The 498,902-nt window shown below is 42.7% G+C and overlaps 27 protein-coding genes across 41 annotated transcripts; 11 read left to right on the forward strand and 16 right to left on the reverse strand.

The window, feature by feature from the left end:
- Nucleotides 1-40,769: 40,769 nt before the first annotated feature.
- Nucleotides 40,770-41,743, reverse strand: LOC136952211 (protein FAM181B). Its single transcript, XM_067246914.1, has one exon. The coding sequence runs from the start codon at nucleotides 41,738-41,740 to the stop codon at nucleotides 40,796-40,798; it is 945 nt and encodes a 314-aa protein (XP_067103015.1). The 5' UTR covers nucleotides 41,741-41,743; the 3' UTR covers nucleotides 40,770-40,795.
- Nucleotides 41,744-43,901: 2,158 nt separating this feature from the next.
- On the reverse strand, nucleotides 43,902-52,763 carry prcp (prolylcarboxypeptidase (angiotensinase C)). Of its 2 annotated transcripts, none has more exons than XM_067246973.1 (9): nucleotides 52,389-52,763; nucleotides 50,695-50,835; nucleotides 50,508-50,609; nucleotides 50,176-50,357; nucleotides 49,885-50,042; nucleotides 49,620-49,789; nucleotides 46,579-46,746; nucleotides 46,223-46,410; nucleotides 43,902-46,098 (listed from the first exon to the last, which is right to left on the reverse strand). In XM_067246973.1, exons 1-9 carry the CDS (start codon nucleotides 52,566-52,568, stop codon nucleotides 45,894-45,896), a joined length of 1,494 nt encoding a protein of 497 aa, XP_067103074.1. In that variant the 5' UTR covers nucleotides 52,569-52,763; the 3' UTR covers nucleotides 43,902-45,893. The 2 variants fall into 2 exon arrangements, with proteins under 2 accessions (XP_067103074.1, XP_067103073.1); XM_067246972.1 differs by having other exon boundaries at nucleotides 49,885-50,063.
- Nucleotides 52,764-53,864: 1,101 nt separating this feature from the next.
- On the reverse strand, nucleotides 53,865-57,654 carry rab30 (RAB30, member RAS oncogene family). The gene is made up of 5 exons (XM_067245857.1): nucleotides 57,582-57,654; nucleotides 56,531-56,629; nucleotides 56,352-56,435; nucleotides 55,866-56,049; nucleotides 53,865-55,760 (listed from the first exon to the last, which is right to left on the reverse strand). Exons 2-5 carry the CDS (start codon nucleotides 56,621-56,623, stop codon nucleotides 55,510-55,512), a joined length of 612 nt encoding a protein of 203 aa, XP_067101958.1. The 5' UTR covers nucleotides 56,624-56,629; nucleotides 57,582-57,654; the 3' UTR covers nucleotides 53,865-55,509.
- Nucleotides 57,655-59,850: 2,196 nt separating this feature from the next.
- Nucleotides 59,851-61,118, forward strand: ndufc2 (NADH:ubiquinone oxidoreductase subunit C2). The gene is made up of 3 exons (XM_067246015.1): nucleotides 59,851-60,077; nucleotides 60,450-60,593; nucleotides 60,939-61,118. The coding sequence occupies exons 1-3, from the start codon at nucleotides 59,939-59,941 to the stop codon at nucleotides 60,986-60,988; spliced, it is 333 nt and encodes a 110-aa protein (XP_067102116.1). The 5' UTR covers nucleotides 59,851-59,938; the 3' UTR covers nucleotides 60,989-61,118.
- A 241-nt stretch (nucleotides 61,119-61,359) lies between these two features.
- thrsp (thyroid hormone responsive) lies at nucleotides 61,360-61,779 on the reverse strand. The gene has a single exon (XM_067246680.1). It carries the CDS (start codon nucleotides 61,777-61,779, stop codon nucleotides 61,360-61,362), a length of 420 nt encoding a protein of 139 aa, XP_067102781.1.
- Nucleotides 61,780-67,970: 6,191 nt separating this feature from the next.
- On the reverse strand, nucleotides 67,971-69,599 carry guca1c (guanylate cyclase activator 1C). The gene is made up of 4 exons (XM_067246645.1): nucleotides 69,405-69,599; nucleotides 68,913-69,062; nucleotides 68,248-68,335; nucleotides 67,971-68,101 (listed from the first exon to the last, which is right to left on the reverse strand). The coding sequence occupies exons 1-4, from the start codon at nucleotides 69,597-69,599 to the stop codon at nucleotides 67,971-67,973; spliced, it is 564 nt and encodes a 187-aa protein (XP_067102746.1).
- Nucleotides 69,600-71,461: 1,862 nt separating this feature from the next.
- Nucleotides 71,462-74,941, reverse strand: LOC136951800 (TPA-induced transmembrane protein homolog). The gene is made up of 9 exons (XM_067246405.1): nucleotides 74,761-74,941; nucleotides 74,457-74,531; nucleotides 73,975-74,079; nucleotides 73,714-73,837; nucleotides 73,357-73,517; nucleotides 73,024-73,094; nucleotides 72,732-72,913; nucleotides 72,344-72,385; nucleotides 71,462-72,121 (listed from the first exon to the last, which is right to left on the reverse strand). Exons 1-8 carry the CDS (start codon nucleotides 74,788-74,790, stop codon nucleotides 72,357-72,359), a joined length of 777 nt encoding a protein of 258 aa, XP_067102506.1. The 5' UTR covers nucleotides 74,791-74,941; the 3' UTR covers nucleotides 71,462-72,121; nucleotides 72,344-72,356.
- A 6,324-nt stretch (nucleotides 74,942-81,265) lies between these two features.
- mlnr (motilin receptor) lies at nucleotides 81,266-83,170 on the forward strand. The gene is made up of 2 exons (XM_067245908.1): nucleotides 81,266-82,034; nucleotides 82,863-83,170. Exons 1-2 carry the CDS (start codon nucleotides 81,266-81,268, stop codon nucleotides 83,168-83,170), a joined length of 1,077 nt encoding a protein of 358 aa, XP_067102009.1.
- Nucleotides 83,171-87,329: 4,159 nt separating this feature from the next.
- Nucleotides 87,330-118,403, reverse strand: fndc3a (fibronectin type III domain containing 3A). 3 transcript variants are annotated; one of them, XM_067245904.1, is made up of 26 exons: nucleotides 118,248-118,403; nucleotides 115,199-115,349; nucleotides 105,379-105,454; nucleotides 99,643-99,719; nucleotides 99,286-99,526; nucleotides 98,440-98,730; nucleotides 98,053-98,111; nucleotides 97,410-97,558; nucleotides 97,189-97,248; nucleotides 96,151-96,289; nucleotides 96,020-96,073; nucleotides 95,808-95,932; nucleotides 95,532-95,706; nucleotides 95,184-95,270; nucleotides 93,917-94,055; nucleotides 93,583-93,651; nucleotides 93,359-93,477; nucleotides 92,477-92,582; nucleotides 92,090-92,268; nucleotides 91,851-91,964; nucleotides 91,549-91,698; nucleotides 91,062-91,408; nucleotides 90,690-90,902; nucleotides 90,250-90,416; nucleotides 89,979-90,103; nucleotides 87,330-89,586 (listed from the first exon to the last, which is right to left on the reverse strand). In XM_067245904.1, the coding sequence occupies exons 2-26, from the start codon at nucleotides 115,307-115,309 to the stop codon at nucleotides 89,263-89,265; spliced, it is 3,696 nt and encodes a 1,231-aa protein (XP_067102005.1). In that variant the 5' UTR covers nucleotides 115,310-115,349; nucleotides 118,248-118,403; the 3' UTR covers nucleotides 87,330-89,262. The 3 variants fall into 3 exon arrangements, with proteins under 3 accessions (XP_067102005.1, XP_067102006.1, XP_067102007.1); XM_067245905.1 differs by lacking the exon at nucleotides 118,248-118,403 and having other exon boundaries at nucleotides 115,199-115,350; XM_067245906.1 differs by lacking the exons at nucleotides 115,199-115,349; nucleotides 118,248-118,403 and adding an exon at nucleotides 107,423-107,497.
- Nucleotides 118,404-120,028: 1,625 nt separating this feature from the next.
- cysltr2b (cysteinyl leukotriene receptor 2b) lies at nucleotides 120,029-121,785 on the reverse strand. Its single transcript, XM_067246196.1, has 2 exons — nucleotides 121,668-121,785; nucleotides 120,029-121,178 (listed from the first exon to the last, which is right to left on the reverse strand). Exon 2 carries the CDS (start codon nucleotides 121,164-121,166, stop codon nucleotides 120,156-120,158), a length of 1,011 nt encoding a protein of 336 aa, XP_067102297.1. The 5' UTR covers nucleotides 121,167-121,178; nucleotides 121,668-121,785; the 3' UTR covers nucleotides 120,029-120,155.
- A 186-nt stretch (nucleotides 121,786-121,971) lies between these two features.
- rcbtb2 (regulator of chromosome condensation (RCC1) and BTB (POZ) domain containing protein 2) lies at nucleotides 121,972-128,600 on the forward strand. 3 transcript variants are annotated; one of them, XM_067246194.1, is made up of 13 exons: nucleotides 121,972-122,309; nucleotides 122,418-122,549; nucleotides 123,105-123,255; nucleotides 123,351-123,517; nucleotides 123,722-123,880; nucleotides 124,179-124,286; nucleotides 124,387-124,529; nucleotides 124,706-124,896; nucleotides 125,207-125,333; nucleotides 125,591-125,730; nucleotides 126,370-126,500; nucleotides 126,622-126,801; nucleotides 126,897-128,600. In XM_067246194.1, the coding sequence occupies exons 2-12, from the start codon at nucleotides 122,424-122,426 to the stop codon at nucleotides 126,760-126,762; spliced, it is 1,584 nt and encodes a 527-aa protein (XP_067102295.1). In that variant the 5' UTR covers nucleotides 121,972-122,309; nucleotides 122,418-122,423; the 3' UTR covers nucleotides 126,763-126,801; nucleotides 126,897-128,600. The 3 variants fall into 3 exon arrangements, with proteins under 3 accessions (XP_067102295.1, XP_067102296.1, XP_067102294.1); XM_067246195.1 differs by having other exon boundaries at nucleotides 127,135-128,599; XM_067246193.1 differs by having other exon boundaries at nucleotides 126,622-128,600.
- Nucleotides 128,601-130,150: 1,550 nt separating this feature from the next.
- Nucleotides 130,151-132,965, forward strand: lpar6a (lysophosphatidic acid receptor 6a). The gene has a single exon (XM_067246208.1). It carries the CDS (start codon nucleotides 130,903-130,905, stop codon nucleotides 132,004-132,006), a length of 1,104 nt encoding a protein of 367 aa, XP_067102309.1. The 5' UTR covers nucleotides 130,151-130,902; the 3' UTR covers nucleotides 132,007-132,965.
- Nucleotides 132,966-136,159: 3,194 nt separating this feature from the next.
- LOC136951929 (LHFPL tetraspan subfamily member 6 protein) lies at nucleotides 136,160-150,696 on the reverse strand. Its single transcript, XM_067246590.1, has 4 exons — nucleotides 150,409-150,696; nucleotides 149,473-149,978; nucleotides 138,011-138,109; nucleotides 136,160-136,922 (listed from the first exon to the last, which is right to left on the reverse strand). Exons 2-4 carry the CDS (start codon nucleotides 149,855-149,857, stop codon nucleotides 136,804-136,806), a joined length of 603 nt encoding a protein of 200 aa, XP_067102691.1. The 5' UTR covers nucleotides 149,858-149,978; nucleotides 150,409-150,696; the 3' UTR covers nucleotides 136,160-136,803.
- A 431-nt stretch (nucleotides 150,697-151,127) lies between these two features.
- Nucleotides 151,128-160,351, forward strand: cog6 (component of oligomeric golgi complex 6). The gene is made up of 19 exons (XM_067246966.1): nucleotides 151,128-151,278; nucleotides 151,569-151,712; nucleotides 151,932-152,003; nucleotides 152,096-152,154; nucleotides 152,988-153,099; nucleotides 153,244-153,326; nucleotides 153,487-153,557; nucleotides 153,825-153,918; nucleotides 154,094-154,222; nucleotides 154,648-154,739; nucleotides 155,093-155,157; nucleotides 155,239-155,330; nucleotides 155,460-155,577; nucleotides 156,411-156,542; nucleotides 156,692-156,859; nucleotides 157,322-157,429; nucleotides 157,877-157,930; nucleotides 158,100-158,179; nucleotides 159,578-160,351. The coding sequence occupies exons 1-19, from the start codon at nucleotides 151,159-151,161 to the stop codon at nucleotides 159,723-159,725; spliced, it is 1,941 nt and encodes a 646-aa protein (XP_067103067.1). The 5' UTR covers nucleotides 151,128-151,158; the 3' UTR covers nucleotides 159,726-160,351.
- A 10,665-nt stretch (nucleotides 160,352-171,016) lies between these two features.
- On the reverse strand, nucleotides 171,017-186,488 carry foxo1a (forkhead box O1 a). Its single transcript, XM_067246539.1, has 3 exons — nucleotides 185,713-186,488; nucleotides 175,743-175,934; nucleotides 171,017-175,611 (listed from the first exon to the last, which is right to left on the reverse strand). Exons 1-3 carry the CDS (start codon nucleotides 186,298-186,300, stop codon nucleotides 174,415-174,417), a joined length of 1,977 nt encoding a protein of 658 aa, XP_067102640.1. The 5' UTR covers nucleotides 186,301-186,488; the 3' UTR covers nucleotides 171,017-174,414.
- A 2,758-nt stretch (nucleotides 186,489-189,246) lies between these two features.
- trpc4b (transient receptor potential cation channel, subfamily C, member 4b) lies at nucleotides 189,247-196,003 on the forward strand. The gene is given in 13 exon segments (XM_067245782.1): nucleotides 189,247-189,376; nucleotides 189,482-189,532; nucleotides 189,968-190,441; nucleotides 190,606-191,124; nucleotides 191,845-192,181; nucleotides 192,514-192,653; nucleotides 192,802-193,115; nucleotides 193,362-193,557; nucleotides 193,726-193,920; nucleotides 194,250-194,291; nucleotides 194,391-194,480; nucleotides 194,581-195,072; nucleotides 195,074-196,003. Coding segments are annotated over 11 exon segments (2,754 nt in total). The 5' UTR covers nucleotides 189,247-189,376; nucleotides 189,482-189,532; nucleotides 189,968-190,045; the 3' UTR covers nucleotides 195,107-196,003.
- A 171-nt stretch (nucleotides 196,004-196,174) lies between these two features.
- On the forward strand, nucleotides 196,175-205,614 carry postnb (periostin, osteoblast specific factor b). 2 transcript variants are annotated; one of them, XR_010877757.1, is made up of 20 exons: nucleotides 196,175-196,420; nucleotides 196,835-196,933; nucleotides 198,549-198,613; nucleotides 198,823-198,980; nucleotides 199,056-199,220; nucleotides 199,317-199,463; nucleotides 199,579-199,720; nucleotides 200,661-200,873; nucleotides 200,989-201,123; nucleotides 201,297-201,445; nucleotides 201,911-202,047; nucleotides 202,134-202,264; nucleotides 202,399-202,529; nucleotides 202,661-202,763; nucleotides 202,921-202,988; nucleotides 203,743-203,788; nucleotides 203,896-204,204; nucleotides 204,381-204,435; nucleotides 204,769-204,807; nucleotides 204,924-204,953. XR_010877757.1 is itself a non-coding variant. In XM_067245783.1 (20 exons), the coding sequence occupies exons 1-20, from the start codon at nucleotides 196,302-196,304 to the stop codon at nucleotides 204,971-204,973; spliced, it is 2,493 nt and encodes an 830-aa protein (XP_067101884.1). In that variant the 5' UTR covers nucleotides 196,175-196,301; the 3' UTR covers nucleotides 204,974-205,614. The 2 variants fall into 2 exon arrangements, 1 of the variants encoding a protein (XP_067101884.1); XM_067245783.1 differs by having other exon boundaries at nucleotides 204,349-204,435; nucleotides 204,924-205,614.
- Nucleotides 205,615-215,653: 10,039 nt separating this feature from the next.
- spartb (spartin b) lies at nucleotides 215,654-221,812 on the forward strand. 2 transcript variants are annotated; one of them, XM_067246937.1, is made up of 8 exons: nucleotides 215,654-215,750; nucleotides 216,107-216,936; nucleotides 217,966-218,163; nucleotides 219,351-219,486; nucleotides 219,662-219,856; nucleotides 220,123-220,281; nucleotides 220,402-220,492; nucleotides 221,157-221,812. In XM_067246937.1, the coding sequence occupies exons 2-8, from the start codon at nucleotides 216,112-216,114 to the stop codon at nucleotides 221,359-221,361; spliced, it is 1,809 nt and encodes a 602-aa protein (XP_067103038.1). In that variant the 5' UTR covers nucleotides 215,654-215,750; nucleotides 216,107-216,111; the 3' UTR covers nucleotides 221,362-221,812. The 2 variants fall into 2 exon arrangements, with proteins under 2 accessions (XP_067103038.1, XP_067103039.1); XM_067246938.1 differs by having other exon boundaries at nucleotides 220,670-221,290.
- Nucleotides 221,813-225,494: 3,682 nt separating this feature from the next.
- Nucleotides 225,495-234,132, forward strand: dclk1b (doublecortin-like kinase 1b). 3 transcript variants are annotated; one of them, XM_067246008.1, is made up of 16 exons: nucleotides 225,712-225,731; nucleotides 226,056-226,418; nucleotides 226,561-226,907; nucleotides 229,580-229,679; nucleotides 230,222-230,335; nucleotides 230,948-231,042; nucleotides 231,129-231,216; nucleotides 231,299-231,468; nucleotides 231,927-232,046; nucleotides 232,305-232,451; nucleotides 232,598-232,731; nucleotides 232,837-232,914; nucleotides 233,177-233,273; nucleotides 233,361-233,441; nucleotides 233,600-233,713; nucleotides 233,848-234,132. In XM_067246008.1, the coding sequence occupies exons 2-16, from the start codon at nucleotides 226,058-226,060 to the stop codon at nucleotides 234,130-234,132; spliced, it is 2,331 nt and encodes a 776-aa protein (XP_067102109.1). In that variant the 5' UTR covers nucleotides 225,712-225,731; nucleotides 226,056-226,057. The 3 variants fall into 3 exon arrangements, with proteins under 3 accessions (XP_067102110.1, XP_067102109.1, XP_067102111.1); XM_067246009.1 differs by lacking the exons at nucleotides 225,712-225,731; nucleotides 226,056-226,418; nucleotides 226,561-226,907; nucleotides 229,580-229,679; nucleotides 230,222-230,335 and adding an exon at nucleotides 225,495-225,510 and having other exon boundaries at nucleotides 233,848-233,969; nucleotides 234,021-234,132; XM_067246010.1 differs by lacking the exons at nucleotides 225,712-225,731; nucleotides 226,561-226,907; nucleotides 229,580-229,679; nucleotides 230,222-230,335 and having other exon boundaries at nucleotides 226,400-226,418; nucleotides 231,129-231,210; nucleotides 233,848-233,904; nucleotides 234,013-234,132.
- Nucleotides 234,133-239,534: 5,402 nt separating this feature from the next.
- nbeab (neurobeachin b) lies at nucleotides 239,535-376,816 on the reverse strand. Of its 2 annotated transcripts, XM_067245669.1 has the most exons (57): nucleotides 376,550-376,816; nucleotides 353,985-354,216; nucleotides 352,294-352,394; nucleotides 351,899-351,994; nucleotides 351,465-351,586; nucleotides 349,643-349,769; nucleotides 348,081-348,200; nucleotides 347,171-347,317; nucleotides 343,298-343,495; nucleotides 343,020-343,153; nucleotides 341,481-341,589; nucleotides 340,164-340,316; nucleotides 338,304-338,472; nucleotides 336,361-336,440; nucleotides 334,958-335,020; nucleotides 334,055-334,152; nucleotides 333,626-333,718; nucleotides 332,590-332,698; nucleotides 332,408-332,489; nucleotides 332,177-332,300; nucleotides 331,388-331,580; nucleotides 330,221-331,195; nucleotides 328,297-328,514; nucleotides 327,800-327,953; nucleotides 327,136-327,316; nucleotides 326,701-326,825; nucleotides 326,251-326,361; nucleotides 325,744-325,915; nucleotides 323,791-324,220; nucleotides 320,370-320,518; nucleotides 319,235-319,361; nucleotides 316,730-316,849; nucleotides 315,757-315,884; nucleotides 312,984-313,045; nucleotides 309,318-309,382; nucleotides 307,575-307,683; nucleotides 305,339-305,505; nucleotides 295,934-296,058; nucleotides 291,275-291,421; nucleotides 286,399-286,535; nucleotides 265,619-265,736; nucleotides 265,405-265,507; nucleotides 265,195-265,310; nucleotides 262,617-262,729; nucleotides 257,389-257,529; nucleotides 256,372-256,491; nucleotides 253,673-253,825; nucleotides 251,902-252,069; nucleotides 247,395-247,484; nucleotides 245,833-246,025; nucleotides 244,760-244,831; nucleotides 244,441-244,596; nucleotides 244,094-244,264; nucleotides 241,781-241,882; nucleotides 241,427-241,623; nucleotides 241,022-241,173; nucleotides 239,535-239,625 (listed from the first exon to the last, which is right to left on the reverse strand). In XM_067245669.1, the coding sequence occupies exons 1-57, from the start codon at nucleotides 376,814-376,816 to the stop codon at nucleotides 239,535-239,537; spliced, it is 8,775 nt and encodes a 2,924-aa protein (XP_067101770.1). The 2 variants fall into 2 exon arrangements, with proteins under 2 accessions (XP_067101770.1, XP_067101771.1); XM_067245670.1 differs by lacking the exon at nucleotides 316,730-316,849 and having other exon boundaries at nucleotides 327,136-327,310; nucleotides 327,785-327,953.
- On the forward strand, nucleotides 283,860-284,939 carry mab21l1 (mab-21-like 1). The gene has a single exon (XM_067245671.1). The coding sequence runs from the start codon at nucleotides 283,860-283,862 to the stop codon at nucleotides 284,937-284,939; it is 1,080 nt and encodes a 359-aa protein (XP_067101772.1).
- Nucleotides 376,817-378,273: 1,457 nt separating the features above from the next.
- On the reverse strand, nucleotides 378,274-420,076 carry stard13b (StAR related lipid transfer domain containing 13b). 4 transcript variants are annotated; one of them, XM_067246107.1, is made up of 18 exons: nucleotides 419,442-420,076; nucleotides 419,009-419,357; nucleotides 415,604-415,747; nucleotides 414,329-414,481; nucleotides 409,799-409,829; nucleotides 386,059-386,130; nucleotides 385,476-385,557; nucleotides 384,153-384,216; nucleotides 381,972-383,335; nucleotides 381,685-381,855; nucleotides 381,443-381,602; nucleotides 381,145-381,343; nucleotides 380,815-381,028; nucleotides 380,282-380,396; nucleotides 379,951-380,172; nucleotides 379,516-379,733; nucleotides 379,219-379,395; nucleotides 378,274-379,065 (listed from the first exon to the last, which is right to left on the reverse strand). In XM_067246107.1, the coding sequence occupies exons 1-18, from the start codon at nucleotides 420,074-420,076 to the stop codon at nucleotides 378,948-378,950; spliced, it is 4,488 nt and encodes a 1,495-aa protein (XP_067102208.1). In that variant the 3' UTR covers nucleotides 378,274-378,947. The 4 variants fall into 4 exon arrangements, with proteins under 4 accessions (XP_067102208.1, XP_067102209.1, XP_067102211.1 ...); XM_067246108.1 differs by lacking the exons at nucleotides 409,799-409,829; nucleotides 414,329-414,481; nucleotides 415,604-415,747; nucleotides 419,009-419,357; nucleotides 419,442-420,076 and adding an exon at nucleotides 398,488-398,644; XM_067246110.1 differs by lacking the exons at nucleotides 409,799-409,829; nucleotides 414,329-414,481; nucleotides 415,604-415,747; nucleotides 419,009-419,357; nucleotides 419,442-420,076 and adding an exon at nucleotides 391,605-391,629.
- Nucleotides 420,077-428,976: 8,900 nt separating this feature from the next.
- Nucleotides 428,977-431,716, forward strand: hdac12 (histone deacetylase 12). The gene is made up of 8 exons (XM_067246486.1): nucleotides 428,977-429,220; nucleotides 429,350-429,493; nucleotides 429,643-429,802; nucleotides 430,355-430,551; nucleotides 430,646-430,796; nucleotides 431,096-431,212; nucleotides 431,324-431,466; nucleotides 431,574-431,716. Exons 1-8 carry the CDS (start codon nucleotides 429,098-429,100, stop codon nucleotides 431,589-431,591), a joined length of 1,053 nt encoding a protein of 350 aa, XP_067102587.1. The 5' UTR covers nucleotides 428,977-429,097; the 3' UTR covers nucleotides 431,592-431,716.
- A 31-nt stretch (nucleotides 431,717-431,747) lies between these two features.
- On the reverse strand, nucleotides 431,748-434,772 carry trmt9b (tRNA methyltransferase 9B). The gene is made up of 3 exons (XM_067246485.1): nucleotides 434,616-434,772; nucleotides 434,321-434,494; nucleotides 431,748-433,856 (listed from the first exon to the last, which is right to left on the reverse strand). Exons 1-3 carry the CDS (start codon nucleotides 434,770-434,772, stop codon nucleotides 432,913-432,915), a joined length of 1,275 nt encoding a protein of 424 aa, XP_067102586.1. The 3' UTR covers nucleotides 431,748-432,912.
- A 3,429-nt stretch (nucleotides 434,773-438,201) lies between these two features.
- On the reverse strand, nucleotides 438,202-440,833 carry n4bp2l2 (NEDD4 binding protein 2-like 2). Of its 2 annotated transcripts, none has more exons than XM_067246866.1 (5): nucleotides 439,580-440,833; nucleotides 439,360-439,484; nucleotides 439,144-439,232; nucleotides 438,978-439,054; nucleotides 438,202-438,888 (listed from the first exon to the last, which is right to left on the reverse strand). In XM_067246866.1, the coding sequence occupies exons 1-5, from the start codon at nucleotides 440,617-440,619 to the stop codon at nucleotides 438,732-438,734; spliced, it is 1,488 nt and encodes a 495-aa protein (XP_067102967.1). In that variant the 5' UTR covers nucleotides 440,620-440,833; the 3' UTR covers nucleotides 438,202-438,731. The 2 variants fall into 2 exon arrangements, with proteins under 2 accessions (XP_067102967.1, XP_067102965.1); XM_067246864.1 differs by having other exon boundaries at nucleotides 438,202-438,891.
- Nucleotides 440,834-440,929: 96 nt separating this feature from the next.
- Nucleotides 440,930-451,221, reverse strand: brca2 (BRCA2 DNA repair associated). The gene is made up of 23 exons (XM_067246681.1): nucleotides 451,218-451,221; nucleotides 450,919-450,947; nucleotides 450,696-450,807; nucleotides 450,535-450,590; nucleotides 450,331-450,418; nucleotides 446,205-446,540; nucleotides 446,000-446,095; nucleotides 445,832-445,901; nucleotides 445,536-445,551; nucleotides 445,242-445,293; nucleotides 444,953-445,137; nucleotides 444,676-444,857; nucleotides 444,415-444,585; nucleotides 443,934-444,300; nucleotides 443,681-443,836; nucleotides 443,454-443,601; nucleotides 443,269-443,378; nucleotides 442,799-442,991; nucleotides 442,551-442,717; nucleotides 442,326-442,464; nucleotides 441,983-442,236; nucleotides 441,731-441,862; nucleotides 440,930-441,635 (listed from the first exon to the last, which is right to left on the reverse strand). The coding sequence occupies exons 1-23, from the start codon at nucleotides 451,219-451,221 to the stop codon at nucleotides 441,279-441,281; spliced, it is 3,420 nt and encodes a 1,139-aa protein (XP_067102782.1). The 3' UTR covers nucleotides 440,930-441,278.
- A 1,361-nt stretch (nucleotides 451,222-452,582) lies between these two features.
- On the reverse strand, nucleotides 452,583-494,617 carry frya (furry homolog a (Drosophila)). Its single transcript, XM_067246995.1, has 61 exons — nucleotides 494,329-494,617; nucleotides 485,748-485,938; nucleotides 483,242-483,295; nucleotides 482,411-482,550; nucleotides 482,201-482,291; nucleotides 481,902-481,981; nucleotides 481,730-481,810; nucleotides 480,610-480,778; nucleotides 480,328-480,420; nucleotides 480,062-480,160; nucleotides 479,407-479,508; nucleotides 478,967-479,070; nucleotides 478,223-478,331; nucleotides 477,832-477,918; nucleotides 477,460-477,631; nucleotides 477,233-477,365; nucleotides 477,012-477,119; nucleotides 476,325-476,580; nucleotides 476,031-476,213; nucleotides 475,820-475,906; nucleotides 474,996-475,255; nucleotides 474,589-474,778; nucleotides 474,253-474,377; nucleotides 473,777-473,834; nucleotides 473,544-473,635; nucleotides 473,102-473,274; nucleotides 472,835-472,995; nucleotides 471,739-471,849; nucleotides 471,002-471,156; nucleotides 470,552-470,651; nucleotides 470,287-470,458; nucleotides 469,658-469,911; nucleotides 469,417-469,560; nucleotides 468,538-468,706; nucleotides 468,143-468,233; nucleotides 467,972-468,054; nucleotides 467,519-467,669; nucleotides 466,965-467,068; nucleotides 466,691-466,876; nucleotides 465,803-466,004; nucleotides 465,381-465,502; nucleotides 465,108-465,295; nucleotides 464,907-465,001; nucleotides 464,205-464,797; nucleotides 463,897-463,994; nucleotides 463,459-463,629; nucleotides 463,181-463,321; nucleotides 462,290-462,469; nucleotides 461,193-461,357; nucleotides 460,780-460,854; nucleotides 460,510-460,680; nucleotides 459,143-459,343; nucleotides 458,037-458,174; nucleotides 457,064-457,224; nucleotides 456,645-456,852; nucleotides 456,161-456,310; nucleotides 455,966-456,064; nucleotides 455,793-455,876; nucleotides 454,489-454,599; nucleotides 454,029-454,342; nucleotides 452,583-453,943 (listed from the first exon to the last, which is right to left on the reverse strand). Exons 1-61 carry the CDS (start codon nucleotides 494,507-494,509, stop codon nucleotides 453,685-453,687), a joined length of 9,225 nt encoding a protein of 3,074 aa, XP_067103096.1. The 5' UTR covers nucleotides 494,510-494,617; the 3' UTR covers nucleotides 452,583-453,684.
- Nucleotides 494,618-498,902: the final 4,285 nt, after the last annotated feature.

Consider the following 498,902-nt stretch of genomic DNA (forward strand, 5'->3'; position numbering starts at 1 on the left):
CCTGTCTGCACAAAAGTCAAGTCATTAGCTGCTGCACTTGGTAAATGCATGACACCTCTCTGGAGAAGCATCATCATCTGTCAGCCATAGAACAGTACATTGCAATGTACACTGCTGCAAGACATAATTTTCAGAAATGCAAAAGCAGAGTAACACCTACAACTAAATTAACAACTGCAGAAGCATCACCACAGAAACAAACATTGCAAAATGAGGTTTGATTACTTGCTAACTAGATTAGCACAAAATGCACTAGGGTGATCTAAGTCAACCTTTGGGCTTTTTAATGAATATCCTCCACTGCTGAGTAACTAAGTATGCTGGTTCATTAAATAAACCAGGATTGGGGGAGCTCCTGGGGGTTGCACTTCTCATCTGTGAGGGCCAGCTGATGATGTCTGTATAGGTCACAATAATCCCATGGACATATTTTTCATTAATTGGATCTTCTATTCCTTAAAGATCTCTCACTTCATGTATGTTTTTTAGGCATATGGAAAGAAAGGCCATATGCGTGAATCAAAATATTTACATAGTTGATTTATGTAGAACGATTTAACTTTTTTTTGCTAGAGTTTAAGCTTGAGTTTCCTTGAAAAATGCAGAGCAAAATGTACATAAGATTATTGTGATACAAAGAAATTATAAGTAAAAAGACCTACAATTACTTTGACCTTTCACAGACTGGGGTTAATTGAATAGATGGGGATGCATAGAGGTAAGCCCCTCTTTCATAGGAAGAATGTAGAGAGTAACTTGAAAATGGAGAAAACATCGCTTCAAGTGTATTCAATGTCTCTACTGGAAGTGGGGTCAAGGATGGCCATATTGAGCCGTGAACATGTGTCCTCACCCCCATGATAAGCATGGAGCCTCTCCCTGAAAAGATATTGCCTTCAGCCCTTCACTCTTTTTATACACTATTATAAACCTATTGTTAAAATCCTCTCAAAAACAACCATCAACCTACCCTTAAACAATTGATCAGTTAAGATATAATTTTCAACTGGCACTATGTAATTAGATCCACCATGAAAATGGCACCATAAACAACATTTTATAACACTGAATAAATAGCTCATAACTGAGGTTAGCGTGATTGGATTCTTTAATGGAAGGCTGCCCTTACGCGGGTTCCAGATGGCAGACTGTTATTTCACTGTGCCCTGCTAATACTGCAGGATGCAATGTTGGTAACCTGAGTGTCCCAGGGGCCCCAGGCTCCTCTACTGCACTGAAATCAGGGCCAAGCTTCCTCAGCAGCCACCCTGCATGCCTACTCTACACCGGCACACAGAGTGTTTGGCTTGAGTGGGGGAAGAGGGGTGGGCAACTGCAGTGTTGAACAAAGCATTTTAACACCAACATTGTGTTGAACAACTTAGGTAACAGGCAGGGGTATGCTTAAGATCTCAGCCGAGTCTGGGGGTGCTGTGCTACTCCACAATTGAAACTCCATGCCTGTTTATATCAATATATTCATCCTAATCTGAAAAGATTGTAATACCATGTTAACTATGTAAACCATACACAGGACTTGATAATCCTGAATGTCTGTAATCTTAACGCATTTCAACAACTCAGCTTTCTTATCTTATTTTATTTTTTTCTTCTGACACTTATGGTAGATGGAGTTTTGATACATTTTCAGTTATTCTTTTTCATGTTTGATAACTAATTTAAGGCCATGTTGAATGGTAAAGCATTTCTGCTTGCATCTTTCTTTCTCTGAAAATAACACAAAATCCATGAGCAAAATCAGTCATATGACGGGTGTCTGCTAACAGACAAAGGACTGAATCAGGCGACAGTGGTGACTCTTTAAAGCCAACAGCACTGACTGAGCCAGCATAAACTCTCTACCAATAATTTGAAAGCAGCCACCTACCGTTTATCAACTTGATTAATACAACAACAACAAAATTCACTACCCTGGATCATTTGATTTTTGACCTTGCTCAGGTTAACTGATCGACATTTCAGAAGCCAGAGGGTTCACACTAGCAGGGTAAGACTGCTCTTCTCAAGTTACTTGCAGGAGATTACAGTAAATAGATTGCAGTAAATTCAAATTGGTCATCACTCAAATGTAGGTGTGCAATGACACGGAAGATCAATAGACTGCTTGTGTGTGATTATATTCGATAAATTAATCTGAAGAGCATTATGTTAAAGTAATATACGTATATTAAAACAAAGCTTCATGCTACATGGTTCCATAACATGCAACATTAATGATCACACAATAATTACATAGGGTTACACCATATATATACTTATACAATAGTTACATCACTGCAAAAAGCATGGCTCAACTATAACCTTTTGTAAAGCATGTTTGGCCAGAAGTATGCCTGTCTAAGCAGGAGGCGAAGGAGTCAGACAGATATTGCAATTGACTTACCCCTTTTATCAGTACCCCAGGAACATTTCAACAGAGGTCATTTTATCAAGGCGATGGGGATCTATTGTACTGCAGCTGACCGGGGATCCATTCCCCAGATGCAGTTGTAATCAGATAGATTTACTAATCAAATAGGACCTCATTACAGTTTACGGATCATATCACTATCAATACTATTTTTTACTTCATGAACCTAATAGATCCAATAGAAAAAGTTTGTCACTGATTTTAAATTTGATTGAATAATAACAATTCAGGCAACAGGTTGTTGCACCTCAATATTCCGCTATATGAAGCTAGTTCACTGATGTATGTCTAGTAAGTGATGATATTACTTGTAACATTCACACATAAATCCTCTTACAATCTGCCCCTGGCCCTAGCGTATGTTTCTGTCAAATTTAATATTCCTTCTGGTCCCTTCCGTGACCGATACAGCCTCCAAAGGGAATATTGTATAGTTTTTGTAAACTCTAGGTCTACAGAATAAACCATAAACAAATCCAATAAACAAGAGATAAAGAGCAGTAAATTAAATTTATTTGCACCGTCATTATATCCGTAGTTTTAAAGTGAGGAGTGCATGTGTTAAAAAGTGGGGAGTCAGGTGGCTGAGCGGTTAGAGAATCGGGCTAGTAATCAGAAGGCTGCTGGTTCGATTCCCCACCGTGCAAAATGACGTTGTGTCCTTGGGCAAGGCACTTCACGCTACTTGCCTCGGGGAGAATGTCCCTGTACTTACTGTAAGTCGCTCTGGATAAGAGCGTCTGCTAAATGTAATGTAAATGTAAAAAGGCAGGAAAATACTCTGGAGCAAGACGGCTACTGCAGGCCTGCTGTGTGAACCCCTTACTAATTAACAGCACCCATCTTCTTCTAACACAGCTGCAAAACACTAAACCTTCACAGAAGACCTCATCTGCCTGTCTGCCGGCCAAGATTGTTCATGTACATAGGACCACCTACTGATATCTACCTTCCCATCATGGAAGTTCCTCAACAGCATGCACCCAATGATGGTGAAAAGTCATAAAAGCAGATTTGACAAACTTTTCAAAACAATAATCTGCCTCTGCCTTATGAAAAAGATCCCATCTCCTGGACTTCCCATTGACCACATCTAGAACAACTATTTAAAGATATTTAATATTTAATTAATTCTGCTAAATATGCTATGGTCCTCTTTCCAGAAAAGTGAACTGGCAACCTTCGGATTACTAGCCCGATTCCCTCACCGCTCAGCCAACAGACTCCCCATGATACATTTAATCAAATCTGACCTAATGCCTGAGGAAGAATAAATCAGTAGATCAAAAAGATTGGTCAGCTAACAACACCCTCATGCTAAAACTTAAATAAACAGTTAAACATTTAAGCAGTTTCACCTTATTTTACACCTTCCCACACAGGAAGGATCTACTCAGTGGTGTAATATGTCAGTAAATGCATGAGATATACAGAGGAAAACTAGGCCTTTGTGTACCCATGACCATGTTATTAGTGAATGAACAGTACTGGAGATGAAGAATGTCTGAAACTTGTTCCACATAATCCCTTTATTTAAGGTTTTGTTTGAGTTTTTTCAGTTGACACTTGAGCCTCGGCAGCTGATGGCATTCTGAGGGTCGCACTGCGATGTCACCTTGCATCAAGCCCAATACCACTCGCCACTTGTACCTAACAGCACATTATTCTGAAAACAAAACAAAAGAGCATTTCTATAAAGGTCACCCTAGCATTCAGAAGCAGACCTGACTACACTGTAAAAAAGTGATAAGCCCCTCTGACAGTAAGCAATGCATTATGTATTGAACATCTATTTTTGTCCCTTTTTCCCCTCGGCCCGTGTGACCCATTTCTTTTCTTTAATATATTTGACCGTAATGTGTACCACCTGTTAAAGCGTCTCATTAGAAAAGTCCAACAAAACCCAGACAAACATAAGTGGTTACACAGAGTATATCATATCAACGTAGCCTTGCCGTCATAATCCCTCTGGGATGGTCCGGACACCCCTTACGGAAAAATAAGACATATATTCTATTTCTTATCAAATTTGGCTATAAGGATACCAACTATTTACTTTATATTAATGGATGGTTTCAAATGTGTGACACACTATCATTTTAATATGGTTGTCCTATATGGTTGTGTAACTTGAGAAAATACAAAACGGTTAGGCCCATCAAGAGTACAGTAAATGGTTTCAATGTCTCATGTCAATATGGATGAACGAATATTCAAGGTCAGTAATTATTAAGTGCTTTGGAAATCAAGAAAACATAAAAAAGAAAGTGCAAAAGCCACAGTTAGAGTTGTTTACCTTTCATTATAAATGAAAGTACTGTAACTTCAATCATGGCTTGTTTTCATCCAACTTGCTGGTGCCATTTCAAATTTAAATCATGAATCAAAAATAAAATTAGACATGGCATTAGCTGAAGCCCAAGAAGTGACAGGGGCCAACCACTAGCTACCTTCAAGGCAAGTTAGTGGGCCATATTAATATTGATAGAAAAACAACTTAAGGGCACTCCCCTTGAGAGCTATCACTCCCTTTTGCTGCCTTACACCCGCAAAATACATTGACAACTCCATTTCAGCCCAACCATGCAACTGAAAGCCTTTCTAGCCAGACACACTGTGAGTCTTGAAAATGTGCCAGTTTGTTGTTGCAACAAAGACTCTTCCAAATCTTGTTTGGGGTTTTGACAACTTGCATCACAGTCTACAACTCTTGTTACATGCTACATACTACATACTAAATAATATCATGGACAGCACATTTTATAGTAATTTCATAAATTATTTTAGAAAGAAAACTGTCATTTTCAGTTAGACAGGTAAAGACAAAGCTTGGGTTGGCAACTCTCAATATTCAGTCACACAGCTGGTTTTGTCCCAGGAATTAAATATACTGGTGTGACAAAATTCCATGTGGCACAATCAGCGCTATACATTTTAAACAGGCCAGAGTCATATGAATGTTATTTACAGTATATAAGAAGTATAAAAAAAGTGCTACCTTTCCTTATATTGATGCATGGGCATGTACGCAATTATCCGAACTAAAACACTGCCATAAATGTCCCTATCTGAAAGTCTTAATGAAAATCAAGCCAATGCAGCATGACAAGAAAACACGCAGCAAAGTGTTCAATGCATTATAATGCTTGGTAACACATTACATTAAGGTTACACGCACTTACCACACAACTATACAGCAATACATAGAAACAACTACTTGTAATGGTTTTAGTAGAGGTAAATCGCTAGGTAATTCCATGGTAGTCAAAGCAACAGTGTGAAATGTTGCAAAACGCTTTAAAGGATTAGATTAAGTCTACTGTAGTGCACTCCATTGCACTAAAATAATTTCTGATCTTTTCAAACATTTCTACACATCTCTTATCAATATTAGCATTTAGGCAAACAATGGCCAAATACAATGAAAGTGCATTTAGTTCCTTAGTGTGAAACTTTAAAAGCAAATATTGACCCATATTTTATTCCTATACTGCTGATGCATTTCATGTGTGTTGTGGACTAATTTATGATCTGAATGTTTTCCTACCAAAAAAATAGTATTACTTTGGATATCCCCATTTTTGTTATTCTTCGGTTTACTGGTATTGCTTTGTATCTTATATGTAATTTCAATTCATTCTGCAATTCTGACCTTGCACACTGGACACAAAAAGAGGACTGAGAATTCATCTTCAGATTACAATATATTGTGGATTAATTGGGGATAGGTATATGGCAGCTGGTACAACAATGAAAGTAATTCTATATTAATTTCACACACACAAAATAAAAATAAAAACACTTGTTCACACTTGACAAGCCATCTATACAACATAATTCATGGTGGAGACCTCTCACTTAACCTGATACAGGATGACTGTCTTTACTGTCCTTTTCTGTCCTCACCTCCCCCATACTTTCAGAAAATAACCATTTTTAAAATGCAAATGTTCATCAAGTGATTCTTTCTTCAATGCAAGGAAATATCTACAGTTGACAACATGTTTTGACGTAAGGAGGAAAAGTGCCACTCTTGTATCTTTTAAAAGCTTTGTGCATCACTGAATGTCTCTTCCCCCGCAAGTCAAGTGGAACACAAGATGTGTCGACATTGATGCTGCAAACAAAGTCATCGATTTAGGAACCTTTTCTATGAGTTTTTGAGAGAATGATAAAAAAAAAAAACTGGATTTACATTTCAGAATCAAGGGGTCAATGACATTTTATTTTCAAATAATCTATACAAACCCTCAGGCATCTGGCATAATTCCTTTTACTTAGACTAAAATGGAATAGGGGCACAAAAATGAACTGAGCTCAGTTGGTACCTACTAAGTAGCTTAACTAACTGTATACAAAAGCTGTTCAAAGATAATTGAGGGCTTCCATAAATAACATATAGGCTAGCAAAATGTCCACCAAAACACACCAATTACCCATACAACATTACTCTTCATTCCTGCTGCTCTAGCCTCACTGTCATTCAAATCAGACTAAGGTTAGCTTGGTGAACATCCTTCTTTCAACCGCAAATCACTGGGGCCTAATTACCTGCACATTAACTTCCATTTCACCATCTTGCATAAGATTATCTTGGCCATGATAAAATGTCACAAGGGAGGCTGTTCTGATGGGAGAACCCACAGAGGCACAAGATACCAGGGTCACTTTGTTAGTCTGATGGCAGTAATGTATGTGATGCCTGTCAGAGGAAGCACCCTTATGTTAACCTTCAAACACCAAAAGGACATTCTTATTATATGTAATCTTGTTCTTGCTCTACAGGATCAAATGACTTGTACTTGGTATGCTCTCTTTTTTGTTGAGTTCAAAATGAACAAAAAACAATACTGACATTGAATATGCATATAAGCATTGACTCCTGTATAGTTGGATTTAAACCACCAGCTGGGGAATTTAGGATTACGTTGTTCTGTTAAATGTGTCCAGTGCACAGAACAGCACATTTCAAGTGCTAGAAAAGTGAAAGTCATAAAAAATAATTATTCAAAATTAAAGTGACAAAAGGTGTAATCTGAGTACTAAACCTTAAAATTGTGATTAGCTTCCACTGGCTAAAGTGAGTCATCTTAGAAATTGCAACATGCTTAGCATGATATGAAGAACACAAAGGGTATTCTGTTTTTGCTGGCTCTCCAGAAGAAGGGATTGTACAAGCACATTTTCTAACAACCCTCTACAACCCCCAACTAGTCTTGAACTAGAAATGATTGTAAAGTAAAAAAAAAAAAAGATCTGTACAGTCCAATAAATGAGCAATGTAATGTTTCATCAAAATCAACATGATACAGAGATGATCTTTAAATGTAAGATGGATACCATGGGGGTTGCTGCAGAATTTAGAGTTTTTTTAGAGAAAAAAAACTAAACCTGGAGGTCAAATGTTGTAGTCCCCTCTATAATGCTAATATATCCTGATGGACTCAAGTCATTGTGTTTATACAGGATCCTTTGATAATAAGGTATTTTCCTACACTGTTACACCTGCTATAGAAAGCTAAAATGCACCAAATATTACCATAAATGTGTACAATGGTTTGGGATAGTGCAAGAGAATAAAAGTTCAGCTAAGTTCATATTCAGTCCTTGGGACTCTTAGAATGTAATTCCTAGTACGAGTTTATAATCAAGCAATGCCCTTGATTGCTTGAAATAAAAAGTAGTATCCTAAGTTTTTAGAAAACAATCACGTACTTTAGCACAAAACTTAATGAAATCCTTCATGAAGTCTTGCAGCACAGATTATAGGATACATGTTTATAAAAAATGCTTTTGATTACACTAAATATAATGATATGCTCAACTCTACAGGTTAAAATGAAAGTGGTTGTTTCATTGTTTCATACATGGAATCTTTTTTATTCAGATATGCACTGTTCCCAAACCATCACTTCTCTGGAGTTGAGCTGACCAGTCCGCAAAGAAATGAGAGCCAGTGCATTTCCCAGCTTTCATGTCCAATAAGTGCTGTAATCGTGACGGCTCCCCATTAGTCGTACGTGTGATAAATCACAGGATGACAGACTGCAGCTTCAACTAAACATAATGCTCTGGGGTGGCCAATTCACCCCCCTCCACCACCACCACTACCACCCCTGTGTTGCACTCACTGCTGCCATTAATAGCCACCATGTTGAGAGGTTGAAAGGAGAGGTAAGGTTTAGAAATGTAATACATTGACAAAAAATATGTCCATGACAAAATAACATACTGTATTTAACATCTTCCTCATGCGTAGTGTGAGTAGTGTTTGGAGGGACTACAAAGACATGTTATGTAATTGTGGGAAACACACTTTAAAGTTACATTAACTAACATGTGCCTACATAGCAACACCTATACTGACAAGTATGTTTTTTATTTTATTTTTGTATATGTACTGTACCTACCACGATTTACTATAGACATCACTTTGTAGTTAAAAGGTAGTTAACCTCCGTGTAAAGTGTTGCCAAATTATATAATAAAGGTAGAATTATATGTAATTAAAGAAAAGCTTTCAGTTGTGTGCAAATTCGCAATGGAGCCACGAAGGGAACAAAATCACTCTTTAAAAGACTTGTTCTCGTACTCACAACAACTATTACCTCCCAGCCATACTATCCTTGGGATAACTCCTGAGGGAAAGAGGCAGTAATAGTTTTTTTTCCATCATGGTTTTGCCCTTATCTGACGCCAATATGGCTTCAATGTAAACAAGCACTGCAACATGGTGTACAACCTAATACACTGTAGTAGAGAGATTTCATAATAGTAGTATGTATTAACTAAGTTGTGTAGTTTCAGTTTTAAAAGAGGGTAAATAAGAAAGAACAACAAAAACAACATCTTACATTTGCGGGAGAGAAAAGCATGTTTTAGCCTTTAACTGTATGTTGCACAGGACCAATGCTCTGGCGGCTCCACCAAGCTCATCAACTTTGATAAAGACAGCCACAAGAATACAGCCCTGTCCTGCAAAGGTCAACCTCCATAGGGACCTAACAACTTCAGACTTAACACCTCCACCAAACTCTTGACACTGGTTGATGGAGCCCTTTGTATTCCTTGCAACCAATGAGAGCACTTGTGAGCTTTGAACAGTACTCTTAGAACTTTATTGGTCTACAGGGTAGACGTGATTGACTAAGGTATAACACAAATGTGATATTTGCATGATATGTAATGCACTGGAATAACACTGGCTGCCATTACATGAGTATGAGGTAATTATTAAAATAAATTAGACGTCAGAAAAATAATAAAGAAAAGAAAAAACACGTTCAAATGATGTGAGAGAGTGAGAGTGAGAGAGAGAGAGAGAGAGAGAGAGAGAGAGAGAGAGAGAGAGAGAGAGAGAGAGAGAGAGAGAGAGAGAGAGACAGAGAGCAAGAGAGAGACAGAAATTGTGATTTTATCGTTATTGATTGTAATTTGATAACTTGATTAACTGGGCTTAATATAGCTCAACTGTTACATTTTTCTTACGCATTAATATATATTCATGTAGGCCTATGGGGGACTACAATAAGCAAATAGCATGCATGTGTAATCAAAGTAATGTAGGTCTAGTCTTTTAAGAAATAATTTAACATTTTAAAGTCAGGTGTAGGCCATGTATCTATTTTGATGTGTCCAATGTATCGTTTTCTTCAATGGTTTGCGGGTGACACTATTACGATTGCATACTTCGTACTTCGTACTTCATTGAAATATAATCACGTAGTCAAGAATGAACAGTCTTCAATTCATTTAGAATTAGTTACTTCGTGAAACGCTTCTCACAAATCACATCAAATGTATCAACAAACCATGTATTGTAGCCAACAAATTGACGCGCGTACGCCTCTACACAACCCGATTATCAAGAAGTACACAGCCTAGTTACTAACAATGTTTTCCTAAAACAGGACCGTGGTAGACCTTTGTATTTGTCTATGATATTCTCAAAATATGAAACGTGCCGCTAATTCTACGCACTAGTGTTTGAGATCCGCATGATTTAAACTGCACAGCTCAGTCCGTGATTCTCACACGCACTACAGGCTATTCCTATTCTGCTGCATGATGGTCTCGTGCAGCTGTTGAGTGGTAGCGTAAATATAAAAAAAATAATGTCTTCAATCTTACCATTCTTAAGAAACATCCAACGTGTTCTGTCGATTGTGGAAGTCCGCGACCAATATCTTGAATTGATCCAAAATGTATTTGTGTGTTCCGTTGAGAAAGGTCTAAGACAAGTATTTCATTACTGGCGATGTTCAGAAAACAGAATTACTAAATTTCTAACGTTACAGCATTCCGAAGGATGCAGTTAGGATGTGAGGCAGTTTATGTCCAACATTTCCCCAAAAAACGACTGGCCAGTTCATAGGATACCACACTAAACACTATGGAATTCGCTGAAATCCATGAACACACGACTGCACACGATTTGCCACACAGAAATGAGTGTCGCGCCAGCCGCTATCCCCTGGAATGATAAGCAATGCACTCACGATTTAGGCTAGGTTGTACCATTATGGGAGAAAGGGGTGCGTGGTCGCCCCCTTCGGTGGTCTACGCGTCTTTTTCTTTTCTTTGACTGTTAACTTCAAACTGTAATTCTATATTTTGCTGGCCTAAATCTACATTTGAGACAAATCCCATATTTTATGAACAAGCAAAGAAGATTCTACGGTTGAATCTATAATCATATGTATAACATAGCCTACATCCTAATTTTCACCACACATTGAAAATAGTAACATAACGTCACCTGTCTCCTCAAGGAAATTATCAAATGTTATCAGCAGTCAATTTAAACCTCTGACATTCAGATTTAATAGGTTAGCAGAGGACAGAACCTCTGTGTTGTTCCACCTGACACCACTTTTGTTTGACCATGTCATTTGAGTTGCGTCTTAAATCCTTTGCTGCCATACTTTTCTTCAATTCCTAGGTTCTCTATTGGGTTATAAAGAATGGTCAAAAGTTATTTGCCCTGGAAGTACGTTGGGTCCCCCTAAGAACTAGAAAGGGGCCAGAATGAGGTATGTGTGAGATTTAATTCAGTGCCTTATCCCTGAAATTTAATCTTGGCCAGGCTTGGGGTCTTACTGCTCACTGCTTGGGAATAGATGAGTGAAAAGTTCAATATTCTTTCAAATGCAAAACCAAGCAAGACTAGGTTGGCATTGTGATCGTGTCATTGTGGGCTTATGAGATCCTCCATTGACACAGATAACAGGAGGATGAGGAAGTCTCAAAATTAAAAGTTTCCTTTGTGACTGGACATCCTCTGGTTCTTGTCTGCAGGTAGTTGAGGCATGCAAGTCACTTTAGATGTCATAGTGTCAGAAAAACATACATTATCTCAGATCAATCCCAATACTACAGTGCAATGGAATTGTTGTTCTCACTAGGCTTTGTATGCCAGTGTTGTTACAAATAGTAATAGTAACAAATATAAATTGAAATAACAAGTTGGAGTCAAAAGGTCAGATTTCCCACCCTGTACAGTATTTGTATATTGCATAGTACAGATGAAATAGGACAATTCCAACAACAGGGGAGGATATCCACATTACATTCAATTGGAATCTGCTGAACCTTACTCATACTGTTTCTGTCTGTTGTTCTTGTGATTTTTGTCTCGAGCAACAAGCTTTTTAAACGTTATCATTAATAAATTATCCATTGTAAGAGATCAATAGTCAAATATAAGTTCCATAGCACATTCCTTCCTGTCCATTCTGGACATTAATACATACATGTAGATGGATGGAAATTGATTTCAAGAGACGATAGGGTTTTATAACTATGTAGCCTCTTTTGTACTCAACTTAATTTCAAAAGCACTACAGACATGGAGATTCCACTAACTTAATTAATAGCTTTTCCAGTGCCACTAGCTGTTGCTCAGCCTTTATGCTAATCAAGAAGAAGCAGAAACATAAATACTGTCTCTTCATCTGAAGAATGCCCCAGCAGGAGCACAGTAAGATCTTAGTGAGGTGAAGCACAGACTATAAAATATATGAATTATAAAAAATACAATGAAAAATAATCCAAAATAATATTACAATTCACCAGACTTTTTTCTTTAAGTCTATCCTACCACCTCATGCCATGAACCATTACCATAGTTGTTAGGGTGGCAGTAGCCATGTGACCAAAGAAAATGGTTCAGTCATTACATTTGTCAAATTGTTCTTGCTTTAAAGGATTGTAATCTGTAGTAAGAAGTCATTTCAACACCCTCTTTGCGCTGACATGGATGTAGCCTCCATGCAGATGAGATCACGAAAGAATGGAAAGGTGATGTGAGCTTTAGCCTAGTTTTCGAGCATATTAATATCTGGTACGTCATGGAGCTGTGGAGGAAATGGACCTTGGAAAGTAAGATGAGACAAGGATATGAGCCGTCCCGTGTTGTAAAGAGATGTGATAATACTGATCTGTACAGAAATGAAAGCTGCACACACTGTAAGAGAGCCTGGGGGAAGGCTTTACGTTTATTCTAAAAGTTCAGTCCAAGCATGGAAAATGCACATATTGCAATAATCCTTCTGTTTGACAGTATTGTCCACCCAAAAAGACCATGTCCCATGTAAGTAAGTGAATAAGGTATCAATACAATGTAGAAAGATTCTGTAAGGGGAATCTGGCGGTATATGCTTATCGAAACTATTCTGTAACTGTTCTGACATGTTAGGTTTTGTGATTTTGGTGTGAGTGCACATTGCTTGGGAATAATTATTATGAAGAGTTGCCAGATCCAAGGATATCTTGATTAATTCAACGTTCTCCACAAGTCATTTTTGTAATGGGGTTATTCAAATCAAGATTAAGTTCCATTAACATTACAGGTGTTGTGACTGAGGCTCAATACTTTGTTTGTCTGAACATATTACTCTCTGATTTCACTCTAAGACACATTGTCTGTGGTATTAGCTTTACAAGAATAGAATAACTGTTCTGTATTCTAAAACAAATATAGTCCTACTATTAGATACCCCACCGTTTGACTACGCAATGTTAAGAACATTTTGAACAGGAATACTATACAATACTGTGTTTAAATTTAGTGAATGTAATTTGGCATGCATCTACAGTATATTTAGTGTGTTTTTCATATCAAACTATTATCATTTTGCCCATGAAATCCTGTCATCTCCATGACCTGAGCGTTATCTTGGCAAATGCAAAAAATTATTGATGACCGAGGGAGATAACACCTGCTTGTCTGTCAGAATCAAGTGGCAACTCTCAACACCCTGATCGTGCTGTCTTAACACAAACTGATGGGTGGTGTCACCAGCCCAGGACTGACTCACCATTCAGCACTGCTTTAAGTTAGAAAATTCAACACCACTGACATTTGTTAATGTGTGGCCCAAGCAGGAGTCTGAGACAGCTTCACATACATGTGGAGCTGTTGGAAGTATGTGTAAACAGGGTAAGTTTCTTCAAGTTGTGCGGAGGTGAGATGATCACAACTTGACCGGTTTAGGTGTGGCTTGAATGTAAATGTGATCAAGACTTTGCATCAGATATTATTCAGAAGGAACAACAAAAGGATCAGCAGCCTTCATGAGACACTCTGGGCTCAACATCATCAAACATCATCCCCCAAACAGTACATCAAATCCCTGACTAGTGGAGCAAATAAGTGTGAAGATTCAAATAATCTTGTGTTGTGAGTGTTGTGACAAGCTGATAATCACCTATTTCACAGGGATTGGAATGAGAGGAACTAAAAGGCATAGTTTAGGTGTAGAGCACAAAAATGATATTGCAAGTGACGCTGATCTGACTGCTGAACATGTAACCTCTGCTGTTGTAGTGTACCTCTAGAAAATTAGAAGCACATATATACAGCATCATAGGTGATTGCAAGGTTGTATTTTAACTACTTCCATAGTACTTTAATGGTTGGCTGATACTACTTGTGGTTTACATTTACATTTAGTCATTTAGCAGATGCTCTTATCCAGAGCAACTTACAGTAAGTACAGGGACATTCCCCCCGAAGCAAATAGGGTGAAGTGCCTTGCCCAAGGACACAACGTCATTTGGCACAGCTGGGAATCGAACTGGCAACCTTCAGATTACTAGCCCGACTCCCTCACCACTTAGCCATCTGACTCCCTGGTTATAGCAAATGTTGCTTCTGAGTTAGGAGTTGGGGTATAGAATGTTTATTTTTACGATCACCAAAGTCAGAATGACTTTGGCTATTTAGCACCACGACTACAATTACTGACTGACAAACAGGAACACTGTTAAGACAAATGATTGTGATCATGGCCATGCAGTGTCGCCATCCGGTCCCTGTGGGAATATACAAGGCTGAGAGGCTCTTTCGTGCACTTTAGGAAGAGTGGTTATTCTGTTTCTGGTAGGGCTCATTTTTCTGGTGTGGAGAATCTTTAACAAGACTGTAATTAACAGTCAGTAGCGGCACAGGAAGCAGCCGGCATAAGCAAAAGCAACTGTCCAACAGAGTTTTGTACACATTAGGTTATTGGCCTAATGAAGATATCTCCTCTCCTTTCACTTCCTTTCATACTTTCGAACTGTGCAGGGTCACTTTTAATTTTCATTCCTGTCAGAAGTAAATCCTAATCAACCTTAATTATTGAGAAAAAGCCCCCCCACCTACTTCCAAAATTGTGTCCCTTTTGTCAGTTCTTGAATGGTGAATAGCTATTGTCTGTGGTTACTTATTAATAGTTTGAATTGCAAAAATGTAAGAAATTCTTTTGATGTATTTGTTTAGTAATATTAAGGAAAGACGATTCATATGTGTTTGTGTTTAATGTGTAACCATTTTAGATCATTGTACTGTAGTTCAAATATTGTATGGTTCTGGGTGTGGAATTCAGATCTTCTGTAGAACTTTGCAAACTCAATTTGAACTGTGAACCAGTTTTTTTACAACTGACTTTACCAACTACTAAGCACCTTACTGAAGCCAAATTAAGACAACCTTTTACATCAAATATACTGGAGATTGAACTGTAGCAGTGGCAAAATCCTCAAGGTTAAACCACAACCAAATCATGATTGTCCAGAGGCATTACAGGTGTACTGCATGTTAGTATACAACCAAGTAGTTACATCCCTTAATGGATATAAACACTGATGTGCTAGACAACTGGGGATACTTTAACCCACACTTGAAAGTTGTCATGCTGTCATACTTTCAGAAACTGCACTTGTCAGAGGGTAGATATACCCCTCAAGACAGTCTGCTATGACAGGCTATACAGATGTTGAAGCAGGTTTGAAGACTTTGAAGATTTTGAAAACAATGTCCAGTAAAGATTTACATTACACATACAGTATTAGCTGCAAAACTGCACCGGTCAATCAAATCACATGATCCTATTTGCAAAATTAGAGCATTTAATATCCGTGACCTTAGATCTGTATGGAAATATAAAATAACCTATTTCTCTCTGGGGAAAAACAGCTAAAACTAAAATGCCTCAGCAAATCAGTTTAAGGCAAAAAAAAGGAAAATGTGAGGAGCAATTCATCCATGGAAAATTAAACATAACCCTGGGGTAACATGTCTAAATATGCAGAGAATATTTTCCCCCCCAAACACAGTGAGCGCAACAACATTCATCCGGAGAAGCTGTTCTATTTTCATTTGTCAGACTCAGGGCAGTTGAACATTTATTCACCAGATTTAGGAAAGCACCATGAGCCATAAATGATAACACTGCAGAGTTTTGAACAAAGCCATTTTGCAGCGGGCTATTGAATTTGAGTTGAGCTCCCCAGGTCATTAGGGAGCCCTGCGTGTGGCTGGCTCCGCATTCCAAAGCTAGCTGGGTTTGATTGTTTGGCTCAGCTCTTTACTTCATTAATGCACATGAACTGCTCCCAGGCACCCTCGTCAATGTTAATGAGCATATTAGTTTGCTCTGGGGCCAGCCACTGTCTTTTCATCAAGTTAATGTTGGTAGCAGATGCAGGGTTCCATGTTCTAGGAGACAGAGGACAGTGAGGTGTGAGTCTGTAATCGCTCCAAGTCAAAAGGTAAGAACACTCCATGCAGTAACCTTCAGAACAAAGCACCCACGATAGAGGCTGACTAAACCAAGGGCTTCACATACCTCAGTCAGGGGCATTGTTATATGAATCAACAGTGGTTTTTACTCCTTCCCTTCTTTGATACAAGTTGCGTCCTCTATAATTAATCCTACCACTGCATTAACACAGAATACAACTTGCAAAAGCGATATGGTAACCCTGAATTTTACTTAATTAGGTGTATGAAATTATGCTTATCCTCACTCTGTATAAGATTCTGATGTGATTAGCAGATTAGGAGGATGCACTCTCCTTGTCCTCAGTGTGCCGACCACAAGTGATCCAATCATGGCTCGAGAATAAACAACTCAACAGAGATGATTGATGCAAGCATGTGCAGAGGTGGAGAAAAGGCAAAAGAGAGAATGAGAGAGGGAGAGATGATAGATGGGGTGGCAGGGTATGTGAATATGGCTGAGATCTGACACATCCATCCCTGCTGTCCGAGGGTGATTGATTTAAAAGTGTGAGCTGGACACTGGGAAGCCGAGTACCCTGCAAAGGAGCGTCCCAGGTAACAGTGGGGTCTTCCAGACTGGACCAGAGATAAGTAAAGGGGGCTTACACAGCACCACGCCACACCATGCCACCTAGCTACAAAGGCTGCCCAGGCTCTCGAACCACAGAGCCGAACATTTTCAGCTGCAGCCAGACTGCTGTGGCTAATACACCCTGGCTGCTCTACTGGTTTTTGTAGTTGTACAGGCAGGGTTATTTGAGGTATTTCTATTTCAGCATCATCACAGAAACATGTCCTTAGCCATGCCAAGAGAATCATTAGAATATGACGTGTTTATTTATTTGTTATCAAAAGGATTAAGAGCATATTTGTGGCTATGATTCCTCCATTTGGTGACTGAAAGAAGTAATCATGCCAAAATTATCCTTTTGTAAAATGAAAAGAGGCAAGGGTTTTCTTCCATTACTACATACTTGCATTCAGGTATAACATGTAGTACTGATGATCTCTGTTCCCAATTAATGTATGTTGAGTGTAGCCAGAGACAATATAGCTTTCAAAATGGAGCTACTTCCATGGTATGTATGTTTGTCAACACATTTATACCTTACTGATGGTTGATCTTTACAGCATATCCTTCAAGCTTCGGTGAGATTTATGGATATATATTCTTGTTTTCACAATGTTTTGTGTAATGCACATCAAATGCACATAATCACACATGGATATTTATAATTGCCACTCATCACAATGCACTCACACAAGTTAAGGGAATTTATTTTCCTCAAGTCAGTCCTAACTGGGATAAAGTAATGAAGATGCATTGATTCCAAAGTCCTTACTTGTGTATAAAGAAGCGGGTTTTATGTAGTGAGTGATGGTTTGCAAAATGTAAAGAAATAGAATATCACATCTCTATTTCTACCGATGTACGACGAGTGTTTCATGATACACGCTATACACAACCCTATAGTAGAGTACAATGCCACAGCCTTGATAGGTTGAATAATTAGGTATAGGAAAACATTTTATGCACTGTTAGAGTTAGGATTGTGATGGCTACTTTAATTAGTTTTCTTTTTTGTGGCTTTTCACAAATTATAATTTTCACACCATATAATAAACGTTTTAATTTTTTAATTTTTAATTTTCATAATGTCTTATGGTAAGCTTGTCCTATAATGCAACAAGCATTCACATCATTTTATTTCATAGTTAGTCATTTAAACAGTTTTATGAAACCATAAAAGTAAGTAAGTCCACTTGACTATTGTGGCGAAATGGCTGGGTCATTAAACAGACTCACTTTCTGGTCCACTCGGGCCCATAGACCGTCTGTCTGATCAAAGAGAATGTTTCAAAACTCTTGCACAGTAGGCCTAGCCTATCTGCATTATTTACATGTGGTACAAACATTATGGGCAGATCGTCCACCACACCAGCCCATAACATTTGTATGTGTCAAAGTCCCTTAAAAACAATGTAGATTGTTGTGCCGTGGTAGTACAGAAAATATAATTATGGTATTAGAAAAAACCTGGCATGGCAATGTGACACACAGAGATGCAATGTAGTGAGGAGCATAACAAGATGCAAGCATCCTTGAGAGCCCAAGCTAGGTCCAAATGAAGACAAGGAGGCATATACTGTGGTTCTAAGTTTGTGAGTTTACAGTTACAAGGGGGCAAATTAAAGAGTAGTCAGGGCAGGAAGGGGTTGTCATCCTCCAGGCAGACTCAGGCAGGTACGCAGTCAGGCTCTTTCAGGGCAGCCAGGAAGTTGGGACCAGGACAACAAAGTTGATGCACTATTTCACTTTTATTTTCCTTTATATACACATTATTTTACCTCTTAAACAAATAATGGTATTAAAGATTCATAACCAAGTAAGATTACATCTGGGTGTTTTTGCTTGGTCTGGATGTATTCAAACAAGAAATAATTTGTGTTCCACATACTGTGTGTATTCTACTCCTCTGCTTAGCACAGGCACCTATTATGCCAGCTGCTACAGAGCACAGCTCTAGACAGTTTGTCTCTGGAGGCTGGTTTTATCAGCTGCGTTCCCCAAATCACATGATCCTCCCTACCCAATGAACAAGCAGAAAATGAACAACCTTAGTCAAAACCATCCCCTGGATTTAACTATTGGAAACCTGTTGGATTGCGAGGGCTTGATACATTTGTGTGTGACTTCACAATCTCAAAAATCTCCTCACCCCAGGCCTTTCAGGAAGGTGAACAACCCTTTGTAATTTGTATAATGCAACTGAACGATTAAAGACACGTGAACAAATGTAGAGATGTTGAGAGTTGGAAAGATGGAAAGGGACAGAATAAAAGAAAAAAGAGACAGAGAGACTGACAAATAAACTGTCGGCCTACCCCACATACAGTGCTCTGTAACCTTGTAGTCCACTGAAAAAAAAAGGTGTGCCCTCATTTTAGTGGCGAAATTGCTTGTGTAGAGATGGAAACAGACTGCTAACCTTGGTCATATGGGAGGTCCCTCACCTCTGCTGCTTCTGTCTTCTGAGATAGGATAGCTGCCATGGTGCCTAAGACTGACGGGCCAGAGGCACGCTCTGTACCCTGTCTCTCCATACTGCATGACACAGAGAAAAGGAAGATACTCAAAGCGTACCCTTTGACTAGGACTACGGAAAGGGATAAGATGAACATACCCACGAACATACCCATGACCATTTTCACTGACATTTGTTAATTGTGTACAACGTATATATATATATATATTAATTGAACCTGTACAGCAAGCAAGTACTTGCTTGCCAAGTACTTGCTTAAGAACAAACGGTTATTTGAAATGAAAGTTAAGTAACTGTGAAAAGCATCAACTCCTCAAGCAACAGTATGTCAACACCAACCATTACCTTACCATGCTCTGTTCAAATACTGGACTGAGTACTTCCTCATGAGAGCCAGGTTCAACCTCATCAGTGACAGTCATGAACCGGTTTAAGCATGGAATGAGTCTGAGACAGGCCAGTCTGGGAGTATTAATGGGGGCTTCTCCTCCTGAGAGACTTACTGACCTTGGTGTTATCTCTGTAACCTCATGCATGATTGATAAATAAAAATGAAACTCCAGTCGTTTTCAGAGCCTGAGGTATCTAATCTCATTAGGTGCCCGTTAGTTCCTCTGGAATCAAGTAGTGACTGCTTGGTGCAGTTGCATGGCATCAGATTAAACAGAGTTGCCAAGCATTTAGAATGTCACACTTCGCCTCTCTGCTTCATCTCTGGTTCTCATACTTTGTCTCTCAAGTTAAACAACTTCTGAATTAAGTTTGCAATACATTTTCTCAATCCCAGTAGAACTTGTGTTGTACTTTCTTCATACTTATTATATAAAAAAGGTTTTACTGTGGATACTGTAAGATGATGCCTTATTTATAATTTTGCCCTGAGATTTACCACAATTTACCCAAGTTCTGCGTCGATTCATGAATTATTAAAGAAGTATTGTATTCTTATGATCCCACAGTATTTTCAGTGGGAACATTGTTTAAATTGTACCAACAAAGGGGCCTCAATGAGTAAGTGCAGTCATTTGTGTGTAAATCAAATAAAACAATAGGTTTGCAATAGGATTTACTACCTAATTGAGTATTCATTTTACTGTTAATCAATAACCTTCAAGGCCACATAGATGTATTCAGCAAATGTATTCCCATCCATTTTCATATTTCAATCTAAGAGTAATTTTATGATTAATTTGGCTGTCTGGAGGACCTCCAGAAAGAGGGCCTACAGGGCTGAGTTACAAGGAACAGCAGGAATTATTTTCCTTTTATGTTACATTTGTACACTTGTATCTACCCTTGCAACTAGATCTGTAATTTATCTGACTGTGTACATTTAAAGTTCAATTGACTGTTTTTGTTACTTTTCTGTCGATCCATTGTTACTTTAAGCTCAAACGTGGGATTCTCAGCAATGACTGAATTATTTTTGTCTGTAACCAGCAGCCTGATAACTAATCATCCCAGCAGAACTGCTCTTCCTTCTACACAGCTTGGCAACAATTTTTTATTCTCTTGTACCCTATTTCCCTCTATAAAGTCTGTTACAAATGAGTACGACAGCATGGCAGAAAATGGCCTCATCACTTAGCAGCAGTGGGGAGTATATACTGTATGATGGATGGTGAAAAAGTTCCCCTCTAAACTCAGGGCTGTGACCTTGTTGGTGGTAATGTTATATGAAGCCTGTGCCTTTACAGATAAAGAGGCCAAACTCATCAGTGTATACACCCCAGCAGTCAGTAGTTCACCAAGTCCAAACACATCCTGTGCTCCTGTTATAAAACAAGACACAATAAGATATAAAAGAGTCAAAGGATATTGAAATAATATTTAAAAAAATATGTGAGCCGATATAAAATATTTACAATAGTAATATGTACATTAAATATGTGTGTGTAATGTACATGGAATGCTTATTTTCCAACTTATCTTGTGAAAACAATTGCCTGTCCAGCTTTTATCCAAGACCAATAACTTGATTCATGATGTAAAGGACATAATTGTACTTTGTTTGTAATGACAGTGCAAAGAAATTTGCAGCAAACAGTTAAAGTAAAGAAAGAAATAGCCATCACCTAATTCATTATTCATCAGCTGCAACTGCAAAGGTTACGCAAGATGCTCCAACGGGTTGGTACTAAAACAACAACCAACTCATCTTGCAAAATTCCATAAATTAGGACATGATCAATGTCCATGCTAAAATCTGTGCATTGTAACTGAAATGCAGGTTAAGTTGAGAAAACTTTTCCATTCTGTATCTCATTCTGTAGCCCAATTGAAAAAAATTAAATGGTTTACATGGCCTTTTGCTAAAATAAAGGAAAGGTTTGACTAAATAAGTAAAAATGCTAATTATTGTGAACCTTGGAAAATAGTGAACACAGATTTTGCCCACAAAGGATCTGTTACATGATGGTTATTATTCAAATCCTGCTGCAGTGCACATCATATATAGTAACTATTAATAGTTAAATCGTGTAGAATCAGGTAGTAGTTGAACATAAATTATTTATTGACCTAGTACAGACATAAATGGCCGTATGGTTGAACTTTATGCCTTTTTGTTTAATGTCCTATGTAGCTGGGCCTTCCATAAGAATGTCTATGTAACTTGGCCTGCCACAAAAATGTCAATGTCCAGTGTGATCTGTGCAAATGACCAATAAAATACTATGACTTTGGGTTCAGCTTCAAAACAGGTTTATGCCTGATAGACCCAATTTGAGACCATGTCTCAAAAACTTCTTCAACCCAATTTAGACTAAGATGCTGATGTACTTTTCAGCAGAGCTCTACATAATGTCCAACATTCTCCTAAAGAATACCAGATCAGTGTATATGGAGCATGAACACCCATTGACTTAAAATAGTGACAACTTGCAGTGGAGCATCCACCATCTGGACATGACAGAGTCGTTTTAGATTGGTGAGGTTCTTGCAAGTTGTTCCTGGTTAAGAAAGGAGATCAAAAATAACACATTCCAGTTTGACAGGAATGATGGGACAGATACTGGCCAGAAGTTGTTGACTGAAGTCAAGGGTCAGCTTCTCCAGCAAGGGAGTGACTCCAGTCATCTTGATGTCTGAGGGGAAATTGTCAGTGGGTCAAGTAGGTGTTGATTGAGTAAAGATATGAGAGGATATAATTTGATATTGGCTGGAGAAGGGTAGAGGGGATGGGATACTAAAGGGCTGTGATGAGTCTGTCCAATTCAGAGTTCTCAAGTGTCCTGACGTATACTAGCTGGTCTCAAAGCTCACTTCAATACCTGCCATCTTCTCCTCAAAGTCTGCTGTGAGCAATGAAGGAGATGGGGAGGTGTGAAGTGGTAGGAGAAGTTGAAGACACTGTCCATCGGGAGGTCTCCACCTTCAGGTTGAAGGTGTCCAGTACAGTCTGACACCCTCTGGAACGGAAATAAGGAGCATGCTTAGTTCATCAAGGAAGAGGCTGAGAGGACCAGGGGGCCTGTAAAGGACAACAACAAAGATCATCACAGGGTGAATCACAGTTCAGTGTAACAAAACAAACAAAACAAAGATCCACAAATATACTTTTTAGACACAGTTTTAGAGGTCGGTATACGCAGTCATTCACTGCCCTCAGATATGGACAAGACGGTTGTTGGCGTGTTGCGCAGTAGATCAACCTGGTGCTGCATACTCACATTCCATCCCACAATAGAATATAATGTAATGTGTGTGTCAGGTTTGGACACCTGTGCTTCAAGATAGTGTGTAACATGAGGAGAGCTTGACACACTGTACGCATTTACGCAAAGCTAGTATGACCTTGAGAGATCCAGAAAACATAAACTGAATTTGTAATTAAGGAACCTATCGTGGGATATCAGGAGGTCTTCCTGAATTATTCAGAAAGCAGCAGGTATGGCTGTACACATAGTCTAGTTAAGTCTGGCATGTGGTTTTGACAGTTAGGGGTTTGTTACGCAATGTTCCCTGCTTTTGTTATGCAGGGTTTCACCCCTCAAGCTGGAAGTTGCACAATGGCCTAAACCCTTGGTACAACAGCAGGACAAAATGTAATTGGGTTTGTATTTTCTTAAATTGTAAAATTTATTTTGTGATCAATCAGATAATGACTGTAAAGAATATTAATATTTATCAAAATAATAATAACAATAAATGCCTTTTTTCCCAAAATGATTCAGCTCTAACATACAAATCACTGAGTAGTTTATGTCTATGAACTTGCATCTCTCCAGCTACAATCCTTTTTAGAGGGCTGGAATGGGATTGGATTTAAGTAACTAACTCATCCATCTTACTGCTAGACTGTATTGCCCAGTGAAGAACTGGGAAGAGTTGTGAATATCATTAAATAAGGTGTGTTGGAGAAGCCCTTCAGTGAAAATCTCAGAGTTCTGGTGGTCATTTGAAATCATTCTCTTTATTCTTGGTATTTCACTTAAAAAATATTATTTGTATATTAAATATATTTGTAATTTATCTGTCAAGGAAACATTTTGTTTGTCCACCTGATTGTGTATGTAAGCAGACACTCTGGATAAGAGCGTCTGCTAAATGACTATATGTAAAACAACAGAAACAGAAATGCACTGCTAAAGACAAAATATCTCACTGATAGAATCAAATCTCCAACACCTTCTAGATGGAGTCTTCCATTTGATGTTTCAACGTCTTTGACTCATGACAATCTTTGTGCAGAGCTGAGAGGCTTCTTTCAGCTGGAAGAGCAGAAAGAAGCCTCTTCAAAAAGCATGTCTTGAAGTGTGGTAGATACTGCTTCATGCAAAGTACAGCTTTCAGCAAACTCAAAGAGCCACTCCAAATCAATCAAATAAGTGCAGTTGCTCTTGTTGTAAGCTCTCTATTGATTATAACGGTCCACCTCTCTGTCTTAGCAGTAAGAGCAGAAATAATAGGATAACATTTTAAACTTGTAATCCACCACCTAACTAACTTTGTCCACTATCTCAAGATCTTAGATGTGTATTTTCTTGGGTTCCTTATATGCTGTTTTGTACCTCTGATCAGCTCAAAAAGGTGCCGTATTTCTAAATCAAAAATCAAATCAAATCAAAATGTATTCGTATAGCCCTTTTTACACGCAAGCATGTCACAGAGGGCTTCACATACGCCCATAGAACTGCCCCTCAACCAACCTAAACCCTCAAGGAAGACAAGGAAAAACTCCCAGAAAACTCACTGCAGGAGAAAAAATGGCAGAAAACTTTCAGTGAGGCAATTCAGTGAGGGATCCCCTCCTCCAGAGACGGTTGGTGAAAGAGAGGAGCAGAACACAGGCTTAACATAGTCATACAGCAGGGAAGTGTCAATGGGTTTTGAAACACCAAAATCCATTGTTCAACTTGGTAGATGTAGGAAGGGACCGGGAAACTCGCTGTTGCCCGTCATGGAGACTGGTTTCCGGTTGGCGACCAGGTCCTGCGTTGGCAGACTGACGACCAGGCAGGTGCTGACAGCTCAAACCCCCCACACCACAGGGGATGTGTAGAGGGGGGACAGAGAGAGGAGATCAGGGATAAGAGAATGCCAGGAGCAGCTAACAGTTACAGTCATATTAGAATGAGATCCCCACCGGTCAAGTGTGGACTAATGCAGCAATTTAGCAGAGCAAAAAAGGGTATTTGATGCAGCCCTAGACACTAAGACAGCACCAGCCCCCCTCAGTTGGAACATGAAATCTGTTCCAGGGGAAATAACTTTAAAATAAGTTATATTTATAGAATATACACACATACTAATCTTTAGCAGTTGACTAAACAAGAACGTTTTTTAACCTAATTTTGAATGTCGAAACAGTATCAGCCTCATTAATTGAGACAGGTAATTTATTCCAGAGAAGAGGTGCTCTATACGAGAACGCCCTACCTCCAGCAGTTTTTTTCTTAATTTTGGGAACCACCAGATAGCCGGCATCTTGACATCTAAGTGTCCTTGCGGGGCGATAGGGTGCAAGGAGACCAGAGAGGTAAAGTGGTGCCAATCCAAGCAGAGATATGTAGGTTAGTAATATAACTTTGAAATCAGCTCTGGCTTGGATAGGGAGCCAGTGTAAAGAGATGAGAGTAGATGTTATGTGATCGAACTTTCTGGTTCTAGTCAATAGTCTAGTAACAGCATTTTGCACCTGCTGTAATTTTTTTAGGTAGGTACTTGGGAGGCCAGAAAATAACACATTGCAGTAGTCCAGTCAGGATGTAACAAATGCATGTATTAGTTTTTCAGCATCATCCTTTGAGAGGAATTTTCGTATTTTGGCTATGTTATGTAGATGGAAGAATGCAGTTCTGGTAATTTGCTTAATATGGTACTCAAATGAAAGGTCTGGGTCCATTGTGACTCCTACATTTTTTACCAGCTGGCTTTGAGAGACTTTGATGCCGTATAAGTCTAAGGTCAGAGTAAAAACACATTTTTCCATAGCGTGAGGTAATTCTCCAGGCTTTATAGACATATATAGCTGAGTATCATCTGCATAACAGTGAAAATATACCCCAGAGCTTCTAAATATGTTTCATAAAGGCAAAATGTAGAGCGAAAATTACAGAGGGCCTAGAACTGAACCCTGACACACATCTACACATCTGAATGGTAAGGTATAGGTTTAGTCTTCAGCAGACATAACAAAGGTGGAGTATTATTAAATTACATCAGATGTTACATTAGTTCCATCATTGTAATAACACCATCACTCAGGGAGAGAAGGGTGTTATTACTAAATGTCCTATCTATTAGCCATCATGACAAATGGAGCCAGCCTGTCCATTTCTACATCTCAATGTCTCACCTGTCTATGGGAACATTTCTGCTTCAAAGATGTCAAAACAGAGAGGTAAAGAAATTATCTGAGCAGAATGCAATGTCTTCTTTATTATTACACACTGATTCTATTATGACTATTTTCAAATGTTATATTAAATTCTGACGGAACTGATTTATCGAACATTTATATAAAGCATTGAGTTCCATTGCTGATATCTATATTCAACCTTCAAGAAATTCTGTAATTCTGCTCTACAGAGATGCAATTACTGATTCTGATAATTCTGTGCATTACTTCTTTATCGATAAATGTCATCACAATCTCCAATTAAGCTTGCATTAAAAGACTGGACGGTTGAATGACTTTCTAAATTGGAATGAAGACAATTGCTTGGTTTTTGCTTGGGTAATTGTTTAATATTATATGAACCCTGAGTCTTATCTAACAACAACATTCATTCAATAGACATTTATTTAATTCTATTATTTTGGATAACTGCCAGTCTTACACACAGAGTACCCACAGTCAAAACTGCAGCAGAAGTTCTAATTGATGCATTTTATCAGATCATAACAGCGATCATTCATCAGTAGGCTTTTGAGGGAGTCTTGGGAAATGTAATGTGCAGTGTTTATGGTCTCTGACACTCTCACATCAGATCCCCATGGATACAGAAAGGAGAGAAAAATATAGAATAGTCTTGTCACGCAACCCTAGGACCATTCTTTCTCTCTATCTCTCAGCAGTATGACAAGTTGACAATGATATTTTGGGATGTGAGACACATCTCTAGATAATTGGTTCTTCACCCATCACTAAAGGTGAAATGTGAATGTTCCCTCCATCCCTATGTGACCAGCTTGAGGTGACCATGCCCACTTATTTTCAGCATGTCTGCCAACTTTTTGTATGATCTGTTGACCAGCAGGCAAATCCATTGAACCATGAGCATATGGCCTTAGGTATCTTGGCCAAATCTCAAAATAAATAAGTCTTAGTTGCAATGGCGATTTTAGGAGATGATGCACACACAGGATCTTCCCACACACATTGCACATTCAGTTGCCCTCAGTCATACATAAGTACAGCACATTCTCATTATTGCGTATTTTCTTGGACTGTGTTTCAGTGCAATCAGTATGTGCCATTAATACGTATACATTTCCAATATGGTTTGAGCTGTATATCTTTCTGTCCCTAATACGGACTAAAAAGTGTTCAACTTTTGGGAGTTAGCAAGGGGTGCATTTTGTGGCAAGGCCGAACACAGCCCTGCCCTGAAATGCACCCCCCCTATAATTTATGTTCTGTATATACTAGCATCAAATTATTCTTATGTATATTGAGGGGATTACTATGAGTAACCACAGTAGGTTTCAGGCATCTGGCACTTTCCTAGTCAATGTTAGCAGGGGGTGCATTTCGTGACAAGGCCCAACACCAACCAAACCATTTCAGGTGACTTATTTGTCCCTGCCATGTATAACCTGAAGAAGATCACCCATATGGTTATGTAGTTCCCGCAAATGTTGAGCTTTTGTTGGCTGTTTTTTCTCAGCAATCCATCTCATCTCAAACTATCAACTAGATTGAGGTTGGGAGATTTTGGTGCCCAGGTCATCTGATGACTCCATCACTCTCCTTCTTAGTCAGGCAGCCCTTACACAGCCTGGAGGTATGTTTTGGGTAATTGTCCAGTTTATTAAAAAATGATGATCCCCTAAGAGCAAATCAGATGTGATGGGGTATCGCTACTGAATGCTGTGGTAGCCATGCTGGTAAGTGTACCTTGAATAAAATAAAATGTATTACTCACCGTGAAGTGATGTGTGTATCTCAGTCATACAGGTTGACCAAACATACAGTACAATTTTGCTACAGAAATTATAACTACCACCAACTCAGCTTTCATAATGTATGAAAATAAAATAAAACCTTTTGGCTGCAGGCATTTTGTCTCACGTTGCATTTTGCCAGCATCATTCCTGTACCCATTTGTCAACAGATATGTCCAATCGCTCAGTGCCAGGCTGGCAAATCAGCACCTTGTCACTTTGAAATGACAATTTGAGTCTCTGTCAAGTCTATAACCAGCATGGAGCATGTCCCCTCCAGCAAGCCCTTACCTCGAAGCAAACTCTTAAAATAAGATGCAGACAATTTAACCAAACTGACTTGCATGCAATCTCTTCCACTGACCATGTAAGATAATTTGAATGATTACATTAGTGGCATGTTTTGTGGGACTATATTTATTGACCACCAAACAATCTGACTCTCAGAAACTAATTACCTTAGACATCCCCTGAAATGCTTTATTGATGGCATAATAGCTTATAGCACTTATATCAACATTACTCAGAACTAAGTCTCTAGACGTTGTCCAGCTGCAAAGATCAATTCAGTGTAATGCAATTGCAAAACATAATCATATACTATGTTTCTATAAAATACTCGTAAATGATGTCACTCAATAAAGTTAAGAAATGTTTGTACAGAAAAAGTCATTTTTACTGTACAAATTACATTAATGTAATTAGTGGACAATTTATACAATGATCCAATCTTACGTACAGACAGACATTATGGAGGAGGACAGCAGAAATGTAAAATGCTATGTCATCTGTTGAGAAGGAACGTGCATTTCTCACTAGAAATGGACATCCAATAAAAGAATAACTTTTTTTTTTGCCCAGACTGAAACTATCAAAATAATTTCTGAAACTGTCAGTGGCCCGCTTCAGGAATGCAGCACGATTGTGACAGTGGGACCATTGGGTTGCTCCAAAAGATTTGGAAAGTGGTGATGTGTCTTGTTATGTCACTCATGTAGACTTCCAGCTTCCTCTGGAAAGCACAAACTGCTGACATGAGGTCACACAACAATTTGCCTTTTCCTTGCAATATCAGATTGAAGTCATTAAGATGAGATCACATCCACCAAAAAGGCCACAACCTTCCTCTTTTCATCATCCTGGAGAAAATCAAGGAACTCTTTTGATTTGGAATTGTTCCGCTCCAATGGAAAACATTTGCAGTTCTGTCTTGACATCCCAAAATCTCCAAAACCTTTCCCTCACTCAGCCATCTCACATTGTTATGCTAGAGAAAGTCATCAAAAGTATAGCATTGAGATTAAAAAAGAGAGAGTAACAGAAAGGTATCTAGACACACACATAGAGTCTAAGCTGTCATAAATAGCTTTGAAAACTGTTAAAGTATAAACATTTTATTCTGGGTAAATGTAAAATGTTCCCTCAAACTGTAACTGAATCACATAGTTCTACTTTGTTCTACTTTGGTCCTGATATGAAAATCAATGTTACAATTAACCTATGTTACCCTGAACTCCATATACTCCAGGCATACACCCCTGCCATTTACCAAAGCTTCAATCAAAATAATTGAATCACAAATAAGATAATTATGACATTAAAACAGGCATATGATAGACATAAGGTTACACAGGTAACTGCATTGACACAGTTTTGTGGACCAAAAAACAGCAGTCATACATGATTTTTTCAGAATAAAAATAGACCTTCGGGACAGATTTGACAATACATGTTATATGAATGTATAACATGTATTGCTGTATATTCTAATGGCTCCAGCCATTTGGGCATTTGCACCTTTCAGTGAGCCAAAAATAATAAGAACTTACAGATCTTTACTTTGCGAGTATTCATCTTATGCTGTAGGAATGATTGGATGCAAATGTGCATGAGACATTGTGGTAATAAAGGTATATAAGTGTGCTTGAATTACCTGAGAGAAAAGACAAGGCAGAAAATAGGTTTGTCGAGTTGAGTGACATTTTCTATCTCTAAGTATAATTCACTGCAAACTACCACCTGAAAAGCCCTGGTCCTTCAAGCCTTACAGGAAATGAAGACAGAGCACAAATGACCTAGCTGTCAGGACCTACACCATTTGAAATAAGTCCCACTATTTTGAAAATGACACAAATTTCTTTGCTATCCCCTCTTCCAAATTGGCTATATAGTGCACAGAAATCAGCACTAAATTCACAAGTGAGCACATAATGCTTAGAAAGTTTTATTCTGTTTTGTTTTTTCACAGCAAAACCTACTGCTGCAGAATTTGCATGGAAGATTAAGTAGAGAACCCCTTCTGTGTTTAAGCTCTTTGATGATGATTGTTTGTTGTTTAGTTTTAAAGCATCCCTGACTACATTTTCAGGAACAACACAACATTTTTGCTACTATAGGTGGCTGCATGACCTGCACCTCAGCATGTTTGACCTATGAATCAATCAATAGTACAACAGTGCCATCTATGGTAGAATGTAGAGTGAGTCTGTGCATCTATGAAAGGAATTGAATACCTATGACTTAATTTAGCACTTTTTCTCCATCCTTTAATCTTTTGAAAACAGTAATTCAATTCAATTAACAAGTGGAAAAGTACACGCATTCCACCATACACATGTGACTTGGTGGAATGTAGGAAAATAATTGTTTTAGTATTATCATTTGTACTGAACATGTACTGCCATCTTTTAAGAAAGGGTAGATAACGGTAGATAATGGGTGCTAATGATGCAGTTGTAAAGGTAATGGTTAAGGTGTGTTTGATTTGCCTGGGAGGTTTGACAGAGAAGATAATAGGCATGTCAAATTGAGGGATACTTTATTGTACCTAAAGTAGGTCAAGGTTGAATTAAGTAGTGCCTACCTAAAAATGTATTCTTAGTCAGGATACATTGACAATCAGCAGTAAAAAAATAACAATACTGTATTTAAGTCAAACCTTGTTTCACCTGATATTTAAATCCTATTTGGCCATTTAACCACCAATCGTCATGCCTTCGTAACCTTCTAGCAGTTATCAGTAATTAATGCATGCAGTAATCTCTGGACAATTCTGCATTGTTCACGCAAACAATTGAGATTTCTCTAGTTCAATGTCTCTTTCTTAACACGATAGAAACCCCCATAGAAATAAATTGCATTGTGCATTAAAATAATGACCTAGAAAGAACAGAATAAATCCATGTTACGTTCTAAATGTTACTTTAAGCTCCCACCCCAATGAAGAAAATAGTAGGCAATTTTTTTTAATAAAGAGCATTATACACGTCCCAATGTAGTTGTATGAGGGGCTGTTTAGGAAATAAGTCAGACTGTCCTTACACAACCACATATGAAACACAAACACATTCACATTTGAAATGTTCACACACATTGATACTACTGAAAACTCACATCCACATATGTGAAATGCTGGCAAGAATTCAGATTGCACAAAATACATTTTGAATTTGAATGTTGAAATTCAGATCCCAAAAATTTGGGCCAAATATTTTGGGATTGCACAAAGGAGAATGATGACCGATGGTGGGTTTAAGGTACATTGGTGTATAGGAAACCAGGTTATTGTGCTACTGTAAATAAAAGTTATTAACTGGATTTCCCCTACAGTATCAGCACAGGTAGGACTCCCAGAGAAGAACACCAGTCCATTAGGCTGTAGGAGGTGCATTTCCAGAACTCTGAAACTAAACTAGGACTGCCAGTCTTCATGAGCATACATTTCCATGGTGTACTTTGCCTTACATTTAGTCATTTAGCAGACACTCTTATCCAGAGCGACTTACAGTAAGTACAGGGACATTTCCCCCCGAGGCAAGTAGGGTGAAGTGCCTTGCCCAAGGATACAACTTCATTCGCACGGCCGGGAATCGAACCAGCAACCTTCAGATTACTAGCCCAATTCCCTAACCGCTCTCCCACCTGACTCCCAGCCACCTGACTTCACAGTGGACCTACACTGAACAGCTTTCATTCATGAGCTTTCATTTATGGTACTCAGGCACCCTGACTCAGAAACATAATGTTTGTGTGACAGCCATAAAGCATAATGTTCTATAAAATATGTCCTTTAATTAACTTTATAGACAGAGTGAAGTGCACAGACATCAAGAGACAGTCAAACATAGAACACAGAGAATCATCAATGGCAACTGCCCATTAATGCAAAGGAGTGTGACTATCTCCAGTCATCGACTCTTGGAACCAGGTTGGTTTGAAAAGTTACATTTCCCACTGACCCAGTGTTAAAGGACACCATAAGTTCATTGTTATGGTTCGGTTGTCTCACCATTCCCTTCTCAGATGCAGTAGATATGCAAAATGAGAGTTTGAACACAAGATGTGCAACTACAGTATGGTGCAGTATTCTGCTCTAAATTCTTTTCAGCAGCTTTTGAGAATCCTAAACTTTTTGTCTTCTCATAACTCCAGACCCTTCAATGCCCCATCTCATATCTGCGACATCTTAATATTTATGTGGCATAAATATTATGTGGCATCTACCAGGCCTCTGTGTGGAGTTTGCATGTTCTCCTCATGCTCACATGGTTTCCACTGCAATAACCCCTAATAAGAAAAACATGCAGAACAGATTGCTCTCCTGCACTGAATGAGGGTGAGGACTTGGATTTGGCCCCCGGTCGCCACTGATTATGGCTGACCACTGCCCTTGGATGAAGGACAACAGTATGGGAAAAAAAGCAGAGAACACATTTCTCCAGTGGACACTCCTCGATGTGCGTGTGTTCTGCTGTCGCCACTCCTCGCTGCACGCCTGTCACACTGTAGGATTAATAAATGTTTCTTCTTCTTCTTCTGAAGCCAGCTGTAGAGAAAAGTTTCAATGCCTAGTGGCCAATAGCAATGAGGTGACTAAGAGGTACTGTGGACAGTACAGACCCTCGCATCTGAACAGCCAGGGATGGGCAGACCGCATGTCTGCATCATTACACCACCTGAGCAGAGACCTTTAGCACTGCTCTGATTGATGGGACCCGGCAGCCCCAGAAGCTCGATGGAGGCTTCCCATCCAGACAATGGTCCAGCCTATCCATCTTTAGTCCTGCACTGAGCAGACCCACTCTCTGCTGTACAACCGCTTTTAGGCTTAGCTGCTCCCCCTTAATTCTTCTCTGTGGTTTAATGTGCACATTTAAGGGAAATACTCAATACAGCATGTTATACCACAGGCCTGCCAGTAAGAAAGAACTGATTAAACACAAAAACTGGAAGTTTGGTTTGATAATCCGTTGCCCACCACCTTTATTCCACCATACAGGATGAGTTTTGTATAATTTAAATATAATTTGTAACCAGCATCTGTATATCATTTAATCAATGTTACCCTTTTATTTGAATTGAATTCAATCTGAAAACCAAAATACCACCAAAATACCACTTTATAACACCAGTAGAAAAAAAGCTACTAACAATTAAAAAAGAACACATGTAGCAAAATGAAAACCAAAAACAGCAATCAAAACTGCAACAAAAAGTAGCTGCGGAGATGGGGATTATAAACCGTTATGATTGAGAATGAAGTTTAATACATTTAAAGTGTTGGAGTACTGATGGATATGTAGCTGCATTGAATAAGCGGAGCCATTGCCAGCGCAACTTTTCTATCAGTGCACTGGAAGTAATTGATTAAGTACTTGGCAGGAAGAACTGATGCATTAATGTAAAACATTATGACTGTCAATATGAATAGAGGTTTTATCAACAAACGGGGAATTTTCCAAAGCTGTCATTCGTAAATTGGCCCAGTGACCCGAAGAGTATGCAGTTAATACTTGTGCAACTTAGCCTACAGTACAAATTATCAGGCTTTGCTATGGATTCTCATACACCACTCTACATGCAACTACTGTAAAAACATCACTGTTTGTGAAAATGTGTGATTTTCTCTTAGATTCTAGGGAACCTAATCAAAAGTCGAAGGACAATTTCCAAGTACCAGTTGTATTTTCTAGTTTTTGGACTGTGCAGTATTTCTAAGAAAGTATTTGGTTGAAGGAAAAACATTGGAAGCTTTATTAAATTGTATTCAAGAATGTTCTGCTAGTACTTGGCAATGTCAACATAGCTGCATGACTGTGACACATAGACTACAATTAACTATTGTCAGTCAAGCTGTTTTAATTGATAGCTGGAGCATCACCACTAAATTATCTGAATATATCAGTTCCAATGCAACATGCAATGTGTTCCACAGAAACTCCTTCCCCAGTGAGTGAGATCATTTAATTGCTGGGACACCATCCCTCCATCCATCTTTCTAACAAATGTCCTCTTGTCCCTTCTATCCCCTTGAAGGCTCCACCCCTTCAGCCAGATGCAGGAGGCAGATTCAAACAGCTTGTCTGCTACCTTGCTGCCTCAATGACTCTCATTACAGTAATCGTTGCTTAACTTTTTCATTATCTGCAGCTTAGAAGAAACTGTTTTCCTTTCAATAATAGCATATCTGGATCCCCATGGTTCTATTTCCAATTCTATTTGTCATTTCCTTCTTTTTTATGTGTTCCTTCATTGATGAATCCGGATTTGTCCCAGCTGGCTTTCTTCCCTGATCATGGATCACCTTGGCATAGTGACTGTGCTGGCTTGAGAAAGCGACGGAACCACCCGAGAAAGGCCAATGAATTCTACTCTCCTTAATGAGTCAGTCACATGCCATGTTGGCAACTGTTGTTAGCATCTGCAATAACAGAGCGCCCATGCACGCTCAAAGAGTTTACTTACATTTCACCTCTGCCGTTACTCAGAATGAGTGATTACCTCTTTAGAACTGCTCCATGGGGTTTGTTTCTATCTAAAGAGCCACACACACTCTGCAATAGCATGGGTAGGAGGGACAATGACGTCCACACATTGCAGACAGAACCTCTATAACAGTCAATATGGGGCCAGAGTAATTGCCTCCTGTTGCTGGGGAGTAACAGTGTTCTCTGGAGTTTGATGATAAATAGTAGTTATACAGCAGCTTGTCAAATCTTCAAATTAAGTGTGAATATAAACACCTCAGAGATCAGTGATAGATGTAATGTTTTATTTAATTGTGTTGTTTGGATCGCCTTCTCTGGATCAGAATACATTTAAAAACATTATGATGTCAGATGTGCATTCTCCCAGCCCTTGATGTTTTGCAAGGCACTTTGAGAGCCTTGCGGCCACTTGACGATAAGGTTCATTAATTATGTGGACTTCATCAGAACATTTCTCCTGCCTTCAAGCCTAAAAACAATCATCTGATTAGCCGCAGACTCGTATTAGGAAAAACATAAAGGCTAACTTCTGAAGGTGAACCATGATACAATCTTGAAATATGTTGGCCTCAGAAATGTCCTATTTAATGATTCTCTCCCGGTCTCTGACTCCTGGGATGGCCCATGGGAGGCCATAAAGCCAGTCCACACTTACAGTATGTGTTAATAAAGAATTGCTACAGCCTCAGTAAACAACACTGCATGTAAAATAATAAGATCTACATTACCTCAAGGTCTAAAGTGCTCAGTTTGTCTTTTATACACAGGAGTGGACCTTGAAATTATGTATTCAGTCACCTTAACTTTTTTCACTTTTGTTATGTTATACTGATAGAACATACATGCAGGTATATTCGTAAATAATAAAAAATGTTTGTATATTTACAAAATGCTGTATCCGTTACATTGGTAGCCTTATTTGCATGTACCCAAGAATTCACGATTTTCTGCTGAAAGAGATGTGCCTTATAAAATGTGACTGCTGAGACAAAAACAGCTGTTAGCCATTTGTCTTTGTATGGTCAATGAACCAGTATTGAATATACAGCTGCTCCAGAGGATCCTATTTATTATACACATCTGTTATGGTGTTGTTCTGGCATTTTGCAAGCTTGCATTGGATCACTTGAAAAAAGTTCAAAATAAGTTGATAATATTATTTTTAGCATACCCACAGGGTATCATCTACTGTTTATCTGACTGAAGATTCGGAAACTCTACCTCAGAGGTAGCATGGTAAGCGGCTGTGGAGTGTAAACTTGTCACTCACCTACATATACATTTAAATTATGTTGGCTGCATAATAAATCAAATATGTTTAACCTTGAGTTTGGCCTTGTACATGGCTCTTGTGTAAATATGCAGCCCTGATGTCCTAATGTACCAGATCCCTTAGTGTCACTCTGTCAGAATGACTCCTTCGAAGGACAAATCAGAGCTCACTGCTTGACAAGATATGGTCATTTTATCTATTGTGAGATGTATGCATTTTTATTCATGTTGCCTGTAACATGTAATATTTCTTAAATTTAATATTTTGTGTGAAAGAGTTTTTGCCAACAAAAGTCTTATCAGAAAAGAGAAACCCATGACTTTACAAAATATATGTTAGCCTCAGAAATATAATCTATCATTTACTTGGTTTAACATAATGCATGCTGACCAATATGCTAATGCTGGCTTCATCTGCATATATTAGCATTTCAGGAAAGCTAACAAGGACATGAAAAGGCATTGTGTCTCTACTACTGTATCCAATCCCTTTCAAATGAACAACAGGATGAAAAGCAACTTTATGCTAGAGAGATAGGTCATTTATGCATAGCTATCAATGATCTTGACAGAAGACTATGGAAACAATGTATTTTATGAAATGATTGTAACAAAAGACAGTGTTGGTATTTTGCATCAAGATCCATTGGGGGATTGTTGTTACTACAGTGGAGTAGTATTGGATTGTCTTCCTAAAGGCATGTATGCACTAACATTTTCCTTTCTAAAATCACAACGTACAATTATTTTCCTTTTTACACTGCATTTTTATTTTCAATCAGATAGCAAGGAATTAGTTTAGGAATTTATAGCAAAGGAGGATGGATTACACCATCCACTACCATAGCCTTGAAAAGACTACCTTGAGCATGCTGGCTGCCAGGAAGAGGTAGCATCCTTCAAAATAAATATATTTCTGTTAGATTATTTATTTATTTAATTAAAATGCATAAATGTGCAATAGCCTAGTCATGGTGGATCTGCAATTAACTGCCAAGAATTCTGCCACGACACTTCCAATTCTTTAAAAGTTTCAATTATAACTTTCTGCCTATGTAAGCATTGCATAGGTTGAACAGAACTTGGTTTAAAACATAATATTTCCTTGCTCTTGTCCATATTTTCGTTCCCACTCCTTTGAACAGAAAGACATACACTTCAAATAAAACTAAAAAAATGAAAAATCAGTGTCACATCAATGACATCAAAGTACACAAATAACAGTACACTTGAACAAACGTGAGAAAGAAGATAAAACCTTATCTAATGATCTTTGGAGTAATTTCTTGGACCTCAATCAGAGCAAATTTACAGGAAGAAAATTGTGGGGATAAAAGCATGCACAAACTAACTGGGATGAGAACTTGAAGGTCGGACAATGCTTCTATATTTGGCTAATGTCAGCAACACAAACACAGGACAGCGAGAAATACAATTATGAATTCAAGATAACCACAGAAAGCCATTTAAATCACAGTCAAACACAGGTTTTCATGCTTTTATTAATACATTTGCATAGGTTTGGAAAGTGAAAAAACTGCACAGGCAAAATTAAAACACACATTCACAATGACGGTATGTTTGTATGTCTGAAATATCCCATGCCTATGTATAAGACTCACATGCCTGTTACTCTGAGGCAGAGGTTTCAAGCTGCTCCAGGGGGAACATGTAGTAATTAAACACCTAGTTACACCTTGTGTGTGTGTGTGTGTGTGTGTGTGTCTGTCTTTAAAGATGGGAGGGGGGCTTCATTTGTCAATTTAATGTATCAGATGCAGATGGGATCACAGGTTATTAGAAGTGTGTACTGTAACTTGACTAAATGCATTGTCTAATGGCACTTTTTTGCATGACCAGATGAAGACCGGCCATTGTTACTGAAACGACAAGGTGATAAGTGGCTTCCAAAATAGCTGTCCTCTAGATGTTTCTATGAGATATAGTCTCATATCAGGTGTATCCATGACTGTCCTTCACATTCCCAAAGGGGAGGGACTGGCAATTATGAGAGCCGGTCTCTGTGACAAGTAATCCTACTAGTCTTATGGATTATTTGCATATAAGGGATATGCAGGTTCTAAAATGTACTTTATTCCCTTAGATAAGTAAAATTTCTCTTTAGATACAAAAGCAGATATAACCATTTTCTCCAGAACATTCTTGAATACAAGATTATAATTGTAGGCAAAAAATATTTTGGGATAGATTTAGTAAGTTATGGATACATACCATAGGGGGTAATGATGGTCCCCTGTATTAGATGACAAATGTATTTAAGGTCCAAAAAGGGTGACAGGATATGTGCAGTGGGGTGAGGGTGGCTACAATGTGAAATGTAAAGTGTACAAGATAGTGTATAATAGATACATGTTGCATCCAAATGAAAAGATAATCATACTCGATAATCTAGTAGTTTTACCCTTGAAGAATTAAAACATATTGTTGACAATCCAGATTTTAACAGGTAAAAAAAAAGAAAAATGTTTTTCGACTTCAAAAATGTACATTACTCTCAGAGTACATTTCTCTTACTTGAGGGAGATTCTTTCTAAACATTTTGCAATGGCTGACAATCTTAATGTAAAACTCAGCAGTTTAGTACTGAATTTTGTGTTTGTCATTGGTACATAGATTGGTTACAGTTGTGATTAATGTTTTCGGACATGAGAAAAGGATTTTTCAGCAATGGAAGGGGATGGCATTTTAAAATTTGATTTATTCATTGTGATTTGCATGAAATATTTGTGTCAGTCAATTTCAGAGACCCTACCCTGTTGTAGGGATGAAATGTGTAGCAACATTTTCTTTGATCAAGGAATGATTTATGGACACTGCAGATTGCAGTTGTAGTCTCACACAAAAAAATAAAAAAATAATTTGTGCAAGGATAAGGCTTGTGTGGTGGAGATATAGTGATTGTGTTAAATAACACAGTGCAGTTATCCAGCAGAGGACACAAAGATTGTTTCAGTGGGGTTAAATGTAAGAAAACGCTGTATATAATGTTGCGTTATGTAGGGTTTTCCTCCAAGGTGTTGGAGCCAGCCGTGCTATTCTTATTTCATGCATTCTTTATCCAAAAGGCTTTTTCAGAACATGCACAGTACACACGTGTTCAGACGTATTTGTCTCATTCCGCACTACCGGAACATCCACAATACATCATAAGCCAGCTAGCTCACTTGCAAAGTTGACTCTTGTTATTCTAGACATTCTGTGCCAATGGAAATATTGTTAATCTCCTAGACAAACATTACATCTCTAATTTGTCATGATGCGGGTCCAATAGTAACAGCAACTACTCTGAGATAAGAATAAATGTTAAGGCTCTCTGTATGTATGTGCATATAGCAAGGTGCCGAATGTCACAAGGGTTGTTTTTCACCACGAGTTAATATTAGTAAAAAATTATAATTCATTGTGCTGTTGGTGAAAACATCTGGAGGATTTACAATATACAAAGACCATTCACTACAATGAAAATTATGTGAATGACATTGAAGCATCTAATGTGTTCTAAATGACTTTCTAAATTACATAGATCAATTTCTGGACCATTTTCTGTCTCTTCAAGGAGCATCACTGCCATCTAGTGCATCTGAAATAAGGAGCATCAGTTGTGATGGTCTTTCTTGTGCAGTATAATTGCAGTGTAATACAGTGGACCTTGAAGCCCACTAGATGGCGCTATCATCGCATTTGTCTTCTATTATACTGAAGCCACTCTGACAGTCTTGTGCCTCTGCTATCTGGAAGTAGACCTAGGCTTTATTTTATTCAGTCTAACATACAGCATGTAAAGTATATAACAACCATAATGATCACTAAACGTTTGGGCAAACAGACAATGAGAACTGCAAGCTACTCATTTATTATGATTGTAATAGAAATAAAGACCAGCTTTATTTTATCTTCTCAGATCATTCAATACATTTTCACTAAAAACCCAGGTTTATAGAAAGGAAATAATCCTCCAGTAAAAACAATTGTTTAGCTATACAGTACATCTGCAGTGTGCATACTTTATTGTTTACATATATTTTTCAACATATCTGAGCAGTGAAACATGATTTAAAAACAAAATTGGCATCATACGTTTTAATGTCTGTACACGTCTCTGTCAGATGTTGTGATGCTAGCTCCATGGATTTACGTAATTTAGACAAATGTTAGTTTTACAGCAATAAACCCTGATTTATGCTTTATGTAGTATTACTTTATAAACTGAAGAACAATTCATACAAATGTGTCTTTGAAAGTTGCATTTGTAAATAAGTGATGTACAGTACCCTGAAGCTTATTATGGGTGGCAAAATCAAAAAAACTTTGAACAAATAGCAGTCAAGTCTTAGATACAGATATCTTTTTTGTGAATCAGTTATTACCAAACAGTGTTAATTTGAGTCCATTTAAGAAAACTATTCAATGATTAGATTTTGATGGCACACATTTACCATGGTCAAGTGAAGTGTATTCTGATACTTTTGATGAAAATAATTGCAATTTTCCCCATGGGAAAAATATCTTCAGTTCTAGTTGAACATTATCTATGCATGATGACATGAAGAAAATACTTTTTTCTTTCACCATTTTCAATGTCCAACACCAAAGCTGTGTCTTAAAGAGCTTGAAAGCTGGCTCTGTTGTAACCACTATTTAAATCATAAGTAACCTGTGGGAGAGAGGAATCAGGGAAGATGTTTGGGAAGGCCAGTGCGCTCAGTGTGTTCTCCTCCAAATGCCCAGACATTGAGGAGTCTGAGTGGTTATACCCAGGGGGCTGCACCACGGGTCTCTTAGAGGGGCCAGTGCATGTGCCCCATGGCTCAGCATAGAGGAAGCCACCTACCAAGTGGTGAGGGTCGTAGGCTGCAGGATCCAAACCTGCCATCTCAAGATGAACCCTGGCTGGAACACTCTGAAACAGGTCCTGCTCAGTGACCATGTTGCTGTAGTCAGGACCAAGTAGTTCAAAGAAGTCTGTCGCCTCAGGGTTGCCACGCTCCAGGTCCTTCAGGCTCATACCAGACATAGAGGTGACTCTGGAGCTGTTGGCAGGCTCTGTGAAAAAGGAGGGGGGCAGGTTGCGATGCCTCAGAGGCGGTTTCTTGGCTTTCTCACCCCGAATGTCTTTCACAGGGCTAAAGAGTGCTGCCAAGCTCTTAGTCTGCAGGTTGGCTTGGACTCCATCCCGCTTTAGAAGAGTTTTACCCTGGAAGGGACTGGACAGAGGGGATAGAGAGCCTTGTCTTTTTGCTGGGCTTTGAGCTGTGTTCCCTGTTGTAATGATTCCAGTGCACCTCTTGATCTGCTTTTGCAGATACTTGCGGTGGTTGACTTTCCTTTTTGACTTGACTGGCTTGTCCAGCGCCAGTTTGATGTTACTGGAGGCTGAGTCTATGAAGCTCAGGAGATCCCTTGTGGTCTCCCTGCAGTCTCCCTCACTCTCCACCTCGCCAAGAAGACTCCCATCCAGACTTTTCTCCATGTCATACTCCATAACAGATCCAGGGAAACAGAAATTCATGAACTGTGAGTTCATGATTGCAGTCTGAACAGCCATTCTCTGGGTTACCCCTCGGCTTCACCTATTCAATCCACAACAAATCCAAAATAAAGACCCTCATCAAACCATACATTTGTTCTGTTCCAAGCAGTTGGCAAACCCCTTAGTCCTGATGATGGTCATGCAGCTCCAGTAAACACCCCAAGGCAGAACTGAGGGACTCTGTTTGAGGACAGCAAAGAGATCTTCCAGTGGGCTGGGCCAATGATGTCAGAACATCAAAGAGGAGGGGCAGAGGGACTCCGAGACTTAACTCTTTGCTCACGCCTGACCACCTGCAACTAAGAAGGATTTGTATAAGGTTTCCTGCTGTGTCAAAAGACAATACTCCTTGGTAGAGCTCCCCTCTCAGTTTAACTGTTTATGTGGCTATGAACCCACTACACTTTAATGAAAATGAACTACTATTGTAGCCACACCAAACTATGATATCATAATGTAACAATATGTAAAAGTGCTACTTTACTTCCTAGAGTAAAACTATTGGTTAAAGTGTGCCATTCACTAGAAATGAACAAGGTCAACAATGTAAACTTCTCCTATTTACTGGGATTTACATTGTCAATGGGAATCATCTCCAAATGTAGCTACTAAACAAGATTTTGTTTAGTATTTTTCTGGAAATCATTTTCCATATCACACTGTCTTGACAGTATTTTCCATACTTACTTACCATAAAGGTGAACATGAGACAAGTGGCATACTGAAGCTACAACCCAATCATATAGTTAAAATCCCACAAATCAAGACTGGGATATCTTATGATAATTTGTCAGGGAAAATCTGCTCGCCCAAACAGATTCCACCATTTATGCGTTTCTCTCCAAATAGTTTGCTGTGTCTTAATCTGTTCATGGTGAAAGTTGATTTCTTGTGCATTCCCGGACCAGTGGGAATTTTTGCCCCGGCCTGACAACTATTATGGGCTGCCTTTGACATACAGCCCTACAGGGTCTAAATAGCCTCCATTCTTCCCCAGCAGTGAAAGGGAGCTTTGTGCCAGAGATTCATTAAACTGCACCTCACAGCCCCATTCGTAAAATGGGTCTCAATAATGAACAGTCGATTTAACTAGAAAAGCTGCCGGAGCTGTTAAATTAAAGGAGAATAAAGTGTGGATCAAGCTTAGTGTGCCAGCCGAAATGTTGACCTTAAGAAATGGGTATGAAACTTCTGTTCTAAAATAATAACGTATTTACAGGAAGTGTCTTTGCCAACACTGAACATATCAGAGGATATGTTAAGGGTCTGGAATTTCATGGAGACTAAGCTAATCCGCATTTAAATTAAACTGCAGATAGGAAATATCAAAGCTTTGGGGTATTAACATAGTTAAGAATTTAGAGGTTGTTGGTGTTCCCACAGTACAAGGACGGATAATAAACAGTTAGTATTAAAATAATAAGGTTTCCAACTTTCAACACACCTACTAAAAGGTCCTCATTGTCTTCTGACACTGAAAAGATCTGTGAGCCTCATTTACATTTCTACATTTTATTACCCACAGAATCCTTCTGGGAGAGACCCAGGACTGGCCCTGTGGTGGTAGTTGCAGGAGCCCAAAAAAGAAGCTGCTTTTGTCCTTACAATAGAATCAGGATTCCTTTCCTCTTAAAGAGCATTTTAAGGTGAAGCTGTGAATCATTGGAGGGGAGGAAAAATCCAAGCGCTGAGTGAGAGAGAGACCGTAAAGAAACTATTATTTATATGTAAATTCCAGTGGAGAAAAGCAACAGTGAAACTGATAACACTGATCTTATTTTCTGCAGTCTAACACAAGCCTTCCTGAATAAAACTCCCGGAACAGCTAACATTGAGGCACACAAAGTCCTTGGTCTTCGTTGGTATACTGTACCTCTTTACCTCTCTGTACATTTTATAGAAAAGCAACAGATTTGAGAATAAATCATTAAAATATTCTTCCTCTCCTTTTGAGGGAGAGGAAAAGAAGCATGTGGCTTTTTCTGCACCTATTGGTATTAGTTCAGTGTAATTTAATATATATGATATACAATATAGTATAATATAACATAATGTAGTTACTTCAATCTAGTAGAAACATCACATTAACACTTACAATTGTTACTATGGGACACTGAAATATCTTGCCATGAACCACATCATTCTATTTCAGTGATATTTATTGAATCCATGTGTGTGTTTGTGTGTGTAGCAGCACTGCTTTGGCAACATGACAAAGAAATACATCTCCACCACTCCCCACTTATAGGCTTTGGCTTTAGTACTGGCCATTCATGTCTCTGGGGCCGTCTCCCAGCTTCCGGGCACCAGCTTCCATAGTTACATGAAGGGCCAGAGGATGCAGACAGGAGAAGAATACTGTATAGAGCACTTCAAAACACTGAAACTTTGTATTTGTTTGTTTCACTGTTGTTCATTATGGTTTTTTCCCGGTGATTCACCTGGTAAGTCCCAATAAAAAGTTAGCAAATTTGGAAATCTAAATTGGTTCAGATGAACTTTATATCACATGAACAATTTGAAAGTATATGAAAGACAAAATGAAATCACAGCAAGGTTAACGTTCAGTTCTTAGGTAGAAAAGGAACAGTAGTTGGTTAATATTCATTATCCACCATTCCTACAGTCATTTCTTGAACACACAGCTTTATTGCATAGTTATAATTCAAACTTGCCAACCACGCCCTTCTCTAATTGAATTTACACTCTCAGCACCTTCCCCCCTACAGGAGGGCAGTAGGGAGGGAGGTGGCATCCTGGACGGTCCCCCGGGAAGGAGAGCAACACGACGAGACAACCACAAGCTTAATCTCTTCCCACTAGTGTGGTCCCTGTCTATGCAGTGACACCCTCAGAGATCGGGGTCAGCCGAATACTAATGACATGTTTGATTGATGGCAGTGTCAGGGATTGAGAAAGGCCTTGCAAAATTAATGACTGCTCAACGTCCTGAGAAAAGTTAAAGAGGTCTGTTAACAAAAGGACCTCCTCCCCCATGTTTAACTCTGAAAATTGGTCTCTAAAGTCCAGTCTAATACGTTAAGAGATTTTTATTTTTTTACTAAAGTTTTCAACCAACAAGTTTGAAAAGTTACTTAACACATTCGGATGTGAATTTAGGTTAAAACACAAAGACACTATCCCCTCCTGCATTCACACTGGCCCACTGAACTCATCCAGACCTCTAACCACCCCGAAACCCTGTGTCTAGTATTCATAATATTAGTAGCAGAGGGGAGCCAACCAGAGACCATGGGCTGTCCTGGTAGTGCAATTTAGATCCTTTGAGGTAACCAGTGGATGAATGTGTGGCAGGGGAAATCCCACAGGTTGGTCCACATGAGGCAAGGTCACCATGCTTTACTGCTCTAACCTCCCACCAGTCTCTTTATTGCCTTCCCCAATTGGGTTTTTATTAAATCACATGCAGCTGTGCAGCCCATCGGAGAAGACAGAGAATATACCCATGCCACTCCAGCTCCATAGCCTAGGCTTGTTGTGATGATGGGAAGTAAAAATTACTATTCTGAACAAAGAATGTGCTTTTAGTTAATCAGGATATTACAACTGTGTAACTGCTTGACAAAATAAAAACAAACAAAATTGTTTATTCGGAGAGTTACGGTTTGCTAAAAGCCTCAAAAGAAAGGAAATTCAACCGATCACGACAACCTAAACTCTACGGATACACAAACAAGGACTTTACAGCACACAGCTTTCACAACTGTTATTACACTTTAGCTATGTACTCACCACTGGGCACCTGTTAGCACATCAAATGAAGATTTGTTTGTAGTTATTTCATTATTTTAAAGAATGACAATTTGTTTATAATTATCTTAAAAACCTTTGGAGGTAATTTCTTGACTTATTTCAACAGTAAACATTTATTTCATAATCCTGAGAGTCTCTTGCGAGAAATTGCATGTACAGCAAGAACTAATTTAACTGTACATGTATGTTGGAGGACAGGCCAGAAGGTACACGGATTTAAAAGTCACAAAAACAATTAAAGTTCATCTCATTCATCAAACTGACTTAAAAAGCAATCAGGCATAGAAAACTTTGGCACAGGCTGGTGGTCAGCAATTTAAGACAGTAAAACATGGGAAGTCATCAGCCCATTCTGTCAGTTTTTTGTTTTTATTGGCGGGGGGGACTAGGAAAATCAAGGTGCTTTTTTGGCCTGTAAGATCCAGTGTTTAAAGTAGTCCACTTCCAGTGCGCGGGCTGACAGTACAGACTGCGGATCATATTCATTGTTGAAGCGCAGGTCCAAATGATGGGCACCATCAGGAATTACTATGGCAACCAGAGAAGCAGAGATGCTTTGGGTCACTCCTCCCCCCGACCATGGGTCAAGACCCCCATTACTGCGAGCGACAGACAAAGAGATGTAGAGAGACATAAAGTTGACTTAATGAAAACAGTGCACATTTTTTAACAAGCCCAAAGTGTATAGAAGACGCAGTTCTGATGAAAGCGCAGGTAAAGTACCTGAAAACAATGTTACTATGAGAGGAAATGTCAAATCCCCCATAGACAATGTGAGCCCAGTCAAGCCGTGGCCTCACTCCAAACAGGTTATTGCACTCATCTGAGAAGGCCTGGAAGTTCCATTCCTGAGGCTCAAACATGTCCTGGACCCCATCAGTGCACATAGGCATCACCATCTCTGTACAGGCCTGGGAGAAAATGTATGCACTATTACAACAGTAAAAAAAATCTATTGCACTTTGGGGACATTTATAAATAAATGAAATGAAAACAGACAAATATTTTGTAAATACTTGACACACACGTTAATGATGCCTCATACACAGTGACCTGAGTAATTATGCTTGTTGTGTTACCTGATAATACCAGCCAATGAGGCCTAGGTTTCCAGTGGCAGTTTGGGATGTGTTGAGGCAGGCTGTGTTTCCTGTGTAGTTGTAGTAGACCTTCACAGCCTGGGAGATGCCCTGCAGTAGCTGGTAGTCAGACACAGTGGCATCCAAATGAAGGTACTTACAGACCACCTAGAACCACCCACATTCATTCAAGGAAGAAAATAAATATTTAAATATTGCAAATGTGTAAAGATATAGTTCTTTCCAAACAACCTACAACTAAAGTTGTATTCTAGTCAAAAACACGACTGGCTCACAATATAGACGCTTAAATTCCCCAATATCTGTTATGTTTACAAGACATTTACTTGTGGTAATAAATCCCCTTTCAGGCATCTGATTTGCATATGAAATTGAGTGGAATGAAACTAAGCTTAACTAGAATATATGGCTCTCAACCTGGTATGAGGCGGCACCCATTCTGTTCAGCCATGCATGATCGAAAGATTTAAAACTTTGCCAAGATGACCCGCCCCTCATCCTCACACACCAGATTGTGTTCCAGAGATTAATTTCTTTCAATTTGTTATTTTCATTTCCTTTTTGTTTGATGTCCATTTCTTTTTCAGTACAGTTACTGAACTAGTTGTTATGGTAGCAGCATAGTTTGTTGTGTTGTTTTGTCTCTCTGTAGAAAGGGGAGACTGTTCCCACTTGTTAGGAGGTTGGAGGGAAACTGTGGTAGCGTGGAGTCTGTTACTAAGGCTTTTGTCTACAGGCTGGAGAGGGTGCTGGACGATGGAAGAGGAGGGGTACAGACATGACCAACCACAGATTTATACTGTGAAAATATCCAATTGCTCTAAAGAACTTTTCACTACTTTTCAGATAGGATTAGGCTTATGCATTCATCTCAGCCAACACATTTCCCTCCTCTAAGCCCTCAATACCCCCTTCTCACAGTCACTCAGATAATCACATTAGCTTTGTCATTAAAAAAGCTCTTCTTTGCGCCCACTACCTAAACCGCTTTAACCACCCATAGGGGTCGCATACATTACAGGCTTTTAGTCAAAAAAAACCTTTGAATGACCTTTCAGTGTAGATCTCAGACAACTTGTTGTGCCTGAGATGGTTTTGTATCTGCAAAGTATGCATGACTATAGCAAAAGGCCATTAAAATAAACCAAAGGAAAAGTATACACTACTGAGAGGGGAAATTGCTTGTAACAAATATAATGTTGTGTGGATCACCGCAGGCTGGTGAACAGGCCCTGAAAGGGATGTTCAGGTCAATAGTGGGACATTATGCACCTGACACGCCAAAACTTCTGGGTAACGAGGCAATGGGCAAGTATATCAAATTCTTACTTGAGCCTTGACACCATCACATGCTGAGCAATGCCCATGCAGACGAAAGACATGTCTGGATGTGCATTGACTTCACAAATCATAAAATAAACTAGCATCACTATAATCATCCCACTAACAAGATTATATAGGTTAACAATTCACTTAAAATGTATAATGCATGACACGATACTGCACATTTTTGTACCAAGCTGCTATGACTTAGAAATAAACAGGCATCACTTTGATGTGTTCATGGTCATTTTTGTATTCAATACCATTTTCTTGTGTACATTGACATTTATTCATTTAGCAGACGCTTTTATCCAAAGCGACTTCCAACAGAGAGCTTTACAAAAGTGCATAGGTCACTGATCATAACGAGATAGCCCCAAACATTGCGGGCAGCCAAAACATGAAGCATACATTGTGAAAAACTTAATAAGTGCCAAAGGGAAGAACCAAAGGAGCATGTAGTTAAACAAGTTACAATTAAACAACATGAACCTCAAAAAGTGCAAGGGTGTACCTGTAGAAAAGCAATCAACAGTAAAATATTTCACAGCGAGTACAAGTATTTAAATCCGTTACAACTAACCAACAAGAGCAACAAGTCTTTCAATAAGAGTCATTGTGATCCTGGAGGAAACTAGCATCAGGTCCAGCAAATCATTCCTAAGTACCGTTGTACTCCCGGAACAAGTTTCTTGAAGCTGGGGAGACAGTCAGTGTCTCTGATGGAGGTGGGGAGTTTATTCCACCATTGGTCGGGATGATGAGAAGTTCTGTTTTGGCGAGGTTCAGTTGGAGGTGGTGCTTGGTCATCCAGGCGGAGATGTCTGTGAGGCAGGCCTCGATCCTAGCTGAGATCCCCGGATCAGTCAGGGGGAACGACAGGTACAGCTGCGTGTCATCAGCATAGCAGTGGTAGGAGAAGCCATGGGAGGTGATGATCGGTCCAAGTGAGGTGGTGTACAGGGAGAAAAGGAGGGGTCCAAGGACGGAGCCCTGTGGGACACCAGTGGAGAGCTGGCGGGGTCCTGACACTTTGCCTCCCCAGGAGACCTGGTAGGATCTTCACGACAGGTAGGATGAGATCCACTGAATTGCAGTGCCAGTGATGCCCATTTCAGAAAGTCTGGCGAGCAGGATCTGATGGTTAACCGTATCAAATGCTGCAGAAAGGTCCAGCAGAATGATGACGGATGACCTTGAAGCCGACATTGTTGTTCAATGTCACCTGACCAAACGCAATGAAGCAGTTCTGAGTTTTGAAGGAGCATTGTCTGAAAGCTGTAGTACACAAATGCTACAAAAGCTTACATTTAGTCATTTAGCAGACGCTCTTATCCAGAGCGACTTACAGTAAGTACAGGGACATTCCCCCCGAGGCAAGTAGGGTGAAGTGCCTTGCCCAAGGACACAACGTCAGTTGGCATGACCGGGAATTGAACTGCCAACCTTCGTATTACTAGCCCGATTCCCTCACCGCTCAGCCACCTGACTCCTTGAAAGACTCACACCCACTTGTAACACAAGAGAAACTGAATAACTCAAAGGCAATTGAGAACAGACTGTCAAAACCAATCACTGTATCTTAACCAAATTAAATAACACAACGCCTCATACGTCCGAATCACAGCCATGCATATATTTGCATGCTTGTATTTCATTTGTTAAAATACAATTAAAATTGCATTTCATTTGTTCACCTGTATGGGCCAGCGAGGAAGTGGCTGGAGGAAGTTGGCCTCGTAGGGATAATCTACCATGGCTAGATTCACCCAGGTCTCTTGAAGCCAGGACTTGAAGCCAGCTGAGTCCTGCTTTTTAAGTGGGAAACACAAGCTGAACTCCCGAGACAGCCACTGAAGACCGTCATCTGCAATGACATGACAAAAAAGTGAAACACGGTCTTGGTGAAGACTAGACTTCTACATCCGGATTGTTAACTTCTTAGAGCATAACACACATTACCAGTGGAGGAGATATTATCAATGGCCTTCCACGATCTCCTGATGTTGACATCGCATTTCAGTCCACTCCTGGCAAAATCTTCTGTGACTATTTTATAGAAGTTTCCACAGGGTACCATATTAGGGAACTGCCAAATTGGAGCAGATGCAGCCAAAGCTCTGGAATAGACCACCAAAAACCTTACCACATTAAAAAGACAAAGCAAAACAACAGCATATAGACAAGTACACATTTAGTCTTAAAGAGCACAGGTTTTAATCAACATTAAAAACATGTAGAAATTACTCTTACCCAACTACAACATTAGGATATTTCATCCTCATCCAGGCAGAAAGCATACCACCATAAGATCCCCCAATAGCAATGACAGGGCTCTCCTCTGCTCCTACCACTGTCCTCTTCAGCTCTCTGATCAGAACAGCAAAGTCGGCCAGTGCCTGCTCTGATGTCAGATAGTTCAGGTGTTTGCTGTCCTGTGCATCAAAATAACAGCATAGCAGCAGAAAGTTGGTTACCTGTAATTTGTTTATGTGAATGGGTCTGACATACATTAATCCCACTTCAAAGTAAAACCCTAGTTCTAGGTATAAAAGAGGTCAATGTAATAATAAGAGTATACATACACTGTAGGAGTCAACACCAAAAGGCATGGATTCACCATAGTAGCGGTGTTCTGCAAAGACTAGCATGGCACCCAACTCCTCCGCAACATCCCACATGAAACCCTGCAGTCAGAAGACATCATGTTTGTCAACGCACAACATTGACCAATGCCTGCTAGTAGATTAAAAAAACAAGGGAGGTGATTACAGTGTTGTTGCAGAACCATGTGATGTCTCCTTCATTGCCAGTATAGAAAAGTATAGGACCTCCTTTATGGAGCCAGTGCTGCTCAGAAACAAGGTATCTTTGTTTGAATGTTCCATCTTCCAGGAAACCAAAGTGATCGATCTGCAAACACAGAAAGGTAAAGAGAATACCTTTAAAGCCGTATCAATCCATCTTAGTAATTATTTTATCATTCAATTTCACAATGTCTGTCTTTGAAGAAAATACTACAGTGACACCATTATGTCTGGGTGGTGCAGATGTTTCAGTTTAATCCTCACCACTGCTGGGTGTGATCAATTAATATTTGGCATGGTGCCACCAGTGTATTGGGATGTGACAATCTCTAGGCTGGAAGCAAGGATAATGAGCTGCAACTTGTATTAAAACCAAGATCAAGTTTCAGGGATGCCACATTAGTTCCAGTTTAGCAGAGTCCTTTCATCAAACAGGGGCTTCTCAACTCAATTTAGCCATCCTCATCCCTCTATGGTTCCAAAGTGAAGCTCAACATGGCGGACTTGCTTATGCATATTTATTTGTCACGAACTGCTCATCCAAACAACTACATATGCGACACTGACTGGAAGACTATGGCACCACATGTGACTTGAGTCAAGAAAATAGTGGAATAGTGCCACCTGGTGGTGGTGCAGGTCGATTTTTTTTATCACACTTGGGCAGTTTCCTAACCCCAGCCAATCTTGCCCTTTCCCTTTCTTTAACCTGCAAATGGGTAAGTAGGTCCCAAGAGAATGCTTATTCATGCTTTCAAATTAGATTGTTACCCAATTAACTGAATAATTTAACATCATAATTGAAGAACAATATGCGGGCAACTGACAAACTCCAGTATTCCAGTTAAGGAAAATATAGTAGGTATGAATGGAGACTACATATAGACTTCCATGCTTTGTCTGAGGGTAGAGTAAAGCCAAGAGGATTTCCTTTGGACAACAGCAAGATAATTAGCTATTCCCTTCAGACCACAGTTTATGAGAAAGGATGCGAAATGTTTGGCTTCGCCGGCTGACTTTAATTCCTCCTCCTTCCTGAGTTTACATGTTGAAAAACTATAGCCTAATGTTACTGATGGGGGAAAGGGTAAGAAAAAAGCCTAACAATAGGAACGTGTACGGTTCCTTTCTCTCCAGTTCCTTAGGAGATGAGTACGATAGACGGTTGCAAGGGCTTGATGAGGCAAAATCACAATAAGGAGGAAACGTATCTTGTGATCATGCAGCTGGGACAAATGCACGTGACAATCAGTCACAATCATGATCGATAAAAATTGTTAGTGGTCCTGTTTGTTAGTTGTTTGTGCCTGGCATGGACTTAGGGTTAGTTTATAATACTGTAACCAAAACTTGTCTTTGAAGCCAGGACAGTTCTGCTGGAACCGCGAACACAGTTACAGTTGACATGTCAGGAAGCAATAATACCCAAACAGTTCTGATCAAGTAGGTTTATATGTGATCAAATTGAATGAAACTTGAGTTAAGGATAGCCTATATTTGAAAGAGAAGTATCGGCTACAATTCTTTGTAAATCAGTTAGCCTCGGCTAGCCTAATTAGGCAGAACAGTTGTCCAGATAGACTATAGCTACGTACAGTCGCATGAAATTTTGCCAAAATATACAAATGGAGAACACAAATTAACATGACAAAAACTCACCTTTTGTTCATAATACAACGTTTTATAGGTGATCGCGACCCCTTTTTCAGACGTGAAATCTAAAACGCCACGTCTCGATAAAAGTTGAGACTTGAGAGCAAACACGTTAAAACAAAAGAAACTTAATAAAACGATGCTCATATGAGCAGGTCTAAACACAGTGCTAAATTCTGATCTCATCGTTGCCGGTGATGTCAAGTGCAAGACAACAGTAACATTTGCTGAGTGTGCACTGACTGTAATGCCATAGGAAGGAAGGAACTACTAGAGGAAGTTACATGTCGGCTGGTCAGAGAAGATTCTTCCGATCTGATTCATTCAGTCACACTGTAGCATAGACTGCTGTATCTATTTAGCTATTAATCAAGTAACCTACGATTTCAGGCTATTGGTTGCTGGAATAAACAAAATAGCCTACGGCCGACGTCCAGCCTTTTCCTCTTCCTGTGTGTGTAGGCCTTGAGCAGTTGTAGGACTTTGTAAAGCCTATGTTCTCCAATTTAAATGGTTGCAAACCACCAGATGTCACTTCTTAAAAAAGGATTTGATGGTGAGAACATTTATTTTGATGTTATACATAGTTGATACATAGTTTTTAGTACTTCTCTTTTGTAGGCTATAGGCATATGAACCTTTGGTCCCTTTTCAGGACAGCTGATAGCCTATTCTGGATCAGAAGGCTGTTGTTTTCGACCTGTCTGAGTAATCCACCCTACGCGCAGGCTAACTGCATTAAAATCGCATGCCTTTGAACCTATACATTAGTATGAAGAGACATGTGAAATACTTTGAACCTGCTACACAAAATACATTTCCTTTGGTAATCATACTGGGGTATATTTACTCTGAATGCTATGTCGTGGAGCAAGAATGTTGGTTCGCGTTCGTTCCTATACGGTTTGAATGACGAATTTTAAGGATTTTGTGTTGAAAATAGCATTTGATATTTACACAGATAACCGACAATCTTCTCTTGAATTTTATAAAAAATAAAGTATAATGTGAGACTTCTGTCTCCCCTTCGCTTGGTTGCGATATAAAGAAAAAATCCTTCACTCTTTGATTCGCGCGCGCTCCCGCGAGGGGGTGCCAATCCAGAGAGTCATGCATCGGGTGATACAACACCGGCACACAACAGGAAGAAAGATCCTATTCGGATTATGCCTTCTCCTTGGTCACACCCTAACTAACTCGATTCCTCCAAAGACCCAGATCACACATTTTTTATTAAGCCGACCTACTGCGTGCTTTTCGCCTTTACCAAAACCTTTATAAAAACGGAGAGGAAATTTTCTGACAAGTGAGATGCAAAAATAGGCCTACATTTCATAAAGCTAGGGATTCATAACTTGACATTTCTCATCCACTTCAATACTTTTGAATATACTCTACTCTAAAAGGGAATAGGCTTCAGCATAAATGGATAGTTGTAGTCGTGATTATTTTATTTAATACACTTTAGCATGTAAAGGGAAAATATCAAAGGTTCAAATAATTGTTTTGTTTTACATTATTATGATTAAAGTATTATTTGAGGGTAAAAATATTAAAAAGATACAAAACAGTAAACATAAAACAAAATTATACTAACAGCATAAAATTAATAGCTTATGCAAAGTTAAATACAGGTCTAAAAATAAACATCTGCATCAAACAATAACAAAACACACTACAGTACAATTATATATTATGGTGTTGAGTAAACCATCACATTATGGCAAATGTATATAAAATAAAGCTAGACACTTAAATCCTATGTAAAAGCATGCTTAAAAAGTCACTTGAATAAGGAATATAGATGCTAATTATAAAACAAAAATCTCAGGAGACATGGCTTACTGTGGCAATGTCAAAGCATGGCAGGGTAAAGACATTGAATAGAAAAGATAAAGAGATGGTGCACAGAAAATAGGTAATAATGAAATGATTTGCCTTCCTAGAACCCTTGTTAATGCATTAAGTGACCACTGCTGTAATCAACTGTGAAATACTATGTCTGGTATCATTCAACTTATGGCAGGTAGTGCATTACTAAATACATACATTTAGCTCAAATGTAATTAACACACACAAAAAGAAAAAGATATGCTTTGCATTGTTACTGACGCAACAAAGACAAATTTAAAATATAACTATAAACAAATATTCAGACTTGAAAACAGAAACATACATCATAGCAGCAGGTAAAATTAGAGTCTGATAAAGAAAAGATATTCACAGTTTCTTTGTAAAACATAACATTCAGATTATTGTGTCAGTAAAAACACTCCTAAGACCAAGATGACAGATAATAAACAAAGAAAGAACACAAAACCAGCTGATAGCGTTCACATGCAATACTGCATTTCAATCAGACATGTCACAAACTGGAAAACAGATGGAGAGTTCTGTTGTGAATAGGACCTCTAGTGAATTTTTTTTGAACCCCAAATTGCGTTAAACCACTTAACTACCCATACGCTTCAAACAATTAATATAAAAGAGCAAACCCCTTTGTTATTCGTTTTTCCTTTTTTCCATAGCAGCTCTAAATTGATCAGGAACGTATTTGGACCTGTACACAATATTAATGTATTTACTTCAATAGAATAGCAAACAGAATAATGAAAGCAGCCAAGCTAAGACTGTATTCTCTTGCAAACAAGCTGTAACTATTTGTAATAAGTAGTCTACTTAAATTTCCAAAAGGACAAAATGGTTTGTATGCCTGTAACAAAATGTCTGTGGTGGTTTCAAATGAGGCCATACTGCTGGTGAATTTTCATTCCAATCCAATTTAACAAAACCCATGTATTTCTCTGTCTAAAATGATCTGAGATCCTAGCTCCCAAAACATTCATTTACAAATCCTTATGCCTCACATAAGGTAACAACAAAGATAATTATAGTTTGCATCCTGTTGAACTGTAGTTACTGTTTCACATTACAGCAGCAGCTTGAATTGTTTTGCTCCAAATGAACGTTTAGTTATTCCTGTTATAACAAAGGATGCCTACTTAATAAACTCCTTAGTTCAGCTTCTAGACATGAGACTTGGCAGCTTATTGGAGGACTGTGGCAATGTATCCCTGTCATCTGAACTGTACAGTAAATGGCTGGTTCCCATGACGACCACTATGTTCTAATTGAGGCTGCAGCAGCTTAAGTAGCTAATGCTTTTGCCCTCCCCAGGCATTGGGGCAGTGTCATTGTTGTCCAGCGTATTCTGCTTGGCGTCTTGAATCAGTTCACAAGCCAGATCAAGGAAGAGTTTCTCCACATTGTCTGACTCTTTGGCTGAAGTCTCCAAATAGAGCATGCTTTGAGAAACAGCAAACTCTTCAGCCCTCTGCCTCAATACTTCTCTTTTTTCAGCAAGGTCTATCTTATTACCTGTGGAAGAAAAAGTGAAATGTTACAGCAGTTAATTATACACCGTCTGGTTTAAGAAAAGGTGTTTAGAATGTAAAAGCCAGTAAAATAAAACTAAATACTCACCCACCAAGATGGTCACCACTTGGTTGTTAGCGTACTGTTCAATCTCTTTCAGCCATTCTGGAAGGCACCGGAAGGAGTCCTCACAGGTGATATCATAGGTAAGGATAAGGGCGTTGGCACTACGGTAGTAACTCTGAGTAATGGAGCGGAACCTCTCTTGTCCAGCTGTGTCCCATATTTGCAGCTGTAATCCAAAGTTTAAATTAATATCGAGCCACTGACAAGGAATGCAGCAGCAAGTTATAAGTTCCTACATTGTTTTGCTTTATTTTGTCATGGTGATATGGTGAAAGTTGGTGAGGCCAACATAGCAAGGGTTGTACTTCGGTAACAGGTGTGTTGGAAAATAACGTTGGTGTTGCACTGTTCACTCAATAATAATGACAATGACAATAATGACACATGGGCTTGTGTTTTAAGGGTTGGGAGTAAGGTCATAATTTCCATTAGGCTATTGTCTCACAAAAGCAAGCAGCATAGACAGACCTTTACTTTCAATCCTTTAATTTCCACTGTTTTGATCATAAAATCAACTCCTATTGTAGCCCCTTGACCAGGTGGGAAAAGGCCCTGTCGAATAGAATAAACAAATCAGATCAAGTAATCAAGAAATTTGTATTGACTCTTCAGTCATCATTACACATCATGTTGTGCATAAAACATACCTGAGTAAAACGTCTGACTAAACAGGTCTTTCCGACACCAGCGTTTCCTATTAGCACAATTTTGAACAGGTAGTCATAATCCTCCATGCTCATGCTAACCTGTAGATGGGCAAAATGAGACTAAGGAATTAGTGCATTTGTATTATAAAATTGCCATTAGCAGGATGCCGATCATTATTGCTGAAAACACATGAGAAGGTTATGAAGAACACCAACACCCTCCGTTCATCTTGGAGAGTTCTTTTGACTGGTTATCTGGTAGGAGGATGCAGGAAACATTGGAATTTGAAGGCCATGCGCTTTGCAAGACCCTGCTTTAAACCATGATGAAGTACAGTAGCTACCTTGGCAACTATTTGTTGTGTAGAAAGCCGCGCTGTGTTACATAAAAGGCCGTACAAGTCATTTGTAATGCCATTTGTTAGCGTACATAGCTACCACGTTCATACGGTTATAACCGTATTTGTCCCGTTATAGATAGCCTCAGCAAACTAGCAGTACAGTCTCGTTACTGGCCTCCGTCCTCTGTCTGTTAACATTGCCTGGCATAGCTACTGTACTACTACTGCATTTTCAGCCATCCGAAAGTGTACTTACAACAAAAAAGGGTAGCGATAGTTATGTAATGATGAGCTGTTACTGGGGTTAATTCAACAACAGTGCTTGGCTGCCCCCACCCCAGATGGTGATGCTGATGATGGCGCTAGCTGAATTACTAGCTAGCTAGACTAGACTGACTATCCAGCTATACCAGCAGTATTATACAGTTAGCATAGCTAGAGCTACCTGTCCAACCTGGCTACAACAAACTGTCAATAATAAGCACACACTCGCTCCATCAACATTCACAGCATTCGTATGTGACCAGGGCCTCACCTTAACAAAGCTAGCGAAAAGACAACATTAAGTGCACCACTAGCTAGCTAGTTTGCTAGCACGGCTCAGTATCCAGATGCTGGAGCCGGTGGCTACTGTAACATATTAGAAGATAGCGTAGAAAGTACGGGTTGTGGATGTGGTAATTATAAGATTGAATGTTATTCGTACTTACCAAAACCTGGGGAACTCCCCTAAATACAGACTATGTGGTATGCATCCGGTCAGTTTGATCAAGAGTATGATCTCGACCACACAGCCTAGAGCAGTAAAGGCTCAGTCAGAATTATCAGTGAGTGTGATGTCACCAATGGCATTGCACTGTGTGGTAAAACTGGTGAACGATTCAAAACTTCGTTGTGTATTTGATGAAGCAAAGTCAAAGAGTTGACACATGTCATTAACATCCTTGGGTGTAATGTGTGGTAATGAAAGGACAGTTCTCATAATTATTTTAGGCTATATGTTATTGTTCTGATTGTCAATATATTTTGGCTGTAAAGTTGGCTTGTTATTCACATCTTCGAGAACCATTTATAAAACAAGTGAGTTCATGTGTAACACATCCATCCATGTATATTTTGACTGAAGGTAGGTGTATAAAAATGCTCAATCAAATGCTGTGTATATGATTAAATAAATACTTTAAGTCATGCACTCCAGGAAACAGCGGCGCATCCAGAACACTACTGCTTTAGGCTACTCTTCAAATCATGACCCAATGGGTCAACCAGCTGATGACCAGAGCGGTGTTTAATTTGAACTGGTGTTGTGCTGAAAACCGTTCCACTGCCAGAATCGAACTCTTTCTCGTGAACGCGCACACTGACTCGCTTTCTCGTGGATATGTTGGTCCTTTGCAGCTCTTACTAGAAGAAAACATTATTTCTTGGTTTCCGAATTTTACTATAGAAAATAATATAGTTGTTTGTTAACATGGTAGACACTTATGATGTGCGGTTTTATCTTGATTACTATTTGTTTTAAGTGTATTACTCTATAAATACATTCATTTATACAATTTATAGGCTACTTGTATAAACAAATACTTGAATGTACGAATACATGTCTTATAAAGTGCGTTAGGTTTATCATCTGGCCATAGCTGTTCACTTTCCAGGCTTCCAGGAAATTCTTTTCCCCCTGTGTTCTCAGTGTAAGAGACTGCTGGAAATGACTTGCCTATTTATCGTACAATAAATAAACACTGGTTTATTTGTGCCTGCAACAAAACGTAAAGTTGTGTGTTAAAAACGACACACACAGAATAATAAAATTAATAATTATAAACTAAAATATAAACAACCGTCCGAACCAGACAATGCTCACGAAGAACTAGGCCGTTTCACTTCAAATTGGGACACTTTAGTAGCTTACTGTAAATCAGAATCAGGTTTATTCGCCATGTATGTTATACAAACACGGAATTTACTGTGGCAGGGAGGTGCAAAACACTAAACATATACAGATCTTAAATTAAGTAAAAGTACAAAAGTTTAACTATTTCTAAGAACTAAACAATCTAAGAATACAACAATTTAAATATAAAATAAAATATATATAAAAAATAAGAATAGAATGAGCAGCGTGAATGGTCAACATAGTGCAATCGGATACTGAGATAAAGTGGCTTATGCATACTGAATTGCCATTAGATGGACTTATAATAGTTAAATATGTGAATGAATGTCAATGGGAGTCCTTGGCCTTGTTGAAGAGGCCAGTAGCAGATGGAAAGAAACTGTTCTTATGGCGTGAGGTTTTGGTCCTGATGGACCGCAGCCTTCTGCCAGAGGGGAGTAGCTGGAACATGGAGTGACCAGGGTGGGAGGGGTTGGCCACAATCTTCCTCGCACGCCTCAGGGTCCTCGAGGTGTGCAGGTCCTCGAGGGTAGGCAGTAAATGACAGTAGCGCTACTGTAGGCAACACTAGAGCTAGCTGTTACTGACTCAGGGACTGACTAACGATTGAGAAATACAATTTACTATACTACCGTATAGCCTACTTTAAAGCCTGTATTTGAGTGCAAATGAACTAACCAACATCAAGAAATGTACCTTATGCTCATGCAAAGTGGGTAGAGTACAGTTTAGGCTAACACACGCGATTATATAAATCGCATTCAGCTCAACCAAGCAACAAGAGAAAAGTCATGATTTCGCGCACGCGCAAGGAAGGGGGAACAGGGGAACTGAATTTTCCGGAACACCAGGTTCACGTCTAGGTTGCTTTTCTTAGGTTCGGGTTTTAATGACACAGAAAATATTAGTTCTGGGTAAACCTATAGGGGTTTGGTTATCCTTGGTTCAAACAAACAATGTATCCCTGTTTAGCAATGTCTATGATAAGGTCAGAGACCCACCCGATGTGCTTTACGAGGCGGAATCATGCTGTACTGCATCGTATTATTTCGCCGACCATATTTTTCGGTTACACCCTGCCCTTGTCTTCCTCTTGAGAGGTGAAAGGAGTGTTAACTGAGTAGACAACTAGCAAATCCACAAAGGTGGTTTAGCTAACAATTTGCAAATATGGGTCTTGTACCAGATGAGGCCAAGGTTCTCCCACCACCAGGAATAGTGAACAGAAATTCAGTATGGCTGGGGGTGTTGGGGTGGTGCACAGCGATGCTTCAGAATACCCTAAACCGCAGACCGCCTCTGAAATCAGGTTGGTAGGCTTTTTGGCTAATTTAGCTAAATTACATTAGCCGACGTACAGCATACCTTGCTAACTTGCTCGCTAGTTATCCTTAGCAGTTTAATAAAAACGCCAGTTACTTTATTTTCTAGGAAGCAAATCAATTAACTACCGGGCAAACCAGTTGGCTAGCAATGCTAGTAGTTAGATGTCAGAATGTAGCTAGACTAACTAACACTACAGTTGGCAAGGTAGCACTTATTAATAAAGTAGACTTGTGTGTCAAATAATCTATAAACCTGTTTCGTCAGTCTAACGTTACAACACAGTCACATGCTATCTGTTCCTATTGTCAAAAGTATTGGTGGTCAGTGTGTTTTAGCTTGCATTTTGCCTTTGCAGGCGTGCACAGACAAGTCTTGATGTCCACCATTGGTTGGTTCATTGGTTACCATATTACAAAATATGAAAACTACAATTTTGCAAGACTGGACCGAGACATGAACGAGTATATAAGGCTGCATCCAGAAGAGTTTCGAGAGAAAGGTAACTATATGTCATTATATGCTTTGATGAAAAACATAAAACGCAACACATTCCATTCAGATATACAATCATAATCCTAAATTCTACACCAGCCAATATTAATGAATTGTTATGCTTGTCATAGTCTCCATGTGTTTACTTGGGTCAATTGGATGTGCTGCACTTTGCTCATCAGTCAGATCTAAACGTAATGTGTTTCTTATACTTAAGCACAAACAACCTTTTTAAATGATTAGTCGCAAATACAAGGTATTATGTACAGGTATTATTATGACTATGTAATTGCTTGTTTGAAGGGGTTTTTGTGTGTAATTTCTTGTTCCTTAATTGATTGTATCTCAACAGAGAAAAAGACCTTTGCTGAAATTGTGGAGCCTTTTCATCCAGTACGCTAAGTGTAGGAGGCTGACAAATAAAGGAGACACATTTCACAGACCACCATCTGTCCCCGTTGTTGCTCTTTGAATGTGATCGTATACTGTCAAATTTGGAGTAATGTATATAATAAAACCTACTTAACAAATATACGAATGTCCATTCTTTATATATTTCCTTTTAAAATAAATAATTAAATATTCCATTATTCTATGAATACCAAGTTATTTAATATAGAAGAAAACAACATTGTTTTGAAAGTCAGTTTTGTCAAAGCACATTTATTTCCTTTGATCACTTTCTAAACATAGATGTATTTGAACAATGCGCTCTGTAAAAAATGCAAAGGCAGCTTGTTTCTTTCCATAAAACTGGAGTTTTTGCAGGTAGTTTAGTTTGCCACTCCAATGATGTCCAAGTACTTAGTTGTGAGGCTCTGGGATTTTTTGGTAAGAGAGCCCATTACAGTGAACAGCCCTCTAAGGTGAAAGTAGAAAAGGGCTTCAGGATCAACCTCCAGCAACGGCCCCAGGGTTGTGTGAAGTTCTGTGTGGGCTTTATCCTTGAGTTCATCGAGGGGAACCAGACCACTCTCCACTTTGTTTCTGATGGCCTTCACCATGAGATAGTCGTCATACAGATCTTTACAGGACCCTTCTGCTGCATCACAGTCTTCAACATAGTCAGATGGCACATCTCTTAGGAGACTGGGTAGGAGGATGGTGTGCTCCATGTTTTGCACAGCTGTGTTGTATCTCCTTAAAGCCAGGAGCAGGAAGCTTTTGTTGAGCTTGGCCTCGGCAGACTGCATGTTTCCAATCAAATTGTTCTGGCTTCTCTGGTGCTGTTGGTATGATGGTGGTAGCCAGAAGTCAGTCTGCAGTGACATGAAAGAACAAGCTGGGTTTTTATGCAAACGCTTGCATGACATTGACTGGCTGGTGATATTATGCAACTAGGTGGTCTGATTTAAGAACATTATGACTGCAATGATGGCTCAAGTTTCTCAATTGTTTGATTTCACAAGCTGCCGTTTTCTTTGGCAGTGACTGAAAGTCCACTGTGACACCATGTGCTGTCTAAAGTGTTTTTCACTATATTACATATAGTATGATTATGTACTGATTTAAATGATTAATTCAGACCTTCTAAACAATCTTTATGTGATGGCCATGAAATAAAGTTATTTGTTATACTGTAGCACTATTGAAAGTTATTTTAAACTGCTTCAAGTGGGCAGTGCATTTAAGGTCTGCACTGTTTGCATTGTCAAGTTACTAACATGCATGTGTATCTATTTGATACTTATCTTGTCTGTTTCAGCACCACTTATACATAGAAGATTGACAATGTATTTAAAATATATACATTTTGTCAATTGTTTTTACGAGATACATTTTTCATTACTTTATGTATACAGTAACTAAAAAAAACATTGGGTTAGGGTTAATGACATTGTGTCAGAGCTGCTTATCAAGATGAATGGCCAATGTACCAATATGCACAGTAATACAGGCATTGACATAATAAATAAACTGCTTAATATTTTATTTAAATCCCCTTCCACATAATCAAACCTTATTTTATAGATCTAGTTTATAGTTCGGACAGTTTAGGGCAAGGTTGTGGTCCAGAGTATGTATGTGTTACCAGAGTGTTTACCTAACTCTGCCAGTACCTTGTCCAGTGCTGTATCCTGTATGATATTTTAAAACATGGAGACAAGTAAAACGGACACGTTACTGTTATTCATTTAATTTTCTTCAGAAAGATATTGTTTGTTTTTTTTAAGGCAAGTTAAACACTTTTAAATAATATACTGTACAATTACAGCTTTTTAAATACACTCAATGATTTCAGTCACAGACAATCATAGTTAAAAAGAGAGGCAGTAGCTTATTTAACATGAAAACTGTCATTGTGTGACCAGTTATTAATGTGAATGAAAAAAAAAACTTTGTTTAGGGACATTTCATTCTATAAAGTGCAATCGTTTCCAATTGTGAGTAGGGATTGGGTTTCCTTGTATTGAAATAGGTACATGAACTCCAATTAGTCTGATGGCTCAACAAATATCGAATTTGTTAAATCCCTTACAACAGTAAATGATTAACCAGCAGCCAATCATTACTCAATATTGCCAGTGTAACACGTAATTTACTATTTCTACATTCTGCAGGATTTCCACAGCCTGATAAATATGTGGTTAGACTTGTTGTCACAGCTTAATGTAAATTGATGTTAGATTTTCTGTTATAGGAAAAAAATTTTAAGATGATCTTTTGGTGAATAGAAGAACTAAGAATAAGAATCACAAGCAGGTCTCCAATGTCTCAGGTGATTCTCTTATAGTGATATATCACATATAGTGATATATCGCATTGTCAAGCAGTGTTGTTAGCTCTGCAATTCCATCCTCAGGGGCCTGTTGCACAAAAGTAGAATTAAGACATCCGGGATAAATGACTCAGCTGAGCTCAATGAAGCCAAAACATGTGCGTCCAGGCTTAATTGGTTGCACAAAGACCAAGCCAGGATGAGCAGACACGGATTCATTAAGCCAGGTGAAACCAATCCTGGATAGGTGCGCGCTCACGGCTCACTCAAATAGACCCCGCCACAGATCACAGATTAACTGATTTACCATGGCAACTAGAGCCGCGTACTTTTCCCCGTCGGAAGCACAAATCCTCATGGAGGCATACGAGGAGGTAAAAGATATAATTAAGAAGAAAGGCAACACCGCCACAGTGATAAAGCAAAGAGAAAAAGCGTGGCAAAGTATTGCAGACCGCCTGAATGCGTAAGTAGTGCACAATTACATACTCACCGCTCCGCTGAAACATCACAATTACAATTCAAATATTTAATTCACATCTCCAAAAATGCAGTTGTACTGTAATTATGAAACGGTTAAATTTTTTATTGAAATGCACTGCAGATATGAGTGAAATTGTGTAAAGTAACTCCATCACACTGTATAAAGCTATGATAAATTTTTTGATATTTTTACTGAAAACAAGACAAAAATACCAAGTAATTTTTTGCAGTGTGACTCCATTAAATATGTGTGTGTGTGTGTAGATTAAACATGAACGGGCCAAAACGGACATGGCAGCAGGTCAAAATCAAATACAAGAACATTCTGCAGAATGGTATGGTCCCTGACTAATATTTAACAAAGCACAAGCATATATTGTACCCAGAAGGTGCCTGCTCACACATTGTCTGTACTGTTTTAGCAGTGAAAAAGAATACCCACAGACAAGGCACGGGTGGTGGGTCACCAAAGGCTGACCTTACCCCAGCAGAGGACATGGCCTTGGAGCTAAATAAAGGCAGGCCCGTCTTAGAGGGGATCCCTGGGGGGAAAGAGACGAGCATAGGTTCCTCCCAAGATGCCACCCGCTTCATTCAAGGTATGTCCTTCCATCTCTACATGGGATACAACCACATTCATATTGAATCAATTTGGACTGTCTGACTTTGGTTTACCTATTGCCTTGCAGTGTCTGGCAGCACTGTGTTCCTGTTAGAGCCACCAGCACAAGCACCAGACGATGCTGATCCAGTGAGTACTCCATCAAAGGCATACTGTAGGCCTGGCATGTCTTGTCTACTAGCTTCAATATGAATCCGATTAAATGTGATAGGGTGAAGGCCCCAGTGCAGCAGCAACAGCACATGATGGAGACGATGATGAGGAGGAGACCATCTCTCTGGATTCCAGAAGGCATGAGGTATCATGTTAAGACTGTGAAAGTACTATTTACTCTACAATGGTGAGGAGTCCTCATCAAAATCAAAAAATCTAATTTCTTTTACAGGACCCAGATGCTATACAGTGGGAAAACCAGCCTGGCAACATAGTGCGTATTAATAAAAGGACACCACATCCTGCCAAATTCCAGCTGCGCTAATTGTATTGTGTTCACAGAGCTCACAAGCTATCAGAAAGTTGTATGGCAACCACCTCCGGCGCCAAATAGAACTGGCAGACATAGACATTCAGTACAAGAAGAAAAAGATGGAAAATCTTGCACTGGAGTCCGAAATAAAAAAGAGGACAATTAGGAAACTGGACCTTGAAATAAAAAAACTTGAGAGGGAGGTGAGATATGCCTTCAATGTACACTGTATGCTAACTGTAACACAAATGTATTAATCATTATTTTTCTTTCCTCCCCCAGCTCCAAGAAGATGACACAGCTGAAAATAAAAATTAGGTATATTCTCGTAAAGTCAAGTGAGCCATGACATATGAGCTCTTATTGTGAGCACACAGGACGGTGGCATCTTTCTAAGGTTTTTTTTATTTTCCCAGCAATCAGTACAACCAAGTCATCGTTATAAGGCATCGCCCTCTTTTGCCCACCCCCCCAGCACCAGGTGTGGCCACTAGCCTATATGAAGGCCCAAAATTGTGTGTTCCTTTCTGCTCTGACAATGGCATGCCCATTCGTGCGAGATGTGGTGGATGAAGAAGCACTTGTGCTGAGGAGAGCCTTCAGGCGAGAAAGGGTCTTCAGGGACCGGTTGGACCCACTGGCCTTCCCTGATGACCATCTATATGAAAGATACAGGTTTTCTGCAGATGGCATCAGGTATCTATGCAGACTACTGGGTCCCAGGATTAAGCACCGCACTGCACGGAGCCATGCACTGAGTGTGGAGCAAATGGTTTGTGTGGCCTTGCGCTTTTTTGCTAGTGGAGCCTTCCTGTACTCAGTGGGGGATGCAGAACAGCTGAACAAGGCCACAATTTGCCGCACAATAAGGAGTGTGTGTCTGGCTATCAAAGCATTAGCAGATGTCTTCATCTCCTTCCCTGGCCACAGAAGACTCTGTGACATCAAAGAGGAGTTCTATAGGATTGCAGGTAAGAGGATCTACAAATTACAGGACAACTGTTAACACATAGTAGGATACTCATTACTTTGTGTGACAGGTTTCCCCAATGTCATTGGTGCAGTGGACTGCACACACATAAGGATAAAAGCCCCCTCAGGTGCCCATGAGGCCGATTTTGTGAATAGGAAATCCTTTCACAGCATTAATGTTCAGGTGAACATAACTTTTTGATATTGTCCATTGACGAACACTCTGCATTGCCAGTGATGTGCATTGATTGGTGTAATATTCCTCATCTTATGATTTCAGATGGTCTGCAATGCTGACTGTGTGATCAGCAATGTTGTGGCAAAATGGCCTGGCTCAGTCCATGACTCCAGAATCTTTCGGGCCTCTGACATCTATCAGTGCCTATCACAAGGTAAGCCACACAACCCCTATTTATAACCATCATGGCTGTGTCAAGAATATCACTGTGTTTATGAGGTAGTAATGATGAGATTTTGTGTTGACAGGTGAATTCTCTGGTGTGTTGCTGGGAGACAGGGGGTATGGCTGCCAGCCTTTTCTCCTGACACCTTTCACAGACCCCCAGGAAGCACAGCAGGCCTACAACCATGCCCATGCCAGGACCAGGGCCAGAGTTGAAATGACCTTTGGCCTCCTGAAGGCACGCTTTCACTGCCTTCACAAATTAAGGGTCAGCCCTGTTAGGGCATGTGATATTACTGTGGCTTGTGCTGTCCTCCACAATGTGGCCTGCCTGAGGAAGGAGAGGGCCCCCAGAGTGCCACCAGCCATGGACTGGGACAATCCGGCAATCTTCCCTGATGACGACAGTGGTCGGCTGCTGAGGGACCAATATGTGTTGAATTATTTTAGTTAGTATGTGTGCTTTCAATTTTGGTTAAATATGTCCTGCGGTGGCAGAGGAATTTGGGTTTTTTTGGGTTCGTTTTTTTACGAATTTGGCCTCTTATGATGTTTGTGCGGTATACTGTGTGTAATACAAGGCTGCAGGGAGGCTACTGCATCCATTCATTTGTCTGTTCAGTTGATGTGTATGGATTTGTCCTGCATTTATTTTAGTGTGCAGACATGCAGGGTGTGTTATATACAGACCTTTGAATGTGTATGTATCATTTTGTATAATATGCTTGGATTCTGTGCTTTCCATCTTGTAGAGTCACTGTGACTTCAGTTTCGAAAGGAGCTGATGGTTTACCTGCTTTGTTTTGTCCTTATTCAATAAAGGAACATAATGTTACACATTGTGTTTTTATATTCATATGGAATGTGTATTTGTTTATATGACAGAGTACTAGGGCCACACTGAAGAAAAAGGATAAAGTCATAAATTTATGACTTTATGGCTGGTTCTTTCTGCAGAAAAGCTACATATTGTTTTTACAGTTTTGATACTTATGACAATGTGATACTTAATATTCTGGCACATCAGCATGTCTTTGTTTATGAAACCATACTGAAGTACAATTTCACGAAATGCCCCACATCTGTCATTTTAACAACTGTCCTCCTTTAAAACAACTGGTTACAATATTATGACTTGTGTTTTTTTCCCCTCTGTGGCCCTAATATTCTATCATTTTATATATAGCCTTATAGTCTATGGGAAACTGTAAATTATCTAATGATAGCAACATCATCTAAAAATCATTTTTTATCCAAAATCATTGAAATTAATGATCACAAACGTTTAAATAATGACAGTGGGTCTAGTTATATGTGATAACAATGTATAGTGAGCAGTGAAATAACTATTGGTTTCCATTTGTGGTGACTGCTGACTGACATTAGGGATGAGATTAAATAGATCCTGGAATTTAGCCTGGTCTGGAGCAGGCTAGCTCCACAGAATAAATCTCCATGGTAATTTATACCATAACATATCCTCCTGCCCCCTATCCATCTTTAGTGCAACCGGATTACGGATCAATTGAGCCAGGATCACCAAGATATCCTGGCCTAATCCCTTATCCTAGTTTTGTGCAACAGGCCCCAGATCAGTTGAGATATAATTATAGAAGCGATCAAAGTCTCCTTTTTCACAAATTATTGTACGTTGCTTTCCACTTCTTTTCTTTTCAAATGATTCTGTATAGTCCAATGTATAAGCAACCAAAGAGTCAGTCAGCAAACTTTCCTCTGTCCCTCAACAATAATTTCCAGGACTCGTGTGAGATCCATCATTTTGGCGAGCATCTCCGTGATGTCTGGATGGTCCTTTGCTCCGCTGATGAACTCCTCCAGGGTCAGCTCACCTGGATGGATACAAAGCCATACTGATCAGATACAAAAATCTATCGAAGTATATTGTCATTGCTTTTAGGTATTTTATGCCATTCAAAAAGGGTATTTCAACACTTGAGTCCACTTATCCTATATATGTCTATCAAATAGTATTTACCTTCCCCATTCACATCAATCTTCTCATATATAAGGGTAACAATTTCCTCAGGAGGAATAGAATAGTCCCTGGTGATGTCCTGTATAGCCTGGGAGACATGAAAGATATTACACTTTCTCACACACGCATGTCATCACACACTTTCACACACACTCGCATGCCCACAGATCATTACGCTTTGTCTAAGGTTGCGGTTAACCCGCAAACCTAAAATGTTCAACTTTCAGTATGTGAAATAATAAAAATATCTTAACACATGCCTCATGCATGGAAACACTGTATCAAACATAATACATTGTCATATATAAACGTCATATAAAAACATTACAATGAATGTCTAGTTTTTTTTTGTTTTTTTTTTATTATTATTTTTGTTCTGGTTTCCACAGTGCAGTGTGTCAATATTGTGTTATCTATTATATGTGTCTTACACAGCAAAGCAAATGATTTAGGTCATACTGGAGCTTGTATTGACGTTGGGATTAGATAAGTAGAACCTTAGATTAAAGGTTGTGTCCAGTTCATGGCTATTTTAAAGTTTTTGACCCCATCAGAGCTCTGAAATAGGGGGCTATTCCGAGAAGATAAACCTTCAGCTGCATAGGCCCCAAACCTTATTTAAGTCATTCAACACTGATAGTAAATTAGAAAATAAAATGACATACCTTGAATATTGTTTCCAATTCATCTTTGTCAATTTTCCCATTTCCATCCTGGTCAAAGAGCTTGAAGTACCACTTTAGTTTCTGATTGATCTCTCCTTTCAGCATTAAACTTACAGCTGCTATGTATTCTACAAAGTCAATATAGCCATCCTAAGAAGATAAATATATAGAGAAGGTTGTTAGATACATTCAGGGTAATTTTTTACCTTTTCGACTATTTTTTTAGACTCTTGCAGTGTCAGATGTTCTATTGTACAGAGAAAGTTGAGTTAGGTAGACACACAGATGATTATGACTGCAAAACAGAAGCATCAAGTCATCACACTTGACCATACTTAATCATTCAACTTACTACTAGAAATACAACTTTCATTTTCCTAAGATAAAGGAGCATGATTGTAAGTCTCGAAATACTTTGCATGCAAATCATACCATGTAAAAAAACAAAACAGGTATTAACATTAAGAAGGAAAGAGGCTTTGTGTCTCTTACCCCATCCATGTCAAAGGTAAAAAAGACCTGGTCTACGTAGCTGCCAGCTTCCTCTGTCATGCCCTGCAGCTCCAGCATGCTCTTTAACTCAAAAAGGGTGATCAGGCCTGATGGAGACTCCTTCATAAACTTGTTATACCAGTGGTGCATGTCCTCTGCCAAGATATCATCCATGTTTGAGCCGTGGGCACCCATGATTTCTACAGTGTAGAGAGGGCTTCGGCGGTGGGGATAGTGTCCAAAGCACCCAGATGACTGCAGAGAGCTGTCAACGGTAAACTGGCTGGCGAAGGCTGGGCTAGTGTAGTGCTGGCAACACTAGACAGGCACAGACTTAATGCATTGATTGACTTAATCTAAGCTGTAAGCCACTTAGCAAGTAAACCTTAAAAAGAGAGTTAACACACTAATTCGATAACAGCTGAAAACTTCCAAGAATTCAAGAACATTTCTGGCGTGCAGATTAGTTGTAGTCTGTATTGGACACTTGCACAACAGTTCCTAACCACTGAACTGGCAGAACATGCATGACAACTACTATGGATTTAACTCCTTGCTTAACATTCTATTTTCAAGCACTGAATCTCACCACCCACAGTCGAACACATAACACTAACCCTATTGAAACAAGGATTCCCCTGCAGTGGTAGTGGGGTCAGGGAATACCTCAACCTGCTAGATCTGTTTTGGTTAGTGTTATTGTAACATAAATTACAGAATAAGCATATACTAAAGAATATTTTATTTCAGCCATTTCAGAACTACATTTTTATCTAGTAAAAGTGAAATAGAATGCAATTATTTATGTATACTTTCCAGCTCCTGCTACCAAGCTTTGCAGTAGGTATAAATCACTTTAGTCCTTATATATATAACATTTTCCTTTCAACTATAGAAAACATCTCCAAAGACAGATTGTTATAACTTGTGATCAAATCACTAAGGACCTATGACTGCATAAAGACTCACCAATAACTGGACTGACAAACTGATCTTCAATATAATCCCTGTCCAATCACCCATCTAAAATCACCTGTAGCCTACACTCTGAGAGGATCAACACATGCCATGTTGTTAAACCAGCACCAGCAACTGTGGAGAAGTTACTTGCTCTGAAGCCACCAGTGACCTATGACTGCCTCCTGTGCATGACCTTTGGTTGGATCATTAATTTAAGACCTCTAGGCTGAGGCTTCCAAATGAAAGAGTAGTGTTTAAATCAATCAGAATATCAAAGCTCAGCACTCCTGTTATAGTAAAGCTACCTTTAGGCGATTAACCATCTTGAAAGCAGGATTAAGAGAGACTCATGCCAGGAGCAGCTGACAGGAATGGCTGCCAATACACTAAACAGTGTCAGTACGGACATGGCCAGGTCTATATTATAGTGTCCATAGAAAATCAATACACCCTTTATATTTTCAAGGAGATTGTTTTCATTATTTGACAATTTTCTAACATTAGGGCCCAGTTTTGCAGACATGGATTACGCCTGTTCCTCAAGTAAGAGAAAAATGTATTGGCAACTGTATCGTTTGGCAAGTGGAATTTAGATTTCCAGCCAGGAGACACAATGGGTTAACAAAATTCTATCACAGTAATAAATGTGAACTATGAAACTCAACAGTTTGTCTCTATCGCTGACACTGTTTTCAGACATTGGATACTGTGGGCAGAAAAAAACTTGCACATTTTCTGTGTCCACCCATCTCTTGCTCACCAGGAATGATTCAATATGAATTTTCAACATCCATCTGCGCACACTTACAGGTAAATACTTGTAATAACATAATTTGTTTTTACAATTTCAGCTCTCTTTCATTTTAATTACAATATTCTTTATTTCAATGACAATAGAAAAGTCCCAAATCCGACTGTGTAAATATGCTTTCCCTCTCTTGTGATAGGTACATAAATATACAATCAAGCAGCAGAAATAAAAATGTGTAACACATTTTGGCTGTGCTACTCAAAGTTATAGCATGTACAGTAAGGGGGGGAAACGGTGTCTTGTGGTGGAATATTCTAGCAGTACTGTGCAATTCGAATAGTCAAGATGGCGGTTTCAATACAATTTATTTAGTTAGCACAAACATCAGAAAAACAGAGTACTCTGTAAACAGTTATGATCGAAGGACATGCTACAGGTCGTTCGGTAGAGTGATAAAGAACATCAGAAAAACACTGCCTTATATGAACTGAGAACAGATGTTCTTACATGGTCAATCCATCAATTCAGCGGTCTCCATGATTGGCACTGGTCAGTGACAGTCTAAGACAATATATGGCTCTTAGTTAGATATAGGTCATTAATACCTTAGGACAATCTGCTAAACCCATCCTACAGAGCATTTATCCTACAAAGCCTCAGTTTCTTACATTTCACTGTCTATATAAAACACATACATTGTAACTATGTCTTAAAATTCTATCAGTCTCCCAGTCTACACGGCTACAGACATAATCTTTCCACTCTAAAGCTCATAGTATTCAAACCCAATAGCCCCATAAATGAATCCCATCCAAATGCACACTTACAGTACCTTTAGATAGCTGTCTAGATAGAAAACACAGTCAATGTGCAAACAGTGACCATAGCTCTAAGTCTCAAGGAAGTAGAAAAGCTGTCACCAGATTGCCATTCACATTCTTTCTCCATCCTGTTAGAGAGACTTCATGGTGATTTCTCAGATTCTGGTGGTTGTTCTAAGGCAAAGCTGGGAGACATAAACACAAATTTTTGAGGAAGACATTATCAAACTGGGATACATTTAGATAGAACTGATCGAAATTGCTTAATTTGTGTGAGCATCTCTCTGTCTTCCTTGTGTGGTTGGGGTTTGTTGACCACTTCATCTGACACGTACAGTTTGCTGACGTACAGACACATGACACAAAACACATGACTGAGAAGTAGATACTGGTAGTGGTATACTCACCTAGGTCTATACTTCACAGTTTAGGCACTGACTCAATAGTAACTGCAAAAACAATGCTCAGAATGAAACACGTCTTTGGCAGTAAAAACAATGTTAATGTCCAGGGCTGCGTTTCCCGATAACGATGGATCGTAGCAACGATCGAGCAAAATAATGAAACCATCGACATTTCTTACATGCGTTTCCCAAACATGCTCGTAAGGAGTAGGCTAATCTATGCGCTTTCAAGAGCTACGATTTTTCAAGAGACACTTTAGCTACGGTGTCTTTGGGAACGGCCAGTAAAACTAAGATTCGTCATATGATGGATTCTACGATCAACTAGGCTTACGACGCTTTCGGGAAATGTAGCCCAGGTGAATCTGACTACTCAAACCCTTTTTTTTACCCTCCATTTCCAGTGAAGCTGGGTCGATATACAGCACCCCCTCCTTTTCTGGCTCCTGGTCGTACAGGTGCTGTCTAAGAACATTGTACACCACCTCTCGACTTAGGGTGAAAAGCTTCAATTGGTCGTGCTGCTCAGGCATCAGGAAGCTTAGACGATACTTAGCTACAACAGAGCCATTCCTGAGACAAACATCAACCAATTGTTAGATTCATACATACAGTACTGTTTGATGAAATAGAGTAGAAATTAGTAGAGAATATCAGATAAAGACATGTACAATATGCTTCACCTGAAACCCTGTATTTCAGCCATTGAGAAGTAGCGACCAAGGGCAGGAGAGTGGTGGTAGAAGTCAGAGAGCTGGGTGAGGCAGAAAACAAGGACACTGAACAGAAATGTGAATGACTGACTCACTACTTTCAGAACTCTGTTATTAGATACAACTTCCCTTCGACACTGCTATGGGCTCAAAAGAACATTAAAATGAGAGAGATTGCTTTCTCTGTCTGGCCAAAGATTCCAATTATGGGGTGTGAAAGACTTCGAACAGGTCTGCAATAGACGTTTATATTATTTATGAGTACTGTTATAAGCTTGAAGCTCAAAAATACATCAGCCAAACCTTCTTTTGTAGTTCAATAGATAGGGGTTGGGTCTTATTGGACTGGGAGGAAAGAAGCTCCGCTGAGAAGATCGTATTGGGTAGTTGGAAGCTGCCATTGAAGTATTGTGGCACCGTGAAAGATGCAAGGTCATACTTCTCATCCACATCCTCATGGATCACTGTTCTCCATAGGAGAAACAGAACTATGTTAAAGCCATAAATATAACTATCCATAAATATCAGACACAGGTATTCACCAGAACCATATTGAAATCCAACATATTTTGTATTTTGTTCTGCATATATGTACAGCATTGTGGCATGCTGTTGACAAAGTGCATGTATGGTTCTGTGAATGGGTTATGTGTACAGTACCTGTGCACAAGGCCCAGGAAACCAGAATTAACACAAAGATGAGGATGATAATGAAGACGATTACCATCCACAGTCTCACATATACAGTCTTATTCAGCACTGTCAACCTGAATAGTGTTTTTGTCTACACACAAACACACAGATACTCATCGTTAACAAAGCCATGTTTGACTTTCCTTTCAAAAGTCCACTGTTGCCATGTGGTTGCCATGGTTAAATGGATAAACATAATTTTTTTAAAGAATCAAGGGCGTAAAGAACCTGTGTCTGTGTAGACTCCCGATATTCCACAGTGGTCGAGGTGGATCTTCGATGGGCCTCTGCAGCATGGCCTGCAGTCTGCTGATTTCCATTACTGACAAGCCCCTTACCACACAGAATAGAAATTAGAGGCGGGGTGCATTTCACGGCAGGGCTGGAAATACATTTCAGGGTAGGGCTGTATTTCTGTCTTGAAATTATAAAAATATGTTCAACAACTGTCCTTAATATGTCCATATCTTTTTTAAAGATGCTGTCGATGTGATTGTTTTCAAGAAACCGCACACTCACTGATTAATTTTCTTTAATATTAACTTTTAACTACATTTGCCACAGTGAATAACTACCTTATAGCCTTAAGTCCTGGTACAAATTACATTTTCAATTTCATTCGAAATGAACAGTATCCCTACAAATATATTTGTGATTCTTCTTAAGCTTTTTTCAGTATCTACTCTCTTAAATAATATACTTTTCATTACCTGTTTAAGAATGAAGGGGGAATGCTCTGCTGCCTCTGGGTCGTTTTCTGTTCTGGCACCATTTCCTGTAGTCGCCTTGAAATGGAATAGCGAACAAGTTCCGGGAATTTAAACATGTAAACAAAACCCTCAGTCTTAGCCAACACTAAGACGAGTGATAGTAAAGTGACTTCCTATTGAGATCCACGGGTGCATGCTATTATTGGACCTCTGAGGCCATCCCAAAAACCCATTTACACGACTGAATGCTGGCGAAGTGCATTTTTGTCCCACCTGTTGACTGATCCCGAGAAGACCAACTCACCTCAATTTTCGTTAACTCAATGTTCTCCATAACTTTACCCAAACTTCGGAATATCCCTCAATGAGAACCTTGATTTTCAAAACATTGTCTTGTTTAATATACCAATATGTTCAATTAATTGTAGAATAAATACATTCCTATTGATAAGGACTCACTCTTCCACTTTCGTTTCCAGGTGTCAATCACGAAAAGGTGTGGTGACGTCAAGGCTTTTTCTTCTCAGGAAGTAAAACAATAGTCGAATACCATTTTTTTCTTATGTAGACTTTTCAGTAAGCTGTCCTCAGACACGGGCACTTGTGCGGATGCTGATCACAGTTTAGTCAGGAGAAAGTTCTAATGTAAGAAAATTTATACTTTGAAGGCGTCTACTTTTTCTTAGACTTTTGAAATGTTCATGAGACTAGACTCTGGACCTTCTCAATTTAAGGTTAGGGTTAGATCAAACTTCATTTTAAATTATAGCCTATGCCTACGGTTAGGCACGGTAAACGAATAACTTGTTTCTTGATTCCCGAAGAATCCTATTATTTGGTTGCAGCCACTGTCTAGTCTCCTTTTGCCCTAGTGGTTCAACACTTTTGTACTTTTTTGTTTTTATTAGAACATCCTTCTCTATTTTCTACAGATTGATGCTGTATAAGAGCTGTAAGAAAAACCAGATATAAATCATATCTTGGGTCCATTCAGAGGCTTGCTAGAGGCACACTTACTTTCATTTAGGCTAGTTGTATTGCATCATAGGCATTCCGAAATACAAGGTGTTTTTCTTATACAGTCGAGTAGGCTAAATAGCATATTTTTGGTCTGGAGAAATATGCTTCATTAAACCCTCTCAATGTGTAATAGCTAATCCTATTTTTTGTTTGTTTGTAGCCTACATGAATTTTTTAGTTTTGAAAAAAGTACTCCTGCTGTCTTGGTCATTTATTGAGCCATTTATTAAATGACCTAGACAAGGTGAGATAAATATTAGCATACCCCAAACATTCATATTCAAGAAATTTAAAATGACATGTATCGGCAGGTAACCAATGTTTTCTAAATACATACTTGCTCTTTATTTACATTGAAGGAGACAGTTTGAGAGAGAGAGAGAGAGAGAGAGAGAGAGAGAGAGAGAGAGAGAGAGAGAGAGACAAAGAAATGCTGGAAATGGCCCTGGCCAAATTCAAACCCGGCCACCTGCGTTTAGGCCTTAGCCTTAGTGATACATGTTCTACCCAGTGAGCTACCATGGCACCCCTACTTGTTCTTTTTTTGACATAACATAATATTGTTTATGCATATATGTAATTGTTAATTTATGTTAAATGTCAATCATTGTTCACAGTTCAGACCTTCTAATTGTCATTTTAGTCAACCATTGAAAAAACTTGATCTTGCTCCTCTGTCTCAATGCTGCCATCCAATGTTCCAGCTGGGTAAAAGCCAACAGGTCCATCTTCAATGGCCTCCATAAGACCTGAGGCCTGTGACTGAGATGGGGAGGCCAGGGCCTGCTCCTCTGATTCCTCTGACTCCTGGAGTGCCAGAGCTGCCTTATATGTGGCCTTTAGACAGCTAGAGGAAGTGACCTCCAGTCCTTTGTCTGCTGTACTGTCCTTCTTCCCTTCAGCCACTTTCAGAGGATCTAGTTCATCATAGGAGTTTCCCTGACTTCCTTGAACCTCCTGTCCTGAAGCCTCAAACACATGGTCCTTGTCACCATTCCATTGGGGACTGTGCGGCTCAGATGTCACTGTTTCCTCTCCAGCGGACCTCCTGTGCTGTCGTGTCGGCGGACGCCTCTTGAACGACAGTCGAGCACGACTCTGTGGGGGAAAGAAGAACCAGACTCAGCACGCAACATCATCATTTAAGTAGGCCAACACTTCAGTGTCATCCAGGGCTGCGTGTCCCGATAACGATGGATTCCTAGCAACGATCGAGCAAAATAATGAAACCATCGATATTTCTTACATGCGTTTCCCAAACATGCTCGAAAGGAGTAGGCTAATCTATGCGCTTTCAAGTAAAACTAAGATTCGTCATACGATGGATTCTACGATCAATTTAGGTTTACGACGCTTTCGGGAAATGCAGCCCAGGTAGATGAGGGACTATTATCTTACATATTTACAATGACAACTGTGTACACTTCATTTGCATTAGCATTTTTTTTACTTAATTGTCCCAGTTAACAAAAAAAAGAAGACACCCAGGAAAGGAATTACTTCATAAAATGGCATCTAGAGAGAAGGTAGGAGGGGAAACTGGGTTAAGGGGATTACATTTCCAATCCCTCTTGAGACTGTCCTCAGGCTTATCCCGGCCATAGGACACAACCTTCATGCTCACAACTACGTGTTAGTAAGAAGTGGGATAGGGTGCTTCTGTGTTATGAAGGTTAGTGACGGTGTCACATATACAGGAGAACAATACTAATTTAGATTTTTAGACTTTCTTCACTTCCTTGCATGATCTCAATATAAAATCAAGTGTACCTGTCCTGATACATTTCTTAACCTTGTACAATATATTCAGATTTTACAGTCATGAACTGAAATGTGGCATATTTTCAATATTTAGAATGTTAAATATTATTATAGATGTTGTAAAATAATGTTATGTAGATCTTGCTGATAAACATGCTCCCCTTTTTAAATTCCAAAAGCATGTTGCTTGCAATAAATATTCTTTTACAAAAACGACAAGAAAAAAACACAGTGAAAAAGTTGTAAAGAAATACATGGAACGTAAGATTTTTGTCAACCCCCACTACAATTTGACCTTCAGATTCCCAGAAACAACAATGTTCCTGTTTCCACCGTACATCATTTGATCTGATAGGCCTATGACCTGGGGCTTCTTTGCTGACGTTAGGCATCATGAAATGATGGGATTACCAAGCCTAGGCACGCATTGTTGAACCCGATGTCAGAAAGGTAGGTTTTCCAGCAGGACCATGACTCCAAACACACCAACAGGTGGCAAATGAAGGATATTAATTAATTAATGCTTTCATACAAGTGGATGACATGACACAATGAAAACAAGATACTTTCATGCTCTAGGGCATGTCTCAAAATGCTGAGCACTCGCAAGTAACCTCAATTGTGGATAAAGATGGCACATATGTGACTTTGAAACATGGTTCATCACAGGAGCTTCAGTCACAAAGATTGCTCAACTGACTAACATGAACAGTCTGCCAACCACCACATAGAAAGGGATGTTGGTCTGCCCCTCATTACAAATATGAATGCACATTTTAGAATTCAGTGGTGAAAAATATATGGGTTTTGCTCTAAAGCTGGCTTTCTCAACCCCTTGTCCTCAGGGATCCCCTCCTGCCCTGCATGTTTTAGATGTGTCCCTGCTCCAACCCACCTGATTCAAATGAATGGGTCACAACACACCAAATTCAAATGAATGAGTCACAACACACCTGATTCAAATGAATGAGTCATGAGTCTGCTGACCTTGTTAATGACTCATTCATTTGAATCAGGTGTGTTGGAGCAGGGAACATCTAAAACATGCAGGGCGGGGGTCCCCGTGGACAAGGGTTGAGAACCATTAGTAGAGAGATGTGGGGAAAGCGTGGTTAGATGAGTCATCCTTCATCATATTCTCTACAAGTGGGTGTGTACATGTGTGGCATGCACCCAGAGAGCAGTGCAGGTGTGAATGCTGCACCCCTACAGCAAGAAGGTCTGGTGGCTGTATGGGGGCATTTTTCTGGCATTGTTTGAGTCTATTTATCCCTTTAGAGGGAACGGTCACTGCAGTTCCTTACAAAGTAATTCATATCACCTTTTTTTCTTTTTCCTGTGATGAAACATTCCTATCCTGGAATGGTCTCTTCCAGGATGACAATTCCCCAATCCACAGGGCACAAGGGATCACTGAATGGTATGATGAGCATGAAAATGATCTGATTATGGTATTTGCTGTTAGCAGATCTCAGCCCAATTAAACATAATGGGAGACTTTGGACCAATGTATTAGGCGTGCTGTCCACCACCATCATCAAAACACCTAATTAAGGAATAACTTTTGGAAGTATGGTGTGACATGCCTCCAGATGAGTTCCCAACACTTGTCGAATATACAGTACCAGTAAAATGTTTTGACTGGTACTGTATTCAAAGGTGTATTTTAGCTGCGCTGGCATATTGTGATAACCCAACACCTTTTTCCTTTTATTTGCTACCTGTCCAATCTCTACAGTGAAATACAGAATTAAAGTTGTCAGAATAATGTTGTGCTGTGAATTTCAACCCATTTTGAAATGTTTCCGACATGTAAATATAATTACTGTATATTCAAGCTGCAAACATGATCAAGCTGACAACTACTAAGCATGCCAGTGCATAGTAAAGTAGTACCAGTAAGGTTTACATCACCCTGGTCGAAATTCTAAATTCTATGGACAGACCTTGTTGATGCTGAGCAGCGTTGTGGCCTCAGCAGGCCTTTCAAAGCTGACAGGATCCTCGTCATCACTGGAGAGTGCGGTGGGACTCTCTGCAGGGCTCACTGTTGGAGTCACTGTTGGACTCACTGTTGGACTCACTGTTGGACTAACTGTTGGACTCAGAGGGCTGCAGGTGGGGGAAGATGGGGGAACCGGCTGCAACTTCACCTCTGGACTCCTTGGAGAGGGTAGCAACTCTGTGGGTGTCAATGCTAAGTTGGCCTAGTGAAAGAGACCAGAAAAAGCAACTCTTTGACCGTGACAAGAAGCTATTGTCTTGAATTTAACAACAAATTAAACAATATACCACACAGTCAGATTGCTATGTGGCATTCTGCATCTGACTGAGAAGTTTACTTAATAATTGAAAGCATAGAAGGCACTAAGCTAAATATTAAACATAGAAATAGAAACGTCACAAATTTGTCATATCAAGCCCTCCTCTCAAAAAGGATGGCACACTGTTGCAGAATTTTTAAAAATGATGTTAAAAACACCAGTTTACATAATTCTTTTGTAGTTCTCATCCATGTGATGCATGAAAACGTCAATGTTTACCTGCATCAGATTGATATTTTTGTCTTGCCTTGTATGACATCATCACCCCTTTGCTTTAAAATCAACATGTAGCCTTTCCTGACACAATAATCGCCTGAGATGCCCTTTGCTTTCGTGCACAACTCACAACACAACCAAATTTGAAACTTCCTGTCCTCCAACCTACTCTATATTGTAGTTAGCAACAAAGGACCCTACCTGAACAGGGGAGAAGAGTAAGAGAGAGAAACGGCAGCCCTTTTGTCCCATTACTGCCCACTGTGTCAGTGGTGACTGTGGCAGCAAGGCATCCGGTCAGGGAATAGTTTGTCTGTGAGCTCATTTGCTCATTAATCTGAGCCAATTGTGAAGGACTTAGTATAGATCCCTTCCCCGTTTTTACTCATCACTCACGCAGACGCCACTCATGCACTGACACCAGTTGGACAGTAGGGTGTGTCTTAGAAGCGAGACTTAGGATGGACAATTATGCAAGCTTTTCATGAGTAGGGAGCCTATCATGTTACATTACATTTACATTTACATTTAGTCATTTAGCAGACGCTCTTATCCAGAGCGACTTACAGTAAGTACAGGGACATTCCCCCGAGGCAAGTAGGGTGAAGTGCCTTGCCCAAGGACTCAACGTCAGTTGGCATGACCGGGAATCGAACTGGCAACCTTCGGATTACTAGTCCGACTCCCTCACCGCTCAGCCACCTGACACCACATGTTGACTTTGAGAGGATATGGAGTGTCATTCAGTTTCTAGGGACAAAACCCAACATTTTCTTCTACTTTACATAGCATAACTGTATTATCAATACTATAATCTCTCAGCATTTACAATAAATGTATAAAAGTGTCAACAATTATTGTATAAAACATGATGTGTGCCAGTGATTATGCCTAAGTTTACATATTATTAGTCATTATTCTCACAACTTAACTACCATTTCATTCTTGGACAACCCTACATTCCGGTGCCAAAAAAACTGGGAGTGTCAAAACAATTTTGGATAATAATTTCTGTTGTTTACAGTTATATATATATATTTTTTTTAGACAGACCACTCGGAAACAAATGAAGAGAAATATAAATATAAATGGATGAGGGAGCGTTTCTCCCTCTCAGTTTCTCCCCTCCCTCCTGCCTTTGACTTACACACACCCCATTCGCTATTTGATAAAGTATATGCACACAAAACCATGAACACACACACACAGCCCCTGCCGTTCTTTTATCACTGGAAGAGGTGGTGTCTGTTTCTGGTTCAGTCCCCTACTAGAGCTCGTCTGTCTTCACAGCATTACTAGCCTTTCCAGTTCCATCTACACCCTCAGGAGGACAATTGCAGAGGCAGAGTTCAGACGGTAGGGATTCCACGTAAAGAGAGAAATTGATTTAATAATTGGGTTCCTGGGTTGATTCTAAACATCTGGTTCTTTCCACAGTTTTTGACTTCCTTCCTGCAAGGCTTTTTTCTTTCTGCCTCCCTTTCTGGCATGCCCTGGACCAAACCCCAATCAGAGCTCTATTCTGGCTCAACAGACATCATGGATGACCACCACTACGAAGGTTCTCTGTTTCCCACCTCCACCCTCATCCCAGTCACTGTGATCTGTATTCTGCTCTTCATTGTTGGTGTGACTGGCAACACCATGACCATCCTCATCATCCAGCGCTTCAAAGACATGAAGACAACCACCAACCTGTACCTTTCCAGCATGGCTGTGTCTGACTTAGTCATCTTCCTCAGCCTGCCCTTTGACCTGTACCGCCTCTGGAAGTATGTCCCTTGGGTCTTTGGTGGGCTGGTGTGCCGTCTCTACCACTACATCAACGAGGGCTGCACATACGCCACCATCCTGCACATTACTGCCCTGAGCATGGAGCGTTACTTGGCAATCAGTTTCCCTTTATGGGCCAAGGTGGTGGTGACCAAGCGCAGGGTTCAGTACATAATTGTTGCTCTCTGGACCTTTGCTCTTCTCTCTGCAGCACCAACACTATTTCTGGTTGGGGTGGAGTATGAAAATGACACTCATCCAGATTACAGCACCCGCCAGTGCAAACATACCAACTATGCCATTAGCTCAGGACAACTGCACACTATGCTCTGGGTGTCTACCACTTATTTCTTCTGCCCCATGTTCTGCCTCATTTTCCTGTATGGTTCTATTGGATGTAAGCTGTGGAAGAGCAAGAATGACCTGCAGGGTCACTGTGCCATCGTCCGTGAGAGGTCCCATAGGCAGACTGTCAAGATTCTTGGTGAGTTAACCTTTTTATTATCAACTTTTTCCAAGACAGAACACAATTTCTTTTCCAGCTGACAACAAAAATGCGTACTGCATGTGGTACAAAATCTGCATTTTGGTGACGTAACTGAACTTACAAAAATTTTGCTTAGCCTAAATTTCAACTTAAACTCCAGCCAGTGATATAACTTAGTGTACACTTAAACTATTAAAAAGGTTAGTGCACCGTTCTTAACCTTTGAGTGTGAGAAAATAAGTCTAATTAATGAATGATTGTCTTCTTATGACAGCCAAATGAGCCGTTTATCTTGTTTATACTGTAATTACTGTGCCAACATATCATCTGCGTGATGTGTAGCTCTTACATGATTTCCAGGAACCTTGTTTCACACTTTAACCAGTCTCTTCTGAAGTGTGTTCATGTTTAATGAACGGTATCCTTTAATATTAATGTTGTTCATTAGCCTAGCACACACAAAGCCATAGACATAAAACATGTCGCCTTCACTGTCCACATTAGTGGGATCCTATGTTGAGATTGTCATAAATCAAAGTGAATGGAAATTGACAAGCTCTCACGCTCCTAAATGGCTTTCTAATTTTGTGGTGTCAAATTGATGAGCTCAGGGGAGATAAATAAAAAAATACGCTGAAATATAGTCTCATATTAAATATAAATATATAAACATGTGTCTGTAACACTCGTGTTTCACCGCTCACTCCTTAGGGTTCCTAACCCTGAACCTAACCCTATATTTTTGTACCTCTTCCTCTCTTTCTCTACCTGCTTCTTCTATCCTGATATGTTTTATCCTACCATTCCCTTTCTTGTTCACACTAGTGGTAGTGGTACTAGGTTTTATCATCTGCTGGCTGCCCTACCACATTGGTAGAAACCTGTTTGCTCAGGTGGATGACTACCATGAGGCCAAGCTGAGTCAGAACTTCAATGTAGGCTCCATGGTGCTCTGCTACCTCAGTGCCTCCATCAACCCAGTGCTGTACAACCTCATGTCTACCAAGTACAGGGCCGCCGCTCGCCGACTGTTCCTGCTCTCCCACAGACCTCAACAAAATCAACATTTCCAGAGACAGCTTTCTGTCAGGGAGGACATCACAACCCTCAATGAGACCCTAACTGGGGTGTAGTATGATAGCCTGCTGCCCAGCTGCAGTCCATAATGCTCCAGGTCTCCTGAGACATGGGTTATCTCCTAAGAGGCTTACCAATACCTAGATTCAAAACACACCCAAAGCCACAGCAGCCAGAAGAGATTGTGTCAATCAGAGGTCCCATCTCAATCTTCCACTATTACCACAAAGAATGTCTGTACTATTGTATATGTTTACGGTGACATTGTGTTATCATATAGTCTTGTATTGTGTGGATTTGAATATATATCCAGTTTTGAATTATTTCATGATGGTTACATATATTAACAGTAATAGCATATTTACGCATTGGGTAATTTCTGTAAACCAAATTTAGAATATTCTTGATGTTACTTCGGATGATGATTGGCACAGCTATTGCATTTCATATTTTGTTCTCTGTTTTCATGCAGTTACATATCATGGAATTCCCTTGGTTTTTACTCGAAAATCCTGCTCATAACTGTTTATTGTATGTCAGAACAAATAATTTCCATGAACTAATTGTCATATAAGCACTCATCTAAAGTAATATTAGTTTGTTGGATATGAACAGCATGTGTTATGAATTAATATTTATTTGGAAAAGGTATATTCAAGGTTTGTTGTCCCTCATTTACAGTTCCCCCCCTTAATTGAATTTAGTATCATGAAAATATAATAATTGTGGACTGTGTGTGTAGATATAATATGTGGTCCACCTGAGCCCAGAGCCTATCTATGGCTGCTGCGTGTGTACTGTCTACCAGGTGTAATCTGACATTATAATTGTATTACCTGGTCCTGGAGCAAGATTTACACTGGCAGGCAAGGACTCCACATCCCCATATTCACCGCAACTGCTGTTCTTAATGCGTGATTGAAAGAGGAAAAGGATACTTATTGCAGAAAGAGACATGTTGTATTTGTGTCATTATTTATTCATGTATTTATTCTCTTTTGTTTGTCATTTATTTATTTTGGATTAGAGATTAAAGCATAAAACTGACATTTTAATTTGTGCTGAGGTTATACAAATCTCATGATCCTCATGAAACCACCAACAATAAAGTGATAATCATTTGTCTTTGTTTTTTTACAGAAGGGTTTCACAAAACCCTTATACCCTTGTAGGATGTTTGGTGCTTTCAGTGTCAATCTGTGAAATACCTGGTGCCTCATTTCTAAATTGCGTATATGTACAAAAAGTTTGATTAATTAACACATTGGCTGTTGTCTTTATGCATGCTCAGTGCACACTAATGATGTATAATACCATGATCTAAATCTTGGTAGCACAGATGCAAATTGCGCCTGTCAAAACGGCACTGTCACGTGGCAAATACTTCTGTCAAAATTGTCAATTTTTTTTATTCTGCTTCCACAATGTTTGTGGATATCAGTGAGATAGCATTTATCATAGGGGTGGAATAATTGTATCATTTGGAAAAGGTGCATAATTTCCCTGTCAATCATAATTTCACTCAGAAAAGATCTTTGCTGCATGGTGTAAGGTGCCCATGTGCAAGATGAATTGTAAAAATCCTACAGTTAAAGCTTCTATTGACATACTAATAAGCCAACCATAAATGTTAAACATTCCCGTTTTAGTGAACAATGTTGATATTCAATGTTGACGTGTTGTGTCACCTGGTAGCCTGATTTCCTTAAATAGACCGATAAAGCCTATAAAACAGCTGCTACCCATAGTATTGGAAAGATCAGTCATTGCCAAATAATTACTGAATGATCGTCAAACTGTAAGCATTACTGTAATAAATCATTCCTTTGTAAACAGCAAGTATGTTCCCAAGGATGGAGGGTGCAGTCACCTTAGTCAGATTTTACACCTATAACATTGAAGAGAAAGCTCTTGCCAACATTTATTTTGGAAACTATTGTTCACTTTTCAACAGACAAAACCACATAATTGTACATGTGCACACATCATTTAACTAAACTACATGAATGTCATGTACACACATTCACATGTAATTCACATGTGAACATTATGATTTGACAGAATCACATACATTTAACTTTTGTGTGCCTTCAGTATTTAATAAAAACTAAAACACATAATTTTCACGTTTGCATGTGTTTCACTTGTCACTTATCATGTGCATGTGTGCTTACACATGATGGACACATTGTCTTGTGTTTAAAGTAAACCAATACCTCCTTTTCACTGTGCATTTGTGCTATAATAAATCAACAAGTCCCTAACCCCACTGGTCTCAGCAAGTCATTGGTTAAAGAGAGTAAGCTCTCAGGTAGGCTATATCCAGTATGACAGTTTATCATGAAACTGTAATTCTGAAGTGAATTAAAAAAAAATCAGAAGTCTACAATGTATCCAATTCTAAAGTGTTTTTACTTCTGTAGCAATGTCGGTAGCACTGCACTTAGCCTTTGAGTAGCTAGGTGGTGGTATTGTATTATATGGTGTTGGTGTGCATGTGTTGTGTATGTAAACAGGTGGGTGTGGCGCATAGTCTATACATGGGACAGTTGTGATGAATCGCTCTGTGTCCTAGTCTACGGTCGTGTTTTTGTCATTGTCCGTTTATGCATGCAGTCTGTAGCTGAATAATACATTTTACTTAAGCATACTGACACACATTCAAATATGTAAATGTGTTGCAGCTTTTTTAACATGTGAACAGGAGACAACACATAGTCTTATATGTGTTTAAGAAAATAAAGGAGGCATTGCATTGTTGCACATTTTGTCTTTAGTCTCCAATATAAATGGCTGCTGTAATTTCAGAAAAACACCAGATGTCCCTCTGCTCTACATTTTCATGCCCCGAAGCTTTTCCCGGCACAAACAGTAAGAAAGCCCTAATTCTTCACAAGGTAGCAGCATGCTCTTGCCTGTTCTAGACACAGTTATTAAAGAGTAACTCCCCAATTTCAGCCACAGTCCACTCCTTCAAATTGTGAAAATATTATTTCTGATAAAAGATTGTGGGATTTTGGCCCAATGATGCATGGAGAAGATCTCAAGGCAGAGCATACTGCAGGATGATGTCTTTGAAGTAAGCAGGGCCCATCCATGCAAATAACAGTCAAAATCAGACTGTGCAAAGTAGACAAAGTGTTTAGCAATGCGTGAATATTAACCATAGGGGTTTAATCAAAAATTACAAATAAAGGTTTTTTATGTTCAGTTAGTTATTAAAGGTACAATGGTTTGGATTTTTTCTATAAAGAGTTTTGTTCCTTATAAACATATTGTGTATGCTAATGAGGCCCTCTGAGAGTTGACTAGTAACACAGACAGCTCAGTGTCAGTAGAATGGCAATTTATAATTTTTGGAGCGTGCCGCTACTTTCCAGTAAATTATGTTCCAACAATCCTGTTCCAGCCAATCGCCTTCGGCGATGCATGCCTTCCTACTTGGCTTATTTTGTGAAACAACTTTCAATCAAACTAGAACTGGAGGAAAGCTAACTGTTCAGAGAAGAATTGGGGGCGCCGTTTCTCATTTTCAACTTATTTAATAATTTTATGTTACCTATTGCAGCTTTGAGGTAGCTATACATATGACTGCACACAGAAACGTTCCAACAACATAAAAGTTAAGTGGAAGCCCATGGAGCCCAGTTGATGGCCACTAAAAACTGACAATATGCACATATTCCTGTCAAATCTGCATAGATCTGGATTTCTCGTCACCTTCGCAATGCATCTCAGAATGACACACAGAAGAAGGTACATGATTCCAAAGAAAAAATTAAGGGGCAACATGTCTCACGATTTGTTCCAGTGGATACCACCAAACTCACTTCTGTAATTTTATTTAATCATTTTCTGTCAACATTTACAAAAACACGTGACTCCCCGTTGCAAGTCACGTGTTTTTGTAAATATTGTTGTGCTTATGTGCTGAGGTTTTTGTCTGTTCCCACACTGTACTCCTCTAGGAGCATTGTCTGGGCATAGCCTTTTTCTCTCCTCCTCTCTCCTCATGTTATGCTGTAACTTTCTAGTTGGCGCCGAAAATGGCCGCCTAGGTAGGCTCTCCTGCCAAAGTAAATTCCTTGTCTGTGCAAACTTTCATGGCGAATAAAAACCCATTCTGATTCTGATTCTCTGCCTTTTCCAAAAGGCTTTGTCTTAGTGAAAGTACGTAACTAACAGTGCAGATATCAGAAAACACAAATTGAGACATTCAAGAATTATAAATCTTTTATTGTGCATGGATCCATTGTATATATCATGGCTATACAGATACACTTTAGATACATATCTATGATTATACATTTTCCCATTACGAACATTTTAAAGTGATATGTCTGGTAATATGTATAGTATAACAAATTTTCATTTTGGAATGTAAGGTGTATGAGGTAACTGCAAACATTAAAATTACATAAAAATGGTCTCTTTTTTGTGCATATTTTATTTCTTTTGTTGCGTTTTTGTTTATCTCAGACAAAGGTAGTTACCTGCGGCGAGGTGTTATAATGGCACACTTTGCAATCACTATCAAAAATAGGAATTTGAGTCTTTAAATGACAAAAAGAAGACATTTGCAGAATGCCTGGTCGACCAAATCATGTAATTATCTAAAGACTTTTGCAAGATACCTGTGATTCATAACGGTTGCAACAGCAATAATTTGCCCATACCAAATACAACACTAGACCCTATTGTCAGACTACAACACTGAAAATTCAGTATTTGCACTCTGTTACAAAGACTTAACACACAGAGAAAAGGCCAAACTTAGATTCACAGGAAATACATAAGTTACACATTTTGTATCTGTTGTTTGCTTTTCATGTTTCATGAGTGCAGATTTTTTTTTCTCTGGATATAATTAATTTATATAACCTTCATTACAATAAAAAAATATACTTCACACAAGTATGACCTTAAATAAAGAAATCAAAAATTCACAAATTAATGCCTAGAACTATGCCAAATCTCATAATTATGCATGTTTTCCTGACACAAAACCTAAATTGCTAGAAGTTAAAGTAAACAGTATAGTTTTCTAGACTAAAACAAAATTCAAAACCTGAATTAAGAGAATGCTCCCAGGTTTATACCCCATATACTAGTAAATTATCTGAAGCAATTGGTTCTCAAACGGTTTTCTTTAAAGAAATAAGCCATTTCAGCAACATGTGATACTACTTTTAAAACATTCCAAACACAGATAGGGCTTGAACAATCTGAAGATATGTTGAATAAAATGCATCACAAGACCAAGACGTTTTAGGTCAAGGTATTCTTTAACTAAGGTGCAAAATCAAATACTGGAAAAAATCAGATAAAGATAAGCATACATTTTTGTGCTGAACAAAAATAATTTGGATTAAAGCAGCTGCATGATTGTAAAAACAGGCTACAGTATAAATATATTATAGTAAAATAAACCATCATGTTTATGTTGTGTTATGTTTGGTTTTCGATACTGAGCAATTTCTATAACAGGTCCTTGTGTCTTGCTGTACAAAAATATACTAAAATGTATCCAGTCATTTTTGCATCCTTACACATTCTGAACATCAAAAAAGTTGGAAAGTGCTAAATTAAGGTTCTATAATGTGAACAAGACTGTATATCAATTTGTCTTCTCTCAGTACAGCCGTCTAATCTCCAGTAGGAATCAGTAGGCCTCTAAAAGGCTCCTCCTGCCTGGGGATCACCATGACATACCTTTGGATCTCAACAGACTGCTGAGCACCCACCAACCAGGTCCCTTGGTCAAACACCAACCAACAACTTACTCAATCAAGATCTGTTTCACATAAACGTAAACATAAATAATGACTAATGATACATAATATGATCGACAATTACATGAGTCCAAGTCTGTTAGTTTTTTCAACAACAGTATCCCTACTGCTTTTAAGTCCCTGTTGTGCAGTATAGCCAATTACACTGGAATTTTAACTGTAATTGAAAAGGAGGCCGTTGTGAGGGTGTTGGGGTGCAAAAGACAAAAAGGTATCATTTGCTCTCTTCTGTTCAGGTAATCCCTCCACCCACCCCTCACACTGCTAATTCTTCAGGTGTGAAAACACAAACACAGTGAGAAAATACAACAGAAAAAAAAAAAAAAAAAGCTGTAACCCTGCAGCTGGACAGGAGCTCATTTAATGACAAAGTACTGGATGACGAAAGCAATGAGGATGGAGATGACTGCGAAGAACATAAGGAGGAGAGCGGCACACTGCTCGTCGGTCAGGCTACGCCTGGGTCTGGCTGACTCTGCACCAGCTCTGGGCCCAGAGCCACTCAGGCCACTGCCTGCTGCGACCTCACTGCGCTGGGGGAAGAGAGTCACCGTGGGGCTGAAGGGCCCACTCAGCTCCGGGGCCTCCTGGCACTGCCGAATGGCACACACTCTGAAGCGGTACTCGCTGCTGGGCTGCAGGTTAGGGACTGAGAACGATGTGGCACAGCCTTTGTACATCTGCGAAGCGGGAGACAGGATGTCAGGTTGGACACTTCAGTCTCTAAGTGCATCGTTGGTTCATCTAACTCACCAGGCTCCCTTTTCATGAAGTTATGGCTGTACGGAATTTCCATAACTTTTCTCTTTAAGTACATTCTAAATATAAACATAAAATACAACTTGAACACACAGCTGGCCAGAGGTGTTAAAAGTGAACCCTGTGGGAACCCTGCCAGACCCCTTAACCAGATGCAGGCTGAAATGTCGGGATGTTGTGATGAGGAATAAAGGTCCAATTGAAATGAGATCTTTTTCTCAACATCTAACACCTACATTATAACAGGGGTGGCAGCAATATGCATTCTGTGGAATATATACTTTGGCAACTGAGAGCAGGCAAAGAGAGGTACCTGTTTAAACTCAGAATTTCCCATCATGCACTGCAGGGTGTAGATTATTGGGTCTCCCTTCATGGGCAGCAGAGTCTCCCAGGTAACCTCGCAGGAGTGGTCTTCTAGACGCTCCACTCGGGGGGCTAGTAAAGAGAGAGCATAATGAACTACCAGACAACATTAAAAAACAATGAATCAGAGGTTGTCCTATTCAGGAAAAAACAAACATGTTAAACTAGTGCAGGAAAGACACTGGCCACAGCAGTGAACTAAGGATCGGTTACCAAACCTTTCACTGGGGCAGGAGGAGAGCGTGGGGTGGTGAATGTGTAAACATTGGAGAAAGGCCCTTCGCCTGCCTCATTAAAGGCCTGGATGCGGAACGTGTAAGAGGTAGACTCATTAAGTCTCTGGACTTTGTGAGTGTGGCATGGTCCTCTGTACAAGGAAACAAATCTACACAATGAGAGAGAGAGAGAGAGAGAGGGGAAAACAATGACAAAAGGGTGTGAGTAACAAAACAACTGGTATAAAGGAAACCATTATCATGACGCATCTGTCGAAAGATGACCAAGGAATTTTCTATATTTCTATTTGCGAACATCACAAAGGCTTTCACAATATTTCATCCGAAATGGCTGATCATGTCTGAGACGTGTTAAGTGTAAATTTCTCTCAGAGATGGATTCATTGCTGGCACTGTTGAACACCGCAGAGCAGATCACCAACCTGCCATTCTTGTCCTCCATTTGCAGCTGGTACTGGAGGGCGTCCGAAGAGGCTGCCTTGGCCGGCCCCTCGCCCCACTTGAGCCTGAGGGTTTGGTGGCTGAAAGCGGTGCACTCCAGGCGGGGGGGCAGAGGGGGCAGCGGCTTGGTCTTCAGCTTAAAGGTGTGACTAAAAGGCCCCGCACCCAGGCTGTTTAGAGCCTGGATCCTGATCCTGGAAAAAAAAAAGGAAAGACTTCAATCACAAACACAAAAGGAAACGCTGGGTTTCTGAGCCCTGAAGCAAGTTAACTGTTAAACGGTGCATCTTTTAACCCCGTCATAGACTTTGCTTGTTGTTTGTAGCGCTGGGTGACGAGCCGGTAAAGCCTACCTGTAGCTGGTGTCAGGCTGCAGGTGTTGTATGATGTATTTGGTGACAGGGCCAACAGCAATGGGCTGGCGCTCTCCCAGGTCAATCAGGTAGGACGTGATCTCAGCCCCGTGGTCACAGGGGGGCTCCCATCGCAGGCCCAGGCAGCTGGAAGGGGAGTAGAGTGGAGGGGCCGGGTTCTCCTCCTCCTCCTCCTCCTCGTCTTCCTCCAGGTCCAGGGAGGTCTCGTACCCTCTGAGCTCAGCCTCCTTCAGGGCGTGGATGCTGCTGATGGCGGCAGGGACGGAGCACGGCGTCTGACACAGCACCGCCTCGCTGAAGGCTCCCACGCCGGCCACGTTCACAGCCTGCAGGTGCCACAAGCACACACGACACGTCACATGATTCTCAATGATCTCTAGTTTGGTTTCCGCTGTATGACTTCCTCATGTGGACAGTGACAGAGCAGGACACCTTGTCTGACGTAGCTCATTGTGTATTGACCCACCTGAACCCGACAGAAGTAGGATGTGGCAGGGAACAGGCCCTTCATCTCATGGCTGAGACTTGGCCCGCTGTAGCAGATCTGCATGCTCCCCTCCATGGCCCCCCACTCCACACGGAACTCCGACACAGGGGCACCGTTAGACGGGGGGGCCTGAAAATGCAGAGGTCAGCGTTAACACAGAACAAACTTCAATAATAAAAATACATCAACTTTATTCTTATTAAAGTATTAAAACATTTTTTACAAGTACAGGTACTAATTTAAAACCATTTATCAAAGTGAGGATGGATGTATGGCCCTACCTCCCAGCTGATTACGGCGCAGGTGGGGGACTTGCAGTTGATGTGGGGAGCCTTGCAGGTCTCAGGGGCACCTGGGCCTGTGGTCACCTCACAGCGCTCTGACAGGGAGCCATACTATTTGACAAGACAATCACCCCACACATACCTTAGAAGATTAGTCATCATTTCCTCACCAAAGTACATACATAAATACAGGAAGAACATAAAATACTTTTTTTTTTTTATCAGATATTTCTCACCCCAGCCTTGTTAGCTGCACGGATGCGAAAGTTGTAGGTTCTGCCAGGCAGCAGGTTCACCACAGTGCAGTCCGGCTCAGGGCCCTGATAGACCTCCCGGCTCTCCTCAGCACCATGTGACCCACACAGCTCCACGCTGTAGGAGGACACTGGGCTGCCTCCATCATCCTGAGGTGGGCCTGATACACACACACCATCACACCATCAAAGCTCCACAAATTTAGGCCGGCACTGCCTGGAAAACGCAGACAGCTCAGCAAAGATAAACACATACACACTCAGCTCTGAACACTACCCCGAGGTACTAGACAGCAACACAAACACACCCACTAATAGAAGCTGAACAGCACCTCCACATGTGGGATGGCAGACTAGTGAGTGACTCACCCCAGCGCAGCTGCACCTCCTTGGCTCTGGACTTGCCCACCACCCGGGGGGGCTGGCACGGCCCGGGGGGCACAGCAGGAGTTTGGACTTGCAGAGCCTCCGACAGCTTGCGCGTGGAAAGATATACAACAATATTCAGTCAGCAAAGGAGAAACTCACCATATCAGCTGTTAACACAAACTCATGTTTGAGCATAGACCCACACATTAAGTCTATAAAATGTTAACATACACGACTGTCATTGCACAAGCTGTGCTTACTGATATTATTGGCTATTATCCCATAACAGATTCTCCAGTTATGTGACAAACAGTAGGGAACATGTGAGTGCTGGGTCACGTTTTGCCGATCCAGAGAAAACAAGAGCTTGCCAACATGACTCATGTAGCTTGACAAGCTCACATTATGAATAAATGCATGCAGTAACGGCTGACAAACACATTCATGGAGATGGGCTGTGAAGTCAGCTAATTAGGAGAAGACTGATCTGATGCATGCAAAGAAAGTGCAATGATTAGAAATCTTGGTCTTGAAGAGGTGTAGTGTGCTCTCACACAGGAGAGAAGCTGAATGACTATTTCTTATTAGATTTTCCCTATACTGTCCAAAAATAGACATCATGTGCGTAGCTGGAATTACTCATGTCTAATTTATCAGACCTATCCAGGGAATAGATAAGATGCACTTGTGGTTTTATGAGAGCTTGACCACTCTCTGGTCATGGCATTCTACTGAGAAAGAACCTCAGTAATAACCAGTGCAAAGAGAATACCAGTTTCCAGTTAGTGAGTGGAGCTGTGTGGATGGTTCTGGCCACACCTGAAGTTAATGAGTGAGAGCGTGTGTGTGTGTGTGCGCGCACGCTGGTGCTGGATGACTCACCGGGCTCTGCCCGCCCTCACTCATGCAATAGACTCTGGTCTGGTAAAAGCAGCCGGGCTTAAGACTCTCACACACGTACTCCATGGCTGGCCCTGCGTAAGCCAATTCCCATGACAATCCTGCAAATAAAACAAACACAATTATTTACATTAGTGGTAGTACATGTACTGCATCTGCTTGGAACTTGCCCACCCACAGAATATTTAATAACTGTCTTCACGTACCACTCAGACCATCAGAAACCTCCAAAATGTATTTGGTTATATTGGCTCCACCATTGTCTTTAGGGGGTTCTAAAAACAAACAAACATATAAATCAAATGCTACAGCTTCAAAATGTATACAGTATATGCGTGATATTGCAACGGGAAAATGTGCGCTAACTCATGTGGATATCAGGACTCAAGAGACAGTATACATCATGAATCAAGAGACAGCATAATGGATCAAGAGCTACAGTAATCATTGTGGAAGGTCCACTCTGAGGATAATGGTGATCACGCCAGGCAGTGATCCTGTGAGTGAAGCCTGTGTGCATGTAGCGGTGAGGGCCCCTACCCCAGGCCACCCTGAAGCTGTTGGGCAGTACCCTGCCCCTGATGGCCGGTCTGGAGGGGCTGCAGGGGATGTCTGGACACGTGGTGAACTCTGCCACCACACTGGGGTTGCTCTTCCCCTCAGAGTTGTAGGCTACCACCTAGTGGACAGGCAGTCGGGGGGGGGGGGGGGGGGAGACAAGCACAGTCATCGATGGTGAATTACATTTACTACCTGTCCTTAAAAACTCCAGGAGGAAGGTAAGGTCATTCAGGGATGTTTGGGGGAGGAGTAGCACACTGAACCGGCAACATTATCAAACAGTTTAGCTCCATAGATCCACCCATCCACTTCATGTTGCACAGCTCAAAGGAAGATTAACAAGGAACGAATGCAAAAGACTTAAGAAATCTGGCTTTGTTCACATCCTGCTCACATCCTCATCACACGGTGGATTTGAACATCTCCCTCTGTGCATCCCAAGCTTATCCACGTACGGTATCAATACATTAACTGCCCTCATGCTGGGCTGCTGTATAATTGGGTTGGAGATAGAGTGATTCCTTCAAACACTTGTATACACTCCCATCATGAAGGCACACAGATGAAGCTTTAAGGAAACGAATGTTGTTTTGGTTTCGGGTGCAAGCTTATGCAATGCCTTGCTTTTGTTCATTCTGATGAAGGAAGTCTGGATCCTTCCACCAACGCTGGGGATGTGGTTATCAGTGAAGGACTGGGGAAAGTATAACCAACCTGATATCAGCCTGAGGAGGGGAAACACAGGGAACCGAGAAAGCTTAGTAAAATGGTTCAGCACATTGGTTGAAGGATGGTGTCAGGCAGGTGGGTCCATTAAAGGAGATATCGTGCAGCTAGTTTGTCTGCTGGCAACTGCCAACCACCTGTAGCCGTGATCTTTAACCCTCACAGAGACTGGCAAAAGAATGTGTGGCTCCTTGTTACAAATCATCAAATCTACCTAATCAATGGGTTTCCTTTGTGTTTTCACGGTCATGGAGTACTCATGTTGATGGGGGCCTGCAACCCTGCTGCCCAGCACTACGAGACTAATGCCATTACAACATAGCAGACAGAGGAGTCATAGGGCTGCCGTGCTCCTTGCAATCACTCACCCCTCCCTCCCTCCCGCCTCTGGGCTTCAGCCATTCTCTTCCACACTAGACGCCCAAGACAGCCAGACAGCAGGAGACAGCTACACCGAGCGGCCGTCTTAATTAAGCAGGTGGATCACAATAGACTCAGCCACACTGCAGCACTCTCTTACCCGGAACTTGTACTTGGTACTCCTGTGGAGGTGCACGACTGTCTTGGAGAGCTCATCACCATCGTAGCTTGGCTGGAAACCATATCCCTGTGACACAGACGGATAAACAGGGATGAAAAGAACACTGAATACCTGGGTTCTTAGAACCAAGTCGTGAAATACAAAAACAATGCAGTGATGACTACTGTAGAGACATACAGTAGGGTCCAAAAGTCTGAGACCACTGGTCAATATACCATTGTGTATATGGACTTTGGACTGTCTCTTTCCATGGCAGTAGGCTTTATGGAAGTAGGCTTTATACATATTGGCTGTGTAATTGGGATGAAGATGTGTATGGGTGCTCACCGAGCCTTCCTCCTCCATCTCCAGAATGTAGAAGATCTCATCCTCCTTGGGGGATCCTGGAGGTCTCTGCCACTGTAGGTTAAGCCAGGTGACCCCAGCCTTGACCAGATCTGGAGGAAGTGGGGGCGACGGAACACTGCACGAGGTGAACAAGTCCACCGCTTCGCTGAACTCACTAATGAGGGAGAGAAATAGTGTAAGGGGCAGGATGAAGTGAAAACACATGTAAAGACAGAACCACAGTTGAGTTTTTTTCCCCCACACTTTGTCTCATACCTAACACCCATGTCATTTTTGGCTGCAAGACGGAAGGAGTATCTGGAAGCTGGTGAAAGCTTGGTAACTCGATACTGCTTCTGAGGTCCATAGTAGCACTGTTCAAACACCCCGGTACCCTTACCCTGCAGGGAATCAAATCAGCTGAGTAGGGGAGCAAGCAATCAATCTTGGTTTTGATTTAGATAGCTTCCAACTGCAAGTGAACTTACCTCATCCCATTGAAGAACATAATTTTGGATTTTGGAACCGTTGTCACATGGAGGCTGTGGGTAGACATGCAGATTAGTCTCACTGGGCCATTTCTTCGATCAACTAAACTGTGTGAACACGCACTGCCTACCTTCCACTGGACAACAATGGTGCTCTTGGTCCCGCTGGCCTTTCTTGGGGGGTTCGGGAGGTCTGGCTCACAGCTCAGAGTGGTGAAGCTCACAGCCTCAGAGGGGTTACCCTGTAAACAGTTACATACAGCCAGGACCCTGGGAAAGGGAGAAGCACCCATAAACGTTGGCCAACAGCTACAGATGTTTCTTGTTGAATCCGCGGATTAATACTTAAAGAAACGTAACGTACAACAACATACTGTGGGGGAGGGGGGGGCTGTGCTCATGTGCTCATTGGAATGTTGATGTTCTTGTCAAGAATTACAGTCAATGTTTGGAAATGTGTACTTTATATCATCAATCATGAACCATTAATCAATCTAATGACAGTGTTTTACGTCAGTTTATATAATGTTTATACATTTATCATATGGTTAAACAAAGATAACCAAGAATGAGGGCTTTGGTTAACTGTGGCTAGCCAACCAGTTAATGCTTGTCTTTCTTTTAATGTTTTTGAAATATAAGATTGGTAAGGCTAGTCAGCTGCTCTTGTTGACATACAGATGAAGCCATGAACAGCCTGTGTTAGTGTCCGTACCATTCTTTTGTTAGCAGCTATGCCACTGCAAACCAACACGATGCAGTACAATATTTTTCGTACGGGCTCAAATTGGGTATTCGCATCATTGATGAAAGCCACAATGTACTGAATAAGTAATACAATATTAATCCATAATAATTATATAAACATCAAGAGTCCTTTCCTGGACAAGGCTATAGTCAGGGCTTGGGGCATATTCTAAATGGCAGTTTACATTTGATCGAATTACGGTTGTCACGTAGGAGTGGAAAAAATATTGATCTCAAAATGTTGAGTGGATTTTAAAGTGGATTTACACAGTAATAGTTACACTGTCTGGCAGGAAACTGCACCCACAAGCAGTTGATTTTGCTCTTAATATATGTTTTATTATACCTACCATAGCGCCACAAATTCTCAGAAAATCCAATGAGAAACAAAGTAGATGATATTGAGTAAGTGGAAACTGTACCTCACATGATAGTCTGTTGCTGGTCTTAGGTCTTCTAAAGTTGCACTTAAATCCTCCCCACTATATAGAAAGAAAAGAAGCACGGTCCACAACGTTACACACAGAAAAGAACATGTTCCTTTTCCCCCTGTACTATATCTAAAACCATACATTATTTTCCCAATGTCCTTTGATTGACATATTTCTGCCTCCTAAAGCTAGTCAGAGGAGCCCCTTCTCACCTGCAGGTGCTTCTGTAATTCCCATCTATGCCATTGTAGGAGATGGAGACCTGGTAGCTGAGTGGCTCAGGGGAGCTGCCCTCCTCCCTTTCAGGCATGCTGGGGGCGCTCCAGGTCAGCACAGCACCTCGGGCCTGGATGTCTGACACCTGGGGCACAGGTGAACTAAAGCATGAGTTAACACAACCTCTTGGATTATGATCAAACAAATGATCCACATGAGATGCTAGGACCCATTATTCAGTGTTAATGTTAGATTGTTATCTTCAACTGAATGTCATTTATTTGGAAGAATTCCTTTTACTGTTTGGAGGAGGAGGTAAACAATAGCCTGGAGTCAGGGGGGAGCAAGTCATACAGGGAAGACCTCAATCAGACCACGTCTGCACTGGTCCCTTCCCCGTTTCTTGGGGTCACACTGCACATTAACTGCAATTGAAAACACTATATATCCTTTACTATCATATATTTACAATACTTATACTATCAAATCTTATGTAAGATTAAGCGACAGTCAAGTGAAGAGGTTTGAATCTTTCAGAATGCACCTTGTAGCATTTGTCTTCTGCAGAGTATAAAAGGTTTAGATTGCCGATTTGATCATCATATAACAATGGATAAATATATGTAAATGAGTACTCACAACTGGCTTACTGATGGTACCTAGCAGAGCTTGCAGGGCCCGGGCATCTTCATCGAGCTCTACATAGAGAACAGTGGAAAAATGCATTAGGCAAATGTTCCTATTTTGTGCACTAGGTACCTGGGTAACCTCTCGGATACACCATAACAAAGGGCATGTTGAAAATGTTTGGGGCTCAGGGCCAATGCATTTTGATGGCTTTCCATTCAGTCAACCGCCCCAGATTAGCATTGTTCCAGGGTTAGGCCTTATGACTGAAGAGCGGTGAGAGCTCATGTAATCAAGCCAAATGTCGGAACTCGGACTCTCTCACTGTCAACAGCTGCATCAGTTTGCAAGACTTCAACTCGCGACAGCTCAAGAGGATAACGCTGCCCTAGTCCTCACCTCCTTGGTCTCCGTCTTGTCCCCTGCCCGCCTGCTTGCCTGTCCCCGTGTTGCTGGCCTGCCCTGGCTCCAGCTCCGGGCCTTTCCCCCCCACCCCATTGTGAATGTCGAGTGTGGTAGGGCTTAGGCGGTTCTTCTGCGGTGAGGGAGGGGGGCTGTCCTTCATCTGACCCCCTCCTCCTCCCTGGCGCTCCTTGAGCTTCTTTTGCAGGCGTTCGTATGTTTTGCTCGCCCTTTCGTCCCTGTGAACAAACGGCGGGCGTCCATGTGGGGAGTGAGAATCTGCGGAGGCTGGGAGAACAAACACACAGAACACTTACATCCACGTGGGCACGCACAGAGACAAATACAAAACAAAACACAACCTGCTCTTCCGAACAGGAGTCAAAGAGGGAGCAGTCCAGTTCAGGACCGGGCTCACAGAGGAGCTTCAGGTGAAGACAGAGTTCAAAGTTACTACTTACTACCGTTTCAGCTCAGCTGAAGCTAAGGATATCAAAGTTAGCTACTACAGCTTAACTGTGCACATACAGCTTAAAATAACTGGGGGCTTTATATCAATACAGAGAAAGAAATATAGACAGAGAGAGAGAAAAGACAACATGCATGAGATAAACATTATTATAGATAGGGGTCCAAGCCCCAGAGTTTTTTACTTTAAAATCTGATTAACAGCCATGTATTATTGAATTAATAAATTGGAAGAGTGTGGTATATTACAAATACCCTTGGGTTGTGCTGTGGTAACAAAAAATGCAATTGTAAAAACGTACACTAGCTCTTGTTGCCTTGCTGTGAAACATAAATTGTAACAAGTTAGTGGAGCAATGTGTTATGCCAACTTACCCTGCTCTGAGTAGATGTGAGCTGGGTGGTACTGGGAAATGTACTGGGAGCCCATGTCGCCTACCCCTCCTGCCATGCCCGTGTAAAGGTGGGGATGAGGGGGCATCATGGGCGGGTGGGGGATGAAGGCCGACAGATGGGCATGGGGGGGAGGGTGGTGTAGAGGGGAGTGGCCCCCTGGGTGGAACTCTGGCTGCTGAGGTAAGACCAGAACACGCCGTACTCCATTCTCTTCTATGATCTGAGAGAAGGAACAGGAGAGAACGGACTCACACTTTGACAACTGACACATTTTTGGAGACATCACAGGCTTTAACACTGGTTGGAAAAGAAATGCCTGGATGGCAAAAAGTCTACCTGTGAAACGTATCCAGGAGGCACATAGATTGGAGGCACTGAACCATTTGGGGACATCATGGGAACCTGAGCAGGACCTGTAAGTCAGATGAAAATAGCCTACTGAAAGGTCTGTCTACTATAGATGCTGTCATTATTATTCCTCCACAGCACAGAATGAACTAGATGTGACTAACTTGGAACACTGTCGGGTCAGGTACACACATTTTGCGGGGAAAAACAGTCCTTCAAAAAGGCAACTTACACCTCAACCTTAGAAAGGAAACGAATATAGAATAGCATAGGCTTTTCTAAATGTCTCTGTAACCTGTAAAACATCCTCTCTGCAGTCTGGGAGGTATAAGGCTTCTTTCATTGACATGGTAGAGGTCAACAGGAGACCTTTGAAGGCCGTCTCGGGAGACTGGCCAGTATAATTGATAGGCAATGAGTCACTTTGCTAACTTGGATTGAATTCGCCAGCAGAAAGAGGGTCTGGGGGACAGCCACCTGAACGAATGCTGCTAATCACACTCAACAGACTCGGATTACAATGCCCATTGTGTGTGAGAGGTTAATACACACTGCCTAGTCTTTTGACTGTTTGCAGATCTCCAGCACACCTGCCAGTTGGAAGCACCTCCCACTCAATACAACACAGCTCTGTGACGAATCACAGTGATTCCATACAATCCTGTTAACAGTTACAATGTAACAAATGTGCCGGAGAGGAAATCCAAGAAGAATTTGGGTTGTGGGGTACGGTGAAAGGGAGGACGAAAGGAGACTCGAGTGTGAGAGGGAGACGTGTGGAGCGAGCTGGATGGGGGGTGGAGAAGAGAGAATAGGAAAAAAAAACACCCACTCTTTTACCTCAGACTGACGCACGAGTGCTGACAGGGATCAGACACAAAAGGCCACATCCCCCTCCCCCTGAGCATCAGCAGCACTGACGTGGCAGCACAGAGACAGCCGTCCAGAGGAAGCAGCACAGAGAAAAACATCAGGGCTCTACAAATGGCAGGCTGAGCCAAGAATAACCACAAACAAACCACACTCCTGGGAGTGTAAACACTTTAGGAACACATCATCTTCAGTCAACAGCACATCACCCTCCCAACCTGGCCTCTCAAATAGGTGAGAAGGGGCAGAGGTTACCACTGGGAGAGGAGTGGGATAATTATCAGCACATCTCACATCATGTTGGGAAATGATTGCTGGACCACATTAAAAAGATACATATCTCTTTTCTGACACAAATTTCACACAACGTAACCAGAACCTGGACACATTTTTTTTGCAAAGAGATAATCCTACAAAAAAGTAATTACCAGCATCACCAAGACTAAACTGATAACTGGTCTGGCAGCAGAGGGAAATTAAAGGGATTATCTTCAGAACAACGGTTTATATTGTAACTCTATGAAGAATAGACAGTTAGTTGTGAGGGTGCAAAGTGGACTTCCCAAACTTTAGCCATGGCTTCTGTGCCCTTCTGTGCCCTATGAGACATCAATATGGCTCTAACACAGGGACCAAGAAGGTGGGCATACTTATTTCAGGCAATAATATTGTCTCTCGATGGACCTACTCATCAGCCTATAGAAGCACATCAAATTGGAAGGAAGTGGAGAGGGAGTCTGCTGGATTATTAGTTAATAAAGTGTTTTCCCAAATAGATAGGAGCGTGGGTACGTATAGGCAATGACAGAAGACTAATTTACGGAGGTTCTAATTACAGCCCACTTAATTAAAGAAGGGGGTCTGATTAATAGAACAAGACCTTGTGATAAAAGTACTGATTACGTATACCTTTCCCCATTTGATAGTGTAAATGATTCTGTCTGGCTTTTACCACTTCATGGCACAATTTTGTGCAGACAGTTGGTGGAATATGCCCTGCTTTCAGTTAAGAGGGTAGTAATTTGCCACAAGTGTAACATTCCACCAATAGATTACTTTGGCAAACTGCTAGCTGGCATGTTATAAAATAACTTCTCCCTCCATGTTTCTCTCTTCCTGCGTGTTTCTTATCAACTCTGTCTCTCCGCCTGCATGCCACTCTGTCTGTCGGCTGTCTGTTTCTGTCTCTCTCACGTGATAAGATAAACCCAGAGAGATAGCAATGTCCACATGGGATGGTTGCTACTCTGGCTGTAGACTTAGGATCCGAAGATTCTAATGGCATCCATTATGTCTCCCTAATGAAGATGGGGGCCATTGCCCCTTGTTAGTATACAGTAGCATCATCACACAAAGATACAGTGGATGATGTAAAAAAAAGAAATAATAATAATAATAAAAGGAATATTGCACTGCCATTTTTCATCCCAACCCCCTCAACCAACACAAAATGAGAGCTTTACTGCTTTACATGCAGAGTCCTACTTTCCTGTCACCAACTCAATTAAAGGAGGCTACATGCTAGCAGACCTAAGAGAACCCACTTCTGAGAGACAGACACACGAGAGGCAGACTACAACTTGCCAAAAATTAACAAACAAAAATTATTTGGGGAAAATATTGACAAAGATCAAATTAATGTGGATTTTTTTTGATAAAGCATGCTATTTCTATATGTAAAAGGGTGCATCAGTACCAATATGTTTGGTCATGACTACATATTAAGGTTGGTTTGTCGTACTGTTGGTGGTAATGGTTCTATCCTACAAATGTTACAGTTCATGTAACATTCATGTAAACAATAGGGTTGCCAGAGTAATGTGGGCCAATATGTCTATTGTAGTTCTAGTTGCAATAGGGAGGATTCAACAAATGTGGGCCATCAGTAGAAGTTGCACATATTCACATCAACAGACAACAAAATAAAAATAACTGCACACAATGCAATGGGAGTAGCTTGATTACTTCATGAAACAGTTCGGCAGTTTAGTGTAGAATCTCTGTATAGTGTGTAATTAGAGACAATAGTGTCAGTATTGCTTGTTCTTGATCTGACTCAGAAGTCTGACTCCGGAAATCAAGTGCGGCTGCTTCGGGAGGCCCCCTGGTGGCTGTTTCACGCTGCGTCGCACCAAGCCACCATCAAATAAAGTGCGTAACATCCGTCTAAAAGATTTAATGCATGTATATTGCCCGCCCACTATGGATTTAAGGGGTCTGACACAGATTCTTCAATTCAGCAAATTTGTTTAGTTTGGCCTAAAGAAGCACATAACACAAGGGGATACAATGTACACAACTGGAGACCGGAATTTGAGACACCTGAGTGACCGAAAAAATATCCATTGATCCATTGTAGCTTCTGAATTGTCCAAACTCCTCTTGTTTAAAGTTAGCAAAAAAGTCAAAAATATTGAAAGGGAGCCAAACATTTCAACTGAATAACAATGATTTCACAGGAATTATAGCAAAACTTTTTACTTTCCTTCCCTTTTTAATTTTTTTTTATAAAATAGGTGGATTCAATTCCAATACAAATATATCTGTTGAGTGCCAGTTTTGTCCGATAATATGCGGATGTGACCATATTGGTCAACCTCTAATGTGTAGGTTTTTTTTCCTCTCCGCTTTCTACTCATCTGACACGAGCAACTAGTGCTAGGCATTGTGAAGATGGACCGTCTATCTCTGCAGTGGGTGGCAAGTGGGATCAATAGGCCATATCAACCTACAGAGCATGCTCTGACCCTACAATGTCGGATGTTAAAGCAGACATAATCTAAACGAGCACACTGCTTCTGCTCATCTCAGCTAGATGTGTAGATGACAAGTCTTTCGACTGGATATATGGCTGCTAATAGATGAATGTGAGCAGACTGGCTTGGGCAGGGCATGGAGAACGTATACCAAAGGCTGTCCTGTAGTACAAGGGCATACTGTAATCTACTGTAGGGGATATTCAGACCAGATGCACATCACTTCACTGCAATTCACTTGCTTGGCTTTGTAAGAACATCTCTATCACATTCAATAAGCCAAGTTGAGACCGCTTCCCAGATACTAAAAGCTGCTCTCAGCCAATAAACAGAGAGTGAATCATCCAAAGTGACGTGAATCCCCGATGGAATGAGTCAGATAAAGAAGTGGATCTAATCATCCCAATGGTCCTGATGCGGAGTTGCTGCATCAGTCTCTAGGCTTATCAGATATCACTCACCCTCTTTGGTATCCTTAACCTCCCCCTAAAAGGTGCCAAGGAGAGTCAGAACTGCAGCTGGCAGCCAGAAGTGGGGGCGTGAGGAAGTGGGGGAGGGTGTGAGAGGGACTTTGGCGGTGCTGAGGGTCGAGAGCGTGACCAGGGTAGCTGGGGAGGCATTTCCACTTTATTCCTGGCACGCAAAGCACCCTTGTGTCTGGGAGATAGCAAGCAACAGGATGCTAAATGGGCATTTTAATTAGCTTTCCTGCTGATGTCTTTTGCAAAAAATTTAAATATATTTTTTATAAGACTGTTGATTCAAATTAAGCAGCCTGTCATGCAGTCAGGCACAAACACGTAGCAATTACACACATGCGAAGGCTAAAAATACATGAATGAATACACAAATAAATCTGGAATCAAATAGAAAAATGGCTATTATAGATGGCATAAACCAATTCCTCCTGGTTTGTTAACTGTAAAACAGGGACAATCTAGGGTTAAAGGTTAAGCGCACACACACACGCAGATGTGCTCACACAGATACACACACACGCATATAAAATCTCATACACACACAATTCTCCCTCGCTTCCTGCACCAAGAGCGGTGAGTCATCCCTCTCCTCACGTCACTAGGAGACGAGTGCACCCTGTGACAGGCCAGTTAGCAGCAGCCACACACTGGTCAGTGCTTCTTGCTTCTATGTTTCTAAGCTTATAGAGGGACTGTAGCCTGCCCCCCATTAGAGACAAATCCCTCTGTTAATCATGGGGGGCTTAGCTATGACTGTGGAGTTATGAGTGAGAATGAGTAAGAAATGTCACCTCAGACTTTCAAAAATACTGTTGACAATAGAAATGCACACATATATTTTAATGTATTTTAAATAAGTAAATGTTAGTAATCAAACACTCATTTACATATTTTTATAAAAATAATACTTTTCTGAAAATAATCGCTATTTACAGTCTTTCTAAACAGATAAAAAGCCATGTCAAAAAGTTAATTTACTCAAACGTGTAATGCATTTCAATGTCTCACAATGTGCACACACGCACAGGTATCTAGTGGCCTAGACATGCATCTGTTCACCCAATAGATCGATCACTGATACACTCACTTATCAGTTATCACTATAGGTTACTGTGGTATAATGCTTGGGTTCACATACTAAGCAAATCCCAATCAATACTTGAGACAGCTGTTTATTTTAATATTTCATATTCACTGTTACACAACTGAAGCAAATATCATAAAGTGTCTTTTCTACAGTCACAAAGTCCATGTCATCACACACAACAGAACAACATAACTGGCAAGTTCAAATAACCATGAGTAATTTCTCACTCAAACACTGCCTATCTGTTGCGCACAAAGCAATTAAAGCAAACAGTGATTTGACATGATGATACTGTTTCAGTACATGACTTATTCAATAATCAAATTAAACAATCACAGAAACCTGCCAAGTCACATTAATCAGCATTGGCACTGACTAAAATGGAATTGATTTGGCTGTTGGGCATAAGGACGAGCTAAATATTAACCAAAATGCCACATAATATTCCAATATGCACTAAATGGTTAATAAGAAGCACTTTATTACTTTCAAACCTGGACTAGGTGAGAAAATGAGGTACTTGGTTTCTTACCTGTGATACACTGAAACTGACCATCCTCTCGTCGAATAGTGAAGGCCTCACCAGCGTTTACCTGCACCAGGATTACCTGTGAAAGCAAGAAGTGACAAATCAACCACACACAGGAGACCACTCCAGAAAATCTAGAAACATCTAGAAAGGTCTATTGGCCTATAATACAGACTTAAAAACAGACTTTATTTTTGTATCTGTTTTTTTTCTTCCAATGGAGCATAATATCCAACATCATTCTATAATGAAGATTGACTATATATTTAGTCTCTCTTCCAGACAAGTACTTCAGTAAGGTCTAACACTGGTGAGTCTGAGAGTATAAATCCATAACTCAACAACAGAACCCAGACTTGTATGTTTGGCTATTGAAGGTATTGCTGCTTCATGGCATCAATTGTCTCCACGTCTGGGGAGGAACACAAACCTTCAGTTTCACAGTTTCATTTAGAGTACGATTCACCAGATATGATCCATCATTTCTCTGCCACATACATAACTCTCCGAATGTGAAGGGAAAAATGAGAGGTGCTGGCTTTAGTACATTTGAAACATAAGCTAGGCTAACACAGGAACCCTCATCAATTCTGAGAGAAAGACAAGAGAAATAGATTCTATCTGACGTCTACAAGACGTCACTCCAGCAATGATGCTAACTGAAGAGAGGACAAAAAAGAGGACATGTGCTTCGTTTGCGGACATTACTTTCAGTCAGCATTGGAGCATTAGCTTGCATCATAACATAGCCAACCACTAGCACACATCTGATGTTTTAAGGGCTTTCAATCCCACCCTCCCTTTTCTCTTTTTGAGAGTTAGGACGTAAATGAGGTTAGGTCCAACCACTTATGAAGGCGTAGTCTAAAGGGTTAATCAATATTAACAAGACTACAGTTGAACATCAGTGCAATATTTTACCCACATTTTATATTTTCCTGTATATGAATATTGGCCATTATTAATCCAGAAATACAAATATCTGTATGACCAAATCCTTACATAAAAATGGGATAAAGATTATTGTGAGGGCATGCACTGGTATTAATTACATTTAAACTCAAAAACCCTGGGGTACCCATAGTCTACATTCACTTTACCTATTTTGCAATCAGACAATTGTACACACACAGGCTAACTGTCCAGTAGCTTTGGTCCAGTCCAATGGCTCAAGAGCAGAATTTGCATTCTTCACAAGCATAAGGGGAACATTAGGAAGACAGCAGAGCAACACTATCCATAAAGCCACTTTTACATGACTACTAAACAGTAGCACGTCAGAGGAAAAAGCATCACTGCTACAACAGTCAACAAACAAAAACCACCCATATGGCACTCCCTCAGATTATACACTAAACCAACCACAATTCTAAAAAGAAAATCATAATTAATGTCATCTTCACATTTCTTACTAAGAGTTGGCTCATTAGAATTGCTAGTCTGAACTGACGATTTACAATAAATCCTCCCCTCCCATTTAATCCTATCTAACCTAAAATGGTGTTTGCAGTCAGTCTTTAGTAGCTCCAGGGGAGCGGGTTACCTCGCTCTTGTGGAAGGTGCTGTCATAGAACCTACACTCCCATGGCAAAGGGCTCTGGCTCTCTCCCAGCACAGCCATCCGCAGCACCTCCATCTCCGACATGGCTCCCATTCAAAAGCTCTGCCGAGAGACGGAGGAGCCCTTTGACTGCCACACACACACACAACCACACACTAATGCATGCACTCACGCATTCACACATGTTCGCACACACACCCACGCAAGCATCAGAGAGTGTAGCACTGTGTGAGTGTAAGAGTACGCTAGGAGGGGGTGGCCAAGGGAGGTCTAATTGAATCAAAGTCAAGGCACTCCCACTTGGTGTGTGCATGCATGTGTCTTTGCTGTCCATCACCCTACACTGAAAAATACAATTATTTTTTCTTAGCAGATTACATCTTCCTCTAACAACTCAGATCTAATCTCTATTGAAAACAAAAACATCTTTTCACAAACCAAAACATCAAAAACAATGCTCTCCTCATACATCTGACTGCTACTTACTGTTGCCCGCATCGCTCGTTCTCATTCAGGCGTCGCTATTCACACAGACGGAGAAAAGAACGACCCGCAATGCTCCAGGGTCTAAGAGACCCTCCGGCACTTCACCCAGCCTTCATTGGATACCACCTGACCTGCGATGCTAGCACATCAGGCCCAACTGGAGCTGTACTCCCTCCAGTTCCACTGACCCCACGCACAAAGCCCAGGAAGGGACTGCCAGAGAAGGGCTGGTGCAGCCGTGGGTTGAAGGGGCGGATGAGGCTAGGTTTCTGAGCTGGCTGTGGGTAGTTTTCACAGGATGCGTGGTGAGAAGCCCATGTTTGCACAGTCCGGCTCAGCCTGGTCTGCTCCACAGTGGTGCTCTCTGCAGCATGCAGCTCCCTCTCTCCCTCTTTGCTGTCTCTCTGCTGGCTCCAGTGCTGCCTCACTGCCGCCAGTCTCCACGGCAACCCCTTCAACAAATACGCCACGGCGATGTCCGCACCGCAGCGTTAGTGAAAGAGAACGACAGCTTATCGACAGCGGCTGCTCTATGGTGAGGGGGGAGGATGTGCCCAGCCCTGGAGGCCAAACACAAGATAGGAGAGATTCAAGCGGAAAACGGCTTCCGTCTCTAGCGTCTCCTATTCCATCCTGTGTCTGCATGCATGTTCAACGCATCTCAACGTTTTTTTTGATCATCTAGGACCTAGATTCTAGGTCATTTCAATCGCATCCTTTCCGGGTGCTGAAATTGCTGCGCTTTACAAAGACAGCTAGTCAAATCAACAGGGTGTCACAACTTATGAGGGGAGTCCTTTGTTCTGTGTTTTTCACGCCAACAACAATGGTGTGAGGGAACCGAACGACCCACACTGCTTCACAGGCTGACAAACGACTACGCTATACTCCCTCCCACCTTTTTTTTTCCTTTCTCCTTTCCCATCTCTCTTATTCAAAGAGCGACACGCTGTACACCTTCTATTAATACTGTGATCGATGTAAGAGGAGATGAGGTGGCGGGAGTTCAATATATGAGCTCCGGTGCTTGCGACAAGCCTTGAGTCTCGCCCATCTGCTTGTCTTAAAGATGACTAACCAGTCCACGTGAGAAAAGACTGTTGTTGCATAGACAAACAGACAAAGAGTCAGTATGCTAGGCTTTCTATAATATTTGTCCCAATTCACTTACTTAAAGGAGAGCATTAGTTGCAGAAGTAGTCACTTACAGGTGGTAAGGAAACTATTGAAAGGACCCCACCTCTGTGCCTTTAAGACCACAAACCTTGAAATGAAACAAAAAAATTATGAATCATCTTACTGGCAGAAATGGGAACTCAATAATATTTTTTTATACTGCAGTTTACTGTCTGTCTTTTAGCATTACACAAACCATGAAAGAGTGTTTCCTAACAAAAATAAATGACCTCAGGCAGCTGTCAGGTTACAGCCAAAAACCACCAGAGTCAGATCAAATTTCTCTCTGTGAACAAAACATGTCTCAAAACAAGAGAAAACAGTCAAAGAAATGTCAGCTTCTGGATCACAATTCTGTAATACAGTCCAAGCCCCAAGGTGCCACAGCAATCCTGGCCCCTCGTAGGAGACGTCTAGGCCTGAAAGCATAGCATATTGATAAGCAGAGCAATACGATGAACAAAATCTTGTTCAAATGTTGGTGTCGTAACAATGATTTTTATTCCATTAAAGAGGAATATCTGTGGTGATTAGCACACACTGCTACTGAGTATCTAATTATGTTGTTCACATTATCCTCAACTATCCGCTGTTAGCCTTAACGTTTCTCCCTGGCTGGTGACACAGGGTTTAGGTTTCTCACTATTTGTTCCTCTTAATTGTTTACCGTGCGTTGATGTGGCATAGCTGCTGGGAGGGCAGGAAACGGGAGCCTAGTGACGTGGGGAAGTGTCTACCAACAGCGGAACCAGTCAGGAAATAATGCAGCCTCCCAAATGAAGATGACATGTGCAAAAGGTAATTTAGAGTTATTTGATAAACCACCCTCCAGGACCTTCAGAATACATCACAATCAATACTGATGAGAAAAAAATAATTGACCAGTTTCCTGTTAACATCTGGCAACATGCATCACTTCATACATTCACATGGACTGATTGGATGCCAGTATTTAAGAGCTTTAACAGTCATATAAATAGATACACAATCATACAGGCACTCACACTGTAGTAAGCCCTGCCAGTGTGTCAGGTTATTTTTCATATGCTTACTATGTTAATTGTCATCCTTCACAGCACAAACACCCTTTTCAAGAGAAAGAAAAGAAGACTGCTTGCTTTTAATGTTTTGTAACCTCAAGTCACTACATTTTCGGGGTTAATGAATATTCAGCTATTTAAACAAGGCCGTAACACATTACTGGCCAAGCCATGAAGACAAAAAATAACAGACACTAGATACCAACTGCCCAATGTTACAGGCCTCTAACATCACTTCAATCGAATGACTATTGACAATACACGTTGCATAAGGGCTTAAGTCTGCTTGATCTGGACTGATGGGCTCAGTAACTTCCTCTGACTTCCCAGTCAAGGAGTTGTTCGCACTGGAAACGCAGGTGTTGCTGAGTTGGACGAAATAAATGAATGTCATTCAGCATCTGAACGTAAGTGCATAGGTGCACCATAAGTGTTTTCCATACATTGATTTATTTGTGGCGGGACCGGGAAAAATTTGACCGCCATAAATGTATTATTATTATTTTATACTACTGCTTAACATGGTAAAAAAATATATATTGTAGTGCGCGTTCTCTCTTTCATTACAACGGATCTTGCAAAGGAATCGTCTTTGAATAGCTATGGAAGCAAATCAGTCGGGGCCATAATCATAATATATATCAGAAAGGGATTTATTCGCCATGAAAGTTTGCACAGACAAGGAATTTGCTTTGGCAGGAAGGTGCATACAATAAACATATACCTAAAATTTAAATATGTGGACTAACTATACTAAGGGTACATAGACTAGCAGTACTAAGTGGAATAAATATAAGTTGCCGTAAATTACAATATAAAAATACAAATATTACAAAAAATACAAATGTACAAGATACCATGTTGTGGTGCAGTGCAAAAGCAGAGTGTTTTAAGCAATAAGTCATATTGGGGGGACACATCTGATCAAAATGTCCCCCCCAATATATTGATATAAAAATATAAATGTGCTGCTACGTTAGGGAGTCAGGTGGCTGAGCGGTGAGGGAATCGGGCTAGTAATCCGAAGGTTGCCAGTTCGATTCCCGGTCATGCCAACTGACGTTGTGTCCTTGGGCAAGGCACTTCACCCTGCTTGCCTCGGGGGAATGTCCCTGTACTTACTGTAAGTCGCTCTGGATAAGAGCGTCTGATAAATGACTAAATGTAAATGTAAATGTGCTACGCTACGACAGGCAACCACGCACACTGTCTGAAATTATCCTAAAAAATGTAATCATATTCGTAACTAAACGTAAAAAGTTCTCAGGGGGAGACCCTCAGACTTCCCAGCAGATTTTGTCTGAGTCAGGGAGTCAGGTGGCTGAGCGGTGACAGAATCGGGCTAGTAATCCGAAGGTTGCCAGTTCGATTCCCGGTCATGCCAACTGACGCTGTGTCCTTGGGCAAGACACTTCACCCTACTTGCCTCGGGGGAATGTCCCTGTACTTACTGTAAGTCGCTCTGGATAAGAGCATCTGCTAAATGATTAAATGTAATGTAAATGTCCCCCCCAATGTTGATTCCATGGCTACGGCCTTGAAATCAGTAACATAATGTTTTGTATTTTAAAAGGCATTGAATACATAATATTGAAATTTAAACACCACCAAATTTGTTGGTTTTGAATTCACCTGTTTAAAATGTAAATATGAATTTATTTCAATGTAAAAATCAATTCAGATCCATAAATTCATGGAACAAAACTCAGGCTGCTAAAATTCAAATGGTGAAATTCATATACAAAAGATCGGGATGTCGGCAAAAAAATATATATTATTATCTGAATCCCTGGGATCTGATTTTTTTTAAGGATTTTATTTTTTTATATTGATATAAATTCATATTAAAATTTTAAAGAGGTGAATTCAAAATAGGTCACTGATTTGCTTCCATACTCGGCAACATTCTGCAAGCATGACATGAAATCCCTGTTTGGACGTTGACAAAGTTGGAAGATACTTGTAGCTAGCTATTAGGCTAGCGTCCTTATTTGAGTTGTCTGTCTGAATACAAACCAAACAAGTGTGGTGATGTCTAAGATGACACGAGCTAGCTGCTACGTTTTTGTTTAAATCTCGCTATTTATACAAAAATCTATTGTACAGCACTCGAAAGATTAGAGGCTGCAAGAATAAGGATTTCACGTTTATACCTGGGGTCAGTAGAATGGTTGGCCTCGTCATGTCACGCAGCTGTTTGTGTGCATGCCCCAAAACAATGGGCTACCTCTACTAGATTAAGGCTACTTGCAAAAACAAATTCCTTGGACAGTGACAATTTTAGTTTTACATTTTCTGGGTTTTACTCAACGTGATTAGAGTGCATTGTCTTCAAAATATATTTTCCAGGTTCCCTTCTTAAGTTACTGAGAGGGAGAGTTTGACATTATGTACAATAAAGTAAATATAATACTTGGCTGTATGTAATTTGCATCCCTGTACAGTGATAAGAAATATACATTTAAATTGAAACATACGCTGTCATAACCTGACAGAGAAATAAGTGATTCATATGCTGTACAGATTTTTTATGAATTTAGCCAATGGGGCAAGTGGATTGGCCTTAACACAAGTGCTCTGCTCAGATAGAGACAGGTACATATAAAGCACACCCACGGATGATCTCTTAGCTCCGATGAGGCATCCACTTTGTCCACCTCCTCACTCTGTCTTGACATTCTGGGAAGCGGAGGCCTCACCCTCATCCCCTCCACTCCCCTCCACTGGCTGACTCAGGGTCTGATTGGAGAGAAACATGCAACCCAATCTCTGTATGGTAACTAGGGAAAGACAGAGGCCCCACCTCCTGCGTCTGAGTATGACACACAAAGCTACCACTGGACGTCAGAGGGACAGAGAGCTGTTCCTCTAATATAAGCTCCCGCATTCCCTCTCCAAACAGCACACACCTGTGGCTCTTAAGTTCATGTTTAATGTATTAAACGCTAGGCCTATATTTTTTCAGAAGCACGCCAAGCTAAAACTTCATGTTAAAATAACAGCTGAAAGAAAAAAAAGAACAACCCTACTCGATGTCTACTAAATAATGGAGAAAATAATTGTCACATACATGCAGGTAGCTGAGGTTGAGCCTTCTTGAGAAGGAGTTTGAGTCTGACACTGATATTTAGTTTATTTGTTTATATTTAGTAAAAGAAAAAAAAAGAAGATCATTGGTATGCCCAATATAAAACATTTTAACATACCCTTTCTTTATGGGTTGTAGAAGTTATTTTCATCACAAAGCTTGTATGAATAATACTTAGAAAATGCCTAACCTTATTTATTTTTTATCTTGAATTATCATTTATTGATATGTACATAACAATATTACAGAGTTAATTTTGGATATCCAAAGGCTGGTATTACAGATTTTCAGTAAATCCACACCTGGAATTAATTCCCTTTGTTATAGCAGTGGGTATATCTGAGTGTTACGTTTAGCCTCATCAACGGTATAATGCAAGGGGCAAAATATAAACAAACTAAATATTTGCTGTTACAGCTTGTTAACTGTCCAAACACTGGCTAGACTTGCTAACGTCTGAAAGGTTTGCAAGAAGGTAAACTAGATCAAAAGGGAAGGACGATTATTAACTTAAATACGAGTTTTGCGATAATTAGCCGCAACTTTGACAACTGTTTTTTCTTTCTTTTCATTCTATTTTATTGTTCTGTAATTGGTAGGCCTCAACTAAATACAAAAATAGATAGGTTTCATCTGTTTAGGGACAATATTAAATTTTTGTACTCGCTGTGATATATAGTTTTTATTATTGTTGCTTGTTTTTTCCACAGGTACACTTGTACTTATAGCAGTTCATGTTGTTTAATTGTAACTTGTTTAAGTACATGTTCTTATGGTTCTTCCCTTTGGCACTTACTTTGGTTGTTCACAATGTGTGCTTCATGTTTTGGCTACTCGCAATGTTTTTGTGGCTATCTTGTTGTTATAATCAGTGACCTATGCACTTTGTAAAGCTCTCTCTTGGAAGTCGCTTTGGATAAAAGCGTCTGCTAAATGAATAAATGTAAATATTGCTCTGTTAAATCTGCTGAGGAATTTATCAGTCAGCCTCTACTCTGAGGCTTTAGTAAAGTATTGATAAACAACAGACTAATCAACCCTAATTGCAGAAATAAGGAATGGTGTATTACTTGGATAGTAATAGTAAATCATACCAGAGTGAGTATTCTCAAGAACAGAATACGGTCACAGGTTATGATTCATGGACAGTACTGCTCCTTTGGCCTACTCTCTGACCCAGACTAATTGGTCCAACAGTGCATTCATATCAAACCAGGATTAAGAGGGGGGGGAGGACAAGCGCACACTGCAGTGTTCTTTCCATTTTCTTCTCCTGTTAAAGGTCAGAGACAGAGAGGTCAGCCATTGCTGTGGATTGTCTTTGCTGTCACCACAACTTTGTATCGCACTGCCAGGTCAGGGCCCTTTCCTTCATTCCCCAGCTGTCATTATATTCATACCTCCGCACACACAAGACAATATGTGCCATGAAAAAGTTGCTGCCCACATCTGAATTGTTTTTCACACTGAATTTGGTCGTGGTGCGAAAAGTAACTAAACAAGCCATTTTCAGGTGTGAAAATGTCATTGCCAGCACAGTTAACTAAACCCTCTTCATACAATAAAGTATTCACCTTTGGTAAGTTAGCCTACATAAAAAAGCACCTTCCTTCAGCAACCTTTATTTTAAGGCCCAACTCTAACTCGCCACAAACATTTTGTTTTGATTTTTGATTGTCTTTGGACCACAAGGATGTGATCTTGACCAAATGACAATCTGGGGATGCGCAACTGGAAAATCAACAATGAAATGGCACATTACAAAATATCATTAAATATCAGGCATAAATTATGTGCTTTCTGTGACTTCAGCTGTTTGTTCTTCTGGACATATCCCAAGCATTTCAATTGAGATGTGGTGTCAAACTGTCTCCGGTCATTTAATTTGTCTCCTAAAATTGAAGGACTTTGTAAAAAGAACACTAATTCCTACATTCATAAATATCATAAGACTAAACCTGACTTTTTTTTCCCCAAAAAACTTTTGTCACAATAGTGTTCTCACAAACACTTACGCAAAACATTTGACGACCATCAAACTGACAGGGAAAACACCCTGGGTTGTCAAGGCCACTTACTCTTGACCTGACACAAAAGCAATATGACATGAAACATCAACTAGTATCCTTTACTCAACATGATGTCAAAGATGAGACACTACAGTGAGTAAAGAAATAGCATGAAAGAACCACTGAAACACCTACAAAATCATATACATGTGATTATATGAGTTTTTAAATATCCTACATTAAATATAACGTATTATATTAGATATAAATATTAGGCCTTTTTTTTTTTTTTTTTTTACAAGGTTGAGCAACATACAAAGGCATGTGCCAGAACCATGGCCAAAACCCATGGATTATTAAAAAAGGGCATTGACTTATTCAGACCAACGACAGACCTGTATTTTGGGGGGTTTGTGGTTGGTGTGAAAGGAGAATCAGTTTCATATAGGATGACAATCTGTACCTGCTGGGGGCCTTCTCCGTTGACTATGTTAGGGGGTGGTGGCGAGGCCAGAAGTGGGAGCTCGGGGCTGACAAGCTGGCCGGACTCCAGTGGGGGGGTGTGGTCTGCCATGTCTCCCTCATTCACACCACTGAAGAGGTGTTCCAAGCTCCTGTGGTACAAAACAACAATCAGCACAGGATCTCATAACGTCATAGCAACAAGGCACAATAGACATACAGTGAAAGAAAAAAACACAATTTCAACTTGAGCACTATAAAGCAAAGCATAACCCCACCGTGATCTCTTCCACTCAAAAGCCGGTTGGTGATGCAGCAAGCAGTATTTCCATAATCGAGGAGGTTCAACTTTCAAATTGTGTAAACCATTTTTAGGTTATCTCCTCAAAACAATGTTTCATTTAACACATTAAATTATCAACTAAACCAGACATTTGTCCTACTTTTCAAGTAAATGTAACTGTTTTTTTTTCATACTGCATCAAATTTGTAGGTGAAATGGTAGACTTTGGCCCTCATGAAGCACGCTGCCTCAACAGACTTGTATTTGCAGCTCACATTCACAGACAAGGCCCGTGTCTCCCTCATGTGTCTGGATGGTGGCGCCAGCTAAATTGATCCCTTATTATCCCCAAATTGATCTCCAAATACAAGGCATTTGAACACAGTGTTCTTATTAGATCATAGGTGTAGGTTGAATTAAATGTTGTAGAACTACCTTAATCCATGGGCATTTTCGGTTGCTCAGTAAGAAATATTGCTATATTTGGATTGGGCTATGTGAAACTAATATTTTCTCAAAATATATAGTGGTTTATCCTCTTATCCACTTTATGTCTGACATTTCAGTCATAATGGTCCCTATGGTTGAATGTTTCTTTAATTTTGTGTATGTTATATAAGGTACAATGTTTGCAACAATGGGTGGAAGAGGCAAAAGGCCTATGCAGTTTGCAAATGTTCTGCCTTAACAGTTAATATTCAGTTAACAGCAAATCTCCCTTCCTCTCCCTTCTAATTTGTACAGTAAGACACATTCCAACAACACAGGCTATATGCATGGCAATTTACAGAATCTCCATCACCCAATCCTTTTGAGGAAAGGGGCACGTGTCCTTGAACTTAATTACTATCCAGCGCATGCGCTCCTAAACCAAGTGGTGATCTGGCTTATGTAAGCCACACCCCTACTTAAGCTCAGTAAGTCACTTTACCTTGTGGTCAATGAACTGGAAACCCCAAGCACTGCAGCCATGTGTCAGATCTAACATTGCACAATATTAGCTTATCATTTACTTGTATTTGGCATAGAATGGATTTAGATGATGTGCGGCATGTCAGAACCTTACAGTTTTTACATGAGGTGAGCTTAAAATACAAAGAAAATAGTGGGCATGGGAACCCAAATTCACATGTCCAGAGATTTTGTCTCTCCCAAACACCAACTCTTAACATACAGTAGGCTAGATAGCATGAAACTCTACCACAGAAAATAAAAAGTATTACTAAATACAAAGGCAACTCATTTATATCAGCGGCCAGGTTTCATGCTTGTCTTTGACTGAGTTACCCGAGTTATGAAGCTCAGGTACCCATTTCCATTGCTTCTCTAGTGAATATAAAAACACAAGACTACTAACACTTGCTACCAGGCAACATCATTGCCCCCATTACCTCACACGTCTACAAACTACAATAGAACACATTAAATCAGTATTTGTATTTCTGTACTTGAATTATTTCAATGATAATTGAAATTTGCCATTGACAAATGAAAGACTAAACATCTCTGACTGCATCTTGAAAATCCCCTCAGATCTCAGTCGAGAAACCACTGTACAGAGAATGGGGACATCTGTTTTTCGGTTTTGTTATGATTAGGAGTAAAGAAAATTGGAGGGACAAAATTTGAATGGAAGCAAACATGTGCAGATGGGGAGTCAGATGGCTGAGCGGTGAGGGAGTTGGGCTAGTAATCTGAAGGTTGCCAGTTCGATTCCCGGTTTGCCAACTGACATTGTGTCCTTGGGCAAGTCACTTCACCCTACTTGCCTTGGGGGAATGTCCCTGTACTTACTGTAAGTCGCTCTGGATAACAGCGTCTGCTAAATGTAAATGTAAAATGTGTGCAAATGTCACTTGTGCATATGGCCTAAAATGAAGCAGCTGATTCTGTGTTGCTGCAAGGAATTATGTAGCAAAGAAGTCTGTGCCTAAAGTAGTCTCTTTCAAATAATTCTATAATGAGTGTAATACGTTGACACATTACACCATCACAGAAATTAAAATGTAATGCAAATAATATTGAAAGACATATCACCACCTAACCTAGGTAAAAAGCAAGCATCTCAAGACTGCAACTGACCATTGGGTGTTCCGGTGTACGGGGCCTTCTTGCTAATATAGCTAGCTAAGTTAGTTCAAGACAGCTAGTAGTAAGGCTTCCCTGCCTCAGCTAGCCTAACAAGCTAGTTATCAAACGTATGTAGCTATGACCATATCAAGTTTTAGGCCTACATTTCAGAAACATTGAACCTGACACCACCGTAGCTTACACTGAGCCACTAGTTTACGAACTACTGACGTCACAGCTAGTACTAGTAGCTAGTATGTCGTGTCTACGACGTTGATATTAAGGCTAGGCTTTAGTACATTAGCTGTCTGTATTGCACTTACAACTAATTGAAGTAGCTAAAATATGAAATTGTTTAATTGACATGCAAAGCAGTGTTTCACCCCGATCAAATAGTCGTATGATCACTTCCAGAGATAATGACACGCCACACAAGACACCTTGCAAACCTTGCCAGCTGGCTGTCTGCGAGCAACGCAGTCTAACTAGCGTTCATGCAATGTATGTGAATTTGAGAAAACAGAAACAAACAAACTGTAGTTAAATATAACTAGCATGAATTAAAACATCAACCTTGCTCGTTAGCTTAGCAGTTGATATAAGCCGGAGTATACATTGTTATCTCGAGACGTCCCCATTTAACTAGCTAGCTAGAAATAGCCGTATAGACTTGCGTAACAATAACATCACAACTCACCAAATTCGCAGTTAGCTTGCTTGGCTGTCTCCAAACTTATCAACGTATTAAATGTTCTTATGCGACTAAGATAACTATACCTAGATCCCTAACTTACTTCAGCATCAACTGAAATGGTTAGCTATGCAGCGTTCACGTAAGAAAGCTAGCTACTGTAGCCTAGCTTAGTCGGGCTCAAAATGAAACGTCATACGCTGGCTAGCCGTAAGACGTGGAAATGTGACATGATGTATGAAGCTAGCTAAATGGCTATGTGCCTATTCACTAGCTGGTACCTGTAATTAAACACTGAGTTTAGCAAGTGTGTATGAAATAGGATATCCCATTCGAAATGTTTGTAATGTTAGCAAATTTCCCGCTGTCAAGCCTGTGTGCAGTGTACACACAATTTTATACAAGGGGATTTGGGAAGTTGTAGAAACGCCAGTTTCAGCCACGCGTGCGCTCAAGATATTTCTCCCTGTCTTACGTAGTGTACTCCCGTTTTACCTAAAGACGTAGAGAAACAATTTAAAAGCAACTGGACTCAGTATTTATTTGTAACTATTCCTGTATTGGACTCCTTAGTAACCTTTGCGTTTCTACCTGTTAACGACTAGTTAGGCTACTACAAGAATTTGTGATACCCTAAATCAAAAGTTTCACTGTAAGAATAATATATAATAAGAGTCGAATTGTTTTTCTAGCAATTATGAACACTTAACTCGCGGACTACTTAAAACAAAAACCACTAGGCCTACCTGTAATATGATAATAGCTAGTATTGTGTAACGACTCATCCTAGCCTCTATAATGACAAGAGTCCAACCCGAAATAGTTTTTTTTGTTTTTTCTTTGTTTTTGTGTGTGAGTGTGTGTGTTGGGGGTGGGGGGGGGGGGGGGGGGGGGGTAGACCTGAGTAGGGCACCCTTTTGTGCTCATTTTTACAGCCTTTGAAAAAACACGTGTCTAATTTACTTCACCTCTAGATGGTGGTCGTGGGGTTTTAAACTGAGATGAGATAACAAAATTGCGATGCTTTAATATAAAGCGTAATCCCCCAACGTTGTTTCCTTGTTGCGCCATAGATTACAGGCAGTGTAGTTGAGACCACAGAGCAGTGTGCGAAGGAGGTCGGGGTGGTCGATACATTTATATGTCGTTCTTACCTGTAATCGTAAATATGACAATATATTTACCATATTAATTCAATAACAGTTTGGCGATACACAGAAATGTTGACTTAAAGGCAGGGAATATCACACACAGTATTACACTGACTGCCATAGTCAAAATTCAACCGCGTCGTGAGAAAGTGCAAGAAAGGCAAGTTAGGTCGCTAATACCCCCCAAAAATTACTAATATAATTTAGATCTATAATATTTCTGTCACGATTGTAATTGTAATGGCAATTCGCTGTAGAATATTCACAACAATGTTAATGATAGAAACATGGTTAACCACCATGGTGGGACTGGTTAGGTTGGGGGGCACTGAGTTGACATCCCCGATTGTCATTGTATAATTCGCACACTGCCACAGAGTCCACAACAATGCAGATCACCACATTTCTTCTTCATTTGTTGATCAAGCATCAACCCTGTCATAAACTGATTTTCATTTAAGATGCATAATTACAGAAAATCCACAGTTAAACTGTGTATTTTAGTAATGTTCAATATTTAGAGTTCAAGGTCTATTGAATTTTTTTTCTAATCTTTAATTTGTAATTTTTTCAGAGGTCATATTTGGTAAAACCCAGGTTTCCACAAACAAAGTAAAAACACTAACACAACACACATCTGTATAAAAACCAAATGTCATCTCATTTAGTACAGTAAAAAAATGTGATAACATGTTATAATGACCTTGTGAACAAATTCCTCTCAAACTTTGATACATGTGGTGAATTAAAACACAGCATTGCATTAAGTATCATGTTCTTGTAGCTGAATCCTTCTCGTATAGTTTGGTATTTCAGTTTCCTTTTCAGAAGTTTGTTTCAGAACAAACTGTCTGAAGTTTTCCCCTGCAAAAAAGTAGATAAGTGGATCAAGGCAGCTATTCCCAGCAGCAAGACAGAGCGTGATGACAGCTGCTTTGCGTACACGTTCCGTGTATGTGCAGGACTCTCCATAACCATTATTAGATATATCTTGTTCAGAGTCCAGGAAGAGAGTGCGAACAACATGGTATGGCAAAAAACAGGTCAGGAAAATGCAGAGGACTGTGATAACTAGGGCAATTGACTTTTTAAACCTAGGTCTTTCTGTTCCTTGCCTGTGCCTAATTCTAACAAGTTTACAGACCACAAATAAATTACAGATGCAGATTACTGTGAAAGGTAAAATGATTCCAAAGAACATGGTAACATAATTAGCAATGATTAATGTGAATAATTGGTCTGCATTATAATCTGGATTCAGCTCCAGACACTTGGTTTCACCAGATGCAGCTTTGGTAGTCCCTGCTTTAAGCATAGGAATTGACACAACGGACACTAACACCCATATCAACAAGCATACTATCCAGGCACTCCGGCTGGTCTTAAGCATCGCAAATGTGTATGGTTTGGTGATAGCCAAAAAGCGAACCACACTTAATACCATCAGGAAGTAAATGCTGCTGTACATGTTGACATAAAATAAGAAAGACATGATTCTGCAGAGAGTATCTCCAAAGACCCAGTTGGAATGCATCAGATAGTATGCGGCCCTCAATGGCAGGGAGCACACCAACATTAGGTCAGACAGTACAAGATTCAACATAAACAAGTTGACAGGACCAAACTTCCGGTTAGTCTTCCACACAGTCAGAAAAAACCACAGGGAGATGAGGTTAAAGATCAGTCCCAATATAAAGATGACCAAGTAGGTTGCTGGGTAGACATTGTATTTGAAGATGCTGATAGAGCAATTATTGTTCCTGGACTGATTCATGACGAGTCTCTTCTGAAATATTAAGGGAGAAGATATCTAATATGAGAAACTTGAGAAGTTTATGAAACATTTGTTATGCTAAAGATTTGTTTACCAGTAATTGCATTCTGACAGTAGACTAGTTATGCAGAGAACCTTGCAAAACTGTTTCAAATTATTGATCCAAACATTATTTTTTGGGGTTAAAGTAGCAAATGAGGAAAATCAATTCAGTTAACTACCTTTGGTTTAAACACACACACACAAAAAATATTATTTTTTTCCAAGTTAAATAAAATAATGTAGGCCAATTCGTACAATAATAATAGTTGAATAATAATAATAATAAAGTACCTGGGCTTTTACATAGTTGCCTAAATTGAGCTTCTAAGACTTAATCGGACTTGAAACAAAGCTAAAAGAAGCTCCAATAACACCCATATAACATATGGCGTGTTGTGCATTTCATGGTAACATAAGAAAGGTTGTTGTTTTTTACAACAAGAAATGTGAAAATCCTACCTTAATTTAACAAATTCCTTGACAATCAGTACATGCATTGATTCTTCACCAGAACAAGTGTGTGTGTCCCATAGATATTTCACATTTAATGGAGGATGGTGGTGCTTGCTAGGCGAATTCAGTATGGTAGTCCCTCCCAGATGTTCTGAGATCAAGTTTAGGCTACCTTTAAAGGTAATGAATGCTTGGCAGCACAATATTAAACTCTGAGGTTCACTAAAGTCTAGTAAAGTATTACGGTATGTAAACTACCAACTTGTATCCACACTTAAGAGTTTGTTAGTTTAATTCTATTCCACAAGCTTCATTGGATGCACGTACGTAGATTTAGGGAGTAATGGGGCGTTGGCTGCTGGAAGAGCTTCACCCTGGGTTAGCCAAGGAATTATTTATTCGGTAATCAACTCGTACAGTCTGGTATGTCAGCAACCTAGCTGGCCTAGCTAGCGTGGGTCAGAGCCATTGGCGTAGCTAGCTATCCGCATTCTCTGAGAGGATGGCTACTGTAGGACGTTGTCGCCTCCATTCTTAAGAAAATTATTACTATTTTGATTCAGATCATTGTGATCACCTGATTTGATATGTTAAGGAATTGTTGTCAGTCACATCCGCAACGGCATCGTTCACGATAAACATTTACAGGTAGCTAGCATCTACTAGCAGACATGCACTCTAATAATCTAACTAGGTTATCTAAACAAGTCTATTCATTTAATAGTGCTTTTGTACTTTTGCGTCTTTATTTAACAGGCCGGTATGCTGGACGTGGGGAAGTGGCCAGTGTTTGCACTCCTGCCTCCTGAAGAACTTCGTCTCATTCGCCAGGCTTGTGTTTTTGGTAGTGCTGCAAATGAAGCGCTATATGTAACTGTTAATGATGAGGTAGGATCAAGGGGCAGTGGTCATTCATTGTCTATATAATACACTATTTATGTAAGCAACGGTATAGATCGTAATGTTATCATATTTGTGTATAACTTGGGGATAGGGAGGTTGATAACGTTTCTAATAGTTTCAACCCCGCCACCGAGTGGTTCACACAGTTATACAAACACTGGGATAAGCAGATAGAATGAGGCTATATTTAGGTGTGTAATGCCTGTGCAAGCTTTGTTTTTATCCATGACGAGACTCCGTGCATGTCTAGGGTCTTACAATCAATAAGCTTTACGTTTTAATTTTTTTCATGTTTTACATGTGTTAAACACATCCTTACTTTTATCTATAGCCTACATCTTCACTTTACATGTGTTTAACTTTTAGATACACAAGCCTTGCTTTGAAACATGATAATGCTGTATTGTTCTGTTTCTGTTTTAAACGAGTACAATGCTACAATGCTCCTAAATAGTACTGCTCAGGGAACATTTACCAGAGATGCTAATTAACTTATTATTGTCACGTCTGTCAGATTCTATTATTGTCTTCTATTTACAGGTATTTGCTCTGGGCACCAACTGCAGTGGCTGTTTGGGACTTGGAGACCTGCAGAGTACTATTGAACCTCGTAGGATTGACATCCTCTGTGGAAAGAAGATTGTTTCATTAAGCTATGGCACGGGACCACATTTGGTTATCGCCACAGCTGGTAAATCCAGACAATTTAAGGTTGAAGGATTATTTGCACATTTGACAGTTATCAGTATGTGTACATGAGGTGCTAGTTTGCCTGCTGATCCCTAGATGGAGAGGTTTATGCTTGGGGACATAATGGCTACAGCCAACTGGGAAATGGGACCACCAACCATGGACTAACCCCAGCTCTGGTCTCCACTAACCTGCTCAGCAAAAGAGTGACTGAGGTCGCCTGTGGCTCCCACCATACCATTGCTCTCACCACTGAGGGGGAGGTAGGCTGGTTGTTTGACAAAATATTTCCAAGTACCATGTAATTATTTAACCAACATGTGTATCTCGTAATGAGAAGCGAAGCTGATAAGCACAAAGGAGCATTCATATCTTCTCCACAGCATTAGATAGCTGGATCAAAGAAAAAACATCAGGAAACAAAGTTAGTTTTATGTTGTTTTAGTCAGTGTTTCTGTAAAACCCAGGTGTTTGCATGGGGGTACAACAACTCTGGCCAAGTTGGCTCGGGCTCCACAGCCAACCAGCCTACTCCAAGACGGGTCAGCAGCTGTCTGCAGAACAAAGTGGTTGTCAACATAGCCTGTGGCCAACTCTGCTCCATGGCTGTGCTGGACAATGGGGAGGTATGCTTTTTCAGTGCATTTGGAAAGAATTTAGACCCCTACCTTTTACCTTTACCACATTTAATGTTACAGATGTTTTTTCTCAAATGTATTACAATTAGGCACTATAAAATTGTGTTTAGTCTTTTTATGTCATTATTTATTTAAGCATTTTTGCTTTACGGTTGTATTTTTTTTAATTGTCCCTAATACTATTGCAGAGTACTCTATAATAAAGTAAGTGTCTAAAGCTGTCCTTATGATATGTCTTACCGGTTTAATGCAGAAAATGACAGCCACTTCTTTGTACTGCTTGTAGACCTACGGTTGGGGATATAATTGTAACGGGCAGCTTGGCCTGGGCAACAACGGGAACCAGCAGACTCCCTGCAGGATTGCTGCCATTCAGGGTGTTAACATTGTGCAGGTAATGTGAGTGAGAGAGTGAGAGAGTGAGAGAGGGAGAGAGGGAGAGAGGGAGAGAGGGAGAGAGAATCAAAAGTTCTATCTTTCATAAAAATCTACAGGTTGCCTGTGGATATGCACATACATTGGCCCTTACAGATGAGGGACTTGTTTACGCCTGGGGGGCAAACTCTTATGGGCAGCTGGGAACAGGCAACAAGAGTAACCAATCCCTGCCTACACTCATTAACATGGACAAGGAGAGGTGAGTCCTGGACAGGACAGGCCAAAATGCTGGGCCTTTTTAAAGTATTTGTGGAGTGTGTTTATTCCGTGTTATTTGGTCTGTGTCACAAAGTTGCACCCCTTTACATTAATCTTTTTCTGTTTTCATGTTACTCACTTTGATTCTGTGTTCCTTTTTCTTTTGTTTTCTGCTAGGATGGTAGAAGTAGCAGCCTGTCACACAAGCCACACGTCTGCAGCTAAGACCCAGAGTGGTCAGGTCTTTATGTGGGGTCAGTGTCGGGGACAAGCTGTAGCCTGTCCCCACCTTACCCACTTTGGCACGACAGATGATGTGTTTGCTTGCTTTGCTACGCCAGCTGTCACCTGGCACCTCCTCACTGTAGGTAAGAGGGAAAGGGGGCTGTGCTGCAGGATAATTATTGAGACTGCCAATAAGTTAGGGAAGTTCTAGGGAATTTCAAGAGAGCTTGGTAACAAAAACGATCGTAAGACTTGTCCAAACATGTCTCTGTGAGATACATTCTTTGTACTCAAGGACGTATCTGTATAAGGAAGTATCTTCTATATTAATTTTTTTTAAATGCTTTATGTTATTTCAAGGAAAAAGTATACATGCACAGCTGTCACAACAATAAAACAAACAGTTTGGCTTGTGTTGTGAGTTTTGTGTTGACAACTTCCTCTGCTTTTCAGATGGTGATGACTATCTAACGGTTGCACAATCCTTGAAAAGGGAGTTTGACAGCCCAGATATCTCTGACTTAAAATTCTTGGTTGATGGAAAATGCATCCATGTTCACAAAGCCCTCCTAAAAATCAGGTACCCTGACCTCTGAATCATGGTGGCCTGAGAAACCACTTGTACATTTTAATTGAATTATTGCAGTGGGACTTTGAAACAGAGTCAGTCTTAAAATATTATAGTTAACAATTTCAATTTTCTGGTTTCCTTGTTGGCATCATGAGAAAAGTTGTTTTCCCCATTTAGCTATTTATATATAGTCATACATGCAAGATTCACATTCTACCGTCTTTAGATTGTCTGTGTTTCTTTTTTTTCTTTTTTCCTTATTTCAGATGTGAGCATTTCCGTGCCCTGCTGAATGAGACAGATGAGGAGTCCATCGAGATCCACCAGTTCTCCTACTTGGTGTACCGCGCCTTCCTAGAGTATCTTTACACTGACACTATCAACCTGCCACCAGAGGATGCCATAGGTCAGCCTGACAAGGGGTGTGGCTCAGTCAGATAAATAATTGACCAGTTCTGGGGTGTCATTTATAAACAAGATGACATTCATGGAAATAGTGCGATTATCGCCATTAAGATGCCTGCAAATGAGGCCAGAAGTGTCTCGCTTTGTCTGTAAAATATAACCATGTTTGGGTATTAGGAGGCTGAATCACAGAGCTTGTTCACGTATGCACAATTTTAGTATTAGGCCAGCTTCATAATTGAAAGTGTCTTTATACCGTACAGTATGTTTATACATTGTTACATAATGCCGCATTTTGGTTTTCAACGTACACCTCTATATAGCATGAAATGTAATCCTGGTTTTATAAATGAGGGCCTTGATCTGTAAAGGTGCTTGCTTTCCTCCAGGTACACTCTGGGCACTTTCGTGGATCATGTCAAGTTGTAACTTGTTTAACTACATTCTCTTCTGGTTCTACCCTTTGGCTCTTATTTGCTTTTCACAATGTATGCTTCATGTTTTGGCTACCCACATTGTTTTGGGAGCTATCTCGTTGTTTATGACTATTGCACCTTTTGCTCTTTCTTGTAAGTCGCTTTGGATAAAAGTGTCTGCTAAATGTCAATTTACTAACCACTAATATTGGTCATGCGTGCAGGGTTGCTGGACCTAGCCACATACTACCGTGAGACCAGGCTAAAGAGACTCTGTCAGGAAACGATAAAGAGAGGGATCTCAGAGGAAAATGCTATAACCCTGTTCTCTGCTGCTGTAAAGTATGAGGCCCGGGTAAGCGCGCCCACACACACATGCATGCACACTGTTTCAAACCAGCCTTTCCTTTCATGTCAATGCTCCTATCTGTATCTATACCCCTCAGCACTGACCTTCCAGTCTTCTACATTTTTAGGAGCTGGAGGAGTTTTGCTTCAAGTTCTGTGTCAACCACCTGACTGCTGTTACACAGACCGAGGCCTTCGCTGACATGGACCATGACCTTCTAAAGAACTTCATCAGCAAAGCCAGCCGCTACGGGGCTTTCAAAAATTGACTGCATTGGGATGGGCTTTAAGATGATAAGAGATGGAAGGTGAGTGGTCAGAACTTCATTGAGAAACATAAAAGCTAACCTGGTCAAATTCTGCTCTTTTGCTGTTATCATACCCTTACCTACCCATCTGTAAGGAAACTGAGGACCTAGCGATATAGTTACACTTCAAGCACAAAACGGAGACCAAACAAGGAAGCTACTGTGACTATGGGAAAATAGACACAACAGCAACCCCCACCTATCTGCCAGTGCGTGCGTGTGCGTGAGGATAAATGTGTATATGAGAGGTCCCAGTTGGAACTCTGCAGTGCAAAGGTGTTTCAAAAGGGGGTCTCATGTTCAATTCTAATTTGAAAACATTTTTTATCCCAGATTCCATATCAGGGAGAGGAGTGTTCCATATTTGCCTAGATATCAGCAATGGTGAAAAGGACAAACATTTTACTTTTTGACCAATCAGGAGTATAAGGGAGTTTCTCCAGGCATGGCATGAGTTGCCCCTTCTCATTGTCCTTAAAGCCTTTCCTAAAATAAGTTTTGTTTTACTGGTAGATAACTTCATAATTTGCAATAAATTAAAAGTATTCAAATTTTTACTTGAAACAAACATTTTTGGTAGAACTTTTTTACTTACTGTTTTACATGACCCATATTAATTGTTATTTTAGTTATTTACAGTGGTCAAAATGTTACTGAGTTTTATAGAATACCTTTATGCTTTTGTTATCCAACGTTGGTTTTACTGTCATCATATTGAGTAGCATTCAGAGTAGTGAAGTACTTCACAGGGTCAGTGTTTTCATGTACAGTACTCCAAGGGCTGAGGTTCTGAGAGATGTATGTACCTGTGTAGATGTGTAACTCTGTGTGTGCAGCTGGAAGCTTATCTCTTGCTTTTAAAGGAAAGATGACAGATTATCCCATTAGCTGTAAATTAATTTCCTGTTGCTGACACCGCATAGTAGAACAACAGTTTCATAATGCTGCAGCTGGTGTTACTTGCAGGTATAGCATGTTTATAGATGTCATAATTTAACTTTTGTCATTTCAATAATATGCCTCTAGTGTGTACATTTTCCCAAACCTCTTATCAATGAGAGCACTACTGCTAGACCAGTGCAATAGCCAACTTATAATGGAGACCTCTGTGTTGAGCAACCAATAATTTATTAAATTTTCTATATAAAATGCTTGTAATCCATTAAAGATGATGATACGGAAAGCTTTAACATTGACATGCCAACTATTGTATGTTTTGAATGTTTTGATAAATGCTGATAATTTGTATTTATTTTATAGTTATCCTATGGTTTTAAGTTAGTAGCAGCATGAACATGGCTGGAGGTAATTAATTTCAGGAAATTAACTATGCTATTTAGCCTAAATAGCATAGTAACTGTATTTAAGAATCACCCTATTAACACAAGCAAACATGAATTTTGTTTTCATACGTTTCAGATGGTCAGTTGGCTTTAGATAACGGGACTGTTGTCCCCTGATTCCAGAAGTTAGCATTTTTTTACACCTCATATGATCTGCTATAATTTGTAAAGTAGGCCTACAAATCATTGGAATCCCTTGTTAAACAGAGTTGGTCAAGTTAGCTGGTTAAGAAGATAAAGGACTAAATGAAGAATGTATTTTCTGTTATTTCCTTTATAATTGTATGCATAGTTCATTTGGGTAGGAGAATGAGAATGTTATTAAGGAACAAAAACACTGTCTCATCACATTTTCTGTTAAATTGCAAAATAGTTCTCCTTGGCATCAATGCGCACGTTGCCCAACCACTTGCGGCTATTTCTGTCAAGCAAAATGGCTCTAATCTTCACAGTTTACAGTAATTCATGTTCATGTGTATTACAAGTCGCATTCAAAGTGCTACCTTTTTGCTGATGTCAGCAAAAATAGGTGGATCAAAATAGACTGAATGCAACATATATAACATGTCTTATTAATGGAGAAGCTCAATCATGGGCCATGTCAATTCAAGAAGATGGATAGCCAGTAATCAGGCTTCAATGTTTTTTATTATTGATTTCCAAAGTTCCTGAAAGCAAATTGTAGAATAGGCCTTTAAGTTCAGCACATTCTGAATGCACTGATGGCACTGTACAAATTCACTAGATGACCCTTTACACTTGTATTCAGCCTGTAATATGAATGGAATCAGACCTGAAGATTAGGATCAAACAACTCAGCAGGACATGGCATGGAGCCTGGATGAACCCAACATTCCAAATGGTATAACGGCTGATAACATTGGATTCTCCAGAATAGGCAGCTAGTGAACCTGAATACTTATCATGAGCACTTTATATCTTCAGTTTGTTTACGGGAAGTGACTGGGTATAAGGGAAGAAATGAAAAACACGTTGAAGAATGCAAGCATGCAGAGCTTACAACACAAAGTGCTTCTCTGCTATCTGGGAAGCTCATAACAAAAACACTGATGTCTTACAGACAAAATGGTTCCCCATAAAGAGGCCTGTTAAACTTGTAGTTGGGTGCTGAAACACCAGCCTGTGACTGAAAAAGATCACCAACCAGAGAATGCTTATTTGTTTATTTGAAATGCCCCTCATGCAATCCCACAGCCATATAAAAGTCCAGCTTCATTGGACTTTGATGAAAAAAGTGTTTTGTCTGTCTCTTCATAAATGGAGTGACTAAGTTCAGTTGAGTTCTGGATTTTAACAAGTATTATAAGGAGAGAAAACCAGACCTCTGACAATAAATGACAACACCAGGCTTAGGTCTCAATCATGTCTCTGCTCTGAAGGCCGGAGGACCATTTTTTATAGGGCACAAGAATGTAAACATAGATAGTGACAGTCAGGCAGTAAAAAGAGATTCACAGCTCCCAACCCATGACCACTCTCAGACTAGAGAGATCATAGTTGGAGCTGTCCTTGTAGTCATGACAAGGTGCGTTTACCCAGCACTTTCTCCTGACCACGAACATCTATTAAGCCTGACACATAGACACAATCTACTCGTATGAATAGCAAGCTCACATGAGAACATACTAACTAGTATCCAATGACTAGTTCTATTAGTTACATTACATTACTAGTGAATAATGTAAACACACAGGAAATCCCAATTTCTTCCACACCATTCACACAAAGAAAAAAAGAAAACAATGAAACCCTGAAGTATTTCCTGTCACACATATTCCAACAGGTTGCCTGTGTTTTTTTAGATTCTACAGCTGATAATCTGACCAACTACAAAGTCCCACTGTCTCACTGAAAGCAGACACAGAGAAAGCGGGAGTTTCAGAGAGACAGTGGGAGGAGTTGCTTCAACTTCTCTCTACTCCTTCTAGACCGGACATTGCCTATGGTTCCGACAGGAAAAACGTATCCCATACCTCAGACTCTTTAAATGTGTGAGCTATACAATGCCCTTGAGGCAGTTACAGGCAGAAACAGACGAGAAAGAAAAAAAGGGGGAGGGCAGGAAACCCAAAGGAGAAACAGAACACTCACATTTTAATACACTGAGAGCTGAAGCAGAATACTGAAGTCCCCAACTGAAGCTACATACTCTACTACTAAGATCTACAAAAAGGCCTGGACCACTTCCAAACAAAGTCAAAGAACAGGAGGACTGGCTTAAACCTTTACAAGAGAAGAAAGGAATAAAGCAAACAAGACAATTTGAACATCAGCGCAATTTCTCTCTGGACTTGAGAGTTGGCTGGCAGTCTTCAGTTACTGAATGGAAAAAGGATCAATTTGTTTGTGACTAATATCTATCTGAGTAAGTACAGCTTCCAATCCAACTTGTGGCGGGTGTCCTGCACAGTTGCCAGGCCGGAAGGCAGAAACAGACAGAGGGAGGGGAAGAGGAAGCTGCTGCTTGAGTCAACACACGTTAACCCCCAAAACAACATCCAATAGCAAGAATGGGAAAGGACGATAGTTGATCATGTGCCATCCTAACTAGTACTACTACAACTGTTGATCAAAACGTTTGTTTGAAATATATAGACTGAAAGACAGCACTTTCAGACAAGGCATTCTGTAATTTGACTGTTTCAATGATCCTTCATCGTAGATTCAGGCTTCAAGGAAATCCTTTCATTGTATAGTTGATACATTCAACCCTTAATGCTCCCTTATATCCCCCAAAATGCTCAATACAACGGGCCTGACAGACACATATACACTACTCAGTGCAGAAAACATTACATCTATCCTCTATTCAGACAGTTCAAATTGCGCCAAAAACGATGGATTCAAATATCCGCTGTACAGCACAGTGTTCAGCATAGTGTTTATTTTGGGACTAATCACCAATGTAGCAGCCATGTATATCTTCACATGCTCTCTGAAGCTGAGAAATGAAACCACCACGTACATGATGAACTTGGTGGTGTCGGACTTGTTATTTGTCTTTACACTTCCTCTGAGGGTATTCTACTTCATCAAACTGGACTGGCCATTTGGCAGAGTGCTCTGTGTGCTCTCTGTTTCAATGTTCTACACAAACATGTATGGTAGCATTCTTTTCCTCACCTGCATCAATGTAGACCGCTTCCTGGCTATTGTGCACCCCTTGCGCTCACGAGCTGTGAGAACCAAACGCAATGCTAAGATAGTGTGTGTTGCGGTGTGGGTACTGGTTCTGTCTGGCAGTTTCCCTGCTGGGTTTATGCTCGAAACAACTTCACCCGACCACACAACCCTGTACTGCTTTGAGAACTTCTCCTCCACCCAGTGGAAATCCCATCTGTCCAAAATTGTGATCTTCATTGAGACAGTGGGCTTCATCATCCCCCTGCTGCTCAACATGGTATGTTCTGGCAGGATTCTCCAGACCCTAAGGCGACCACAGGCCATCAGCCGGGGGGGAAAGCTAAATAAAACCAAGATCCTACGTATGCTTGTTGTCCATCTATGCATCTTCTGCTTCTGCTTCATCCCCTACAATGTCAATCTGATATTCTACGCTCTTGTTCGCACCAAAACCCTGAAGGGCTGTTTTGTGGAGTCTGTGGTCAGAACAATCTACCCCATAGCCCTTTGTATTGCTGTGTCCAACTGCTGCTTTGATCCCATTGTCTACTATTTTACTTCAGAAACTATTCAGAACTCCATCAAACGGAAGTCTCAGGTCAGCCAAACCTATGATGTCAAGTTCCCTGAGGCCCTGCAGTCGGAACCCAGCTCTAAACTCCAATGTAGCCTGAAGAATCTCAAATCTGCTATTTTCCATGATGAGTCTTCAGTGTGATTAGTCAGTATACTCAGAAAACAATGTATATAACTCTGGGGTTATGGATATGTCATAGCTGACTGAATGTGAAAATTTATGGTGAGGGTGCTAAAGAATCAGCTACTGGAGTTTTACAGTTTCAGTCTCCATCTCAGGGGGAAAACATGGGCATTGGACCCATCACAGTGTATACCACTCATTGTTGGATTCCTGTGGACATAATGTGATATTTTTCTAACATCACCATGTGGAATATAACTTGTGGAATGTAGAATGTAACTTTGGCAGAAAAGTCACCCATAGAAATGAACTGGAATGCAGTTAGGTTAGGAAATACAATCCTTTTTCATAGCAACTTCAACAAGCACCCATGTGTTTTTGGTAAATTGTGGTTCTAACCATAGAATATTGTACATAATTAAAGGGTCTCTTTCCTCAATATGTACTTAATATATCTAATTGTGATGAACACATCATGTGTATGATGCAGCCCAGTACTATTATTGAAGAATCATAGCTTTTCCATTCCATCTTTTATCGTGACGATCTTCAACTGAATATGAGACTTAAAGTCATGTTTCTGATTATGCCTTGAGGGCATTTATTATGCCTAATGTATTTTGTTGTAATTGTAATTGTTGTAATTGCTGTTGTGTTGTAATGTACATTTCAATGCACTGACACAATATATTAAATGTTGCTGTATGCCATATCTTAACTTCAGAAATAAAAGTAATGTACTTCTACAGCAACAGCTGCAGACAGTATTAACTGCAATGAGTATTGCTAATGCCTGGATAGAAAGATTGCAGCAAAAAGAAAAGGCTAAATAGTTGCACTAATAATGTCTGCAACTGCGCTGACCAGAGGCGTGTTCTGTTGCGCAGGAAATAGTCAGCTTCCTGTCTGTCCTTTCGATTCCCCGGCAGTGCAAAATTACGTTGTGTCCTTGGGCAAGGCACTTCACCCTTCTTGCCTCGGGGGAATGTCCCTGTACTTACTGTAAGTCGCTCTGGATAAGAGCGTCTGCTAAAGATTTTATGTAAATGTAAATGTGCAGAAGGCAGGGTCAGAAGCACAAGACTGATAGAAGATTCTGTACTAGGCACAACATGATGAATACATTTAATGAATGCCTAAATGCATTTAAAAAAAAGACAAATTGATTTAACAGCATTTGATTTACTGTTTGCTGTCAGGATATGAAGTGTATAAAAAAAATATGACAAGTTTTGATTCTAAAAAACATACCTGTCCTAGCTGTAAGGCAATACAATGAATTAATATTATGAATGGCCTTTTTTTTACTGGACCCATAGCAGGCCTAACACAATTGTAAAGTTTGTATTTAGTAGTATTGCCAAGTATCGTAGTTTCATACATAGCTTAATAGTTGGCAGAGCACATGGTTGTACTTAATGGCGGCTTGCTGGTATCTTTGAGAACTGCCAAAATAGTGATTGTCCTTTTTGTATTAAACTCAAGCAAACTTGAAAGGGAAGGTGAACACAGTGAAAACATCAGTAGTGAATTCAGACTGTTTGCAGGATGTAGATTCAGTTCCAGACAAGTGAGTTCAGTGAGTTACTTATCCAGCAATCAGGTGTGCATAGCTCAAGGTTAGCTGCTAATCGGATGATCGAGATGAATTTCATCTTCCAGTCTTTGAATCATGTAGGCCCCAGTGTTTAGGTGTTTTGTCACTTTTTTTGTCACCATTTTTTTTACATTTCTTGTTTCAGGTGTTTTATTTTAATCAATGGCGGCTTTGGACCGACATCAAATAGGCAGGTATAAAGTGGTTATGTGGGTGTGTGATTGTCTAAGTCTGTGGGTTTATGCAAAGTTCTTTACCGTTATGGTAAATGTTTTAAGGTTCCGCATTGCTGCGTGCAGAACAGGGTGAAACGGCACAACAGTGAAATAATCCACATGTCTCAGCATGAAACAGACATGCTAGATAACATTCCGATACACCTACAAAATGTGGATTTCCCCTAAATCCACTCTGTTAATTTGACTGGAATCCCCCCATATTATATTTTGTTGTTTCTTGGAATACATGAGTATTTCAGTTTCTTTCTTACACCTGTTGCTACATATTTTTGAATGAATATGTGTACAAGTAGCAAATTCCCTGGTCACCTGAATGTGTGGCCCACCAATGTATGTTAGTCTAGAGACTATTAACACTGTATGTTGGTTTGAATGTAGGCCTTTGTCTACAACTCACAAATTTGTCTACAAGTCCTGAAGGCTTTATGCAGTCATTAGACTGGTCTGTCTTAACATGGTATCCATCTTCACTCCAGTCTCATCTTCAATCTGTCCTTCCTTCAAAGGCAAATAACCAAATAAAAAACACAGCTACACAACCATCTGAATCTACAGCAGGCTGCCTGGGGTCAGGTTCCACACAGGTTCATTGCAGCTGGACTGTTGTGTAAGGTTTTAAGTGAAATTTGACATGCTCCAACATTTCATGATGTGTAAGACCGATGGACAGGCCCAAACTACTCGCTCTAGTCATCACACACAAACCATCATGATGTCACTAGGCCATCCATTTCATGAACTTTGGGGTTCCCTGCTCTAGCTTATACACCTTTAAGGATCAGATGTTTTAAGTTGTCGGCCTGGAACTAAGACACAGGAGAACAGGGTTCGTGGGGGTTCCTGGAAATGCAAACCACACTGCTACAGCTGAAAAGAAAAATACACAGCTGATAATTTAACTCAGCTGAAAATACTGGCCCTCCCTCAATACACAGATGGTTCACAGAAGATCTCTTACAATCCAGTACAATAAAGTACTGAATACAATGGTAGATGGACAATATTTGGAGGAACGTCTTCAGTCAGACATGTTGGGTGGTGCAGAGTTCAGAGTTTAAAGAGGATGCAGCCCAGAGACCACACAAGTGTAATTTAAGATTGGTGTTTCAATGTACTGTTGTACAGTAAAAAAGTCAGCGTGACAATATAATGTGGGTTTCTCTTTGTCTGGTCATAAAAGGTAAAAGAGTGTAGATTTTATGCACGCGCTCTTTAAAATGCTTATTTTCAAGACAATAACGTCTGAGTAGCACCCAGCGGAAATCTTGAGAAAACAAACAGAAAGCTTTCAAAGGGTCAGCTTTTGCGTGTGTTCTGGTTGTTCCAAATCCTGTCCATCAGGACAGAGTAAGTTTGTGTACATGTGGACAAACTGTAGTCGTTAATCAGCCTCAAGATGGCAGTAGAGTGCAGTAGAACAATAGAGTGCTTGAGAAGTGTTGAGGGGGATTAGTAGAGAGGTGTTTAATTTATGATTTGAGTATTACATCCAACCCAAACAAGCAAATGAATTTGAAGACAATAAGTTACATGTCAATTGAGCATTTGATTAAAAAAATGCTAGTGTTGTACTAGATAATATCATGGAAATGTACCATCAAATGCACTTTGCTATTTCTTTTTCAGGCATTGAAACTCAAGGTGAATGTGAAAATAATCATATAGCATTTTTAATCATTCATTTGAGCATTTTACTCAAATTGAGTTAGGGCAACACATACATACAGTTCTATATATAGCAGTTATAGTAGTGAAAGGACGTAAAACAGAAATATAGGAATAGGGACAGGGATAGATAGAGGGAGAAGTGGGTGGTCCCATCCTCATGAGAATGCTTTTGCATTGTAGAAAGGGAGGCACCTCCTTACAAATAAGCCCTTTGCCTCCACTTTTGGTTAGTCCCTTATGAATTGATGCACTGTTATTTAATAAACCATGTTTGAGTAAAACAGAAGTATGTGCAACATGCATGCAATACTAGAAATAGTTTGGCGATCATTAAACTTTGAGGGCTCTACAGAACTTAACATACAAGCATTGATGGCAACAGTGGCATGGTATTACAACATACTGTTGAAATACCAATCTCTGCTGGTATTTTCAAAGCTAATCTCCATTCCCAGACATACCCTTTACATTAGCACTATTATAATATGGTTAATCTCAACCAACTATAAGTGATATAATCATGGGTCTAGTCATGAGAGTGCTTGTTATGAGTGAAGGTAGAGTGGCCCAAGTGACTCAAGTTATCGTGACCATCCAACGTTGTGTAAATTGGCTCTGCTGTACAAATAAATCAACACATAAAATAAAAACACTTATACATTTCAATACCTAGATAATGAATATTTATTTACAAACAGAAAATAATTAAGAATTATTGAAATGTGTATACAAAACATTTGCTAATATCCAGTATCCATGATCATACACAACTCATGCTGTAAATTGAAGGCATACGTTAATTAACTATTATTAGGTCTTTTGAATCTGAATGGGTTTTATGAAAGAAAAAGGCTTGCTTTACACAAGGGAGATTATTGCATTTACAGTATTTTTTTTAATTTTTTGTGATTTCCCCCCCAGTGTTTTAAGGCAAGCATAAGACATGAATACAACACAGAGACGCCTAATAGCACCAAAAAATCCCAAAACATGGAGTCCATGAAGAAATAAAAACACTGTTTTAACAAGATATATAGTTACACAACAATGTTTGGATTGGTCCTACTATTTTTCACCTCAACTACAGAAAAAGAAATATCAGCTTACTGAAAACATGGTTGTGCACTCCACAGTAAAAAGTATCTGAAGTGGTTCAGACAAAGTGTGCCTCCTGATGAACATAGTACTGTTAATTATCCTGCCTTTGTTGTGCTGTAGTGTGTTGCTCTCTTGTGCTGTACACTGACACATAATCGCCCATTGTGTAGCCAAATCCCTGTCCCTTGCTTCTTTCTCTCACTCTTCACTCCGTCAGTAGGGGTACTGCTTTTGCTTCTTCCCAGCAAAACAGGACAGCCAGGTACATAGCAGCATGGCTGCCGCCGCCCCAGCCCCAGTGCAGTAGTATGCCCAGCCAATCTGACAGGAACCTTGAGAGCAAAACAGGAAACGGGGTTACATTAGTACATCTCACAGTTTTGGTACCTTGGCGTGGCCACCTTCAGGTCTTAGACAACCTGTAGGAGGCAGGCCTTGACCAAATATTTGGAGTAGCACTCCATCTTTATTTCAAAACCTATCCTTCTCCAGCATATCTGCTTTACTGATACCACAGAGTATTGCTAGAAATGTTTTGTAGACATTGTTCACAAATCACAAGGGTGACTTTTATTGTGGCATGCCATTACATCACTGTTAGGACAAAACTGACATTATACCAATGTAAACATAAATTCTGCAATGAAAGTAAAAACAATATTCATCGAGTCCTATGAATAATTCATGCTTTATGTATGCTTGGGTATAAGCATACATCTTTCAAATAAAGTGTTAGTGTATAATGACTCTTTTTCTTGTCAAGTTATAGGGAGACTTCGGAATGATGTAGTACTACTCTATGTACTGTGTAAAAAACAAGCATTGTGTCTAAACCGGATTGCCATTAAACGGCTCACTCTGGAAGAAAAACCACGGTAAAGGAACACCTGTTAATTGAACATGTTAACTGCTTTTGAAAACACTTTGTTTAGAGAGTAACGAGTAACGAGTAAATTACATACATTGCAGAACAAGAAACAGAATCTGCAAATACTAAACACTTACAAACTGTACCATTACTAGTTTTTCAAAAATGTGTGTCAATAATCATTGTCACCCTAATATCTTTACTACATATAGCATACTGCTAATTTAAGATAGGGTCCACAACATATTTGTGTTATATACAAACAGGTTGGTTCTTCTCCTATTGCATGCTGGGAGTTTCATGGAAGAGCCTCCCAGTGTCTCAGTACTGATGAAGCTAGTTGCACAGGTTCAAAATAAAGTGGCCTGATGGTCAACATCCACCTTCCATTAACTAGCATCTAATATGAAGCTAACAACACAGCACAGTACCACAACTAGCTCACACACACAGCACAGTACAAAATACCACATTATTAAATGGAAGTTAAAGTTAAGTTTGAGTTTGAATTAAAGTACAGTATGTATCCCCTGCTGTTGTCTTTTAACTTACCCAGTTTAAACTGGTCTGAGCTGTTGTTACAGGTCTGTCGGACCTCTTCACTGTCCCAGCCTAGGGGGAAGAGGGCACAGCCAGATCCTATTAGCAGTCCTGAACACAGCAACAAGGGATGAGTTAGACAATGATCATTATTGGGAAACACACATATCAGGGATTCTATTCAATGTATTGTTTATTTTATTATGTGTTAAGGATAGCGCTGAATCCAGAGAGAAGTACATTTAAAGATTGATAGCACAGAGCTGGTTTTCATATGTATTGAGGCTCCCCTATCATTGAAAACACACACACTTAAAAGAGACAGACTATGGACTATGGGTACTGACTGTATCTGACAGGTGACTTTACACTACAAGTGTCCATTCGATAAATAATCAGACATTTGATGTTTGCGAGAGATGCGAGGCCTGTGAGGGCTTCTGAGAAACTCTCATTACAATGCAAAATCAGAGTAGACAGGGATCTTCACATGTTCCTTCCCCTGCTCCTAAATCCTTATCATCAACTGCCTGCAAGAGTCATCTGTTAAAAAAGGTTTAAGTGCAAAGTGGAGTGACTGTGTGGCCTTCAGAACATCATACAACTATCTTCCATAGAGAAATACATGCACAGATAGTTGACAGAGTGAAAGTGTGAAGCATTCTCAACAGGACCAGTAATGTATTCATAATAAATATTAAACCAAATCTGAAATTCTCTTTCATGTGTTGAGAAACGCAGACATACTGGGGCGTGACATCCTTTTGGTTTACTTGAAGAACTCAAAGTACTTCATCAACAGCTAGAATAAAAGGTTCTACAGTTAAATCACCAAAAATGTGGCCATGTTTTGGAATTCAGAATCACCTTTGATTTGCTAGTTTGTTGGACTGTTTCAGGTCAACAAGTTCAATTTGTACAAATATGGAACTAGTTTCAATCGTACTTTGGATTTAGTTTCCATAACAGCAGACTAAAATAAAGATATAAAGATACAAAAAAGAATGTGAGATGGGGGGGTAGGGGTGAGAAGGGAAAGAGGAGAAACAGAAAAGAGAGTCATAAATCTTTTATCAATGCTTTTGAAAAATATTTGCCTAAATGTACTTTATATTTTTGGCTGAATGAAGAATGCATTTTAGCTATTTGCTTTTCTATCTGACCTTTCATGTCCCGGCCTTCCTCCACATCTGGGCGTGCTCATGCCTTTTGTCTACTATACCTACTCAACATCAATAGGGAAAGAAAAAATCCTGCCCTCTTCTATGTTCACACAATACCATTCAAGGTTATCATTCAAAAGTCCAGGAGGTGTCAAAGAAAGAGAAAGAGCTAGATAGAGAGAGGATAGAGAATGGATAGAGAATGGCTGGAGCAGGATAGAGAATAGATGGAGTCTGGGACATGAATGGCTCATGTAAAAGCCAGGGGCACATTCAGTGAGACGTTCCCTTTAGAAGTGGAAACTGCAGAGAGGCAGGGAGCTGTAAAAACAGACCACAGGGAGCAGGATAGGGGCTGTCATCACTAAACCAACATCCTGGACAGGCTATGGACACTGTTCCTCCTGTGGACAACACAAATGGAGTCACACATGCTGAGGGGAGTGGAACACACAAACACCATTGTAACACTGCATTAGGTTGTGACACTGACACAGAATAATTTACAGTTTGAAAAAGTGTAATGTAAATTGTGCATGTAAAGTATCCTTTTTGGAAAAGTGTGCCTTAATGTCCTAGGAAAAAGAATCAAGGGACACCTTTCTGGATTCTACTTGCGGTTATACACCCAGCATGAAGTCCGGCCATAATCCCATATACACTCTCCACCCATCTCCGATGCATCAAAGTTTACATCAAATGTAGAGAAAGGGCGTCCATGTTGGCTTTTGAATCCTTGAAATATGTGCTTCAGTGTCCAGGGCCATGATCACTATCAAAGCCTATACATCTAAATCTTTTGAGCACCTCTCAACTTTTGATTTACTGGTTTAGCACACTGCAGTCTATGATGCTGCTGCACTCCTTTTTCTGGATTCTCTTAATCTAAATGTTAGCACCACACCATGCATACTGCTTAGGTTACTGCTGTTTGTATAATATAGTTCTCCTTTTTAACAGGATCAACATAGTTTAGAGGGAGCTAACTCAGCACTGGTCTTATTGATGGAATGTGCTCCAGTCAATCCCACTCAAAGCAGGCAGATCTTGAAGCTGCTGAAGAGATGGAGGGGCGAGGAAGCACAGATGGGATTTAAGAGTAGGTTGGAAGATAAACATTATTGTTTCAGGGTGCAATAGCTGGATTCCGACTTTTTAACCTATAGTAGTCTTGCGTTACCAAAGATACTTCCCTTAGGATACCTCACTGAAAGCTCCAAAAGTGTATCTGAAGAAGAGGTCTTTGGCACTGGACTGACAAGTCTGTTTCCATGGGATGAATACACTCCTGTGACACAGCTCAATGTGTTCAATTTCCCCCGTCAGGCCTCTTTCCACTACGACCCCTCCTTCCACTGGCCTCAGTCCTAATTGGAAGCTTTTGTTGAATTGATCTGTTTTCAGCACATTTGTTCCTGCCAATAGCTTGTTCATCAAACTAAGAAATTTATTTATTATGCCCAGATCGTTTTGTCATTAATGGGCACATCAGTTAAAAGAGAAAAATAAACGTCAGGTTCACAAGAGATTAAGTAGGCTTAGTCGATTGTAAAGGATTTAATGAGTAGAGGAGAGTGAAAATCCTTTTTTTAAAGAGATAAATTATGGAAACTTTCTAAAAGTGTATATTATCTATTTGCTTGCCTTATACACAAAGGTTTTTATGATCATAAAAAAATCCAAAAGAACATTTTCTGTCAATGTGATCCTTTTCACAGAAAAGTGGAGAGACTTTACTGTGAGTATCAGCTTCCTGCTCAAAGGCTTACACCTCTCCGTGATTACAACAAGGTTCTCCCTACCGTTGTCCTTGCTCAATCAGTTTCTAAATTGGGCATCCCTCGCCCCTTTGTCTGGGCAAGAAAAGTAAAAAGGAAACAAGGAAACGCTTAAAAGGGGGGGAAAGAATGAGTCAGAGCCTGTGCGATTCTTTTTGTCCTGTCTCAGACATTTCCACTCCCCAAATGTTCCCCTGATAGAGTAGACACACCCCCAAGCTGGTGAAATCCAAGGTACGACAAAGGGTAGCCACAAATGAGTTGAATTCACATGATGTGACCAACCAAGATCTCATAAAATCATAGGATCTCATTATTTTAACACTAGAGGTATTCTTGGTATTCTCACTGATACTGGAGAAGTCTTTCTCTTGACAGCGCAAACTCCAAGTCATTCACTGCTTTGTCTTCACCCGATGCAGAATTATGTCAGGATCAACATATTTTCCCATGACCTTCTAAACTCAATGGGAACTAATGAGAGTTGCATTAGTGGGGAGGACAGGAAAAGTGGGTAGAACAGTGTGAGGGACAGAGTTATGTCATTACCAGAAGCGCTCCAGTCTTCCTGGTTACATCAACCATTTGTGTTCATGTGTTTGGTTTCTTTCTGATCCAAAGATCAGAAAAGGGTGATGTGGTTTGGCCGTCATTTGCAGTCCCTGGTTGTTCAAAAAAAGAACAGGCCTATGAATTAAAAAAATTCTGTGGCTGAGAACGAAGATTATCATGAAGGGCTGAGAATTATGGTTCTTTGGGCTTCCTTTGAAAGAGCATCGCAAATCATCCCCTTGAAAGTGTTTTTGTTTTATTATAAAAGTGTTTCTTCTCCTTGTAAGCCATAAAAATATTAATAAGATCAGAAATCCTGGCTTGCTGACCATCTATTCTTCACTGGTCTTGTAGTCTCTCCCCTGCCCCCCACCATTAAAATCAATGGTGATGTATGAGCTGCAGAAACAGGGAGACACCAAGCTTAAAATGTAGCCTGTTAACTGAAATGGTTCAGAAGGTAGGAGGTGAGCTTGGCGAGTTTCTAAGCGACAGTGATACATTATTTTACTGGGAAGCACTTACACACTTGAGACAGTTTAATAAAAGCCACCAAAATATGTCCTGCATTGAGGCTGCTTCACTTAATCACTGAGAAAAGGAAAGTATTACACAGCTGAGTTGGGTCAATGACTAGCCAGTCTTGTTGATTTCTTACATCACACCATGTTTTCTGTAGCTCTATTAGCCATAAACTCAATCTGCCACAACCTCCAGTCTGTCAATGTCAAATATTATGGTCTCATTATTATCCAATGATATCCACAATAATGTCTCTCTGTCTTTGTTTAACAGTTGCTTGGTACAAATTGGTTTGAATCTGGTCACTCTCTGTAAGTTTTATCAGCTCAGCTGAGGAAAATGACAACCTGAAGCGGTATCTTTAATAGGGGAAATATATATTTGAAAACACCAATAGGAAGTAGATAAGGGCAGAGAGGGGATTCTTAACATGTAGGAAGAGGGGGGTTAGAATAGAAATGAGTGGAACAAAAAAAGAGCTACATCAAATGAAAAGAGAACAAAGATCCCTTTGGTGATTCAATGATTATCCCTCTCAAATGTCTGTGTTCCTTTATGAACTCCTCTCTTCTTTTGTTGTTAAGCCAAAGCTAAAATAAGCATTTGCTTTAAGACTCAACCTGTACAAGGTGTTTGACCATAAACAATAGAGACAGTGCCTCACCACATCTTCATTAATCTGCATGGCATACTACTACACTATTTATATCTTCACATAAAATATGGAATGAAACTCAGTCATGGAGATCTTGGCATTTAAAGCTGTGAGCTGAACATCACAACTACAGGCCATAACTGCTGTTGCTTTTTTTCAAGGAACTTTGACTTTTCGGAAAATTACGTTTTCAACCTCTTCACAGTCCAGCTGCCTTGGTCAACCTGCTCATATTTCTTATTGTTAATTTTTATTGTTGATTATAGTTTCTTTTTTTACTGTTTCTTTGTCATTTCTGAATGTCGTTTGCCCGAATAAATAAAAGGTACATTTTAGTAAACACATGATGGGAGAGGGGCAGTGAAGGTGTAAAAAAGGGATCTGGGGGCCTTCCTCTCTTGTGCTGTGATGCAGACATTGACCGCATTACAGTAAATCAGATTCGGAACAGTCCAGCCTATAGAGGGAGGGTGCATTTGTATGTGTCAGTGTAAGCATAGGCGGAAATCCCATCCTGGGAAAAATATGATTTGTCCCCCCCAATAAATCACTGTAAACATAAGGAAATTTCAATAATATTGATAATATACATTTAACATATTACAATTTGTTACAGCAGTATTTTTGGTGTCTCCCTCAGGAATTGCTTTGAGAAAATGTCATATCATTGTCCCCCCCAAAATTGATAGCAGATATTCGCCACTGAGTGTAAGGACATTGAGATACTATAAATTCCACATAAATGTGTAATTTATTGTTTGAAAAGACACACCTCTCTATCCCTTCAGTCGGTGTTGACTGCTGTCAAGTGTGTCGGTGTTGTCAAGACTCCTGTGTTGAGGATGGCTTTTTTCCACTCCAAACACCACACCTGTTATCCACCTCACAACTGCTATCCAGATGAGTAGGTTTGAGCTCAGCTTCAACTCACTGAGATTCACCTTTGTCTGGCCCTTTTCAATGAGGGATTTCTGGGTCTGGCCTGAGCCTGTAGGAAATATGAGTCTGGGCTGGCCTGTCCCGAGGACAGATGAGGCAATGGTGTTGGGTCTAAAGCCTCAGGGCTCCAAGCAAAGAGCTGCTACTGTCTGGTATATTAGTGTTGGATCACAGTCAACATTTCTGCTGGTTATAGTGGAGGGAGCAAATTTCTGTGGCCCAAGCCGGGGGTAATGGCCAACATTAACGATCCTAAATGTTTAAATATCCAGATATTTGTATAATTTAGCAGCATGTCCTTGTATAAAACACACGTTAACAGCCAATTTCCATTGTATTTCCATGTGTCTGTCTGCCATCCTCACATGTTGACAGTTTCTGAATGAATAACCAACCCTCTACACATGAATCAAAGCACCACGTCACCCAACACAATGCCCTCGACCAACGAATGATCTCCCCAGCCATGGACCTTAACAATTAGCTCATTATCACAAGGTGTTGTGATAAAGGACACAGTAAAATGATCTGCATGCTTGGCCCAAGCACAAGACAGCCTTCTCTAATAGGGGGCATGGAAAGGTTAGTGGAATATGACATAGAGGCAGGTACGTGGCTTGAATAGGGACACACTGTCTTGGGTAAAGTAAACAGTATGCATGAGGATCTGAGCTAAAGACACCAGCTCCACTGGGAGGTATAGGGGTCTGGGCTGGAGAGCAGATGTGTGCGGCTCACCAGCAGTGACAAGTGGAGAGCTGTCAACAGCTCAGGGGAGGATGAAGATCTCTACTACAACATCAATAAGCTCCTCAGCCTCAGCCAGGGCCCAAGGTGCGATGCCTTGTAGTCTCTGTCTGAAGGCCCCACCCTACTGACATCGCAGATCTGTGGGTGGTCTGAGTTCAGGACCAGCAAGATAAGGAAAGGGAAAGGGACTGAGCCTTGGATAGTGAGACAGAGGCAAGAAAGCTCAGCACAGGTGTCTGGCTGGTTCAGCTGTTTTTCTTGACTGGTTAATCTTTCAAAATCTTGTTCTCTGGGATATGTTTTGGATAAACTGCTACCTGGATGTCTCTACTATCTATTTGACAAGATCTACTGTCTGTCTACTGTCTGAATTTTCTGCACTTTTCAGTCCCAAAACATTTGAACCGTAAAAGATAAACAGGGAATTCCACAGCAGCCTTTAGTAGTGAGAAAAATGCTTAAACCTGGATGGGTATTCACATCCTCCCCTCAACACATCTGGTTTTGTCATCAGAATACTGTCATTTAGAATAATACACTGTCCGAATATCAAGTTTTGATATTTTCACTTTAGCTTGTTTTCATCTACGGACTCTTATCATAAATTCACACATTGTCTCTGAATCCCAAACTCTTGGAGTAAAGGGTCATATGAATATTTAATCTAAAATGGTCCTCCTCATGAATCATAAGTAATTTATATTTGTGTCACAACAATCAAGACACCAATGCCATGTTAAAATGAAGGTAAACAGGGAAAGCACAAGAAGGAAGACAGGAAAGTGACACTGGTTTCCCCTTTACAAGACCAATGATGTGGCTTTAAAAGAGAGAGATGAGCGAGCTAATGAAGGGTAGTCCATATTCTTGCCTTTTTCACTGCATGAATAATGGAGAAGCCATATTTAACAGTGTAACCTGATGACCTTAGCCAAAGGAGCTCATGCAGAAAGACAGACAGCTACGGGAGAAACTCAAGCCATAATGGACATCAACTGCTGATGTCCCAGCAGGCACATTTTTGTATCAATATCTCTTTCTGCTTTAAAGTCTCTTTAGATGATGGCTTTGCAGTTATTGTGCAATATACAGGACATGCACCCATTGACCTAAGTTTACCTAGCCTGCATCTGTAATGGTGGGTGCTTACCTCTGACTCATAAGAAACTTTTGGGACAGCAGAAGCCAAATAATCCAACTCTTTTTAAGTTAATATATTAACTTAAAAAGAGTTGGATTATTTAGTTGGATTATTATTATTCAGCTCTCATCCCATTGGGGGCTGTAAGGGCTCTTTATTTGAAATGTCAGTGAAAAGTACAGCCCACTCTAACTGGCAGCACAAGGAACGTCTGTGGTTACTATCTAATGGTGAGGCATATTATTTTCAACCTCTTACATGTTCCAAGTAAGAGCCTGAATGGACATTACGTTTCTGCTATGCCAGGTCAGGGATGCAGTTGTGTTTAGGAAATGGCATCAACATCCACTTCGGCTCCATTACCTCTCAGTAATTTCCCCACTAAACCCATTTAATGTAGACAAATAATCTACTTTGAGAGCTGGATGTAGGATGGCCTGCCCCCACCTCTCATCTTGAGTGTCTGGAAGTTGAAGGTTTCACTTGTGTTTCTCTGTAAGGGGTGTGTAAAAAAGTGCTATATTATGAATCATCCTTCACCATATTCTTAACAAGTGCATGTGGGTGTTGACTAAAAGAATGGTACCGGCCTGTACCGACTGGCCCCTACCGTGAGGGTAAACAAGTCATATCAGTAAACATGTCAGGCTGGGCTAGGCCCTTGAAAGAAAGTGGGGGTGGCTCCATTCTAGCCAACATTGTAATTTTTTTAAAGAAAGTAAAAGCGTTTCAGTGGAAAGTGAAAGACACAAAAGCAGACTGCTTATAAAAGGTCAGCACGTAAAATTTTAGGGTTGATGTGATTTGCTGATGTTCTCATTTCTCCCTCATACCCTCCCTCATAAACCAGAACAAGTGCAACTAAGGAAAAAATAAATTGAAGTAAAAAAATCACAAAGACTAGCAGTTAAAAGATAGATACATCATCAACCTTACCATCATCATCAACTAACCTTCTCTGTAATAATATTTTTAAAAGCTGTACACATTTATGGTATCAGATTATCTCATTCCATCCTGTTTACAGAGTGCTGGCTGGCTAGTTCTGAGCTGCACTCGATGTTAAGCCTTTTTTGCAGTCATGAAATATGTACAGTATACTGTATACATCTGGGAGGCGTTAGCCTAAATATTTTTCTTTGGTGAGCCACACCAGAGTCAGTATTCTCATGGACTGAAACAGTGTTAATTTGTGCTAAACCACTTAACCTTCACAGGCAAAATAAGGAACCAGGGTATATAATGACATCTATTATGGATCTTAACCTTAAATAATTCCAGTTCTCAGCTGTTAATCAAAGCGCTCTCTCTCTCTTATCAACTATCAACTAACCAAAACATTTACAGAGCTCTGTGGAAACTCCTCGTACATTGAGCCAACCCAACTGATGACCAGCTGGAAGAAGGAAGAGACACAGAACAATAATGCTAAAAAAGACACTGATAGCATCTCCACACCCACTGCCATTGCCACTCCATTGGTTAGCCTGTCAGCCAAACCTCTTTTAAAAACAAATGACATACTGCACAATTTTTTAATATAAATCCACCTCATGGTTTTATATAGCCAAAACACATTTGATAATATGGAGAAAATAAATCCTACAGATATTTACATTTACGCATTTAGCAGACGCTTTTATCCAAAGCGACTTCCAAGACAGAGCTTTACAAAAGAGCATAGGTCACTGATCTAAGGTATCTAAGATATTATGAGACTAATGTACCTGTGTATTGTTAAAACCTGTTTTAATCCTGAGAGTCCTGCTGCTATAGAGCCATTAGATGTCGTTTCTTGCAACAAAAAAAATATTTAAAAAAATTATGACAGGTAAATGGGATTTTCTTATTCTACTCCTTTCAATCTCAATTACATAATTTCCTTTCTTGCTGATGCTGATTTCAGGGCTTCAGTAACAATGGTAACTAGACAAGCTTTCTGGAAAAGTCTAAACCCATTTTACAATCCACAGCAGGCGACACATTTTAGCAGTAAAAATAATGACTTAACACCAGAACAGACTGAAATAACTTCCTGTCTATACTACAATTTTCCAGACTTCCTGTTTGGCAAAGTTAAGTCCCTGCTGAAGCTGGGCTATCCATCCTGTATTCTCTCCCTCCCTCCCTCCCTCCCTCTATTTTTCTCTCTTTGTTACTGTCAAAGTCCAGCCTTTGGGTCACTGAGCACTATCCCAATCTTTTTCTTTCCATCCTGCCACACCATCCAGACATGTGCACAGCCATAAAGTGGAGAAGTCAAGGGGTGGCGGGTGGGGGGTTTGCCAGACGGACAAGGGTGGAAAAGAGGGAATGTGAACAAAGAACAGGGTAAACAAAGACTGAAATAGTGAGTTACAGATTGAGTGTAAAATAAATAATACAATATATAACCACAAATAATGGGGAATGGAATTGATAAAGACAAGGGAAACAGAGCAAGAGTAATACGGTGTTGGAACATGAACATAATCCAGTCCTGCGCTGCCAGTGGTCCATTCCCCTCAGGCTACTGACAAGACAACCAGGAAGCAACACCTTGCTACCATGGCAAGTTGCCACTTTGTAGTATGTGAATATAAGGATATTAGGACTCTAGATAAAGGATAAAGTCACTTTGGTTTGTGATGAATTTTTAACAGAAGGTCGTTACTGTAGCCCAAAATGAGCATATTCAGTGTGTGAATGGGGTGGACTGCAGTCTTTTGATCAATCACCTCAGACACTGATCTACTTTGTATTCATCACTGAGGACATTACCCTATATTGAAGATCTGGATCGCCTTCTATGATTGACTATCTAAGGGAGCGAACCTCGTAGTTGCCATGTGTCACATGGCTTGGATATGCCTTGGTATATAGTAAAAAGATTCAAATCTGTCAATTCCTTATTCAGAGGGATCTAATTAATTTTTTGCAGTACAAAGGATTTCTGTTGGTTACCAAGGAAGAGGAGTCACACAATGTGCTGGTATCAATCCAGATGGCAGAAGGACAAAGATCCTGGCTGTGACAGTATGGCTCTCTAGCAGGTCTGCCAGCAAGGTGCCCCCAGCACCTCCGTGCCAACATGTTCACAATTTACTGCTTATCTGGATGGCAGTAACATTTTCAGCTACAGTGGCAGAGGGATTCATTACAAGAAGACCAAAAGGAAATATGTTTTGATAGATTGACCATAAAACCAGACATGACAACAGATTAGAGGTCACCTTAGAGAGAACAAGAAAGCTACTTAACTAATGGTTTCATCTGCTATGGTACACTGCTGAAAGAACCCATTATATGCCATGTGAGCATGAGATGAGTGAATGGAAGATATGTTAATGGCCATGGTCTCACTGAGTCAGACATTTGCACACAACAATAGAAGAGGAAGAAGCACAAAGGATGCAAGCCAGCACTCGGATGATTAACTACAGGACACACCATGATGCACAGTCACACTCTTATTACTTGTCTAACTCTGTACCTCATTCATTGATTATCTGTCCCCATAAATTGTGGAGATTGCATCTTAGCTCTGTCCCCATCTTCCGGTCCCTCAGTAATTTTGGGGCTAGAAATGAGATTGCTTCAGCAACATTGTGGAGGTTCTCTCTAAAAGGACACTGCATTCCTTAATCTCCTTTGTCTCTTGCTGTTCTCTTCCACTCTCTCTCCTTCTATCACTCTCTTCTTTTTCCTGTCAAGCCCTTTTCACCCTGCGGCCTTTTGGTAAGTGAGAGGAGACAATAAACCACACAGAACTGAGAGCTGCTCAACTGTGTTACCACCAATGACCCTCTTCAGAATGTGCCTGGAACAACACTGCCCTTTAGATCAAGATTATTCAGCATTCGGAGATATGAATGTTGGCCTTCTGTCTCTTCTTGCCTCACTCTGTCTCTCTCCCTTTACCTCTCCTTCACTGTACTGTGTATAAACACGGGAGAAAAAATATGTTGTGATGGTCTCCAATACTTCTGACTCACCTCCTACAAACTGGATTCCACCAGCCACGCGACCAATAGTTCTGGAGATGAGGTCAGAGATGCAGCAGCCCATGAGGGCAGTAAGGGCCACCAGAAGCAGCAGGCCACACCCCACACCCGTCACAATAGTACAGATCCTCCACTCCAGACTAGGGATGCCCTGGAAGGAGGCATAGCGCCCACACTGCTCCAACATCACCGTGGCCTGCATCTCCTCGTCCCTCACTGGGTAGGAGCAGCGTCGGAATGTGCCAAAGGACACAGGCTTGTCCATCTGAGAACCCAGCAGCCAGTATGGCATGAAAAAGCCAACACAGGAGGCCGCAGCACACAGGAGGGACAGAAGGGTCCATATGAAACCTGCACATGTCAGGCTAGATGCCATAGTAGCCACTCTTACAGAACTAGTAACAGTAGTCTTGATAGTCTTCACTGAGTTCAACTCCGTTCTTTATGCTGTTGGAACTGAATATGACCAGAAGGCTCATCTTATCAGTGACTGTCCCCTGAAAGATAGAATGAGTGCCATTATTATTGCAGGAACTGTCAGATTAAACAGGAGTTGATACTAAGTGGAAGAACATATTCTATGCAGGAGCACTAGGACATGGAACAAAGAAATGTTCTCGCCATACATGTGTCTATTTAATTAAACTAAATATGGGGTCATTAGTCTTATTACTATTCGTATCAACAACGCAAAGATGTCAGATATTGAGGTTGTTTGGTGAATTTAAAATAAAAAAGCTATATTGTGCAACAGACATTTTTTATTTTTAAGTGTTTGCAGGCAAGTTTGTATGGCCCAAGGAATATTCCGTGGGACAAGTGATCTCTGGCAGGCGTGCACTAAGCAGACGGTGCGTGGCTTGATGACAATGTGGCGCTTAAGCAGCATCTTGTTTGTTACATAGAAAATAAAAATATATAACTTACATTATGACAGGATCCCAAATAACGCTTGATTGAATGAATCCGTATTTCTTCATTTCTATTTACGAAACAGGCATAAAAACGCCGAAACAAACTTTTTTGGGACGAAAATGGTTGTCAGATCATGATTAGATTAACAAAAATCTATCACTAACAGCAATGAACAAAAGTTATGATTGGGAGACTACTACAAAAGAGGCAAGGCAAAGTTAGGCAGACTGTAACCAGCGAATGCTGAAACGCTGGCAAATCATCGGACTCAGTTGCGAATCGACATTCCTGCTTGAGCTGGTGTGGAAGACTGGGGCGTGAGTTGTCTGTGAGCTGCACTAGTCGCAAGGGGACCATCAATCAAACAACCCCCAGTCCCCATCTCTAGTTTATTACACCATTTCATAGACTACTGTCTACTGTTCGTAGCATAACCAGTGTCATTTGAATTAAAGAGCGATTTAAAATTGAGGAGGCAAGAGTCAACCAATTTGAGAGAAGGCTGATCATCATACATCACCTTTAACAAATGGGTCTGCCTTTTACAAAACCAGTGTGTAGTGACGAATACAAGAACATTACGCATACACATTTAAAATGAATAAAAGGTAAATGTGTCATGGTATGTTTACGAAATACAAGTCGGAACAGATTCGTTTCTGTTTTGTTTCTCTTGCATCCGTACCAGTTATTACCGGTGCACACAACATCCTAGTTGTAGTCAAGTAGACGTGGAAGAATTTTGTTAACGGTGAAAAGACAATGGAAATTCCAACTGATACTGGCAGTATTACACAAAACAGTAATGTGGTTACACAACCCAACAACCCACTTTCTAGGAAACTTAATAAAATGTTGGATACCAGGCTCGACAATGACAAGGTGAGGTTAATAAAGAAGCTATCCTACTTCCCATGCATGGCTTAAGTCAAGCTAGGCTAGCTAAGCTAGATACTTCAACAATTGATGGGCTACTGTCGTTGATTGTCTTGGCTATAGACTACTTAACTGTACTCCATAAAAGTCAGCTATCGAAGTCAAGTTTAGCACTTTCAGAGAAAGCTACGTCGGTCCTGGTAAACTCCCTAAGGATATACCTAGAACAACTAGCTAGTGTTAGCCTATAGCTCTGAATATATTGACACCTGTGTCATTTGTCATCTGTTTTGCAGGAAATGCTGGAAGCTTTGAAAGCACTGTCTGTCTTTTTCACGGAGAACAGTTTGCGGACAAGGAGAAATCTACGTGGTGACATTGAAAGACGAAGCTTGTCCATTAACGAAGACTTTGCACGAATGTTCAAAGATGTAAACGAGGTAGCTAGCATAGTTAATCTAAGACCAAGTCCGTAGCGTTAATATAGTTTTGCTTTAATCCGTTATCAATATGATGAGCAAGGCTTAGTAAGTCTTACAAACCTTAGTATTGTATTACATGTAAAATAATATATTGATCTACTGCAGCTTAGTAATAGTATAATGTATGCATGATTCACCATGCAATGATGTATTTATGTTTTGTTTCTATCTCCTTAGGAACTAGAAAGTGTGCATGAAGATGTCCAAGCCATGAGCTCATGTTGTGAAGAGATGACTAATAGATTAAAGGTAGACCAACTCAAATATGTCAAAAGTACAAAAATATATATTAGAGTATTTTTAGGCCTAATTCAAAAATTACTTTTTAATTCTTACAACAGGCTGCCAAGGTGCAAACCCAAGACCTAATTGTGAAAACCAACAAATTACAGGGAGAAAAGTGAGTGGATCCTCATTGTATATTTGCGTGTAGGTTTATTTTTATGTGTGTCTCATCCCATGTCTGTTGGTGTTTTATAGACTTTGGACAACACCAGTGACCAACTAAACAGTTTAATAAGTATCTTTCTAAAGTACACTTAATTTGTCCCTATGGGGAAATTGGTTGGCTGAGTTCACTCAAGTTAGAGCTAACTGCATTTCTTTTCAGCTGATATAAGATGACACACCTAACCAATGTCAATAATTTACACAAAGGCATTGTGTATGCTCTTTAATATTGTGTGAAACTGGCATTTGATTAATGAATGATCTCAAATTAAACATGGCATTAGCCCATCCCTACAGTTTGCAGTGTGTCAGGACTCAGAGATAGTGCCAAGCCAGAAAATCTGGTCATAAAGTTTCTGGTTTAATTATTCATGAGTTGAGGAAGTCTCTTCACATAGTAGCATCCAATGAGAAAGCACTAACCTTAAGGAGGTGGTGGTAACTATAGGGCTACACAAATGAACACAGTGGTTACTAATAGAAAATTCAGTGTCTAATATGCCACTACACCCACGTGTAATGTTAGTGGTACAGCAATTTTGGTAGTTTGAAAGATGTTTATGTGCAAGCAAGAATATTCAATAGAATATAGTACCGCATGCCCAATGAGCTCAAGGATGTTAGAAATGTTCTTGGTGAAAGGATCACTGCTTCCATCTAGTGTTGGATAAAATGTTTTCTCTGGACATCTTGAATTCATGGCTCTTTAGATATGGTATTGAGTTCCTCGTGCTGGATCCCTAGCTTAGCACCAAAACACTCAACTCTCTCCCCCTCTGTCAGTCATCGTTTAGAAGTGCGGGCCCAAGTGGCCCAGGCCTTCCTGTCCAAGTTCCAACTGTCTGCTGAAGAGATGTTCATTCTGCGAGGGGCTCGTGATGTTCCTGTCACTGAGGTATTGTAGCTACTCACCGCCTTGACCATAAATACTATGAGTATCATAAGATGCCTTGTTCCCATCAAACATACTGAATAAAGTCTGGCTCTGTATAGAACTGTGATTATTTTAAGGATGCATGTTTGATGTGGCTCTCTTTAGGACTTCTTTAAGGCTCTAAGTCGAGTGAAGCACATCCACGAGGATGTGAAGATCCTTTTAAGGACCAATCAGCAAACTGCTGGGTAAGGGAAACAGTTAAACATTTTCTATTGACATTTCTCACTGCTATATGTATTGTTTTGACTATCATAATAGGTTCTAAGCCTCGAAAGGTTTGTATTGATAGTAACATCAGAATTTCATTTTGTTGTGTGATATACATGTATTTGTGTGTGTCTGCAGGTTAGAGATCATGGAGCAGATGGCGGTGCTGCAGGAGACATCTTATGAGCAGCTTTACCGCTGGGCCCAGAGTGAGTCGTTTGTGACACAGCATAGTTATATAGCCGTCTATACAGGCTGTAATATGCTCAGCCTTGCGTTAACAAAGGCTTTATAAAAACCATCGACTTACATCACAGTGTAACTAGACGGCACACAGCCTAGTTATCACACGTGATCTATAAACACACATTGTATAATAGCTAGGTATTTAATAAAGTTAATAATGTCATAAGAAATACCAAAAATGACAAATCCTGACTGTCATAGAAGTTCACTAATTGACTGATCCTCCCCAGATGAGTGTCGAGGACTGACCCAGGAGATGTGTGACATCACACCCGTGTTAAGTGAGGCAATGGAGGCCCTGCAAGATCGCCCCGTCCTCTATAAGTAAGGCCTTTTTAATATCCTGTTCTTTATTACCTGTGTTTGGAGGCTGAAGCCTTTTGTGTTGTCTGCGACTGTACATCTGTTCATCTGCCTGTTTATGGCCTCCAGTACAGAAAGACCCATTCTAAACGACCTCACACTGTATCGTGTTGATTCAACTTTGTGATCTGGCCAGGTATACGCTGGATGAGTTTGGGACAGCTCGGAGGTGTGCCGTCGTAAGAGGGTTCATTGACGCCCTCACCCGCGGTGGGCCGGGGGGAACACCACGACCTATAGAGATGCACTCCCATGACCCCATGAGGTAACACTCATTAATCCATCGCTCTGCTCCCACCACAAGCCTGTCTCTTGTTCTTTACAGAGCACAATCTTAATTATAGCTCAAGTGAACAGCTCTAAGAAACCCCAATTATTGGCCTGGTGCCGGTACAGTGTGACCAGTGGATAAATATACCGGCTTCTTGACCCTCACCTGCATTCCCATTGGACTAATGAGAGTTTTCTCTAACCACTGACTTTGTCTAGCCTGGCTGGCTTTACCATGCACTTTCATACACTGGAGGCATCAGAGATTCTCAGAACATGACCTGTCTTACCTCTCCGTATCCTCCATGTCCTATATACATCCTCTTGTACACATGAATCCGCCAATTAGGTTTGTGTCTAAGCATGTGCAGGCACACGCTTGGGTGAGCTACTGTTTACTTTGTAATGTCACCCTTCCAGGTATGTTGGGGACATGCTAGCCTGGCTTCACCAAGCCACAGCCTCAGAGCAGGAGCACCTGGAGGCCCTGCTGAAGCAAGTCACTATGCCAGGTAGTCACCCCAGACTGCCCCTGTCCTCAGCATCGATGCCATCCCCTGCTCCCTCTCAGCAGCCACATCCAGCACCTTATTGCTAGGTTAAGCAAGCACCAGGATGACAGTCGCTGGGACCTAATGATACACTATATGGTTGCTTTTTCAGATTCTGGAGACATTTTGGACCTGTCACACTCAGTTTGCTTGTTCAAATATAGATGAATGCTTGATTCATGATCCAAATACTTCACGGCTCACATATGCTTGTTTTTCAATGCTTTGATTGATTGCATGAATATTGTATTTATTAATTGCTAAGTAGTTGCATCATTTAAGCCGGTGAGGTTTTCCTGTTTTATTATTGACAGGATTGGAGGAAAACATGCAGGAGGTGGTGGGACACATCACTGAGGGAGTCTGCAGACCTCTGAAGGTGAGCTGGCTCCAGGGCTGCTGTGCATAGCTCCATTCAGAGTTCCACCATGCTAACTTGTTGGGTTCATCTGTCCCACAGGTGAGAATTGAGCAGGTGATCGTGGCCGAGCCTGGAGCTGTCCTGCTGTACAAGCTGTCTAACCTGCTCAAGTTTTACCACCACACCATCAGGTACCACCACACCATCAGGTTCCAGCACTCAGGGGCAGGACCTCAGCTATGCTTAGGCTACAAGAGCTGGTTCAGAAGCACTATGCCATTCTGTATTGAGTTGGTCTCTCTCTGTTTGTCTCCCTCCAGTGCCATCATAGGCACCGGTGTGGCCTCTCTGCTCATCACCATTGAAGAAATGCACATTCTCAGCAAAAACATGTTTTTCAACAGCTTAAGTCTCCATGCCAGCAGGCTGATGGACAAGGTGGGAGATCATTAATGATGACAGTGATAACAATGGAAATTTATATGGGATTTACAGGCCACAACCACTATCTTAGACACACTGAAGGACAGAGGTTCTTTCCATACAAATATGTGTCCTACTCTTTAAGTCAAGATCCGTGAAGTAACCAAAATATTTTTGACATTCTTTAATGTAAGAATAACACATAATAATAAAGATAAAACCTATAAGGAAAATTAACTAGTTATTATTGCATCGCAATGAGCCACGTTGTCTACTTTGCTGTTTTCATATGTTCAAAACAAGACTGTTTCTGAAGGCTTGTACAGCCTTCTCTGCAATGTAATCAATGAATGCCCTGGAAAACAGCAACAGTGTCTCCAGTTCCTTAGATTGCCCTCCAAATATCCTTCAGCACGATTATGTCCCTATGGACTAACACACCTGCTATCTGATCAATCGGAGGAACAAGTATCATCCTCCAAGTTAACACTAATCAAATCAATAGGGCTCAGAGTGTTACCATTATGTCCAGCCTAATACCAGGAACACAGCCTCCTCATAATAAGCTCTATTAGATGGCCAGAGGTGCTGGGCTTGGCAGTGATGTGTGAAGAGCAGAGGCCTCGTCATTAAGGTGGAGCATGGAGCTGTACTTAAACCATCAACGTTTCAAATGAATCCTAGCAGGTTGCATGAAGTTTATCCTGCAGTTCAATCCGAGAGTAATTGAATTATTCAATGTAATCAGGCTATGAGAGCCTACTGCCCTGAAGGTAATGGATTGGGTTAAGGGGATGGATGTGTCTCCAGCTCTGTATTGACACCTTCTCACTCCTCCTCTCTGGCAGGTGGAGCTCCCACCAGTGGACCTGGGCCCCACGGCCTCCCTCACCCAGACCCTGGCCTTGCTGAGGGAGGTGCTTGCCTCCCATGACTCTTCTGTGGTGCCCCTAGATGCCCGCCAGGCTGACTTTGCCCAGGTAAATGAAGTATAAGCATGGATGATGTTCCAGTGGTACTCATTTAGATGTTAAGAATCTCGAGAGCCAAGAACCTCAGTTGTTTTTCAGAATAAGAGTGTTTTCTCCTGGATTGCTTGAGAGTGTGTCTGTTTGCCCGATGCTCCTAGGTGTTGTCTTGTATCCTGGACCCCCTGTTGCAACTGTGCACTGTGTCAGCCAGTAACCTGGGGACAGCCGACATGGCCACCTACATGGTGAACTCCCTGTATGTGATGAAGACCACACTGGCTCTGTTTGAGTTCACAGACAAGCGTCTGGAGATGCTGGAGTTTCAGGTATGGCTCCTGCCCTGCAGCCCCTCCTGGTGTCTTGAGTAGTATTAACCTTCTGCAGTATAACCTACACATTAAACAACATTAAACAAATAAAACGGTATGGAGAATCGATCAACAGCACTGGTTCTGGCTGAAGAAGATGCCCATAGAGATATGGCGTGGCCTATAATTCAGCACTGTATTAGTTAGATGATTTATGCTAATTAAAAAGCTGTAGTCTCACATTAATTGTAAATGGCGAGCACCATAACAGCTTGAATGTTAACCTAACTGGTGCTTTTCATTGAGCTCAATAAAACGAAAGTGTATTAATTCACAATGAAGATTGAGATTTCCAGACAACCAGTTTCACCCGAAGACTTCCTTCCTTTTTGCAACTATGACTCCTCATCTATCCCTCCATGTCTCCCTCCACCCTTCCACTCATCTTAACCCTTGCCTCTCTCCATCCACATGTTCCAGATTGAGGCTCACTTGGACACTCTGATCAACGAGCAGGCGTCCTACGTTCTTACCAGGGCTGGACTCAGCCATATCTACGGTTGTGTACAGCTGCATGGGCCAGAACAGGTGAGCCATATACACACATACACACACGCTTTCTTTTCTGCCTCCAGATTCTTGCCAAGTTTTTGTGATAAGTAGGAACGTAGTCTTTCGCATGGAGTTGTTTTTTGGCTGTTGTTGAGAACGAGAATCTTGGAATTCTGGTCTAGGAATAAATACTTTAGTTTTGATAATTATATTGTGTGTGCATTTTTACAAAGCAACATACAAATAGAGCATGGGTAGTAAGTAAAGTAGATAGTCAAGGATCAGAAGTGCAAAGTTCCTACAGTATTTCAGTGGTTAGAGCCACTGTACTTTACCAGACAGTGCAACAATCATAACTACAATATTCTGATATATAAACGAACAAAGTCCAATAACAGGGACGTGCAACAGTCTTTCTCTCTGACTGTCTCTGCACAGCATCATTATTGGTCTGACATTGTATTTCTCTCTGTCACCATCCAGGGTCCACTTGCCAACCTGCCCAGCATGGATGTCTCTTCTCTGAAAGCAGCGATGGTAGGCCTCATAATACCCACCTCATCACTCCTTTCTGTTCTGGTCAAATGGTTTACAAGGAAGCATTTAAATTCATTAGGGATTTGCCTGTTCAAATTATTTAGTACTATTTTCAGGACACATTGTTTAACTTGTCTTTCTTTTCCTTTCTACCTCCCTTTTTGAGTAGATCCAGTTTGACCGGTACCTGTCCTCTCCTGACACCCTGGTCATGCCGCAACTCAACTTCCTGCTCAGCGCCGCCATCAAGTCAGTTCATCTCAATCGTACCTGTTGTCAGTGTTAAGAGTTGCATTTACATTTACATTTAGTCATTTAGCAGACGCTCTTATCCAGAGCGACTTACAGTAAGTACAGGGACATTCCCCCCGAGGCAAGTAGGGTGAAGTGCCTTGCCCAAGGACACAACATCAGTTGGCATGACCGGGAATCGAACTGGCAACCTTCGGATTACTAGTCCGACTCCCTCACCACTCAGCCACCTGACTCCCCCGAGTTGCATGGGAAGGACAGGTTAATGAAAAGAACTGGGGCTAATAGAATGTAGCTAAAAATGACTGGCTGCTGTATTTTGGTCAAATTAATAATGTGGGTATACTGGAGCCATTATCTTGACATACATTCATAGGTCCATATAGATTAAATAAAATATTTTCATTGCCACAATATAAACAATACACTTGACAATACGCAGTCATTTAGGATCTAAATTGAAACCACCATCACATACAAAAAGTGTTTCCCACTTGGAGGATGTGTATGTTCGTGTTATTGTTCAGAAATGGTCTGTGCTTTTAGCTGAGACTGGGATGCAGAGCTGTTTGTGAGTCACAGCTACTAGGAAGTGAGGCAGGCTTGAAGCACTCTGTGTACCCCAGGTTAATGTTCTCTATTAATGGACATGGACAGACTTACTAGCAGGATGCCATTCACATGTGTTTGCATCCCTGTCATTAGCTCTGGATTCATTTCTCACTCTCTCTTTCCCTGAAAGCCCCCTCCCTCCCTGCCTCCCACCCCACCCCCACAAACAGACACCCTGACAGAACACAAAGAAACTCTAAGCACATGCTCTTCCTCTGGGTGCTAGCAGCCTTAGGTGAACCTGTGTTCCAGCCATTTAATGTGGAAAAATGTAACAAGGTTTGTTTATTGTCTACAGACACGTACATCTGATGTCAGTTTGTGTGAGAATAGGGAATAAAATCATATCAAACTTTAATGTTAATGATTGATTGGGTTTGTGTATTGTAGAATCATTGTAGACACAACCCTGCATTAAATGACAGATGTGCTCCAGGGTAGACCACTGTCGTTCATGCTGAGGCTAAAATGAGATGCTAGAACATGTTGGAACTTTTTCTCTAGGTGGCAGTGTTGACCACTCATAAATAACCTTATTACAGAGTTAGTCTACACACCAAGCCGTAAGTTCAGATGAAAATACCAGCTCATTTTCATCTTAAAAAATTCAGTTGCACCACGTTTTGGCATAGTGCCCATTGCCTTACAGGGGAGTACTAGTAAGGGCCAAGTTATAGATGGAGGTACTACGTTAACCTTCTCTGAATTGCTTAGCAGTAGTTCTGTTGAAAGACAATTCTCTCGCAGATTTCAGCAATCTAATACTCAAATGTGTGTTTGCAGGGAGCAGATCTTCCGCCAGTCCTCTGAGCTGGTGTGCAGGGCATACGGGGAGGTGTATGCTGCTGTGACTAACCCAGCCAATGGCTACAAGGAGCCAGAGAACCTGGTCCCCCGCTCTCCCCAGCAAGTCACCACCCTGCTTTCCTAGTCTCTCCTCTGGCAACCTTCCTGTCAATATGACACTGCCAACAATGTCATGACTGAGTCTGAAAGACCTGAACCTTCGCACCCGGCGTCGTTTTATGACATTGATGTATGATAACCTGTATCGCTAATATTTTTTACACAAATTGGTTTTAGGAAGGTTTCTTTTGATGTTGGTAATTTATATTTTACCGTACCCTCAGTTATGTGACCAGTCAGAAATGGGATCAAACAGCATTATTTAGAGGTTTGTGCATGTCTGTGTGCATGTACAGTTATTTGTACATCAAATGTTTGGTCGTCTTCTTTCTATGTCAATCCATGAAAGGTTGTGAGACTCAGGAGGGAGAGAACAGCACGCACTTTGAAATAAAATATTTATTTTCTCTCTCAACATGAATGGAGATTCCCACCAGCACAGAGATGTGATCCAGAAACCTTGTCAGTGCCGCAGGCGGTGTCCCACAGATACTCATTTGTCCCACTTTCTCTTTTTTGTCCTTTGTTGTATGGCCCCCTTGTTGAAATAACCAAGTCGGCAAACCTTCCGATATGAAGTCTTAATATATTTAATCACAGTTTGTGGTCACTTCCTCATGAACTCTCAATTGCTTTCAGAATAAAAATATAAAGATGTATCCAAAACTCATTTGTTTTCATACGGTAAATGCAGCAGTCTGTTGAAAAAAATTTAATGTCATTGTGACCTCAGAGATCTTTTAGTATTGGAAGTATTTCTCTAATTTCTAGCTCATACATAAAGCTGTTGTGTGTAAGTAATAGTAATTTGTTCAAGCTTTGTCACACCTGATCCACTATTTGGTTCTTTATCTCCTTATCCGTCTTTCTTTATTCCCACAAACTCATTCATGACAGAACTGACCAGAGTGATTCTGTGTTCACTGTATCTTTCTGAAGTATCATGGTCATGGAAATGGACTGAAATAGCAGAATAAATAGCTCAAAATTGAGCCTCTGAAGCCCTTTAAATAGACCAGGCTCATAACCAATACCAAGAACATAGATCCCTCACTGTTATCATATTACGTAGGTTGGATTTTGGCAAATAAATGGTTCCTTTTACCACTAAACAGATGAGAATGTTGGTCAGTTTAGTGTATTCCAATGATATTGAGCCCTTATTACAGAGTTTAGGACTTTGTTTGCATGTTTTGCCTCACATTCGACCCACCCACATATACTGAACTTCACAAGTTCAGAGCATGTGATTGCTTTCTTGCCCTTGTCACGTGGTTTAATGAATGAGCAGATGAGAGACAAATGGAAACTGACAAAACTTTCCAGTTATGTGCTTCATAGGATAGGTGTCTCAGGCTTGTGAATGGTGTGGGCGGCAGTTTAGTAGAGTTTTGGCCTGTAAGAGGGTATTTTCACACTACTTAGTTGTAACCTAGTTTGAGCGATTACATTGGCCTTAAAAGTGAATTAATGTCCACATTTTTGGGTGTCATTTAAAATACCATTGAATTACAATCTAGTAGTCTATTTTGGAGCATACTAACATGCAGAAAATAAAAGTTTGTTAATTACACTAGAATTCTAGCCCCACTGTCACCAGGAACAGGTGATTTTAAACACTATTATGGACTCAGGCCCCTAATGGCTTGTGAACGAGGGCCTTTCATGGTCCCATGCTGGTACAATACCATGTGAAATTTGATGTCTGCATAGAAAGTTTACTCATGCAGGACAGTTGTTATCAAGCATGTGATTTGCTGCTTCTATAGTATACTTTATAATACAATGTATTGATGTTTTACTGGGAATGCCTGACTAATCAGATGTACCGTATTTTTGGAGAGTTATGGATGCACTGAGCTGTAGACCAGTGTTTGATCTGGCATAGTGGTTTGAGTAGTACTGAATAATAAGAACGGGCTCTTTCTGGCAGCAGATTAGCCTGTGATGGAGCAGATTTGGCCTTGAACTGTTGGAATAGACTGGACCCCCTGACGGTGCCCCAGAATGCTTGTACAGTATTGTGTGTGGTTGGGATGCCTATTGTGCAAGCTTTTCTTCTCGACCCTGCAGAATGTGTTTACTTAGCTAATGTGGACACTTTGTACAGATTAGCTGGAACATACGCAACAAGGATTTCTATAACTTCAAAATAGTCGCACTCTAGTTGTTGTCGTCAGGATGCAATGAGTATCATGATTGACAATATCATTGTTGTTTTCTTTAAGGAATCATCCTTAAAGAATCCAGAATCTTTTTCAAAATAGCACCTGCCTTGTTAGTATCATTGTCCAGTATTAGTCATTGCAAACAGATAGAAGATGGGTCTTCTGAAAACCAATGAATATGCTATTGATTGTTCTACAGCACCTAGACTTTAATTTCAGTTACCCTTGAATAGTTTGCTAATCAAGAGCTGGGGAAATATTTCCATGAAAATACCCTGCTGGCTCCGTTCCCCATAAAAGGTCCAGTTTCCCGATGATCTTCTTTGCCACCACCACCAAGAAGAATATAGACAAACCTGTGAGACCGACAGATTCACATTCACACTAACAGATGAGAGAACATGTCATAACACCATCATGACTAATTCAGGGATGAGTAATTCAACATGCTGTCTCTTATTACTCACATACCCTTTCCTTGGTTACTGCTTCAGACCTCATATGCCAAACGGCCACTTCCTTAGTGAATAATCACTTTGCTGCTAATATGAAAAGGAGCTTTCTAGTGTCATGTGTCTGTTTTGATGGTTTGTGGTCTGCGTTGTACAGACCCATGTGGTTTACCCCACACCTGGTAGCTCTAGTTCCATGTGTCCTCCTCTGCTCAAGGCCAATACATAAACACAATGTGAGCACGAGCTGCTGCCACACACACGGCTCTGTTTTGGCACCGGAGCACGAGAGAGGGTGTGATGCAATCTACTGTTGACATGTTCCTGTGTGAGAGTGGGCATGAGAAGCAGTAGTAGCATCCTTGCCTACTTTCATAATTATAAATGGTGTGTGTGTGTGTGGAGGGGCCCTGGATAGATGCAGCTGTGAGAGAAAAAAGCGGTTTTAGCAGTAGCGCCACTTGAGGTTGCTGGACAGCACCCCAGTTACTCAGTTACGCTGCACAACAGACACATCTCACCTTTACCCTAATGGCTCCTGACCTTTAGGACCACGTGAAATAGGCCTGCAAAGTGACACCCTATGCTGTGCACACGCTCACAAATCCAAACACATGCACTCAGTAGGACTGAGTCTCATCCAATGACAGGAAACTATGCCGAAAATAAAGAAGGGAACATCTTCTAATAACGGGAGAAACGCATGTTTTGGGAGGATTCTTTAAAGTTTATTTTAGGGCTCGGCTAAATGGGAGGATAGTGTGGTTTCTGTAAAATAGGTACTTAGGTGGAAAGTGACACTGAATTTCTTTGATTGACTGAAATAAACCAGTATGAACGGATAGTAGCTGGAGTGTGTGTCAGTCAGCTAGATATACAGAACTACAGAGCTTTTCTTACAGCGTTATCATAGCTACTTATAGAGATATTGGTTAAATGGTTTGGAATTAGAGGGAAAACCTACTGGACTGTAGTGCTCCAGGAACAGGTTTTGGCATCCCGCTATAAGGACTGCATATGATTGCATAAACTGCTATAAAGACAGAGCACACATGCACCGGAATGGAAGTATTGGCAGGGAATGTGTTTAGACACATCCAGCTGTCCAGAAGAAAGCTCCGTAATTACTGTGAATGCAGATGGCATTAGACGGCCATACTCTTCTTTACTGAAGTACTTTTAGCCCTCTTGCCTTTTACCTTGAAGCCAATAAACGACTCAAATTCACACTGTTCTCTCTGAGTCACAGCCCTGGTGGTTTTCAAGCTCAAATTCTGGGTGTTGACTCAGAAAATGAATCATCCAACCTGTGGAGAGAGCAGATTCTCGGAGCAGCTGTCCCAACATGCCAGAGGCAGCGCACCAGTACTGGTCCGGCTCAGGGGTCTGCTTTCACTGAGAAGAGAATAAGGGCTATCCTTCTCATATAATCAAGTAAATTCCACACTTTCAGAAGAGATTTAGAAAAGAAAAAGCAAACAATTCTAGTGTTTTAGTGACTTCAAAAATACTTCAAAGAGTTCAAAGAGGTACTTCTGACACCATAACTTGTACTTTTGTTCATATCTTGCCATTCAATTCAATAAGGCCATGACCTCCTCTGTAGTCATGCCTTGGTTATAGTGTTGGATGTGATTGTAGGCTGATGGAGAGACAAGTCTACAATTGCACAAATTTATCAAGATTTGAGATTCAAGAATAAAAAATTATGGTTGGACAAAACCTTCCATTACGAGATATATTTACATAGTTAGATTTACATTTTGTATCAGCTTTTTTAATTACTTGGCATAATAATAATTTATATATTTTATTTTTGTCAAGCCTAAATAAATCTGATAAAATCTGAAAATAGAAAACCCTATTGACTTCACTCAAGAGTATTTGTTGCTTCCAGCTCCTTTAACCTCCTGATTCAGAGTGTCGCTGGCTGGATAGGAATAGCCAGCTCTTCCAGGTCCTATGCTGTAGCCCCAAGGGGCAAAATATCTCCAAGGAGAGGACTATGGATCACACCCTCCAGGCAGCACCCCCAAGAGATACCAGCATAAGAAGGTCCTGTCCAGACATGCCATGCCACAGTCACTCTGACTCCCTAAGTACCAGCTAGACCTGTTTGCCTCGGCATCCGTCTTGCCTCTAGATAGAGAGAAGATAATTGGGCCACTTTTCAGAGCTTACTACAACATTGCAATCATAGCACCTGTGGCAAAATGTGCCTCTATGTTACTGAGCAGTACATATTTAAAAAAATGTCATAGTAACATTTTGTCCTATGATAACGAGAAATTTGAAACCAAGAAATAAAGTGTTTTAGAGGGTCGCTTATTTTCAGACTGAGGTTGTTAATTGGTCCAATGGGGCCAATGTGACTGCTTCAGCAATTGTAGTATCGTATTTGTGTAGTTACTATGGTAAACACTGGATATACATACTGTACTGTATATACAATACCAGATTTATAGATACTGAGATTGTTTGCTGCAGAAAGACAAGACAGGGTGGGGACCTGGACTCAGTTATTGTGAGACAAGCAGATAGATAGACAGTCAAATAAATGGACAGGCACCAGACAAGCAGACACTTACAGTGCAATTGAGAACTCTCCTGGGAGAGAGCGTAAGTGAGGGAGGGATGCCTTATCACACCAGGACTGTGGGCGTCAGCTGTGAAAACTGGCTGAGACTGATATCAGATACTTTCATCCACATTTCATAATGCAGAATATGAAACAGTGGACCACACATTCTCACGCTTTCTGGGTAAGTATGTTGTGTCACAAGTTATGAAAGCCGTGCATTATTTTATTGATAGTTTCATACAAAACACATACTGTACAAATTCCATTATGGATCATACAAGCATTGTGGCCCCAGTCATAATATTATGGTCCACACTTTCAAAAAAGTGGAACCCTAACCCTAAATCTTTTTGTCTGGATATCATTTTTTTAGAGGAAAATTTGGTCTGAAAATATGTGTATAATAGGGTGCTGCTTTGAGTTCCTGGTTACGACAGCTGCAATCCTATGTGTTTCTCAGGGTCTGCTGTTTCATGCTGTGCAGGTCTGGCTGGGTGATGGAGCACAGGTCTGGCTGGGTGAAGGAGTGCAGGTCTGGCTGGGTGATGGAGCACAGGTTGCCCAGCAGACTGTATTGTCTCCTTCTTCAGCCAGGGATGATAGATGGAGCTGGAGAGGCTCCCGGATAGGGACTGAGCACATTGTAGCAGAATGCGGCAGGTGGTGAGCACTGATAACACTTACTGTACATGTACATACAAATCTTTGATTACGCACATGGGAAGGCAATCAACAGGAACAATGAACTCAGTAGTGGGTTAACAACTGCAATCCATTAACATGAAGTCAAAAATGACATTGATAGCAACGTTCCATTCGAAATTCATTTTTTCTCAGAATCATGTGCAATGAAATGTAATGTATAATTGGGTGTGCTCAAGGCGAGAGCACAACCTTTGTTCTCTCACATATATATTTATTGTGAGAATGCTGTTAAGCATTCTCACAATAAATAAATTATGCTCTCACTGCTATACATATATAGTTATAAATTAGTCTTTCACTCGAAGTTTCACCTTTCCTTTTGCTGTGCATATAACAAGTCCCCAGTAGCCTGGCTTCAACTTCCCGTATGAGTCAAGGTGATCATTTTCATCCTGTCCCCAGCTCATTAAAGAGAAACCCAGCTCATTCCCCATCCAGGCTTCCCCAAGAGTGGAGGTACTCCCTTCACCTTGGAAACAGAGAAACATTCACAGCTCATGTACTCTGAGATTGATTTGTGGTGGACCTAGATTCGTGATGAAACATGATTAACAAGAAAGAAAAGTCAGAAAAACTATCACATTGTCAAGTGTCAAAGGTTGTTTTTAAGAGAGGGATTACTTCAATGAGGTATTTACTGTTGCTCTTTAGCGAGCTCCTGCTCATCTCCTTTCATGGGAATCTGTCACCGTGGCGATGAGACAGTACTCATTGAGTGTGCCAGGAGACAGCACCCCCTTGGGACCCAGAGCATCATGGTGATTACTGCAGGGCTCCTCATTATGAGGTCATCATGAACATTTAGCTCACAGATGGAGGACTTAGTAAAATAAGTAATCATTTTGTGTAGATTTACAGTATTGTATGTGACTAACGCACTGTACTAATGTATACAGATGAATCGACTCAACAACTATATTGTGTGTATTGTGTATTATGCACATTCAATGCACTGTCAAGCCAGATAATTAGTTGTTGAAAAATTATAGATTTCAAAGTTTTGTTACGTGACATGAATTTAATATGTTGCATATAACTAATACCTTTGTACTGTATTCTCTGACAATGATAGGCTGTTTGATGACTCCCTGGTCAGTCAGTCTCAAGTGATTCATTGCAACGCAGAACTATTCTAGTATTAGCATTGTGGTAAGTGACACTAAATAGCATGCTTGTTTTACAAAAAGACATTGCTTTTCCTGACATCATGACTTGAAGGGAAGACAGTCCAACTGAATGAATCCAAACTGTTCCTTTGTGCATGTTGTCCTGCTTGTCCCCACTGCTAAGAATACACCAGGCTGCCTAATCGCAGGAACAGACCCAGTCTGGGGGTGGGGCGGGGGGCATGCCTTTGCACATGGCAGCACAAATTAAAATCCCTCCTGCAGTCGGCTTCTCTAATTCCCTGGCACTATGCTGTGACCTGTCCCAGGAATTACAACCAGTCCCCTCATACTGTGCAGCCAGCATAGAGCAGCCATGCCTCTTGACATGGTCTCCTCCTTGAACCACTATGAGAAGTGAGTGGTTAAGCACACATGGCTGAGACCAGATTTGGAGCATTAGCATTCTAACTCAATTAAGGACATAATGGTTAGGGGACTTTAAAAGGCATTGGCTTTAGCAAGCATATCCAACTTTTCAACAAGAAAGTAGTAGAAAGTCTGAAAATAGTCTCCCTCTCTTGTGTGTTCAAGGAAGTGTCCATGGCCCTGACAAACCAAAGGGATAGCATACAAAGACTAAACTCAATTTAGTCTTTGTATGTAGAGGATGGCGAACAATGGTGAGGTTAGGCTACATGACAACACTCACATTGCATAGCCTAACCCAAATACGCTACTTATTTATAGTAGTTCCATTGGGAAACGTATTGTAACAGAGTTAGTTGTCATGTAAAACTATAGTTTCTGCTTTATTTCACAAGGCATTTCCCTTCTTGTCCTCTCTTGCTCTGTTTCTGCTGGCTATATGATCTATATTTGCCCTTATTTGCTCTCACATTATACAATAAGCAACATGAGATACTCATATATTCTATAAAACCTGTTTGAAATTAAGTACCTATATTCCTGGTAACATGAGATTGCCTAATACCTTATGAGTGTCTAAAATGTGTCTGTGGTTGTTTACAATGGCCAGAAGGGACTGTCCAGACAATAACTCACCGTGTTCTTAAGGTTTTTGTTTGTTAGGGTTCTGTCTTTAGAAGACATTAGCCGAGTCTTTGATGGGAACCAAGGACAGGACACAAACAGCCAGCTAGAGCAGTGAATCTAGCTGCCAAGGTGCACACGTAACACAATCGTGTACTACCTTGTTTTGTTTTGGATGCGTGTTTTTCAGTTGTACCAAACAGCATTGCACATCGTGTCGTTTTCCGATGTGTTTTTGCATAATTGGTAAACAAATGTGGAGCTGTTAACATGCATTTATAGTAGAGAAGCAGAATCAAACATACATGTGAACATCTGCATCAGTGCCTGAATGACTAAATGCACCAATAGGATAATTTGATCCTGCCTCACCATTCATGATTTAGGTGCACTGCTGATAGCAGCAACAAGGCCAATATGTGAATATGAAACAGTTCTAACACAGACTACCACCCATCGTATATATAACAATGTGATATGCAGATCTAAGATATACAATCAGTGCAAAAGCTTTCATGTCCTATGAGATGTCCCAGAAAACTAAAAATGATTCCACAATATGAGATCAGTTCAAAAAGTATTTTATTTAAGTTACATGGATAGGATAATGTCAAGTGGAGAGGATTGACTTTTAACTTCCTTAGAAAGCAGAATTCTGTGACCGTATCTGAATCATAAGCAGAAAACTAAGCTGGAATGAAGGATTGTAGCTTTTTTATTCTCAGAACTGAAAGCCATAACTGTTGACCCAATTTCTGGGCTTTAGAATATGAGTATGACTCTTTCACAATCACACTGGTGTTGAAAAGGAAATAACACAACTTGCATGCCAGTCTCAGCTTACTGCAATGTGCATACAACTATATTTCATGATTTGAGGGAAATACCAACTCTCTGACTGTTTTTTTATTTTGTTGCAGTTTGGATGAATGATAATCTTTGTCATAACATTCTTTAGCTCATCAGGTTTCTTGACAAACATTTCTTTATTTGATAGAAGTGATTCAGAGTTAAGATTCTGGACCTTCTTTCTACAAGGCTCAACATGCTCAACTTTATTTAAAACTCTTTGTCCCATATAACAAAATAATAGTAAAATAAATATAAATAATAATAAATAGAAATAAAAATAATCGTATTAATACAAAAAACTATTTTGTTGTGATGCTATGATGCAGCTAGGTTTCTGAGGAAAACATGAATTAATTCTCACACACATTTAAACAAAGTAAACTTTTGCTTTAGGAGTCACTGATTCATGAAAGTTCTATGAAAATGTGTTGGAGATACTGTCAGTAGAATGGCTGCATCAAGTATGAGTTCATGTGACAACTTACCCGGGGACTTGTTGAACTTGTTGATTAATTGTAACTGATTTAACTACTTGTACTCACTGTGAATTATATTATTGTTGCTTGCTTTCCTCCAGATACACTCTGGGAACTTTCGAGGATCATGTTGAGTCAGGTGGCTGAGTGGTGAGGGAGTCGGACTAGTAATCTGAAGGTTGCCAGTTTGATTCCCAGCCGTGCCAAATGACGTTGTGTTCTTGGGCAAGGCACTTCACCCTACTTGCCTTGGGGGGAATGTCCCTGTACTTACTGGAAGTCGCTCTGGATAAGAGCGTCTGCTAAATGACTAAATGTAAATGTTGTTTAATTGTAACTTTAACTACATGCTCTTCTGGTTCTACCCATTGGCTCTTATTTGCTTTTCACAATGAATGCTTCATGTTTTGGCTACCCCACATTGTTTTTGACCATTGACCTATGCACCTTTTGCTCTTTCTTGTTAGCCGCTTTGGATAAAAGTGTCTGCTAAATGACTAAATGTAAATTAAAGTGTCATACATAGGGAGAAGGAAAGCAAGAAGGCCTTGTCAGTGCACAGCACAGTGGTCAGCCCAGGACACCAATCCCACCTAGATGCTGGGCTGGTTGGTCCACACCAACACAAGAGGTGAATATATATTTCTCTTTTTTCACCGTCTCTCGTTTGTTTTCTCAATCTCTATATGTAATTTTGAGCAGGTTGTTTATCTGAGGATCCCCGTTTGAGTGCATTTGGATGCAGCTTTTAGCTCATGGTTTGGTGTGACGGCCATTAATAGAAGACTTATCCTCATGTCCCTAACCAGGACCTCATGCTACGTTTGCCACTCGAATTAAGAACATGATATACTGCAACCCTTTACACAGCACTCTCTGTAGCTCTGTTATAAATAGCAGTATTATTAATAACTCAGGGGTAGGAAAGGAATTCTTTCTGAGAATATTTTTAAGTATGTGATTGACTGTGTGAGTGTTTGAGTCTGATTATTTCAAATGTTCCTTTTTTTTATTCATCCAAAACATTTGGCTTTACAACTTTATAGCATTCCTGTCTGAACCACTAGGGTCTATATTTCTCTTAACCTCAGGGGAAACAGTGCAGAAATACTGTAGGGAATGGTGAGCAATGGAACAGGGAGAGTCTGAAGCAGAGATTAATTCTGGAGCAGATTGAGTCTAAAACAAAGAGAGAGAATGTAGGAGTTGAGTGGATGAACTCTCAGCTGTCTGTGGGTCTTTGTCCTGACACTGCCCAGGTGACAAACTCCCTGCTCCTCGCTTCTTCCTGCCCGGGGCCGTATAATCATTGCTTATGAATGTGGCAGGAGGCCACATCTGCATTCTCCAGTGTTCTCACGAGGGGCCTGCTGACGGAGGTCCTTCTTCCTGCTCTATGACGCCCCCCCCCCCCCCCAACCCCCACGACAACTAATTCTGCCGAAAATTGTAATTTGAGTTTTTTTGGTAGGAAGGGGATCATGGAGGATGTTATCTCTTTAATTGGGTGTTGATCTTCACCACCTGTTTTCAAACGTAGTTGATGGACCGGAATCATTTGCTGGCCAGTAGTTCCATTCTCACTGTTTCACTAATGCTCCCATCTCTCTGAAGTGCAATACACTTTGAGTTACCTGCTGGCCTATAAAGTTTTAGCAAAAAAGTACTTGATTCCATCTACATTCAACCTCATATACAGTGCATGGTTTATGGCATTTTCCTGGGGAGAGTGAGTCTGTCTCAACCTTTGAAGACCAGGAAGCATCTACAGCCAGTACATGCAAAACCTGCACTGATAACTGGCGTAGGTTAGTTTGACCTGTATGTGAATCTTATTCTTATCACCCTTCCAAGGAATTCAATCTCATTACACAAGTAGATCTAATTATGATTTAATACATTAAAGATGAACAATTTGTATATTTGTATTGACTGCAAATCACATAGCACAATTTAAATGTATTCATGTACATATGTTAAGCAATGTAATGTTTGTAAACAACAATGTAAAGTTTGTTTGACTTTGAAAAGCTTACTTTCAGAAGGAGCTGTAGTTATAAAAAAGTTAAAATAAAAGTGCAATATTATTCTACATTGGTCCAAAATTCATTTTAATCAGCAGGTTTATACTTTTTTTCTTCAATATTTTATATTTTCCTACAAACTGCTGCTAAATACAAGAATAACATGTCAGTTTACAAAAAGCTTCGCATGTCAATCATTCTATCAACTATTCACGATATACATCATGTTTTATCATACAGTATAGCTGTCTGAAACAGACTTCTGACCAGACATTTAGATTAATTTATCACAGCTATGATACAATAAAACTCTCGGTCATCAGTTCAAAGGCAATAGAAATATAACAATACCAACATATACTCAAGGGGAACAATGCATAGATACAGTAGAATAATTTGCAAAGCAATCATTTACAATTCTTTGAACTGATTACAGTTTTCTATGCCTATGGTTTAAGTTGTATATCTTGACTGGCGCAATATATAATTTTGGACAACATACAATGCAATCTGGTTACAAAGCCTCACGGAAGGTGTTGTAAAGGCCTTTGAATGGAGCCTCATGAAAAGTTTAAATAATAACCTTTTTCAATATTATTATTAACATCTGTGTGGTTTTAGTTGAAAATCATAAAGTGAACATAAAGATGTTAAAGTGGGAGTTTAAATTCAATATACATGCTATTACTCAGACATTTCAACCAGACAACAGTCTAAAATGAATGTCCTTCAAATCTTTAAGCCAACCAAGTTCATGAGCAACAGCCCAGAATACAAACCATATCTATGAATAATGATCAGCAATGCATAATTATGACTGAGGTCCCAGATATGATTTGACAATTAAATCCATCCCGTTCGATAATAACAGTTTTTTACATACAAATACCAAGGTAAAACATACAATGCAAATGTACAAGCTACACGATATAGAACACCATGGTTCTCATCAAGTATTGAAGGCTGAGATTTGTCCCACTGGGTTAAGTCTTTCAGAGAGGAACGTTAGTGTCATCATCTCCCATAGTTAACAGATTTCAGTGTCATCTCCTACTCACCAGTCAACAATAGTGAGACAAAATCAGGAACGGGAGTGAAAGCTTGGCTAAACGTTGCACAAAGGACATATATGACCAGCTTGTCCATTTGACATTTATCATAAATTGAGAATGGGTCCATCTATGAAAACAAATGAAGGATTATAATCCTTCAGGATTTATAATCTTGGCTGAAGAGGACACAGTCTAATTATTCACAGCGCTATTTGAGTTTAGACCCAGTAAAGGACAGTTAACTATATAACTACAACATCAAAGCGTCAAGCCACATACTGTAAACTCAACAAGATCTCCACTGCCTTGGAACCAGGGAATCTGGTCTGGTACCAGGGGATCTGGATTAACCATCTCTACGAGATTGATCAGTTATGGTTATCTACCAGGGTCAGGGGACTAGCAAGGGAATATTGCATTTCTATAAAACCCTAAGCAGAAATGTACTTTAAATTTACTTTTTACTTTAGGTTTAAATAAACTTCATGAGTATAGTTATGAACTACTACCTAGGCACAGTGAAGAACCCTGGAGTAGTCACTTCAAGGGTTCTGAGACAAACTTAGCAGAGAATCATCCTGACAATGATTATATGATTTACAATTTACAATCATAGTTCATAATCATACTTAAAATTTAATTTGCGTTAAAAAGAAATCAAAATACATCAGATTTAGTAACGCATTTTCATGTGGCTTTTCACTTAATATATTTTCTGTATTTACAAGACACTGGTGAGCTTTGTTTACAACCTGATGAGAAGCACTCTATGGTTGAGTTGAGTACCATTGCACGCTGTTCCGTATAAAACTATCTGATACGGATTTCTTTGTAATTTATAGCACATTTGCTTCTCAGCTTTGTATTGTCATTCTGTAAACACTGTACAAAATAAAACAGAATATATTATACATTCAAATATACATTCATATCTTATAAACATGACATATTGTACAATGATTGAGGGTACAGGATAGGAAAACTTTACAATCCGTCAACTACATTGCAATACCTATTGTAAAAACATTGTAAGTACATAGGAATTGCTATGTAATTAAATGGTATTTAGCGTTAGCGGTGTAGGTATTATAAAAGTGCAAGAAGGCACAGTATGGGGTAGGGGTGTAAGGGATAAGTGGATGTTGTAAAGGGGCAGCACACAGCACTGTATTTCCAGTTTTGACTACTATGGATGCAGTCAAAAGCCTGGGAAAATACTTAAGCTTTTCAATCAACAGTGCATTCCGTGTGCTTCATCAGGTTCAAAATTATGAAATATAAAATAGCTGTTGTTTGCTGTTTTTCTTTCAATGTCACATTACCTCTATAAATCTCCTGCAGTGATCATGGCTGATCACAACTCTGTGTTTACAGAGAACAGGAACACAATGTAATTTAGGTCGCATACAGCTATTTATTTTACTGTTAGGTTGTTGTGGCTGGGACAAAGCTTGAAATCTGAAATAAACAGAGCAGTAACATGAAGTGTACCTAAACAGCAATACTTATAGTAACATAATTGCAGATACATAGGAATTTGGATGTAATTACATGGTATCAAGGGTCAAGGGTCTGTACTGGTTATAGTAAAAGGTATTTTGGTAGAGGAGTGTAAGTGAATATAGCAATGGGGCAGATGAAGATCAAATCATATTAACATTACTATTACTACTAACTTACCCCTGAGAGCCTCCCCCATACCAAGTTTCCCTTCCAAATAACTTGTATCACTTACACGTAATAAAGTGTAACTACTTTATATACTGGTTCCTATATAACTACATGTTGTTACAATACGTCTTGCTACGTAGTTACATGGTAGCGAATGAACACTTACTGCAAGGTGTTACTAAAGAAGCTGACCCCATTTTTCTTAAACTGAAGAGATGGATTTTGAATATATGCAATGAATTGTGACGCAGAAATGAAGACAAAGGCGTTTGGCACTTGGATTGTATTTCTGAGAAATAGCTCATGTTGCTTTGAAATCTGGGGTCATCATCTGCAGAAAACAGAAAAAGTCTTCATGACATCTTTATGTCTATAGCGCAGATGATTGAGCAGGGCACTTAAGGATGAACGAGGGTAGCTTTTTGGGATTTGGAAATTTGCCATTCTGAGATGCATAACAATTGTGTCCTGTACCACGCACAATTCATAAGACATTCAGTGAACTTTGAGGTCAAGATATCAATATGTGTGAGAGTGTCCTGGGTTTGTCATTGCTCTGTCCTGGTCTAGTCCTCTAGCCTGACACCCAGCTGTGTGTGGTGCTCTTCACCCCATGAGGGAACCCCTGCTGGGAGGCTATGGGCTCAAAGTTAAAGTCAAGTGAGTCTCCGTCCATCAGAGTGTCATGGAGGATGGACTCCATATCACACTCAAACCTTTCGATGGACATGTCATCCAGGTCGCTAGGCAACTTCTCTGGGTGGGGCATCATGGGCATGCTGGGTCGCCCGTAGCCGTTGGGGTTGAGTGGGCAGTACCCAGGCATCCCCCCGCTTCCTAGGTGGGCAGACAGGCCGTAGGGCATCTGCATGGGGCTCTTCCCCATGGGCAGGCAAACCGAGCCCCCGCTGTGGCTCATGCTGGACAAGGACATGAGTGCGCGTCCGTTCATAGCCACTGAAGCGGGAGGGGCTTGGGTGTGTCCTGTGTGAGTGTGGGGGTGGTGAAGACCATGTGGGTGAGGATTACTCCCTCCCATCAGCTTGGCTCCATGCTGCCCGGTGCTGTAGGGGGGCAGCATGCGGCCCCCATTGGGTTGGGAGACCACCGTCTCCACTGTGGGCAGGAGGTCCCCATGAGGGTCTGCATCAGAGGTGAGCAGCTCTTTCAGCAGGCCAGCAGGGCAGCTGTAAGGGCCCAAAGAGGGGCCGTAACTGGGCTTGCTCTCAGGCAAAGACTGCATGGGGATGGGGGACAGGCTCGTCATCCCTGCCTGGCCATACATGCACTTGTGATAGTCCTGCTGGGGCTGGGGGCCCATGTTGGAGGAGCTGAAGGGGGGATAGCCAGGGCTACTCTGCATCATGGTGGAGGGGGAAGATTGGGAGGAAACCTGGACCGTGCCACCACTGCCCGCTTGAGAGTTCTTGGGGGAGAGCAGGTTGAGGTTGTCCAAAAGGTTCTCCATGACATTCTCCGAGCTGTGGTGAACTAGTGAGCTTGTCATCTCTGACAGGCTGGGCAGGGTGGCTGTCATCTTGGCTCCAGAGGATCCTGGGTACACCATGTGCATCTCGCCATCGCCAAGGTCATCCTGCTCGGGCATGAAAGGTGAGAGGCGTCCACTCAGCGTGCTGGCATTCGAGCTGGTGCGAGGCCTGAAGCCGTTCCAGGCATCAAAGTCATCATTGCTGTGCGAGTTGGGGCTACCGGGCCACTTGGAGTAGGAGCCAGGGCTGTCTCCTCCACCATCAGGCCCCTGGAGCAAAACCTACAGGGTTAAGAGAGTGAGCGTTACACACAAACAGCTATTCTACATACAAGTGTAAGAGGCAGATACAAAAAAGAAAAATTTAACTATCAATATACTGTATATAGGAAGGCAGGAGTTGGCCTGTTTACCTTTTTCTTTGCAGCCCTCCCTCTACTCTTGGCAAACTTGCTGTTGTTGTCCATGGAGGCAGCTCTGCGTCTGGGAGACTTGCCGCTCTTTCCTCCATCTGGGTTGAGCATCCACCAGGAGCTCTTACCCGTGCCTTCATTCTGCACACGCACAAAACGACTGTGCAGGGACAGGTTGTGTCTGATGGAGTTCTGCGGAAGAAAGAGAAGGAAGTTTCAGTTTGTGTAACAAGTACGACATTTGGAGAGTCTTTTTTTTCAGTAGAGTGAGCAGTATAGTTCTGGTACCTAAGAACACATTAAAGAAGGCTCCTGCACTATAATTCGTTACAATAAGATCACTGACCCTATCATAGTATCCCTGACAATTGACCTATGTGTTTCCCCAGCACATACAACTGTATAGAAAGAGAAAGACCTGACTGCACAAACACTAGCATTGCACTGTGCCACCCCTGTGGATAATCTATCCCTTTATTTACTGCAGTCAATAAGGCATTGGAAAAGTCCATCAGACGAAAGAACATTTATATTAGGAAAATGTGTGGTCCTAATATACAACACCCTGATCCTCCCTGTTCACAGAGACGGAAACTCGTGTTGGTCGGTTTGTTTGGTTGTTAGGACTACAGTAAGTTTTGCCCTAATCTATTTTGTCACGCCCACTGGCACACACACACTGGCACGGTATTTTAGTAACTCTTTTCCCCATTCATGGGGATTCTTTGGACACAAAGAGATTAGCGCACGAGGCTGTTGCGCTATGTCTATCCTTGTAACTACTGTTACTTGTTTCTACTTCTTTTTCTCTCCTCTCATCACCTTAATTTCTTCTCTTCCCCTCCAGGGAAAACCATCTGTGTTGACACATGACCCACGGCTTGAAAACTGGCCTGTTACAAATGAAGTCGTCTGACTTGCTCAACCAATAGTTTCCATGAACAGAATGCCACTCCTGCTGCATGTCTGCTGTAAGCTGTAGCCTAGTTAATGTGTTGGTCCTGTGATAGACTGCTGCAGAAGGAAGATTCAATGCAATCTGTCGCAAAACCTTTTCAGAGCATATTTTACCCTCTGAAGTGTCAAGGGATAAGACAGAGATCCAGCATAAGACATCACAGGCCCATAAAAGAGGATGGGAAATACCATGGCAGAACTCCTTATGCTGTGTGGGGAGACTTTGGCAGGGAGTGTGTTTGGATGCAGGAGGGTGGAAAGTGTGTGTGTGGGTTTATGTGTGTGTTTGCGAAGGAGAGAGAAAGTGTGCAACTACGGTTAACTGGCTTGGCAAACGTAAACACTGTCTTTGGGTAGGGAGTCTAGATGCAGGGTGGGATTGACAGCCAAAGCCCACAGTTGCCTTTAATGCCAAATAATGAGGCACATTTCATTAACCAATTACTGCAGCTTACCTTGATTTCACCTCTCGTTCTGTTCACGTATAATTATTCTGACATATTCCTGAGACCATTTCTTTCTAAACAGTCAAGGGCGACACAGCTGATTTATTTCTGGCTGCAGTGAATAGGAATGTTAACATTTGAAATAAGCAACGGGTTAAAATTTCAAATGGAATCATGGCTGGCTTGATAGTATCTTAGAAAACAGAGAATTCTGTTTAAGTAATTGAACAGAACATTCTACTTCAACAGTTAGTTGAAGTAGAATTCTCAGCCAACACAATCAACATACCATACCAAGGTTAAAAGTGTGCAGGGTTTGGAGGAAGTCTAGGTCTGATTGGAAGACAGTCTAATCTGGTGCTGCATAGAAACATGAAAACACCATCCTCTCACTGTATCAAAACGATGAAAGCATTGGTATTCGACCTTCATGTATACATTTAGTCATTTAGCAGACGCTCTTATCCAGAGCGACTTACAGTAAGTACAGGGACATTCCCCCCGAGGCAAGTAGGGTGAAGTGCCTTGCCCAAGGACACAACGTAATTTGCGCAGCCATGAATCGAACCGGCAACCTGTATACTTTTATTCCAATTGGTATTGTTGAGAATTATTATTACTTACTCATTATTGCTCTCAAGTTATTGTAATGTGGCATGAAACTGCACTATTAATGTGCAGTAATTGATGTTGCACTTAAATAAATGGTGTTGTTTCTGCTGCACTGTACTAGGCACTACTGTCATCGAGACATCATTGTCAATTGAAATGTTCTTGCTGCTGTAAATGTAAGCATTTGAGATGTTATTGTTGCATTGTAGTACACTGTACACTATTTTTTGGTAACCCTGTCTGTTGGCTGAGATGTGGCTACTTTGTGATGTGGCTAATAAATACAGACTGTTCCTTGACTCTGACCACCAAAATACTGAAGAACTATGCACTTACAATATTATCTTTAATTGTTTTCTGTACTTTCTATATGCACTATTTGTATGTTGCTTTGGATAAAAGCGTTTCTTAACTGAACAAAATGTACAGGAATTAGCCAGTTTAATAGCTAGATGTAAATGAACTTGTATTCTGTCGAAGCCTAACTTCATAATAAACAGAATTTCTCTGGACACACAAGGATGTGACCACATTAAAGAGTGCTGTGACAGGAAACAGGGCTGACTTCCTGCCTTTCAGGAAACTGTGATTGTGAGGGAAAGAATAAGGATGGAATGCAAGCCACATAGTATGGAGTCACACGGGTACTGCAGAGTTAGCTTAATTAATACCATACCATTGGCATTTTATCCACTGAATGAAATCTGAAATGTTCTACATTTTGTGGTTGAAAGACAATTGGCTATATGTTGCTGTTTATTGTGTGTGTGTGTGTGTGTGTGTGTGTGTATGTGTGTGTGCGTGTGTGAGTGAGTCAATGAGTCAGTGAGTCAGTGAAACTGTGTGTGAGAGAACCAGTGTGGGTAAAGGGGAATTTGAGATTGTGTGTTGAGCAGTCCTGGACATAGTGTGCTGTTTCAAACTGCCTTCCTGCCAGGGTTGCTGAAAGGCCACACAAATTTGGTGCCCTCCTCATCTCTTTCGCTCCTACCAGGCTTCTCCTCCCCTCTCCTTCTTAGAGAACTGTGCTCTCCTTAGCCTGTCTCTAAAGGCCCATGGCACAGAAGTCTGGGTCACAAAAGTACACTCTCCAACTAACTCAAATGTCAACTTCTGTTTTGAAGAATCCTGAGCACAAGAACATAACACTTCACACAGAACACTAGTTGAGTTAACCAGAGCCCCTACTGAAACCTGCTCTTTAAAACACATCAAAACAGGAAAAAGGGTATCTAGTTTGACTCGCCTTCTTTGCTGAAAACATACAAGGTCTGCAGAGTAGTTTCACATGAGCTGAGTTCTGAAGTCAGCTGGAGTGAAATCAGTGGGTTCACCCTGCTAAACTTGAGAGAGGTCTTTGTGCTTTCTTGGGCTGAGCTGAAGTGATGTGTTGAGGAGACGAGACACCCAAGATCTGTCATTAGCTTAAGCAGCTCAGTAGGCCTCCCTGTCAAAAGGGAAGTCACTAGAACTCACTAGAAAGAAGAGGAAGAGGAGGTCTGTAATGTCAGGTGGTAGCTAAATTAGACAAAGCCATTAGTCTTATGGAATTGTGCCTTCAATAAGTGTATCAGACCTGACACCATTCCATGTGAGTTCTAAGAGAGCCGTAGCTATGTAACGCTCTAGTTTAGATGTTATTGTAAAATGTTGTTATTTTAGAACAATGTCTGGCAACATACTGACTGTTTCTTGACTCTAACCAACAAAATACTGTTAGGACTATGCACTTCTGATGTACTAATGAATAAAATGTAATGTAATGTAAATGTAAAATGTAAAACAAGCTCATTTCCATGTGCTTTCCTTCCCTACAGAAAAAACATTTGGAAATTCCCTAAAGTGATCAACCACAGACTCGAGTATATGTCAATTGACATTCATGTATTGTGTGCATATTGAAATACGGGCTATTCAATAAGAGATGACGACTTCATTTGTTTGCTGATTGATACAGTATGTTATTCATCACCAACACAAGGACTGTCCCTTCACTGACCTACTTACTACAGTAAATTCAACAAAACATAAAAAGTTCATAAGAGGTCCTTGAGAAGAAGTGGAGAGGAAATCTAATGTGCAGTTGTCTCTTTATATTTATAACCAGGATTTCATTAAAAGAGTTGAGAGAACAGGAAATGGCTTTTGTGATTAGGTCCTTGTAGCACTGGGCAACAGGACACGTTGCCAAGGACCATTTAGACCCTCAACACATGGGACAGTTATGACATATGACTTCTGGTTTGCTGTCAAAAAGGAGACTGAACTCAAATCAGACCATGGGATATGGTCAAGCAGCTCCTTCAGGTCACGATGCATGTACCCTCCTGAACACAGCTGATCCCACACTCGTGCTGCTGAAAACTAGAGTCACAAAAGAGAACCTTTGTCGGTGACTGACGTCAACTTCCAATAATTGAATTTAGGAGAGAGTGAGGGAGAGGAGACTCACAAACAGTACCTCTTCTGTGGCGTTTTGTGAGTGGGACCAGCTATTCGACTACCATTTCAAGGAAGAACTTCAAAAATATGTATATTTGCCTTGATTGTTAGAAAGTCAATTTTCAAAACTGTCACAAGATGCTACAGTACATAGCTGCAATATTTCTAAATGAATATTATACAATACTTCCTCATCCAATGTATAGCCTGAGGCCCAAGTTTTTGGCGAGCTGTATTGCATGATTTCAGACATAGCTGTATACACTCTTAATAGCCTCTCTACATGGGTCAGTCTGGCACACAGAGATTAGTGGGTGTCTTACAAACACAGATAAACATGTAGGCATATGTTAAATCCTACTTATCATCAGCACAAACAACTGTATACTCTCTCTCAGCTGCAAGGTACTGTAGGGGAGTCAAAAAAGGAGCCAAGAAGAGGGCTATAAGCAGACTTCCTCTTGCCTTGTATCCACAAAGGAAGACCTCGCTAAACAAATGCGAAGCACAGAAGGCCTAATTAGTACACACTCAGGAGATCTGCACACTGAGGGGGTTAGAAAGTTACCATGTTCTGATCAAAACTATAACTGCGTATTAATCCAGAGAAAAAGAGAATTCCACAATGTCTTGCTTTTAGGTCTTACCGACATGACTACTGAACATCCCCTACTGCATGACAACGCCTCACAGCTCAGACATAAACATCACAAGCTACTCAACCACCAACACTGAGAAACAGTGGTCCAAAGACCCAAGTTAATTTCTGAGATCATTCTTTTTAATTTACCAGTTCTGACAGTCCTATAAGGGTATGTCAGCCAGGACTGACAAGCGGAATGATTCCCTGTATCCATAAAAGAAATATGGAAAAATAAGAATCTGTGATCTTTGCTTTGCTACAGGGGTAATGTGTTATGGGCGGTCCTGGCGCTCACAGATTACAGACCATAAACTGAAGTTCTGTGAGGCCAGTGCTAATACACAGAGGCCATGTGTGCTAGCCAAGCTTACCATGTTAATATATGTGCATGCCTTGCTCTGGGCAACACAATATGTGACTGTGAAAGCACAGAGCAGTGTCTGTGAAGCTGCCATTTTTTTGACTGTGATCAGCAGTGCAGCCAGGGTGGGCTGGCCATGGTCAGAGCCAGATAAATGTGTAGGGGCAAGAGACTAACTGCTAATGTGTAAAGGGCTATTGGTGTCAGCTACAGTGCTGACATGCTCCTTGTCCTGTTACATTTAGTCATTTAGCAGACGCTCTTATCCAGAGCTGTTCCTTCTGTTGCCTACAAGGTATTTGGACCTGTGAGCTGGAAGCTTGTTCATGAACTAAAGAGAATCCAAATACACATTCATAGTCCGTAGAAGACTGGTGTGGAGAAGGATAAGAAAAGTTAGTAAATGTGATGATGGTGTGTAAACTAACATGAATTCTTGCCATTAAGAGGACAGACTCAGAAGAAACCTGTAGCTACAAGTGCACTGCATCAAATGGGCTCATTATGAAATTAAGTTCACTTTGCGTCCAAACATGACATCAGAATAGAATACACAAACTAAATATAGACAAACCTCGATGATCAATATTTGTGTGTATGTGTGTGTGTCGGAGGGGTGTAATTTGACAATACCTTATGGTATAAGGGTTTATCTACAGTATACATGGCCAGCCGGTGTGTTAGTACCCACAATACCCTTCCCAATGAAATTTCATGCAAATGAATGAAGACAGAGGAGACCGGAAGAGGAGAAATTGAGGAAGATGAACAAGTTGAGGAAACAACTGAAGAGGAAGAGGCTCCAGTGTGGGTGTCAGTCTGTACTATTTCCGCTCCTGATGACATCATCAGTGCTATACCACGCACCACTTGCCGCTTTCAAAGGGCACATTTCCTGTGAGCAAGCGCTCAAATTTGCATCTTGTCCATCTCAAAAGGTAGTAGCAAATGGTTGAGAAACAGTTACACAACAGAGGCTAGATTAATTGTACTGATACAGACAGCGTTGTCAAAAATACACACTAGGATCACAATCAAGATGTTGAAGGGCAGGAGGTACATGATTTTTTTTTTATCTTACAAACAGGTTTGCAAGAAGTCACTGTGAAGTACTTAGACACAAACATAAAGCAGAAATGTTGTTTCATTGCATGAAGGTATTCAGTGTGACCTGTATTCTGTTTCTGCCAATTGTTTCAGCCTTGTGGCTTGAGGGGAAATAAGCGCAACATCATTAATGATTACTGATTAATGATAACTTTATCAATTACCAATTACCAACACAATAGGTTTCCAGCTGCAGCCATGCAGCAGCAACGCAGCAATGCTTCTCACTAACTAAACTCTCTCATTTACAAAACCAAGCCTCTCTCTAACAAAAAGTCTCTCACTACTGAATCATGAAGAACTAATGCTCTGTCCCACGGGATCTGGGAGCTGTTCAGTAGTCAGGCGGACAAGGTCTGCTTAAAGGAGAGTTAAAGAGGAAGGAGGGTAGGGTGTAGGTGGGAAACACTAGCACTGCACTAAAAGACATGACTGTACCTAAAGGCAGATACACAAAACTGCCTTCTAGGAAAAAGTATTCAAAAGTTTAGAACAGTTGTACCTGCTAGATGTGGAAATGTTCCTGCTTTTTAAATAATGAACACCAAAGTTTTAGGAACTCTAAACACACACACACAATGCTTTGTTTTGTAAGACTGCTAATAATAGTGTATCAGGAATATTTATTCCGCACACCAAACACATTTTACTCAGTGCTATAAAAGAGGAAAGAAAAGCAGGAGTCTTTAGCAGATAGAGCAGTAGATAAAAAAAAACAAAAGAGAATAGGATGAGGGGGAAACCATGTTGCAATACAAAATATATAATGGTCTGCACTGGAATGTACACTGTGTCTGTGTTGCCAATGGACAGCAAGGCTTTAATTATGAAGCCAGGTTGCAATGTGTGTCTGAGACCAGCATGCCTGACTCTTATGCTGACAACCCAGAGGTACTAGACTTTGGCCTATGGCTCCCTGGTTCCAGTAAATGTGTCATTATGCAACACTTAATGTCACTCAAGTCGAGCATAAAAGGGACCTCTCCTGTTATCTTTTTCTCTGCTTTTTCTTTTTCCTCCCTTCTGTCTTTATCTTTGTCCCAAAAGATAGGATATGTAGTTACACTGATTAATTGTGCTTTGTGAGGAGTCATGTTAAAAAAACAGCGAATCTGGAGGTGGCTGGAGAAAAAAGACAGGAGATCAGAAGGAGAGTCTGATCCAGGCTCTGTCTAGTGCCTTGAAGCCTGAGAAACACAACTGTCCTTAGCCTGGTATAGTGTCAGGCAGGCCTGGACTCCCTGCCTTTTTTCCAACCCTACTGGCACAGATTCACACACAGACTAGAAGTTTCGAGTTTAGAAGCTGGAGACCTAGAGAACCTTCTACACCTCTACACTTTGCACATCTGTAAACCTCTAGTCATGACTACAAAGTACTTTGTATGAATCAGATTATTATTTGGCTTGTTTTATGGTGGAGGTGATGGTATTTGTTAAAGGGGCCCATGTTATAGTGTTGGTTTGTACACTAGATGAGTCATTGGGTGCCTTCGGGTGGTAATGCCTTGTGTGCCGGTGACTGTGCTAGCTGCTCTAACGCATGTGTTTGTCTGAGCCCGCCTCCAGGCTTGTTTGTTTACTATAGTTCAGAGATTTAAGTGCTTAGTCATGAAGGTGCTTCACGTAAAAGGTGTAAGCAAAGCTGGAATACTTTCCATTCATCATCAACCTGTCTATGAATTGTATAGCCTACATGCACCTAATCCTCAGTTGGACATCAACCATTGCATCTTAAAGTAAAAAGGAACTAAATATAGTGTTCTCCCTTTAAGGAAAGGAGCAAACAAATATATGTATATTTATTATTATTAATTAGTTAATTATTTACACAGGAAACCCCTCCTGAATCAAATATACACTATCAACACTGTCTCGTCCTCTGAGTAGTCTATTAAGAGTTTACATTGCAACACTACGTTATGGAACCTGGGTCATTCAAGGACTGCTGGAAGGGATCTTCCCAGTACACACCCCCAACAGGCCAGGATGAGTTGCATGCCCATAGGATGGTTAAGTTCCCATGCCAAGGGATTCTGGAATGCCAAGCACATGTCTATGGTGGATTTCTACTAGAGCGTCTGCTAAATGACTAAATGACTAAATGTTCTACTGGTGTCAATAATGAGCAGGCAGAACAGAGTAACTGTGAGTAGAACAAACAGAGAGAAGTTGAAGAGAAAAACCACCTACAGTATACAGTGCCATGTGTAAACACTGCTCCTGAAACATGTCGTATTGCTGCTATACTTAGATAAACAACTTAAGCCACAAATACTACAATTTAAATCATCTACAATGAAAGAATGGAATGGCATCAACTAGTCTGTCTAATCATTTTGTTGAATCAAGTGTTTCAAGTATTTCACTAAACACAATTTTTCATGTAATATTACATGTACAAACATTATCAACCATACACACTCATTTCCTTACAGACTGGGACAGACCTCTATACAAATGTGATCTGGATAAAAGCATATCACTTTTATCTTCAGTGCGAAAATGGAATGTGTCAGCACATGACTGAAAAACAAAACCTTTCTTTGCGAGAAACACTTTTCTCGCAAAAAAAACTTTTCTTCACATTTTACAAAGTGCCTCTGACTATGGCCTTGGCTTTCACAGACAGCCCTAACACCCTGTGACTAGAAAATACCACAGCAAATCCTTCCAATCTGGCTGAAGACTCAAACAGTTTCTCAGCAGACAGTTAAAATGAGACTGCTGTCCTACATACAGGATCTGGCAGACAGCACAGAAGTGGAGTCAGCTGTGTTTAAACCTCAGAATACCATTCCAGAGTGGAGGGCCTACCTCGTCACACCCGTAACCTGAGGACCCTTCTTGTGTAATAATATTGGCTACATTGCATAGTTCATTAATACTTCAGATAATGGTTTTTTGAATACTGGGTCTCATGATGAGATCCTCTGACACATATTTTGTAAAAAGGTGATCAATGGATTCGATTTAAAAGGATTTGAAACTCTGATAATCTGTCAATTGTGTTTTAGAAGATCTCCCTTGTGATATTTTAGAACAAAAAAAGTCAAACACATTTTGGAAAGTCCGTCAATAGATGGAAATCTCTCTTTAGTCAGCAGACTTTAAATATCTCGAAAAATCAGATGACTGACTAGACATGGCAGAAATTGGCCAGTGGACATAACTTAGTTACTCTACCAACACAATGAAAGGAGATGACATAACATTACTGGAGCTTGCTCTAGGAAAGGTTTGGGCAAGCTAGAAAATAAGTTATTTATACCCCTTAACAGCTATTTTGTGATTCTACCATCTGGCTTGAATTGCACCTTTAAACATTATGCCTATAAAATACAAACTTGCATATTTGATTAAACTGAACTTGTCGTTCGATATTATAAAAAATAAGTCATACCTTCCAACCAGCAGAACTATTGCTGTCTCCCTTGTCCTTGAAATAAGGAACACTCTTCACCATCCAGTCGTAAATCTGAGACAAGGTGAGGCGCTTCTCTGGGGAACTCTCAATAGCTTTAGTTATGAGATCAGCATATGACATATTTCCCCACGCATTACGACGAGATGAGCTACTTTTACGTTGGGCAGCGGCAGCAGCAGTCGCCGCAACTGAGGATGTTGAGCCGACTGGAGAGGACAAGAGAGACACCTGTTGCTGATGCGAGAGCTGAGGGTTTGGGAGCTGTTGCTGATGTTGACTGGGCTGGTCGTGGATACAGTTATCCTGACACTTGAAATCATTGCACAAGTTGTTGTGCTTTTGCTCAGGAAAATCTTCAGTCTCCTCCAACAAACTGAGACTGCTAATAAAGTCGGAACTGCTGGTGGGTTCCTGTTTCACTGACGGGGCTGGCGAGGATGTGTTTGAGTCTCCTGGATTTATGAACTCCGGTCGAGGCAGGGGCCAAGTGCATGAGCGGGGCCGTGAGAGTGGTTCAAAATCCGGGTCGATTTCTACTAAATGTTCCTGGGTTACTTCGGCCATAATACTAGTAGTTATATGAGCAAGAGATCACATGAAAAGCAGCAAACTAATGGAAAACGATATTTATAACATCAAAATAATAGTTACATATAAAAATCCGAGATCGTAATGAAAACATATAATCGAAGCTAAGTTGTAAAACAGTTTGACTGTAAATGCTCCGATCCAAACGCAGTAAAATTCCTTCGTTTTCTGTCGCTCCTTGCCTACATGCCAGCCTGTTGAATGTCAGTGTGTGGAGCGGTGTTCCTGAAGCTATCAGTTGTTGACTAATAGGCTACCACCCACATTTGAGTGACAAGTTGATACCGCCAATGGCGGCCATGTAAAAAACGAAACAACACTGTTGTCAGCACTACGTCTTTTTCTGTCTTTCCCAGAAGAAAAAATAAATATTTCGATTTTGATTAGGTTACGGAATATAAGGGAAATTGACATTGGCTATTTGTTTGTTTTGTTTGAGGGTTAAGGGCCACCGTACTATACACTATAGTCTAGTTATTTTTATAAAGTAGAAGCAAAATGGGGGTACAGATTTAGGCAGGTACAATGTCTTTGATGTTATTTCCTAGATGGCTACATTTTGTTATTTGAGTTTATACATTTCAAGTGATTTTTTTTGCCTACCTAACCAAACGGGCCGCGTTGAAGGCACCACACACACTTGCAATTACACCAAACCTGTTTCCATATGGTAAACTAATGAAACTGCATTAAAATGGGATAGTAGCCTGGATGCGCGCAGTGATTTTGTCATCTGGCATATCGCAGCAACAAAGATTAGAGACATATAACGATCAGGGCAAACTATAGTCAAACTATAGACCACTGAACATATCCAACGCAAGCAAAGTCATGAAATTGCCATTGCCTGCCTTTGGACGATGCTGACATCTTTTGGTGGTCAGATGGTAGTACAAATCCGTCCTCATAATATGCAGGTGTTGGTCTACTGGACGTCATGGGGGGGCTAAAGCTCAGTGGTCACAGCACTTGACTCCAAATCAAGAGGTCCAAATATTATTATTTTTTAGGTTAAAACTTTAGGCTACAGCTTAATAGAGAGGAAACTCTTTTTCAAAGAGGAGAAGAAACCTTCCTTTTTACATTTGGCCTGTAGACTAATTGGTCGTGTTTTTTGTAATTGTTTTCAAAACAAGGTGCTACCTAGCCTGGCTCTGCCCTCCTATGTACTTCCGCTCAATTTTATTTTTGCTTCTGTACATAGGTCTGGCCATCAGGTACGTAAGTCAGATTTTTCAGGTTGATTTTCTACCAGCGAATCAGCGAACAGAGGGAGTGGCTGAGAACCATGACGTTGATGTCGTGCGCTAGTTTGTGTTGTAGTTCCGTAATGGCGGCGGAGAAAGATGCGAGCAAAGCCATTCGGTCCGTTGTGGCAACGCTGCCGAATATCCAACAGTAAAGCCGAATATCCAACAGCTAAAGCTGAAGCAAGAACAAGATTTGCTGAGTTTTGTTGGTGGCCATGATGTTGTGGCCCTCCTCCCCACGGGGTTCGGGAACAGTTTGATTTTCCAGCTACGGCAGCTAGCTCTGTTACAGTAGTGGTGAAGGAATTGGCTAAGGCGAACGCTAGCGATTGGTTATGGCAGATCAGAGTGGCTCTGGGCAGATCCAATAGTTTTAAACTTCAACAGAATACCCGCCTACAAGGAAGTCATGAGGGAAGGGCTAGCCAGGGCGATGGAGCGAGGCCAGACTCTCTGTACAAATGCAATGTACGAGAGTCTGGTTAGGACCAGGCTAGGTGCTACCTTCTCTTGACAGTATTCAAGAGAAGTAGCTACTCATGAGCCGTGAAAGTTTTCAGAGAACGGTAGGCCTACAAAGGCTGTTTTCATAGAATAACAAATTGGGGGAAAAAAGGTTGATCGAGGACCTGTCATGTTTTTGGAGGGAAAAGAAAGAAGACAACTTTCTAGGTCAATGTGCTTCCACCCTCCCATACTGCCTAATATCGCTTTATAGGAAGACACATGATAATCACGTTTAAAAAAGGCTACATTTTTTGTAGCCTAAGGACATTACATACGCTATAGACATAATGTGTACTTTTAGGCTTGGGCTACCTGATTTTATGATTCTCAACTACATTTCCTTCACACCCATTGTCCACTGCTCAACCCACCAGGCGGGCTGCTTCCCCAGAGTAGCGTCTTTCAGTACTGTCTAGTTGAGTCTGATTCACACCTCTTTATTAGGCCTCGGCTGAGTACTTCTTTGTTCCCCTCGCAAAGTCACGTTCAATTCATAGTTTGGTCCAAGCATATAGCTATTCTATTTCCCTTTCTGGCTGCGATACGAACCCTGACCTGTTTGACCTTTCTGCAAATAGCACTTGCATACTACTTGGTGCCCTGCTTATTTGCAATAGCAGGGGTTTCATGGCACTTACTACCCCTTTTTCCCCTTTTCTAGAGCTCGAAGTTGTTTCGTAACATTTTACATGATCTTAGACTGTACTAGGCATACATGTTGTGGATTCCCTTACATCAGTGCAACAGGTCCATGCTCTGTAACAGCTTGTCTTACGGTAGCTTTAGATATTGAATTTACTGGGTAAATGAATCAGTAGTTGAGACAATGCTGGATAAAGTCCCAATCAAGTCTATAAGTAGGACTCTTATAATTCAGTTACAGTAAAAGTGCAACCACGGGACAGTACATGGCCTCATAATGCTTCTGTCCTTTGACCAGGCATTCTTATTAGATTTGACGTAAAACCATCCTTGACAAACAAACAAGATTAAATCTTATTTTCCATGAGTTGGGAAACACAACTTATAAATGCCGTTGTATAGAATGTGTATAGTATAATTTGTTAAATCAACCAAAGATGTCCATCTATTTCAAAAAGTTGTGCAAAATAGTCAAATATGACACTAAATAGTCGTAAAAAGTCACTGCCACTGATAATGAGAACCTGGAGATCGTTGAGCTTCTTCTTAAATATGTGTTTGTGGGAGATGCACTGATGCATGCTAACCGGAAGGAGGTGGTGGGAGCTGTGGATTTGATCTTCAACCACAAGAAGCCTAGCAGGGAGAAGCAGGTGAGACATGGACCGGTGGACTTTACCAGACACATACTTTTTACCTCGCAGACACACAAACACATAAACAAAGCGATCTCATCAAGAATATTTTTGTTGTTTTAGACCTGGTTTTTGAGCCCAGGCAAATGGAGCTTTCTGACTAAAGGACTGAAGGTAAGGTTCTCTGAACAGAATGACAGGAATCTGAGTTATATTTTCTGAAGCATGAGAAGCACCAGAAACAGTAGACCACATGTAAATGACTATACTACTTACGCTACTCTTGAAGCAATAACCATTGCCATTAAATGTATTTACAAAATCACTCAAAAACAAAAAATGTTATCTAGTGTTTTGTATGACTAGACTCGTAACAAATGGTTAAATGTTTTTGGCCAAAATTGAGCAAACTTACTAACCCTAATTAACTTGATTCAACAAATAGGCCTAATCCCCGCAAAATTGTCAGAAGACTTGGGCTAAGTGAAGAAATTACACGAGATAGGGGAGTGTCTTTTTCAACCATTGGCAATGTGACTAATGTTTTATCTTGACTAGGATTTTATCATTATTAACAATTTGTTTACTACCTCTCACCATCACCGACAGCCTTTTTAAGTTGTCCCTGTCTGCATCGTCTCTGGACAGTGTTCTCCCTCTCTACTGCTGCTCCAGGCCTCCCCAGCTATGCGCCATGGCCAAGCAGCCATTTCACAGCTGTGTAACAGAACAGATACTTCATTGCATAGGGACCGCATCCACCTGAAGATTGTCCGGGCTAAATCAGAACTGTCTGGCCTGGAGCGAGCCTATCTGCGTGCTATCGAGAAGGGAGACTACGCTAGTGTCAAACAGGCCCTAGAGGAGGCAGAGATCTATTTCAGGATCAACATCAACTGTGTTGACCCACTGGGACGCACAGCACTACTCATAGCCATTGAGAATGAGAACCTGGAGATCATTGAGCTTCTTCTTAACTACAATGTGTTTGTGGGAGATGCCCTGATGCATGCTATCCGGAAGGAGGTGGTGGGAGCTGTGGATGTGATCCTCAACCACAAGAAGCCTAGCAGGGAGAAGCAGGTGAGTGAATATCATTTTTAAGAGAGACCTGTTCGACCACAGCAGGGGGAACAATGTTTCAGCCAATACAAATATACCTACAATAACACAAACTTGACAAGACAGGACCATGTTAGTCCGCATGCTATACTATTGGCTCTAATCTGTCCTTGGCTTGTGAACAGGTGCCGCCAATCCTGTTGGAAAAGCAGTTTTCTGACTTCACCCCAGACATCACCCCCATTATCCTGGCTGCACAAACCAACAACTATGAGATTATCAAGTTGCTGTTGCAAAAGGGTGTATCCATACCTCACCCACATGCAGTGTGTTGCAACTGCATTGAGTGTTTGTCCAGCTCAGATGTGGACAGCCTGCGTCACTCTCGCTTGCGCCTCAACATTTACAAGGCCCTGGCTAGCCCTTCCCTCATAGCCCTCTCCAGCGAGGACCCCTTCCTGACTGCCTTCCAGCTCAGTTGGGAGCTGAAACAGCTCAGCGAGGTGGAGAATGAGTTTAAGTCAGAGTACGAGGCGCTCTCCCACCAGTGTAAGCAGTTTGCCAAGGATTTGCTGGACCAGACTAGGAGTTCCAAAGAGCTGGAAACGATCCTCAACTACCGGGATGACATCAACCCTCTGTTGGTCGAGAACACCAATGACTTGGCCCGTCTGAAGTTGGCCATCAAGTACCGTCAGAAGGAGGTAGCGTATTTGCTCAGCTGAGCTCAGGATATTTTAATATTCAGATGGTCTGCAGATTGTTACTGGTGTCTTATGTTGTTCTAGAGAGAAAACTATAAGGCCACTGATGATTTCCCCTTTGTATTCCGTACATTGTGTTTAATTCCAGTTAAAGTAATTGAAAAGTAATTTCCGTTGTCTGATATAAGTTTAGGTCAATATATGATGAACGGTAATACATTAAGCTTTTGCTGGGTCTAGCCACATTGTGTTGAGACTAGGTTGGAAATGTACAGAGAGGAATGGTTTCCTGTAGGCGTTAACGTGGTATTTGCCAGTCCCGTGGTACAGAGATAATTGTGGATAATGATACAATAGTAAACTGACCGAGCATTTTCCTGAAATGTAAATACTAATATAAAAAAAGACTTGCTGAGAGAAAACAAACAATATCCACTCGTTGAATCTGATGAATGTCACATTCTTTTCCTTTGTTATTCTTCAACTCAAATCTTCTGCCTTTTCTGAAGTAAGTCATTGAAATCTGGCCATAATTAATTTAGGCTTCTGTCCAAGAAGTTTCCCAGTGATACTATTCTCTTTCACCAAGACACAAGGAGATATTTTGTAATATACTGTATACTGTATTTACTATTGAGACCTGTTTAGATAAAATGAATAATTTAGGGTTATCCTAGAGAATAGGACTATGAATCTCCTTCTCTTTCTGATTCTTCTCAGTTTGTTGCTCAACCAAACTGTCAGCAGCTGTTGGCTTCTCACTGGTATGGTGATTTCCCAGGCTGGAGAAGACGCCACTGGGCAGGGAAGTTCATCATCTGTTTCATCATTGGCTGTCTCTTCCCAGTCTTCTCCCTCTGCTACCTAATCTATCCTAAGAGCAGTTATGGCCTCTTCATACGCAAGCCCTTCATCAAGTTTATCTGCCACACAGCCTCCTACCTCACCTTCCTTTTTCTCCTCCTGCTGGCCTCCCAGCACATTGTGTCTACACACCCTAACCGTCAGGGGCCGCTGCCCACAACCGTGGAGTGGATGATCCTGCCCTGGGTCTTAGGTAACGTAACACCAGTTATTAATCAACGTAATAAGTGAAAGTAAAATGATACGTGATCAAGTTTACTGTTAGGCTAGATACTGTACTTATATATTATGAAAGTAGTACCACATTTAATCTAGCACAGCTGTTTTTTTCAATGCACAAGTGTTGTTTGCCAAGCCATTCCATATTCCAAAATGTGTTCCTTATGACAGTCAGTACTCACTACAACCAGATGCCTTCCGTGCATAAGTCCACAACACTTATTTCCCACCTGTGGAATTCCACCTAAATCAAGGAACTGAGACGGACATGTCATGCCACCACCCCGTATCTTTTCCTTCTGCTAGGCTTCATATGGACAGAGATCAAGCAGATTTGGGCTGAGGGCTTCCAGGACTACCTCCATGACTGGTGGAACCTGATGGACTTTGTCATGAATTCTTTGTATCTTGCCACCATTTCTCTAAAGACTATTGCTTATGTGAAGGTATTGCTATGCAATTTAGGAATTATACTGCTGTCAAACCTGTTTCTTTATACTCTTAGACACTTGTGTACCCTCATAAGGCTTGTTTATTTCACTTTGCTAACATTTGGCACAAGTACTTGGGACTTAATCTTCTGACCTCCCACAGTACAGTGGCTTCAAACCCAGAGAGAGTTGGGAGATGTGGCATCCTACCTTGGTGGCAGAGGCCTTGTTTGCCATAGCTAACATCTTCAGCTCCCTGCGGCTCATCTCCCTCTTCACTGCAAACTCCCACCTGGGACCCCTGCAGATCTCCCTTGGCCGCATGCTGTTGGACATCCTCAAGTTCCTTTTTATCTACTGCCTGGTATTGCTGGCCTTCGCAAATGGGCTCAACCAGCTCTACTTCCACTATGAGACAGACGAAGGAAAGGATTGCAAGGGAATTCGATGTGAACTCCAAAACAACGCTTTTTCAACGTTAGTTAAACTTTAATAAAATGTCCAAGTGTGTTTGAGTCAACATTGACTGTACTAAGCCTGCCATAAAATAAGCTACTTTATTGTGGGGATGTACAGAATCTCACTATATTGTTTATAGAGGTCTGCCTTGAGTATCTTTTATTAGAAAAGAATGTTTTTGATTGCTCCAAAATAGCTCTAATCACCTCAGGTACTATAATAAATATATTTTATTAATAACTATGGTTTGTTTTGTCCTCACAGGATGTTTGAGACCCTGCAGTCTTTGTTCTGGTCCATATTCGGGCTCATCAGTATCTATGTGACCAATGTGAAAGCGGACCACAAGTTCACTGACTTTGTGGGCGCCACCATGTTTGGCACCTATAGTGTCATATCCATGGTGGTTCTGCTCAACATGCTCATCGCTATGATGAACAACTCCTACCAGCATATCGCTGTGAGTGTCAAGCGAATCTCCTATCCCCCGGATCTGTATATCTCCTGTCTGTTTAAATACTGTCATATTAATGACATAGGACGCTTCATACTAGGCCTTTTTTTAAATTAAGTTTGCAGCATGATTTATCTCATGTGTAACTCACTAAAGGATGTGCTTTACGTTTAGGATCATGCTGACATTGAGTGGAAATTTGCAAGGGCAAAGTTGTGGATGAGCTATTTTGAAGAGGGAGGGACTTTGCCGCCCCCTTTTAACATCATTGCCAGTCCAAAGTCCATCTGGTCCTTCATCACATGGTTAAAGGAACACATAATCAAAAGGACACAAGCCGTAAAAACAGAGAGATTTGGAAAGATGGGGGTGAGTTGTCTATGTAAACCCCTACACACAATACTACACAGGACTTTGTCACGTGTAGTATTGTTATAGATGTTCCCACTCACTTTCGTTTTGGTCCCAAAGAAAAAAATATAATTAAATTAGATTTCCTGATTTTACAAGAATTGTTTAGTTGTATAGTTAATTTGAGTCATAAGTCCTCCATAATGGTCAGAAACACTGCTGAGATTAGCTTTCTCAGAAAGTTCAAGTAAGAGAATAGGTTAACTGTCTCCTGGGGCAGAGAGTACACCATTAGATTATAGTCATGCCAGCCCCATGAACTGACATTATTTTTCCTCTTTTTGTAGAGACGGGCTGCTGAAAATGTGCGAATTAACCACCAGTATCAGGTACAGATATGCATGTTCTCCCACTCAACAGCTTTTTCAGATTTTATAATACCAATATTGTATAATTAAGTGTAGAACACTCTGAATTTATTTTTTCAGGAGGTGCTGAAACATTTGGTAAAGAGATATGTTGCTGCAATGATCAGAGATGCCAAAACAAAGGAAGGGCTTACAGAAGAGAATTTCAAGGTTAACTACTTTTTTTGTTAGACACAATATTGCATTACTGACATCTATTTTGGACTTCATTCGTACATCTGTTGATGACCAAATTAAATTGACTTGACAGGAGCTGAAGCAAGACATTTCCAGCTTCCGATATGAAGTCCTTGGGATGATGAAGGGAAACATTTCAGATGGTCGATTAGGTCAAGAAAGTAACATCAGATGTTCTACACCAGACAATCAATTCACACCCTCCCCCACATTTCCCACTGCCAAGCCTCAGGGCAAAATCCACCTCTTTAACGTCACTTCCACAATCCTGCAGAGTGCCACTGAAACCTCCACCTCCCAAGCCTCTACCAAACTAGCCAACAACCCAGTATTCCCTAAGCTTGTTCCCCTAGCTACAGAAGTCAGGCTGGTCTGCAGTGACTATCCCAATGATATGTCAGACTTGGGGCAAACTAACAAGTGTCCAGACCCCAGCAGTCAGGTGTTTCCTGTGTCAGATGAGCCTGGGGAGTCTGATGAAGACCAGCGGGGCTGCAATGGGGGATGCGGGGTGAGAGGCAGAGCCAGGATGTCAGAGGAGCAAGAGAAGGAGGTCGAGAATCAGAAAAAAAGAAATCCGTCCATGGAAGCCAATATAGATATTTTCCAGTCAATGACAGACTTACACCATTAACTTAACTGATTTACATCAGTGATTTACATTAAAAAGAAATGGTGGTCTGTTTGTTTACATTGTGTCACAGAAGTTTCCCTATATGACATTGTGATGTTGACCACTGATCATAATGATGACCAAATATATATGCAAATTAGAAAATCTGAACTTAACATCAACAATACTGAAAGAAGGCATCAAAATACTATACAAATGAACATGTACAACAGAACTTCATGTTATTTAATAATAGCATTTTCAACGTTTACCCGAGCTGTTGGATGCACACACTGCATTTGTTTCAAAATGTCTTGTCCCTTTGCCGTGCACTAATGAAACACTTGTGCAATGTAAAGAGGCGCTATATAATATAATAATACAATAATAATATTTAAACATTGAAAAAACCCATTTATTACAATGAAAATATCATTAACCATCATTTCTATCATGTGTACACTGTGAAGAAGTATCAGGTCCTATCTGGTCTGTTTGGACGGAGTACTATCAGCTGTGAAAACGAAGAATTTTGGCAGTATTGTTGAAAAGCAAAAAAGCATGTAACATTTCACCGCTAGGTGGTGTACATTGCATGTAAAAATACAGTATGGCGGTACTTCCAATTCTGTATGTTCACTTTTTGTTCGGGTTAGATTAGATTTGTGGCCAAATAATTGAGATTGCCACACACATGAATCTGGAGGATTCTCAATCTCCATCTGCTCTGAATTCTACAGCTGCTAAATCTGGAGCACATGTTCTGTGTTACGTAAAAATGACTTACAACTTACAGAAGTTTGGGGTTCACAAAGGTGACTCCCCCCGTACTTCTGTGAAAAAAACTGCATGTCATCAAAATGACAAATGTCCCTCAGACAGCATGCCTTCTTTGCTTCCACATGTTTTTTTTCTCACCATGCAAGTATGTCTAAAGGTATAAAGACAAAAAGAATATTACAAACTACAAAGACAATTGTAATAGTATTCTGACTGGCCAAAAAAGTCTGTGTCAGGTATGAACGCATACTATAATGAAGCTGCTACAGGAATATATGGTCATAGAGGGAGGTTGGTCTGAATCTTTGTCATCCTTCTAGAGCAGTGAGGTATATAAACTCCCTCTCTGCAAGCCTGCTCCCATTACTCTGGTTTTGTTAGGGCCAGCTGAGGGACTAAGGATGAAGCTCTTTTTTGCAGCTGCCTTTGCATTCTTTGTGCTGTCTGCCTTTGATAGGGTTGATTCTTCTGCTTATGACAAAATAGTGACACACAGCCGGATCAGGGCTAAAAAGGAAGGGTAAGAAAATAGTATTATTAGTGGTACTGGTAGCAAAGTACATGTATTATGGAGATGGTACTAGTATAATTGCTGTTAGAATCATTGAATATATTCCCAGCTGTCAAGCAAATGTATGGATTTTTTGCAATTCTGAGTGAAGTAAAATATGGATATGATAAAATACTTTATTGCATAATAAATATGGCTATCAAGTACACCTTTTGTATTAATAAATAAAGATGCACAGTTAAAGAACATTTGAAAAAAAACTATTAAGACTTTTACTGTTACTATTATGTACTATTTATGTATCATTTAAAATATTTACATTAATGTACTAAACATGTTCCAGTGCAAGCAAGGCATTTTGGCTCGTTTAATGGGCACTGTAAATTCATGGTTCTTTTCTTAAATACCCCTGGTGCACATCAGACCCAATGTCTGCGCTCTCCAGCAAGTCATGGGGACCAAGAAGAAGTACTTCAGTACTTGCCGTAATTGGTACCAAGGGGCCATCTGTGGAAAGAAAGCGTAAGTATCATTTTATGGTTCCTCCAGGCTATTATTTATTCTTTCTTAAACAATGAATTTGGAAATGTTCTACAACAGACGAGAGTTATCTCCATATGTCCCAGCACATCCAACACATCAAAGCTATATATAGAATCAAGTAAAATATGTTTCACGTCAAGGTACCCCCTTAGTAAAATAAACATCCTAGTCTTGGTTGATGTGTTTTTAATGCATGTACTTTATCCATCACACAAACAATGCTCTGGAAAATATGGTTAGGCTCCAGTCCTGTGTGTGTCCATAATGACAGGCTTCCTTATTAGAAAAGGGTTTTATTAGCCAGACCCTGGTTTTATCCATTTACCACATGCCAGTGGTGTGTGCATGGCTGGCTTACATACAGTATATTCTCATTGGAATGGGAGTCTTGTCAAGTTGCTGACCAAACAGTAGTTTCCAGCTCCATGACTAGTGGAAGGTTGGGGTTTGTTCTGTGCGTGGGAGAGCAATGTGGAGATAGTTTTGCTGACTGTTGCACAGCATGACTTGTGTGTCCCCATCCCACCACTCTGTTGAAGTGGGCTTACAGTAAAGGAGAACGAGGAAGAGACTGGCAGACAGCCATGACCTCGGAGCCTTAGCATAGCCTCACTCTGTTCCCAAAAGTAATGTCTGGTCTGGTCTCTGATGAACAGGCATACTGTTTATGACTAACTTCAACAACCATCCACCTTTTTTTATTTCCTTTATTATTCTGAAACAAGCAATTTGAAAACCAATCATACTTATCTTACACTTGACTTTATAACATGCTAATATTTATCAGTTTTCAGTATGAAAGCTTGTCTTTATTATTTTACGTTTATAATCTAATAATGCATTGTAATTCATTATGATCATCAATAATTATCTTAAGTACTTAATTGAAAGTATATGGAATGTGTACGGAATGCAGAATGTGTAGTTCAGGTTTCTTTCTATGGAGGTTTCTCTATAAACAACTACTGATAGGTTTTTGCTTTATTATTCAAACTCCCATGCCAATTTGGCACCCAGGTATTTTTCTATACGACTCTGGAAGAGCATATATAAATACAGTGTAGACTCTTAATTTTACTCATGATTAATTCCAGGTCTCAAATGTAGACTTTGCAGACCATCTGCAGGGTCCAGGATTGTATCAAATAGCAGACAGTGCCTCTGTTGCAACTACCATAGCTCTCACTTGTTCAGACTTGAAGGTCCACATGCTATAGTTTTTTTTGGCAGCTGCTGTTGTTTTCCCCATCTTCTTCTGTTTCTATGAATTTAGGGTTGCTGTCCATGATTTTTTTCTAAATCATCTGTTCAGATGTTCAGCAACCTGCAAATCAACTTAGAAGTAACTAAAGTCAAGACAGACATACATACAGGGGCCTTCCCCAAACCATTGGAAAACATTGCTTGTATGATTACTGAAACAGATAGAGTTTCGTGTGGGTTTTGAACTCACCAAAAACAACTAAACAACTCAAGATAATGTTATGATTCAGCTCAAAATAAGGTCTGCAAAATCTATAGTTACGAGAATGATATGAATGTTATCAGCCCATCAATCTGTAGGTTTAGCAGAGCATGTCTCTTTGTCCTACAGGACTGTACTGTATGAATGCTGCCCTGGATACATGAAGCTTGATGCCCTGCGTGGTTGCCCAGCAGGTATTGTACTGTGTGTATTGGTGTTTACACTGTATGTGATACTGTATTCAAGGAATAGAGGTTATGGGTATAAAGTATAATTAAAACAGGCAACACTAAAGGATTTTAAATGCGTGAATGTTGAGATTTTTTTTGTTACTTTTGTGTGTGTGTGTAAAGGGAGAGTGGTGTTTACATGTTATTATTCTGATATCATACCCTTTCTGAAGTGGCCCCAATTGATCACGTGTATGGTACTCTGGGATTGGTGAAGGCCTCCTCAAGCCAAGACTACTCTGACATCTCCAAACTGAGGGTTGAGGTTGAAGGATCTGGATCTTACACTTTCTTTGCTCCCAGTAATGACGCTTGGGATCTTCTGGAAGAGGTAATTCCCACCAAAATACAGGTGATATGCATTTTCTTCTACTGGAGAACAATTATGACCCTATCTACCTTATAGACAGTGAGGAGTGCCTTGGTCAGCAATGTAAACATAGAGTTGTACAATGCCCTGCACTACCACATGACCAACCAACGTCTCCTGACAAAAGATCTGAGGGATGGCATGACTGTCACCTCAATGTACAACGACCTGGGCCTCTACATCAATCATTACTCCAATGGGGCAAGTCTTTTCTATCTTTGACTACATTTAAGCACATACAGTAAAAAAAAGGTTATGTGCATTCAGATTGTATAAAATAGGCTGTATTGTGTGCAGGTGGTCACTGTGAATTGTGCCAGGATCATCCATGGTAACCAGGTGGCAACCAACGGTGTGGTGCATGTCATTGATCGAGTCATAACTGCTGTTGGTAACACCATCCAAGATGTCATCGAGGTTGACGATGATCTGACATCACTGAGTGTAAGTCATGAAGATTCTCTCCACTCATCTCCATCCTAACTCTCCTCATTTAATCATCAATGTGTTAATAAGCACTGTCTGAAGACATTCTACTGTGTGTGACCTCTACCATTAGGCTGTTGCTGTGGCCTCTGGCTTGCTAGACAAGCTGGGTGAGCCAGGACACTACACCTTGTTTGCCCCTACTAATGAAGCCTTTGACAAGCTGGACAAGGATGTACTGAAAAGACTCATGAGCGACAAGGGTGTCCTTCAAGGTAAACATCCAACTAGGTACTCAGTACTACTCTGAAATGCCTGTTCTTAATACAAAAACAAGCTGGCATGAGGTCCTTCAACAGTGGAAGGGCTACTAGACTCATTATCATGCTTAGTGAAATGGAAGAGCAGGAATATATAGTTAATGGTTCCCGGTTCACATGTTTTCTGAAACGGGCCCCCTGAAAAAACATAGTACAAAAGAAAAAAAATGTTCCTACTGAAAACAGATGGGATCCCTAGTCAAAGCTATGGATTTACAATTCTCAGACAGTTGGCAAACTGAAAACTTGCCACAATTGTGCAAGTATGTCATGGAAAAAAGCTTTACATTCAAAAGATGAGTCTATGAATAGAGATGATGAAGATCTGTTGATAAATTGATACTTTTATGTTTCAAAGACAGGCATTGTCAGTTTTAGATTGTGTTTTGGTGGCACAAAAACATTTACAAATGTATATCAAAAATATAACATTTTGGGCAAAACAAAACAAATCAATATGCTTTTAGATTGCTTCAGCAATAGTGGCCTCTCTGAAACATTGTTATCACAATCCATCATACACATCCTCTGAAACATTATGACAGTTGAGGCAGGAAGCAGCTGCCTCATTCAGTGAGCATTAAAAAGTTAGGCAATCCCTAACCGTTACATTATTCCCAAGCCTGCGATGAAATGACAGATCAGACCCCATCAGGCAAAATATAATTGTACATGAAAGCAACCCTCCCAATGGCCTGAAGGATGTAAAGGATCTCCTGGCTGCCTGTGCTTTGACGTGCTAGTACCGGCAGTGGAAAGCTAGCTAAGTTATCATCATATAAATCTGTCTGGATCCTATTGTACTCCATGATAGGCAGCCACAAAACTCAACCCATGAAATCCCTGTCGCGCCACGTCTTAAGAAAGACCAAATGGTTCTTTGTCTTGTTTGCAGCACTGCTGAACTTCCACCTCCTAAACTCTGTCCAGTGTTCTGAGGCCATCATGGCTGGCACCTCCTTTGAGACCCTTGAAGGTCACAACATTGAGATTGGCTGCAATGGAGACAGCCTCACTGTCAATGGTATCACGATGGTACTGAAGAAGGACATTGTCACCACAAATGGTGTCATCCACCTGATCGACGAAGTGCTCATGCCGGACTCTGGTTCGTCTTTTTGACCTTTCACCACACATTGCAAGGTGTCAAGATTAATCAGTCAATATAAACCTGCATGGTAAGTCATTAAGGTAACAATGACATGTCTAATTCTTGATCAAAGCCAAGCAGGTTATGGAACTGGTGGGCAGCTCTCAATCCACCTTCGGTGACATGGTGTCTGAGCTGGGCCTATCTGCAGCCATGAGCCTAGAGTCTGAGTACACTCTGCTGGCTCCGATGAACGCAGCCTTCACTGGTGAGTCATGTCTCACTTCTGAACATTCCACTTCCCAATTTTGGTGGGTAAACACACCAGGTGCTCAAAACGTGGCGCTGGTTAACTTATGGCTGAATCAAGATATACTGGATCGATCATATAAGATTTTACAAGAAAGGCTACAAGATTTTGCAACAATTTTCCCCTCACAGATGAGGTTATGTCAATGGACCAGAGGTATCTCAAGGTTATTCTGGAGAACCATATTCTGAAAGAAAAGATTGTGCTTGGACAGTTGTACAATGGCCAGCGTCTAGAGACCATTGGAGGGAAGTTCTTGAGGGTCTTTGTTTATCGCACAGTAAGTTAATATTCCTTCTATCTGAAGAGCAGATAACCATCCAAATTAAGTTGATCTCAAATCAATCAATATTTAGTTTAGCTTGTCAGATGTGTATCTTTGGACAGTGAAGTTATTTGAAAGGAAATATATGTATTAGAGTGTCTTAGACCATGCATGCATTCATAACATTTATTTAATACAAATGTTATATTTACTTAATAGCAACATTTATACAGTACTTTACTTGAATGAGATTTCAACTGACATTACACATATCAGCTGAATATTAGTTTCAGCTAACATAACTGAGCAAAGCAAAAGCAAAGCAACGGTTCATTTGGCATTGGACCAGCATTGGTTAAGTTAAAAATATTTAAATTAGTCAAGCGGCATTTGTCACAAAATTGTTAGACTAATGCTGATCGAATACCGTCACAGATTCAAACAGCTGCTTTAAATTATAACCCATGGAATGTACTGTAGGCTGTCTGCATTGAGAATGCCTGCCTGGTGAGAGGCAGTAAGGAGGGGAGCAACGGAGCTCTCCACCTGATGAAGATGCTGATGAAGCCTGCTCAGGCAAGCATGTTCCAGATCCTCACTGACAACGGAGGCTTCAAGTAAGATATGGAAGGTTGCCAGGTCAAGTGAACTGAAAAGTTGGCACACTGAACTACACTGACCACCTGTTTATACTTGCTGACAGGATATTCTTGTCCCTGATGGAGGCTGCAGGCTTGACTGACCTGCTGAAGCAGGAGGGAGATTTCACTCTGTTTGCCCCTAGTGATAAAGCCTTTGCTGGTGTGGAAGACACGGATCTAGCCATACTGAAGGGTCAGTGTTTCAGACTAATTCATTCATTTTCAAAGTCTTGAAGTGCTCAATGTTAGTATGACATTCTATAACAGATTCCAACAAACATCAGACTTGTAATCCATCTAATGCATTTTTCCTTATAAAATAAACAGGAGACATGAATGCCTTGAGGACCATCCTACTTTATCACTTCAGTAATGGTGTCTTTATTGGCGGTGGTCTGGAGCCTGGAGTGACCAACCTTTTGAAGTCTCTTATGGGCAGCAATCTTCGTGTGCTCTCTGTAAGAATATTAATAGATATTTATTTATATCAGTTTGGTCTATTCACAATAGCATTGTAACCCTAACACTAAGAAAAACAAAGCAGAACAAGGAAATAAATGATGCATGTGTTCTTGTTCCTATTTTTCAGGCAAACAATACTATGCAGGTTAATACTATCAAGGTTCCTGAACATGATATCATGGCCACAAATGGAGTCCTTCACTTCACAGACAGTCTTCTGTACCCTGCAGGTGAGAAAAGTTTCAATTCCTTTGTTTGGCGAGGCCTCTACAGTTTTGCATGGTGTTGGTGCACCAGGGAACGAACCTGAGATGGACTTGGGAACTCTGTGCATGGACCATGATTTGAAACCTGCCAGTGTGGTTAACACCTAGCATTTGTAACTAGACCAGCCTGTTGGAAGCCAGGATCTCCTATCACTCCTGAAAAGGCTCTTCAAGTACATTCAGATCAAGGTAAAATCAGAGAATGCTCATTTGTTAATACCATGTTCCTGTTCATTCAAACTGCACAAATCTGTATGGAATTTATAAATGTACATTTACAAACAGTTATTTAGTATGGTAATAGGTATTTGTACGATACAATATCATTTAATGCACACTTCTAAATAATATGAATGTCTAATACATTTGTTGTTGTAGTAAAAATGTGTATTGTAATAAAATAGTCTTACTAAATAACGAAGCGGTGGTAGAACAAAAAGAGTATTCTTATCAAACATGGTCACAAACTTAAGATTGCAAGCATATGCCTATTGATCTTTTCAGAAGTAAACAGTCAAATACAAAACTGATGAAATCAGTTAATTCACTCACGAAGCATTTCGCATTGCATGGGTATTTCCAATTTGCATGTTGAATTGAGAACAGGGTGAGACTACAGATCATGCCAGGACTTGACACAGTTTTGCAGGATTTTCTTTGTACCATACCGAGAAAACGTTTACATGATTATACATGCATGAAGAAGGGAGCAGCTGAAATATTTAATATTTAGTTATAAGGTTACATTTCTACAAACTTTAATCAACACACCTTAGTCACACACATAAAAGAGGGGAATCATTCAAAAAACCATTGGACAGGTAGTTTATCGGCATGCTCAGTGTTGCCCAATGGATTAGCTGAATATAACTTTACATGATAAGGAAATACTTTAACTATAATTATAACTATAATATCTCTGTTGTTTACCTTTTACTTGCAGTATGTGTCAGGATTCAGATATAAAGAAATTCCCCTTACCTTCATGAGTAAGTAAAGCTGTAATATGGGATGTCATGCACTCACATATGCAGGTTGTCTGGAAATAAGACACACTCCTGTACATGTTTGATTTTTTAATATTTTTCCTTCCAAGGGTCCTCTATCACCAAGGTGACCAGGGTTATTGAAGGTGAACCGTCTATCACTAAGGTGACCCGGGTCATTGAAGGTGAACCGTCCATCACTAAGGTGACCCGGGTCATTGAAGGTGAACCGTCTATCACTAAGGTGACCCGGGTCATTGAAGGTGAGCCGACTATCACCAAGGTGACCAGAGTCATTGAAGGTGAACCGTCTATCACCAAGGTGACCAGGGTCATTGAAGGTGAGCCGTCTATCACCAAGGTGACCAGGGTCATTGAAGGTGAGCCGTCTATCACCAAGGTTACCAGGGTCATTGAAGGTGAGTTGTCCATCACCAGGATTACATTATTAGAGGCCCTACACTGTAAACTGTTTATTACTCTGCTACTGTTATACAATGTACAATATGGTATGGAACATTAATTAAATAAATAAGTCTGACGAGGGTATGGTTCCTCCCAAGGAACCGACCTCTCTGATTTTACCACTATTCAGGGTAACCCTGAAGTGCTTGAAATGGACCCTGACAAGATAGCAAAAATCATTCAAGGTGAGATTCACCTGCAAATATCATCTTTGTGTAATAAAAAAAGAAAAAGAAAAGGAAAATCTGATTTTTATGATAATAATGTTTTTGTTGTTGTACACAGTAGCACCTGAAACGTTTTTGCATTGTTAATACATGTCTTATCTGCAAATTATGCAAAATTGTAGATGTTGCTATTTTGTCTTATAAAATGCAGACAGGCATTAAACACTTAAGTACTGCTTGAACTGTACACTTATAGTTATTGATTATCTCCTGACTTACTAAACGCACTATTTGTATATTACTTTGGATATAAGCATACATACATGTAAAATGTAAAACATTTCTCTACAGAGGGAACTGGTAGGCGGGTAACTGGGAGAAGAGTTCAAGGTAATAATAATTCCATGACCATTTTAAAGTATCTGTGCATTACTGTTAATACAATAATTTAAGTATTGTATTGACAAGCAGTCAACATTTGCTTATTTTATGATCTTTTGCACTAGCTGGACAAAGAAGGAGAATTTCCCCGCAACCCACTGAGGAGAGAACATAGATATACCAGGACACTGACGACTTCACAAAAGTAAAATACAGAGACAGACAGTCCTCATGGTCCCCATAGTAGGTCTACACTTACAGCTATTTTGTGTTTGATATTCAGTAATACTTGGTTATAATGGTGACACAAGCAATTGTACGAGTAATATAATTTAAAACATCACCGGGTAATGTAAATATTTTACAAACATTTGTGGTAGATTGTGTTCAACATTGGTAGAAAAAACTAAACTAAATCCAAAATATATAAAACCAAGCTACATACTGCAATAGAAAACGTACAAGGAGTGCGATTTAAACATGAATGCTTTTTTTTTTAAGATTCTCTATTGATCTCAGCATGGTCATTGTTTGTATTTTGCTTCTTTTTTTTCTAAATGTAAGATTCATCAAATCTTAAAAAAAAAATGTTTTACAAGAAATAGTTTCACCCTAAACTTCATGCTACGTGTTAGTTTTAGATAATCAGTATGGGTGGTTTTTGCTTTCACCACGAACTGTATTCTCTGATCATGCAAAGTTTATCTTTTACTTTGTGTTGTTTTAAATATTTCATGTGCAACATTTGTTGAATACAAATCTTAGCATTTTTACTGTGGTTTGCAAACGTTTATTAATAAAGTGTAATCTGTGTAATGAATATGTTAACATGGGTGTTTCATACATTTTAACTGGTTTAATTCTTAGACCCAAAGCATAAAATGGGAGCTAATCATTGTTGATGTCCTAGGTCTCCAGAACGTGTACAATTTAATTTTTTTTAAACAACGACCACAACATTAACTGCTGACTAGATTTCATGGCTTATTCCATCCATAAATCATTTTGGGATGGCAGTCTATTTTCCATACTTTAGGGAATGAAAAATAGGAGAACAAATTCACATAATCATCTGTATAATCAACAACTGTTATCTTGAAAGTTGATACTGCACTTTGTTAGTAACAAAGATAGTTTATCATGGGTTTACTAACATTCTGCAAGAATTGTCAATTCTGTATTTTACCTTTTATTTCCGGTGAAACTCATATGAGATTACATTGGATTATTATGCATGACATAGCTTTGTTGGAGGTAAATACTATTCCAACTATCCCGGTCTGACCCTTAGGAAGTCTACATCATGAAAGTATGGTTTCAAAGAAGCTCCACTACACAACAACAACAAGAACTGACAACATCTAGCCAATACACTGTAGCTAACTATAAACAGCTGGTCCTGGAACAGTAGAAAATGTTTCAGAGCTGGCATGCAATGGGATCCAAAGTTGTCGTTTGAGTTCGGTCTGAAAACGTGCACATAGCACCTCACAATGAGCACACCAGTGCAAGGCAATGATTGTCATTTTAAGATTCAAAGACCCTGAATTAAGTCAGTTCCAAAAGGTCATACAGTTCATTTGATACTTCAGAAATCCTATAAATCTCATGTACAGTATGTATCTCAGTAAAATATTTTATACCCTTAAAACATTAAATTCAATAAATATTTAACGTCAATATTTAACGTCTGTTCTTGGAAACTTATAATCATGTTAAAAACGTATGATATTTGTGCTCCAAACACTGCCTCCCTTTGAATTTCTAGAAGGTAAATGGCCTGCATTTATATAGTGCATTTAACAGCACACCCAAATAACTTCAAAGTTGCCTCTCATTCATCCATTTACACACACAGCGACAGAGCTGCCATGCAAGGCGCTGGCCGTCCCATCAGGAGAAACTTGGGGTTCAGCGTCCACAAGGACACATGGCCAGGAGAAGTTAGGGATGAAACCACCAACCTTGCAATTAATGGGTGACCCTCTCAACCCCCTGAGCCATGGCCACCCATTTGGTGGATGCAAAACATGTACTTCTGTGTATTTCAAGTAGACTGGTGATACTCACCAATAAAAAAATTGTTTTACCTTGAAATGGTCTTCAAATCATTAGTATTTTTAAAAGCAAAAACATCATGCACTTAATTGTGCCTCTGTGACTTTGACTTACTGTCTATAAACGTTACAGTCAGAAAACCCAACAAAAATAACATATTTGTATTCCAATATTTGACCTCCTGTATCTTTTTATTAAGATGATACAACTTGTAAATTGCATGGACCATATGTTGAGGATTCAGTTACCATAAAAATAGATTAGACAATTTACAATGTATTTCAAGCATGTAAAAAGTCAAGGTTTTCCAACATTCAGCAGGGGTTCGTGTAGTGACAGGCAGTCGTTTGTATTTCATCCCTGGAGCTAAGGAGCCCTCATTCCTCACTCTCACTCATCATTAACATGTTGTAGTCTGTGTTCTATTCTGCTTTGGTAGAGCATAGCAGTAATGCACATCACAGATGTCCCCTTAGCTAGACTCCAGCATGCACACTAAATCAAAAGCTGTGGAAACTTTGGACAGTCAAGGGGCAGGAATTCATTTCAGTTAAAAACATCCTTTTAGAATGGAAAAATGCATGGAAAAGGCGTTTTTATTTTTTGAATGTAGTTACAAACACTTATGGTCTATGGAAGAGCATGGAGATGGGTCAACGTGATTAGCTCATGATTGGTTCAATGATTGCTGTTTTGTTGTTCTACCATGGTCATCTTAAGTGCAGTTCCTCCATGCATTTGATAAACAGGCTGAGTGTCATCTTTAAGATTGGTAGTCCTCCATCTACAGCTCCCTGGTAGGCTGTAGTCAGCCACATTAGGATTCTAATGGGAGAAATTACCTTGTTTTTCCTTTTCCCATGGTGCCCATGCTCTGCTACTATTCTTTGCATATGCATTGTAACATCAAGAGGATAGAAGGATTTGTAAAAAGAAACCTGCACATCAAGTGAAACTTGCCAGTGAAGCTAATGATGATCTGGTTCCTATCATGCAAAACAGTAACATTTTGGAAACGGCATGTGTTCCAAGCTGAGTGCAAATTATACAATGACAATCGGGGGGGGGGGGTTAACTTCTTCTCCAGGGCATGTATCGACCCCCGACCTGTTGTTTTTACCTCTTTTGAGGGGGTTCAAGTCTTAATTAGGGGGGTCAGACAACCCCCAAACCCCCCCCTAATTCGCACCCTGGCCAAGGTGTTTGTGTACATTGGCAAGAATATTTCTCATTTAGCTTAAGTGAGCAAATACAGTACAGTTTGTGCAATTCCTTTTTGTGAAGCCAATCCCTTTAAAGCTTGTTTGTACCAGACAGAACATGGGAAGTACTGTAACTTTCAACATTTGGAATGGTTCCATTCCAAGGTAACATGCCTCTAGGTGCAGTCAAAGTCCTTACAGGCAACATAAATCATTTAATCAGCAGCATCAATCAACTCATCATTCTCATCCAAACACAATATCTGAAACATTGGTTTCAATAGGATGAAATGGCTAGTGTCTGGTTTCTTTATGTTATGCAATTGTTCAGATTTATAACTGTTATTTGATTTCTAAAAGAATCTGAATGTTTAACCACATAAGCTGGCAAAGTAATGTTTCGCTTTCTGTAGTGAGGGTTTCACATTAGGATTAACATTTCCATTCAGAAACAAATGTGTGACTTTTTGCATTGCTGAAATAAAATGGTAAATAGAAAACAAATGTGTGAGAATGTTCTCAAAGATTTTCAGTGGTTTTGGAAATACTAATTGTACACCATGATTTTAAAATCCATTCATGAGAGCTACGATAACCCACAAATAATTGGGTTGGCTTGTCCTTCAAAGGGATGAGTTAATGAGGCAAAGTTTGCTAGCTTAGGCACTTCATGATATCAACACAATTACAGTTTCATTCACCATTGATGTCGTTTATAGGGTGTGGCAGAGGAATGTATTTTATGTGGGAACATAAAGCTTAAAAACACTGGAAAATTATGTAGCTTTGGGCTAGTACATTATTAGATCTAAATATCTGTAAATATCAGTATTCATTCACATGTGGGTTGGTTTATCGTATGCACCTTCCTGCCACAGTAAACTCCTTGTTTGTGTGAACTTACTTGGCGAATAAAGCTGATTCTGATTCTGATTGTCATATATGTACAGTAACCTACTGTATTACATATGTATGTTGCATGTTCCCATTAGACTGGAACATTTAACAGCATTAGCCATGCAATGGCAGACAGCTTTCTTTTCAGTATAGTAAATGTGAATTAGTATTGAGCTAATTAGCATAGTTATTGCTAAACTGCCTCTTATGACCAAATCTAAACCAAATGTTCTTCCCACATTTTCTGTCAGCAGATCAGAAGAACCCTCTCTGAATGTGTTCACTTATGAAGATGTTTTCAGAAAATGCTTAGTAAATACCTTGGCAAGAGTTACATGTATTTACTCTGAACGCTACTTTTATTGGGATACCAGTTCTGGAATCTGTATACTCACTGCTGTGTTTTACTGTGTTTGTACGGTACTATGGCTTGTGCATTTAAGGAGTTTAACCTGTAACAATTAATCCTGAACCAGGTGCGTATTGAGGCTGATAACTTCAGAGATAGTTGAACCTGCGAATTGTGAGCACAAGAATCCTGTTTAATGGCCTAGTGAAAGACATATCCCATCTCTACTGAAGCCTGACATGAATGAATGTGCTCCCACTGAAGAACCTCAGCCTGACCCCTCATAGCCTTTGACAAGAGGAAAGCAGCACTATTTCCCAGCCTGCATCTTATACAAACATCCTGTGTCACTTAGATTAGATATACAGTACTGTGTAAACTGAGATCTTGTAGTTGTGCTGATTGAGTTCTACCGTATACCAATCTCACTATTACTGTACAGACAATATTCAATACAGCACATGATGTCCAAATGTATTTGGCCTTTCAACTATGGATTGGCTAGACAACTTTGGGAGGGATGAAAAATGTATAGCTGTGCCACTATTGTCATTTGCTGTGGTTAACCCCAACCCTGAAAACGGTAATATGGTGAATGATCATATATGCGACTGCAAGCATGTAGAGTTGGACTTGATAACATTTGTTCAGAACTGAAACAAGAGCATCACAGCAATGCTTTTCCATCTAAATCTTGATTTGACAGGAAAAATCCGCTTTGACTGTTGCACAATCAGTCTATCTGCTCCAGAATCCTGCCAAGTGTCACTCACCGCCAGAGCAAAAGAAATGGAACCTAATAAATAACCTTTCTTGGTGCAATAAAGCTTCTAGTAGTTACCCTAAATAACCCAATGTTATTCAACGTAATGCTACGTGGCTTCAAATGTGGGCCACTGTTCCTTTTGAGTTGTCTTACTTACTGTACCATTGCTTTTTTTCTGATCAGTTTACTTCTTATATTTTTCATTTTTTTGATTGAATATGCTGATAACTGTACAATACTACACCAGACTATTTAGAGTCATTAAATACTGCCCTCATCCAAATCTTACTCTGAATATGTTACAAGGTACAAGACAGTTTACACTGCAATTTGGATTTGCAGCTGGTGTGATGGATGTCTTAATTAATGTTCTAAGCTCAAGTAGAGACACATAACTGTTACAGCAGCCTTGGTCTGTAAAAGTCATTCCCATGATTGATGAGATTTATTTACATTTCAATCATGTAAATACTCATCCTTCTGTTGGACCTTTCTGCAGCATTTGATACAGTTAACCATCAAATCCTGCTGCCAGACTTTTGGGGCTATCTCGCTCGCCAGACTTTTTGTTTGGGGCTATCTCGTTATGTTCAGTGACCTATGCACTTTTGTAAAGCTCTCTCTTGGAAGTCGCTTTGGATAAAAGCGTCTGCTAAATACATAAATGTAAATGTAATGTAAATAGTGTTCAATAATGCATGACAGAACCAAGATTGTTTTCTTACCTTTCAGAGGAATACACCTTTGTACAGTAGCGGTATAAGGAGGGTGCTGCCATTGCCACCCACAACTTTTCATTGAAAGTCTTGTTCCATTGCAATGTTCTGATTCATACCAGGTCAAGTGTGAAAACTCACTGACACAGGCCAGATGTCTTGGCTCTTGTGGTTAGGGATTTTAATGCTGTTCTTCATTTTAAAATACTTTAGATTCTGACAGATGGCATACCATCCTGGAATGGATGAACATACATTATTTATAATTAAATCTCTTTGCTATCAAAGGGTTTTTATTTGAGAACACTGACAAAATCTAATACAAAGTTTTCTAGAAAAGCCACTGTTCAGTCATAGACAGATGACTCTTCCTGGTGAGTGTATGATTACATAACCACTCATTGCAGAGACTAAACCAACTGGTTCAGAAACATGATGATGACTTCATGTAAATACTTAACCCTTGTGTTATCTTCGGGTCATTCTGACCCATCAGTCATTGTGACCCACCGTCGTGTTGCGACAACTTTACCGCATACAAAAACAAAGTGAATCATAGACCCCCCACATTGCAAATGTTAAAAGAAAATTATTTTTATTTGTTTTTGTATTGGGTAAAATTGGGTAAACACAATGATTGTTCTTTATGAACCTTTGGGTCATGTGACCCGAAGGCAGCACAAGGGTTAAATAAAAATAAAAGCCAAATAGACTTATCGACAAAATGTTAATATGTCCCAAGCATTAGTTCTGATGAATGCACTTTTGTGTTTTAGTGTCTTAGACAGAAACAGCCCTTTGACAATAATACAGTTGACCTAACAATTATGGGTTTGAGCGCAGCTGGAAGGAACACCTGTGGGACATGATTCATCACTCTCAAGTTCAAACTGCTTTAACTCCATGACCTAAACACTGTAAAACCATTTTTCCAGAAAAATAGTAGACTTCACACTAATAAAACTAATGCACTGTAACCAGCTTTAAAAAGTATTTCCTCAAGCGTTTTGAAATTCAGGCAATAGTACAGACAGTGAAATGTGTAGGATCATGCATACTCTCATCTTTCTTTTAAGATGGCCTTGTCATCTGCTGAGATGTGCCCTCCCTCTTGGCTGATTCTGAAGGAGTCAGCCACGTCGATGGGATTCCCTGTGTTTCCACAAGCCAGCTTTCCACTGAACTACAGCATGACATCGTTCCTGGTCAAGCACTCCATTACTGTGGTGGTTGTTCCAAGGCTTCTCCATGTGTCCACACAAGCATGGTAATAGAGGGAAAATCCATGGAAAGACCCAGCAAAATAGACTAATGAAGGACTAAATCAGTGTTTTAGCATACTGTTGTAAGACAAATAACATTGTTTTAAAATGTAACCAGTATTCATAGTTTATTTAATCTAGCAATACACAGTTAGAGTCAACATTGGAAGTGCATAGTAGATATAGAACAGAACAATGGACATTAACTTCACTGCTGAGTTCTTTCATCCACACTTCCTGTCAGATTCATGAAAGTTTGGAATGGCATCCCATCCTGTGGTTTCCATTTGTGCTGACATGCTGTTGTCCACTTCATACCTTTTCTTTGCATGCTATATAGACACAATAAGGGAATAGTAAAAGTATGTAGAGACAAGTTGGCACTACTGCAAAAAGAAGTCTTTCTGCTGCCGCTGCTTTTCATAATCCCAGTTCTGCTTTTATGAAGACTGTTATTTTTAATACTTAGAAAGTCATGGAGTGTGCCTAGCCTGTCTGCCTTAGGAGTGCTCTTCCCCTAGTTTCCCTTACAGACCAAACAAGGTAAAAAATCCAGTGTTTTTAGCCAGAAATGTGGGTTTTAGTGAGTTAAATGCCTTATTTGGACTACTAAAACTGGTCAACTACAACTACAGTAGCTGACAATGACATGGATGCGATGCTGCCAGTTTGTTTCACATACTTACAGCATTTCAGTTGGTGAGATAATCAAATTGATGTTGCTATTCAATCTCTTTTGTTAAAGTCAGCAAATTCCTTGAGCTTCAAATCATCAAGATGAATGTGTCTCCCAATTTTTCTACATGGCACTTTGAAATGTGAAAAGTATGATGAAATATACTTTTCACATCATATAACTTTGACAAATATATATATATATTTATGTATAAATGTATATATACAGTATATGTATTCAAAGTTACATTGCTGAGCCTATTGACAAAAAAGTCAAATCAAATTGAAGACTTTCTCAATGATATCTGTACATGTGAAAAGATCTGATCTGTTTTCTACGTAAAAAACAACTAAATTGATTAGCAAAACGTTATTGTGATTAACTCATATTTTTTCAATGTTTGATTACACTGTCTACTCTCACTGCTATCATGTGTCTATGAAATCTGTTTGCAGCCAGTCTGTTAGATTGGCAAACTAATGTCTAACACATGCCTTTTTGTAGCTGACACTGCAACTTAGACCATTCGTAAGACTGACGCTAGCGCCCTCTTCTGTGTGTAGATCTAAAAGCAATGGCAGAGGCATGTTTTTGAAACCCTGTTTCTGATATACAACTTTACAGTTGCAATATTTACAAGCAGGTTCTGCTAGCACCATCTTCATATACAACATTAAAACATATATTCAAATATATTTATAAACTAAATCTTTCATCTGTTTAAGAGGGTGTTCTTGAGGGGCAAAACCTTTACTTGTCCTCATACACCCATCATGTTTTAAAGGCACAGATAAATATGCCAGGACAATTTATGGGGGTTCTTCAGATCTGAACAACTTTCTGCAGTGCTCAACTAATCTTTGCATGCCAGCAGACTGTGTGCGCCAGATTATTAAATATTAAAATGTCATATAAGATTTAGGGTTTGATTAACCCTAATGGCCGGCAGTTCTTTTTTGTTTACTGCAAGCAGATGGTAATAACAAGTTAGTATTTCATTGTGGCTGGTGTTGAAGAAGTTTAGAGGTTGAAAGTGAGACCCACATTTTTGACAGTGATCATTCATCCACATTTCTTTTGATGTCCTCATGATACAGTTTACTTAAAGATCCTGTAAAGCTAATTAAATGATTTGCTTCTAAGTCCATATACTTGTGAAATGAGTTCCTGAAAGCTGCAGGTAGGTCTGTTCTGATATCTGCAATTGATTTAGCTAGTGTTGCTGTTGTTGCTAAATTCAATAAATTCAAGGGGGCGGAACTTCAGCGCCTTCAGGCGACACGCCACCCCAGTCTCTGATTTTCTCCCGATTTTCAAAGCCTAATTTAACATAGCCTACTTGTCTGGGTTTTTTTTCATTCGAACTTGGATGGGTAGTAAACAACACATTCTTCTGTGGTGTGATGAACTTAAAACTCATTTTCAATTCCACTTTACAGGATCTTTAAAAATATCTTGGTTAAAGTAGGCTACAACAGCACTCACCAGTGGTCTATATATATAGACTCTATATACTATAGATGGACGGCATGACCAAATGGCTGATCGGACAGATATGATATGTCTGGTAGCTTACTATCTGGGTAGATTGAAGACCAGGCGGGCCGCTGCGTTATGAATCCTCTGGAGGATTCAGGGGTCACCGTCGCAGATCCCAGGGTGTTTGAGAGATCGTGGGAGATGGAGGGTTTGGCCGGGATGATGAGAAGTTCTGTTTTGGCGAGGTTCAGCTGGAGATGGCTTGGTCATCCAGGCGGAGATGTCTGCGAGGCAGGCCTCGATCCTAGTTGAGATCCCCGGATCAGTCGGGGGGAACGACAGGTACAGCTGGGTGTCGTCAGCATAGCAGTGGTAGGAAAAGCCATGGGAGGTGATGATTGGTCCAAGTGAGGTGGTGTACAGGGAGAAGAGGAGGGGTAAGGTGGTAGATGGTATTGGTTATACATATAACTACAACGTTTATTTTTTGTTTATCCCAGCATCAAACTAGTTGGAATTTGATGGTGAGAACATTTACTTTGATGCTGATACGTATAGATTTTAGTACTTGTCTTTTGTAGACTAGCATTGTGAACTTTTGGTCAGTTTTCAGAACAGCTGATATTCTGGATCTGAAGGCTGTTGTTTTAGACCTGTATGAGTAGCCTACACTCGCAGGCTAACTGCATTAAAAGCGCATGCCCTTGAACCTATAAATTGGCATGAAGAAGAGGCATGTGAAATAGTTTGAACCTGCTAAACAAAATACGTTTCCATTAGTAGGCTAATCATAGCTGGGGTATATTTCCTCAGAATGCAATGTCGTGGAGCAAGAAAGATTTGCTATTGGTCCGCATTCGTTACTATACGTTTTGAATGTATAGTTTTAAGGATTTTGTGTTGAGAAGAACGTCGGTTATTTACACAAATAACCGACGTTCTTCTCTTCTCAACTTATCTTTACAAAAATGTACAATATAAAGGGGAAACAGCTGTCTCATATTATATGAGACAGCTGTTTCCCCTTCGTTTGGTAGGATATCAAAACGAAATCTTCGATTGGTTTGTGCGCGTGCTCCCGCGAGGTGGTTCTTTTCCAGGTGGGGGTGCATCTGGGGGCACAACACCGGAATTGCACCTTTTTAAATTTCATACATATTAACATTGGATATTTTAATGATATATTGACAGCCAAACTGAAAATGTCACCGGTTTTCATTTCAGTACTCTGGTCACCTACAACTACCTCTGCCACCACATTATTGCCACCACAGGTGAAAATGTCTAGATCCGCACATGGCCACAGGAAAAACAAGATGTATAAATGTGTCACTCAGTCTATTTACAAGCTTCATCGAAACTAACTCGGGTATTTCCCCATTGACTATGCTTTTGTTGGGCTGGCGTGTTGGAAGCACATGACAGCTGGTGACAGCCAGCTCTAGCACCAGGCATAGAGACAGACGTCACAGCGTAACCCTAAACCCAGTAACATAGCCAGATCAGACGCCAACTATTTACTGAGAGCTGCTTGTGTATCACAGAAGGTAAGTTAACAAGAAATTGAAGAGACTTTTAGGTTAATAATATTGAAGACAGTTTTATTATTCTACAGCTATAATAATTTTTATTTTTCGCGATATTAGTCTTAATAATATGGACTAGTTAGCAGCGAGCTGCTTCCGACCTTAGCTTATGCTAGCTACTATTTGTAAACTAAGCTAGACTGGTAGTAGGCTCAGTTTGTAAAGAAAACAGCAAATCGTCAAAGCTAGCAATGTGTGAACTTAGTATATCGTCATTGTATAATAAAAAAGCTAGCTCGCAGTTAGTGCTAGTCAAAAACCCCAGTAGCCAGGATAGCTAGCTAATTACAATCTGTTAACTTGAATGTTGTATGCAGCCATAATGGAGAAAGCCAAACAAGATGCCTACGACAAAGCCAGGCTTCAAGTGATTAAAGATGGCTACGATAGGGCCTTTGAATGCATCAACAGAGGACTGACAGAGGATGAGGCTGGACGGAAAGCAGAAGCCCTGGAACTGTACAGGCAGGGGCGGCAACACCTTCTCAGGGCTATAAGTGTGCCGTGCCTTGGGGAGGAGTGTGTCGGAAGCTCCTGGGAATCAGCACGTCAGATGCAACAGAAAATGGAGGAGACCCTGAATAACATCACTACGCGCCTTGCTGTAATAGAAACCAGCTCAGACTATGCAGAAGCAACAGCCCCTCATGCGATTACTGAGGCATGTGCTGCAGAGTCAACCTCTGGCAACCTATACCCCAACCTGTCCACCAAAGAAAAACCAAATAGGCCAGCACCACCAAAGTTGCTCACAAACAGTCAACCAGCTGGGGGCGTGGGAGCTGTCAGCAGCGGGTCACAGCCTCTGTCTCCCACCGGCCAAGCTGCAGCACCAGGGGAGCGTCCCCCAGCATACTCTCCCCAGGCGGCTGATGGCCACCTCACCATTTCCTACGGGACAGATTCAGGAGAACTGTCACTGGTGGGGGATGAGTTCTACAGTCATACGTCCAACTCCCCACCTTCTCCGCAGAGCCTTGGAGAGGAGGGAGAGGAGCTGCTTTTTCTTCCCCATGGAGTTCAAATATTCTTTGTCACACCTGAGGGTCAGGTCAGCGCTCCCTCATACCCAGGCTTCCTACGATTGGTCAAGTTCACCTCTGAGCGGCCAGAGACGATGCCCAACCGTCCTCCAGCCTTCCTACAGGTGAGAGATGACGAGCACTTATTCTTTGTTCTTTAACATTTATCTTCAGCAAATATTCCCATTGGACAGGTAGATCAATTGAGAGTTGCTCAAATCTCATTTGGGTGACTTGTGATTTTCATGTCATTGTACCCCACTGTAGACTGGACATCACGCCCTTTAACCTGATTTCAACAGTTGTTTTCTTTGCTCACGTATTTCTCTGTTTGAGCCTTCAGAGGAATGAGAGAGGCCAGTTAATGATCCATGCATGTCCCATGCGCCCTCCCTGAGTCATCTTAGCATTGACATAAGTGTCCCTAATTCCTTGGAATGAGGCATGATGTCATCTCGGAAAGGCCCAGTGTCATGTGCTGTGTTGTTGTGACAGCCTATTGCAGGAGATTAAACCAGATATTTTGCTGTTTCTAGACCTGTAAGCTGAAGCTGATTGCAGCACAGTTTACTTTTCACCTCCTGTGTTGTCATGATAACCCGTTGTTACTTTTGCCTCTTGCCACATGAACAGAATATTAAACCAGCGCTACTCTTTGAACAGTTAACAGTTAGATAACACAGCCCACTCAGTCAGTCCCACCAAGTCAGGTGATGAGATAAGGACAAGAAATATTTTATGCCGCCCTTGTGATTTAATCAATGTAGTTTGACTATTATGTGGAACCAATTTTACAATCAGCTTTATGTATGTTAGAAGACAAGTCCCTGTGTTCTGTAACATTGGTTCTGGGGGCAAAAGTGCCAAGCAAGTAATTTCCCAAACTTGACCAGAAAGTTGCACAAGTTTTTGAAAAGCTCTGATGTGGTACTCTTGCCTTTGCAGTAATCCTAACCCACAACAGGAAAAGCAGCAAAGTTCCTAGCTAGCTCTGACCTTGTGTAACCTGCATTGCTGTTGTAATTACAGGTCACATGGACCCTTGCTAGCTTTGTCAGCTGGTCATATAGCTTGTATTTCTAGCTTTTGTAGGGCTAACAGCCATATTGTATAGTGCATACAGTGTGATGTATGGCTTCTGCTCTATCTTCCAGGTGTGTGACTGGTTGTACCCACTGATGGCCACGGACTCCCCAGTCCTGCTGTGTAACACAGGAGTGTTCATGTTCCCTGACATGATGGCTCCTGCCCATGGCTCCTACGTGGGAGTTGTGCTGTCCTCTGAGCTGCCTGTGTCTGACAGAGATCTGTTCCAGGACCTCCTCTCCCAGATGACAGACCTCAGGGTTCAGGTAAGCAGGGTAAACTGGTTCACTCTCAATTGCCACTTCATGAAAGCCAGTTTGGTTGGAGGACAGAATTTCAGATTTCAGGTTTTTAGACAATAAACTTGTTTAAAAGTGTACTTTATTTAGACCTACACTGGTGAGTTTAATATTAACCCAGTATTTAAAAAACATAAATACGCTACTTCCTTTTGCAGTTAGTAAAGCATGCAGTTAGTAAAGCATGCAGTCAGTTGAACACATTTTCAAGAACTTGGTTCTTTGTTTATTCAGTCTATCCCTGCCAATAATCCATTTAAAATAATTTTCTAATATAAAGGGATTTGGTTTTGGGGTTACACTTCAGATCATTGTCAATAATGGTAGATTTGTACAAATGAGGGCTAGGGTTACAGAAAGGCTTTACTCCTAAAGCTTTGCGTAAGGACCAACTCTGATTGGTTCATAATGCTGATGCAGTTGTAGCAGGCTAAGCAATTGAAAAGAATCCAACCTAACCTAGATATCTTCAGCACAGGTTTCAGGCCATTTTCAGTGTTGGGTCTAAATGCATATCTACCGGTACCCACCTGCTAAATGACCTGCATGTAAACTGACATGCCTCTTTGAATAAATCCCCACCTCAGCACTCTGGGGATTTGGTAAAGGCAGGTGAGGATAATTAATGACACCTAATGCTCTTACCGTGCAGCCAGAACACCCTCAGAGGACTGAATGAAAGACAAGTGTCAGTCGCTCCTGTAATTGAGAGTGCGAATTTACCTCAGAACTGTAATCAGACAGGTCTTTATTGATGGATGTATTGGTCTTGTTGATATACTGCCGGTAACCTACATTTCCTATGGACTGCTTTTTGGATCCTAATAAGCAAGTACATGTAGGAACAGCTTTATATAAATATCATATATTGGCTAAAACCTTAGCGTAAGTAATTTGTGAATGAGCAGAATGTAAATGTAAAAAATAATGTTTTAATTCAATTTTAGAATTGAATGAAAATGATCTTGGTTGTGGTATTTGGCGATACCTGACTAGATGTACAGTACCTGAAGGCACAGGTCATAAACGCAAATCTTTAGTCAAGTGTGTCATGGGTAGCTGATGCCAAGCATGCATACTTTTTTTACACACATTTTACAGACTGTAATCTAGCCTCAACATGGTGTAGGTAACCCAGTCTATCTGACCTGTAGGACCCAGATGAGGCAGCAGACAGCATTAACTTGAGTCAGAAGGTGCCCATTGTTCCACCTGAGGAGGCCCCTGCCACAGAGGATGAGAAGCCCCTGCCAGAGTGGAGCGAGAAGGTGGCTCATGGCATCCTAACAGGTACTACATAGGTGTTGCTGACTAATGATTTCACCCCTCTCTGTGATGTTCTCTGTTCAGACTTTTGTTTTAACAGTTTGAATAAAACCGTCTTGACTGAAAATGTAAACAATCACAGATATGTGATTCAGAGGAATGTCAATCAGTCTGGCTGACTGTTTTGTCTCTACTGTAGGTGCGTCCTGGCTGAGCTGGGGCCTGGTGAAGGGGGCGGAGTTCACAGGCAAAGCCATTCACAAAGGGGCATCCAAACTCCGGGAACACATCACTCCAGAGGACAGGCCTGCGTATGTCAGCCCCACTGTCACCAAAGGCCTTCATGTTGCTAAGCAAGCCACTGGTGGTGCCGTCAAAGTCAGCCAGTTTCTGGGTAAGAAAGCCATTACTTCACCCATGGTTGCACTTAGATCTTGATGTCTTACATTTACATTTAGTCATTTAGCAGATGCCCTTATCCAGAGCAGTTTACAGTAAGTACAGGGACATTCCCCCGAGGCAAGTAGGGTGAAGTTCCTTGCCCAAGGACACAACGTCATTTTGCACGGCTGGGAATCGAACCGGCAACCTTCTGATTACTATCTTGGCTGTGTTGCTCTCTGACTCGCTGCTCTGAGTTTTCCTGATATGTTGTTGCAGTGGATGGCGTATGTATGGTGGCTGGCCATGTTGGTCGAGAGCTAGCCCCACATGTAAAGAGACATGGAAACAAACTGATCCCTGAATCCCTAAAGAAGGACAAAGAGGGGCGCTCCAATATTGATGGAGCCATGGTGGTGGCTGCCAGTGGAGTTCAAGGTACCAGACCATCCATTCATCAGAACATTGGGATAAACCCATATCATACAGACATGGTCCCTTTTCTAGCACCGAAGACATTTTGTAATTTGACCATATTTTGTTTGTTTTTACACACAGGATTTGCCACCATGTGGACTGGTTTGGAAGTAGCAGCAAAGAACATCACCACAAGTGTAGCTTCAGAGACAGTCACCACTGTGAAGCATAAGTAGGTCTCTCTCTTATAGCCCGCCTTCAGGTCACACTAAACATGCCACTTGTCTTTTTCATCCACCGAGAAAATGCTAGCTTGACCAGTTTTTAACTGTGTCTTGCTAAAGCACTTAGCATTTCACAAGCAAAAACATACAAGCACTTACATGCCTCTTCCCTCTCTCACTTACAGATTTAGGGGTCTCCAAAACATCTTAGACCTGCCTAATGAGAATGAGAATGAGAAGAAGACATGTATTTTTTCTTAAAGCCAAACTAAAATGTTAATCTCTTCAATGAAGCATGATCACTAGCATGGCCAAAGTTTAGTGTCTGGTCATTCAGACGTTGCTATGTTAATACACACAACTTCTGGCTTTGCACCCATAATTCACGGTGTAGACTTACCTTTGCTTGTAATGAAAATTCCTCTTGACTTAAAGACTTTATAAACAAGTTTATTAAATCCATGCGCATTATACGACATGTGGGCGTTCTTTAAATCATTCCACGACACAATTACTCAATATGTTGATTGTCTTAATCAGACAGCCTGTGAGTGGCCTTTGCATGCTTTCCTCCTTCATATCCTTGCTGTTCACTCACCCAAAGCCACCCTGGTTCTCTCAGCCTTCCCTTTAGTCTCCTTTTCTCACAGAATCTTGCTGAATTTTAATTAGGTATGGGGCAGCAGCCGGACAGGCCACTGACCACGCCGTCAACTCAGCTATCAATGTGGGCGTCACTGCCTTCAACATCGACAACCTGGGGCTCAAAGCGATGGTGAAAAAGACTGGCAAGCAGACAGCCAAAGCCATCCTGGATGACTACCAACTTCAGGACAGATCAAATAATGAGAAGCAAGTGGAGAAACGAGACAAATAGTCTCAGAATGATACTTTAATTACTGCCTTAAGACTGTATTCTTATACAAATAACTTTATATTCAAATATTTTATTTATAAGTTTTTATTTAATGTTGACTACTGAATATATATATAAATATTGTTAAGAGTTTGGTATCAACTGTTGAGCACTTTAATCTTTATATTGAATGGTATAATTCTAGATGGACATGTACAGTATGTAGATACCAGTAGGCTGGATAATGTATTTTGTGCAATGTTTCTGAGAGGACACTGTGAATTAGGGCTAGGATTAGGCTTGGAAATAGGTAGGATTCTGGCCTAACCCTAGAACAGGGTAGGACATTTGAGATGAATGTCTTGTTAACTAACTGTACAACCTTTTCTAACATTATATGCAAAGATTTACAAAATAATTATTAGAATGGTGCATTTAATAAATAAATAAATAAACATATTTAGTGACGTTACATTATTGATATGAAGTATTTGTTCAAATTGATATATTATTGTTTGTATTTATTTTTCGAAGCATTTATTTGCGTTATAAACCATCAGTATTTATGCCATTTTTGTCCTTTGGTTTAGTTCATGAACAATGACAAAATGACGGCGTCTTGGTTATGTAAAATATAATTAAGACATGTTGGTATGGTCTACTTGAAGACTTTTGTTAAAACAAATTGAAACTGAGAAGATAATAAACGGAAATCAGCCGAGATAATAGAACAGAATCGTGTGGTTACCAAAAGTGTACATCTTATCATCTGAAGGTAATAAATAACCTAATGCGCTTGCTAGATTTCATTGGACGTTGCATCACGACACAGGTGTTCAATATTGTCGATTGATGAGATGCTGACGGCATTTTGTCATGTTGGGGTTAGGTAGAAAAGCGTTTACCACGCGGAACAAACTCCACTTAAAAGGATATTGGACTGAGGTAAGTACTGACACTTTCACGTGTTTTTCTAATTGGGATGCCTTAATGATTGAATGCAATTCAATTAACTGCCCGGGTAGCCTACGACTTCGAATTACATCATAGACACACACTTAAATGGGTGTGCTGTAAAATATAGTTAATATTTTGGAACTCCACAGTGTATATCAATGTATTTACTAGTTAGTCCTATAGTCGACAGAAACAGCTGCGTCTCCACTTCGTCAAGGGGTGCCATATGACTAGAGCCGAAGTATTTGTTTATGTTGTGGCATTTATGGAATAAACACGTAAAACCTAAGGTCGTAGCCTAAGATGGCTTCAGAGATTTCACATTTTAGTCTTGATTGGCAGACTTGCCATCATGAAACACCTTTTTAAACGAATTTGTTTTCTACAGGATGATTTGCATAATATAAAGATGGAACCAAACGCATCCAAACTGTCCGACCTTCAAGCCAAACCAGGATCATCTGCACAGTATGAGTTATGAAATCAACTTATAACTGTGCTCTCAACATTTATTTTAACACAATGACAAAGTCTTCTGTGTTTTCACAGGGGTAATCTGAAGCATGTCGGTGGGGCGAATGTGTCTGACCCTGAACCACCAGTACAGAGTGAGAGTGAGATTCAGGCTGGCCTTCGCTCTCGCATGGAACAAAAAAGAAGGTGTCTATGAAATCTCATTATTAATTGCAGGGACGTAGGTTTGTTTTCTAATGTGGTTGGGACCTGCGCAGGTTAAATATAAGTTTCTTAATAATACGTAGGGGGGATAGATTTTCAGTTTTCAAAAAGTGGGTCCCGTCCCATGTAATAATGAAACCCATGCCCCTAATTTAATCTATCTATTCCAATATTGCATTTGTATTATTGGATGTTGCAATGAATACATTTTTGTCTTTCATACCTCAGGTTACAAATCCGAATTTGTTGTCAGCGCTTGCATGACCTTTTGCCTTTTGTCAATGGTCGGTTGGACACAGCATCTACTCTTGAGCTAACTGCCAAATACATGAGCTACCTCAAGCAGACACTCTCCAAGGACATGTTGTCTAAGGTACTGTGTGTTTGTTTCTATAAAAACAGTAGCTTCTTTGGTGTTATACCAGGAGTGCATTAAAGCATATCTGTCACACTCAGGGAGAACCATAAAGAAAACAAATTACCACCAAAAACCTCATTGTTTGACTTCAGATAATGCGATTGATACTGTATGTTGTCTTAAAACTCCAGTTATACTGTACCATAACCCTCTTTTTGTGTCCAGGTGGATAAATCCATAGAAAAGAATAGGAAAGGTACATGGAATAAAAAAGCACCTAAGACACGGTAACCAATATAAACAGCTTTTTCCTCACAGATTAAATGAGAGATTGGGAGTAAATGGCATCATGCAGATTTGTCATCCACAGCAAAACTTGCAGGCTCAGGAGGAGCCTATCATTAACCCTAAGCCCAAAGAGAGCAAAGCCTGTCGGCAGAAAGAACTCTGATGGTACAGGATGATGCATTTTACATAACATAAACATTCAGATCTCTACTATTTAATAATAATAATCATTATAATTAAAATAATGTGGTAACTTTTTCAGATCTCGTTGCCGCTCATGCATTAGAGCCATACATGTACAGACACATTCAGCCAAGGAACTCTGAAGCTCATCAGCCAAATATCACAGTTATTAATCCTCTGATGAGAGATATGGAGACTTCTCAATTTGTGACTCCAACTGGAATCCCTGCCAGGCCAGTACTGTTGGATGAGTCTACTGTTCCACGTGGACAAATGCTACCAGTATGCCAAAATCTATGTACTGCTCCATCATTTAAGTCAATGGAAAATAATTATAAGATGTCCCCTCCAGCATTTTTACACCCCACAGCTGGCCTGGTTACATCAATAATGGAAAGTCAGATGTTCAAACCTGAAATGAAACAAGGTCCTGCAGTGGCTGTGTCTAGTGGTGTCCGATGCAGCATGCACCACTCAAGCCCTGTCCCATCAAGGATCTTTAACCATATCCCGATGACCCCGAATCAATCATGGTTTGTGAATTGGACGTCCCCCAGTTTGCTATCTGAGAACCAGACCCTTCAAGCATCATCACTTGGTTTGAATGAAACGTGTCCGCAAGCAGATGGACTCAGCCAGCACCATGTCCCACTACCACTTTTTGAGGATGGAACACCATCCATCTTAAACTCAGCAGCCTCCCCATGGGCAGACCACTCTGCAAAAGATTCACACTACTGTGATCCCCCACCTTCTCTATCAAGCTCATGCTTGGCCATGAGTACCTTGAGCAGTAACCCAATGACATACAGTCCACAGTCTTTTGCCGCATCCATTTGGTTTGATCCAACAAAGTTGGATATAATGGACACTCCATTCAAAACTGATGTTGCCCCCAACATAGTTTTTTCTCCTTAGAATTCCACAGGTGTCAGGTGAGTTCTGCTAACTTCAAGTATCAAGTTCATGCTCCTTACAATCGCAGCAAGTAAGGATACTCCAGCTGTACATTCTGTACTTCCGTCTTTCATTTAATGCCTTGAGGGATACAGTAGCACAGACAGTTCATATAACCGTGTCTCACATGAATGCATTGTTATGCAGTTGTAGTGGACTTTAAGTGATTCTGTTGTGTACTGGCCACTTTAGATCTCTTCCTGAATGACTGTTCCATCTAATGACTCAGGGGCATGACGGAATGAAGTCTGATCTGTCTTGTACCACAAAACAAGAGGAAAAACGTCAGACAAATGAGCCTATATGGAAATGCTATCTCTCAATGGCATGCTGTTTTACTTTTGTTCTGTCAGTTGTACTTGTCTCTTTTCCTTTTTCCATATATTCTATATATTTACTGCAATCTTAGTGGTGTACAAAGACAATTGTACCTGCTTCATTGATTTTGAGTAAATTGTTGTTTGCCTATTATAACTATGGGTGTGAATTATATACTTCCTCTTCCATTTGAGTGAGTACATGGTAATCTTGTGAGCTGCTTTATTTTTGACATGAAGAAGCACAAGAGGGAATAAATGACTGTCAGCTCTATCTGGGAATCTGTCTCTGTAATAAATTGGCTCTATACAGTTCTAATGCTTTGATGGTTATCTTAGGCCATCGTGCTCATAACTGTTTGCAATGAAGAAAAACGCAGTACGTAAGGATGCTCTTGTAACGTATGGTTGTAGAAATGATGAGGTATGAACGTGTCCTGTCTTAGGGACGGACCATTGTAAATAACTGCAAAGGGGGAGAAACCAACTGCAGCCCTGCCCTCCACGTCTTCCACACAGGGGAACGAAAACAGGGCAACAAAGAGAGACACCGCATGGTTTTATTACTTGTAAGGAGATCTGCGATTTATTTCACGCATAACCCGATTGAAGCATTTAATTGGAGGAGCTAATTGCATCAGACGTTCTTAATGGTAAGTAAAATGCATGTGCACCAAAATACGCTAGAAATGCTGTAGGCCATGTCTTTGCATGGCATATATTTACAAATGTAACGTTGACCATTATGATTTAAATCATTTCATTTCTGGAAATCATTCTGTCAGCATGGATTAACAGCTGGCTTTTGTTAGCTATAATAAGGTACAGACTGTTTGGCACTGACTAAATGTAGTTCCTGTAGAGCTAACCAATTGAGCGATCAAATGTGGGGTCCAGATGATTACATATTTAATGTACACTGTATGGTCATTCAAAATGCCTATTCTTAATGTAGCCTACATGCCATTTTTACACAGCAATGGAGCTGGAGCACTTTGATGAACGCGACAAAGCACTACGGTATAACCGTGGGGGCTCCAGGGCGAACGGGCTTCCTAGTCCCACGCACAGCGCGCACTGTAGCCTTTACCGAACCAGAACACTTCAAACACTGAGTTTAGAAAAAAAGGCTAAGAAGGTTCGTTTCTACCGCAACGGAGACCGCTACTTCAAAGGGGTTGTGTACGCGATTTCTCAGGATAGATTCAGGTCCATAGACGCCCTGTTGGTGGACCTCACCCGGTCACTATCCGACAATGTCAATTTGCCCCAGGGGGTCCGTACCATCTACTCGATAGACGGGACAAAGAAAATTACTAGTATGGTCGAACTTGTAGAAGGTGAGTAGCCTATACCATGTGCCCTATATTGTATAATTTGGAAGTTAGGAAGACTTATTGTTCAGTTTGTTTGCATATTACATAAATTGTCTCAACATTTTCTAATTGAAAAATGTTCTTCCCTCTTTCTTTGCTATTGCAGGAGAAAGCTATGTATGTGGGTCCATTGAGCCCTACAAGATGCTGGATTACACTAAAAATGTTAACCCCAATTGGTCTGTCGGGGCTAAGACAGCTGTGGGAGTCTGTGCTCCCACCTTTTTGGGTAGTGCCAAAGCTGGATCATTAGAAGCCAGGGAGAGTAAAGACTTTATTCGACCCAAACTGGTGACCATTGTTCGCAGTGGTGTGAAACCTCGTAAGGCTGTACGCATTTTGCTCAACAAGAAGACAGCACACTCCTTTGACCAGGTCCTGACTGACATCACAGAGGCAATCAAGCTGGACTCTGGGGTTGTCAAGAGGTTGTACACTGTTGATGGCAAACTGGTAGGTGAAACACTTTATGAAATAGCACGTAAATATAATAAATGTACACCAACTATGCCCCATCACGGGTTGAGTAGAGTACTCGTACTTCACATACACAACTCCAACTCTAAGAAAACATATGGTTCCACACCTGTTTCTTTACAATGCAAGAGTATGCACGTTTTACCTCAGTTGGTATTTACCAACTGAGGTTCATACAAGGGCCTTTATTAATTCTTAATTAATTTGTTTCTTTGTTAAAATATGAAGATATTTGGTCTAGACACAGATTTGAACCTGTAAGTATACATTTAGTTTTTTGAGACTGGCACCAGTCATAAAACCAAATAGTTTGTATTCTGCAGTCTAAATTAATAGGTTGAATTCATGAAGCAAGATTGCATCCTTCTAATGTGTGCCCTGGTTACAGTAAGGCTGCATGTGTGGCAGTGCCAGAACTGCTCTGACTTTGATCTGAGCTGTTACTTATTGATTTTGCCTCTTTTTATAGTTAATTTGGCTGATATAACCCTGATTGGGTACCTTCTATCCTGTATTCCACCAGCCTAAGTGAGACTATTAAGTATGTTCCCAGACATAAATAGTCTAACAGGGTAAACTACAGCATACAACAATATGCCATAGCCAGTTAGTCTAGTTAGCATCGAAAACAAAATGGTGGACATGACATGCATCCTTCTAATAGGTTACTATGATTTTTTTAAACTTGCCTCAACTCCTCGTATGTAATAGCTTATGTTAGAAAAGTGTCAATCTTTGATTAAAGCATGTGCTTGAGTTACCACAACGACCCTGGAAAGACATTCAGAATAGTTTGACTTGGATTCTTATCATCTTCGAACAACTGCTTTATGAATGTGTTGTTCTTGTCTAGAAAGAGCAAACGTTGTGTTGGGATGTAAAATTGAAAAATTGCTGTGCCTTGTTATTGTCTTGTCTTCCTCGCTTGGTGCCATTACCAAAAAAAGACCTGTAGGCTTATACATTTATTTTTTGTTTCTATGGTGATGGGGTTGCCCCTGCTGGTTGCTAAGGAACCGCCTCTGCAGCAGAGTGATGCAGTAATAATAGTCACAACTGTATAGTTGAGAAGAGTGTACAGCTTACACTGTCTTACTGCTACCACATGATTCCAAAATGGTGCAAGACACTCAATGCTGTAGCAGTACCATACTAGTAATGCTGTAACAGTACATTACTAGTACTGTTCTTGCCATACCATACTAGTGACGCTTGTGTATCTGATTATCATTCTGGCAAAGAATAGCTGGCCATGCTGAGTTATCATGTCTGAAAAGAGCTTGACTTCACAGAATATCAGTGACAGACACATATACAGAGTACTGCAACATAGAACAAACTATGGGACACAAGGTTCTGTTCCATATGACAGTGCTGACTTGCAATTATTTATGTCTGGAACCACGGCTTGCTGCTGGCACCAGTTACAAATTAATTTACCCATACCATATGCATGCATTACATTCGGAATATCCACTTGCTTCGAAAAGCGGTGTACTGTTTAACCTGTTTCAAACAGTAGAACTTTATCCTTTAAGGTGTATGAAGTCCTTACATTACCATTTTCAATCATTCTGATCTACCAACAAACGACAGTATGTTGATGTACATCTTAAGACTGCATGTTGTCAACTACTGTAAATGATCACTAGCAGTGAGTAAGGGAAGGATAAGATTAGGGTTAGTGTGGTGTGGCCACTGCAATGTGGCTGTTGAACCTCCTAGACTTTTTTCCACGGAGACATAGTCTCATAGATGTGTATCCTTACACATCCCCCTGCACCAACAGTGAGTTTTGTAAATGTAGTGTCCTTAAAAGGAAAATACATTATTCATAACCGCCCAGCAACATCTAATGTGCAACTTCTTTCAAGAGACAAAACACCTCATAAATGATGAAAGAGCTCTCTGACACAGCCTTGAATATAGTCATTCACGCCGTTCTGTCCACAACTGATGTAGCTAAGCCATGTTTATGTGCTTGACAATACTACTGTCTTCACAATGAAGATCCTGAGATACAATTAGAGAACCAGTTCCTGTCTGCGTTTGCCTACTAATTGTCTTGTCTTCTTCTGTCTCTGAGCTCTTTGTGTACAGGCAGGACATGAGACAGCAGGAGCTTTTAGTCATCTCTCCAGGCACACTTTTGTTAAGCTTAGCAATTAAGCATTTTGGAGAGAAGGTCAGGGCTGCATCAGCATCTTCATTTATTCAACATGCCACTTCCATGGCGCATAGCTCTCTTTCTCTTCCCTCAGCGATAAAATCATAGAATGTTACAGCTACTGCTGGGCCTCACCCAGTCTCAGGGGATGGCAGCCATCTTTGTGTCTGCTGGAGATGTTTTCAAAGGAAAGGGTTACCTCTGTGATGTCATATAGGGGACGTGTGTTTACCCATTGCAATGTATGGTGTATGATACACTCACTTTCTCATAAAAAATAGTAGCTTCCAATCATTGTAGTTGTACTGACACATACTTTAGATCTGTTTGTATATGACTTCTCATTCACAGTTTCATACATTGCAAAAAACTTTTGGTTAACTTCAGCAGTTAACTTGTGTGTATTCTTGGTAAATACCTTCTTCTGTACCTTGTATCTTTACTGTTTTAGTAATATGTCATGTTTGCCATTATATTATAGGTGACCTGCCTGCAGGATTTCTTCGGAGAAGATGATATCTTTATTGCCTGTGGACCAGAGAAGTTCCGCTACCAGGATGACTTCCTATTGGATGAAAGTGGTAAGATAATGTTAAGTGTGGTGATGTTAGTAAAAATACAAACCATGTTACAAATGTTGGATAATAATGGCAAACCAGTATCTGGTTCTGAAAACATAAAATTGAGATCTATGTAAATTGTTCCTCAGAGAGTTTTTTGAGAGTGTGGTGGTGCCTCCTGTCTCATCATGACTCAGTCTTCCCTCCTGATGGGCCCTCACTGTGCCCTGCCTCCATGTGCCCTGCCTCCATGTGCCCTGCCTCCATGTACCCAACCTCAATGTGCCCTACCTCTGTGTCCTGCCTCCTGTTCTAGGGTAGTGTAGTCGAGATGATATTGCCTCTGTGACCACCTTAGAATGCACTTCCCAAACCATCTCAGCACTGTGGTTTAGAGTTAAATGGTTCCACATTTGTAAAGTAATAGATCTATCTGAGGCTAGACAAATCTGCCTCTCCAAGTAAGTCTCATCATACTGTAGTAACACAAATACAAAGGCTCTTAGGTAGTACAGTCGTGCAGTACTTGTGTTCCCAAGCTTAGTAAGTGCTTGTCTGTCCAGACTGCAGAGTGGTGAAGTCCACCTCATACGGCCGGCTGTCCTCTCTGCATGGCCGGCGCTCCCCCAGAGGTGGGGAGCGCCGTCGGAGCAAGTCCCCCGCTTCCACCAGCTCTGGTAAGTGTGTGTGTGTGTGTGTGTTTAACGGTATCTGTAAAACTAGGATCAATGGTGAAACAAGGGTGACTGTTGCCTGAGTGCCTCAGATAGTTGTAGAGCTGGACAAACAAATCAATGATTATTGTATGCAATTGATGCTCTGCAACAGGGTTATCTGCAGAAGTGGAAAGAGTGCACGGGTACATTAGTTCAATACACTGCCCAAGTAGTCAGATACACTTTGCACAGAGTTGTTATTATGAGGCACAGCATCTAGACTACTCAGTTGCACTGCTTAATGTAGGGGACGGAGTTAGATGTAGGTGTAAGCTGTGATGAAGTGTGCAGTAGACAGTAGAAAAGTAATGCCAAGCAATGCCATTTAAAAGGTCTGCCTGCCAGGAATCCTGGCATCCTTGTCGGGTTTCCTTTATCATAATGGGCTGTTGTGTTTTATGGATGTTTACTTAATTGAACAAATTAAAACATCTACTTAACTTCAATATATATATAAACTTTTTTTTTTTAACGTTTTAAGGACAATATGTTGAATTGCAGTGATAATGAGCCTATACGATAAAGTAGAGAGGACACAGTTTTGCTCATGTGTTTCACCTCATTACGCTGTAGCTAATGGGACTGCTGGCAGTCAGCTGTCCACTCCTCGATCAGGGAAGTCTCCCAGCCACTCCCCACCCAGCCCAATCAGTCTCAGGAGACGACGGGTGAGTAAACTGACACATCTAAATGGACTGTATTGTAGAGGGGATGTGACCAACATGCAGAATCTCTCTTTGTCTTACTTCTCCAGGGATCCCAGTACAGTGGCTCCTCCCTCTCTCTGGCCTCCACCAAGGTGTGCAGCTCTATGGATGAGGCAGACGGCGCTGGCAGTGAAGGTGAGGAAGATGAACATCAGCTACCGGGCTCTGTATAAGTCCAGCATCTATAATGTGTTTTGTCCTGTCTTTGGATGTTCAGCTGAGCTGATGGAGGAGATCCCCCCAGTTCCTCCTTCCATAACAGAGAGGTACAAGGTGGGCAGGACCATAGGGGATGGCAACTTTGCTGTGGTCCGTGAGTGTGTGGAGAGGGCTACAGGAAGAGAGTTCGCTCTGAAGATCATCAACAAAGGCAAATGCAGAGGAAAGGTACAGTTCGGGCTGCTCCAACTTAAACCTAATTGGTGAATAAAATAGAGACCATGCTCCTTGACCGATATGGCGAAAGTACACAAATCCTTCACTCAACTAGAAGTATGTTTAAGTATGTTTAAAAAGTACTGACTACACTTTTTCACCACCAATCATGGTACCAAATACAGATTAAAACTGAAAATGTAAGAAGTACAAGATATTTTTGAAAAATCGTAAGGAGTGAGAGTAAAAAAAAGAAATAATAAAAAGTCAGAAAAATAAATAGGGAGGTTGGGAACTGATACCAGAAAAATCTACTCAAGTACAGTAACGAAGTATTTGTACTTTGTTACATCCCAACTCTGCTCCCTGATGACATGAATATTGTTATAGACTTTTAACATCTGATTTTGCAGATGCAGGGAGGTCTAAGACTGTTCAGTGTTTGACTGTTTTTCCTGTTGTTGACCTAGGAGCACATGATCCAGAATGAGGTGTCTATTCTCCGCCGTGTGAAACACCCCAATATTGTACTGCTGGTTGAGGAAATGGACACCTACAGTGAGCTCTATCTTATTATGGAGTTGGTTAAGGTACTGTCCAAAAACAGAACTTCAGTAAGATATAAAATATGTGACTTAAGCTGTGAAGTGTAATAGCTGCACTTTGATAGAATGCAGTGTTTTATGATGGGTAGGACACACTTCTGTTTGACTCCAAAATATTAAATATAAAAGTTCATAATAAATGTTTAATGTGTAACTTTGTTGTATACAATAACCTTTGGAGCTAGCCTTTCAATCATGAACATTAACTCAGTCCAGAGGTGTAATGTCTATCTGTGTCCACAGGGGGGCGACCTCTTTGATGCCATCACTTCCTCCAGTAAGTACACAGAGCGAGACGCCAGTGGAATGTTGTACAACCTGGCTAGTGCCATCAAATACTTGCACAACCTCAACATTGTCCACAGAGACATCAAGCCAGAGAACTTGCTGGTAAGTGTGACCTTTAATGGCATGGTCCTATCTACTGTCAAGGAAAATGGACAGATGCACAGTTGTTTGAATAGTGTAACTCATAGTTTTACTTACCGTCCTAGTCCTATTTGATCTCATGTCGTACTCTACTGTGTTTAATCCAGGTTTATGAGCACCAAGATGGAAGTAAGTCTCTGAAACTTGGAGACTTTGGCTTGGCCACCCTGGTGGAGGGGCCTCTTTTCAACATTTGTGGGACTCCTACATATGTAGCACCAGAGATAATTGCTGAAAAAGGGTAACTCAGAGACTCATGTAATAGTCTGAGAGAAATTCAGTTCTGGTTACACCCTGATAAAACGAGTTTGTTGTGATTCTAATCTGTTTTCATTTCCAACAAAAGATATGGGATGAAGATTGACATCTGGGCAGCTGGTGTCATCACCTATATATTGCTGTGTGGCTTTCCACCATTTTGTGGGTTTGTACACATCATTAATTGAACTGTTAGAATAGTTAGATTTGTAACTACTCATAGACTGATTCCAATTCAATTCACAGACTCCTGTCTCCTTGTGGCCAGATATAATAATGCATAACCATGCATCTTTCTTAAACTAAAATACATATGATACCTACATGTATAATGTTGAGAACCTAAACCATAATACCATAGATCATAGTGATATGAATATTATTCATAATTATATTCCTAGTAAATCTGCATTCTGTACATTTATCAGCAGCACTGAGGATCAAGAAGCTCTCTTTGAGGAGATTCTCTTGGGTCAGCTAGATTTCCCTGTACCACACTGGGACTATGTTTCTGACACTGCTAAGGTTTGTGAGCTTGTTTACTTACAAAGGACCTATGCTTGACCTACGTCCATACAACTTCCAGTTAAACCTGTCTGGTTGTGTGTTCAGGAGCTGATTCAAGCGATGCTGCTTGTGGATGCGGAGAGAAGATACACAGCAATGCAGGTGCTGGAACATCCCTGGGTCAATGTGAGTTATTTCAATATCACTCATTTCATGAACAACAATTCACACCACCTCATTAAGTGTATGCGATTACAGCAGCCCTAAGCAGAGGAGTGGGATGTACTGAGGAATATTCAGTACGTCTCTGGAATGTTCTTATACAAGCTCTGCTTGTGTTTCAGGATGATGGTTGGGCAGGGAACGAGCACCACCTGTCTGTAGCGGGGAAGATCAAGAAGCACTTCAACACTGGACCAAAAACTAGTAGCACCACGGCCGGAGTTTCTGTTATCACAGTAAGGTTCTGCATGTCACGTACGCACACTCAAACACACACTCAGCACTATCTGAATACTGGTTGTATAGCCTAAAACCCTTTGTCCCTTTGCTGGAAGTTGTTGAATGTTGTTTTGCTGTGTTGCCCTCTCAGACCACCGCCCTTGATAAGGAGAGGCAGGTTCTCCAACGACGACACCACCAGGAAGTGATTACCGTCCCTCACACTCCGCACAGCAGCTTCACCAGTGCCAGCCCCGCCCACAGAGCCAGCCCGTCCTGTGGTACCAAAATCTCCCCCATTGTCAGTCCTGCCCACAGAGCCAGTCCTGCCCACAGAGCCAGTCCCACCCTATCCCCCGCTGAGTTCACTTCTGAATCAGAGGATTACTCTCCCAGTTCAGCTGAAACCATTCGCTCACCAACCTCCCCCTTCTAGCCCGCCAACCTCTCCCTAGTCCATCAGCCTCCCCCTTTTATCTTCCCTTCTTCTGCCTTCTATTCTCCTTCCCTCCCCCTTCTATCTTCCCTTCTATTCTCCTTCCCTCCCCCTTCTATCCTCCCTTCTTCTGCCTTCTATTCTCCTTCCCTCCCTCCTCTAGCTTCCCACCCACCCTTTCCTAGCCCTTCATCATCCTCCTTCCAGCCCACCACAATGTTGAAGCTAGAAGAGAAACAATGTGTTTTCAAGCACAACAATGAAGGTATTACAGCACATTCCTATGGTCCAAGTATTCTTTCAGGACCCCTACATTACTTATTTACTCACAGTTATCCTTAGTCTTCAGACTTTGTTATGGGTTCTGTGACAAGCTCTTTTGAAGTGACAACCCAGCCATTCCAAAGCCTTATTTCTGTACAGGGTTTTAGCTCACTGACACCCTCTGTGGTGTATACATGGTAGAGCCACAGGAGTTGTTAAAGAATTAAAAAAAATGATTGAAAACCATATATCTTGGAGTAGTGCAATTCAAGCAGCATGTGCAGATCAAAAATCTTCCAGGTTACTTGGTGGTACCTCAGAATTTCTGCAAAAGCAAATGAGCAATTTTTGTATTTTCATGTGAATGTAAGCATTTAGTCCTACCAACATTTTAACTAACTCACAGCACAATTAACAACACCAGGGTAATTCAAATCAATTAGTATGGGTTGAATGTGCTTTTGTCCTTTACTGGTACTTGTGTATACACCCTACACAGTTAACAGAGGCATCCTTATGCTACCCAGACACGCTGCTGTACTATGTCAGTATTTGACTGCTGTACCAATGCTATAATACATGTTTGCTAAATCTGTCCTGAATGGAGGAAACTGTACTCCTTGTTTTGAACAGTTGGTAGTGGTTCAGTTGAATGTCTTTAGTAGTGGTGCAGCTACACATAGCTGCCCGGGCACACATGGGTTAAGTGCAATTAGGTGTGACGTCCAGAAAGCACACTGGCAAACTGCCATGCCACTGGAAGCAGAACATACAGTAGACACAGAAGATAACTGTTAATCATCAAGAAACTCCACATTAAGAATGTATACAGTATTAATGGTCACTGGATTGCAGTTTAAATATATGTATTATATCTGATGGAATAGGCCTCTGATCTGAAGTAAAAGCATGTGGGTGCTTTTGTGTTCTGAATTGGCCATTATTGTTGGTAGCAGTAATACACTGATGAATGTTGGTTTATTTATTAGCAGCTAGGTTGGGATTGATTGTACTAAACTTGATTGATTTATATTTATTGCTGAACATGGAAAATGTTTGAGTGTTTTTTGCCTGGCCAACCCTATGTTGTTATAGGGGCACAATTGAGCAGTTCCAGCGTGCTTCCAGTACGTCAACTCTCTAGTTATTTGAGATGATTGACAAACGTTCCTGACCTGTATAGTCCAGTCATGTCTTCTAAAAAGCTGCTTTATTGGTCATCCATCTACTAATCAAAAATGAATTTTGTCCAATCTATCCGAAGGTTTGAATGTCGTAATATAACCTGCATGTGTACTGTGCTATTTGCTATGGTCCTGTACAGTCCTATTACAGCTGTATTTAACTGATGTCTCCCCTGTTTTATGGTGTTCATGTATTCATTGTTATTGCAGTTTAAGTACTTGTCCTTTTTACTTACTACAGCCAAAGTAAGATGTAAATATGTATTTTAAAGATACCTCATCACTCAACAGGTCCCTTCTTACAGTGCTCACAGGCAGATAAGCCTTGATCATTGTAATTATGGTACAGTAAGTTTACAGTTTGAGGTGTGTCCCAAATAAGCACAAGTAAAGTATATCGTTATTATGCTGTGTGACGTTTGCTCTGGGAGGACAGGTTTATTTTCTTTTTAAAACTAAAACAGGGTTCCTGCAGGTTTCAGTAAGTCAAATTTAAGACCTTTTAAGACATTTTAAGACCATAAAGATTTAAATTTAAGACCTACACGACGCATTACCAAAAGAATATTAAAATAAAATATATTCTGAAAAAATATTTTTATTTTAATGAATTCAGTCATTGAAAAAGCATGTATTTAATTTACAGATAAAGCAATCACATTAGTAACCTAATTGAATATTTTAAGTTTGCAGTGAGCCTCGTACCTGGAGCTGGGTAGCGCTTGTGACCAACAGTGGAAATCGCTGTGATCTAGCAATGTGTCGTTGAAAGTAGTCTACTTTCCCATTTTCCACACGTAGCCAAACTTAACAAAATCTGAGGAGACGCAGACGTATTTCGCGGGCAGGTATTGCATTTATCACGGATAAATACGGATTGTAGTTTTACCACCGTGTACGTACCAACACCAATATCCCTCAGAAAGAACTACAACACACCAAACCAACGTTCTGAGGGCAGTGTAGCAAAGACTGACACCACCCCTGCTCCTGGGCTGACCCTAGAAGGGGGACCCTGTGCTGTAGTGGGTTGAGAACAAGGGCCTAAACCACAACGACCTGGGTTCAAATCCAGCACAGAGCGTAGTGCCAAACACATCCGTGGGCCCAGATCGCTGTAACCGCAGTGCAGTCCCCGACTGTCCAGATCTCCTCTCCAAACGGTCTTTCCAGGTACCCAACTGTCCCACCAGGAAAGGCTCAACCAAGAGTCTAAAAATACATTTACCTTTTATCAGTTTTATTTATAAGTCGAGTTGTATTTATAAGTCAAAGAGCAAAAATGGAGGTTTAAGAAGATCCTTCAGTCAGATTTAAACACAAGACCCCTCACATAGTAGCCCACATCCTTAACCACTGAGCTATCAGGGATCATAACAAACTCTACTCAACATTTAAATTTGACATTCAACTATCTAATTGTAACAACCTGCAGAGTTGGGGTGTCAGAAAACCAGAAGAAAGCAGGGCTCCCCTGTTAGCTCACTGGGTCAGTGTGCATGCTATGAAAGCTGGGGCAGTACCGCAACAACCTGAGTTCAAGTCCAGCCTTCACCCTTTTCTGTATATCTTCCTCCCTCTCCATTCTTTTCCTGTCACACTTCAATCAATTGTCCAATACAGCATGTCAAACACAATCCACATCTCAATAAACTGAGGGAAATAAACACACAACAACTTGAGTCCTTTAAAACTTTTTTTTAGACCTGACTAAATGAATTTTTGAGTTTTTGACTTTTTAAGATCCCGTGGGAACCCTGTCAAATGATTTGACCAAAAATGATTGTCTGCTGAACAAATTTGCCTCAAGTCCTACAGGGGAAAATCTGCGGTGCACAGGTGACGAATGTTTATTGCTGTAAGACATGAACTATGTGCAATTATCCTATGTCCTACAGTATATACTGTATATTTCAAGTGCACATTGTTAAACAATGACTGAATGCTAGCACTTTTCTGTTATTCAATCATGTAAAATTGCCACAGTTATAGCAGTCAAATATCGTGTGTCTAGTAATTCTTGAGTCTTGTCATTTAAGTCAGAGACCCTTAACTGCTTGAACAAAACAGTCAGTAGATGGCAGTGTAAACTAATATAATATACAGGATGCAGGACTAAAGAAGAGCATCCAAAAGGTAGCCAGTTTACATCATTTTATTATAAATACAAGAAAAAGAAAAATTATTTTATTTTACAATTATCAAGTTTATATATTGGCATAAGTTAATGTTTATCAGCTCCAAACAAATACCTCATCTTCAATTGCATTACTGTATATGCAAAACAAATGAAGAGTGAATTGTTAACTTATAAAATCATACAGTAGTATTTGTCAACAAAATATATTACAAATAATTAAAATGTGTTGCCAAATGTCCACTTAAATCATTAGGAAAATTATTTCTGTCAGACTAAAATAACCTTATCTCAAATTTCATATTGCACATTAGTTAGCAAAAACATGTTGACCTATATAGTAGGCTTAACGCTGTAGTTTCTTGATTGCAGTTATGGCCCCACAGCTATGTCCCCAGATACACAGCTATACCAACCCACCAAGACATGAACATGTAGTCCAGAAATGGTTGCATATTTTCTTTTTTTAATGATTTATACTATTTGCCTTTTTTTTCTACTTTTTAACAAATCCTACTTTAATATTTCCTGTATCCAAAAGGTCAGTATTCCTACAGTGTAACCGGTTTATCTTGGGGGTTAAGCCTTACAAACTCATGATATAGCTTGTTCTTACCATTGGGTAGATTTAGTGTCACATTGGTCTCACGAGTCCATAGGCTACTCCAGATACAAACTGATGTATATAGTATTTAGTTCTAAAACTGGGTATATGAACTGATATTGTTAGGTCACATGATATTCAATGAAGTTTCTGGTGCATGGTTCTAACAGAGCCTTCTGTGAAGTACAAACAAATGCATTTTCAGTTAATATAATCTGGATCTGTTGTTAAAATGATTTCAACAAGAATTTGATCATACAATTAAAATGAAATCAATGAATTGAGAGCAAAATATGTATCAACTTTTCACAAGTTATTTGAAAATCTCACAAAGCCTATGGTTTAATGGGTGTAAATTGTGAAACAAATAATTCACAGTGAAAATATTTCACACACTGACTGAAAAAGTCCTTCCAGACACTGAAACATCATGAAATTAACGTAGTCTTTTTTGACACATAACACGTTAGACCACTGTATGCATGGTGGCTGATGAGTCACCAACTAAATAAGAGACATACTTTTAGACATGTTCTCACAAAATATGTTTACAGTGGTATATTTAAATTTTTGAGCAATCTGGAAAGAAAATAAACAATATTGTCCTCATATGCACATCTTTCCTTCTGTAGAAAAGAGTCCCAAGATGTGTATCCTGCATACAAATGTTGTATAAATGTTAGTAAATGACAGTTTACTTTATTTGTATTTTACAGAGATGAAAATAGGACCTAGGTTTGAATAAAATATTACTTTTATGTTAGTTTTTTTTTTTTTTCTTCTTCTGAATGGATACTGAACTCTCTCCTCCTGTCATCTATATGTAATTTCCATCCAAGCATTATAATACCGGAAGTGGAGCTCTGTTTCCATCCAGGTGTTATGATACAGGAAGTGGAGTTAAGTCTCTCCTGGAGAGAGAAAAGCATCCACCTGCTTAACAAACCTATGGTCATGTGCATCAGCTGGTGCTAATACATCACATACAGTAAAGGAAAACCAAGAAAAGTCAGGCTACTGCCCAGCAATAGCAGTCTAGATGCTCCAACCAGTCACATGACTCATCTACCTCCCACCACCTCCTCTCCAGCTTGGCTGTGTCTCAGGTAACCAGGTGTCTGTGTCCTGTCAGACCAGCGTTGTATCCCTGGGTTCTGCTGGCTCCCAACCTGCTTAACCTTAGTACTTGTTCTGATGCTCGTAGCACCAGCTTTCAGTACCTGTTCTGGTGTTCGTAGTGCCAGCGGTTAAAGTCGATGTTGAACGCCACGATGCTGCCAGATGCCATACCTGTTATCAGAGTCCTAGAGATGGAAAAATGCACACAATTCTAAATAACACATACTACAACAATACTAAGACACATACATACACTTCAGTGTGTATGTTTGTAAAAAAGAAGATCACAAAATGACAGTTGCCTCGCCACTAACATGTTATTTGCAGAACAGAAATTGTGGATGGAGTTAAATTCTAGTATGTGTCAGGGGACCCCTGGTAAGTAGAGAAGCAGCTGATCTCACCGTGTCACCCTATATATACTACTGCACCCCCAGGCTCCTTCAGTCACAATGAAACCTAGAGCACAGCAACCATGAGGACAAGAACATGCTGGGGCTGGGGCGGAGACTGGGGCTGGGACTGAGATGGAGCTGGGGCTGGTACAAATGTCAGGGTCAAGTGGCAGAGGACCTGTGGGTGTGAAGTATTGCAGCACTCAAACCTGCTATGATTCAACCCCACAGCCCCTATGGAACATGAAACATCTCAATCATGTTGCTGCTTCTGGTGGGGGGTGAAGATTTCAGACGACACATTTGGACTATACTGCATTACTGCGTGTGAGTATGTGTGTCATTGGTTAAGCGTGTGCCATTGTTATGTATGGCTCCGAGGCTCGAATCATGCTCATGGAACCTTCCACTGCAATACTGGTGTCTCTATGGCAACCACAGATTCTATTTAAAGAAAAAAAACTTGCTGAATGATCCATTTGCCCAAATGTGCACAGACAACCATGAACACAAAGGCTGCACTGGGCTCTGCAACAGAACCTACAAACCTTTTACACTATACAGAGATGGGAAGTATTTGTACTTCGTTATCTAGTAGTAATCTACTTAGGTTGATTTTTCTGGTACCAGTACTTTACTTCACTTATTTCTCTGTCAACTTTTTACTTTCACTCTACATTTTCTACACAAATATCTGTACTTATATATCAATTATATCAAAAATATCAATTCCTTACATTTTCAAACCAGGCTCATTACTTTAGTTTTAATATGTTCTTGGTGGCATGATCAATATAATTTCTTGTCATTACGTGCCTTTTTTTCATTTCCTGGCTACATTGTCATTACACTGTTATGTTGTTTTTACACTGTTGTTACACTGTTACTACACTTATTACACTGTTGTTACACTTAGTACACTGGTGTTACACTGTTACTACACTTATTACACTGTTACTACACTTATTACACTGTTATTACACTTATTACACTTGTTACACTGTTGTTACACTGCTGCAGGATGGGAAGGAAAAACGTAGTTACTGTACTTAAGAAGACTTTTCTGGTATCAGTACTTCATAATTTTTCAGACAACTTTTTTACTAAAACTCTAAAACAGGTAGTAGTAACGCCTAGTTTTTACTTAAGTATATGTCAGAGCCCATGCGTTTTCCTATTGGCTGACCTTTGGTCATGTGACAGGTCCATGGCACGGATGCCAGCGTCACAGCCTGGGTAGATGTAGAGCTGCTGTAAGTCACAGGCTTGCCACACCTCCACCACACCGTTGTCCCCACCTGTCACCAGGGTCTGTCCGTCACTGCTCAGCAGGATGGCCTACACACCACAGGAAAACATCAGAACACAAGCACACTGGACAGTATGTTGAGTTGAAACATGTACTGGCCAGACTAGGTCTGTGTAGCTCTGTGTAGGTTAGTGCAGGTCTGTGTTAGTGTAGGTCGGTGTTGGTTTGTGTAGGTTAGTGTTGGTTAATGTAGGTCTGTGTTGCCTTGTAGTCTGTATAGGTTGGTGGTCTGTTTAGGTTTGTGTTGGTTAGTGTAGGTGTAGGTAGATGTTTGTATCTGACCCTGATAGAGTCGTTGACCTCCATCTGGGCCAGCAGTTTGCCGTTGATGCTGAAGTTGCAGAAGCGGCCCCTCTCATAGCAGATGACGCAGTGGCCCTCGCTGGACACAGAGATGAGGCGAGGACACAGGCAGGACTCTGGGCCATCTAAGGCTCGTAGCAGGTCCCCTGTGATGGTGTGGACCAGACACGGACCCTCTGCCCATACAACACACACACTTGAGTTCATGTAATATCTCTAAACACTCACTGAATCTAAGGCTATAGAATTATAAATATATATTTTGAGAATATCACATAGCATTCCTCTCTGGGTTATTGAGGCATGTATATAACGTTTATTGACATCACTGACCTTTCGCACCACTGATGACCAGGCCCAGTTCAGCACACACTGACACACACACCACCTGGTGGTCATGGCCTGTTAGCACAGCGCGCGGTGCCGGGTAGTCACCTGCAACACAAGGCACGGTAATATGTCACTGACGGTGGTGACATATTAAAGTATTTCACTGGTTACAACTCATTGACAGACACACGGGAGACATCTTCTGATCTGGATATCTATGTTTCAAATGACCACACAGGCTTTACTGAGAGGCATGAAGCACACACAATGTGACACACATCTGCTGGCGCTGAGGGTTCTTCTGATTGTCATGTAAATGTCGGGCTCTCCAGCCATGGCAGGAGAGAGTGTCACATGATTGATGATGGGTGGGGGGAGAGGTTAGTGAGGGGGGGGGGGTTCACGGCCCCTGGAGCACACCCCCAGACGGAGATACGCCAGCTGACAAACACCAAGACAACAGAGGCGTCTGTTTGGGTGGGGCGCGTGTCACTCATACCTTGAGGAAACCTGGTATCAAACGGCCCTGCAGTTTAGAAAGTAGGTAGAGAGGATAACAATTGATTGTGCAAAAGCAAATAACTGGCCCATACCAAGCAGAGAGGCATGAATTAACCATTCAGTTTAATAAACTTAATCAGTGGGATCTACGACACAGACACAGGAGCAGCAAGAGGATCAATACAATACTGAAGGGCTGAGCACAGACGCATAGAGACGTCTCCAGAACTTGGGAAAAGGGACTATTGATTTACTTCTGTGTTCCCTGACTTCTGCTGTGTCCACTCTGGTAATCAGGGGATGAAGGATGTTCTAGTGTGGACAGGTGCCAGCCACACCCGTGTGGAGTTTGACTCCCTATCTGGTTCACGTGCAGGCTGAAGGGGGCCGGTCCAGTCAGTGACCTAGTGCATGATGGATGCAGGTGGGTCCCTCAGAGACCCAGACCTGAGCAGGCCTGTCAGTCCCAGCACCACTGCGGAGATGTCTGGACAGGACATGTGTCAGCGGAGGCCTCCAGGGGAACCAGGGGCTAGTGTAGCTCACCTACCGACAAAAGATTCAATCAGGCTGCACTGAAGCCCCCACACACCCCCCCAGCCCCTGGGACTCACAGGAGCCAGCTGACAAAATTACCCGGTTTAAAACACCGGTGAGCTGGGCTGGTCCTGAAGGACAGGAGCACAATTGAGCTGGAAGTTGTTTTAATTCTCAGGCATTTGGGACACATGCACGCTTTTGGGGGTGTGGGTGAAATCAATTTCTTGTGCGGGTCACGTCTGTGAGCTGCAGGGCAGACAGCCAGAGGCCGGCTGCATATTCACACAACCTTCAGTCGTCATTGTGGAGGCACAAAACCACCAGAGGGACTAACCTAAAAGACCCTGTAAGGATTTTACTACTGACGATGAGCATTGAAATAGGCTTCAGGGTTATCTGTTTCAAGAGATTGATTAGGTTGAATGCATTCACAGCTTGGCTTACGCAGTGGTTGTGCTGTGAGAGATTTTCTTCTCCTGCTCTTTAAGGTTGGTTGCTCATCTACAGTGCTCTGCCGGGTGAATCTTCCTCTCTCCTAACCTTCCTCATCCTCACCCCTCATTGAAACCCACTCCAGCCTGTGGCTTCGGAAGCCCTCTAGTGAACATTTTCTCATTTAAAGTTAACAGAACGTTCATGTAGACTGTATGTTTCTGTTGATTTAATGGGTTGATCTTCACAGTTTAGATCCTCCCTGTGGTTTGTGGAAAGTGTGTTGGAAGCACTATCAGGGTGAATTTCACAGAAAGTGTTTTTCTTCTGCAGTACCACAAGCACTTCTGCCCCCTGCTAATTGGAGGCAACCAAGCTGAAATTCTTAATTAACTGACTGAGCCTCAATACAGTTAATTATAAAATACTCACACCCAGTGTCACTAAATCAGTGGAAACACTCAAGCACCAACACGTGCCCCCCCAAAAATGGCTTGTCTGTGCAACAACAAGAAACATCTTTTCTTTCTTTTCCCCCTTTGTTAGCTCACGAGAAGCCTCCATTAACTCTGATTGCTGCTGTACATACCCTGGTGAATTGTTTTGAAGACAGATAATTAGTGAGACTGAGGGACTAAATGAAAGGAGCAAAAACATATCACACACTGGTGTTAGCTATGTAGAATGAAAAGACATTTGAAGTCCTCCACTTGAAAGAAAGAGAGCCTTTATAGGTCAGTATTATGCCTAGGATGTTCATGCATGCAGGGGTGTGTGTGTGCGTGTGTTTATGCCTGTACGTGTGTGTGTGTGTGTGTGTGTGTGTACTGTACTGTCACTCACTGTTGTTGGGGTTGTCTCCTATGATGTGGTGCCGCCCGCTCCAGTACCAGAGCAGCAGCGTGGCGTCTCTGGAGCCAGACACGATGTAGCAGTCTCCCCCGATGTAGGACTCGGACCGGGCCAGGCAGGTCACCACGTCCCAGTGCCCAAACACAATCTGCGTCAGCTTGCCTGTGAGGTCATTCGAGAGAGGCAGAAGCACACAGATATGTCTCCAGACCACTGCTGATTACCTTAAACTAAAACCTAAATAAGCACATTTCTGGTCTAGGCTACATATCTTAGACAATTAGATGATGTTGTGAGGGTGCTATAGAACAGGGTGCTGTAAATATGCTGTAACATACCAATGTCAGTGGAATACACTCTGAAGCTCTTGTCCCAGAAGCCACAGACTAGGACGTATCGGTTGTCGGCAGTAACCACGAAGCAGTGTGTGTTGATCTGGATGCTCTGATCGACCAGGTCGGTGATCTGGCGCTTGTTTGTCCCAGAGTTGCTGGCTGTACACAGCACAGTCATCAACCTACTAATTGTATCTAATTTTCACTGTAATTTTCCGGCTGTCCATTTAGACTACTATTAAGAGTACACTTCCACATCATGACTCCATTAGTTGTGTAAGTCGTGCTATAGGCTAGCTTCCACTGATCCGTCTGTACTCACCAATCAGAGGGTCCATCTCGATGGGCAGGTGATGAGCCTGCTCTAAGGAGTATCCTGGTGCTCCTCTTAGACCTGAACACACACACACATAATTATTTTTATTTGTATTTGATTTAACCTTTATTTAACCAGGAAGTCCCATTGAGATTAAAATCTCTTTTTAATGAGATGTCAATGACACACACACACACACACACACACACACCTGGAGCACACATAGAGCACACACAGTGCAGACACCCCACACCTGCTCCACTGTCAGAGCCAAGGTTGGTTCATGACCCCTCACCGGCCAGCAGAGCTTTGATACTCCACCAGCAACATTTCAATAAGGTTTGTTGATTTCTTTTTTTAGACTGTCAAAGTGACTGGAACGATTGTGCCCTGGAGGAGGCCTGTGGGGCAAAAACCACCATTTTGTAAGCAGAGCAACATGCCTGAAAAATATGGCAGCCTTATTATCATCATTATTCTTGGAAACGGTACCACATTTTCTTCTCCTCTAACAGGAAAGCGCGGTGCTGCAGCTGTGTTCATTAGCGGTGGCGCGAGCGGGCTGGCTGTGGAGCCGCTGCCCTGAACCTCCAGCCCTGAAACCAAGCTGTGCTCCGGTGACAGATGGGGGAGTGTGAAGAGAATGTGGCACGGTCACAACCTAATTTCCCAGTAACCATGGTGTGGCCTTCTGACCCAGAGGTGAGGCTGGATCCTGGGGAGCTCTGGGGGTAATGGTGTTCGCACATGCCTGAGTTAGGAACATGTGGAAGCACTCACCCTCAGCCTACCTGGGAGAATGTCTCCTGTCTGCTAGCCCTCTGATACTGTTGGACTGTGTAGGCTGGGGTTGGTATAGGGTGGCCTGTCTCTACTAGCCCTCTGGTAGGACTGTGTAAGCTGGGGTTTGGTGTGAAGTGGTTCTCACAGGGCCACTGCAGTGGTAGCCAGCCAGTGGAGAAGCCCACTGTTGCTTTTTACAAGGGCATGCGTTCTGTGTGAACGTATGCATTCCTAGCATGTCATGTGTCCCTGACATCCCCTGTTCCCAGTGTTTGAAGAGCGCTGGGGCCACATACCAACGGTGTTGTGCCAGCGGTTGACCGCAAACAGACGGCTGCAGGTGACGGTGACCACGGCCGGGACTGTCAGGTGGGGCAGCGTGTTGGCCGCCACGTGAGTCACCGGGGAGTTGGAGGGAAACTTGAGCACCATGATGACATCCTGCTGCATCTGGTCCTTGAACATGAGGGGACTCTGTGGAAGGAAACACTATTGAGTAGAAGAGAGAACAGAGGGAGTGTGATGATGGATGGAGGAGGAGGACGCCAGGAAGGATGGAAGGAGAGAGGAGGGGAGGGGGTGCGCAGAGGGAACGACATGGGAGGATGTAGAAAAAAGGAGACAGAATGGAGAGAGGCAATTAGTGTGGAGGTTCGAGGGAAAACAAGGTACACACAGAGGAGGGTTGCATGCGCAGGCGTGGAGGAGAGGAGAGCCCCCCCCCCCTCCCACTGTGCATTTAGACAGGGGACTGTTCAGACAACGGGTTGGACATGGTGAACTGGGATGAATTAGGCAACACATGGAAGATGATATATACATGTAACTGTGTACATGTATCTGGTAAGCGCAGTAAGCTCGGAGAACAGAATAAGCGTAAAGGAAGCAGCAAATAATTTGCCTTGGAAATAGGACACAGTTCTCCAGCTTTGCAGTCAACTACAAGCTCAGCTGTATAGCCGACTGTTCAGCAGACAACACTATTACATTTACAGCCATACAGTACTAAATAACCAGCACCCTGAGTAGCTGTAACCAAACAGGTACAGTATTTATAATCTTGCTGTACAAAGCTGCTGGAATATGAGAGAGAGATACAGAGAGACAGACATAGAAAGGGAGAGAAAGAGATGGAGATAGAGACAGACAGAGCGAGAGAGAGCGAGAGAGAGAGAGAGAGAGAAAGAGAGAGAGAGAGAGAGAGAGAGAGAGAGAGAGAGAGAGAGAGAGAGAGAAGGAAAACATAAAAAGAGTGATGGAGAGAGACAGAGAAAGACCAAGAGAGATATACAGACAGAACGAGACAGAAATAAAGAAAGATAGAAGAGAGAGCGATAGAGCGAGAGTGTAACGTGATGAGAAGAGAGTAAGGTGTGGGCTGAGGCGGTGTCTCCACGAGCCCCTAGGCTCCTACTCAGCCATGTGAGGATAATGAGGGCTAGGCTGGCCTATTACATGGATTAGACAGAGCAGAGCAGCTTACTGCTGAGGACAGGGAGTATCTGGGCCAGTAGGGAGCACTCTTAGCACTCCTCTGACACAAACACCACACAGCAAGGGTGGCTACAACTACATTTCTTGTATGCTTGCTTTCCTTTAACAACGTGCACTGTTAAATAAAAAAGAGCAACACGTTTGCTGAAAACGGAAATGGATGCCAAGAGTGCAATGGTACCCGTGCACACAAAGATCTCTCTTACACGCTCCCTGTCTCTCTCGCTCTCTCTCTCTGTGTCGGTCTCTCTAATCTTTGTCTCTCTCGCTCTGTCTCTCTATCTGTGTCTCACTCCAAAAACATCCCCACACGTTGACAGGGACACAGTTGGGAGGATGTTCCCATGGTGCCTGTGTCTCTCACCAGGTGCATGGCCGAGCTGCGAGGGGGATGTGGCTCAATAAGCAACTGAGATGGCGTCTGTCCAACGCTCTGGATCTGCGCCTCCATGGCCTGAGGGGAGAGAGAGAGAGAGAGAGAGAGAGATAGAGAGAGAGGAAGGGAGAAGGAGAGGGCGAAAGAGAGAGAGAGAGGAGCTCCTGTCACAATCAATATGCATCAAAGTGATGGGTCAATGCGTTACTTGACAATGCAAGCAAATCCTAACTCAGCCGTGCCTTGGAGAAGGGAGGGGTGAGGGCTGCCCTCCCAATCCGCCCGGGTGCTCCTCCCTCCCCCCTCAGCCTGCAGAGTCATCCAAGTGTTAGTATCGAAGAGACAAGCCTTTTCCTATTAACATGCTTCAGTTAACCATTCCCATTTTTAGGCGAGAGCCCCCCCCCCCCTCCGCTGCACAAACGTTAACCTGGAGTGACATGCAGCTAGGACTGCGGCGGGCTGCTCGGCTTTTACATGTTATTGTGCCTGAAACAAAGGAAAAAGAAAACACACAACACACAATACACTCACACATGCAAGGGTAAAAAAAAAGGCAACTTACATAAAAGAGGACTGACTGGGTTTATTATGAAATATGAGTGTGTTAGCTTCTGGTTGGGAAGTGTGATGAGGGAGAAAGAGAAATGTCACGGGGAACAGGTAGGGAGGAGATAACACAAGAGCAACAGAGTTTCAGTAGTATTAACACAGTTGGACTGGTGTTGTGCTTATTTAAGACATTCGGAGAGAGAGAGAGAGAGAGAGAGAGAGCGAGAGCGAGAGAGAAACAGAGAGAGAGAGAGAGAGAGAGAGAGAGAGAGAGAGAGAGAGAGAGAGAGAGAGAGAGAGAGAGAGAGAGAGGCGATGGTTCTCTGGAGGCTGAGTGAAGCACTTCTGAGGTGGGAGTGATTGATGTGACTAGAGCTACTTCCACCATCAGAGGGAGCTTGTGGACGTCTGTCACCGAGCACAATGAAACACACATCCTTCACATGCCTGCTCTCCTCCCTGTCTCTCTCTCTCTCTCTGTGTCTGCTGGGCCTGTACACACCGCTCACTATCAACAGCCCCCATTGGCTAGCATATGTCAAGAAGGGACCAAGGCTCTCTGAGGTTGGAGGTGGTGCTGAATCCAGACAAGGCACCTGCAAGTGAAGAAGTCTCCCAAAATTCCTCATGGTCACTTCCCATCATGCATAGCACAAAATGGGATGGAGCCTGGTGGAACAGCTATCGTTGTGTCACATGATGTGGTTGCACATTTGGCAACCATTAAGTGTCAGTCAGTGATACTTTAAAACTGAGTCTGTCAAGTAATAACCTGGTCACATTATAGGTATTTAAGGTTCAGTTTAAGGTTCAGGTCACAGCGTCTTTTCAAATAAAGAAATCTGATCCAGGGATCTGAAAGAACGCATGGGCCATGTGGAAGGCATCATCATATTTCTTCAGACTATTCAATTCCAGAAAAATAAGGATAGAAAGATGGAGAGATCTTTTGCTGTGAGAAAGAAAGAAAAAGAAAGATATTTTATTATATTCAAGGATTCCTGCACTTGGAGGTTGTCTCAAGAACGTTTTTGCTCCCAGACCATCAAAACACGTCAATATCTCTCAGGTGCTTCAACACTAATCCCCTCAGATGTGTCAGTAAGTTCTCACTATCTCCAACAGGGATCTTGAACACTTAACAGACACTTCATTAGTTTAAGCCACTTCAGGCCCTCCTTTTTGGCTGATAAGTGACACTTATTGCCAAAGCCATCTGCTGATCTCCCTCCCAGCAACAACTGCTGTGCTTGGGTGAGCACCAAACATCCATTTTAACAGCATGTGTTTGGGTCAGTCAGTCCTGGCAACTCCTCCTGCATTGGACACAAGGCAGAGGAAGACAGGTAGGCATGTCTGTCTTTCTGTCGGCTGTTTCCCGCCCTAGTGACATATTAAGTTCCCTGGACATTTCAGCAATGGCCGTGCTCTAGTAAAACAACAAGGTAGCCCTGCAAACATGTCTGTGTGTAGACAGATGGACAGGCAAACAGAGCCATTGGTCTGAATTACAACTTCAAGCAGCAATTTTATTTCTCGCAAACATACTTAGAGCGTTGTCCCAACTTCTTTGAGAGGCAAGGCTTTGCAATTCTTGAAATGCCAAGCAATTAGTTTGAGATAAGCCTCTATGGGTTGGTTGCACCTAATCTCTTAATAACTACAAACGATAGCCCTGAGGGTCTTTGGTCTATGCGCTAACCTTAACAGTACAGCGTGTCAATAGTCTGCAATCTCCAACATAGATATCATCACACTCTCTGCATATTTCATGTTTGCTTTGGATGTGAGTTTGTAATTGTTCTACTTTGCAGGATCAGCCTTATGAACAGTAGTGACTGTGCAGTATACAGAGTGAAAGCTGCTTCAAAACCACAGTCATTACCACGTCATCCCCACATGGACTAACTAGCTACCGTTCTCTGTCTAAGTCCTCAGTCAACAGGGGACTGAGAGTGCCAGCAGCCGAAAGGGAAAAGCCTCACTGATGCATCATTTGTCTGTTTACATCAGAGCAACACAGCAGGCTCTGTATCTGGGGCTGCTGTCATGTTTTTCCATACGAGAAGGCTGTCAGGATAAACATCCTGGTGTGCTGTTACGGCAGCGCGCCCAGTAGAGCTGTCACCCTGCCCTCTGCTGGAGCCCAGCCTCCCGCCTGTCAAACACTGTCCTGTAGCCTGCCTGACAACACAGGTAGGAGAGGGATCTCCTCTCCTGACCTCTAGATCCATTCTGATGCAGCTACTGAGGTGGTTAATGACAGAGGAGTGGTTTCATCAGTCAGGGAGCATGAATATACACCCCGACACCCCCTCCCCCTGAAGCTTTTCCATTAGAGGAGGGACTGGACAGACATGTAGACGATGTCCATACACAATGGCAAAATCTGCACAGGGAGACCCACATTTGCACGTTGCTCCATATGATGCATAATTGGAAGAGGCGCACCTAAACCCTTGTTTAGCTAGTAATCTTTTGCTGTTGCCAAAAAAGCAGTATTATTTAAGGAGCAACAACATAATTTATTAGTCTCTGTACTGCATCCATAAACACACATTTTGGCACTGTACCATGAACACAAACATCCCATTCTATTCCATGGTCATAATGGCTAGCAGGAATTATTTTTACTATGCACTAAACAGAACAGAAAAGTGGATCAGATATTCTTACTACACACTGCACTTTTTCCCCTCTGACACATACCAGTATATATATATATATATATATATATATATATATATATATATATATATATATATAATCCCACCTGATATACAATGTGTGTGTGAGGGGATGTATGTGTGTGTATAATGTACAGTATAGACATGTATATAACATAACGAGGCATGTATTAATTAATGCTCATCATATCAGTTGCAATTAGCACAACTAATGTCCAATCCAGGCATAAAACAGGCACATGCCACAATGGAGACAACATTAACTGGTTACAATTAGCTACTATGAGCTGCTAGTTCCTGAAACGAACAAGTCCACTGTCAGCTCACCCAGCAGACAGGAAGCCAGACAGCTCTAAAACCCGGAACGAAATGGGAAAAATAATCATTGTCATTGTCTACAATTCTGAGAGAAATGATGAAAAACAAAGCTTTCTCCATATTGTTTGATAATTAGACCCCCCAAAATCTGTCTGGGTGTGATTTGCATAGTGGTCACTTGATAAATAAAGGCGCCCCGAAAAGTGACAGTATATAAATGACTTGTTTTGCAGACAGCAGATGGTGGATATCACAGGGAGAGAGGAGCTCACACTGGAAAGCATCACTGCATACCAGCTGCTGTTACTGCAGTCTCCCTGTCCCCCTCATCTCTCTCTCTCCCCATTTTCTCTCTCTCTCTCTCTCTCTCTCTACACCTCATCTTCCCTCTTCTCTCTCTCTACCCCTTCTTCTCTGGTCTCCCTCTCCCTCTATGCAATTAAGCCATACACAAGTACATCAGCCAAGGAGACCACAGTCAGTCAATTAATGTGTTTAGAATGAGAGGATCTTTTTTCCTGTCTGTTCCCTAGCTGACCCTTAGTGATTCATCAAAGAACTCTTCTGGCTGTCCATTGATGGAGAAGAAGAGGCCACAGAGGAGAGGTAGTACAGTATGGTATTAAGGAGTCAGTTGTCCTTGTCCCTTAACAATAATTATTATTAGTAGATATCTTAAGTGTACATTGGAGATGAGTTAATTGCAGAGGTTGTTATCAAATGGTAAACTCAAAGACTAATCTTAATGTAAATTCAATGACTCTGTAGTTAAGCCGGTTCCTTGTGGGACAGGTTTGCATAATGACTAGTGCTTGATAATGCTGCCTACAGAGCAGGAGTGGAACCCTCTCTGTTCCAGAGGGAAACACAGACAGGAAGTCACGCATGGGGACATGCTTGGCGCCCGTGGCGGCACGGGGGTGGCGTGTTTTGCGTACCTCTCTCTGCAGGGGGTCAGTGATGCTGTCGAGGTTGACGGAGCCCTCGTATGTCAGGTGGTGGAAGACGTTGAGGGTACGCGCTGCCTCGGGGCCTCTCTGCTTGTAGCCCAAAATAAGGTCAATCCACTGATGCAGCTGACACGACACAAACTCGCTTTCCAGGGCCTGTCAGAGAAGAGCAGGGCAATTAGGGGTGAGAGGCACACTGCAGCGCACAACACACAGGAGGACGTAACAACAACACAAACTTTACTGCAAAACGAGCACAGCGCACACTGGACATTTTAAATACATCCAGTAATCACAGACTACGTCACTGTACAGGGCAGTTCATGTTATTGGAGGCAGAGGCCCCAGAATAAAGTATGCAAAGACAGACGCTAGTTTCTGTGCTCATGAACAAGCCTTAGGGGAAAATATGATCAGATATCATATTTCTCTATTAAAAATAATGACCAGCTATCTTTGCATGGAGATGTAAGAAGCTGTTCAATATTAAAGGGAACCAATTTGCCGTAAAGTGTGTGTGATATGTAAGTATGTATGTATGTGTGTGTTTGTGTGTGAATGTGTGTGTGATATTTTGTAGCTAATTGGATATGGATTTCTTCTCTGAGTCTCCTCTGCTTGTAGATAAGACCTCAGACTATCGTAATCTCATTTAATATTATAATAGAATACCTATGGAAACCCATTTTACTCTCATTCTACATTAGTCGTTTTATTGTGGTGTTATTCTTTTTTAATGACTACAGTCCCCTGGTGTTCAGTGTAGACTGAGGGGATTCCACTCTCCCTCTCACACGGAGAACAACAGCAGCCATTTCCTACTGAAGCAGCTCTAGTACACAGAAGCCCTGCTAGCCACAGGGCATGTCACTCCAATTGAAAGTGGCACATGCACATGCAAAGATGGGAACTGGGAGGCTAGGAGAGAGAGGGGGAGGGGGAGGAAGAGAAGGAAAGAAGAGGGAGGGGGAGAGAAAGGGAGAGAGAGAGAGTATGCAACATCAAAAGCTAGAGGGAGGAAAATAACAAAGTAGGACAGAAATGGGGAGTGTTCTAATCAACTCAGCACAGTACCTACAGTATAAAAAACAGCCCTATTTTAATGTTATAAGAACTATGTGTGTGTGTGTATGTGTGGGTGGTAGGGAGCTGACCAGGCAGAGTGAGTAAAGCTTGGGGAAAGGTCACCTTGGTGAGACGCCCTTCCTACCCAGCACTGTCACTCCTGCTGAAAAGGTCAAGCGTTAGTACTGTCTCCTCCCCAGCTCCTGCCTCTGGTCCGGTACCCAACACACTGCAGCACAGCACTGTCCTCAGCCCTACACAATGCCACTTACACCTCCACTTTCCTTTCGATTCCCCACATGCAGCCCAACATACACACACGCACAGCCCCTTACACATCCCCACAAACAGTCCCACAGTCAGCCACACTCACAGACGTCTCGTGATTGATAGAGTCAGCATTAGGTAACATTAGAAGAGACACATTCTGGCCCTGTGCTCTGGTCAGTGGTAGATTGTGTTAGTATCTAGCAGTGTAGTGTAATAGATACTTCATGACTAAGTCAGCCAGACACCATATGCCTGCTAAAGCCAGGTAGAGAGCAAGGCTGCTGATTTCTGGCTGCCTGTGTGAGATCTAAGCTGACTGACAATTAATGTAATCTAAAAGACTCATTTGGAATACAGGGAGAGCTGTCTACTGGGTCACCACTCAATGAAAGAACAGGTCAAACACCAAACCGTCCATCCTTACCATCCTGTTAATCCTGACAAAGTCCTCTGGTTTCTTAGACCAGGAAGGTAGATCTACATCGCACACCATGGTCTTGTCCTCGCGCATGCCCAGCTGGTAACCATTACTGTTAACAAACATCTCTGGAAGGTAGAAGAACTCTGGAATGAGCTCCTGTGGGAGAAATGACAAAAAAGGGAGAGATGAAGAGAGAGAGAGAGAGAGAGAGAGAGAGAGAGAGATGATGTTCCGTTAGCGTGTGTGAGTGATAGAGGAGGCTGTGTGTACCCAGTGTGTGTGAGTGAGTGAGACTTCAGGGGGAGATGTAAGACAAACACACACAACAGCAGGATGAGACCAGGCTTCGCTGTAGCAGTTGTTCCAGGGGGAGGTGAGGATGTGTGTCGGGTGTTAAATGTGTTTATGCTTGGTGTTCAGGGCTCTGCTGATAGGGGCCGTGACCTCAGCAACTCCCACTGTCTTCCCTGGTGAGATTCAAACCTCAGACAGGGAGAGAAAAACAAACACCTAGACCTAAACAAGGACCCGGTCCAAACTAAGAGCTAAACCAACACTGGGCTGCATAGAGAATAACCGTTATCGATCACGGCCATAATTGTGATTTTAACAGCCCGACGTGTCTTGCATACTCCCTGTCACTTATAAACACATTCCTGATGCCAGTGCCAGTAGGGAGTGGACACACAAGGCTTGGAGTCAGCAGCCATGCAGGTCCCTGTCCCTGTTTCCAGGCCCTGTGTTCAACTCTCTCCGCTCTAGATAACTGCTCTTTACCCTACCCTGCAGCAGAGAGAGGAAGAGAGAGAGAGAGAGAGAGAGATGCCTCTGTACATTGGGGCATGTGCACATGAGGAATGCAGCTTCTCTGCTCCCACATCTCTGTCTGCCCTCATTAGAAAGCCATAGAGAACCGTTTAAAGGTTCTCGTGTCTGTGGGATGCACGGGGCCCCTTTACATCTTTTAGTCTGTATATGAGATTGTTTTATGAATGCAGTATTTGTCGTGTATGTGATGCCGTAGACTTTTACCATGCCAGTGGGGTACATAACCAGTAGAGCTTTTAAACTCTAATAAATCACCAGGTTTAGAGAGGGAGGAGGTATGGGAGGGAGAGATCCTATAAACCGTGGTCTGCTGTTGGTCACATTTCACCCCCAGCCAGGGACAAGGGGAGAGGGAATAGTATGTCTCTCTTTCTCTCAAAATCCTTTTTAGTTTGTAAACTTCCCTGTCGTAACTCAGCACCAAGCCGGTGAAACTGGCAGCTCTGTTTCCAAGCCCACCTCCCTTGGCAGCCATTAATTCTGCAACAGCCTCATAATGGGCTAACAAGTCAATCATACAAGCCTCCATTGCTTTACACTGTGTCACCTTAATGACACAATCGTCAGAATCTGTCACCAGCAGAGTGCTGCTGGATTCCCTCAAACAGCACGTGGCGGGGGTTTGGGTGGGGGCTTACTGTTGGGGGGGTTACTTGGTTTGTTGACTACTCTGAAAAGAGTCTGACAGTCTCTTGTTTTCCTGCCCAAAACACACACACACATAAAACACACACACGCACACACACATAAACACGCACACACATAAAACACACACACACATAAAACACACACACACACGCACACACATAAAACACACACACACACATAAAACACACACACACACACATAAAACACACACACACACATAAAACACACACACACACGTAAAACACACGCACACACGTCCAAAAAATCCAGAAAAATAACCAAAGTCCCAGTTATTGTACCAGTACTGACAAAGTGTCAATTGACCTTTGTTAGGTGTACGCTAATATATATATATATAAATAATGTTACCCACTAATCCATTATAAAACACAGCTGTTGCTCCAGTCCCCCCAGTTTTACACAGCATGTGTCCTTTCGTTCTGTTTGATAGATCTTCAGCCATCATATATGTGTAAAAACAAATGCATGCAGACTTACAAGTGGTTTAAAGTAGCCTATATTTGTTAACAGGGTGGTGTTTGACTATTTTCCTGTTCCCTGGCATGCTGCTGTCTCTGAATCTACTTTACATAGATTGTTGGCTGCTCTCCCTAGGCCATGGCAAGTAAAAGCCCTGTCCGTACATAAAAGAATGATTTTAAATAGCTTTTGTCATTAATGGTTTATTAATTGCCCGGGGCAACACTAACCCAAAGTGGGGTGTGCTAGAAATATATGACACTTTGAGGTCAGTGCATATTCCTGCTGTGTGTTATGCACTGGGCAGAATGGAACAGAATCACAGGGTTCAGCTTTTTCTCTGACTGCTCTGTGGGTCTCTGTGGAGCCAAAGCTTTCTCCTCCTACCGCAACATTGTTCACCTTCTGCATTGCTCTCTCTCTTACTCTGTCTTTTTTCCCCTCTACCTCACCCAAAAATATTTTACTTTCTTATCAGGGTAAATCAAATATGTATTTGATTTAGTGTTTAAACTATTCTTGTGTACTATCTGTCTATATTCTATCCAATTTGAATATGCCATTTTGAATTCATGGCATACATACTGACATTTCCTCTGGGTTAACAAAAGTGAAGTAAATGCGATCCAGATGAAAGGGGAAGATTTGTGAACTGAATAGATTCCCTACAGATGCCATCACATTAGACCATGGGGAGAAAAGATAATTATTATGATAAGTGTATTGCTTGCTCATATTCCCATCACCTTTACGTCAGAAGTGTCTCTCTGGCAGTTCCTCCAGGACCGCTTGATGTCAGAGAAGGTGCGTTCCGGGTGGTCAAACTTGTTGTGGTTGGTGTTGAGAAAGAAGGTGGTGTAGGGTTCCTTGGAGAGAACACAAACATCAAACATAGATCAGAGATTACATCAGTGCTAATTCTCTCTTATGTAAAGACACTGAGTTGAATCATGTGTTGGTAAATTAAAACTCTAAAACTCTACTCAAGCAAACTACCGGAAACACAGTCTTGGCTATGGACAGAGGTTATGTCCTACCTAAGCCTCACTACTCTACTGTTCCCACCCTGAGGAAGAACTCATCACTGTTCTCCTAGATCTGCTAACAGGCGGATCCTTTCTGATTTCCATCTGAGATGGCAGTGTCATGGTGGACAGGCGAGGACACATCACTCAGAGAGGAAGAGGTATTCTGGGGAGGAGTCCAGCACAGGCCAGTCTGCTGTCAGGGGAACTTCAGGGGATTCATCCGCTTATGCAGCTAACGAGGGGGAGGAACCCCAAGCTGCCTCAGACGTCAGACGGTCTGAGCCGCAGGAGAGTATGGGTCTGTGTTTGAGTGTCTCCAGCTTTGATGGACATGTCTTCCTGTGCTCTATGGCTGTCTGAAACATAGACCTGTCAGGTTGGCCTCTAAATCATCACCCAGGCCTCTTTATTTAGTTCATATGCCAGTTTACTGGCCTGTGAAATGGCCCGTGAGAGCCTCTCAGCTGGAACTTTAGGCCAATCAGATAGAGATGTTGAGCAGTATCCTGTGAGCTTCAGTCTCAGCTGACAGACCTCACAGGAGCTCTCATAATGTTTGACAACTGACACTCAGCCTAATGCACACTGAGAAATGACAAGCCAGGGACTGCATTTTCCTCTTTTTTTTATATCCCCAATACATGTGGACCTGGTGTTATGAACTGAGCCGTACAACAGAGAGGTCATGTTTTACTGTGTGGTAACAGAGGGTTGAGAACGTTTGGTTGCACTCACTATCCTGAGCAGCCACTGCAGTGTGGAGGAGGCTGTGGAGTAGTGAGAGCTGTAGTGGTTGGGGGGAGTCTGGTCATCCACCCAGGTCTCATAGCGCTCTGCGTAGAACACAGCACGCTTGGGGTTCAGTGCTCCGATCGGCTGAAGGAGAAACATACGCATACAAGGTTAAGAACACTGTGACCACATGATCATTTCATCATTAAGCACGGCCCATGTTGTGTGGATAGAGTACAGGAGAGAAACCAGGAATACCAAGGGGGAGATCAGGAAAGGAGACCAGGAGGAGGAGACCAGGAGTGGGACTAGGGAGGAGAGGGGCGTGGGGGGGACCACAGGGGAGACCAGGAGGGAAACCAGGGGTGAGAACAAGGGTGACAGATGGGTCTAGTCTGGGATTTGTCTGTCTGACACCATGATTTTCCTGCACCCTCCAAAAGTGATATGTCTCTCTGCTGTATTTCTGGCAGTAAGGAACCCCTACCTGACAAGATTTACACCCAACACCCAACACCCACAAACACTATGCTCAATCCCCAGGCAGCTCCCAAATGCACTCGCAGACCCCTCCCCTATTCAGCAGTTGGACATGATGAGGAAAAAACAGTACTCTAAAAGGTACCGTCTCACTTCTGGAATCAGTGAAGGTACGCAAACACCCAGACAAACAAATAATAAACCTGTCCACCTGGAACATAAACTGTTTTTATGGTTCACATGTCTCCACTGTGAACAAGTTCTAAACCATGGTCTACTTTTATGATAGCTATGAATTAGACCTGCCATAAGATTAGGAGGGAGAAAGGCATGGCAACACCGTGTCCAAATGGGGCCTGGGCCTTCTTTGATAACAATGACTAAATTACTACATTAAATACTTGCAGGCCTTTAAAATTTCTGTCTTCCAAAATTGTAACAGTAAGTAAACAAAAAGTAACCATGGATAAAATATTGCTGAAATCTCACAAAAAATTCAAATTAGTTTGTGCAAAATACACATCTTAACTTGCATAGCATATTTAATCGTGGTATCTAATTGCCCAGTTAAACATATAGTTAGAGGTGTATAAATGCTTTATTTGCCTTTTCAATCAGCCAATCCAATACACAAGCCTTGGAGGTATACTTGCAGTCAATATTAATACACCCAGCACACTGAGCAGAGCAAGGGGAGGGTGCTGTGGTGATTTAATCAATGGAAGCCTTGCTCTGTGTGGCGACCATGTGTGGATTTACCACAACAGTCATAGGAAATCTATCACACAAAACACTAGACTAAGCATAGCTGAGAAACCAAAGAATAAAAATGAAAGCACATTCATCTAATCATTAAAATTACACTGTAACTACAGTTCTTAAGGGATACATATTTTGTTTAGCTTTAGTTTAGACTTACTGTTCTGGTCATTTGAACTATGATGAACACGCGCATCATATTTTGTGTTGTCATGCTTTACAAGGCAGGGCACACGTTTGACTCACAACCAAATTGTCATGTGTTTCCCTCTTTTTAAAATGTTCCTTCTTTTCAAAATGCAACGGTCATCCACATTGATGGCATGAGCGTGATTAGTTAGAATGAAAGAGAAGTTTATTGAAATCTTCAAAGATTTACAAGGTGATAATAGGCTGGCATGTGACATTTCGGGCTAGTTCAGATTGGGCTACAGGCCACAGGAAGTCTCACACACTATAAAAACATTCCTTGTGGACCCAGACTTGATCCAGGCCGCATGAGTTGAGCTATGATGCTGAGTAGGAGAATAGAACCGCCTCGCTGGAAATTTTGAGTTGGCTGGTTTTGAAGTTACTATTGAATGTGGTAATTGCCCATTCTAACAGTACGTCTAGCGCTGTATTGAGCACCAGAAATAAGAAATTATGTTTTCATTAAGCACTACATTCCTCATGCCAACCTTGTCTCTCTTAAGTTCTTATGTCTAGGAAAACTTCGAATTTAGGTATATACTAAACCACCAAACTCGTAATTACAGTATGTAACTCCTCCAATACTGTACCTTCAATTTTCTGTTTATATCCTTGGCCTGCGACACAATCAATACACCAGATCAGTATGCTGTTTAAACGCTTCATGATAATATTTTGTGAAAGTCAAAGTTAGACATGCAGCCCGTTGACCAGAGGGAGTCTTCAGTGGGGGAGCGAGCGTTTGGGAGAAACATGGTTTCTGTGTATTTCCCTAGGGTGACTGTACTCCCATCTACAATAACTTGAAGTCTGGCATAACGCTGTTCCACAGAGAGTTCAAGCACAAACATTCATGGAAGCCTATTCCAGATTATATAACTAGCCTATAACTCTCTGGGGTTTCCTGAGGTTCTGCTTGGCAGTCATAAATGTCAAATACATCAAATTTTACATTTGATGTATTTTCTCTGTTAAACACATTTACTGTCAAACAGAAGGGTGTCTAATTTCTAAGCTTGTATCCCATTAAGGATTCTGGCGAATTAAAAAGCTGTTTACATGGTAAGCTTGTGCTAGTACTTAAGTGCCCATAAGGTGCTTCCAAGGCTGTAATCTCCAGACGCTTTGCACTGACCAACAGCTCCAATCAACACCACTCGTCTAATGTAATCAAGCTCCTCCATGATGTGCAAGGTAAGATGATCGAGGGGGTGAAGCCTTACTCAGGGGGAGTGTGTGTGTGTGTGTTTGTGTGCGTGTGTGTGTGTGTGTGAGTGTGGGAGGGGAGGGGGGACTGGGTTGTCAGCACACTGCCTTGAATGCAGCCAGAGAGGATATCTGGAAGGGGTTCAGCCAGAGTGTGGGATATGATACTTAGTGCACTGTATAGTATAGAGAACTGTCTTGGATCATTTTGCCAACTGTCATTGCTCACTTCTGCTCTTTCTCCCGGGAAAGGCGTTTTGACAGAGACGTATCTAATCATTTCCTGTCAAAGACATTCGGAAGGCGTGGAATAACAACAGCACCCGGGCTAGATAGTTAACCTTCTTTGGTGATTATATGCTTCCACTACATCAGTTAACAGCTATGACGGAGTTAAGCTTACCTTTCCCATCAGTAACATGTCAATCAAAAATAAATAATCATTAGATTCCAATGAAACACTTCACCACATGAATGGATCTACCATGACAATATGTAGTGCATGGCCCAGAGGCAGGGCAGGGTGTTACGGTGTTTTTCACAGATGACTGAACACCTGTAACTCCGGTAGCCACAGGTGTGGAGGTGTGGGAGTTATGTCTCTCACACCTCAACTGGTTTCACTGCTCACGCCACCATGGAACTGTGGGATGCCAAGCGTAAAAATATTACACTTAGAGTGTACTTATGTACAAAACATACTTACATCTATTTAAGTTGTCGATAAGAATGTGAACTTACAAAATCTGTACATTTTAATTGTGTATAAAAATATAAATATAATAAAAGTGTATTTAGCTGTCATTGAACATATTTAAATTAGAAATCAAGTACATTTTTTCCACTTGGGACTTTCATCCTGTGCTGACTAGACTCCACATCCTGTTTGGCAGGCAGCACACCTTCCCATACAGCCCTAGAGCGTGGAGTAGCGTGAGGAGCTCTGCTCTCAGCAGCAGCTGAGAACACTGACTAATGATGTGGTTCATGCCTGACATGGAGAGGTATTTGAATGACCACGCTCAAAGGAAGGATCAACAGAAACTCCATGTCAGAATTTCATATAGAGAAGCAGGTGCATTACAATCCAGTTCTAAAGGCTCTTAGATGAAAACACATCGAGGCCTACTGCATACCTACCACGTACCCTTTGCACACAGACAGGCACCACACACACATGCTCAGACAGAACGAACAAACTCCGAATCTGTGCCAAAACGGGCCTTGAAAAGAAAGGTGAAGGATCGGAGAGATGAGGCAGGGGTGAATCGTCCCTCCCTGCTGTACTATATATGAACTTGTGGAGCTAGGAGCCCCGGGGTTCCAAGGACAAGTGTCAGGAGACATGGGCCTGTGAACTCATGCTAATGAAGGCAGCCAAGCCCTGTAAACAGCACGGAAAGATGTCACAGGAATACATTACAATACATAACTGTCTACCCAAGGCTAGAGGGCTGCACACACAGCCCCCCACCCCCACCTCCGGATATCCACAGCCATCCCCCAGTCCCCCCAGTCCCCCCAGTCCCCCCCAACCCTCTCTCTCCTCCTGCCTGCCCATGGCTCCCCAGCCCTCTTTCTCCTCCCAGGCCCCCCAGCCCCCTCTACTCTCCTGGCCCATCTGGATCTCCACAGACGGGGGCCGCCACAGGGCGACAGGAGACAACAGCAGGTGACACAGTGGAGATATGCAACCGTAGTCTTGCTTGTCTGAATTCAAAACTGTGCATAGGCTCACAACACACTACAATTTTAATAGTCAAAATGTATTGCTGTCTTTTTTATACAATGTATGTTCTGGGTAGAAAAAAGAGAGGAAGAGAGACTGGGCTTGGGGAATAACAAAGCTAAAGTACAGCAAAGTGATCTGCAGTCTGTTTTTATTTCCTATGAAGACAGAACACAATTCTCGTACAGCCCAAACTGTGCTGCACAGTGTGCCATGGTCTTAATTCCAGTATTGTATGGCAGGATTGATAAGTGTTCCTCTACTGCTTAACTTTAAAAAGGATGTTTACTGAATTATCATTTGAACAAGAGTCACCAAAAGGAATGGACCATTCAAGTTAGCATTTACTAGACATCATTAACACACCCAGTTATAGGCTTATGGGCAACTCGAGGGCGTGCTTCATTCCTGATTTATTTTGTATTATATATAATATTGTATGAATATTCCTTGTTCCCAAAAGAGCTGCTGTCAATCTAAAGGTACATTGTGTGCAGTTTTATATGATCCTTAAACATAAAAGCTGAGGTAATAATAGATTAGGAACATCAAACTTACATGTTTACAAAATCACATGAATATGAATCGCAGAGAGCAAAATGCTGCTGTTAGAAAGGCAATACAATTATTTAAATGTACAGTTATACAGTTATTGTTCCAGTGCACCTCATGGTGTTGTACTATCAGCCCCATCCAGAACAACGTTCCTCCGAGCTCAGCCTCCACACATGATGTCTGAATTACGTCTCATTGAATATGGCCTTATTTCACCGTCTGACAAGGGAACAGCCTTGCTGACAGAGACGAGTGGCCCTACCCTCTCTCCCCCTCCCGTAACCCCAGGGGGCGTGGCATCAAGCAGTACCTTTGAGAGATCTCTGAAGTTCCCTGGCAGGGTGAGGTCCAGCTCTTCCGACTCATAGTTGGTGAGGACCCAGGGAAAGACGGGGTACTGGTTCAGGTCATTGTACGTCCTCCCTAGACAGACAGATGAGACAGAGAGCGGCGTGAGAGGTAGGGGGAGGAGAGAGGGAGGAGGGGGCTCCGGAGGGGCACGCACAAGGCTTAGGTTACTTTGGGGTCCCAGCATGCAACATTCCAACAAGCTCCCAGTCACCAGCCCTCAATCAGAATCCACTTCCTGTCTCTGAGGGCGTCTGAGAGGGCGACCTCTTTTAATAGAGTTCTCACTCTGACTCTCTGTGAAAACGTGCCCGCGTACAGCTCTCTCTCCCTGCCTCCACCCAGCTGACGAATACATCAGTGAGGACTGGGGGTTGGAAAAGTTCTATGGAGGTGGTTTTCAAGTTCATGGAGAACATAAGTGACTGTAAGCTGTGTGGTGTGGATGTAATTAGAGAGATGTAGATTCTTCTTGAGGCCATGACACGGATAGCGCCTGACGTGTCACCGCTAGGCTGCTCTCCTGATTGGACAACCAACAGCAGTTACCATGGAGACATCCTGTCAGTATATATGACTGTGCCCACATGCAGCTCTACTGAGAGATGCCAGATGTGAATCTCTTTTCTTTCTTCCTTTTCCTCCAGAACTGGGAATATGGGATTCAGATGGCAGAATCTGTCACAGGAAATACAGCCATGAGAAAAATTGTAATAAAATCAAGAGGATCTCTTCAACATACCGAGTGACCACAATCCCTCTCTAATTTCCCTATGAGAAAAAAAGAGGCTATGGGTGTGAGATGATTATAGACCATATATACACACTAGCAACCCATAAACTGACAATTTGCAGGGAAATGAATCAATTAACACAAAAACTATAATTGTATGTGACTTAACATGTAAGCAAACCCTGTTGGACACATCAATAACATCAGGATTCAATATAAAAAATCGATACTCCTAAAATAAAATGACTTCCAGTAAAGTCTAAGGTGTTTGGTATGATTTGAGATTGTTTGGGTTAGAGATCGGAGATGGATCACTGTGGCTCAACACATTCCATTGTTAGCAGCAGTGAAGTGTCACTCACCCTCAGCCTGTGTGAAAGATGAGCCCTGACCACAAGAGGTTCAACAAAGGAAAACACAACGGTATCTCATCTTTACACGGTCATCAGTCAAACACAGTGCAGCCGTCTATGCCTGGATGTCAATTCCTAAGCTGCGTTCAGGCCTCTGAACCATTAAGCTTCTCCTGCTCTGTTTGTCCTTGTGTGTTCTCCTTACTGTCTTTACACTATGTCCAACAGTGGCACAGGTGATTATGCACTTACAGTTTCCACAACAGATTTGATTAAAGCTGGTAGCATACTATAAGAGTTACTCTGCAGCTTTGATGAAGATGTTTCATGGGACAAAAGTCATATTTTGGAGGCTGGGTTTCAACTCAATATGTAAATAGTAAAATCACAAGGTTCATTATCAGACAGTTTGCTTTGTCTACAGATTGACTATCGTGGATAATGGGTGTCAAAACGTCTCAGAGGTCACTACCTACTCGCTACTCTATTTGACCCCAGTTATGCTATTTACCCCTACAGTGAAGCTCTTAAGCAGAGGTAATGGATCTAGATCCAGTGTCCTCTTGACAGTTAAGTCAATGAAAAAGTATGTGCACATAGCCAAAGTCCTTACTGTAGATGCATAATTAAAACAGGTTGATGGGGAGGGGGGGAGGGGGTGGGCATGAGGTAGTAGCCGGATAGGGGAGAGGGGGGAGCTGCCATTGCTGAGACTGGGCTGGCTGGGGTGGCAGGATGTTAATAACAGTGGAATAGTGTTTAATTAGAAGAGTGCTGGCTTCACTTTCACACACCCTTCCCCCACCCAGCACCCACCCCAATGCTGTCTGCCTCCCCACACCACTCTGACACCCCTGACAAGCTAGGTCATTACCAGGGAGTTTTAATGAATTTTCGGCATGTTTTGCTGTCTGCCTTACATCTAATTATCTGACAATAATGTATCGAACTCATGCAGAAGCTAAATATAAATATGCATGAGTATGCAGCGAAGGAAGGATGACACCTCTGAGAGTGGAGGAGTGTGGCAGTCGCTCTTGCTTTCCTGCTAGTTGCAGTTCAGATCAGAGAGTCAACAACAAAATTCTTACCTACACACACACACACACACAAACTCACAGACACTTACTTACTTTGTCTCTCTCTCTCTCTCTCTCACTCTCTCTCTCTCTCTCTCTCTCTCTCTCTCTCACACACACACACACACACACTAATTATCGAGGAAAATCGGTAGTCCCTGCCTTCTGCTTCAAATTATGTAGTTCTCACTCACATCAACAGTGAAGTGTACCCACTCACACCAAGGAGTGAACTCAACGGTGTAAACATCTTATTTAGAATCCTGTGGTGAAGGGGAAACATTAATGATGCAGCACCACACACTAGAAACAGAAGAGCTAGCATCGAGCAGTGTAAAGGAGGACTATGAGCAGGGGGAGGTTAGGGTGGCTCACCTGCAATGGTGTTGAGAAACATTAGGTATTCAAAGTTGGAGATCTCTCTTCTCTGCCAGCGCTGCGTCATATTGGAGGACTTGAAGAGCTGGCGTGGAGTAGCCAGAGAAATCCGCCTGGAAAACCATGGAGCATTAAAAATGAAGAGGTCTTGTGAAAAGGGAATTAAATGTTGCGCGGTAAAGGTAAATCTGCTTAGTTGCGTCCCACCTTGCCTGTGGAAGGCCGTAGCTGGTGCCCACCCCAACCCGAGGAAGACTGTAGACCACCTTTTTCACTGTGGCTTGGTCTGGGAAGTTGAACATGACGGAGGCTGTGGAATGGGATAACATTGAACAACACACGTTGGAAAACACACACCACAGAGCACAAGCACAGATCAAAAAAGGAACAGCAAGTGTGTTTGGTGGGAAGGACTTCTTACTTCTGTTAGCCATGAAGACCTCAAGAGCAGTATTCTGCAGGAGGTGGCGCCTGGAGAACACTGCCCGGATCTCACTAAACATCCATTTCCCATGAAGCCCCTCAGAGTACGCCAACACCTGCAGAGGAAGGAAAGACAGCGAGGGGTGCATTTGGTAAAACAGGCTGGGTGTTGTAGTTTGGGACATGCTGGTGTTGTAGTTTGGGACATGCTAGTGTTGTAGTTTGGGATATTCTGGTGTTGTAGTTTGGGACAGGCTGGTGATGTAGTTTGGGCTCATTATAACATCATATACAATCGCAATGACATTGCAACATAATACAATACATATTATACCACTAATTCTTCAATTCAATCAAATTGAAACACTGTGGAGGTTCTTTTGTCTTTATAGATTCTACCTGACAATCCCATCCCAGTATGATATAGACCTCTCTACACCACTGTGTTCTTCACACCTTGTTCAGGCTGCTACACAAGTCAGGGTGAAATAATGTGGACAATAACAGCCCCCTGGGTCACAATAACATATGCAATCAATGAAAATAGAAGAGAGAGAGAGATGATGAACAAGCAGGGAAGTGGGAGGAGAGGAAAGAAGGGATTATTCGAGGTGTGCAGGCCCCTGGGACAGCAGGTCCTGAGAGGGAGATCAAGAGAGCCTACTTGGCAGGTGAGAATGATCCCCTCACACACCTCCCTCCCGCCCTCTACCTCTCTCACCTTCCTTCCTTCCTTCCCTCCTTCCTTCCCTCCCTCCCTCACACACTTCCCTCCCTCCCTCTACCTCTCTCACCTTCCCTCCCTCCCTTCTTCACCTCCCCCCCACACCTTTCCTTCTTCCCTCCCTCCCTCCACCCCCCCTCCCCCCAACACCATTGATTCCTCTCCTCACCACCATGGTCCAACTCAGGGATGGCACTGTCATTTCCTTAGCTCAGAATCATAGACATTTAAATTATATCTGTACAGCCTAGCATAGGCAGACAGACTAGCATAGACCTGCAGCCTTGCATAGACCTGCAGCCTAGCATAGACAGTTTATGGGTGTTTGTGTAAATACAGCCAAAACACAAAGGAGTGGAGCAGGGAGGAGCAGACCCAGGTAGAGTGAGGAAGCAAGGGAGGAAGGGACAGTGAGAGGGATGGTTAGAGAGTAAGATGTTAGGCTGTGAGGTTAGGCTCGATGCTAATGCTCATTTAAAATGGTGACAGGCTGAAGGACTGTGTCTCGAGCTGGGCTGCGTTAATTTCTCCCTGGAATAGCGCCGCTGCGACCTCTGTGTCACATCAAAGTCTCTGGAGCTCAATTAAAACTGGATTAGGTAGAGATGCTAGATGTGCAGCATCTCCAGCTCTCTCCTCGTAATGCTCCTGCTTGACACCTCAGCACCCCCCTACTCAAACAGTTGTCATAGAGACAGTAAGGCCCAGAGGAGCCCAGGGCCGCAGTGACTAGCGGGGAAATGGAGGAGGAGAGGAGGATGGAAAGGGGGGGAGGTGAGGTGTGGTACTGAGGGGCCAGGGGAGGGAAGAGTGGGGGGGGGGGGGGGGGGTTGACGTATGGTATTGAGGGCCCAGAGGTGGAGGTGAGGTGTGGGCGCAGGGATGAGGTGTGATACTGAGGAGCCAGCGGTGGAGGTGAGCTGTGACACTGAGGAGCCAGGACTAGCTCACAGGGGCACAGGGTTACATCCTCGCGCCAGCTTTGTTTCAATATTGTCGACAAACAGTGGTGAGCACTATGGAATCCAGTTCCAGTTTAATGTGCAGGTCTAGTCAGAGGCAGATGAGGGGGATATGAATCTGCAAACAATAAACATAGGTACCTAATCATCCCATATACTGTCCCCGCTAGCTTTTTAACCGATTGTCTGTGCTGAAAGGGCTGTTGACTTTTGTTTCATAGTTTATAATATACAGTACCATGCTAGGAGATCCTGAGAGAAACATTTCTGTTAGTATATGAAACCCTATTCAACAAGGAGTGCTGTAGACGACATCCTTTGTCACCCAGGGTTGTGTTCTGTTCCTATCTCTGGTTCACATTGTTGCTGCTATGACAAATCACAGGCCAAAGGGCCCGACTTCAACAAAAGACACGGGCTAAAGTGGAGAAAAAAGCCCAGATTTCAAACAGCCCAGATCAAAAAATGTGTCATAACAACAAAGCTTTGGTTTAAACCAACAAGCTGAGGCCCCTGTAGATGGGGCTTTGACAAAGCCCAGCCCTCATTTTTAGAGGCCCAGCTGTAAAAAAAATGCCATTTAATGAACCTGTCTGCTGAAGCTGTCCCCTGCCTGTCAGAGGTGTCAGGCAGTGACAAGCGCAGGGGACGGCCGCCTCCAGTCACAGACAGGCCTGCCAGCTGGAGACTTCGGCCCCAATCTAATCAACCACCAGGAAGGACCGGCGCTCTGCTCAGCTCTGCTCTTGGTCTGTCATGCTTGGGGCTGGGGGAGTGGAGGGGGGAGGGAGGGAGGGAGGAGGGACCCAGCCTTTTGTTTCCACACAGGGTTCTCCATACAGGCTCATTAGGCCCTCAGAGCCGAGCACGCATGCGCTGGCCCTACAAGCGAGGGAGGCAACTCAGACTCGCCCACATAATAGCCCTAATGCAATTTAACGTTTCTGTCTTCTGTATCCTTGTTTCCCCCCCCCTCCTCTCCGTCCACTGATCTGACAGAGGGCAGGCTGCATGGTGCCTGCACAACATCAGAGAGGGGAAATATTGTGACTGATGAGCTGAGCAGAAGCACAGGTGACACCCGTGTTTAGGCTGAACCTCACATGCAATAACGCGGAGATGCTCAAATGGAACACATCCCACTAAAAAGCCAACGGAAACTGTTTCATGCATAGCGAGGAGATTCTAATTATTCCTGACTTCTGCACAGACTTAACCCTGTGCTGGCCTGGTACTGTGACGGATGATAATACATCTAGAAAAACAGGTTTACTCTCAAACCTGCTGCAAATTCTCTCCCTATATGAAACCTGAAGCAATCCCTTTCCACGTCAATTGTAGGGGGGAAATGGAGCAATAATGTGATTCGCTGAGGCCTCAAGCCAGCATGACTGATATATTTATATGGGAGTGTGGAATATTCTGACAACCTGCTATTGTAGCACCTCTGCTGTGTTCTCTTCAGATTTGTCTAATAGGCTTCTAGTATAAAGCCCACAACTGTCTGGACAGGGAAGGAACAGCGCAAGAGGCCATGAAAGGCAAACTGCTCTCATTCTGAGTGATATGACTACTCCCCCAGGAGAGAGGAGACGGATTTCACGCACAGCAATTTGGAGGATCAGCACACACTGTGAATGCTGTATCCAAAGAGTGACCCCAGGCAAAGTGAAGAACATCTGTGGGGAGTTGGAGCAGTCTGTTTGTGAGGAAGGAAGGGATGGAGTCTCCTGCTGCTATACACTGTCTGCCACCAGCGCCCCATGCACAGGACACTGGTTAAGATGGTAGATTGGGAGGGAAATATAGGTTGAGGCTGAAGGCAACAAAGGAGCTTCACTATGGGTATAGCTACTGTATGGAATAACTACCTACTGAGGCTACTTTATTCTGAAAGATAAGGTGACACTGTCATTATCAATGGTTTTTAGAAGTTAATTAAATCGTGTGACTGTTCCTCTGCTTTCTGCTCAGCACGTAAGTGTATTCACAGCATCCTTCTTTAAATTCATAGCTAGACAAAAACATCGCTAGCCTCTTGACCCCACTTCAAAACAAAGGAAACTAATCTTGTTTGGGATGTCAACATGTGTCAAGCAATATCTTGACATTTCTAATCTCAATCTATGGAAGTGTGTGTAGAAAGCATAGGGCACATGCCATATTGAGACACTTCAAAGGGTGGATGGGATGTCATATAAATACTGAACAAATCATCTGAAACTGACCCTCATTATTATAGGAGTTAGAGAACTATACTGTTTCGGTTTATAAAATAAAAGTAGACACAAAAACATGTTAAAAAAAGGAAGGAAAAAAAAAAGATAGGAAAAAAAGAAAAAACAAGCTGCTGGTTTAACTAATCTTTTTTTAGGTCCCTTCAAGATATATATATATTCCCAAATGCCAAAGTGTGCATTTCATCTTCCCTCATATGACACTATTACAAGGGGTGAAATTCAGAAAATATGAAAATTGCGATTACAGGGAAGAATTGTTTCACCGGGCCCCTGCTCACACCCCATATCATAACTTCAATAAAGTCAAGGGCTCCTAAGGCAGGTACTGGTGGAAATAAGATACAGATTTGCATAATCAGTGTCACTATACATTTGGGAGACAGCTGGAGTGTGGCGAGATGACAGTTCTGGTGCTCTGGCAAGACCAGTGGGATAAAAGGGAAGAATATGCATCACTGCACGCTGGCAGATCACTGCTACAAATGTCCAGCCAAGTTTGTCAATAACATTTATGTTACAGGCAGCATTTCACACGTATTAGCGGGCCTGTCTAGTTGTCTTAAACACGGCTATGGTGGGAGAGAGGCTCATCTCACTGCAAGGAACTCTGTGATCTGCTGCTCCCGGAGAGCAGGCATTAATACCTAAAGCCTCATCTATACCAGCAGCATGGTGACACCCCACAATACCACCCCACATCCACAGCACTACGGAGACACACTACATAAACACACCACATACGGAGCACTACGGAGACACACTACATAAACACATCACATACGGAGCACTACGGAGACACACTACATAAACACATCACATACGGAGCACTACGGAGACACACTACATAAACACACCACATACGGAGCACTACGGAGACACACTACATAAACACACCACATACGGAGAACCATGGAGACACACAACAATAACATCGCACATACACAGCACTACGGAGACACACAACCTAAACCCACCACAACCACAGCACTACAGAGACAGCACAATAACGCACCACACACACTAGCGCACTGGAGGAAACAGAACAGTGTGTCTAAAATATGGTGATCGTTTTGCGTAATTATCCACAGAGACATAGCTGACTATGCTTTCAGGAATTTTAAATCTCCTTTATTTATACTTAAAATGCAGCTGAGGTGGATAGCAACTCTGTCCAAAAACACACCGACACCCACACACGTTCATCCAGATGGATTCAAAAGGCCTACACTAAGGAGCTTGAGAGAAGTGATGCAGTCATTTGGTGTAGGGCCCTTTCAGGAAGCCTTCACTAATGGGACGTTTTCAGGGACTTGTCAGCTTTAAGATGACTGAAATCTTACTGGCCTGGCTACGTCTTCCCTGGATGCCACTGAAAGCACCAAGCTGATCGGTTTAAATCCTACTTGTTTGTGTGGGAGGGGGTGGAGGCTCAGTGCTAGATGGAGGGGAGAAGTGGGAAATAGATAGGGATGGAGGGGTGGAGAGACAGAACCAGAACGGAGGAGAAAGAGCGAGTGATTAGGGGAGAGGGCCTCGCTCATCCTTAACTAGTAATCTAGTCTCTCAACCTTTGCTTCAACTTTTCTTTCTACGAGGTATAACAACAACAGCCTCATCCTTTATCATTTTCTCCTTTATATTCACTTTAAATCGCTAATAATATGTTACAGATTTGTCTCCCTCCTTATAATTCTTTCTGTCTTCACGGCATATCATCCGGAGAACACAGTGCCCCCTTTCTGCCAGAGGCTCTTAGAGGATGATCACAAGAGACACCTTTGGGATGCAGCCAGAATCTAGAGCATCATTTTTTTCAGACACAAAGTGGAATTACTCTGACTTATAACAACCAGACGTGCCAGAGCAAAGGTAGAACAGGTTCTTATCCAGTCTCTGGAACACAACAGCTTTATGCTAATGAAGGCCTTTGTCACAGGCTAACCCCTTGGGGCAGTGCAAGGCATGCAGGGAAGGATGATAATCTGGTTGTTTGGTGCACTGGATCATTTGCCCTTCATCCCTTGTAATTATATAGTTAAAATCGTTTTGCCAATGCAAATCCTACGGCATGTTTACGCTGCTAGTCGGCATTTAGGCAGGCAGGCAAGAGTCCGACAAGCAGGCAAACAGATAGGTAGTCAGGCAGGAAAACAGGCAGGCAAACAGTCAAGCAGGCAGGCAGGCAGGTACACCCTGAGGCAATGGGAGACAACTGAAGGATGGTGAAAATGTGGTGGTCGAACTGAGAGTGCTTTCCGCTTCTAAACCTAGCACTTGTAGGATTACAAATATCTACGGGAATGAAGGGAGAAAAGATGGAGGAGAGATGGAAGATTATTGAAGATACAATGCAGACAGATGAGGAATAGATAGAGAAGTGTGGGGAGAGTGGGCTTGCGCTGCTCAGGGCTGTATGTGCCACCCAGAGGCACTATGGGCCATCTTGCATGCCTGCCAAAGCCAGCAGCTCCTGACAAGATGCTTGGCGTGCTATAATTTGACTAATTACACTGGATTAGACCATATTAATGCAAGCTGTTTTCTCTAGGGTCAATGACCTTCCCAATGTGACTGCTATAAAAGTACATAGCTATTGCTGTGTAAGTAAAGAACATCTAGGAAGGGGAAAGTGATTAGAGTACAGTATGGGAACTGGAGAACAAACAGATATCCTCATTCTGGGGACTGTTTATCTGTAACTGAAAATACATCTCCACAGGACAACAAGCAGCTATTTGACAGCAAACCAAATTCCTGTCCTACTCTTTGGCTCTGCTGGATAGGAAGAACACCCACATAAAGAGTTAAAACAAGCCCATGGAACCCTATCAGTTTTCACAGTGATTTATTATATGGGGAAGGATGCATTATGTATGCTGAACATGACCTTACAACATTTTATGTAATATTAAGATGTCATTTGGACCAGATGAATGCATTATTCTCAGAGAAAACCCATGTGCCCATGCTAGAGACTGAGAGGCTGCATGGCTACACATTCACTGAGGGAGATTCCAAACTCTGATGAAGACTATATGTCTGGTTTTGTAAGGGGAATTCTTTCTGCTATTATAATCTATTCAACTGAGTTTCACCTTTTATATACATTTCATGTATTGTCTTTCCTATATGAAACCATGACAACAATTATATTAAACATAATTTGATTTAAAAACAAAGAAACAAACAAATATATATTTTCATATTTAGTGTATATTTATAAGGGCCTAGTATGGCCCCAAATTGGACTGGCCAGAATGTTTACAAAGATCAATTAACATTCTTACTTGCGAGACATATGTATATACTGTATGTATATACTCTAATGTTCAAAATATTAGGGACTAACATGCGTTTCTCGTTTTGAATCAAACAGACCCTTTTCTAAGTCATGGAAAGTTCCTTGAAAATGGAAAGCTCTTCCATCAACCATGAAGATTATTGAAATTATTCAAACCTCTTCAACAGGGAAGTAGAACAATCCAATAGTGAGAGGAGGAAATTAACAATAAAATGTGTTTTAGGTCCTCTGCCCCTTAAACAAACGAGTGCTTTACCCAAAGAACAAGGAGCTTCACTATTTTACGTGTTTCTTTGCCTTGGTATTATAATTGTCTTAAGGCAAGCATTATAAAGACAGAACACCAGAGAGCCTTACAGCCTTAGTTTCATGAAACATTTAGGCAAAAGTTCCAAGGGCTGGGATGATGAAAGAAGGTAGGTTGGAAAATGGGCTTCTGGGATCTGCAAGCCTTATTGTACAGAAGTCACATCAAATTAATACTGAGGGCCATTTGCTGCCTTTCTTCTCTCAAGCTTTTCAGAACGGATTAAGCTATGAAAACTCAGAAATTACTAAAGCACCTATTAAGCATGATGCTCACACTTTCTTCTTTCTCCTTTTGAAAGCGTTTGAATGTGCTTTGGCATTCAGGTCTTTCAGAAAAAAAAGTTATTGTTTGCATGCTTGATTAAACACTGTGACAGTTTGATAAAGAGCAACGTGAAACATACATTTCCACCTGAACAAAAGAAAAGAACAACTTCAGTTTGGTAAACACTGTCATACATGCAATTCATATACATATTACTAAAACCCTTTCTAGTTAATGACTATATTCTACATGTGATGTATAATGTGTGTAATACACTGCAAAATCTCAGCGAATCAAAAGATTGTCTTACTCAGGAATATCTTCAGTCTAGTGTATTGTTTGTATGTGTGTGAGCGTGTGTGAGCGTGTGTGTGAAAGAGAGATAGAGAGAGAGAGATAGAGAGAGAGAGAGAGAGAGAGAGAGAGAGAGAGAGAGAGAGAGAGAGAGAGAGAAGAGAGAGAAAGAGAGAGAAAGAGAGAGATGGTGGTCTAGAGTCCAGCCAGGCAGCTGAAAGCCTCTGAGAGTTTTTCCACAGAGATGAAGGAGCAGTCAGGCTCTGTCTCTCTCAGGATCTCTCCAACTCTCTTTGCTCTTTTGCAGCCTGTTCAAAGGAGGGCTGGGAGCATGAATTGTAATTGTAGCTCCTAACAGGATTCAAGAGGGCCCAAACGGAGGCACTTGAGAACCAGGTCGTGTGGAGTTAAACGGCTGTCAGACACTCAAACTACCCAGCATGTGAACCAGCCCTCAAAAGACGGTCACGGCCACTTCCAGGGCCCTCCATCCTCTCTCTCTGTCTCCGCTCTCTCACACTAGATTAAATAACCAAATATAACCTTTACACACCTATTCAGTTTTTAGCTTAATAGTTCTCATAATCACTTAAGTATTTCACAAGTTTATTTTAAATGCTGAATTTGTAATGCATGTTTGTAAATTTATTAAACATTAAATAATTGAAAATACAATTGCATATATCAAAAAATCAAATTATACTTAATGAAAAAAAACTAGTTTATTAAAATCTGTTTGATTTTCTTCCAAACCCCATTGCCATCCATATATATAAGTATAATAAGTTACGAAGCTAGGGTACTGCTCATTTAAGAAGATAATAACAAATGAGCATGTGACAAGGGACAAATGAATATTACCGGGGTCATGAGCAACACCTGAGACCCAACAAAACCACTAAACCAGAGCCTTAGTTCACCCGGCCTGCCTGCCTCCACCCAGCACGCCCAGGAACAATGCACTAGGTCAGCTGTGGCCCCGCCCCCTCACAGCCCCAGCCAATCACAGAGACACTCACAGTGCAGCGACCAGCCTTAGATCCCAGCCCAGCCTGGCTGTGCCCCTGCTTCTCCCCCACACATTTACACAAAGCCACAACCCTGCAGCGTGAAGCCCCTCTGTATGACCCTTATTAAACTCCTAATTGGATTGAGAGTCGCTCTGAGAAAAATTCTACATAGTTCATTCATAGAGATTTTTTTTTTCTTTGGCATTCCTTCCAGTAGTTTGCCACTACAACAATACGATTCCAAATAAAGTAACTGAGAACTTTTCTTCTTCAAAAACACCAACAGAATTGCAGAAAATGAAATAGGCAAAACCTTTCCCCCTTTTTATAAGGCTTTAGAATTCACAGGGTGCAAGAGATGGTGCTGAAACAAAGCCTGCTTTGGTCATTGTGAGGCCTTTCACTGCTTTAATGGTCTTAAAACGGCTACAAGTAGAGTCCTATTCAGCAGTGACCAGCTAGCACTGCTCCCCTCTCGTCAGCCAAGACAAACTCACCACAGAGATCGAACTCTAAGGGGTCGATGAGGGAGAAGTTCACTTCTACTATTCTCAGCTCTATACTAGTATAACCCTCAACACACTTCTTCTAATTATACAATATAAATACTCCCAGAACAACAACATCAATCAAGTATATTATGGGAAACAGCATAATGGCAATAATTACAATAATATCTCATTAAGAGAGGCAGAATGGGAGACAGGGGAGAGCTAATATCAGACAGGTGTACAACACACTGCAATTATGGAACCTGGAATTAGTTCATCGCCTGAGGGCAAATAGAGGGGAAAGTGAAAGCTGAGTGAAAGGGAGTGTGTGAGCGTGTGTGAGAGAGAGAGGAACTGTGTGAGAGACTGTGTATAAGTGTCTGTGTGAGAGACTGTGTATGTGTGTGAATGTGGGAGAGAGAGAGAGAGGCTGGGAGAGATAGTCTCTCTGACAAAAAAAGGAATTGCAAATAAGCAAACAAAAATGTCTTAAATGTGTAAATTAGGAGGAAAAATGAGAGGGAAAAGCAGTTTCCCTGCAGACTGGAAGCTGAGATGAGAGGGGAGCAGCCAAACGTGATCAAGGGGAGCTGTGGAGCGGTGCGGCAGGCGTCAAGACGAGCACTCAGCCATCGAGTGGCAGCTTCTTTTCCAGTCAATCATTCATTACAGAGCCAAGAGCTGTGGAGGAGTGGCTCCTCAACTTGACCTATCATATTACTGCCTGTGTAGAAGCCTAATCCTCCTTCGTTAGACGATGTCAACAACCAGCCCTCCATCCTCCTACCCCCTGCTACAGTGTACACACCTCACAAGACCAGCAAATTGACACTTTAATAAAATCATTTGAATTCTAACAAGGTAGAACTGAAAACTCCCTGCTCTTTCTTCCCCCCTCCTTTTACCTTATGTTATGTTTTGCCCATTTTTGCTTCTCGCTCTCCATCCCACGAGGCAGCTACCCTCTGCCTTTGTCTGGGCCAACCACCACCCCCCATCCCCCATCCCAAAGTTTGAAACTAAATAAGTCAGGCTTGACTCTTCAATCTTTTATTGGCTGGCCAGGATAGTTCTCTTGGCCTGGGGGCAGATTCAGAGCAGGTGGAAGCCTGGAGGCAGGAAGCTGCATGTCAGCACTTCCTCCTCCATCATGACTCTTTCATGGAGAGCACCTCCTGAACAGTCCTAATGGGGTCCAGCCAGCTGACTGCTCTAATGAATCCACCAGATGACAGCTCCGCATGAGGAAACTGCGATGCATCTCTACACACACACACCACACTAACTCTAACAAGACTCAGGACTGTGCACATCTTGCTATTTACAAAGCAAACAAAGCACAGGTGTAAATATACAGTATGGTCCATGAGATATGGAGAAGCGGAATACAACATCAAAGTGGTGTTCTGTTTTGACATGTTCAAAAGGTGCCTAACCATTAAGCGAGTCTCAACTGCACCACAGCACTGCACAAATAAACCTTTACACACACCACAAGCAAAGGTCTAGCTGAAGACCCAATAGGAGTTGACAGAGACCAGAAACTGACAGACATTTCTGATTTGAGATGCCTCTGAGCTCGGTCGAGTTTGACACTGCAATGGCAGAAGGACTTTACATGAGTGAAGCCCTACAAAGTTAATACTCTTCAGATTTTATGGCATGCCGTGCACACGTCCCAGTACCCTCAAAATATCTATCCCTATTGGAAAATGTATGTAAATGTGGAGATGATCTTTTAAACTTTTTCAGATGACTGTGACACACCTTCCTCATAACACTGTTTGAGTGATGTTAATTACCGTGTAAAATAAGCAATTGGCATCCTGCCCCATATGTCCCCCTTTCTCCTGTGGAGGCTATGGAAATGAGGACGGGTAGATTTGATTGTGGCATCTCTTCCGTCTGTGCTCCACATTGTGGGGCTGCACTAGCAGCTAAGAGGCTAATATTCAGCACTGCTCACCACAACCAGAACTAATCAAAGTAGACAAAATGTGTCTGCTGCCATCTTTGTCTAGCAGGCGCTCAGGGTGAGCCTCTCCCTCGTCCCCTCCTCTCCACCCCCCCTCTCGAAGGGAGGGCGACAGCAGCGTAAAATGGTGGCCTTCAAATGTGTGTTCATGTGGCAGCAGCAGTGTGGGGTCCAGCCAGGGCTAGCAGCAGGGTTGGCTGAGGCTTTGGACAAGCTGGACAGAGAACGTGCCAGATCGGAACTGGCGACACCGTTCCGTCTCCTGTCTACGTGGACAACAGCTAAACCCATGCATTTTTTACATTAAATGTTATTATATATTTTTCTATTAATCAAAATATTGCGTGTGCCAACTTGTTAATAATCAAGTCAATATCAAACAAATTGTCTGAGAACAATGTTGTTGTCCAAACATTTTGTATAAAGCAACCAGGGAAGAAAGAAAATCTACAACCATGAAATGAAAAGTACACATTATTTATATGATGATATTTTTGTGCATGTGAGAGTCATTTAAACAAATAATCTAACTTCAGTTGCCTTGCGTTATAATTCGGGGCTTGGCAGTTAAACCTTAACCCCAAGGAGGCATAAATCACAGAGTGAAACAAGGCAGACTCCTCCGTTTCATTAATGGAAATGATCTGCCAATATGCTGGAGTCGATTCACACGTGTCAGCTGCAATCGTCACACAATGGGCCAGCCAACTTATGAACTCACAGCACCACCTCGCAGAGTCTATAAAACAACTGGCAAGGCCACTGGGGAGCGCCCCGAGACACCAGGCTTGTGCTCAGACCACCAGATGACACAGATGGGGCGAAACCAAACAAAAGTGAGGCTCCCTTTGTACAAAGTGGGACCCCTTTCAAAAGCCATTCAAGCAACAAATTGAGGAAATCTGGCCATACAGCACTCTGGGTTTTGGGTTTTAATTAGCGTGGACTTTATGCCACCGTAAGAGAAGTCAGGTTTGTAGGGTTTTCAACAATGGCGGTCAAAATAAAGCTAAAAAGGCATGCTATTTGTGATTTTTCACCAAACACAGAGATCATTAGCAATCATGTTAGAGATCATAATTAAACAGAAACTCTGAATAATGTTTGGATAAATAGTTAAACATGCATGTTATCTTTGGTTAATTTGCCTTATAACCAGAAATACCATATGGACATTTCAGCATGGCAGGTAAACAATAAGACAATTATACATTAGGTTCTTCATTTATTTAATCTGGAAACTGTGTGCAGTTATTGCCCCTGGTAACAGAAGCACATGAATACTATGGGACTACTCTTCCTGGTATGATGCTCAACAACGCCCAGCTTGAGTTCTTTAACAGGCACATCATCACTTACAGTGGTTTATTTTTATGTTAAGCCATAAAATGAGCACACAAAAGTGTTCTGTTCAACGGGTCGTCTCTGCTCCTCTCCAGCGTCGCTGAAATCTGCATAGAGAGACATTTGTCATCATTAGCCGTGCTCTGACAGTTGGCACCCGGCACCTCCGATCTGCAGGACTGGCAATTATGAAGCCTTCATCCCTTATTTGGGTAACATGGCCTAATTTCATCATGGGCCCCACCTCCAGCATTTCATTACTGCAGCCCCAAGTCAAAAGAGTCTTATTCCACTTTCTCTTTGTTGTGCTATTCAGTGAGCTTCTATAATGCAACCTCATGACATTTGAGAGAAGAGTAGCAACATTAATTTGAGGTTCATAATTAGTGTGGGGACGAGGGCTGCTTGACGAGGATCATCAGGTCAGTGAGCAAATGATTACTGCCTCCACCTTTAGACAGGAGATGTCTCCAAGACATTAAGATTAATCACACTGCCGCCAGCGCATGGCTGCCTTTCAGTCTATGCATGGCAATGGAGAACAAAACAAGCTGTTCTCATGTCTGCCCAAACAACAATAAAGCCAAACAGAAGAATACACAGCTGGGTTGGTCACCTACCCACTTTCCTAACCATTGTCATGTAAAAGTAACTACAACGCCAATGAAGGAAAAAGCATGTACTCACACAGAAGACAACGAGCAGGAGAACATGTGTTACTGCGCACATAATATTATCCTTCTATGTCAATAATTGTACTATTATTTTGGAAAACATAAGTCCATGTCTATCAATGCTAAATACAAGCATACAGTTCATTAGAAGGCTGACAAGCATATAATTTTGATGAGGGAGAATCCAGGGTCCAACTAAGACTCTGACAATCCATTTTTTGGGGATATATTTCTCATCATATATGATCCTCCTGGTGCAAGCACGCTAGTCTTCAGCCAGCCACACTAGTCACTTGGAAGGTCTCCTAGTGCCTGCGGCTAAGCTGCCCTGCTTTCTGAACACAGAGGGAGGCTGCTAATACACAGAGGAGAATAAAACAAATGAAGGGACAACACCCACAGGGGTCCAGGGTGTTAGGCAAAAGGCCTCAAAATTAACTGGCTTCCCTACAGAGATGCCATATTGCTTAGGATAATGATATTCTGCTTATTTAAAAAAAATCCCTATGACAATTTAATTTCGATACAAATGAAATTGTGGGAGAACATGTCAAACTCAATCATGATCCCATGAGATTTATGATATTATATTACTTTTCACAGTCTCTGGACTAAAGCTGATCTCAAATGTCTCAAATGACAGCAATCATAATCTTTTTTTTCTTCACAGGAATAGGCCATTCCATTAGCGTCAATTGGTATAATCTGGACATTGACTTGGTACTTGGTACTGTAACAACTAAACTAGTTTTGGCAGGACTCCATGTCCTCCAGATTGAGCATTCATTGAAAAAATCCTTGGAATTACATGGGGAGGATTTCATTTGTGCATGTGCAATGGGATTATTGATAGAGAAATAAAGTAACTATTATAATCTCCAATTAGCATTCTTCATTGGCTGTAAAAGTCAGGGTGATTATTGCTCAGTGGTAATGAACTTAATGAGGCCCACACATGGTCATAGACAAGTAAAAACACTCATTATTCGGAGTGAAAGTATTCATCATGTGCTAACAGTATCGTAATTAATTCCATTTGAAGTGTATTCATAGGATCTGTTTTATGAGGATGATACTGGAATTAAATTAAAAAAACATGACCACTGGCTTCATTTTTACCTCGGTAAACATGCTGTGATTTACTGCATCGTACACTAGCAGTGCTTTCCAAAGTGCTTTAGAGGGCATGGGAGATAGAGGCAGCCCTGTGGTGGGGAGAGGCAGAGTGCCTCCTCAAAACCATGTAGTCTGTACTGAGCTGGACAGCTTCTCTCTGGGGTTTTAAACAATACATTCCTTAGGTTCTAAATAGGAAACAACAACACTGCATCCCGCAGGTCTAAACAAAGGCTTGCCTGGGTGATGCTTGCCCAAATACTATCATATAAAACTATATACTGTATAATAATGTTGGTACTCAACAGATTTCATCACATTAGGCTGTTTGATTCCATATCCTTAATGGATGATCAAATGAAGCATGGAAACTATTTTTGACTTTAGAATACCAAACTTTAGAATGGCAGACATGAACTTTAATTCAATGGCGATGAGTAAAATTGGCTATGGCGTCATCATAGAGCCATTTCAGCTATTAGACAATAACTGTTGACCCCCTGCCTAACCCCTCTAAGAGGAGGATCAGTCTTGCTAAGAGAGAAAAAGGCAAGAGAGAGGAGAGAGAGAAATGCATAAGTGGAGAGGCGAGCTGTGGAACAAAGAGGCCTTCTGAAAGGGTCACATGCTCACGCAGAATCAGCGGAAGTAGAAGTCATTGTATTGATTTACACAATCATGCATGGATGGTTCAGAAATAGGCCCAAGCCTCAGTCATGGCCTCATATATCACTGTGGCTGGACTAGCATGATGGGGAGCCCGTCTAAACAGACACTGCAATGTTGTAATGTAGTAAAGACGGAGTAACAGAGGAGGCCAACAGGTCCTGTGCGGCAGCTGACAACTGCTGGTGCCATGGTAGAGTGTGAGGTAAAGGTTGAGTTACTTTAAAATCTACAACCACATACTCTAGATAAGGAGGCAATAATCCCAGTGAAAGTCCCTCTGCTATCACGCATGGGGAGGAAACTAGAGGACGAAAACTGGCCTGCAGTTAGAGGGGTAACTGAAAGATATCAGAGTTGGAGTCCAGAGAGTCTGGTCCCAATAAAGCCAAGTGCCCGCCGAGACAGAAAGTGGGGGGAATAGTAAGAGAAACAGAGTGCGAAAACACGGGATGAAAACAAGGTTTTATCTCTAGGTCTCACTACACGTAACCATTCCAGAGAGTACGCTGTATTTGCATAAATGTGTTCAAAAGAGAATGTACTTAATGCAGTGCCTTAATGCTTACGAACAACTAACACTTGTCATTTCCATTAGGCGTTATGTAAACATCGGACAGAGCAAACCTGAAGCTATAATTCGACTCCGAAATACACTGGCATGCATCTTATTCAAAGGGCTATCCCAACACCCCAGGTGATGTCATTTCTGTAATCTCTGCCTGGTAACAGCAGGAATGATGAATTATGGTTGGCAACATGTAGCTGACAGAGTGGGCCAGACAGACAGGCTGAGATGATAATGGGAGTCACCTATCCATCAGGGTCCCTCACGCAAGCTCACACTCACATCCTTGTTCTTTACAAGGGACTGACGAGCCACAGTCTGCCCTCATAATGTCTGCCTCTGTGCAGTTCAGTACTGTAGAGATGAGTGTAAATGCCTTTGTGTTCTTTATCTGATCCTTGTAGTGCTGCCTTTTTGAAGTATTCTTCAAAGCAAGTACTGCAGATGGACTGCCAAGGTAATAACGAGAGCCAGAGATGGTTTGGCTGTGGGGGCAGGATTGCTTTATTGTGAATCCATTTTGACTGTACATCTTAAACCATGTCAGTGAAACAAATATCTAATCATATGTTTCTTTTGAGACCAATATAAGTAGCCTGTTCTACATTTAAATAAATAAAAAACATACACGATTAATTCCATAATAATATATTTAGCTTAGGTTAAAACACACAATTAATTACAACAAATACTATGTAATCAATTTCGAATTAATAAAGGAAGCAACACAACAAAGGGAATTCATTTATTACTCTAACTAAACTAAAAATGCATGATTTTGCTTAAATAGACAAAAGTACCTATAACCAGAGCGAAAATAAACTTATTGTTCAAGAGTGTTCCATTTATGAAAATCGTTTAGGTGATTGTGGATCGTATATTATTAAAGAAATTAAATAATCGACATAGCATTAGTCCGGAATAACAATTAACCATATGGTTTTAGATTATTCCAAGTATGTAATTGTGTTATAGACTATATCGTTCACCTAGGCCTACATGGATCCGAATAGATTGTCCTTTCTTAAACCCTAAATAACGTTTTTATATAGCCTACAATTTGACCGCATATTTTTAATTCCCGAAAATAGTACTATACAAGTTATAATATGTAGGCTAATATTAAGACAATACTGTTGGTGTTTTTGTTATCAAGCACATGTGGTCATTTTACTAAATATACCTGACATGTAAAAGGTATGCATACCACGATGTAAGACCTAGGCTACTGTAGGCCTGATTAAGCCTATTTGGACGAGACGAAGAATTTCTTTAGCTCCATAAATTATGTTATTACACTCGCATATTTCACCAATGCAGTTGCACGGGTAAACAGACTAGGCCAATTATGATATAGGCCTAACCATACGCAAAGACAATGAGCTACATGAAAACATAAAATAACTGCTCAATACTGTCTCTTTCGGTCTCTGTAGTCTAAATTTGTAGCAGGTAGCCTGAGCCTATAGCCTACATCCCCAGGGTGTGTGAGGTAGAGGATATAAAGAGATACGCAAACGACACTGAAAAATACATTGAAAAAAATCGAAACAAGTTGCCTTAACAAAGCCTCAGTATTTATAGGCTACAGAATTTTATTTAAAACTATCGTCAAATTGTTTGATAATCTTACGATCCATTATCTGATTAAAATCCTCAATCCAGTCTACAATACATTAGAAAAACTGCAAATGGCAAAAACAAGAAACCGAAAAAAGAAGAAAATATATTTTCTCCGGTTCATTTTCGATCATCGATATAGCATACTGCTAATTTTAGTTTTACTTGCACATTAAATCCTTGGATTACTTTGTTGTTGATAGACTGGAAGCAGTGACGAATCGGATGGCGATTGGATATCCTCCTTTCTAACCCTCCTTTATAATTTCACAGGAGTGCGTCCGGGCTCTTAAACACAGCAACACCGGCAGCTGCCTCCACGAGCGCACTAACAGCACCGCAAGTCCCAAGGATTCATGACTATAAATAGTTATTACAGAAAACAATGAGATTTATTTGACTAAGATTCTTGTGAGGATAAAGTGGAGTTCTGAATGTTTTTTTTGGCAATCTGAGGACTTACTTTTTTCCGCAATTCAATGCAAAAGCTTGTGGTCTGAAGTGACATTATTACGCATGTGCCCTGAGCACAAATAATTGGCTTGTTTGGTTGTTGAACAGACACTTTTTTCTTTAAATAGGTACTTTCTTCTCTAAAATTGGCTCCTGTACAAACAGCCGCGTTGGATCCGTCGGCTTATTGCGAGACTCCGGTATACAATCCGGATCTCTGCCCAAACATGATAGCCGCTCAGGCGAAGTTGGTGTATCACCTCAACAAATATTACAACGAGAAATGCCAATCTCGAAAAGGGGCAATCTCCAAGACCATCCGGGAGGTGTGCAAGGTAGTATCGGATGTCCTCAAGGAAGTGGAGGTGCAAGAGCCCCGTTTCATCAGCTCGCTGAACGAAATGGAGAACCGCTTTGAGGGACTCGAGGTCATTTCACCGACTGAATTCGAAGTGGTACTCTATCTGAATCAGATGGGTGTTTTCAACTTCGTTGATGACGGATCTCTCCCAGGTTGTGCCGTGCTCAAGCTCAGCGATGGCCGAAAGAGAAGCATGTCACTATGGGTCGAATTTATCACAGCGTCCGGCTACCTCTCGGCTCGCAAGATCCGGTCGAGATTTCAAACACTGGTGGCACAGGCAGTGGATAAGTGCAGCTATAGAGATGTTGTCAAAATGGTCGCTGACACAAGCGAGGTTAAGTTACGCATTAGAGACAGATACATCGTGCAAATCACCCCTGCGTTCAAGTGCACTGGTATATGGCCACGAAGCGCGGCGCACTGGCCTCTCCCTCACATCCCCTGGCCAGGACCTAACCGCGTGGCTGAAGTTAAAGCCGAGGGTTTCAACCTTTTATCCAAAGAGTGTTACTCGTTAAATGGCAAACAGAGCTCCGCAGAGAGCGACGCCTGGGTCTTGCAATTTGCCGAAGCCGAAAACCGACTCCTCCTGGGAGGATGCAGGAAGAAATGTCTGTCGGTCCTCAAAACATTGCGTGACCGTCACCTAGAACTACCAGGGCAACCCTTGAACAACTACCACATGAAAACTTTGGTTTCATATGAGTGTGAGAAACATCCTAGAGAATCTGACTGGGATGAAAACAACCTTGGAGATCGTTTGAATGGAATTCTATTGCAGCTTATTTCGTGTTTGCAGTGCAGGAGATGTCCTCATTATTTTCTGCCAAATTTAGACCTGTTTCAAGGGAAGCCACATTCGGCCCTTGAGAACGCAGCCAAACAGACTTGGCGTTTGGCAAGAGAAATTCTTACCAACCCCAAAAGCTTGGAGAAACTCTGAGGTAAAATGTATGCTACTGCACCTTTTCAACTGTAATAGGCTACAGACTGAGGCCTATTATGCTAATCAGGAGCTACATGGACATATATGATCACTGCGGTTAAATATTGGTCCATGATCTTGTAAATGTGACTATCCTCCGTTGATGAAGACGCTAATAGGCACATTTTTGCCTTTATTGACATTATTCTCTATTATTATGTGACGATTATTTAGAAGCAAACTGTAGCCTACCATTAATCAAATGTCAAGGTTAAATGTGGACAGTGTTTTATTTCTGTTTACCCCGTGCGCCACGGTTATCGAAATCGTTTATTTGCTTTACATGGTTATAAAGCCGGTGAAAAGCCTTGATAAAATAACTGTAGGCTACATTTAAACTGTAAATACATTCATAGATTGTGATTACAGTGGTCTGAAATTGTGAATGTTGTTCTGTGACACGTAAATAGGAGTTCAATTCCACCTGTTAAACTGTAAGCCTGAACTTTTGATCAGTTATTAATTTATACTTCCATCAGTGATAGCCTGATTCATACTTTGTCAATGGAAATTTCCTACTTCTGAAAGTTTACATTTTTATGGTAGGCCTACTATTTGTTATACATTTTAAACATTCCATAAATTTACTTGAATTCTTATTTAAAGTAAAAGTCTACGCGATCATTTTGTTTGTATTTTGCTTAGGCTACATGAAAAAGACGGACAAAATAAATTATATATAAATACAGTCTAATTGAAACAAATGCACTTGAAATACACTGGATTATAACATAGCCTATGTAAGATGATTTTCTATACATGTCTCTGAATTAATTTAAAGAGCTAATAAAACAAGCTGATACATTTGTGTTCCATTATGATTCATTAGGCTAGTTTTCATGTATTAAGGGTTTTATATGTGTAGGTCATGTTTATTTCTTAGAGTTAACAATCAATGAAGATTTGAATAAGGCAAGGCCTGTATCAAATTACGCATGGGGTTGTAGCCTAGGGTATTGCTCGAGTATTATATTATAGCCTACGAAAAAATACACCTTAAAAAACGTTTCGAGTAATATAAAAATGCTAAGTGTAATAATAAAACATATATAGACAAATTAGTGCGAATACAGTTTCATATGATTAACATTCGTTTGGAATTTGTGTAAAAAGGGCTAGTCATATAACCGTCATTTATTTATCTAATTGGCTAAAATAACCTCATTGTTTTTGGTACGCTATCCGTGACTTGGGGTTCGGAAGTGTTTTATTGTCAATGTGCGTAAAACTATAGGGTTATTCTCTTAAATGCGGCCTAATCCTTATGATTACTGGGACTGGACACTCGAATATTTGTAATGGGCTAGTTTCTGGAAATAGAGGCTAATGTGGGTAATAATGCAACATAGTTCACACGGTGAACTTGAAACCACTGCTAGGCATATCTTAATAACCATCTGAATAGTTACTGTCTTACCTTTGGGTCAATTCTTTTGAAGGCAGGGTCTTCCTCATCCACCTCAAAATAGATTTCGGTAGTCGTGATGGAGAGAGTCCCTCTCGCAACTACAACAGGGGCGACGAGCTGGGCTGGGGTACTCAGAACTACAGGGCCTACAGTGCATAAAAATAAAATCAATGCATGTTGTTGGACAGTTCTGATTAGATCTCAATACAACGCTGATGGATGAATTTCTTTTAGAGCAGAGCAATTTTACTTTTAGATATTGATATGATTGGAATTCTCCTTGGAACTCGAATGTCTGAACAAGTTAGAACTTTGATCATGATACATTACACATGTATTTACCTTTGTACGCCTACTGTTTTTGACGTCACCCCTCAACGTCAGTGTACAAAATAGCCAGCGAGTTTGCCCAGTTGTAAACTTGGTATTTTCCAACTGCCATTAAGCCAACAATGGTAACATTTAATAGGACATTTACAGTCAGTAATAATAAATAATATTGAACTGGGAACCACTAGTGTGTTCCTTTTTTTGTATGGCCTTTTGACCCCTAGGTCAGCTGATGGTGCATGCGATCGTTTTTTTTCTGTTTCCCCCTACTCCCTCCACATCTCCCTCTCTTCTCCCCTCATCCTCCATGTTCTATTTGAATCAGTGTCGCTGTAGCGCACCGTTAGGCTACAGTGATTTGTCTCTAGCTCAAATGAAAGTTGGTATATTTATCGATCCCCTAAACTCCAAAGAGCCACTTTAAAGTCTCATCAATCTTAATTTAGGTTCCTCAGCCAATTATGCCCGATAGTGTTGCAAGATTACAAGTGGATTTTGGTTTCAATTCCCAAAGCGCTCCTTCGTTGCGCTTGCAGGCCGTTCTCAGCATCAGCCCAGTGGGCTTTGACTGCTATTTTCTTCTCAGCGCTGCACGGCTGAATTGCATTAGATTTTATCTGCTGACAGTGTCATTGTTTAGCATGTTTTACACGCTTTATAAACGCAATAAACAATTGCGTTTATAAAGCGTTTAGGTACTTGAGTATGCGATTAGGAGTGTATTTAAAGCCTATACCCTATATTGTATATGACCCTTTAAGCACATACATTTAAATACAATTCATACGACAAATTCCGTAGGCCTATACTATCAATTACTATCATAATTTGGTATATCAGTTGATGATAAAAAAAAATAGCCTATAGCCTAATCCTACAATCTCATGTTATAATGGAATTTGATCATTTGGTAATCTACTCTTTTCGACAGACAAGCTTTTTGAAAATTCAGTATAGGCCTATAACGTGAGTGTAATCTTCTGTGAGGAGTAAAGAATCAATTGCCGTGGCCTGTTGGTCCTTTGGGAACATTCGCACAGAGAAAGACAATGCAGCATTAATCCACTGCATCCGCAGTTCAGGAGGGAGAGGATTAGACCGTTAATCGGGTTTTATATCATATCGGCTACTGTTTCATTATAATCTGCAATAATAGGGTAGTTAGTAATATCGTTGGGAATATAACATGTACGCCCATTTTACCCTCATATTTGTAACATTTATTTATCTTTTTTTAAATACATTTATCTCAAGGTTACTGTACTCACAAACACACTCGCCTCCATCGAACAAACACACATTTGCCACTTTATTTCTGTAGCCTAAATCTCTGCTTCGCTGATATATTCTTTATGTTATTGAGTTTCTCCCATGGTCCAAACCTAATGTGGATTTGAATCGATTCATTCTAGGAATGATGGCAGACTCGAAATATGAATATTCTGACCTGGTGTATGCCTACTCATGGCTTTCATTTTTTGAAAAGAAGAGTTGTGTCCTTAACCACATACCTTCACGAGAAGAAAATGTTGTTGCATAAAGCAAATATAAACTACTAGCGGGTCTTCTAGGAGAAACCTATACCTAATCTGACCACTCCAAGAATGCCACGGTTTCGATTATAAGATCACAGAGGAGTTTGGACCCGAAGGATGTGTTCCTACCCCGACTAGGTAGGTTGTTAGGAGAAATGCCGTTGTCTTTGTCTATATGTATCTATTGTCAGAGTTAAATTGATATAAAAATTGAGTAGATTTACACTAGACTACATTTAAACCATATAAAGTAAACGAAGTATAGGCTTTTGATTTTTTTTATTCCTAACTGTAAACGTTTTATAAACATGCATATACATCATAAACTAAGATGAAACAACCACACCTCACCATGCTGATCAGAAGTACAGCTCAGATCTTAAACGAGACACTCTAAAATACTAAACCCTTAAATAGCACTGAGTAAGTCTCATCCACCCTCCATATTCTCTCCTCCACCCTTTATATTCTGTTCTCCACCCTTTCTCATTCATTCATGTTTTGCTGCTCATCTGTTCAGTAGACTAAAGGATGGAGAAAATCAGTAAAAGTGCAGACAGCGTTCCCTGTGGTTTGTGGGTGAGCGAACCAGATTCCGGGTTTTGTCTCTGCCACTCCCTGGCCCTGTAGCTAGTGCCACCTCTTTGGCAAAACAACTGACCCAATCAAACGGTGGTCAGGCGGTCTGTTGTTGACAGGAATATGCACACAGATCTCTCATTGGGGCTCGACATAGAACCGTTTTGGTACAAAGCAGACGGTTTGTCCTAGTCACCAAAGCACCAGCTAATGGCTATTTTGAGATAGAGCACCCCTATTGGCCAAAAAAGGAACCTACCAAACACAAAGCAACACTCTGATAAAGGTTTTCTTAATTATTAGAATTGAATCAAAACAATAAATGAATAACAATATACACAATTTAAATGTTAGTATGCACATTATGAAGTGTAATGTATACTTTAGTGAAGATGTTCCAGGGTGTCCACAGACAGTGTTTGTAGACAACGCAAAATTAGATTTAATCTAATAAGAGCATGTTGCACAAAATAGTCTATGCCTGAAGCAACCATACATTTTTAGCTGTAGCTCTGACCACTGGCTATTCAAGCTGGATAGATCTGATGTGGTCCTACAGAGACAGGAACCCTTGGCAGCAAGGTAAAAGGACGGGACCTTAGGTCTCCATGAACCCTTGGCAGCAAGGTAACAGGACAGGACCTCAATTCTCCTCTCCCTGGGACTCTACTGTCTCAGAGAGTTTGTCCTCAAATGCTCATTTGTCTTCCTCTGCCTTCCTCAAATCATCTAATGGTCCATGCAGCACAGTCATGAGAGCAGAATGGTATACTGTCCATGAGATCATGGTCACTTTTCACGATAAGCAACAATGTACTGTCATATTTTGTTAACTAAGGCTACACATTTATTTATATTGTTAATACATTAAATACATTTTATAAAAATGTTGCAAAAAATAAATAAAAAAAACATCGGACATCTTATCCCATGACAGAGGGGGAGCAGCTTACCTCACTCCATTTGCTGCCTTATAATGCTTGTGATTAGAGCATAGTAAACGCTTTGGGAATTTATGATAGCTGCCAGGTTTGACTATTGTGTTCTTGTAAAAAAGACTTGCATCTCTCAGGCATGAAACCATTCAAGGGCGATTTCAAGCACCAGTTGTTTGCATGAGAGCATTAGTGTTATGAACATGGCAAAGGAATTCTTCATCTATATTCATAACCTAGGTGAACTCTAGCTAACTTGCCCTTAAACACCATGGTAATTACATCTACAGCTACTCTGATGTAATCTGGCACACAGAACCTAGCGCTGATGCCATGAAGTTAAGAAGGGGGTTCTGACAAGACCCCATCCAACCAATAAGGCCTTTTAAAGAACCTGAGATATCTTTAAAAACATTGCAGACAAAAACATTAAATCATTACACTGTTTAATGGTGACAATAAATCTAAGATTTCAGATGAAACTGCTCTTGCCGGGGCTAGTATGGATTTATCAATCCCTAATGGAACACAGGTGTTGAGAAAGGAAGTTTAATTGCTGTGTTACTAGTGATCAGATAACTGCAGGACCTTCATGTAAATTAATTCACACTATGGAAAAGAGACATTAACAGTAGCCTCACCGACTATATGAATGCATTCCCCGCTAGGCAAAGTTCCATTAAACTCCCCTGACATTTACATATAATTATTTCAGTATTGGATTCATTTGCTGGCTACGACACATCAAGTCATAGAATGGCCATTAAATAAGCTTGAGTGCTGAGAGAAACTGTTCAACTGAAACAATGTTTAGACAACATTACAAATACATGTATATATTCAAGTTATTGATGTGAATTAAGTTCTATTGTTCATTGTGTTTACAAATCATACTGTTAACTTTCAATATGAATTGAGAAAAGTCATTCCTTGAGTAAGATCAATGTCACTGAAATAAGGTAAACTCAGTTAGGTCAGTTCACATTAGAGACATGGCTTTGTTAGTTTAATAAATGATTTCAGAAGCCATTTGAAGATGAGTTGGTATATTTTGAGATTAACTTTCTGGAGTTAGTTTAACTTGAGCTGAGAAAACTTGCCTCTGGACATAAACACTCGAGGAAGGAAAGGAGCTGAGGAGATCCAAAACAAAAACAGACAATACACACACAAACACATAAATTGTAAAAAAATAAAATAAAATAAATATATATATATACTGTATATATAAAAAGAACTGGAACATGTTTCATTTTGGGTGTCCATAAGTGAAGAGGGGCAAATGTAGCAGTGTAAACAAAATTACATTAAAGGATCCTTTGGGGATAAATAGCCATGCCAATATAGACATCTCTAGTAGATTATAAATACTTTGAAACAGTGCTGTGGAGTTAGAAAAAGATATGGCGGGCAGCAGAGGTTCAGAGGTCAGACCAGTGTGTTGGAAGCATGAGACTCACTGTCTAGAAGAAGAGGTGGGTGGAGGCCTCGGTGCGTTGAACTCACCAGCCAGGCTGTCCATTTCCTTCTCCTGTAGCAGACTGACAGTGTCCTCGTCTCCCTCTAGCATCAGGTCTGTTTCCGGGTTCTGGTTGGCTACCGCCTGAGTTCGGAAAACCTTCTTTGATTGGATCCCATCGTCGTCCTCCGTGCCTGCCAAGGTATGTGGAGAGGGGAACAGTCAGGCCTCTAAATGCCATGCTCGCAAATTACTTTCAGTAGTGTCAGATAAGAGAAGTAATGCTTTCATATCTCACACTAAAGCACACTAAGGAAAATCTGGTTTTGATAGTTTCTCAAAATGCGTACCATAGCATCTGGCAACATATGAGAGGTAGAATTCACGAACAGATAACCTCTAAAGAAACATGCAGGGATGAATGCTTTGACTTTGTAGAGGTACAGTAGCGACCTCCATTGATATTGTATGGAGCATTAGAATATGTCAATTTATCCTTTTGACATCTAAACATTTTACTCTTTGGGATCAGGCAAGATTGACAGAAAAAAACAACTGGTTACCAAAACTGCAATGGCATTTCTACAATTCACATTTGATCAGGGATACAGTATAGGTTGTGCGGCTCTCAGGGCCTTGGCTAGACAGCATCATCCATAGGCTGCATCCACCATCAAAGCCATAGAAGATCAGCACAATCCCTTAACAGTCTGGCCCACACATCCTTCCGTCATGCATGTAGTGAGATTAGCCCAACTCAGTCATTTATGTGCATTTGCCTTCTTTAAGGCCATATCTGTGAGAGGCAGGAACAGAAAGTCTGTGTTTTAGAAAAGCAGAACACATCAAGGAATGGGAAGTGGCTGACACTCAACTGACATATTTCCTTTCAGTGCAGCTCTTAATACGCCTCTGCCTCCCCTGAGGAGTGTGTACCTACTCTTGAAGAGGTTACATTTGACTGTTGTCAATGCTGCCACAGTGAAAAACTCTTCCTGCTCGGTCTCATACAGTATGTGAAGTGCTTTCATCAGATGAAAGGGAAGAAGTCAGACTGTTACGTCAATTCATTCTGGGTAGGGAAAAAGCCATTCAGAGGTCACAGATCAAAGTCAAATAAGTGAAATTGAAAACGGTAATTCTGTGCAGCATCATTATGCTCTCGGTAAATGAGGAAAAGTTGAGCAGGAGCTCACATTGTCACGGGCCAGATGGAGCAGAGGACCACAGTGAAAACCAGACCAAATAAACCGTGCTGATTTCTGCAGGCAAATGACCAACATCAATAGAAGAGAGGGAATGGGGTGGGGGGGGTTCACCTCCACTTTGTTGGCAACCTACTTGAATGATCACTGTGCCATAAAAATGGTTCGGGCAGGAGACTCAGTAATAGGTAATAAACACTTTATTGATAATACAAACACATTCGCCTTGGCATGGGAGTGTCTGACTGTGATATGATGGTGGAGGGGACTAACAAAGCATAGGTCTCGGAGTCTCCTGCATGAACTAGCTCCACCCAACCATGGATGAACAGAAAAACTGAAAGCGGCATTCGAGGAGAAAGCATGCTGACTTGAACAGCCATCTACTAAACTCAGAGATGCTCTGAATCAGCATTGCAATTGAAAGCAGTTTGTCGACATTAGGTCCACCCCCAAGCCCAGTATTGCCCAAATAAAGCTTACAGTCCCATTTAGAGCCCCTAAACTGGAAATATTTCAGTTTTCAGTAGTTTTATTGTTCAACATGGAATTGATAAGAAATGCTGAAAAAGAATTAAAGGCTCAAACTACTATAGTGTTTGCCAAGGGTTCATGTTTTATATATTGCAAGAACTATTTTGTAGCCTGGGGCTTTCATTTTTATAGCCTCTGTTGAGTCAAAGAGCATGTGCTTTTTAAGACTCCACCTCCACTCTACAAGACATTGTATGACATGACGTTTCACTTAAATACAGACTATTTTTAGAGCATTTCCCTATAGTGGTGCAGGCTTGATGATGTATTGTTCAGAACAATTTAGTATCTGCATGCTATGAATATGATATACAATAATGTTGTAATGAAGTTTCTTCTGAAGCACATAAGATAATAACAATCTTAGATTTTAAGATGAGACCCTCTCCAGTCCAGTTAGGCTTCTAATGATTTTTGGCCACCCTGGGTAATTGTTATGAAATAATTTCCACTGTCTATAACAGATACCACAGATGGTAATGGATATAGGATCTGACAATAGGCAGTGGCAGAGTCTGATATTGGGCAGAGGTAGGTTCTGATAATGGCCAGGGGCAGGATAAGCTACAGAGAAGGAGCCAGATTAGGTAGGGGCAGGGTTCGACTGTTGTGAGTTATGAAGATATCTGTCCAAGAAATCCCATAATGCAGCAGGTCAGAGAGGGGCTGCTCACCTGCGATGAGATAGCAAGGACATCTGGAGGTAAAACACCCTGTTAAACACTTGGATCAATATTAACCTGACTTCCATTTCATGCTTGCCCAATTCCAATCAGCTAACAATATACTCTGGTGGTGGGTCTTGCCTTCTTGTAACAGGATAGGTTATTATGGAGGGCAGAAAGGAAAGGTGCTCGCTTCGCTGTCAATGCTGCTAATAGACAGAGAAGAAGAATTTAACCTTCCTTCACACCGAAACACACAAGTGCTAGTACACACACACACATGCACACTCTCAAACAAACACAAAGTGAAACAAAAAAGAAATTGAAAAAAATCTCTCAATCAAACAATAATTTTAATAGAAAGCTGTAATGAGCCTACTCACAAGAATAGTTTTTCTCACAAAGCAGTCTTTACATAGCATAATCATCTTCACTGGCAAGGCGAGTTGGCAAATTAAGACGGGAAACACACATTTTTCTCTAGCGACTGGGATGTATACCACACAGAAAAGTATAATATGTGTCTCTAAATCTTCCTGAAGTCTGCTCTGATTACTATACCGGATGCTTCAATCTACATTGTTGTTTCCTGCTTTAATGATCCAGAAGGAACTGTGGACGACCCTCTGCTCCTCCTCACAGGTACATCCCATCTTTAAGACTGACTAAGGACTCCCGGGAGCCAAATCTACAGTCCTCCTTGTTATTCTGCTCAAATCACTACACAGTTGACAGCCCATTTAGTATAATAAGTTTTACTGGTCCCTGTCAAATCTAAGGAAACAAAGTTTGGAAAGGGAGAGTAATAAATATGTTGCTTTGACCTCCAACATTTAGGTTATCTGCCAGTGACAGGTTTTATCTTTAATACCAGAACTCAACAAAATAAGAAGTGAACAGATGTAAGAACATTATCTGTCAAGGTATATTTAAGACCACCACAAACTGTCACAGCCACTGAAAGCAAGTGAAGCGCTAGAAGGCTTCACAAGAAACACTTTCCTCACAGTGCCTCAAACAATAATCTCCTCCCACATGAGAGCAGAAGGAGCCTGGAGGTGCCCACCACCTCAGTGAGAGCTGGAGAACAGCATATGACCACAATCCCTTTCACATGACAAGCTGATACATTATTCCAATTATTAGAACCACCAAGTGGCACAGGCACTTCAACAAGTCCTCACTCAACAGCTTGGGGACAATGACAGTCCAGGGACACAGAGAGGTGGTTACACACACAAAAACAAAATAGCTATCAACTAGACAGAAAATAACAAAAGAATTTGTCCAAATTTTTTTTGTCTGCAGCAGCCAAACAAATTATCTAGAAGTTACCGTACGAGTGAAAGAAAGCTTGTGGGTAAAAAAAAGACAGACGAGAACGGAAAGCAGATGGTGTAATTATTTTGTGTGTGCCATGTACATGGGCCACCTGCAGCTGACAGAGCAGCTGGCCTATGTGTGTTATCTCCAAGGCTGGGTGACCATTCCCTGGCTAAGACTTGGCTTCAGGCCATCAGGCAGATGACACTCTGAACCCGACCAACGATGAGCTGCACATCCCCAGACCCTCTGACACGATAACATACTAACCCTAACCTTGGGCCAGAAGGCCACAGCCCAGAATGGAGACCTAAAATCACTGTTTACAACACAACATGGCTAGGATAGATTTAGAATGTATGCTAGTACTTAAGGATAGGATGAATAAATAATTTGTTAACAGAATATGAGGTGAAATGAGAAGGATTGTTTTTGTCTTTACAGTGTTTCAAAATCAATATCTTTCTTCCTTTAATAAATTGGCTGTGCTATTCAATTACAGGCAGAAGCAAAGGGCTCAGAGTGTTTAAAACTATTGACCTGCTTCCCTTTAAAAGGCAGCGTTGCGTGACACAGGGTGGTAGGAAACATTACATCATCCACTGGGTCAATGAGAAAAAGTTCCACAGTCAAAAAGTCAATTGAGTGATGCAATTTGTTCTCAACTATGTGTGGTGGTGGGAATAATAAGTACTATAAAGCAGACGTGTCATGTTCCATTGACAGGCCCCATAAATATTATACCTATTAAAATGACAACGAACAAAGAACTGTCAGTTTAGCAACACTCTGTACCCACATAAGGTCTGAATGGACCTGCATGGGCTTTCTACTCCCCATACTAACACTCTGCTATGAAGCTCTGGGATCAGCACATGATACACTTAATATACCTTAACATTAATCAAGTAGTTCTTTGTAAGGCAGGTGCGACTATATTGGGATATGATGCTAATTCCAGTATTAAAGGCACACAAACCGTAGTCCTCTGCAGACTTGCACGGGATGTCCAAGTGGGTGGAGCCAAAGGCATTCCTCACAAATCTCCGCCTCCTGCGCAGGTCATCTTCCCAGTAGTCCAGACGCCAGAAGTCATGCAACTGGCTGTGGAGGGAAAGAGAGAGGGAGAAAGTAAGGGAAGGAGAGAGAGACAAAGACACACACAGAGAGTGACACAGAGAGAGAGAACAGATAGGTTAGACAGCAGTAGGCTAACCTGACTACTGATGCTATCTAGCAGTAAGACCAGTGATGCTATCTAGCAGTGAGACCAGTGATGCTGTCTAGCAGTGAGACCAGTGAGGCTGTCTAGCAGTGGGACCAGTGCTGCTCCAGTATCTAGCAGTGGGACCAGTGCTGCTCCAGTATCTAGCAGTGGGACCAGTGCTGCTCCAGTATCTAGCAGTGGGACCAGTGCTGCTCCAGTATCTAGCAGTGAGACCAGTGATGCTGTCTAGCAGTGAGACCAGTGCTGCTCCAGTATCTAGCAGTGGGACCAGTGCTGCTCCAGTATCTAGCAGTAGGCCCATCACATCTTCCACAGGCAGACAGAGCAGGATTAGCCACTGCACACATAAATCACTGGTACTCCCATTAACCAATACCGCATCAAATTACAAATGTAAATGGCACAGCTTGCCTCCTTTTTACAATGTTTTTTAACAAGTCTTGTAAATCAAAGGTAAGACCCTCAACACCGACAGCGTGGGGTTTAATGATCGAGGGTCTTAGGACAGTTAAAGCCTGGGACTATAAAACAACCCCCCTGCCATCAAATGTGGAGCCGTGATTAAAATAATGTGCTGAAATATTCATTGAAATGATTCCCAGTGCCCTGGAGCAAGGCAACAGAAAATTGCATTTTTATTCATTATTAATAACAGTGAATTAGGGTCATAAAAAGAGTAGAGAAAGAAGAAAACAGCTCCAGCATGTGGTAACCATCTTTGTAAATGATTATTCCAACATTCATGGGGACCTGGGATAATTTTATTGCTTGCTGCTAATGCAAACCATTACACTGCATGTCTAGCATCAGGTTACTAAGTGCTGCTCTATGCAAGTGTGCTTTGTGCTGGAGAGATTTCAAAGACTTTGTTTCCTTGACACTAAACTGCACAGAAAATCCAAAATGTACTCCAAATTCTTCTGTACATTTAGTCATTGTAAAACACATGATAGTATGACAATAATCCTCAAGCAATTTACAAACTGTTATGTAGTCTTTTTGTAGTAAATATAAGGATTGACAAACAAAATACAAATACAAAGGAATGGGACAATTCTGCAAGCAATTGGGATGCTTACAATAACTACAAGTTCTATAAATCGACAGCAACTACAAATGATCGATGTTTCCTCTCCTGATGCAGGTATTTTGACTCTTAGAACAACTCCAGTAACAACAACCGCCCAGACAACCACCCACAGCTCTCCACAATTATCTGCTACAGAGGTGCAACCAGCCTCGTCCAGAACAGACTTTGTTGGATGCGATAAGGGCTTGGATGGCAGCCATGCTTTCTGCCGTAATACTGAAGCAGTCTAAACAGATTAAAGTGTTACAAGGGGATCACATCACAAAAACTGCCTTAGTGTTACATGAATATTTACACATTGCTGAAATCAGGAGGCTCAAGAGACTTAGCAGAGCTCTGACACCAAGAGAGCTCAGTCTCAGTTAAGCATCAATCAAGAATAGGTCTTGTGTGTGTGTGTGCGCGTGTGTGTCTGCTAAAAGTATCATGAGCTACTGCATGCAAAGCAGCACAGAACGCCTTGAGCTTGTCCCCTGTCAATCTCCCACATAGCTTAGCTGAGAGAGAGAAAGACGTCAGGGGGTGGAAAGGAGAAACCCAAGTAAATGATTTTGTAAACGCAAGATTACACCGTGCAAAAATTTTAAATCTAGTGTAGGCAACAGGGAGATTACCATTACAGATTATAACCTCTAATTCTCACTAAAAATAGACTGCAGACAGTAGTGGGGGAGGAATGTAATGTAACTCTTTGAAAATTGACTCCCAACGGTATTTAATACACATGATGCATTCGATTTGTTCGGTTTAAGCATAATCACTTGTGTACACCATCTCAAAAGCAGTAGGGAAAATATTTTAATTTTTCACTAATGTGAATCAAATGCTCAACAAACCAAAGCAAAATTACAAGGATGGAACCAAGCAGGCGTAGATGTCAACATTTAAATTTCTCTTCCTCTACAGTTTCCTTCCTTGCATGTGTTTTCACTTTGTGCTGAGGTTTCCGGATGGAGAGAGGACTTGTGATACTCTAAACCGTGTGGTCAGCATCAGACCGGATCTGGACTGGGCCAAAAAGGGCTGTGATGAAGGAACCTCTTCACTGAGGGTGGTCCAGGACTGGAAGGCTCTGGGGAACCAGGCTTCCAAAAGCACTCCACAGCTGGGGGCAACACAGACTTCTCACACTCATTCACTACACCCAGACAGTGACGTCTGAAACGTCCCACTCAGACCCTGCCCACAGTAACACTACTGTGAAGGAAGTCAAGGAGAGAGTGACCAGGAGAAACCACAGCCATGTGATCACCTGGAACTCCTCAGAACACTCCAACATTCTGACCAAAGTGTTCTCTTATGAACAGGGAAGTGTGAGGTGCAGAAAACAAAGCCAGATGCTGAATACTGTGAGGGAGAAGGCGGTGTTACAAAACGTCTTCTAGTACATCTTCAAGTAAAAAGCATATAAACCCCTAATTTGAACAAAAGCAAAGCTTACAGGAAAAAAATATAATAACCTACTATAGGAAAGTGCTAAAAAAGAGAGAAAAACATAATTTACATGTAAAATTGCTTGGTTGTTCACGAACAATCACATCAGTATAGCAAACGCAAAGACATGAGCAAATTCCTGTGAGAGGCAAGCCAAAAACAGCAATGCATATACGTGGTAGAGCATTCAGTAAATCTGGATTCAAGTTCTCCAGCAATACAACATGTATAATGCATCAATGCATACACCACAGAGCCAGTCCCTGACACTCTCTTCATCACGCCACTCTCCTTCCTTCAGGAAAGCTGGATTCTCCACACCAATTGTGTGCCGCTTCATGACAACCATAAAAAATGGCTGAGGGCCTCCTAGAAACTGGCAAAATGTATTAGCCCTCTCACCCATCAATCACCCAAATGGATTTCAAACTGCATTTTAAAAGCTTATTTTCCAGCGCTGATAACCAAAAGGAAAGATGGCCTCATTATTTACTGACACTTCCAGATTTTTTAAGTGCAGCAGGCTATGTGTAGAACAACTGTAGACTTTCCCATTTTAGAAATGTGTATTTAAATTGCATATCTCCTATGTTAGTGTGTGTGTCCTTTGATGGCTTGGGGCTGTGGCTATGTTAGATTTAACAACCCCAGTCCTCAGGGAATGTCCTGTGTTTGTAAAAGGTAGTAAAAATATGACAGCGGTGATTCTGAATAAAATGGTGAAAAGGGAAAATAAAAGGATTGACATACATGTTATGGCAAAAATACAGTTTCTATCAGAGAATGTGAAGCCTATAGGAATTGTGCAGTAAATAGGTACAGTGCAGAGTTACAAGGTGAAGGTAAAAAAAAACCCTGATCTAACCCATTGCCTTAGGCCTTCCTCACGGCCCTTGTTTCCATGGGTTACCAAGGACACTTCTATTTCACCAGAATTTCAGAGGTATAATATGAGAGGAAGGGAGGGGTGTGTGTGAGGGGGGATGACTTGGGGGGGATGACAGGACTGGCCTGTACTGCCGCTGTTGCTGCCGCTGGATCAGAGGTGCTTGTTTAAGAACCAAACTGTCTGTCAAACCTCCTGCAACAATAACTACCCAACACTCCCGACAGCTGCAAGGATGGAGGGCAAAAAAAGAACGGTACTCGATCCAGCTTGTCAGGTTATTGTCAAGTATTCCGTAGATCTGAAACCTGGCAGTTGTGTGCAATTTCCCTCAAAGGTCATGTACACAAAAGAAACAAACCAAACCATTAACAATGATCAAGTCATCAAAGGCCTGAGTTGAGCTCTCTGTACTCCCATGCTTCTTCAAGCACCATTGTAAACTGAAACATATTTTTGTGAGGTCATTGTAGAAGACAGTTCGACCAGCGCTATGTAGTACTGAAGGTAGCAGAATGGTTTGTGTTAGTTGACAAGCATTCAAGCTCTTGCACACTTGAATCTTAGAAAGCTGAAAAACTGCCCAACTAAGCACAGTGACTTGAGTCAGGCATATGAAGACTATTTTGAGTGGAAACATTAAATAGTTGCCACTTGATGCTCACTACTCACTGCGGGGCTGAGGGGCAGAAAAGGGTCATTTGTTCTCAGATTGAGTTCCGTTGAGGGGTCTGGTGTGTGTTCTTTGTCACAGTTAGACGGGCCACGAGCAGGGCACCCCTACATCACAGTGTGTGTGTGGCAGTGATGAAAACCAGTCCCTGGCCCTTTAAATAGACTAGTCACTGATTACCAGCATTCATTATAATTATCCACCATTTGTCTGGAATGGGAGCATTTAAAGGGAATATAATGGTCTGTGCTCTTTCCTTCCTCTTGATAATCCTCACAGCCGCCTTCTGAGTATAGATAGCATTTTGCAGAACAGTAAACGGAAATGCTTATAGATCACAAACTGTCAGAAGAAAATGTTAAGTGCCTTCATGTTTAAGACCTATAATGGTGTTTAGTTGGGGTGAAGTGGACTTAATCTTAGAATCTTATTTTGTTCCACATGGGTAGAGAGCCCTATTTGGCATCATGCCTGTACATGCTATGGTCGCATAAGGGAAGGCTTCCAGCTTACCAACAATGACTTACACACAGTCAGTTCAAATATGGACGTGTCTTTTAGTGTTTTGCACCTCCCTGCCACAGTAAATTCCGTGTTTGTAAAACATCCATGGCGAATAAACCAAATTCTGATTCTGATTCTGGGTCTGTAAATATTATACCACAAAATCTCCTCAGGAAGAGGACTATAGCTGGAGGATGATGAGAAAAGACCAGAGGCTACAACTACTCTGTAGATTGCTTGGGGTAATAACCAATAATGGGCTCTGATGAGGGATAGATGGTTGGGATACGGGTGAACTCTTCCTTGCTTGCCAGCTCTGCGGCCCTCCCATCTTTCATCAGAAATGGGACACAGTCTAGAGATACCTTCTTTCCCTAAAACTGAGGACTGTGCGTGAATGTGTGTGTCTTTCCAGAAAGAATGAGTCTGGGCTTCAAGACCAGGAGTCGCCCCAGGAAGCAGGCTGGAGCAGATTAAACACAAACAGGATGGGAAGTAAAAGACACAGGAATAAAATCACTTTTACACTTCAAACTAACATCTTTGTACATAACTACTGTTTCCCTTTCCAAGGCTACGATAAACACACCACAATGTAAAATGTAAGCTGGCAGAGAAGCTACCTCCAGGTGGAGAAGGCAAAGGCCGTCGAAAGACAATAGCAAAGAAACTTGGAGGTCGCGAGCACTATCTGCTGCATTTCTCCTCCTGATGCCCTCTGTCCAGTCTGATTATTCCTTAGATGCTCCTGTGTATGTGGGAACAGCACCCAGGGACCTTGATCCAGCTGTCTCTCTGTCTGAGGGACCATTAGATCAGGAGGATTTGAACTCCTCTCCTCTGGCCACCGTTCCTGGATCCTGGCTCTGAAGGGCAGCTCGTAGAATAGATAACCCCTACCCAGGTTGGAGCCTCCACCACTCGTGGACTCTGGATCGGGAGGGCAGCTCATAGAATAGATAACCCTTTCAGGCGAGACTAGAGACTGCTTAGTGAGCGATCCTGACTGAAGGGTTCATTCCATCACAAAGTTATTATCCACGGGCAAATTGTTACCATTCATCACACGTGAGAGATGAAGCTCACTGTTAGCCAAGGGAAACGCCTGTTCCACTGTCACACCTCAGATCAATATATCTCTCCTTCTCTCCCTCCGCAACGAAAAGTAATTATACAGGAGAAATGTTGACAATCGATGCTCAGTCAGGTTGGGTTAAAGTCTTCAGTGGTTGCCTGGAGATGCAGGTCCTCTGTCAGCTGTCAGTGATGCTGCTGATGTTAACACCGACATCTGGAGACCCAGGCGGAGAGGCCGGCCTCTGCCTGCTCTACATCTCTGTACGGCTGCACTGTTCGATCAATTAGCACCTGGCCTGGACTTGGGACAGGGGCTGGCTGAGGACGGCAGGGGTGATGGTAAAACCTGTGCTCTGCTCTGAAGCTGGCCAACACTGTCACTGCTTTGGGACACGCCATTGACTTTATTATAATGAGTGGGATTGCAGATATCGTCACATCAAGTTCTTTCATTCCACACATGATTTATAAGGAAATGACCTGGTATTGGTGCAATACACCTTGGAAAGACAGTGTGCATTATTCAAGGATGAATTCATCACTCTTTACTTGACGCCTCTTTTCACCGGACGAGGCTGAACTTTATAATCCACTGGCAAGGGTTGGAGGTCAACAGCAGAAGGGACCAGAGGGCATAGAAAATCACTTTCTCAGTGGGAAAAAAAACTGACATCCAATTTTCAACTTGATTTATCAGTGTTAAGCTAAAATTGATAGTGTGTCATTACCGAGCAGAGAGCTGTCTCAGAGAGCTGTATCAAAGCCTCTTCGTTTTGATTTAGTGCGGTGGATCAATACAACCCTATACTGTTTCAATTTGAACAATATTGATTTTCTGATGCTGACTCAATACAGGGGGACATTCATCTTCAGGGAAGCATAAAGTAGGACCGAACCACCCTCCCTCCACTGGGTCTGCCCACGCCTCATTCAGGTCACATGACACAGGACAGAGATTGCTTTCCAGCCGTGTGCAGAATGTGTGTCTAGTCTAATGTTGCTGAAACACAATCTCTCTTGCTGTTGGCAACAGAGAGCAGGACAGCACACTGTGGAAGGGTCAGTGGTACTAATAGCCTGCAGATGTGTTGGTCCTCTGTATCTAAAATACTTAAGAGTAAAACTAAAGGATGAATTTGGGTAGAACTGCAATCTGTACTGCATGTGAATGTCTGTTGATTGATAATCTATGATTTATCAGTTGCATGCATCATCGAGAAAGACATTGATATTGCACCATCCGTTTCCTCCTAGACTATATCATGGTACAGATTAATAAAACAAACTGAGTGATTGTGAGTTAACATAGACACAAAAGCCATGCTATTTAATTAGTAAAATATTAGAAGGTAAATTAGCTAGTGGCTGTGTCATTTAAGCTCCTTCTCTAAAATGTGACATGGACCCACTACATCTCAAGCCAAGCCTCTTGTCCATGCAAGAAGTCCTATAAACAATTACACACACACTCTCTCTCCCTCTTCCTTTCTCTCTTTACCCATTTCTCTGCCCCTCTCTCTCCTTCCCTGTCTCTCCACACAGTGACAAATAATAGACAGCCACTTCAAAATGCTTGAGGGCCTCATATTTACACGAGCAGCAGAAATGGGAAAGTTAATGTTGCATCGAATAAGACTAAGCTGCTCAGCTGCAACACTGCCTTGGGCTTTTGAGCATATTGCATCATTTCTCTTCTACAGCAGGTTACCATTAAATTTGAATTTGTTGGAATTTTGTGGTATCGTTTACAATGCACCCTCACTCAATAACCCTTTGTTGCCATGCAGAGGCTGTGCAACTAAGAGGCCTTCTATAAATATTTCAATAAGTAAATGTGATAACCCGGGAGTGGATTGCACATTTTGTCAAGAGTGCAGCATGGTTTGGTTATGCATTTCCTCACCTTAGCAGCATAACAAAATGGTGTCAAATACATGGCCAAACATATTTTATGCGTTTTATTACTTAAGTAATAGTATTCAGTGGCAATACTAGGCTCTTTTATAAATACTGTTATGGTTTAATACATGTTGAACTCTACAGTCTGGTGTGGTGGATGAATTATTGAAAGCTCTCACAGTCACCTTTATCAACATGGCATGTTATTAAATACTATTGAAATAATATAATATTGAATATATTGAATTATGCATGTCTAAATCACTAAACCTATCACAAAACATTTACATAGTTGTACAGTTGTCTTTAAAAAACGAGTTATCTTTTGAAAATGAAGCCTGGACCTTCTCAGTTTGGAGCAGACAGATCAGTAAGGATGGTATGATGGCAGTGCTGTCCACAAACACATTTCAAAACAATAACCTCTCTCTGCCTCAGCATTCTAAAAATCTGAATCCTCTGAATAAAGATTATTGTTTTCTTATATACAATGTGTGTATATACGTATATACTAGGTGTATGTTGTATGTATATTTTGCAGTAGCACTGACTTTTTCAGTCAAACCCTAAATCAATCCTAATTCCAGGGTGAGCCCCTATATTTTCAGAGGGCTAGTATGAGATCTATAATATGTGTAGGGCTGTTGTTTTAACAGAGCCAAGGGGTCCCCAACCAACAGCAGGTGTTCTGCTGTGTGACTGAAGGGGCCACTGAGTACCTGGACAACCAACCACAAACACCTTAACCCCCTCTCCGGCCCCCTCTACACCCCTGCCCCCTCTCCTCAGCCTCCCCCCAGCCTCCTCTCCTCGACACCCCTGCCCCCTCTCCTCAGCCTCCCCCAGCCTCCTCTCCTCGACACCCCTGCCCCTTCTCCTCAGCCTCCCCCCAGCCTCCTCACCTCTACACCCCTGCCCCCTCTCCTCAGCCTCCCCCCAGCCTCCTCACCTCTACACCCCTGCCCCCTCTCCTCAGTCTCCCCCCAGCCTCCTCACCTCTACACCCCTGCCCCCTCTCCTCAGCCTCCCCCAGCCTCCTCACCTCTACACCCCTGCCCCCTCTCCTCAGCCTCCCCCAGCTTCCTCTCCTCAGCCTCCCCCAAACCTCCACACCTCTACCACCCAGCCTCCACACCTCTCCACCCCAGCCTCACCACCTCTACACCCGAGTCTTCTCTCCCCAACCTCACTACCTCTAAACCCCAGCCTCCTCTGGCCAACCTCCTCACCTCTACACCCCTAGCCTGTCTGACCAGCCAATCAGTTGTCCCAGGGGATTTAGCCACTCTCCACTATAATTGAGTTTGCTGACCTGCTGCCTGACCCTATTGGATCCTGGGGAAATCACATTAAACGGTGGACCCATCTCTGACGTGTGGTGCACCGGTACTGTAGCCTCTCAGTTTGGCCAGTCAGTCTGGCCCTGGTGTGTTCCAAGCCTGCTTGTGATCTGGCCTTGCCCTGACTTCACCTTACCCCTGGTCCAGGGATTCTACAGCCCAGCACCAGACCTCACCTCTGGGCCAGGTCTACAGCCCAGCATCAGACCTCACCTCTGGGCCAGGGCTTCTATAGTCCTGTACCGGAACTCACCTTTGGGATAAGGTCCCCCAGGCTCCATGTCGGTTGGTCAAGATGTTGAGGATCTTCTGTTTCAGCTGGTTGGCGGTCACATGATCTCTGTGCTTGGCAGCACTGATGAGGTGATCACACAGCTTCTCCTCCTCCTTCCTGTCCGCAGCATACTGGTCACAGTTGGACTGGAGGAAGGAGAGAACATTGTTCACTTACATCAACAAATATTTTCCACAAAATAAAACTGGGATTGAGATTTTTAGACTTCACAAATTACAATAAAATATATAGCTAAATCATTGCATGAATAAAAACTTTAAATGGACAATGTTCTTTATCTGACATCAAATAAATCACTGAGAGACACATTATGGCTTTGTTCAACACGCTCAAGTGCATAAAGATATTAACAAAAAGCCATGGGACAGATTTCTGCTACCCTGGAGGGGAGCAGTAAATCATGGAGAACATATGACGGTAGTCTGCTGTCTGGCTGTGGAGAGACTGGGTTTCCTGCTAGGTAGCCCTGCTAAGGCTCCGTACTGGAGAATAATAAAAAAAACACTTGGATCCACTGAGAATGCGGTCTGGGTTGTCAAGGTTAATGGAGTCAATCTATCGCAGCTATTCTATCAAGGGACAGGCTATAGAAACAGGGAATCAGAACACAGACAACATCATCAATAGTCTTTAATTCTCCATTCAGAGAAGGGAAAGTTGCCTGCTATTGGCAATGAATGATTATGGAATTGTTCCAAATAGAAATGTGACAACAGAAACAGTGTGGAGAACCAAAAACTAGTGTACATATATTCAAATCACTTGCAATTTATTTTATTGTAAACATAACAATATTTTGTAATAAAAAGCTATGTTGAAATGTTACTATAGAGGAGACGGGAAGAGAGAGAGATGCTTGGAGAGCTGACTTAAGGTAATTTAGAGGAGCATCTGACTACTGTCTTCCCAGTGCACCATAGGGTTGTCTTACTGTGCTGTCCCGGGGGGATCTCTGGGTAATATTCAAAATCTAATTTGCTAACAGAAGCTGGAAGTAAATTGAATTTCCTGCCTTATATTTGAATTCTGTCAGATATTATACCTCAACATATTCTTCAAATGGCGGATAACTCAATCTCCGCTTGTCATCTTACGTTACCTTGTGATGCCTTGACAAATATCAAACGTTATTTATCACTTCAAAGGATATGAGGCTTCATCCTGACACCAACTTAATTGTAAAAATGTCTTATCTGCCTCCTGAATCTTCAATCACAGGGAGTGGGTAATAAAGCAGTGTTGGTGCGGGATGAGAAGTGTAGTCTGTCTGGAGCTGGCAGACAGAATGTATAGGGCCAGGTACACCTCCCCCTTCTCACAGTGACATTGCATATCTAGACGTCTCTTCCAGTTTATCTAGCAGGTCAAGGATCCTGAAGCGAGCATCAAGCTGCTGCTAGAGAATGGCTGCTCCTCCACGATAAGAACCTCATCACTTATCACACGTATAAGCTTCTAACAGAGGTGGTAGAAGAGCATGTGGGTGTCTGACTGTGTGTGTTAGTGTGCATGCCTACACCTGCCTTATGTTACATTGAGTCATTTTATGACTGATAAATAGTATTTGATGTAAATATCAATATGCCCTGCTTGTTAAGAAAGAGAAGAGAAAGTAGCTCAACCTACTGCCAGAAAGTGGCATAGGATTCTGCTTGAAACCCTAGTTAGAAATCAAAAGCTATACTTCTCCATTTTTGTTTTCACATTGGTTTATTTAAATGATTACAATAATGTCTGTTTATTTATACTTTTATGAAAGTGAGTGTTGATGTCTCTATGGTAAATAATATCTGATATGTGTATTTCTTGTTTAAATGGTGAATGATGCACATAATACTGTTAAGACTAATAATGGTGATAATAATGGCATCATTACATATTATATATATATACACATTATTTATATAAATATATTATTAGTAGTATATATAATAATAATATGAATATTGACTATCTGTTGGTGGAGGATTATTAAATCCCTAATAGTAGGCTAATGAAGCTCTAATCTCCATGTGGAGACACAAGGGCAGGATTATTGAGCAATATGCTGTATAACAGCTGTTCTTAATCCAAGAGGATTCCCTTAGAGAGTCTTTCCTAAATCCCATGACTCCAAATTCTATGTAATAAAGGTCTTAGTATTCAGGGACCTCTAGGTAATGTGTGTAGCTGGGGAAAGGGCAAGTCTCCATACCTCAAACTCTGCATGCTTGTGAACGTCTTCTGCCCTCTGTCTGTTTAGAATGAACTCTGCCTCGTTCGCAACACGCACAATGTGGTCCTTCATGGCATGGCACAGCAGCCTGGCGGAGAGACACACACAACACCTCAGCCGAATACTGTTAGAACACTCCATGCATGACAAGACTACATACATAGGATGTAGGATATCACTGCCCGAGGATGAGTCTAGCATGTCCAGCTCTGGCAGTGTTCCATGCGGTTAGGAGAACAGACGTGTAATCAGCATCATTTGTCTGTGTTATGCTGAGAGTGTGTGGGCTACTGACAGGTCCCTGTGCTGTATTAAAGAGGGAGTGGGGCATCATTAGAGCACTGAAGCCCGTCCGGCACATGGCGTGATGGGCTTCTCCCCCCTCCCCCTCCCCCTCCCCCCCCCCCCCCCCCCCCACACCAGCACCCCAGCCGTCAGCCCCCCCCCCCCCCCCACTGATGACTCCCACCCTGGACACCTCAGACTTCACAGGCTCCCAGGCCTCCACCCACACTGGAATTTCAATCTTTTTTTTTTCTAATTGAAAGCACCGTGGCTATGGTGTGGAGATGATGTGCCATTTTACACACCATTAGGCCTGCTTTGTTTTAATTAATGGCGGCTCTGTTCTACTCCGCTGCATGCTCCTCCAGTCCCAGGGACAGGCCCTGGTCCGGAGCTGCGTTCACCAGCTCCACAGCTGTCTGCAACCGTTGACTAGCACTCAATCTGAGACCTCTGGAGGACGGACAATACAGAAGTCTGCTCTGCTTGACCGTACATGCTCCTGTGGAAATGAGAGGATCTCTCAGTCCTCACACAGCTGCTGGGACATACTTGATGGTGCTTGTAAAGCCATAAACAATAAAGAGACTACACGAACAGCATTATACGTACTGCAGCAATGTGTATCGCTGGCTTTTTGACTCACCATATGGCTGAGAACACATGAGCGAAATGACTTTTTATGTCACCTAAAAGGAGCATCTTCACTCATTTGACTTGAGGCCAAGACCAGACCAGAGGATGCCTCTTTGCCACATTTACCTACACATCAATGTTACCAGGACATCTGACCTGCAGCCAAAGTAGGTAGGAGGTAGCAGATAGATTGACTGCTTAAGCAGGACAGGTGATCTAGAACTAAATCAGAACTAAACTGGAAGACATGACAAGTCTTCCAGCAGCACCTTGGACAGCGCTGTGCCGCCACTCTGACTAACACTCTTTGTCCTTCCCCAGCAGAGGCCAGGGGCGGAGCCTATGAGGGAGGATAGGGCTAAGGGCGGGGACACATTGGGGGAGGAGCCTGGACAGATGGGTCAGCAGATGGGCATGCTGGGTATGCAGGCTGATCCCCCCCCTGATCTACTCTACTGAACACAAGAGAGGGGGAGAGCGAGGAGTGGAGATAGTGACAGAGAGAGAAAGAGAGAGAAAGAGGGAGGGAAGAGAGGGGAAAGAGGGGTGGAGAGAGGAAGTCCTGAGAGAGCATGGAGATGCTCAAATTGATATTCTCTCTTTGTCCTGTCACATCAGACTTATTTACCTTTACCCCCTAAAGAGCAGTCAAGAAGCCCAAGAGGCTTACAGTTAATCTGGGCTTCTGCCACTGTTGCAAACACTCTGCTCTGAGAGATGGCACGCCAATAAGATAAGAGACCATGAGGGCCCCAAAGCTGGGACCTCTACTGTAAACTACTTTGTATGGCGGATACGTACCTTCCTTCATTGATTAGCTCAATGAACGCCAGCCCCGCATTCTTCTGTATGGAGTTCTGCCATTCCTGAAGTACAGGGGAGAGAATGTGTGTTGCGTGTGTGTGTGTTTGGGGGGTGCATATTTGTAAACAGCTGGAATACATCAAAGCCAGACCTCATTACATGTTAGCAATATTAGAACAAAGTTATAGAAGACATAATAGACATGCTAATCTTAAATTTAAAAAAAGCATAAGGAGGCAATAAAGTAAGATTAACATACTAATACAAAACTAATAGGGAATAATATCTCTGAAAGCTTTGCCAGTCGGCGCAATATTTTAAATAAAACATACAAACAGTAAAAAACAGTATGAGAGAGAGAATGAGATCCAAAAAGCTACCTTTTAATCCAATAAAGTGCCAGGCCTAACCGTAAACCAAGCATGCATTCAGTCCAAAACATAACAGTGAACTGTAGTTCAAATGGCCTTTGCACATTTGATAGCTGCAAATTCAAGTAAGGAAATAAAGCATTAAGTTCATATGTGGTTTCAAGAGAAAAGCCATGTCTATAAAAAGCTGAAATTCTGCCCCGCATGTGCAACCATCCTTTCTTCTTCTGTGAACAGATCTGTAAACACTAGGGAGATGTAATTGCTGGATGAAACTGTATCCTCAGTCTAAAATACAACCATTTCCTCTGTCCTTTACAGTGACAGATGACTGAAAAGGCTCAATGAGGGCTGCAGAGCTGGTGGGGGCTGAGACACAGCTCCCCCTCCCCTCCAACAACACGATCTGGAAATGATTAAAAAGCAGTTTGGGAGCCTGCCTTTCACTGTGGGAACTCCAGCTCTCCTGTTCCTTCACTGAGGTGCCAATGGAAGGGAAAACAGAGGAGGCCATAGTTCAAAAGAGGAGGGAAAGAAAAGAATTGAAAAGGTTTTGCAGTTTGCCAAGAGAGTGTCAGGCATGAAGCTACGGGTCTCTGAGGACATTCCACAATTGAAATCATAATCAGTGTTTTACTTTATACATAACTTTTTTTTCTACTATACGATCAAATTCCAAGATATTATGTGTAGTGTTTTCACACAGGCGTTGTGTAGGATACACATCGGGCCACACCAGACAGGCCAAACTCCAGATAATTTAAGCGAGAGATATGGTGCTGACATACTGCCGAGCATATGGTGGCCAAATGTTCCCTGTGACCTCCTCTCCTCTCCTGCTACAGTATCCACTCCACACAAGCCGTTCTTCATTTGAAAAGGGATCATGCACAGTCCACTCATACTGCACTCACGTGACAAAAATAAATACGGAAATCAAAGCAGATGTGAGGATCATGAGATGCCAGGAAAATGACACCAGGTTGGGGAGGGGGGTAAACGTATCTTGTCTGGGAGACCTGGATGATGCTTTCGAGATAGAGCACCGTCCTAGCCACAAGGCCTAAGAAGTTTTCTTTTCTCTGTGTTTTCTGGAAAGCTGATCTCCCAAAGGGCTTGTCTGTGATTGGAGGGATTTGCAGAAAGCTCATTGATGCTCATTTGAAGGGTATTAGTCCTGACATGCACCTCCAGAAGGAGGTAATAGGAGCCCTGATGTAAATACAGAACATACCCACCACCTCTGGCCAAGGGAAAACTCAGGAGCATATATAGGACAACCTGAAACCTACAGAACCATAATTTGAGGAGTTAACATGAGATTTCCAACACCATGGGGGAAAAATGGATGATACTCAAGTAAAAAGAACAATTTCAATGACCTTTGAAAGAAATATGTCTTCTGCTTTACTCTCGCCAAATATTAGAGTGGCACAGAACTCCCACAGCATGAAATAACATCTTGCATTCCAGTGTTCCTGAGACACACACAGACACAGATTGTTTCTTCTTTCTCTCGTCTTTAATCCCCCCAAACATCAGGGGGCTGATGTGGTGTCTCAATCCAACCTGTCAGTGTGCTGGAGCTTTGCTTTTATCTGGCTGTGCCTCTGTTTCTGCCTGTACTCTGCCTCCATATCTGCCTCTGTCTCTGCCCAAACTCTGGCTTCACATCTGGAGGCCTTCCATCACTAAATCTCCACGGCTCCACTCTAGATCCTGCTGTATGTTCAAGCTGTTACAAGAAACAGAGACGTTTGACCTTTTCCTTCAGTGGGCCAGTACGTGGAGAGACACCCAGAGTCTGCCATCTCGGCCTGGCTCATGCTAATGGCTGGGATTAGGAGGCATAAATGAGGAAGAGCAATCTTCCCCCCAAAAATATTCATTAAGCTGACAGTTAACCAAGCTCAAAGGGACTGAGAGGGTCCCAAGTGTATTCAAATATTAATTTGGAGATGTGTTATTTAAGTCCAAGCAGTTCATAACATTAAGTCTTGTATTTCTGCTTGAGGCATACATTGGTATTCTTATTGGTATTAAGCCCATTACTGCACAGCAAGTGAACGTGGCAGTTTATCAACCTGACTACATTATCCAGCACTCTGAATGTCTTGGTTAGCCTATGATGTTGCATCCATCTATCCTCATGGTCTAGAAGCCCACTAGGCAGAAGCTCAAGTTTCACTCCCTTTCTGACAGATCAATATCTCAGCCTGGGTTTCATCCCCTGAGCTCCTAATGGCAGGAACCTCTACAGCCACGGTAATGCTATCTGTGACAGGGCGGACGGAGCAGTAGCCAGTCTGCTGATGCTCTTAGTCGCAATAAATCCTGGAGCTGGGAAAGTCCAGTTCCCCGAGACGCACGGTTACTTTTCAGACAGAAGAGAGGGAAAATCAGCCCTCAAGACACTTCAAAAGACAGAGCCATCACAGCACGACTCGGTCCTCCAGACCCTGGTTCTGGAGAGGAATGCTCCTTAATATGGGTCTTCTAATAACAAATTCATGATGATGCGAGCTGCCTGGCTCCCCGCTGATGAGGGCTCTGGACCTTGGACACTGTGGAGTTGAGAGAGTGGCATTCTAACCTCCTAAAGCTCTCTGGCCCTGCAGTCTGAGGAGAGGCACCAGCTAATGGCTTCCTTATGGACCTGTGAAGCAAGACTGATGGGCTGACAGAAGGTATGTTAAATATCTCCTGTTCTAACTGCTACATTGGGACTCTGACCCTCTTTGAGACAGAGGCTTAACAAGAGCTTCAGCGGGTCAGAGACACGGTGATCTGTCACTGGAAGCTTTGCATGAGGTGGGACATGATTCACCAGAGAACGGCTGTGAGAAAAGCCCAGGGGTATGCTGAGAAAGTCCCGGATATCTTGTGTTTCGTTGTTGGGAGTGGATGGCGGACGTCATCGTTTGAGATGATTCACTGCTGTGCGAACTTGCTTGTGTGTACACTGTAGAACCAACGGGCTTGGATCTTACGAAATGACACAATAGAGAGGCGAGATGAATGTGAAACGAAAAAGATAGGCTTCGTTGTATGTGAGACACAAATGGTCCTTCAATGGATTTAAATATGAGTGACACAGACCACTGGAGAGCCCTTGTCCAATTTGCCAAACTCTGCTGTATAATTGTCATATCACAGAGAACTGAAGCTAGCAGCAGACGGCTCATTAAAGCCTGTACCGACACAGGAGAGGTGTTAGAGAAAGAGGGAGGGGAAGATGAAGAGTGGGAAGAGGTGGGAGATGAGGGGGGGAAGGAGGAAGAGAGAAGCTCACCTGAGAGCAAAGCAGCATGACGAGTTCAACCACCGAGGTGCTGGACTTCATACACACCAGCCCTGCGGAGAGCATGTGACAGGAGTTAGAACTGGAGGGAAGAGAAAAGCCTAGTGTAAACAAACACACACACACACACACATTACACACACAGTATGTATAGCCACAAACACTTAAACACATGCAGTATGGAGAGACACACACACACACACAGCTGAAGTGTAGACAGGGATTCACAGGATCTGTCTCATCTCCATACTTCAGAGCGTGAGCCGCACAAGCAGCCAGTAGGCTAATGAAACATAAAGGCAGGTGTGAAAAGCTCATTTGCAGAAACAATGTCTGAAACTGACGTGCTATTCTGCACCTCCAGCTCTAGCAGGTGAGAGGTACTCACAGTGCAGTCATTACCACAGGAGAGGCACTCTCTCTGGGGGTCTCATTATGAGAGGGCTGGGACGACCTGACCCTCTGGCATGGTTTCAGCAATGAAGGCATTGGCCAAACAGAATGGATAGCAGGTGTGATTGACAGCATGTGTCAACAACAACTTATTTGATCAAATTTGATTGTTTTTGACAAAGGGCTGCATTTGGATAACAACTCTTGTTTGGTATTTTGAATTTAAAAAGCCAATTCTGTATGCCAAGTATTTTAATTATTACAGGAATGGAGGAAACAAGTCAGTATTTAGGGTCAGCTCTTTCCATCCATCTTGTTTGTGGAGGAGCTGAGGGCGTTGTAGAGCAGCGGAAGGATGTGACCCCTCTCTGGTATATAGCCTGCCACAGCTGACCTCTTGTTACCGCAGCGACACGCTAGCACATAAGTCACCTCAGCCTGACAGTGGAGCCACTTGGCTGTTTGACCCTGGTCCAACGTTGTTGGACAAACTAAATGCATTCTATTTAAACACGACCTGCCAGCCTTCCCTGTCGAGTGGGCAGGGTTAAAGCTCGGGTGAATGAGGCATTGTGGGGGCAGTGGGCAGCTAGCTGGCGGGTTAGGCCCACTCAGGGCAGGGAGAGGCAGGGAGCAGAGCTACAACGACGCCACTGTTCAAACGGGCCTCACCATCAACTCCAAGTGCAGGACTGAGAGTGCACTCGGTCTAATTGCCACAGTGACCCAATGTCTGGAAGGGGGTGGGGGGGGTGCAGGGGGATCGGGGGGTTGACCCCTAGCAATTTCAGGGGTGATGGATGGTTGGTAATTACTGGTCAATGGAGCGCCTTTGCACCACAGCACAGTATTTCAGCTGTGGGGGGTGGTGGGGGGGAAGAGGAGGGGGGGGGGAGGGAAATAGAGAGGGAAGAAAAACATGCACTCTTTTACCCTTGACCAATGGGCTGGTAACCACATCAAGGCCGAAAGAAGCATGTCTTCATTATCTCCTGAGACATTGTTCATTCTTATGTTAATTCATCAGCCTATCAGTTTGCTCTTATCGTTATTGTGGCTGGACACACTTTAGACTTGGTGGGGTAGAAACAGGTCCAGGCTGTCTGTCAAGAGTCTTGTTTGTGAGGCTGTGCTCTGCCCAGGGCTGGGTATGTGTTAGCTTGGCCATGCTGTGAGTGACAGACTGTGAGTGAAAGGTTTAGACACATATTCACACTTGTCAAGTCTCCACTACCCGGTTTTTCCTTCCACTCCCACATAAATGTTTGTGTACAGCCACATGTGAGAGCAGTGTTGCAGTGAGTGTGTGTGTGTGTTCCATACAGAGTACTACACAGCAAAGAACTACTCTTGGCTGGCATAAAGTATACATAGTGGTATTAAAATACAGAATGTGCACATGGCGCAAAAAGAAAACAGAAATATGACTGCTTCTGGGTTTTTATTTTTGATTGCTTTGATAGCTCCAGAACATCCAATAGCTCCAGAAACCATCTTCTTCCAGTCTGCTGTTATTCTTACAGAGAAACCCTGTACATAGCAGGATACAGGCTGCAGAATAGACTTGATGAGCAAACTCACTGGGATAGTTTCAATCTGGTATTCGACAGGGGAGATAGAGAAAATACAAACACACATGAGATTGTGGCTATGGGGGAGTGTCCTAATAAAGCAAAGCCAAGTCTTTGGGCATGGAGTGACACCACTCCCAGAGAGACAGAGGCAGAGCTCTAAGGGGGATGCCAGCCTGAGTACTGAGCAGAGGACTGACCTCCCTCACATGACCGTCTAGCAATGAGCCCTGGGCAGAGCAGAGCATGATGGGAAAAGGATGAGGCATCCGCTCTCCTCCTTCAGAGGACTGTGGCTGCACTCGACATCCACTACAAAGTACATTTCAATTTGAATTATAGGTTTGCTTGTTATGAAGTACAATGTTTTAAGGAACAATATATATAAATGGGTCAGATAAAAAATATAAATAAATAATGGATGACATTGTGGTTGAGACAGAATTTAGTCAGGGTATTTTAGTGAATTTAAAACAGTTTAGATCGCTGTAAAGATTCAGAACAGAACATCTGAGATCCCTTCATGATACTAGTGTTGCAGTCGGCAAGCGGCCACCATCAGACATGGCAGGGGTGTGATGGTAAGGACAGGACTGACTCCACGCACACACACACAGCTGAAGGTGGAAAGATCCACGCACCAGAGTTCCATACAGCAGATCTCCATACAGCAGATCTCCATACAGCAGATCTCCATACAGCAGATCTCCATACAGCAGATCTCCATACAGCAGATCTCCATACAGCAGATCTCCATACAGCAGATCTCCATACAGCAGATCTCCATACAGCAGCTTTACCTTCGATCAGCAGCTCCTGCCCGTGGCTCCCCAGCAGAGTGCGGGACAGGAAGGGGGCAAAGTCCACAAAGATCTCTCTCAGCAGGGGGGCCACCTTCTCCAGGGCACGCTCCAGCTTGGTGGTGATGCTGTCAGAAAGAAGACATCCAGAAGAAGAGAGAGGAAGAGAGACAGGGAGAGCAGGGATGAAGAGCGAGAGGAGAACATGTCAGGACAGAGAGGAAGCAGAAAGAGTGGAGAATGCCAGGACATATAACACTCATATGAAGCCATACTGGGTGGATGAGAATGACAGCCGTGCTCCAACACCTTGGTTAGTTTCTGGGTAAGATGAGAGGAGCAGGGCTTTCTGGTGCAGTTACCTCCAGGTTCATCCCTGTCTGTCAGACACTACTAGACTAGATCCTGCTAGCAGCGATCCTGAATTAAACACTTTTGGTAATGGTACTTACTAGGAACACTAGCTGAGTCACACTCCTGCAAAGATGCACAAGACACATCATTCATTATTAGCAAGCTCGCTTTTTTATTGTGCTTGCTTCTACCAAACAAATATACCCCAAAAAAATTATACCAAAAATCAAAAAAGTGCATCCTTTGCTGTGAAGTGTTACTAAGCATTGTGTACAGGGGGGAATAGCTGCTTGCTACTCTGTGGAGCACATAATCTGACACCCACACCAGAGCATGGTTCCTGCTACCATCAGCTGGACTCATGCTAGCACCCAGCTGAGCCCCTCTAAAGGCAGGGATGCTGCCCTAGGAGAGGACGTGGCACAGGGAAGACTGAGAGCCAGTAGAAAACTGTACACGAAAGAGAGAAAAATGAGGTGGAGAGAAAAGAAGGAAGAAAAAGAGAAGGTCTGGGCCAAGGGGGCCATGTTGGGTCAGCCTGCCCTGGAAGAACACAGTGAGGGGATGAGGGTGAGAGCCGGTCGTAGAGAGCCTGGGGGCCCAGTGGAGGGGTCCTTGCCTATGACACTGGCCTGCACCTCTCGGGCCTGTCTGGAGTCCTGCCAGCGAGCTAAAGGCTTTGAGCTCAGGTGGCGTCAGCCCCGGGCGAGGTGGACACTGGTCCACTTCACAAAAGACACTGAAATAGAGATTAGCACAGAGAGATAGTAATTACAGAGTCAGAATTGTTGCATGGTTTTAAAGCTAGTGAGGGGAAACAGTTGTAGGCGACTGTATTTACCATGGACCTGTTTGAAATGAATATATGCAGCCCGCTAGCTATGAATGTAACCATTGTATCGGGTGGCAGTATTCAGTATCATGGACCGTTTTTCCCTCCTAAAATGCACGCTCTGCATCACCAGCAGCTCTATCATTGACTTCACGGTTACGGTAAGTGATGTCGGTTACTGCTGCCATGGCAACTGATTTGCTATTCCTTGGAAGAGGAAGAGAGAGAGAGGAAGAGAGGGAGAGAGAGGGAGAGAGACGTGTGGAGCCGTTTAAAGAGGAGTGTGGAGAGAGAGCTCACAGCCGCCTCTCAGCAGTCAGGCTGGGGACATAGTTTGGGGGTGTCTGTCACAAACCATTAGAGGAGGGGAGGAAGATGGTTCAAGGTCACAGCCACACACATCACAATGTACACAACACCACTGACACCCAAAAACATGGATCAAGTTTAAGATAGGGAAGTGCACAATAGTATACACCAGCCATTCCCAACCTTTTCCACTTTGCAGCCCTCTTGCATAGCTCTATATTATTGCGGCCGCCCAACACATCCATTCACTTAATTTGAGTTTATCACACGTTTAACAACACCACGGGAGCCAAACAGTTCTCTTTCACGGCAAAATGTATTTGAGCGATGAAAGAAGAAAACGTGTCCAGTAGCGCCACAGTAAGCATAGTGCTACATTGTAAAGAGAGGTAACCTGCAGTGCTAACTACCACAGCCAGGTGTAGAACTTCCGGTGAAGTTAGAACAACCAGAGCAGCGCAGTGGCGATTCTAGACAAATTTTACTGGGGGGGCCAAGAGGGGGGGCAGTGTTTAATCAGAGGGGCACATTAAAAAACGGAAACAAATGATATTTAAACATTAAATACTTTAATTTAGCTTTACACTAAAATCATACAAACGGCTCTGGCTCTCCCTCTTCCAGCTCCTCAGCTCTCTCAATACCTTGATATGTTTCTCTAAAAAATTTATTTACTGGGGCAAAAAAAGGCTGCAATGTCCCTTCCTCGTTTCATGATGTCTACTAGAAGAAGAAAAATGTGTAAAACAAAAATATATTTATATATTTTTTTATTCAGTCAGCTCAGGGGGGGCCACAGGGGGGGGTAGGGACATTTTTACAAGGGCACTGGCCCCTGTAAACCCCGAGTAGAAACGCCCCTGAGTGCAGGTCATGTTAAACCTTATTAACCAATGATTTATGTGAGTTAACATTAACCAATAGCAAGCAGGTTGACATAATTGAGTACATTAATGTAGCTAAAAATTGTTAGCTAGCTAGCCTAGCTAGCGATAGTGCTCAAATCCGAGATAGCTAAAGCTAGCCTAGCTAGCTACTTTTACTGTGTGAGTTAACAGACAAACGTCAACGTCGTAATTGTCGATGTAGCTCGAAACTTACAATTTGAACCCCTTTTCCCTTTTGCTTGAAGGACAGCAACATAGAATCCCATGTACATGTCATTTAGGGAAGACGACCCAAACTCCTCGTAAAAAACACATTTTGTGTTTGAGAAATAACATAACTGCTCACTACCGGAAGATGTTGACTTGGCTAATGCAATAGGCGGAAGTGATGCATGCATAGTGGATTGAAGTGGGCATATGCAAGTTTAGGCGGAAACGTCAGTTGGTTTCGTCAACGTGCCAAGCGTAATTATTGGCGAATGATGAATTAAAGGCAAAATGTCATTTTTAAATTAGCAAGAATTTCTATAATCATTTACCAGCAGTATATATACATATTTAGATATTTATTCATTTTTCATACCGTTCATTGGTTTGGTGGCCCACCTGTATTACCCCAGCGGACCACTAGTGGGCCGCGGCTACAGTTTGGGAATCACTAGTACACACCATTGTTCACCAATGTAGCCAGAAGGGGTATGAATGTAGGTATGAATGACAGAATGTACAAGTAGTTTGTGATGTAGTGGAGGTAAGGTGGGGCAAGCACAGAAACCCTGCTGGAGACACACCCCATCTAGTGGTGGGATGGCAGCCCTGCAACCCTGTTGATGCCAGAGGCATGCACACACGCATCCTGTACATGAGTGCACAGAAACATACACAGCCTCATATGCACATTATGGAGATGAGATGCTGGCTAAAGGGAGAGTAGAGGTTTAGTGAACGGGTGGGTAGGGGGAGGGTGGAGAGAGCCGGGACGAGCTTGTGGGGGGTATGAGTCTGGGAGGAGCACTGAGGGGAGGCGGGAGAGACAACGTTGGTGGAAGGGAGGGAGGGGGGGGACAAGGTTGGTGGGGGGTGGGGGGGGGTGCACCTCATGTTCTCCACTCCGTCCTCAGGCATGGGGGCCACTGTCTGCACGGCGGGCAGGTTCTTACTGGTGGCTCCGTTGACGAAGCTGGAAGAAGAGGAGGAGGAAGACGAGGCCGAGTCTGCGGCTCCTGGGGGCAGGACGCAAAAACCTCGTTAGATCCTTCTGGGCAGAGCCTCGCGTGACCATCGTCACTGGCATGTTCTGGACCAGAGCCTCGTTAGTTTATTCTCACTGGCATGTTTGAGACCAGCATACAGGCATGTATGATCCATATTGATGATGTCATTCCGATCTGAACGCTGCACGACTGTGCAGAAGCAGATGGAGATGACCAAGTATGAGAGGTTAGAGACCCCTGCCAGGCGGACATCATGTGGTCTGATTGAGAGAAGGCCTATGGCTCTGGCTTGAAAGCATACTTTGACTGGGACACATTTCTCACATTCCGGCTCCAGGCTGTTAAAGAGGCAGGGGATTTTTTAATGGAGCATATTGAATAGGTGTGTGAGCTGTTAATGTTGCTAGTGGCTCTTTTCAGAGGCCCATGCTGTGGGAGCCCCAGGGCGAGCAATGTGACAGCAGGGAGGGAGGACGGGGTGATCACACACTGACACACACACACGTATGTACTGCGTGTCGTCTGCAAACTGCAGACGTTCATGTTCTTAATTTCGGTCCATTTGTGATTTGTTTTATATTTTACAGTGGTATATTTTGATATTGTGATGGTATGGTGGGCATATGTTGGCACTAAAAAGGAGAGGGTCAGAGGGACATCTAGTGGCCAGTTTGAGTTCCTACACTCAGCTAGGTTACAGCAGAGGAAACAGCTGCTAGATCTGGAATGGCATCTTAAGGGAAATTCCAGAACGGACATTAACGTTTGAAGTAATTACTTAAATGAAGCATTAACGAACAACACTGAGCCCTTTGAATATAAACCACATTTGCGGCCAAACAATTAGCTTGTGTTGTGTATCATTAAAAACCTCATGGGCCCCTGAGTTCCTCCATCAGTCTGGGTACATGCCGTCAGGGTCATGGCCTACTCGCAAAGTTAACACATTCCATAAATTACCATCAAATGGGAGACAATACATAAATAAACTAGGCCCATGACAGAAATGTGCAGTACCTGTAGTGTTGATCATGCTCTTGGGGGTGTGAGAGGGAGCAGAGAAGATGTTGGGGGTGCTGCCTGTGGCCATGGTGCTGGGCATGCTGCCCACCGTGGTGACAGCCTGGCTGCCTGGAGGAGGTTTCTTCACTGGTACCACCACACTCCTGTAACACACACACACACACACACACACACGTGTGGGTGAACAGGGGCCAAATACATTGTATTCAACCAAGACACACAGCACAATCTAGGTGTGTGGAGCCACAACAAAACACTACAGGAAACCAGGGGACAAACAGACACCATAAGCTAACATGTCCCTAAGTTCTTTTTTCTTGGACCAATAGGTCAGCCTCTGTTCCCCAGGTCAGCCTCTTATCCCTCGGTCAACCTATGTTCCCCGGGTCAGACTGTTCCCCATCACTGTGTCTGAAGACTCTCTTCATGAAAAATGTTTGTTGTTAAGAGAGGCTGAGTTAATTAAAAGAACAGCCCAGAGCACCAATAATAGAAACATTCACTCATCAAGACGGACAGAAATATCCCAGTGGTTTTCCCTCCTATTTATAGTTACTTTAAGACTTTTAATTTCAAGATATAGCCTCCATCACATGATGAAAAGAACAAAAAAAAAAAGGAACAAGAAAGAAAGCTATAAATGTTGTGGTTGGTCTGAAGCTGAGTTAAACTTGTGACCTGCCTTTAATAGTCCTGGACAGACACTACATTCATCTTAGCAGACCTCTGCTTCATGCATTCTGGTTTTACGGGGGTTAGCGTTGATACAGCATACTGAGCTGTCTCAAATGCCTAGCAGGCCATGGAAGGCCGACTTCCTTCATCAGGGTAGCCATGGGCTCTGGGTTTGGTGGTGATACCAGCTTACACAAGACAGGGCTCGCTGGCAAGTCTCATACTCCGCTTGCTGTCATGTCAGAATCTCCTCAGGATTACCAGAGTTCAGATCAGTTATCAGGAAAACTACAGATACAAAACAGTCTCGTTGTTCATTGAGAACTGTCAGAAAATGTGGTAGCACGAAATAGTCAGGGAGACGTCCATGCATTTCGATTTGGGAGCTTCAAATTCCCAAATCACAGATGCATGTCTGTGTTATTCTGTCTGGGCTTTAACCCCTCATCCTGTTGAGGAGCTAAAAGGCAAACATTGGTTGATCTATAATTTATAATATTAGATATAAATAAAATACTTCTTCAATCTTTTCTAAAGTAATCCTATTTCTTCTATGATTCTGTCACACCTCTGAAGCCAAACAGGTACGGCAAAAAATCCACACTCACACCCTTGTATCTGAGACTTCTATGAAATCTACATTCATCAAAAGCTACTCAATCTCTCCCCCTCGTCAATGTCTTCCTCCCACAGAGAGGAAAGAGCAAAGAGAGTATACTGCTTACTGAAATATTAAAGATCTCCAGAGATATAGCTCTGCTCTGAAGAACACTGATTGCAAAATGATTTATTTAATAGACCTCTGCAGTGTTTTTGTCAAGGAGATTTCACTGACATATCTGGTACATTTGGAGCAAAAACTAGTTTAATTTATTTTCCAAAGTTATCCCTTGTTCTTATCATCCAACGTTAGCTTCTCGGGCTTCTCCGACTTGGGTAGGGCATAGCAGACGATCATGATGTTGATAAAATATGAACCTTCTATGAATAATTCATTTACGTAGTGCTCATGAATGATTTATAGATTACCCAGCACATATTTTATTAATAGGATTGTCTTAATTGAGTAGCGGGAAATAAAGCAGGGATTAATCTTGGTATGAATAGTAATAACTTCTACAGCTGTGACAGATGACGGCAGAGAAACCAGAGAAATATTTCCTTTAGAAATCCATATTTAACCGTCCATTCAGAATAACTGATACAGTGGAAACATAATTTGCTTTGAATCAACCCCTTAATTAAAACCTAACCGATATATTCATACTTCACATTGTGACTTTCAATCACACACACGGTCAAAAAGCGCACTCCTCGTGTTACTAGGGGCCATGCTGAGGCTAACGGAGGGAGCGTGGCTTTATTCAGACACATCATACAGTCGTCCCATCTGCACATAGAGAAACCCTGGGTATTAAAGACTAATTGAAAACCCTACCTCCGTCTCTGAAGGAAGAGCCCAGGAGAGTGGTCCCTCCGCTCCACACTTTCATTCTAGCCCTTTCAATTTCTTTTTTGATGTTGTCACTCGCAATCTATCCCAGGTCTGACACACAATTGAACGGCCCTGTCCGTGGCTGGCAGCTCATTTCGTTGGCAGGTGGCAAACAATTAGACACAGCAAATTGAAGCTGGGGGGGATGACATTAAAGCATGAGACTAAGTTGTATGTGGGGCCCGGACGGTTTGTGTGAAAGCATTTCAAAAATAATACACTTTAGCGTGGTGACTCATTTCAGGCTGCCAGCTCCTATTAGGACTGTGAGGAGTGAGGGTGACAGGCCAGAGCTCAGGGTGGCGTGAGGCCGCTTCTGTTTAATCTGTCATCAACGCCCTGGAGGCCCCCGTCCACCCCCCCGCTCCGTCCACCCCCTCCTATTCATCACGTTCACCTCTGCCCAGCGGCTCCGCTGCAGACATTACACCCAGGGTAGGGTCATTGTTCTCCCAGCACTAGCTGCACACGTGCATGTGCACACAAACGCACACGCCTCCTGTCGGGAACCTCCCACCAATCACACTCAACACCAGAGGGGTCCTTCTAAATGCAGTGTTTGTCTTAAACCTACCATCCGTGTATGGTCGATAATTTTTAAGGAGGAATTTCACTTTCAAAACTACAACTGTAAAAGATGTGACTCCAAATACTGGAATATCAGCAGGAGCCGATTGAATAACTATAGGCATATCTTTAATAAGAATATAAAAACACAGTTACAGGACTTCAGTGCTCAGGAGAGTGTTTGAAGCAAAACCTACAGGGCATAGGGAACAAATCCAGTGCAAGTAACCAGGAATACAGAATCAACTGCATTTTCCATATCCTTTCTTTCTAATATACTATACAACCATTATTGTTGCTCCATACTACCAACCAGACTTAGTGGACTTCAAACAGAATGATAGGGCAGCTTGACTGACTTAATGCTTATCCTTTCTCAATAGAAAAGTATCCAAAGTTATCCAAGCAATGATTAGATATCTTTTCAGAATATACTATCGGACACAAAGAATTGGCTATACTCTGCAGCATGTTTATGTAGTCTACTTTATGAACAAATCCCTTTGTTTCTGTTATGGAACTACTGTTGAATATTGAATACAATAACACTGGTATTTCAACATCATAGTTCACCGGATGAAGGTGTTGAAGGAGCTTTGTGTCCCGGAGCCTTTTCAGTCTAATGCTGACTGATAGAAACAAGCAGCAGTGAGCTATTCAGAAACAACACCTACTCACCTGTCAAAAGAGTGGAACTGCAGCAGGGCCTGAGCCTCCCTCTTGACAGCAGAGTCTGAGTAGGGCTGGGGCTCGGGCCCTGCCTCCAGAGCCTCCACAGGAGCTGCCACAAGGCTCTTCAGGATCTCCTTCACATTGATGCCTTTGTTGGTGTGGCTGACGCTGGAGATGGAGGAGGATGGTTTAAGCACCTCCACGCTGGAGGTCTCAGACAGGGACTCCTTCACCCCCGAGGAGAGGGTGCAGAGCAGCTCGGCCCTGGCCTCGGGCCCCCCCGTGCCCCAGCTGGACTCCATGTCAGCCCCGTTCAGCAATCTGCTAACATGCTCGTCCCCGATGCCGGAGTCTGTGTGAGGCAAGGAGACCCCAAGGTGAAGGTCCTCCACAGGTGTGGGGCTGTCCTTACTGTTTGAGAAGGCCATAGGGTTCTCTGCTCAACAAAAACACAGGGAACATGCATATAATGTATAGAAAATACTGTATTTATAATCTATTGATCCAACAGAATAATTGTGTTGTCTCAAGTCGAATCAAGTACACAGTACTTACCAAGACAGGGAAATTTGATTTTGAATTTGTATCACAGTCACACAAAATAACTTATACTATAATTGGATTTTCAATTAAATAATGTTCTTAGACTTTGAACAAAGACCTGTGCCAGCTTATGTTATCTTTAGAGAAAAGGAAGAGATCAACTGTTGAGATTAGCTATGAAATCCCTAATTCCTGTCACTATCATTCACTTTAAAACGGAGATTCTCTTCAAAGTAACACTTCCTGTCAGATACATCCAGAATCTGCTCAGATGGTGACATCAACCTTGAGGATATTACATTTTATTTAAATCTTACTACATATCACATTCTCTTTTGAGATACAGAATAAGTGCAATGAGGCACTAGCAAAGCAAGTTATGAAACCTTTATCTTCAGACACAGTGTCACATTGTGCTCAGAGGACCAGCTATACCAGCCCTACTACTGGTCTCAGAGGACCAGCTATACCAGCCCTACTACTGGTCTCAGAGGACCAGCTATACCAGCCCTGCTACTGGGCCTAAACCCTGCTGAGTTCAGATATAGATGTGCCCTCTCAGCCAACTGACCCAGTTGTTCTCCAGATGCCTAGCCCATTAATATTCATCCCTTGCCCCTAATGAGGTCAGCCTGATTTAGCTAGAGAAGGCTTCCTGGTTCATCGCAGACCATTGTCTGGCACATGCCGTCTGGAAAATTCCCCTTTCTGGAGAAATTTATGAGGGTGTCAGCGTGCCTCTCTGCTCCTTTGCTCTCCCTTCTTCACAGCAGCCTCTATGATCCCATTCTCCTCTGGTGGATTGCTTGCTTAATGGCCACTGACAGATGGAGCTGGAAATAGCAGGCCTGCCTAAAACTCCACTGCTCTGGGCCAGGATGCTGCAGTTCCCTCCCCCCTGCTCTCATCCCAACCATGCCTATCGCTCTCCCTCTCCCCCCTTCCACTCATCCTAACAACTCTGTCTTCTCCACCTGTAGCACCTCCTACTGTTGTCCCACATCCTTTGTCTTGTCATCTGACCCCTACATTTTAGCATGCTTTATTCATTCTTTTTATTATAAATTCCCCCTAATGAAGCCTATATGCTAACAATCCCTCTGTATAACACATATAGCTTAATGTACTGTATCATTTGTGACTTGAAGAATATATATTTCTTTTAATATCACAAAGGTCGGTGATTCGTCTACTCCATTCACAACAGTCCTCCCACCCTGACGTCTACTCTTAATTCAGTGCAGTGCAATTATTAGAACACATGAATAAATGATTGGAGCTCAGTGGAGCACAGAGCAGCTTCTTTGAGACAGGAAATCCCTGTGCTCTCGCTGCAGGCTGTGTTCCGCCACAGAGCAGGGACAGAAGAGTGGAAGCAGAGGAAGAGAATGTGTAGTCAGAGACAGCGCTGCCCACCTGTGTCGGTTGGCGAGTTGATCTCCTGTCTATGTACACTGCGTCCTGATAGGCTGGTGGATCTGCCAACCTCACGTTGTGGCTCCAGGATGTCCCGGTACTTGGATACCATGAGGACAGAGATGAAGTAGACCACGGCCAGAGCCAGGAACTGAGCCTGTTTACTGTCCTCCTAGCCGGGGAGACAAAGGAAATGATCACCGTCGCAGCAGTGTCATATCTGCCACCACATCTCCACCAACACAGACCCTGCAGCCTCAGACCTAGTGCTGTCATCACTCAGTATGACCTTTATAGTCCCAAATGACAGGTCTCCTAGTGAGTCCTCAGCTCTGCACTCCTCTGCAGACACACAGTAAGGGTGCTGCTTGAGGGAACAAGGGCACCTTCCATGCTTGAAGGCTCTCTCGTTCCGCCTATAGTTTGGTCGGCCAAACGTTTATTAACTCTACCTGCAGGGATGTCCTTGTGAGATCCTTATACAGGGTAACACAGACACACACTTACCACATCTCGGAAGACCACTGCACGTAGACGGTTGATATCGACATCCTGCAGAAGCCTCTCTGGGTCCTTGGTGGGAGAAAAGGTTAGTTGGGATATGGTCTGTATGTGACTCTACAGCAGAAAGAAAGGGTTAGTTGGGATATGGTCTGTATGTGACTCTACAGCAGAAAGAAAGGGTTAGTTGGGATATGGTCTGTATGTGACTCTACAGCAGAAAGAAAGGGTTAGTTGGGATATGGTCTGTATGTGACTCTACAGCAGAAAGAAAGAAACCCTTGCCAGACACGGCTTTTTCATCCACATACTGGGCTCCTACGTAACAACTGTGCACAGACACACAAGGTGGGTCGGAATCCAGAGTGAAAAGGAACTTTTCACTTAACAGTAGATTCTCAGAGAGAGAGGGTGTGTGTGTGTGTGTGTGGGGGGGGGGGGGGTATAAGGACATACCTTGCTCACAGTGACTGCACCGAGGATATTCTCCTGGGTCTTACTGTTGGGCATGAAGGCCTGAGCTCCTCTGTCCCTCCGTCTCTGCCTGCAGTCCAGGCAGTTCTTCACAGCCACACAGCACACTGGAACACACAGAGACACTCAACATCTCACGCATGTCTGACACATCTCCACTTCTGTCATTCCTGTCCCGTGAAGACAGTCGTGACACGCGTCATCCATCAGACGAGTGATTTATCGCAGCACCTTCACCATCCAAGAGTACTGGACTTAAATGAATTAGCTGCCTTGGAGAAAATAAGGGGATTTCATAGATTACTGGAATTACTGAACCTGTCATACGACGGTGGTGCCCCAGCGTTTTGAGATTTCATTATTCATCTTACGTGACAGGTAATATCTGTGGTTTATCCATCACACACATACACTTACCCAGTCGGAGGCACTGCCTCATCAGTCCTCCAGAAGACATGTTCTTCTCTGCCTCGATCTCGCTGAAGTTGAGGGAGCTGGCGAACACCAGCACGTCCACCATGGCCATGAGCCGGGAGAGGAAGGAGACGGCCGTCTCTGACGACATACCCTGGGTCGCCTCAATGTTCTCCAGCTCCGTCTGGACACGGACACACGCACACACACACATACACACACACACACACCCACACTGTCAGTTGATGTGCCCTGCCTTCGGTATCCCAATCTGACTCACTTTTTTGGGTGAACTTGAAGGGATGCAATACCATTTGCATTGTTAAAGAGTCCTCAGAGACTGAAATGACGCGCAGGGTGGGAATCTGTCTGGATCTAATGTATCATTACGGTTCAGATATACCAAGGACATGAGAGTGTAGAGAGAAAAGGAACCTCGGAACAAAAATACTCAGCTTCGTATTCTGGGCATGCAGGAGGAAATAAATGGAAAGAATGAACAAAAATATGCTTACACTCTGAGGATCTCTAACAAAGTAGTTTTCTAAAATATGCCAGAATTAATTAGATCAAATATAGTCTATACACATAAACAGCATTGGGCATGCAGTTTTACCATCTGACCAGTAGGTGTCAGTATTACACAACAGACTGAGAGACGGCTTACAGTGGGAGAGGTGGCAGCGGACAGTAAAGGCAGGATCCCTCCACAAGCAATAATGATGTTATCCACCATTTGTGAGATGAGGTGTATGGTGTTGTGGACGAAAATTATATTCTCGTTGCTGTTGACAAAGTCCATGACGGATTTGGTGGAGTGGCTACAGGGGAGCAATCAAAAATATGATTAATATTCATTTGATCATGCATTTCATGGCATATCAACCATAGGTCAGAGCTAACAGCACATGGTAAATATCCTCAATAAGCTGTAACCTGCTCTACAGTGAGACGGCATGAAGGTAGGATTAACACAAATGACCTCTAGTGACACAACTGTGCAGGTCGTACACAGTGTGGGCTTAAAAAGAGGTCAAATCTCTTCTGAATGATGCTGTCAAAACAACCTATTTAAATCTACCCTGTGTACCTCAGTGTGTATGAGTGCGTACACGAGTGCTAACTGTCAGTCAAACTACGGGGTTCCTCTTCGTGCAGCCCCACCTTCTCCAGACGTGGACGTCAGCCTCCAGGGCGAACAGGAGGTCGGTCAGCAGCCTCTGGTGCATGGGCGACCACTTGAACTCGGGGATACGGAACATGGTGGTCCTCGGGCCGGGGCTGAACTGCCTCCGCTGCTCCTCCGTCATGGGCATGCCCCGGAAGCCCAGGTCCACACGCAGGTCCCTCTCCAGCTGGCTGGCACTGCGCCCATGCAGGGACTATGGGAGACAACCGCAGCATACACACACACACACACACACAACACAATATAGTGATAATCTCTCACCACGACACAAATATATACTGTATTCATCCCATCGTCAGTTAATACAGTGCTGTGGGGTTTTAAGATTCATCTTCATTTTACATGTGTACCATACTCTAGGCCTGTAAGACCCCTTGTAAAATTACAAAGTCACTATTAGCTCTCTAATTGCTAATTTCTTTTTTTTGAAAGACCACATTTATCCAATGGCATTGCAAGGCAAGCCAATAGGACCCATTGGCTATGTATATGTGGTCTTTCAAAAATCTTATTTGCAAGAGTGTTTTTTGGAGAGCTAAAGGTGATGTTGTAATTTTAAACCAGGACTTACAGGGCTAGGCTGTCTTCAACCCATGTCCTCAGGGCCCAATGTCCTGTATGTTTCTCTGCTCCAACACATCTAACTCAAATGAATGGGATGTTTTTGAGCTCTGCAGAAGCCTGATAATGACCATTCATTGGAATCAGGTGTGTAGGAGCAAGGAAACATCCAAAAACACACAGGGTTGAAGACCACTGCTCTTAGGGACAGAGCATGTACAGCCGGTAAAACGCCCCCCAAAAATACATATCATAGCACTGTGAAATCAGGTCGAAAGCATAAGCCTAGGAACTCAACATGAGAAATGATGCAACCGCAAAAACGAGAGTCAAAAGTAAGTCTGCCTCCCACTCGCCCTCGATCCGTGGGTGAGGGAAAACACAGGGACCTTTCCAAAAGAGCACCACACACAGTTAGCACAGCACACAGGCGTATGATCTTCACACAAGATGCCTCTCCCGGCCTAGCTGTGGCCTCCTGCTGCCAGGCCCAGGAATCTAGCCCTGCCTCGCGTCTCTCCCTGGGGCCCTGCCTGCCTGCGCCAGTCCAGCCCTGCCTCGCGTCTCTCCCTGGGGCCCTGCCTGCCTGCGCCAGTCCAGCCCTGCCTCGCGTCTCTCCCTGGGGCCCTGCCTGCTTGCGCCAGTCCAGCCCTGCCTCGCGTCTCTCCCTGGGGCCCTGCCTGCCTTCGCCAGTCCAGCCCTGCCTCGCGTCTCTCCCTGGGGCCCTGCCTGCCTGCGCCAGTCCAGCCCTGCCTCGCGTCTCTCTGGGGCCCTGCCTGCGCCAGTCCAGCCCTGCCTCGCGTCTCTCCGTGGGGCCCTGCCTGCGCCAGTCCAGCCCTGCCTCGCGTCTCTCCCTGGGGCCCTGCCTGCGCCAGTCCAGCCCTGCCTCGCGTCTCTCCCTGGGGCCCTGCCTGCATGCGCAGCACCAGTCCAGCCAGTCCCATTACAGACAGATCGGAGACGGAGTGGGAGCCCGGGGGTGGTACTGACTAGAGATCTGTTCATTCATGGACAACTGATCCTCAGTTACAAGTGTGTTTGGTTACCCGGACCACTTTTCCTCTTTCTTTTCCCGCCTCCTCCTCTTCCTCTGCTGGGCCTTGTCCTTTCTAACTGTTACCTTGGTGACCTCCCCAGAGAAAGGGTTCTTCACTATTCAATTCTATATTTTTAAACCATCCACAAATAACATGCAGAAGATATTCCTGGATTTGTAATATTCTACCTCGGAGACCTCTCAGATGGTCAACAGACCATACTACTGATCAGTGACTAAAAGCGATCAGGCCTTTTCACACCAGAACTTGAGTAAAATCCCTGGATACATAACCTACTGACCTGGGTAGTGGTTGTGGTCTGAATCTTCCTGATCTCCTTGTCCTTCCCATCATCTGACCTCTCAGTGTCAGAGGTGGTGCTGGCAGCGTCTACTGAGCTGCACGTCTTCACGGTGGAGGGGTCAGCTTCACAAGCTACCTTAAAGGCAGTGCTGCCTCCAACCTCCGCCATGGAGCTGATGTCGCTCAGGGTGGGAGGGAGCTTAAACTCTGCCTTGTCCGGGATGCCAGCGCTGCCCCTCAGCTCAGAACCAGCGGTCATGTGAGCCAGCAGGCCCAAGTCATCACTGGTCTGGACTTGAGGCTCCGGCACTGCTGCCGGGCTGGGCAGAACCAGGGGCTGGGCAGAGTCCTGGTCAGGAAGCAAGCTGTTCTCCGCGCTATCCGGCATCTTTCCGAACAGGAAGATGTTACTGGGGATGCTGTCTCTGTCATCCGCCAGAGTGATGAGGGGCCCTGTGTTCCTGTCCTCCACGCCATCCTTGGGAACCAGGACACTGCTGACGTTGCTGGTGAGCTTCTCCACAGCGGCGCAGTAGACGTTATCCAGCAGAGAGTCCACCTCCACCAGGGCTCCGTTCTCCGACATCCCCAGCGCCTCCAGGGACAGGTCCACGTCGTCCAGCTTCACCTCCGTGGCCTCCACCTTCTCTGCCTTGATGTCCACCAGCAGGTCATGCACCTCCACCCTGACCCCAGACACGGTCCTCTCTGCCACGCCCAGAGCGCCCTCGGGCCCCTTGCCCTCCGCCAGCAGGTTACGGGAGTCCGCCTCGGGGTCGTCCGCCTCGCTCTCTGGCGTCTGAGTCTGGGAGTGGTCGTCCATCTCAGGGATCTGGATGGCTGCCGCCTGGGCAGACAGGCCACAGATGGTGCTCACCAAACCCTTCCTCCCTTTCTTGATGTTCTCCTCCTCCTGTCTCTGGTACTCCTCATACATCTTAGCCAGGTACTCCTTATGGGCCTCATACGTCACCTGTAGAGATATATTCCATTGGTGCACCATATTTCCTCACGTCACTATATTATTTATTAGGGTTATTACCATGGTTGTGTGGCCCACTTTGAAAATGAGTCTAAAAAGTTGTCATTACAGTTTCCCTCCTCAACAGCAGAGGGCAGTGTTTACTCTACATCCATTCACACAGCAGTGATTGGGGGTGATTACCTTGGAGTGGGCGATGGAGAGTGTGTCCACCCACACGCGCCAACCCCCCCACTCATACTTAATAGCATGGTAGAGCAGGATACGGAAGATGTTGTAAACCATCTCGGCAATCTTCTGTTCCTCAGGGTTCTTAGGGCTGATGTAGCCCAGCGAGAACATCCAGTCCTGCCATACAGAGCACTGCAGCAGACACCTAGGTACACCACAGCCAGCACAGCAGCATCCACACACAGCACACCATGAACACAGCACCCCATGGACAGCACAGCAACATTCACACACAGCACAGCTCGGTCTTTCTGATCAACTCTATTGTCCTCTTCTGATTATCATACAGCTCAGATCTGATTCGAACTGCTGGAATTTCACTGTCTATATCCGGTTTTAGGCCCAAATCTCATGAGAATAACCTATTTGATGTGGTGTCAGAACAGCAGTGGTTAGACTATAAGCTTCGGTCCATTTATTGACAGTTCACAGAGACAAAAAAGCTAACTGTTCTGTCACTGCACAACCCAGTCTAGACTCTGCTTTAAATTATTGAGTGTCTGTGCATGCGTCTGTGTGTGTCTGTGTGTGTGTGTGTAGTGTGGTCATGACCGTGTCTTATAAACATCTGCTCTAGCGGGGTGTCATGTACCTAAGGATGATTTAGTAAGAAGTGGAGCTCATTCAACAGGAAACAACAAGGGAGAACAATGACTCTTATTCCCTCTTCTCTGATGCATTCATCAGCTATCTAATTGATGCGGGGGGAGGGGGGGGGGAGGCAGGGTGACGTCTCCTCACCGTCTGTTCTCACGGCTGCTACTGAAAAGTTTGATCATGTCAGACAGGAAGAGACGGCGAACCTCCATCAGCTCCGTGCTGGGCAGGGAGCTCTTCAGCAGGGTGGCTACCACCTTCAGAATCACTGACGACACACACACACACACACACCAAGATCCATAGATCAATACGCACAACACGGTAGAGTAACACCGGTGACACCCCTGACGAGATGTGAGATAACAGACTTACTTGGGTTCTGAATCTTCACGGTGGAGTCAGGCTCGGGATGGGGTTTGTGAACTACCTGAGTGCACACCTGCTCGGTGAGAATCTGGTGAAGGAAGAGAGAACAAACCCTCAAAAGTACATCCCAACACCTGCGACGTGTCAGCCAGAGTCCCTTGGTTGAAAGGGAGCCGTTCCCTGCGTACCTCATAGAGTGTGTTGTAGGTAGTCACTGTCACAGTGTTGGTGTGCAGCATCAGCCTCTCTCCCAGGAGTGTAAAAAGACTGTGTGTGTGCATGATCTCCACCTTCCTCCTGTGGAAATCACACAAAACACACACACAACCCAGATGGTAGCCTCAAGTGGCCCTGTTAGAACTGCCTTCACCGCTGCAGAGCGCTGAGCAAAAGCCTGCCACCGCAGCCGAGGCAGCGGGTGCTAGGCTCCGCAGAGTACGTGTCACCAACAGCACGGTGTCACAAAGTGGCCCGCTCCTCTGGAGCTGCTAATAATAACAGTCTTGTTGGCAGATACGACTCCCCGAGAAACTGGAGGTAAGGCATCAGGGACAGGCCGTAACAGTGGCAACATCCCCGTAGCAGCTCCAGGATACGTAGTTGTCATAACACTCAGATACTGTAGAGCCACAGCTTCAAGGCAAGCTGGTCGTTTCTGTAGCCTGGCCAATTGGAGACTTAGGTGACGACTGACGAGTGAAGTTACTTTCCAAATACATGAATATGTAAATGTGGAGAAAAGGGCAGAGCGGTGATTGAGCCACAGTTCATAAGAGTTGGCTCGCATCAGGGCTGCTCAGGTAGGCAGGACTTGTTCACATGCTTTAGAGAGTCAATCTTAACATAATGGGCCTCATTCCCCCAGCGATAATGTGACATGTGGAATAAAGAGGATGTCACTGTAGAGAAGAGGTGTCAGTTAAGGAGAACAGTTTTGCATACATCCAGTGAGATTAGATGCTGTTAAGACACTTCTGATAGGTAAATTATTTAAAGCAGCATTTCTCCTGTCGGCCTGAATACCCATCCTCCAGCCTGCTCGATATATTCAGCTACTATCTACATCCCATACTGTATCTGGCTCCAGACCAGCCACGTCAGATTAATAAACTACTTTTATTCTATTGGAGAAACATAATGCATCATATTTTAGACTACCAGGACCACATGTCCTCATTTGGACAATAACCTGTGACCAACAGAAACACTTAACAGATGACTCACTTGTGGCCCAGGTGCTTGAGGAAGTAGCCCAGGACTTTGAGAGACTGCACGCGAATGCTTTCACTCTTAGAAGCCAACAGCTTGTAAATGACCCTGGATTGGGACACAAACACAGCAGGAGAAGGCGATGATCCACCAGTGGATCGCGACCAGTGGATGAGGAAACCAGGCAGACCTAATGAGGTGCCTCTACCTCACAGTTCACATAACCGTGGCATCATGGATGCTTGTATGGGGCGTCTTCTTGATCGTCCATCTCAGATATGAAATATGTTCATATTATTGCTCAATGTTCACTGTGTAAAAAAATGTATTATTCATGAATTCTGTAGACACAGCGTTATTTCAGGCGCTGCCGTACATCTTTTCATTGCGTGATATTGGCTTTTCATTGTGTGCAGAGCGGCCTGTGCTTCCCTGCTGCCTCACCGTATGCCGTTCCTCTGGTCGAAGGCAGGGATCATGGAGGCCGGGTGCTCCGACATGAGGGCCACTAGCAGCTGCAGCACATCATGGATATTCTCATCCTGAGAGACGGGAAACACAGAGAAGGTGGGAGGAGAGGGAGAGACCAGGGAGCAGTGCAGGGAAGGTGTGAGGAGAGGGAAATAGGGAAAGGTGGTGGGTGGGAGGATGATGGCCATAGAAAACAGAGACAGTGAGGGAGGGAACACTTTTATGTTGTACTTATATTTTTTTAAACTAACAATTGGAGGCATTGTCAGCCATGGCTTTGGGGCCAAAAAATGACTAAAAGCAGAGCAGCATGAACGAAAGACAGTTCAATGCAGCAGCACAATGGAGAATGGTGCCTCAATTTAACCAGCCTGTTACTTTAAAAGCTCCAACAGATCACTCTTTCAGACCACAACTTCCCAGGCTGGGGAAAGTGACCTTGAGCTCAGCAGAGTATTTTATCAGTATAAAATATGACTGGACTGTCCCATTGAGGCTGGGACTGAGTTAGCCTATAAGGGCTGGGTGATCCTATAGAGGCTAGGACTGGGTTATTCTACAGGGGCTGGGACTGGGTGATCCTATAGGGGCTGGGATGGGTTATCCTATAGGGGCTGGGACTGGGTGATCCTATAGGGGCTGGGACTGGGTGATCCTATAGGGGCTGGGACTGGGTGATCCTATAGGGGCTGGGACTGGGTGATCCTATAGGGGCTGGGTTATTCTACAGGGGCTGGGACTGGGTTATCCTATAGGGGCTGGGACTGGGTGATCCTATAGGGGCTGGGACTGGGCTGTCCTATAGGGGCTGGGACTGGGCTGTCCTATAGGGGCTGGGACTGGGTGGTCCTATAAAGGCAGTGTATGATGTCCTACCTCATGCATTGTAAGAAGGTAGTTGAGGATACTTTGCAGCTCATCCTCTCTGACTCCTCGGTCCTGCAAGGAAGGGTCAGCGGTTTACCAGAGAGGAAAACTGAGGAATATAAATCTGAATAGTATTTAAGAACCTAAGTACCCCTATAGATGTCGCACTGTAACTAACACCAAGCGTGTTAGTTTGTCATTCTGACGCAACCAAAAAAAAAATATATATATAAACAAAAACAAAAAATAAAAAAAGTTTTTATTTTTTATTAACTTGACCTTCCAGGGGGGGGGGGGGGGGGGGGGCGGGGCGCCCCCCTAATATAATGGTAGGGGAAACACTGAGTCATGTGAGCCAGTACCAAGTCAATGTGTAGATTGCAAAAATCTCATTTTAGGAGCAGTTAATGCAGGGCTCGCAACAAACTTTTTTCCCTCACTGTCAAGGTACCGTCCTGAAGTGCAAAAGTAGGGTTTTGAAAAATACAGAGGTGCAAAAACTTTGCTGGCGGGTTGGAATTAATGTCAGCTGGTAGCTAGCCAGCTTACGCATGATGGACGGTCACTGTCTGACGAAGTGCGACCGCGCACCGTGGAGCAGCGCATGACACATAGCAGTGCTTGTAACGTGAATATATTGTTCATAGTTTATGGGATTTTAAGCTAGAGCTAAATGTGATGATATGTTTCTCCCGGCTTGTGTTTAAAGGTGTTGAACCACTGGTGTACGCATGTCATATTGTTATGGTCTATCGCCCCGCAGTCTTCCCAAAGTGTGTTGAACTGTCCCAGACATTTAGTCTGTGTTGAACTGTCCCAGACATCTTTTTCATCATCCCCGGGACGACGGGACAACATTAATTTTCGAGCCCTGAGCTAATGGATGCAGTTTCAGAACGTTTCTATTGTAAGCTAATTTCAAATTTGCTACCTGATTGACCATGTTATTATGGAGCTTTAGAATGTAAAGTTTAAACACTGTTGATGAGAACACAGACACCTCATTATGGACTGCAGCTAAAACAAACTGAAAGATAATTGGTGTTTTAAGAACCCAGGTTGACTGACACTTTCCACAGTGGAGGCCTTCTCTCTCTCTCTCTCTCTCTCTCTCTCTCTCTCTCTCTCTCTCTCTCTCTCTCTCTCTCTCTCTCTCTCTTTCTCTCTCTCTCTCTCACTCTCTCTCACTCTCTTTCACTCTCTTTCACTCTCTTTCACTCTCTTTCACTCTCAAACTCCCTGATACAAACCCTTGAATTTGATAATAGATTAAGGTTATGTTGACAGGCAAAACATGGACAGTGCTAGACTGCAGCCACATGAGACAGGGTAAGTGTTGTCAGTGTGTGTGTCGTCAGTGTGTGTGTTGTCAGTGTGTGGTTGCGTGTGAGAGACAAGGGTGACAGGTTTACCTTCAGGATAAGCTGCTTCAGGAACAGGAGCATGAACGCCCGCAGAGATATGATCTCCTTCTGAGAGGGACGCGGTCCATCTGTACACACACACAAAAATACATTCACGCAAAGACACATGCATGTGCACACGAAAAAACACACACACAAACACACAGACACAGGACATGACATCAAGAAGAAACAGAAACAGGAAGTCAGATGCTAGCCTAAGTCCTCGTACTCAGACTGGCATGAATCTCACACCATGATGCTCAACCCCAGCTGCCAGGGTGAAAACACTGTGCCAAACTGCCCATCACTCTGGCCTAGACCTCATTAAAGCTGCCAGCAGTATGCCAGCTCAATGTCACTTGGGTCATCTTTCTGAAGTTAACTTCAACCAAAACATGCCATCCCCCCCATCACAAACTTCTGGTCAGCTCAATAGACATATGCTACCCAAATAATTATATATGATAAAACATGGCCTATGACACAGACCATTGATTAGCTGTCATGTCAGCAAGACACATCGGTTGGTGGAAGCTTAACACCAGAGCTCATTTGGTTAGACTTTGTCTGAGGGGATTGAGCATACGTAAAGGCACAGAAAACATTCATTACTGGGTCGCAGCCTTGGTTAAATCAATTTGACAGCTGTTCATTCACCGATTCAATAAATTAAAATATGTCAAGCATTTCACAAGTGGCACACAACACAAACAATGATGCACTCACATTAGAAACACTCTCCTGGTGACACAATTTTGACAAAGTAACTGTCAATATGGGGTAGGGCCTGCAGAGACAGCGAGTGTAAGACTGAGAATGATGGTAATTAATTTGATAGCACTCTCTATTTGTAGTGGCCCTGAGATAGAGGAAGATTTTCCAGAGACAGAGCTAATACCTGGAGCAGCTCTGTTCTAAACTTCTCCTCGCTCCTATAATTGAACACTTCATTATCTCCTTGGCTCTCTCTCTCTGCGTCTTTGTTTAGCCATTTATCTTCTGAGAGGAAGAAGGACAATAACTGTTCGGACAAATTAGGAGTATTAAAAAAATACATCCTCCTGCCTGCAGGACCTTGATATTTAAATAGATTCTGTACTGTACGCAGTCTCTCAGCCCCAGAACATTCCCATGAGTAATCATCTAAACATTTATGTTCAGTCACTGAACACTAGGCTAGAGTGAGCTGGAGAGCATCAGGACAGCAGGGCCCTCTTTAGTCTAACATGGTATCAGATGGTGTTTGACCTTCCTGTTGATGTGATTAAGAGACAAGTACGTCCATGACACTGAGAGAATATTCCCAAGAACGTTTTTGTGGGATATAAAGGGATATTCTTGTTGTATGTACCACAACAATTCCAGCCAGCATACAGGACAAAAGCTGCCCTTGTGCTGCAATCTAGTCAACTGTATTACAGGCCTTTAACCTCCACAGTTCTTGGTGCCCTTGAGACAGAAACAGTGAAACTTTCATAAAACGTAAAAGAGTGGAAGAGGACAAGACAGTTGAAGGTCATTTTCACTTCAGTTCAGCCTGCCTGTGATTAGCTATTAGCTTAGAGAGTAGGGATGCCAGTCATCTCCTGGCCAGTTCCACAGCTCTAACCCCCCTGCACGCCCCCCTCTCTAATAATGATATTACATGTCTGCTTTCATGTCTCCTCCACTGACAGCCACAATCCTAACATGACAGAGGCCTCCATGTGCTGGTGACTCATTTAAAACCCAGAGCACTCAGGGGCAACCTCCATTTCAGACAGACACACAATCATTCTGTTCATCAATCTCTCACTTCTCTTTGGAACTTGTATATAAAGTGTATGACCAGTAATTCTTTTTGCAAAAAGACTACTATTTAGTTTCAGGCCAATGGACCCCTGACATGACCACTTGAAAAAACAGCCTTGCGTGTCTGTGTGTGGGGGAGTGTGTGTTTGTATGCTCACCAAGGCCTTTTGGAGTGATTCCGCTGCAGTCTGCAGGGTTGCAGGCCCAGTAGTAGTACTTGAGTGTGTGCATGAGCTGCAGCACGGTGCCCACACGGCGTATGGTGGTGTAGATGGTGGATGTGCCGATGAACTCTGCAGAGAGATACGTGTATAGGGAGAGTTGCACCTGGAGTGGGAAAACACACACACACACACAGAACCATTTGCAATTAACCTGTGCACAGCGGTTGTTCCCTCACATGTCAGCCAGTATAATCCTTTAAACGCCTTTTAGTTAGTGTGCTGGGCAGGTTGATGAGCAGCTGGGGTTGTCATACTACGAGTGCACAGCAGAACAGGTTTGGCACACATTCTGCCCCTTGGGGATCAATAAAGTATCTACTACTACTACTACATTCCACAGATGTGGGAGGACATCGGGCTAGTAATCAGAAGGTCCCTGGTTCGATTCCCGGCCGTGCAAAATGACGTTGTGTCCTTGGGCAAGGCACTTCACCCTACTTGCCTCGGAGGAATGTCCCTGTACTTACTGTAAGTCGCTCTGGATAAGAGCGTCTGCTAAATGAATAAATGAAAATGTATCACAACCACACTTTCACTCAGTTCACCACTGATTGGCACATCGTCTGTAATTAGCAACCGACAAGAATCCTTATTCCCACTTCAGTCATACAGATGAAAATATCTTAGACCTTGGCATTCCACAGGAAGGAGAATAAATACAAAAGCAACTGGAGCAGTAACATGAACAACAGCAGTAATTAAGTGGAGATAATAGAGAATCACACTGTCGGTTACGTAACCTCCATGAGAATGTGTCTGAAATAGAACAAGCTGCTCAAATCAGACCCATGCTGTAGGACACGCGCAGGCAGCAAGGAGAGGGAAGGGAACAAGGTCAGATGGTCTGTCTGTGTACAGCTAAACAGGAGGCCCAGGTCCACACTGTTTTCTATCCTGACACACCCACATGTAGATGAGATGTAGATTCAAGTGTCCTGTAGAGGAATGAAGTCAGAGGCGTTGGTGGTGTAGTATCTAAAAGCTCTCTAACCTCAGTCATAACTTCTTCTCCCTCCCTCTCTTTCTCTCCTCTCTCTCCCTCGCATTCCAACTCCTCCCTCTCCCTCTCTCACTCTCTCTCTCTCTCTCTCCTCCCTCCCTCTCTCCTTCACTCTCCTTCCTCTCTTCTCCCTTTCTCTCTCGCTCTTTCCCTCCCTCTCCTCCCTTAGTCTCTCCTCCCTCGCTCTCTCGTTCCCTCTCCTCCCTCAGTCTCTCCTCCCTCGCTCTCTCAGTCTCTCCCTGCTCCATTTCGGAGGAGTGTCAGGGCTGTCCTCTAGAGACACACTCAGCCCAGCACTTCTGTGTGTACAGCTCCCTTTTATTTATTCATGAAGGGCCTCCGCAGCAGCATCACTGAGGAAAATGGATTCGCCACACAAACCCAGCTCCTTTGATACGACTCATCCACTTTTTCACGGGTCATTATAAAATGGGGAAGAAAATGTCAGTCTTAAACTTGAAAAAAAATATTGGAAAAAAAAACTTCTCATGGTTTAGAAACCATATGTGACAGCAGGCAATGAACTCATGCAACTGTGAAATCTCTAATGCATACAGTATGAGGAAATTCATTTTTGTACAGGGATGTTAGCTTACTTTAAATGGGCCATGGTGTTGAGTGGTATTTGTGTAGGTTTCTTTCATTCAAAAGATCTCTGGATTTGAATTGGCAGTATCTAGAATAAAAGTCTCCCTGATAGACCCAATCATTTGTTTTGATTGCAGTTTTGGATCTGAACACCAGCAGCAGCCTGCCTGTATGTGACCATAACTGAAGAAGCGGGCAGAGCTCACCTGGGCGGGGGTGTGGATCCAGATGGCAGCGCTGAACAGGATGTGGTCACACAGCTGCTTCAGCAGCGGCGCTCCGTGTGTCAGACCGTCCAGGTACTTAGCGAAGGACAGGAACTGCTCCAGCACCGCCCTGGTTACGTGGACCCGCGATGACTGGTGGACAAGGACACAGGGATATCGTTCAATCCACCAATCAGATTATCCATCAATCAATCCATAAAATCCATCCATTCATTTATCCAAATTCTAATCCAAATCGTGCTACTTCATGTATCATGGATCAGCAGCGAGATCTTATGTTTCATGTAATTTCATTGAAGTATTCCTGTTCTGACCTCATATGACCTGCTATGACTGTTTATGTGACGTCTCCTGCTCAGGTGCATGGATTAGGGGAGGAGGAACATCAAAGGAGGGAAGAAGAAATGAGAAGAAGAGGGGAATATGTGGCATAAACAGATCTGTAACAGATGGCGTGATATGTAGAAGTGTGAAAGTTGGCAGCAGGAGGGGATGAACCAGATCAGCTCTCAGGTGTGACTGACTGGCTCTTAGTTAGCAGCAGCTGAAGGCCCTAAACAGCCACTGAGTGACAAAGTGGAGTCATTTCTCAATGTTGCAAAACAGCTAGCACTCCGGGGAAGCCAGCAAGCTGTTGGAATGCATTCCAAAATAGTGAAACGAAGAGTGATGGAGGAAGGGAGAGAGCAAGAGAGAGTGGGAGAGAGAAAGAAAGGGGCGAAACAGAATGAGAAAGCGAGAAAGAGAATGTTAAGAAAGGCAGAAAGAGAGAGATAGATGGGTGTTACTGTTCTGCCCTCTATCAGGTTTCTGGGTTCTGGTGATGAGGTGTCAGGCTGCTCTGACAGGCCCTGAGGATACTACTATCACACCACACAGATGTATAGTGTAAAAGGCGCAGGAAGACAAAAAGCTCTCCAAAATAGTTTCTTCAATTGTTCAATAAATGCTATCTAATCCATTCCAACAATGCCCCACTTGAACTTGAATCATTCCATTTTAGCAATGTGTTGCTTAATATTTGTACGTTTAAAGCTGAACTGCATGGCCTGCAGGGGTGTCTACTGATTTCAAGGTAGCAGATCAATTTTCATTCATTGAGAGGGAAGATCAAATTGTTCTCCTTCAAAGGTAAGTCTTATGAATGATATTTCCACATTATGTACACTAGGGTCTTGATCAGCTGTAGAAAATATCTAATATCGAAATACCTTAAACCATATCTAACCCCTTTCTCTGTGCATCTGTGTGGTTGTATGTTGTCTGGGTTTACTGAAGATGAGGTGTTTCATGTACCTTCTCCAGGAGGTAGCCAATCACCAGGAAGCCCTTCCCTCCCAGCATCTGCTCCTGCATGGCCACAGAGCTCTTCAGTAGCTCCACCAAGAAGGCCAGCAGGGTGGCACTGCAACACAAATCACACTGTCACTAACACACACATATGGTACTGTAGTTAAGAGGACCACAAATACAATTACATTCTGTGATAACAATACTAATGAAAAAATAACTAAATAATGGATCAGAAGCTGTACAGTAAGGTGACAGTGTGACAGATGGACGAGCTCACTCAAGGTCTTTACTGGGTACGTCAGCAAATGACCGAGGAATTGAACCCAGCTCTTTAATATGTCTTCTATCTAAAATGAACACTTTCCTGATGGGAAAAATGGCAGGTGCCGTAGATTATTGCATTGGGGTGGGTGAGTCTCTTTGTTGCTGGTTCCCTCAGTAGATCTTGACTGAGTCTGAATGGCTGAACAGTGGGGCTTGCTTATGGCCTAATCAGCTTTCCCTCACATCCTCCAGTGAGCCCCTCTCCAAGACCAGCCCGCATAACAAGGACACATCACTGCTCTGACAATCATGGCTCAACCCAGCACAAACACACGTTTGCACATTCACATGCACACACACAGACACACACACACACGCAAGCACACAGAAGCCTGTGCGATATTAATCCAGGTAGAGCCACAGACCCACATGGAAAATGCTCAATTCTGTGAGCATCTGTGAGTAGATTACTCTTCTGCTCATATCTCTCAAACACATACCCTCATCCAGTAAAAATCACTGATAATGGCTGGCAAGGCCCTGGCTGTTCCACAAGGCAAGGAAGGAGCAGCATCAGTCACCAGGAGTTTACTGAGAGGATTAAATAATTATGAAAGATAAGTTGAGGCCAACGACAGAGGTAGCTTAGCCACAGTCACTCTTTTCAGAGCCTGGTCAAGCAAGCTGTGCTGGGGCTGCTAAGCTTCTGGCACTCACTCAGGCGCACAAGGCCAGGATGAGAGAGAGAGGGGAATAGAGGGAGAGAGAGGAATGAGAGAGAGAGAGAGAGAGAGAGAGAGAGAGAGAGAGAGAGAGAGAGAGAGAGAGAGAGAGAGAGAGAGAGAGAGAGAGAGAGAGAGAGAGAGAGAGAGAGAGAGAGAGAGAGAGAGAGAGAGAGAGAGAGAGAGAGAGAGAGAGAGAGAGAGAGAGAGAGAGAGAAAGGGGCAGAGAAAAGTGGAGAGAGAAGGAAAGCGAGAGAGAGAGCGAGAGGGAGAGAAGGAAAGAGAGAGCACACTGCCCAATCAGGCCCCTGTGACTGAACTAAGAGAGGATTATAGCAGGGCTTTGATTGCATACGAGGCACAGTGGGGGCTTGGCCAGAGTGGGTCAAACCATAACCCAACTCAGGATGACCAGGAGGATGCAGGCAGGGAGGGGAGCGGAGGCCCAAAGTATTGTACACTAAAACAATGGTAGTCCAATCTGCTGTGCATGAAGAACTTTGAGGTGAGGTGGAAGGTGAGTGAATGTCTGAACAGGACAATCCTCTGTACTCACCAGACAGTGGTCTCCACCTGGCAGTCGCTCGGCTGGTGGTAGTCTAGCTGGGCAAACAGGGGGAACAGGACCTGGATACCCCCCATCGAGTGGATGCCACTGTGGATGGAATGAGTCACGATGGCTTTCACATCCTGGTAGAGAGGTCAAATAAAACACTCAGATGCAGGCACAAAAAACTGTTACAAACTGTATATTTTAGACAATTCCCAGATTAGCAGTCCAAAAAGGTCAAACTGTCTTAGACTAGGAAGTGAAAAGGTCCCTGGGTGAGTCACCTGAAGCATGAGGGCATGAGGTGAATGAACAAAGATGGAGGAGTTCTCCTTGGGTGAGGACTCAAGGCAGAGCTGGGCGTCTGTGGCCTTGGCGTTGTAGGTGAAAGATATGGAGCTGGCCAGCTTCCCATCATACAGCACCTGCTTATGGTGCTCTGCCAGGTGAATGTCGCTCTCTGATTTAAACTTGAATGTGCTCTGCAGAGAGAGAGAGAGAAAGAGAGCAAAAGAGAGCAAGAGAGGGACAGAGAGAGAAAGCAAGGAAGAGTGAGTGATAACATCATTCTACTGATGTTGCTTGTCGATAATGTCTAATAGCTTGTTGCACCTTAACTTAATCCATCATTCAATCAATTAAATCTTGGCAGTTGACAACACTTAAATAAAGCAAATAATGCATTGTGTGGAATTGCTTCAGAGGCACATCAAGCCCTCTCACCGGGGAGATGAATAATTAATATTTTGCTTTCTAGCTCCCCAGCGGGAAATGGAGGATATAGGTTAGAGGTGAGGAGGGGTGAAACCAGATGAGACAGAAAATACCATGTGCTGAAGGAATGTGATGTCCTTTGATGTGTCATAAAAGCTTTAATATAATTTACAATAATGCCTTATATATGCTACTGTGCATACAGGGGAGAGTAGATCATAAACCACACACATCAACATAGTCATCTTCTTCTGGTTTAAGGTCCAAGGGCCAAGTTGCACTAATCTCGAGAAGCGTGGAGAGCTAGCCGGCTCCCCAGTCCTTCCCCAGTGTGCACTAGGCCCAGTTAACATTATGGTCCCATGGGTCGGGATAAACAACTACCTATAGAACCAATGATTCAGCTGGCAGGCCAGGCAGTCAAAAACAGGATTAAAGCCCAGTTGGAAAAGGCTTTACCTCGGTGCTGGGAGCCAGCCATGCCGGGGGCTTCCCTCAGGCTAACTCCCTAAAGCAGAAGACTAGCTTAGGGGCTCAAACGCACACATGCAGGTCTGATTCTTAATTTCCAGTCATTGGTTACCACCCCGGCGAGCTTGCTAGTCACATAAAACAGATTAAAACAAAACAAGAACCTTTTATCTTGGCCTATCTCCATCGGACTGACACTGCTGAGATTGTGAGGCGATGCTGGGTTGCAGAAATGACCTCTATGCCAGTTTCTCTCAGAGATAACATTAGTCTTCTCTGTTGTGGGGGGGGGGAGAGAGGGGGTTCAGAGCATACCTTCATTGTCCCTCCTGCAGTCAGCCATGTTCCAGGTCACACTGAACTTTATTGCACCATTGAAAATGTGTGGCAACATCCATTAACAAAACAAAAACCGAATACATCTTCAACATAGCCAAAACTCATCTTTCATCACACATTGACACTGAGGCCCCCACAATGCTAACGCATATTAACTTAAGGAAGTCAAGTCCTGTGTTAGGAAGCAGACAGTCCAGTCCTGTGTTAGGTAGGTGACAGTCCAGTCCTGTATGAGGAAGGTGACAGTCCAGTCCTGTATTAGGAAGGTGACAGTCCAGTCCTGTGTTAGGGAGGTGACAGTCCAGTACTGTATTAGGAAGGTGACAGTCCAGTCCTGTGTTAGGAAGGTGACAGTCCAGTCCTGTATGAGGAAGGTGACAGTCCAGTCCTGTATTAGGAAGGTGCAGTCCAGTCCTGTATTAGGAAGGTGACAGTCCAGTACTGTATTAGGAAGGTGACAGTCCAGTCCTGTATGAGGAAGGTGACAGTCCAGTCCTGTATGAGGAAAGTGACAGTCCAGTCCTGTATGAGGAAGGTGACAGTCCAGTCCTGTATGAGGACGGTGACAGTCCATTCCTGTATTAGGAAGGTGACAGTCCAGTCCTGTATGAGGACGGTGACAGTCCAGTACTGTATTAGGAAGGTGACAGTCCAGTACTGTATTAGGAAGGTGACAGTCCAGTCCTGTGTTAGGAGGGTGACAGTCCAGTCCTGTATTAGGAAGGTGACAGTCCAGTCCTGTGTTAGGAGGGTGACAGTCCAGTCCTGTATGAGGAAGGTGACAGTCCAGTCCTGTATGAGGAAGGTGACAGTCCAGTCCTGTATTAGGAAGGTGACAGTCCAGTCCTGTGTTAGGAGGGTGACAGTCCAGTCCTGTATGAGGAAGGTGACAGTCCAGTCCTGTATTAGGAAGGTGACAGTCCAGTCCTGTGTTAGGAGGGTGACAGTCCAGTCCTGTATGAGGAAGGTGACAGTCCAGTCCTGTATTAGGAAGGTGACAGTCCAGTCCTGTGTTAGGAGGGTGACAGTACCATACTGTTAATCAGTCATGTTGGGACCCGATGTGTTATCCTCACTCCTGATCATGCGTGGTGCCTCTGCGGAGACAGCTCCCAGGCTGGCTGCCTGGTGATCACAGCGGATGCCTGTGCCCTGGCCTTGGCTGCAGTGCCATCAGCCTCTCCGTGGCAGCTCCGCCGATTAGAACAGACAGGCCTCTTGTTTCCTGGAACAGGACGCTGGATGTACCATCCAATCAGCACGCTCGTCTGACAACTCCCTGACCTGCCTGCGCCACTGAGGCCTCAGCATCTCACACCAGGAGCGCCCCATTCACAACTTCATCAGAGGAGGTAATTGCCTCCCCAGAACACCTCTTTCATTATTGTAAGCAATCTGCGGATCGCATCGGGGCGCGTTAGCTCTGTAATCGAAGGTTTCGAACCACAATTAAGAAGGGAAACGGCAAGTCAGCAGCTATTACAGAGAAAGCCCAGTGACGGTGTCCCTCTCCAGGCACTCGTAGAGCTCTGGATGTTGTGTAGAGCTGCATCGCACTCACAACCCTGTTGTGTGTGAGCTCTTATATACCTCAGCACTGACCTGTCACTCTCCGTTCAGGTGATCGTCTGAACGTCCTTCTGTTTGGGACTAAAACAAAGACAACTCCATGAAAAGAACAGACCCCAACATTGGGAGTGGGAGGTTGACTTCAATACCCCGGCCTAATAAATTCATTTTATGTTAACACCTTTATTGGATAGGGATGGTTAGAGATGGACCGGAAAGGCTGGGAGAGAGAGAGGGGGTGACAAGCAGGAAACGGCCCAGGCTGAAATTGAACCCAGGTCTCTGTGGTAACGCCTCAACCCATACGATACGTGCTTTGCCCAGTGAGCCACCGGTGCACAGCCCTCTCTGCAGAGAGTTTAATGAGGCATTCTCTAACTCTCTCTAACACTAAGCATCATTACCTTCGAAAATCAATTAGAGGAAATGATCTCTGGTAGTCAGATACACAGACAGGCAGTGAGGCCTGGGAGGTACTAACCTGACAAGATTGAAATACAAACAGCAGACTAATGAGAGCAGGCCATGACACTTCCAACACAGCAACAAATAGTGCAGATAAAAAAATAAAAAAATAACAATTAGACTAAGAACAGATAAAGAACACTGATAAAGTTTCTGTTCATACAATTGCACGTGTAAAGCACATAACATATTTAAACCAGTCTCCAGCAAGCAATAAATCAGTTGAGAAACAATACTTCATCCTCTACTGAGTAGTCTAGGCTCTTGCTTGGTAAACAACCAGAAGTAAATACATTTTAATGGTTCAGCATTCCTAAAAGCAGTGGGGTAATTGTGAGTTAGCCTGTGTGCTTCAGACCTGGTGGAGCTGATAAAGCAGCCCTAGCAGTGTATGAGCCAGTGGCGGATGCTTTCGTGCCTCCACTGTTACATTCCTGAGCAGAGGGGAATTTATGCAGGCATTTATCTGAGCTGCATGGCATGGCTCTGAGGATAGAGACACAAGGCAGGGAGCTGCACCAAGCCAGCATTGATTTCACAGATTGATAGGTAATGCAGGCTGCTTGCGTGTAATCTAATTTAGTCAGCCGAGTACATACCTTATAGCCCGGTCCTAGCTGATGAATTGCAAATATCTGTGCCGGATTGAGCGCTTCACTGAACACGTAGATGGCCCCTAGCTGTCCACAGAACACTCTGTTAGCGTCCGCTGTCTCCGAAGACCCCAGGAAACATTTATCATAGCTCTGCAACAGGGACACAGAGAGGAAGAGGCCATGGCCTCGAGTCAGGCTAGGTGGGAGGGGGGAGGAATGGCATCCAAACGTCCAAGACACTTGAGTAGCAGGTCAGTTAAGACAGAAATGTACATGAATACCAGTGTGCATGATAAAGATGAGGCATGGTGGCTAGTCTCCCACTCTGGGGGCATTCTGAACCGGTTTGCACAAGAGAAAACCAAGCCTGAAAGAGTAGGGCTTCATATTAATTACCCTCTAGTGCAAAAAGAGCTTTGCGCATGTATTTAATATTTACAGTTATGTCCGTTTTCTGCATAAGCCAGGACTAAAGTAAACTTTCTATGACATCAACTTACAAATCCTGACACTCAGATTTGACTGTACACACTGTTAATTAGCACCACTGTTCTGGTGAGGGAGATGAAGGCTGTGAAGTTTGTGTGTTTGATCTGATTGGAGGCTCTTACTTTGGTGGTGGATGTCCACAACCATCTTTCTCTAACTTTGCAGATGTAACTTCTTCTCCACTCCTCATTCTCTATTAATCTCAAGGAGAAATGTGTTTTCAAATTGAAGCTTTCAAATAAAATGCATGCCCCCAAGAGAAATGTACGCCAACATGGTGAAAACTAATTTGTGTTATTGATCACTGCTGGAGAACGTTTAATCTTAGTGTTTAAATCTCTGGAGGATAATTAAACAGTGGTAAACATCAACATCAGAGGAGGCAAATAAAACACGTAGAAAGTGTTAGCCATAGGTTCCTTACGTCATTTGTGTTGACGTGCCATGCCATGTCGCCATAGGAGACCAGCTGTCCGTTGACATAGCAGCGGATCTCACTGTTCCTCCATCGGTTGTAGATGTGAACGATGCTGACCATGTACCACTAGGGGAGTCAAGACGATTGACATCAAACTCACAGCAGTTACATTGAAATCATTCATCGTTTTTATACAAGCTGTGATAAAAGTTTGTTATGAGATTTTCCTAGGGACAGGATCTGTTGGATCTCTCTGCTTTCCTTTCAGATGCAGACCAGAGCTGGTTTAAAGCAAAACCACCAGCCTGCCAGCACCTTTGGAACTTATTACAGCCGACCATTGATATTAGACCTGTGGAGTGACTGAGGAGTTGTCTAAACACGGACAAGATAGTCCCACCTAGACCAGGACAAGATAGTCCCAGCTAGACCAGGACAAGATAGTCCCAGCTAGACCAGGACAAGATAGTCCCAGCTAGACCAGGACAAGATAGTCCCAGCTAGACCAGAGCAGACCCAACTAGACCAGGACAAGATAGTCCCAGCTAGACCAGGACAAGATAGTCCCAGCTAGACCAGAGCAGACCCAGCTAGACCAGAGTAGACCCAGCTAGACCAGAGTAGACCCAGCTAGACCAGGGCAAGACAGACTAGTAGTGAAGAATAACACTGATCAGTTATCCTGTAGGGAACATTCTGTAACAGTGTCTTCTGAGTAATCTCCCAGGCTAAAGAGAGAGAAGTAATCGGAAGCCTGCTATGCATGCGAAGCAGAGGTTAGCCCTCAACAGGATAACACACTAGGTTTTGTGTTGCCATTGTTTTTTTCTGTGGCGCTTCTCCTCTCACTCTATTGATATGCAGAACCAGACCTGCTGCTGGCCGGCGATACAGGACACAGCAGATCAGGAAAAGACCCAGAACCACTCCAGCCATAAAAGCAAACACAATATGCTAAGCCCCACCATGTGAATAGGGTTCCTCAATGCTGTCTATTGTATTTGCATTTGGAGTCTCATAACACAAGCTTGTGAGGGTGTCCTTCTCAATCCTATGATACTGTAGCTGTGTAGTCACATACTGCATGGAGTACTGTAGCTGTGCACTCACATACGGCATGGAGTAGAAAACAGTATTATAGTCAATTGGACGGTTTGCAAACTGCTTGGCAACAATAATAATAAAAAAAGATTAAATCACCTCTTTTAATTCAAATCCAGACTATTTAGATCAGTGTGAACCCTCAGTTTTAATGAAGCTTCCAAGCAGTTAATCACTAGATACAGATTGATCAGATACAATGAGGTGTCCCTTACTGTCCACCAGACTACTGTCTCCCTAGAGGAACACAGCTGGACAAAAGGCTCTACTGTGAAGTGGGAGCAGCTGCAGCATGTGTTGGATTACAGTACGTCAGTAATAAAAGTGTCTGGCACTCTAATTAAATACTGGAGGGAGGGGCTTCATTTGGACAGATGTTTGTCACAAAAGTTGTGACTTAACTGCAAACCCTCTTTTAAACTTATCTCCAGTAACACTGTGATTAACAAACACAGCAGCACACTTACCTTCCTTGGCTGAAAGTCATATTTCACGCAGTGCTGGAAACCTTTGCCTTTAGACTTGAGCGATGTCACAATCAAGCAGTTGCCAACAAAATGTGCAGAGTACCCAATTCCTTTGCTTGTGCGAAAGCTGTAAATGGGGAATAAGTCAAAATATGTATTCATTTGTCAGCAAGAAAGCATGTATATATCTAAAGTACATTTAGTTGAGTGTGTATACGAGGATTATGATTTGCAAGCCTAACTTGCCCACAGTCTCAGTACTTAAGACGTTAATACATCTTTAAGTGGCTTTGGATATTTTCATTCCCTTATGTAACTACGCTCATTCAAATGTTAACATAATTGAAGAGCAATTAGATGCAAACTGGATGCATACTGAAACACGAGTTGAAGCAAAAACTACTGATAAACCGAAAACTGTCAAAATGGACCATAAAAAAGTCAATTAAAAGAAGGCTCTAATGTGAGTCACATTGGAGTCTGTCCTCTACCTTTATCTCACACAACAACCTGCTCGTACACACATCAACCCACACTTACACACCCATCCACTTGTACACACCAACCCACTCAACAGCTCGCTATATATTCTGAACTCTGGTGGACAAGCGCTTTACACTGATGCCCACCCACTATCTGCCCACACTCTGTGCTACCCTCTTCAAAGACTCCCTAGCAGGATCGAGTGAAACAAAACATTAGCTGCTTTAACTGTGCTGATCAAGACTGGGACTTGGGAAAATGGATGTTAGCAGGGCTACAGGGAGATAAGATTCTGTCCCAGACCTGGGGGACCACAGCAGTCAGATAACTGTGCTGTCAGGGGACCTGTGGTCATTACTCTCTCTCCCTCTCTCCCTCTCTCCCTCTCTCCCCCTCCCCCTCCCCCTCCCCCTCCCCCTCCCCCTCCCCCTCCCCCTCCCCCTCCCCCTCCCCCTCCCCCTCCCCCTCCCCCTCCCCCTCCCTCTCCCTCTCCCTCTCCCTCTCCCTCTCCCTCTCCCTCTCCCTCTCTCTCTCTCTCTCTCTCTCTCTCTCTCTCTCTCCCTCTCCCTCTCCCTCTCCCTCTCCCCCTCCCCCTCCCCCTCCCCCTCCCCCTCCCCCTCCCCCTCCCTCTCTCTCTCTCTCTCTCTCTCTCTTTCTTTTTCTCTTTCTCTGCAGTAGAATGAAGAAGCCTGCAGACTCTTGCAGGCAGCCAGATCGAGCAGCATCCTCTGTAGGCCTTGCTGCTTTCATGTGCCTCCCTACGGCTCCTCAGCACTGCACAACCAGGATTAACACAGCAAATCAAGCCTGTTTTGTAACTACCTAACAATGTGAGCGCTGTGGCACATGAATTTCCAATGTGTACTAATAGCACTTGAATACAAATCACTTGGTTTGGCTTGAGCCAGTCGGTCCAACACAAACCATGACGTCCTCACAGTTGGGAAATGATTGTTTCTGACTAATTAATGATCACTTTTTTCCCGCTGGTTATCTATCCCACTCCAGTTTCAACTTTCACACACATCTTTGTTGTTCTGTCATTCCCACCCACTTTATCCCTCCACCTACCCTTCCTCCTCCCCTGCTTGTCTCTCAGGGACTCGCTTCCTGATAGCCTGCACAGCGGGCCATAAACACTGCACTTCTGGGCTATTGATCTAATCTAATTACCCACAAGCCTGGACGTGGGCTCTGTATGTCAAACAATAAAAACTACATTAATCCTTGTTTTCATGGAGCCTCCCCCAAATGATCCTGCTCTGATACTGTCTACACCAGCCAGCACAGTCATGCCCAAAATATAATAGAATAACGTATATCCATGTTTCCTACTCACCAGTAAAGATATGGTTTGTCTTTATCTACGTTGATGTTGTTTATAGGGTCCATCTGGAACCATGTGTTGAGAGTAAACCCGTTTTGATAAGGCCATTTAGCTATAGGAGGCAGAGCAATGGCCTGAATAGGAAAAAAAAACACATTTGGTGGTTACTGTATTTTTTTAAGAAATATCATGAACAGTCAGCTGTAAGTGGTGTCAAGTTAACCATTAATGAATATCGTATGGCAGTAATCACACAACTGGAAGCTAAGCTAAGCTCTAGCACATTGTCAATTTGGAATTCACATTCCACTATTCATAGAATCACTTATAGTTTGTAATAGCTTTTCACCGCGGCTCAAATTCTATTCATTATCTGAGTGGATGATAGGTTTACTACCTCAAAGGCAGCCAAGGCCAGAGCAGGTAGAAGACTGAGGCACACTTACCGCTGCACTGCGACCAGGGAAGCTGAAAAAGGTGTCCGGGCCATGTCTCTGGGGCATCTGGTTCAGCACTGCCAGCAGCTTGACTGCATGCTTTGGCTGAGGGAGAAGAGGAGATGGAGACCACGTGTCCGAATTGTTCATCAAACACAAAAAGAGAGGATTCTAAAACACAAGACAAAAAAATCCCTTTAAAAACAGGTCTCACGACATCTCCCCACCTCTACCCGTCAATACACTGTCTGCGAACTCTCCCCTTATGGCCGCATTTCAATAGCACTAACACGAAACAGATGAGAGTCTTGGTGAGTCTGAGGGGGCAGACAGGTTCCCTGTCACAGCCGGGCTGTCCCCTCATCCTGCCCAACACACACCCTCCGGTCCCTGCCATCACTCACCCACACGCCCCCCTCTCCTCGCAGCATGCTGAAGAGCAGTTTCAGCTCCTTCACTGTGATGCTGTAGCTGGCCAGCACGCCCAGCAGATCCACCAACAGATCTACAGCAACATGGAGGTTGGTACAACAAGAAGTCGTTGAAGAGTAACATATAATACAGTAAACGTCCGCCTTCATTGATTATGATGTTTAGGTAGGACGGTGTCCTAGGACTGCGAAGGATTCCCTCATGTAAAATGGAAGAGAGCTGTCTTTATTTGATTAGCTATCTACACAAGAGTAAGGTGTTATATATGTATACCATATAAGGACTATTAGACCATCATTTTAACCCATTAAAACAGAACATAGGAGGGGAATACTTAGAGGCAGAGCATACAGTAACGCTTATTTCCACAGCGGAGAAGAGAAGAGCAGAATGATATCGTTATATTTCATCTCAAAGGGAATTGAATATGATAAGTTCTATACAATCTAAACCGCCATTCAATTTCATAATAAAACACACCATGACTGATGAGATTTTTTCCTTCACTTTATAGGACACAATCATACAGCAGCTCTTTGATCACGCAGCCATCTAATGGCTAATGCTCTGGGTATTTGATATTTGTCATGAACAAACTGCCTTCTGCTACAGCCAAATATTTCAAATCTTGGCACATCTGTCCAGGGAACCTGCTGCCATTCTGCACCCCAGTTCATTTGTTTTTGTGCAGAGATCAGTCACTTGGTCTTGGTTCCACCTTTTTTGGATGCAATTGTGCCATGAATACCACTTCTGACTGGACTTCTCCAGACAGTAGATGGATGTACCAGAGTCTCTCTAGTTTCTGCCAATACCGACCTGATGGAACTGCTGGATGTCTTCCATTTGCGAAGGTAAGTAAGTATGATTGTTAGATGATGAGAGTCTTTCATCTGCTGCACGACCACTGCATTTACGGTCCTCAACACTGCTCGTTGGTTTGTGTCTCTTCAAAAGAGCTTGGACAGCACAACTGGAACCCCCTGTCTGCCTTGAAGTGTTTGCCTGGGCGAGACCTTGTTAATACAGTATAACTAGATTGTTTCTTTGCAATGTGTCAATTGATAAAGAATAAACTATTAACATTTCTATTTTGGAAAGCATTCTTACTTTACAGAATTTGTACTCAACCTAAAACCTGTCAACAAGTTAAGTGGATGGCACAATAGCAATGACCATGAGATGATATTCCAGTGAGGTCTACGGGTTCAAAACCTCTGCCCTAATCTTTTTCATCTTTCTTAATCCAGATGAATTTCAATTATGTTTAAAACATCAACTTAATACACACAGTACTGTACTGTGCAGTCTTGTTAAGCACCTGGCTAGGTAACAAGTTTTGTGACTGGGTTATCACATTGACTCAATATTCAGTCCAGTTGAGTGGAACAAGTCATAGTTATTACTGGAGGAGATTACAAAACAAATGCTAAATTTTAATTCTGATGCATAAAAGCCAGTGAAAGAAAAAAAAGTGAAAACACATTAAAGTGTGACACATTCCCTTTCATAAAAAAAAAAAAACCTGCTGACTCATACTACATGGCTGTTGCCTAACATTCTCCATTGATGTACAGAAAAGAGCACAAAAGGAATACTGAAGGAAAGTGTAGCTGTAGCTGACATTGGCCTGATATTCCCAAGGACAAGCCTCCCACCATACCTGCGATCATGTCGTTCACAGAGTTCATCATGAGCAGCACGCTCTGGATCAGGCCCACCTCTGTGCTGGTCTGAAGGTTACGGACACTCTTCCGCAGGATGGCCGTGAACATGCTCCAGATCTCAGCCTGGCAGGTGACATCACAGGGCTCCAGCAGCTCCACCATACAACCAATGCTCTCTGCTTCCTGGATGATGAAGTTCATCTCCAGGTCAAACTCCCCACCCACCAGCTGCAGGTTCACAGCAGAGGGGAGGGATTGGGTGAGGGGATTGGGAAGAGGTGGTGGGAGAGGAAAAGTGGAGAGAAGGAGAGAGAGATAAAAAGAAATTCAAGCATTTTCTTCAGATTGGCAAAGCTCTATGATAATGCGATTGCATTGCTAAGCATCCCTGAAAATTGCGTGCACTAAAGCCAAATAAATCAGATGTCGGCTTGAAAGCGGAGATAAAGTAAGTGCCTACAAACGCTTCACTGTTTTGAGTCACACCCAAGTTACAATGCCCCAAAAAAGCAAACAACAAGTGATTACGCTATACGAGAAGCTCCTCAAGCATGGAACTGGCCCTTAAGGCATTGAACAGCACAAATAGAGGCAGGTCATCCTGACCGAAGATTGTCAGGGCAACTGGAGAGCAGGACAAAAACCTCCATGGAATGCAGTAGCCTGATTAGTTCAAAAGCTGTTTCACAAACAGTGCCATGGGATGGTGCTGAGTGATGGTGAGCGACTGTTTTGGTTATATTGGCTCCGTGCTTGTTGTCAGGATTTGAAGTGACCCAAAATGTTCAAATAAACACTAAGACTGTGAAGAAAAGGGCAGTATCAAAGTTAACATGTCAAACAGCACACAAGCTGGGAAAAAGATGTGTTCATATAACCTTCTCTGGCTTCGACCCAGACAAGGACTGCAGATATCTGTAGACCGCACAGCCACAATGTTCAGTGAGCCAATAACAAATGATTACGCGGGGCTCCACATCTTTTAAGCTTATGAGGTGAGGAGAGAGTAATGTGCAGTCTGAAGCGGATCAGCGCCCAGGCTGTGGAGACCAGCGCCATAAAACCACAGCATGCACTAACAAGTCCTTTACTAAATATAGAAGCCATGATAACAGTGATGCAAAGGGAACCGACTGCCATAGTCCTCATCTCCTTCATTGCCTCTTCTCTATCTACCTAACCCTGCAGATCTCCTTCTCTCCCAACCACCACTTTCTTACTTCTTGTCATTCCCCAAAACATCAGAGAAAGATGAAACGCAAATGCTCCTGGAGATCTGCCCTCCTGTAGGCTTACATTCCAACCCTGCTCCTAGAGATCTGCCCTCATACAGGTTTACACTCCAACCCCAGCTAACAAACACGACTCAGCTTGTCAATCAGCTAATTAATCCTACAAGAGGGTAGCACTTCAGGAACAGGGTTGGAGTGTAAACCAATGGCGGGAGGGGGGTTTCTCTCCAGGAACATGGTTTGACAGGGTTTGGAGATTTTCATTTCACCTCCCTGGTATGTCTTTACTAAGCAGTGCCTGCACTGTCTGTGGCATGGGATGGCATCTCCTAGCGTTAGTTATTATCCCCACCATTAACAAGCTGTTGAACAAATGAGGTGAATCATTGAAGTGTTAAAAGGCCATCTCATTATTCAACACAAAACTAGTCTATGTCCCTAGCAGTGCTTAAACTGGACTCCACTGCCTACTTTATAAGCCAATACGATATCCAGTTTTCATCTCACCATGTCTGTGGATTTCAAATGCATGTGTAATTTTGTTTTTCTAGGAAGTTTTTAATGTGGCCTAGTTGAATACCTTTCCAGCTAAATGTGGGCCGACTGCAGTGGAGCACAGGAGATGTGGGCTGACTGCAGTGGAGCACAGGAGATGTGGGCAGACTGCAGTGGAGCACAGGAGATGTGGGCAGACTGGGATCTTCCATCCCTCCTGTCCTCCTATTAATCTCTTTTTTCACAGGCTGCCAGATAGGCACTGTTTGGAGGAGTTTAATGAGATATTCCCAGTAATTCATACCATTGTGCTACAAGTGGTGAATGAAAACAGCAAATCACAGATTACACTCAGATCACCACAGCAAGAAGGAAGCTCTCATTGGTTTAGAGTAATCACTACCCATTATGAATACCACTTCAGCCATCTCACTTAGGCCATATAATCAATGGTAACAACTTAAAGACATAACTGTTTTTCTGTGTATATTAAATTAAACAGTTTGTGTGGTCTTCCCATGTCACGAATGCATTAGATGTGAAGGCTAGATGTTTAGGATTCGCTTGGCCTAAGGGCAGAACTTAGAAATACATACTACTTCAGTAGGCTAATATTTGCCAATCAGTCTATGTTCTGCATGTTCTATTTGACATCCTGTTAGGCCACTGTCTCGTAAGAGACAGCACCCATAAAATGATTCAGATATGGCATCGCTTTTGGTGCACTGCACTAATGCATGTTAATGCATAATGTTATACTTGTACTCTCGTAGATATATTATTCCTGTTGTTCATTTCAGCTGAGAAGTAGATATTTTGCAATGTGCATGGTACAGATTATTCCTTAACTCTGATCAACAAAATAAAGTTTTTACTGCTGGACTTTCTTTGAGCACTATTTGCATGTCACTCTGGATGTGTTTCTGCTAAAAGCATAAATATTGTTTAGTACAAACTGCACTGCATGTCTGCTTGCACAGTATCATATTGTAAAACAAAAACTCTACAAAAGGCCAAAGCCATAATGCCAAAAATATTGTACAAGATAATTGCTGCAGTGAAATATTATCAAATGGAAATTATGTCCATTGCACATTGGCAACTAACAACGATCAATAACCAAATGATTCCTCTAGAGACCACAGAGATAAAATCTGTCTCGATAAGAAAAATTGTGTTTTATTCTCCACAATCGCATCTCTAGGACATTTCTCAGATTGATTCAAAGAGAGAGAAGCACTGCAAACTAAACATGTTCCTACTACTTTAATTTGAACAAACCAAGAATATAGATGGATATTTCTGAGGCTAATTCTCTGTATGCCAGTGCCAGACTATTCAGACTACACATGCAATATTGTATACAGGTGTACCCTGCCTGGAAAGAACAGGAGGTAACTGAAGTTTCTAAGTAGACAGCCCAGTAAACTACTGAGGCTCCCTAAGTCACCAAGCGTGGACTTTGGAGAGCAGAGCGATGGGAGCACATGGATTACATAAATGGCAGATCTTGGCAAGTCTGCAGCAATGGAAATAGATTCTGTGTGAGCTGAGGATGGGATGTTCTCTTACATCTCCAGTCTCGGCACAGTGATGAGCATCAAACAAAGCAGGCCCAGTCTGAAGCATCCCCCCAGGGCTGGAAGTGAATCAAGGCTGATCTGGAGTTCTGGCAGGAGGTGGCTTGTCATTCAGGGGGTCTAGTGTCAGCTTAAGCACTATCAGTCCCTGTACACTCTGCCACAATTTGCATGTTAAGGGAAACGTGGTATTTACAATAGTATACGAATGCAAAGAGATTTCAAATGGCCTCCATGTAAAATAGGAATTCTGTTTTCTGTACAGCATCAAAGACGTGCAAATGTAAAGTAAATGTGTGTACAGTACCATGTGACACACGTACTGACACTGTTAGGACAGAAGTGGCTGAGGAGAAAATTAAACTGCCAACAATGTTTGCCTTTCAAATTATGAAAGTATCTGCATTGGGACTTTAATCTTGGGGTTGCAGACAGGAGAAAAGATAGCCTATTTCTTTACTCCCCAGAGAGGAGCAGACCTACCTCCTGTGGAATTACCTAATCATATTATTTCAATTAAGGATTTAGTTAGGGATTATAGAAAGAAATACAAAAGGTTATCACAGTAGCTAGAGTGCAAAATTGAAATGAGCGAAGTACAGTAGAGACAAGTCATAATCTTCAGTGGTTGTTGTCCATATAAAGGCAAAGTAATACAGTAATATATTTTTATAATCATTTACATTTAAATTTTTAATAAATAGATTTCCTTAATTGTTATCTTATACACAGCACAACTGTGAGCATGCCTGTCATTCCATTTGATTATGATTTACAGCCACATTCTTGAGAGAGACTGAATTTCAGGGTACAAGCCCCTCCCCCACAACCCGAAGTAGGAAAATCATTGTGTCCTCAGACACTGATTACAGTACACACTGTCTAAATTCAGTTTCAGCCCATTGCAGATGGGTAACATTGTTGTAAGAGAGAAGTTTCTGGAGGTTGAAGGTGTTTAGTGTGTTAAGGGTTAGGTGTGTAGGGTAGGGTGGTGATGATGTTACATGGAGGAGCCCAACACTGCTGAGAGCTTAGCAGAAATACCTGCGTGGTTAGACCATTCATGACGCATGTGTCTGAATCTGAGAAATTGTTGTCCATCATAAAATAATTTCAAAATCTGTGACACCAAAATAATACAGGTGAAAGTAAATGACCGTGTTTATTCTAACATGAATTTCAGTGGTGTCTTCCAAGTCATGGCATCCTTTACCACAGACTGCAAGGCTGGGAATTAGCATGGCTGCATGTGAGCTCTGAAGACTTCCTCCAATCTCCGCTCTTCTGAATAGGCTGGGCTAGAGACTCACCGTCGCCATGGTGACAGGCAGCAGAGATTGGACTTGAGACGGTTTCCAAGGCAAGCCAACACTGGCCACTAAATTGGGTGAAAATAAATAGAAGTGATGTCCTATTTACAGTGGTGCTGGTTGTGGTGAACTGTGCCGAAGCTCTCCCTGGAGAGCAGGGAGGAACTGAGGTGAAGAACAGCCTTCCCATCATTTAATATGAATATTGTGAGAAGTGAAACAAGTCTAAAGAAACATGTTCAAGCCCATCGTACCTCCTAGAACCATTACCTGTTTAGTGTTGGGATTCCTCTGCTCTATCTGGCTAGCCAAGGCCTTAACCATGGAGTCAACATTGGGGGGGACGAATTACATGTTTTATGATAATTTCGGACAGCATGCATGGTTGCATGTCGTAGGGCATTTATATTTTTATATCAATATATTGGGGGGGGAATTTTGACCAGATTTGACCAGATTTGAAATATGATTACGGCCTTGTGGCTAGCTAGCACACCTACAAAGCACTGTACAATCAAACAATGTACAGTTGTTATGACATCCACAATACATTCTGAAGAGAAGCTATTCTCTCATGTTACTATCCGGTCAGCTGTTACTATTATAACCAGGAACTATCACGCTAGCTGTAACCAGTTCACCTTCACCGTAGCCAGTGGTCTATAACCAATAATCTAAACTACAGAGTAAAGTAATGCTGGTTGTGTAAACAATTATTTCACTGTAACTTTGTTAGAACTTCGTTAGATACTTGTTGTAATAAGGTACAGCGGCCGTGTTATACCTGGAAGATTTTGTTTACTGTCGTTTGTATTGACAGAATGTAAACAGGAAGTCAAAAACAATCGAGTATGTTTGATTCAGTTTGAAGAGCTTAGTTTAAGCTTGCCAGTAAGCACCCAGAGAAATAAGGACAATGTGATAGGAATTACAGGCTAACTCCCATCATGTGACTAGACTGTGATTGAGCAACAGGAGAACAACAGTCTGGATAGATACATCAGGTGCCATGTCTGTCGGACTGGTAGAGATTTTAGCATCTCTCTTCTTCAATGCAACTCCCAACAATGCGTGAAAGATCAACCCAAGCTGTCTCTGCAGTGATGTCGATGGTGTAACATACAGTACAGGTGTTTGAGAATAATACTCCTTCAACTATACATCTCTTGTATTAAATATAAGAATATTATATTATTCTAAGAATATTTGGCAGGCTTCCCAGCATGCAGTATCATTTTCATTAACACCTGCCTCAGCCCAATTACACACCTCATAGGGGGCTGCTTGGAGATGTGTGTGTGTGAGAGTGTGTGTGACAGTGCATGTAAGAGTATGTGTGAGGCTCTAATGCTCCCCAGGCTACTGACAAGGGACTCATACCTACAATGTGTTGTGTGGGATTAGAGCAGGATGTCTGTCAGTACAATCACAGGATTACACAGCATTTCTGTTTGGCCTGCTAGGTGAAATACCTAGACAGCTTTCATTTCATGAGGTGGCTCTCCAATAATGACATACTATGTACTTAGTTGTGGCAGGGTGTGTGACTGACTACATGCTCATCCTGGAGAGAGTTAAGTCTGAAACCTACCACATACATAACAACATTATTCAACACTCGTAATGATGTAAATGGAATCAACATTGTCTCAACAACATGAGATACCGCTGTGATGGTGGAGGTGAGATCACATCATTATGCTTCGCAGGAGCTGTTTAATCCTGAAAACGTTATGCTATATCTACAAACTGAGAACTAAGAGACAAAGACTAGATGGCAAAGAGGACTGTATTGGTGTGTGTGTGTGTGTGTGGTGGGTTCTGATTCTCATTCAGGAAAGCCATGTGGGCGGGGACCCGTGGCAAGGGATGACCTTGTGGTGTGAGACATCCGACAACCCAGCAGAACCATAATGAGATAGCCCCAGACACAGGCAGCAGAAGCCCCAGACACAGGAAGCAGAAGCCCCAGACACAGGCAGCAGAAGCCCCAGACACAGGAAGCAGAAGCCCCAGACACAGGAAGCAGAAGCCCCAGACACAGGAAGCAGAAGCCCCAGACACGGGCAGCAGATGCCCCAGACACGGGCATCAGAAGCCCCCGACACAGGCAGAGGGGGTCAGAGAAAGTCTTCAGACCCCTTCTCTTTCTACAGTTTTGATGGTAACTCTCATGGAGCTCTGTCATTCCAAGTCGCTCTGGATAAGAGCGTCTGCTAAATGACTAAATGTAAACAAACCTGGAGTGTTGTTTTGAACATATTCTGTTGCAGCAATTGTTTGAATTGAAACTGAAAGTTATATCTTTTATCAAATCAGTAGTCCCTTTGCAAGTTCAAGAAAGCAATTTATGGTGTATTTAAGAGGAAGAGAACAGTTCCTCGCTGCAGCAGAGCAGCATGTTCCGAATACCAATGGCCCAACCAGGGAGAGTGGGGGAATCGTCACCCTCTACCAACGCTAATAAATCACAAGAAAATGAAGTATGGCAAACCCCAAAAGGCCCAGACTATGGTACACTATTTATCTAACCCTAACCCAAACTGAATCACATGGTCTTCAGGCAGGCGGTTTACGAATGCGCATGATTCAAATAAAACAAAAGCATAGGATTCCATCTGATTTGAATAGAGAGGATTTACTGGCTTTGATGACACTAAAGCCTCCTAAAATTCCCGGCTGATTGTGGGATAAACTGAACAGAAGTTGAGAGAGCACACCTTACTATGCAGGCGCAGCAACACAGCACTGGGGCTTATAAGAGAGCTATACACAATGCAGTGACGGAGCGGCTGTCTCAGTCTGTACCCAGACACAGCCTTCCTCGTGTCCTTCCCAGGTTTCAGCACTATGGACAGCTCCTCCCCTCCCGCACTGACACTGCTGGGATCTCATTCAGTGTGGACCAGCATCTCCCCAGGACAGCAGGGCTTCAGCGAACAACCGTCTCCTGTGTGAGAATTAACATGCACCTGAAAAAGGCCTACGTATAGCATCTCAAATCTACTCCTCCATCTGCCCTCATATTCGATGCACAGCACTGTCATGTTGGAAAGCCAGTGAACAGCCTGTCCTTTCATCAGAGGCCAGTTACCAACATAAAAGCACGAGGCTGATAAAAACGACTTACTGTATTTAGTAAAGATCAAAGCCCAATAATCCTGGCTGTCTTTTTTAACAGGGCACTTTAGTAGAGCGTAAGAGACCACTTTGCTTTTGTTCAATTCCGCCAATTAATTACACCGTTTTAGCTAACCTTGTCCACAGCGTGTGAGGTGAGTCTCTGCAGGAGAGAGGCCCAGTCCAGCAGGGGGAACATGAACTCCTCCTCATACCTAGGTACTTCCACCCGTCCCATCCCCCCCCCCCCCCGCTGAGACCGTTGCAAAGGTGTCCTATTCTCTGCGCTGTGGCTGCACCTCTCTGAACCCCTGCCTCTGCCTTCGAATGCCTGGATCTGTCACACAGGAGCCAGGGTAGCTACTCCAGGGGGAAAGAGAGAAAATTAAAAAGCAATCTTGCAGGAGGCTGTCATGCGAGAGGAATAAACCAGGAAGTGTGGCAGAGCGACGCTGCAGATCAGAGAGAACGAGGGGACCAGTCTGCCAGCGGACAAACGGCAGGACAGCCACGTAGTCATGGCAGCAAGGATCTCATCTCCAACGAGAGAGGATGCCCTCATTTCCATCCCACTTAAGGACCCTTGCGAGGCCGAGGGCTACGTCCACACGCCTCTACTCCCACTGACTCCTCCTACTTGCCAATAACAGGAAGACAACAGGAAACAATCGCCTAACAGTTTTGGTAAACTAGCTGCTTAGAGAATGGAAATGCCTTCAATGTCTACAGATATGGCACCTGTTGTGAAGAGAGGATATTCTAGAGTTAACAGACATAGTGTCTGGTGCTGTGCTATAACATACAGGATCAGGGACACACTTACCATTTCAGCTGCATGATCAGAATGCTACAGTATGTCACTGTGGCCCCCAGCTTACCTGCAACAACTTAAAATATCTTCTTAAAATAAATATTACACAATATAAAAATAGCTTCCCTCTGAGTAGAGTCAGTTGGCTGAGCGGTGAGGGAGTCGGGCTAGTAATCCGAAGGTTGCCAGTTCGATTCCCGGTCATGCCAACTGACGTTGTGTCCTTGGGCAAGGCACTTCACCCTACTTGCCTCGGGGGAATGTCCCTGTACTTACTGTAAGTCGCTCTGGATAAGAGCGTCTGCTAAATGACTAAATGTAAATGTAGAGTGATGCAAAAATTAATTATACTTAGGGTTTGTACATGGTTGACTACAGAAGCAGAAACATGACCTTTCTTAGGGGGTGTTGCACAAAGACACAAACTAAACCAAACCACAGCTTCTTCCAACATAATCATCAGTGAAAATGCCACGTCAAAGAGAAGTAAAACAAATGCTATACAAAAAGTCTTAATCTTCATACAGATTAAGTATTACTGTAGCACCTTATTGAGAAAAGGTTGTGCAGAGCTAGACTTTTTTTCAGACAGATTGATCTTTCCCACTACTGGCACATCAGGAGTCTGATAAGTACTATGATGACCAAACAGCAGTGGCACGAGGAGAGAAAGGGGGGTACTACAGTATACACCAGGGGGCACATAGGGGGAAGAGGGGGTCTTCTGTAGTCAGATTGTGAAGGTTAAGAGCTGAAGCCTCACTCTTTCCTTGTTTGCTTTCACGCTCTGGTAACAAATGGACTACTTTTTAACGTTTAGCATAACTAAAACTTGACAGCCAACTTTGGAAACCATGCTGTTAGCCAGTCACCTTGAAAATACTCTGCAGTGCAGCATTTGGCCTAGTTCACCATGGTGGATGCAGTCCAGGTGATATAATACCACATGAGAAAGGACAGATCTCTCATAGAAATGAATCTCACTCTGACTCACCTTTTTAATTCCTTTCAACACATATATGATAAAAGGTGTCGGACATTAACCCCACTAACCTGGAGATTTGGGTGAAACTACACTCCTATTTCAGACATTAGCTGATGTTGTGTAGGAGAGTGAGAGGTGGGGAACGTATACTCAAGATGGGGAACTCTGGGATGAATATTCTATAGGAGAGTAGAAATGGGGAACTCAGGGACGAATATTAACAGAAGAGTAGAGATGAGGAACTTTGTGATGCTGCGACACACCACTCCCTTCCACTTCCACTGCATGCTCTGGGCTGAGAACATATGCTGTCCTGATGCTTCACATAAAGCGAGGAGCCTTGCCCATAAATCAGTGCGGTAAGCCGCTGGGCTCTCTCTAGAGATGATCTCAGAGCGAGATAGTGACTAGAGGTAGAGAGAGAGACATACACTCACAGTCACTAGGGCAGTGAAAGTCCTTAAACAACACACTGAGACGATTGAGAGAGAGAAAGTGAGAAGGAAAGAGAGGAAGAAGGTCTTGTGTTGCTAGTAACAGTGATAAACAGAGAATAGTGCACTGCAATGCAGACCCAAAACTAGTACCCGACACCACAGCACAACACCTGATTAAATGTTCACACTCATCACACTGTGACCACGCTCTAATTACACTCTGACCACACAGTGACCATACTGTAACCACACTGTGACCACGCTGGGACCACCCTCTGAACACACCCTGACCACGCTTTGACCACACTCTGACCAGGCTCTGCCTGGGTAGCATGTGATCAGTATGCTGGTCACACGGCTGCCGGCAGGAGAACAGTAAATGGATGCGACAACACAAAGCAGCTTCATCCAAAAGCCATTCTCCATTCATGAGCCCTTAAGCCTGCCATTATAACAAGTCATCATCCACTTCTGTCTGCTTAATCACACAACACACATATTGATAGATGTACAGGTGAACGTACATATAGCATTGCAGATTGCATCATACGATGGTAGATGGTTTCACAACTGCCCAATATTGCATTGTACACAGATAACGACTTGATTTGAAAACCATCAATTCTATCCAGGACAGTGATCAAGATAGCACTAGAGCAATCTTTCAGAAACCCACAATCTCAATACTGAAAGAGAACCGAGGCAACAGAAGCATACAAATTTCCTGTACCATCTGTGTGATAGCAAACCAGTAATATCACATGACCCCCCCCCCCCCCACACACACACACACACACAAACACACACCCCAACCACACAATGAAAGGCACTCTGGGTGGTCTTGATACTTGGGTTAGCTAATACATTGTAAACTTCTGAGTTCAATAAAAAATACTACACTTCCTATCCATCTACTGAACTACCTTCAGTTCAGTCACATTAAATGTCAAATCATGAATCTGTCATGATTTGACATCAACATTTACAGTATAAAGGCCAATGCTCACTATAATCTTGCCCATTACATTTTTCTTTAATCTTTCCACTAGCCTGGGTTCCTTTTTCTCCATAACCACTTAAATCCTTTATCTCACACTTAACAAAGTCAAACAAAGAATTAAAATGTCTTTCCATTTAGTTACCATAAAGCTGCAGAATACTGCAGATTTCAAAACAAGTCTATCTTTCCCTCTTCCTCTCTTCAGCTCCCACTCTACTACCTACTGATGGGGGGGGGGCTTTCCTCTGCACCTACTCCCCCTCCACCCTCACAACCCCCACACCCCCCATCCTTGGCTATGTGCTTTTAAATCCACACTAATCCTCCTTAACTTTCATATAATTTCTATTTACATGCACTATCAAGCATCTTCCATGGGTTAGACATCACACGCTGGAGATCCCAGCTCAGAGAGGTGAAGCTTGCAGCCTGTGAGCACACTCAGCAGGCTGTCTCTGTGTTCACTGTGACAGACTGTTCCAGTGCTCAAGCTGAAAGGATGAGCTGATGTGATATTCACCTCACTGACTACCATGTAATTAGTGATAAACTGGAATGTTAAAAGGAAATTGAAAAGAGGGAGACTTTATAACAAGATTAAGAGTTTGGGGGAATCAAGGTTGATGTCCCACAGTGAAAGTGGGCCTAATTCCACAGGTTAACTGGCTTTTCTCAACCCTGGCACACGCAATCTGCTTAATATGGGATTTAGTATTAAGCTTCACCAAACAGGGACAACTTTAACAAAGACCGCCCAAGGACGCACTCCCATTCCTCTCATCCCCCACATGCAAAGACCCCCAAGGACCCCACCAAAGACCCCCCAAGATGGCTTTGTCCCTCCGAATACTCACATGACAAGATGTCACATGACAGGATAGGACCTCCCTGAATCTGTCTGCTCTGGCTCCTGGTCTCCATCCAAACCTGACCACCATGGGCCACCCAGACCCCCCTTGAGCCACCCTGGTCCTTCCTGAATTCCTGGGATTGGAATCACCAAACTCACTCACCAGGCTGCCCGTCTTGGAGGAGAGAATCATTATGGCCTCATTCAACTCCAGCATCCCTGGATAGGGACGAGGCAGGGGTTAAGTAGGCCCTCACAGCTCCTGTTTGATGGGGCTGTAGGAAGCCTTTCATGCCATCACAACAAAGGCAACCCAGCAGAGCTGTGTGGCAGGGAGAGCAGGGAGGAGGCTGTAGCAGGGCTAGGCAGACATGCTGGGGGAACATCAGAGACTCATCTGCTCCTCTCTCCTCAAACGTATCACAGAGGCAGCAGCAGTCATGGCTATGATGTCCATCCACAAATGTCGATCGCCCAGCCGCAGCTTTGGTAATCCAGTCAGATATGTTCACACAATGAGGTGCGGCAGTGACACAGAGCTGGGATATGTTCCACAGGGTCTGTGTTGGGATGATAGGGTGCCGCGTTCTCACAAACCCTGCCAATAGTGAAGACGAGCCAGGCCCGTGTTCCAGCCTTCAGCATGCTGCCAGTCCTCTTGGTCATCACTTTCCCAAACACTCGTGTTTCCTTTTCAGGCTTACAATGCTAATGCACTTTCCACAACTTTCTCTTTAGCCTGCTCTTGCCCTAAAGTGCCCCTTAGGGCTAACACCTGCTCCACTCACCCCTTCCCCACTCCTCCAGACCCCCCCCCCCCCCTGCCAGTATTCCATTCTGCCCACTCTCCAGAAACCCTGTTCCCCTGTAGCTGTAACTGTCTCCCCTGGCCTGTGAGTGTAATTACTCCCTGCCTTCCCACCTGCCTGGCCTGTCTGTCCCAGCCACATCATGCTCATTACCCAGAGACAAAGGGCCCTTCTGGCCTCACCAGAGCCCACATGCACCGCTTGATCTTAGTGACCTTGTCTAAAGACAGCAACGTGAGTAGAGCTGGTCTGTAACAGAACACCACAAACGCCATCACTACTGCACCACTACATCGCACCAACGAGTACAAGTTATGCATCTTATGTTACATCACTGCAACCTTCACCCCCCCGGGGATCTCATTTTCTTAAGTGATGCAGCTCCAGCACAGGGAAGATGTCTGGTTTCTTTGTGAATATATACATAACTTGATAGGGGATTTTGCTCCGCTCATGTAGCTCTGTTCAAGAAGCCCAGCTGGGTCTCACTGCGTCGTCGCTTTGAGATCCTCCGCTGCTGGCCGACCTTCATAGGACCTGGCAGTAGCACATTTCAATCAGGGTGAATATATCTCGGACTCACAGAGGGAACTCAGTTTGCCAGGTCAGAGAAGAATCAGGGGCTGAGCACTGCCCCTTCGCAGACATTCCTGACTGTCATGTTCATGCTGGAGAAGAAAGAGAAGTCATAATTGCAGCTGGTGCTGAGTTCTTTATTGAGAAAAACAGGCGAGAAACATGCCCTCCTCCCCGTGCACACGGGGCCGTACACAAATACACAAAGGTGAGCACAAAAGCACACATCCAGACGCGCAGACCCACACGTTGTGACAACGGTTGACAGGTTGTGTGCATCCACCCACTTGCCATGAACACTGTGTTGTGACAAACTCTGCGAGAAAGCTGTCCGCTGTGAAGATCCCCAGCTCAGAACATGTTCCCTTATCAAACCCACAACTGTGCGCGTTAGGTTCACCCTTTCACTCGCTACAACAGAGTTGAAGTGCTGTATTGTTATCTCTCGTTGCTGGATGCCCCATGTCTGAAATGGAATACAGTAGGAAAACATGTCTAGGAAAATGCTGCAACCCAAATCCCTTGGTGAAGGACTGGAGAGGACTAACGTAAGGAAACCAATCAAAAGTAAAAGCTATTTCAGATTTATGAGACCTGGTTGAATTCCATGATTGAGAAAGGGGTTAAGTTCAAAACAGGCACTAGGGATCACTGAGATACTCTAAACTGATTTGACTGAAATGGAAAAGGTCTTCCATTAAAGAAATGGTTTAAACCATGTGAAATCATTGCCTATAAGTATCCAATTTGAGTAACCAGCAATGTGTGTGTGTGTTTGTGTATGCGTGTTTGTGCGCGTATGTGTGTGCATACGTGTGTGATGTTATCGCCAGCCCACATTGATTGATGGCTCTATTATGGTCTTATTTGATCCGCAATGTAATTACTTGCATCAACACAGCTTGTCAGCCTTAATATCAGTAACTTCATGTAGCTGAACCTTCTGTTGCTCTCTGTGGGGCTACAGTCTGTACTGATCCCCTCCACAGGCACAGGCACACACACACACACACACACGATAACCAAGGGATATGAAACATCAATGCTACACTCGCATGAGATGTTAGGGTAGCGTTAGGGTTTATGGTTACATCATTGGCAGACAGGATCCCAGACAGGAACCCGAATAGGAAACACCATGCATCAGCTTCCAGCATCCATTGCAGACGGAGAGAGTCCACCGTGTTGGTGAGCACAGTGGAGAACATAACATCGTACTAGACCCCTCCTCCAAGGGATGGAGTACTATGTGGATCTGTATGCAGGTGAACCACAGCCTCCTGGTGTCTGACAACGCTGCCTTACCCTGACTATTTGGAAGTTTGCTAATTAGCGCCTGTGCTGTGTGAGGGCTGGGCAGGGGAACAGCCCTCCAGATGGCAGTGACACATAGATGAGGACTACTGACAGAGCTGACAAAGGCGAGCACAACAGGAGGTCCTCTTCATCACCCGCGCCTCAAAAGCAACAGCAGGTAAGAAAAGCAACCTTGAAATGCATCAATCAAAGATGACGGTGAGAGGCACAGTTGACACGGTGGGACAAACGAGAGGCAGAGAAAGGTGACCTGTTAGAAAGGGCTTGCAAGTAGAGGGGAACAGCCCCACTGGTGTCCAGATGTCCGAGGTCAAGGGTCCAGGCTGACCGTGTGCTGGACTCTGGCCTGGTTTACACACACAACTCTGTTCTCGGACTCACTCCCAGGCAGACAGCTGACAACTTCTTATTTGGACCCCTCACATTCACACTGTCATGCAGTGTGAATGTGAGGGGCTACGAAATATCCAGGGTGCAGCCTGAATCATGATGTGACTGAATTATCCAGTGTATGGTGTCCAGACGGGGAGATCCAGCCATGTACAAAGTCAAAGGGCAACAGTCTGTCTGATGGGATAATTAGAGGAACGATGCAGCAGGGGGGCGACCCAGGGGAACGAATGAAGGTTCCCTACACATCTCTTTCATTCATAATTCACCATCATTTCATGAGCACACTGTAAAGCTGAACATGTCTTCACAATAAAAAAAATGCAATTCAGCACACCTCTGCACACACAGGTAGCAAAAAGTAATTCAATGGTAATTTTATTCTAATTCAGAACAATCTACGTCCATCTGAAAATGGCAGTGAGCCTCAGTCATTAAAATTGTATTTTACACTTAGTTGTAGAATTTGTTTCCACTGGAAGACAGATTAATGTTTTTTGGCAAATGTTGCAAGCATTCGAATATGAATTATTGATATATTTTAACATAATTATTCCAGTTCAGTAATATACTATATGCTATGAATTTTTTGATTCTTGAAACCAGAAGGCTGAACAAGCTCACTAACTGAAAACAATATCCATGTATCACTGTAATGCTGTAATCTTCTCCCTCCTCTTATGCCCTCTTCTTCACTCCCCTCTCTCCCTCCTCCCCTGCTTCTTTCATTGCTTCCCTCCCTGCCTCTGTGACACGGTCAAGATGACCTCCATATCGCAGGTCACACTCAATCTCATAAACTAGCTGCAGAACACTGGTCCAGCAGGAAAACAAGTGTGACGGCAGGTAGCTGAAATCCCCCATTGCTCACTCGCTGGCTGGTATTACACTTCACTGTGTAAAAGAACGAGCTCTAGACCTGAGACCATAGTGCTGGCTGTGGAGCAAAGGCCTGTGGAACGACAGGTTTTCAAGGAGTGAAGCCTCTGCTGTATTTGACCCCCCAGGCACCATGACCGTGCTGCCTTTCACAGCCTTGACTTCCACATCCACACAGATGATCATCAGGAGGCTCACAAGACATGGACAATAAGAGACAAACAAAGGATTGTGAAAGCAGCTGCTCATACTAGACTGCTGCTTCCTGTGATAACAGCCCAGGATGGACCCCAGGAGGGAACTCTTGGAAACCAAACTGATCAACACGGCCAAGAGAACAGATATCAAAACACACACATTTCAAGCGGATTTTGATAATCCAGCTACTCACATGACCAGATGTTGTTGCATAAGAGATGTTGAATGTATCTCTTTGCAGCAGAGGAAGCTACTGTAACTCTAATCAAAAGAGCACTCCTTAAGTACCTGCACATACTGTACATAGTCAGGCATCCTTTACAACACCGTCCTTTTATTCACACTGACCTGGGTTAGACTGTGGCAGTTTTGTGATATTAAATATTAAACGATTCTCAAAACAATCTACGCTTCCAGAATTATGCTCTCCTCAATTGGATGCAAGAAATCATTTATGTATAGGCTCCTCTGACCTCTCAGAAGTCAAATGCTTTCCTCTCACACAGACAGCAGATGATAGTTCTGATTATATGGCGAAGGCACACACAACTCCCTTCATCCCTCAGCGGTGCTGGTTTCAGAATGCTGCTCATTCCCTCCGCTAGCTAACCAGCCTCAAACAGTTCCACCTGTCAAATTGATATCCCGTTGGCATTTCAGGCACAATTCACAGACAACAGGCACTGCAATCCAAAGACCTCTTCCAGAGGCTGTGCAAGCGGTTGTGAGGATTAGCAAAAGATTAGTCAGCTGTGATTTTGGATACTGAGGTTTTTGAGATCTGTTTAATTAAAGGTTGGAGTTTTGACCTGGTTAGACTAGAAACATATTTTCAAGAAAGACCTGGCCAGTAGCATATAGGTATGAAATGTCAACATGAAACATAAAAGCACAAAGCAAAAACTCTGAAAACCCGGCTAGGCCCTGAGGACAACCCTGATCTCACAGAGACTCAGTAATTTGGCTATCAACACATCAGGCAGATGAAACATGTCCAGGAGTAAAGTACTCAGCCTCCAGTCCAGACAGACACAGTGTCTGGGGGACTGAACTCCTGTGACAAAAGAAGACGAGATCCACAACACACTTTACTTTGATAGAACGCAGAATATTGTTGAGGCCTCTGGTGTTTTAAGACGGCTCTAAAAATAGACTGCCTGTGAAAAGGATGAGGTTTACATTGAAGAAAAGTCTAAACATCACCAAGCTCATCTGTTTAGACAACGAAGGTGTTAGGCACGAAGCACCGCATGGCTATGATTATGTTTGACAAGCACTCCATTTGAAACCCATCTTGCTGTCAGCAGGTATGGCCTGGTCTGCTTCTGTTGTAAAGGGAGGCAGACATGGCCTGAATATAGCTGAACCTGAACCTCGCTGAATCGAAACCAGAACAGAACCTAAACATCTCAGTCTTTCTGCTGGCACACATAAACATTCCCTCCAGTCTGAAGAACCTGCTGCAGTTCCTCCAAAGTCAACGGAGCACTGCATTAGATATGCTGGCCCGCTGCCACTTCAGGCATGCCTCTACAAGGAGCAGAGGAAGGAACACCATCACAGAGCCAGAGAGGAAGGAACACCATCACAGACCCAGAGAGGCAGGAACACCATCACAGACCCAGCACATTTGTACTCACCTGACCAAAACAGAACCCCCCCCCCCCCCCCCCCCCCGAGAAGAAACCTCTCCACCAAGCCATCCAGCCATGTCGAGCACTCCTGTCATACGTCCTATTGATCCACACAGCTCTGTAACAAAGAGGGCCCTGCTCCAACCAATCTGTCACACAGTCTGCTAATTACCACAAAGTGAATACAACCATACCCAATCATGATCAGAGCAAAGCTGCTCGACCAAAATCCTGGCTTGGGGGCTTGAATCCCAGCCACCTGGGGCTGTCACTATGACCTTGAGATAGATAACAGGCCTCACAGTTTCCTTTATGTATTTCCTTTGTCAGTGCTAGAAGACCAGTAGTCAATAGGAAGAATCATCCTCACAATGAAAGCAATCTTTACCAATCCATGAAGTAGACTATGACTCCATCATCAAATGCATTGAACTGGAGAAGAATATATTTATGTTTCTCCAAAGACTGAATAATTGTGTTTACGTCTGAGATATTTAGAGCACTTTTGGAAACTGCCAAAATAATCGATACCATGAGGGGTGAAAAGCAAGAAAGAAATCTCCATGTGACTGATTGTACGACATTATGGAGCATTATTGCTGCCATATTCAGGGATGTATCCCCTGGTTACAGACCAACACTGGCACAGAGATAAATAATGACGAGATGACAATCTGCCATGTGAACTTTATATAATTAAACTATATGAGCGATCACGTCCATTAGTCTTTCATAAATATATGTACGAGAAACTTTAACTGAGTTGGAGGCAAGCAGGAATACAATGGCACTTAAAAAAGCAAGCTTGATGTTCCACAACAAACATTACTAAACCTGCAGTAGGTCAAATTCAAACATAGTCATTTGATTCCAATCAAAAATGTAAACAGCGTAAATATGAAGAAGTCCTTTTAAAAACAACATTTGAATGTAACTCTGGGGATAGAGAACCACAAAAACAATTGGCATCTTCATTCATAATTCTGACAATGTTATTGAAATCCAACCACATAATTTCCAGTGGGACCTTTGTTCTGTCTGTCACTTCAGCCACATAAAGACAGGTTCAGATCCCAGCATCACAGAATGTCATGGTTCAGATCCCAGCATCACAGAATGTCATGGTTCAGATCCCAGAATCACAGAATGTCATGGTTCAGGATCTGCAGGAAATGGAAAAACAACCCGGCTGGATTGGGGTAATAAATATAAACATCTGAGAAATGGATTACATTAACCTTTAAAAAAAGGCAAAGGGTTTCATAGCAGAGACTGAGAAACTGAGTTACCACAGCCTCCCAAGCTGAGTCCCAGACAACACAATACTGACAGGTTCAAATCTTGTAGATTTGCGTATATGTCGTAAGTTATTAAAATACTGGTGTAGCATTCCCCTAATTCCCCTTTAACATCCTACCTGTTGTACCACATAAATACATTGTGATTGGTGTTTGTATTGGCCGTGACAGAGCTACTGAGCTACAGAGTATAGGCCTAGCTGAAGGCTGTCATGTGTACAGTCTTTTTGCAGTTTACCAGACCTCCCCACCCGTGCCTCTCTACCTTCCCCACTTCCCTTCTCTACCCAGACAACCTCCAGAAGGGGCCCTGGTGAACAGGGAGCTGAGATCGGGAGAATCCTCATTCTAAATGTACTGTATGCAGCCCCCAGATAATGCACCATCAGGATCTCTCCAGGGTTACCATGCATGAGCGAGCGAGCAAGCAGAGGGTTGGAGGGGAGACAGGGAGGAAAGGAGAGAGAAAATGGATGGTTTGTGGCATTTCCCTTTCATAATTCCCTTTGGTCATTTAGTAGCTTTTTGTGGAATGATCCAGAGTAGTGTTTCCCAATAGGGTTAGACACCTGATGGAGATGCCAAAACAATTATTCAAATCACACCAACATTCCACATTGTATTAGGCAGCATCCTTTAAAGCACACACATTTCTAAAGTACAAAAGTCAGAATTGAAACTTTTCCATGAATACCATCACCAGATTATCAATGAACAGATCAGGAAGGCTGCTGCTGGGGAAATTGGCTGGCTTTCAGCGATCTCCCGTGTGAGGTACAAATACACTCTGCATGGCACCCCACGGGGATGGCGGCTTTAAACTCTTCTGGAAAATAAGATAATATAGAGTCCTGCCAGCTTAAGATGAGGTGCTTTCAAGAATGGATTGTGGATTGCTTTCATTTTAAAGAATGGATGTAAAACAATGGACTAGCACTGGTGTATGGGCTAGGGCTGGGGCCAGGGCTTGGGATGGTATATGGGCGGGGCTGGGGGTGGAATCAATCCAGGAATGATCCCTGTACTTGTGTGGCAAGCAGAGGGCATTTCTGGGATGTTCACAGTGGAGAGCTCAACCATGACTAGCAGCACAACTCTAGTTCCTCTAGTAGTGATACTATGGATTTTACTGATGTTGATGTTTCTTGTCCAAACAGTGTAGTTAACATAAAAGAGAATGTGCCCCACATCAATCTTTCAGGAATGCTCTTCCTGAAATGTTCTGTTGCTGTCAAATGTGTTAACAACTCCAATGTTATGTCTTGAACTACACAGATTCATTTCCAACCATCAAAGAGAATAGCTATTTATAACTAGGGAGGGTACAACAATAATAATAAAGATATTACATTAAGAACACATTTCACACACATTGCATGGGTCCACTGAGGAAAACAGAATGAGTGAAATGAGCTATCAGGAAACATGAATTTTTACGAATAACAGAAAGTCTATGCTTGGGAAACCCATTGAAACTGGGGCAACATGAATTTTAGATATCTCCAGTGAAGAACAAAGGCAACCTTCTCAGTGCAGGAGGAGGAAAGTGTCCCCTGAAGCCAGTATCACTGTGGCAAGCATTGTGACATTACTGGTAAATAAAGCATGTCTGTTTCTGATTGATATGCGCCAATTCCCCAGCTCTGCCTCCAAACGCAGAGTCTTCTAGGCAATCTTGTCAGCATTGTGTAAACAGAGGGTGATGCAAGAGCAGATGCTGGCTTGTTAAATATGTCAGCTTTTAACACTTCAACATATCTCCTCTTGACAAAAAATAACACCATGAAACATGCAGGTAGCATGAAGTACTAACCAGGAGGGGGGGGGGGGGGGCTCCTCCCACATCACAACCTGAACTCCAGTTAGAACGGTGCCCGTAGATCAACCTTTTTGTCACGAGAAACAATCCTAAACTCTATAATGCAGTTTCAGAGAAGAGCTTGAGACAGATTTTGTCAGAACATATTGTTTGTTGTTGCTATTTTATTTCAAAGCAAAAAGCCATGGGGCAGCCAGTGGCTTTCAAACGAGTGGTGTGTTTCCCCTTTGTTCAGGGGCATTGCTCAACAATAAAGTCCAAAAATGCTAAATCTTCATAGATTATGACAAGCTTAACACAGTGTGTTCCAGTCATGGCAGTGTTTTTGCGCTTACCTAAGGTATTCAACCTTTACTTCCAGCCAGAGGCCTTACTAATCCAGCCAAGCATGCACCTCAACAGGGGGCAAATCCACAACTCATTAGAAAAGGTTTCTGCACTAAGCACAGCATATGACTGCGAGTTAGCAAAGTTGCAGCCCGACAGAATACGTGGTATGGCTATACAGCTCTTTACTGCACTGTAGACTTTCTAATCTGATCCTTCAATGGCCTGCACCTCATCTCTAGCAGTTTTACGAACACAGATTAATTAAGAGAAGCTTTGCCCTTCATAAAATGTGTCACTGGCCACAGAGAAGGATCAGCTGACCAGTAACATTCATGATGAATACAGAAAGTTCTTTAACAACTGCTATGTGCAATGTCATAGAAGGTTCAAGAGGCCTTCAGTTTGAGATAAAATGCATAGCAAATGACACTCTACCGCTGGGACACAAACTAGGACAGCAACCTTCCAGATAAAGTCAGATAATATCTCTAATAAACACTTATTCAGCTTGTTATTTATACCCCACCCAGTTCCTGACGAATTACAGATACCTTTAAGTGAGGACTGCGGCAAATTCATTATGACATGTTATCTTAATTACAGCTTTCATCCCAGACTGCCTATGAAAGATAAATAACAAAACCACTCTTAATGAGTTAAGATTCTGAAGGTGATACACAGCAGCATCACAGCGTAGTGTTGTTAGTATGTTCTGTTATTCTCTCCCTCACAAAACAATAACCAGACCCCCACACCCCCTTCCAAGGCACAATCCTACCAGATCAACAACAACAAGGAGGAACAAGTTCCTGATTTGGTAAAAGCAAGTCATATTCCCTCTGCACAGTTCCCATGGAAATGGCAGAGCTATATCCAGGGGGTCCAGAGAAGCACCTACATGCCTCTACATGCCCAGGGCTACAGTGTTGCTGCCCCCTCACAACTTGGTTTCCTGTGGTGACACAACACACTATAATTAATCTGTGGTGCAGTCATAATGAGAACATTTCAGGCGTTCTGCAGAAAGGGCTTAATTATGGATAGATACCATGACAGAGACACACAGCTAAGGGTTGCTGACAGGTTGCACAGCAAGTGTCAATAGTGAAACTAGGACACTTGAGAAAAAAGTAATATTCCAAATGTTTAAAAGAACATTATACCCAAACATGGTGCCACAGACAGGTGATTTATTGCATGAAGATTATTAAAGCATGGAAAGGGCATGACCTGCTGAGGGCTGACCAGTTGTGGTTATCTGGGCTCAAATGATTTCCTTTTACTGAGGCTCCCACGACATACCTTACATGCCACCTAAGTTGGAAATAAGGACATTTACTTACTACCCCTAGAGTAGGGTCACATTTCTACAGTTGTGGACTAGTTTACTGTCAGTCCACTTGTTATACGGCTCACTGAGAAACCTTCCAGACCTATTTAATATCCTAGGCTTGGGCTAATGTGGCAGCTTATATTTAATATATTCCTTACCAGATTCAGCACCGTCTCCACAATATCCCTGTTGGTAACCTCTCCAACCTGGATCAGACCGATGAGAACAGCAAATTTCATCTTGATATTGCGGATTGGAACCGACGGGTTGATCATACCGGCCGGTAGAACCACTGAACCCAAACCAGACACCATCCTTTCACCGGTAATGGAGTCCGTAGCTCTTTGCAGCCCTTGACCCAAGGTAGTTTGTCTGTCCGAGAGCGACACTGTACCCGGCATGGTCACCGGTCTCTCGTCTGACATTTCCACCCAAAACGAAGGCAGCTACCTCGATGTCACCTGTGCTAGTCAAAACAGCATCAAAAAGAGAGAAGAAAACAAAACCCCGAAAAAACTTGAGCAACAAGACAGCCTTTATCAGTTACATCCACCCCTCTGTTGCGAATGCATACAAACTGAATTTCAGAGAACAATTTCATGAGGTTAGAATCATCGCTGTCCTTTCCTTTAAGCTACAGCGACGTCACGCAGTAGTTTTCTGTCAACGGTAAACCTGTGTATGCTGTGCTCCGTTACCGCCATGTTGCCGCCCCCTGCCGCTGAGCGTAGAGCTTGAGTCCGGAGCGCCAGATGTTGTGACAGTGGCTCCCGTCTCTTCATATGGCAATGGGAAGGTGAGTGTTTCTACTGTGGGGACACGGTCTAGGATTACCCCTGAAGCTAATGCCAATGAATGCAATGTATTTGCATTGCTTTGTATCTTAATAATTCAAGCATATAAACTTTAATTGATTTCATATCAGGAAACCTATGAGGATGAGGAAATGGATGATTGCAGTTCAGAGCAGGCTATGGAGAAAGTTAGTCACGGTTGTATTATAACACTGGTCTGCGTGGACACATTTAAATTACTGCCTTATCCGTGTAGTTCAGTGAAGTGGTTTTACTTTTGGACGTTTATTTGCAAGATAATACACGAGATGTAGTGACCAGCAAGCCAGGCCTATAGGTTGGCCTCAGATTAAAGTAACTTTTCAGGCTCACAGCACAGAAGGACTGTCCAAGGAGTTAATGAAAATTCAGTGTTTCTGCTTTGAATATCTGCCACAGCTCTTTACTAATAGCAGTCAGGTCAGAAAAACATTCTGTAGTGAAATACTCCCATCTTGTGGTCTGAATAATTGAACAAAAATGTGTAGCACAAAATGTCTAAGCAAATAAGTGAGATTATGTTTAGAATTTTTAAAGTCTTTGAATACTTAATATTGAAATTTAAACACCACCGAATGTGTTGGTTTTGAATTCCCCTCTTTAAAATTAAATATGAATTTATTGCAATGTAAAAAAAAAATCAGATCCAAAAATTCAAGGTTCAGAAATTCAGGTTGCTCAAATTCGAACAGTAAAATTCAGCCCCCCCCCCCCCCCCTTACCTATCCTTGGTATCCTGGATGTTGCAATTTGACATTTTTGAATATGATATTCACCCTTCGAATTTGAGCAGCCTGAATTTTGTTCTATGAGAATTTCTGAAGCTTGAATTTTTGGAATTAACGTAAAAATAAATTAATATTTAAATTGAAAAGAGGTGAGTTCAAAACCAAAAAATTCAGTGGTGTTTAAATTTCAACAAGTATTCAATGCCTTTTAAAATTCAAAACATTATGTCAATGATTTGCTTCCATACATTTCTCTCCTTTTCTGAGCGAATATCGTTTTCAAATGTATTCACTAGTTCACTTAAAAAACAAGAACACAGAAATGTTTTATAGTTTAATTGAATTATCGATAACACGACTGAAGCACATCCAGTACCCAAAAAACAGGTAAGATCACGTCAAACCTGAGTCAATTTTCACAACCTTACGAGATAAGGTCAAAGTAAATAAAATAAAACCAATTCCAAAATAGCACTTTTGAGGCAAAGTAAAACCAGCTTAGGTTTGTACCATATGTATAACAATAATCTTGAGCAATTAGAACTCAATATAAGCAATAATGCTTGTCCTATTAAGTTGTTTTATATATACAGTATACACAGTACAAGCTTTACACACAGCAGGTTTATACCGATGCATGAGTGCACACAAAGTATATCTAAGATATAGCTTTACATTTTAAACAAATAAAATATACATGCTTCCCAGAAGCTTTTCAAGGTTCGAATGTCTTAGACATCATAGACGATGACAATATTAACAATGATAATAATAACAATAATTATATATATATAGCCACATCAAACATCTTAAAGTCATAATGCTGAGGGTCATTGGCAGGATCATTCTTTCCCCTTTGGGTCATTTAGTCCAGCACCTGTAAGAGGTCTTCCTTTGTTAATGTGCAAGTACAGGGAAGCGCAACATTAGTCAGAGCATGAAACAGTCCTGGAGCCCCTGAGTTCCATTTGAATCAATGAGCATTGACGGCAGTGTCAGATGGTGGTCTCAGGGCCTTGGGCAGTCAGGGGCTGGAAGGAGTTGCGGATTCGAGCAGCTTCAGCAGCACAAAGGTGACCAAACACTTTATTATACCACTCTGGAGTTCTCCCTCTGTAAGAGAAAACACTGGATGGTCAGCTGAATCTGCTCTCTATCTACACCAAACTGGTCAGACAGCTCACGCATCCATGGCAACTCCAGTAAGTTGTGTTTACTACTTTACTGTATATGAGTCAATGTGTGTATCACGAATGTCCGACTCACTTTAGGTCCACTCTGCAGATGTGTGTGAGTCTGGACTTCCCGGAGCCACAAGGCTCCAGAAGGTAGCTGGATTCCAGGACCACACCTCGTACCCCACCAACAGGAGGACAGTCCTCATGCTCAATGGACACAGACAACAGGGAACACGTGCCTTTGGGCAAGTCTGTCCTCCAAGTCCTGCAATACAAACCCACAGAGCATTAGCAGTCCATGCTAGCTCTGAGTACATTAAATATAATTAAATTGTAGCTTTATTGCAATATCATTTCAAACTATTTCATTTTAAGTATCTCTCACCTGAGGACAACAAAATCCCTGCTTGGGTGAGGAGCCATGCGGTTGAGGACATATTGGAACACCTCTGTCTGTTTGTCCAGCGTGTCACGGACCTTCCACTGCAGCAGATCCACGTCCCACAAGTGGCGCTCTCGCACCACACGGTTCAGCACCACAGAGGGCGGAGCCTCCACCTCCACACACACACGCCATCGCCGCAGAGGGCTCCCATCACCTACCTGGGAACGGGCACAACCAGAATTCCTTAAGCTTTTCCTACAGCACCATTCAAGTTGATTACTTACAGTAAGTAACAGAGTTATTGAGTGTTACTGGGGGGAAAAATGCTCTCAAACATTTGTTTAAAACTGCAGCTATAAAGCTATATATACAATTTCTAAGTATGTCAGATCCATGCAATTTTTTCACTCCCTCGTAAATGTGGGCATAACTCACCTTCTTATAGTAGAGCTCAGTGTTGTCAGTACTGGGGCAGGACACCCAGTGTTTAGATTTCTCTCTGGCCTCTTTGAGCAGGTTGTGCAGTCTGATCTCCATGTGTGTTTGATAGGTCCCATCGTCATCCTCCAGCTGCCTGAACAGCTCCTCCATTGTTGGGGCCTGCAGTTCAGCTTCCACGTAGGAGTTCCTCGACTGGGTCACCATCTCATGAGGGATCTGAAAGGCACCAGGAGAAAACAACACGGGGGCAGAAGGTTAAACACATCTACATTTGACATTTGACCCAAAGCGGCCTACACATAGTGCATGTTATTTGCACTCTTACCTCAAACAGGCGGTTGCACTCTACGATCATGTGAGCAAGGCCCTGTGTTGCCGCCAGGTTCTCATTCAGATCCTTCTGGTCGGGCCGGCCCGTGGCGTACTTCTTTTGCATGGCCCTGAGGATTACAGGAATAAACACTGTTATTAGTAACACAGTTCCCTAGCGGAGGCGCCCACTGCACAGCCCATAAACCTCCAGCTCCCTCCTTCTCCACCTCTCCCTGCATGCTACCCCTTTGATCTTTGGAACAATCATTTCATCTCAGGTCAAATTTACAACCAAAATGTGTTTTGTTTACACACAGCGTGAGCTTGTAAAAAGCAGGCATTTCCATGGCTACCTACTCCAGCCTAGAGTAGAGGAACACTGGGACCCTAGGATCTGTGCACACTCTATAAACTGTTTTATATCTATCTTTATAGAGACCTAGTTAGGAGGAGATAATGATTGGGTTCTTTAATAGGAAGGCATACTGCTCATTACTTTTCTGAGGAAAGGAGAGCAGCAATGTGACCCATTTAAGAGTGTTTCACCTGGGGGAGATGTTGTCCATCTTCAGGATGTTGAGGTGGAAGAGGGAGGGGGCCAGACACACTGCGATGTTCATAGGGGTCATCTGGTTCTCCTCCACATTGGAAGTGACATCACTTAGGAAGCAGAGCAGTGTCTGCAGCACCTCTCTGTTCTCGTCTGACATGAGCATAATGGCTGCCTGGATGGCCTGCAATCTCTGATCCTTAGGCACATCTGTGTGTAAGGGAAAGAGAGTGAGTGAGTGAGAGAGTGAGTTAGTGAGTGAGTGAGGGCGAGAGAGGGAGAGAGAGACAGAAAGAGAGAGAGAAAGAGAGAGAGAGAGCCCTTACACTGGTAAATGTGGAGGAAGGTCTCTCCCAGCTTGCTGGTGAGAAGAGGCTCTGGTAGATCTCTGAAGAACTGCTTCACCATATCTGCTACATCATAAGCTGATTGGTCCTCATAGCTCACGTTGTCTGGAGAGCTCTCATTCATCTGCCGCAGTGCCAGAATACGAGACTTCACCCCCGACTTACGGAAAAGACCCACCTAGAAATGACAAAAAGAGGTTCTGAGTTTGTAAAGTTACCCAAAGAGAGGTAACCCAGAGAGAGGTAAGCCAGAGAGAGGTAAGCCAGAGAGATTTACCTGGTCCAGGCATTGGCTCCTCAGGTAACGCAGGGCCTGCTGCAGGCTGAGGGGAAGAGGCTGGCCGGAACGTTGCACGTGCACCATCAAGGGAACGCCAAACACATTCTTGTCCTTGTAGTCTGGCACTTTCATTCTCTTGATAAACTTTGGCACTGACCTGAGAGGGACAAATAAACTGGTTAAATGGAGCCCATTTATTATCCTCCTCTATGATCCTACCTGGATTGTGTTAGACTCACCAGGTCCAGCCATGCTTGTTCGACATGGAGTACTTCTCCATGGTGGCAGTGAGTCGCAGCAAGGAAAACTTCTGCAGCAGACTCAGCTGGCCTGCTGATTGGTTGGTGATCTGCAGAGAGGCTACTGAATGACTGAGGCGGTTGGATATCTGGAAGCTGGGCCATCTCAAGCTGGTGAGACAGGAAACAACCGTTAGTCTAGAAAAACCTTTGTGTCAAAGCATCTCAAAGAAGGAAGATCAACTATGTTGACTTCACCTAAATGAACAAATCAATGATAGCCTCACCGACTAGGCCTGGTGAGGGAAGCCCCAACCCCCGAGTCCCTCCTCTCCAGGAGCCCAGTGGGGTCTGCCTCGTTGAGGGACGTCCCGTCCCTGTCTCCCTCGCTGGGCATCACATGGCCCTCCAGGCCCGAATTTACCTCAAAGTCTAAAGTGATGTGGCTGGATGACTGCAGGCCCCCGGTCTCCTCCCCGTCCTCTCGTCTCAGCGACAGCCCCTCTCCTGCGGGCAGTACATTCTTCGACCAGTGGTCTACAATCTGCTGCAGACCGTTAACATGCTGCAGAATGTCGTCCAGATGGGGGAACAGGTCCTCTTTCTCCAGGTCCATCAGGTCGCCGGTGCTGGCGTACAGGTGGGAGCCAGGGACGTTGTCGTACACACTGAGGCGGCTGCCCCTGGGGCAACACTGGGTCAAGGGCCTGGCCTCCTTATGGCTGGGGGGCAGTTGTGCGTCCAGGTGCATGCTGCCTGTGTCCAAGTTGATGGAGGTCCTCTTGGTGGGGGACAAGCTCTCTATGGATAGTGCTTTTGGAAAGGTGCCTGGCTTGTGGTCTTTGGGGATGTGGACGACCAGGTCTTCATAGGAACGGAACTCATTCCTGCGGTTCTGCTCAGCCACCCTCTTCACCTGGCTGCCGGGGAAGATGTCCACGTCCTCCAGGTACATGCCGCTGCGCTTGTCCCTGTGGGGCTTGCGCTCCCTCAGGCTGGGGGTGCTGACGGCACTGCCGCTGGAGTGGCTGCTGCCCTCACTGCTGGACTGGAACTGGGAGGACAGGCCTCGGCTGGGGGGGGCCTCCAGGGAGCCCAGTTCTCCGTTGATGATCTCTACACAGTGCTGCGTCCTCAGCGCCCGCGACTCCTGCTGTAGCACCGGGGCACTGATCACCAGCGTCTTGCGGCCTCTCCCCAGCGTACCCCGCGAGCGCAGCGTCTCCATGCGCCGTAAGAAATCTTTGGCCCGTGCGCGGCCAGCGCGGCCGTGCTTGTCGGGCAGAGAGCCATAGTGGGAGAGGTCCTCGGGGAGGTGGGGCAGCGTGAGAGAGGTGGAGTCAGGCATGGCAGCAGAGTCGGGGAAGGTGCGGTTGGAGCAGTCCGAGTCCTCGGTGCTGAGGCCCCTGTGGCAGCTGCCCCCGCTGCTCTCACTGTGGAGGGACGACACCTCCGGCTCACTCAGGTCCGTCACAACACTCTCACTGCTGGCAGTGGTCCTCAGAGCCGGACCATCCCCGGCACCCTGGCCCGCTCCATGCGGACCCAGCAGACAGTCGATGTCCTGAAGCCTAGACCAACGTCGGCTGCTCCACTCAAAGGTCCATTTGTCACTGATAGCAAAGACGTCGTCCTCATCTGAGTCTTCACTCTGGGAGACAGGGCACAGCACAACACTGTGTTAACACACATCTGTGTTTTCCTTCAAGACCAGTGTGCGAATTAGGGGGGGTTTGACCCCCTTAATTAAGACTTGGACCCCCCTGAAAGAGGTAAAAACAACAGGTCGGGGGGGTCGATACATTTATATATCGTCATATATCATATATATTTACGCCCTGGAGAAGAAATTGACCCCCCCCCGTTTGTCATTGTATAATTCGCACTCTGTTCAAGACTGATGAAGAAGCAGTTAGTTCAGTATGCGAGCCCAGTAAGATAAGATGTTCCTAGTGAGCTGATGGACAAGATGGAGCCTAAGGGCTATAATCGGATCACAGTCTGTCTGATGTAAAGTAGAGATAGATCATAATCTATCGGCTTGTTGGTACTAAATGACATTGCACAATTTAGTGACTTGAGGCAGGACCAGCTATAAAACCAAAATAATAAAGGTAAAATTGGAAACAGATCTGATTCAAGACAAAGATTTAAAAAAAAGACAATAGCCAGACCTCAAATACCATTAAATCTAGGTTAAGGGGATGAAGGTGGATTAGGTGTCATTGTTGTTGCAGGAAGCAGATATAGTATCCAGCACATTAGGCTGACAGAGCAGCAGTAATCTCCAGGCAGGCATGTCAAGAACACTGAAAGGTAATAGTAGTGTTTGGGTGTAAATATCCCTAAGCAATGCTATTAATACCTGACACGCTAACACGGAATCAACCAGAGCCAAATATACACCTCTTACACAATATGTCATAAGGAGTCCTAACTGTCACAAGAATAAAACAGTTTCTACTTACTTTCTTCTTAGGAAGGTTTATGTCAAGTTTCATAGAAGCACACTTGTTCAAGGTATTGAGGCGCCTAGAGGAGAAATAATAAAGAGATATGTATGTTAATTAAATCTAAATCAATGTGAGTGTACACAGCTGACAGAGAAGACCCCAGAGAGACCTTATCAGTAGCCTAACATGATCAGGCTGTGTATTTACAACCATTTCCAAGACCTGCATCTCTCTCCACAGTACACCCAAGGCCACTGCAGCACTGACCTACACTTAATGATCCCTGCTGATGAGCAGATGTTGTGGGCTCTCTCTCTCTCTGCCGCTGATCCAAACGATAATGACTAGAATTAATGGTCAGTAGAGGAGCAGTCCTCCAGAACCGCTAATGGGCTGGTTTCCCTGCTTCGGCTCCAGCTCTGATCATTTCAGCTGGACCCACTTAGTTGTTCTCTCTTGTCCTCTCTCTCTCTTTCTCTCTCTCTTTCTCTCTCTCTGTCTGGTTCACTGTGTTGCTGTCGGCAACCAAGACACCCCCAGCCACACCCCTCCTTTGATTCCATTAGTCACGCACTTAACACTTTAATCAGCATATCTGCTCATGAGGCAGGGCTTTCTCCATCTGTCTGAGCAACATTCAGCAAATAAACAACTCCTCCTTTATACCCTGACATACTTTTTTTTATTTAGTTACTCAACTAGTGAAATGTTGGTTTCAATTAACAGACAATCAACAAGCAGAGAAGTGGTTTTCCGAATCACACTGAGGTGGGAAGGGGCTCCCACTGTCTTCCTTCTCATCTCACTGCTGGTTAGGAATGTAAATGAGATGTTTAAGGGTTGTTTAGAGTCAAGGGTGGGGTTGTGCCGGCACCCCTTGTGTTCCAATTGCCTTCTTTGGAGAGCAGTTTCTATAGCAACCCTGGTAGCTGAAGAGTGGACATTCACCATCATCCCTAGGGAATGGAGGATGACAGACATCTGCTGACATCCACAATCACTGTACACACTTTCTACTCTCTTTGTTGTTCATTTCAAAAGAAAATCCTACGTGGTTGCTTTGTGATATTTAGATAATGGATCCCGTAAAGCATTCTGAAATGCATGTGGATCTTCAGCCTGATCCGAAGTGCCTCTCTCTCTGAACATTGTGAAGGCTGGGTACATTTGAACTCCCCAAGGCCCCCCTGGTATCAGCTTACTGAGATATCCAGTGTTGCAACACATTATCGGACATTATGAATACCACAAACAACATGAATGCGCTCTTCTCTCATGTTGAAAATAATACAGGACTGTTTAAAGGCACATGGTTTGACTTAGTGGTATTTATCTTACCTGCAGAGGGGTTCCACAAGATCTTTGTCCAGGAAGTCATGATCCTTCTTCACGGAAGAGATGTCAATGGGAAACTGAGAGTCTACAGGAGGAGATCATCTAGATCAGAATCTGCTCTGGTTTAAACAGCAACACACTGCTAAACAGATGTTCTCCCCATCATCTCAAAAAAGGCTAAATGGACACATGCATTTGCAGCATTGTATTATTATCTAAGGCAGACGTATAACTGAAGCAGAAGGAGACAGCATTCTTTCCAGAGAGCGATCCAGAGAAGGACAGCCACTGCGTTGTTAAGGACATTATAATGGTAATGAGAAGAGACAGGGTTTTCCCAAATAACGACACACAGACTTGTGTAGGCATTACGTCGTCCGGCTCTGGGCATGGGCCTCCTCTTACATAACCCCAGAGACTAACTCCAGACCACTGACTCCTAAAATATCAACGCTTTTATGTGGTGTTATTGCGTATTTTTATGAAAAGCATGGCAGGTTTCTTTAAGTAAAAAAACAGATCTCCTAGTTTAGAGAGTGGCAGCGACTCCAGTATCAGCTTCATAACTATAAACCAACCCACCTACCTTCAAACAGCTGGGCGTATTGAGGGAATCCTGCTGCCCGCAGCCAATCACATGCTTCCTTAGCTTCGAGTTCTGAAACACAGCAAATCTTTTCATTAGTCTGGGATACACATTTACATTCAGTCATTTTGACAAAATCCAATGGAAACCATTTAAAACAGATCAACAAGAGTCTACCATCGAACATAGATGTAACTGGACCATACTCCACAATATATTTAGTATGTTAGTAACCTTGGCTGTTTAAGGACCCCCTGTCTCTTACATGTACAGACATGAGGCTTTCCAGAACTGAATGTCTGATATTTCCAGAGAACTAAGAAGGTGAGATAAACAGGAGAGCCCAGACAGGAGACATCCCTGGACAGTTAGACAGCGCTCATATTTTAGAGGTTGCCTGTAAAAGTCATATACTGTATATCCTACCGATACCTCTGGAAAATTTCAGATTTAAGTGAGAGGATTTGCAAATATTTGAACTTCACTTCAAACTTCACTTCAATATTGAAATCAAGAAATTAATATATGGGTTCCAAAAATTACATCAAAGCCAGCAAACAGCATCACCATTCTCAATGTGTATTTATTTAACCTGTAGAAATAATCAGTAATCACAAGTCTGTTAACTTGTTGAGGTGCCAGACTGTCTGTGTGTAGCAGCTGTCCTGCTGGCCCTGCCCACAGAGATGACCCGTGGCTGGATCTCACCCCTGCTGACCCCCTACCATGACGTCTGCTGGCTCAGAAGCCTGGTGACAGGGAGGCTCAGACACTCAACCTTAGAGGAAACAGACTGTTCTCACTTCCCCATTAATGCTAATGGAGTTGGGGCTCATTTAGTGCCACCAGAACACTGCCATGGAAACAGCACAGGCAGGACACATGGGGGCCTTTCCCAGAAAGACATTCAGTACCATCATTGAAAGAAAAAAAAGGATTGTCAGTAACATTTCCAGTGTACAGAGTTGTAAACACACTCTCAAAACTGTTTAAGAACAAAATCTCCAATACGTCAGTCTCCAGAAACTCAACACAACAACCCCGTCAACCCGACACCAGACGACAATGCAGTCACAGCTATAATGAGGGCTCCAAACAGGTACACCATCATAAAGATGTCAATGTCTATGGAGCTTGATGCAGAGTACTTGACACAGCTCATAAATAACATTTGTCATGGTCATAAGGTAGTAACAGAGCTAACCTTTCACTGGTAGTCTTCTCTCATACCAGGACTTACCTCTGTCACAATGAGACAACAGTGGCCTTTCTCCCTGGACTGACCACCAACTGAACCAATATTAACATTTCCCAGAGAGTGGCCTTGGCTTGGCTGACAAAATTCCCTGTTTACCCCATAGAACGCGTTGTGAGATTAACAGATGAGTCAACATGTGAGCTCTCCCAGCATACCTGCTGTACCTGCTGTTCCCACCTGGGTCACCTGAAGGTAACCCTCCTGTCCCCCTGGCCCAGCCCTCCCAGGTGGATGTCAGGCCTGCATTGTTTCCCTGCACCACCCAGCCACAGGGCTGCCAGCGCATCTCTGCATCCCACATCCCCTTGTTAGATGACTGGGGACATGAAACATGAGCTGGGAATTCCTCTGTTCACCATTTTGTAACATTATATGAAGACATTCTGTACCGTTGTCTTGTTTTCCCAGGATATCTCCAGGATAAAAGACTATGCTGGCCCCTTACCAGAATCGCAACTCACATTTACTACTAAGAACTGAAGCATTGAAAAATGCAGTATTTGATTGCAGTGTCACGAAAGAATGAACTACAATGGCCAGGGGACACCATGATCCGAGCATGCCAGCCTCCGTTGGGCAGATGTGTCTCACAAGGACAACACCTTCCTCTGTGTTCTCATCTATCTTATGTAACATTGTCCAACAGGTACATTCTTATGTAAGGTATATTATACTGTAGGTGAGCCCCAGGGCCGGAGATGACACACTTGGACAGAATCTGGGATCAACAGAAACCAGTTTTGGCAATAACATGACAGCGTTTAACAGCTCAATCACATTCCACTGTATTCATCCAGTTGGGCAAGAGCCAATAGTACGCAAAGGTTCAATATTTTGTATATTATAACTTTTTATGAGAAACCAGATTATACAGCTAGTTTAACTGTTGCTCAGACTCAGCAATAGGGATACAGTATATCAACATAAAAGATCAAATAAACTAAATCATATTCTTACCAAACTTAAACAACTCAGATTTAGTGTGTAAAGACACCAGTGCCCAATCACAGTATTTCTCTACATTTACTTCTATTGATTAGGTATTCAAAATCAATTGAACAAAACACATGAAATCGCTGTCTGGCTTAAACGGATGGAACAGATGGTGGTCTACTTACTGGATATTTTCATCATCCAGCCACGCAAGATATTGTTCTAGGATTCACCGAGCTCGCTCAACACACTGAAGCATCTTCATTCCCACGCTGAACCACATTCCTGCTCTCTCAAGACGGGCTTCTGCTGGTGAGTACTGGCCTCTAGTCCAAAGTTCCCTCTCTCGGTTTCTCCCTGTCTCCCGCTCCCTCTCTCTCTCTCTCTCTCTCTCTCTCTCTACTGCCCCTAAACTGCCATCTGCCTGTCCCACCCCTAAATCTCTCTCCAGCCCACCCCTTCTAGCAGCCTCCAGCTGCCCCCCTTCTCGCAGCCTCCAGCCCTCTCTCTCCTCCCCTCTGCTCCCCTCCTGGTCTGCCCCCTACATCTCTGTCCTCTCAGCACATAGTTGGCAAGGTACACCATGGCTGGAGCCAACCCAGCGGTGAACACTGCATGTATGCAATGAGCAGCTTTTGTTGCGCAAGATGCGACGAATCCCTCGCTAGTCTCACAAATAAGACTGAAGGGACTTCTGGGTCCTGAGACGGAGGCCTTGCTACATAAGACATACTCATTCACACCCCATCATTAAAATGAGCTGTTTCTTATTGAGGAAACGGTCCCGTCTAAAACGATGTGCTGGGAATATTTTACCCTTCCGGAACCCCGTCTCCTCCAAACTCCAGAGCTGTTCAGCTGAGCAGCACATTGTTTGGTTTGGGAGGGGGGGGGGGGGGGGGGGTCAGAGTCCAGATGTTATTCCAGAAAATCGTAGGAACGGAAAATCGTAGGAACGGAAAATCGGACGCAGCTGAAGTGGGGAAAACCATGACATAAACTGTGAGCTATCAGCAGTCATGAATCACTGAGACACGAGACAATGAGACACTGGCTTTCCAGTGGAGTACATCACCACTGACTACTTCCTCTTATTCTCTATTCTCACCCATTAGTCTCACCCCTACTGTCACCCCTCAGGCCCTAGTCTCACCCCTACTGTCACCCCTCAGGCCCTAGTCTCACCTCTACTGTCACCCCTCAGGCCCTAGTCTCACCCCTACTGTCACCCCTCAGGTCCTAGTCTCGCCTTCTCCTTTGTCTAAACTAAATGGCTATCAATGAGAACAGTAGAAGGCTTAACTCCCAAACTGTTGGCACAGACAACTCACCAGGCTTCAGAATCAACTCATCAAATCATTTAAAGGGGAATTCCGAAATGAACAATCAAGCAGAGTCAAATGACAGGCTTATTGTACAGTATGCTTTTGTGTATGGATGTGTTGATTTAATTTATTTTTGTTAGATCTTAAGTTAAGTTTTGACATGGCACTGAGTCCATGGCATTCATCCATCACGCCTCCTGGCATTAGTACAACTCAGACCAGGATACGTGCTGGTCTGCCTGTGCTAATGTTTCCTCTTGTAAAACATGACTCTGGAGCCAGGGCTCAGTTTAGTACAGAGGTAGGATGACGCATGTGAATTCATTCAACACTTAACAATATTTACATTTCGTCTTTGACTGGAGTTTCATGAAAGCACCCTAAAACAAGACCCACGAGTACAATGGCTGCAGTCTAAAGAGACAAGCAGTGTTACCGCTTTTCAGACTTTACCCCCCGCGCCCCCCCTCCCCCTCCCCTCACTGAGTGAATCATCCAGGCAGGCAGCAGAATACCTCAGAAACACAGGTCATGACAGACTATTACTGTACACGGTGATTGTCTGTATGAAAAACACCTGGGGAGAGCCGTCGGGGCCGGGTGCACATCTTGACTGACTGTCTGGCCTGAGGGAGGTGTTATGAGTGATAACCCAGGAGATGGGGAGGTGGAGGTGAGGCTCCCTCCGTCCCCCACAGTGACACTGCTGCAGACAAAAAAAACTGTCTGGCACAGTGTCTGTCTGACTGGAAGAGCAAAAACAAAGAGACTAACCACAGGCTGTCCAGTCAACCCGAACCACAACATCTGATGTCTCATGCCCAAAATAGTTCCAACCTTTCAAAGACTTAAATGGTGCGAGTCAAGAAGGGAAGACGAGTGTGATAGCCAGATAATGGCCAACATACAAACATGGACAAAAAGAACCCATGAAGAACACACATGTTGCTCAGACCCTAATCCCACACCATGCCTGAGACGGACTTGCTGTACAGAGAGACCCAAGGCTTCCATAGAGAGAATAGGAAACGCTGGCTAAGCAGCGTATGGCGGATTAATACTGGACTGCCCCAGGTCATTTGTCATGTCGTGGGAAGAAAGCCATGCTATTTTCCGGAGCAGGTTTTAATTAACATAGCCCCCCAGGTGTTTCAGGGTCCCAGTGGGCAGCATCCATGGCACAATGTGCCACAATCATGAACTTAACAAGAGGTGCCACTCACTAATCTGCCGACATGTCTTCCGTTTCACTTCACAGCATTATTACATACGTCAACGCAACACTACAGGCACTGGTTTGAGACAAAGGACTGAAGGTGCCTGTCTTAGAGCAGCGACCAGGATGAAACACAATTAGTGGCCATAACAGCGCTTTGTAACTGCCACTGCATTCATGTTTTTGTGGTTGGCACATGATGAAGCAGTGGGGAAGATTAGACAGAGTTTGTGTTGAATCACACACACAATCTCATTTCATCCTGAGGAAATCACATGGTCCCTAACCCCTAACATGGTCCCTAACCTCTTACCACCAAATTCAGGTTCGACATTTGTCAGCTCTGCAAGAGCGTTGCCTAGACACCAAAGGTACATTTCCTGAAATACAAACTACAGATCCCAGTGGGTCCCCGGGGCCTGTGGAGCCAGCCATGGACTGGACTTCAGGCTCCACTCTGCAGAGGATATTAGAGCTCAGCCTATTGCTTTTGGACTCCTCCTGGTCCAGAATACAAACTAAAGGTTGTTCAACATGAAGGAGCCCAACACAGGCTTGGACAAGAGCTCACAAACATCTCTATAACCATTAGAGCATGGTATCAGTCTACAGTTTTGAATTACAATGCTAAGATCCATAATCTTTGCTTTCTCTGGTAAATCTTTTGTCTTACCTGAACCATAATCGTAACAAACAACATTATGTCAAGTGCACCCTTATTTCTCTAGTCGACAGTGAGTAGAAGAGAGGCACTTGTCTAAAAGTTTTGACAAGCTGAGCAGTTCTGAAGCTGACCAAAGCTGATGTTGCTTACCACTGACAAAGCCTGATGGGTCAGAAGTCACATCCGCGGTGTTTTTGTCTCTGAAGGTCCTGTATTGAATTCAAACAAGAGCAACACAGCTGTGGTAACACTCGGCTTTGCCTCTGAAGGACACCCAGAGAGAAGAGGCTTTCATCTCAGGAGTAATAACCCTTTAACTCTCTCTGTGACTCTCTCTGCCTCAGATCCAGACTTCACTTCGTCAGCAAGATTTAGCAACAACTGCCCTCCTGGGGCAACACTCCTGAAACAGGAAACCCAGGCTGATAGATGCAGGAACCATCACAATAACCTCCACAATGATAGTTTGAGGATATTCCTAATCTTATGCTACTTGTGGACTGGGGGTTGTGCTGCCGTTGTTAACGTTTCCTTAATGAAGGAAAATCACGTCGAGTTGTTTAAAAAAGTAGACAGCCACATGGTTTCACTTGCTACATAAAAAGAGGATATGATGACTGATGTCCTTCTACAAACAAACAAACAAACATTGAACTGCTTGAAGGGCTTCCTCATAATGAACCAGGTTCCCCCGCTTTAATTTATCCCTTGGATGGGGTTTAATGAAGCAGTCATGGGACAAATACTGGGGCCATGCCAAAGCTCAACGATGAACCCCCCCCCCCAACCTCCCCAACCCCCAGATCCCCCTAGCCCCAGAGTACACTGCAACACATGCCTTCTATTATGGCCCTTCAGGGTAAGCGAAGCCTCAGGAAGAGGGGCCTCAGAGCAGAGCACCTAGGGAGAGGAAACACCTCTACCATCTCCAGAGCCCCCCACACCTCCATCTTTCCTCCCAGAAGGCCAGACAGAGCAGAAGTCAATCAGCAGACCATGCTGCCAGATCCATATAGCAGTCACACACAAGCTATGGCCCACAAGATAAACACTTCCAGACGTTGGACTGCAGCCATTTTCCCACACTTGCTAAAGTGTTTTGACAACCATCTTGTAGGCCTTTATGAAGGATTTACTTTTTTTGTGAGAAAAACATCAACTTGGTCTTTTGGAGATTTCCTTTTCATTTCATGAAGGCATACCTTATCCAGCCCCCACACCGTCCCTCAAGACCAAATCCCCTGCTTTGTAAAGTAATCATTTTGTTAGTTGGAGAGATAAAGTACTTTTGGTTTGAGAATACATAAGCAAACCAGGCCAGATGAATGAATGGTTTGGATAACAGTGACATGCATCAAGGGCAAGCTATCCCTGATTAGATTCAAAAGTTTTCTTTCTCCGAAAAATGATAACATCATCCACAGGCCTGTGTGTCTTGGTCTTAAAGACAAATGCATGTTTTATTAAATGGACCTGAGCGGTATTTTCTAAAATAACAGCATACCATGTATGAGTGCTGAGGTAGTCTAAAGTAAGAAGTTAGTGTATACTGTACTTTCCCTGTGGGCATCAGGGCTGGCTCCATATGCAGACACAGGCTCACAGAGAAACCTTCCAGACAAACACTTTCATATTGGCCTGGCCGCCTACTTGTCTGCCTGCCTACTTGTCTGCCTACTTGTCTGCCTGCCTGCCTGCCTGCCTGCCTGCCTGCCTGCCTGCCTGCCTGCCTGCCTGCCTGCCTGCCTGCCTGCCTGCCTGCCTGCTTGCCTGCCTGCCTGCCTGCCTGTCTGTCAGCGTGCGTGTGTTTTGTTCTGCCTCTAGTTGTCCTTTGATGTGCATGTATCCCCTCTTCTCCCTGTCATAATGCAGGCATGTATGATGTACATCTTTCTCTGTGATTGCATGCACCAACACTGTCATTAGGTTTTCCATGTTCGCTGCGTGACACACCTTGAGGAAGATTTCAATGTGTATTACAGATAAACACACCACTAACTGACCTACAATCACTGCTTTGACATGAAAAGCATAGACTTACAGATCAACACCTCCTTAAAGCCTTGGCTCCCACATGAAACCATGGCAAGGAAGCCTTCTGGTTTAGACAAGCCAACAAGTTTGTGTATATAGTCTTAGTTGTGTTAAACATGGAAGCAACACAGGGAAGATACAGGAAACCCACAGAGGGAACTAGTCTGTTGATCCTACAATGCGTGTGTGTGTGTGTGTGTGTGTGTGTGTGTGTGTGTGTGTGTGTGTGTGTGTGTGTGTGTGTGTGTGTGTGTGTGTGTGTGAGAGAGAGAGAGAGAGAGAGAGAGAGAGAGAGAGAGAGAGAGAGAGAGAGAGAGAGAGACAGAGAAAGAGAGATAGAGATAGCTCCTACTCATTTGGACATGGTCCCAGAGGAAACAGCATGGGAATGGTCTCAGAGAGTCAGAGGGTAGAGAGGAGGCCAGTATCTGAGGGGTTCAGAACGAGGGCCCCTACCGTGAGAACCCTCTCAGGGCCAGGACAACAAAGGCAGGGACCCATCCCCAAGGACCTGCAGCTCCAAGCCTAATTAGCTCCATCAAAGAAGAGAGCAGGAATTCCTGGAGAGGCTACAGTCACAACCACATGGCCAGACTATATCATAACGCTACAGAGTGGATGTATGGAGTTTTACAATGTAGATGGCTTTTCAGACTAAGGTTGGGCAACACTGCTCAGAACAGTTTAATAGACAAATATTTTTGATTGACGACTCAAATAATGTGAAAGCTCAAACTCCTGCAAGTGAATCCTGAATCAATGAGCAGACTTGAAGATGAAACACACACGAGGAGGGAAGCAATTATTTGATAGATTCATATTTGATTGGCTTATCTACTATATTTGTACGGTATCAATGTATTCATCAAGTTTTGTTGTCCAACTAAATGCTCAGAGGCTCTGCCTCTTTTGACAGTTTTCCCAACTTGTGAAGTGCTTTACACATTTCAACCAGAGGGGGGCAACGAAGAGTCAAAATACAGCATGGCAGAAGTGGTGCTCTGAATTCAACTATTCAACAATTCAACAATCAACAATAGCAGTCCATTTCAAGAAGTGGGTATACATACACACTCTCCTTGATTTTATGTCAACTTTATAATGTAGACCCTTTATTTGTCAAAAAAGAACAATGCTTCCTCTGTCAAATAGATAAACAAAAGATACATGACAATTGAGATAAACCACAATAATCCCTACACAGTCTCAGCAACAAGTCAGCAGTGGGATTTTGGGGGGGGGGGGGGAGGGGGGGATAACCATATGAACTCGGTGACTGCAATGAATATGTGAGTAGGGAAAGTTTTCCAGCATGTTCTGTTAATCTGTGACTTTTCTGTTGCCATTACATTGGAGCTAAGGTATTTACCCTTTCAATACAGTCAATGATTATCCCTGTCCATGTCAGCTGTTAGCATGCCAGCTAGTTGTGGGAGCAGCAGGGCTGTCAGGATAGGAACTTCTCTCTCGTCACTCTAGGTAGAGGAGCCTGAACTCCTGTCAAAAGGAAGGTCAGTCTAGCCCGGTACACAGCCCTACTGGGAAGGTTTGTTACTTTCATGCGAAGGTCAGAAAGAAGGACACATACCATAACAGCATATCTGCTGCATTATCTTATTAAATCTTGTCACTTTTTGTGTGACAAGATGTGTCTCTTTTTTCTATGGGCACACACTTCAAATCCTTCCCATTTAAATGAAGAGCCTTCTAGAGCTGTTTCATGTGCGGATTGTTAAAGCTGCAGTTGTAGGGCGCCACTGATGAATAATTCAATGCTCTGAGCTGTAGTTTTAAGTAGGCAAACCAGACCCCACACCTTGGAAAGGGATTTAACATTACAGCATATCAAAAGACTGAGCAACTCCCATTTGAAAAATGCAAACCCCTTTTAGATTCCAGGTTCCGAGCATGGGCTGAAGGAGAGGAGAGGAGGTGAGGAGAGGTGAGGAGGGGAGAGCTTGCCTTCTTGAAAGTGTAAGTGCTCTTCCCCTCCTTTCCTCTACTGTTAAACTGAAGGGGTCTGGGAACACAGATCTGGCACAACCCTTAAGAGCGCTATACTTGTGCCTAAAGGATGCAATAGAATGGAATATTACTAGAATTACATAGTGATACAGATACAGTTTGTCAGGACAAACAAACACCTAAGGCACTATTTGGATCTCAGGGTAAAGATTAATTCATTCAGCACCACACAGCTGCCTAGCAATGACCAGTGTCAGCTGTCCAGGAACCGGCCACACCAACGTCAAACAGCCGTGAAGCTCCTGAGGGGTCAGACCGGACACTGACCTTTGTCCAGAACACAAGCCTCCTTCAGTTAAGACATGAGGAGACACACTGAGTCAGCATGGGAGCCTTTAGTCATGCTTCGATAAGATAGTGAGTTTTAGATCAACACTTGTATTATTGTTTTTGTTGATTTTATGTAAAGCACTTTGAGCTGCAATTCTTGTATGAAAAGTGCTATATAAATAAAGTCTTACTTACTTACTTACTAGCTACATCAGCACAGACATATTTCAATTAATATTTAGGGAGAAAACAAACTTTCAATCTTGCTTTGAAAAATATAAGGACTACCCCCCACAAATATACTTTACACTACCAAACATCCGGGTAAATATATAAACATTAGTTAGTTCCCATCTGGTTAGCGTGGCCACTGACTGCTCTAAAGAGTATTTAAAACATGCACTGTCAATAGCTATTGTCCATAGAAACCTGGAGGCTTTAGACCATAAACAGCTTTAGCCACTCAGAAAACAGTGACGTATTAAGTATAGCAAGTCAAGAATCTGGCAGGAAATTTCCTCTCCATAAAGGCATAAATAGCTCATTGACTCCTCACAGAGGTGGTTTTGTGTACAAGCACGTGTGGACAAACAAGTGTGCGACTGTTTAGATGTATGTGGGTGTGTGAGAAAGAGCAAAATGGACACAGAGGGTCTACATAGTTCAATCTGGGTGTGAAACTTTCCTTTTCCAATGAGCAGCTGGTGCTGGAATCCTTTGGGTCTGCTGCCCAAATGGACCTTGTTTACAGGCTGAGGAGATCTACCAGATGGATCTAGTCCTAGACCTCTGCAGCAGGCAGCTCCACACAGATGAGTGAGACGATACTGTTCAAGCCCCTAGCCACACACACAGGAAGGAGACACATTTCTCTGCATCTCATACAGGCCCCTTTCCTGGAACACATATCCAGTTCCAGTGACAACCTTTACAGATATTGGACCTTAGAACTTGTGGGAATCATTTCTTGTGTCAGAATGATGTGCAGTGTAGCTTCCTATCCTATTCACTGCCACTGGCTTAATTTATTGACTGAATGAGTAGCCAAACAAAGCTTAGGTGTCACTGAAATACCATCAAATTGGAAACATGACTAAGACCCTACAAGCCTCCCTGGAATTCAGACTGAAACAATACATGACTTACTCTCCCAGTCCCTATGGCCCCCACTCACTTTCAGCCTGCTATGTCAACACAGCAGAACAACTGGAATGCAGGACTGCAGCGTGCATCAGGGCCAACAGCCAGCCTAGTCAGACCTGGAGCAGTCCCAGTCAGACCTGTTATAGACCCCAGTCAGACCTGGTATAGACCCCAGTCAGACCTGGTATAGACCCCAGTCAGACCTGGTATAGACCCAGTACCAATCCACTTGAACAAAAATAAAACATATAATTACTAAGCCACATCTTTACACAAGTAGAAAACACAGACTTCCAAAGTGAGGGTTGGAATATACACCTGTTGTTCTCACGGCTTAGAATAAGACAGACTTGAATTTTGAGGAAGTATTCAAAAAATGAATAATAATAACAACTACTACACATTTCAGACATCTGTTGTCATCCCAGCTGACCTAAATGTTTTTTTTTCTTCTGACACACCAGACATCTTTGATCTAAAAACGTCTGGTGAAAGTCTTCACCACATGACTTCAAAAGCCCTGATCTTCAAGATCTCTGCACATAACAAGCATTCCTACACTGAGCTCCAGGAAGTCTGGATACATCAGTCAAACAATAACTCTAGTGTCCTTTATCTCTGCAGACACTCGCCTGAGATGTCGTCTCAGTCCCCTGTGATACAGAAGGCATCTGATGACAAGGTTCCCACTCGGACTCGTGCCAGGTAGAGGGGCTGAGGTGAAAGCTTCTGCTTCTGGCAGGCTAGGCTGTGAAGAGAGGCCAGCTTGGCTGCTGAGGCAGCTGTGGCCAGTCTTTGATCAGGTTCCAGGGCCCCCACACCTGCAGGTGGGAGGGACATGGCAGCAGGGCCCTTATCCCTCCTGTTGTTATGCAGAGTGACTGGTGCCTCCAGTCCTGTAGAATCCCCCAGTCTCCAGCTTCCAGCCACCAGTCTCCAGCTTCCAGCCCTAGCCCTGCAGAATCCCCCAGCCTTGCAGAATTCTCAAGCCTCCAGCCTCCAGGCGAGACTCAGACACAACTGAGGACAAAGTTGAGGGGAGGGTCTGGCCACACTGGGGTCACACCCTGTTGTACACAATGTACCTCTAATTACCAGACACTGGGGACAGGGCGACAATAAATGGTGTGCTGGGGTATCTGTTTACATATTAATACTACCAGTACTCATAATAAACTAATAACCATTATCTGTAGTGATTTGAGTAGAGAAAACAAATGAAACTGAGTGCACAGACTAAGACATTATTAATGATACTCTTTCTTTGTGTGAGTCTTATCAAGGTGTGCCACATGTTAGATACAGGTACCAACCTTTGTTAATCATTTGATTTGTTTTTAACAGTTTAATTCAGTCCTTTTTTAAAGGGATACATTTACAAAATTGACAGGCGCCTCTATTTCCAGCTTCGTGATTCTCTCTGTGGCCTTGTAGACTCATAACTAAGTATCAGGGTCTTAAGCAACAGTGGACTTCTGAACGAGAGCAAGGGTTATAACAGAACCTTCGACCTGAACTAAAGCGCTCAACATCCACCAGGACACAGCTCTCCCTACTGTACCTCCAGCTATCCTCTTGAGGAGCTGCTGCCTGGCGATGATCCTGCCCAGCCTGTACCCGGAGCGCCTCCTGGTGTGGTCCAGTCTCAGGTAGATATCCTGGGTCTCTGGAGTCATACTACCCAGACACTCAGAGGCCTCAGGTAGCTGTCTGTACATGGCTACAACGTTGGGCTCCCTCCACATAGGAACCCTGATACACACTCTCACACAAATACTTTCCCGCTCCAGCCAGTAGAAGCCTTCACATCCAGGCGCAACAAGCCCCGCAGTCAGCTGAGAAAGACAGTAGAGCCTGGTGGGAGGAGTCTCCTTCACCACCTCCCAAGGTCAGGTGACCATGGAGCAGCCAATAACAGGACAGCACTGGGAGCTCTGCCCACCTTTCTGAGCTGAATCCAAAGTCTGTGCGAGTGCTGGTCAGCTTTCCCCTAGTCTGGAGGGAAATATAAATACCAGTGGAATGCCTGTGAAGTAAGTAAGCAGAGCAGGAGGGCGGTTGAGGGTCCGCCCTGCCCAGGAACAAGCCCTGTGCTGTGGGCCTCCACAGAGGTGCCAAGTTTACTGAGGAGAAGTGTTAGTGGAATAGCGTACTAGGAAGAGTAAAGTACTGAGGGAGAGGGAGGGACTAGTTGCAATGTGACTGAATGCTAATCCCTGCTCCCCATCCCCAATGTAAGCCCACTCCCCCTCCCCCATCCGCCATCCAGAGCCCTCTGTGTATCCCTGCTGCCCAGCATCCACACCCAGCAGGACTCCACAGGAAGCCAGACACCTTTGGAAGAAAAGGTTTGAACCTAAACACCTACATAAAGGCACGTTACCTTGCCACAGAGGAGGCAAACAGGAACTTGGCCAAGCACCCCCTACAATGCTCCCTATACAGGGAAACTGTATCATGTTACAGTTAGTACCCAGTTGTGAGTATGGGGTGATATACAGCAGGACACACTAGTCTACAAACTGAAACATAGTCAACACAACTAGACCCACCCCTGCCTGTCACAGCCAGCGACTCAACTGTCACCCTAGTCTGAGCACACAGGCTGCCTGTGTAGACAAACCACAACACATGTGAATAGGGTACAAGTGGGTACAAGTGGGCAAGCTACCAAGTCAAACTTCTTCCTGCCTGTTAAAATCCTAACTGGGTTAGGACACACAAAGACCACAATTCAACCGCACACTTCAGAACCCCCCCTGCAATTTTTCTTAGACTCCTCCTGGTATTAACGACCTTCACTCACACCCTGACCAGTGTCAAGGGTATTTTGGGCAAAGCTGTTGGTGCAGGTGGTGCAGGTTATGGCAGCTGGTGGGGTGACATTGTGCACATTATTTAATCTCTTGATATTTGTCTGTGTCTAATCCTCCCATGCTGAGCACTTTATTCAAGTTGAGCTACAACTTACTGAACCAAGAGCAGTGGGATCACACAGTGATCTCTTGCCTTTGAAAACAGCAGGATTGTGAAAGCACCATGAGATCTTCCAGCAAGTTTAGTGTTTGTTTACCAACACAACAACATCCATTCCAGCGTGTGTCTGTGAGCGGCATGCCAGGGAGAAATAGCTGTGGCTAAGCATCCTTGAAGTGTTCCTTGCCTTATCAGACCTGTTCAAACATGTCTGCTTTCACAGCCTGCTACCCGGCTCCATGGGCACAGGAATCCTCGTCACACTCACACGTATGATCATGTGTAACAACATATGGTTCTCAAATAACTGCTGTTATTTCTAAAAACTATTAAAGGTACTCCTATTTACTACTCCCACCTTCAAGAAAAGGCTCAAGACGCACTTGTTCCGGGAGTACAACGGCACTTAGGAATGCTTGGCTGGACCTGATTTTAGTTTCATCCAGGATCACAATGACTCGTATTGAGAGACTTGTTGCTCTTGTTCTGATTGTTGGTTAGTTGTAACGGTTTCAAATTCTTGTACTCACTGTGAAATATTTTACTGTTGATTGTTTTTTCTACAGATACACTCTTGCACTCTTGTGGGGAGTTTCATGTTGTTCAATTGTAACTTGTTTAACTGCATGCTCTTATGGTTCTTCCCTTTGGCACTTATTTGGTTTTCCACAATGTATGCTTCATGTTTTGGCTGCTCGCAATGTTTGGGGCTATCCCGTTGTTATGATCAGTGACCTATGCACTTTTGTAAAGCTCTCTCTTGGAAGTCGCTTTGGATAAAAGCGTCTGCTAAATGCATAAATGTAATGTAAATGTAAATGTATTTGCACTTCTGGCTGGATGCTAACTGTCATTTCTCAATGACAATAAAGTTGAATCTAATCGTGTTTAATCTCATATCTGAGCTTTCATGTTAATTACACCCAGCAAGACAGGCATAGTGGTTAGAAATGCCATCGTGGTCATGTGCAATGGCATGTCTGCTCATATTGAGGTGGGGTTGTGGTGGGTTAGAGCTAGGAGGGAGGTCTGATCTACCATCAGATGACTGCAACCATCAAGGCTTCCATTACAGTGTTTAGTCATGTATTGCCCAGTAGAGTGTACTATGAATGAGCAATTCAGCTGACATCCAAGGTCTTCTTTGTCTGACCTATTTTGCTGGCTGCATGTCCCTCAGGTCTGTAATCTAGTTAGTAGAGCACCTCTGCTGGGCGCCAGGGGTTAAACATTCCTCTATCAGACGGCAGCCCAGACCCCTCCAAACCTGAACCACCAGCGTAGACAACGAGTCCAGGTTTTTTTATACTTTCACTTATGGATGCCATCAGTTGATCTTCTGCACGTGAATGTGAATGTGTTTCATATGTGTCTGCGAGCATTTCACATATGTGGATGGGAGTTTTCAGGAGTATGAATGTGTGTGAACGTTTTATGTGTATGTGTTTGTGTTACATATGTGTTTGTGTAAGGACAGTCTGAATTATTTCCTGAATGGCCGCTCCTATTCTTTACTTTCACTTCATGTGTGATTTCTGGGGGGTTTTTAAGGTTGAAAAAATATTTTCAAAACGTTTTGAAAAAAAGTTTGAAAAGGTACAAAATAAAAAAATAAAGTTGTATCATTGGTGAGGACTCTTTACTCTTTTGAAAAGTTTAAAAATTATTTCGAAAAAGGTTTTGCATTTTCTTATTGACATATTGAAAAAATATTTTCTACCAAAGGTTACGAAAATTTTTGAAAATGTGTTTGTGTAAGGACAGTCTGAATTATTTCCTAAACGGCCCCTCATAAATGCCGCTGACGGCTGCATCGCTTGTATGCATGGTGATTTGACTGACACCTAGTGGTACGCTGCCAATAGGACACTCACATGTTCCACTTTCAGCTTCACATCTGAAGTTATAATTCTATACAGAATTGAAACCAGTCACTTCTTAAAACCACACAAGGACACACCTAAACACTATGATCACAAAAGTTTCCAATCGTGCAGGGTATTTTAAACACTCTGAAGGGGACCGTCCGGATAATAATTACAATAAGATGTGATTTCACGCAAAGAGAAACACTAGTCTTTGAATCAAAGTGACGTACAAACAAAACCAGTTAAACTCAGTCTGTGTATGAGCCAATACAGATGGGGAGGAAGGGATGTCGATATGGCCAAATAAGTCACACCATTGGACAGGGCATTCTGTTATTATTAAACTTAGCAAAATAATAATGAAACATTTATTAGGATTTTCTAGATCTGCCAAGTTGGTCTGCTCGTTCACCTGTGCGAACAATTCCAAAACAATAATTAAAATCATTTCCACTCGTTACCGACCTGCAAGTCGTCGTTCCCTGACATTTTTCCATAGTAAATCCCAAGCTTTCGACGTGGAGTCCCGCAGCTGCTCACTGAAAGATCTCCGTAGCTTTAGTTTCATAGACTTCCGTTTACTTGTCATTGTAAATCCGTGATATGGGCATAATAAAAGAAATCCTCCTAACCACCAACATCCGTTACTTCTTCAAATGTCACTCGTTTGGTCCCGTATTGCCTCTTCACCTGGTGCACAGGCTGAGTTACCTTGAAGTCGTAAAGTTGTACATTGTTCCGAAGAAGAGATACATCTTATTATTTTACACCGTTATTTGTGCTCAATGCAAACCGACTTCAATTTTTTTTTTACCTTCTTTCATACAGAAAGAAGACATACAGACCTATCGGTGCTACACCCACTGTCCGCGTCACAGTTCTGACCAGATGCTTGTTTGAAGTTACCACCACAGTCCAAAGCATGACCAGAGCGCGACTTCCCCCTCTCCCCGCACCATCTCACCCACCCACTATTTCAAACAGCGTACACTACAATCCTTAATGTATGAGTCTGAGTTTTAAAAATACAAACTGATACAAATATCGGTTCTCATTGAAAACGTCAAAATACTCTAAAAAAGTGAGGTTTATTTTTACACACACTTTATGAATAGTTCTACATTAAAGAACAGATCCTAACCCTCATTTAGCTCTGCTTTGTTGGTACCTTTGAGGCCAATAATGAAGCAGAAAAAATCGAATTAAATATTTATGTCCTTTGAGTGGTATAGTAAAGCTTCTTAATTGTATCAAACAGTCCAGTAAAAAAAAGTTAATTACACCAATAGTAGATCATCACACATAATTGTGTCTAGGCTTATGTGTAACATCAAACCAGCAATGTTAATTCCTTTTCTTCCCAGCAAGGATTATAATACTAATGAGCATTCTCTCATTCAGACTCTGTCTCAACACATAACTAGATAAAGACTGACAATTTCCTTAATGAACCTATGTGTTCTCTTTACAGCAAAGCTCACATTACTTCATTTCAACAGAGAGATCACATCCTCTCCAGCAGAGTCTGATTTATATTGCGGGGTCACATGACTGAGTCTCCTGGGTAGCAAAGGCCACAGTATCAGTGGACATGATTGGGGGAGGGGAGCAAGGGGCCAGAGGATGTGCTCTGTCTGGCCCTGTGAGCCCCTCACCCCTGACGCACATAGTGCTGTTGTCAGCTACACTGACAGACTAATAATGTCTAATAAATGATCACAATGAATTGGATCAATAATGTTTTCATGGTCATCTAAATTCCTCATTGACAAGACAGGGTAAGGAAATGGTATGGAAGAATGTGAGGCACGCCAGGGTTGTCCGTCTCTTGTGTCGTAATGACTGAGATGAGCTGTGAATCCTGAGGGACACCTGCTACACTCTGCGACCTCCACCAGCCTTAGAGAGGGAAGGTTCTGGAGGGACTTCTATGACTGATGCTGAACTCTGGATGTATCAAAGCACCCACGATTCCTCCTCCTCACTTTCCCCCCCCATAGTAAAAAAGTACTGCCATCCTTGTGGAGATTATTATGGCTAGACCTCTAAATCTGGCAGAGATTAAGAGGTAGTATTATTTGATACAAGGAGCAGACATTTCATCATCATCAAAAACTCCCATTTGCCCTAACTCGTATTTGCTGACTCACTCCTTGTTTAGGATAGATTTAGAAAGTACTAATTTCCCCGACACACTGAATACTTTTCTGAGAACTGGTTTAGCCCTTTAGTCTGTACTCCGTTTGGGTACTCAGTAAGAATTCCATTCCATGTTTACATGATTGTTAAGTGTGTGTGTGTGTGTGTGTGTATATATATATATATGTGTGTGTGTATTACTTGTGTCTGGTGACTGATGTGGAATGTTGTTCCGTTCACTGTGGTGGGAAAATCCCAGATGTGGATAAACGAACGTCTCCTTTCTCATTGGATGATGGTGTTGGCCGGGAGGTCCCTCTCCAGGCCCCTGAATGGTCTGGGGGATTACACTTCTCAGTGTATGGAAACACTGCATGGGCCACCTCCCCTTCCCCTCTCTAACTTCTACTCCTTCCCCTCTCCCCCCGCTCCTCTTCTTCTCTGCTCCTTTCCCTCCTCTCTTCTCCTGCTTTCCTCCCTCTCCTCATCTCCTATTCTCCACCTCTCCTCCCCATCTCCTCTCCTCTACTTCTCTCCCCCTCTACCCTCCTCCTGGGCCCAGCATCTCAGGCATGAGCTATAAATGTCCTGACCATACATTCAGAGAGCCTACACATGTGGAATATGTGAAGGTTTAGAGGACCTACAGATGTGGTGCTTGTGAGGGTTTAGATTATGGGGTTGGGGAAGAGGAGTGTCATGCATACTGTAGCAGAGCTCTGTAGGACCCAGTCCATAAAGCAGCCCATGAGTCTGTCTACTTAGAGGACAGAGGTGCCTCATGCTGTCTCTCTCAACTCCTTATGGGACTGCTAATACCCTCATGACAGTCGTATTTCTGTCGGGTTCTTTTGAAATGGAGTTGACACAGACTGCTGACAGAGACTTTTGGATTTGTTATAAACATTGTAACATGTTCACATGCAAATGTAAGAATTCAATGAAATATCAGCCTGTATACTGCTGAATCTTTCATACAGCCAGATATTCCACCAGGCAGACCGTGTTGGTCTTTAAGTTGGATACATTATCTTTGTAAGAAAACATGCCTTATTGGGCCCTGCTGTTCCTCAACCAGAGGCAGGAAGTCTGTTCTGGCTCTATCTTCTATTGGGCTTTGATTACTGAGCCAAATTGTTTAATCACCTCTGAAAACCACAAGAAGGCAGAATACCGGTACACTGCCTCAAGACACTGGGTTGGCTTTTGATGACTGTTTTGAGTCTTTATCTAGATACAGGTGGAAGCAGAGGGCTGTGTAAAATCTCCAGCAGCATGTCTCCTCACGGCCCTGCTTCAGTGCAGAAGTACACAGTGTGTCAGTGTGAACCGAGCCCCACAGCCCAGCCAAACAGGGGCCAGAGAGGAGAGGGTAGCTGGCTATAGACAGGACTGCCCTGGAGAGAAGAGAGTAGCTGGCACTAGTCTTTTCATAGTCTGTACACAAAGTACACTAGACTGAGTACGAACACCGTCACAGTGATCACCTGATAAGCAGGAGAGGCCTGTGCGGTGTGCAGGCTGTGTAGGCATAGCTATTGTAGTTCCCTGAAGCATTGGTGGCCTTCCTGCCTCATTACTCTCCTGACTAAATCCTGCCACTCTTTTACTGTGGCAGCTGAGTTCTGGACCAACCTGCCAGCTTTGTACTGCCTCCTGCTCATTATCAGGGGAAGAACACACTATTCTGATGCATACAAGCATTTAGTCAGAACTGCAGATTATGTGAATACATGCAAGGGAATTTATGTGACTTTTTTCTCATTTCTATTGACAAAATAAACTCACTAGGCTTACTGAGACCAATAATATTGTGCCAGGTAGTGCTTGGCTTGTAATTCATGACTCACAGGTTCAAAACAAGACAAGGGTTGTCATTTTTGTAATCTAACCGCAACCTCAAGGTGAAGACCTAAATTTAACTCACTCAGAAGTGCCTGATTGTAGAAATGTGTTCACCCAGAAATGTATTTTAATAGCTCTCCATATCACCAACTACTGGACAGGTCAATGAACTACTTGATTACAATTAGAGACAAAAAATAGATTTCTTATTCAGACTGTTCTCAGCATGAGTAGTCGAACATGAAGAAGACTTTCATAGAGGCTGTCTTATAGACAGCCTGAGATTGGCTTTTAGTTACAGCAGGGAGAGGTTACAACTGCCAGGGTCACAAGCCATGGCCCCTGAAAACCAATGACCCCAAGTGAGCGAGAAGGCTGGGTCTAGAGCAACAGCTGGGGAGGGCTGGAGGAACCAAACCACACAGGAAAACTACTATGTTGGAATACATTTCCAGTCTTGGACGTTATATAATAGCATTGTATAAAGTTGCGACTGGTGTGTCACTGGGAGTGATTGGGAAGGAGATTTACAGTACTGTATGTACTCCAACAGACCAACAAAGGAGCTGTTTCATAGGGAGATGAATGCTGTGTCATTGACCATACTGTGGGAGGCTCTGTGAAAAGGCTTGGCTAAAATCGAACTGTGTAGGACCGTTATTTTAAAATCTAGTGGTTTTGTAATGGTTCCGTGAGGCACAAACTGATGATGAGACACTCATACAGTCCAGTATAGTATATCAGGAGTCAGATGGCTGAGCGGTGAGGGAGTCGGGCTAGTAATCTGAAGGTTGCTAGTTCGATTCCCAGCCATGCCAAATGACGTTGTGTCCTTGGGCAAGGCACTTCACCCTACTTGCTTCAGGGGGAATGTCCCTGTACTTACTGGAAGTCGCTCTGGACAAGAGCGTCTGCTAAATGACAAAAAATATCAGGTGTAAACATGAAATCCAAGTAGGTTGAAATAATTCGATTTAAAAAAATGCTTTGGTAACACTTCAATTTGCTGTAGAAAAACACTTCACTGAAAGAGCTATCAGGAGTGAAATCATATTTAGACGAGTACTTTACTATTTACAACTAGGGGGAGTCTTATGCTTAGCATCTATCACATTTAAAAGAAATAGAGGAAATGAATTAAAGAAAGAGAGCTGGCTCTGTCAGACAATTATTTATAAACCTCTTTCCTTGTCTGGACAGGGAAGTAAGCCAGGTTTTGGAAGAACTTCTCCAGCTGTCCTTCCCTCTGAGGTGCAGGGGACAGAGAATTTAGGAAAGAAAACCTTCCAGAGAATCTCTTTTATTTCTACATTTAAAGTGGCTTTAGAATCCCTCAGTCAAGTCATCAGCATAGATAATACTGTAAATTCAAAGAGAGGCTCTCTTAATGTCTGCTGTCTGTGTGCATGCCAAGTCTAAGAACCAAGGACTGGAGTGGACAGCATTTGCCTGACAGTTCTGGGGCATGGTTGTGTTTAGACCTCAGTTGTGTCATCCTCCCTGAGACTGGAGGTCTGGCAAGGTGATGTTTATCATAACAAAGCACCCAGCCCTTTATTAACCGTGCAAGTTAAAGTTGACATTTGAAGGACACTTCAGCTAAGCGTAACTGCTGTTTGCTAAGAAAGCAACTGCTAACTACTTCTCTCTCCCTCTCTCTCCCTGTCATTTTTTCAACAGTTTGACAGTATATTGCAGTCTCTACTGGGTCTGTTGAGAATAATATAGACTAGTCTGCTATAGTAGTTTCTTCAACAGCTAGCTCCTCTGACAGTCTGCATTAGCAGTCAACACAGACACAGTCATTGGAACAGTTTCTACCATCAAGACAGATACTTGGAGACCAGTTCATACAGAGCTGTCTGCTGTATTGCCTCTGATTCATTAGCACGTTGATGAATGTTCTTTAAAACACAGCCGGTTTTATACAGATGAACATCCCTGTCTGCTCTCAGCATATTGGGGATGTGGGAAAATGGATGCAGCCCCACAGTGCCACGCCACAGACCAAAAGGGAGTTTGTTTTCCACAGAGATCAAGTTAACCAGACACGCATACAAATACACTGATAAATATGATATGGTAGGCCTCATCATGCAGCATTTACACACTTGTATGATGTTAGTAAATGTTCTAAAAGCTTTTTTTCCCCTATTCCTAAAACAAACCAAATACTCACTGAGTCTATAAGTGGTATCAGGACGGGGTTGTTGAGGTCTGTTTCTGTGTCAGGGAAAATAAACGAGGAAGACTCAAGTGGGCCAAAAGGTCCACAGTTTTTTTCCATGAAGTTTCCTTTTTTTCCATGTGAAGAACATAGAGGACACACAGTGAGAGCCCAGACTCTTTTCCAGCTACGATCAGATCAGTCTCAACCTCCCCAGTGGAGAAGTGTGGATAATCAATGTGCAGTGGAATGGTCATGAGACACACATACAGCTTGTGGTTCAAATAATGAATATTCACAAGCATCCAAGTTGTGAATAGAAAGGCGAGGGTCTTTCAATAGGAATGCATGCCGTAACACCTTCCTCTGACAGGACGAGAGGCGTAGTATTGAGTCACATGGCCCTTATGCTGAATAAGGATTGACATACCAATGGAGGGGTTTTGTGATCATATTACTCATTTATTAAATGTATAGGTGTTCCACATGATCCAATGTTTTTAGCCTGTGTGTGTGTATGTGTGTGTGTGTGAGAGAGAGGGAGAGACAGAGAGTGTGTGAGAGAGAGAGAGAGAGAGAGAGAGAGAGAGAGAGAGAGAGAGAGAGAGAGAGAGAGAGAGAGAGAGAGAGAGAGAGAGAGAGAGAGAGAAAGAGAGAGAGAGAGAGAGGTGACTATACGGAGGCACTGCATATTGCTTGAATAAAGTGCCAAGGCTTTTAATCACTGGACCCACGGAATGTGCTCTCCTGGATAGCGTCATCATAATGAGGTGAAGTCTGCAGACCATCTGGACTACTGTAGTATGACCTCATACAGTCTCTTAGGTGCAGCAGTAAAATATGAACTGGGAATATTATACCTCATGTGCCTGAAACGTTGCCAGCTTGGTCTTTACAGCATCACCATCTTCATGGTTATTATCCTTGCAGTATCCCAATTCAAAACACATGGACAGTAACTGCTCCTACCATTGGTTATGACCAAATAATGTTGACACTGACATTGGTCTGGTCCATTTCAGAAAGGGAAATAGCATGTCAAGAGCCATGTGGCTAAAAATACTGCCTGCTATTAACAAAGAGAATACAGAAACTCACAGGAGAAATACCTCATGACACAAATGCCAATAAGGATACTGGCTCTGTGGTGGTGACAAGCTTTAGCTGAAGTCATCAACCTTTTAAAAGCTAACAAAATCCCTCTCAGGGTTTCCAACAATTACCCTAGGTAAGACCAGCGATCAATCATGGAGCACATCGTAAATCATTCAAACAGAGACCAAACAGCAGACCATATAATTCAGTGAAGTGGCTGGAATGTTTCCAGACCATAATGTACATTTGTTAGGTACCACCATACACAGCAGAGGTCATGTGAGAGTGCAACTGGAGCCCAAAATGGCCTCCCCCCCAAATCCTCCAGCTGCCCCCAGAGCCTCATCACGCTGGGCCAAATATTTCCCCTCAGCAAAACAACAATGATCTGGCATGCCTCCTAATTTTAAATGTGTCGCGCAGAGCAACCAGTATAAATAGGCCTTTAAAATAAGAGCCTGTGTGCTTGGACATTCTCTAGACACTGGCTGGGTGTTAGCCACAGACACCTGTGCCCATAACTCTCCCCCTCACATTGTTTGAGGCCACAGCTATGCCACCCTGCAGGCCGCAGCTCTCTGGCTCACCCTGCAAGGAGGGCAAGCTCTACCTCAGATATTACGGTTGCACTGCATGCTGCAATCCAGCACAGAGCCCAAGGCTTATCTTGAGAATGTACAGTTTACCATCATCTGATTGTGGAAAATAGACATGTCCTCTGATCTGGTCCCTTCAGCCCGAGTGTGAACTCAGCTTGTTGGAAAAGTACTAAAATGTCTTACCTGCTCCATCATTGGTCATCTTACTGGACATCTACAAGAGAGAAAAACAAAGAACTATCACAAGGTGATGGAGACATATGAGAGAGAAAAAGGGAAGTCAGATGCAGGACTAAAGGATACAGGGCTGAAAGGTTTAAGGTACAACATACCTACTGTAGGACCTGTAATACACGGTCAGTTTGACATCTTACCCCTCAGTCAAAATCTACTGTTTGAGGCCTGTATCATGGTCATTGTTTAAAATCTCTCTCTTTCACCCATCTCTTTCCCTCTCTGACTCTCTTCTCCTGAGCACAGATTTAGACTCTGGTTTGTTTGTTTTGTCTCCACATTTTCGACATCCAACAGCCCAGCAAGTATATTTCCCAACCCTACAAACCTCTCAGACTAGACATTTGCTATGGTTAGGAGATTCCAAAGTGGGTTTGCTGGTTTAATCCTAATACATCTTCCAAATGTCCTTGAAAAGTAAAGTGGGTTTGCTGGTTCAATCCCAATACAACTTCCAAATCTCCTTGAAAAGTAAATAAATCAACCAACACTTTTTTTGAACAGTGCCTAATCTTCTCACTATAAAACAAATAAATGCTACAGCTATGTTTTTCTTGCTTTATTGAGGTCATGAAAACTGGTGGCTGTTCCACAGTGTTGTCGTGGAAGAAGGAATTATCTATCAGTACCAGGGACCCCTTGGCTTGAGTGATATTATAGAAGAATCACTTTGCGACTATGCTGTAGGGCCTTTAAAAACGATTGATGTTGTCACGAATTTCCGTGCCTGTTGACTGTGAGATCTAGCATAGCAGGGTAGAATTTCATAACATTCGGCACATGTTAGGTCATAGACTTTCACTGCAGGGTTAGTAATGTAGACATTGTACATTGTCATCATAATCTCATATTGCTACCTTTTGCTTAGCGAAATGGGGCAATATATGAGTGGCATGGTGTGTTAATATGACTAGACCTAATAACTCTGTCTCCACTGAGTAGAGTCTGACCCACATGCAAAAATAAACCTACAAAAATTTGTGGGCCAAGCTTGGCCACAGTAGAGAGTTTAGGGAGCCATTTTTGACACTGTTTCAAAGACATCAAACATCACTCTCCCTCAACTATTAACTAGTTGAGGGACTAGTTCATAAAAGCTGATTTTCTGACATGCCCCACTTTCAGCTCTCAGTTCTGTCCAGTCCCCGTCTGTTGTCAGTTTACTCTTGTCAAAGCCAGATCACTGGTCACGCTTCCATGCAAGAGAGCAACATCTCTGTCAGGTCTGTTGTCTGTGGGAGCCAAACCCTATCTACATGATCATGTTAATGTGAGGTGACAGGTCTGCAACAGTGAGTGATAGCTGTCCTGCTCTCCTATCACAATGACATCCCACTCTGGGATTGAACAGGCTGATGAGAGGACAGGTCAGAGTAGTTGACAGAACTGGTGAGACTATGTGTTTTGGATCAAAGCACATGTTGCGTGTGGTAAGATGTTTTACAAGGGTCACACTTTTAGATGCTATTGCATAATCCCCCAGCATGCATTTCACTAAGGTCTGAGGTGACCTCAAAAATCTTTTATTATGTTTCTTTTGGCATCTGCGGCCAAATCAAATTTGTTCACAGTGGCGAAAAAACCTTCATGCATTTCCAATGTTCTATAGCCAGACCAAATTTCTGGTGCAGGCCAGTAGCATGATGGATGTGCCCCTACAAAGCAGATGAGGTTATGTGGTTGAGCTAGCCGGGGAGGTCTACTTCCTGTGGTTCTCTCTGCCTCAGTTGTGCTGTTCTCCCCAACCCAGAACTATGGTGCAATCTAATTTTCACCCGATTTAATTTGAGTGAGCATTTCAGTGACTTTTGTTCTTGGTTGCAAAAGAGAGTCTAAAACTTCCTCTTTCAGTCCCTGGGAAAGTTGCCTTACTTTTTCTTCTAGTTTTAACATGAAAGAGAAAAGTAGGAGCTCTGGGTGCTGGTTTTCAAAGTGACCCAAAAGCTGCGAGCACGGCCAGATGTGGTCTCAGGAGCCTCATCCATCTCCCTCCTTTATTCAACTTGCTCAGGAGGAAGAATCCTCTCTGTGTTTAGCTGCTCGTCAATGCAACCTAATGTATGGAAAATACATTCCATCACGAACAAGTTGCCTGCATTTTTGACCCTTTGTAGAAAAACATGCTGAGGGCTCATTGACATACAAAGTATGTACAGCACATCGCCCAAGTGACCTCCACCCAGGCACAGTGGTGAGAGGCAAGCTAGCTGGTTTGTGAAGTGTGAAGTGTGGAGGGCAGTGGAGGAATGCAGCGGAGGAGAGGAGAGGCTTAGTCATGTCCAGGCACACAGGACCCCAGCAGCATGGGAGCTCTACAGCATTCCAGCAGGCATGGATCTCTCACATTCAGCACAGGTGTAGGTAGCATGTTGAGAACATAGCCCTCAGCTATGAGTTTCAGTAACAGCCTTATTACTTATTTATCAGATAAATATGATGGGTTGGATACAATAGCATCATGTATCAATGACTTTACATGCGTACTCAGTGTTTGATGACTTTTCACAACACATTTTTGATATCAATTCTATCAAGAATCCAAATTATATTCCTATTCTTACATAAGATATACCCCCTGGACTACAGAGGAGTTTCTTATTGATTCTAGGCAGAACGCCAGGCTTTTTCTACTGGGCTGAAATATGGTGACAGTTTATTGCATCGCTTTTTACAGCAGGACGTCTAGGTGTTCAGAAACATCACACTCTTCTGCCTGGGGGATGGAAGATTCTTTGTGCCAACATGACAAGCTCTATCATACTGTACCAGTCCCCACATTTAATCTATTATTAATCTAGAAGACCAGAGGGTCTCTGAACCTGTGAAGATTATTGAACAGTCTGGAATATTCTTTGTCTGGACATTTAATCTATTTACATATAATCTCTATTATGTGACATACAGGGAGGTGAATATAACACATGCTTTTCAGACCACACAGAAACAGAGGGGTCAAAAGGTACCAGTTTTGCTTCCCCAAAAAAGCTGCCCTCCTGCTCAAGTCATAGTTGACTAGCCAATCATATGACAGACAGCATTAGGTCACATCTTCAATTCTCCGGCCCCTTGACAGCAGCTCAGACCATCATCACATTCCTACCCCTCGCTGCAAGAAGTTTCGCACAGCATTTATGTAAGAGCCAGAGCAGATGCTGGCAGAGCCCAAGACAAAGAGAGCTGACTCTGACCCAAGCACTTTCTCCTCACCGCTTCAAAGCTTCCTCTTATCCACACCACACCTCGCTAGACTGACCCCCGTCGGCATGTTGGCACCTTTCTAGGAGAACTTCGACCACTGCACTAACTTCAGCTTAACCTTTCCAGCCACAGAACAAATCCCCCCTCATGAGCCCTGCTTGGGCTGTAATCTCCCCCTGTCTGGCTGAGCTGCTTATCCTTTCCTTTTCCCTCAACAACTGCACCTGGAGTGCACAAAGACAGATCATTTACCCACCAAGTTTAATAGAATTATCCTCCTGTCTGCTCTGATCCTGCCAAGAGCTGTTAGCATGGGTTTGTCACATCAATTAGAAAACATGCCTGGCACCCCATAGCTGCAAACAATAGACTAAACATGCTAGCGCCACCTGGATGCAGTCAGAAAACAGGTCAAACAGACTAAAGGCCTAGTTCACCGTTTAGGTAGCAGTAGCTCTCCCATTAATTACCATGTAAAACCCAGACATACAAAACCCAGGCTTAGGCTTTCACCTGAGCCCAAATACAAAATGTCTTGCCTGTCCATTCCTAGTAAGATTTATTCATTTAGTTCATCTGAGCTTCAGAATCTTTGTTGGAGAATGTTGGCGCCAACTCTAATATAAACCTCAAATATTTACCAAAGTACTAGCAAGAAGGATATGCCTACTGCACAGCTAGTGATACATCACCTACCTACACAGTCACTGGATGCTTAGCTTTTCACTTTTCACACATAATGAATACACTTAGCATGTGTGTTGATCGGAGATTTAAATATGAAGTATTTAACATTAAATACCTAATTTCAAACATATTGATGTTCTCTTAATTATTAAGTAGATTTTTATATATTGTAGATACAAATATAATATATTGTATACAGACAGAAACTTTAATAAATAAATTAGGGGTTTAAGAAAAATGTCTGTAAATGGTCCTCATCCTTCAGCTGGTATTTCCTTTTAACTTGAAACATCTGTAACATCAAAGAATTACTGTGGAGAAAATCTATTCAAATGACTTTCAGTGGCACAGAAGACAAGTGTATAGCTGGCCAAGGCAATCATCCAAACCCACAAGCCCCAAGTAAAAGATGTTCCCTCAGAAATGAGTCCTTACTCCAACAAACCAAAGGTTTTCCCAGCATGAGGACAGTGGTCTGGGAAAGCTAGACTGCTGCACAGACCCTGGTTCTGAGTTTCACGAGGACCCAGACAGAGTAAAACAGTTATGGGTGAGCTTGGAAACACATAGTAGTAGAGTCTAAGAGGAGCTTACCGCTGTCTTCTTGGTATTTGCTCTCAGTCCGATGGATGTGTTACAAGGAGCGGAGGACCTGCCTTGGCTCAGGCATTCTGCTCCGACGGCTCTATCCAGGATATTGTTGTCGGTAGGAGACTGGTTTACGGCACTCCTCGAAGCAGCCGGGCACTAAAACAGCAGAACAACAATCAACACCGTCTCTCTCTCATTCTGCAGGGGAGAGGAATTCGGAGGGAAGATCTGTGGTGGCTAGAGTAAAACCAGAGGATGGGGTCAAACTCTAACTTTCGATTCTGTGAGACCAGAAAGCCTGTACCGCATGTGTGTATTCGTCCTTTGAAAAGACGAAGAGTGTGACCTTGTCTAACATGGCAGTATAGTCGTTTCGTCTTCTCTGATCGTTTGTCATTAGTTAAAGCAGTTCTACTGAATGCCTTGAATAGCTGGGCCAATGGCTGGAGGCTAACCATTCCTAATGGACTAAATCATACCAACAGCCACTTCTACACAACATTCTAAGTGTCCCGATACACACACAGACTCTCTCACACATGTGAACCCAAAAAGGACAGTTTTGTTCCCTACGGCTGTGGTGGGGTATTTCATAATACATTCACCATGACTGGAGTCTTGTAGGAACAGAATGGGATCCCAGTAGTAAGAGCCCGAACACAATGACTGTCTGTCTCCGCCACGCGATCCCACCCAGACTGCAGCTCCAACTACAGCATCACATGGAGTCTCACGTCATAAAATGGACGCCGTGTGTCTCCGTTGTCAGACTAGCAGACTCAAAGACACAGACTCAAACACAGAGTCCATAGTTCACAGACAGTCATCACTCTCTTATAACTTCTCTCACCGCTACTCGTCTGGCTAAAAACCTTCACAAACCCTAGCTTTGTGGTCTTATTGTGCCTTTTCTGGTTAAATCCAGGTGCTTAGTTGAGTGTGTGTGTCTGTACTGTATAGCACACTGTGGGCCTAACTGACTTACAATCCTGCAACACCTGTTGCATGAGTGATCCAATAATCCATCCAGATTTTTGTTCACAAGCATAGCTAATTGATTACAGAGAGACAAAAGGCAAAATATCTGCTTTGAAATGGGAGTCAAACCATATGCATCAATAATGAGCACATAATAATATTTGTTCTTCTAAAACAGGCTGTTTCTCTTTCAGTTTATACATGGCATATATCGCAATTTCTGTATTCAGAATGCATCCAATAATAATAACCCATCAGCCATTGCTCCCGTATGTGAGAGATGATGCCTGCGTTCCTCACCTGCAGCTTGCGGGCGGTGCCGGGCGTGCCCGAGGGGGAGGGGCTAGTGCTTAGGGCATCCTCTATGTCCAGGTGGAGCTGGTCCAGTTTGCTCATCAGCTGTTTCACACACTCAGACCAGGGGGACTGGACAGCTGGACACTCCTGTAGAGGAAAGTCAGGTGTTTTACTACTGCATAGAAGGAGAATCAGTTGTTTAGGTTTTACTGTACAGAAATGGTCTGTGTCAATATGTCTGGAGCACTGAGCATTCAAAGGTTTCGACTGTCAGACTGATTATAGTTTAATCTTTAGAGTTGGTCAACCAAAGCAGTGAAGTGCGTTACAAATAGCGGCCACCAGAACAGCTCTGCGGCCACAGACGGAAATGTGATAGCTTCACCTGCTGCCCGTGGTGCCATAGCAACACAAAAGGAGGGGACTCCAGGCATGTGTGCCATGCACAGCACGTTGGTACTCCCTGCCCCCCAGTCTGCTCAGGGGATAAATAGAGCATCCACACAGACGTGAGCTGTGTTTAAGGATCTGAACATTCACCTCATAAATTAGCAGGAAGCGTCTCAGTCACCAAGACATAAATTATGTCATGGTTGGTCGCCCCATTATCGGAGTAGTGTGTTGGGAAGGAAGAACTAGAATAGTGGTGTTTATGTGTGAGTTTGTGAGTGTGTATGTGTGTTTATGTACATGGACTTACATAGACGTACAGAAATGATATCAACAAGGCCTTTCATCCATTTCCCAGAATTAACTGGCATTCGTTTCTAAATGTGACTGTTGAAACCCCCCGCCCCAAGCACTTGCTACTTTCCGCATCAAAGCTTACGCTTATTCAAACACAATCATCCTATTGAAGGACGTCATCTCTATTAGTGGACCTATTGTGCTGATAGGTGAGCCGCTGAGAATAATCCTGGTCACTATAGGCAGGCTCGAGCCCTATATGGTAACTGGTGTAATGTTTATACCTTGAGGCAGTTAAGTCATAAGCAAGAAGTGTATCTATAGAAGCGGACCAGATGGCCCCTCCCTCCATCACCAATGCAGGGTCAGCTGACTGACCCCCACGTTAGGGGAAAGCCACTCTCTCCTCAATCCCAGAGGAATGACCTAAATCTGAGTAGCCCCTTCTGACCTTTCATGGGGTCTGAAGGCTGGGGGTGGTCTGGGGTCACAGAGAGAGGAGAAAGCCGCTTCCAAGCTCTCCTACACCTCCTGGCACTGACTGGACCACAGGGCCTCCTGGTTAGGACATCAGGATACATGTGTTTATGCCGCACAGTCTGCAAGGGTCTGGTTAAGACATTTTAAGAGAAACTTTGAATCAAGTTGCTGAAAAGATTACTTCTTTTACGAGCATTTATATTTGCCAGCAACTTGTTTACAAGCTGTATACATATGTATTTATTTCAAGGTGTCCGAATAATCCCCTCATCCCCAGGCAAAACCCAGACTGATACCCTGTGTATTTCAAGGCAGGAACTACAACTGTATACCAAAACAAAATCAGAATAGCTTTTTTTTCTTTAGTGACATACACACAAAGTGTGAGTTTGGAATGTGGACACTAAACGGAATGAGCCAAATTCCATAGAAGGCTTGAAGCAAAGAAAGACAGTAGCTTGGATTCATCTCATCCTTGCTCTGGCCCCATCGACTGTGAGAAACCCTCACACCATGGCAACAAGGTTGGTATGAGTCAATCCTCTAGATAAACGCATTAATGTTATCTTCTGGGGAAACAAAATGTGGGAGGACTGTAACTTTATCAGTGCAAATTGGACACATTGTAAACCACAACACTTCCTCTTTGACATGGAAATGAGCAGTGAAGTGGCTCTGGGCTCAGTGCCTAGACCATGCCACCCACAGAGTGCCAGAGATCACCATGGAAGGATGGGCGATCATCTGCAGTCTGTCATGTGAAAGGGTATTGGCTACCTGGCTACACTATGGAATAGGTCAGCACTGTTAGCCTGTATTAAACAACAAAAACACCCTCCGACTACAAACATGTAGGGTGGACTGAAGTTATCAAGATCAGCAGAGAACGATGCAGCTTTCTTGGAAAAAAGCAAACACACCAAACACAGAGATCTGAGAGGAGGGGGTGGAAGCCTGAAGGCACAACTGTAACGATGGTGCCCCCATATGGTCACTTTCAGGAGCTACACTGAGTGCCCCTCGATGCCAGCGCACAAATTATTCTTAGAAGTGGTATTCTCTTAAAATATTAACTTGGGGGGGGGAAGAGGAAGATTTATACCAGATCATTTTGATGGACAATAATAGACTGGGAGCAATGACAATGACCATCAATTGTTCAATAGTCAACTCATATCTCCTCTCTTCAATTTAAACCATGATATCTGCTATCCTACTGGCACCTTGACAATAAAATCCTGAATCGCTGTAATCCTTGGCATTGGGACAGCAAGTCAGCTTCACAGTGGCTCAGTGTGCATCTAACACCCCCTTGTGTTAGATGCACACTGCCATTGTGTGTATCTAACTCTGGCATCGCACCCAGATGGGTTGCCTCACTGTCTCATAGTGCTTTTGAAACTTCCCTGTTCCCTTTTGAAAGTTCCCTGAATTCCCTGCGTTTTTCCACCCTCTTCTCAAACAACTTATGAAAAACATTGTGCCATGGTTCCAGTGAAGACTATCAAGAGAGTTGGAGTCGCCCCTACCTGCCCTCTCTTTACTGTATGTTGTTATCTCTCTCAGCTTAAATGGAATGACAAATATGTCCACTCGTTATGTTCCCTTTCATTGCAACAGATGACATAGCTGACACATGTAAACACATTCATAAAAGTCCAGAACACATTTTAAGAGTGCTATAAAACTAAGTTTGAGGTCATGTGATGGTTACTAGCAAGGTCACAAGAAAGATGTCAAGTTACAACTGTTCTGGTACTCCTAAAGGCCTGCTATTAGAAGGGACAGAAAGCAGTCAGTCTGCATTCCGGTGAGGGCTGTGTTTAACTGATGGAAATATGCTGGATCAATTCACTCCTTCACAATCACACCAAATACACAACCTCTCAAAACACAGCAAGCCTGTAGATAACGGGCAAATACCATGCATTTTCCCAAAAATGTCTTTAGCTTATTCTAATGTAAACCAATACTGTGGCAATGCTCAGCCTCGAAAATCCAAGACATCTGGCCAGCAGACAGGAAATGCCAGAGGGCCACAACACTGATACTCCTGTTTAAAAAAAGTCTGAATCACTTATATGAAACATATGAAATGTATATAGCACTCAGCCTTGCCATTAGCTAAAGTACAAACATAGCTGGGCTTAATATCATTTACAATAGTTGAACAATGTGGTTTAAGTCGTTGGTGTGGGGAAAGTGTCTGAGTTGAGTGACGTGAAGGGGTGAATACAGTACCTCTGAGCTGGTCTCCTGCTCAGCATTGTATCCAAGGAACAGGCAGCCGGCAGTGGGCTCTGCCACGGGGCTGCTGGGTAGGGTCAGCCCACCTGGACCTAAGTGACTGACCAGGTCCTCCCTGCTCCCAGGCAGCTTGGTGATCTCATTGTCGTCCTCAGAGGAAGACTCCCTGCTGTCTGAGCTGTCGTTATTGACCACGCTCTGGTCCGAACTGGAGAGGCAGGTGTGATCTGAAAAGGTGATGGAACCGGGCTTGTGTTTGATAATGCGAGGCATCTCCCAGAATCTCTCACAGGTAGACAGGGGGAGAGAGAGAGGTCGGGGGTGGTCTTCACAGGTAGACAGGGGGAGAGAGAGAGGTCGGGGGTGGTCTTCACAGGTAGACAGGGGGAGAGAGAGAGGTCGGGGGTGGTCTTCACAGGTAGACAAGTGGAGAGAGAGAGGTAGGGGGTGGTCTTCACAGAGACCCAGCAAGTGAGGCATGGAGCAAGGATCTTCATTGTGAACCAGAACGTTCTGCACATGACCATTCAGGAAAGGTCCTTCTGGCAACACCTCAGTTGGGTTCGATGGGCCTGTTTTCACAGAAGGAACAGAACATAGATGTAGATCCTCCACCTGACCAGAGTGGTTGAGATTCAGGTCAGTCATCGCAGACGAGTTCACAGGAACACCGTCCTCAAAGACGGTATCCCTCTCCAGAAGAGAAGCAGGGACCGTGAGCTTATCACAATGGTGCTGAGTCGACTTTATAATCAGGTCACCGGGGAGCTGGAGGTCAACGAGAGACCTGGAGCTTCTGAATGCCTCCATGCCACACCTCAGAGAAGACGCCGGTACTATTAGGTCAACGTTGTTGTGATTGACACGTTCAGCGTTACTCTCCAGCCGGGGTGTGTCATGGTTTGGCTCCCTCGCCTCGCAGGTGAGGAACTCAAGTGGTAAAGCATCTTCTCTGCTCTCAGTTGAGCTGTCAGTCAGGAAGGATCCAGCGACTGCAGAACTCGTAGAGGAAGGCTTCTGCGACTGATTCCCCTCCAGAACTTCCATTCTTGCCATCTCCATGTTAGCGCCTCACAGTCTGTCACAAGTCACAGCATACATCCATAGAAGCATGTAAGGGTTCTCCATCTTCATTCAGGATCAATAACCCAGACACTAACCACAGATCAAACAGCAGATTATCTGAAAAAAATACAGAAGGCAGCATGAGCAGGACGCAAGAGACACTTCACCTATCAAGCTCAACAGAGATATTAAGCTATACTAAGACAATAACAAATTGGCACAGTTTAACTAACTATGTAACTGCTTATCCTCATCTCTATTCTTCCACTGCAACGCCAGCAGTATGACAAAGTGTCTGACTCCAGCCGAGCGCAGCAGCTCTGAGAGCGTGCGCTCCAGCGAGTAGTTAGCTGTGAAATTGAACATCTGGCTCTGGTCTCTCTGCTCAAGTCTGGATCTGTTTCAGGCACGATCCCAGTGACATCACCGCACCGAGGAATCTGCCTGCTCTTCCTCTCTGGAGGTGATTTATGACCAAGTCCACCGTTCTACAGAGCAGAAATAGGTTGCGGTCGACTATGGTTAACATCCCACTCGCCCCTTCATTAACAGTGAACTCTAAACATATATTGGGACTGACCTATTTGCCTGTGTCACACACAGAAAGACAGATGATCATCATTTTGTCCAAATACAAAGTTAGGCTTTACTCCAGCAGATGATTACAAATAAGCAGGTGATAATTGTACCAGAAGAATCTTTTGTCCTTCTTGTCCCTGAGCAGGAAACACAGGCCTGGAGGATTATATCTAGATTATACTACAGCCTCTCAGTGATCCTGTGAATAGCATGAATCAGCTATGGGACATCAGGGTGCTGTTAAGCCATGTACTGTAAACACATGCTGCTGTTCTGAGAAGCTGGTGCTACTCTTACCCTGAACCCTTTCACACACACACACACACAAATACAAACTCAAATACACACCCAAAGTCCCATATATTAGGAGAAATGACACACCTGGTCTGGCAGGAACACAACCTTGTTAGCCTTTCAGCATGACCTTCACAGTGGAGGTCAGAAGGTCAGAACCTGCGGTTGAGAAGGACATTACAGGGAAAAGATAAATCAACTTGAAAGATGCATTCCATTTGACAACCTACAACATTTCACACACACACACACACACACACACACATATACATATACATCCACACACATACCAGAGGACCCCCCAGTTTCAGAAGAGTAACGCATGGGTTACGGCAGATGAAGGCAAGAGATTAGACCTTCCTAGAAACCCCTCTTTGACAGCAACTGTGAATGAGGCCTCCTTCTTCTCATATGAATGCAGACCCCATTCAAATAGAGGAAGTCACAGTTCCACATGCAGAGCTGACGCTCTATATTCTTTCAAATCCTTGAAAAATGCTTTAAATTCAGATTTTGTACACACTACTGTGTGTGTAGAACAGATTCACCATGGACCATATATCTCATCATTGTATTGACAACTTTGATAATAAAAGTTAACTTAAAAAATATATGCCTGATCAATTCTACTGATTCAAACTGACACATAAATAATTGAATAGGTAGCTATCAGCCAACATTTACCCAGTATAAACTGAACGTATGAAAAGAAGATAATCAAATGAAGATTTATACAACATACCTTTTAGATGGAGAAAGGTTGTCTGTTGTGTTGTCCAAACACTGATTCTACAATCATGGCACAATACCGTTGTGGAGAAAGGAGTGCTAGTTTAAACTCTATCAGAAACTAAATATCAAAAAGCAGATGCTCTAATCCAAAGCAACGTTCGTGAAACTGTTCTGAAGGGCAAGTCTGTAATCTCAGTTCTTCCATACTGCCCAAAGGTTCTGTCGCTGGAGGCTCTGTTGTGCCTTGCAGTGAAGGGCTAAGACATTTAAAATATGCCTACGAGCACAGAGATTGTGTATGTGTGTGGGAGATGAAAAGGGGAGGAGAGAAGTGATATAGAGAATGAAAGAGAGAGACCGCGGGGGAGGGAGAGGTGTACAGAGTTGAAAGAGAAGAGGGGCAATAGGAAAATAAGAGAACAAGGCAGTGTGGGTCCTGTGGTGGTCTTATAACATCCTTACAGGGAATGTCTGTTCACACAGTATTAGAGGCATAACCAGTAACAACAAACAGGCTTAGAGCATTTACTACAAAATATCACTGTTCTCAATTACTATACAGTAAAGCAAGGCCACAAATATGCTATTTTGTAAAAAATACTGAGGCAAAAATACTGAGGCAAAAACTAGGTATGTACGTGGAATATTTTCTCTTTTAAAGTTCTGTTAACATAGATGAATAAAGAGAAACTATATACACTATCGTTCTTCTACTTGTATTGTAATGATTGACAGGAGTCACTGACAGTGTCTCTGTGTGACACTGAACTATCAAAGGAAGAAAGTCTCCCCTTTGACTTAACAACTACAGTCAAACATTCTTGAGTAAATAGAAGTTTCCTCATGGCTCAGCATGAGATAAATATTCAGGGAGGTAGAGAGAAAGAGAGATAGAAAGAGGGGGGCAGAGAGGGAAAGATAAAGAAAGAGAAGGAGGGAGGGAGAGAGAGAGAGAGAGAGGGATCTGACTCCATGCCATGTGGGTTTTTAGTCAGGGTGAGTGAAAGTGAGGGATGAGTGTGAACAGTAAACAGCGTGACACGTGAGAGGGGTACGCCTGAGGGGCTGCCTGCTTATTGGCCAAGGGTCTGTTGTTTACGTTAATCTGGAGCTCCCTGATAGGGCAGCAGAAAAGGCAATGCCAGTTCACACTCTAAACACCCTGGACTTCACACCACACAGCACTGCATTCATTCATCCACTCTCCCCAGTGTGCCTGATCCCATAAAGTCATGACCACAAATCATTGCATGGACTCTGATTGACCTCCAGCCAGGGAGTGAGAAGGGGCAGATTATCCTCATTCACAAAATACTTAGAAATCCTCCCAGAGAAATCTTTCTGTCAACAATATAATCCTTTTTTAACAGCTGTTGAGCCCTTCCCTTTACACTACGTACATTTCATGATACATTAAAACATGAATCTGTTATTGTTTAATAAGACCGACAGAACATCCATTCAACAACAATAGAATAATTCGGAAAGGTATTTATATATGTAGTCACTGTGCCAATACCCTCAGGTCTTCTGAGGTAAAGAGTGGGAGTGGGAACCCTTCATCTCACCACGGCTGGCTGTTCTCTCAAACCAACCTGGGAAAAACTTTCTGCCCTGTCGGAAACAGCCTTGTTTGTGTCAGTCCTGGGGAGACCTAGAGCAGACGTCTGAGGGTCCTGACCTGGAAAGGCCAGTGGGACTGACACCAGCCTATAGAAATACCCCATAACTAGCAAGAGGGTTCATTCAAGTTGCATAATCTCTATACATAGCTCCTCAGCAAAGCAAGCAGGCAGTTCCCCAAACTTGTGAATAAAGGATGATCTAGGTAAATTGCTAGATTGAGATTTATTCTTTATTTATTCTTTATGAGATTTATTCTTTAAAATAATGCCCAAAATATCAGATCTGGACGGTGAAGCAACAAGCTAGAAACAAGCTGTATTTGGTTAGAGTGACGGGGGGTATTGTTGATTTAATGGTGATATGAGCAGTTTCCTGAAACCAGAGACTGCTATGGCAGCTATGTGAAGTCAGAGAGTCTGAGCATTTTAAAAAGCTGCCAAAGACAACCGAATACATTCATGGTTGCTAGAATACCAGCCCCACAGCAAGGATGCTCAGCCAGTGAGAGAACAACATCAACATCAGTATCAAGCACGTTTAAATAGCTAAAAGCAGAATACCCCTCAAAACCAATCTCCGTATAGGGGGAAGTCTGGGGTTGAGATTGACAGAGGTCCTCACCCAATCACAGAAGAATTGCAATCCCCATGGCAACAAGGAGCCATTAACTCAATAGGTCAAATCTGTCTTTGGGCATTCATAATCAACTCCCCAGTCTACAGTCTGGGCTCTTGAGTGATCAACCTCTCTCTGTTCTGTGTTTATGTCCATCCTTCACTGTCCTCATACCACTGGGACCATTTTGTAGTTTGTTTTGACATATTACAAATACTTAGTATTTAAAACAGGAAAACTACTAATACAAGCTTCTGCAAGATACTCCCAGACAAAAATGGGCCCTTAAGCACACTCTTCTAGCTCTGGTGTGAGGAGTAACACAGTGTGCCCTGTCAGTTGACTGTTGCTCTTCATTATCAGTGCTATCAGTGAGGCTATCAGGACAGACCTGTGAAATGCCTGTGGTCTTCCTGCTTCACAGTGAGATAAAAGCAGCAGGGACTGTGAACAGCCCGCTGTGTGGTAGAACAAACATGCTATTGACAAATGTCTGAGAGAGAGAGAGAGAGAGAGAGAGAGAGAGAGAGAGAGAGAGAGAGAGAGAGAGAGAGAGAGAGAGAGAGAGAGACAGAGAGAAAGAGAGAGAGAAAGAGAGAGAGAAAAGGAGAGAGAAACTGATGACAGTTAACCACTTAAAACCTATAGGCTGTAAATCAGTCACATAGGACAGCTAGATACAAAACAAGATAATATACAGTCCCTCCATTTCAAAATATATTCTTACACAACTTGAACAATATTTACACTACCCAAGGACAGAGATGAAAGAAAATACCACCAGTAGAAATTAGCATATTTCTGGAACATTCCAGCAATACCATTGTTTAACTTAATATTCTAGTTCCTATTCAATTCTTCTCCAACATTCCACAGCCTGTGGACAGATGCTCCACATTATCTTCCCTCTACACTGATCAGTTCTGTCAGCGGCCCATAAAACTCAACTTCTCCTTATAATGTAGTTTCTCAGCATATTTATAGGCAAATACAACATATTCTGGAGTAAAATTAAAAGACTACGTTTCTCCTTTACACATATCAACAAGGCTCTTTGTATGGGACATCCTGTTCACTGTCTGACTAAGGATTGGCATCATAACAATGATGTGAGGAGAGACATGCAGTGTCTAGGTGTCCTCCAGCATACTATGATGAATAAATTGGAAATGTATCTATTTCCATAACACCTTGGAGAATGTGTGGCAACCAGCAGCTGCTGGGAGTAAAATAATAAATACATACATATTTTAGTATAGCTGTACAATATTTCTGTCCCTTCTGTTGTAAAGCAGTACCATATTTTCATCAGTAACCCTGGTCACATGACCGGTGTACCCCATGTCAGGACTGGTGTACCCTGTGTCATCAGTAACCATGGTTACTGAACTGGTGTACCAGGTCAGAGGTGCAGCAAGTGTGAGTGGCTACATTTACATTTAGTCATTTAGCAGACACTCTTATCCAGAGCGACTTACAGTAAGTACAAGGACATTCCCCCTGAGGCAAGTAGGGTGAAGTGCCTTGCCCAAGGACACAACGTCATCTTGCACGGCCGGGAATTGAACTGGCAATCTTCTGATTACTAACCCGCTTCCCTAACCGGTCAGCCACCTGACTCCCTACGTTGGTCATGTGACATGACACATTCAAGACAGAACGCAGGTCCTTTCCAGTGAAACTGAGTCATTACTCTCAAGCTACAAATTAATTCACCTGAACAACAAGTCCTGTCTTCACCTGCAGTAACATGCTCTGCCAACGCTTGTAATCAAATCGAAAATTCCTTCCGCTCTGAGACACAAAATACCAAAGAGGAGGGCAGGGGGCACTATGCGGTGATGTGTGGGTAATTGACAGGTACTGTATGTAGGAACGCACACAGCCTGATGCATGCCCCACACCCCTCACCCTCATCTCCGCCTGAACAGGTCCAGCAGCAAACACGTTTCCAGGAACGTGATACAACACGCCACAGACGACAGGGTCATTTAGCACCATGCTCTTTACACCGGGACAGACTAAATCAAGTCCATCCTTGCCAGTCCGAATAGACTACCCTCTAATTTTGACCTTTAAGTATACTGTATGTGCTATCATTGACTGCTTTTATTATTTACTTTAAAATGTTGTGCCATTTTAATCTTATAATTTATAGTATGCAAATAAACAAAGATTATATTTTGTGATACCACAATAAAACTGGCTACATCTAGTAAAGTGCGTCTATTTGACAATGGAGACTTCTTATCAACACTAAACACTGGCGGCACACCACCTGTCTGAGAGCTGTGTACACTAACCTTTGCCTTGACTCAAGGTGACTTCCGAGGAAAACAGTGTAATACATTCATACATATGAATGTATTACACTGTATTTCCATGGCACATGCTCAAAAGTAGATACAGTTCCCTTTAGTTAGCATGGCAGGTGAGCAGAGGAAATGTTCCTGATAGTCTGTTTTACAAGCATAGATAATACAGTCCTTGTATCTGTAGTGACTCATAGCAGACAATGTCTAAGACAGCTTTCTGACAACCCAGTGAGAGAGGCATTGAAGATGACCATGTGTGAGATGGAGCATACAGTACCCAGCTGCTGAACAGTTGTCTCAACACCTGTCCCATTGTCTCAACTTTCAAACCAATAAGGGAGCAGTGAGTACCTTGGGCAGCTGCCCGAGTACACAGTCTGAATACAGTTTCCTGTGTCACAGGCTCCAGTGACACACTGTCACAAACGTATAACAGCATTACTATCAAACCAAAAAGACAAAAGTTAATTATTACAGATGACAAATAATGTTATCGTTTGTGTGTTATTTGACAAAAGAATGCCCTTTCTCGCTGTCCTGGATGTTGTTAAAACCATGACTTGAAATATGGATGTTTTTCAAAAGGCACCACTTTCTTAAATGAAAATCGAATCGACAGTACTGACCTCTGTAATTGATCTGCACTCTCTACTGTTAACTCTCTGTAAGGAGATGGTGTCTCCTCTGCATCTGAGACCAGAGCTGTGCTCTGCTCTTTCTGTGCTGCCAGCATGCTAGCCCCATTAGCCTCCTTGAGCTCTTACACACACACACACACACACTTGTTTAATCCGAGAAGACATTAGTGACCCCAGCCAGACCCTGCTGTCTGCTAGCAGTGCAAAGAAAGACAGATAGAGGCACATTCATACAAACATGCATTTTCTAACTGAAACAAAATACATGCTTGAACAATACATATATTATTCCAAAACTCCAAGCATTGTGCCAATGTATTATGCACATAACAAGATTACAACCATACATAGCAAGTTTACACAGTTTCATAGTAATGGATGCAGATATATATTTCATTGAAGGTAACATTACTTACTCCTCTCCAGTCTCATCTACCAATGTACAGTGTGTGTGTGTGTGGGGAGTAAATCTGTCATCCTGTTAGATATAGTTCCAGTGTGAAATCCGAATGAAACGCTGCTCTACCCACCAACTGGGCCCCCTTAGTCCCTGGACACCTCTGGTTGATGGGAGGGTGTCACCAGGGAGGTCTGTGTGGAGGGCTGGAGGGGTAACAATGATGGGGATGGAATACATTAGTGGCAAACAGAGAAAGAGAAAATAACAAATGGCCGTTCTACATTGTCAAAAACATTACAAAATAGAAAAAGGGGCGAGAGACTGAGCAAAAGAGAGAGATAACAAATACAGTCACAGCAACCATCCCTGTCCAAATATTGCCCCTCTAGCAAATCTCACTGAGACTCATGAGAGAAGCCCTGGAAATTGTCATCCAGTAAATGGACGAGCAAACATAAACAGAAAAGACTGGATTCAAAGCAGTGTGATTGACAGCTTCGTCTCATTTACATGCACTCACAGGGCCTCCACTCATCCTAATTGTCCTCCTTCACAGAAGACCAGCATCCAGCCAGTCAGAGAGTCGGGGGTACCTGACCAACATTATCATGTTGTTAGTCACAGATTATCCTGATACATTTATTTGAGAAAGTGAATAATGAAATGCATTGTTTACATGAGTGAACAGGAATAAGGATACATATTCAGTCATTACTGCCTAAGCCTTGATATGTAGATATACCTCAGGATTATGGATTTTGCTCATTATAGTTTCTTATGAGCACTTCATTGTTGTTTTTTATTTGATTGGATCTGAAATTATGCAAATGTTGATCTGCTCCCTCCAGGCCCTTGGAAACCTGAGAACATCTGCATGTGTGTTGATTCATCCTGATCTTTGGAGACACAGGGTTTTTTATATAACAAGCCATATGGGTAGAGACAGAGGAATTCTCACCGCTTGCTTCGACAGATGCAGCACACAGGCTGTTGGGTAATATAATGTCAAAGGTATCTGAAGAATGATATGTGGGTTTAAATCAACAGCCCTGGGCTACGCAGGGGAACGTCTGGGCCCCATGCATACACAAAAGGACCAGTTCAGAAAGGAGCTGAAGACAACATGAAAAACTCATTATGGACACATAATGAAGACCTGACTTGAATAGCTGACAAAAACAAGATAATACAGGCTATAATCAAGATATGGCTGCTTGTTATTTCTCCTTGTCAACCATTCTAAAGGCATCATGATCTGTCCATCTTTTCAAAAGTACATCATGTTCCGTTGGAATACCTTAATCATGTCAGGAGAGAGTCAGCTCCAAATATTTTCAGGATGAGTGAAATGGTCAGGAAAAGTCTTGATGACATCCCCACCTAGTGGAAAATGTATTATATAATTATGTGATGAACGAGTTAACTTTGTATTACATTAGTCAATTAGGTATCATAAGTACACATGACATTAACAACGATAAGTAGTTAGTAGCCTATTATTAAAAAGCCTAAGTATACCATTCATCTAAATATTAGCAACGGCTTTATTGTCCAGTATTGTATTTCCATTGCAATATCGTTTACACTCCAGGACACAGCATGGCACTAGAGAGCGCTGAACGTCCCGCAGCAAGTATTCATACAGCATGTATTCATGTAACTAACCTTAAACCTGTTCCTTCTGGTTAAGACAACGCTTTATCGATACTGTTACTAAACAGGACAGGCCTGCACGAATGCATTGGTCCATCACTTCAAAACTCTTTACAACCTTCTTTGCAAGTCATATTGTGATGCTGGTGTTATTTTTGTCGCAGAAATGACCTGTGCAAAACACGTCCTATGTCACAGAGCGGTTCCGCAGTGTGTAGAAGCGGTGCAACAAAAGTTGTGTTTAAGACCTGCGTATTTCTCAGTCCATAGATGTTTTCATGCTGAACAAGTAAGAACTCACATTCGTCAATATGTTTCCGAGATTCATGTTTCGTATTTTTCATAATAAGCGCTAAAATGTTGTCTCTTGAATTCATGTCAGTTCCATAATTTTCGGACACAATCCTATAACATTTAGAAAGGCAATGATTCCAGAGGGCTTCCAATCGTACACCATCGCAAGTATGTATGTGATCTCCCACCCAATCATCGATTTCCTATGGGGAAATTCCCCAAGGTGTTGGACTTCCTGCTTAAGGACCAAGTGATTACAGATAAACAGGTGAATTTATATCTGGCATTTGGAATTTTGATTTTTATGACCCTATTGTAATTTAACTTAACCCAGACGAATTTTATTCGCACTTTGAGCTGCAATTCTTGTATGAATTGTGCTATATAAATAAAGTCTTATTATTATTTATTCCAAAGGTGTGTGTCCCTAAAATAGCCTCCCAAGAACAACTGCGTTTCGTGCATACAGAGGAATACCTCAACAACTTTATAAATGGAAACGTTGGAGAGAAAGAGCAAAGGAGGACGGGCTTTGCCTGGAGTGAGGGCATAGTTCGACGCTGCCGATATGAAACAGGTATGGATGAACGTAGTGTTAGTATAATGAACTCAGATCATGTCTAGAGAGGTGTGGAAGAGTTCTTTCCGTTTCCACTGGGTGTGACCGTCAGGTTAGGTTCTCGGTTCTATTAGACAACAGTTTATTGTATAGTTTAACAAACACCTTGGCATAAACATTACCAGTTCAGACACATAGCAATACTAGCAAAGTCTCTCTGAGGCTGTAAAAAGACTTTGTAATGAATAGAGTAAAACAGGAAGAATACATACAGTTAATAGGTGATTGTTAGGTGGATACCTCATCATAGACTTGTGACTGTGACTTTGTTAAACTGGCTTGGTCCGGTATCAGACACGTACTGCAGTACACAACAGATTGGGTAGTAGGGTACTAATCCTATTTTATATAAGACAGCACTGTGGTGCGATAAACAGATACCACCCCACCCCAAGTACCCAGGTAACAAGGTAGAGTACTATTGGTCACCCAAAAAAAACACCCCCAAGTGAGAGTCAAGACAAACGTATTTCATCGACATCATGACAGCAATTATTTTCTCCTCCCCAGGGGGCACGGTGCTAGCAGCAGAGATAGCTCTGCAGAGAGGACTAGCATGTAGCACAGCTGGAGGGACTCACCATGCTTTCCCCAGCTTCGGCTCAGGGTTTTGCCTCATCAATGACCTGGCAGTAGCAGCCAGGTGTCTGATGGGGGACTCCACACCCAGGAAGAAGATTCTCATTGTTGATCTAGATGTACATCAGGTACTGTCCCAGCCAGTTACAGACTCTTTCAACTGTCACTGATCAGTCTGCTAATGTTGTCATTGATGAACCTCGGGTCTTCTGAATCCAAAAGGGGGATGGCACTGCTTTCATATTTGAGAAGGATCCTGATGTCTTCACATTCTCAGTGCATTGTGGGAAGAACTTCCCAGTGCGTAAACAGCGGAGTGATCTGGATGTGAGTTTGGAGGATGGCATAGAGGATAAAGAGTACCTCGATACAGGCAAGTCCCCACTTCTCAGGCTACAACATCACCACAAGAAACTTAACCCAGAGCACACCAGCCAGGTGTTTGAAGCGTCTGTGCTGGCTGTACATTAAAGCTCTACAGTTTCTGATGTTTTGTGTTGAATCGGCTAAACTCACTCCACATTAGAACTCCACCAAGATATACAGTGGCTTTGCTGACAGAGCACAGCGTCAGGAAGATGGCCACATGGTCGAGTCAGAGGATAAGATCAGTGAACTAGCTAGTGAGGGTGGCAACAGGACTGTCTCGTAACTTCTGTCTCCTCGTCACAGTGAAGACCCATCTGCCATGGGTGCTGGACAGGTTCCGTCCCGACCTGGTCCTGTACGATGCGGGAGTGGATCCCCACTGGGAGGACGAGCTGGGCAGGCTCCGGCTGACAGACCAAGGTGAGGGATGAATACCTCACAGCAGGTGGCTCAGTGATCAGTCATCTGTCAGGGCTGTACGATAGCAGATGGTCCAGTGGTGATGATGATGATGATGTCGGTCTCCCCCAGGGTTGTATCAGAGAGATCTGTACGTCATGAAGACTGCCGTGAGCAAAGCTATCCCTGTAGCCACTGTGATAGGAGGCGGGTACTCCAGAGACCTTGCCAAGCTGGCCCTCAGACACTCCCTCGTCCACAGAGCTGCCACACAGGTGAGACCTGAGGGAGACAGCTCCTAACTCTGCCTGGAAACCAGGCGTCCCTGGCCATATGTGCTCGGTTTACAATTTGTTACTCTGTCTTGTTCTGTTTGTTTCAGATATGGAGAGAGCTGTGATGTAACCTCATCTATCTGGAGATGGTCCAGAGAGAAATCAACCATATGTAGATAATAGTAACAGTGAAAACTACCCACAGAAATTACCAACCCAATTTCTTTTCATAAATAAAAGGATATAATTACTGTGATGTATCAATCTTTGGTTTTGGTATCAATAAAATATTTATTAAGAGTTAGCACAAATAAAAGGCCATTAAAATGCTTACAAAGACAGCAACACCTATGAGGTTCAGACAGATGCTAACAGTTGGTCCAGGCATGGTTTCCTCAGCCGTACAACCCGGGGCGCTTCACTCTAAACCTTTTACATGTTGGGTGGTTGAAACACTAGTAATTATAAAGATTGGCATAAAATAAAGATTATAAGAATACATAACAATAATTCTAATTATAGCAATAATTTAGAAAAGGAAAGTGAAGTACCCCTTTTAGCCTTAAGCGACAGTCTGTATTAACAAACTACTGACACTCAAACAAACAATAATATAACAACGATGGCTCAGTGCTTCACAGTATACAATTACTTGGTCAAACAACAAACTGTATCAGTGTCAGGCAGTCAGTTACTTAATTCAACAAAGACATACACCATCCGCAAAGCAGTTTATCAAGCAGACACATGGTAACACTTACTATGCAACACCTGGCCTTTTCTGTGGCCTGTGTCACCAGTGCATTTCAGAAGGTCTTCGGACACACTCACTGCTCATTACAGCTTCATAGTGCATTATACAGGTGGTTAATAAGAAGTCACACCAAGACACACATCAGATATTACTGCTGCAGCATGTTTTTCTTCTATTGTGTAGTCTAGTGCTGAGAAACATGTGCAGCTTTAAGACAGGTAAGATGTTGTGCGTGAGATCACCATCTTTTAAATAACGTCATAATCAGTGTTCAGTTAGCCGTTTTAAAAGGGCTGATCAACAAGGGTGTAGTAATTCAAGTTCCTCTTTGGCTAGAATTAAGAGTCGACATTTACAACTGAAATCTCCTTACTCCTTGGCAGAGACTTAAAGATTCTTATCCGTAATCGATAGCAGCCCCTTAATTAAGTATATACAGTGTGATAGTATGATGACCCACACTTATATTTCTATGACAGTTACACACTCATTGGTTCTCTAAATACTGCTTGAGAGGTGCTGTTTGTTGGAAACATAATTTTACTAATTAAACACTTGACATGAAGGTAAAGTACCTTTAATCATAAAATAAATAAATAACTCATGTTAATTTAAATACTAGAAGTGCAAAAACATGTAAAATTTAAACTGTTAAAAAATATATGATAATGATGAAAAATATTAAAACCAAGTTATATTTTCCAGACCTGAACTTTCTCTGCCACGACACACCAGTTGGCATGGTCAAAGTAGCTGTGCAGGACCTGGAGTTCCTCAACGTGGTTCTCTATCAGCTTTGCCACTTCTCCCTCCCTGAAGACGTGGTAGTATCTTAGGCAGGAGGAGACCGACACCTGTTCCTCTCTCTCCCTGGGACTCAGCATGCACGCCTGTGACTCTCCCGGGCTGACATGTTCTGCTCCCACCCTTGGCTCGTCTGAAGGCTCCTTCATGTAGGACACTAGATCAGGCAGGGCCACGGAGCCACACTCCTGAGCCAGGGCAGCAGACATTCTCTCCTTGTCTGTAGTAGTCGTGGTGGTGCTACCTCCTCCTCTGGGCCCCCTGTGCAGGTCTGCTACAGAATCAAAGACATCTTCCTCCAAGCTGATCCTAGAGGAGGAAGAGAAGAGGCTGGAGACCTGCTTGATGAGGCCACTTCCTCTCCCTAGCTGGACAGCCTTGCTGCCAGTGTTCTCCTGGCCCACCGGAGTGGATAAAGTGCTCAGTTCCCTGGAAGATGAGCGGGAGATGGTCAGGCTGCCGAAGTCAAAGACAGAATCCAGAGACCGGGAGAAGAACCACCGCCTCTGGCTCTTCTGTTGGCTGCCGCAGTTGAGGTCCTCCTCATCCGCCATGGATGATGTGCTTTTCACTTTCCTCTGCTTGTCGCTGTTGTCCATGACACCACTGATGCTCTGGGTCGTGGCCCTCCTTCTGGGGGCGGGGCGCTCCCCGACATAGTCTTGGGGGGGGTTGGGATTCCAGGGGACAAAGATGTCCTGCTTCTCAAATTTACGCCTCTTCTGCTCCATGGCCCACACATAGATCATGATTCGGCCTCCCACACGCAGGGTACGAGCCATCTCCTTTATTGCTCGAACACGCCGCTCTTTGGTGGACAGATGATGGATCACTGGGAGATAGGAGACAGGAAGACAGGCTAGTGATATGCTGCAATTCAACACTGGCATCTGATTATATGGTACAGTACTGTGTATTCAACTGCTGTCTATAAATGGACAATACTAGGCTGACAAAAGCACCAAAAGAGATGGTGGATGTAAATCATAGTGCCTATAATTAGAGTCTATTTTTGCGTTTGAATACAACCATGAATTACTTCTGAAGGACGTAGACGTTACCCTGGTGACCCAGCTACCAAGGTAACATAAGCTCACTGGACTTTTCCAGAGGCTGCTTATCCATGATCGCCTAGTAGTCACCTTACTTGACTGCCATCATATTCATCAGGTGAGTCATCAGTAAATGACTAGCTCTGCTTACAGCACAGGATATTTAAAATATGACTAGTCAGAATATGATTGTGAATGTCTAGATAAGATAGCTGGCTGAATCACTCTGGAAGTGATAAAGTACCTGCGATAGAGAGCACGGCATCAAAGCAGCCGTCTCTGTAAGGTAAGCGCAGCCCGTCGCACAACTGCACTTCATGTCCTTGGTCCCAGGCAGCATCCACCAGGGGGCGACACACATCACAACCCAGCTTGAACACATCTCTGTTGATGTGGAGATATTTCCCATTACCGCAACCTGGAAAAGAAGCCAATTGAAAATGAATGGTTGGATTGATTACAACAACGTAATCAATACCTGACACTACAGTGGGTGATAGCATGGAGGCCAGGGGGGGCTGTGAAGGATGACCACATACCCACATCTGCGATGATGCTGCCTGGCTCCTGGTCCAGCAGGAACTGCCGCACCTTTGGCCAGGCCTTGTAGCGGCTGTCATTGAAATATGGAGCAATCTTCTCATACACACTGTGCACATGATCTCTCTCCAGCTGGCTGGCAGCCTCCTCCATCATAATAGTGAACCAGCCTCACACAGCATCAGACCTGCAGAGACACACAAAATCAGGCTTCATATTGACCATGATGAACATACTGCACTTTCATTCAATCTAATCAAAGAGGCCGCTGGTTATGTCAGCACCAAAAGCGGGAATGTTAATAAGATGGCAGACTAAAGGTCAACCAAGGACAGTCCTCGTGTGTGCCTCATCCCAGTACTGGGATGAGGCCCACACTGATTTCTGATCAGTACTCAGTACTGATCAGAAACGCCATAGTAGCCTACAGTATCTGGAGGTAGATGGCTGCTTGAGCTGTCATCAATGTCTTACAGTCAACAACCAAGGATCAGGGGAAATCAATCCCCCTCCATCCAGTCTCATCCACCGCAGGGCTGAGACAGGCATGTCTAGTGTTAGTACTGATTTTTGCATCGTTCTGCCAGCCTCTTAGGTGTTACGGAACAAAAACACAGCCAGGCAGACACTGCCTCGCAAAATCCATAAATTACAACCATGGCTGCATGTAACCTCAAAGAGCATTCAGCGTGTTGGTGTGTGTGTTAACTGTGTTTGTTTAATGAATGTGTAACAGCCCAGTGAAATATAAATACACACTGGGGGATTTGCAGCATCAGTGCTCACTGAACTAAAGAACAGGAAACTACTGGAAGCCTTTGGAGAAATGTACAATAGCCTACAAGTTATCAATAAAGATGACAGAACATCAATCCGCAGGTTGAGGATACCAGAAATAATGCATAGACCAGAAGGCAGGAACAACCAAATGAAAGAGAAAGTTGTGCCCTTTAATGTCCCCCACGCAAAACACAGTGTCTCCCACAGTATCCTTTCACCTTTATGAATGCTTAAAATACTGCCAATGGGAAATCTGGGTAGTAACTAACACAGATTTTATAAAAAATACTGGCAGATTATATGGGTTATATACAAAAGCATGGAGTCACATAGGCTATGCCTTCCCATTCAGCCATACGGAACAACCTCTTATGATAACAACCATGGCATCTCATCTTTACAGAGGCTAGACTATTTTTGTAGCACCATCCTCGCAAAACAAGGGAAAACGTCCCTTATGTAACAACCTTATCTGGTGTTGTGCAGCATTTTCAGTGCTTCATTCTGCCAGAGGTTCCCCTCAATTCACCAAACAGCTCAATTCAATAAGGATTATGTAACTACCTGACACCCTCAGCTAGCTGCACAGTTTCGGAATGAACATGTTTTGTGGCTATAATGAGAACATTGAAACGGACAGAATGAAAATATATATATATATGTTGATGTCCTGTCTGAGAAACTATCTGTCATTGCAACGAGATAATCATTTCAGTATTTTCCAATCCCACTCAAACAGTTATTTATAATAAATAGATAATGAAAAATACAGTACACTCGAAACCCACCGCACCACCAAACTGATAAGGACTGAAGGATACCAGTATACTTTCGGACCTACTGATTAACTGAATTAAACTGTTCACTTTAGAAGGCGCACAGTTTTGATCCACTTTCACTGATGAGTCAGCATTTAAGAAATGAAATGCAACTGCTAAAAAAACAAATGTCTTAGTCTAGACAGGTTTTCTACCTGCCAGTGCTTGCAGGCTCGTTGATCAGGTGAGCAAGGTTTGAATCCCTTAATTCAAGTATTCGCAGATAATCGAATCACAAAGCCTGTTGGACGCAAAAAGACCATGGGATACCCAAGGTGAACCATTCAGCGAACATTAAATTTTCACAATTGAAAGGGGATGTGGAGTTAGCACGGGCGATTACAGAAAGTGATTTCATTCCCACATTATTAATCCTTGATAATCATGCTACGGCAATGTACGCGCCCGACTGCGCTACAAAAACAGTGTCAACACTTACCAATCATTTGGCGAAATAACTCGAGGGAGAGGTTATAGTCTCATTGCAGATTAAGGACAACAGAGGGAAACTTCCCTCTTTCAATAAACCCATAATCTACAAGACGACCATGCTGTAGCCGAAAACAATTCTTGTGTTGTGTTCGAATATGTCCTCCGCGTATCACCTTGCAATAACTACTACTCTTGTGTCGTAAAAGAAAAAAAAACTGTCACCATCAGGAATATACCAATCGCCAGGATGTTTGCGTGAGTTGCAATTGGCATTCGATAAGCGAGGAGACAGCCACTGTAGGGATCAGATATGCGACTGCCATTGGCTATCTACGTCACATGACCAAAGCATACATTCGAGAAGCAAAATTGCAGGAAGAAAGGAAACCCCTTGATAAGGAGTTATTGTATATTCCGGCGTTGTGCCCCCAGATGCACCAGGAGCGTGCGCACAAACCACTCTAATCAAAAAGTGAAAGATTTCGTCTTGATATCGCAACCAAACGGAGGGGAGACAGCTGTCTCACATTGTAATTGTTTGTTAAGAGGATAGGAGAAGAACGTCAGTTATTTGTGTAATTAGGCCTAACGTATTGTAAGTATTTCACATTCACTTCGTACCAATTTATAGGCTAGGTTCAAAGGCAAGCGCTTTTAATGCTGATAGCCTGGGCGTATTGTAGGCTATTCAGACAGGTCGAAAACAATGTTCTCACCATCAAATCCCTTTTAAAGATAAGAAATATTACAATATTTAAATCAATATATATATATATATTTAATCCCCCACCTACCATGGACTATTCTGTTTTCAGACCAGTCAAAACTATACATAGGGTACACATGTATTGGCATTAAGTGTAGCCTATGCAATTAAATGTACCTAATTCTGGAGTAAAAGGGAAGAAATATGCGGGAGTAGAGCATTTTATGGCAGGCCTTGTTTTCAATTAGATGTAAATGCAATGCACCCCCTGCTAACTCTGACTAGGAAAGTGCCACATGCATTAAACGTACTCTGGTTACTCATGCTAGTCCCCCTCAATATACAGTAAGAATAATTTGATGCTGGGATATACAGAACAGAAAGTATATGTGGGGTGCATTTTAGGGCAGGGCTGTATTAGGTCTTGCCACGAAATGCACGCCCTACTTAACTTTCCATCAAAACGTCTACATGCGCTGAAGTGGTGTCGTCTTCTTTTTGTGAAACTATGTGCCTACAACTCAGTCCAAAGTTCATTAGTTTCAGGACCATGGACAGCACTTGGTCATTCAAAAATTTGATAGGCTACAGTAAAACCACGCCAAAACTTTATTTTGATCGAATCCGAAATTACGGCATAATCAAATTCTGCCGTTTAAAATGCATTTCCATTTTTTAAAGAGTCGAATAAACCTTGTCAATATGATATGCAATGTAATATACGCTCATTCAAACTTTTGTTCAAAATAATACAAACTGAATTGCGGATTGCATTGCCACTTTGCTAGTCTAATAAACTTCCAAAAATACCTTAAAATAGATTTGGTAAAACGCCCCCCCCCCCCCCCCCCCAGAAATGCTTTAAAAAAAATCTATTTCTTTTAAAAATTCTATTTGTTTTCTTGTTTATGATGTGCTGCTTAGATTTATTGTTGATGTGTTTAACAATCTACAAAAATAAATTGTTATGTGAAAGGTTTAATTTTTAAAGAATTTTGTTCTCACAACTTCCATTTTGGACCAATCCAACATTACCAAATTCCAGGCAGGTTGAGATATACAAGTCAAATCAATTAAACAAAGTGTTATAATATCCTCTGTCCATTGCATATTTTTTTATCATTATGCGCAGAACCCTTGAAGCTTTTCTGATGACTGATAGCAAAACAATCCTGAAATGTTGTTTTATTCTTAAAAAACATACAAAAAGATCAAAAATACAGTATGTTATACAATCTCAAAATGTCAAAAAACCTTGAGTAAAAAAATAAATTCTTGCATATCAGGGCAAATTGCTGCATTTAAATCAGACAAAAACTTGTTAAAACTTCTTAAAGGATGATATTCAAATTTGGTTGACATCGGAATGTATAATGAGTCTAGTTATAACTCCTCCTGTGTAGGTGGTTCGGTGAAAGCTGTCTCATCCTTTGATGAGGAGGCTCACAGGAGTGCATCACTATCTCCACTGATATTGGAAACTCGAAGCGATCCAACATCTGTGCAATTTTCTCTCTTGACACGCCATGCTTGTTTCTTCTGAAGGAAACAGAGGAGAAGGTTATTCGCCTCCGTATAGTCTGGCTTCCTGTGTATAGTACAAACATTCTCATCCACAGACTTACCTCTCCAACTCAACAGGGTCACATTTCCAGCTTGTGGCAGGCTCGTGAAATAAGACACTGTATCCTCTCTCCACTGCCTGTACATTAAGAAAAAAGATAAATTTGTGAATTGTACTACAAGTGAGATTCCTCCAGGTATACATGAAAATGAGATGAAATAGCTCACCAGTTTGACATATGGTTTCATCTCCCAAGCTTGGAGGTTTGTATTATCGATTATGACTGGAGAACTGCCTTTCTGCATGGCTTCTTTAGCTGGATGTATGACAATGCAGAGGCAACATCAATATAACTGTATTATTCTTTAGTATAAGATTATAGAAATGGATATAATAACAAAGCTACTTTTCATAGACAGATATATTGTGGGGGGCATTAATACCACGGTTGTGGTTCCAGTCATGTGCTTTCCCCAGCAGGCTTGGGTCATACATGTAGTCCTGTTCTTCAGAAAAGTAATCATCTGTGCTCAGCACAAGACCGCTGGGGTCGGTGGACAGCAGTTCCCTATTGAAGCAAAGTTCGATGCGTTACTGACAAATGCTTTGTCAACATGATTATACATAAACATCAGTGGTAGTACATGTGCTGTGTGAACTTACTTGGCCAAAGTGGATTTCCCAGACCCTGGTACTCCTCTCATTAGAATCAAAACCAAATGAGGACTGCTGTTGTGTGTTGTATTTAATGGCAGGTTCTGGTTTTTCTGCTGTTGACTGTTGTTACCCTGTATCCAGTCAGAATCCTGGTCCTCATAGGGATCAGAATATCCCACTGCCTCATACGTGGGCCCACGATAACCACTGTGCCCTTGGTCCCCGTCCAAATACTGTGGAGGGGCTCCACCATAGACCTGAGAGTAGTTGTATCTCCCAGGTTCAGGTGACCTATGGAGTGGTGGGAACTGTGAACACTGCTGTTGATACTGGTTACCCGGCCCTGGATAGCCCCAGCTCCTATTCATCTGTGGTTCTCTGCCTGGATTGCCGAATGGACCAGGAGGTGGTGGGTTACAGTGAGGAAGCCTGTGGAAGCGAGGGTAGGGCTGCGTCCTACCCTCACTGGGTGGGGGGTGTTGCCAGGCACGTTGATGGTGATAATAGGCTGGGTGCTGGGTAGAGCCATGCCTCCTGTCATGGCATGACTCATTCTGATTCCAGTGAGGGTGATTTGCGTGGTTTGGTCCAGTTCCTTTTCCCTCAAGTTTGTGTGACCTCCCTTTTGGCACAGGTGGGACAAGACCTGAGTGTGTTTGGATTGGAATATTTGTATCAGTAGTATCAATAGAGCTGTTAACCTGCTCAAATTGCTCCAACTCTTTGTAGAAATCGTTCAGAGACTCTTCAATATCTGGTTTAGGCTTGGCTGCACAGCTTTTAACGGGACGACAAGTAGGACCAATAAAGGCAGTACTTCTGGTTCCAAGTTCTTTCGCAACACGCTGTCTGCGTCTTTGGATTGAACTTTGAGTTGTAATTTTCTTCTGGTTGGGTTCTGATACAGATTTCAGTTGTTCTTGTGTTGAATGGCGTTGAATTTCGTTCCTCTTCGAAACCACGTCGTTCACTGTCTGTTTCGTCAGTTTCCCGTTGGCTACAGATTCCTTGTTTTTTACCGATTGACCAATTTGAGAGGCAAACATCTTTCAAAGCAGGGAACTGCCGCAGGGAACTTCTAAAAGTAGGTTTTTAGCAACATCCCATTTAACATCAGCGACACAATGCCAATAATACGTAGTGCTATAAAGTCAGCAGCGACCGATTAATTGTTTTTTTTGGCTAATTGTCCATGAGAATCGGGTCTTTTATAGTATTGATTCCTGCTGATGTGCAATTTGTGCTAGTTGTGTTTACGGAAAAGCGTCGCCGGCAGTCTTCTTCATCGGAATACCAACGTGAGACAAAACACAGAGCGCCACCTACTGTTGAACGGGAGGAATACAAAAAAGCGTGAACGTTTGAACATTTATATACAGCTACACATTGAAGACAAGAACATTTACACAAGCACAAGCACTATGTACATCCATAAAAACTGTAGCCTATGTTCTGTTCACCAAGTAAAACAAAAAACTAGAGTTAAGTATTTAACTTAACAACATTAATGTTAAGAAGCAGTGTGGCAAACGTCAATCATGAATATAAGGTTGATCTATTAGTTTGGCTTTTGATAGAATTTGACATTTCACAGAAATTTGTATTTGCTATTCATGTACTCATGGTTTTATTCACAAAGAGGCTGAAAAGTCAAGCCAAAACGGCAATATCTGCAATGTCTCTTTTGACATTCATAACACCTCTGTCACCTTGTGACCTCTTCTCCAAGCCCACTATATAAAGCCTGTGTGTCTATCATAGCCAACTCTTCATCGTTGACCCACTCATCCTCCACTTCTGGTGGGGCTGGTCTGGGAGCTGGGGCCTGGGCTGGGGTGTCAGTCCTCCTGGGGGGGTTGAATGTCTTGTTAACACATGGGGTGGTCATGGTGCCCAAGGGATATATTGGAGGGGGAGAGGGAATGCGACACAGAGAGTCCAGTCCCCTCTTTCTCTTCAGGCTCTTTGGGTCTAGTTTTCCTGATGAGCTGATTGGTGGTGGAAGGCTACTGTTGATGGGAGTCATGGATCCAAAGCCTCTGATTGGCTGCTGAGGGGTTTTCTGTAGGACCACAGATATTCTGCATTAGGCTTAATTCCATGTATGAACAATACTGGTTGGATAACTAGATGGCCCTTTACGTCATAACAACTTACATGTATCCCTCCATCTTGTGTCTTCCAGGCTGGAGTTCTAGGCTGCAGAGCTGGGGAGGAGAAGGAGCTGGGATCAGATGGGATCAAGTTTGACAGCCTCTCCTCTGCACTCAGGAAGAAGTGCTCCTGGCCCTGTCACAATCAGAACAAAAACACATGTTATGCTGCCCATTGAAGAAAAAACACGTTTTTTGGGGGTTGTGATCCAGACTCTCAAACAAAATCCACAGCATTTGAAAGTGCAAGGTGTACCTGGACCAGTGCCCTAAGCTGTGTGAATGCCTCCTGTAGATGGGAGTCCTTAGGGTTGGAGGTGAAGAGGGCCAGGTCGCTGGCATGCAGGCCAGGGATGGGGCTGGACAGTGTCCTCAGCTGCAGGTTGCTCACAGCCAGGAGGGCCCGAGGCTTCACAAGATCCTCCAAACCCAGCTGAACCAAGCTACTGTAGGAGTGTACCTTCACAAAGTCCAGCTTCCCATCTACCATGTATACTACTTGAGAAAAACCTGCACATTGAGGGAACTGTCAGCTGTAGATGTGCCAGACATAGAGCAGTGATATTATTAACACTACTGACACAATGGCTGAGACCTACCTTGACTGGAAGTGATGGAGATGACATATCCAACAATATCCACCTCTCCACAGAATGGCTGGAATTCAGGATTACGGAGATCGTGAAAGCTGACTGCCACTCTAGCATGGTAATTCCCTGCCAGCCAGTCCTGGGAGGCCTGGATAATAAGGATGGTAAGTACAAAAGCTTTAATTGTCTGTCATGTGTAGTTGAGTGCAATACTAGCAACTGGAACCGCAGTACCTGCATGCCTTGGAACTGTGTTCTCTTTGTGGTAGTTAGCTGAACTGAACCTCCGCCAGATCGCTTCCTGCCTTCAGATGTAGAGAGGTGGTGGGCCCGGTATCGACAACCCTCCCTCAGGAAAGACTGGAGGTCCATGGAAGGACGCCATATACTCAGCATGCAGACTGAAAGAATGAGGACGCCATCATGAGGAATTCATTTCGAAAGGTAGAGCTATACTACACCTTCATAGTAGAAATACCCACCACTAGTGCCCCGCTGGTCTCTGGAGTCTGCCACGCAGAGCTTCCATACTGGTGTGACCTCCCTGTTAGGACCGTGTCCGCCATCAGCCTCCAGGGCCCTACGGAAGCTCTCCTGAAGCTGGGCCTGCCTCCTCTCCCCCAGGGAGCTCCTGTAGGAGGTCAGGACCTTTCTCTGCTGCTCACTGAGAGAGGCCTGGGTCACAACACACACCCCCTTAAGCACTCACACAACACATACCTTGACCGTAATCACGAATCACCTTAGCCTGAATCACCTTAGCCTGAATCACCTTAGCCTGAATCACCTTAGCCTGAGTCAGAACACACACCTTCATCTTAACAACTTTCAGTCCAGAAATCAGTGTTGAAAAACAGTGCTACCGAGCACACCACCAATGCTCCAATAGAGAAGTTAGACTTCCCAGCTGTGTCTTACTAAGCAGGATTCAAAGATGTGTGCTAATCCTCACCTCCAGGTATGCTGGGTCGTTCTGCACTGCTTCATGCAGCTCCTCTCCATCCTGCAGATCCTCAATGTCCTGACGACGCAACGATCCCCTTCGGCCTCTGGTTTTCTTACCTAGGACATCAGAACTTGTCAAAGCCCTGTTAACATTGGCGTATTGACATATTCCAAGTAGCGGGCATTCTGTACCATTGTCCTCCTTCTCAAACTGAGCCTGGACCTTGGCGAAGAGGACCTCCATAGCTTTGTGCTTGCCGTCGCTGTGGCGACGGGCCTCCTTCTCCTCGGCGCGTCCAGTACGGAACACAAAGCCTCCATCTGGTTTCCTCTCCATCCACTAGACACAACAGACAAGTCTCTTCAAAACGTTCCCAAGCACGGGGTGTTGGGTCTTGATTAGGAGCCACTTTCCCCACCTGCACAGGGTAGCTTCTCAGCACCACCAAGTCCACGCAGCCCACAGGACCTCCATCGCCATACAGGGACGAGAGGGGGAAGAGCAAGGGTCGGGGGTCACACAGAAACCCTAGCTTAGCATCCCATCTGGCTGGTCTGGTGCCATTGGCCCAAATCTGAAATCACATTGAAGCACGACAGGATTATTAAGTGTCTTGATCTAACTAGTAGCTCGACTGTTGCCTTTCCCTCCCACAGAGTCTGATCTTTTACCTTCAACATGAGGGACTCGGGAGCCTCTAGAGGGGAGCAGGCCGTCTGGGGTCCCACCAGCTGGGCTCCCTGGATCACCAGCTTACCCCCCACGACAAGGCGACCCTTGGCCAGCATGGCCGTCAACGGGGCGTCCATCTGGGCCTTGATGGCGTACCACCCATCTGTCAGCCAGATGACCCCAAAGGGTGGGTCGGCCTTGCTGCCGGCCACCTGGGGGGAGCTGGCTTCAGCCCGGCTCGGGCGGTTCTGTCCCCTGGACACGACACCACACACACAGAGAACCAGGGTTTTGGCGACTGTGTCGTCTCTCTCCATGATCTTCCTCAGAGCCGGTCGTCGACTGTGGTCCACTTCAACGTCGTATCTAAATCAACAAAATACATCCTTTAGGTTTGAGTGAAACAAATCGATGGGTCCTACAGAACAAACAATAACTTGTGATGACTAAAAATCCATGACCGGCATGAAGCGTGAGTACCTGTATTTAAGCTGCAGGAGCACCTGCTCTGGGGTCAGACAGAGACCCCCCATCACCTCCGGGAAACATCTCTCCATGGCCGCCTGCTTCCAGACTATCCAGCGATAGTGGTTATACACCCACGCCTCGCTGATCAGCTGGGGGTCCACACCTGGGCTGTCGCACAGCGCTCTGGAGACGAGAGGGCAGAGTACAGTAGCTCTCTTCTGGTAGGGTTATTACAGTTGATCTTAAGTCAGTTGTAATGGAGGATGTCACTACCTGTAGAACTCCACTTTCCCAGCCCTGCCATCCTTCCTGGGGATGAGCCAGCCCCCATCAGCAAGCTGAACTCCGGCTGCCAACGCCTCACGTTTGAAAAAGTGTTGGCAGTGAAAACAAAACGGCTCAGCATTCTCGCTGCTGATCTGACGCACCTGCTGATGCACTCCGTATCCATACAGCTGGAGAAGGACAGAAAAGCCACCATCCAAATCACCGCAGGAATCAAGAGCTTTCTACTGGATGTTCACATCCAGGTCATGCCGTGTTGGCCTACCTGTTTCTGGGTGTGCTGGACAGGACACCTCCCTCTGACGGCCTCCCTCAGAGCCACCCGGGGGACCCCCGAGGTCTTGGCCAGGAACAGGCTCCCTGGTACCGGACGGATGTTCTGACGCTTCTTCTTCCTCAGCCTCATGCTCTGCATGTCCAGAGCGAGCTGCAAACTCTGGAGATCCACTTCTGCTCACGCAAAACACACACACACAACATTCCCCTGACTTCTATACACGGCTGAGAAGGGAAATCGACGAGGACACCCAAAGTATCAACCGAATGCTGGTTACCGTGGCTACCAGGGGAAGCCTGGTCTGAAGTGGAGCCCTCCGTGATGGTGTCCTGTCGTGCAGTATCAGAGACATCTTGTTCGTCATCACCGCTGGGTTGGTTTATCTTCTCATGGCTTTGTGGGTCTATTTTCATTTTGTTTACCTTGTCACTATAATTAGTTTCCATTTCAGGGCTTTGGTTGTCTTTGGTTTCCAGTGCAGGCGATGGTTCACTGGTCTTAGCCAGTATTTTGAAGAGGTGGTGGGTTGTGTTATTGTTTGGAGGTTGCGGGTCTTTATCAGTTGTCCTACTTGTTGGTTTTCCAAACTGGGGAACCAGCACGACAGGTGTTCCACCTTTATCCTGTTGAAAATTGCTCCTGTGTGTCTCTGTCTTGATATTTTTACGAAACGGAGGAACAAAGACAGCTCCCCTGGCAGTGGAGGGCTTGATGTCTGCTGGCGTTGGCTCTGGCCTCCTGTTCTGTGACTCAGCCTTATTCAAAGTCAAGCCAACATGGCTCTTTGGATCCCTGTAGAACAAAAACTTGATGAGGGACTGGAATGTTTCATTCCACCTGTAACATTTTGAGTATGACTGAAGCTACCTGAATGGTCTTGTGATATTCGGTTGAAGAGAGACATTATATTTAAACACTCTCCTGTCTTTCAGCATCCCTAAAACACAGAAGGAGGTATGGTTATGAAAACATTCGATTTTACTTCACATTTTAATATCCGTTGTGTCTTGACATTGGTTACAGATAGGTTGGTACCATCTGAGCAACTTTTGACTGGTGTGATTGACCGCTTGTTACAATCCAGAGTTCTGTCAAACTCAGCCAAGAGTCGTCTTTTCAAGGGTGGCTGTTCTGTAAATTAGAGTATCAGAAATGCTTAAAATAACACACTCCTGTTATAAGAATGAAAGTATATTGATTCATAACATTAACTCCAAAACAACTGTACTACTGTACTTACCTTTTACATCAGCATCCTCTCCTGTCCTTTTTCCAGTTGCTCTGCTTCTATATTCAGCTTGCTCGCTGCGGGAAGGATTCTTCTCTAAAGGGTTTTTGTGAAAAGCAAAAGATCTAGAGCTCTGGCCCGACAGGTGTTCATCCTCTAACAGAGCCTTGGTGCTGTCCATGGCCTCCTGAGCAAAATACTCCTGCTGGGTGTCTGTGCAGCCACTAAACCCCAGAGATTCCAGGTTCAACAAGGAAGAAGCCTCTCCGTGCTCTCTTCCATCCCTGGTCAGGACCGTGTCACGATCCTCTGGTTTCCTCGCCGTCACTGGCTCGAGCTGGTCATGAGCTGGCAGTAATGGCCCTTTATCTATAGGTGTTTTGTAATCGCTTTTTTCACTAATAGGCTGGCATTGTACAATATTGTTTTCAGTTTCTCTGAATTTGTCAAAAGCGGCTTTAAGTGCTTTTTCAGACACATGCACCCCTTTACCACTAGCTGTGCTGAATCCAAATGAACATTCTGCAGGACTTTGAGCTATTGTGTCATGTTTAACGTGACGGGTCTCCCAGGAAACAGACTTAATCTCCTGAAGGGCCTTCTCAGAAACAGGCACTGCCTTCCCATTGGCTGTGTTGCAAAGAGGCTTTTGAGGCAATTTAAGTGACAAAGTATTTGCTGAATCCAATCTGTCACTAGTCACAACATCCCTTTCACATTCATTGAGAAGAGACTTGGCTTTTAGGAGGGAAGTGTCTGACACACATATTGTTGTTCCACTGGCAGTGCTAAAAGAAAAACCCTTTCCTAACTCATCGAGAGAATCCGACACAGTGTTGGGTAGTTGGTTTGCATCAGCATCATTGTCACTGGGTGATGGATGTGTGTGGTCTCCGGCTGATCCTGAGGCCCTTTCCCTACAAGCAGGTTTAGTCAAGTTAATATCACCACAATCTTTTCTAGGGGATTCCATCAGGAGGGCTTTTGTCCTCAACAGGCTCTTTTCAGAGACATGCACCTTCTTGCCCCCAGCTGTTGTGAAACCACAATTACTTTTCCCTGCATTCATGTGAATATTCCTTTTTTCAACAGACTTCTCATTTGTATCTGCAAGTTTAGAGGCATCTGTGTTAGCATCACAGTCCTTGAAGAAATCCTTGGTGTGTTCAAGGGCCTTCGCTGACAATGCTACTCCTTTTCCACTGGCCGTCTTAAACCCTCCAAGGTTCTCTGTCAGAGTCTTTGTTGGACTGCTATGACTTATTCTCGCTTCTTTCTTTTCAGTTCCGTCCTCATTAAATTCACTCAACAGGGCCTTTGCCTTCTGAAGGGCTCCATCAGACACAGCAACTCTCTTCCCACTTGCAGTGCTGAATCCACAACACCTTTGCAACGAATTGACATTATGTGCCAGGGCCCTTTCAGATAACAAGGTTTCTGCAGAGACTGTGGCTGGTTTAGTACAAGGCTTCTTGAAGCCACCATCACTGTCCCGCTGATGATACTTTAATGTCTTCACAGCACTGTTCATGCCGAGCGTACCGCTGCCACTGAACAGAGCCTCCGGCTTCAGAAGAGGCTTACCAGACACATGCGCCCTCGTCACACCAGCAGCATTAAAGCCACAGTTCTTTCTCTCAAATCTGCCGCTACAAGTCGCAGCAACTTCTTCACAGGGTTTGAATCGCGCCGGTGAAACACACGCTACACTTTCCAGAACCTCATAGTCTTTGAAGATAACACAGGCTTCTTGAATGGCTTTGGCTGAGACAGTGACCCCTTTACCACTGGCCATCTGAAAACCACTGTGTGATTTATGAGAATGTAGCACGTACGGTGGAATCTTCCCAGGTTCAACACTTTCATCAGGTACATCCACTTTGTTATCAGATAGGTGAACTGCAGTCAAACTTGAACAACCTGCAATAGTCTTGTGGTTGTCTGTTGAATTTGATAGGATGTCCTCTTCAATGCACATCAAGTCAATACTGTCAGCAGTATCACCATCAACAGGCTCTAAATGTTCAACATTAGAAGCTTCGTCAAGTTGCTGTTTCAAAGGTAAGGGTTCAATTAGCTTAGCTGATGCCATCACAGAGCTGTCAAAACATGCATCTCTTGTTGCCTCACAGCTCTCGTCTAAATCTGCAAACAAGGCCCTCGCTTTGCTCAGACACTGAACTGAAACCCGCACATGATTTTCTTCAGCTGTTATGAAACCTACGGCTACTTTAGGGCTACTTTTGACATCAGACTTGTCCATATCAAAGCTGCTAGTGTGCATTTGAACTTTGTTTTCAGAGATATTGCTAGGGTTTGCCATCTTTACAAACTGTTTTTCAGAGTTAAAGCTGTCGTCAAAATCTATTCCTGTAAGAAATTCAGGGTCCAGTTCTTTCTCAGATAACTGGTGAGGGGCCACACTTTCTGGAACACGAGAACTTGACTTCGCAGATCTAAACTGTGTGAATTCAAACTGGCTGTCTGCATCTTCTAAAAGACTGCACAACTCGGTAACATCAGCATGCTGTGAGGCTGTTAAAGGGCTTTGAGTACCACAGACAGTGTTCTGAGACTTTTTCACACTATTCAGTGGTTTTACAAAACTGACTTCAGTGCATAAGCTGCTTTCATTACAAGGGTACATGTCCTGGTTGACTTGACTGACAGATGTACTGGCATCAGTAATATTTAATGACAAGCTTTCTTTTAAGTCCTCAAATACAGACTTAGCTTTCTGTAGTGCCTGTGGTGTTACAGAAATGGTCTTATTGTTGCCCGTTTTAAAGCCCCAGCATGGTGGTTGATTTGATGATCTGTTTATTTGTGTTATTGAGGTGGAGGCATAGCCACTATCCTGTACTGTGAGATTAGTGAGGTTGCTGGACGGAGAAACACAGATAAGTCTGTCGTCGTTTTGGTAATCCCCGCGTTGATGCTGGACAGATTCATTTGTTCCACTTGACTCTCGTTTAGACGACTGTTGTCTTTTTCTTCGTCTCACTGCCGAGAGGCAGGCTGAAGCAGAGAAACCGTGTTGAAGAGGATCCATTTTGTTGTTGTCTGCTTTACTAGAGTCCACCATTTGACTGAAATCTTGTGCAAACACTCTACAAAGCTGGGACATTTCCAGATGCTGGTCTTTGGCTGGTGCAGGGGGGACAGTCACACATCCTTGTTCTTGCTGACGATTCTCATCAGGGGGGTTCTTGTTCAATTCTTCAGTCCTTTGTCCTCTCATGTTGAGAATATGTCCCCTGTCACCTATCATGAGATCAAAGAAATGCTTTAAAAACATCACAATAAAATCTCTTGGAAAAAAAGTAGCATTTACAGTGTAAATAAAAAAAAAAGATGTATTCTAAAAAGTAACATACCTCTGAGTACATTTCCATTAGATGCATCCGTTTTCTGAGAATAGTTTCCTTGTGCTGGGGGCTGGGGATTCTGGATACAGTATACAAACTTTCTAGTTTTCCTGGTGAAAGAGCAGTCTAGTGAACCTTTAACCCCAGATTCAATCAGCTGGGACTCCACTGGCTGGCAGGATACTGCTCCTCCTGTCTGGGGTTTAGCAGGGACGGGGCTGGGTTCCACTTGGCCAGTCTGTGTCACATCATGAGATAATGTATCCAAATCACAATCTGATATATCTGATAGACTTATTGGAGTCCACTGAGTTATGCCCATTTCTCCAGTTTTTGTGGTGATCCTCGAGGACACTGTGATGTCCTTGCTGTGTTCGTCCTCTGCCATCTCACTGGATTGGTCCGTGCCCACAGTTAAAGGGTCTTGTCCCTTTGTTGAGCTGGACTGCTTCCTTTTAATTCTTTCCGTAACTTTAACCCTTCGTAAAGCAGAGCTGCTATTACTGAAGAATACGGAGAGGACATCTTCGCTTCCATCCAAAACACTAGCCACTGTGCTGCGAACAACTCCGTCCTTGATAGCATCTGGCAATGTCTGCCTCCAGATCCTGCCCTCTGGTGAACGATCTTGTGAGAGAACAGGAAGGTGGTAATCTGCAGATGGAAGAATATGGGAATCAGTATGACCAGTCATGTTCTGTACTCTGCATATAGTGTTCATAACCATACAGGTTAGGCCACAGCATCATATATGGTTGGTAGGTACTCACTACTGGGTTGAACTGAAGTTGCAGTGTTTTCTGATGGCAACTCTGGACCTGCAGTATTTGAGAGTGAGGGGAAGAGCTTCCGCACAAACTAAGAAATAATATAATTTTTAAAGAAAGATAAGAGCATTAGGAATCTGTCTTGAGGCAGTTAATATCATTATATAAATTTGCAAACATACAGATGTCTACATTTATTGTACTCACAATGATCTCACAATCCGCAGACAGACTTACAGGAACGGCACTGTCCTTGTTTTTAGCTGGATGAGGATGAGACAGTTGACCACCGTGGTACTCAGAAACATGGGTGTCCTTTGACTACAACCCTACAGTCTGACCCTTTAATACATAATATATGTACTTACACAAAATAATGGTGGGTGATAGGGTAGGTGGGGTATTAAGTGAACTTGTCCACGACACATTGGAGTCCATCTGTGCACCAAGGCTTTCTGTTATGTGCCTGACATAGTTTCTCTGCACGCAATCACAGAAAGGACAGATCAAACACTCTGTGGCATTATCACTTACAATGAAAACAACAAACTGACAAGATAGTTGGCTTCAGTAAATTATGAGCACACTCACCACAGATGGTTTCGGAGTGCTCAGCAACTCTGCACATTAACAAAACACAAAAATAAATCAAGTGCAGCTCTGCAGGACCAGACTACTATACAATGTTAACGCAGAGCATTATGAAAAACCCATCACAAGTTAATGACCATAATCGACTTACCAAAACTCTCTTGCTCCTGGGTTTTACATGACTTTTTTCTTGACCTGCTGAAACGAAACAATAAAAAAATATATGTAATGCACAATAGTTTCCCAATTTTAATTTCTTTGAAAGAAATGTCATCCCACATCACAAACAATGTCCTTACCCATTTTCACATGATCCAAATAAGCTTGGGCTTGTATCTGTCCATAACAAACTTGTTACTTTTTCTGAAGTCCCTTCATGGCACACTTGGAAAGAAATGTGCAGGCTACTCAAACAGAACTTGACAGGCAGTTTTGACAGATAAATGAAAGGTGGTTATTATAAGAGACAATATTAATTTAGCCTACCTTTTTCACAGGACAATAACCCATCTTCATCCGTTTCAGGGAAATGTACTCTACTACATCTAAAAACCTTAGGTGTAGAGAAGAGCTGATTGTCTACTGCAGATTTATCTAATGGTGTTTTGAAACATCCACCTTCGTCTGTTGGTATATTCGTGCTCAATGGATCTTCTTCTGTGGTAGTGTCATTCCCAGTAATCGGTCCTTTGATCGTCAGCTCTTCAAACCAGTTTGGATCCAGCGGTCCCAGTTCTTCATTGACAATAGTGTAAAACAATGCATGAAAGTATAAGGTAAATTGGTTTGACTCACTTTAGGACTACAGTGTGATGCACTTAACTGCAAAACATAGCGTCTCGGGCTAACCTACCTTCCCAGACTTGATCCACAAATGGGTCGAACATGGTTCTCCAGTTTTCTTCCACAGGTTAGAGTCATTGATTGGGTTTAACGTTAGAGCTATGTACAGTAACAGTAATTGATATGGCCAGACTACTGTACACCAGTTGGCTAGAACGCTAACTACATAGCTTACCACTATGTAGCTAGCTGACGTTATTAGCAAGCAATATAAGTTTAACTGGCTAAGTAGCAGGCTAGCAGGCGATGATCACGTAACTTAGTATCCCATGGCTCGAAAAAAACAATTGACATCACATTTGTTTTGTCATGGCACTAACCTAGCTTTCAATTAATTTTCCGTCCTGGACCTGACAAAATTCTGTGCTACCGAACTCGCGACACTGTCAGTGTTTTTGCATTCCCCGCCAATGTTACCTATGGGTTGACTAGATTTACGTCACACTGCTCACAGTTTTTCCGGGTTCAGGATAGGTTGAAAATCAAGGTTTCGGAAGCATTACTGCCAAGTTTTATTAAATGAATCTGGTTTTGTAACATCTTATTTGCAATTTCCAGTCAATCCAGTCGTTATGTGAAAACCTCTTAAATAATACAAGCATGCATGTATACTCTGGATATATATTCAGGCAAATTACGTATTTCAAATGAAGCAGACGGCACATAGCATCAGAATTGTATAAGTTTCTAAAACGTAAACTAACTCGGATCGGTCTGCACTAAATTATTTTGAAAGTTCAAAATACAAAAAAACAATCAGTGCATATCTTGGACTAATGATTCTTTATGACTGTCAACAAAGGAAAGAAGCTGAATCAACATTGTTGATATTATTTTTCCTTTATTGTTACAGATGTGTACAGAACACCAAAGTACAGTACAATGGCAAAGGCAATAGTATTTACACGCTGATAGCTACAGGAACAACCCCTAAAGAAATGTACAAATATGCATATCCTTCAGGTGGTTACATGCATACAGTTATATTGTCCTCTACTGTAAATAACATAAAAATAAAATCTTAAAAGCATGAGAAAAGCTCCAATTTATTTACAAATGTAACTCTCAGTTAAAATACTATCTTATATTCATAAATATCTATTACACTTTAAAGTACACATCATTTGCATGCCTGGCAGTTTTACCGACAGAATAATAACATTTGTTTTCAGTCTATAAAACAAATGGATTACAAGCATATTTCTTTCATATAAATAATTCTCTTTTATGCAAATATAGCTACACAGTAGAAAGATAACAGATAACCCATAGCGGCATCTAGTTTTTTGAGACAGTAGATTTGCAGCATGTCAAAGTTGATGAGCGTGTTCAATATGTATACATTATGCTGAGCAGTGTTAGGGATGGTAGTCTGATTACAGTTAAATTCACACACACGCGCACACACACACGCATTACTTCACAACATAACAAAATATCAGCGTCATTTTACCTGTAATCCAAAATTTCAAGTAGCTAATAGCACTGAAATTGAAAAAAAAAAACATTCTCTCATGATACAGTAAAAGTATTTCACTTCTGTGAAGCATTGCACATTTTCCCTTAACAATTCAAAAAAGATATACTGTATAAGGAAGAATAAGTTAATAACTTTGGTATGTCTTTTGTTATATGTGAAAGTTGCTGACCTCAGTAGCAAGGGGCCGCTTTGGGAAGTTACCCAAAAGGATTAGTGCAATAAAAACCAAGGTTCCAGGGGCCCACATAAAGCACACTCCCACAGTATTGCTGCACATCTGAATGTGTGATATTCAGGGAGGTTATTTACTGGTAGGGGCATTGTGTGGTCTGTTCCATGAGTAAGTGAAGCTTTTAATGACCAATGTGAAGACAGCAGCAATCCTAGGCAGGTGTGGAGGCTGGGTATGGGACAGGGCACTGAGCAAGGTCTGAGGTCAGGTGTCAAAGACTGGAGCCGGACACCCTGGAGTCTGGGAGAAAGGTTGTGATGGCTCGGTAGCCCTGGGCTCTGCGGATCATGTCCCGGATCTCTCCATTCAGCTCCATAAGCCTTAAACAGATCTCTGAGAGATCCTGCTTTGAACCCACCAGAGCAAAGGTTCCTGTCTGACCCAGTGTTTGATGCCTGAAGTAAACATTCAGTAAGGTCTGGCTTTCATCCTCAGAACGGCTGCCAAAGATGTCGTTCGGCCACAAACTCCTGCACAGGACAAAACATTCAACCTCTCAGATTAAGTAAATACATATTCTCGGAATCAGAAGCATAACTAAAGTTTTCTCCTTACCTGCACTCTCGGATGGTGCGCACAGCTGTGAGGAACTCGCTGTTCCTCAGAGCCTCCAGGATGGCCTGCACGGCGACCTCAGGGCAGCTGAAGCTGGGCTCAAAATGGGAGGTCTCCAAAACTGCAGGGTCAGTACTGCTCTCTAGGGCTGCAAGGTCAGAACTGCTCTCTAGGGCTGCAAGGTCAGAACTGCTCTCTAGGGCTGCAAGGTCAGAACTGCTCTCTAAAGCTCCAGGGTCAGTACTTGTCACTGAGGCTGCTGCTGTTCGCAGGTTGCCCTTCAGCTCATCCAGCTCTTTGGACATGTTCGATAGCTGACAGTGGAAAGAGAGAGAGTGCATTTAGCCCCTTCATGTTCTTGATCTATCATCAAGGGGAGTGTATATTAGCCAATTCATCTATATAAAGGTATTATGTGTGATAATATGATCTATTCTCTGTATTATCTATATGTACATACCTCAGGAGCAGAGCTGATTGCATGGACCTGGCCAATCAGTTTACAGTAGGACTGAAATAGCAGCAGCAGTTGAAAGTGGAGCTTGTAGAGTCGTTGACAAAGCTCCAGTTGCTGGACAAAAAGAAATCCAAACATGTCAAAATGAATAAAACATCCAGCGAAACAGAAGTGTTACCATTGAAAGTCATTTTTTATTATATTCCAAAAAGTACACTTGATTGAATACTTCATGTCCTTCAAACATTTTGGGCTGTAGACTACAGCAATATTGTATATATTTTCCTGGGTATTACAGCCAACCAAGCCCTGAGTACTCTTCCAATGTCTTGTGAGAAGAACTACTGTCATGAAGCTTGTGTCAGCATGTCAACGTCAGTCATTCACTTGAACTAGAGAGCTTCTGATATCAAACACTTAACCACAAAACAGGAATTAGTCAATGTTAACTTACTGCCAGAGATTCCATTTGCTACAAAGCACGCGTGTTACAAGATAAGAAAGAGTGAAAGGAAGATAGAGAATCAATGGAAGGCATGCATCTGTTATCAGGTCTATATAGTTGAACAGTATTCAACAAGCCACACATGCACAAAGAGAGAAAAGAGAGGCAATAGTTTATAGCAATGTGAATTAAACTCAAGTAAGGCTCCTTTAAAGTTATAAAGCCAGGCAGAAAAGAATTGTTTCGCTTTGTTACTATAGCCAAATTAAACAGACGTACTGTCACTCTGCTGGGAGTTTTGTCATGTAAAATACCATACCATTACTAGTTGCATGTTTTGTTATACACTATAGTACAAACAGTAAGTAAAATAACAGTAAGCAAGTAAAATAGTTAAATGATTGGCAGAGAAAGCTGCAAATCAAGGAAACCTGTTCCCACGCCCAGCAGAGTAGTACATCGTAATGAGGTGCCACTCAGATGCAAGCTTCAATGTTGAAGTTTGAATGTAGAGAGAAAATGAAGGTTGATCACTCACAGAGCTACCACAGAGTAAACGAAAGGCAGGAAGTGTGAGAGATTAATTGAAATGGAATCTGTAGTACCTTCAGTAATGTTAATAACTGTATTAACAGATACACACAACACCCGATTATAGATCAGAACAGAAATATCAAAGCAGCATAGGAAACTGCAACTTCTATAACTATAAGTTCAGCAGTATTTAAAGACCTTTTGTTTATAGGACTAATCATGTTGGTTTAGACACAAAATATGTTAGGCCTACTCAAAGTGCTGCATTCAATACATGACCTCTAAAACCTCCTGGAAGGTTGTGATAATTGACCACAGAAGCATCTACCTTGTCGTCATATTCCCCAGGCTGGCATGAGACAACTGCTCCATCAGAGGTCCTGGGAAATGAGGCCTTGCAGCTAGTCAGCCACTGTTCAGACAAGAAAGGATTACAAAGGATTTCAGTACCAATACTGCTCAGCTTGACCTTTTGTGATTTCAAATCAAATTATTTCTTACAGATATGGCTGCATCTTTTCTGTTGTTGTAAGTGTCAAGGTACTCTTGAAGCTCCAACACACTGAATTTCATTTTTTCCAGAAGCCCGTAAGAGATTATCTGGTAAAAAAAAAAAAAAAAATATGATATTTTAGTACTGGTTATGTCACAAACTATTAAGCCTACAAAAGAAACAGAGGACAAAATGCAACTTACTGTGTCTGCGTCGATAAACAGTGTTGGACACTCGGAGCATGAGGTCAGCATCTGAGAGGACCTCAAAAACTTTGACCCTATTCCTCGAAGCCCGTCACCAAGGTAGCCAGCAGCGTCGCATGTCAATAAGCAGAACTTCCTCTGAATATTCTGGAATGCAAAACCAAGCATGTCTGATGCACGCATAGCTGTTGTCAGAGTTAATCACAAGCTACTAGAGATACACATAGTATTTTTCAGCTCGGGGATTTCCTTGTCAGCTTTGGGCAATGAGTTGAACTAACCCCATTTAATGAATCACCAGGTGATTATAGAGTACAAGATAACCACAGAATACCTTCTTGCCTACTAATGACCCCCCATGTTCATCCCATTGCTCCTACTCTTTATCATCCAGTAAAGTAATACTGTTCTCTACTGAATGTGAGTGGTCTGACTTCACAAGACCCACAGGCCCCAGAGCCAATATCACCACTGCTGCTACCTGGAACAGTGAGGAGAACACATGGAAGGTGTAGACTGCACAGGAGCCATCAGAGTCAGACACCAGCTGGTTGATGTGGCGGCGCCAAGCCTCCTCCGCGTCATCACACATGGCTGGCTGGAAGGCGGCGAGGATGGCAGAGAAGAAGGGGGATGGAGGAGGGGACGAACGACACTCCAGAGACTCCTCTCTCTCCTCCTCGCTCAGACTGTGAAGGCCACATTTAAGCATGTTTATACATCTTGAGGGATGCAGGGAACAGTGGCAAGGAATGTGCAGCTAAACCTTTAGGGGCGTATTATATCTAGCTAACATAATGTAGCAACATATCCTCAGCTACATGCTAAAGTGTGGTTAATATATGTAGCATTAACTAACCCCTTATCACAGTAAAGATCACTCAGGTTTACTGTGCATACCTGGGCAGACAGTTGGCCTCAAGGTCCAGTTCTCCTTTGAAATCATCCTGAGTCATGTCCAGCGAGAAACTGTCACTGCAGTTAAACCCAGAGGGAAGTTCGGAGATAGAGAGAGAGAGATTGTCCTCCTGGGCATTACTGTCCTCCTCTTCTGTCGACAGCTAGGAGAGACAAAAAGAAAGTTATCCTCAGTAGCAGAATCAGGTACACGATGTAATAACACTGTACTACTATGACAGGGAATATGCAGTGATACTCAATGTTCTCATAAGCCCTTGTTGTTATTATTTTACATAATAATTAAAATAACAATATTGGGGTAAAATGGGTACACTAACCTTTCCAAAAGACAAGGACAATCTTTGTAGTGTTTTGTTTTTTATTTTGGGTGAGAGTAGACAAAATATGCCAAATTGTGTTGTATGAAATGTTTGCAAACCAGTGTGGTCACAGACACTCATGTTTTTGGGCAGACAATGTGTAACCTTGCTCCCCTCCCACATGCAAAGGCTTGTTTAGTTATTGCAAAGAGACACCCACACACAAGGTCTACACATTGCCTTAAACAGACACAGCAAAAGAGCCATTTCCTGTTGCTAATGTACCTACAGTGAAGAAAACCCCAACCGGCCAGTAATACTATGACATAAAACAAATGCAGCACGAATAAGCCCATAGCAGGCCCAAAATTAGCTATGTTGCAGTTATTAACATGCACTAGAAACTACAAAAGATTGGGCCCAGCCATATCTTTTAGAGAGGAAATGTTGAAAGTTTACAGAGACATACCAGTAATACCTCTGATACAGAAAACATGCATTTCTGAAAGCATTCTCTGAATCTCCCAAAAGAGATAGGACAGAGGAGCAGATTTCTATTTGGCAGCGTTAGTGAAGAATTCCAGTACGGAACTGCGATAGGAACAGGACTCAGCACGCCCCCAGATCTCAGACACTCTGAACCCCTTATTCACCCGTGGCTTCGAGTCCTCGGGCAGTGAGACATCGAAACTGGGCTCTCTGGTGTTCAGAGGCTGAGGCTCAGCAGAGTCGCAGGAGGGGGACAGAGAGTCCATGTTATTGAGCTCCTCGGTGGGAGAAAGGTTGACAATCTGAAACAAGGAAAGTTGGGGTTGGAGTCCTTACAGAAAAACGTTACATCATGCAATGTTAGCCAATCACTATACGATTAGTAGAACTACTACAACTCATACTTTAAGAGCATTCTTTGTGAACTTTAAGAAGTAAATGGCATCTGAAAAGCAAAGAAAAGCACCTTGAACTACAACAATGATACGCTGGTTTAAAAAGCATATAAGCGTTGGAACGCATCTATGAAATACCACTGGCTATAAGCCCATACATCAAAAGCTGTGGTTTAATGCTAACCACTAGGGTTCTGGGATCTGCCTACAAGCACTGAGGGGAACAAGAAGTGTTCGATCAAGGTTAAAAGAGAGGAGAGCGATAGCTACTGTACAGTATACAATGTTATAATGTATGTATATTAGGGGTATAGCGGTACATGTATTCCTACTGAAGTGTCACAATACAGATGTCAAAGGTGCAGTCAGACATAGAATCTGAGTCATTAACAGGTGTGTCTACTTTATGGAAACAGATTATGAGGCTGATCTGTTGAAATGAGCGAAAATGCTGCACAATTTCCCCTCATCTGTCTGTATTTTATTTCAGGGAGTTTGAGAAATGCTTGCTGCAAGCTAGCTAGATAGAGCGAATGTCAACGCTCATAATGTAAAACAAGGGCACTCATCGCACTAATTAAGCTCTCAAAAGTCCCAAATGAACAATGTTAGCCATTTTCACTGTCGTGTAGACAAGATTTTTGGGAACAGACTAACATATGGTTTAGGATGTGGCATTGAAGTAATATGAAAATAAACCTAGCATTTGGGATTTGTTGCTTTTTCCTGTTGTACCAAACAAAACCGCGGTACATGCAGAACCATGACTTCTGTGTACCGTTACACCGTTATACATACTGTATATCAAAAGGGTGCATTATGTACATCAGATACAGATCTCTTGCATCACCTGAAAGGCACAGACATTGACTTACAATTTGTGAATGTGAGAGGATCTGGCTGGCAGTGAGGGAGTCTTCCTCGGAGGACTCGTCAGAGTCTTGGTGGGTGATGTTGCTGAGGCTAGGCAGGCTGCCTGACAACTGGCTCTCTTCCAGCAGCTGTAGGTCACTCCTGTCCAGACTGTCCATGGAGCGTCTCCGCACCCCCCAGTTAAAGTTATCACCGGTCTCCCCCTGCAACACAACACAGACATGAGTAACAAGTTTCTGTGCAGACTCATAGTCATGCAGTGCTAGTCTGGGAATGGGGTAGTCCTTGAGACAGTAGTCCCCCTCCCCACAAAAGCAGACATTGGAAATGGACTGTGACACTACGTCAAGAGCCCTCCAAAGTAGAAAGAAAAAGGAAACACTAAGTAATTGAGGCTGAACAGTGTTTGCCAACTGGAACTCAACACAGCTGATTCCCTTCAACTACAGACTGGAACATTCAATATGTGCTTTCAATAGCAGTTCTTAGGATTACAGCACAATGCATAAAGTGTTACATAAAATGTGATTTTACTGTACAAATGATGATAATGTGATAATGATTAGTTTTAAATGGCGTTGATCGAGGATTGAGTAGTACTGCAAGGTAATATTAAATAGTTGAAGGGCAAAAAGTAATCAGATATCTGGCAGAAGTTATTCCTGGTTGTGTGTGATGTATGCTGATAAAGTATTTTATTTCAAGTAGTGGTGACATGATACTAAATTTTTCTTAAAGCCAATACAGTAAATACAGATAAGAACTGTCTAAGAACGGCTTGTGCTACCATGCATATGCATACTTGCATACATGACTTGTTCTGCTCAAAATGGAATTTAAACTAAAAGAAAAGTAAAAAAAAACTCCAAGTCATGACAGTTAAACACACTACCAACACTTCAACCACTTCTGCATAACTTAATGCATGCAGGGTGCCGTTACACATTCCGGTAACAAGAGTTCACTGTGTAATCTATGCTACACCATACACCACACAACACAGAATTAGCATTAGCAACATGGCTGAACTTACCTGGAGCTCCTGGATGGCGTAGACAAAAACAGAAGAAGAAACCATATTACACAGAGCAGGAAGGGACGAGGAATCAGAAGCAGCCACAGAAACCAAGTGAGACAGACATCTGAGATGATGCAGGTCTGAGCTCTGATTGCATTAAGCTGACAGCAGCAATATTTTTTCATGCTTTGTCATCACCCACAGAGCCTCCACATGGTAAACTGAGACAGTACTATAACAAGCACTTGCAGTGAAGCAAAGCTACAGAGTTAGCCAAATATAGTATAGGAGTGAAGATAAAGGACATAATCTCTTGCGGGTTGAGACACTACCTTAGAAAGGAAAGCTCACCTCTCCATCCTCCAGCTCCACATCCAGGAAATCAAAGTCTCTGAAGACCCTGAACTGCTGTTCAGAGGTTGTGTCGTCCATGTTGTCAGGCTCCCTGGTGCCCTCATCGGAGGAAACAAGGCTGGGCTGGAGCTCCATCAGGTCCAGATCCCCACAGCTGGAGAAGATCACCTGGAGATGGGGTGACACAGGGTTATTATAAGCGCTCCATGATCAGACGCAGTGTTGCTAAGTGTTCCATGGGCTGGTCTTGATCACACAGTCTCTCACCGAAGGGTTTTTCCTGAGCCCTACTTCCTGTCCACACAAAGACAACACCTTCACCAGCTTCTCCCTGGTTCTCTTCTGCAGAGGAGAAAGAGGACACGGTCAGGTGGCACACAGTTCACCCAAGCTCAGCCAAGTCTGTAGCTTATTTGGAGAAAACTAGAAAACTACAAATAAGACAACAAATAAAAGGACAACATCATCTACTTTTGACTTATTGAAGTTAACTCTTGACCAGATTCTCTCTGGAATCAACATGGGGTTGAAATATTTTTACCGTGAACACAACTATCCAGAATGCTGATAGATCTCATCAGCGTCTATGTCTATTCTAAAAACTCACTTCAAGGGAATATAGCAGTGGAACCATGATGCCCGTTTTGGCAACATAGAAGCAGACCCCTTCTGCAGCTCACCTGAGAGGACTGAGGCCTCTTCCAGCTGACGGGCACCAGGACATTGTTGGAGGTTGATCCTGAGGAGGTGGACGAGGTGCTACGAGTCACGGCTGCGGCCCTCGTCTTCCCATTCCGCCCTGGGGAGTCTTGAAGATCATCATACCTCCGGCCAATCACTGGGGTCTATACAAATAAACACAGAGACAGACATGAGTCCCATGTCTAGCTGAGGTTTAAAGAAAAGGAGCTTTCTGCAGTAGATAGATTCATGTTCTCCATGTCAGATCTCCTGGCCTTCCTTCTGGTCTTTCGGTCTCTGCTTCAAGACACACAGATTTGATGTTGCTTCATTAGTCTTCCAATAGGTGGCAGTATCAGTGTACATGTCTCCATGGGGCTGCTCCCTGCCAGGCGGCGCAGTTAGAAACATGGAGAACAGATGTAGCTTATTCAATTCACCTGCAGTCAATTATATGGATTCCTCCTGCCTCTAGAAGCAAGCTGCTGCTCATGTTGTTTTCTCTTTCACTTCAGTCTATAAATATGGGTATAGGTATTTGTCTGAAAAACAAGTAGTCTGTTCACGTTTCTCTCAAGCTGTAATGGTCTGGCTGTTTGCTGTCCTGCCCAGTGCGAACTCCCTCTGATTCACATACAAAGGACGGCAAAAAGACTGACATCATTTCCTGCTATTCATAAACCACACAAACAGCTCCCTGTTCAGTTCCCACACATGCACCACCCTGTCTCTCACATCACTGTCCAGCCCTGCACAACCGGGATAATTGTGTTTACTTTTTAAGCTTTCAGGCTAATCTCAAGGGGCTTTTCTAGAAGAAATATAATTAATGAAAGAAAATGAAATACATTTTCTCTTTCAAAAAAGTTCACATTTCTGGCAGAACACCACACCCTGGAAAACAGATAAAACCCTGTGGCCCACTGGTCTTCGTAATAGTTGTAATGTTCAAAACATCTCAATACACAAAATAAATCACCTCTGTGAATGGCTTGGCTCACGCAACGCAACACGGAAGTTTCACAATTACACTGATAGAAATAGAAACTCGAGATAGAGACAAAGAAAAAGAAAGAGAAAAAAGACTAGGCCTGACCTCTGAGATGTCGAAATGGAAGTCCAGTGTTTTTCCAGGCAGGGCCTTGGAAGAGCGGTCCCACAGCCGGCTGACGTCCACGTAAGAGAAGTCAGTCTGGGGAGGAGATGGCTGGACCAGGCTGGCAGAGCGAGACACCACTAGCTTCAGGATGTTCAGAGCTTCCCTCCAGTGGGCCGTCTACGAGACAAACACACAAGAATTCATATCCACACCCACCCAAGCTATTTATACACACACTCACCAACAGACACACACAGTAGCCCGCTTGCAAGCAGTAGAACATAACAAAAAGAGGTCAATATCTTTATCAAATAAAAGGTTTTCATCCAGTTACCTCAAATCAAATATGGAAACACGAAAGCAGAGGAAAATGGATGCATTGTACAGTAGACTGAAGGGAGGGACGGCAGCCAGGAGAACAGGCTGTTTATGGAGGGCTGTTGGGTGTGTCTCCAGATTTACTGCTCAGATGCAAGACTGAGCTTGGCTCACAGGCAGAGGCTTATAATTCCTTGTCAGACAACCCTACCAGTCACAATATGAACATGCAGATATTTATATATTTATAGTGTGGCTTAATCACATCCCTGATTCCAAACCAAGCTGCTACTGTTGTATAAGAACAGTTGTTTAACATCTAATATAACCCCTGGCCAAGGAGAACAAAACATATGTAAAACGATTTAGTGCGGCCAATAACCAGTGAAGCATGAGCCTTGCTGCTCTCATCCTAATTCACCCAGGATATTATGTTGTACTAAATGACTCTGTTTAACAAATTTAGACACACTAGACAAGGAAAATGGGAGGTGTGGAGAATCTCACACCAGGCTGCTTTAAGAAAATTACAGAAATACAGAAATGTATTTGTACAGTAATTCATCTCACCTGCACAAACTTCTCAATGGTCTTGAGGACCTCCATATTGAAAGGCTTTGCCTGAATGACGCTCAGGTCCATGTGACTCAGCAGGCTGTAAATGATCTGCAGCAGGGTCTGTTGCATGCTAGGAAAGCCCTTCTCCAACAACTGTACAGGAAACACGACAGAACAGTTAAGGTCTGGAGGACTTGGGACATAGTGTTCAATACATTAAAAAAGTATTGGTCTTAGAGTGGTGTCATGGAGTCTCTCATGTATACATGAGAGACTCCATGTATACAAACCTCAGCCATATAAGTGACCATGTTGAGAGTGATATCGCTGAAGGCCTCATGAAGATAGCGACACACAACATTGACCCAGGAGAAACAGTCTCGTGTGTAGGAGTGTGTTTTGTACAAGGTCATCACATGGGCCAGGTTGGACAGTTTAGCATTCTTCTCCTCAAGGCATACCTAGCCATTTAAGGAGAGAGAGAGAGAGAGAGAGAGAGAGAGAGAGAGAGAGAGAGAGAGAGAGAGAGAGAGAGAGAGAGAGAGAGAGAGAGAGAGAGAGAGAGAGAGAGAGAGAGAGAGAGAGAGAGAGAGAGAGAAAGAGGGAGAGAGACAGAGGGACAGAGAGAGAGAGAGAAAGGACAGAAAAAGAGAGTGTGTAATGTATAACATGCCTTAAACTGACAGTCCTTAATCACATGGTTCATGTCGTTTGATGTGTGTTCAAACCTGGGCTATCCTCTCAGCAACGTCTTTACAGAACTGAGTGGGGCCATCAAAGTTCTGCACCAGATGTGGGAGTAGGCAGAGAACATTCAAGGGGAACCCTGAGTGACAAACAGAACAGGTTATAAAACAGGAGGAACAGAGGGAGAGAAAGGGTTCATGTTCTCTCAGTTATGGTTGTAAATCATGTTCCTGGAGCTTTCACAAGCTTTATTTATAGCTTTATAATTGAAGCTTTAAATTTTAAATACATGTAACAGGTCTATCAACGGCTTGAAATGTCAACATGGTGTCCTATACTGAGGGCCCACCTATGGCCTGGGAGGTGTCCACCACAGGCACCCTGGACACGGGTGTAAGCTGGCTGAAGAGCAGCAGGGTTAGGTCAGTGGTGGACAAGGAGGTGAAGCCCTTGAGAAGCAGCTGCTGGAGGCCCGTGAAGGTGCTCCACCTGAGCTGGCTCTGCAGTTTCTCCAGCTTGTCTCGGTTCTCCTGCTTGTCCAACGACATGTGGCCCAGCAGCTTGTTCAGAAGCTTCAGAGACATCTGGTACTCAAACTCAAAGTCTGACTCCATCAAGGACACAGCCACCCAGAAGATGGTGGCCAGCAGGTTGCTGGGGTGGTTGACGTTGGCAGGGTCGGTGATGTTGTCCTTGGAGGAGGAGGGGCTGGTGGGTTTGGCAACACCCCCTTGCTGCAGACAAGCATGGAAGCGCTCCAGGGTGGCGCTGCGAGGCGGGTCACATGACCTGTCGGACTCCCCAAACTTCTTGGGTACAGAGAAGCTCCTCTGGTGCCGGCTGCGCTCAGTGGAGCTGAGGCCCTGGACCAATGGGAGCTGCCCTGTGCTCTTCCTGTTTGACACCTGCTTCCCATTGGTCAGTAAGTCTGGAGAGGAAGCCCTGTGGAAAGCAATTAAGATTGACTGATGGGCTTTACCACTGAAAGACTTAAACACTGAAGAGTCTTTGAGGCCAATGATAACAGGATTCTTCAGCTAAATCAACAAACCTGATTAGAAGAGCCATGAGGTCATTATTCTTCAGACACTCAGCCAAGTTGTCTACCACAGACTCCAGTGTGAGTAAAACCTCCATGACATAACCCTGGGCAAAAGTAAAGAAAGCTACCATTGAAGCAAACAGTCTGAACATACACATACACACACACAAATAGAAACACACACAAATACACACATGGACGCACACCGACCTGAACTTCGTCCCCGTGCTCCCCCACCACCTCCACCAGTCGCGAGAGCAGGTCTGACACGGCGCGGGCGGAGAGGGGCTGGTGCAAGGCCCTGAACACCTGGTAGGAGCGCCCGGCGTAGTGCCTGGAGGAGCTGCACAGGGCCGTCTGCAGCGCCACATCACTCAGCTGCTGCTCCAGGTAGAAGTCTGGGAGGGACGGAGGGCTCTGTCACTGCTGGGGACTGATGAATGACATTTGACACTCTCATCGAGGGTGTGATGGCAGGTTTACCTGACTTGGGTTCTCTCAACACAGACACCACATGGCGCAGGAAATTGGACAACTGCTCAGTGCTTTTGGAGTTCTGGTTCTTGGGTGAGATGTCTTCATGAGACCAGAGTGGTCCATAGCCCCTTAAATACAACATACAAGTAGAGTCATGGTACAATTTTGAGTTTTAGCTCGATATGTTCTGGCAACTAAACATGTGTAGGTTTACATTATTACGTTGCTTCTGAATAGAAAGAAAGTTGTAGTTAGCTAAACCAACCACTAGATGGCAGTTGAATTCCGCCATTAGACAGCCCACGAAGGGGCTGTGTATGCGCAGGGAGACACATGAACTGGACAGTATGTGAGCTACTCAGCTGATGTATACAGATTTGAGCAGACATGTTGTATACCTGACACACACAGGAGAAAAGACATGGTACCTGGTGGTGAGGAACTCTATGAGCTTGTTGGTTTTCTGGTCCGTCTCCGTGGTGGAGTCCAGATCTTCCACGTCCTGGGAGATGTGGGGCAGGTTGCTGCTGCTGCCCCCAAGGCTCAGGCTGGAGGAGGTGGAGGAGGAGCTCAGCCCAGAGTCTGGCACAGGAGACGCTTGGCACTCCCGCAGGAAGTCAACACCTCCTCCTGGACACACAGGCAGGAGGGAGGGGAAAGAGGAAGAGGTGGAGGAGGAGGAGGAAGAGGGAGGGAGAGGTGGATAAGAGATGAGGAGGATGGAGGAGGAGGGAGGAGAAGGGAGGAGATAGCAGGATTGCTTAATTTCAACTCTATTGGTCGACGAGGAACATTTTGGAATCTTGGTGTGAAGCTGAGATTGAAAAGTTGTGTTTTTGTTATTTTGTTCTAAATATGTGATAAAATAATAATCATAGCATGATTTCTAATACACAGCAGAATTATCAAACGTGTCACTATTTTTGTTTCAATAAACAAACAAAAGTGTAAAAAATCCTGTGTATAATTTCGAACAGTCTAGACATATAGAAAAACAAATTAAAGAGGGAAAAAACAGGCCAGCCTATCTAGGCTTTAGTAGATGGACCTTATTGGGCCATGGATATAAATAGCTGAATGGAATGCTTTAATCAAGACCTCTGAAGTTCTCTCTGCACATACGGTATGATTGTTTTTGGCACAGTGTCCAAATGTTTTCTTCTCAGATAAGAAACTAAGCTCTCCCTTGAAAGGAATGCAAGACGTTCCCTCCTCATCCCGATATTTAGATAAGCCAGAGAGAGCAGCAAAGTGTCAAATGTCAAGCTGCCATTCAAAAGGTGCCCCTGGGGTGTCAAAAACGGATAGAACCGTACCTGTGGTACAGTATTCTGGCTGAAAGTTAATTTTGCTGGTGAGGGTCTTGTTGCCGTTGATCTCTCGAGTGTGCAGGAGAACGGAGGCGATGCCTTGGAAGTTGCTGTTGCAGGAGAGCGTGATGAGCAGGTGCAGCAGGAGACGCTTGCTGTGTTCGTACACCTCTGGGCGGTAGTGATCCATACCTGGAGACACCGGGACAGAACATCAGGCTCCACACACTGTGTCTCAGGTACAGCACTCTCCAGCATGCCTGTGTTCAGGAGGCCTCACCGAGGAAGAGAGCATGCAGTAGAAGGGGCAGGTGAAGGGCCCAGTCCTCTCGTACACCATGGTCCACAACCATCTCAGTCATGAAGATCACCGCTATGTTACACCTACGGAAAATAAACAGGCATATGGCGAACGGCCTCAGTGCAGCTTCATATTTTCAAAGAGATTGCGTGGAACAGAATGTGTACACTATGAACATGGAATCCAGACACGCTCTGAAATCAGTCAACTGATCAACATGTTGTGTGTGATGACTATTTCAAGATAGGCCAAGAGTTCCAACGCTATCTTCACACACTCTCCTTGCTATCTCATAAACAAACACAAACCACCTCTGCTGTAGTTATGGTCACCCTGGTAACACAGAGCTGACTGTAACTAATGAAATAAGTTCAAAACAGACGACAAAGGAGGCCTCCATAAAGCTGCCATTGTACTCCGCATTATACCGTCAGTACACTGAAGCAGATAACAGCCTGCATCTAAAAAGACGTTAAACAGGATGCGTGTCCTAGTGTGGGGGTCAGTGTTTCAGCGGCCAGCTCGTGTCTGACCTATGCAAGGGTCCTCTGGGAGTGATCGTCTCAGGCAGGAAGTCGACCAGAGGAGCCCAGCACCCTCCGTTCACAGGCATTGGAAGGGGACAGGGCTGGTTACTCTCCACAACACTCATCAGCCAGCCGGCGTAAGGGGGCAAGGGTTCACCTGAAGGTCACAAGAGAACGTAACAATGTTACACCCCAGTCAGCCTACACACTCACTCAGTCACTCACACACACCACACCTGCTGTCTTCACAGCCAGGTCCTCCCTATCTAGACACACTTGGCATGTGCACACCATAAAACGATTAAGCACCTGGTTTCTCTCCAAGAGAAACATGATGAGCATTCCTACAAATGCATGCAGAACAGAACCGCCTTTTAAAGACAAGTCTTTGTCGGCTAATGGCCTTGTGGGCTTGTGAAGAGAATGCCTTCCATAGTTTGTGTGGTAGAAGATACTAACTCTTCTCCTCGTCGTAGGATCCTCCTGAGCTGTTGCTGTAGCGAGACTCCAGACGACTGTGGTTCCCCATCATGTTGCTCCGCCTGGGGTCACAAACACCACAGGTCATCTCCATAACAACTGCTAATACAACATTGCTGTGTGAGACGGTCTCTAGGGCATGAGGCCTACCTCTCTTCATTCTCTTTGGCCACCTTCGTATCGTCCGTATCCGGACAACTCTCCTGGCCGGCCACTACTGTGTTGCTGCTAGATGTTGTGCCTGTGACCACACACACACACACACACAGTCAGGTGGGGAGTCAGGTGGCTGAGTGGTAAGTGAGTCGGGCTAGTAATCTGAAGGTTATCGGTTCGATTCTGGCTGTGCCAAATGACGTTGTGTCCTTGGGCAAGGCACTTCACCCTACTTGCCTCAGGGGGAATGTCCCTGTACTTACTGTAAGTCACTCTGGATAAGAGTGTCTGCTAAATGACTAAATGTAAATGTACACACACACACACAAGGGCCATCAATGAAGGTTCTTTCGTCAAAAACACCTCCTGTAGATATCTCAGAGCCACACCTGAGGCCACTGTGGGAGTCTTGCTGGTGGCAGAGAAGCGGTAGAATGGAGGGTTGTCACAGTGCTGAACCACTGGGTTGACCGGGTCTGTCTGCTGCAACTCAAACAGCAGTTCCTCCATCGTCTGGGTAGTGTTGTTCCGACACAGGTAGATCACCACATTCTTAATCTGAACCCAGAACACAAGACACAGGTAGATCACCACCTTCTTAATCTGAACCCAGAACACAAGACACAGGTAGATCTCCACCTTCTTAATCTGAACCCAGAACACAAGACAAAGGTAGATCTCCACCTTCTTAATCTGAACCCAGAACACAAGACACAGGTAAATCACCACCTTCTTAATCTGAACCCAGAACACAAGACACAGGTAGATCTCCACCTTCTTAATCTGAACCCAGAACACAAGACACAGGTAGATCTCCACCTTCTTAATCTGAACCCAGAACACAAGACACAGGTAGATCACCACCTTCTTAATCTGAACCCAGAACACAAGACACAGTCAGACAGACTTCAGTGTGCAAACACACAAGCTTCAGAAATGGTTCAGCGAGTTCTAGCTGTGATGGGACTGTGCTGGGACTGTGATGGGACTGCGATGGGACTGTGATGGGACTGTGCTGGGACTGTGATGGGACTGCGATGGGTCTGTGATGGGACTGTGATGGGTCTGTGATGGGACTGTGATGGGACTGTGATGGGACTGTGATGGGACTGTGATGGGACTGTGATGGGTCTGTGCTGGGACTGTGATGGGTCTGTGATGGGACTGTGATGGGACTGTGCTGGGACTGTGATGGGTCTGTGATGGGACTGTGATGGGACTGTGATGGGACTGTGATGGGACTGCGATGGGACTGCGATGGGACTCACGTAGGGTAGTAGGCTGGTGTCACTGCTCACTCCACACAAGCTGATGAGGTACTGCAAGGTGATTCTCAAGTTGTTGCTCCACCTATCGTTGACCAGAGCGTTCCACGCGTTCTCCATCTCTGGGCCCGGAACGTCGTCCCCATACTGAACACACAACACGGTCAGTCCAGCATGGCAGTCAAAGCCTTGACTTCGAGAAGACATTTGTTGATGGATAATTCTATCCTACGGTAAGCCGTACCTTTGCTGTCATGAACATAAGGTTGTTGAGGACCAGGGATGTGGCCTGCATGGAGCCCCAGCCTGTGCCTCTGAGCTGGTGGGATGGTCCCACATGTTGGTCCTGGGCAGCAGGCTCCTCCACTGGGGGGCCAGGGTTGGGGAGGGGAGGCAGCATGCTGTCCACCAGCTCAATGTTACTGAGCCAGGGCAGGAGGTATGTGAGCATCACCTGTCTCCCATTGGGATGGGTGGAGGGAAACCTCTGACTCACCTCTGGGGTTTGAGAGAGAGGCACCAGAGGTCAGAGGTCAGAGAGAGAGAGAGTGACACAAGGCCTGCTTCAACAGAATGGGAAGCCAGGTTTTAAAGAACAACAGGAATGTTATTTGGGTGAAATGTCCCCCTTATCCTCTGTTTTGAGAGTCTGCATTATTCCTTCAATCCTGTTTATTAAGTTAAGGTAACCTGGGAACTCCATCAGAGATAAAACGTTCCTGTTGCTGTGATCAGTGGGAGAGAAGTGCAAACCCCCTGCCAGTGCCCAAAACAATATTACAGCTGTGTGAGCGTATACAACCATGACTAAACTACGATACCTACTTAAGATAGACACAAGACACACACACACACACACATCCTGCCAGCTACCTGAGAAGAGTGGCAATGTTAGTTCAGGGTACATCCTGGCCAGCTGGCTGGAGAGCTGTGGCAGGGAGACCCTGTAGAGGGGGGGCAGGGGACCGTGGGTGCCATACAGGATACTACTGGACTTCTGATCTGCAATCCTCTTAGAGTACACAAACAGCTTAGCCTCTAAGATCTGTGGAGTGTAGAGAGGAGGCAGGTTATTTACCCCAGAGAGTAATGGAGTAGAAAGGCATCAGAGTTTGATCTCTGTGTGCGGGTGTCTTACCTGCATGAGCTGCATTGATATTTCATATATTTCTCTGTTGGTGTCAGACGCCTTGAAGAGTACCAGGTTTAACAGTGTCACTATGTCACAGGGGTAGTTTCTGTAATAGAGAGACATTCAGCATTAGGATTGAAAAGTACAATTAAGAGTTCTTTATTTAGTCTACACTTGTATGTACTTCACAATAACTTTAGGCAAAATGGGGCCAAATGGGATATGAGTATTGAGCTCTTTAAGAGGATTAGCATGGATAACTCTTTGAAGTCAAGGTCTCATTACTGGGCGCTCTCCACACGGGGTTCAGAGAACAAGAAAATCTGGAGCAAACTCACATCATTAGGATGCTAATCACATTACCTGCCGACTAATATGAAAATGGAGCACCAATACAATGGAGATTTGTCATATGGAAGTGATGTATAACAGCATGCCGGTGTTGTGTGGCCCTACCTGCTGCCACAGACTGTAGCTATAGCCTTGAAGCAGCCTGAGGCTAGCTGGTAGGAGCCAGTGAAGCAGCGGTCCACCGCCCAGTTGAACAGGTTCACCTGGTCAGAGTTGAGCTCCAGGAGCAGAATGACTACCTCACAGCCCAGCTGGTGCACCTGCGCCAGGATGTGAAGGAAGTCAGAGGAAACTCCAAAAACACTCCTCTCTCCCATGCATCCCTTTTTAAATGACATAATTCATTATTTCAAACTAAAGATTTCACAAGTTGCATATATTCAGAAAGATTAATATATTTGGGGAGTGAAGGTGTTAGCTGTTTTTAAGCCTTGAGGAGGAGTAGCTTGAACTGATACCAGGATCTCTGTCACGGCTATAGAGGATGAATGACTTGTCCTGGGCAACCTGCCCAGCTAGAGCTGTTCATTCGAGGCCACAGAATGCAAACATGCTGAAAGTCAGCTCTGCCCCATAACAGGAATGAACCGGGGAAAAAAAAGCCTGCGTACAAAGACAGGTGCTTATTCTTGATGAGAGCCCCAGCCGATGGAATAATCTTTCTGCAAATTTACCATGAAACAGAAGGCATCCATAACTCCTCGCTATTTGGAACAAAAGGAAACATTTGGCAGTAGGCAGTCGTGTTTTCACTCAGAACTGCTAAGTAAACTACCAGTGAGGGCTATTTGGGTCAGGGCTTTGTGTGAATGCACCACGGTGATGAATTATTGGCCACATACCCGCAGATCCTGGCAAGCTAATATGTTATCCAGCCACTTATAGAGGTATCCATCTGGAGACAGGCCAACGTTGTCGAACACTGGTCCACAGCACAGCACGGCAGACATGGCCTGTCAGAGGACAAACAACAATAACCATTACTCAAACAGAGAACAGCTTCAGACACGCACTCTGACTGTGTTCTTGACCCTTGCCCATGGAATTTACTGCAACCATTGTTAGGAAAGGAAGTCCCCCGTCAGAGTAACTAGATGAAAACTCAAATGAAGGCAAGTTTGGTTACGTGGTAAGTGTTCAGATGCACTAAAACTATGCGCTTTCCGATATGGTACAGTATCTGCCCTTTCAGACAGCCATGTCAGGGTCTTTATCTGCTGGGATCAGTCAACAAAGCTGAAGCTATCTAAACAGTGAAAGCTTCCAGCAAACACAATGAGGTAGGTTGGAATGTCACCAACATGGCCTAGTCAGCAGCTTTACTTTAATAAATATTCATTTCTTAGAAACCCTTGTGTCTACTGTATGCCATGGAGACAGCCACAGTCTGGACTCGGGACTAAAAACGTCTGTGTTACAGTTCGCTGTGGTATGAGCTTCATGTAGAATAACTTGGAAGATAAAGTTAGACATGACTCAAGAGTGTTTGTCTGGTGTCAAAATTAGCATCAGCTGAGGAATGTTTTAAAATTAGTATTAAGCTGGAGAAGACAGATATCTGCTGCATCATACAGTAACTCAATACCAAAGCCCTTCATTTCCAGATCATTCAACATGTTTTACATTCTAACTGATAACATTTACATCACATTTAGTCATTTAGCAGACGCTCTTATCCAGAGCGACTTACAGTAAGTACAGGGACATTCTCCCCGAGGCAAGTAGGGTGAAGTGCCTTGCCCAAGGACACAACTTCATTTTGCACAGCCAGAATTGATCCGGCAACCTTCTGAATGATAGCCCGATTCCCTAACCACTCAGCCATCTGACCCCCCCTATAACCCCCCCTATAACCACTTCCCATGCCGACCTCATAATGCTAGAAGGAGGGGTGATAATGTAAACCAGGACCTGGAGCTGAAGGATGGGCAGGCCTACCTTGAGAGCACAGTACTGGTATCTGGTGATCTGGTGGTTTCTGTCGCTGTAGCGGTCCAATGGGGTAAACATGACACTGAAGGGGCCTGCCCATTGGCTGAAGAGGATGAAGAGGTGATGTCGTAAGCTCTGCTGAGGGAACAGGAAGCGTCTGTGGTGCACTGGGAAGGAGACACAGACAGATTGTTAGTATACCAGGAAGACAAACAGACAGGCTATTTGTGTTTTGGTTTATGAATGACAGGTCCACACAGTTGGGGCCTTTACCTGGGACACACTGTATGAGGTTGGCCACCATGGCGCTGAAGTGGGCTCGGATGTCCTTCAGTATCTCCAGGTCCTTGTCATTCTCTGCTTCCAGCAACATCCGGGTCAGGTCCACATACTCTAGAAACAGAGCACCTAGAGCTAGGGTGTCTCTCTCCAGGGCTCCGTTTGTGCTGAGGATCACGTTTCGTATTTTAGAACAGAGAGAGAGAAACAGAAGCGATAGCATTGGTGAAAAATTATCATCCAAAAGAAAATGTTTTTATTGTATGTTTTAATCTCACAGAACTGCGTAAGTCTGAGAGGAAGTATAGGTTGGTGCAGTTCCACTGGGGGGACCCTGGGGGGGGGGGGCTGTGTCTGGGGAGGGGAGGTGCTCTGTCTGGGGGGTGCTGTGTTGGGGGGCCAAGAGGGAGGCTGTGTCAGTGAATCAGACACTGACCTGTCACTGATGACCGCAGCGTCTGCCAGCAGCTCAAAGATCCTGAGCAGCTGCAGTCTGAGGAGATCTCTTCGCTCGCGACGCTTCTTGTTCTGTAGGGAGGGGTAACCCAGCAACATCACAGCTGTATCAAAGCCAGAGGAAGGCTGTGGTTGTTCTAGATTAACACATTTTCATATATGATATCATTAGCATTATAATGAGCACATGGCTGGGATTAGTATACCGCTCACCTCTGGCCTTCGTTCCAGAGCCTCCTTCATTAACGGATGCAGCTCCTCAACCAGTTCCCTGAAATCAAACACAAGAATGAACCAATGTTTACACACACAATAACTACTTTATTGTAAATACCAGAGATGGAAAGTAACAAAGTACAAATACTTCTTTACTGTACTTAGGTTGATTGTTCTGGTATCAGTACTTTACTTCACTATTTATCTTTCTGACAACTTTTTACTTTCACTGAAAGGTTGAAAAATATTTTTGATGAAATTGTTTTTTTAAGTTGTAACTTTTGTTACAAAAAAAGACACGTTATGGATGAGACAGAGGAAGTCAGCAATGTCGACATGACTGAAAAAAAAAAGTATAAAACAAAATGAGTATCTGTACTTGAGTGCAGGATGTGTGTACTTTTGCCATCTCTGGTAAATACCACTTTAATCTAGCATGGTTTGGAAGTCTTAGATATTTCTATGGGATGTACCTGAAGACCAGGGCGTTGGTACGACCAAAGCCCAGCACCAGTGACTCGGTCAGCTCAATGCTATCTGCTCTCATCAGGGGGACCAGCTGCTTCAGGAGCCAGGCCACCGACGGCGTTCCAATCACCTGAGAGACCCGACACATCCCGGTCAGGTACCACCCAACACCTGCTATCCTGCTATGGAGTTCCTATAGCTGATCTATGGCGCTGTTTGGAGATCTGCTCTTGTGAAATATGATTCTAGCTAAATGTAAACAGCACCTTGTCAAATCCTGACCCTGGAGAGACAAAGAGCAGTGGAATGAATTAGGCCAGGCTTTAGAGAGGTGGAGGGACCTTGTTGTCGTAGGTGACGTTGCCATCGGTCGTGGTGGCGGTGATCTCAGGTGTGGATGTTCTCAGGTGACCAGGACTCATGATGCTGGGCTTGGCAACACCCAGACACAGGATCAGGTAGTTCCTCCACAGGGTGACGTAGTTCTCCCCACCACCTGAGGTGCTGGTCTTCTTAGCATACACTGGGTTACTGTTGGATCCATGGGCAAACACAGAGAGGACAGCAAATATTGATAAGAGTTCATCTTAAGCTGCTCATAAATACATTGACAAAGTGCACTGACAGGAATAACTGGAATAGGAGTGGTGAGGGAGAAGAGGACAGTAGAGTCACTGTTAAGGTGTTCTATGAGCTGATAACACATGTTGTCCTATAAACCCTGTGTGGAGGGATGAGAAGCACTCACTTGGGGTCTACCAGGGGCATAATGAGCTGCAGGCGTGTGAAGGCGTAGGGCCAGGCGTAGCTCAGGGCCGTGGGACAGTGCTTGGGCAGGTTGTCCTGGCGGAGCAGGCTGTAGAGACACAGCACCCACGGGTCCTTCACTGACTGGGCAAAGATCCACACGTGGGAGGGGCTGCGGATGTCATAGTGGCTGTTGACCAGCCTGGCGTTCCACTCCACCAACCACTGCAGATCCACGTGGTGCCCCAGTGGCAGTGCAGCCTGGGGGGGGGGGGGGGGGCGGCGGCAGCAGGAGTCAGACAACATCATGTTTATTCTCAAAACCTTCTACTGTAAAGAAGTGCGGTGAAGACACAGTGGATTGCTTGCACAACTGGTCTAGGCCCGGCAGTGACGGTGTAGCATAAACACACGTGAAGACAAGTCAACAACAAAAACCCAGCAGCTGATGGACTACACGTAGTAATTACGTTTTCCATTTTAGTAAATCAGCTTTCATCCCCAAGAGTCCAGACATTTCATAATTAGTGAAGCATATTTCCCCCCACACTAGCTGAACTGATCAATGAGAGCTGACAGGGTCATCTGGAGAGCTGGAGAGTGTAAGCCAAGCTGAGCTAATCAGGATTCTGAATCACCGCTTGGAAATCTAGTCAAGGTGCTGTACTTATTTAATACAAAAAATGTACAGAAATGGACTGCAGGGGAAATGCAGCCCGAGTACAGACAAGGCTACTGTATGGACACACAGAGGCCTTCAGTGAAGGCACCCAGACTGGGAGCTCATAGGACCGCAACCAAAAACACAAACAGAGAGAAACTCACCGTGTCAGATACTGCCACATTGACAAAACTCTCCAGAACCACAGGGCTGAGCTGGTCCAAAATCTCGATCATGGGTGTGTCATCATCCTGCAGATCCCGCACGAAAAAACCATCAAACTTAACCCAGCCACATGCAATACACTTGGCTATTACCAACACACACACACACACCCCACAACTTGGACAGATTCACTTGACCCCCAGCAGTCACCTCAGCTTGTCCGATGGCCAGGAAGAGGCTGCGGATCTCCTTGAGGATACAGACGGCCAGTCTGCGAGTGCTGAGCTGGCAGGAGCACAGCAGCACCACGGCCAGCCCCTCCACTGCGTGGAGGACGGTGGAGTGAGGGCTACGTTCTGCAGGCCCTCTGTGACTGGAGGCTGTCTGCAGCAGCTGCAAACATGCACATACAATCATACGCCTTCCGTCAGAAATCTAACAGTGCATTTTCTTTGTCCATTTCCAACATTTGAATATGACAAATATTTCGTCAGGAGTCAGGACCTCGGGGGAGTGTATCTTGGCCGTGTCGTAGCTCCTGCCAGGCGTGACCAGCGCCAGTTTCCACTGGGTGAGCAGCTGTAGCAGCAGCTTGAGGGAGGTGTCTAGCATGCCCTGGTGAGTGTCTTGGACCTCTCTCAACAAGAAGTTGGTGTAACCAAACAGGACGTCGTCACGCCAGTCAGAGAAGTCCACCAACAGGCTCTGAAGGGAGTTCTGGGCGATGAGTCGAAGTTCATCATCCATATGGATGGTTAGCCTGGCAGGGAAAAGCAGACTGTAAGTCGATACATTACACTTCTCACTATCATCGCCAAGTAATTGGATTTGTATTGAATAAATGATAATGTCTTAGAGGAGAGAGCTCATTGTCTTAAGCTGCAGCCCTTTATACACTACAGAACAGAGTGGTGTAGATAAATGAAATCTCTCAATTTACTCCAACTGTGCAAACCACTATGCTTCACCAGAGAGGAACAACTTAAGTCCGGTCCTGTAAGATAGGAGCCATTTCTGACCTTTAATGGTCTAAGCATTGGAAATGACAGGAAATGACATCTCTTTAGCTCGATCTTCTGGCCAGATAGCCAGATGCCAGGCAATGTCTGGGAGGGATCACATTACACATGGTTTTCGGGGAAACGTGACGATTGGTCCATCCATCAAAGAGTGTTTCCCGTGCAGACTCACCGCGAGAGGAGGTCTATGAGCTCTGGCTTGGACATGCCGTCCGGCAGGACCCTCGGGATGGCAGCCAGGCACGTCCTGAACAGGTCGATCTTCGGCTTCCTCTCACCTCTGAGGTAACAAACACAAGGTCAAACTTCAAACCTGAGACCATTTTATCCTGAAGAACAGTGACTGTAAATTGTATATCCATTGGTTGACTGAAATGTTCCTACTATACTCACGTGATCATATCCTCAGGCTCTTTGTTCAGCATCTGAACATTGGTCATCATCATGCAGCGCCCCACCTCCTTATCCAGGTGTCTCAGGATGTTATCTATAGCTTTCCTCACTTGGGAGTAATACAGGGACATACCTACAATACACGGACCACACCAACAACACAACATGTTATGGAATATGTTCCCGAATCTTTTCTTCAAAACGGTCTCACAGCAGATACTACTGACCTATGACCTTGGCCTCATCGTCGGTGAGGGTTTTGCACAGGAAGGTCTTCTTCACCCTGAGAGTGTTCCCAGAGGGCAGTATGGCGCCAGTGTTCGGCATAGGAGGCTCTCCGTCCTTCTGCTGCAACTTGTCTGCTATCACCAGGAAGGCTCGCAGGCCTATATTCATTCTCTGCACAAAGAGACAAACCCCACAATACTTCACAAGCTGCAGATACTGTTCTTTTAACTCAATAACATTCTATACCTACAGCATATAACTTACTATAGGGCACTTACTGGTGACTAAGGGAACCTAACATAAAATGTACAGTATGTGTAATGTATATTTGTACAGCATTAAACCAAGGAAAGGAATTAAAAGCACTGTACCTCTGGATTAAGACTAAAGGCTTTTGCTGGTTTTCCAACACAAAGTAGGTCAAAGATGATCTCTTTCATAGCGAAATCCAGTCGTTCCTGGGAGAGAAAAAAAAGCTCAACAGTGAACTGAATCCATTCCATAATAACAGGTGTCTCTGTGTCGCCCTGCAGCGTTGCGGTGTTCCTCACGTGTCTCCTCATAGAGATCCATCTCAGCTGTACGTCAATTACAGTAACACACGTGACCCCCTCCCAAGCCTAGCAAGCTAAGCCACTGAAAATATGGGAATCTGACGGGCTGGGAGGTCAGTTACACCAACTATGCCAACGTGGAACTTGTTGAAACTAATCAAAAGTATGTATAAGACTTTTGTTAACTGAAGTTTTTGTGTTAAGTTACCTGTGCAATAAACTGGATAATTTTGACAAATATATTGAGGGGCATGTCTCTGGGCACCACACTGCGGGATCCCTTGGGGAACAGGGTTGTGACAATGGTGGTGAGGCGGCTGCAAGGGAGAGAAGTAGAGAGAGACAATCAAATCAAGCATTTCATTAAGAACATGATCATTAATTTACTGCAGACATTCATAATGGATAGGGTATTAACTTTTTTGCAACAGCAGGCCTTACATTGTCCTATTTCTTGAAAAGTAGTTTATTTTAAGGCAAGTTTATTTCAGAGCTAATTATCAAGTCTGACCTGATTTCTCATGGTCTCAGTGGTCTCATCATGATCAAGGCTGTGGACAGTTTCTCTGGGTCAGCAGAACTGGCTGGTCTGCCCTAACCGTACACCTACACTACTCTATCTGCGAGTGTCTGTGGCCATGTAATCAATCTACAAAACAGCCATACATGTGCATTGGTCTTTTGTAAAAAAACATATTTTTTGGCTTCAAGGAAAGTACAGTGCAAAAAAAAGACATTTGCAATAACAAGTTTCTGCTCTCCAGTCATACCAAGAAAGATACTATTCATGAGTTGTCTGGGTTACGTAAACAAGCTTCCTGAGTGCAGTGCCATGCGCAGGACTCTGGGGAATGGGCTGGACTTCTTCTGGACTTTAATATTGACTGGAGGTCAGGGGGAAAGCTGCTACGTGGCACCTCCTCAACAGAGAAGCATGGATGAGGATATTTACCCCTGTGTTGCAGTGTTGCTCTCACACTTGATCCGGATCATGTAGACCCACAGCAGACGGTACAGGGACTCCAGGGCCACACGTGCCATTTTAGGGTCTTTGCTCTACAGAAACAAACCCATATTAGGCACTCACATCAACTAAAGCTATATATATAATATATACTAATATACTGTAGACTTCACACTGACAATGAAAGTCAGAGTGATAATGCTGCCTGACTTCAATGAAATTGAAAACACAATGTTTTTAAAAGCAGCTGTATGAAGACAGTAAAAACCACAGGGATTTTAATAAGGTCTGAAACACAGACCATTCAGGCAGGCTCTCTGCTGCAACCAGAGTACTGTAGCACACCAATTAAACACTCCTCCAACCTGATCTAAGATCAAAACAATGTGCAGTTTTAAATGGCGATGATTAATTTCTGTTCAGGCTACCTTGAGGCTGGAGAGGCAGGTGTTGAGAAAGACATGCCATCTGTTGAGGAAAAACTGCTTCTGGCTCACACACAGCAGACATGTCACCAGAGGGTACAGAGCCTGCAGAAAAGACATCAAATGTTAGGTTCTCTTTTTTGATACCTTAATGAACTGAGTCAAGTGGATCTGATATGTACATGTGTACACGATTTAACTGCATAATTACTCCATAACCTGCTAACGCCCACTACTCTGTGAACTCAGAACCATGGCCATCTCAGCACATTCTTCCTGTTTTCACTGACACTCCATGTGATAGGATCTGTCTGCAGTCCCCATCACTACTTCAAGGTAATGTAGACATAATGTGAAGTTTTTCCATGAGGGCAGTTATCTCTCAATCACACCGTGAACTACCATTTCAAACTGCAGTATGTGAATTGCAGCCAGAACAGACCCCTGAAGGGAGAATATAGAGTAATGCTGTTGAGCTCTGAAGAAGTTATATGCTCTCCCTTTGTGAATTTTGAGTAAGGAGAAATTCAAAGTTGTTGCCTCTGAAATGCTTCCCAGAAATGCTTTCACAGCCTTTAAGCTGTGAAACTATGTTTGGCTGCCATGTTGACTGTGGGGAAGCAGTCAGCCCGAGACGTTTTTCTGCTGGATGACTTACTAACGAGTGCTTCTTTCTGGAGGACAGGTCCAGGGTTGTGTCATACAAGCTCTCCACAAAGTTACGCAGGCACGGGACGTTCACCTCATTCTTCACAGCCTGCGGGACGGAGCAAAACTGATTAGCATCACTCAGGGCCACACAATGGTTTACTGGTAGCCTGTTTAAAAGGAAGGACTCGAACCAGGATAATAGAAATGTGATTCATCCATGGTACATTTCGACGTAAACTTTGATTTGGACTCGTCATGCTCTGTAAAACCTACTGCAGCGACGGGAACTAGAATTTCCACAAAGAGACCGGCCAAGGCATGCTTGATGTCCCTGTCCTTCACTTCCAGGAAATACTGGGCGCATTCCTGTAACAGAGATGAGCACTCGCTAAACACAGAATAAATCCTCACATCGACGGTGTAATGTAATCTACACGCCAGGAGAACAAGAATGCAGAGAGGACACACTTGGGAAAGTACAGACAGTACGAGAAAACATGCAGGGCCTGCAGTCCTGTGATAAGGATATTACTGTATGAGCCCAGTGTACGGTACCTGCATGAACAGAAATGAGGCTTCAAAATCCTCCACAGGATACATCTTAATGCGGAAGAACTTGACCCCCATGATGAGGCTGATGGTGGACTGGACCACATAGGGGATCTGCTCCTTCTGACGCAGCTCCTTCAGCTCCGTCATAAACTTCTTCCTGACAGCAGGAAACCTGAAGAGGACCAGAGTTGAAACAGTTTATTGTCAGTGGATAAGGATTAATAAGGAAAGATTATTCTAATTGTATTTTAATGACAAGTTGTTTGGTAAAGGTGGTTAGGTTTTATTGGGATAAGGTGACACCAGGATTTTCTTTCTGTCTGATGACCTTGACTCTAAAGGCAAATCTCTGTTCCCACAGATGAAAGCAGGTCATCCTCCTCTAATGTATAAACCATACTCTCCAAATTGACTGTGAGATGGGAGTGTTCTGGAGTTTTTCAAATTTGCAGTCCATTTGTTTGGGAAGCTGGGCTGAGCTATCCACTTTCCTCTCTTTACTGGTCCTTGCAGATTGAAACTCATTGCAGCTACTAGTGGAAGTCTGTTTGAGATATTCTTAGCCTCACATAGGTTTGCCTCAAGGCAAAATCTCCTTAATTCACCTTCATAAGAAAAAATAACAAAATACAATTGGTCTGCATTCCTTCCATCCATGTTGGACAATTCTTTTTTGGTTTATGATGGCAACACTTGTGCCTGAATATGTAAACAGAGTCTGACACATCTGTGTAAGCACCTCACTGCAGTATCTCCTGTACGAAATTGTCCAGCTGACAGTCTGGAGAAAGGGCACAGTACACTGCACGCTCACCAACCATATCCCTATTTTAAGAGTTTGTTCCTTGATGCAATGATCTGGAAACTTCAAATAAACATACATCCATTTCCAGTCCTAGTTTGGTGGGAAGGGAATTTGTCCAAAACACATCGTCATATTTACTTGCTGTCACTACAACTAGAGAATCACACTGTTATGAGCAGGAGTATTTGTCTAGAGACAGACTACACACTCCACACAATACCAGTCACTGACTTAACCATAAATCACTTAAAATAAATAAATATGAATAGACTATTCCACTACGTTAGTTACCGGGACTACCATCCCAATTTGACTTACTTGGCCTGAGCTAGTACACCTATGACTTCTGCATAGAGGTCTGCTACCATATGCATGTTGCCAGTGTTAGGACCATGGTACCTGTAAAAAACAAATAGGCAAGTCAAGCAGGAACAAATGCAGACAAGTTTACAGACAAAATGACCTTGTGGTTAAAGCAACAGAGCCTTACCCCTCTTTGTATCTAAAGTGCTTAAAGGCTAAGTTGATGACTTCATTGACCAAACTGTCCAGGACAGGGTGGAGCGGCATCTAGTCATGGAGAAAGGAACTCTGTCATGAGAACGTTCTTCTGTTTCAGAATAAATACCAATCGTGGCTAACTATTATGGAATGGCAATATTAATATATTTAATTGTTTTAATAAACATTTTTTTTTATTATTGTTTTCAAAAACACTTTATATTTTATGTGGTTAAATTGCATAGACAAACAATCTTATCAGACGGGAAATAGAGAAAAGCCAGTCACCTGTTTTAAAACTTCTATAAGTACAAGAGAAAAAATAAAGTCAATGGCCAAATCCCTCCTTTCAAGAAGATAATCTTTCTGCTGCTCGTCACTGTGTAAGACAGAGAAAGGATTCAGCAAGAAACAATCCAGGCACAAAGTGATCATTATTTTCAAATATAAAGACATACTTTATGGGTTTTGTAAAAAATAAACTGATACATAACTTACTTTTTGGATTTAGTGTTGGCCCTCGGCCTGTACTCATGTGACTCTTCCTCCAGCCCAGTCTGTCTCTTGTACCAATCAAACAGAGTTCGCAGGATGGAGGGGAGACAGTACTCAGCCAGGGAACTCATAGCACTGATCAACTGAAATGGAAGAAATACATGATATATAAAAATATGTCAGGTATTGTTGTCTGCACTGTGTATGATCTGCATGACTTTAAAGTGCCCTTTACTTGTCTTTGCGATGAAATAAAAAAAAGCCCTGTGTTATTTCATCTGTTCACTATGTGTATTGTGGCTGTGGCCTGGTTGAAGAGAATGGGATTAGAGTGAGGGAGGGGATGAGGTCCTTAGGGATGTTGTGCTTATGGGGTGGCCTCTGACTCCAGGGGAGGGTGGAAGGAGAAGGGAGGGGGGGGTGAGGAAGAGGGGGGAGGAAGGAAGGGTGGGGCGGCAGGGTCCTGCTCAGAGCGCACAGGAAGGGAGGGAGAGTGTAGCAGGAGGAGCAGGGAACACAGCGAGCCCTTCATTCGGCACACAGCAGAGAAGAATCCGGGCTCTGTGCTGCAGCTGAATGGCCTGACGAAGCAGGACAAACACAGGCCTGTGGCTGTGAAAGGGCCCTGTCTGCAGCCCCTGCCCACATGCAGCACACACCTAGCCCCGTCGACGCTGGCTAGGTAAACACTCCTGCCCTGGCTGGCACAGAGACACCTCTCACCCAGCAGCAGCCTGCCCAGGTTCGCCACAGTCATATCGAAGTGCCGCAGTAATACAAAACACCTGTGGTACTGTAGCAGCAGTAGCACAGACAACACCGTGCAGTACTCACTTGGTCAAACTGCGGGTCCTCTCCTCTTTGTAGGGATTTTGTTAATGGCTTTTCCTGGAAACGCAAAAAGATGGTAACAAAGTTATATATCAGGAGGTTAACATAGTTCACAGAGGGTTAGCTCATAATTTTATCCATCTGTCAGACCCTAGTCTGTAAAAAGAGTATTTTTGGAGCAGAGCTTATAAGCGAGCATTAATGAGAGAGCCATCAGTCAGACATGGGAACAGGCATCTACGGACAGACACTAAAAATGGGACATTAATGATGGCCCACATTATTACACTCTTTAATCATCAGGGATAATGCCCTCCATTTTGATTCAGCACCTGGATCTCAACCCCCACCCCGTTCTGCTTTTGAGAAGACCTCATGCTGACCAATGTTCTTTACACCATGGTGGTAGATTTTTATGAAGTTAGGATGTAATACCTAACAAACTGATATTAGTGTTTGGTCTGTAGGTACATGTACCTGGTCAAGCTAAAAATGGGTGTACTACTCCAAATACACTTGAATTTGAGATGTGGGTTTGTATTGGGTGGTGCTTCAAGTTTTGAACATTCAGGATGATGTCAGTCTTACCCATGTTTAGTCACACACAATGAGTGATGAAGCAGCTGTATCTTACACTCACAAGTCTTAACTGTTGGTGTGGTGGTGCTAATGTCAGGACAACTGAACTGAATGTCCATAACTGGCCAATAGCATGGCTGGAAGTCAAGATAATGACTCAGGAGACAGAGGGCTTGTGCTTTCTGAGCATTAATTAACACTACCCTGAGGAACTAGGGCCATGACTAGTAGATCCTTCACAAGCACGTTCCCCAGTACCGGACTGTGCGAACTCACAACAGAAACATTAAAGAGACAGGACCCTCCCTGTGTTTAAAACCTTAGTCTTGTAGAACAGAATCTGATTGAGCCTCCTAAAATAATTGAACATTTGCATTATACATTATGAAATGTAGCCAGTAACTAGCAGGGTATGCACTGAGCGCAGTGAATTCAGTGGGGCAGTTCATATTTAGGGGGCAGTGGGTGGTGTTCTGGGAGCAAGTGGTGCCTGGCAGCCCACTGAGCCCTGACTCCTCCCCCTGACTGTCCACAAATATGTATGACAGCTGCTGTGACCCTGCTGCCACACTGCCATGCTCAGAACCACGCAGGTCTAAATCACATCCAAAAAACATGATTCACTGCAGTTCCCTCAGTGTATCAATACACTGTGTGAGGTAGACCTAGACTGCAAAAGTGGCTCTATTGGAACATGTCCATTCGACTCTTGTTGGTCACTGCACTGTACACCAAGGTGTTTTTCCCAGGGATATTCATACCCCATGGTGTGGTAAACATTCTGTAGAGCAGCAAGAGGACACCTCTTAGATTTCTCACCCAAAAATGTAACCAAAGTCTAAGGACATATTGCAGCCCCCACCTGTCCAAGTCATGCTAAAGAAGAGCTCCAAGTTGTGAAATGGGTTAGCAGGTTCGGCTTTCACACTGTGACATAGCTCTCAACTTCTCTATCCAGACAAGATTATATCCATATGATCCCTTTCACATTGCAAAAGAATCTACAGTATATCTGTAATAGTCCTCACAACATGCAAAGTGAAATAGCTATTTCGAACAACCATTATGCAATATTTAACTTCATTTTACACAGCAGTGGAAGAGTAGAAACATATAGACTGTTATTGATTGCATTGATTGTCAAGAATTAAAGGTATGAAAATTGCATGTTGCTGCTTTGAAACCCTGCTTTGCAGAGTTATTGCAGGGAGACACAGTAAGGACACACCTATAGCTCGGGAGCATGTAGAGCAGCCTGAGTGAAAACAGGACCTCTGCCCTGCAGGCCAGGGTGGGGTGAGTGGATATGTGCTAACAGTACTGTCAATACAGACAGGACATGGCCTGACAACAATTAGACATGACACGATATTTAACCTTCTTTTCAACCTAGTAATACTTTAAACCCAGAGGAGAGCCTCTGGCCCTTAGTCATTTGTCACAGGGAAGAGTAAAGGACTGAGGGGTTTCCTGGTGAACACAATACTTTTTTGGGGGGCCTTTGACTAAAAATGGGAGCAACAGAATCAGTTTGTGTCACATGTCTGGACATGTGTGGGCAGAGTGAGGAGGCAGCGTGCTAAAGACCCAATGTACACAGCAGCACAACTACACCTCCTCCAGTACACTGAAACACACAGGTGGGTTCAGTGAGAATGCTTCCGTTGATATAGAAGGTGGCAGAACTATAGCCTGTCTCCTCGAGGCCTCCTCCTGCTTCACCGTCCTGTGGGGAACATACATGACATGGCTCTCCCTCCCCCTGTCACCTCCACTCCCCCTTCAGCTCACTCTCTAAGGATCGAAATGTTTATGGTAACTCCCAGTATTTCATAATCACATCATTCGGTTTACGAACTAAAAGATTGAAAAACATCTGTCTGTCAACGACATGCTTTATGACAGATATTGTTTTGTATTCGTCACTCACCAAAGGCTCAGCCATGATGATGCGTATTTTGCGCTCCGATTGCGTGGTGAAGTTGGCGAAAAGGCTCTTGAGGACGTACTCCCCCGGTCGGCTCTCTGGGTCGATGCTGATGGGCATCATGGCTGGAGGGGCCTGGGTGCAGCACACTGGAGGAATGGGGGGCTTGCTGTACCCTAACCCCACTGGAGAGGCTGGAAAGAACAGTAAGAAAATGAAACATAGAAATGGGTGTGGGTGCCAGGGGGAATGAGTAATAGGTTTGTATATTCATTTATTCTTGCCTGTATTTTGGTCTTTGGAACTAAAAAGAGGCAATGTATTACTTTAGAGTGTCCCCAAACATGCTGACTGTTTTCCCTATCACGCACAGCTGTTCTGTGCTGGGTGATGCAGCATCGGTTCTCATTACTCCTCAATTCTGAATGTCACCGCAGAAAACCACTGACTTCATCTCAGGTTAATATTTACCTCAGCATCCACGTTTCAAATAGAAAACAGCCCAAAATACCCAGAGACTGTGTATAAATGCCTAGTTAGTAGTGTGAAACTCTCACTTTGTGTAAATGGCCTCAACCAAAGCTGTACTTCAAATTCAGTGAACTGTAAAATTTGCTTTGTAAAATATTCAGGGGCATTCTCCAACAGTCCGACTGGACTAATTTCCCCAGTTAATGTCTCTACTAGAGCTTAGTCTTAGTGTGTGTGTGTGTGTGTGTCGGTGTGTGTGATACATGGCCTGTACTGTTTATGTCAGAAGCAATTACAGCTACTGTGACTCCCATTTCAAACATCACTCTTAAGAAGAATTAAAAAGCCTCAGGGTGCAGGCTTGTTAACCCTTCCTACTAAGATAAAGTATACGCTAAAAAGAAGCCCCTAGCATTAACTTCACGTTTCATAGTGCAATACATCACAATACATCACTCCTTTTCATCTGAACTATGTGGTTACTATGCTACTGCAGATAAACACAGCCAAACATTGTGTTTCCAGCTGCAAGTTCAGTAGAAGTAAAATTCCAAGGTGTGACCTCTCAAATAAAACCTCTGTGTGCTAGATACCTCATCATGGAGGCTGCATTCTCGGGTAGACAGAGACAGCTCATCCCTCACTCAGTTACGTGTTGAAGGGCGGTTGACTAGTGTTGGAGCCGCTTTGCATCTGTGACAACTAGAGCCAGTATATGATCTGAGCCATCCACTCATCTAGCGTACATGACACTGCAGCCTGCATCTGTCATGCACGTCCTCGCACTGCCTGGCCAGCCAGGATCTGCTAGCATCCAACGCTCTAAACAGCCTCTATCATGTATGTGTAGGAATTCAAGACCCTCTTTGTAAGCCTCTAAGTAATAACTAGAACAGACTAACAAGGGTAACTGAATTTAATTAGTTAAACTTCGCAGCAATTTGCAATACTAAAATAAAGATCAAATTCCTAAATACCCCCAAATCTGTCTACCCAAAATATGTCTTCACAATCCAGTAAATGTAATGACCCCTGCAGTCTTTTGGAGAGACTGACAACAGCAACATCAATACAGCTTGAGGTGAGAGGGTGGGGGTGTCAGAATAGCCAGACAAGCACTAAGCACAACCTGTCAATGCTTTTACAGTGCTCTTTTTATGTGCATTTTTTGTCAGTGCACATAAATGGTAAAGCTAAACAACCAAGACAACAAGAGACTAGATTTAACCCCTTGAAAGTATAGGCATTCAAACTTGTTCCCAGGTATTCAGTCTGGAGGTGTAGTAGACCTGGTCCTGCAGAGGGGGCAGAGTGGGGAGGGGGGACAGGACAGGGGGCCCAGGGCAGGGGCCCAGGGCAGGGGGCCAGGGCAGGGGCCCAGGTCAGGGGGCCAGGGCAGGGGGCCAGGGCAGGGGGCTGGCAGCCCCATGCAGGTCTACTCCCTCTGTCCCTTCTCTCTATGCAACACCACAAACATTTTTAATATGCCCTATGAGGAATTCCCAGCATGTGTGCCTGGCTTGGTGATCTGAGCCCACGCTATCTGAGCCCTCCACCACCACAAACAGCCCCACCAACAGCCCCATCACCTTCCCCAACCCACCAGTCCCACCAGCAGCCCCATCACCTACCCAGGCCCTTGATGAAGCTGATAACACTGGCCTTGCTCCAGCACACGGCCGTAGCGTCCATAGTGGGGAAGGAAGCAACGGTGTCCACGGTTACTCTGACTAATGAACACTAGTACGACCTGCTGACGACCATCTCCTGCGTGTCCCTTGGGTTGGTCCTCCTGGGAACACCCTCCATGCTGTCCAGACCCACAGCGGCTCTGTTTAAAAGGGCAGGCTTGTGTGTGGTGTATTCCAGGGAAACGTCTTCTCTAGCAGTCTCCCAGTACTGTTTCTGCTGTGGCTCTCTGCTGCCTTGTGATCTAGCCCTGCCTTCCAAGACTGAAGGTCAGGCAGGAATTTTTAGCTGAGGCACGGAGCGGTGACGAGGTCTAACATGCTACGGTGGCATAGTTGTGTGACTATATTTATCCAGGGGAACACACTATACTGACCCACCAGCCCTCCCTCTCCCTACCTCATGGTGCTGGAGCAGGAGATCTTGGGTAGCAGACTGAAAACACCAGATCTCAGTCAGGATGTGCAAGCAGCACAGTCCTGTCTAACTAAGGCAGCAGCACAGTCCTGTCTAACTAAGGCAGAAGCAACAACATAGTCCTGTTTAACTATATCTTATTGAACACCATACAGTACAAGATCTTTACTATAAAACAGGTCCCTTTTTACTATGCACAGTGAAAACAGATGATAAACACTGCCCATAGAACATCTAGTGCTGAGGGCAAATTGTCTAAACACATTTTGACTTAACAGCGGTTAAATAAAAAATGAGGCAGAGTGTAAAATAAATCATGAGAGGGTAAAATGAGACTCCTTCTCCACATTTATCTCATTTGACTTAATGGGTCTCATGTTGCGTGACTTCAGCAGGAGTTGGGAGGAGAAGAAAGCCCCCAGTGTGGCTTGCAGTCCTTTCTGTAGCGCTGGGCGCAAGCTGAGACGCTACATGTGACTCGACAAACAAGAGCCTTGCTCAGGCACAGTGAGCATTACATCATCACTCCAAACTCTCTGAGCATGGTGGTGTTCCCTAGAGGACAATACAGCCAAGATAACAACGCATCTCTCTCTCTCTCTCTCTCTCTCTCTCTCTCTCTCTCTCTCTCTCTCTCTCTCTCTCTCTCTCTCTCTCTCTCTCTCTCTCTCTCTCTCTCTCTCTCTCTCTCTCTTTCTCTCTTTCTCTTTCTCTCTCTCTCTCTCTCTTTCTCTCTCTCACTCTCTCTCTCTCTCTCTCTCTTTCTCTCTTTCTCTCTCTCTCTCTCTCTCTCTCTCTCTCTCTCTCTCTCTCTCTCTCTCTCTCTCTCTCTCTCTCTCTCACACACACACACAAAAACACACACACACATACCCCCGTTCCCCATACACATATACAGTGGTTGTGTGTGCATAATAAGATCATGAGACTGTTTTAAGCAGTCTTGTGAGGGGTGGCCTGATACCCAGGTACTGGCAGACCATCAAAATGTTAACAAAGACAGCAGCAAATGTGAATGAAATGTGACGAAAAGGTGCTGTGGGAAACCCTCACAGGAACCAACTAGGCCATCAGGATGTGAGGGCAAAGAGAGAGAAGGGGACAACAACATTCTATTACCGACTCACATTATGACAAGCCTCAAGTTCTAGGTTAAAATGTCTCAAAATACATTTGGATGATGAGATAGTGTGCTGAGTGCAGAGGGACTGATTAAAGCAGATTAAAACAGCAGTCTCCAGCTACTGAACAACAGTCCTGTTTTAGCAGTCTGACATCATGCTGGAAACTGCTGCTTGCTGTGGGAGAGAGTGCAGACCATTGATGCAAACCCCTTCTGAAACAGGTCTGTGGGTGTGACAGGTAGAAGTCAGACTGTGCAGCTCTTTCTGCAGCCTCTCCTTTACCCGGGAGTAAGGTAGACTGTTAGGATTCAAGAGAAACTAGTCGTGAATACTTTTTAATGTGTTCATTTAGCCGGCACACAAAGCGATGTACGGGGGGGAGGGGTTGATGTACTGATGTTTCTTCTCAGTTTACATCCCAGTCCACAAGCTTTCCTTGCAGCTGCTCATGCTCTCTGATTGGCTAGGAGAGGGCCATCCTCAGGCCATGATTGGTGGAGTGAGGCAGTCAGAAAAGGAAAACAAGATGCGATGCCTTGCTAAGACTGCGCTATCCCACACCAAGCTGGACACGGAGCAGAAACAAGCCCCTGAAGGATCTTTCCCTGCATGCACCTTGGCCTCACCACACACTATCAGGACGATCAGCCGTGCAGGCTGGGCTTTCAACCCTCGCCCCGTACAGAGCATGACAATGTCAACCCTCAGCTGTCCATTCCCAAACACACAGCTATTGGCTGTTCTCTGAGATCCCACATTTAAACAGCAGTTAAAGAGCTGTCACGAAGCTACCACTGTCACTTTGTTGTCATCTCTGATTCACTGCATTGTGACTTGTTTACAAACATGCTGTATTCTGGGAGGAGAATAATGAGGTTGAATAATCAATGACTCAAGGTGAAAGCATAGCCAAGTGGTGACATCTCATTATCTTACAAGGGAGGACTACCAATATAAAGATATTACACAGTGGCATGTAAAGTATTATAACCATTATGAGAAAATTGTACACTGTCACATTATTGTGACTGCAGTATTTGCTCGTGTCCTCTCCTGAACACCCCCAACGCTTCAGATGATGCTACAACTTGCAACACTAAGCTTTCCAAACTTACATAAAGCAGAGTTATGACGTCACATAAAGTATTCCATCTATAAAGCCTTTCTGGGAGTGGAAGTCAGAGAGATTGAGCTGGACAGCACAGTACATGCAACCAAGCTGAACCTCCTCTAATCCTATTACAGTGACCCAGCACGTAATGGGAGCTATTTAGAATCTATGACAAACCCATATAAAGAGAAAGCAGTAGAACCACACCAGACCACGCTGGAGGCATGTGTATGAGCAGCAGGAGGACCTTGGTAACGGTCCTCCCTCCTCTAAGACTGCAGTCGAAGTAGCCGGATGAGGTAAGGTAAACAGTAAACAAGCACATGTCTTGAGTACTCACTGCCACTCCAGGATTTCAGCAAAGACTTGATGCTGATCTCAAAGAAGCCCGAGTCTTGTTGGCTGGCCATGGCTGCGGCTGACTGGGACTACCTCTGGTTGTGGTGCTCCCGGAGCAGAACCGAGCCAGCAGCTGACCTGGGACCAGCAGGTAGAGCTGCTGTCACCTCGCTATGATGCGCACTCTGCTGTGTGGCCGTGCTGATGAGGACGAGGGAAAACACAGACACTGCTCGACCCCTCCTCCTCCCTCTGTGTCCCTGGCTGTCAGCTCTCCCTCCCTCTCTCTCCCTCCCTCTCTCTCCCTCCCTCTCCCTCTCTTTCCCTCTCTCGCTTTCTCTCCGCACTCTCCCGCTGCCTCTCTGTTGCTCTAAAGCCGTGGAAGGCAGTGGGCGGCGACACAAGCTGCCTTTAAATAACTACGTGGAGACTGGAAGTACAGGAAGCAATCCTCTTAGTGAGAAGCGGTTAATAATAACTGCTGTCTGTCTGTGTGCAGGGCTCCTCTGTATTGGAGCCTGACTCTGACTAGGAGCATCTCTGGCGAGATGAGCAGCCACCTCGGAGCCCGGGGGAGGAGGAGCGGGGCAGGGTGGACCGGAGCTCACAGCAAGAGCAGCCGGGAGCAGATGAGAAGAGGGAGAAACCTCTGATCTGTTGATCTCCGTGTCCCTGAGATTAAACAGTTTTCCCAGAATGTGTAGATGGGATCGGTCAGACAGAGCGGCACACCGGTTTGGAATTGATTTTGTTGCCAGCAGGAAATTTGTGCTGTGTCACTTGGAGAAATGCTTTGTGTCAAGGGACTCAATAGCATTGAGGGAGGTTTCCACCCTGTGTCTGTCTTGTTTTTGTTGTGCAGAAGGGCATCACCTGATTTGTGAGGTTCAATATGGGAAAACAGGCAAATGTATTAATCAATTAAAGCGAGGGAGAGGGAGAGAAACAGAAAGAATGAGACACACTGACCGACAAACAGAAAGGCTGGTGGATGAGAGAACAGTGGGAGAGGGATGACTACACAGAAGGCATGTGAAAGGTAACCTTGTGTCAAAGTCTGACAAATGTAATAAAGGCTGAAATGAGTGACCTAGGAGAGCATGTCTGTGTGAGCAGAGATGAGGCTCAGAGGGACTAGAACACCACTGAGCCTCTCTACAGAGACACAGCATCCAATCACGGCCCATGGAACAGTTCCCCACAACATACACAACTCACACACCAACAGCAAACACAGCACACACACCAACTCGCACACAGAAAGGTTGCACATTAGACACCTTTTACGGTTGTTTTAAAGGAGGGAGAGGATCTTGAAAATCAGTTCCAACATATGGAGAATGTGATCCAAACCAGCAAGAAAACACAAGGCCTACGTTTGTATGTGAATTCCACCCCCCCCCCCCCCCCCCGAAAACACAAGTGTTTTGTTTTTGCGGTGAAAAAAACATGCCATTTCAAGCATGCGCAGGAATGAAACACACCTTCAAATCCCCTCTCTTCTATGCAAATCCCCTCAGGTCCTCTGTCAGTCCATCTACCCATGGCCACTTGACCTTCATTACATAATGTTGTTCCACATGCTGGTCATGCCCTACCAGAGGACAGGGCATCAGTATTCCAAGCAGCACAGTCGGGCTGCTTTAATGGTGTCAATGTGATTGCCTTTACATTCATTGTGACAATGATGGAGTGGTGATGTAGGAATGGCACAGCTTTCACTACTCTGGTGGCAAAGCTGAACATTTACGTGAATGTACTTGGCACAACAAGCCCATCCACATAATGCTGAAAGCACACTGGTACCCAGTGTGGCCGTGCTGCTTCTTTGAACAAGGACGTCACAAACTGCGCAAACACAAATTTGCTAAGCAAATCAACAGGGTAGCTTTACATGTTGCCACACCATGACAGAATGCGTTTAATATGCAAGGTTCGGCATCAGTTCTGCTGAAATAACATTAGCAGCCATATTAATCTGTTTCAATATGCCCAATCTTGGAGTGACCTGCTGCAGGGGCGGCTCTATGGGCCAGATGATTATGTGATTCCCCAGTGGAACAGTTTCACAGAGAAAGAGAGAAAGAGGGGGGGGGGGGCATTAAACAGGAAAGGGCTTAAGTGGAGCCTGAGAGACTGAAACACACAGACCTATTAGAGGAGCTCAATGTGTTCACATTACTAAGCAAATGCAACTCATTGCTCAATAAACATGTAGCCAATGCACTTAATTTAACTAAAAACTTTACATACCATTATATCTCTTCCACTGTGACATCTCTAATGTAGAGCTTCCACTTTTCCCTTTGCATAGCAGAATGGACGTTCGTTTCCTACCCTGACGAGCTGTTCTGCCTCTTTAACTCTGGCTATTTCCGAAGGAGTGACAGCTTGTTTTAATGGGTCTGCCCATCAGGCAGGCGCTGGAGAACACCCCTACCTTCCATCACCCACGGGATGCCTGTTACATGTTTACAATCAAACATCACAACACAAGTCTGACCCTCTGTCAATCTGCCTCAGGGAACCAAATACAGTGTTTACAACGTGGCACCTCGCCTGACGACGAGCAGGGGCCAAGCTAATATCAGCTTGCTTCAGGGCTAGCTGTAGGAGACGGACAGGTTGATCGAGAATATGTGATAGTAGGAACAGTGACGTTGAGGTGCCTGCAAGACCTGACAACAGCACATTCTTCTGAATCATCATGTCAGCTAGTTCACATATTATACTTATAAGAAGCTCTGATGAAGCGCTGCCCCAGCACAGCTAGGCTGAGACAGACAGCCTTAATTACTTAAGGGGAGGTAAACATTGTTTATGACCAGGCTTGAGTGGGAGAGGGAGAGGGCCCATTAAGTGCTTATTAAAAGTATTTTCAAGCTCTGATGGAGGTGAGGAATGTGAGGCATGTCTGCCCAGTTCAACCATCCCTGTGGTATCAGACTTCTACCTCTGTCTTGGTCTCTCTCCCCTGCCCTGCATGGCCTCTTTCACTCACTGTATCTCTCTCCTGGCCTGGCCTCTTTCACTCTCTCTCTTTCTCCTGACATTCACCTCTACTGAATCCAACATTCAGTAGAGGTGCATATCCAGTTCGCAAAAATCTGGACAAAAAATACACAGCAGCATCTGAGCGTTCAAGTTACCATTATTAGATTATCTCCACTGACAAACCCACTTTTTAATGAGAGTCCCTAAGAAACACTTAAATAGATTCTTGAGGTGACCATGAGAAATATTTGAAAAGAGTGAGGTATTTCACAGAAGCATGGCAGTAGTAGTTGAAATGTGTCCATTTCATATGTTACTGTGCATTTCATACGGACACATTTTTGGGGTGAATACAAATCCCATTAAATCTAAATCAAACAGCAGATACAACTCAAACACTTGGACATTACTCACAGCGTAAGGTATCTACTGTACCTACTTTCAAGAATTGTGGGTCTCTTCTTGTGGCGCATCTTTTTGAATTTCCCTCGGAAGTCCCTGGATGGGAAGAGGTCCAGAGGTAAGCTGGCGATGCGCCCCAGGACCACCTCATCCTGCCCCTCAGAACAACCCGTCTCTCTCTCCACTATGTCTCTCAGAATACTCTCATCCAAAGACATGGCTGGATGGTGAGGAGCCCACAGCTCCGAAGTTCAGCACAGAAGTTCAAGCCTTCTTCTGAGGCAACATTTAAAGTGCAGGTTTTTCTATTTTTTCCCTTCCTTTCCTCCTCCCAAGTCCTCAGTTTTTTTGTTCTCACCCTGCCTCTGAGGCGATGTCTACAGAGGACATACAGCAGCTAGCTCCAGTACATTCGTATGGTTTATCTCCTGCACTTGTCAGGGCAGTTTTGCAAGTTACAGTACCAAGCGTGAATGGGGCAGGTGTAGGATTACCAGGCAGCCCCTCCTCTTACCAGAGCAGAGGACAGAGGGAGAGAGAGAGGGGCAGAACACTACAAAGAAAGAGTATAACACGGTAACATGGCCAAGAAGAACTGGAACACAACAGAACTTTTCATGTCCAGGATGTAACAATGCACAAACAGTGTTTATGAGTGTAGCATACTTCTGACAGCTTCCTTTCAGGAAAGTTCTGTAATTGATCAGAAGCTTTTTCATCCACCCATACATCAGACTATAGAGAGCCGGACACACCTACATGAACAGTTTTCCCAGACTGACCGACATCAGCAGTACAAACAGACTGTATCCTTGAAGGCGTTTTCTATAACAAAAAAAAACCACTAGGCACATTTAGCTATTCTCTCTGTCTTCGTAAGCAGGAAAAATTAAAAGGACATTTTGTGAAACATAAAAAAAAGAAACATCACCCTAAATAGTCATGTGTTCCTGAGTTTATTTAAACAATACCAAGTAAATAAACAAACAAGCACAATGGAATACACAAACTGGTTCTCTTTCCTTAAATGTACCCAGTAAAGTTTCAAATCCACAACTTCACAGTATTTCTTATACATGGTTTACATTTCTGTTTACTTTCTTTATATCTCCCATCTTGTTTATTCTACTTTGTGTCCCTGTTTGCATGTTCAAATAAGCAGGAAGCATGAGGACCGTATCTAAATGGTACTATAATTAGGAGTGGAAAAAACAGAATTAATGTTTACAGACCTATTTGGAAAACTACTTTTGGGCGACAAACACCAGAAGCCACTTGGTGCAGGTGATTCTAATTCAACACTGTCAAGATTTATATGTTCAAATTAGCAAATTGGGATACTTGAAGAAGCGCCTAAATCTAGGCCTGATATATAAGCCCCCAAAATCTACCGCTTGAATGTTTATTGATCTGTTTTTGGGTGTCAAACAACCCTAACAGTCTTTGTGCAGTAGTGTTTCTGGAAAACAGCAAAGCGGGGGTTGTGCACCAGAGAGCTTTGACCTACACGACTATTGAATTCAGCTATTTCTTATGGATTGTTGTGGTCCTAGAGCACCCTCTACTGGCAAGAAGGAAAAACACAGACCAGAATGTGATATGATTACCCAGCTTCTCATACACAAAAAGTTATTGGTTATTCATATCTGTTAAGAGAAAAGGCTACCACTTATAAAACACAAACAGTGGGGAATTGTAAACATACAATTCAACTGAGGTATGTGAAGCTGGATACCAAAGAAACCAGAATTTCAAAAGGTCTAATCCTTCACTTCAATATTTCTTGAACAGTCTGGGAGTCAGAACAGACAGGGATTCAGAACAATCAGAACAGTCAGAACAGTGTGGCAGTCAGAACAGCCTGACAGTGAGAACAGTCAGAACAGCCTGGCAGTGAGAACTGACATTCAGAACATACTGGGAAAGAAACACCCACAGGCAGACACTCAACTCAGTTACCATAGTGAGAGGTATCTGGACTTGCACAGGCAGAAGAGTGTCATATGAATAATTGATACAGATCTAATGTTAGCACAAACTAATTTAAGATCATTACAGATGTAATATTAGTATAAGTTTGCTGGGTCATTTCAGCTATGCAGCTGGAATCTTCATAAACAAGTGGAAAGCAAGAAATAAGGAAACTAGAGTGAGGCCTAAGCACCTGTTGCAAATCACTAAGACAATGTAGGACAAGATGCCCCATGTTAACGATCTTACTGAAGGAAGGACATAAAGTAACACTGAAACCATGTCATCTGTACACACACACGCTGTGAAACAACCTCATCTGATGATGACTGAACAATGACAACCTAATCTGGAGTACACACACAAACATTCCTTCTAATGACTGAGCTGTCGTTTCAGAAGTTCGACAGCACAACGTGGGCATATACTGGCAGGGGGCATGAAGGAATAGTGCCAAGTAGCCTATATAGTACCACTAATGAGACCGATAACGGCTGTATTCAATAGGCTGAACAATAATCCCATTCAGCGGAGCAGCCTGGAGCTCACAGTGCACCTGTCCCCTCACTCTAGCAGGCTTATTACCAGTTGGGGGAGGGTTCCACAGTCCATCCACTGTGACTGTGGAAAATGACCTGTGCCACACCTGGCACAGCTATCAGCACTAAGGTGCACGCCACACAGATCCTGTTACCGCCAGGCTATTATGTTACCATGCACAGTGCATAGATATGGTCAACTGGCTCCCATTATCTTGCTGTCAGGAAAAGAGCATCACCTGTCGCTGGATCAGGACAGCCATGGAAATCAGCATAGTACTAGACCCACATGAAGATATATTAAAGGTCAACTATGGTCTGGCTGGATGGGATCAGCCTTTTAATAGTCTGGCTAGAGCAGGCTTGGCCAAGGAATGGGTATGACCAAAGAAAACAAGTTTCTAAAATGCAGGATGAAAATAGGGAATTTAATTAATCTCGAAACTGACAGTAAGGACACCAAAACTATTTACAGGACTATGTTTAAAGAACCAAAGCTGGTTTAAATATTAACCTTGGGTAGAGGTAAAATGTGAAAACGTATCTAAAAACAAAACGAAAGAGAGATGGACTTTGTGACTAGGGAATAATTTTCTTTGGGAGAGAAACAGTTTGATGGATTAAATAGGGTTAAAAAAAACTTAACGTGCAAGCGATCTATAAGCTAAATAGGCTACTGTAAGGCCCGTGTCAAAACAGTGATCCATATACTTCCCCAAAGGAAAGGCCTACGCATAGCCTACTTGGAATTCAATTATTGACTGAACCATTCAACGTCTAAATAATTGTAAAGACAATTTCGGTTATTAAGGTTGAAAAATAGTTTACAGTTTAGGCATAATGTATTAAAAAAAATAATAGACTAAATAATCGTTCTGCGACCGATTAGTCATGGATACTAGGGCATTCTTTTTTATAATCTAAGTTGTCCATTAGGCTATTTTATCATCTATGCGCCGGCCACGCAATCAAGGACACTTACATTGCGATAAGATAAATCATTAAGTAAAGATACCTTGATTAAAAAATTGTCGTCTGCTTTTTCCTACTTCATCTCCAAAGCAGATATGTCGTCGAAGTTCTTGCTTCTGCGCGGCCCCAGCAAATGCACTTGTTCAAAAATACTCACCTCCCACACCGCGCCGCCTGCGCTCTCCATCAACAGCGCTCCCTTGGCTCTGTGAAGAAACAAGCTCCACCCCTAGCAACGAAAAAGTCATGCACAGTTATCCCCTCTTGAATAATGAAGGTATGCACAACCTAATACATGCTTGAAACTTGTGAGCCTTAAATGATTACATTGCATAGATAAAATCATAACTTAATGATACAACGCCATGCAGTCAAAATACATTGTAACAATTCAGGTCATGTTCAGTTACGCAGTATTACAAAAGATGAACTACGGATGCAGCTTAAGTAAACAGTCCTTTAGTCATACACAACTCTGTGCAAACACTTTTGAAGTTGGCCTCCTGGCTATTTGCCTCCTCTGTTGGCAAAGGGACAGTGGCTCTGCCCACCCTACAGATAAGAGACAGAGCTGGTCACACAATTTCGGATCTTCTTGAGGGCAGTGTGTGCCCCCTGCTACAGCCCCAGTAGCATGTCCAGCTGCTCTACAAGCTGGTAGAGGAGAGGATGTGGTTCACGCTGTCTGATGGGCAGAACGAAGACCGCCACCCATGTAGTCACGGTTCCTGTATGTTAAGACAAAGAAACATGACAGCACACAATAACGGTAAAAGCAGCAAAAGCTAAAGTAACAAGTGTCCAGTATCAAAATCAAGGCAAATATGAGTGATGTGCATTGTAGTGTTCCACTTCTCCGTCATAGTTTTAACCAGGAATGTTTTCAGACCAGCAGAGGTCGCCAGAGAACTCGGTAAAGAATGAGGATGTATAGGAACCAATGGTATGTTTCTGCAATGCCGGAGGCTGCAGTTATGTTGAGTCCTGCACAAACACACAAAAACACACACACACCGGGCACCCACAGTCATCTGCACACATAGCAATTTAAAACCATCAACAAAACTTTACCATATACTTTAGAATGTCATCTAATCCTGCCAATATCAATAAAACATTACCTGTTTTC

This window comes from Osmerus mordax, chromosome 11, assembly GCF_038355195.1.
Source record: "Osmerus mordax isolate fOsmMor3 chromosome 11, fOsmMor3.pri, whole genome shotgun sequence".
Taxonomy (NCBI): Eukaryota; Metazoa; Chordata; class Actinopteri; order Osmeriformes; family Osmeridae; genus Osmerus; species Osmerus mordax.

Bases quoted from the DNA above. Each gene is read 5' to 3' on its own strand.
- brca2 (XM_067246681.1), bottom strand. The intron at 444,301-444,414 runs GTACTCACGCTT...TTGTTGATTTAG, and splicing joins CTCCTGCAGCTTAAATACAG to ATACGACGTTGAAGTGGACC. The intron at 441,863-441,982 runs GTACACCTTGCA...TGATTGTGACAG, and splicing joins AGCTTAGGGCACTGGTCCAG to GGCCAGGAGCACTTCTTCCT.
- rab30 (XM_067245857.1), bottom strand. From the start codon at position 56,623: ATGAGCATGGAGGATTATGACTACCTGTTCAAAATTGTGCTAATAGGA. The intron at 56,436-56,530 runs GTATGTTTTATG...TCTATTCGACAG, and splicing joins TAGTCAGACGTTTTACTCAG to GGCCTTTTCCCACCTGGTCA. The intron at 56,050-56,351 runs GTCTGTCTATGC...TTTGGATTACAG, and splicing joins TTAAAGGATTGAAAGTAAAG to CTGCAAATATGGGACACAGC.
- stard13b (XM_067246107.1), bottom strand. From the start codon at position 420,076: ATGGAGATGGCAAGAATGGAAGTTCTGGAGGGGAATCAGTCGCAGAAG. The intron at 384,217-385,475 runs GTAAGATAAATA...TTTCTCCTCTAG, and splicing joins CTTGTGGAACCCCTCTGCAG to GCGCCTCAATACCTTGAACA. The intron at 380,397-380,814 runs GTGAAACACTCT...TGTAATCCTCAG, and splicing joins ATGGACAACATCTCCCCCAG to GGCCATGCAAAAGAAGTACG.
- trmt9b (XM_067246485.1), bottom strand. From the start codon at position 434,772: ATGATGGAGGAGGCTGCCAGCCAGCTGGAGAGAGATCATGTGCACAGT. The intron at 434,495-434,615 runs GTATGTGGTCAT...CTTCTTTTCCAG, and splicing joins CAGCATCATCGCAGATGTGG to GTTGCGGTAATGGGAAATAT. The intron at 433,857-434,320 runs GTACTTTATCAC...CCTATCTCCCAG, and splicing joins TGCCGTGCTCTCTATCGCAG to TGATCCATCATCTGTCCACC.
- LOC136951929 (XM_067246590.1), bottom strand. From the start codon at position 149,857: ATGGCATCTAGCCTGACATGTGCAGGTTTCATATGGACCCTTCTGTCC. The intron at 138,110-149,472 runs GTGAGTCAGAAG...TGCTGTGTTCAG, and splicing joins TGGAATCCAGTTTGTAGGAG to GACTGCTAATAGGATCTGGC. The intron at 136,923-138,010 runs GTAAGTTAAAAG...TTTGCTCTCAAG, and splicing joins CTCAGACCAGTTTAAACTGG to GTTCCTGTCAGATTGGCTGG.
- rcbtb2 (XM_067246193.1), top strand. From the start codon at position 122,424: ATGCTGGACGTGGGGAAGTGGCCAGTGTTTGCACTCCTGCCTCCTGAA. The intron at 122,550-123,104 runs GTAGGATCAAGG...TTCTATTTACAG, and splicing joins ATGTAACTGTTAATGATGAG to GTATTTGCTCTGGGCACCAA. The intron at 125,334-125,590 runs GTACCCTGACCT...TCCTTATTTCAG, and splicing joins AAAGCCCTCCTAAAAATCAG to ATGTGAGCATTTCCGTGCCC.
- postnb (XM_067245783.1), top strand. From the start codon at position 196,302: ATGAAGCTCTTTTTTGCAGCTGCCTTTGCATTCTTTGTGCTGTCTGCC. The intron at 202,530-202,660 runs GTAAGAATATTA...CCTATTTTTCAG, and splicing joins GCAATCTTCGTGTGCTCTCT to GCAAACAATACTATGCAGGT. The intron at 204,205-204,348 runs GTGAGTTGTCCA...GTTCCTCCCAAG, and splicing joins GGTTACCAGGGTCATTGAAG to GAACCGACCTCTCTGATTTT.
- frya (XM_067246995.1), bottom strand. From the start codon at position 494,509: ATGTCTTTGGATGAGAGTATTCTGAGAGACATAGTGGAGAGAGAGACG. The intron at 482,292-482,410 runs GTAAGTTATGTA...TGTCTTACACAG, and splicing joins GCCAACACTAAATCCAAAAA to TGACGAGCAGCAGAAAGATT. The intron at 454,343-454,488 runs GTATGTACATAT...TTCCACTGTCAG, and splicing joins CAATCAGCTCTGCTCCTGAG to CTATCGAACATGTCCAAAGA.
- mab21l1 (XM_067245671.1), top strand. From the start codon at position 283,860: ATGATAGCCGCTCAGGCGAAGTTGGTGTATCACCTCAACAAATATTAC.
- ndufc2 (XM_067246015.1), top strand. From the start codon at position 59,939: ATGGGTCTTGTACCAGATGAGGCCAAGGTTCTCCCACCACCAGGAATA. The intron at 60,078-60,449 runs GTTGGTAGGCTT...TTGCCTTTGCAG, and splicing joins CAGACCGCCTCTGAAATCAG to GCGTGCACAGACAAGTCTTG. The intron at 60,594-60,938 runs GTAACTATATGT...GTATCTCAACAG, and splicing joins AGAAGAGTTTCGAGAGAAAG to AGAAAAAGACCTTTGCTGAA.
- lpar6a (XM_067246208.1), top strand. From the start codon at position 130,903: ATGCTCAATACAACGGGCCTGACAGACACATATACACTACTCAGTGCA.
- mlnr (XM_067245908.1), top strand. From the start codon at position 81,266: ATGCCCTGGACCAAACCCCAATCAGAGCTCTATTCTGGCTCAACAGAC. The intron at 82,035-82,862 runs GTGAGTTAACCT...TGTTCACACTAG, and splicing joins GCAGACTGTCAAGATTCTTG to TGGTAGTGGTACTAGGTTTT.
- n4bp2l2 (XM_067246864.1), bottom strand. From the start codon at position 440,619: ATGTTTGCCTCTCAAATTGGTCAATCGGTAAAAAACAAGGAATCTGTA. The intron at 439,233-439,359 runs GTATTAATGCCC...TCATACATCCAG, and splicing joins TGACTGGAACCACAACCGTG to CTAAAGAAGCCATGCAGAAA. The intron at 438,892-438,977 runs GTAAGTCTGTGG...TGTTTCCTTCAG, and splicing joins GACCCTGTTGAGTTGGAGAG to AAGAAACAAGCATGGCGTGT.
- fndc3a (XM_067245904.1), bottom strand. From the start codon at position 115,309: ATGGCAGACCACACCCCCCCACTGGAGTCCGGCCAGCTTGTCAGCCCC. The intron at 97,559-98,052 runs GTGAGTACTCAT...CCTGTGCCCCAG, and splicing joins GTACCATCAGTAAGCCAGTT to GTGTCAGACATCCAGGCCCG. The intron at 95,271-95,531 runs GTGAGCACCCAT...TCTGTGTCACAG, and splicing joins AGATGGAGGAGGAAGGCTCG to GGATATGGTTTCCAGCCAAG.
- prcp (XM_067246972.1), bottom strand. From the start codon at position 52,568: ATGAGATCAGAATTTAGCACTGTGTTTAGACCTGCTCATATGAGCATC. The intron at 50,358-50,507 runs GTATGTATACTC...TTTGATGCACAG, and splicing joins TTGGTGTTGACTCCTACAGT to GACAGCAAACACCTGAACTA. The intron at 50,064-50,175 runs GTAAGAGTAATT...TAATGTGGTAAG, and splicing joins TATCCTAATGTTGTAGTTGG to GTTTTTGGTGGTCTATTCCA.
- foxo1a (XM_067246539.1), bottom strand. From the start codon at position 186,300: ATGGCCGAAGTAACCCAGGAACATTTAGTAGAAATCGACCCGGATTTT. The intron at 175,935-185,712 runs GTATGACTTATT...TTTCTTCCGCAG, and splicing joins ATAGTTCTGCTGGTTGGAAG to AACTCCATCAGACACAACCT. The intron at 175,612-175,742 runs GTAAACAGGCCA...TTAACCCTGTAG, and splicing joins GGAGGGCTGCAAAGAAAAAG to GTTTTGCTCCAGGGGCCTGA.
- thrsp (XM_067246680.1), bottom strand. From the start codon at position 61,779: ATGCAGTCTGCCGAGGCCAAGCTCAACAAAAGCTTCCTGCTCCTGGCT.
- nbeab (XM_067245669.1), bottom strand. From the start codon at position 376,816: ATGTCAGACGAGAGACCGGTGACCATGCCGGGTACAGTGTCGCTCTCG. The intron at 335,021-336,360 runs GTAAACCTGTCA...CCTTCCTTGCAG, and splicing joins TGAAGCAGCTTATCCTGAAG to GACCGAGGAGTCAGAGAGGA. The intron at 256,492-257,388 runs GTGAGTGCAACC...GTTCTCTCCAAG, and splicing joins TGCAGTGGCTGCTCAGGATA to GAACCCTACACCACCTTCTT.
- guca1c (XM_067246645.1), bottom strand. From the start codon at position 69,599: ATGGGTGCCCACGGCTCAAACATGGATGATATCTTGGCAGAGGACATG. The intron at 68,336-68,912 runs GTATGTCATTTT...CATGTCTCCCAG, and splicing joins AATTGGAAACAATATTCAAG to GCTATACAGGACATCACCAG. The intron at 68,102-68,247 runs GTAAATACTATT...GTATCCATCCAG, and splicing joins GATTGATGTGAATGGGGAAG to GTGAGCTGACCCTGGAGGAG.
- LOC136952211 (XM_067246914.1), bottom strand. From the start codon at position 41,740: ATGGCTGTTCAGACTGCAATCATGAACTCACAGTTCATGAATTTCTGT.
- spartb (XM_067246937.1), top strand. From the start codon at position 216,112: ATGGAGAAAGCCAAACAAGATGCCTACGACAAAGCCAGGCTTCAAGTG. The intron at 216,937-217,965 runs GTGAGAGATGAC...TCTATCTTCCAG, and splicing joins GTCCTCCAGCCTTCCTACAG to GTGTGTGACTGGTTGTACCC. The intron at 220,282-220,401 runs GTACCAGACCAT...TTTTACACACAG, and splicing joins GGCTGCCAGTGGAGTTCAAG to GATTTGCCACCATGTGGACT.
- dclk1b (XM_067246008.1), top strand. From the start codon at position 226,058: ATGGAGCTGGAGCACTTTGATGAACGCGACAAAGCACTACGGTATAAC. The intron at 232,452-232,597 runs GTAAGTGTGACC...TGTTTAATCCAG, and splicing joins TCAAGCCAGAGAACTTGCTG to GTTTATGAGCACCAAGATGG. The intron at 232,915-233,176 runs GTTTGTACACAT...TACATTTATCAG, and splicing joins GGCTTTCCACCATTTTGTGG to CAGCACTGAGGATCAAGAAG.
- LOC136951800 (XM_067246405.1), bottom strand. From the start codon at position 74,790: ATGGAGAACATTGAGTTAACGAAAATTGAG. The intron at 73,095-73,356 runs GTTTGGCTGATG...TGCCTCACCCAG, and splicing joins CTATTGAACTACAAAAGAAG to CTCTCTGACTTCTACCACCA. The intron at 72,386-72,731 runs GTAAAAAAAAGG...TTGTTTTTGCAG, and splicing joins AGCTTCACTGGAAATGGAGG to TTACTATTGAGTCAGTGCCT.
- hdac12 (XM_067246486.1), top strand. From the start codon at position 429,098: ATGACCTGTGCAAAACACGTCCTATGTCACAGAGCGGTTCCGCAGTGT. The intron at 429,494-429,642 runs GTGAATTTATAT...TTTATTCCAAAG, and splicing joins AAGTGATTACAGATAAACAG to GTGTGTGTCCCTAAAATAGC. The intron at 430,797-431,095 runs GCAAGTCCCCAC...TCCTCGTCACAG, and splicing joins TAAAGAGTACCTCGATACAG to TGAAGACCCATCTGCCATGG.
- cysltr2b (XM_067246196.1), bottom strand. From the start codon at position 121,166: ATGAATCAGTCCAGGAACAATAATTGCTCTATCAGCATCTTCAAATAC.
- cog6 (XM_067246966.1), top strand. From the start codon at position 151,159: ATGGAAATTCCAACTGATACTGGCAGTATTACACAAAACAGTAATGTG. The intron at 151,279-151,568 runs GTGAGGTTAATA...TCTGTTTTGCAG, and splicing joins CCAGGCTCGACAATGACAAG to GAAATGCTGGAAGCTTTGAA. The intron at 156,543-156,691 runs GTAAATGAAGTA...CGATGCTCCTAG, and splicing joins GCCAGGCTGACTTTGCCCAG to GTGTTGTCTTGTATCCTGGA.